Source organism: Hyperolius riggenbachi, chromosome 12 (genome assembly GCF_040937935.1).
Source record: "Hyperolius riggenbachi isolate aHypRig1 chromosome 12, aHypRig1.pri, whole genome shotgun sequence".
Lineage (NCBI taxonomy): Eukaryota > Metazoa > Chordata > Amphibia > Anura > Hyperoliidae > Hyperolius > Hyperolius riggenbachi.
The window spans coordinates 116,726,061-117,302,776 of NC_090657.1; the positions used below are offsets into that span (position 1 = coordinate 116,726,061).

Here is a 576,716-nt window from a genome sequence, read left to right on the forward strand (position 1 = left end):
GTTTAGCTTCTAAGGGTACAATGGTTAATTTGCATATATTCAGCAGTGGTGCCTGGGAGACATCTCGAGCTCACTCCAACCTGAATTATCGCAAATTCTTTCTGTTTTAGGAAAGCAAACTTTTGTTTTTCTTAACATCTTAGTAAGGGGGTTTTTAGGACCATTGTAGTCCCTTACACACCCCAATGAGTTCTGGGTCACCATGAGCTTGCTGGTTAGTCTGTGCCTCTCGGATTTACAAGCCCTACTCCATAGAGCCAAATTAATCCATGCCATGCACTGATGAGGATCAAACAATCCGAAACAGTCTGTATGCATGTTGGATTATTATGGCTCTGTACATATTAACAAGCTGACACATCATTGCATTCCAGCGGTTCTGGAGGTGTGTTTAGCTTCTAAGGGTACAATGGTTAATTTGCATATATTCAGCAGTGGTGCCTGGGAGACATCTCGAACTCACTCCAACCTGAATTATCGCAAATTCTTTCTGTTTTAGGAAAGCAAACTTTTGTTTTTCTTAACATCTTAGTAAGGGGGCTTTTAGGACCATTGTAGTCCCTTACACACCTCAATGAGTTCTGGGTCACCATGAGCTTGCTGGTTAGTCTGTGCCTCTCGGATTTACAAGCCCTACTCCATAGAGCCAAATTAATCCATGCCATGCACTGATGAGGATCAAACAATCCAAAACAGTCTGTATGCATGTTGGATTATTATGGCTCTGTACATATTAACAAGCTGACACATCATTGCATTCCAGCGGTTCTGGACAGTGGTGCTCAGCAGAGCTCGAATATTCGAGCTCTTTTCCAGCTATTCGAGCTCGGTATTCGAGCTCCGAATAGCTGTAGCTATTCGAATGGGCTATTCGCGTACACTCGAATAGCCCATTCACTATTCGAGCTATTCGAGCAAACGGCGCTATTCGAGCTCGGTACCGAGCTCGAATAGCGTCATAGCCCAGATTGATGTCCTTAGAGCCAATCAGAGGGCTCCCAGGCCCTCTGACGGCAGCCAATCACAGAGGGGGACCCTGGCCAGCCCCTACCCTATAAATAGCGGCCGCCATGTTATGTTTCTCCGTCCTTGCCTGAGACTTGCATAGAGAGAGAGTTGCTCCTTTGTGCTTTGGCTTAGCAAGAGCTTTATTGTGGTCATTTACCTAGCGTTTTTGCTCACATACACCTCCTATACACACCTATATTGTTGTTAGTTAGTTAGACATTGTATTTTAGTTAGTAGCTTTTGTGTTACATAGAGACAGGCCAGCTGCTGCAGGCTTACAGCTTTAGGCCTCAGGGCCTTGCCTGTGTGGGCAGCTGTCCTCCTGTCCTCTGTTTATTTCTCTCTATTCTATACCAGTATTTCTGCTGTCCTTTACTACTGATTGTATTAGTATTGTAGTTATATACTGTAACTGTACTAGGACACTCACTGTCACTGTTCATAGGCTACTAGCTGCTCCTGCGTGTGTGCACTCACTGTCTGTGTACACACTACACACACTCTATTTCCTTCTGATAACTGATTGATTATTGTAATTGATTATTGTAATTAGTTAGTTGTACTTACTGTTACTACTTACTGTACTAGGAGTCTAGGACACTCAGTCACTGTTCATAGGCTACTAGCTCCTGCGTGTGTGCACTCACTGTCTGTGTACACATTACACACACTCTATTTCCTTCTGATAACTGATTGCTTATTGTAATTAGTTAGTTGTACTTACTGTTACTACTTACTGTACTAGGAGTCTAGGACACTCAGTCACTGTTCATAGGCTACTAGCTCCTGCGTGTGTGCACTCACTGTCTGTGTACACATTACACACACTCTATTTCCTTCTGATAACTGATTGCTTATTGTAATTAGTTAGTTGTACTTACTGTTACTACTTACTGTACTAGGAGTCTAGGACACTCAGTCACTGTTCATAGGCTACTAGCTCCTGCGTGTGTGCACTCACTGTCTGTGTACACACACTACACACACTCTATTTCCTTCTGATAACTGATTGCTTATTGTAATTAGTTAGTTGTACTTACTGTTACTACTTACTCTTACTGTACTAGGAGTCTAGGACACTCAGTCACTGTTCATAGGCTACTAGCTCCTGCGTGTGTGCACTCACTGTCTGTGTACACACACTACACACACTCTATTTCCTTCTGATAACTGATTGCTTATTGTAATTAGTTAGTTGTACTTACTGACTGTTACTACTTACTTACTTACTGTACTAGGGACACTCACTCAGTCACTGTTCATAGGCTAGCTCCTGCGCGTGTTTGCGCGTGCGTGCACTCACTGTCTGTAGTGTACACACACTAAATTTACTTGTGATTACTACTGATTATTGTAACTGCTAGTTGTACTTCCTGACTGTTACTACTTACTTACTGTACTAGGGACACTCACTCAGTCACCTCACCCACCAACCCACTCCATTAAAGTACCCCACTTTTCACCCGCCCTTTTAAAAAACTTTTGTCTATACGCCCAAAACATCGAAGATGTCTGGAAGTGGCAGCCAGCGCGGTTTGGGCAAGGGGAAGGGCAGCAAGGGAATCAGGAGGAGAGGGAGCAGCATTGTGGCAAGCCGCGGGCGCGGGCGCGCCACCATGCACAGTTCCGCAGCAGCAGCGTCAGTGGCTAACATTCCTCCCATAGCCACTGGCCGTGGACGCCTTGGGCGCCGCCCAGCAGGAGCATCTGCAACTCACGCTGCATAGACACAGCAGCAGCAGCGTGTAGCACCTGCTCCGATTTTCCTCCAGCCGGGTCGGAAACGTCCCATTGAGGAAAAGCATGCAGACACTGTGGTGCAACTGATGACGGAGGATGAGCAGCCCGCCATCAGCTCTGCATCCGAGGCCTCCACCCTCACCACCACCCCTGTTCGCAGCAGCCGCCCAGCAGGGCCTGGGGAGGAGGCTAGTTCACCGTCAGTTGGCGACCTGTCATTCAGCAGTCTTTTGACCCCAGGCATCATGAGTCAATTGTCTGCTGTTGTTGGCGATTTTGAGGAGGAGATGCTGATGGGCACTTTGGGGGATGAGGGATTGGACAGCAAGACTGTGGCGACAGTCAAGCAGCCCATCCATGCATCAGGAGAGGAGTTTGGGGGGTCCTCATCCCAGCAGGACATGTTTCAGGAGGGGGAGGATGATGATGACCCGGTGACAGACAGAGACTGGGTGCCACCACCTCCAGGGGATGTCGTCCTCAGCAGCTCTGAGGAGGAGGAGGAGGATGCTCTTGTGGGCCTTGCAAGGAGGCGCATCATTGCAAGCATTGGCAGCAGCAGTAGGCAGGTCCCACAGCCTGCTGGTGTCTCAGGCTCAGCAGCAGCAGCAGCAGCAGCATCTGCCAGTACCACCACCAGCCGCACCCAAGCCCCCCAAGCCCCCCCCCCCCCCCCCAACCACCACAGGGAGACAGGCAGCAGCGCTTCCATGCCGTAGGGGGATGTTTCTGTCACCAATCTGGCGCTTTTTCACCATGCCCACAGTGTACAGCAAGTACGCCACTTGCAACCACTGTCAGCGGAAGTTGAGCAGAGGTGCAGACCCCTTAAAGTTCTGCACCAGCTCGCTCATCAACCACCTTGCTGTGAAACATTTCCACCAGCATCAGGAGTTCCAGAGGCTGAAGGCATCTGGTGCTGGCAGTGGCACCACACCCATCACTGCACAGCCTTCAGCAGCAGCAGCAACAGCAGCCACCCGCCCTCCTGCTCCTCCAGCAGCACCAGCAGGAGTGCGGAAACGCACTGCTCCTCCCCCCTCTGCAACTCCTGCCGCCGACACTGAGGCCTGTTCTGGCAGCCAGTCCTCAGTGGCCTCCTCCGCTGTGTCTGCTGATTCCCGTGCCAGCAAAAGGCCACGCCAGAGCCTTTTGAGCGAGTCCTTCCAGGGGGTGGTTAGGGCTCTGCCTCCCAGCAGCCGTCGCGTGCGGCAGCTGAACGGCTTGCTGGCACGGGCCATGTTCTCCCAACTCCTGCCGTACACGCTCGTGCAGGAGGGGAGCGACATTCGTGCGCTGCTTGCTTGCGCAGCCCCAGACTGGCAGCTCCCCAGCAGACACTTTTTCTCCCGCAAGGCCATTCCTGCACTGCACCGCTTTGTGATGGCCAATGTGGAGCGAGGGCTGGAGCACGCGGTTGGTGAAAGGGTCCACGTCACCATGGACTCCTGGAGCAGCCGCTTCGGGACAGGCCGCTACCTGTCCTTCACTGTCCACTGGGTCAGCTTGGTGGAAGGGGGTGAGGATGGGAAAGCAGCAGCGGGCACAGCAGCAGCAGCAACACAGTGGGTGGTGCCACCCCGCAGGGTCAGGGGAACTGCAGCAGGTTCCTCCGATCCTCTGCCATCCTCCGGCACACCTGGCCAAACCCCCCGCCTCAGCAGCAGCGTGAAGGCCCGCCACTGCCAAGCGCTGCTGCACTTGGTCAGCCTTGGGAAGACCAAGCTGACGGCAACCTATGTGTTGGCCAAACTCCAGGAGCAGGAGAGGATTTGGCTGACCCCCAGAGGCCTCAGAGTCGGAGAGGTGGTGGCCGACAATGGGGCCAATCTGGTTGCCGCAATAGACAGGGGAAACCTGACCCACATCCCCTGTCTTGCCCACGTGCTGAACCTGGTGGTGCAGAAGTTCTTGCGCACCTACCAGGGGATGGGCGAACTGCTGGAAACGGCAAGGAACGTTGTGCGTCACTTCCGGCGCTCGGCTGCAGCCTGTGCGAGCCTGGAAGACGTGCAAAAGGAGCTGGATCTGCCACGCCATCGGCTGATCCTTGACGTTCCGACTCGCTGGAACTCCACCCTGGCGATGTTGGAGCGTCTGGTTGAACAGAAGCGCGCTGTCAAACAGTACCTTGCCCTGGCCACTGTTTCCGCCGCTCAGAGAAGGGACAAGACCAGCAACATCCCGTCCATCGTCCCCGATGATGACTGGAGGCACATGCAGCAGGTGTGCTTAGTGCTGGCTCCCTTTCTGCAGGCCACTAACATGGTGAGCAGGGACCATGCTATGGTCTGCGAGTGGGTGCCCCTGGTTTGTCTGCTGAACAGGGCCCTCGATGCTTTGCTGAAACAGGGAGCGGCAGCCTTGGACCAGCAGGAGCGGCAAGCAGCTGCACAGTCCACCTCTGAGGGGGAGGAGGAGGAGGACTTGGTGGAGGTCCCTGACCTTGCTGCTGATGAGGGGGATCAGCACAGTGCAGCTGAGTTGGTGCGGGGGTGGAGAGAGGATGAGGCTGACGAGGCAGAGGAGGAGGATGAGGACAGCAGCACTGCCGTCGATGTGCCAGCAGACGTGGCCCGCCTCTTCCTAATGGCAGCGCACATGCTGACGTGCCTGCGCAGAGACCCCAGGGTGATCCAGATGAAGCAGAGGGAGGACATCTGGATCAGCATGATGTTGGACCCACGCCTCAAGGGGAAGTTGAGCCAGTTCCTGCCGCCTGCAGGAGGAGACCCAGCGCAACAAATAAGGAGCTTGCAGCAGGCCCTTGTTGAGCGCTTGGAGGAAGCCTTCCCCCAGCCTTCAACCCCCACTGTCCAGCAGCCAGCACAGAGGCAGCAGCAGGTGCCTGCATCCAGCAGCAAGCGCCCCACAGACCTGCTGTCTCTCAGCCACGAGCTCTACAGGACTGTAGAGGCTCCGGCAGCAGTGACTAGAGAGGAGGTGCATGCAGCAGCATCCTCCACCGGTCACAGCCAGCGCCTGACCCGCATGGTGGCTGACTACATGGGGTCCTACAGCGGGCTTGACAGCGATGCCCCTGTTGATCCCATGGAGTATTGGGTCAAGCGCCTGGAGATCTGGAGCGAGCTGGCACAGTACGCCCTGGAAGTGCTGTCCTGCCCCCCTTCCAGCGTGCTGTCCGAGCGCTGCTTCAGTGCAGCTGGTGGTGTGGTCACCGAGAAACGCTCACGTCTGTCTCATAAGTCTGTGGACAGACTGACGTTTCTCAAGATGAACCAGGCGTGGGTGGAAGGCGAGTTCCTGGCCCCTGTTGTCGGCGAGAGGGGGACATGAACTGGCTAAGAACCATCGTTAATGTGCCTTACCACCCTTTACCACCTCCTGGCTCCTGCTCACTAAGCCAGCCTGGTTCACTTTGACTATTACGTCGCCTGCAGCCACACATTTTACACCTACAGTGGGCTGCTGTGTACTGCCCTTCTGCTGTCTGTCTGTGTTTCCCACTGCCAGGGTACACAGATTTACCTTCTGCTGCCACTCTGCCACCAGCTATTACGTCAAACAATAGCTATATATCTGTGTAATTTGTTTTACAAACAAAACCAAAAAACCATAAAAAAAAAAAAAAGGTTTAATTTTTCTGAGGTGCCCGGGTTGAAAACTGTGTTGTCCCAGTTGTGTATTGGACACGATGTGGGCTGCACGACCGCTGTCTGGGACCTCCTGCCTGCTGTGTTTATTTACAGCCCTGGTATCACCGCTAGGTACCAGGGCTATTATGTCACGCTGCCTGCCTGCTGCCACACTCACACTACTCCTCCATTTCTCCTGCTGATGCTGCTGTCTGTCTGTGTTTCCCAACGCCAGGGTACACAGATTTACCTTCTGCTGCCACTCTGCCACCAGCTATTACGTCAAAAAATAGCTATATCTGTGTAATTGGTTGTAAAACCAAAACTACAAAACCATAAAAAAAAAAAAAAGGTTTAATTTTTCTGAGGTGCCCGGGTTGAAAACTGTGTTGTCCCAGTTGTGTATTGGACACAATGTGGGCTGCACGACCGCTGTCTGGGACCTCCTGCCTGCTGTGTTTATTTACAGCCCTGGTATCACCGCTAGGTACCAGGGCTATTATGTCACGCTGCCTGCCTGCTGCCACACTCACACTACTCCTCCATTCCTCCTGCTGATGCTGCTGTCTGTCTGTGTTTCCCAACGCCAGGGTACACAGATTTACCTTCTGCTGCCACTCTGCCACCAGCTATTACGTCAAAAAATAGCTATATCTGTGTAATTGGTTGTAAAACCAAAACTACAAAACCATAAAAAAAAAAAAAAAAAGGTTTAATTTTTCTGAGGTGCCCGGGTTGAAAACTGTGTTGTCCCAGTTGTGTATTGGACACAATGTGGGCTACACGACCGCTGTCTGGGACCTCCTGCCTGCTGTGTTTATTTACAGCCCTGGTATCACCGCTAGGTACCAGGGCTATTATGTCACGCTGCCTGCCTGCTGCCACACTCACACTACTCCTCCATTCCTCCTGCTGATGCTGCTGTCTGTCTGTGTTTCCCAACGCCAGGGTACACAGATTTACCTTCTGCTGCCACTCTGCCACCAGCTATTACGTCAAAAAATAGCTATATCTGTGTAATTGGTTGTAAAACCAAAACTACAAAACCATAAAAAAAAAAAAAGGTTTAATTTTTATGAGGTGCCCGGGTTGAAAACTGTGTTGTCCCAGTTGTGTATTGGACACAATGTGGGCTACACGACCGCTGTCTGGGACCTCCTGCCTGCTGTGTTTATTTACAGCCCTGGTATCACCGCTAGGTACCAGGGCTATTATGTCACGCTGCCTGCCTGCTGCCACACTCACACTACTCCTCCATTCCTCCTGCTGATGCTGCTGTCTGTCTGTGTTTCCCAACGCCAGGGTACACAGATTTACCTTCTGCTGCCACTCTGCCACCAGCTATTACGTCAAACAATAGCTGCTCACATTACTCCTCCATTCCTCCTGCTGCTGCTGCTGCTGCTGTCTGTCTGTCTGTGTTTCCCAACGCCAGGGTACACAGATTTACCTTCTGCTGCCACTCTGCCACCAGCTATTACGTCAAAAAATAGCTATATCTGTCTGTGTAATTTGTTGTAAAAACAAAACTACAAAACCATAAAAAAAAAAAAAAAGGTTTAATTTTTCTGAGGTGCCCGGGTTGAAAACTGTGTTGTCCCAGTTGTGTATTGGACACAATGTGGGCTGCACGACCGCTGTCTGGGACCTCCTGCCTGCTGTGTTTATTTACAGCCCTGGTATCACCGCTAGGTACCAGGGCTATTATGTCACGCTGCCTGCCTCATTGACTGCCTGCTGCCACACACTCATCCTCCTCCTCCTGCTGCTGAATTTACCTCCTGCTGTCTGTGTGTTTCCACTGCCAGGGAGCACATACAATGGCGCTTCCAACATGCGTGCGCCACCAGCTATTTGTTACGCTCAAAAATAGCTGCATTTCTTTAAAAAAAAATATTTGAAAAGAGAAATAAGTGAAGAAGAAGACGATATAGAAGAAGATGAAGAAGATGAAGAAGAAGAAGATGAAGAAGAAGAAGAAGAAGATGAAGAAGAAGATGAAGATGATGATGATGAAGAAGAAGAAGAAGATGATGAAGAAGATGAAGATGAAGAAGATGAAGAAGAAGAAGATGATGAAGAAGAAGATGAAGAAGAAGAAGATGAAGAAGAAGAAGATGAAGAAGAAGAAGAAGATGAAGATGATGAAGAAGAAGAAGATGAAGAAGAAGATGAAGATGATGAAGAAGAAGAAGAAGAAGATGAAGAAGAAGATGAAGAAGAAGAAGATGAAGAAGAAGAAGATGAAGAAGAAGAAGAAGATGAAGATGATGAAGAAGAAGAAGATGAAGAAGAAGATGAAGATGATGAAGAAGAAGAAGAAGAAGATGAAGAAGAAGATGAAGATGATGAAGAAGAAGAAGAAGAAGATGAAGAAGAAGAAGAAGAAGATGAAGAAGAAGAAGAAGAAGAAGAAGAAGAAGAAGAAGATGAAGATGATGAAGAAGAAGAAGATGAAGAAGAAGATGAAGATGATGAAGAAGAAGAAGATGAAGAAGATGAAGAAGAAGAAGATGATGATGAAGAAGAAGAAGAAGAAGAAGAAGAAGAAGAAGAAGAAGATGAAGAAGAAGATGAAGAAGATGATGATGAAGAAGAAGATGAAGAAGATGAAGAAGATGAAGAAGAAGATGAAGAAGATGAAGAAGAAGAAGGAAGAAGATGAAGAAGAAGAAGAAGAAGAAGAAGACAATATAAAAGAAGAAGAAGATATAGAAGAAGATATAGAAGAAGAAGATATAGAAGAAGAAGATATAGAAGAAGAAGAAGATATAGAAGATAAAGAAGAAGAAGAAGAAGTATATACAGTACTGAACACATTTCTGGACACAACTTCTCTTTTCAACTTTTTTTTTTTAAAGGAACATCCCCACATAATCACTTGCTGTTGTTACTTGGAAAAAAAGAGGTTTCTTGCATCATTCACCCTCAAAACAAGTGTTGGAAGCTATTTAAGGCCATTTCGAATAGTCAGCTCGAATAATGAGCTCGAATACCGACTCGAATAGTGAGCTCGAATTCCGAGGTCGAATCGAATAGTAAAAATTATTCGACTCGAATATTCGACTGATCTCGAATAATTTACTATTCGAATTCGACCTAACTCGAATTTTGAAAAGGGGTATTTGAGCACCACTAGTTCTGGAGGTGTGTTTAGCTTCTAAGGGTACAATGGTTAATTTGCATATATTCAGCAGTGGTGCCTGGGAGACATCTCGAGCTCACTCCAACCTGAATTATCGCAAATTCTTTCTGTTTTAGGAAAGCAAACTTTTGTTTTTCTTAACATCTTAGTAAGGGGGCTTTTAGGACCATTGTAGTCCCTTACACACCCCAATGAGTTCTGGGTCACCATGAGCTTGCTGGTTAGTCTGTGCCTCTCGGATTTACAAGCCCTACTCCATAGAGCCAAATTAATCCATGCCATGCACTGATGAGGATCAAACAATCCGAAACAGTCTGTATGCATGTTGGATTATTATGGCTCTGTACATATTAACAAGCTGACACATCATTGCATTCCAGCGGTTCTGGAGGTGTGTTTAGCTTCTAAGGGTACAATGGTTAATTTGCATATATTCAGCAGTGGTGCCTGGGAGACATCTCGAGCTCACTCCAACCTGAATTATCGCAAATTCTTTCTGTTTTAGGAAAGCAAACTTTTGTTTTTCTATACCATTACTGTAATTCCAACTGTTGTGTTGTGCGTCTTGTCTTCCTATACTATGCCTATGCCATGTGTACCACAAATAATTCCGAGTATAGCCCTGCTGTATTTGGCGAAAATAAAAACTGATTCTGATTCTGATTCTATTGTTAATGGGCACCTTGAAGGATACTTCCGTCAAAAATGTTATATAAAAACACATACCTACGGCTGTAAGTCCTGTCCAGCAAGTATGGATTGCATCCTCCTTTGCCCCCCAAAACGCTCCATATTTGCTCTATCAGGTCCAGACCGGATTTCGGGGCCTGTCAACCAGCAGTATTCAACCTTATGCCTCCATCGTTTGAATCTGGGATTGGCCGCACACAGGCACAGTTCATATAGTTCGTATATGAGAGGGGACGTTGAGGAAAAAAACTTTGTCTGCATGCAGCCAATCCCAGATTCAAACTGCACAGGCATGAGGTTGAATACTTCCGATTCACAGGCCCCTAGAGCAAATTGTGCTTTTTTTTACAGCTGCTCAGTATCCCTTTAAAGGTGGTCATTAATGATACAATCCAGCAGACAATCGATTGTTTCTGGTGGTATAATCGATTTTAAACGATTGGTTATGCCCATTAACAGGCACAAAACCTAGGAACCAATTTGGTCAGATTGATGGCATCAATCCGAAAAACGGATCGATCCCAACAATCTGATCAAATTGATCAGCAGGTTTTTTGCTGTTAGTGGGCACGACCGATTGTTTCTTATTGATTATACTGCTGATTGCCTGTCTGCTGGATTATATTATTAATGGACACCTTTACACACACATACTATAACACACACCGACTCACAGACACACAGACAGACACACACACACACACACACACACACACACACACACACACACACACACACACACACACACAAAGACACACACACTCACTCACTCACAGACAGACAGACAGACAGACACACACACACACACACACACACACTCTATTTACGCAGGCACTTTACACATGCGGTGCCCACAAAACTACACAGAAATGCACAGTACATGTGCACACTAAAGCTACATACACACATGAGGTAAAAGTTGGTTGAAAGCAAGTCGGACGACGATCGTTTGGCAATGACGAGCATTCGTGGCCAACCGATGTGTATACACACTTAAACAATCACAAAAAGAAGAAAATAATTAAGAAGGTCGGAAGTGACGTAAAGGAACTCAATTATTTAAGCGACTGATGGCTGTACACATGAGTGCGATGTGTAACGATCAATCAAACGTTTGTTAAATGTAATCAGGAAATAACGTCAATGGGTGTTTTTTTGGAAGTGACGTATGTAGAACGATTGGTAGAAAAGAGGAAGTTGCGTTTAAACTATGGTGTAACTGCCTTCTTAAAACAGAAGGAAATTTGCAATAATTCAGTTATAAATGAACATTTGTGGTTAACCACAATGCACACCTACTTAATATGCAAATTATCCCTTTTTGCCCTTGGTAAGCCAAGCAAGCATCCAGAACCGCTGGTTTATAGCAAGCCTATAGCTTTAAGTTTTACACAGCCATATCAAACCCACATGTAGACAGCCTGTTTTGGACTTTTGGTCCTCATCAGTACATGGTAGGGATTGATAAGGCTGTATGAAATAGGGCTTGGTCGAGTACAACAGAGTAACCAAGCAGCTCAGGGTGACCCAAACTACTAGGAATGTATAGGGGGATAAAAGGAGCCAAAAAGCCCTCCTACTAAAAAAGCAAAGCTTGGTGTAACTGCCTTCTTAAAACAGAAGGAAATTTGCAATAATTCAGTTATAAATGAACATTTGTGGTTACCCACAATGCACACCTACTAAATATGCAAATTATCCCTTTTTGCCCTTGGTAAGCCAAGCAAGCATCCAGAACCGCTGGTTTATAGCAAGCCTATAGCTTTAAGTTTTACACAGCCATATCAAACCCACATGTAGACAGCCTGTTTCGGACTTTTGGTCCTCATCAGTACATGGTAGGGATTGATAAGGCTGTATGAAATAGGGCTTGGTCGAGTACAACAGAGTAACCAAGCAGCTCAGGGTGACCCAAACTACTAGGAATGTATAGGGGGATAAAAGGAACCAAAAAGCCCTCCTACTAAAAAAGCAAAGCTTGGTGTAACTGCCTTCTTAAAACAGAAGGAAATTTGCAATAATTCAGTTATAAATGAACATTTGTGGTTACCCACAATGCACACCTACTAAATATGCAAATTATCCCTTTTTGCCCTTGGTAAGCCAAGCAAGCATCCAGAACCGCTGGTTTATAGCAAGCCTATAGCTTTAAGTTTTACACAGCCATATCAAACCCACATGTAGACAGCCTGTTTCGGACTTTTGGTCCTCATCAGTACATGGTAGGGATTGATAAGGCTGTATGACATAGGGCTTGGTCGAGTACAACAGAGTAACCAAGCAGCTCAGGGTGACCCAAACTACTAAGAATGTATAGGGGGATAAAAGGAACCAAAAAGCCCTCCTACTAAAAAGCAAAGCTTGGTGTAACTGCCTTCTTAAAACAGAAGGAAATTTGCAATAATTCAGTTATAAATGAACATTTGTGGTTAGCCACAATGCACACCAACTAAATATGCAAATTATCCCTTTTTGCCCTTGGTAAGCCAAGCAAGCATCCAGAACCGCTGGTTTATAGCAAGCCTATAGCTTTAAGTTTTACACAGCCATATCAAACCCACATGTAGACAGCCTGTTTCGGACTTTTGGTCCTCATCAGTACATGGTAGGGATTGATAAGGCTGTATGAAATAGGGCTTGGTCGAGTACAACAGAGTAACCAAGCAGCTCAGGGTGACCCAAACTACTAGGAATGTATAGGGGGATAAAAGGAACCAAAAAGCCCTCCTACTAAAAAAGCAAAGCTTGGTGTAACTGCCTTCTTAAAACAGAAGGAAATTTGCAACAATTCAGTTATAAATGAACATTTGTGGTTACCCACAATGCACACCTACTAAATATGCAAATTATCCCTTTTTGCCCTTGGTAAGCCAAGCAAGCATCCAGAACCGCTGGTTTATAGCAAGCCTATAGCTTTAAGTTTTACACAGCCATATCAAACCCACATGTAGACAGCCTGTTTTGGACTTTTGGTCCTCATCAGTACATGGTAGGGATTGATAAGGCTGTATGAAATAGGGCTTGGTCGAGTACAACAGAGTAACCAAGCAGCTCAGGGTGACCCAAACTACTAGGAATGTATAGGGGGATAAAAGGAACCAAAAAGCCCTCCTACTAAAAAAGCAAAGCTTGGTGTAACTGCCTTCTTAAAACAGAAGGAAATTTGCAATAATTCAGTTATAAATGAACATTTGTGGTTACCCACAATGCACACCTACTAAATATGCAAATTATCCCTTTTTGCCCTTGGTAAACCAAGCAAGCATCCAGAACCGCTGGTTTATAGCAAGCCTATAGCTTTAAGTTTTACACAGCCATATCAAACCCACATGTTACTGCGTTTAAACTATGTCTGCCGGTAGTTTGTTCGAAAAATGTTCGTTTTAACACGCATGCACTATACAGCGAAGCTACTGCGCTAGTTCAATTTACAAATGACCGATATCGGTCGCTTCATTATCACTATACACCTTCGTGCCTTGATGATCATTGGTCAAAAGAATCCAACATGATTGATCAAGAGCGACTCCAGACATTGGTTGTTTTACGCCGTCGCCTGCAGTCTGTCGTCCTCATTTGTTGGACGATCATTGGTCGAAACCTCGTTAATCGGTCGTTTTCATAGTGAAATGACCGATTTTTATCTTATGTGTGAACGTAGCTTAAGTAAACATACTAAAAAACAAACTACACACACACACACACACACATTGTGCACACACACAAACACACATTCGCAGACACAGTCACAGTAATAACTTATTTTTATCCTTCAATCCTCTAGCCCACTTCCTCTTTTACTTGGTTGGTTGCAGGCAGCCAGAGGACCAAGCTCCAGGGCGGGAGTTTGGATGACAGCAGCCATCCAGGACAAATCCTACAGGTGGTAGGATCAGGGGAGGAGCAGGGAGGAACTTTCACCCAATGCTCTTCTCCCTCACAACAGCCATAGTGCTGATGCTCACTACTGGGGCAGGGCTTACCGACTGGGGGCTGGGCTTAATAGCAGCCGCGGGGCTGGGAAACAGTTCAGATGGGCTGGCAGCCATGATAACAAGTGATGCCCCACCGGCCCTGGCTATGTGAGGAGGAGGATGCCCAGGGGGAAATCTCCACCCATCCCCCCGGGCCAGTCCGCACCTGCTGAGAAATAGAGTTGGGCCGAACCTCCGATTTTAGGTTCGCGAACTTCCGCGAAAGGTTCGGTTCGCAAAAAAGTTCGCGAACCGCAATAGACTTCAATGGGGAGGCGAACTTTGAAAGTTTAAAAAAATTCTATCAACTGGAAAAATGATAGAAAACATGTTTCAAAAGCTCTAATACCTGGAGCCACACCTAATTGAGTGAAATACACATCACTGCTGGAGGACCCGCCCACCCTCCCTCCTCCAAGCAAGGTCCTTTATACCATTTGCCTGCCTACACTAATTAGTTATGGGACAGCTGCTACACACTCTGCTAGGGAGATTTTAATTGGCCTCCACCCTCCACCCTCCTCCCTCCACCCTCCTCCCTCCACCCTCCTCCCTCCACCCTCCACCCTCCACCCTCCTCCCTCCACCCTCCTCCCTCCTCCCTCCACCCTCCACCCTCCTCCCTCCACCCTCCACCCTCCACCCTCCTCCCTCCACCCTCCTCCCTCCTCCCTCCACCCTCCACCCTCCTCCCTCCTCCCTCCACCCTCCACCCTCCTCCCTCCACCCTCCTCCCTTCTACCCTTCTACCTATTTCCTCCTCCCTCCTACCGGAGGGAGGAGGGTCTCTTCTGCCAGGGAATTATACTATTTTAAAAACCAGTATACATCATACCATAGCTGGGAATACATACATGAGTATACATCATACCATAGCTGGGGATACATACATGAGTATACATCATACCATAGCTGGGAATCGTACCCAGATCTCACTGTGTGGTGGGCACGTCACCCTAAGCACTGTACCACTACAGAAGTAAGTGAAGCTAGCCTAAAATTTAGCATTTATGCTCAATGCAATAGAACCATTAGGTTGCTTAAAGGAGAACTGTAGTGAAAGGTATATGGAGGCTACCATATTGATTTCCTTTTAAGCAATACCAGTTACCTGGCTATCCTGCAGATCCTCTGCCTCCAATACTTTTAGCCCTAGACCCTGAACAAGCATGCAGCAGATCTGGTGTTTGACATTTTTGTAAGATCTGACAAGATTAGCTGCATGCTTGTTTCTGGTGTGATTCACACTACAGTGGCTGGATAGTGTACTGGTTAAGGGCTCTGCCTTTGACATGGGAGACCAGGGTTTGAATCCTGGCTAGGTCAAGTACCTATTCAGTAAGGAGTTCAAGGCAAGACTCCCTAACACTGCAGGGTGGCCTCTTGAGCGCGTCCCTGTGGCTTGCAGCTCTTGAGCGCTTTGAGTCTGACAGGAGAAAAGCACTATACAAATGTTTGGATTATTATTATTACTGCAGCCAAATAGATCAGCAGGGCTGCCAGGCAACTGGTATAGCTTAAAAGGAAATCAATATGGCAGCCTCCATATACCTCTCACTACAGTTCTCCTTTAAGCAACCTAATGGTTCTATTGCATTGAGCATAAATGTTAAATTTTAGGCTAGCTTTACTTACTTCTGTAGTGGTACAGTGCTTAGGGTGATGTGCCCACCACACAGTGAGATCTGGGTTCGATTCCCAGCTATGGTATGATCTGGTGTTTGACATTTTTGTAAGATCTGACAAGATTAGCTGCATGCTTGTTTCTGGTGTGATTCACACTACTGCAGCCAAATAGATCAGCAGGGCTGCCAGGCAACTGGTATAGCTTAAAAGGAAATCAATATGGCAGCCTCCATATACCTCTCACTACAGTTCTCCTTTAAGCAACCTAATGGTTCTATTGCATTGAGCATAAATGTTAAATTTTAGGCTAGCTTCACTTACTTCTGTAGTGGAGTGGTACAGTGCTTAGGGTGACATGCCCACCACACAGTGAGATCTGGGTTCGATTCCCAGCTATGGTATGATGTATACTTATGTATGTATCCCCAGCTATGTTATGATGTATACTCATGTATGTATTCCCAGCTATGGTATGATGTATACTGGTTTTTAAAATAGTATAATTCCCTGGCAGAAGAGACCCTCCTCCCTCCGATAGGAGGGAGGAGGGAATAGGTAGAAGGGTAGAAGGGTAGAAGGGTGGAGGGTGGAGGGTGGAGGGTGGAGGGTGGAGGGTGGAGGGTGGAGGGTGGAGGGAGGAGGGTGGAGGGTGGAGGGTGGAGGGTGGAGGGAGGAGGGTGGAGGGAGGAGGGTGGAGGGTGGAGGGTGGAGGGAGGAGGGAGGAGGGTGGAGGGAGGAGGGTGGAGGGAGGAGGGTGGAGGGTGGAGGGTGGAGGGTGGAGGGAGGAGGGTGGAGGGAGGAGGGTGGAGGGTGGAGGGTGGAGGGGAGGAGGGAGGAGGAGGGAGGAGGAGGGAGGCCAATTAAAATCTCCCTAGCAGAGTGTGTAGCAGCTGTCCCATAACTAATTAGTGTAGCCAGACAACTGAGTCAAATGGTATAAAGGACCTAGCTTGAAGGAAGGGTGGGCGGGTTCTCTAGCACTGAAAGCAGTGTGTTTGACAATAACATGTCTGCTGACAGTGAAATGGAGGCTAAAAATTTTGCTCAATACAGCATTATGGGGCGAATCGAACTTCCGCAAAACCCCCAAAGTTCGCCTGGAACCGTTCGCCCGGCGAACCGTTCGGCCCATCTCTACTCAGAAATGCAGCAACACTTCAAACACAATTTACTGATAATAACAGAGGCCCTGGAGCACTTTTGTGCTTGTAGTGATGGGCACTGGCAGGGACGGATCTAGGGGGGGCAGGCGCAGTTTGTTGAATTCTTAAAAAGGCGGCAAAATTTGGATGGATAATTGCAATTTAGGCGCCAAAACCTGACCTTTAGGCGCCGTTTTGGTGCCAAAACCTGACCTTTAGGCGCCAAAATCTGACCTTTAGGCGCCAAAACCTGACCTTGCCCCAGGCGCAACTTTCTCTGGATCCGTCCCTGGGCACTGGGCACAATGGTGAATGCCTGTGGGCTGTGGAGTGTAGCACACACAAAAAAAAAAACAGCAGAAGGATGAAGTAGCCCTCAGAAGGGCTGTTTGGGGTGATTAAACAGCAATCAGCCAGTGAGGATCAAAATAAAATAGCCTAGCTAACTTTTTCCATATCTCTAGCAAGCTCTGTCCCTTCCTCTCTCTATTCCAGCCGAAGACAGACTGGAACATGGCTGACGCTGCTGTGTTTTTATAGGGGGCAGGTCCATGAGGGAGTGCAAGCTGATTGGCTGCCATGTACCTGCTGACTGTGATGTAAGGGGTCAAAGATTATCCCAATGATGATGTATGGGGCAGGTCGAATAGTGGCAAGTGCGGCAAGCACGAATACCTGAGCTTCGCCGAATAGTGCTCACCGCCGAACTATTCGGGCCATCTGCCGCACACTCCGCCATCCTGATCGGCCACCGGGATCCCGGGAGAAGAGTGAGGTAAAGGGGATGTCGGCGGCCAGGGAAGAGAATGGGAACGGCAGCTACAGCTAGCCTGAGCTGAGCTTCTAGCTCCTCTGACTCAGCCCGAGCTCAACTTGGGATTACCAACGGGCGGTTAAAGAGCCCATCTGACAACTGTCTGCACACAATACTAACCCATTGTGCTATATTAACCACTTCAGCCCGCAGCAACCTTCAGGACGAAAGCAATTTTCCTGTCAGCACTCCTCCCATTTATTCACCAATAACTTTATCACTACTCATCATACCTAAATGATCTATATCTTGTTTTTTTCGCCACAAATTAGGCTTTTTGGAAGTGATACTGGTTTTCAGTAATTACTTTATCTTCTATGCATTTTATAGGGGAAAATGGAATTTAAAAAAAAAAAAAATACACCATTTCTCCAATTATATCCCCTATAGTTTTAAAATAATCAATGATACTATAGATAAAACTCACACATTTTAATTGCCCATTTGTCCCAGCTATCACAAATTTTAAATTATGTTCCTAGTACAATGTATGGCGACAATATATTATTTGGAAATAAAGGTGCATTTTTCCTATATTGTGATTTTTGTCTTCTTGTTGTACCCTAGCAATAATTGCAAGCCTTTATTTGTAGAAAATAACAGTAATTAATACACTCTCGTGGCATACATATTTAGAAAGCTGTGTCCCTCAGGTAACTATTTGTATTTTTTTAATTCTGTCACTTTTGGAGTTTTTTTTTTACAAGTGTTTTACAAAGTATATGAAAATAACGATTTTACTGCTTTTGATTCAGTTTGCTACAAAAAAAGAAAATCACATGACAAAGGCCTCAGCCTAATACATCCTAAATTCTATTCTATTCTATTGCCTATCACGGTTAAAATGATACACCATAAACATAATCTGATAGCTTTTTGGGCACACAGCAGACACAGCAGTTAAGTCTTTTTCAATTTCATTTTTTGCACCAAAAATAATAGTGTCATGTTTTGTAAGCAAAGGTTCTGGAGCATCTGAACAATCAAGAAATACCATAAATGTCACCATTCTGAAAACCAGAGACCCGGGGCTACTCAGATATTGCAATTTTGTAACATTTGGACTTTTGCGGTTTTGCTGAATTCTAAAGATAGCTTTGAACATTTTATTTTTTTTAACAGTTTTTTTTTCACTGCGTCACAAAAGAAAATCTACATGACATAGGCCTCAGATTTCAAACACCCCAAATTCTATTTTCTTACTCGTCTCAGTAAATATGGTACACCATGTACATAAGCAGGTAGCTTTTTGGGCACACAGCAGACTGTTAATCACAAGTAGCACCAATGGCTTTTTCAAGGCCATTTTTTTTGCACCAAAAGTAATAGTGTCATGTTTTCTTAGCAAAGCTAATGGAGCATCTGAAAAATCAAGAAAGAAACACCATAGTTACATAGTTACATAATTATTTTGGTTGAAAAAAGACATACGTCCCTCGAGTTCAACCAGTATAAAGTACAACACCAGCCTGCTCCCTCACATATCCCTGTTGATCCAGAGGAAGGCGAAAAAACCCTTACAAGGCATGGTCCAATTAGCCCCAAAAGGGAAAAATTCCTTCACGACTCCAGATGGCAATCAGATAAAATCCCTGGATCAACATCATTAGGAATTACCTAGTAATTGTAGCCATGGATGTCTTTCAACTGAAGGAAAGCATCTAAGCCCCCTTTAAATGCAGGTACAGAGTTTGCCATAACGACTTCCTGTGGCAATGCATTCCACATCTTAATCACTCTTACTGTAAAGAACCCTTTCCTAAATAAATGGCTAAAACTTTTTTCCTCCATGCGCAGATCATGTCCTCTAGTCCTTTGAGAAGGCCTAGGGACAAAAAGCTCATCCGCCAAGCTATTATATTGCCCTCTGATTTATTTATACAGGGTCTTCTCAAAAAATTAGCATATTGTGATAAAGTTCATTATTTTCTGTAATGTACTCATAAACATTAGACTTTCATATATTTTAGATTCAAATACACACAACTGAAGTAGTTCAAGCCTTTTATTGTTTTAATATTGATGATTTTGGTATACAGCTCATGAAAACCCAAATTTCCTATATCACAAAATTAGCATATTTGATCCAACCAATAAAAGAAAAGGGTTTTTAAAACAAAAAAAAGTCAACCTTCAAATAATTATGTTCAGTTATGCACTCAATACTTGGTCGGGAATCCTTTTGCAGAAATGACTGCTTCAATGCGGCGTGGCATGGAGGCAATCAGCCTGTGGCACCTGCTCAGGTGTTATGGAGGCCCAGGATGCTTCGATAGCGGCCTTAAGCTCATCCAGAGTTTTGGGTCTTGCGTCTCTCAACTTTCTCTTCACAATATCCCACAGATTCTCTATGGGGTTCAGGTCAAGAGAGTTGGCAGGTCAATTGAGTACAGTAATACCATGGTCAGTAAACCATTTACCAGTGGTTTTGGCACTGTGAGCAGGTGCCAGGTCGTGCTGAAAAATGAAATCTTCATCTCCATAAAGCTTTTCAGCAGATGGAAGCATGAAGTGCTCCAAAATCTTCTGATAGCTAGCTGCATTGACCCTGCCCTTGATAAAACACAGTGGATCAACACCAGCAGCTGACATGGCACCCCAGACCATCACTGACTGTGGGTACTTGACACTGGACTTCAGGCATTTTGGCATTTCCCTCTCCCCAGTCTTTCTCCAGACTCTGGCACCTTGATTTCTGAATTACATGTAAAAGTTGCTTTCATCTGAAAAAAGTACTTTGGACCACTGAGCAACAGTCCAGTGCTGCTTCTCTGTAGCCCAGGTCACTCACTTCTGCCGCTGTTTCTGGTTCAAAAGTGGGTTCATGCTTCCATCTGCTGAAAAGCTTTATGGAGATGAAGATTTCATTTTTCAGCACGACCTGGCACCTGCTCACAGTGCCAAAACCACTGGTAAATGGTTTACTGACCATGGTATTACTGTGCTCAATTGGCCTGCCAACTCTCCTGACCTGAACCCCATAGAGAATATGTGGGATATTGTGAAGAGAAAGTTGAGAGATGCAAGACCCAACACTCTAGATGAGCTTAAGGCCGCTATCGAAGCATCCTGGGCTTCCATAACACCTGAGCAGTGCCACAGGCTGATTGCCTCCATGCCACGCCGCATTGAAGCAGTCATTTCTGCAAAAGGATTCCCGACCAAGTATTGAGTGCATAACTGAACATAATTATTTGAAGGTTGACTTTTTTTTGTTTTAAAAACCGTTTTCTTTTATTGGTTGGATCAAATATGCTAATTTTTTGATATAGGAAATTTGGGTTTTCATGAGCTGTATGCCAAAATCATCAATATTAAAACAATAAAAGGCTTGAACTACTTCAGTTGTGTGTATTTGAATCTAAAATATATGGAAGCCTAATGTTTATCAGTACATTACAGAAAATAATGAACTTTATCACAATATGCTAATTTTGTGAGAAGACCCTGTACATGTTAATTAGATCCCCTCTAAGGTGTCTTTTCTCTAGACTAAATAAACCCAGTTTATCAAACCTTTCCTGGTAAGTGAGACCTTCCATCCCACGTATCAATTTTGTTGCTCGTCTCTGCACCTGCTCTAAAACTGCAATATCTTTTTTGTAATGTGGTGCCCAGAACTGAATTCCATATTCCAGATGTGGCCTTACTAGAGAGTTAAACCAGGGCAGTATTATGCTAGCATCTCGAGTTTTTATTTCCCTTTTAATGCATCCCAAAATTTTGTTAGCTTTAGCTGCAGCGGCTTGGCATTGAGTACGATTATTTAACTTGTTGTCGATGAGTACTCCTAAGTCCTTCTCCAAGTTTAATGTCCCCAACTGTATCCCATTTATTTTGTATGGTGCTAGATCATTGGTACGACCAAAATGCATGACTTTACATTTTTCAACATTGAATTTCATCTGCCATGTATGTGCCCATATAGCCATCCTATCCAGATCCTGTTGCAATATGACACTATCTTCCTGAGAGTTGATGATTCTGCACAATTTTGTATCATCTGCAAAAATAGCAACATTGCTCACTACTGCATCTACTAGGTCATTAATAAATAAATTGAAGAGCACTGGACCCAGAACAGACCCCTGTGGTACCCCACTGCTAACAGTCTCCCATTTTGAGTACGATCCATTGACCACAACTCTTTGTTTTCTGTCCATTAGCCAGTTCCCTATCCATGCACACAGACTCTTCCCCAGTCCTTGCATCCTCAACTTTTGCACCAGACTTTTGTGGGGAACAGTGTCGAAGGCCTTTGCAAAGTCCAAGTATATCACATCTACAGCATTCCCAATATCCATATTAGCATACACTACCTCATAAAAGCTGAGCATGTTAGTCAAACAGGACCTGTCTTTAGTAAACCCATGTTGATGCTGAGAAATAAGATTATTTTCTACTATAAAGTCATGTATAGTATCTCTTAGTAACCCCTTAAATAGTTTGCATACAACTGATGTTAAGCTTACAGGCCTATAATTTCCTGGATCTGATTTTTTGCCCTTCTTAAATAATGGGAAAACGTGGGCTGTACGCCAATCCACTGGGACTCTGCCAGTTGAAAGAGAGTCACAAAAGATAAGATAAAGGGGTTTATCTATAACTGAACTTAATTCCCTTAGGACCCGAGGATGCATGCCATCCGGGCCAGGTGCCTTGTCTATTTTTAATTTATTTAGTCTTGCCTTCACTTCTTCCTGCGTTAAGTATTTAATATTACAGTTAGAAGATTGAGACTCTTCTGCCTCTGTAATTTGCAACCGTGCTGTTTCCTTTGTGAAGACAGAAGCAAAGAAAGCATTTAATAACTCTGCCTTACCTTGGTCATCCACCGTTGAGTTCCCACCCTCATCCTTTAGGAGTCCTATACAGTCAACCTTTCTTTTTTTTATAGTTGATGTACTTGTAAAACTTTTTTGGGTTAGATTTGATATCCCTAGCGATTTGCTTTTCAGCTTTGATCTTTGCCAGCCTAATTTCTTTTTTACCATTTTTATTGCACTCCTTATAATTGCTTAGTGCAGCCTCGGTCCCCTCCTGTTTTAGGACCTTATAGGCATTCTTTTTCCTCTTCATTTTATCTTTAACCTTTCTATTCATTCATAGAGGCCTTTTTTTTATTCCTAGATATTTTGTTTCCATATGGGATATACATACTACAATATTGATTGAGTATAAGTTTAAAAGCTTGCCATTTTCCTTCAGTGTCCTCCCCTTGTAGTACATTATCCCAGTTCACCAAACTTAGTGCCTGCCTAATTTGATTGAACTTTGCTTTTCTAAAATTCATAGTTTTAGTGGTCCCGCTGCCCCGTGGCCTATCAGTCACCAGATCAAACGTTATCATGTTGTGATCACTATTTCCCAGATGTTCTTGAACCTGCACATTTGATACATTATCTGGTCTATTAGAAATGATTAGATCCAGTAACGCATTCCCTCTAGTTGGTTCAGTTACCATTTGAGTCAAGTAATTGTCCTGTAGTGCTGCCAGAAATCTTCTGCTTTTACCAGAATGGGTAGCCTCAATACTCCAGTCAATGTCTGGAAAGTTGAAGTCACCCATAATTATGACCTCATTTTTACTTGCAGCTTTTTCAATCTGCTGTAGTAATCACAGTTCTGCAGCTTCATTAATATGAGGTGGCCTGTAGCATACCCCAATAAGCAATTGGCAACTTTTATTTCCACCATGAATATTTACCCAAACGGACTCCACATCTTCGCAATCTTCCTCCATCTCATCGTTGAGGACAGCTGTAAAAGAATTCTAAGAAAACAAAGAGACAAACCCCTCCACCTTTTTTCCCTGTTCTATACTTCCTAAACACATTGTATCCTTTTAAATTAGCTATCCAGTCATGGCTTTCATCCATCCATGTCTCGGTTATCCCACGATTAATAGCAGAAACAAAATTTATAAATTGGTTCAAAGCTGTGCAGAACGGGTTGAATAAGGACAACCATTTTTTATATTGGTATGAGACTGATGATATTTAAACTTTCTCAGCCATTCTAGCTGAACTTGTGAACTAAGAATTTACGATACCTCTGGGTCAATCCTAATCCCAGGTCTGTGAGCATGGCGTAAACAAGGATCCTTATCTTAGCTAATAACCTCTAACCCCATTCAGATGGTCTGTTTGAATTAAGGCATCTTAATGACATGTATTTATGCTTGAAAAAAATATCTGTTTTCCCTTTTCATGTTGCATGTATATAAGCTGTCTGTACCACCAGCCTGCAAACTAACAGGATATAAGCCAGACGAAGGCTGCAAGGCCGAAAGCTTGCTTATTTTTATTCATTTTTAGTTAGCCAATAAATGGTATCATCCTGATTTAAAAACTTCTTGCTTTTACTGATGGCTAACATGGTACAATACCCTACTGTTATTCCCACAATGTCATAGCCTTTGTCATTCAGAATGAACTCTAGTTCGTCTATTTTATTTGCAAGGCTCCGAGCATTGGTTACCATGCACTTTATATTTTTACCACCACATTTACTAATTTTGTTTACATGAAATGGGCTACTTGAAGTTTTACCAACCTCCTTAATCTTTACACTGTCCCCACCCCCTTCTCCACCCCACATAATGTTAGGCTCCCACTGTCTTTTTACCTTATCTTGTCTACGTATTGAGACTTTATCCTCCCGCCTCCCCAAAGATCCTAGTTTAAAATATTCTCCAACCGTTTAGCCATCTTCTCCCCCAATGCAGCTGCACCCTCCCCATTAAGGTGCAGCCCATCCCTGCTGTAGAACCGACTGCAGTCTTCCCAGTTCTCCAGGAACCCAAACCCCTCCTTCCTACACCAACTTCTCAGCCACTTATTTAACTCCCTAAGCTCCCTCAGTCTCTCAGATGTAGCATGTGGCACTGGCAGTATTTCAGAGAACGCCACCTTGGAGGTCCTTGCTTCAAGTTTATCTCCAAGTAACTGAAAATCATTTTTGAGGACCTTCCATCTCCCACTAACTTTGTCATTGGTGCCAATGTGTACCATGACAGTCGGGTCTTCCCCAGCCCCACCCAGTAATCTGTCAATTCTTTCCGATACATGCCGAACCCGAGCACCCAGGAGGCAACAGACTGTATGGCATTCACGGTTTCTTCGACAGATTACCCTATCTGTGCGCCTAATGATTGAATCCCCTACCACTAGTACCTGTCTAGCCTTAGCTGCACTCCTATTCCCTTTCTCGTTGCAGCAGTCTGCCCCTTGGTTGCTAAGGAGCACATCCTGCTACAGCATTGCTACTCCAGAATCATCCTCCCCAATATTACGCAAACAAGCATACTTATTAATGAGGGACAACTCGGGACTAGCTTCCCTGCCACTTTTTCCCCTACCCCTTCTAACTGTGACCAAACTAGCGGCTACCTCTGCTTCTTGGTCCGACTGTACTCCACCCACCTCATCTTCAACGGTTCCATCCAGTGTCTGGATTGTGAGATCCAAGCTCTTCTCCGTGTTGTGTATGCATCTCAGTGTTGCGAGATGCTTATTTAGCTCTGCGACTTCCGCCTCTAACTGAGCAACATGCACACACCCAGGGCAACAGTAAACACTCTCAATCCGCGGATCAAGGCATGCATACATGTCACAGGATGTACACTGTACAGCATAGTCAAACATGATGACTATTGTGTGGGGAAAAATTATTTAAAGTAAACTGTGGTCGTAAAAGATGAAACGGGAGAGTGAGTGTAGCTGGGGAGGAGAAAAGGGAGAGTAAGTGAAGTTGGGGAGTGAGTGAAGTTGGGGTGGAGGAGGGGAGGAGAGGGAGGGGTGGAGGGGGAGGGGTGGAGGGGGAGTGAGTGAAGCTGGGGTGGAGTCCTCAAAACTTAAAGACTACACCACAACGTGCCTATCACATTCTAACCAATGCAAAAAAACGCAATATTGGTTGAAGGGGTTTTTTTGTTCTTTTTTAGTCCTTACCTGCTTCCTCTCACCTCTCTCTTTGTGCCTGTGTTGTAACGCCTGTTTTTAATGCCTATGCCACTTGTGTCGAAGCAACTTAGTGAGCAAGCCACAGACTGAGCAAGCTCAGTACTGAGTTCTGAAGCTGACCAAATACCTCCTGTTACAGCTAATCCCTCCCACACCATAAATGGCACCATTCTGAAAACTAGAGACCCAGTGCTACTCAGATATTAGTATTTTGTTACATTTGGACTCATGCGATTTTGCTGAAATTTGACCATAACTTTGAAAATGGATTTTGTATTATTTTGAATTGAGTTTGTCCTTACCTATGTTTTATGTGACATGAGTCAAAGCTTTAAAACATACCTGTAACGATTGCGGAATCGTCTCCGTGGTCAGCGCACCAGACGTGCGCTGACGCGGCGGATTTCCTCCACAAGCGTATAATTGAGGACACCCAGGCTAGGTGCTATGCACCTGTAGAGGGAAATTCCTGTCGGCAGGTGGAGCTGTGGAGTGCAGAGGAACAGCTCCTCTGCCCTACCACACACGCCAGACAGGAATTGTACGAAGGGAAGAAACGCAATCGCAAGAGAAGCGATTGAAAGTGAGCACAGAGACAGATTGTGTGTGTGTGCATAAAATTAGTCGCCAACCCGCGACTGTGCACACACCACAGCAGATAAGAAGCAGGAAAGCGATCGCGAGAGGTGCGATCGCCAGACGTGACACAAGGTACAGCAAGGCGGAGCACGAGAGTAGCAAAGGCACAGCAAATAATACAATAAGGAAATACGGAAAATAACAAATGCTAGCTAACCGCGAACACCGCACTCATTCGCAACAGTGCACGCGGTTATGCGCGGTCTCCACGTGATAAGCACAATAGAGACAAGCACGCCTAACTAACCATTAACAGACAAACACGAAACAGAGAACGCGAGCGCTTGCTTAACGGTTACCTCACCGAGCCTACAGCAAGCGTTTCGAATCAGACAAGACAGACACACGAAAACAGGGACAAGCGAGAGATAGGATCCACAGCACTAGCGAAAAGTGGCTAGCGCGATCCAGTTACAGAGTAGCAGAACAGAAGGATCCCCAGCGCTAGCGAAAAGTGGCTAGCGCGATCCCAGAAGACAGAACAGAAGGATCCCCAGCGCTAGCGCGATCCCAGAAGACAGAACAGAAGGATCCCCAGCGCCAGCGAAAAGTAGCTAGCGCGATCCCAGGAGACAGAACAGAAGGATCCCCAGCGCTAGCGAAAAGTAGCTAGCGCGATCCCAGGAGACAGAACAGAAGGATCCAAACACACGGCAGACAGAACAGATGAGGTAGGCAGAAACAACCGCTGTTCCAACCTACACTCCAGACTCAATCAGAAGGATCCACAGCCGCTAACGCTAGGGCTTGTGCGATCCAAACACAAGACAGACGGAACAGGCAAAACAGATAATACAACCTGACTGGACTAGAAGGGGAGCCTAAAGCAACCCCCAGGAATTAACTATACTAGATAGCAATGGCTGACACTCCAGCAGTGTCCATCAGGAACAGACCATGGAAGGGAAATGTCCAGCAAAGCATTCTGGGAGCAGAATGCTTTTATAGTGCTAGTCATCAAAAGAAGGCAGGTAACGGATTTGCATGACTAATGTATGCAAATTCCTCAGCAACACAAGCTGCAGAACTGACAGAAAGTCTCTCTTAAAGAGACCTGCAGAATGCAGACGTGAACAGTGGTCAAAACGCTGCCTGTCTGCACAGGCAGCTGAGCAGATTCTCACAATACCACAATGTATTGTACAACTTGTCATGGTTAAAATTATATAACATATACCTCACTTAGTAACAAACTGTTAGTGCAGCAATCCATTATATCCAAGGTGCACTATTTTTTATTTTTTTTTTGCACTAATTGTTACAGCGCCATTGCATAGCATTTACATAGCCCCAGAAGAGATCATCATAAAAAGGCCACACATGTCACCATTATGGAAAGCTAACAACCAGGGCTATTCCAAAGTGTTTTTTTTTTTTATGAACTGCCTGCTCGTGTTGTGTTGCTGAAAGTTTCCCATGTGTCATTATAATTTAAAAATGACAAGTTTTTTTGTAAGTTGGATTGAGTTTGTATCTACCTATTTTTTATGTGACATGTGACACAAGCTTAAAAACATAAGAAAATGTATTGCCACATTTTTCATGGTTAAAACAAAGCCAAATATGACTACTTTGAATATATTACTTCTCTTAAAGAAAATCTGTAGTGTCCGATTTGTACAATAAAAACATACCAATCTTGTCACTGTGATCTCCTGGATCCCTCTCTGCTGTTTCCGCCACTCCACGCCGCAATACTGGCTTTTTAAAATAGATAACCTTGCGCTCCTCACTTTGCTCCCTACTTAACTCTATCTGGTACCAATCCGGTTCGCTTACTGCATAAAAAGTGTGTGTGACACTCAGCAAATAAAAAAGTATATAAAAGCAGAGCGATCAACAGATATCAAAAACTCCAGCACTAATAATTAACGTTCAAATGTCCTTCCTAGACCAGCCTAGTGCTGCAAAAAAAGTCCATCCACATTTCATAAGTGTGCTTTCTTCATTATAGGGCTCTTCCAAACAAACTCTTCAGATCCTCTAATGTTAAAACCACTATACGCTCACCAGATCCGTCGGCTAATCTTCTCAGATCAGCAGTCAGCGTTTTTTGGCCTTGCCAGCAAGATTCCTCCGATCACTCCACCAGACTCCCCAAGCATCCAGCCATATATTTCAGATAGACAGGGAAAATGCAATGTGATAACGTTTTGATGTACTATGTATTATCACCAGTGCACCCCTTAACTCAACAGTGCCACCCAAGTGCCTCCACCAACATAGGTACACGGGGGGCTCACCAGATGCTCTGGCCGACCCGCAACAGACCAGCAGTACAGCGTGTTACATTCAACTAGCTCCGAAATGCGGAAGTAGCCGCAAAGGAGTATGGGAGTTGGAGGCCAAAGGGGATAGCCTATAGCATGAGCTGCTCAGGTTGGAATAGCAGCGGTGGCAGCGAATGAACACAGCTAAAACAGCTCGTCATGTGACAAAGGTGGAAAGTACATAGAGCGTCCCTCAGCTCTGAATGGCCAAGCCCCTGATGAGTCATTGGACGAAACTAGTAGGGCGGAGCCTGAGGAGCTGAAGAGACGCTGAAGGATCCTGTGCTGTGATTTTATATGCGCATGTTTTTACTGGAAATTTGTAAGTGCACTACTTTTTATTGCAGAAGGAAATGGCAGCGCTTCCAAACAGACGCTGCACCTGAATTGACTACCTGCACAGGTATGCAGAGCTCATATAACGGGCAGGTTACACACCTTGCATTCAAAACAGGTACAGTAAAGGGGGGCGTTAGCTTCAGCATAAGTTGTGCACAAATTATCCCTAATAGACTCTCCAACGGCGGTGACGTGCCCCATAGGAGAGAAACTAACCACTAATCTAGCAGTGAAACATATAAAAAAGTGAAGCATGTTCAAACAATGAAAATTGTCCAAAAAAAAAAAAAGGTTAAAACCTCAAACTAATGTAACAGTGAAACATATTCAACAGTGAAACATATCCAACAGTGAACCCTAGCTAGTCTAAAATTAAAATCATAATCCTTACCTGGTGCAGCTAGCCATAAATGGTATACACATTTGTTCAGAAGACAGCAAGCAATGGGCAGCGCTCACAGGCTGCAAGTGAAGTGAAAACTCCAGAGATATGCCCAGCCCCTTGGGGCTAAATACACACCTTGAATACAAATCAGATGCAAATTATGTGCTAACACTAATCTAAATTCTAAAATTTGAATGCAAGCTGACACCCCTGGAGGCAGCTAGCCTGAAGTATACTTAAGTTTTGTACAGCAGAAGGAAATGGCAGCGCTTCCAAACAGACGCTGCACCTGAATTGACTACCTGCACAGGTATGCAGAGCTCATATAACGGGCAGGTTACACACCTTGCATTCAAAACAGGTACAGTAAAGGGGGGCGTTAGCTTCAGCATAAGTTGTGCACAAATTATCCCTAATAGACTCTCCAACGGCGGTGACGTGCCCCATAGGAGAGAAACTAACCACTAATCTAGCAGTGAAACATATAAAAAAGTGAAGCATGTTCAAACAATGAAAATTGTCCAAAAAAAAAAAGGTTAAAACCTCAAACTAATGTAACAGTGAAACATATTCAACAGTGAAACATATCCAACAGTGAACCCTAGCTAGTCTAAAATTAAAATCATAATCCTTACCTGGTGCAGCTAGCCATAAATTGTTATTGTAATCGCCCCCCTTTACTGTACCTGTTTTGAATGCAAGGTGTGTAACCTGCCCGTTATATGAGCTCTGCATACCTGTGCAGGTAGTCAATTCAGGTGCAGCGTCTGTTTGGAAGCGCTGCCATTTCCTTCTGCTGTACAAAACTTAAGTATACTTCAGGCTAGCTGCCTCCAGGGGTGTCAGCTTGCATTCAAATTTTAGAATTTAGATTAGTGTTAGCACATAATTTGCATCTGATTTGTATTCAAGGTGTGTATTTAGCCCCAAGGGGCTGGGCATATCTCTGGAGTTTTCACTTCACTTGCAGCCTGTGAGCGCTGCCCATTGCTTGCTGTCTTCTGAACAAATGTGTATACCATTTATGGCTAGCTGCACCAGGTAAGGATTATGATTTTAATTTTAGACTAGCTAGGGTTCACTGTTGGATATGTTTCACTGTTGAATATGTTTCACTGTTACATTAGTTTGAGGTTTTAACCTTTTTTTTTTTTTTTGGACAATTTTCATTGTTTGAACATGCTTCACTTTTTTATATGTTTCACTGCTAGATTAGTGGTTAGTTTCTCTCCTATGGGGCACGTCACCGCCGTTGGAGAGTCTATTAGGGATAATTTGTGCACAACTTATGCTGAAGCTAACGCCCCCCTTTACTGTACCTGTTTTGAATGCAAGGTGTGTAACCTGCCCGTTATATGAGCTCTGCATACCTGTGCAGGTAGTCAATTCAGGTGCAGCGTCTGTTTGGAAGCGCTGCCATTTCCTTCTGCTGTACAAAACTTAAGTATACTTCAGGCTAGCTGCCTCCAGGGGTGTCAGCTTGCATTCAAATTTTAGAATTTAGATTAGTGTTAGCACATAATTTGCATCTGATTTGTATTCAAGGTGTGTATTTAGCCCCAAGGGGCTGGGCATATCTCTGGAGTTTTCACTTCACTTGCAGCCTGTGAGCGCTGCCCATTGCTTGCTGTCACTACTTTTTATTATTGATTAAAACCAAACAGAATTATGATATGGTCGTTCTTGTTTGAGTCCTAGGGCACTTTTGATAAAGAATACTGGACTTAAAACAACATTAACACGCTGTACTGCTGGTCTGTTGCGGGTCGGCCAGAGCATCTGGTGAGCCCCCTGTGTACCTATGTTGGTGGAGGCACTTGGGTGGCACTGTTGAGTTAAGGGGTGCACTGGTGATAATACATAGTACATCAAAACGTTATCACACTATTGCATTTTCCCTGTCTATCTGAAATATATGGCTGGATGCTTGGGGAGTCTGGTGGAGTGATCGGAGGAATCTTGCTGGCAAGGCCAAAAAACGCTGACTGCTGATCTGAGAAGATTAGCCGACGGATCTGGTGAGCGTATAGTGGTTTTAACATTAGAGGATCTGAAGAGTTTGTTTGGAAGAGCCCTATAATGAAGAAAGCACACTTATGAAATACTGGCTTTTAATCGCCATTTTTAGGCAGTGTTTACAAACAAAAGACATAGCCGCTAACCAGGAAGTGATGTTTGTGTGTGTATATATATATATATATATATATATATATATATATATATATATATATGTGGGAGCCTAACATTGTGTATATATATATATATATATATATATATATATATATATATACACTAATATGTGTGTACGTATATATATATATATATATATATATATATATATATATATATATATATACTGTATGTATGTGTGTGTATGCCCGGGTGTATGCCCGGGTATATATTTGGCTAGTGTTGGCTCTGCCCACTTTTCCTAACCCTAACACACAATTACTTAATGACCAAGTATGTGAGCTTTGCGGTCTTTGGCATCAATACTTTGCAATGAAATAAAATTAATCTGATTGGATGTGGCTCCACCCCTTTTCTGAATTTGAACCCCAATCACCCAATGGCTAACTGTACCAGGTACAGGTGATTAACAGTGCAAGAATGGCAGCAATTAAATATTCCCCTGAAAAATCAATAGGTGGATTTTGATTGGCTTTTATAGGCTCCACCCACCTTTCTGAATATTAATCCCAGTCACCCAGTAACCAACTGTGCAAAGTTTGAGAACCCTACCATTAACAGTGTAAGAATGGCTGCTGTTTACATTTTCCCAGTAAAATGTGTATTTGTCTCCACCCACTTATGACCCGCCATTGCCCGTTTATGTATTTGACTGGTGTTGACTGTGCCTACTTTTCTAACCCTAACACACAATTAATCAATTACCACGTTTGTGATCTTTGCGGTGTTTGGCATGAATAATTTGCATTGAAATGAAACAAATATAATTGGCTGTTTGTGGCTCCACCCCCTTTCTGAAATTGAACCCTAGTCACCCAATGATCAACTGTACCAGGTTTGAGGCTTGTGCCATTAACAGTGCAAGAATGGCAGCAATGTAAATATTCCCCTTGAAAATCAATAGGTTAATTTTGATTGGCTTTTATAGACTTCACCCACCTTTCTGAATATTAATCTCAGTCACCCAACGATCAACTGTGCAAAGTTTGAGAACTCTACCATTAACAGTGTAAGAATGGCTGCAGTTTACATTTTCCTGGTAACATTTGTATTTGTCTCCGCCCACTTATGACCCGGCGTTGCCCGCTTATGTATTTGGCTAGTGTTGGCTGTGCCTACTTTTCTAACCCTAACACACAATTAATCAATTACCAAGTTTGTGATCTTTGCGGTGTTTGGCATCAATAATTTGCATTGAAATGAAACAAATCTAATTGGCTGTTTGTGGCTCCACCCCCTTTCTGAAATAGAACCCTAGTCACCCAATGATCAACTGTACCAGGTTTGAGGCTTGTGCCATTAACAGTGCAAGAATGTCAGCAATGTAAATATTCCCCTTGAAAATCAATAGGTTAATTTTGATTGGCTTTTATGGACTCCACGCACTTTTCTGAATATTAATATTAATACCAGTCACCCAGTGACCAACTGTGCAAAGTTTGAGAACTCTACCATTAACAGTGTAAGAATGGCTGCAGTTTACATTTTGTAATTTGTATTTGTCTCCGCCCCCTTTTTGGTTATGGGAATAAAAAGTATAATATACTTTATTCCAGGTAATTTACTATGTGTGTGCCAAATTTCATTCAAATCCGTTCAGCCATTTTTGCGTGATCGAGTAACAAACATCCAAACTTTCCCATTTATTATATTAGTAGGATATATATATATATATATATATATATATATATATATATATATATATATATATATATATATATATATATATTTATACAGTGGCTTGCAAAAGTATTTGGCCCCCTTGAAGTTTTCCACATTGTGTCGCATTACTGCGACAAACATGAATCAATTTTATTGGAATTCCACGTGAAAGACCAATACAAAGTGGTGTACAGGTGAGAAGTGGAACAAAAATCATATATGATTCCAAACATTTTTTACAAATCAATAACTGCAAAGTGGGGTGTGCGTAATTATTCAGCCCCCTTTGGCTTGAGTGCAGTCAGTTGCCCGTAGGCATTGCCTGATAAGTGCTAATGACTAAATAGAGTGCACCTGTGTGTAATCTAATGTCAGTACAAATACAGCTGCTCTGTGACGGCCTCAGAGGTTGCCTAAGAGAATATTGGGAGCAACAACACCATGAAGTCCAAAGAACACACCAGACAGGTCAGCGATAAAGTTATTGAGAAATTTAAAGCAGACTTAGGCTACAAAAAGATTTCCAAAGCCTTGAACATCCCACGGAGCACTGTTCAAGTGATCATTCAGAAATGGAAGGAGTATGGCACAACTGTAAACCTACCAAGACAAGGCCATCCACCTAAACTCACAGGTCGACTGTAACGATTGTGGAACGTTCCCCGTGATCAGCGCACAGCGAGTGCGCTGACACGACGGAAATCCTCCACAAGCGTATAATTTGCTGGAACCCAGCAAAAGGTGCTACGCACCCGTAGAGGGAAAATTCCTGTCAGCAGATGGCGCTGGGGAGTGCAGAGGAACCAATCCTCTGTACCTCCACAAATGCCAGACAGGAATTGTACGAAACGCAGAACGCAATCGCAAGAGAGGCGATTGCGAATGAGAATGAGCAAAGGGACAGGTTGTATGTGTGTGCGCCAATCCAGTCGCCACCCCGCGACCGCACACACACAACAGCAGATATGAAATAGAAACGCGATCGCGAGAGGTGCGATCGCCAGACGAGACACAAAGCAGATCAGGACAGAATACGAGGTTAGCAAAGGCACAGCAAATAATACAATGAGGAGATACGGAAAATAACAAACGCTAGCTAACCGCGAACACCGCACTCATTCGCAACAGTGCACGCGGTTATGCGCGGTCTCCACGTGATAAGCACAATAGAGACAAGCACGCCTAACTAACCATTAACAGACAAACATGAAACAGAGGACGCGTGCGCTTGCTTAACGGTTACCATACTGAGCCTCCAGCAAGCGTAGCAGACAGACACACGAAAACAGGGACAAGCGAGAGATAGGATCCACAGCACTAGCGAAAAGTGGCTAGCGCGATCCAAGTATAGAGTAGCAGAACAGAAGGATCCTCAGCGCTAGCGAAAAGTGGCTAGCGCGATCCCAGAAGACAGAACAGAAGGATCCCCAGCGCTAGCGAAAAGTAGCTAGTGCGATCCCAGGAGACAGAACAGAAGGATCCCCAGCACTAGCGAAAAGTGGCTAGTGCGATCCCAGAAGACAGAACAGAAGGATCCCCAGCGCTAGCGAAAAGTAGCTAGCGCGATCCCAGGAGACAGAACAGAAGGATCCCCAGCGCTAGCGAAAAGTAGCTAGCGCGATCCCAGGAGACAGAACAGAAGAGATAGCTGGTAGCAACCGCTGCACCAGCTATACTCCAAGAACAGAGATCAGAACCATTTCCTGTCGACCACCGTTGGGACTGGACAATGGCAACAGGCAAGACAAGACAGAACAGGCAATACAGATAATACAATCCTAACTGCACTAGGGAAATCTGCCTAGCGCAGATTCAGGAATTGCTCTAAGCTGATGTTCAAACAGAGAGCAAGGCTGACACCCCACCAGGAGTGTTACATAGGACGAAATCCTTATGAACAGCCAAGCATTGTGGGAAAGACATAGTACTTATAGTACACGCCTCCAATGAATGTGGCCAGGCAATTTGCATGACAACGTATGCAAATTCCTCTGCAAGCACAAGCTGCAAAACTGACAGAAGCTCTTCTTTCCAGAGTCCTGCAGCATGCAAAGCTACACAATGGTCAAAAGGCTGGCTGCCTGCACAGGCAGCTGAGCAAATCATCACAGTACCCCCCCCCTCCAGGGTCGAATTCCAGACGACCCTCAAAACTGCTATTAGCAACAGACTCAAACTGAAGACTCATGAAGGTCGGGGCAGCCCGACAAGGTCCAATTCCAGAGTCAGTCCACCCGAAACCGACCTCATCGGAAACAGAAGCCACCGAAACATGCCCATCAGTACTACCAGTCTCAGTATAACACCCATCAGGACTGTGAACGCCAGAGAAGAAGCCATCGACACCCTCCAGACAATACCCACCACCTTCCAAGGAGCGTCAGAAAATACCAAACCTGCCACAATACCTGTTCGAAGTGTCCCTTACAACACAAAAGCCACCGTTGATCTTATCCAGGGGACCAAGCAAAATTTCTCCCGGAATCTCCCAGAACCTTTTGAAGCTCCACAGAGATCCCAAGAGGGCAGAACAATCACCAGGCTCACATGGAGAATTACCAAGAACCCCCATGGAACCAATGACAATTCCGGATTCAGAATTACGAGGACACCCATCAAGATCAAGACTTTCAGGGACCACTTCTGGGCATGCAAGCAGGCAGGCTAAATCAGAACATGTCTCCACCGAGGAAGCATCTGAGTATGCTGGTAACCGAGGCACACTTGGGCTTTCTGGGTCACAGAGCACACTGGGGTACACCAGCACAGGAGAAACCTCAGGACATGTCGGGGAACTGCCAACCTCAGAGTCCAGCACGAGGAAACCAAAACCAGTACCGGGCAGAGAATCATCACGAGCATTGGTCTCAAGCACTGGACTTTCAAAAGAAGACTCGGATTCAAATTCGGAAATTTCTGTGACTGCAATATCATCATTGACTACACATGACTGAAGCTCCACCAGAGCTGAAAAGGTAGCCAGCAAGGCAGCAATGCCTACGGAAGAGGGCAACACCTCAGAAGGACTTGGGGGACAGGAGACATCTCCTACAAGTTCTGCACCCTTTGGGAGTGTCAGGAACCGGCCCGCGGCACGCCTGCGTATACGGTTCCCGACTGCGGGTTTGAACAGATTGAGAGGGGAAGCAGCCTTAGTCAAGCTAAAACACGGCTGGGACCCCTCAGAACACCTCTCACTGCCACCACTAGCGGTTCGCTAGACACTTCCACTCTGCTGTCGAGTCCGCAGCGCGCACTCCGCGTTTTCGTATTTGGGTCAGCTTTGCGCTTAGGCCAAATACGGGAACGCCACGCACCCACACACACACACAGTTGCAATCTTACACTGTCGTGAAGCAAAGACCCACTAACAGTCGTTCCGAACGATACTGTTAGCCACTCTGCTGTCGCTACTCGCACTGGCGTTGTTCGTACGTTGGGTCAGCTGCGCGCTTAGGCCAACGTATGACAAACGCCCCCACACACAATGCAATTACAATTTCATACGGTAGTGTTGCTCAAGCGTACAATTAGGCATGAACTTATACACGGTTACACTTCAGTCTCTTCTAGGCTATGAGTGTTAGTTTAGTACGGCAGAAGTCAAACTTATTAAATAATAATTTAATATTCTAGAAAAACATAGAACAATGCAGAACTTAATATATACAAAAAGATTACAAAAAACAAAGTAAAAATAGTTACAAGATAAAAGTTACAAAGATAACACACACGGATGTTTGCGTAAAAATAAACGGGGGAAAAAAGAACGTTACCAGCTTAGGTTAGAACGTTGTTTGACGGGAGGACGCCGTTTCGACCAGGAGTCGCGATCCTCCCTAGCTATTCGCTACCTCCGAGAGAAGACACCGGTGGCTGCCCTGGGCCACCTTAAATAGTCCGAAGTGTCCCCTGGGGCATTTAATGTCCAGCCCCCAGGAACTAATGCAGTTTCCCCGTTTGTGACATCACCGAACGCTTGTCATAATCCTTCTTGTGATATGCACTTCAAAGGGGTTCCTGCTTTAGCTTCTTGAAGTTTGCAGAATTCAATAGGTGAGATTGTATCCTATCAGACATCAAAAAAGCTTCCTCCACATTATTTCCTTGGGTAAAGTGTATATTAGCACATACATGAAAAGATTGCCTGTAGACAGAGGCAGACAATCACACCTGGGACAGTAGATCAAAAGTGACTGCTAGTGGCTTAATGAGCTGCTTCCTTGCCTATTGAAGGTGACTGGTCGTATTCACTGAAGACCTCTTTAGATGCAAATGTAGGTCTAGTGACCCACCCACACAAATACATGAACAGTCCATGAATCTAGCCTGCATCTCTACACCTTTGACATACCACAGCAGATATAAAAACGGGAAAATGAAAATATATTACTGTATTATCCTTAACAGCATCAGCACCCCAATATATCTTCACAGGGAGGAACTCGGGGACCTCCAGAACATCAAACAAGACCTCAGGAACATCATTTTTCAAGTTTTCTAGGAAGGATTCTGAACTATCCATGTTACAGGGCAAAACTGGAACTTTATTTTGTGGACAGGGCAGATGTCCCAGGAATGGTTCCACCATAACCTGAGACTGGATCTCATCATCATGAGGGGAATGTACAGGTATATTTACTGGAACACACACTGACTCCCTAACTTCATTCTCACTGTACCCAGAATTCTGTGTGGCAGTCAAACTAGCTTGTAACTCCAAAACTGCAGAAAAACAGGTAAAAATAGCAGCAATACCTAGACGAGCCTCTAAGGGCAGGGCAGGAGATATTGTACAAGGCAATATTGACTCATCCAGAGTACAAGGTGGAGAGTCAGAACTTCCCTCAGAGCAAGAAAGGGGCTCACAAACGTCAGTGTAAAAGGAAAACATGTTTTTATTCATGGTACAGGGCAGGTTCAGAGAAAGTGTCTCTGAATAAGGCAAAGAGGGTTCAGCATCAGATTCGCAAAACCGAAGCGCTGTCTCACTCTTAGATTCGGCTAACAATGTCGAATCCGAGGAATCAGAACGCAAAACCTGCAAATCAAAATTCACTTTAGGTTGTGAAACTGACGCTTCTATAGCGCAAACCTCCGCGATCTGCGGAGCAGACTGCAAGACATCTAGGACCGAAACGCTGGAGCAACTGTCCCCAGGCAACGGGCCCTTACAGGTGTGAACAGGGTGAAACAGAGACTCATTTGCAGAAGAAATGGCGACATCAACAGGATAAACTTTATTAGGCATAATAATTTTACTTTTGACGCTGCATAGTCGAGAAATTTTCCCCATAGCAGGGTCACAGACAGAAGATCTCAAAGATCTGTTTCTAAATGACAAAGGATCCCACACATCCTTGAGGAAACCGGCAGACTCATGCCGATCACAATCTGCAGGAACATCCGAGAAACAGGCATCAGATCGCACAGATTCAAACTGCACACTGTCAGGAGCGAATCCTTCAGGATTCACACAGGAATCAACCACAGCGGCACACTCATTCATTTCAGATTGCACAAAGTCAAGACTCTCATGCTTTACCCCAGAAAGGCAGGAACAATCATCCGACAACGATGTCTCTTTATTGGAATCAATTGGTTGGTGTGTGTGCTACTCATCCAAAATCGTTTGCCATACATAGATCACCAGATCCACATCATCCTTGTCACATTCATCGGAATCAATCAGAAGGTACATCGAATCGAGACAAGCATTCAAGACATTTTCGCTTTTTGCGATGTAAAAATCGCAAAAGGCTTTCCAATCAAAATCGAATTCTTCCAGCAAGGCCCCAATATCCCAGGAAGCAAATGGGGGTTCAAACAGGCCAGTATCCAAATAATCTCCATAGGGGTGGAGTTCAGGAACAAGAACAGATTTTTTAACTGCTTTAATGTAGTGTGCGATCCTACCTATAGCAGGATCCACATAAGCTTTGGATTGGGGCAAAAAAGCCGGAGACGGAACAACATCATTACAAACATCAATAGGGAGTGTTTTATTCCGATGCTTGCGTTTTTTAGTTTTTCTCTTTTTCGCCACTTTGCATGTCTGCTGTTTAAAACCTGAAGTGGCAACAGACACATTGAACTGATTGTCATACTGAAAGGTTTTGCATGGAAGGGAAAAATCAGCTGACTTATCAGCAGCTACACACTCAATCAAAGCAGGTGGTAAGCCAGGCAGTTTAAACCAGTGAAAGAATATCTCTGCAAGCAACTGATACAGATTACCATTCCAAGAATTGATTTTTAACAGATTATATGCCCAGGTGAACAAATCGTCTTTTAAGAGCACATAGGCAAACAGAAGAGCCGACGTGGACGGATCAGAAATCTGAAAGGTGGGATTCAGACAAAACCTCACACATTCAGAAAGAAATTCCGCCTTGGTCTCTGAATTAAGCCTTTTAAAGCTCTTAAAGACACAGGACCCAAACTCGACAAAATCGTACAAATCGGAATTTCCGTCTACACTGGGGTTTTGGGTTGGGCTGTTCATACTGTAACGATTGTGGAACTTTCCCCGTGATCAGCGCACAACGCGTGCGCTGACACGGCGGAAATCCTCCACAAGCGTATAATTTGCTGGAACCCAGCAAAAGGTGCTACGCACCCGTAGAGGGAAAATTCCTGTCAGCAGATGGCGCTGGGGAGTGCAGAGGAACCAATCCTCTGTACCTCCACAAATGCCAGACAGGAATTGTACGAAACGCAGAACGCAATCGCAAGAGAGGCGATTGCGAATGAGAATGAGCAAAGAGACAGGTTGTATGTGTGTGCACCAATCCAGTCGCCACCCCGCGACCGCACACACACAACAGCAGATATGAAATAGGAACGCGATCGCGAGAGGTGCGATCGCCAGACGAGACACAAAGCAGATCAGGACAGAATACGAGGTTAGCAAAGGCACAGCAAATAATACAATGAGGAGATACGGAAAATAACAAACGCTAGCTAACCGCGAACACCGCACTCATTCGCAACAGTGCACGCGGTTATGCGCGGTCTCCACGTGATAAGCACAATAGCGACAAGCACGCCTAACTAACCATTAACAGACAAACATGAAACAGAGGACGCGAGCGCTTGCTTAACGGTTACCTCACTGAGCCTCCAGCAAGCGTAGCAGACAGACACACGAAAACAGGGACAAGCGAGAGATAGGATCCACAGCACTAGCGAAAAGTGGCTAGCGCGATCCAAGCAGAACAGAAGGATCCCCAGCACTAGCGAAAAGTGGCTAGCGTGATCCCAGAAGACAGAACAGAAGGATCCCCAGCGCTAGCGAAAAGTGGCTAGCGTGATCCCAGAAGACAGAACAGAAGGATCCCCAGCGCTAGCGAAAAGTAGCTAGCGCGATCCCAGGAGACAGAACAGAAGGATCCCCAGCGCTAGCGAAAAGTAGCTAGCACGATCCCAGGAGACAGAACAGAAGAGATAGCTGGTAGCAACCGCTGCACCAGCTATACTCCAAGAACAGAGATCAGAACCATTTCCTGTCGACCACCGTTGGGACTGGACAATGGCAACAGGCAAGACAAGACAGAACAGGCAATACAGATAATACAATCCTAACTGCACTAGGGAAATCTGCCTAGCGCAGATTCAGGAATTGCTCTAAGCTGATGTTCAAACAGAGAGCAAGGCTGACACCCCACCAGGAGTGTTACATAGGACGAAATCCTTATGAACAGCCAAGCATTGTGGGAAACACATAGTACTTATAGTACACGCCTCCAATGAATTTGGCCAGGCAATTTGGATGACAACGTATGCAAATTCCTCTGCAAGCACAAGCTGCAAAACTGACAGAAGCTCTTCTTTCCAGAGTCCTGCAGCATGCAAACCTACACAATGGTCAAAAGGCTGGCTGCCTGCACAGGCAGCTGAGCAAATCATCACACCGACCAAGGAGAGCGCTGATCAGAAATGCAGTCAAGAGGCCCATGGTGACTCTGGACAAGCTGCAGAGATCTACAGCGCAGGTGGGGGAATCTATCTATAGGACAACTATTAGTCGTGCACTGCACAAAGTTGGCCTTTATGGAAGAGTGGCAAGAAGAAAGCCCTTGTTAACAGAAAAGCATAAGAAGTCCTGTTTGCAGTTTGCCACAAGCCATGTGGGGGACACAACAAACATGTGGTAGAAAGTGCAAAACGCTATGTGTGGCAGAAAACTAACACTGCACATCACTCTGAACACACCATCCCCACTGTCAAATATGGTGGTGGCAGCATCATGCTCTTGGGGTGCTTCTCTTCAGCAGGGACAGGGAGCTGGTCAGAGTTGATGGGAAGATGGATGGAGCCAAATACGGGGCAATCTTGGAAGAAAACCTCTTGGAGTCTGCAAAACACTTGAGACCGGGGCGGAGGTTCACCTTCCAGCAGGACAAGGACCCTAAACATAAAGCCAGGGCAACTAGGGAATGGTTTAAAACAAAACATATCCATGTGTTAGAATGGCCCAGTCAAAGTCCAGATCTAAATCCAAACGAGAATCTGTGGCAAGACCTGAAAACTGCTGTTCACAAATGCTGTCTATCTAATCTGACTGAGCTGGAGCTGTTCAGCAAAGAAGAATGGGCAAGGATTTCAGTCTCTAGATGTGCAAAGCTGGTAGAGACATACCCTAAAAGACTGGCAGCTATAATTGCTGCAAAAGGTGGTTCTACCAAGTATTGACTCAGGGGGCTGAATAATTATGCACACCCCACTTTGCAGTTATTTATGTTTAAAAAATGTTTGGAATCATGTATGATTTTCACTCCACTTCTCACATGTACTCTACTTTGTATCAGTCTGTCACGTGAAATTCCAATAAAATTGATTCATGTATGTGGCAGTAATGTGACAAAATGTGGAGAACTTCCAGGGGGCCAAATACTTTTGCAAGCCACTGTATATATATATATATATATATATATATATATATATATATATACTGTATACACACACACACACATATATACGAGGGCACCGGGAGAGGAGAGGGAACGCTCATTAGGACCCGAGCCTTTATATACTCCAACATACAGTGTGACGCATTTTGCGGGTATTTTCCCGCTTCTTCAGGCAATATAAAACAGGAGTACACACAGTGCAGTCTTAAGGTCAAGACTGCACTGTGTGTACTTCTGTTCATTATTGCCTGAAGTAGCGGGAATATACCCGCGAAACGCGTTGCACTGTATGTTGGAGTATATAAATAAATTTGTTTGTACTAAAACCGACAGTATCATGTCTGCTTCGGGGAGATGAGTCCACCACCGCCTCCCGAGGAATTATAACGTTTTTAGATATATTTTATTCAGTTGGCGCCTCTGTTATCCTTACAACAGTGAAAAAATGAAGCACTTTTTTTATTACATTATTTTCACTGGAGTTCCAGGGTTAGTGTCTTGTTGGCCTGTTTTACTGTAAATGACATATGCATTATGCATTGCCACCTGGAACAAATACAACGCCACCTTTATATACCGGGGCCTCCATTTTCTCTTCAGGAAATAACGAGCTAGCATTTGATCGACCAAGTCTACTGCTCCCATCCCATCCTTTTGTTGTAAGGAGCAAGTGTGTAACATCCACGGAAGCAGCGGCTGCGGGCATGCAGGGTGTCTCCACAGCCGCCTCGCTTCCTTGCTCTGGGACTTCGCTCGTTCCTCTGGCGTCTAGTACGCCGAGGATGGGGTTGTCCATTGCTCATAGGGTTGTTGTATCGCACGGGCGCGCGTGGAGACAGGACCTTTATGCGGGGAGGAGGAGCGTCAGCTGACCGACTGGTCGGCTGACGTCAGAGAAGACTCACGGCGCTCAGGATTGGCTAATTGGTGGTGGGTGCGGCCGTGGGGTCTCCTCTGCTTCAAAAGCCTTCAGTCTTCACTCGCAACCTGTCTGCTGTTGCAAATACTTATGTGTTAGCGCTCAGACCTTAGATAGTATCCGGTGTGCTTTGATCTGGGAGGAAACCAGGGATTTCACACAAGACTAGGATTATTGTATTATTGTATATTTGATATTCTGTGTATGACTCTGTCTATCCTCTGACCCTGCTCTTGCTAATCGATTCTGTACTTCTGCCCATCTGACTCTGTTGCTGAACTCTGCCTGATATCTCACTACTCTCTTGCCTGTAGATTTTGTACTGTACCTGCCCGCCTGTTGCTGATCCTAGCCTGTCTGACCATTCTACTCACCAGTGAGCCCTGTCACTGGTGAGGTGCTCTTTAATAGTACCCACCAGCTCCTCTGGTGAGGTTTAGCAAAACTATTCAGTTACTGTGTACCAATAGTGCCCACCAGCTCCTCTGGTGAGGTCTAGCAAAACTATTCAGTTACTGTTGCACCAAGCACTATACACCTTGCTAGCTATACTTGCATTATTGGTGATTCTGTAGATCACCACATAATCAGGTATAGTGTCTGTATTATCGGTGATTCTGCAGATCACACATAATCAGACGTCTGTGTTGCTACAACAATCGTTACAGAACAGCAGACCAAAATATTATGGAGACACTTTGCAATCGGGTTGAACTTTTGACCACGACCGTTAACGATCTCATCAAGACGGTTAACATACAGCAGACTCAGATTGACGAGCTGGCTGAGACAGTTAACCGTCTTATGGGTCCTAATGCACAAGTGTCCTCCCCTCCAGTCATTGAGCCCAGGATGCCCCCTCCCGAAAGATTCTCGGGGCATCGCTCTGATTTTCGAAATTTCAAGCACCGGTGCTTATCATATTTTGAGTTACGGCCAGTATCTTCAGGCACAGAGAGTAAAAGGGTTACATCCATCTTTCCATCAACTCTGACCATCTTCCCTGCCCCTGCTGAAGAGAAGCACCCCCAGAGCATGATGCTGCCACCACCATATTTTTTCAGATGGGGATGGTGTGTTCAGTGATGTGCAGTATTAGTTTGCTGCCACACATAGCGTTTTGCATTTTGGCCAAAAAGTTCCATTTTGGTCTCATCTGACCAGAGCACCTTCTTCCACATGTTTGCTGTGTCCCCCACATGGCTTGTGGCAAACTGCAAACGTGATTTCTTATGCTTTTCTGTTAACAATGGCTTTCTTCTTGCCACTCTTCAATAAAGGCCAAATTTGTGCAGTGCACGACTAATAGTTGTCCTATGGACAGATTCCCCCACCTGAGCTGTAGATCTCTGCAGCTCGTCCAGAGTCTGATCAGCGCTCTCCTTGTTTGGCCTGTGAGCTGAGGTGGACGGCCTTGTCTTGGTAGGTTTACAGTTGTGCCATACTCCTTCCATTTCTGCATGATCGCTTAACCACTTGAGGACCACAGTCTTTTCGCCCCTTAAGGACCAGAGCCCTTTTCTCCATTCAGACCACTGCAGCTTTCACGGTTTATTGCTCAGTCATACAACCTACCACCTAAATGAATTTTACCTCCTTTTCTTGTCACTAATACAGCTTTCTTTTGGTGCTATTTGATTGCTGCTGCGAGTTTTAGTTTTTATTATATTCATCAAAAAATACATGAATTTTGTTAAAAAATTACTTTTTTTAACTTTCCGTGCTGACATTTTTCAAATAAACTAAAATGTTCTATACATTTGAGCGCGAAAGTTATTCTGCTACATGTCTTTGATAAAAAAAAACATTCTGTGTATATTTATTGGATTGGGTAAAAGTTATAGCGTTTACAAACTATGGTGCCAAAAGTGAATTTTCCCATTTTGAAGCATCTCTGACTTTTCTGACCACCTGTCATGTTTCATGAAGTGCTAAAATTCCAGGATAGTATAAATAACTCTAAATGACCCCATTTTGGAAAGAAGACATCCTAAAGTATTCACTGAGAGGCATGGTGAGTTCATAGAAGATTTTTTTTTTGTCACAAGTTAGCGGAAAATGACACTTTGTGACAAAAAATAAAAATAAAAAAAAGTTTCCATTTCTTCTAACTTGCGACAAAAAAAAATGAAATCTGCCACGGACTCACTATGCTCCTCTCTGAATATCTTGAAGTGTCTACTTTCCAAAATGGGGTCATTTGTGGGGGGTGTGTTCACTGTCCTGGCATTTTGGGGGGTGCCTAATTGTAAGCACCCCTGTAAAGCCTGTAAGGTGCTCATTGGACTTTGGGCCCCTTAGCGCAGTTAGGCAGCAAAAAAGTGCCACACATGTGGTATTGCCGTACTCAGGAGAAGTAGTATAATGTGTTTTGGGGTGTATTTTTACACATGCCCATGCTGGGTGGGAGAAATATCTCTGTAAATGACAATTTTTTGATTTTTTTACACACAATTGTCCATTTACAGAGATATTTCTCCCACTCAGCATGGGTATGTGTAAAAATACGCCCCAAAACACATTATACTACTTCTCCTGAATAAGGCAATACCACATGTGTGGCACTTTTTTGCACCCTAACTGTGCTAAGGGGCCTAAAGTCCAATGAGTACCTTTAGGATTTCACAGGTCATTTTGCGACATTTGGTTTCAAGACTACTCCTCACGGTTTAGGAGTATGGTGAGTTCATAGAAGATTTTTTTTTTGTCACAAGTTAGCAGAAATTGATTTTAATTGTTTTTTTTTTTTTCACAAAGTGTCATTTTCCGCTAACATGTGACAAAAAATAAAATCTTTTATGAACTCACCATACTCCTAACTGAATACCTTTGGGTGTCTTCTTTCTAAAATGGGGTCATTTGTGGGGTTCCTATACTGCCCTGGCATTTTGGGGGCCCTAAACCGTAAGGAGTAGTCTTGAACCCAAATGGCGCAAAATGACCTGTGAAATCCTAAAGGTACTCATTGGACTTTGGGCCCCTTAGCGCACTTAGGGTGCAAAAAAGTGCCACACATGTGGTACCACCGTACTCAGGAGAAGTAAAAATGAAGTCAGCCTGCTGCTAGTGGCTCCCCCCCCCCACATCCTCTCCCTGTGATCCGGTACCCGCGAATACTCTTCGTCCCCACTTCCCTGACCTGGCCCCAGTCCTCACCTCCTTGTTCAATCTCTCCCTTTCCACAGGCATCTTCCCCAAAGCATTCAAACAGGCCACTGTACTTCCCCTGCTGAAAAAACCCTCACTCGACCCATCCCTACCCTCAAACTACCGCCCAATCTCCCTCCTTTCCTATGCTTCTAAACTCCTCGAACGCCTAGTCCACCAACGCATTACCCAATACATCAACACCAGTACCCTACTTGACCCTCTACAGTCTGGATTCCGACCTGCGCACTCAACTGAAACAGCCCTCGCCAAGGTGGTCAATGACCTTACCCTTGCCAGGGCCAAAGGCTGTTATTCCATCCTGCTCCTCCTTGACCTCTCTGCAGCATTTTACACTGTTGACCACTCCCTCCTCCTCCAATCACTACAGTCCATGGGCATCCATGGTCTTGCCTTGGCCTGGATCTCCTCCTACCTATCCAATCGCTCCTTCACCACTTCCTTCAATGGCTCCTCCTCAACCCCTGCTCCCCTCTCAGTTGGGGTCCCCCAGGGCTCTGTTCTGGACCCCCTTCTTTTCTCCATATACACTTCCTTAATTGGCAAGCTTATCTCCTCCCTGGGCTTCAATTACCACCTTTATGCAGATGGCACTCAGATTTACCTCCATACTGTGATGATTTGCTCAGCTGCCTGTGCAGGCAGGCAGCTTTTTGAACATTGTGTAGGTTTGCATGCTGCAGGACTCTGGAAAGAAGAGCTTCTGTCAGTTTTGCAGCTTGTGCTTGCAGAGGAATTTGCATACGTTGTCATGCAAATTGCCTGGCCACATTCATTGGAGGCGTGTACTATAAGTACTATGCAGGGCCGGCCTTTGACCTGAGCGACCAGAGCGATCGCTCAGGGCGCCGGCTTCCAGGGGGCGCTCCTGCCGTCCACCACCCGCCTGGACGAGTAGGGCACAAACTGTTTGCAAGGAGCAGGCTGTTGTCTGGGGCAGCGGCAGGCACTAGGACCTGGAGGCACACTTCTCCAACCTCCTGCTCGGACGGATGCGTCCTTATCAGCCGTCCTCCCCGCCCCCTCAAGCACGCAGGAAGGATAGATAGTCCGAGGTGGCGAGGTAATCCCCTTGTGGGCTGCTGCAGACTTCTGTGTTGCCTTCTTCTGGCGTAGTGGTGATTACAGTGATGAATGGTAGCAAATGTCGTGTGTGTGTGTGTGTGTGTGTGTGTGTGTGTGTGTGTGTGTGTGTGTGTGTGTGTGTGTGTGTGTGTGTGTGTACTGCGTGTGTGTGGACTGTGTGTGTGTGTGTAGACTGTGTGAGTGCGTAGTGTGTGGCTGCGTATATAGACTGCGTGCGTGCGTAGTGTGTGGCTGCGTATATAGACTGCGTGCGTGCGTAGTGTGTGGCTGCGTATATAGACTGCGTGTGTGCGTAGTGTGTGGCTGCGTATATAGACTGCGTGCGTGCGTAGTGTGTGGCTGCGTATATAGACTGCGTGCGTGCGTAGTGTGTGGCTGCGTATATAGACTGCGTGCGTGCGTAGTGTGTGGCTGCGTATATAGACTGCGTGCGTAGTGTGTGGCTGCGTATATAGACTGCGTGCGTAGTTTGTGACTGCGTATATAGACTGCGTGCGTGTGTATAGTGTAAGTGTGTGTGTGAGTGTATGTGCATACGTGCATGGATGATCTGCTGTCTGATTTCTATTTTGTGGCTGGGGGTGCCTGCATTATGCTTGGCTTACACGGCTCGTTTTTGCCGCTCGATCGTTTCGCCGCTTGATTCTGCAGTCGATTCTCTTATCTTCCGCTCGGTTTTCTTATCTTTTCTATTCACTGCTATCGCAAATCGAGTGGCGAAACGATCGAGCGGGAGATCGGACATGTCGGAAATTGTCTATCGAGCCATCTAAATGGCTCAAAAACAAACCATGTATTCCCAGCATTAGGCGTCGGGGGATTTCTGTGTGAGAGATAGTTTAATCCATTACTGGGTGCCCAAATTTCTTTGTTCCATTTGATAATTGCGATGCGGGCCAGGGGGAAACAGTCATGGGCTCATATAAATAGCAGCTATATGGGTGGAAATAAGTTCCTACTGTTTGCAACTTTATTTTGCATTGTGGGTGGCCAGATTTCAACCTGTAGCCTCTATTTATATGGGCACCTATGGTGGTGCCTAAAAAAAGTTGCGCGCGTGCAAAGAGGCTGAAGGGGGGGGGGGGGCACCAAAATCAGGTTTCGCTCAGGGCGCTGTGAAACCTAAGGCCGGCCCTGGTACTATGTCTTTCTTACAATGCTTCGCTGGTCATAAGGAGTCTTCCCCCTGTTTTGGGGTGTATTTTTACACATGCCCATGCTGGGTGGGAGAAATATCTCTGTAAATGACAATTTTTTGATTTTTTTACACACAATTGTCCATTTACAGAGATATTTCTCCCACTCAGCATGGGTATGTGTAAAAATACGCCCCAAAACACATTATACTACTTCTCCTGAATAAGGCAATACCACATGTGTGGCACTTTTTTGCACCCTAACTGCGCTAAGGGGCCTAAAGTCCAATGAGTACCTTTAGGATTTCACAGGTCATTTTGCGACATTTGGTTTCAAGACTACTCCTCACGGTTTAGGAGTATGGTGAGTTCATAGAAGATTTTTTTTTGTCACAAGTTAGCAGAAATTGATTTTAATTGTTTTTTTTTTTTTCACAAAGTGTCATTTTCCGCTAACATGTGACAAAAAATAAAATCTTTTATGAATTCACCATACTCCTAACTGAATACCTTTGGGTGTCTTCTTTCTAAAATGGGGTCATTTGTGGGGTTCCTATACTGCCCTGGCATTTTGGGGGCCCTAAACCGTAAGGAGTAGTCTTGAAACCAAATGGCGCAAAATGACCTGTGAAATCCTAAAGGTACTCATTGGACTTTGGGCCCCTTAGCACACTTAGGGTGCAAAAAAGTGCCACACATGTGGTACCACCGTACTCAGGAGAAGTAAAAATGAAGTCAGCCTGCTGCTAGTGGCTTCCCCCCCCCCCCACATCCTCTCCCTGTGATCCGGTACCCGCGAATACTCTTCGTCCCCACTTCCCTGACCTGGCCCCAGTCCTCACCTCCTTGTTCAATCTCTCCCTTTCCACAGGCATCTTCCCCAAAGCATTCAAACAGGCCACTGTACTTCCCCTGCTGAAAAAACCCTCACTCGACCCATCCCTACCCTCAAACTACCGCCCAATCTCCCTCCTTCCCTATGCTTCTAAACTCCTCGAACGCCTAGTCCACCAACGCATTACTCAATACATCAACACCAATACCCTACTTGACCCTCTACAGTCTGGATTCCGACCTGCGCACTCAACTGAAACAGCCCTCGCCAAGGTGGTCAACGACCTTACCCTTGCCAGGGCCAAAGGCTGTTATTCCATCCTGCTCCTCCTTGACCTCTCTGCAGCATTTTACAATGTTGACCACTCCCTCCTCCTCCAATCACTACAGTCCATGGGCATCCATGGTCTTGCCTTGGCCTGGATCTCCTCCTACCTATCCAATCGCTCCTTCATCACTTCCTTCAATGGCTCCTCCTCAACCCCTGCTCCCCTCTCAGTTGGGGTCCCCCAGGGCTCTGTTCTGGACCCCCTTCTTTTCTCCATATACACTTCCTTAATTGGCAAGCTTATCTCCTCCCTGGGCTTCAATTACCACCTTTATGCAGATGGCACTCAGATTTACCTCCATACTGTGATGATTTGCTCAGCTGCCTGTGCAGGCAGGCAGCTTTTTGAACATTGTGTAGGTTTGCATGCTGCAGGACTCTGGAAAGAAGAGCTTCTGTCAGTTTTGCAGCTTGTGCTTGCAGAGGAATTTGCATACGTTGTCATGCAAATTGCCTGGCCACATTCATTGGAGGCGTGTACTATAAGTACTATGTCTTTCCCACAATGCTTCGCTGGTCATAAGGAGTCTTCCTGTGAAACACTCTGGAGAGTGTCAGCCATGCTCTTTGTTTGAAGATCAGCTTAGAGTAATTCCTGGAAACTGTGCTAGGCAGATTCCCTAGTGCAGTTAGGATTGTTTATCTGTTTGTTTGTTCTGTTGCTGTTGTCCTGTCCCAGCGGTGGTCGACAGGAAATGATTCTGATCTCTGTTCTTGGAGTATAGCTGGTGCAGCGGTTGCTACCAGCTATCTCTTCTGTTCTGTCTCCTGGGATCGCGCTAGCCACTTTTCGCTAGCGCTGTGGATCCTTCTGTTCTGTCTCCTGGGATCGCGCTAGCCACTTTTCGCTAGCGCTGTGGATCCTTCTGTTCTGTCTCCTGGGATCGCGCTAGCCACTTTCGCTAGCGCTGTGGATCCTTCTGTTCTGTCTCCTGGGATCGCGCTAGCCACTTTTCGCTAGTGCTGTGGATACTTCTGTTCTGCTACTCTGTACCTAGATCGCACTCGCTTCGCGCTAATGCTGTGGATCCTTCTGTTCTGTCTTCCTGGATCGCGCTAGCCACTTTCGCTAGTGCTGTGGATCCTATCTCTCGCTTGTCCCTGTTTTCGTGTGTCTGTCTTGTCTGCTACGGACGCTTGCTGGAGGCTCAGTGAGGTAACCGTTAAGCAAGCGTTCGCGTCCTCTGTTTCATGTTTGTCTGTCGATGGTTAGTTAGGCGTGCTTGTCTCTATTGTGCTTATCACGTGGAGACCGCGCATAACCGCGTGCACTGTTGCGAATGAGTGCGGTGTTCGCGGTTAGCTAGCGTTTGTTATTTTCCGTATCTCCTTATTGTAAGATTTGCTGTGCCTTTGCTACTCTCGTGCTCCGCCTTGCTGTAGCCATGTGTCACGTCTGGCGATCGCACCTCTCGCGATCGCGTTCCTACTTCATATCTGCTGTGGTGTGTGCACAGTCGCGGGTTGGCGACTAGTTTTATGCACACACACACAATCTGTCTCTGTGCTCACTCTCAATCGCTTCTCTTGCTATTACGGTTCTTCCCTTCGTACAATTCCTGTCTGGCGTGTGTGGTAGGGCAGAGGAGCTGTTCCTCTGCACTCCACAGCTCCACCTGCCGACAGGAATTTCCCTCTGCAGGTGCATTGCACCTACTGCTGGGATCCTGCAAATTTATACGCTTGTGGAGGAAATCCGCTGTGTCAGCGCACGTCTGGTGCGCTGACCACGGAGACGATTCCACAATCGTTACAGTATGACCAGCCAAACCAAAATTCCCAGGGCAGAGGGAACCTTTGATTTGCTTCAGATGTCATTGCCTGAGACAAAAGCTTATGTGGATCCTGCTATAGGTAGGATCGCACACTATATTAAAGCAGTTAAAAAATCTGTTCTTGTTCCTGAACTCCACCCATATGGAGATTATCTGGATACTGGCCTGTTTGAACCCCCATTTGCTTCCTGGGATGTTGGGGCCCTGCTGGAAGAATTCGATTTTGATTGGAAAGCCTTTTGCGATTTTTACATCTCAAAAAGCGAAGATGTCTTGAATGATTGTCTTGATTCTATGTACCTTTTGATTGATTCCGGTGAATGTGACGAGGGTGATGTGGATCTGGTGAATTATGTGTGGCAGACGATTTTGGATGAGATGCACACACACCAACCAATTGATTCCAATAAAGAGACATCGTTGTCGGATGATTGTTCCTGCCTTTCTGGGGTAAAGCATGAGAGTCTTGACTTTGTGCAATCTGAAATGAATGAGTGTGCCGCTGTGGTTGATTCCTGTGCGAATCCTGAGGGATTCTCTCCTGACAGTGTGCAGTTTGAATCTGTGCGGTCTGATGCCTGTTTCTCGGATGTTCCTGCAGATTGTGATCAGCATTATTGTGCCAGTTTTCTCAAGGATGTGTGGGACCCCTTATCATTTAGAGACGGATCTTTTTCCATCTGTGATTCTGCCATGGGGAAAATTCCTAAATTTTGCAGCATGAAAAGTAAAATTAATGTGTCTAATAAAACTTTTCCTGATGTTGTCGCTATTTCTACTGCAGATGCATCTTTGTCTCACCCTGTTCACACCTGTAAGGGCCCATTGCCTGGTGACAGTTGCTCCAGTGTCTCTGTCCTGAACACCTTACAGTCTGCCCCGCAGATCGCGGAGGTTTGCGCTTTGGAAGCGTCAGTTTCGCAACCTAAAGCGATTTTTGATTCGCAGGTTTTGCGTTCTGGCTCCTCGGATTTGACATTGTTAGCCGAATCTAAGAGTGAGACAGCGCTTCGGTTTTGCGAATCTGACTCTGAAACATCTTTGCTGGGTCCAGAGAAAGTTTCTCTGAGCCTGCCCTGTACCATGAATAACAATATGATGTCCAATTTGGAAATCCCTTTCTTGCCTTGAAGAGAGCTCTGACTCTCCACCTTGTACTCTGGATGAGTCAATATTGCCTTGTACAATATCTCCTGCACTGCCCCTAGAGGCTCGTCTAGGTATTGCTGCTATTTTCACCTGTTTTTCTGCAGTTTTGGAGTTGCAAGCTAGTTTGACTGTTACGCAGAATTCTGGGTGCAGTGAGATTGAAGTTAGGGAGTCAGTGTGTGTTCCAGTAAATATACCTGTACATTCCCCTCATGATGATGAAATTCAGTCTTCAGTTTATGGTGGAACCTTCCCTGGGACATCTGCCCTGCACACAAAATAAAGTTCAAGTTTTGCCCTGTAACATGGATAGTTCAGAATCCTTCTTAGAAAACTTGAAAAAGGATGTTCCTGAGGTCTTGTTTGATGTTCTGGAGGTCTCCGAGTTTCTCCCAAAGGGAACAGAACTTGTAGGAGATGTCTCCTGCCCCCCAAGTCCTTCTGAGGTGATGCTCACTCCAATAGGCATTGATGTTGTGCTGACTACCTTTGCAGCGCTGGTGGAGCCTCACGCATGTATAGTCAATGATAATATTGCAGTCACAGAAATTTCTGAATTTGAGTCTAAGCCTTCGTTTGAAAGTCCAGTGCTTGTGACCACTACTCGTGATGATTCTATGCCCGGTCCTGGTTTTGGTTTTCTCGTCTCGGACTCTGAGGTTGGCAGTTCCCCAACATGTCCTGAGGTTTCTCCTGTGCTGGTGTACCCCAATGTGCCCCAATGTACACATACCCCCGATCTCTCATCCACCACCATAAACAAGGTCTCTTCGTGTCTCTCAGCAATTTCCTCCTGGATGTCAGCTAGGCTAAGCTTAACCTAGACAAAACTGAGCTCCTGATCTTTGCACCCCATGCTGCTGCACCCCTCCCAGATTTCCACCTCACAATCGACAACACAACCATTCTCCCTACCTCCCAGGCCCGCTGTCTGGGTGTCACCTTGGACTCTGACCTCTCCTTCATCCCACACATCCAAAACATCACCAGAGCCTGCAATTTCCACCTCCGTAATATTTCCAAGATCCGCCTCTTCTTAACCCCGGACACGACCAAACTGCTCATCCATGCCCTCATCATTAGAGTGGGGCCAAACCTCCGATTTTTGGTTCGCGAACCGGGTTCGCGAACTTCCGCGGAAGGTTCGGTTCGCGTAAAAGTTCGCGAACCGCAATAGACTTCAATGGGGATGCGCCACTATAGAGAGAGAGGTGCACAGGACCACTGTTAAACACAACTCCAGAGTGCTCAAAACCAAAAAATTCCAGTTCCACGTAGCCAGTTAATGTATAGACAAGAGTGGCTGGGCACATCCGGTAAAAAAGCCTTTATTGTAAATACTTAAAAGGTTAGCATCAGCAGCACAACAATGCCAGGAGAGAGAAGGATAAGCACGCAAGACTGGTCTACAGCTGTTTCGCACTATGCAAATTAGTGCTTCCTCAGGACAACAAAGCCCCCAAACATCACCCCTTATATACTGTACCTCTTGAAACGGCTGCTGAAGAAATGGAGGACGCCCCGTGCAGCGCACCCACGAACTCAACTAATTCACTTCCTGGACGCCAACTGCGTTCCATTCACAGGAAGTCGCGGACCGGAAGTGGTCATCAAACCTCCCTGGGCCAATGAGAAGCGAATGTAGCTGTTTGTATTTTAATAATGCTCTGTTCATATGTATTAATTCTTGATTTTAATATCTGACTTTTTCTTTCTTTTCTTTTTCCCTTTTCCCTCTTCGTCCTACAGGCTGTCTGTTGAGAGGAGGAGCCCGTGTGTTAGCAGTACCCGCAAGTGGCATCAAACGTCTGGGCCAGGTATTTTTGTAATTTGCCCCGGCCCTGGTGGACAGTATATACTGTCCTGTGGGTGAGCTGGCCCTTTATGTTCATTGGGGGGTGGAATGTACGCAGTTTCATCCAGCTTCATAGTTGTGGACAGCTATTGCTGTCATCCTATTGGCCTGTGTGGTTGCTAGGCACGCCGCCTCTCCATGTAACTGCCTTCAATGGGGATGCGAACTTTGAAAAAAAAAAAATTATGCTGGCCACAAAAGTGATGGAAAAGATGTTTCAAGGGGTCTAACACCTGGACCCCCAGGTGGAGGAGTGGGATACATGCCAAAAGTCCCCGGGAAAAATCTGGATTTGACGCAAAGCAGCGTTTTAAGGGCAGAAATCACATTGAATGCTAAATGACAGGCCTAAAGTGCTTTAAAACATCTTGCATGTGTATACATCAATCAGGTAGTGTAATTAAGGTACTGCTTCACACTGACACACCAAACTCACCGTGTAACGCACCGCAAACAGCTGTTTGTGTAGTGACGGCCGTGCTGGACTGGTGCGCACCATGGCGAGAGTGCAGTGGCGGGTTCACTGAACAGGAATACAGTGGCGGGTTCACTGAACAGAACAGGTATGCAGTGGCGGGTTCACTGAACAGTACAGGTATGCAGTGGCAGGTTCACTGAACAGAACATTTATGCAGTGGTGGGTTTACTGAACAGAACAGGTATGCAGTGGTGGGTTCACTGAACACAACAGGTATGCAGTGGCGGGTTAACTGAACAGGTATACAGTGGCGAGTTCACTGAACAGAACAGGTATACAGTGGCAGGTTCACTGAACAGTACAGGTATGCAGTGGCGGGTTCACTGAACAGAACAGGTATACAGTGGCGGGTTCACTGAACAGAACAGGTATACAGTGGCAGGTTCACTGAACAGAACAGGTATGCAGTGGCGGGTTCACTGAACAGAACAGGTATACAGTGGCAGGTTCACTGAACAGAACAGGTATACAGTGGCGGGTTCACTGAACACAACAGGTATGCAGTGGCGGGTTAACTGAACAGGTATACAGTGGCGGGTTCACTGAACAGAACAGGTATACAGTGGCAGGTTCACTGAACAGGTATACAGTGGCGGGTTCACTGAACAGAACAGGTATGCAGTGGCAGGTTCACTGAACAGGTATACAGTGGCGGGTTCACTGAACAGAACAGGTATACAGTGGCAGGTTCACTGAACAGAACAGGTATGCAGTGGCGGGTTCACTGAACAGAACAGGTATACAGTGGCAGGTTCACTGAACAGGTATACAGTGGCGGGCTCACTGATGCAGTGGTGGGTTCACTGAACAGGTATGCAGTGGTGGGTTCACAGAACAGGTATGCAGTGGTGGGTTCACAGAACAGGTATGCAGTGGCAGGTTCACTGAACAGGTATGCAGTGGTGGGTTCACTGAACAGGTATGCAGTGGTGGGTTCACAGTACAGGTATGCAGTGGTGGGTTCACAGAACAGGTATGCAGTGGTGGGTTCACTGAACAGGTATTCAGTGCTGGGTTCACTGAACAGGTATGCAGTGGTGGGTTCACAGTACAGGTATGCAGTGGTGGGTTCACAGAACAGGTATGCAGTGGTGGGTTCACTGAACAGGTATGCAGTGGTGGGTTCACAGTACAGGTATGCAGTGGTGGGTTCACAGAACAGGTATGCAGCCAGGAACAAGCTAAGCCTAACTAATCTTTCCCTATGAGAGACAGTCTGCAGCAGCTCGCCCTACTCTCACTAACGCAGGCACACGAGTGAGCGTAATGGCCACCGCTGCCTGCCTTGTATTAGGGGGGGAGTGGCTCCAAGGGCTAGTGTAGCCTAATTGGCTACACTGGGCCTGCTGACTGTGATGTAGAGGGTCAAAGTTGACCCTCATGGTGCATTATGGGGCGAACCGAACTTCCGCAAAAGTTCGCCTGCGGGACGCGAACCACTGAAGTTCGCATGGAACCGTTCGCAGGCGAACCGTTCGGCCCAACTCTAATTACAGCTTCTTGATTACATTCCTGGTGAATGGTAATCAGGTTATATTCTGTCTATACTACGTTACATCTATACTAAATAGCCCGGAGGCCTATCTACTATATACAGCATATAGTTATATAAGATGACAAGACATAAATAAGAGTAAAAGGTTGGAACCAGGCACACGAGTGAGCGTAATGGCCGCCGCTGCCTGCCTTTTATTAGGGGGGGAGTGGCTCCAGGGGCTAGTGTAGCCTAATTGGCTACACTGGGCCTGCTGACTGTGATGTAGAGGGTCAAAGTTGACCCTCATGGTGCATTATGGGGTGAACCGAACTTCCGCAAAACTTCGCCTGCGGGACGCGAACGCGAACCACTAAAGTTCGCATGGAACCGTTCGCAGGCGAACCGTTCGGCCCAACTCTACTCATCATCTCCTGCCTTGATTACTGTAACTCCCTCCTTTCTGGCCTCCCCCTGAAACGCACTGCCCCCCTTCAATCAGTGATGCGGCTGCAAGACTCATCCATTCTTCACACCGCTCTGCATCCACATCTCCCCTTTGTGAATCCCTGCACTGGCTGCCTATCCGTTTCAGGATAAGTTTCAAGATTCTATGCCTGGCATATAAATCTGTGCACAAAACCTGCCCTACCTACATCTCGGAGCTTGTTCACAAGTATACACCAGGTCGCCCCCTCCGTTCCTCCAACGACCTTCGCCTCACCACCCCACGCATTTCACACTCCCATGCCCGCCTGCAGGATTTCTCAAGAGCTGCCCCCACCCTCTGGAATGCCCTTCCACCACCCATCAGACTTGCTCCCTCTTTCAACACATTCAAGCAAGCCCTCAAAACCCACCTCTTTATGATGGCCTACCCACCTCCTACCACACAGTAACTCTCTAAGGGATATTTAACAGCCCCACCTAGTGTTTCCACCCCTCCCTTTAGATTGTAAGCCTCTGGCAGGGTCCTCCACTCCCTAGTGTAATCTATAGGATCATGTGCTCCTGTCCTATGACAGCCTGTACTTGTATTACTGGGCCTACCTAACCAGCCCATATTGCATGATCATGTATTTTGTACAATTTGCATGTATAACTTTGTTCTATGTGTATAACCCTATGTATGTCATCCTTGTATCATTGTATATATTTTTTGTCCAGCGCTGCGTAATATGTTGGCGCTTTATAAATACAATAAATAATAATAATAATAATAATAATAAAGTAGTATAATGTATTTATTTTTTACACACAATAGTCCATTTACAGAGAGATTTCTCCCACCCAGCATGGGTATGTATAAAAATACACCCCAAAACACTTTATACTACTTCTCCTGAGTACGGCAATACCACATGTGTGACACTTTTTTTGCAGCCTAGGTGCGCCAAGGGGCCCAACGTCCTATTCACAGGTCATTTTGAGGCATTTGTTTTCTAGACTACTCCTCACAGTTTAGGGCCCCTAAAATGCCAGGGCAGTATAGGAACCCCACAAGTGACCCCATTTTAGAAAGAAGACACCCCAAGGTATTCTGTTAGGTGTATGGTGAGTTCATAGAAGATTTTATTTTTTGTCACAAGTTAGTGAAAAATTACACTTTGGGAAAAAAACAATAAAAATCAATTTTCGCTAACTTTTGACAAAAAATTAAATCTTCTATGAACTCGTCATACACCTAACAGAATACCTTGGGGTGTCTTTTTTCTAAAATAGGGTCACTTGTAGGGTTCCTATACTGCCCTGGCATTTTTACAGGCCCAAAACCTTGAGTAGTCTGGAAACCAAATGTCTCAAAATGACTGTTCAGGGGTATAATCATCTGCAAATTTTGATGAAAGGTGGTCTATGAGGGGGCCAATTTTGTGGAACCGGTCATAAGCAGGGTGGCCTCTTAGATGACAGGTTGTATTGGGCCTGATCTGATGGATAGGAGTGCTAGGGGGGTGACAGGAGGTGATTGATGGGTGTCTCAGGGGGTGGTTAGAGGGGAAAATAGATGCAATCAATGCACTGGGGAGGTGATCGGAAGGGGGTCTGAGGGGGATCTGAGGGTTTGGCCGAGTGATCAAGAGACGACACGGGGCAAATTAGGGCCTGATCTGATGGGTAGGTGTGCTAGGGGGTGACAGGTGGTGACAGGAGGGGATTGATGGGTGTCTCAAGAGTGATTAGAGGGGGGAAATATATGCAAGCAATGCACTGGCGAGGTGATCAGGGCTGGGGTCTGAGGGCGTTCTGAGGGTGTGGGCAGGTGATTGGGTGCCCTAGGGGTAGATAGGGGTCTAATCTGATGGGTAGCAGTGACAGGGGCTGATTGATGGGTGATTGATGGGTGATCAGTGGGTGATTAGATGGCAGAACAGATGTAAACAATGCACTTTGGAGGTGATCTGAGGGTAGGTCTGGGGCAATCTGATGGTGTGGGAGGGTGATCAGATGCCCGTAAGAGGCAGTTTAGGGTCTGATCTGATAAGTGGCAGTGACAGGTGGTGATTGACGGGTGATTGACAGGTGATTACAGGGGAGAATAGATGTATACAGTACCCAGGGAGGGGTCTGAGGTTGTTCTGAGAGTGTGGGTGGGGGATTGGGTGCCCTAGGGGCAGATAGGGGTCTAATCTGATGGGTAGCAGTGACAGGTGGTGACAGGGGGTGATTGATGGGTAATTAGTGGGTGTTTAGAGGAGAGAATAGATGTAAACAATGCACTTGGAAGGTGATCTGACGTCGGATCTGGGGACGATCTTATGGTGTGGGTGGGTGATCAGATTGCCCACATGGGGCAGGTTAGGGGCTGATTGGTGGGTGGCAGTGACAGGGGGTGATTGACAGGTGATTGACAGGTGATCAGTGGGTTATTACAGGGAAGAACAGATGTAAATAATGCACTGGCGATTTGATAAGGGGGGGTCTGAGGGCAATCTGAGCGTGTGGGTGGGTGATTGGGTGCCTGCAAGGGGCAGATTAGGGTCTAATCTGATGGGTAACAGTGACAGGTGGTGATAGGGTGTGATTGATGGGTGATTGATGGGTAATTCGTGGGTGTTTAGAGGAGAGAATAGATGTAAACAATGCACTTGGGAGGTGATCTGACGTCGGATCTGCGGGCGATCTTATGGTGTGGGTGGGTGATCAGATTGCCTGCAAGGGGCAGGTTAAGGGCTGATTGATGGGTGGCAGTGACAGGGGGTGATTAACAGGTGATTGACAGGTGATCAGTGGGTTATTACAGGGAAGAACAGATGTAAATAATGCACTGGCGATTTGATAAGGGAGGGGGGGGGGGTCTGAGGGCAATCTGAGCATGTGGGTGGGTGATTGGGTGCCCGCAAGGGGCAGATTAGGGTCTAATCTGATGGGTAACAGTGACAGGTGGTGATAGGGTGTGATTGATGGGTGATTGATGGGTAATTCGTGGGTGTTTAGAGGAGAGAATAGATGTAAACAATGCACTTGGGAGGTGATCTGACGTTGGATCTGCGGGCGATCTTATGGTGTGGGTGGGTGATCAGATTGCCCGCAAGGGGCAGGTTAGGGGCTGATTGATGGGTGGCAGTGACAGGGGGTGATTGATGGGTGATTGACAGGTGATCAGTGGGTTATTACAGGGGGGATAGAGGCATACAGTACACAGGGGGGAAGGGGGTCTGGGGAGAATCTGAGGGGTGGGGGGGGCGTGATCAGGAGGGAGCAGGGGGCAGTTTAGGGTTAAAAAAAATAGAGTTGACAGATAGTGACAGGGAGTGATTGATGGGTGATTAGGGGGGTGATTGAGTGTAAACAGTGGTCTGGGAGGTGGGCAGGGGGGGGGGTCTGAGGGGTGCTGTGGGCGATCAGGGGGCAGGTGGGGGGAGATCAGTGTGCTTGGGTGCAGACTAGGGTGGCTGCAGCCTGCCCTGGTGGTCCCTCGGACACTGGGACCACCAGGGCAGGAGACAGCCTGTATAATAGGCTTTCTATACATTACAAAGCCTATTATACATATTCTCAGCGGCAATCCGGGTGCTAGTAACCCGCCGGCGCTTCTGAATGGCAGGCGGGTTACAGCACGAGGGGGCGGAGCCTGTCGCTGGCGGCTGATAGCGTCACGAATGACGCGATCGCCGCATAACCACGCCCGCTCCCGCCACCGCCGATGGGCGTATTGCGGCCGTTTGGGCTCAGCCCTTGCCGCCGCCCATCGGCTTAAGGCGGTCGGCAAGTGGTTAAACAGTGCTCCGTGGGATGTTCCTGACCCAGGATTCCTTTGCAAGTGGCGAGATGGCAGCCCTTCGTACTCTGAGCTGTCAGATTCTGATCCAGAGTCTGACAGAGGGAGCCAGTCGCTCCCTGATTCCTCACTGCTGCTCTGAGGGAGAATGATGGCTGCCTCCTCAGCAGAATACGGCCTCCCTGCCAGGGGCGTTGCTAGGATCCTGGGAGATCCGGGGCACCCCTGGGCACCAAGGGAGATTAAGCATGCGGTAAAAAAGTGGGCGTGACTCAGGGGCATAGCAATAGGGGGTGCAGAGGTAGCGACCGCATCGGGGCCCCGAAGGGCCCTCCCTCAACTACACTATTAGCTCTCTATTGGTCCTGTGCTCATAATAATCACTTCTTTAGATACTTTGAACAGTGGTAATCATTAACAAGCTGTTCCCCATCCCCTTCTTGCACCTCTGACACTGTAGTTGCCATTGGCAGGTTTTGGTGCACTGTATATCAATTGTTATGTATAGAGTGCTTGGGGGGCCCCATGTAAAACTTGCATCGGGGCCCACAGCTCCTTAACTACGCCACTGGCGTGACTATTCAATGGGAAAGAGGGCGTGTTCAATGGTGGGGTCATATGTACATGAACGTAGCAGTGGTTTAACTTAAATATTATAAACAGGCAGCATTTCACCCAAGTAGGCAGAGTTTCCTCACCTGGTTTATGTCTTGTCCTTGGTTGGCTGGCCTTGGTGCTGTGCTGGCGCCTGGCGGTGATGCTGTACTGTCTGCCCGGGCCTAGCTATTGGTGATGCTGTGCATACTGGGCTGCCTGACCTGGCTGGCGGTGATGCTGTGCTGGCCTGGCTGGTGGTGATGCTGGGCTGCCTGGCTGGCAGTGATGCTGGGCATGCTGGGCTGCCTAGCCTGTAGTGATGCTGTGCTGGCCTGGCTGGTGAGGATTCTGTGCTGGCCTGGCTAGTGGTGATTTCTGAGGCCTGACTGGTGGTAATGCTGTGCTGGCCTGGCTGGCGGTGATGCTGAGGCCTGGCTGGTGGTTATGCTGAGGGCTAGTTGGTGGTTATGCTGAGGCCTGGCTGGTGGTTATGCTGAGGCCTGGCTGGTTGGGTATGCTGAGGCCTGACTGGTGGTTATGCTGAGTCCTGGCTGGTGGTTATGCTGAGGCCTAGCTGATGGTTATGCTGAGGACTGGCTGGTGGTTATGCTGTGCTGGCATGGCTGGTGGTAATGCTGAGGCCTGGCTGGTGGTGATGCTGTGCTAGCCTGCCTAGTGGTTATGCTGTGGTGATGCTTGCCTGGTTGGCGGTGATGTTGGGCTCAGGGCTGGCTGGCTTGCTGCAGGACACCTGCAGTGTGCCCACCGGCAGCAGGGCTAGATTTGTACATTTTACTGCCCAAGGCCCACTATCACCAGCTGCCCCATGACAACAGCAGGGTTAGGATAGAGTTATCAGACATAGAGATGGGTCGAACCTCCAATTTTAGGTTCACAAACCTTGAACACGAACTTCCGTAAACGTTTTCGAACCGGCGAACTTCGCGAACGGCAATAGACTTCAATGGGCAGGCGAAACTTGCCACAACTACAAACACTGATTCTGGCCACAAAAGTGATGGAAAAGATGTTTCAAGGGGTCTAACACCTAGAGGGGGGCATGGCGGAGTGGGATACACGCCAAAAGTGCCAGGGAAAATTGCGGATTTGACGCACAGCAGAGTTTTAAGGGCAGAAATCACATTGCATTGCTAAATTGGAGGCATAAAGTGCTTTAAAAGATCTTGCTTGTGTATATATCAATCAGGTAGTGAAATTAGTGTACTGCTTCACAATGACAGACAAAACCCACTGTGTAACGCACCGCAAACAGCTGTTTGCGTAGTGATGGGCGTGCTGGACTGGTGCGCACGATGACGAGAGTGCAGGCAATGGCAGTTTTCAAGCCCATATGGTCGGGCTGAGGTAGCTCAATGACAGAACAACAATGACTGTCCAGCTGATCGAATTTGGTCTGTCCACAATGAAGCAACGACCTTATTATCTTGGGTCAGGTGTGCCCCCAACACACTTATATAGCCCTTCATTGTGATACGCAAGCCCCATCACCGCGGCAAGGTAACAATCACGAAGGGAATTGACACATGTACATGTCTTTTGTTTTGTTCATGCAGTCGCAGTGCAGCCAGAAAAATTAGGCAGGCATGTACACGCACTAGAAAAATTATTATAGTGGCCGCTGCTATTCAGGAATCCGCCTGGAGTCCTGGACCCTGTTGGTGGTGGTAAAGAAGGCAGTCAAGCGGCCTGCAGACAGAGATGCTGTGTGGGGACCGACTTAGTCTTGGGGCAGGCAGTCACACGGCGTGCAGGCAGAGATGCTGTGTGTGGGAATTGACTTAGTCTTCGGGCAGGCCTGACCGTGCTATGCAGAACAGGCATCTGTGGTCAGATAAAGACAAAAACAAACACTTATATCGCGCTTTTCTACTGGCAGACTCAAAGCACCAGAGCTGCAGCCACTAGGACACGCTCCATAGGCAGTGGCAGTGTTAGGGAGACTTGCCTAAGGTCTCCTGCTGAATAGGTGCTGGCTTACTGAACAGGCAGAGCCGAGATTCGAACCCTGGTCTCCCGTGTCAGAGGCAGAGTCCTTAACCAGTACACTATCCAGCCACCCTTGACCCAACTCTGTGTGCCAGAGATGACACCACTTGCCTTTCAACATCACGGTACAGTTTGGGTATCACCATTTTTTAGAAATAATTGCGGCCTGGTATCTTACACTGTGGTGTGTGGCTTTGCTTTTGTGTGCTGCTTTTCCTCAGGTGGTCATCCCATTGCAGTTTGAGCTTTTTCATCATATGCCTTTGTAAGGCAGTTGTCCACGGCTCAATTTTTGGTGGCAGAGAGTGCAGATGGCATCGCTATCATCTGAGGCAGACACACAAACAAATTTCCACACTAGGATGATAGCACTTTGGTGACGGCTGCCGACTGAGTGTTAAGTGGGGTGCCAGAATCAGAGCAGGAAGAGGAACATATGTCACGCTTCCGTGCGGAAGCTGAGGAAGATGAGGTGTTCTGTGTTAAATAGTCAACTACGTTCTGACAGTATTGGGGGTTGATGGCATGTGCCTTCTTCTGAACACTGTACTTTGGTTGAGGGCCACACAAAATCAAAACAGCACAACTTTGAACAGACCTGCCGGGTGGCCTGCCTCTGCCTGTTGTTTTGTCCATAATGGGGGGATGAAGTGAAAGGTATGCACTGACTTGACTAATATAATGTGCAGTCACACAGATGCAGTGAAAGGTATACACTGACTGCTGGTATAATACAATGTGCAGTCACACAGATGCAGTGAAAGGTACTGACTGCTGGTATAATACAATGTGCAGTCACACAGATGCAGTCAAAGGTATACACTGACTGCTGTATAATGATGAGGACAAGTACACTTGTGTCACAAATGTAGAATTGTCTCTGAGGTCAGCGCACAATATATGCGCTGACACTGCGAAAACCCTCCACAAGCGCTTGGAAAGGGAACCCAGCTTTGGTGCAAGTGCACCTGTAGAGTGGAATTCCAACCGGCAGATGGAGCTGTGGAGTGCAGAGGAATAAACCCTCTGCACTGCCACAGATGCTAGTGGGAAATTGTACGAAATGAAGCAATACAGAGCAAGATAGCCTCTAGGGAGAGAGTGAGCACAGAGACAGAATGTATGTATGTCCACCAATCTAGTTGCCACCCAGCGACGGTTGACATACAACAGTGAAGACCAAAGTGGGAAAGCAATCTCAAGAATGGCGATTGCTAATAGCGACACAAGACTGAGCAAAGACAGAGCATAGGAAGAATAAAGACAGAACCAATAACAAACTGTAATCCAACACGAAGGAGCAGACAGGACTAGCTACACGCGGTCACCACACGTTAAGCGCAATAGCGACAAAGCGCGTGCAAGGCACGGTCACCGCACGTTAAGCGCAACAGCGACAAAGAGTACCAACCCTGACTAACAAATGAAACACGAAAAACGATAACAAACAGAGAACGCGAACGCTTGCTAATCGGTTGCCTCACCCAGACAACAGCAAGCGTTCGTTCCTGACAAGACAGACAGAAGGAATAACCAGTAGCAACCGCAGCTCTGGCTTACACTCCAAGACAGAGTACAGAAGGAACTACCGCCTCTACCGCTAGGGCGGATGCGATCCAAACAGACAGACAGATGAAACAACCAGTAGCAACCGCTGCTCAGGCTTACACTCCAAGATAGAATACAGAGAGATCCACCGCCTCTAACGCTAGGGCGAATGCAAACCAAACAGACAGAGCGATTCCCTGTCAGCCACCGCTGGCGACAGAACAATCACAACAGATAAGACAGAACTAGGCAATACAGATAACAAACAACCTGACTGCGCTGGAAGGAATGCTAGTGCACTCCCAAGGATAACTACTCTAAGACAATATTTAGCAAACAGTTAGCCGAGGGGCTGAAACTCAAGGTAAGTCCAGCAGAACCAAACCTTAATGACCAGCAGGGAATTCTGGGAGGAAATGGCATTTATACTGCAAGCCTTCAAAAGAGGCAGAGCTATCAATAACCAGATGAGTGAATGCAAATCCCTCACTAGTGACTACTGGTAGAACAATGTGCAGTCACACAGGTGCAGTAAAAGGTATGCAGTGACTGCTGGTAGAGCAATGTGCAGTCACACAGGTGCAGTGAAAGGTATGCAGTGACTGCTGGTATAACAATGTGCAGTCACACAGGTGCAGTGAAAATGGATGCACTGACTGCTGGTATATAAAACAGCGTGCGGCCACAAAGATGCAGTGAAAGGTAAGCAGTGACTGGCATTATAATACAATGTGCAGCAGTCACACAGGTGCATTGAAAAGGTATGCAGTGACTGGTTTATAAAACAGCGTGCTGTCACACAGATGCAGTGAAAGGTATGCAGCGACTGGTATTTTAATACATTGTGCAGCAGTCACACAGGTGCAGTGAAAAGATAGGCACTGAATGTGCTAGGCCTGGCACAGTATAGCAATTATCAAGGGCCAGCTGCGGCAGACAGGGCTGTATATGCAGTGTCAGTGGGCCACACAAAAAAAACAACCCAACACATCACAAGAACATTAGCTCTCAAAAGAGCTGTTTTGGGGTACTTTTCAGCAATAAATATTAGCAAGGAGCAAGCTAACAGACCTAACTATCGCTTTCCCTATCTCTCCAATGTCTCTCCCTTCTCTCACTAATACAGCAGCACACAGAGTGAGAAAATGGCCGATGCTGCTGCCTTATATAAGGGGGGCTCCAGGAGGGAGTGCAGCCTGATTGGCTGCCATTTGTCTGCTGACTATGATGTAGAGGGTCAAAGTTTAGCCCAATAATGTGGTATAGGGGGCGGGTTGAACATGCATAAAGTTCGCGTTTTGACGCGAACCAGCGTTGTTCGTCGAACAAGTTCGCATGCGAACCGTTCGGGCCATCTCTAATCAAACATGAGAAAGGAGGGAGGTTGGGGATACTATTAGGTCAGGGTTAGGCATTTACACAAAAGGAGTTAAAGATAGGTAAAAAAAAAAAACAATGCGGTGAGAAATGATTAAAGGCTAGGCTCTTGGGCAATTTAGGGTAAAGCTAGGAATTTAATAGTAGAATTATGGGAAAGAGGATGAAATTAAGTATCAAGTTAGGGTTACTGATCATGATGATTACATTGATTGAAGACTGTAAGCGACATGACTATGTACACAAGTGCTGTTGAAGATATCAGAGCTATATAAATTCATAATAATTATAATATGGTAGGACATAAGACTATGGCTATGGTAGGATTAGAGTGTGAGCTCCTCTGAGGGCAGTCAGTGACATGACTATGTATAAGTGCTGCAGAAGATGTCAGTGCTATATAAATACATAATATGGTACAGGGGCGGCGCCAGGGGGGTGCTTGGGGGTGCTCGAGCACCCCCTAGAATTGTCCAAGCACCCCCAAAGCACCCCCTGGAGTGAACTGACTTCAGGCGTCTAAAAGACGCCAAGTCAGTTCACAGCGGCAGCATGGAGCAGCAGGCAGGGCTACGGTAAGATGGCCGCCCGGAGCCCTGTTCTGCAGACTTCGGGCGGCCATTTTCCCGTAGCCCTGCTCTCTGCATGCAGGCAGGAAGTCTCGTCGGGAAGGAAGAGGATCGTGGGCGCGCGGGCGCTGCGCGCCACAAGGAGGTCGGGACTCGGGACAGGAGGTCGGGAAAGAAGGTCTTCTGGCTGTAGGTGAGTAAATGGGTTTTTCTTTTCTTTTTCAGGTGATGCGGATTGTGCATATTGGGGTCATATCTGCTACGGATTGTGCATATTGGGGTCATATCTGCTACGGATTGTGCATATTGGGGTCATATCTGCTACGGATTGTGCATATTGGGGTCATATCTGCTACGGATTGTGCATATTGGGGCCATTTCTGCTACCGATTGTGCATATTGGGGTCATTTCTGCTACCGATTGTGCATATTGGGGTCATTTCTGCTACCGATTGTGCATATTGGGGTCATTTCTGCTACCGATTGTGCATATTGGGGTCATATCTGCTACGGATTGTGCATATTGGAGTCATATCTGCTACCGATTGTGCATATTGGGGTCATATCTGCTACCGATTGTGCATATTGGGGTCATATCTGCTACCGATTGTGCATATTGGGGTCATATCTGCTACCGATTGTGCATATTGGGGTCATATCTGCTACCGATTGTGCATATTGGGGTCATATCTGCTACCGATTGTGCATATTGGGGTCATATCTGCTACCGATTGTGCATATTGGGGTCATATCTGCTACCGATTGTGCATATTGGGGTCATATCTACTACCGATTGTGCATATTGGGGTCATATCTGCTACCGATTGTGCATATTGGGGTCATATCTGCTACCGATTGTGCATATTGGGGTCATATCTGCTACCGATTGTGCATATTGGGGTCATATCTGCTACCGATTGTGCATATTGGGGTCATATCTGCTACCGATTGTGCATATTGGGGTCATATCTGCTACTGATTGTGCATATTGGGGCCATATCTGATAACGATTGTGCATATTGGGGCCATATCTGATAACGATTGTGCATATTGGGGCCATATCTGCTACCGATTGTGCATATTGGGGCCATATCTGCTACCGATTGTGCATATTGGGGCCATATCTGCTACCGATTGTGCATATTGGGGCCATATCTGCTACCGATTGTGCATATTGGGGCCATATCTGCTACCGATTGTGCATATTGGGGCCATATCTGCTACCGATTGTGCATATTGGGGCCATATCTGCTACCGATTGTGCATATTGGGGCCATATCTGCTACCGATTGTGCATATTGGGGCCATATCTGCTACCGATTGTGCATATTGGGGCCATATCTGCTACCGATTGTGCATATTGGGGCCATATCTGCTACCGATTGTGCATATTGGGGCCATATCTGCTACCGATTGTGCATATTGGGGCCATATCTGCTACCGATTGTGCATATTGGAGCCATATCTGATAACGATTGTGCATATTGGGGTCATTGGACGTTTTTTGTTAAAATATGCTCACATTACGTGTATTTTCTTGAGAAAACCTGCACAATTATGTGAATTTTCTGGGAAAAGGGTCACCAAAACTTGGGCCCTCTGTCTTTGCGTTGCACTTTTAAAGGGAACCCGAGGTGAGAATAATATTGAGGCTGCCATATTTATCTCCCTTTAAGCAATACCAGTTGCCTGGCTGCCGTGCTGGTCCTCTGCCTCTTATTCTTTCAACCATAGACCCTGAACAAGCATGCAGCAGGTCAGGGGTTTCTGACAATATTGTCAGAACTGACAAGATTAGCTGCATGGCTTGTTTCTGGTGTAATTCAGTTCACTACTACAGCCAAATAGATCAGCAGGGCTGCCAGGCAACTAGTATTGTTTAAAAGGAAATAAATATGGCAGCCACCATATCACTCTCACCCTGGGTTCACTTTAAATTACAGTTAGCCCCGCCCTCATCCGGTCATGACCACGCCCATTTTTTCGCCGCGCCGCGCTTCGCGCGCCGCAGGTTGTAGCCACACCCATTTTTTGCCGCGGCGCGCTTCGCGCGCCGCAGGTCGTCAGCTCCCCCGGAAATTGGTCCAGCACCTGCATAGCACCCCCTAAAAAAAATTTCTGGAGCCGCCACTGATATGGTAGGACATAAGACTGACTAAAAAGGAAAAAAAAGAAGAGAAGCAGAAAGGAGAGAGATGGCAGCATGGGTGTAACAACAGCCCCACCAATGCTGGAGGGCCCATGTTCTTCATGGTTATTATTATTTAGTATTTATATAGCGCCAACATGTTCCACAGCGCTGTACAATGTATATAGTCTTGTCACTTAACTGTGCCTCAGAGGAGCTCACAATCTAATCCCTACCATAGTCTTATGTCTATGTACAGTGCTGCCCATATTTATTCATACCCCAGGCAAATTTTGACTTAAAGTTACTTTTATTCAACCAGCAAGTAATTTTTTGATGGGAAGTTACATAGGTGTCTCCCCAAAAATAATAAGACAATGTACAAGAGGGCAGCACTGTATGTATCGTGCAGTATGTGTATTGTCTAGGGCCAATTTTAGGTTGAAGCCAATTCACTTATCTGTATGTTTTCGGGATGTGAAAGGAAACCGGAGTGCCCAGAGGAAACCCACACAGATGTGGGGAGAACGTACAAACTCTGTGCAGAATCCCTGGCTGGGATTCGAAGATGAGAGCGCTAGCCACTACGCCACCATGCTGCCTCACAGAGCAGCAGCGGAGCACTATACAATACCTGCTCTTGGCTGAAGGACAGGGTCTGTTAACTCCTCTTCAGTTCGCCACAGCATGCAGCCAATCAGCATGTGGCACGCCAAAACATGTATTACAAAACATGTATTAATTACTTTACCCCCGCGCGTACGGATTTCTCCGCCCCTTTTTCCATCCTTTCACCCCCAGGGACGGAGAAATCCGTACTCTGCGCACTCCCACCGCTGTCCGCGCTCCCGCTTGTAAACACGCCGCCCGCCGCTAGTAAACACGCCGCCGCCCGCTCGCCCAGAGATCAACGAACGGGAAAATCCATTCCCGTTCGTTGATCTCAGCCCCGCAATGATCTGCTGCCGCTCGGCTGAGCAGCGCGATCATTGTGAAAAACAACAAAGTCCCAGCCTCTTTCTACTTCCTGCAAGCGTCCGGAAGGACGCTTGCAGGTCGCCTGAAACTAATTTGTAATGTTGCCATCTTGTGGCCAAATAGTAAAACTACACCCTAACCATTTTTTACACACAAATAAACTTGTTTTACACAAAAAAATAACTCCTTACCTCCCACACTCCCCAATTTTTTTTTTTTGTAATTAAAAAAAAAAAAAAAAATTTACAATTTAAAAAAAATACATAAATAGTTACCTTAGGGACTGAACTTTTTAAATATTTATGTCAAGAGGGTATAACACTGTTACTTTATAAACTATGGGCTTGTAATTAGGGATGGACGCAAAACTGAAAAAAAATGCACCTTTATTTCCAACTAAAATATTGGCGGCAAATATTGTGATAGGGACATAATTTAAACGGTTTTATAACCGGGATAAATAGGCATACACATTTAATGGGTTTTAATTACAGTAGCATGCATTATTTAAAAACTATAAAGGCCGAAAACTGAAAATAATAAATTTTTTCCCACATTTTTTCCTATTTTCCCATTAAAACACATTTAGAATAAAATTATTCTTGGCATAATGTCCCACCTAAAGAAAGCCTAATTGGTGGCGAAAAAAACAAGATATAGTTCATTTCATTGCGATAAGTAATGATAAAATTATAGACGAATGAATGGAAGGAGCGCTGAAAGGTGAAAATTGCTCTGGTGGTCAGGGGGTAAAACCACTCAGTTGGGAAGTGGTTAAGCGCCGCATAATGATTGGCTGCACAGTGTAGCGATGAGTAACACTAAACAGGAGATAAGAGGACCCGTCCTGCAGCCTTTTTTTGGGGGGGAGGGGGTTAGGACTGGAAGCTACTGCCACGTGGGTGGCAGCGGGCACGGGCAGCTTGTTTTTTTTTTTGGGGGGGGGGGGGGGGATATAGATATGCCCCTAGTGGGTGAAGGGGGGATGGAGGGAATGATAGGAGAGAGTGCAAGATGGAGGGGGAAGGGGGGTATAGTAACACAGAGGGGGGGGGGGGGGGGAGGGGAGAGGAAAAGCAGCAAGCTTTATAACCAGCCTTCACATCTGTGGAATCTTCTTCTGCCACACAGGATGCAGAACTACAACAGTCAGTCTGCCTGCCATCTTCCCATCCAAGTCTCTCTCTGTCCCCCACTCCAGGACAGCTCATTCATAGGGGAGGGGGCAGGGGCTGCACTTCACATTCTCTCCCCTGACAGCACAGTGTACAATATCACGTAGGGGAGAGAGAACAGGACAGCCCCAGGCAACAGCATCAAAGGAGAGCTCCAGCACATGGGAGCTACACATCCTCCTCACATGGCAGTCAGAAAGAGTAGAACAGTTGGGCAGCAGCATCCAGAAGATCTCCAGCTTATACGGAGTTACACAGCCTCACATGGCAGGAGAAGCATTCCTACCTCACTGGCTGCCCGGCCCCACGTGATCCCTGCTCCTGCATCTCCGCAGCCATAGCGACAGTGGGACGCTGCACACACCCCCGAACAGCGCACAGCCAGGGGGCACACCGGACCATCCATATCCGGGGCACTCCTGACAAGATACCAGGCCAGCGCCCGGATCTAAGCCCCTAGCGACGCGCATGCTCCCTGCCATATTTCACAAAGGGGATAGATAAAAGATAAGAAGAAAGATAGAAAGAGAGAGGTTTTTTGTTGTTGTTGTTTGTTTTTTTTTTAGGGAAGAATGAAAAGAATAGAAGACTATAGATAGAAAAAAAAGAGATAAGGGAAGGTAGAGATGGTAGAGAGGGGGAAAAGTACCGTGAGGTACCGAAAGGTAGTGGAAGGGAGGATCAGGAAAGTTAAATGGTTAGAGAGAGGGAGGATCAGGGTGAATGGGCTGGTATGGGATTAAAAATATAGGTATGGGGGCAAGCTTTATTAAAAAGTATGTAAAAACCTACCACTTTCCTCTGTCAGTCTTTCTCCAAGCTCCTGTCAGCACAAATCAGAGATCTGAGAGGAGCTGTGAGAGAGAACAGTGTGTGTTTACAAACATTACTAAGAATGCACATTGTTACTGGTTGTAACTATATGCATTCTTAATCAAAGGGCTCTGATTGGTTAGAGGGATGTTCCATCCCATAACCAATCTTCCCTCCATGTAGCCCGTCTTGTGCTCATTCCCGCGCGCATGCGTATACGCGTCAGCCTGCAACAGCCGCAAATCAGCTGAACGAGCATATTCGTCCAGTTTGTCTTAAAGCACCGCATTCTTGACAAATATTCTCGTCCAGTTAGGCTTAACTGGTTAACAAATACAAAGAGCAGGTAGTTGCTCAACTATAGTAAGTACAGGGCTTGCTATAGCTGAGAAACTCCCTGTTCTGGAAGTTTAAAATTGGCCCTGGTTATTGGTGCTCAGCAGTCTAATACTTGACTTTAACCACTTTCTCCACTGCTACACAGGGGTGTTTCTAGGGTCCTTGGAGATCGGGGGCACCTGTGGGCACCAGGCGGGGAGGTATATGCGTCGCGTGCAGCGCGCCGCGGCAAAAATGGGCGTGCCCATGAGGTGAGTGGGCGTGGCCATGGGTGGGGCCAAATGTACATGAACTCAGCAGCGGTGTAAGCTACAGATAACGGGCCTGCCCATCGGAATATTGGATGGAGCCCCCTGTCCTTTATTTGGATAATTTACAATCAGTATAGGCATAGATCAAAGATGTATACGCACATACAATTTTGATTGGTCAATCACTGACCCCCAATTTTACCACCCCCGTGCAGTAAGTGGGCCAACAGACAATGAATTTTATGAACAGAGCTAAAATTGGCTAATCAAAACTGTATGTGTGTACCAGGCTTTACAGCTAATACTGTACATACTGAAAGTAGCAGGGATCAGCATACAATATAGCTGGTTTACAATCAGTAAAGGCACAGAGTAACACCTTACACTGTACACACTGGAGGTAAATCAGCACACAATGCAGGCACTAGAGAACAGTGTATACTGTACATACTGTAGGCAGCAGAATTCAGCACACTGCAGCTAGCGTGCCAAAAATATGAGGATCACGTTGTGCGGCGTGCTTATCGCGCCGCACCGGAAAATGGGTGGGCCATGGACCAGAATATAGTTGTGGTAACGGGTGGAGACAAATTTACATGAACCTAGCAATGGTGGAACATTAGATTATGACAGTGGTGGCAAACCTTTTGGAGGCCGAGTGCCCAAACTGCAACCCAAAAGTCACTTATCTATCGCAAAGTGGCAACAGCAATTTAAACTAAATACTGTACAAACGTTTTAACTCATACATGAACATTATGGAAAATCCAAGTTGAAAATAAACTGTGAAGATAAACGATTTCATCCATCCTACTCCTGAAAAATGTATTCAATTTTTTAGAACCTCCCAGTTTTATTTTCTGTTTTAAAAAGCTAAAACAGTAGGTTTAATGCTATTGTCTCATATGATAAGGATTCAGCTTCTCCCATAGTCTCGCAGTTAGCAATCATGTGACCCCCAACAAGACAAATTCAGCAATCATGAGGCCCCCAACAAATCATGAGGCCCCCAACAAGACAAATTCAGCAATCATGAGGCCCCCAACAAATCATAAGGCTCCCAACAAGACAAATTCAGCAGTCATGAGGCACATAAATAGACAGCATTTCACATAAATAGGCAGAATGCCCCCTTAATATGGTAGCCCCCCAAGTTAGGTAGTGAGTGACAGGGACCCCCAAGTTAGCTAGTGAGTGACAGGCGCCTCCAGTTAGGTAGTGAGTGACAGGGACGCCGATAGTGAGTGACAGGGAGCCCCTTTAGGTAGTGAGTGAGTGCCAGGGAGCCCCTTTAGGTAGTGAGTGAGTGCCAGGGAGCCCCTTCAGGCAGTGAGTGAGTGCCAGGGAGCCCCTTTAGGCAGTGAGTGAGTGCCAGGGAGCCCCTTCAGGCAGTGAGTGAGTGCCATGGAGCCCCTTCAGGCAGTGAGTGAGTGCCAGGGAGCCCCTTCAGGCAGTGAGTGAGTGCCAGGGAGCCCATTCAGGCAGTGAGTGAGTGCCAGGGAGCCCCTTCAGGCAGTGAGTGAGTGACAGGGGGCCCTTTAAGCAGTGAGTGAGTGACAGGGAGCCCCTTTAGTCAGTGAGTGAGTGCCAGGGAGCCCCTTTAGGCAGTGAGTAAGTGCCAGGGAGCCCCTTTAGGCAGTGAGTGAGTGCCAGGGAGCCCCTTTAGGCAGTGAGTGAGTGCCAGGGAGCCCCTTTAGGCAGTGAGTGAGTGCCAGGGAGCCCCTTTAGGCAGTGAGTGAGTGCCAGGGAGCCCCTTTAGGCAGTGAGTGAGTGCCAAGGAGCCTCTTTAGGCAGTGAGTGAGTGCCAGGGAGCCCCTTTAGGCAGGGAGTGAGTGCTAGGGAGCCCCTTTAGGGAGTGAGTGACAGGGAGCCCCTTTAGGGAGTGAGTGACAGGGAGCCCCTTTAGGGAGTGAGTGACAGGGAGCCCCTTTAGGCAGTGAGTGAGTGACAGGGAGCCCCTTTAGGGAGTGAGTGAGTGACAGGGAGCCCCTTTAGGGAGTGACTGACAGGGAGCCCCTTTAGACAGTGAGTGAGTGACAGGGAGCCCCTTTAGGCAGTGAGTGAGTGCCAGGGAGCCCCTTCAGGCAGTGAGCGAGTGACAGGGAGGCCCTTTAGGCAGTGAGTGAGTGACAGGGAGGCCCTTCAGGCAGTGAGGGAGTGCCAGGGAGCCCCTTCAGGCAGTGAGTGAGTGACAGGGAGCCCTTTAGGCAGTGAGTGAGTGACAGGGAGCCCCTTTAGGCAGTGAGTAAGTGACAGGGAGCCCCTTTAGGCAGTGAGTGAGTGCCAGGGAGTCCCTTTAGGCAGTGAGTGAGTGCCAGGGAGCCCCTTTAGGTAGTGAGTGAGTGACAGGGAGCCCCTTTAGGCAGTGAGTGAGTGCCAGGGAGCTCATTTAGGCAGTGAGTGAGTGCCAGGGAGCCCCTTTAGGCAGTGAGTGAGTGCCAGGGAGCCCGTTTAGGCAGTGAGTGAGTGCCAGGGAGCCCCTTTAGGGAGTGAGTGACAGGGAGCCCCTTTAGGGAGTGAGTGACAGGGAGCCCCTTTAGGCAGTGAGTGAGTGACAGGGAGCCCCTTTAGGGAGTGAGTGAGTGAGTGAGTGAGTGATAGGGAGCCCCTTTAGGTAGTGAGTGAGTGACAGGGAGCCCCTTTAGGCAGTGAGTGAGTGACAGGGAGCCCCTTTAGGCAGTGAGTAAGTGACAGGGAGCCCCTTTAGGCAGTGAGTGCCAGGGAGTCCCTTTCGGCAGTGAGTGAGTGCCAGGGAGCCCCTTTAGGTAGTGAGTGAGTGACAGGGAGCCCCTTTAGGCAGTGAGGGAGTGCCAGGGAGCCCATTTAGGCAGTGAGTGAGTGCCAGGGAGCCCCTTTAGGCAGTGAGTGAGTGCCAGGGAGCCCCTTTAGGCAGTGAGTGAGTGCCAGGGAGCCCCTTTAGGGAGTGAGTGACAGGGAGCCCCTTTAGGGAGTGAGTGACAGGGAGCCCCTTTAGGCAGTGAGTGAGTGACAGGGAGCCCCTTTAGGCAGTGAGTGAGTGCCAGGGAGCCCCTTTAGGCAGTGAGTGAGTGCCAGGGAGCCCCTTTAGGGAGTGAGTGACAGGGAGCCCCTTTAGGGAGTGAGTGACAGGGAGCCCCTTTAGGCAGTGAGTGAGTGACAGGGAGCCCCTTTAGGGAGTGAGTGAGTGAGTGAGTGAGTGATAGGGAGCCCCTTTAGGTAGTGAGTGAGTGACAGGGAGCCCCTTTAGGCAGTGAGTGAGTGACAGGGAGCCCCTTTAGGCAGTGAGTAAGTGACAGGGAGCCCCTTTAGGCAGTGAGTGAGTGCCAGGGAGTCCCTTTCGGCAGTGAGTGAGTGCCAGGGAGCCCCTTTAGGTAGTGAGTGAGTGACAGGGAGCCCCTTTAGGCAGTGAGGGAGTGCCAGGGAGCCCATTTAGGCAGTGAGTGAGTGCCAGGGAGCCCCTTTAGGCAGTGAGTGAGTGCCAGGGAGCCCCTTTAGGCAGTGAGTGAGTGCCAGGGAGCCCCTTTAGGGAGTGAGTGACAGGGAGCCCCTTTAGGGAGTGAGTGACAGGGAGCCCCTTTAGGCAGTGAGTGAGTGCCAGGGAGCCCCTTTAGGTAGTGAGTGAGTGACAGGGAGCCCCTTTAGGCAGTGAGTGAGTGCCAGGGAGCTCATTTAGGCAGTGAGTGAGTGCCAGGGAGCCCCTTTAGGCAGTGAGTGAGTGCCAGGGAGCCCCTTTAGGCAGTGAGTGAGTGCCAGGGAGCCCCTTTAGGGAGTGAGTGACAGGGAGCCCCTTTAGGGAGTGAGTGACAGGGAGCCCCTTTAGGCAGTGAGTGAGTGACAGGGAGCCCCTTTAGGGAGTGAGTGAGTGAGTGAGTGAGTGAGTGAGTGATAGGGAGCCCCTTTAGGTAGTGAGTGAGTGACAGGGAGCCCCTTTAGGCAGTGAGTGAGTGACAGGGAGCCCCTTTAGGCAGTGAGTAAGTGACAGGGAGCCCCTTTAGGCAGTGAGTGCCAGGGAGTCCCTTTCGGCAGTGAGTGAGTGCCAGGGAGCCCCTTTAGGTAGTGAGTGAGTGACAGGGAGCCCCTTTAGGCAGTGAGGGAGTGCCAGGGAGCCCATTTAGGCAGTGAGTGAGTGCCAGGGAGCCCCTTTAGGCAGTGAGTGAGTGCCAGGGAGCCCCTTTAGGCAGTGAGTGAGTGCCAGGGAGCCCCTTTAGGGAGTGAGTGACAGGGAGCCCCTTTAGGGAGTGAGTGACAGGGAGCCCCTTTAGGCAGTGAGTGAGTGACAGGGAGCCCCTTTAGGCAGTGAGTGAGTGCCAGGGAGCCCCTTTAGGCAGTGAGTGAGTGCCAGGGAGCCCCTTTAGGGAGTGAGTGACAGGGAGCCCCTTTAGGGAGTGAGTGACAGGGAGCCCCTTTAGGCAGTGAGTGAGTGACAGGGAGCCCCTTTAGGGAGTGAGTGAGTGAGTGAGTGAGTGATAGGGAGCCCCTTTAGGTAGTGAGTGAGTGACAGGGAGCCCCTTTAGGCAGTGAGTGAGTGACAGGGAGCCCCTTTAGGCAGTGAGTAAGTGACAGGGAGCCCCTTTAGGCAGTGAGTGAGTGCCAGGGAGTCCCTTTCGGCAGTGAGTGAGTGCCAGGGAGCCCCTTTAGGTAGTGAGTGAGTGACAGGGAGCCCCTTTAGGCAGTGAGGGAGTGCCAGGGAGCCCATTTAGGCAGTGAGTGAGTGCCAGGGAGCCCCTTTAGGCAGTGAGTGAGTGCCAGGGAGCCCCTTTAGGCAGTGAGTGAGTGCCAGGGAGCCCCTTTAGGGAGTGAGTGACAGGGAGCCCCTTTAGGGAGTGAGTGACAGGGAGCCCCTTTAGGCAGTGAGTGAGTGACAGGGAGCCCCTTTAGGCAGTGAGTGAGTGAGTGAGTGAGTGAGTGATAGGGAGCCCCTTTAGGTAGTGAGTGAGTGACAGGGAGCCCCTTTAGGCAGTGAGTAAGTGACAGGGAGCCCCTTTAGGCAGTGAGTGAGTGACAGGAAGCCCCTTTAGGCAGTGAGTGAGTGCCAGGAAGCCCCTTTAGGCAGTGAGTGAGTGCCAGGGAGCCCCTTTAGGGAGTGAGTGAGTGCCAGGGAGCCCCTTTAGGCAGTGAGTGAGTGCCAGGGAGCACCTTTAGGGAGTGAGTGCCAGGGAGCCCCTTTAGGCAGTGAGTGAGTGCCAGGGAGCCCCTTTAGGCAGTGAGTGAGTGCTAGGGAGCCCCTTTAGGGAGTGAGTGAGTGACAGGGAGCCCCTTTAGGGAGTGATTGAGTGACAGGGAGCCCCTTTAGGGAGTGAGTGAGTGACAGGGAGGCCCTTTAGGGAGTGAGTGAGTGAGTGAGTGAGTGAGTGAGTGAGTGAGTGAGTGACAGGGAGGCCCTTTAGGGAGTGAGTGCCAGGGAGACCCTTTAGGAAGTGAGTGAGTGACAGGGAGCCCCTTTAGGAAGTGAGTGAGTGACAGGGAGGCCCTTTTGGTAGTAAGTGAGTGACAGTGAGGCCCTTTAGGCAGTGAGTGAGTGCCAGGGAGCCCCTTTAGGCAGTGAGTCAGTGCCAGGGAGCCCCTTTAGGGAGTGAGTGAGTGCCAGGGAGCCCCTTTAGGAAGTGAGTGAGTGACAGGGAGGCCCTTTAGGTAGTGAGTGAGTGCCAGGGAGCCCCTTTAGGGAGTTAGTGAGTGACAGGGAGGCCCCCCTCTAGCCGCCGCCGCCGCCGCCGCCGCACCCCCCCATAACCTCGCAGCAGACCTCATGATCAGCGGCGACCCGACCAGTACCAGCGGGCGCCGGACGCACCCGCTCGATATGCGGAAGTGATGTCAGTTCCGCACAGTGGTGCTCAGCAGAGCTCGAATATTCGAGTAGCTCGAATATTCGAGCTCTTTTCCAGCTATTCGAGCTCGGTATTCGAGCTCCGAATAGCTGTAGCTATTCGAATGGGCTATTCGCGTACACTCGAATAGCCCATTCACTATTCGAGCTATTCGAGCAAACGGCGCTATTCGAGCTCGGTACCGAGCTCGAATAGCGTCATAGCCCAGATTGATGTCCTTAGAGCCAATCAGAGGGCTCCCAGGCCCTCTGACGGCAGCCAATCACAGAGGGGGACCCTGGCCAGCCCCTACCCTATAAATAGCGGCCGCCATGTTATGTTTCTCCGTCCTTGCCTGAGACTTGCATAGAGAGAGAGTTGCTCCTTTGTGCTTTGGCTTAGCAAGAGCTTTATTGTGGTCATTTACCTAGCGTTTTTGCTCACATACACCTCCTATACACACCTATATTGTTGTTAGTTAGTTAGACATTGTATTTTAGTTAGTAGCTTTTGTGTTACATAGAGACAGGCCAGCTGCTGCAGGCTTACAGCTTTAGGCCTCAGGGCCTTGCCTGTGTGGGCAGCTGTCCTCCTGTCCTCTGTTTATTTCTCTCTATTCTATACCAGTATTTCTGCTGTCCTTTACTACTGATTGTATTAGTATTGTAGTTATATACTGTAACTGTACTAGGACACTCACTGTCACTGTTCATAGGCTACTAGCTGCTCCTGCGTGTGTGCACTCACGGTCTGTGTACACACTACACACACTCTATTTCCTTCTGATAACTGATTGATTATTGTAATTGATTATTGTAATTAGTTAGTTGTACTTACTGTTACTACTTACTGTACTAGGAGTCTAGGACACTCAGTCACTGTTCATAGGCTACTAGCTCCTGCGTGTGTGCACTCACTGTCTGTGTACACACTACACACACTCTATTTCCTTCTGATAACTGATTGCTTATTGTAATTAGTTAGTTGTACTTACTGTTACTACTTACTGTACTAGGAGTCTAGGACACTCAGTCACTGTTCATAGGCTACTAGCTCCTGCGTGTGTGCACTCACTGTCTGTGTACACACACTACACACACTCTATTTCCTTCTGATAACTGATTGCTTATTGTAATTAGTTAGTTGTACTTACTGTTACTACTTACTCTTACTGTACTAGGAGTCTAGGACACTCAGTCACTGTTCATAGGCTACTAGCTCCTGCGTGTGTGCACTCACTGTCTGTGTACACACACTACACACACTCTATTTCCTTCTGATAACTGATTGCTTATTGTAATTAGTTAGTTGTACTTACTGACTGTTACTACTTACTTACTTACTGTACTAGGGACACTCACTCAGTCACTGTTCATAGGCTAGCTCCTGCGCGTGTTTGCGCGTGCGTGCACTCACTGTCTGTAGTGTACACACACTAAATTTACTTGTGATTACTACTGATTATTGTAACTGCTAGTTGTACTTCCTGACTGTTACTACTTACTTACTGTACTAGGGACACTCACTCAGTCACCTCACCCACCAACCCACTCCATTAAAGTACCCCACTTTTCACCCGCCCTTTTAAAAAACTTTTGTCTATACGCCCAAAACATCGAAGATGTCTGGAAGTGGCAGCCAGCGCGGTTTGGGCAAGGGGAAGGGCAGCAAGGGAATCAGGAGGAGAGGGAGCAGCATTGTGGCAAGCCGCGGGCGCGGGCGCGCCACCATGCACAGTTCCGCAGCAGCAGCAGCAGCGTCAGTGGCTAACATTCCTCCCATAGCCACTGGCCGTGGACGCCTTGGGCGCCGCCCAGCAGGAGCATCTGCAACTCACGCTGCAGAGACACAGCAGCAGCAGCGTGTAGCACCTGCTCCGATTTTCCTCCAGCCGGGTCGGAAACGTCCCATTGAGGAAAAGCATGCAGACACTGTGGTGCAACTGATGACGGAGGATGAGCAGCCCGCCATCAGCTCTGCATCCGAGGCCTCCACCCTCACCACCACCCCTGTTCGCAGCAGCCGCCCAGCAGGGCCTGGGGAGGAGGCCAGTTCACCGTCAGTTGGCGACCTGTCATTCAGCAGTCTTTTGACCCCAGGCATCATGAGTCAATTGTCTGCTGTTGTTGGCGATTTTGAGGAGGAGATGCTGATGGGCACTTTGGGGGATGAGGGATTGGACAGCAAGACTGTGGCGACAGTCAAGCAGCCCATCCATGCATCAGGAGAGGAGTTTGGGGGGTCCTCATCCCAGCAGGACATGTTTCAGGAGGGGGAGGATGATGATGACCCGGTGACAGACAGAGACTGGGTGCCACCACCTCCAGGGGATGTCGTCCTCAGCAGCTCTGAGGAGGAGGAGGAGGATGCTCTTGTGGGCCTTGCAAGGAGGCGCATCATTGCAAGCATTGGCAGCAGCAATAGGCAGGTCCCACAGCCTGCTGGTGTCTCAGGCTCAGCAGCAGCAGCAGCAGCATCTGCCAGTACCACCACCAGCCGCACCCAAGCCCCCCAAGCCCCCCCCCAACCACCACAGGGAGACAGGCAGCAGCGCTTCCATGCCGTAGGGGGATGTTTCTGTCACTAATCTGGCGCTTTTTCACCATGCCCACAGTGTACAGCAAGTACGCCACTTGCAACCACTGTCAGCGGAAGTTGAGCAGAGGTGCAGACCCCTTAAAGTTCTGCACCAGCTCGCTCATCAACCACCTTGCTGCGAAACATTTCCACCAGCATCAGGAGTTCCAGAGGCTGAAGGCATCTGGTGCTGGCAGTGGCACCACACCCATCACTGCACAGCCTTCAGCAGCAGCAGCAACAGCAGCCACCCGCCCTCCTGCTCCTCCAGCAGCACCAGCAGGAGTGCGGAAACGCACTGCTCCTCCCCCCTCTGCAACTCCTGCCGCCGACACTGAGGCCTGTTCTGGCAGCCAGTCCTCAGTGGCCTCCTCCGCTGTGTCTGCTGATTCCCGTGCCAGCAAAAGGCCACGCCAGAGCCTTTTGAGCGAGTCCTTCCAGGGGGTGGTTAGGGCTCTGCCTCCCAGCAGCCGTCGCGTGCGGCAGCTGAACGGCTTGCTGGCACGGGCCATGTGCTCCCAACTCCTGCCGTACACGCTCGTGCAGGAGGGGAGCGACATTCGTGCGCTGCTTGCTTGCGCAGCCCCAGACTGGCAGCTCCCCAGCAGACACTTTTTCTCCCGCAAGGCCATTCCTGCACTGCACCGCTTTGTGATGGCCAATGTGGAGCGAGGGCTGGAGCACGCGGTTGGTGAAAGGGTCCACGTCACCATGGACTCCTGGAGCAGCCGCTTCGGGACAGGCCGCTACCTGTCCTTCACTGTCCACTGGGTCAGCTTTGTGGAAGGGGGTGAGGATGGGAGAGCAGCAGCGGGCACAGCAGCAGCAGCAACACAGTGGGTGGTGCCACCCCGCAGGGTCAGGGGAACTGCAGCAGGTTCCTCCGATCCTCTGCCATCCTCCGGCACACCTGGCCAAACCCCCCGCCTCAGCAGCAGCGTGAAGGCCCGCCACTGCCAAGCGCTGCTGCACTTGGTCAGCCTTGGGAAGACCAAGCTGACGGCAACCCATGTGTTGGCCAAACTCCAGGAGCAGGAGAGGATTTGGCTGACCCCCAGAGGCCTCAGAGTCGGAGAGGTGGTGGCCGACAATGGGGCCAATCTGGTTGCCGCAATAGACAGGGGAAACCTGACCCACATCCCCTGTCTTGCCCACGTGCTGAACCTGGTGGTGCAGAAGTTCTTGCGCACCTACCAGGGGATGGGCGAACTGCTGGAAACGGCAAGGAACGTTGTGCGTCACTTCCGGCGCTCGGCTGCAGCCTGTGCGAGCCTGGAAGACGTGCAAAAGGAGCTGGATCTGCCACGCCATCAGCTGATCCTTGACGTTCCGACTCGCTGGAACTCCACCCTGGCGATGTTGGAGCGTCTGGTTGAACAGAAGCGCGCTGTCAAACAGTACCTTGCCCTGGCCACTGTTTCCGCCGCTCAGAGAAGGGACAAGACCAGCAACATCCCGTCCATCGTCCCCGATGATGACTGGAGACACATGCAGCAGGTGTGCTTAGTGCTGGCTCCCTTTCTGCAGGCCACTAACATGGTGAGCAGGGACCATGCTATGGTCTGCGAGTGGGTGCCCCTGGTTTGTCTGCTGAACAGGGCCCTCGATGCTTTGCTGGAACAGGGAGCGGCAGCCTTGGACCAGCAGGAGCGGCAAGCAGCTGCACAGTCCACCTCTGAGGGGGAGGAGGAGGAGGACTTGGTGGAGGTCCCTGACCTTGCTGCTGATGAGGGGGATCAGCACAGTGCAGCTGAGTTGGTGCGGGGGTGGAGAGAGGATGAGGCTGACGAGGCAGAGGAGGAGGATGAGGACAGCAGCACTGCCGTCGATGTGCCAGCAGACGTGGCCCGCCTCTTCCCAATGGCAGCGCACATGCTGACGTGCCTGCGCAGAGACCCCAGGGTGATCCAGATGAAGCAGAGGGAGGACATCTGGATCAGCATGATGTTGGACCCACGCCTCAAGGGGAAGTTGAGCCAGTTCCTGCCGCCTGCAGGAGGAGACCCAGCGCAACAAATAAGGAGCTTGCAGCAGGCCCTTGTTGAGCGCTTGGAGGAAGCCTTCCCCCAGCCTTCCACCCCCACTGTCCAGCAGCCAGCACAGAGGCAGCAGCAGGTGACTGCATCCAGCAGCAAGCGCCCCACAGACCTGCTGTCTCTCAGCCACGAGCTCTACAGGACTGTAGAGGCTCCGGCAGCAGTGACTAGAGAGGTGGTGCATGCAGCAGCATCCTCCACCGGTCACAGCCAGCGCCTGACCCGCATGGTGGCTGACTACATGGGGTCCTACAGCGGGCTTGACAGCGATGCCCCTGTTGATCCCATGGAGTATTGGGTCAAGCGCCTGGAGATCTGGAGCGAGCTGGCGCAGTACGCCCTGGAAGTGCTGTCCTGCCCCCCTTCCAGCGTGCTGTCCGAGCGCTGCTTCAGTGCAGCTGGTGGTGTGGTCACCGAGAAACGCTCACGTCTGTCTCACAAGTCTGTGGACAGACTGACGTTTCTCAAGATGAACCAGGCGTGGGTGGAAGGCGAGTTCCTGGCCCCTGTTGTCGGCGAGAGGGGGACATGAACTGGCTAAGAACCATCGTTAATGTGCCTTACCACCCTTTACCACCTCCTGGCTCCTGCTCACTAAGCCAGCCTGGTTCACTTTGACTATTACGTCGCCTGCAGCCACACATTTTACACCTACAGTGGGCTGCTGTGTACTGCCCTTCTGCTGTCTGTCTGTGTTTCCCACTGCCAGGGTACACAGATTTACCTTCTGCTGCCACTCTGCCACCAGCTATTACGTCAAACAATAGATATATATCTGTGTAATTTGTTTTACAAACAAAACCAAAAAACCATAAAAAAAAAAAAAAAGGTTTAATTTTTCTGAGGTGCCCGGGTTGAAAACTGTGTTGTCCCAGTTGTGTATTGGACACGATGTGGGCTGCACGACCGCTGTCTGGGACCTCCTGCCTGCTGTGTTTATTTACAGCCCTGGTATCACCGCTAGGTACCAGGGCTATTATGTCACGCTGCCTGCCTGCTGCCACACTCACACTACTCCTCCATTCCTCCTGCTGATGCTGCTGTCTGTCTGTGTTTCCCAACGCCAGGGTACACAGATTTACCTTCTGCTGCCACTCTGCCACCAGCTATTACGTCAAAAAATAGCTATATCTGTGTAATTGGTTGTAAAACCAAAACTACAAAACCATAAAAAAAAAAAAAAGGTTTAATTTTTCTGAGGTGCCCGGGTTGAAAACTGTGTTGTCCCAGTTGTGTATTGGACACAATGTGGGCTACACGACCGCTGTCTGGGACCTCCTGCCTGCTGTGTTTATTTACAGCCCTGGTATCACCGCTAGGTACCAGGGCTATTATGTCACGCTGCCTGCCTGCTGCCACACTCACACTACTCCTCCATTCCTCCTGCTGATGCTGCTGTCTGTCTGTGTTTCCCAACGCCAGGGTACACAGATTTACCTTCTGCTGCCACTCTGCCACCAGCTATTACGTCAAAAAATAGCTATATCTGTGTAATTGGTTGTAAAACCAAAACTACAAAACCATAAAAAAAAAAAAAAAAAAGTTTAATTTTTCTGAGGTGCCCGGGTTGAAAACTGTGTTGTCCCAGTTGTGTATTGGACACAATGTGGGCTACACGACCGCTGTCTGGGACCTCCTGCCTGCTGTGTTTATTTACAGCCCTGGTATCACCGCTAGGTACCAGGGCTATTATGTCACGCTGCCTGCCTGCTGCCACACTCACACTACTCCTCCATTCCTCCTGCTGATGCTGCTGTCTGTCTGTGTTTCCCAACGCCAGGGTACACAGATTTACCTTCTGCTGCCACTCTGCCACCAGCTATTACGTCAAAAAATAGCTATATCTGTGTAATTGGTTGTAAAACCAAAACTACAAAACCATAAAAAAAAAAAAAAAAAGGTTTAATTTTTATGAGGTGCCCGGGTTGAAAACTGTGTTGTCCCAGTTGTGTATTGGACACAATGTGGGCTACACGACCGCTGTCTGGGACCTCCTGCCTGCTGTGTTTATTTACAGCCCTGGTATCACCGCTAGGTACCAGGGCTATTATGTCACGCTGCCTGCCTGCTGCCACACTCACACTACTCCTCCATTCCTCCTGCTGATGCTGCTGTCTGTCTGTGTTTCCCAACGCCAGGGTACACAGATTTACCTTCTGCTGCCACTCTGCCACCAGCTATTACGTCAAACAATAGCTGCTCACATTACTCCTCCATTCCTCCTGCTGCTGCTGCTGCTGCTGTCTGTCTGTCTGTGTTTCCCAACGCCAGGGTACACAGATTTACCTTCTGCTGCCACTCTGCCACCAGCTATTACGTCAAAAAATAGCTATATCTGTCTGTGTAATTTGTTGTAAAAACAAAACTACAAAACCATAAAAAAAAAAAAAAGGTTTAATTTTTCTGAGGTGCCCGGGTTGAAAACTGTGTTGTCCCAGTTGTGTATTGGACACAATGTGGGCTGCACGACCGCTGTCTGGGACCTCCTGCCTGCTGTGTTTATTTACAGCCCTGGTATCACCGCTAGGTACCAGGGCTATTATGTCACGCTGCCTGCCTCATTGACTGCCTGCTGCCACACACTCATCCTCCTCCTCCTGCTGCTGAATTTACCTCCTGCTGTCTGTGTGTTTCCACTGCCAGGGAGCACATACAATGGCGCTTCCAACATGCGTGCGCCACCAGCTATTTGTTACGCTCAAAAATAGCTGCATTTCTTTAAAAAAAAAAATTTGAAAAGAGAAATAAGTGAAGAAGAAGACGATATAGAAGAAGATGAAGAAGATGAAGAAGAAGAAGATGAAGAAGAAGAAGAAGAAGATGAAGAAGAAGATGAAGATGATGAAGAAGAAGAAGATGAAGAAGATGAAGAAGATGAAGATGAAGAAGATGAAGAAGATGAAGAAGAAGAAGATGATGAAGAAGAAGAAGAAGATGAAGAAGAAGATGAAGAAGATGAAGAAGAAGAAGAAGATGAAGAAGATGAAGATGAAGAAGATGAAGAAGATAAAGAAGAAGAAGATGAAGATGATGAAGAAGAAGAAGATGAAGAAGAAGATGAAGATGATGAAGAAGAAGAAGATGAAGAAGATGAAGAAGATGAAGATGAAGAAGATGATGAAGAAGAAGATGATGAAGAAGAAGAAGAAGATGAAGAAGAAGATGAAGAAGATGAAGAAGATGAAGAAGAAGAAGAAGATGAAGAAGATGAAGAAGATGAAGAAGAAGAAGAAGAAGAAGATGATGAAGAAGATGAAGAAGATGAAGAAGAAGATGAAGAAAAAGAAGATGAAGAAGAAGAAGATGATGATGAAGAAGATGAAGAAGAAGAAGACAATATAAAAGAAGAAGAAGATATAGAAGAAGATATAGAAGAAGAAGATATAGAAGAAGAAGATATAGAAGAAGAAGAAGAAGAAGATATAGAAGATAAAGAAGAAGAAGAAGAAGTATATACAGTACTGAACAAATTTCTGGACACAACTTCTCTTTTCAACTTTTTTTTTTTAAAGGAACATCCCCACATAATCACTTGCTGTTGTTACTTGGAAAAAAAGAGGTTTCTTGCATCATTCACCCTCAAAACAAGTGTTGGAAGCTATTTAAGGCCATTTCGAATAGTCAGCTCGAATAATGAGCTCGAATACCGACTCGAATAGTGAGCTCGAATTCCGAGGTCGAATCGAATAGTAAAAATTATTCGACTCGAATATTCGACTGATCTCGAATAATTTACTATTCGAATTCGACCTAACTCGAATTTTGAAAAGGGGTATTTGAGCACCACTAGTTCCGCATATCAGTGCGGGCGCTGGGTCCTAGTGCCCGCACGATTGGTTGCTGGCTCGCCGCCTGATCCTGAGGTCTGAGTGACGCGGCGGGGGCGGCGGCTGGAGGGAGCCGCTGACAGAGGGGGCGGCCGGGCGGAGATCCGTGGCACCCCAGGACAGATTGGGGGCACGTGCCCCCCCCAAAATAGGGCTAGTGACGCCCCTGCTGCTGCAGTATATCTACGTCATCTGTGGCACCCTCCAAGCCACCATGACGTAGATATATGTTGGCTCAACAAAGTCCTTTGAATGTATAGGTGCCCAGATCTCAGCTGGTAAAGGCTTCAAAATTTTAGTGGTTTATCGTCCACCCGGAGATGTAGACCCATTCCTACAGGAATTTTCAGAACTTCTGGCCATGCTGACTCTTATGCTGAGTCTTATCCGAGATGGATCATCCTTGGTGACTTCAATGTCTGGGCTGATGACACTCAATCACAAGATGCAAATGAACTAATACATTTCATGGGTGGACTAGGCTTCACACAAGTTGTAAAATTTGGCCCTAGTTATTGGTGCTCAGTGGTCTAATACTTGACTTTAACCACTTTCTCCACTGCTACAGTATATCTACGTCATCTGTGGCACCCTCCAAGCCACCATGACGTAAATATACTAAGTTTGCAGCCCTGCTGTGCACGATCGGGTGCGCTTCAGAGTGCACCCCCCAGAACTTTCAGGTGCATTACTAATTGGTAAAAGGGAACATGTTCCCTTGTAGCCAATTAGTCCACCCCCTTCCCATGAACGATCGCTGCAGTAGTCAACTGCAGCGATCCTTCATCTGTCCCCCTCCGTGCAGAAATCATTAAAAAAAAAAACCTCCAGCAAGCAACCTCTCTCACCTTACCTTGTTCCTGCGACTATCCTGAAGCCCAAACCTCCATTCCTCGCTCTGCAATCAGCCACGTATTGCCGACTACCCCAGGGGCCCCAACTGTCCCGATTTCGTCGGGATGGTCACGGGTTGGGAGAGGGGTCCCGCTGTCCCGGGATACCCCCCCCTTGTGTCCCGGCAGGCAGCGGAGGTGAAGAAAGGATCGAGGCGCCAGCCGGCGGTGTGTTGTGTGGGATGCGGGTCTGGTATAAGATTGTCCGTCCGTCCCTCCCTCCCTTCCTCCGCATGTGGCCCCCAGTGTCCCCCTGTATGCAGAGATAACAGCGCAGCGGAGTGGGCAATCTTACCATTCATTCTCGCATCCCGGGCATCTGGTCTTCTCCGCTTCCTGTGACGTCACAGGAAGTAGATTGAAGCAAGATAGATGCCCGGGATGCGAGAATGAATGGTAAGACTGCCCGCTCCGCTGCGCTGTTATCTCTGCATACAGGGGGACACTGGGGGCCACATGCGGAGGAAGGGAGGGAGGGACGGACAATCTTATACCAGACCCGCATCCCACACAACACACCGCCGGCTGGCGCCTCGATCCTCTTTTTCCCCTCCACACCTATGGGCACCCTCACCCTTCTCTCCAACATTTTTTTAACAAATGACTATTTATTCATTTATGCATATATATATATATATATATATATATATATATATATATATATATATATAATTATTGACTAGGGGTGTGTCAGGGGGTGTGGTTGGGGGTGTGGCTTATGTGTCCCGGTTTCTCATCTCAAAAAGTTGGGAGGTATGCTACCCGGGTCCCAGCTTGATGACGTCATATCAAGCCAGGACCCGGGTAACCGGCATTATGTGGCTGACTGCAGAGCGGGTATCGGAGGCTTTTAGGATAGTCGCAGGAACGAGGTAAGGCGAGTGAGGCCGCTTGCTGGAGGATTTTTTTAATGATTTGTGCAAGGAGGGGGCTGCCTGATGGTGGGGGGGGGGGCATCTGGCTATCAATAATGGGGGGCAGGGGGTAGGATATGTAAGAGGGGGGGTACATATTTACTGGGGGCATCTGATTAACTAAGGGGAGGGGGGATTTAATAATTTGGCACATCTGGGAACCTGGGGGGGTCATAACCAAATACTAGGGGCACATTTGGCTATAATAGGGGGGGGCAGCGCTAATATGGGGGTACATCTGGCTATAATAGGGTAATCCTGATCCTGGTGACACATCTGGCTACGAAGAGGGGCACTATTCCTAGGGGTGCATCTGTCAATCTATTCTGGAGATGGCAAACACAGGGGCAGGGGCGTAGCAATAGGGGTTGCAGAGGTAGCGACCGCATCGGGGCCCTTGGGTCAGAGGGGCCCCGAGGAGCCCTCCCTCAAGCACAATATTAGCTCTCTATTGGCCCTGTGCTAGTAATAATCACTCATACATATGCTTTGTATAGTAGTAATCATTAACAAACTGTTTTCCATCCCCTACTTGCACCTCTGACACCGTGAAAATCCTTGGCAGGTTTTGGTGCGCCGTATCAATTGTTATGTATAGAGTGCTTGGGGGGGCCCATGTAAAACTTGCATCGGGGCCCATAGCTTCTTAGCTACGCCACTGCACAGGGGACACATCTGGCTATGCTGGGGGGGGGGGGGGGGGCAAATATTGGGGACACATCTGGCTAAAAGAGGGGGAGGGGTAGGGTGATACTGGGGACACATCTGGATATCTATACTGGGGCGACTTTAACTAGTGGCACAGTATTTATGTCAACAGCACTTTTTATTTTTAAACAGAAATTGGTCAAAATAATGCATTTTTTTATTTTTTCCCACTTTTTCCCATTAAAATGCATAGAGAGGAACATATTACTTGGTACTAAATATCCCCCAATGAAAGCTTAGTTTGTCTTGAAAAAAACGATACATAGATCATTTAAGTGGCACGAGTACAGATTTTACAGAAGTTATTGCTGATTAAAAAGGGACACCGCTAAAGCGTCAAAACTGCTCTGGTCCATTAGGGGAAAACAAGGTCTGGATGCAAAGTGGTTAATGATGTATGCACCTCCCTGCCCCCAATCATCTGTGCTCAGTGGCCCTAAAACTGACCACCAATCTCAGTCCTAAGTGAGGGAAGACGAAACCGCAGAGGAGGTGTGATGATTTGCTCAGCTGCCTGTGCAGGCAGGCAGCTTTTTGACCATTGTTTTGATTTGCATGCTGCAGGACTCTGGAAAGAAGAGCTTCTGTCAGTTTTGAAGCTTGTGCTTGCAGAAGAATTTGCATACGTTTTCATGCAAATTGCCTGGCCACATTCATTGGAGGCGTGTACTATAAGTACTATGTCTTTCCCACAATGCTTCGCTGTTCATAAGGATTCCGTCCTATGTAACACTCCTGGTGGGGTGTCAGCCTTGCTCTCTGTTTGAACATCAGCTTAGAGTAATTCCTGAATCTGCGCTAGGCAGATTTCCCTAGTGCAGTTAGGATTGTATTATCTGTATTGCCTGTTCTGTCTTGTCTTGCCTGTTGCCATTGTCCTGTCCCTATGGTGGTTGACAGGAAATGGTTCTGATCTCTGTTCTTGGAGTATAGCTGGTGCAGTGGTTGCTACCAGCTATCTCTTCTGTTCTGTCTCCTGGGATCGCACTAGCTACTTTTTGCTAGCGCTGGGGATCCTTCTGTTCTGTCTCCTGGGATCGCGCTAGCTACTTTTCGCTAGTGCTGGGGATCCTTCTGTTCTGCTACTCTGTACCTGGATCGCGCTAGCCACTTTTCGCTAGTGCTGTGGATCCTATCTCTCGCTTGTCCCTGTTTTCGTGTGTCTGTCTTATCTGCTACGACCGCTTGCTGGAGGCTCGGTGAGGTAACCGTTAAGCAAGCGTTCGCGTCCTCTGTTTCATGTTTGTCTGTCGATGGTTAGTTAGGCGTGCTTGTCTCTATTGTGCTTATCACGTGGAGACCGCGCATAACCGCGTGCACTGTTGCGAATGAGTGCGGTGTTCGCGGTTAGCTAGCGTTTGTTGTTTTCCGCATCTTCTCATTGTATTATTTACTGTGCCTTTGCTACCCTCGTATTCTGTCCTGATCTGCCTTGTGTCACGTCTGGCGATCGCACCTCTCGCGATCGCGTTTCTATTTCATATCTGCTGTTGTGTGTGCGCGGTCGCGGGGTGGCGACTGGATTGACGCACACACATACAACCTGTCCCTTTGCTCATTCTCATTCGCAATCGCCTCTCTTGCGATTGCGTTCTGCACTTCGTACAATTCCTGTCTGGCATTTGTGGAGGTACAGAGGATTGGTTCCTCTGCACTCCCCAGCGCCATCTGCCGACAGGAATTTCCCTCTACAGGTGCGTAGCACCTTTTGCTGGGTGCCTGCAATTACACGCTTGTGGAGGATTTCCGCCGTGTCAGCGCACGCTTTGTGCGCTGATCACGGAGAAAGTTCCACAATCGTTACAGTATGAACAGCCCAACCCAAAACCCCAGTGTAGACGGAATTTCCGATTTGTACGATTTTGTCGAATATGGCTCTTGTACCTTTAAGAGATTTAAAAAACTTGAACCTGAATCAGCAGACGAATTTTTGTCTGAGTGTACAAAACTGTTAGCGAACCCTGAATTCCAATGCACCCCAGTGTCTACCTGGGCCCCCCAAATGGTTTACATTCTGTTGGGGGGCGAAATGTCAATGTGGGCTTATGATGTGTTAGATCATACCACCCTGAGTCAAAGACCCCTGGAATTCTTGGCCTTTTTAATTCACAATTGGCTGAGATTACCTCAATTGCCATACCCCCTTAACGAGTTGTTGTCAGCAGCTCAATCAGCTGTTCCATCTACTCTTTCATCCATAAAGCAGCCATCCAAAGCCTCTAAGTCTAAACGTAAAAGATCTAGGAAGGCTTCCCAGCGGAAAGATCCGTTGCCCCTAGCAACCACAAATAAAGAGGTTATTTCTGTCAAGTCTGAAATGGGCAAAACCATGCAGTATGATAATGATGTTTATAATGCATCTGCTGATCAGTTTCCAGGTTTTTTGCCCCAATCCAAAGCTTATGTTAATCCTGCCATAGGTAGGATCGCACACTACATTAAAGCAGTTAAAAAATCTGTTCTTGTTCCTGAACTCCACCCCTATGGAGATTATTTGGATACTGGCCTGTTTGAACCCCCATTTGCTTCCTGGGATATTGGGGCCTTGCTGGAAGAATTCGATTTTGATTGGAAAGCCTTTTGCGATTTTTACATCGCAAAAAGCGAAGATGTCGTGAATGCTTGTCTCGATTCTATGTACCTTCTGATTGATTCCGATGAATGTGACAAGGATGATGTGGATCTAGTGATCTATGTATGGCAAACGATTTCGGATGAGTTGCACACACACCAACCAATTGATTCCAATAAAGAGACATCGTTGTCGGATGGTTGTTCCTGCCTTTCTGGGGTAAAGCATGAGAGTCTTGACTTTGTGCAATCTGAAATGAATGAGTATGCCGCTGTGGTTGGTTCCTGTGCGAATCCTGATGGATTCTCTCCTGACAGTGTGCAGTTTGAATCTGTGCGATCTGATGCCTGTTTCTCGGATGTTCCTGCAGATTGTGATCGGCATGAGTCTGCTGGTTTCCTCAAGGATGTGTGGGATCCTTTGTCAGTTAGAAACAGATCTTTGAGATCTTCCGTCTGTGACCCTGCTATGGGGAAAATTTCTCGACTATGCAGCGTCAAAAGTAAAATTTTTATGCCTAATAAAGTTTATCCTGTTGATGTCGCCATTTCTTCTGCAAATGAGTCTCTGTCTCACCCTGTTCACACCTGTAAGGGCCCGTTGCCTGGGGACAGTTGCTCCAGCGTTTCGGTCCTAGATGCCTTGCTGTCTGCTCCGCAGATCGCGGAGGTTTGCGCTATAGAAGCGTCAGTTTCACAACCTAAAGTGAATTTTGATTCGCAGGTTTTGCGTTCTGATTCCTCGGATTCGACATTGTTAGCCGAATCTAAGAATGAGACAGCGCTTCGGTTTTGCGAATCTGATGCTGAACCTTCTTTGCCTTGTTCAGAGACGCTTTCTCTGAATCTGCCCTGTACCATGAATAAAAACATGATCTCCACTTGCACTGACATTTGTGAGTCCCTTTCTTGTTTTGAGAAAAATGCTGATTCTGCACCCTGTACTCTGGATGAGTTAATATTGCCTTGTACAATGTCTCCTGCAGTGCCCCTAGAGGCTCGTCTAGGTATTGCTGCTATACTCACCTGTTTTTCTGCAGTTTTGGAGTTGCAAGCTAGTTTGACTGCTACGCAGAATTCGGGGTGCAGTGAGATTAAAGTTGGTGAGTCAGTGTGTGTTCTAGTAGATATTCCTGTACATTCCGCTCATGATGATGAGATCCAGTCTCAGTTTATAGTGGAACCTTCCCTGGGACATTTGCCCTGTCCACAAAATAAAGTTCTAGTTTTGCCCTGTAACATGGATAGTTCAGAATCCTTCTCAGAAAACTTGAAAAATTATGTTCCTGAAGTTTTGTCTGATGTTCTGGAGGTCTCCGAGTTCCTCCCAAAGGGAGCAGAACTTGTAGGAGATGTCTCCTGCCCCCCAAGTCCTTCTGAGGTGTTGCCCACTTCAGTAGGCATTGCTGTTGTGCTGACTACCTTTGCAGCTCTGGTGGAGCTTCACTCATATGTAGTCAATGATGATATTGCAGTCACAGAAATTTCTGAATTTGAGTCTGAGTCTACTTTTGAAAGTCCAGTGCTTGAGACCATTGCTCGTGATGATTCTCTGCCCGGTCCTGGTTTTGGTTTCCTCGTGTCGGACTCTGAGGTTGGCAGTTCCCCGACATGTCCTGAGGTTTCTCCTGTGCTGGTGTACCCCAGTGTGCTCTGTGACCCAGAAAGCCCAAGTGTGCCTCGGTTACCAGCGTACTCAGATGCTTCCTCGGTGGAGACATGCTCTGATATGGCCTGCCTGCTTGCATGCCCAGAAGTGGTCCCTGAAAGTCTTGATCTTGATGGGGGTCCTCGTAATTCTGAATCCGGAATTGTCATTGGTTCCATGGGGGTTCTTGGTAATTCTCCATGTGAGCCTGGTGATTGTTCTGCCCTCTTGGGATCTCTGTGGAGCTTCAAAAGGTTCTGGGAGATTCCGGGAGAAATTTTGCTTGGTACCTTGGATAAGATCAACGGTGGCTTTTGTGTTGTAAGGGACACTTCGAACAGGTATTGTGGCAGGTTTGGTATTTTCGGACGCTCCTTGGAAGGTGGTGGGTATTGTCTGGAGGGTGTCGATGGCTTCTTCTCTGGCGTTCACAGTCCTGATGGGTGTTATACTGAGACTGGTAGTACTGATGGGCATGTTTTGGTGGCTTCTGTTTCCGATGAGGTCGGTTTCGGGTGGACTGACTCTGGAATTGGACCTTGCCGGGCTGTCCTGACCTTCATGAGTCTTCAGTTTGAGTCTGTTGCTAATAGCAGTTTTGAGGGTCGTCTGGAATTCGACCCTGGAGGGGGGGGGGGGGGGGGGGGGTACTGTGATGATTTGCTCAGCTGCCTGTGCAGGCAGGCAGCTTTTTGACCATTGTTTTGATTTGCAGGACTCTGGAAAGAAGAGCTTCTGTCAGTTTTGCAGCTTGTGCTTGCAGAGGAATTTGCATACGTTGTCATGCAAATTGCCTGGCCACATTCATTGGAGGCGTGTACTATAAGTACTATGTCTTTCCCACAATGCTTCGCTGTTCATAAGGATTCCGTCCTATGTGGGGTGTCAGCCTTGCTCTCTGTTTGAACATCAGCTTAGAGTAATTCCTGAATCTGCGCTAGGCAGATTTCCCTAGTGCAGTTAGGATTGTATTATCTGTATTGCCTGTTCTGTCTTGTCTTGCCTGTTGCCATTGTCCTGTCCCTATGGTGGTTGACAGGAAATGGTTCTGATCTCTGTTCTTGGAGTATAGCTGGTGCAGCGGTTGCTACCAGCTATCTCTTCTGTTCTGTCTCCTGGGATCGCACTAGCTACTTTTTGCTAGCGCTGGGGATCCTTCTGTTCTGTCTCCTGGGATCGCGCTAGCTACTTTTCGCTAGCGCTGGGGATCCTTCTGTTCTGTCTCCTGGGATCGCGCTAGCTACTTTTCGCTAGCGCTGGGGATCCTTCTGTTCTGCTACTCTGTACCTGGATCGCGCTAGCCACTTTTCGCTATTGCTGTGGATCTTATCTCTCGCTTGTCCCTGTTTTCGTGTGTCTGTCTTATCTGCTACGACCGCTTGCTGGAGGCTCGGTGAGGTAACCGTTAAGCAAGCGTTCGCGTCCTCTGTTTCATGTTTGTCTGTCGATGGTTAGTTAGGCGTGCTTGTCTCTATTGTGCTTATCACGTGGAGACCGCGCATAACCGCGTGCACTGTTGCGAATGAGTGCGGTGTTCGCGGTTAGCTAGCGTTTGTTGTTTTCCGCATCTTCTCATTGTATTATTTACTGTGCCTTTTGCTACCCCCGTATTCTGTCTGTGCGCTGATCATGGAGAAAGTTCCACAATTGTTACAGGAGGGGATGTAGCAATTTGTGGCAAAACAACCCTGCAGCTCAGAACCCTGAATGTTGGCTCAACAAAGTCCTTTGAATGTATAGGTGCCCAGATCTCAGCTGGTAAAGGCTTCGAAATTTTAGTGGTTTATCGTCCCCCCGGAGATGCAGACCCATTCCTACAGGAATTTTCAGAACTTCTGGCCATGCTGACTCTGTCTTATCCGAGATAGATCATCCTTGGTGACTTCAACGTCTGGGCTGATGACACTCAATCACAAGATGCAAATGAACTAATAAATTTCATGGGTGGACTAGGCTTCACACAAGTTGTAAAATCTGCTACCCACAGAGGAGGGCATGCCCTAGACTTACTGTTCCACCTAGGAATGGACATTAGTAACATAACAGTAACCCCAGTGGTATGGTCAGACCATCACATAATACAGTTTACTATTGAACATCACCCTATCAAGCAGCACCCTAAGGAAACAATCAAAATCTGTCCCCTGAATAAATTAACACCGGAGAGGATAACTGCCAACCTGGATTTTACAAATCTGCTCCATAGTCAAATGGACCCCAACACTCTAGTAACCCAGTACAACAACATGATATATGAAACACTTGACAGTATTGAACCATGGTGCACCAAATCAGCAACCAAAAAGCAGAAAGCTAATTGGTTTGACAAAACCATCATGGATCTAAAAATGAAAGGGCGGAGACTGTGGCGTAAATCAGGGTCTGAGGAGCACAAATCTAGCCTAGTTCAACACCTCAGACAATACCAACAAGCAATAACCAAGAAAAAATCAGACTTCATCTTGCACAAAATATCTACAGCCAACAACAGAGCTGCTCAACTCTTCCACACAGTGGAATCACTCTGCAATCCTTCCTGCCTAAAAGCCCCAACCACATTCTCCAGGGAAAAGTGTGAAGAATTCTCTGTCTTCTTCACAAACAAGGTGTCTGCCATCCGTGCCACTGTGCCAGCATTATACCAACAACATCAATTGACCACTGGACTTTTCATATGCCTACTATGATACCGCCATAGCAAGTCTTAACACTGTGAGTGAAGAAGATTTTGGAATTCTCATTCAAAATTTCCACCCCACTACCTGCGACCTGGATCCTGGCCCAACTGGATCCTTAATGCAGTGCCCAGAGCTGATCAGGCCAGCACTTCACAAAATAACTCAGTGCTACGTGCAAAGTGGACTTTTCCCAGAAGAACTAAAGAAAGCAATCATAAAACCCCTCTTGAAGAAACCATCACTAGATCCTGATTCTGTGACCAACTACAGACCTGTGGCAAACTTACCATTCCTATCAAAAGTTATCGAGAAAGCAGTCGCCAACCAGCTAGAAGCCAGGCTAACAGATTTTTACATTTTTGATACTTTTCAGTCTGGATTCAAGAAAAGGCACAGCACTGAAACGGCATTAGTCCGAGTAATGAACGATCTACTTACTGCAAGGGGCAAGGGTGATTGCTCAATTCTGATTCTTCTTGACTTATCTGCAGCATTTGATACTGTGGATCATGAAATACTAATCCAAGGGGTACTGTTCTTAGCTGGTTTCAGACCTTCCTATCTGGCAGGACACAGCAAGTATGTCTGGGCACACACTACTCTAATCTAGTGCCACTTGCCTATGGAGTTCCACAGGGGTCTGTGCTATCACCATTACTCTTTGCCGTCTACATGCTCCCACTGGGCAAAATAATCCAGAACTATGGCCTACGATACCATTGTTATGTAGATGACACACAACTGTATCTGTCCTTCAAGCCTGGCACCCAAGACCCATCAGCATCCATAAATGCGTGTCTAGTGGATTTACAAAATTGGATGAACATCAGCTGGTTGAGGCTGAACTCTGACAAAACAGAGGTGTTGGTGGTAGGTGGTCCACACTTGATGGATAAAGTTAAAAACGCTCACCACCTCAAACTAGCAATTGGGGGAGATACTGTACAGTATAAAGACTGCAAAACCTTAGGGTGATCCTGGATGGAAATCTAAAACTCAGACAGCAGGTATCAGCTGTCGTCAAGTCTTCCTTCTTCCATCTAAGAAATATAGCGAGAATCAAACACCTTATCCCAGCTGAAGACCTACCTGCCCTGGTTCATGCATTTGTATCCTCCCGCCTAGACTACTGCAATGCCCTGTTCATCGGATCTATAGATAAGATTCTGCGCCCCTTACAACTAGTACAGAATGCTGCAGCCAGACTCCTAGCCAATGCTCCCCGCAGCTCACACATCACCCCAGTACTGAAAACTCTTCACTGGTTGCCAGTAAAATGGAGAATCCGTTTTAAGATCAGCCTGCTGACATTCAAGGCTATAAACCACATGGGACCCAAATACATAGCGGATCTATTGGAACTTTATGCCCCTCCACGCACCCTTTGCTCTGCCAACAAGATGAATCTGGTTATTCCCAGGATACACTTAACATTTGGTGCTCGGGCCTTTTCCCATGCAGCCCCTACTCTATGGAACTCACTTTCACAATCAGTACGAGAGGCTCCTTCTCTGGACAGCTTAAAAAAAAAGGCTAAAAACTCAATTCTTTTCCCGAACCTTCGAGACTGCATAATGCAGAGTCACAGCGCTTTGAGTCCCCAGGGAGAAAAGCGCTATAAAAATATTATTGTTATTGTTACAAGTACTTCCCTGGCCTACTGCTCCTAAGTCTTTCCTACTGCTCCTAAATCTTTCTCACTGAGAAAAGCAAAAAAATAAATAAAAAAAAAATTAAAATATTAGAAACATGATTTGCCTCTTTTTTTCTCTTCTGCCTCATCCGTCTTTTCCTTCCTCTGTCCCTTCACTCTTATGCCTCCTTCCTTGCTGCCTTGAGTCTCTGCATCTCTTTGTGGCTTGCCTTGTCACCTTATATTGCTGCCTCATCACCTCTTCTGCTTGCTGTATCTCCTTCTTCATTGTCCTATGCCAATGCATGCCAAACTTGGCCAATAGGGTGTCGGGTGACGTGCTGCGGTCTATTTGAATCTTCCAGTTACATCACTATAGAAGCAAGACATTTTGAATCAGGATAATACCATTTATTGGATAACTTCCAAGTTAGCCAATAAAAGGTATCATCCTGATTCAAAACTTCTTGCTTTTACTAACGGCTAACAGGGTACAACACTCAAGTGGCATACCTAGGGAATTTGACACCCGGTGCTGAGTATTTTAGAGACCCCCCCCCCCCCCCAAAAAAAAACCACCAATTTTTTAATTGGAGTGTTGACAGGTTGGGGCACTGAGCACGTCGCTGCAAATGTTGGGGGATTTTTGGGGAAAAGGAGTCGCCAGAATGTGGACAGAGCTAACCGTTATGAAACTCTGTACACTATACAGTGGTGCCGAATATATCCGTGCCATATAAATACACAATAATAATAAGGTAGGACATTTGACTATTACTATGGTACAATTAGATTGTGAGCTCCTCTGAGGTTAATCAGAAAAGGGGGACATACGAAAGAGGGTGATGCATTGAAGGAAGGGGGATAAAGAGGTAGAGGTACAAGATATAGAGTCTGGTGGGAGAGGAGAAATGGCAGTAACACCTCTCACCAGGACTGCAGATATCACCAGTGCTGTTTGGCAGGGACATGCTGTTAAAAGAAGCCACTAAAATCTGAAAAGAGGAAAGTGTCATGGGGGAAGACAACAGGGTTAAAGGGGGAGCAGGGAAAAAAAGATAAGATTACCCGCAATCAAGCTAATCTAAATTGCCTGGAGCTTGCTTCTCTGCTCACTACAGAAGTCAGCTGTCAGCACCTGTATCACTGGCTTCTGCAACAGAAGACTGCCCGCATTATTCTGATCAGGAAAAATAATCAATAGTCCAGGGCACTCTGGTATTACAGCAGCCAGTGCAGGTAGCTACTAATGACAAGCAACTTCTGAAGCACTAAACACATCCTGCCATCTTTCCCTGCTCTCATTAGTGATGTAGCGAATACAAATTTTCTGCAAAAGTTTGCGAATGAACAAACCAGATGAACTGCCATAGACTGCAATGGGCAGGTGAATTTTAAAACCTATATGTACTGTATCTGGTCACAAAAGTGATGGAAAAGTTGTTTAAAGGGGTCTAACACTTGGACAGTGGCATGTCAGAGGAGGATCCATGACAAAATTCCCACCAAAAATGATGTAGTTTACGCAGTCGTATTTTAAGCTCTAAAGGGTAGAAATCCCAGTACACAGTACATTCCTAAATTTGTGGAATTAAGTGATTTAAAACATCCGGTGTACGTACATGGCGATAAGGCAGTGTAAGGGGTTCACACTGACAGACGAAATGTCATCTTTAATGCACCGCAAACAACCACAAAGAGCTTTAGTGATAATGTCAGGTGAGCAAATCATTGTTTTTACTAGTTGACACCTCCAAGACGTAAATGTTAGTCCTCTCAGTGGCAATCTTTGTGTAGTGGTGTGTATTGGCTATTGTGCTTGTGCGCAAGTTCACGTGAGTGCAGGCTATCGCGGTTTTCCAGCCCCTATGGTCAGGCTGAGGTAGTTCAGTGACAGTTAAGTGACCAAAATAAACCTGATTGTGCACTGAGGCCTTATACAGGGGGCAGAAGTGGATACTAGATGCCAGTAGTGGTTCTGGACACTCAGGTGTTTTTTTTTTTAAAACTAAATGTCACTTCACGCAGGTCAGGTGACAGATAGGTTTATGCTATGTGCAACAATCAACTCAAAATATAGGCCCTGCCACTGAGGCCTTATGCAGGGCAGTAGTGGATACTAGATGCCAGTAATGGTGGTGAAGGATTATTGGGTTATGGTCGTACAACTACTAGGACCAGCAAACCTGTCTCCAATAGCTAACATGTGCACTGGACACACAGAACTGCAATATAACAATAGCAAGAAAAAGAAAAGAAAAACAGCCTTTAGAAGGGTGATTGTGTTATGATCGGTGCACTACTAGGACCAGCAGATCTGCCTCCAACAGATAACATGTGCAGTGCACTGGACACACAGAACTGCAATAAGACAATAGCAAGAAAAAGAAAAACAGCCCTTTCGGTGAACTACTGTAGCACTGACTGCACCTGTCTGCAACAGCTAAAGTGCACTGTGTGGACACACTGAACAGCAATCTCACAATAACAAAGCACAGCCCTTAGAAGGGCTCTTGGGTTTATGTAGATGCAGTGGCGGCTCCAGACATTTTTTTTGGGCGGTGCTAAGCAGGTGCTGTACAATTATGCAGGGGTGCTAGGTTTTTGGGTGTGTGGCCAAAAAGAGGGTGTGGTCAACAAAATAGGGCATGGCCACCAAAAGAGGGGCGTGGTGAAGTGCTGGAGTATATTCCAGTGCTATATAAATACATAATATGAGAAACACATTTTTAGAATATAAATACATATTATGCCTGTGTGGAATGTGGATTGTCTCTGGCCTGAACTCAGCCTGGGGCTGGCAGGCTGTGCTGCAGCCTGAAACAGACAGTGCCATCAACAGACTCACAAAATGAAAATCGCCACCCTTCACGTTCATCTCCCCCCCCCCCCCCCGATCACAGACTCACACTCGTGACTCAAATCAGTGCTGGCTCCTGGCTGGCTGCTGGCAGTCTATGTGCGTCACTGTGTCTCTCTGCCTTTGGCCAGGTCGGGTCCAGGTCGGGGAGGTGTTGTGTTAGGCTCTGGCCTGGCCGCTGGCGCCATTTTGACTGCACAGTCAAATCTGTCTGTGCAATCAAAATGGCGCCAGCGCGGCCAGGCCAGAGCCTCACACACACACACCCGGGCCCGGCCTGCGCCTGGCCCATCCCGACAGTGACAGTCCGCACACAGCAGGCCAGTCCCCATCATCACTCTCAGAGAGAGGCAGGCCAGGCAGGAGGCAGGGGCCCAGTCCCCAGCCCAGACCCCGGGATCCATCCAACCCTGCCCGATGCCCGTGCTGAACTGGCTGGCAGTGGCCTGACGAGTGACTCACTCACACAACTTGGGTGGTGTCCAGGCAGCAGCTCCAGCCTCGCTCTCGTCTCGTCGCTCCGTCCTCGCCCACCGCCAGCCAGTCAGTCGCGCTCGCTCTCTTCCCTCCACAGTCCACACGGCACGCTACGCCACAGGGCGGGGCTGTTTTATACTGCCTGGGCCAGCTCAGGCGAGTGACGCAACGTCTGACGTTGGTCGCCCCGTCCGCCCGCCCGCCCGCCCGCCCGTACACAGTAAGGGGGACAGACAGACATGAGCTGAACGCAGCGCAGGCTCAGGCAGGCTGGGCTTAACCACTTGCCGACCGCCCCCAGCCGATGGGCGGCGGCAAAGACTGGGCCCAAACGACCGCAATACGCCCATCGGCGGGGGCGGCTTCGGGAGTGGCTATGCGGCGATCGCGTCATTCGTGACGCGATCAGCCGCCGGGGACTGGCTCCGCCCACCGCTCGTAGTAACCCGCCGGCCGTTCGGAAGCGCCGGCGGGTTACTAGCACCCGGATCGCCGCATTTACATTGTATAATAGGCTTTGTAATGTATACAAAGCCTATTATACTGGCTGCCTCCTGCCCTGGTGGTCCCAGTGTCCGAGGGACCACCAGGGCAGGCTGCAGCCATCCTAGTCTGCACCCAAGCACACTGATTTCCCCCCCCCTGCCCCCTGATCGCCCACAGCACCCCTCAGACCCCCCCTGCCCACCCCCCAGACCACTGTTTGCACCCAGTCACCCCCCTAATCATCCATCAATCACTCCCTGTCACTATCTGTCAACGCTATTTTTTTTTTATCCCCCCCCTGCCCACTGCCCCCTCCTGATCACCCCCCACCCCTCAGATTCTCCCCAGACCCCCCCCAGACACCCCCGTGTACTGTATGCATCTATCCCCCCTGATCACCTGTCAATCACCTGTCAATCACCCGTCAATCACCCGTCAATCACCCGTCAATCACCAGTCAATCACCCCCTATCACCACCTGTCACTGTTACCCATCAGATTAGACCCTAATCTACCCCTTGCAGGCACCCAATCACCCGCCCACACGCTCAGATTGCCCTCAGACCCCCCTTTATCAATTCGCCAGTGCAATATTTACATCTGTTATTCCCTGTAATAACCCACTGATCACCTGTCAATCACCTATCAATCACCCCCTGTCACTGCCACCCATCAATCACCCCCTGTCACTGCCACCCATCAATCAGCCCCTAACCTGCCCCTTGCGGGCAATCTGATCACCCACCCACACCAATAGATCGCCCGCAGATCCGACATCAGATCACCTCCCAAATCCATTGTTTACATCTATTCTCTCCTCTAAACACCCACTAATTACCCATCAATCACCTATCAATCACCCCCTATCACCACCTGTCACTGTTACCCATCAGATTAGACCCTAATCTACCCCTTGCAGGCACCCAATCACCCGCCCACACGCTCAGATTGCCCTCAGACCCCCCTTTATCAATTCGCCAGTGCAATATTTACATCTGTTATTCCCTGTAATAACCCACTGATCCCCTGTCAATCACCTATCAATCACCCCCTGTCACTGCCACCCATCAATCACCCCCTGTCACTGCCACCCATCAATCAGCCCCTAATCTGCCCCTTGCGGGCAATCTGATCACCCACCCACACCAATAGATCGCCCGCAGATCCGACATCAGATCACCTCCCAAGTGCAGTGTTTACATCTCTTCTCTCCTCTAAACACCCACTAATTACCCATCAATCACCCCCTATCACCACCTGTCACTGTTACCCATCAGATTAGACCCTAATCTGCCCCTTGCGGGCACCCAATCACCCGCCCACACACTCAGATTGCCCTCAGACCCCCCCTTATCAATTCGCCAGTGCAATATTTACATCTGTTATTCCCTGTAATAACCCACTGATCACCTGTCAATCACCTATCAATCACCCCCTGTCACTGTCACCCATCAATCACGCCCTGTCACTGCCACCCATCAATCAGCCCCTAACTTGCCCCTTGCGGGCAATCTGATCACCCACCCACACCAATAGATCGCCCGCAGATCCGACATCAGATCACCTCCCAAGTGCAGTGTTTACATCTCTTCTCTCCTCTAAACACCCACTAATTACCCATCAATCACCCCCTATCACCACCTGTCACGGTTACCCATCAGATTAGACCATAATCTGCCCCTTGCGGGCACCCAATCACCCGCCCACACCTCAGAACGTCCTCAGACCCCAGCCCTGATCACCTCGCTAGTGCATTGCTTGCATCTATTTCCCCCCTCTAATCACACCTTGAGACACCCATCAATCACCTCCTGTCACCCCCTAGCACACCTACCCATCAGATCAGGCCCTAATTTGCCCCGTGTGGGCTCCTGATCACTCGGCCAAACCCTCAGGTCCCCCTCAGACCCCCTTCCGATCACCTTCCCAGTGCATTGATTGCATCTATTTTCCCCTCTAACCGCCCCCTGAGACACCCATAAATCACCTCCTGTCACCCCCTTAGCACTCCTATCCATCAGATCAGGCCCAAAACATCCTGTCATCTAAGAGGCCACCCTGCTTATGACCGGTTCCACAAAATTTGCCCCCTCATAGACCACCTGTCATCAAAATTTGCAGATGCTTATACCCCTGATCAGTCATTTTGAGAAATTTGGTTTCCAGACTACTCACAGTTTTGGGCCCGTAAAATGCCAGGGCAGTATAGGAACCCCACAAGTGACCCCATTTTAGAAAGAAGACACCCCAAGGTATTCTGTTAGGTGTATGATGAGTTCATAGAAGATTTTATTTTTTGTCAAAAGTTAGCGGAAATTAGATTTTTATTGTTTTTTTCACAAAGTATCATTTTTCACTAACTTGTGACAAAAAATAAAATCTTCTATGAACTCACCATACCCCTAACGGAATACCTTGGGGTGTCTTCTTTCTAAAATGGGGTCACTTGTGGGGTTCCTATACTGCCCTGGCATTTTAGGGGCCCTAAACCGTGAGGAGTAGTCTAGAAAACAAATGCCTCAAAATGACCTGTGAATAGGACGTTGGGCCCCTTAGCGCACCTAGGCTGCAAAAAAGTGTCACACATGTGGTATCGCCATACTCAGGAGAAGTAGTATAATGTGTTTTGTGGTGTATTTTTACACATACCCATGCTGGGTGGGAGAAATCTCTCTGTAAATGGACAATTGTGTATAAAAAAAATCAAAAATGTGTCATTTACAGAGATATTTCTCCCACCCAGCATGGTTATATGTAAAAATACACCACAAACACATTATACTACTTCTTCTGAGTACGGCGATACCACATGTGTGACACTTTTTTGCACCCTAACTGTGCTAAGGGGCCCAAAGTCCAATGAGTACCTTTAGGATTTCACAGGTCATTTTGAGACATTTGGGTTCAAGACTACTCCTCACGGTTTAGGGCCCCTAAAATGCCAGGGCAGTATAGGAACCCCACAAGTGACCCCATTTTAGAAAGAAGACACCCCAAGGTATTCTGTTAGGTGTATGATGAGTTCATAGAAGATTTTATTTTTTGTCACAAGTTAGCGGAAATTGATATGTATTGGTTTTTTTTTCACAAAGTGTCATTTTCCGCTAACTTGTGACAAAAAAAAAATCTTCTATGAACTCACCATACTCCTAACAGAATACCTTGGGGTGTCTTCTTTCTAAAATGGGGTCACTTGTGGGGTTCCTATACTGCCCTTGCATTTTAGGGGCCCTAAACCGTGAGCAGTAGTCTAGAATCCAAATGCCTCAAAATGACCTGTGAATAGGACGTTAGGCCCCTTAGCGCACCTAGGTTGCAAAAAAGTGTCACACACGTACTCAGAAGAAGTAGTATAATGTGTTTTGGGGTGTATTTTTACACATACCCATGCTGGGTGGGAGAAATATCTCTGTAAAAGGACAATTGTGTGTAAAAAAAATCAAACAATTGTCATTCACAGAGATATTTCTCCCACCCAGCATGGGTATGTGTAAAAATACACCCCAAAACACATTATACTACTTCTCCTGAGTACGGCGGTACCACATGTGTGGCACTTTTTTGCACCCTAAGTGCGCTAAGAGGCCCAAAGTCCAATGAGTACCTTTAGGATTTCACAGGTCATTTTGCGACATTTGGTTTCAAGACTACTCCTCACGGTTTAGGGTCCCTAAAATGCCAGGGCAGTATAGGAACCCCACAAATGACCCCATTTTAGAAAGAAGACACCCCAAGGTATTCCGTTAGGAGTATGGTGAGTTCATAGAAGATTTTATTTTTTGTCACAAGTTAGCGGAAAATGACACTTTGTGAAAAAAAAAAATTAAAATCAATTTCCGCTAACTTGTGACAAAAAAAAAAAAATCTTCTATGAACTCACCATCCTCCTAACGGAATACCTTGGGGAGTCTTCTTTCTAAAATGGGGTAATTTGTGGGGTTCCTATACTGTCCTGGCATTTTAGGGGCCCTAAACCGTGAGGAGTAGTCTTGAAACCAAATGTCGCAAAATGACCTGTGAAATCCTAAAGGTACTCATTGAACTTTGGGCCCCTTAGCGCAGTTAGGGTGCAAAAAAGTGCCACACATGTGGTATCGCCGTACTCAGGAGAAGTAGTATAATGTGTTTTGGGGTGTATTTTTCCACATACCCATGCTGAGTGGGAGAAATATCTCTATAAATAGACAATTGTGTGTAAAAAAAATAAAACAATTGTCATTTACGGAGATATTTCTCCCCACCCAGCATGGGTATGTGTAAAAATACACCCCAAAACACATTATACTACTTCTCCTGAGTACGGCAATACCACATGTGTGGCACTTTTTTGCAGCCTAACTGCGCTAAGGGGCCAAAAGTCCAATGAGCATCTTTAGGCTTTACAGGGGTGCTTACAATTAGGCACCCCCCAAAATGCCAGGACAGTGAACACACCCCACAAATGACCCCATTTTGGAAAGTAGACACTTCAAGGTATTCAGAGAGGAGCATAGTGAGTCCGTGGCAGATTTCATTTTTTTTTGTCGCAAGGTAGAAGAAATGGAAACTTTTTTTCTTTCTTTTTTTTGTCAGAAAGTGTCATTTTCCGCTAACTTGTGACAAAAAATAAAATCTTCTATGAACTCACCATGCCTCTCACTGAATACTTTGGGATGTCTTCTTTCCAAAATGGGGTCATTTGGGGGGTATTTGTACTATCCTGGAATTTTAGCCCCTCATGAAACCTGACAGGTGCGCAGAAAAGTCAGAGATGCTTGAAAATGGGAAAATTCACTTTTGGCACCATAGTTTGTAAACGCTATAACTTTTACCCAATCCAATAAATATACACTGAATGGTTTTTTTTTTATCAAAGACATGTAGCAGAATAACTTTCGCGCTCAAATGTATAGGAAATTTTACTTTATTTGAAAAATGTCAGCACAGCAAGTTAAAAAAGTCATTTTTTTGCCAAAATTCATGTATTTTTTGATGAATATAATAAAAACTAAAACTCGCAGCAGCAATCAAATAGCAGCAAAAGAAAGCTGTATTAGTGACAAGAAAAGGAGGTAAAATTCCTTTAGGTGGTAGGTTGTATGACCGAGCAATAAACCGTGAAAGCTGCAGTGGTCTGAATGGAGAAAAAGGCTCTGGTCCTTAAGGGGCGAAAAGACTGTGGTCCTCAAGTGGTTAAAGAAACAGAGCCAAAAAAAAAAATACAAAATCAGCACCTGTTTTTTAGGGGGTGGTAATATGGTGCTTGGACAAATTTAGGGGGTGCTTCAGCACCCCCAAGCACCCCCCTGGCGCCGCCCCGGTGTAGATGGTGAATTGGTAATGTAGCAGCAAGAAACTGCATTGGGGACACAGAACAGAGGCCTAACTACCGCTTTTCCTAGCAGCAGCACAGCTCTGTCCCTACACTCTTTCACAGAAGCTACATAGTGAAAAATGGCTGCCGTGCTGGCATTTTTATAGGAGGGAGTGTGGTCCAGGAGGGAGGCATAGCTGATTGGCTCCCATGTGCCTACTGACTCTGGGGTGAGAGGTCAAATTTTGGCTCCATTATGATGTATAGGGGTGGGTCGAGCACGCCATGTGTTCGCCTGCCGACACAAACAAACATTAGTTGTTCACCGGGAACTGTCTGCCGGTGAACAGTTCGGGCCATCTCTACCGAGGATTTCTTGGAAGCTTGGGGAAAAAATACTGATTTAACAACTGACACGTAAACAGGAGTGACTGAGGAAATGGCTGCTGCAGTTTAACTTAGCATTTAGTGGTGTTCAAAACGGCAAGAAAACAAGGGAGGACAGAGTCTCAGAATGAACAGGACAGCCTTTTGCTGTTGAAGTGTGAGCAGTAGGAGGTAACTCGTGGAAGAACTCCAGGTACTTTAAAAGTGTTTTATTTTAAATCATAAACAGAAAAAAAAAACCTCTGTCATTAAGGCCTCTTTCACATTAGATAACATGTGCATGAACGCGATTTTGTGCACGCGTTATAACCTGCGGCGGGACGTCAGGAAGTTGCGGTGCAACGCTGGTCAGCGGGGGTAATTCTCATTCACTCAACAGGAAAACGCAGTGTCTGGACGATTAAATGCTCCCAGATGCATTGCAACACAACACTCTTTGGCTAATGTGAAAGTTAACATGAAAGTCAAATAGACTTTCATGTTACCTTTCTAAATGCATCCTAGGAGTGATCCGTCAAAACGCATGGATCAGCTCCTAGTGTGAAAGAACCCTAATTGCCTGCAAAGGATTAGAAAAACTTTAGAGCTTGGAGTTGGACTTCAGTACAATATGTTTAGATGTATTTAATTATTTCACAGGGAACTAACCATGTTCCCCTCAGAGCATCTGACCCCATTTCATCATCTCCCCCTCCAAATAAGGCAGTTTTTTTGTTTGTTAAAAAGGAACCAATTCCTTGTAAAATGCAGACATTTACCATGAAACTGGAAAGCTTGTATTGATGATGCAACAGATTTCCAGTAATTACTGATTTTATTGTTATTAGTTAATTCTCTGTAACATGATGCTGATAAAGCCATTATAGTTTTTTAAGACACATTTTATGTGTCTTTTTTGAGTCACTAGTCTGCCATGCAGTTATTTCAAGTAAACACACTTATATGCTAATGTGATTAGCTAAGTACAAAACATAAACTACTAGTTTTATTAATGTAAGTGCCTTCACCAGATGAATGTGATGAACATTCTGGAAAAATGTGGAAACTACTAAAAACTACTCTCATGTTTCTTCAAGGGGAGGAGGATACTAGACAGAACAATCAGCAGCTGCTCCTAAAAATAGTATGGAACTTGAGTGACATGAGGTTGTGCTTAGGGGTCTATGATCACACACTCTCCTCAGCCTCTGAAGATAAACACTCTTTTAGGAGGACAGTACTTGGATTCACAGGAATATGAGGTATGTTGGGAAGAAAACAAAGCAGGATACTCAAAAAGGTATAACGTTGATTTAATATACAGTAGTTACCTTTCTTTGCAATACTGTGAGAGACTTTAGAAATGCAGCAATTAATCAAATTGCTGTAGAAAGCTGCTTCAGAGTCCCTCTGGTTTTGTAAACTGAACTCAAAACTCTTAACTGCTTGCAAGGGGATATATTTCCACATTTGCTCCAGTGAGTAGAATACACAAACGTTTCACATAAATATCCTTGGTTTCCAGAAGCCGTCCTAGGTTTTAGAGCTCTGTTGGTGTTTTTTTTTTTCCAGTTTAAACATCATTGAACACTGAGCAACTTCATAATAAAATCTCAAATTCTGTGATGTTAGCTTCTAAATAATAGTTCTTAGTATTTTCTGACAAAAGTAAAATAAGGACTGTTGTAGGCACTTACAGTATAAATCCTGTAAGTTTACAATAAAAAGATTGTAGTATATAATCCTTCACTACTTTAACAATCTTTTATGACCTTCGCAGCACAGTGCCCTTGGGATTTGTTTTAAATAATTTGGACTTATACTGTCATTCACCAAATACTGAAAGTCAAACGCGTGCATGAAATAGAGGCGCTATGAAAAAAGGCCGCAGGAATCAGGATGCAGCCGAATTTCTTATTTTACAATAATAAGTACAAAAATATCGGTTTACAACTACATTATGTTTTAAATTATCACTTTGTGTAAAAATCGCTTTTAACAATTCTTATTATTTCATAGACACAGAGTTTATGTCTGACATTTACCAGAAACCATCAATAACATGTTACCGTAACAATACATATAAAGTATAAATTAAACGGTAAAAAACAGTTGTAATCTTAATCATATATTTCCGTTTCTGAAAAAGTTTAGTGGCTAATTTTTATGTCAAATATAACACCTTTCCATAAATCAAACAGTATTTTTTTTAAAGACAGAATGTATTGGATTTTATCATTTATAACAACAACAGTTAATCAAACGGTATCTTAGTGTTACAGATTTATGTGATTGAAAAAAATAGAGTAAAAGTTTGATTTATTACAACTAAACCTAGCTCTACCCTCACACAGAACCCTCCCTCTACCTATCCCTAACCCTTAGACTCCCCTGGTGGTTCCTAAACCTAAGACCCCCGTGGTGGTGCATAACCCTAACCACCCCCCTGGTGGTGCCTAACCCTAAACACCCCCCTGGTGGTGCCTAACTCTAATACCCCCCTGGTGGTGCCTAACTCTAATACCCCCTGGTGGTGCCTAACCCTAAGTCCCCCCTGGTGGTGCCTAACCCTAAATCTCCCCTGTTGGTGCATAACCCTAAATCTCCCCTGGTGGTGCCTCACCCTAAGACCCCCTGGTGGTGCCTAAACCTAAGACCCCCCTGGTGGTGCCTAAACCCCAGACCCCCCTGGTGGTGCCCAACCCTAACCATCCCCCTGTTGGTGCCTAACCCTAACCACTCCCCTGTTGGTGCCTACCCCTAAGACCTCCCTGGTGGTGCCTAACTCTAAGATCCCCTGGTGGTGCCTAAAGCTAAGACCCTCCTGGTGGTGCCTAAACCTAAGACCCCCCTGGTGGTGCCCAACCCTAACCATCCCCCTGTTGGTGCTTAACCCTAACCACTCTAAGACCCCCCTAACTCTAAGACCCCCCTGGTGGTGCCTAACCCTAAGACCCTCTGGTGGGGCCTAAGGCTAGGTTCCCACTTGTCCCCTGCAGAACAGATCAGTTTAAAACGGATCCTTTTTTTTTTCATTAGTTTTTATTGAGCATTTTCAAAAATTACAACAAATGCCAGGTGAAGCATCATACAAGCTTAATTCAACCCTTGGTGAATAGGGTTGTCTTGGTACATAAGTCAAAGCGTCTATGGACACTTGCAAAGTAAGTACCTGTAGATATAGGAGGCTTATAGTAGAGTATATCAATTATAACACAAACATAAGTCAAACATAAGTCAAAACATAAGTCAAAACAAGATGTGTAACCGGTGTCCAGATCAAAAAGATTAAACCAATTGTCAAAGGCAGTAACTTTGGTTTGTTTAAGCTTCTCTATGGTCCTTTCAAGAGAACCTACTAGAAAGAGAAGCTGTTAGGATAGGACTCATCGAGCAGTGGGAGATGGGGTTAGAACAGGGGAAAGTTTACAGGGGGGTAGACTATTCTGGTATACTCAAACTATTCTGGTATGCGTGAAGTCTCATATATAGTCTGTTTGCGATTCTTAATTGTTTTCATGTTAAGTGGAGTTATTGGGCAAACTCAAGCGGGATATTATCTGTTGCCAGTTTATTTTGTGAGGAGGAGGGTTCTTCATGGCCTGGCGTGTAGGGGTAAGTCTTTCCTCCATTTATAGATTATAGCGTGTAGTGTAAATTAGTTGAGTTATGGAAGGGGGTTCCTTATTTTTCCAATTAGCTAGAATTAATTGGCGAGCTGCACATATGATATGAATTACATTCTTTCTATGTGAGGGGGAATCAAATGACTATCAATTAGGAAGAGGGCCATTTGGGGGAGAGTACGAAATGCGTGTCTAGTATGTTGGAGATCAATAGATTGCCTGTATTCCAGAATTCTTTAATAATTGGACAATCCCACAGGATATGTGTTAGAGATCCTGTTGAATTACATTCTCTCCAGCATAGGTGAGAGTTAAGACTTGAGAACTGGGCCAGGGTTTTGGGGGGGAGATACCATTTTTGGAAGATTTTTCTTGTTGTTTCGGCATGGGTAATACATCTAGAGTTCTTTTCTAATATAGAATCTGCATATATGAATTGTTGTAGGGACCAATTCGCTTGTAGGGTGATTTTTTAGACAAGGAGAGATATTGATACCATAGTGAAATCCCACCTCGGGGATTAAGATTATTTTTTAGATGCGTGTGGATGTGATGAGGGAGTTTCTGGATTTTGCCTAGAGCATGGGCCAACCAATGTTTTATTTGGTGGTACTGGAATATTTGATCCTTCAGGTTAGGAAATTTAGAGATTAGATCTTGAAAGGAGATGAGAGAGTCTCCATTCAATAAATCGTTGAAGTATTTTATACCTGAGGCAGACCATTTAATACAGTGCTGTCCAATTTCACGGGCATGGAGGGCCATTTTTTTTCAGACCACATGGTGGAGGGCCGAAAGTTCTTAAGGTTCTTGCTAGAGCAGCACCCCCCCCCCACACACACACACACACTTTCCACAAAATGCAATTCAATTGGCAGCAGATTCCCACAAAATGCATTTAGACTGGCAGCAGCGTTTACCCTCAAAAAACAACACTGGGCATCATTCCTCCTCAACAAATAGCATTAGGCAGCATTCCCCCTCAACAAATATCATCAGGCAGTGTTCCCCTCAATAAATACCACTAGGCAGTGTCCCCCCTCAATAAATACCATCAGGCAGCGTTCCCCTCAATAAATACCATCAGGCAGTGTTCCCCTCAATAAATACCATCAGGCAGTGTTCCCCTCAATAAATATCATCAGGCAGTGCTCCCCCTCAATAAATACCATCAAGCAGTGTTCCACCTCAATAAATACCATCAGGCAGTGTTCCCCCTTAATAAATACCATCAGGCAGTGTTCCCCTCAAATACCATTAGGCAGTGTTCCCCCTCAATAAATACCATCAGGCAGTGTTCCCCCTCAATAAATACCATCAGGCAGTGTTCCCCCTCAATAAATACCATCAGGCAGTGTTCCCCCTCGAAAAAAATACCATCAGGCAGTGTTCTCCCTCAATAAATACCACCAGGCAGTGTTCCCCCTCAATAAATACCATTAGGCAGTGTTCCCCCTCAATGGGCCTGATTCACAAAGCGGTGATAACTCAGTTATCACGCCTAAAAGACTTTAGGCATGATAACCTTTGCACCGCTGAGTTAGCACCGCTTTGTGCTGATTATCGCGCGCAAAGTCCCGCATGCAAAGTTTTGCGCACGCAAACGCGCACTCGCGCGCGCAAAGTCCCATAGGGCTTAATGGACGTAGCGCGCGTGCGCGCCTGCGCGATTGCGCGCGCAACACTTTGCGCGTGGAAAATTCGCGCGAGTTTCTTCTTATCATGCCTAAACTGAGTTTAGGCGTGATAAAGGGCTTTTCACTGGCGTGCAAACACTTTGCACCGCTTTGTGAATCAGGCCCAATAAATACCATTAGACAGTGTTCCCCCTTAATAAATACCATCAGGCAGTGTTCCCCCTCAATAAATACCATCAGGCAGTGTTCCCCCTTAATAAATACCATTAGGCAGTGTTCCCCCTCACATGGTGCTCACAAGCCTGAGAACACTGCAGAGGTTGTGATTGGTTGGCCTACTGATGGCTGGAGCTGGGCTAGTGACATAGAGACAATACAGTCCTACTCCTGTGACCTGTGTGGAGTGGCCCTTTACACACAGCCAGCAGGCAGAGACCTGCTGTGCTTGGCTGGCCTGCTGATAGCTTGGCTGGCACTGAGCCAGCGACACATTACAGGCAGAGGCCTCGCTTCCCCCGGAAAACAGCCGCCCTCCCCATGTCTGAGCACAGATCCTCATGTTGGAGATGAGGCTCCTCTGTCCCCACACAATCCCCAGCACCCTCTTTCACTCCAACCCGGCTGCCCTCCGTATACATTTACCGCTACGCGTGCCAGCATGCAGTCGAGGGCTACACAGAATCCACCCGTGGATTGGCTGACAGGTGCGAACAGGATTCCTCCCATTAGGCCATGCCTGTGATGGCAAGGGCGTACTGATTGGCTGAGCGTGGCTTAACTGACAGCTGGAGAACAGTGAAGAGCCGGGCATGCGGTGAAAGCAGGGCAGGCGTTCTCATCAGCATTTTTTTTCTACCTGAGCACTCTGCCCGGCTGATTCATTGATCCTGGGGAGAACACTGGGATGGCGGGCCACAGCAGGAAGCTTGGCGGGCCGGATGCGGCCCGCAGGCCGCCAGTTGGACACAGCTGATTTAATATAATTAATATCAGGTACTAAGAGGGAGAATGTTGCTAGTGGTATTTGGGGTAGAACAGTGGCAGACCCTGGTCGTATAGATGAGATGAATTTGTTCCACGCTTTTGATGTGGCCATAATGGTTGGGTGTTGTGGAGACTTAGGAGATGTACCTAGTAAATGAGATAATAGGTAGTTCTTGGTATTTGCATAGGGTAGGTTTAAGGCCTCTAATTGGACCCATGTTTTGTCTGAGTTTTCTGAACACCAATGCCTCGTCATATCTAGAATACTTGACTGATGATATAGGGTAAGGTTGGGGAGACCATAGCCTCCTTGTTTAAAGGGGGTATGTAAGTTGGCAGATGATAGTCTATGTCTATTGCTATTCCACTGGAAGGCAGAGATATTTTTATTCATTTGCTGAAAGAAGTGCTGAGGGAGATCTATTGTGACTGTGCGAAATAGGTATACAATCTTGGGCAGGACCGTTATTTAGTATGCTCCGATTTTCCCCAAGAGAGAGAACTCAAATTTTCCCAGGCAGGAAAGGTCTGTTTGTATTTTAGTGATTAGTGGGAGAAAGTTAGTTTTGTACAGATCCTTATGGTGAGGAGGGATTCGTATTCCTAGATAAGGTATAGATTCTTTCACCCACGGAAATGGAAACTTGGCTGAGATCAATTTCTTTAGATGTGGGGGGTATTAATTTCCATCAGAAGGGACTTATTCTCATTTGCTTTGTAATATGATACTTTAGAGAAGGTAGTTAGTGCTTGGTGAACATGATGTAATGAGTTAAGTGGGTCAGATAAGGTCAATAGGACATCATCTGCAAATAAATTGATGGGGAATGATTTGCCTTGGACCATTATGCCTTTTATATTGGGTGTCAGATCGTATTGATTCAGCCAATGTTTCCATTATCAGTACAAAAATTAGTGGTGAGAGAGGGCATCCCTGCCTGGTTCCATTTGAGATCTCAAATTTATCAGAAATGAACCCTGATACATTTACCACAGCAGAAGGATTTTTGTACAGGGCCATTATAGCTTTGTGAAAAGCACATTGAATACCAAATTTTAGCAGAATTTCATTAAGAAAACCCCAATGGACTCTGTTGAAGGCCTTCTCTGCATCCAAAGCTAGGAGCAGAGAAGGCCCCCAAGCAGAGTTAGGCCCAGTTCACATTAGCGGTGGCCGTCCGGAATCGCCGTGCCGGAGCCGCACCGCTTGCAGAACGGACGGAACGGACGCACGGCATAGCAATGAAAGCCTATGCGTCCGTTCACATGCGTCCGTTCTGCCGGACCGGAGCCGGACCGGATCCGGGCCGGATCCGGACTCCGGCCTCCGTTCCAACATGCGCTATTTTTTGATCCGGCTCCTCCGGCAGCCGTATCCGGTGGCGGAGCCGGACTGCACCATCCGGCCAATACAAACCAATGGGAACCAGAGAGCGCACAACACACTGGCTGAGAAATCCGGATGTTCTACCCCACTTCCTATGCGGATTGTTGCGGCGATATTGGATGGGGACACATGGGCAAGCATTTTGGAGTGGAGCAGCACAGCTGGATCCGGATCCGGAGATGTTGGCAGCATGTCGCAGGTGGAGGTGAGTGCTAAACAGCCGAGGGCCTGATTCCACAGGTCCCCATTCTGCTGACTTCCCAGACCCCAACATTTTTTTTGTTTTTTACGTTACTTTTGCCAAACGGATCCGGATCGCATCCTGATGAACACCTGATGCAACCTGACCGGATCCGGATCGGATCCGGATCAGAACCGTACGGTTCCGATCCGGATCCGGTCCGGATCCGGTCAGGTCATCCGGTCCGTTTGGCAGACAACCGCAAGTGTGAACCGGGCCTTAGCATGGTGGAGAAAATTAAATACTTTCCGGGTCCCGTCAGCTGCCTTTCTTCCTTTTATGAAGCCAACTTGGTCGACTGAGACTAATGATGGCAATAAATCAAATAATCTATTAGCTAGTAGTTTTGTGTTCAATTTAAAGTCACAGTTCAGGAGAGAGATGGGTCTATAGTTGGAGGGAGCCGTTGTGTCTTTACCCTCTTTAGGGAGGACTGTGATTGTGGCTCGTGAAAATTTTGGCGGAATTTCTCTGTCTTGTATGAATTTATTATAGAGTGAGGCCATTTTTGGTGCCAATATATTATTGAAGCATTTGAAATATTCGTTAGAGAACCCATCTGGGCCAGGTGCTTTGTTTGGTTTAGATTTGGATATAGCCGAGATTACCTCAGAGATTTCAATGGGTTTTTTCAAAAGTGAGAGTTGTTCCCGCTTTAGGAAAGGTAATTGAATATGATGCAGATATTCTTTTATACCTGTTGCTCTTGGTTGAGGGGTGTCTTTATCTAGTTTTAACTTAAATAAGGAGATGTAGTAGTCCCTAAAAGCATTTGCGATATCTCACGGGTTGGTGAGTCTAACTTTAGTAAAGGGATGTACTAAATTTTGGATTTTTGTTTTAGCCTGTCTGTGTTTTATTAGTTTAGCAAGTAGTGGGCTGGCTCTATTGTTTTGCTGGTAGTAAGATCATTTGAGACGTATGAGTTGGAATTCATATTCCGCTACTAGTAGAAGTCTCAATTCTTGTCTAAGATTGAAGAGTTCTGCTAATGTATGTTGGGATTGGTTAGATTTGTGGATGGTTTCTAGAGATTTGATCTTTGATAGGATCTCGTTAATTTTGGCTCTTTTCTGTTTTTTTCCCCTGGCACCCAATTGGATTAATAAACCCCTCATGACAGCCTTATGTATCGCCCACACAGTGGTCTCTCCAACTGACCCATCCTCATTGGTTTCAAAGAAAGCGTTTAGGTTATCGGTTAGAAAATAAACATTGGCATCCTTATTAAGCAAGGAATTATTTAGTCTCAACATTTGAAAGGGGTTAGGATGTGTGGAGCTATTTATGGTGATGAAGATGGGGGCATGATCGCACCATGTAATAGAGCCTATGTCCGATTTGATGATGGATTGAAGCAATTTCCTATCTGTTAAGAACCAGTCAATCCTGGAGTAGGTATTGTGGACCATTGAGAAAAAGGTATAGTCCCTCTCTTCACTATTTTGCGCTCTCATATATCATACAAGTCCTCTTTGTAGAGAATTTGTTGTAATTTAGAGGTCGTAGCTGTCTTCTTGTTGATGGAGTCCAGTTTAGGATTCAGACAGTAATTAAAGTCCCCACCGATTATTACATTAGGTGTTTGTAGTGCCTTGATCTTTTTTAGTAGGCGGACAATAAATGTTTTCTGATTGGAGTTTGGCGCATATAGATTAACTAGGGTTAATTTTGTGTTATTTACTGTGCATACCACTATTAGGAATCGTCTCTGCTCATCTTCAATTGTTCTGTGTATGGTTACCGTGTTGGCAGAGTGGAAGGCAATCAGGATTCCTCTCTTTTTTTTTTGAAAAGGAAAAATTGTGGGAAAGGCAGGGTGGGAGCATTTAGGTAAGTGATCTTTCTTGAAGTGAGTCTCTTTAGTAAATAAAATGTCCGCTTTATGTGACAGAGCTTCCTTCCATAACATTTTCCTTTTGAAGGGGGAGTTAAGCCCTTTAGCGTTAATAGAAACAATTTTTAACACCATTTCAGGGGATGGTGGAAGAGATGCATGTGCAGACTAAAGAGCCAAATTGTATTAAGAGCTGAGAGTATGCCAGTTAGGGGATGAGGGGTAAGGGGGACGAGCCTTATCTGGGTAGTAGCTGAGATTAAATGTAAGTAAACGGTTATAATCCAACTCGACAACAGGAATGAAACCATCAAGTAGAGACTATCAGGCCTTGTGCCGGGGGTAGGAGAACATGGTCTGGGGTTAATGAGCCAGATCATGTTAAGGTAGATTAGCCGATCTCGTCGTATTTCCCAGATCAGGTAGCAGGTTGCCAAGTGATGGCCATTTTGGTATTGGTCGCAGGTTGCCGTTTATTTTGAATATAAGCCTTTGGGTGTATGCCCCAGGTTTTCAGGAGACCTATACCATCTTCTAAGGAGGACACTGTAGAAATCTTTCCTGCTCTGGTAATTATTAATTTCGTGGGGAACCCCCTCCTGTATATTATGTTGTTGTCTCTGAGACAGGCAGTTAGAGGCGACAGCGATTTTCGATAAGGCTCAGGAAGGCTTCCGTGTTTTTTCAGATACAGCATCAGATTTTCTTTAGTAGGAAAACACAGGAATTTAACGATCACATCGCGGGGAGTTGTATCTGGTAGATGAGATGGTTTTAGCAGTCTATGTGCCCTTTCAATAATGAATTCCGCCCCGGATATTGTGGGGAGTGTTTCTTTAACCAGCTGGGTGATTAAATCTTTCAAGGAGTTTTGGGAGACATTTTCAGCAATCCCTCTAAATTTTAGGTTTGATCTTCGATTTCGATCTTCCAAATCGGCAGATTTGGTCTTGAGATAATCTATGTCTGATTGTTGTGCTTCAATCACATCCACTGCTTTATTCTAGGGTGAGTTTAGATAGTTGTTCCTCATTACATAGTTACATAGTTATTATGGTTGAAAAAAGACATATGTCCATCAAGTTCAACCAGTATAAAGTACAACTCCAGCCTGCTCCCTCACATATCCCTGTTGATCCAGAGGAAGGCGAAAGAACCCTTACAAGGCATGAAAAATCCCTTCCCGACTCCAGATGGCAATCAGATAAAAATCCCTAGATCAACATCATTAGGCATTACCTAGTAATTGTAGCCATGGATGTCTTTCAATGCAAGGAAAGCATCTAAACCCCCTTTAAATGCAGGTATACAGTTTGCCATAAAGGTAGCCATACACTGGTCGATTTGCCATCAGATTCGACCAACAGACAGATCCCTATCTGATCGAATCTGATCAGAGAGGGATCGTATGGCTACCTTTACTGCAAACAGATTGTGAACCGATTTCAGCCTGAAACCGATCACAATCTGTTGTGGTGGTGATGCCGCCGCTCCCCCCGCCCGCATACATTACCTGCTCCGCTGGTGCGACTGCCCCCAGTCACCGTTCTTCTTCTCCGTCTCCGCTCTGGTCTGCTCTGGTCTCCGGCATGCTTCCCTTCTTCCTGTCTGGGGGAAGTTTAAACAGTAGAGCGCCCTCTACTGTGTAAACTTCCTGCCGGGACAGGAAGAAGGGAAGCATGCCGGAGACCAGACCAGAGCGGAGACGGAGAAGAGCGGAGACCCGGGAGTCGCGTCGGCGGAGCAGGTAATGTATGCGGCTCTATTGCGTCGGTCGTCGGGCACTCGAACGCCGCTAGCGATGCGCTCTTTACCCGTGGGCGATCGACAGTTATTTTCCGCGCGGCGCGATCGACGGGATCGGACGGAATGGATCGAAATTCGGCATGTAGCGTGAACGATTGGCAGCAGATTCGATCCCAGTGATCGAATCTGCTGTCGAAACGGGCGCAAATCGGGCCAGTGTATGGCCACCTTAACCTCTTCATTTTATCCCTAAAGGTGGCCATGCACTGGCCCGAAGAGCGCATCGCTAGCGGCGTTCGAGTGCCCGACGACCGACGCAATAGAGCCGCATACATTACCTGCTCCGCCGGCGCGACTCCCGGGTCTCCGCTCTTCTCCGTCTCTGCTCTGGTCTGCTCTGGTCTCCGGCATGCTTCCCTTCTTCCTGTCCCGGCAGGAAGTTTAAACAGTAGAGGGCGCTCTACTGTTTAAACTTCCCCCAGACAGGAAGAAGGGAAGCATGCCGGAGACCAGAGCAGACCAGAGCGGAGACGGAGAAGAAGAGCGGTGACCGGGGGCAGTCGCACCAGCGGAGCAGGTAATGCATGCGGGCGGGGGGAGCGGCGACAGCACCACCACAACAGATTGTGATCGGTTTCAGGCTGAAATCGGTTCACAATCTGTTTGCAGTAAAGGTAGCCATACGATCCCTCTCTGATCAGATTCGATCAGATAGGGATCTGTCTGTTGGTCGAATCTGATGGCAAATCGACCAGTGTATGGCTACCTTAACCTTTCTTTTCATCCATAGAGGCCTTTTTTTATTCCTAGACATTTTGTTTCCAGTGGAGACTCTGTCACCTAAAGCACTAACAGCCTGTTGTAAATTATTAGTGATTGTCAGCAGATCTTTGGATAAGGAGGCTTTGAAGGAAAGCATGAACTCTTTCCTGTAGGATTGAGTGATGTTTTGTTCAGCTGCAGAGAAAGCTTCTATGCCGGGGAAGGAGGGGAAGGGATCAGCAGCTTCACTGACTGTGTGATCGTCTGGGCCAGAGATTCTAAGTTTAGATTTAACAGGGCTGCGGATTGAAGGAGAAACAGTACCTGGTGTGGAGCTGCCTGAATTAGCAGGTGAGTCTGTGTGGTCTCCTGTGCCTGAGAAACCGTTTCCCGCTGTCTCAGTCGTGCCGGCGCCATCTTTGTTATTGCAGGCCTTTGCTTTCATAGAGACAAACATGTCCGGCAGTTTCTGGAGCTTGGGGCCGTTTTTTCTCCTTTTTTTATTGGCCTCCGTCTCCATGGCTTCTTCCCTGAGGGATTGGGGGTTGGTTACAAGGTCCATCACTGCTGTGGTAGTAGCTTTGTCCGGGGAATCAGAGGAGCTGTGGGATTATGCGTCTGCCATGTAACACGGCTAGCCAGGCCCCCCCCCCCCCCCCCCATTTTTGTAAACATTTTTTTTTCTCTCCGTTTTGAGAGAAATTGGTATATTTGCTGGGACATTTCCAGTCTGTGGAAGCGTTCCCAGCCCTTGCCGTGGGTGGGGGGCCACCATGCTGAAGGGGAGAGCAGGCAGGAAGGGGGCAGCGGTGGCAGTGGTGGGTAGGGGCGTAGGTTCCCCCCTCCCTTACCTGGATCCCCCCTTCCCTGCTTTCCCTCCAGCTAGTTTCAATCAGCGGTGGCTGGATGGTGTAATAGTTAAGGGCTCTGCCTCTGACACAGGAGACCAGGGTTCGAATCTCAGCTCTGCCTGTTCAGTAAGCCAGCACCTATTCAGTAGGAGACCTTTGGCAAGTCTCCCTAACACTGCTACTGCCTATAGAGCGCGCTCTAGTGGCTGCTGCTCTGGCGCTTTGAGTCCGCCAGGAGAAAAGCGCGATATAAATGTTATTTGTCTTGTCTTGTCATTTAAAAATCGTCTAAAATCAATATAGTGTAGCAGACGGCGAGCGGGGAACTTACTTCCTTGCGCTCGCCGCATCACTTCCTGTAATGCCGTCCTAAGAACATCAGAGGACGGCATTACAGGAAGTGACGCGGCGAGCAGTGGGACGCAAGCAAGTAAGTTCCCCACTCGCCGCCTGCTACATTATATTGATTTTAAACAATTTTTAAATGATTGAAACCAGCTGGAGGGGTAGTGGGGACGGGGGACGCAGGTGAGGGAGGGGGGCTTTTCCCCTCCCCACCGACCGCTTCCACCCCGTCCTGCCTTCTATCACCCTCCAGCATGGCGACCCCCATTCTTCCCCAGACTGTGACACAGAAATGGATCAGTTTCTATGTCAAAATTTGCCTGTGTAGAGTGAAATCCATTTTGCCATTGCCTGCCATTAACCCTCCGTGTATCAGGGTCCAGATCCGTTGCGAGAAAATGCAGCAGATCCGGACCTTCCGTTCAGGTTTTGAAAACTGCAAACGCAGACGGATCTGTTTTTTTCTTGGGTGAAGACGGATGCTATTTTTAACATTAGTATCCGGGGCTCCTTTTATAATCAGGGCTGAAAAAAACGGAGCCACGGAACGATTCCGGACCTAGTGTGGACTAGGCCTAACTCTAAGACCCCCCTGGTAGTACTTAACCCTAACACCCAGAAATTTGTAATCTCAGCTAGAATGTAAAAATTTTATTTAAGGTAATTAACGTAATTATAATTCTAAAAAGGACCCCTGATACTAAAAATCTCACAAAGAATGTAAAACTGGAAGAAAAAAAGAAAAGAAAAGTAAAATTACATGTCAAAACAATAATTAATGTAATTATGATTCTAAGAATGAATATTAAATTTATTTAACCTCTTGAGGACTGCAGGGCTAAACCCCCCTAGTGACCAGGCCATTTTTAGTATAATAGCCCACTGCAGCTTTAAGGCTAAGCTGCAGGGCCGCACAACACATCACACAAGTGATTCCCCCCCTCTTTTCTCCCCACCAACAGAGCTCTCTGTTGGTGGGGTCTGATCGCTCCCCCCATGTTTATTTTTTTTTAAAATAAATATTATTGTTAGCTTTTTTTTTTTAAAAAAGCTGTTTCTTTAAAAATGTTCCCTCCCTCCCCACAGCCAGCCAATTATGGCGATCGGCTGTCATAGGCTTCTGCCTATGAGAGCCGATCGCTCTCTTGTCCCCCAGGGGGACAGCCGTGTCACACGGCTGTCCCCAGTACAGCACTGCTGCCGATCACATCACATCACACGTATGTACATAGAAATAGACGGCGATAACGCTGTCTATTAGTCGGGCGGAGCTCTGCCCCCAAAGCAGGAGATGCGTGCGATCTCCTGCAAAACAGAACCCCAGGACTTTACGCCAATTGGCGTTAGGCGGTACTGGGGCTGCCGCCGTGGCCACGCCCATCGGCGTGACGCTGTCGGCAAAAGGTTAAAGAAGTACATTATAAAAATATTGAAAAGTTAAAATGATAATTAAAAAAAAAAGGATTATTGTGAAAACAAATTTTATAATGATAATTTCTGTTTTAGCATTGTAAGACGATAAATTATAATAGGCGCAAAACAGTTTAATGGGCGCCCAATTCGCCCAGGTTTGCGCCCAATAGCCGATATTTTACATTGGAGTCAATGGCGACGCTCAATTTGTCCACTTATCAAATGCGCCCGATTTTCCTGTTTCCAAGTCAAACATCTACCAACTTCTTATGTGTAACCACAAACTCAAATAATACTTTAATGGTACATAAACAGAATATCATTGTAGCAGTGCTACAGCTAGACTCCTTTCTCAGATTATGAGAATCAGTTCTGAATTATACTACATGGAAATTTGAATATATACAGTCCTATGAAAAGGTTTGGGCAGTGGCATAGCTTAGGAGCTGTGGGTAGTGTTGGGCGAACATCTAGATGTTCGGGTTCGGGCCGAACAGGCCGAACATGGCCGCGATGTTCGGGTGTTCGACCCGAACTCCGAACATAATGGAAGTCAATGGGGACCCGAACTTTTGTGCTTTGTAAAGCCTCCTTACATGCTACATACCCCAAATTTACAGGGTATGTGCACCTTGGGAGTGGGTACAAGAGGGAAAAAAAATTTAGCAAAAAGAGCTTATAGTTTTTGAGAAAATCGATTTTAAAGTTTCAAAGGGAAAACTGTCTTTTAAATGCGGGAAGTGTCTGTTTTCTTTGCACAGGTAACATGCTTTTTGTCGGCATGCAGTCATAAATGTAATACATATAAGAGGTTCCAGGAAAAGGGACCGGTAACGCTAACCCAGCAGCAGCACACGTGATGGAACAAGAGGAGGGTGGCGCAGGAGGAGAAGGCCACGCTTTGAGACACAACAACCCAGGCCTTGCATGAGGACAAGAAGCGTGCGGATAGCAATTTGCATTTTGTCGCCATACAGTCATAAATGTAATACAGATGAGAGGTTCAATAAACAGGGACCGGAAACGCTAACCCATCACAGATGTTCATTGTTCATGTTACTTGGTTGGGGTCCGGGAGTGTTGCGTAGTCGTTTCCAATCCAGGATTGATTCATTTTAATTTGAGTCAGACGGTCTGCATTTTCTGTGGAGAGGCGGATACGCCGCCGATCTGTGACGATGCCTCCGGCAGCACTGAAACAGCGTTCCGACATAACGCTGGCTGCCGGGCAAGCCAGCACCTCTATTGCGTACATTGCCAGTTTGTGCCAGGTGTCTAGCTTCGATACCCAATAGTTGAAGGGTGCAGATGGATTGTTCAACACAGCTACGCCATCTGACATGTAGTCCTTGACCATCTTCTCCAGGCGATCGGTGTTGGAGGTGGATCTGCACGCTTGCTGTTCTGTGTGCTGCTGCATGGGTGTCAGAAAATTTTCCCACTCCAAGGACACTGCCGATACCATTCCCTTTTGGGCACTAGCTGCGGCTTGTGTTGTTTGCTGCCCTCCTGGTCGTCCTGGGTTTGCGGAAGTCAGTCTGTCGGCGTACAACTGGCTAGAGGAGGGGGAGGATGTCAATCTCCTCTCTAAAGTCTCCACAAGGGCCTGCTGGTATTCTTCCATTTTGACCTGTCTGGCTCTTTCTTCAAGCAGTTTTGGAACATTGCGTTTGTACCGTGGATCCAGAAGGGTATAAACCCAGTAATTGGTGTTGTCCAGAATGCGCACAATGCGTGGGTCGCGTTCAATGCAGTCCTAGGCCGAAGAGGTCATAACCTAGGGTCACAAAACCTGTTTATTGGGCAATTTCAATGGTGGCGAGTCTGACGTACATAAATCGCAGCAATGGCCGTTAGCAACGTCTGAATCTCACGAAATGTCTCATGCAGGTAGAAGACATATTGTTAGACTTGGGCTCCAAAGATGGGTTCCCTACATCTCTGCAAACCAGAGTTACAGGGCTCCAAATTTGGTAAAATCCCCCATAGGCTTTCATTGGGCCTCCTATTTACAGTTCCAAAATCTCACATCTTTTCAAAGGGCAATTACTCAGCAGTGGCAAATTTTCTAGCATTGTAGGGACCCTTAGGGGGAACATGACTGGTGAGTTTCGGGCCCCTAGGCCAAAGAGGTCATAGCCTAGGGTCACAAAAACCTGTTTATTGGGGCTATTTCAATGGTAGTGATGGTGACGTACATAAATCGCAGCAATGGCCGTTAGCAAAGTCTGAATCTCACGAAATGTCTCATGCAGGTAGAAGACATATTGTTAGACTTGGATTCCAAAGATGGGGTCCCTACATCTCTGCAAACCAGAGTTACAGGGGTCCAAAATTGGTAAAATCCCCCATAGGATTTCATTGGCTCCCTATTTCACTTTCCAAAATCTCACATCTTTTCAAAGGGCAATGGCTCAGCAGTACCAAATTTTCTAGCATTGTAGGGACCCTTAGGGGGAACATGACTGGTGAGTTTCGGGCCCCTAGGCCGAAGAGGTCATAGCCTAGGGTCACAAAAACCTGTTTATTGGGGCTATTTCAATGGTAGTGATGGTGACGTACATAAATCGCAGCAATGGCCGTTAGCAAAGTCTGAATCTCACGAAATGTCTCATGCAGGTAGAAGACATATTGTTAGACTTGGATTCCAAAGATGGGGTCCCTAGCATTGTAGGGACCCTTAGGGGGAACATGACTGGTGAGTTTCGGGCCCCTAGGCCGAAGAGGTCATAGCCTAGGGTCACAAAAACCTGTTTATTTGGGCTATTTCAATGGTAGTGATGGTGGCGTACATAAATCTCAGCCATGGCCGTTAGCAACGTCTGAATCTCACGAAATGTCTCATGCAGGTAGAAGACATATTGTTAGACTTGGGCTCCAAAGATGGGTTCCCTACATCTCTGCAAACCAGAGTTACAGGGGTCCAAAATTGGTAAAATCCCCCATAGGCTTTCATTGGGCCTCCTATTTACCGTTCCAAAATCTCACACCATTTCAAAGGGCAATGGCTCAGCAGTGGCAAAACTCACCAGTCACCCCTAAGGGTCCCTACAATGCTAGAAAATTTGGTACTGCTGAGCCATTGCCCTTTGAAAAGATGTGAGATTTTGGAAAGTGGAATAGGGAGCCAATGAAATCCTATGGGGGATTTTACCAATTTTGGACCCCTGTAACTCTGGTTTGCAGAGATGTAGGGACCCCATCTTTGGAATCCAAGTCTAACAATATGTCTTCTACCTGCATGAGACATTTCGTGAGATTCAGACTTTGCTAACGGCCATTGCTGCGATTTATGTACGTCACCATCAATACCATTGAAATAGCCCCAATAAACAGGTTTTTGTGACCCTAGGCTATGACCTCTTCGGCCTAGGGGCCCGAAACTCACCAGTCATGTTCCCCCTAAGGGTCCCTACAATGCTAGAAAATTTGGTACTGCTGAGCCATTGCCCTTTGAAAAGATGTGAGATTTTGGAAAGTGAAATAGGGAGCCAATGAAATCCTATGGGGGATTTTACCAATTTTGGACCCCTGTAACTCTGGTTTGCAGAGATGTAGGGACCCCATCTTTGGAATCCAAGTCTAACAATATGTCTTCTACCTGCATGAGACATTTCGTGAGATTCAGACTTTGCTAACGGCCATTGCTGCGATTTATGTACGTCACCATCACTACCATTGAAATAGCCCCAATAAACAGGTTTTTGTGACCCTAGGCTATGACCTCTTCGGCCTAGGGGCCCGAAACTCACCAGTCATGTTCCCCCTAAGGGTCCCTACAATGCTAGAAAATTTGGTACTGCTGAGCCATTGCCCTTTGAAAAGATGTGAGATTTTGGAAAGTGAAATAGGGAGCCAATTAAATCCTATGGGGGATTTTACCAATTTTGGACCCCTGTAACTCTGGTTTGCAGAGATGTAGGGACCCCATCTTTGGAATCCAAGTCTAACAATATGTCTTCTACCTGCATAAGACATTTCGTGAGATTCAGACTTTGCTAACGGCCATTGCTGCGATTTATGTACGTCACCATCACTACCATTGAAATAGCCCCAATAAACAGGTTTTTGTGACCCTAGGCTATGACCTCTTCGGCCTAGGGGCCCGAAACTCACCAGTCATGTTCCCCCTAAGGGTCCCTACAATGCTAGAAAATTTGCCACTGCTGAGTAATTGCCCTTTGAAAAGATGTGAGATTTTGGAACTGTAAATAGGAGGCCCAATGAAAGCCTATGGGGGATTTTACCAAATTTGGAGCCCTGTAACTCTGGTTTGCAGAGATGTAGGGAACCCATCTTTGGAGCCCAAGTCTAACAATATGTCTTCTACCTGCATGAGACATTTCGTGAGATTCAGACGTTGCTAACGGCCATTGCTGCGATTTATGTACGTCAGACTCGCCACCATTGAAATTGCCCAATAAACAGGTTTTGTGACCCTAGGTTATGACCTCTTCGGCCTAGGACTGCATTGAACGCGACCCACGCATTGTGCGCATTCTGGACAACACCAATTACTGGGTTTATACCCTTCTGGATCCACGGTACAAACACAATGTTCCAAAACTGCTTGAAGAAAGAGCCAGACAGGTCAAAATGGAAGAATACCAGCAGGCCCTTGTGGAGACTTTAGAGAGGAGATTGACATCCTCCCCCTCCTCTAGCCAGTTGTACGCCGACAGACTGACTTCCGCAAACCCAGGACGACCAGGAGGGCAGCAAACAACACAAGCCGCAGCTAGTGCCCAAAAGGGAATGGTATCGGCAGTGTCCTTGGAGTGGGAAAATTTTCTGACACCCATGCAGCAGCACACAGAACAGCAAGCGTGCAGATCCACCTCCAACACCGATCGCCTGGAGAAGATGGTCAAGGACTACATGTCAGATGGCGTAGCTGTGTTGAACAATCCATCTGCACCCTTCAACTATTGGGTATCGAAGCTAGACACCTGGCACAAACTGGCAATGTACGCAATAGAGGTGCTGGCTTGCCCGGCAGCCAGCGTTATGTCGGAACGCTGTTTCAGTGCTGCCGGAGGCATCGTCACAGATCGGCGGCGTATCCGCCTCTCCACAGAAAATGCAGACCGTCTGACTCAAATTAAAATGAATCAATCCTGGATTGGAAACGACTACGCAACACTCCCGGACCCCAACCAAGTAACATGAACAATGAACATCTGTGATGGGTTAGCGTTTCCGGTCCCTGTTTATTGAACCTCTCATCTGTATTACATTTATGACTGCATGGCGACAAAATGCAAATTGCTATCCGCACGCTTCTTGTCCTCATGCAAGGCCTGGGTTGTTGTGTCTCAAAGCGTGGCCTTCTCCTCCTGCGCCACCCTCCTCTTGTTCCATCACGTGTGCTGCTGCTGGGTTAGCGTTACCGGTCCCTTTTCCTGGAACCTCTTATATGTATTACATTTATGACTGCATGCCGACAAAAAGCATGTTACCTGTGCAAAGAAAACAGACATTTCCCGCATTTAAAAGACAGTTTTCCCTTTGAAACTTTAAAATCGATTTTCTCAAAAACTATAAGCTCTTTTTGCTAAATTTTTTTTCCTCTTGTACCCACTCCCAAGGTGCACATACCCTGTAAATTTGGGGTATGTAGCATGTAAGGAGGCTTTACAAAGCACGAAAGTTCGGGTCCCCATTGACTTCCATTATGTTCGGAGTTCGGCCATGTTCGGCCCGAACCCGAACATCTAGATGTTCGCCCAACACTACACGTGACCCGTTCGGCCAATCACAGCGCTAGCCGAACGTTCGGGTAACGTTCGGCCATGCGCTCTTAGTTCGGCCATATGGCCGAACAGTTTGGCCGAACACCATCAGGTGTTCGGCCGAACCCGAACATCACCCGAACAGGGTGATGTTCTGCAGAACCCGAACAGTGGCGAACACTGTTCGCCCAACACTAGCTGTGGGCCCCGAAGCAAGTTTTACAATGGGGCCCCCTCAAGCACTCTATACATAACAATTGATACGGCACACCAAAACCTGCCAATGGCAACTACAGTGTCAGAGGTGCAAGAAGGGGATGGAGAGCAGTTTGTTAATGATTACTACTATTCAAAGTATCTATAGAAATGATTATTACCAGCACAGGACCAATAGAGAGCTAATACTGCAGTTAAGGGAGGGCCCTGCTGGGCCCCTCAGGGCCAAGGGCCCAGATGTGGTCGCAACCTCTGCAACCCCTTTTGCTATGCCCCTGGGTTTGGGAACCGATTCATAATAATTTACTCTACTGGCAACAAAAAAGAAGTCTGCCTACTTAAAACAAAATCTAGGATAAAGATAAGATATAGAGCGCACTCAGAGAACCAGTGGTAGAAAAGGCAGGGATTCCTGGAGTAATCTCACCTTAGAAAGTTTCTGGCAAGCCTGTACGGGTTTGTCCAGCGGCTGCACATGTGTCCCTCCGGCCGGGGACCAGGCTTGGCAGTGTCCAGATTCTCCTCCGTAGGAGGGCAGGGCTGGAATCCATGGTTGTATCTTTGCAGGTCTCTGCCTGGACTGTATGCAAGTTCCGCACTATGTGGCCGCACCACAGGCTATTGCAGGTTGCACTAGTGCAAAGTGTGATGCAGTAATGAGGATGTCCAAAACTGCCTGTTGCACTGTGTGACTGTATAAACAGCTCGCAGGCAATTGGGAGTATTGATTAACACTTATCAATGTAGTAGTGCATGTAAGAAAGGCTATGGCGGCTCTCATGAGGTATAACAAGGTTTATTTGCTACGCGCATTTCAGGAGGCCTCCTGAAACGCGCATAGCAAATAAACCTTGTTATACCACACAGCACGTACATAGAGAAAAGCTTTCTATTCTCGGCACAGTTGTTCTAATGACTGCATCTCTGCTCAGCCACTGATAAGGAATCATACAAAGTTTTGTAGGGTTACAGACCACCCAGCAAGCTCATGATGGACCAGAGTATTTTGTAGACAATGATTTGTAGACAGTCCTTAATTAGTGCACAGCAGGCAGGGTCTTGTGTACAGAGGCACACCTAGCCTCACACCCTGCTGTAGTGATTAGAGTGAACAACTCTGTTCGCCTGCTGCTCTGTCAAACTTTTCCTGCGTGCGAACACAGGGAAGACATCTCTGATCAGGGCAGAACGCTTCTTGCTGCTGCCACCCTCAACCTGATCATGTACTTGACGTGATCCACCAACACCACCATCACTCCCATTTCTTTTAGGAGTGGTATGAAATTGCTGCTGCTCTCGCTCCATTGTTTTGGGGCCAAAAAGTTTATTGGGGAAGGGGTATGAGTGACGGAACCAAAGTAAAATAAATCCACCTAACTTGAACTAAAAAACAGATAAAAAAAATAAGGGGGTGAAATAAAGAAAATAAATCAAAAATAAAATAAAGAAAACAAAAAACAAAAACAAAAAAATGAACTTAGAAAACAAAAACAAATAACCTTGCACTACACTCAACTAATCAATCACCTACCTCTCTCACTCTGTCAAGCACTAAGCCTGCGGCCTGGCTGGCTCTCTCTAACCCTCTCCATACAGCAACTACTACTAGTACACTACACTACAATCAATCACTCAAACTAACAATCTACTGTCACTCTCTCACAAATACACCTAGCTACTATGACTAAAAGCTCACACTCAGTCTAATTCTCTCTCACAGTCTTTAAAAATACTTTTGTTTTATATGCAGTCTTTAAAAAGACTATTGTTTTATGTTGAAACAACTAATGTGGGTCTGTCTCTCCTCTCTCCAAAACACCAGACTGAAACCCACAAGCTTCGTGACTGTCACACCTCTCTTACAGTGGCTTGCAAAAGTATTCGTCCCCCTTGAAGTTTTCCACATTTGTTACTGCGACAAACATGAATCAATTTTATTGGAATTCTACGTGAAAGACCAATACAAAGTTGTGTACATGTGAGAAGTGGAACGAAAATCATACATGATTCCAAACATTTTTTACAAATAAATAACTGCAAAGTCTGAGTGTAGTCTTGGTCTGAGTGTAGTCAGTTGCCCATAGACATTGCCTGATGAGTGCTAATGACTAAATAGAGTGCACCTGTGTGTAATCTAATGTCAGTACAAATACAGCTGCTCTGTGACGGCCTCGGAGGTTGTCTAAGAGAATATTGGGAGCAACAACACCTTGAAGTCCAAAGAACACACCAGACAGGTCAGGGATAAAGTTATTGAGAAATTTAAAGCAGGCTTAGGCTACAAAAAGATTTCCAAAGCCTTGAACATCCCACGGAGCACTGTTCAAGTGATCATTCAGAAATGGAAGGAGATTGCCACAACTGTAAACCTACCAAGACAAGGCCGTCCACCTAAACTCACAGGCCGAACAAGGAGAGCGCTGATCAGAAATGCATTCAAGAGGCCCATGGTGATTCTGGATGAGCTGCAGAGATCTACAGCTCAGGTGGGGGAATCTGTCCATAGGACAACTATTAGTGATGCACTGCACAAAGTTGGCCTTCATGGAAGAGTGGCAAGAAGAAAGCCATTGTTAACATAAAAAGCATAAGCAGTCCCGTTTGCAGTTTGCCACAAGCCATGTGGGGGACCCAGCAAACGTGGAAGAAGGTGCTCTGGTCAGATGAGACCAAAATGGAACTTTATGGCCAAAATGCAAATCGCTATGTGTGGCGGAAAACTAACACTGCACATCACTCTGAACACACCGTCCCCACTGTCAAATATGGTGGTGGCAGCATCATGCTCTGGGGGGTGCTTCTCTTCAGCAGGGACAGGGAAGCTGGTCAGAGTTGATTGGAAGATGGATGGAGCCAAATACAGGGCAATCTTGGAAGAAAACCTCTTGGAGCCTGTGACGGACATTACGGAAAGTTGTGCGTAAAATCGCCATCGACTTTCGCATGGTCGTGCACAGTTCCTGTCAGTCTTGGGTAAATGCACAATAGATGTCAATTTCCCTCTCTCTTACTGAGTAACCTTCCCCCCACATCCTGTGTCAGGAAAAAATGTCACACGTGGCTAGCTTCCCTGGGGAGAAGCCATTTGGCTACAGCTCATCTTTCCCCAAAAGGAAAACCAGCTCAAACTGGTTGAACTTCAAATTTCCCTCCAAGCTCATAGCTTCACACAATGGGAACATTTACTGTATTAATAATTCAAAATAGGTTTGGCACAGCAAGACCAAAATTACATTTTCTGATACCTAGGAAACAGTTCTATCGTTCACCTAAAGTGCACGTTTCTAGCTATCAGGGATCCATATAGAAACCACTTTATCCGGCCTGCGTAGAGCAAATTCGACAGACTAGGCGTGTATAGACTCATTTAATACAGAGTCGCATGCTGCTTATGAATATGGTCGCGCATTTGCGATGCACCCATCTGGGGCGGAATTACACAAATTATTAATAATTGGTACATTCCTTGCTCCAAGTCTGGGGGTGGCAACCTGACTTTCAGGAGGTAACCCTGCCTCAAACACACCTACTTTCCAGGTAGTGACCGCCCCAAAACTCTGGTCAGTAAAAAGCGTTTGCAAGGAACTCCACCCGGTTCTCCAAATTCCATCGACTAAGGAACGTCTATGCCGGCGCTAAGGAGAGCCAGCGCCTGCAGTATACAAAGGACTTTTAAACTGAATGCCTACTTTTAAACTGGACTATTTTCTTCATGATTCAAATGGACTGCTCAGCTAACTAAGTAAGAACTTTCTGATTTTATTCCTTTTATTTTTAAGCTCTGTGTTTTATATGTTAATAGGTGTATATAACTGTATGTAATGCATTTGTGTTATTAAACGTTTAAAAATCGTTTAGCGGTTATGACCTGTTGCTGAACATACACAATTGTACCTATTCTCCTGAACTCGCTACCCTGTGTTTAATAGAAGTATACACCTCTACAACCCGTATGCGAGAACCCGGCCCAGATATAACGATCTGACCCAGATTCTTGCATACTGCTAAGGGTTAATATAGCGTTCTCGAAGTCCTAGTAAAATTACAGTAGCGGGCTGTGTAACTCGCTTGGTGGCAGATCTTTGAATTATATGTGTGTGGAGTGATTCGGTTAGTATCAGAACGCTCCCTTCGCGAGTCAGTTCATCAAATTGCGAACGCGGGTTACCCTTCGTGATGAACAAATGACCGTGTAAGAGGATTTCTGACGCTGATCGATTTACCCCATCCGCAGACCGGCCTAGCGGTCTGTGACATTGTTTGGCAGCTTTTTGGGATTTGTGTATGTTCAGAACATCAACGGCAACGTTATTTGATTAACCTGCCAGAACAGATCAAAAATCTGTGGTCGATAACCGGTGCATTACTATTTATATAGACTAAACGTGTAGCACAGAGTTCCCCCCCAATCTCTTTTCCTATCCTATCTTTTATTTGGCAAAAATGGCTGCAGCAAGATACAAGAAAATGTCAGTGACAGACCTAGCAAACTTGTGTGAGGAAAAAGGCATTATGACGTATAAAAAAAAGAAATCGCAATTGATCGAGGACTTGTTGCGACTGAATACCCAGCCGGAGCAGATGCTGGGAGAGCACACTCCTGGTTCAGACGGTGCTGTAACTGGGGCAGAGGAAAGTGAGCGGTTTGAGCAAAGCAACCCACTTCCAGCCCCAGAGGAAAACGGTACCGCGTCTGAACCGGTCGCGTCTGAACCGGTCGCTGTAACTGCTGAGGAGCATGGTGGCCGGCAGGAGCCCGCCCATGCCAACCTGTTCTGTGTTCCTGATGCTGGAATGCAACCTGGATTACAAAGGCTGTTGGAGACAAATCCTGAGCTGTACATGCAGATTGTCAGAGAAAATGCTGACCGTGCAGAACGCCAGGCTGAACGGGAATCCTCAGAACGCCGGGAGCAGGCAGAAAGGGAAGCGGCAGAGCGCCGGTGGCTTGCTGAGAGAGAAGCGGAAAGAGAGGAGAGAGCAGCCGCACGCAGACATGACCTTGAAATGGCCAACCTGCGAACGCAAGGCCAAAATCCCTCGCAAGTGCCCCGGAACCCCGGCCCACAGCAGGCCCGTTTGGGACTCCAAAATTTAAGTTCCCAGAAATGGAGAAGGGAACCGACCCGGACACTTATTTACACTCATTTGAAAAGACTTGCCGTCAGCATCATCTGCCCCAGGAGCAGTGGGCGAGATATCTGACACCCAACTTGCGGGACAAAGCGCTTGAGGCGTTTGTGGACTTACCCGCTGAGAAAGACAATGACTATGAGGCGATAAAAGCTGCAATTATCGCCAAATACCAGTTGACCCCAGAGGTCTATCGCAAAAAGTTTCGCTCCCTGCAGAAAGGCCACACCGACTCTTACACCGACCTGGAGAGTCGCCTGCTGACTGTGTTCAGGCAGTGGTCACGGGGCCTCAAAAAAGACTCTCACCAAGGTCTGGAGGACCTCATCGTGCAGGAGCAGTTGCTGAACTGCTGCACTCCAGATGTCCGGCAGTTTGTCTTGGAGCGGAAGCCTGAATCCGCCAAAGCTGCCGCAGAACTTGCAGACACTTTTGTGGCCACCCGTGTGCCGGACAGCCGCAAACCTCCAGCCCAGAGCTGGAGGGGGGGGGGACCTATGCAACCCAGCTCTCCTCCCCCTGCTAACCGTGGGAATCGGGTCCCACAGCCACAGAGGCCGGATGCTGCACCTGCTACTCATCCGCCTGATGCCACATATGTTCCGAAGTGTTACCACTGTGGACAGCGAGGAAACCTCAAGTCTGCCTGCCCCGAGGTGAGGACGCCGTCTCCAGAGCCTAGCGCAGAAGTGGCTAGCGCATCCTCTACTGCACACACCTACCTCGTCATGGGAGCAGCAAATCCTCGACTTTCCGGAAATCATCAAGTCGTGGAAGTTAACGACCAGATCGCTGTTGGTTTCCGTGACACAGGCGCAGAGCTTACCTTGGTTCGCTCTCATCTTGTAGCCAGGGAGAATTTCCTGCCTAATGAGCGTGTCACACTTTTGGGAGTTGGTGGCGCACACGCACGCATCGCCAAAGCTCGTGTTGTTCTCGATTGGGGAAGGGGCCGCCAGTCAAAAGTTGTGGGGGTGACAGATGACATCCCAGTGCCTGTGCTGTTGGGCACCGATCTTGGCACCCTACGATCCTTTTATGAACCTGTGATCAACACCCCGGATTGCCAGTCTGGACCCACTCAGGTACTGTACAAGCTTGGGGTGGGACAGAGGGAGGCAGCAAGGGTAATGGTACCTAGCCCTCCTAGGGAAGGAGGCCAGGAAGCGGTACCTGCTTCTAATGGACAGCTGTCTAATCACGGTTTGTCTGATTCTAAACCTGTCACTGTTGTTCCAGATACCTGTGTACATGATGTGAAAAATGAACGTAACTGTGATGTTAATGTTGTACCAGATGTTGCTAATAGATTTCATGCCGAATCTCCTATTACTAAAAATGATTTATGTTTAAGTGTGATTGCCTCTAACCTAAGAGGTAACAGTCTTGTGTTGCCTGGGTCATATCCGTGCTTGGCAGTGGAAGCAGGCCAGGTGTCAGAGCAGGCAGCAGGGGGCCTAGACCTCCCCTCCTGCTATGACAGCCAGAGTGCTCCACCATTGCCTGCTGTTAACAAACAGCTGGTGGAGACAGGCCATGCCTTCCCTGTCTCACCCTTGCATGTTTTCCCCTTGCAGAAGCAACCCAGTGCAAAACTGCCCAGAGGTCCACCCTCTATCCTTCCTGGAGAAGGGGCAAGCCTCGCCACCCCGGTAAAGGCTGATTCGTTTTTTAAAATGTGCTCTAATGTCCACCTAGGTTGTGCTGACCAAAATGTTGTGCCAAGGTGTAGTCAGTTAGAGCAGGGGTATGCCACGCTGCTTCCAGATTCGCAGGCTGACACCCGAGAGTCAGGAAGTGACCCGGATGTCAGCCAACTACTCTCTCCCTTACAGGAAGCGCTACGCAAACCCAGCCAGGCCTTTAGATGTAAGCCTGTGGGTGTGCATCGCACCGTCCGCAAAGCGGACACTGGGACACACCGGACCATGAGGCCTTATGCTTCTGGTGAGTTGTCTAAAGGGCAGTCAGATAAGAAGTCGAGAACCCGTTCAGTAGCTAAGCGGCGCGTAGAGCGGGTCATGCAGACCCACTCTGTGCGTCCGACTGGTAGGGGGGAGATGTGACGGACATTACGGAAAGTTGTGCGCAAAATCGCCATCGACTTTCGCATGGTCGTGCACAGTTCCTGTCAGTCTTGGGTAAATGCACAATAGATGTCAATTTCCCTCTCTCTTACTGAGTACAGTAACCTTCCCCCCACATCCTGTGTCAGGAAAAAATGTCACACGTGGCTAGCTTCCCTGGGGAGAAGCCATTTGGCTACAGCTCATCTTTCCCCAAAAGGAAAACCAGCTCAAACTGGTTGAACTTCAAATTTCCCTTCAAGCTCATAGCTTCACACAATGGGAACATTTACTGTATTAATAATTCAAAATAGGTTTGGCACAGCAAGACCAAAATTACATTTTCTGATACCTAGGAAACAGTTCTATCGTTCACCTAAAGTGCACGTTTCTAGCTATCAGGGATCCATATAGAAACCACTTTATCCGGCCTGCGTAGAGCAAATTCGACAGACTAGGCGTGTATAGACTCATTTAATACAGAGTCGCATGCTGCTTATGAATATGGTCGCGCATTTGCGATGCACCCATCTGGGGCGGAATTACACAAATTATTAATAATTGGTACATTCCTTGCTCCAAGTCTGGGGGTGGCAACCTGACTTTCAGGAGGTAACCCTGCCTCAAACACACCTACTTTCCAGGTAGTGACCGCCCCAAAACTCTGGTCAGTAAAAAGCGTTTGCAAGGAACTCCACCCGGTTCTCCAAATTCCATCGACTAAGGAACGTCTATGCCGGCGCTAAGGAGAGCCAGCGCCTGCAGTATACAAAGGACTTTTAAACTGAATGCCTACTTTTAAACTGGACTATTTTCTTCATGATTCAAATGGACTGCTCAGCTAACTAAGTAAGAACTTTCTGATTTTATTCCTTTTATTTTTAAGCTCTGTGTTTTATATGTTAATAGGTGTATATAACTGTATGTAATGCATTTGTGTTATTAAACGTTTAAAAATCGTTTAGCGGTTATGACCTGTTGCTGAACATACACAATCGTACCTATTCTCCTGAACTCGCTACCCTGTGTTTAATAGAAGTATACACCTCTACAACCCGTATGCGAGAACCCGGCCCAGATATAACGATCTGACCCAGATTCTTGCATACTGCTAAGGGTTAATATAGCGTTCTCGAAGTCCTAGTAAAATTACAGTAGCGGGCTGTGTAACTCGCTTGGTGGCAGATCTTTGAATTATATGTGTGTGGAGTGATTCGGTTAGTATCAGAACGCTCCCTTCGCGAGTCAGTTCATCAAATTGCGAACGCGGGTTACCCTTCGTGATGAACAAATGACCGTGTAAGAGGATTTCTGACGCTGATCGATTTACCCCATCCGCAGACCGGCCTAGCGGTCTGTGACAGAGCCTGCAACAGACTTGAGACTGGGGCGGAGGTTCACCTTCCAGCAGGATAATGACCCTAAACATAAAGCCAGCAGCCAGGGCAACAATGGAATGGTTTAAAACAAAACATATCCATGTGTTAGAATGGCCCAGTCAAAGTCCAGATCTAAATCCAATCGAGAATCTGTGTCAAGATCTGAAAACTGCTGTTCATAAACGCTGTCCATCTAATCTGATTGAGCTGGAGCTGTTTTGCAAAGAAGAATGGGCAAGGATTTCAGTCTCTAGATGTGCAAAGTTGGTAGAGAGACATACTCTAAAAGATTGGCAGCTGTAATTGCAGCAAAAGGTGGTTCTACAAAGTATTGACTCAGAGGGCGGAATAATTACGCACACACCACTTTGCAGTTATTTATTTGTAAAAAATGTTTGGACTCATGTTTGATTTTCCTTCCACTTCTCACGTGTACACCACTTTGTATTGGTCTTTCACGTGGAATTCCAATAAAATTGATTCATGTTTGTGGCAGTAATATGACAAAATGTGGAAAACTTCAAGGGGGCCGAATACTTTTGCAAGCCACTGTATATACAAAATGGGTGGGATAGCTGATAATAGGTAGCTAGGAGCTGGTTGCTAAGGTAGGATTAGTTGGTTTTTGTTAAGACTCTAATTGGTGCAGAAATTCCGTTTTTAATGCAGAAATCAGCATGTTTTAAGCTTCTGTGATGGGTCTATCCCTTCCAATCCTTCTGATTTGCTTAAAAATTCTACCTAACAGTAAATGCAGCTTTTACACACTTCTGATTAAATTCCGACAGAATTCTGCATAGAAATTCCGCTATTTTCCGATTAACGCTATAGATGTTCCGTTCCGGTGAATTGCCAATTTCCGACCGGAATCGCGGAAATCTCCATTCTACGGAATCCGACGAGCAACTCTAGTAGTGATGTATGCTGCCTGGTCTGCAGAGCTAGTTCTGCACCTGCTCCATCAAAGAAGCTGCAGCTGGGAGCACAAACTTTTATTGTATTCAAGCAACAAGTTTCAGAAGGCTCAATCAGGCTACCTAAAGAGGTTTGAGCCCTCTGAAATGCGTTGCTTGGATACAATAAAAAATTATTTTTGATTCATTCAGCAGCCGCCGTTTTTTCCTACTAGTTGCACACACTTGCACTGGCAAATTGCTAAACCACTCTCGCCGGCTGTGTCCTGCTTGTGCAGGGCCCACAGACTAGCGCAGAGCCTCCTCTGACCATTGCATCACCAAGGAGCATCTCAGCTCCCGCTCCAGCTGCCTGCTATCTGATTCTCTCAACTCGGCAGAGAGGCGTGCAGCCAACAGCAGCTTCAGCCGTTATACACTCTTCCCACCCACGATTGCCTGATAGTGCAGCTGCCTATAGCAGCATCGCAGCACTCGAGCTAAGTGGAAAATATACCAGAGCAGTGGCCTGCCAGTACAGCTCTGCAGGAGGCTACCATCTGCACGCCTTGTTGACGAGGACTTCTACCAAGACTTGGTCTCTGGTCCGAGTGGGACAAAGCCTTTCTGCTGGCCACCATGTATGGGACAGTCACCCACAGTTCCAGGTGAGCAGCAGCGTTGCTAGGGTCCTTGGAGATCGGGGGCACCTGTGGGCACTAGGTTTTTGCGCTGCAAAAATGGGCGTGACCATGTGGTGAGTGGGCGTGGCCATGGGTGGGGCCAAATATACATGAACTTAGCAGCGGTGTAAGCTACAGATAACGGGCCTACCCATCGAAATATTGGATGGAGCCCCCTGTCCTTTATTTAGATAATTTACAATCAGTATAGGCATAGATCAAAGATGTATACGCACATACAATTTTACCAATTTTACCACCCCCATGCAGTAAGTGGGCCAACAGACAATGAATTTGATGAACAGAGCTAAAATTGGCTAATCAAAATTGTATGTGTGTACCAGGCTTTACAGCTAATACTGTACATACTGAAAGTAGCAGGGATCAGCATACAATACAGCTGTTTTACAATCAGTAATGGCACAGAGTAACATCTTATACTGTACACACTGGAGGTAGATCAGCACACAGTGCAGGCACTAGAAAACAGCTTATACTGTACATACTGTAGGCAGCAGAATTAAGCACACTGCAGCTAGCGCGCCAAAAAATATGAGGGTTACGTTGTGTGGCGCGCTTGGGTGGGCCATGGACCAGAATGTGGGTGTGGTGACAGGTGGAGACAAATTAACATGAACTTAGCAATGGTGGGACATTAGATTAGGACAGTGGTGGCAAACCTTTTGGAGACCGAGTGCCCAAACTGCAACCTAAAAGTCACTTATCTATCGCAAAGTGGCAACAGCAATTTAAACTAAATACTGTACAAACGTTTTAACTCATACATGAACATTATGGAAAATCCAAGTTGAAAATAAACTGTGAAGATAAACAATTTCATCCATCCTACTCCTGAAAAATGTACTTCATTTTTTTAGAACCTCCCAGTTTTATTTTCTGTTTTAAAAAGCTAAAAAAGTAGGTTTAATGCTATTGTCTCATATGATGATGATTCAGCTTTTCCCATAGTCTCGCAGTTAGCATTCATGTGCCCCCCAACAAGACAAATTCAGCAATTATGAGGCCCCCCATCAAGACAAATTCAGCATTCGTGAGGCAATCATGAGGCCCCCAACAAGATAAATTCAGCAATCATGAGGCCCCCAACATGACAAATTCAGGAATCGTGAAGCCCCCAACAAGACAAATTCAGCAATCATGAGGCCCCCAACAAATCATGAGGCCCCCAACAAGACAAATTCAGCAATCTTGAGGCCCCGAACAAATCATGAGGCCCCCAACAGGATGAATTCAGCAATCTTGAGGCTCCCAACAAATAATAAGACCCCCAACAAGACAAATTCAGCAGTCATGAGGCACATAAATACACAGCATTTTACATAAATAGGCAGAATACCCCCTAATATGGTAGACACCTCTCACCTGGCTTCTGAATTCTCCTCTACTGGCTGCTGTGCCTGGCAATACTGTTTTTGGCTGGATTGGGGATGATGTGTGGGCTTAAAGGCCTGGCAGTGATGCTGTGGCCTGGCTGGCGGTGATGCTGTGACCTGGCTGGTGGTAATGCTGGGCTGTTGAAGTAAATGCTGGCCTGACTGGTGGTGATGCTGTGGCCTTTTTGACAGTGATTCTGGGCTGGTTGGCTGGTGGTGATGCTGGGCTGGCTGGCCTGGATAGTTTAGGTAGTGACAGGTGCCCCCTAGTTAAGGAAACGCCAGGAGTCCCCCAGTTTAGGTAGTGACAGAAGCCCCCCAGTTTAGGTAGTGACAGGCGCTCCCCAGGTTAGGTAGTGAGTGACAGGGACCCCCAGGTTAGGTAGTGAGTGACAGGTGCCCCCCAGGTTAGGTAGTGAGTGACAGGCACACCCCAGGTTAGGTAGTGAGTGACAGGCGCCCCCCAGGTTAGGTAGTGAGTGACAGGCGCCCCCCAATTTGGTAGTGAGTGACAGGCGCCCCCCAGGTTAGGTAGTGAGTGACAGGCGCCCCCCAGGTTAGGTAGTGAGTGACAGGCGCCCCCCAGGTTAGGTAGTGAGTGACATGGACAATAAATAGATTGGGGGCACCCGCGGACATGTTGGGGGCACAGACCCCCCTAAAATAGGGCTATGTGAGTGACAGGGACCCCCAGGTTAGGTAGTGAGTGACAGGCGCCCCCCAGGTTAGGTAGTGAGTGACAGGCGCCCTCCAGGTTAGGTAGTGAGTGACAGGGGCCCCCCAGGTTAGGTAGTGAGTTAGGACACCTATGTTTACCTGGGTACTTCTGCGCAGTATAGGTGATTAAGCATAAGAATGCATTCTTCTGTGAACTAAAACCCTGGCTTTTAATTTAGCTGTAGGGATGACAGTTGTGCCTGGATGAGTGAATCTGTGAATGCAATTGTTTGAACATTTGCATGTGAGTGTGCGAAGGGTTAATAGATTTTTGCTGTTTTCTAGCCACACCCCCTTCAGCACCTCCCTTTCCCTAATAATTTATTTAATGTCCTAACTAGAGGCGATGTGCCTGGATATATGTATGTTTATTCTTATCATTGACCCCTGTGGCTAGGGTCCAATTTGGTGCACTCCCCCCTTCCCCTGTATGTTTGTCAGCATGCAGACAGCTTATGCTGGTGTATGCGCATTGTGCACATGGACACATAACATTAGCTCCCTTGTGCGATTGGTAAGATGCACTGTCTTTCCCAGGAGAGGAAGTTAGGATGTGTGCTCCTAATCCATTGATAGGTTTGATGCAATGAATGTGTTTGCATGTCTGCACTATGCATGTTACAGGGCCAGAGTTAGGACACCTATGTTTACCTGGGTACTTCTGCGCAGTATAGGTGATTAAGCATAAGAATGCATTCTTCTGTGAACTAAAACCCTGGCTTTTAATTTAGCTGTAGGGATAACAGTTGTGCCTGGATGAGTGAATCTGTGAATGCAATTGTTTGAACATTTGCATGTGAGTGTACGAAGGGTTAATAGATTTTTTCAGGTTAGGTAGTGAGTGACAGGCGCCCCCCAGGTTATGTAGTGAGTGACATGGACCCCCAGGTTAGGTAGTGAGTGACAGGGACCCCCAGGTTAGGTAGTGAGTGACAGGCACCCTTCAGGTTAGGTAGTGAGTGACAGGCGCCCCCCAGGTTAGGAAGTGAGTGGCAGGGACCCCCAGGTTAGGTAGTGAGTGACAGATGCCCCCCAGGTTAGGTAGTGAGTGACAGGGACCCCAGGTTAGGTAGTGAGTGACAGGGTCCCCCAGGTTAGGTAGTGAGTGGCAGGCACCCCCAGGTTAGGTAGTGAGTGACAGGGACCCGCAGGTTAGGTAGTGAGTGACAGGCGCCCCCCAGGTTAGGTAGTGAGTGACAGGGACCCCCAGGTTAGGTAGTGAGTGACAGGGTCCCCCAGGTTAGGTAGTGAGTGACAGGCGCCCCCCAGGTTAAGTAGTGAGTGACAGGGCCCCCCAGGTTAGGTAGTAAGTGACAGGGACCCCCAGGTTAGGTAGTGAGTGACAGGTGCCCCCCAGGTTAGGTAGTGAGTGACAGGGACCCACAGGTGAGTTAGTGAGTGACAAGCGCCCCCCAGGTTAGGTAGTGAGTGACAGGGACCCCTCACTCACCTCCCAGCAGCAGCAGCAGCTTCAGACCTCGATCAGCGGGCGACCCGACCAGTTAGAGCAGGCGCACAGACGCACCACATCACTTCCACTTATCAGTGCGGTGTGCTAGGTCCTAGCGCCCGCACAGTGGTCGCCGGCTGATCGAGGTCTGATGCAGGCAGCGGTGGCAAGCGGGGGGGGGGAGCAGTGGCAGCTGGGGGAGACAGCGGGGCACCCCAATAAATAGATTGGGGGCACCCGCAGACATGTTGGGGGCACAGACCCCCCTAAAATAGGGCTAGTGACGCCCCTGCAGGTGAGAATATTCCTCGGCCAGCTGGCCATTTGTATTGAATGACAACCTGAGTGCGCTCTTCTCTCACCCCTTGTTTTTTCACCCATCCCCTGCATCCCACTGTCTACTGCACAATCTAATCCTATCATAGTCATAGTCATGTCACTGACTGTCCTCAGAGGAGCTCACAATCTAATCCCTACCATAGTTATAGTCTAATATTTTCAATATAGGATTGTTTTGGGGGAAAGCTGTTGACTTAGTATGTTTTTTTTGGATGTAGGAGAATATGAACTGTCTGAATGAAATCCAGGGGAAGATAGAAACTCCATGCAGATTTTGCCCTGGCCAATGTTCAAACTTAAGACTCAGCACTATAATTCAATAGTGCTATCCAGTATGCCTCTATTCTGCTTATATCTATCTGCTCATCCATGTCACCAATTCTGACCCTCTACTACCCTTCCTCCCTCCATTCTTATTCTCTTATCTTGTCTCACTTACAATGCAAATACACTGCGTTTAACTCCAGAATGGGTTAGGAATGCTAACTATGGTACCATCTCACTATGTCAACCCTTCAATGTCTAGAGATGGCCCGAACAGTTCACCGGTGCACAGTTTCACAGAGAACAAGGGCTATTCGCTGTTGGTGTTTAACCCAGTTCCTTAACCACTTAAGCCTATCTGGACGAATATGTTCGTCCAGATAGACTGTGCTGCTGCAGCTGAATGAGGTGCGTGCTCCCGCCACCTGCCATTAGCCCCCTGATCAATGAATGGGAATATTCTTCCCATTCATCGATCTAAGTCCCCCCCCCGAGAAAAAACGACGGCCTCTTATCAGAGGCCACGGTCTTTCTGCTTAAAAAAAGTTCCCCGTCCTCATTCTAGTTCCTGGATGTGTGATCGTTCGCTTCCAGGACTTTTTGTCTGTGGCCATCTTGTGGCCAAATAGTAAAACTACACCCACATACATTTTTTTAATAAATAAATACATTATTTTACATTTAAAATGAGCTGTTTACCTCCCACACACAAAAATTACTCAAATAAATTTTTTAATAAAAAAAAATTACAATAAAAAAAAAAAACAACAAAAACATAAATAGTTACCTAAGGGTCTGACCTTTTTAAATATGCATGTCAAGGGAGTATCCTCTATAATAAAACCCTAACTGTCGCTGCGTCCAGCAGCTGTCCGTGTCCCATTTTTTTTTGTTTCTGTGCATGTGTGCAGTAATGGACAGCTGGACGGGACCAGGGAGTGAGGCGGGAGAACAAGGTGGACGGGTGCGGGCGGGCGGGCAAGGTGGGCGGGTGCGGGCGCGTGCGTGCCTGCCCGGTGCACGGCAGTTGTGTGCGAGGCGGGCGCGCGACGGGCTTGGGTCCACTAGTGTTAATATAATTTTCTAAATTATAGGCTTGTAAATAGTGATGGACGCAAATTGAAAAAATGCACCTTTATTTCCAAATAAAATATCGGTGCAATAAATTGTGATAGGGACATAATTTAAATGGTGTAATAACTGGGACAAATGGGCAAATAAAATACATGGGTTTTAATTACGGTAGCATATATTAATTTCAAACTATGATGACCATAGTTCTCCTTCTCCTAAAAATGACTTTTTAAGATATTCCACAGTTTTATTTGGGAACAGTAAATTCGGGCGCCTGAGGCAAGTGGACAAATCGGGCGCCGCCATTCACTCCCATAATAAATATCGTTTAATGGGCGCCCGACAGGAAAAAAGGGCGCCGGAGAAAAATAACGTTTTATAAGCGGCGCCCGGAGACTTTTACTGTTTTATAACTGCTTCTCATGATTACACATTATTTTATGATTTATAATTTTTTAACCATTATTTTTAAACGAAAAACAGTACAATCTTTTTTAAAACATTATTTTTAAACGAAAAACAGCACAATATTTTTTTCACACGTTATTAATGCTTATCACAGGGGGGTCTTAGGTTTAGGCACCACCAGGGGGGTCTTAGGTTTAGGCATCAACAGGGGGGTCTTAGGTTTAGGCACCACCAGGGGAGTGTTAGGTTTAGGCACCACCAGGGGAGTCTTAGGTTTAGGCACCATCAGGGGAGTCTTAGGTTTAGGCACCACCAGGGGGGTCTTAGGTTTAGGCACCAACACGAGGGTCTAGGGGTTAGGGGTAGGTACAGGGAGGGTTACTTACTATTTTTTTTTAAACGTTATTATACGTTTCACTTTTTAAACGGAAGATTAACGTTTTCACAATTGCCAATTTCATGCACATTATTTAATGATTTATAACTTTATAAAACATTATTTTTAAACGAAATATAGTACATTATATTTTTAAACGTTATCCATGTTTATCGTTTAAAACCCGGCGCCCTTTTTTTCCCAGCGCCCCTTTTTAACGTATGCGTTTTATTTTATGTTTAAATCTACTTGTTAAGTTTTAACTGTTTTATTGTTTTTACTCAATGACACATTCATTGAAGTATGCCAGAGCTAAAATCTATGAACTATTGACCTTTTTTATCTCTTTCTTGCTCTCAGAAGCCATTTTCTGCTAGTAAAGTGTGTTATAGTTGGAATTTCTTATCAGTGAGCAGGGGCGTAGCTAGAGGTCATGGTGCCCAATAGCAAAATTTTGATCCCCCCCTCCTCAGTGTAGGTAGAGACATTATAATCAAATACTTATGACAAGTATGGGTGCATGGAAAGGGAGAGGTCATTAAGGGTGCTGGTAGAGGTCAGGGAGGGTTCTGGGAATGGGAGAGGTCAGTGTGGGTGCTAGTGGAGGGAGAGGTCAGTGAGGGTGCTAGGGTAGGGTGAGGTCAGTGAGGGTGCTGGTGGAGAGAGAGGTCATTTAGGGTGCTGGTAGAGGTCAGTGAGGGCCGTGGGGAACAGAGAGGTCCTGGAGGGCACTGTGAAAGGGAGAGGTCAGTGTGGGTGCTAGTGGAGGGAGAGGTCAGTGAAGGTACTAGGGTAGGGAGAGGTCAGTGAGGGTACTAGGGTAGGGAGAGGTCATTGAGGGTGCTGGGGAGGAAGAGGTCCTTGAGGGTTCTAGGGAAGGGAGAGGTTAGGGAGGGCGCTGGGAAAGGTCATTGTGGGTACTAGTGGAGAGAGAGAGGTCAGTGTGGGAACAGGTGGAGAGAGGTCATTTAGGTTGCTGGTAGAGGTCAGTGAGGGTCCTGGGGAAGGGAGAGGTCTGGGAGGGTGCTGGGAAAGGGAGAGGTCAGTGTGGGTGCAGTTGGAGGGAGAGGTCAGTGTGTGTGCTAGTGGAGGGATAGGTCAGTGAGGGTGCTAGGGTAGGGAGAGTTCAGTAAGGGTACTAGCGAGGGGAGGGAGAGGTTGGTGAGTTTGCTGGGGGAGGGAGACAGTGAGGGTACTGGGGGATAGAGAGGTCAGTGTGGGTGCAGGGGGAGGGAAAGGTCAGTGAGGGTGCAGGGTAGGGAGAAGTCAGTGAGGGTGCTGGGGAGGGAGAGGTCCTTGAGGGTGCTGGGGAAGGGAGAGGTCAGGGAGGGCGCTGGAAAAGGGAGAGGTCAGTGTGGGTGCTAGTGGAGAGAGTTCAGTGTAAGTGCTGGTGGAGAGAGAGGTCAGTGTGGGAGCAGGTGGAGAGAGAGAGGTTATTTAGGGTGCTGGTAGAGGTCCGTGAGGGTCCTGGGGAAGGGAGAGGTCAGGGAGGGCACTGGGAAAGGGAGAGGTCAGTGTGGGTGCAGTTGGAGGGAGAGGTCAGTGTGGGTGCTAGTGGAGGGAGAGGTCAGTGAGGGTGCTATGGTAGGGAGAGGTCAGTAAGGGTACTAGCTAGGAGAGGGAGAGGTTGGTGAGTTTGCTGGGAGACGGAGACAGTGAGGGTAGTGGGGGATAGAGAAGTCAGTGAGGATGCTGGGGGAGTGAGCTTCCTCTCCACTCCAAATTGCCCTGGACACAGAACTTACCGATGGCAATGGGCGGATCTTTCTGTTGGTAGGGGGCAGGGCTTCTCAGTGGTAGTGGGTGGGGCTTGCAAAGCTGTGGAGGAGCTTCCTTCTTGGAGTGTGTTGCCTGGCACGCAAGGGAAAGAGACAACAAAAGTTGTGACAGAGGTGGCACCGGCATAATGACAACATTATTTCCTACCTGGTTATCATGCAGCTGGTTGTCCTCTCTCTGTCCTTCTATCTCTGTCCCTTTTGGTGCTCTGGCTCTGTGTGCAAGTGAAACAGATGGGGCGGAGCCTAACACAGTCCTGCTCTGTTCCTGACCCAGCCGGAACTATAAAGTTATTATCGGAATAGAGCTCTTCCTGTCATTGCGCTGTGAGGTGCCAGGTGAAAAAATAGTTCCCATTCATCTGCTCACCTCCAGCTTCAATGAGTCTCAGTGGGGAGGGGGTGAGAGGGGGATAAGGGGGGTTGGGGTGGCGACCAGGGGACCAGTGGGATGTTGAAATAAAGAGAAAAAAAACACACACAAAAAAGCACAGGCAGCCAGGAGCAGTGGGCCCCCTGGTGGCTAAGGTCCCCATAGCAGCGGCTATGGCTGCTATAGTGGTTCCTACGCCACCGTCAGTGAGGGCCACACTGTAGTCACTTCCTGTCTGAGTCAGGACTGAGTCAGCCACTTACATACCTGAGATTTAACTCTTTCAGGCAGAGAAAGAAAAAAAGGAACACAGCATAGTTATTTGTGTGCTAGGCACTGTACATACCCATGTCTATCTCATCATGTCACATGTCACCTCAGGTATCCTTTAACAGACCAATGGGGAGCCTTGTAGGAAATATAAAGATGCTTTTCTCTTAGCTATACTTAGTATAGCTGAGAGTGCTGCGCGTTGAGCATCTGTGTGTAATGTCGGGTGCATGGGGATCTTCAGTCAATGTAACAAGAAGGTCGCAAGATAGATGACATTGGCATGGGACCATTTCCAAGGATATTATTATTATTATTATTACTTATTGTATTTATAAATCGCCAACATATTACGCAGCGCTGGGCATTAATTTAGGTTACAGACAATATTTAGGGGTCCCATACAGCAATATGACAATACAGGAATACAAGAAAACCAGATCACACAGCACAGTATGAGTACAAGGTAATGCTTAGTCAGTCTTCGGATGGAAGCATGGAGATTAGGCAAGTTAGGTTCACTCAAATACATAGCATGGGTTTACAGTAATGGAGGTGCATGATCAGGTAGAACACAAAAGGACGAGGACCCTGCCCAAAGGCTTACAATCTGGAGGGATAGGTAGGGACATGAGAGGTAGGGGACCAGAGTTCAGCTATGAGGTTTAGAGCAATTGTGAGGGGTGGTAGGCTAGAGTGAAAAGGTGAGTTTTGAGGGCCTTCTTGAAGGTGTTGAAGGAGGGGGCTGCCCTAATGGGTGGAGGTAGGGAGTTCCATAGTGTTGGAGCGGCTCTTGAGAAGTCCTGGAGGCGTGCATGGGACTGGGTGATGCGGGGGACGGTCAGGCGAAGTTCATTGGAGGAGTGGAGTGAGCGGCTTGGTGTGTATCTCTGAGCAAGATCAGAAATGTAGGTTGGACAGGTTTTGCGGACGGATTTGTAGCTCAGACACAATATCTTGAATCTGATTCTGGACTGGATAGGAAGTCAGTGGAGGGATTCACGGAGGGGAGCCGCCCTGGTGGAGCGATGGGAGGAGTGGATAATTCTGTCCCCATAAAGGAAGTGGAATTAACCACATTAGGTCACAAAAGGCCTGCTCAGTCGCTTAGGCTGTATACTGTATGTATATATATATATATATATATATATATATACACATATATATATATATATATATATATATATATATATATATATATATATATATATATATATATATATATATATATATATATGGTTTACCATGGAGGGCTGCAAGGTTATTCCCTCAGGGACAATACTACACTGCAGCTCTCTTGTGGTAAAGTTGGAGAATGCATTGAACTAACACCAGAGTATAAATTATTCCAATTGCCTCTAGCAATATAAATTTGGTGTACTACATAAAACTAATGGGATCAAAAAGATATGCCTTATATGGAAATGTTCAATACTTTCACATGTAATGGCACTGCCACACTCCTCCATTATTAACTGCATAGACCATCTGAACTTTCTCTAAAAACATTACTATCTTACTATACTGGTAAACATTGAATTTTTTTCTTGTCTTTCTCTCCATTACTTTATTTTTAAGGCTACCAAATACCATGGATTTCAGCTCACTACACTTTTTTAATACAGGTAGTCCCCGACTTACGAACGCTCAATTTACAAACGACCAGCCGATACGAATGGCATGGATTCTGTGTTTCCATGGGAACAAGTCACATTTTTTTTTTCAAATCGATTTTAAAAAATTCAAAGGTCCACCCTACCTTCTATCGGACCAACTTTTATATATCTTCCATCTTTGGACATAGACTGCAGTGTTCACACTTTAAAGAGACTCTGAGGTCTCCAGAAAACAAGGTTTTTACTTTAAAAACCTCACTAACATTAATGCCCCTCTTAAAATGCAGAAGAACCGCTGCTGAAAACCCCCTCAATCACCCCAAACTCATGGGGGTACAGGGAAGGTAAAATCCATGACTTTCTTGGTCATGAATTTTGCTGCCGTCTCTATGCGCGTCAATCACCGCGTATCTCCGCCTCTCCCCCGCCCCTCTCAGTGAAGGAAGACTGAGAGGGGCGGGGGAGAGGCGGCGATCCGGGCTGATTGACTTGCATAGAGGCTGCACTGCGCTGCCTCTATGCGGAAGGAGCCCACGATGTACCCCCGTAAGTTTGGGGTGATTGAGGGGGTTTTCACCCGTTTTAAGAGGGGCATTATTGTTAATGAGGTTTTTAAAGTAAAAACCTAATTTTCTGGAGACTTCAGAGTCTCTTTAAAGTTTCCTTTCGGTTGAGCTCTCTCAACCAATTAATATTCCTTGTTTTTTAAAATTCACTCGACGTATCTTGCTATCTACAGTGGGTGCTCTTTTGAAGGTTACTGACGGTTTTTGCAAACATTATCTCGAAGTAGAGGGTCTTTTCTGATGATATTCCAATTCCAATACTTTTCTTAGTTTCTTGGGCCATTGGGGTGAAATCAGAAACAAATGTCATGTCTTTTCTCTTTTCACTATCACTTCCTACTTTCGTTTTACTTTTTCTTTCTAACAGAACTTTTCTGTCTGCCTGTTTAGCTCACCTTAAAGTGGATCCGAGATGAACTTTTACTCATTGCATAATTGTGTTCCTTTCCTACTGTTTATAGGGAATTCCTCAAGCCAAATATTTTTTTGTTTTTGTTTTAATACTCTTATTCCTATAAACTAAACAAGTCTCGCCCACAGGTTTTCAGAGAGCCAAGTCATTTTCAAACAGTAGCAAGGGCTCACAGGAGCTCAGTCTGGGCAGGAGGAGGGGGAGGTATTACATGCCAGAGATTTCAGAGGCAGAGGGTAGGAGGGAGGATTAGGTTTTTTTCACAGGCTGAGTGCTCAAGATGCAGATTAGCTTGCCTGTTTGTAATATTTACAAACAACATGGCTGCTGTCATTGTATCACAGGAAGAAATAATCATATTCTATTGAAGCTGTTTGCAGCTAGATTTGCTGTGCAAACGATCTAAACTTTAGATAAGATATATAGACAAGTTACTTGTTATAGTTAATTTTTCATCTCGGATCCGCTTTAAAGCTTCATTTATGTTTTCTCATTCATATTCTCGCTTCACAAGCTTTGTTTTTAATTCCTCCACTGGTTTCTTGAAATCAGCCATTTTTGAGTTGTTTCGTCTTAATTTTAAGAATTGACTATACAGTAAGGATTGGAAAGTGTGTTCTGGATGATAACTTCTCTTATGCAATAAGGTATTCCCAGTAATTGTTTTTTTGTGTCCCCTTGATATCAAATAATCCTTCTGTATCTCCAGTTCCATGTCCAGATAGGCCACTTTTCTTTCACTATATTTGTATGTGAATTGCATGTTGTCCTTTCCATCATTCAAGTAGTTAAAGAATTCCTCAAAGGCAGCATGACTCCCGGACCAATACACCAGCACATCATTGACAAATCTGGACTATCTCCTGAGGCAACACCCCTGGGGGACGCCGGGCCCATACACATACTTCTCTTCCCACCACGCCAATAAGATATTGGCGTATGTGCATGAGACCGACGTCCCCATGGAGGTGCCTGACAGCTGCCAATACTACCTACCATCATACATGAATGCATTGTGTGTTAGCAGAAACTCCAAGCATTCACATATGTAATCAATAAATTCCTCACTTTTGGTGCCTCTCATAAGGAAGGTACATACTGCTTGTACAACCAAAGTGTGCGGGATCCGATTGTATAGATTAACAACATCTATTGTGACCAGGGCATCTCCTTCCACCCATGCAACCCCTTCTATGCTATTAAGCACGTCCAGGGTGTCCTGTAGGTGGGATGGCACCTGCTTGAGCAGTGGCCTCAGGAGATGATCCAAATATTTAGATAACATCTCAGTTACGGTCGGATCCTATCCCCAAAACTATCGGGCCTCCCGGTGAATTGGTCCAGGACTTATGCATCTTCGGGAGATGATACCACACCGGTTTTCTTGATGAGTCTGGTAGTAGATCTACTGCTACTTTTTGGGAGATCAATCCCCTCTCTGCTCCTTTCCTCAACAGGGATCTTAAATATCCCTGAAACTTCAAAGTGGGGTCACTCTTCAATTCTCTGTAAGTACTGATGTCCTGCAATTGTCTCAATGCCTCTCTGTCCTACTGTTTCTGATTTCTGATCTCACCTTGAACCATTTCAGGGCATTTTTTTCCTCTTTAGTTATGTTTGACTCAATCTCTTTATACTTCAAAGCTTTCAGATCTTCTTCCACACTCATTTGGAAAATATCTATTGCTGAACCCTGCTGTGTCGGGAACAGTTTCACTGATTTAAATGGTTTAAATGTCGATGGTTTATGCTCATTCCTTTCCTCTTCTGCTAATGGTGTCATTTCTGTACGAGTGGTTTATTTCAATAATTCTTTCAAGATCCTTACATTTTCCAGATCCTTCAAATTCCATTCCATATCTGGTGTAAATCCCAATGGTCCAACAGTATTTTTCTTTTCTTTATCTATTTCACCTCCCATCTTATTCTGATTGAACTCCTTTTTTCAAGAAAAATTGTTTTATATTCAACCTTCTTATCCCCCTAAAGAGGTCCACTTTAAATTTGGAAAAGTTACATTTCTTTGTTAATGAAAAATTAAGACCATTTTTAAGGATACTCGCCCAACCTTTTGGTAGCTCTATTCCTGTTAGATTCACAATCTCTATTTCCTGTGGAACTTCCATTTCTTGGCTCTCTGTTCCTGATGGTACTTGGCGTCTTTCCAATACACTTGTTTGTTTATTCTTTCTTTCTTTTTTGGTCTTGCCCCTTCCTTTTCTTGGGTTTTCTGCCTCTTGGTCTCCCTGGTCTATTCGGTCTTCCATTTCCCTTTCTCCAGTTAAACACTCTTCCTTCTTTAAAATCTTCTGTATCTCTCACACATTTTTGTAAATTTCTCTGCTTAATTTCTTCTTGTACTGGAACTAATTTCTTTTCTATTTTCTTTATAACAGTGTTGTAATGTTCTTGTTCCACCAAACTCAGGCAGAGGAGAATAGGGGCGGATATTACATCACGACTGGCTTCAAATTACAGTAGGCAATCAAAGCACTGGCTTCAAAATAGCCACAGTAAATATGGAAACTGTCTAGAATAGGATTCTCTACTTTTCCTTTATAAAATTCACAGGAATCATAACGTGGACAGTGCAATACATATGTATTAGTTTTTTTTTTCCTGAGATAGTATGGCTGACAGCTCCTCTTTAATTTATTTTTCAAAAAGCCGCCCAAGCCTGGCCTCCAGTACCTTTGCTTCCACAGCTTTATTGGTCACTGTCGAGGCTGTCAGGTTCTCGAACAGATTGTCTGTGTCTGTTCCTTAGCATTAAGTAGCAAGAGGTACCCTCAGTATTAAGTAGTTAGTGGTGCCCCCAACTGAAAGGAGATCTCATCAGTGGAATACCGGGGCAGGGTGAGTAACCTCTCATTTACGCTCTGCTCAGGACTCTGCATAGGAAGGAGGCACTAGATGAGGGGAGTGAGTCACCTTTCCATCATCAGGCGCCTGCAGTCATGTGCCTACAGTGCCTTATAGTAAATTTGTCCCTGTCTCCCAGTGACTACTGTAATATGCTGCCCTGTGGCCCACTGTGGCCCTCGAGATTGTACTGAACTTGGCTGCTCAACCTATTGACCTCTTTTCTCCCTGCTCATCTGCTGCTACACAAGGTTTTCATTGGCTGCCAATTAACCAGAGGATACATTTGAAACGTTTTACTCTAACCTACAAAGCTCTCCACAATCTTTATTTTCCATACATCTCCTCAGTAGTCTCCATCTACCGTCCCAAACACAGCCTCAGCTCTACACCTGTCCATATTTCTATTTCCCTAGAATCAACAACTCTCTTTCACACACACAGGATTTCTCATGAGCCTCTCCCCTCCTAGTCTTTGCAGCAGTCATGTTTACCATTGATGTGCATTTATTTCAAGTGAATGAAGTTTTGTATCTTTATTTTAGGCTAATTACAGTAGGCAATCAAAGCACTGATTAGCAGTCTAAAAAAAATCACACCACCCCTCTATAAATATGTGGATCTTAAAGGCGTGCTCTAATTTTTAAAATTGGAGAAAAAGTTTCATATGTAAGGTAAAATCAAAGATGTGAATTGCTCAATTTTCAATGCAAAGTATGGCCATACACATAAACTAATATAGTCATTATGAATTTGATGAATGCACTTGTTTTACAGGCAGCAAGCAAAAGTCTTATGGTATGATAGAGCAAAGTATGTCTTTCTAGAATTCTGTGTTGAAAACAGTCGGGATGTCAAAGTGGAAATAGAAGCGAAGAAAGTTATTTTCAGGTGAGCACACGTATTTAGTAATAGTAATTGTAACTATGTGAATAAGGTCTGGTTCACACTGTATTTTAAAGCCAAACGGATCCGGTAAAGTGGATCTGGTTTCCGCTTCACCGGATTCGTATGGCTTGGTCCACACTGGCAAATGGATCTGTGAAAACGGATCTGATCACTGGTCAATCGGATCCGTTTTCACTCCGTTGCCAATCTGGTCTGCTAAGCAGGCGGGGGAGGGAGGGTTTCTTATCCAGGCTTCTATCTCTTCCACTTGCATCACGTGACTACCAGGAGATGCAAGGGGAAGAGACGGAAGCCTGAGTAAACCCTCCCTCTTTCCCTCCCATCCTCACACTCGCCTGCTCTCCTGAGTCTAGCGTTCCCAGTCCCCATATCCCCCCAGACCCCCACCCCAGCCGGAGCATTCCCACCCCCAGTGGAGCATCCTCACAACCCCCCCAGAACCCTACCCTCAGTGGATTTTGGCCCTAAAATGGTCCGATTCTTCACTAGTGTGAAGAAACATTCTGTTCTCTCATTGCTCCCAATGCAGGGCTTTAGATTCCTTTTCTGATCCGCTGCACTCAGCGGTCCGGAAAATTTGGTACTGCAGCAAAGATGCGTTCCGTTCAGAGGAACATACGCAACGGATCTGTATGAATGGACACATGTGAACGGTTCCATATGTTAACATTGGATCCGTTTGCATCCATTTTGTTTGCGCAGTACCTGTTCCGCTTACAGTCTGCTTTTTAACACAGATGTGAACCAGGCTTAACCACTTCACCACTGAGGGGTTTTACCCCCTGACCACCAGAGCAATTTTCACCTTTCAGCGCTCCGTCCATTCATTCGTCTATAACTTTATTATTACTTATCGCAATGAAATGAACTATATCTTGTTTTTTCCGCCACCAATTAGGCTTTCTTTAGGTGGGACATTATGCCAAGAATTATTTTATTCTAAATGTGTTTTAATGTGGAAAATAGGAAAAAATTTGGGAAAAAATTATTATTTTCAGTTTTCGGCCATTATACCGGTAGTTTTTAAATAATGCATGCTACTGTAATTAAAACCCATGAAATTTATTTGCCCATTATTCCCGATTATAAAACCGTTTAAATGATGTCCCTATCACAATGTTTGGCCCCAATATTTTATTTGGAAATAAAGGTGCATTTTTTTCAGTTTTGCGTCCATCCCTAATTACAAGCCCGTAGTTTATAAAGTAACAGTGTTATACCCTCTTGACATAAATATTTAAAAAGTTCAGTCCCTAAGGTAACTATTTATGTTTTTTTTTTTATTGTATATATATATATTTTTTTTTTAAATTACAAAAAAAAAAAAATTGGGGAGTGTGGTAGGTAATGAGTTAATTTATTATGTAAAACAATTTATTTGTATGTGTAAAATGCATTAGGGTGTAGTTTACTATTTGGACACAAGATGGCCACAGTGAGTATGTTTACATGCGACCTGTAAGCGACCGGAAGGACGCTTACAGGAAGCAGTAGGAGGCTGGGAGACTCACAATGATCGCGCTGTTTCTGAAAGAAGCAGCAGATCATTGCGGGGGCTTAGATCAACGAACGGGAATGGATTTTCCCGTTCATTGATCTCCGGGCAAGCGGGCGGCGGCGTGCACGAGCGGCAGGTGCGCGCGCACGAGCGGCGGTAGCGCGGACAGCGGCGGGAGCGTGGAAGGTACGGATTTCTCCGTCCCTGGTTTTTTAGGAGGGAAAAAAGGGACGGAGAAATTCGTACCGCCGGGGGTAAAGTGGTTAAATATGAATAATTGCAATAACCTGTATTGTATGCTATCAAAAGAGACTGTTTAGTAAACAAACTTGACACAAAAAAAATGTATATCATTTGTATTGCACAATACTATTTTACCCTAAAAAAAGTTTTGCAGAAACAAATGAAAGAGATGCTGCTTGCTAGAAGTGCTTCTGCTTTTGTAAAGGCTGTTGTGTGCACACCACTTATTGCTCCAGGGGTGTACATGTTTGAATATGCAAGTAGTAAGAAGCGAATGAGCGGTGAAAAAGTTTTAAAGTCAGTTTGTAAAATAAAAAGGTAATCTTATTCAAATGCGGAGGAGTTTCTACTAACTTTAACATGTGAATCTTAAGGTCTATTTTAACCTCCTTAGCGGTATGCCCGACACTGTGTCGGGCATACCGCTGGCTGTCCCCAGGAGTCCCCCAGTATAAATGTAAGCGATCAGATAAGTGTAATAACTTCAGCTAGCACTAGGCTAGCTAGCAGTGGTGGCCGGCATCCTCAGATTACTTCTGATCCCCCCCGATCGCCGCTAAATACACAACCCCCCTTGGATCCAGCGATCAGCGCAGCCTCCCTGCACATTCTCCGGTCCTCTCTATGGGGAGGATCGGGTCTGCGCATGACGTCGTGTGCGATCCTCCCCATAAAGAAGAGCGGAGCTGTCCGGGGAGGTTGCGCCGTTCACGGGATCCAGGCGGGGTAATGTATTTAGCGGCGATCGGGGGGGATCAGAAGTAATCTGAGGATGCCGGCCACCACTGCTAGCTAGCCTAGTGCTAGCTGAAGTTATTACACTTATCCGATCGCTTACAATTATTTCATCAACCAAAAGTGTTTATTGAAGGATTGGTACAGAATAGGGTACAAGTATACAAAAAAGAAGTAGGATATAATCATTATATGCAGACAACCAAAGAGAAATATACAGAGTATACAAGACTACATGCTGAACTCGGAAGATCGCTTACAATTATAATGGGGGACTGTCGGCTGCAAACCCTCCGGCGTGCGTAACGCCCAGGAGGTTAAAAGGGAATTACAGCTTTGCATGACACATATTAAAAACTTGTTTTCAAGTCTCTCTTTACTGCCCATACAGTTTTTATTTTTACACAGTGCTAGGGCTCAGACACACGACTACAGTAGAAGCGCTTCTCTGAGCGCTTTTTGGCCATCAGAGATTTCTGAAAGCTTTTTTAAAAAATGCGCTCATTGACTTACATTATAATTGTGGTTAAATCGTGCAGGATTTTACCATGATTGCAGTATTTCTGCAATTTTAATGTAAGTCAATGGGAGCGCTTTTTAATTAAAGAGCTCTCAGAAAGCTTTGATGGTCAAAAAGTGCTCAGAAAAGCACTTATAGTGTGTCTGAGCCCTTACAGAGTGCCCAGATAGCTCATGGAGACCCAGAACCACTAGGATATTATAAGGAGCTCAAAGGGACAAAAAACCCTCCTACTAAAAAAATAAATAAAAAATAAAAAAATAGTTACGATAAATGATGTATCTGTTCCTTAGTTTTCTATTCTACTTGTAACAAATAGTGGCCTTTATTTGCTGAAGTAAAGCTATTTATTGTTAGTTAGAGATGGCCTGAACCTCCGATTTTCGGTTCACGAACCGCGAATTCGAACTGCCGCAAAAGTTTGCGAACATGCGAACTTCCACGAACCGCAATAGACTTCAATGGGGAGGCGAACTTTGAAAACTAGAAACATTTATACAGGCCACAAAAGTGATGGAAAAGATGTTTCAAGGGGTCTAACACCTGGAGAGGGGCATGGCGGAGTGGGATACACGCCAAAACTCCCCGGGAAAAATCAGGATTTGACGCACAGCAACGTTTTAAGGGCAGAAATCACATTTCATTACTAAATTGGAGGCCTAAAGTGCTTTAAAACATCTTTCATGTGTATACATCAATCAGGGAGTGTAATTAGTGTACTGCTTCACACTGACACACCAAACTCACTGTGTAACGCACCGCAAACAGCTGTTTGTGTAGTGATGGCCGTGCTGGACTGGTGCGCACCATGGCAAGAGTGCAGGCGATAGCGGGTTTCAAGCCCATATGGTCGGGCTGAGGTAGCTGAATGACAGAACAACAGTGACTGAGTGTCCAGCTGATCGAATTTGGTCTGTCCACAATTAAGCAACGACCTTATTATCTATCTTCTTGGGTCAGGTGTGCCCCCCAACCGCAACACTCATATAGCCGGCAGTCATTGCTTCATTGTGATACGCAAGCCCCTTCATCACGGCAAGGTAACGATCATGAAGGGGAATTGACACATGTACAAAATAACTATGTAACTATGTAACTATGTAACTATGTAACATGCCTTTTGTTTTGTTGTTGCAGCTGCAGTGCAGCCAGAAAAATTAGGCAGGCATGTACACGCACCAGAAAAAATATTATAGCAGCCGCTGCTAGCAGCGGCCTTAAAAATTCAGGAATCCGCCTGTAGTCCTGGTGGATCCCCACATGACTTTTCCTCCTCCTCCTCCTCCTCCCCCCCCTCTGTGCTGCCGCAGGTGTTTAGGAAACATCTGGTTCTGATGAGAATTGATCCCACAACACTTCCTCCTGTAACTGTTCCTGTTCACGCTCATCCACAGCTTGATCCACCACTCTATGCACGGCACGCTCCAGGAAGAAGGCATACGGGATCAAGTCGCTGATGGCGCTTTCACCATGTTTGTCACCTCCTCAAACGGCCGCATGCACCTGCAGGCATTTTGCATGAGTGTCCAGTACTTCGGCCAGAACATCCCCATCTCCTCAGACTGTGTCCTTTGACTGTAGTTGTAGAGATACTGTTTGACGGCTTTCTCCTGTTGTAGCAGGTGGTTGTACATCAGGAGGGTCGAATTCCAGCGAGCCATGGCTGTGTAAGACTGCCTGAAATGCCCACACAACTTCCTGGCCTGCTTTAGGACATCCTGTAAACCTGGGTACTTACACACAAATCTCTGGATTACGAGATTGAGCACATGTGCAATGCAGGATACATGTGTCAAATTTCCCAAATTCAAAGCCGAAATGAGATTGCTGCCATTGTCACACACCACGTTGCCGATCCCCAGTTGGTGCATGGTCAGCCACTGATCCACCTGTTTGTTCAGAGCAGCCAGGAGAGCTTCTCCAGTGTGACTCTCCACTTTGAGACAAGACATGTCTAAGATGGCGTGACACCGTCGTACCTGGCATGCAGCATAGGCCCTGGGGAGCTGGGGCTGTGTAGCTGGAGAGGAGATCGCAGCACCAGTAGAGTTGCACTGCCACTCAGCCAAGGAGGAGGAGGATGACAGCAAAGAGGATGTAGCAGGAGGAGTAGGAGGAGAAGGAGAGGAGGTGGCAGCAGGCCTGTCTGCAAGCAGTGGAGGTGTCATAACTAGGTCCGCTGCACAGCCACATACTCCCTGCTTGCCATCGGTCACCAGGTTGGGGGCTGTGTAGCTGGAGAGGAGATCGCAGCAGCAGTAGAGTAGCACTGCCACTCAGCCGAGGAGGAGGATGACAGCGAAGAGGATGTAGCAGAAGGAGTAGGAGGAGAAGGCGAGGAGGTGGCAGGAGGCCTGCCTGCAAGCAGTGGAGGTGTCAGAACTAGGTCCGCTGCACAGCCACGTACTCCCTGCTTGCAATCGGTCACCAGGTTGACCCAATGGGCTGTGTAAGTAATGTACCTGCCCTGACCATGCTTGGCAGACCAGGCATTTGTGGTCAGATGGACCCTTGACCCAACGCTGTGTGCCAGAGATGACACCACTTGCCTTTCTACTTCCCAGTACAGTTTGGGTATCACTTTTTTTGAAAAATAATTGCAGCCTGGTATCTTCCACTGCGGTGTCACAATGGCCACAAATTTTTGGAAGGCCTCAGAGTCCACCAGCTGGTATGGTAACAGCTGGCGGGATAACAGTTCCGCCAAGCCAGCTGTCAGACACCGGGCAAGGGGGTGACTGGCAGACATTGGCTTCTTCCGCTCAAAGATTTCCCTCACGGACACCTGGCTGCTGCTGTGGGCAGAGGCACAGGAGCCGCTCAAGGTGAGAGGCAGAGTGGAGGAGGTTGGCTGTGATTGTGAAGGTGCAACGGAAAAAGCGGCTGAAGATGATGCACCTGAAGGAGGAAGAGGAGAAGGAGGGTGGCTTTGCTTTTGTGTGCTGCTTTTGCTCAGGTGGTCTTCCCATTGCAGTTTGTGCCTTTTCTGCATGTGCCTTCGTAAGGCAGTTCTTCTTACGTGGGTGTTGGCTTTTCCACGGCTCAATTTTTGTGGCAGAGAGTACAGATGGCATTGCTCTGATCTTTGGCATATACACTAAAAAATGTCCACGCCGCTGAGCCACCCTGGGGTGATGGCACTATGGTGGTGTCAGCAGCTGACGTTGAAGGGCATGTTGGCTGGCTGTCCATAGGTGGCGATACATGGTGCTGGACACTGCCACCAGCTGTTTCTGACTAGTGTTGATCGAACAGTGCTCGACACTATTCGTTATTCCCCGAATAATGGGCCGTTCAGGTGTTCGTGACGATGCTCGGCCACGCTGCTCAAACTCCTCCCCCTACTGTGATTGGCCGAGCGTGCACCGAACTTGGCCGAGCGTGTACCGAACTTGCGGCTTGCGCTGTGATTGGCCGAGCGGGTCACGTGGTTTGGGACTATAAATACCCGAACGCGCATTATTGACGCCATTTGCTTTGGGGTTTAGCTTTGGGTAGGTAGGAGGGAGCGTCAGCGTAACGCACTTTTAGCCAGGCCAGCCACAGGTCCCTGGCCCCCAGCCTCACCGCTGACAGTAGCACCCACTGGGCCTCTACCTCACACAGCACTGCTGCAGCCACAGAGGACAGAGCATCTGCCTCACCGCTGACAGCAGCACCCAGCCACCCACAGAGCCCCTGCCTCACCACTGCCAGCTAGGCCAGCCACAGGGCCCTATCCTCACCGCTAACAGCACCCACAGGGCCTCTGACTCACCACTGCCAGCAGGCACTGCCAGCAGCAGTGTTGCACCAAAAGACAGTACTTTCAATGGCAGGTGGGATCAGTTGTCTCCAAAAAAAAAACACACTTTCTTGCAATTAATTTTGTCTTAGTGTTGCACAAAAAGACAGTACTGTCAGTGGCAGCTGGGATCAGTTGTCTCCAAAAAAAACACACTTAATTGCAATTAATTTTGTCTTATTGTTGAACCAAAAACAGTAATTTCAGTGCCAGGAGGATTCACTTGTGTCTCTAAAATAAACACACTTTCTTGCAAATAATTTTGTCTTAGTGTTGCACCAAAAGACTGTACTGTCAGTGGCAGCTGGGATCAGTTGTCTACAAAAAAAAACACACTTTATTGCAAGTAATTTTGTCTTAGTGTTGAACGAAAAACAGTAATTTCAGTGCCAGGTGAGATCACTTGTGTCTCTAAAATAAACACACTTTATTGCAATTAATTTTGTCTTAGTGTTGCACCAAAAGACAGTACTGTCAGTGGCAGCTGGGATCAGTTGTCTCCAAAAAACACACTTTATTGCAAGTAATTTTGTCTTAATGTTGAACCCAAAAAATAATTTCAGTGCCAGGTGGGATCACTTGTGTCTCTAATATAAACACACTTTCTTGCAAATAATTTTGTCTTAGTGTTGCACCAAAAGACAGTATTGTCAGTGGCAGCTGGGATCAGTTGTCTCCAAAAAAACCACACTTTATTGCAATTAATTTTGTCTTAGTGTTGAACCAAAAACAGTAATTTCAGTGCCAGGTGGGATCAATTGTGTCTCTAAAATAAACACACTTTCTTGCAAATAATTTTGTCTTAGTGTTGAACCAAAAACAGTAATTTCAGTGCCAGGTGGGATCACTTGTGTCTCTAAAATAAACACACTTTCTTGCAAATAATTTTGTCTTAGTGTTGCACCAAAAGACAGTACTGTCAGTGGTAGCTGGGATCAGTTGTCTCCCAAAAAAAACACACTTTATTGCAATTAATTTTGTCTTAGTATTGATCCAAAAACAGTACTTTCATTGCCAGCTGGGATCAGTTGTGTCTCAAAAAAACACAGTTTATTGCATTTTACTCCTGCTTAGGGGGAAAAATTGTGCCCACAAATAATAAAAAAAAAAGTTTATTTCATCTTTGTGACAAGTAACGAGTAACAAGTCGACTACTATGCAGAAACCCAGTGAGAGGGAGGGGCAGGAGAAGAGGGCTGCCATCAGAAATTTTGGGGCCCCTCACACATCATCAAGCCTGGGCCCCACTCCCTGGGCCCACCCTCTGGTTGCTGTGCCTACCCACTAGCCACCCCACCCCACGTGTCCAAAGTGCGCTGCGGCAAAAAATGAGCATGGCTCCGACACTGAAGAAAGCGGCATGCACAGCGTGATGCGGCAAAAAACGGGCGTGACCATGGCATGTTGTGGGTGGAGCCAAATACTAGCAAAATACAGGTAGTCCATGGTTATCAAATGAGATGGAGACTTGTAGGTCCGTTCTTATCCTTTATCCGTTCTCTTTTGTCCCCCTCTTTTCTTCCTGTGCCTCTTTTGTCCCCCTGTCTCACCTCAGTTTGTGCCTCTTGTGTCCCTCTGTGTGACCTCATGTTCCCGTCTCATCTCTTTTCTCCCTGTGCCTCTTTTGTCTGCCTCTGTTCCCCCTGTGCCTCTTTTATCCCCCTGTGTTACCTTTTGACCCCTTCTGTCTCAGCTCGTCCCCCTGCCCTAGCCAGGTGTAGGTTCCCCCAGTATAAGTAGCCAGCTATAGGGGGTGCCCCAGTATAGGTAGCCTGGTATAGTTGCCCCCAGTATAGGTAGCCTGGTATGGGTGGTGCACCAGTATAGGTTAGCCAGGTACCGGTTCCCCTCCAGTATACGTAGCAAGCTACAGGCGCCCCAGTATAAGTAGCCAAGTATAGGTGGTGCTCCAGCATAGGTAGCCAGGCATATGTTGTGCCCCAGTATAGGTAGCTAGGTATAGGTGGTTCCAGCCCCAGTATAGGTAGCCAGGTATAGATGGTGGCCCAGCATAGGTAGCCTGTAGCCAGATAAAGCTGGTGCCCCAGTATAGAAAGTCTGCTACAGCGGGCACACTCATCTCCACATGTTCAAGCGCTGATGTCACTCTTATCTCAGTGCAGGAACGTGCTGTGCTGGTTAGTGAGCCACAAGCCCGCAGCCAGAACATGTGGCCCTTCCAGTGCTTTGGGGGGCCCAGGGCCCCCAGAAGCCCTGGGCCCCTCACTGCAGTGCCAGTTGTCCCCCCCCTGATGGCTGCCCTGATACCGCCCATCTTGTCCAGGCAAAAAAAACAACCCTCAATAATCCAGAAGAACAGGACCAGTTAGTAAATTGGTTGACCTCTCAAGCGTCCAGCAGCGGGTTAAGCACTAGCCCATCCTTGTCAGGCACGAGGTCCTCTGCCAGCTACAAGGACAAGGAGCCAGTGGGTGCAAAGGTGACACAACCAGCAGCTACACCATGCACACAACGGCCAAATAACGAGTCCGAAGAATTGTTCCACGACACAATGGGCTATTCGCAGGAGCTATTCTCATTCCCCGTCCCACCCCCACAAACTGCCATCTGTGAAAGGACAATGGAACAGCCACAAATCTTGTGCCCGGATTCACAAGCAGTGGATGCTGAAAATGCACCAATTACTGAAAGGCAAAGCGAGGACGAAGACACCCAAATCTCAGCGCAATGTGCGCATGAATTTGAATCGCAGGAGGTCTGCCTAGAAGATGAGGAAGAGGTGGGATTGAGGTGCGTAGAGGTTGTTCTGGGGAGCTCTACTCCACTGCACACATATGAGGCGATGGAAGAGGAGGTTTTGGACGATGAGGCCACAGACCCGGATTGGGAACCAGACCGTCACCGTCGGGATAGCAGTACAGATGAGTCAGCTGAAGAACCCACTGCTGCAAGAGTTCGCGTTGTGCCACAAAGTAGTCAGGGAATATCGGCCACAACAAGCGCACAAGTGATACGCAAAAGAGGCACGCACCAAACTCCCAAGCAAAGCAGTAGGTCCTCCAAAAGTCTGGTCTTTCTTTGAAGACAGCAGGGAGGATGTAACCATGGTGATTTGCAAGGTGTGCAGGAACACACTGAGCAGGGGAAAAAATGTCAACAACCTCACCACCATCAGCATGCGCCGGCACATGAAAGCCAAACATAGCACTCTGTGGTCAAACGCGCAAGGCCAGGGTACTGGCTTACTTCCAACCCCCAGCAACACTGTCTCCGTTGTGGACACCAGACCCTCCTCAGCAGCCCAGCCATTACGTGGTGGCCAAACATCTGTAGTACCCGATGTCAGTTTCAGCAATAGTGCTCTTGACTGTTCCCAGTCATTGACGACAACAACAAGCAACAACTGCCCTTCATTGTGCGAGCCTACTGTTCAGTTGTCTGTCCCGGAGATGTTGGAGTGCAGGAGAAAATTGCCAGCAAATGGCCCCCCGGGCATGGCACTAACAGCCAGCATTGCCAAGTTTCTGGCCTGCGAAATGCTGCCATATAGAGTGGTGGAGACAGACAGCTTCAAGTGCATGATGTCGTTGGCCATACCACGTTACGTGGTTCCCAGCCGCCACTACTTTGCGCGCTCTGCCGTGCCAGCATTACATGATCACGTGGTTGGCAAAATCACCCGAAGCCTGAAAAATGCCATTGCCTGCAAGGTTCACCTCACCACTGACACGTGGACGAGTGCGTTTGGCCAGGGTCGGTACATCTCCCTTACGGCGCACTGGGTGAACCTTGTGGAGCCTGGCAGCGACTCCTCACCCGCTATGGCAAAGGTGTTGCCAATGCCGCAAATAGCCGGACCTGCGTCCCTACGAGTCGATGACAGCACCTACCTCTCTGGCTCCTTCTCCCCCAATGCCTCTCCAAGCTCTACCTCATCCGGCATCGCTAACCCAGCAACAGGAGCGTGGAAGCTGATCTGCCTTGGAGATAAGCAGCACACAGGTGCAGAAATTTGGAAGGGAATCAAGGAAGAGACCCAGTTGTGGCTGGCACCGCTGGACCTGGAACCAGGCATGGTTGTGTGTAATAATGGGAGCAATCTCTTTTGCAATCTCTTTTGCGCATTAAAGTTGGCAAAACTGAGACACATCCCTTGCCTGGCCCACATTCTGAACCTAGTTGTTCAGCGGTTACTGAGGACATACCCAGGCATGGCGGATCTTCTGCTGAAGGTGCGACGAGTGGCAAAACATTTCCGAAAGTCCAGTACCGCTTCAGGCGCACTCACCAAGTTGCAGCAGCGATTCAGTCTACCCAACCATCGCTTGGTGTCTGATGTCCCCACGCGGTGGAATTCTACGCTGCACATGCTACCACGCCTTTGCGAGCAGAAGAGTGCAGTAGTCCAGTACGTGATGGAGCAGTACCGAGGCTTATCCAGTCAGCTGCCAGTCTTCTGTGGATCTTCTTCTGTGGATCTGAATGGGCCACCATATTGGACCTCTGTGAAGTCCTCCAAAATTTTGAGCAATCCAGATTGCTTGTGAGCGGTGATAACTCTTTAGTCGGCATTACAATACCACTGCTGTGTTTACTGAAGAAATCAATGTTGCAGATCAAGGAAGACGCAATCAGTATGGAAGAGGAGGAGGTCCCTTGTATGATGAAGAAGAGGACGAGGAACAGCTGGACTTGGAGCAGGACTTGGATGCCTCCACTGCCGAGGGACATGGCCGTGCACGTTTGACTTCCACAATTTAGCGGGAATGGACAGGAGAAGAAGAGGACGAGGAAGAAGGTGGGCGTGATGCTGGTGATGGTGCATCACAACTATCAAGCACAGAACATGATGAGCAACCTGTTGGGACTCTGGCACACATGGCTCAGTTCATGCTAAGCTGCATTGAACGTGACCCGCGCATTGTCCGAATTCTGGCCGACGTGGATTACTGGGTTTATACCCTTCTGGATCCATGGTACAAAGAACATTTTCCAACACAGATTGAAGAAAGTGTCAGACAGGTCAAAATGGAAGAATACCAGAAGGCCCTTGTGGAGAAATTAGTGAGGAGATTTGCATCTTCCTCTAGCCACGCCAACAGACTGACTTCCGCAAACCCACAGCTAGGAGGGGAGTAAAGAACACAAGCTGCAGCTAGTGCCCACAAGCGAATGGTATCGGCAGTATCCAAGGTGTGGCAAAGTTTTCTGACACCCAGGCAGCAGCCCACAGAACAGCAATCACGCAGTTCCACCTCCAACACTGATCGCCTGCAGAGGATGGTCAAGGACAACATGTCAGATGGCGTAGCCATGTTCAACAATCCATCAGTCCCCTTTAACTATTGGGTCTCTAAGCTAGACACCTGGCACGAACTGGCAATGTACGCAATAGAGGTTCTGGCTTGCCCTGCAGCCAGCGTTATATCCGAACGTTGTTTCAGTGCGGCCGGAGGCATCGTTACAGATAGGCATATCTGCCTCTCCACAGCAAATGCAGACCGTCTGACACAAATTAAAATAATTAAATCGTGGATTGGAAACGACTGCGCAACACCCCCCGACCAAGCACCATGAACATCTGTGCTGAGTTAGCGTGCCATTTTCAGGAATATCTCATTTCTATTACATTTATCACTGCATGGCGACAAAATGCATTGCTTTACGCATGCATTTTGCCCTCATGCCAGGCCTGGGTTGTGTCTCACAGCGTGGCCTTCTCCTCCTGTACCTCCCCTTCCATCCTGTGTGCTAGGTTAGCGTTTGCCATTTTCAGGAATATCTCATTTCTATTAGATTTATAACTGCATGGCGACGAAATGCATTGCTTTACGCATGCATTTTGTCCTCAGGCCAGGCCTGGGTTGAGTCTTAAAGCGTGGCCTTCTCCTCCTGTACCTCCTCTTCCATCCTGTGTGCTGGGTTAACGTTGCCTGTCCCATTGGTACTACGACGTTTTTTCAGGATCTCATTTCCCCCCCACAACAACACTATTTCCAAGCCATTTTGAGGAAGTTTCCCTATTGACTTCCATTATGTTCTGGATTCGGTACGAATATGCCGAATATCTGGACCATGTTCAGCCGAACCGAACCCGAATATCTGGATGTTCGATCAACACTATTTCTGATGATGAGCTCCCCCTGCTTATTTCAGCAACTCATCTCCTCCTACTCCTCTCTGACTCCCTCTCTGAACTGTCCCCCGTTCATCTCCTCTATTGGGCACCCACATGGCATCCATATCATCATAATCATCATAATCATCCTCCCCAGCTTCACTTGTATCAAACACCTCCAAAACTGCACCAGCAGCAGGTACTTTATCATCCTCCTTCTCACACGATACGTCCATAAGCAAGTTACACCACCTCATATGTCTGAGTTAGGCAACACGCCTAACTCAGACATATGAGGTGGTGTAACTTGCTTAGCGCCTTCATCTTGTTGTAACAATAATGTGAATCAGTGATTTCCCCACCAAATAACTCCTGCAAAGTGTCAAATGTAGTGGATGTGGTACTTGGAGTAGCTCTGATGGCTGTGGAAGATGAGGTGTTCTGTGTTAAATAGTCAACCACGTCCTGACAATCTTGGAAGTTGATGGGACGTGCCTTCTTCTGAGCACTGTACTTTGGTCTAGTGCCGCACTAAATCACGTCAGCACGACCTCGAACAGACCTGCCGGGTGGTCTGGCTTTGGTCTGCCTCTGCCTGTTGTTTTGTCCATATCGGGGGGGGGGGGGGGGGGTTTGGAGAACATGTGCAGCTGTCACACACACAGGTACCGTGAACAGGTGCAATGACTGGCGGTATTAACAATGCGTGCACTCACGTAGGTAGGTAGGTAGGTAGGTGCACTGAATAGTGAACAGGTGCAGTGATTGGGATTACAAATGTGCAGCTGTCACACACACAGGTACCGTGAACAGGTGCAATGACTGGCGGTATTAACAATGCGTGCGCTCAAGTAGGTAGGTAGGTAGGTAGGTAGGTATGTGCACTGGACAGTGAACAGGTGCAGTGATTGGGATTACAAATGTGCAGCTGTCACCCACACACACACAGGTACCATGAACAGGTGCAATGACTGGTGGTATTAACAATGCGTGCACTCACGTAGGTAGGTAGGTGCACTGAACAGTGAACAGGTGCAGTGATTGGGATTACAAATGTGCAGCTGTCACACACACACACACAGGTACCGTGAACAGGTGCAATGACTGGTGGCATTAACAATGCGTGCACTCACGTAGGTAGGTAGGTAGGTGCACTGAACAGTGAACAGGTGCAGTGATTGGGATTACAAATGTGCAGCTGCCTGTCACACACACAGGTAGTCACTGAATGTGCTGGGCCTGGCAGTGGCACAGTAGGAATTACCACTAAGGGGCCAAAGGCCAAAGTCAGCTGCGACTGACTGACAGGGCTGTATATAATGCAAGTGGGCCACAAAAAAATAGATCACAAGAACAAGATTAGCTCTCAAAAGAGCTGTTGAGGGGTGCTTTTTAGCAGTAAGAATCAGCAAAGAACCAAGCTAACAAGCCTACAAGAGCCTAACTAAGCTTTCTCTATTACTCTCTCTGCGGCAGCTCTCCCTTCTCTAATTACTGCAGGCACACGAGTGAGGTCAATGCCTGACGCTGCCTGCCTTTTATAAGGGGGGGGGGGGGGCTCCAGGAGGGAATGTAGCCTGATTGGCTACAATATGCCTGCTAACTGTGATGTAGAGGGTCAAAGTTGACCCTAATGATGTAGTATAGGGGTGGACCAAACTTCTGAAAAAGTTTGCGGTTGTCTGCGATCGCAAACCCCGGAAGTTCGCCGGTTCCCGTTCGCCGGCAAATCTTTCGGGCCTTCTCTATTGTTAGTAGAGATGTCACGAACCTGAAAATTTCGATTTGCGAATGCGAACTCGAACCTGCCGCAAACATTCGTGAACTGGCGACCTCGTGAACCACCATAGACTTCAATGGGCAGGTTTCAAGGGGCCTAACACCTGGACGGTGGCATGCTGAAGGGGGATCCATGCCAAAAGTCCCACCAAAAATTACGTAGTTGACGCAGAGTCATGTTTTTAGCTCTAAAGGCCAGAAATCACATTACATTCCTACATTTGTGGAATAAAGTGCTCCTTTAAAACGTCTGGCATGTGTACATGTTGATCAGGTAGTGTAATGGTTAGGCCCGCTTCACACTGACAGACCAAATGCCGCAAAGAGCTTTAGTTGCGCCCAGTAACACTGCAAAAAAAAAATCCCCAGCTCCGCAGAGCATGTCCTAGCACCCAGGTTATACAGATACTCATTGATGGCTTGTTGTTGTTTAAACATCATGAGCGTGGATTTGCTGTCGCAAATTAAGCACCTCACTGGCAAGTTGTTTTGTAACACCTCTATAATGCTTTAACTGTAAAGAAATCCTCCAGACACCAATCAAGTTCTTTTTAAGAAATATTTGTATTAAATGATATGGATAAAAAAAATAGTTTAGTGACAAAACATTCATAAACTTCTTATCTTCAGCCTGTTAGGATCAGGGCTAGTTCAGGAACCATATAAGTAATTCAGTTTATTAGCATTTACTTGCCAGAATTTTCCATACACAGCACTCTGCTATTTGTCACTTCTTCACTGCTGTCTTTTTAAAGTGGATCTGAATTCTTGCATAGGACAGAAGGGAAAGTAGAGAAATGTCTGGTGGTTACCTAGCAACATCCAGGATGAGACAAATATGTTGAATTGATAATTGTGAATGATCACTTAATGTATAAGAAGCACCGCTGTATTCTCTGTATTTTGTCTGCCAGCTGTTGTCACACAATCTCTTCAGACACTGCACTGCAGTCTTCACTCCTTTTCTGTAATCCTAAATAAAAAGTCTATAGTGATCAGCGCAATAAAAAGTTCTCAATCCTTTTCAATGTGACTTGTAATCTTCTCAATCCACCACCACACCGCTTGTGAGATCACTCACCAGCTCCTTAGATCATACTAAATGATCATATGCGTACAGTCAATCAATCAGCCCGTCTGGTCATATGTGGGCTCTTTACTGCCGCCTCCTCAAATCCTCAAAGGTAAAAAGCATAAACAAGCTCCACATAGCGTAATCCAGTTCACTTTAAAAATGTTTATTCCATTAAAAAACACAAGCTGTTACACTCACGTGTCAACAATGTATGTCTATGACAGGCATACAAGTAAGCGCAGGGTTTGTTAAGATAGCGGGCAGCGTCCGGCTGATTCCTCCACGCAATACCGCCGTCCAGCTGACATCCGCGCACCTCCGCAATCCCTCACGCGTCCTGTAGCTCCTCCCCAACCGGTTTCGTCCACGTGACTTTCTCAAGGGGTCAAATGTCACGGGCTACGGCGCTTCCCTTTAAAGCTATAGCGCGTCGCGCCCACCAGCTTACTGCACCTGCGCCTGCCCGTTTCCACAATACTGTTATACATCACAATAAAAATACACCATAAAACATTACATAATATGTATTATCCTGGATTCTTCGCATATTTCAAGTACTTCACAGATTGAGAACCTCCATTCATCCCACATTCATACCACTCACTCATTTAAAGAGAACTCTAACTAATCGGTAGCTATAAAACAATTCATGTTATATTCCATATTCAGTCCTTCCGGAAACATAGTTCTTAACCTCAATATCCATTTGGTCTCCCGCTTAAGCAACTCCCTTTCTCTATCTACTCCCCTCCAATGATTATTTATATTCTCCAATACACAATAATTAAGGCCAGAGCAATCTTTCCCATGGGCTTCCAGAAAATGTAAAGGTACCTTATGATCTTTATGCCCTTTTTGAATTTTATGGACATGCTCATATAATCTTCTTTTAAAAGACCTAGTAGTTTGACCCACATACTGAAGCCCACAAGGGCACTCCAGCATGTAGATCACATACTCAGTGTTACAACTGTAAGAATCACTCATTTTAAAAGTTTCCCCTGTGCAATTGGATCTAAAATTATCCTGGAACAATTTTGGACTTCTAGTATTTCTACATCCAAAACAGTCCAGACACTTAGTGAAACCTTTCCGTCCCACTGCATTTTTTATTGGTTCATTAATCACACTTTTAATGAGCCTGTCCCTAACATTAGGAGCTTTCCTAAAAATCATTTCTGGCCTATCAGGCAACTTATTCTCCAGAATCTTATCCATTTTCAAAATTCCCCAATGTTTTTGCAAAATTTGCTTAATCTCCTGATGCTGTACATTATACTGAGTAATCATTGGACAGAAAAACTCTTTTGCCTCTTTTTTGCTTCTTTTTCCATCTTCCTTCACTAACAACTGTTTCCTGTCCATTTCTAGAACTTCATCTCTCTGTTTTATCAGAAAGTCCCCATCATAACCTTTTTCCTTAAACCTATCTGTTAAAATCATACTTTGCTCCAAAAAATCTTCTTCACGCGTAGCATTCCTCCTAATCCTACAATATTGATTCTTAGGGATATTTTTTATCCAGGGATCATAATGGCAACTGGAAACCGGAATGAAACTATTCCGATCTGTTTTTTTAAAAAAGGTACGTGTATTCAACAGTGTTCCCTCTTTATACACTGTGACATCCAGAAAATCAACCTCACTTAAACTATATTGACAGGTGAATTTTAAATTGAGGGAATTGTCATTAATATTCGCTATAAAATTATTCAGGGACCTCTCATCACCCTCCCATAGAAAGAATGCGTCATCGATGAATCTTTTCCAACATTTTAGTTTGGGCCATCTGTTCCCCAAGATTACTGTCTTCTCCCATTCTGACATAAAAATGTTTGCCAGGCTGGGTGCAAACTTTGCCCCCATCGCTACTCCTTTAAGCTGTAGATAAAAATTACTCTCGAACCAGAAAAAATTGTGTTCCAAAGCAAAACAAATGCATCTCTGTAGGAAGACCACCTGCTCCGGTTCTAACATACCATCCTCCTCCAATGCTAAATTAATGGCCTGCATTCCTTCTCTATGGCCTATCACCGTGTACAGTGAAGCGACATCTACTGTCACTAAAAAAGTTTGATCAGTTATTCTCAAGGTCTCCAAAATACTCAAAAAATGCCCCGTATCTTTTAAGAAACAGGGTGTTCTCCTCACTAAGGGCTGCAAATAAAAATCAATATACTCACCTAATCTCGCTGATAATGAGCCTACCCCACTCACGATGGGTCTCCCAGGTGGCTTCTGCATGTTTTTATGTACCTTAGGTAAATAGTATATGGTTGCAATTCTCGGGGTTTTCGGTATTAAATACTCCTTCTCTTTTTCTGTCAAAACACCTTCCCTTACTCCATCTTCCACTAGGGATTTAAGTGCTCCCTTGAATCTCACTGTAGGATCCCCCTTTAACCTCTTGTATGTATCCTCATCCTCTAATAATCTATACATTTCCTTCAAATATTCAGGTTTGTCTAATAGAACAATTCCCCCCCCCTTATCTGCTGGCTTCAATACCACAGCCTGGCAAACATTTTTATGTCAGAATGGGAGAAGACAGTAATCTTGGGGAACAGATGGCCCAAACTAAAATGTTGGAAAAGATTCATCGATGACGCATTCTTTCTATGGGAGGGTGATGAGAGGTCCCTGAATAATTTTATAGCGAATATTAATGACAATTCCCTCAATTTAAAATTCACCTGTCAATATAGTTTAAGTGAGGTTGATTTTCTGGATGTCACAGTGTATAAAGAGGGAACACTGTTGAATACACGTACCTTTTTTAAAAAAACAGATCGGAATAGTTTCATTCCGGTTTCCAGTTGCCATTATGATCCCTGGATAAAAAATATCCCTAAGAATCAATATTGTAGGATTAGGAGGAATGCTACGCGTGAAGAAGATTTTTTGGAGCAAAGTATGATTTTAACAGATAGGTTTAAGGAAAAAGGTTATGATGGGGACTTTCTGATAAAACAGAGAGATGAAGTTCTAGAAATGGACAGGAAACAGTTGTTAGTGAAGGAAGATGGAAAAAGAAGCAAAAAAGAGGCAAAAGAGTTTTTCTGTCCAATGATTACTCAGTATAATGTACAGCATCAGGAGATTAAGCAAATTTTGCAAAAACATTGGGGAATTTTGAAAATGGATAAGATTCTGGAGAATAAGTTGCCTGATAGGCCAGAAATGATTTTTAGGAAAGCTCCTAATGTTAGGGACAGGCTCATTAAAAGTGTGATTAATGAACCAATAAAAAATGCAGTGGGACGGAAAGGTTTCACTAAGTGTCTGGACTGTTTTGGATGTAGAAATACTAGAAGTCCAAAATTGTTCCAGGATCATTTTAGATCCAATTGCACAGGGGAAACTTTTAAAATGAGTGATTCTTACAGTTGTAACACTGAGTATGTGATCTACATGCTGGAGTGCCCTTGTGGGCTTCAGTATGTGGGTCAAACTACTAGGTCTTTTAAAAGAAGATTATATGAGCATGTCCATAAAATTCAAAAAGGGCATAAAGATCATAAGGTACCTTTACATTTTCTGGAAGCCCATGGGAAAGATTGCTCTGGCCTTAATTATTGTGTATTGGAGAATATAAATAATCATTGGAGGGGAGTAGATAGAGAAAGGGAGTTGCTTAAGCGGGAGACCAAATGGATATTGAGGTTAAGAACTATGTTTCCGGAAGGACTGAATATGGAATATAACATGAATTGTTTTATAGCTACCGATTAGTTAGAGTTCTCTTTAAATGAGTGAGTGGTATGAATGTGGGATGAATGGAGGTTCTCAATCTGTGAAGTACTTGAAATATGCGAAGAATCCAGGATAATACATATTATGTAATGTTTTATGGTGTATTTTTATTGTGATGTATAACAGTATTGTGGAAACGGGCAGGCGCAGGTGCAGTAAGCTGGTGGGCGCGACGCGCTATAGCTTTAAAGGGAAGCGCCGTAGCCCGTGACATTTGACCCCTTGAGAAAGTCACGTGGACGAAACCGGTTGGGGAGGAGCTACAGGACGCGTGAGGGATTGCGGAGGTGCGCGGATGTCAGCTGGACGGCGGTATTGCGTGGAGGAATCAGCCGGACGCTGCCCGCTATCTTAACAAACCCTGCGCTTACTTGTATGCCTGTCATAGACATACATTGTTGACACGTGAGTGTAACAGCTTGTGTTTTTTAATGGAATAAACATTTTTAAAGTGAACTGGATTACGCTATGTGGAGCTTGTTTATGCTTTTTACCTTTGAGGATTTGAGGAGGCGGCAGTAAAGAGCCCACATATGACCAGACGGGCTGATTGATTGACTGTACGCATATGATCATTTAGTATGATCTAAGGAGCTGGTGAGTGATCTCACAAGCGGTGTGGTGGTGGATTGAGAAGATTACAAGTCACATTGAAAAGGATTGAGAACTTTTTATTGCGCTGATCACTATAGACTTTTTATTTGAGATTTATTAATTGACATTGAGGCATCAATTGAAATCGGCAGCATTATCACGATTGTGTGGTGTGTGTGGAGCTGCGCACGGATATCTTTGTTTTTTGTTTTTTGTTTTTTCTTTTCTGTAATCCTGTCACTTGTTGCTCTGTGTCACTCTTGTATGCATTTCTGTCCTGTTGTCTCTGTGTCACTGTAATGTCTCTGCTGTTTTCTGTTCTCTCTCTCTGTTACAGGTACATTTTAATATCCTTGTCTTTCTTTCTTATTGCTTACTGTTTCTCTTCTGGCTTATCTCTCCAGTATTGCTGCTCTTTACTGGCCTGTAGCTGTGAGTGGTCTCTCTCCTCTCATGTAATGTCTGCAGCTCTTTTTCTCTTCCTTAGTTCAGTTTCCGGTAAGTGCTTACTTGTCTGTGCCTCTGCCTTGCTCAGACCGTCTCACCAATGGCTGGTCTCTTCTTGTGTCTCTCCTCAATTTCCTCGCAAATCAAGCGTATTACTTGCTGCAGTACAGTATAGTATCGTGACACACTTTATTTCTTGCTGCCTCATCACCTCAGTCTCCATGGCTACTTGACTCCTCCCCCTCACTAGCCTTCAACTGTAAAACTCAACTGTTACTTCCTCCCTGCACATGCCCAGCTTCTCTCTCTTCTTTCCTGCTCATGGGCTCCACCTGACAGCACCTGCAGGTTCCCTTTACAGCAGCACTTTCACAAAAAGTAAATGCATCTGTAACCCTTGGTGTGTGTGTCTGTTGCAATGACACACACACAGGGTTACATTCACCCCCTTTTTTTCAAATTGTAGTCCCTACAATTTTTCTTTTAACCAAGTCACAGTGTCTACATATAATCCGAACTGTTCAGGAAGTGGGGAATGTTGAGTATTTTTCCATTTTGACTCGTGGTCTAGTTCTGTTTGTGTAGAGCACCTTTGCTCTCCCTTCTCTGACTTCTCAAACTCTTTGCCTTGAGCTACCTTGACGTTTGTAAGCTGAATGGTTTCCGATGAACACTGTGTCCGTTTAGAACGCTTGAGCCGTTGAGGTTGTAGCATCGGTTGCCAATACAATTCCACTTCCTTTCTTCGAGAAATATCTGTTCTATGTTGTAATACTTCATCTCCTACTAAGAAGTCGTTAATCATTACTTGCTGACTAGGTCCTGGTATTTCTCTATTTATCCGACTACTTTCACAGTCTTCAGCCTTCTGATGGCCTAAATCTTCTGGTGCTCTACCCTGAGCATGAATAATAGGTTCATCTGGATTCTTACTTTTGTTTCCTTCATTAGTTCCAGCTTCCTGAAAACTTTCAGTATCACTTGTTGTTCTTCCTGGTTGAGGAACAGATGAATCTGGATCACACCTCTGTCTAAATTCTTCATATAAAGTAGGTTGTACAGGGTATTTTGCTCCTCCTTGTTTCTGGCTGTACAAGAAGCTCTTCAAGTGATAATCACCATAGTGTCCCTGAGGCTTATATGGTCTCCAACGTCTTGCATCCTTGCTACCTTGAACTGGAGTTCCACCAGGGCCAGTTAAATTAGCGGCTTCTGTACCTTTCCGTCCTTCCACAACGTCAAATTCAACCAAATCTCCATCTCTTAGACTGCAAAGATAATGCCTGGGGTTGTTCTTCTTCATGGCAGACCAGTGCACAAACACATCTTCTTTGGTGTCATTCCGATTTAAAAATCCGTATCCATTTCGCACATGAAACCATTTGACAATGCCTAGAACTTTGGTTGCGATGACCTTATTTTTTCTCTTTAGCTTATCTTCCTTCCATTTCTCTGAAGCCTTCATCTTTTGTCCTGCCATGCGGACCACCACTGCAGAATTCCTTGATTTTCTCTGAAAACCTCTTCCACAGTCTCTTGCAGTGTGATCACTATGGTGACAGATCCAACATCCTGATTCCTCCGTGTTTCTATATCTCCACCTTGAATGTTCTGTTCTGAGTTCAGTTTTCTCCATGTTTTGTTTCATTTTGGCTAACTCTTCACTTAGTTCTTTGAGTGTTGTTTTTATTTCTCTCAATTTCCCCTGAGTATTATTGGTTATGAATTCAACTGCTGAATTTGTATGAGTAATCATAGTGGTGTTTTGTTGCAGTGTTCCCAGCTGATTGGTTTCTTCCTCCTGACTGAGCTTGATAGCTAAGCTTTGAAGTGTCCGGAAATTCAAACTTGGAGAATATTCTACTTTCTGTTTTAAGGATCTTTTAATAAAGTTGCTCCTTAATCCCCATATAAACTGATCTCTCAGCCACACAGCAGAATCTGTGGTAGTTTGTCCTCTTTCCTTTTCCTCTTTTATCTGTAGTCCACTCATTATTTCTTGTAAGGCATTGGCGAACTGAGGAATATTTTCGTTATCCTTCTGAATTCTGTCAACAAATCTCTTTCTCCATAAATGCAGCTCTGTAGGATCTCCATATATGTCTTCCAATACCTCGATAATTTGTTTCAGCGATACTGGTGTGGGCAATTTAGCATTAATTACTGTTCGTTGAGCATCTCCCTCCAAAGTTATAACTGCTATTTCCATATGCAGCTCTATGGGCACTTTATAAGCCTGCACAGCACTCTCTATTCTTTCACTCCACTCTCTCAGGGCCATATTATAACCATTGAACCTTGGTAGGTATGCAGCTAACATCCCAATAGCAGTCATGGTCAACACTGATGTGTAGCTTGCTGACCATTCTCCTGCAGCCTGAGTAGCTGAAGCATCATTTCTGGTGGGTAGTGTAGGCTGAGACTCCATCTTCCAGTTTTAAGGCACTTAGGTAATATCCTGCCGACTGTACGCCAAATGTAACACCTCTATAATGCTTTAACTGTAAAGAAATCCTCCAGACACCAATCAAGTTCTTTTTAAGAAATATTTGTATTAAATGATATGGATAAAAAAAATAGTTTAGTGACAAAACATTCATAAACTTCTTATCTTCAGCCTGTTAGGATCAGGGCTAGTTCAGGAACCATATAAGTAATTCAGTTTATTAGCATTTACTTGCCAGAATTTTCCATACACAGCACTCTGCTATTTGTCACTTCTTCACTGCTGTCTTTTTAAAGTGGATCTGAATTCTTGCATAGGACAGAAGGGAAAGTAGAGAAATGTCTGGTGGTTACCTAGCAACATCCAGGATGAGACAAATATGTTGAATTGATAATTGTGAATGATCACTTAATGTATAAGAAGCACCGCTGTATTCTCTGTATTTTGTCTGCCAGCTGTTGTCACACAATCTCTTCAGACACTGCACTGCAGTCTTCACTCCTTTTCTGTAATCCTGTCACTTGTTGCTCTGTGTCACTCTTGTATGCATTTCTGTCCTGTTGTCTCTGTGTCACTGTAATGTCTCTGCTGTTTTCTGTTCTCTCTCTCTGTTACAGGTACATTTTAATATCCTTGTCTTTCTTTCTTATTGCTTACTGTTTCTCTTCTGGCTTATCTCTCCAGTATTGCTGCTCTTTACTGGCCTGTAGCTGTGAGTGGTCTCTCTCCTCTCATGTAATGTCTGCAGCTCTTTTTCTCTTCCTTAGTTCAGTTTCCGGTAAGTGCTTACTTGTCTGTGCCTCTGCCTTGCTCAGACCGTCTCACCAATGGCTGGTCTCTTCTTGTGTCTCTCCTCAATTTCCTCGCAAATCAAGCGTATTACTTGCTGCAGTACAGTATAGTATCGTGACACACTTTATTTCTTGCTGCCTCATCACCTCAGTCTCCATGGCTACTTGACTCCTCCCCCTCACTAGCCTTCAACTGTAAAACTCAACTGTTACTTCCTCCCTGCACATGCCCAGCTTCTCTCTCTTCTTTCCTGCTCATGGGCTCCACCTGACAGCACCTGCAGGTTCCCTTTACAGCAGCACTTTCACAAAAAGTAAATGCATCTGTAACCCTTGGTGTGTGTGTCTGTTGCAATGACACACACACAGGGTTACAGTTTCACCACTGAATCTCAGCAAGGCTCACCATGGCCATGTATAAACGTCTGCAGCAGGGGCCAGAACGGTGTTGTCATGGCATATGCATTTTACATGCAAATGTTTGTTGCAGCCATGGTGGTGATGGTTTGTGCAGGTTTATTTTTATTTTGCAGCCACTGTAGCAGAGGCCAGAACGATGTCATGGCATACACATTTTACATACATAAAATTATTGTTTGTGCTTTTTGAAAATGTTTGTTGCAGCCCTGGGGACAGTGACAAGAGATGCAGTTACTTCACTCTGCACATGATGGTGCAGGTTTACATGCAAAAAGTTATTTTATGCAGATGTTGACCCAGATGCCACGTGGGTCTGATATTTTATGGAGATTCCCCTCCTATATCTATGGAGATGATGAATTCCACATCCTGATGCAAAATTGGTGGGGAGAATACAGCTATGATAATACAGCTCATACTGGTGACCCCTTCCTGTTTTGGGACACTGCTAAAGCGGTGCTCAGGGGGAAAATATTAGCCCACATTTCCCACAAGAAAAAGCAGGTTAATATGGCCTATGCAGAGGCAGTGTCTCGGGTACGCGAGGCGTACCAGTTCTATCTGGTGTCCCCAACCTCCCTTACTAAGGCAAATTGGCTTCAAAAGCAGACAGAAATGAATAAATGGTGCACGTTTAGAGAAATGCAAACCTTATCAAACAAACGGCATTTTTTCTTTAAATATGGTAACAAATCAGGAAAACTGATTGCTGCAATCGCTAGAGGCTCCGTAGATTATGACCATATCCTACAAATCCGAGATAAAAACGGATCCATGGTACATCACCCGAAAGAAATCGTAAACACGTTTCGAGACTACTATGAATCATTATACGCAAAACCTCAGGATTGCAGCAGTCAACAATCCACCAAATGGCTAGATGAAGCTAAGTTAAATACGATTAGTCCTCAAGATCTAGAGACATTAAATGCAACTATAACCCCGAATGAGGTCATTACCACCATAAAATCAATATCCAACCATAAAACGCCCGGCCCTGACGGACTCCCCGCAGAATTTTTTAAAATCTTAAAAGTGGAGGCAGCTCCTGTCCTTGCCCGCCTATATAATAAAATCCTGCAAGGAGGAGGCTTTTTGAAAACTGCCAACGAAGCCTATATCAAACTTATCCTCAAAAAGGGCAAATACCCACTGCTTCCGGAATCGTACAGACCAATATCTCTAATTAATCAAGATATAAAAATTTTAACTAAACTAATAGCCACCAGATTATCTAATATAGTCCCCAAAATAATACATCCCAATCAAGTGGGCTTTATAAAGGGGCGATCTGCAGTCGCAAACATCAGAAAGGTCCTTACAGTATTGGAACACGCCAAGGCCTACCCACAAACATATAAAAATGCCGCGCTGCTCACCTTAGACGCCGAAAAGGCATTTGACGCGGTGCACTGGAAGTGGATGACCCTGACGTTGACCAAAATGGGATTTTCTGGGGCTTTTTTAAACTTGATAAACCAAATGTATTCTGAGCCCAAAGCAAGAATCCATTTGCCGGGCTTTATATCCAACCCCCTTAACATATATAGAGGAACCCGCCAGGGGTGCCCCCTCTCTCCCCTACTATTTGACATCGCATTAGAACCCCTAGCCAGACTACTCAGTAAAGTTAATACAGGTATAACTATCAGCGGTAAGTGGGTTACACAGGCGCTTTTTGCGGACGACATCATTCTCTTTTTAAATGAACCTTCCCAGCAAGTCCCGATCCTGCCAGACCTAATCCGACAGGTGGGATCCGTGTCGGGATATAAAATAAATGTAACCAAAAGTGAACTAATGCCACTTACGAGAATGGGATCATCAATACATAATAGCAACCTGGAAGTCCAGATCACAAAGGGCCCCATCCACTACTTAGGCATAAAAATAGCACCAGACCCCCACTCACTTTATCAATTAAACCTCTCCCCGCTAATCACAAAAATTATACGTCAGATCAAAGGGTGGTCTAACTTACCTCTCAACCTGGTGGGCCGCGCTGCCCTCCTAAAAATGGTAAGCTTCGGTAGATTGCTTTACCCTATGCAAGTCCTCCCCTTACTACTCAAACACCACGATATACAACAACTCAATAAAACTTTCTCCCAGTTCCTATGGAAAGGGAAGAAAGCTAGAATACGCCTGAGTAAACTCTGCCTTCCTAAAGATGTTGGAGGATTGGGGATACCAGATATCAGACGCTATAATATCGCCTGCCTCACCAGACACGTCCGTGATTGGATTTCGGCCACCTCTATGTTTTCTAACTACTCTCTAGAAAATGCCATAGCGGAACCATGGACTCTGGTGGGCCTCTTGCATGCCTCGTGGCCACAACTGCCCCCCCGTATTAGATATAGTATCATATTTCGCGATACAATACTCACCTGGAGGGAACTACGCAAAATGCACCACCTACCATGGAAAATTTCTAAATATACAGTATCACTCTATGGGGCTCCCCGGGGTTTACAGCAGGTATGCAGCATGGGATGTTCCTCAAATGGGAGGAGAAAGGCTTAATGAGGTTGGGACAAATGCTAAATCTGGAAACTCATACCTGGAGGTCCTTTTCAGAAATTAAAAACACGTATCAGATCCCCCACACAAACTTCTTGATGTATGCTCAGATCCGATCCTATGTCTCATCTCAAATTAACGAGATCTCCAGCATAGCTAAGATTTCTCCTTTTGATATCTTTATCAAGCCAAAGAGTGGGGAAGTCTCGCTTTCAGCCACACAGCGAACAATTCTACTGCTGCAAACCAAGAACCACATCAAGCAAAACCTGCAATTCTGGAATAGACATTTTCCCGGATCTCAAACAGAAGAGAACATTATCGAGGGCAACAATAAACTCAGGAGTCTCATAACTAATGAAACTTGGAGAGAATCCTACCTACTCTTTATCCATCGTGCCAAATATGCCTTCGACATCAAATATAAAATCCCCCCAGCTGGCTATCTACCGCATTGCCCGAAATGCAACCTTCCTCAAGCAAACCTGATACACTGCATCTGGATGTGCCCCAAAATACAGAAAATTTGGTCCTCAGTTGTAAAGTTCATCAATCTCATGTGCCACAAGAAACTAACATTAGACCCAATGCTCTGCCTCTTCAACTACTCTGCAACAGCTCCTGATACCATAGATAGATCTAAAATCCCATCGGACCTAGTACATGTCTGCATGGCAGCTGCACGGAAATCTATACTTAATCGCTGGATCTACCCTTCTGCACCTACCATCTGGGACCTTAAAGCGGAACTTGCTGAACTTTTTGCCATGGCCAAGATAGATACTCTGATACATAAGGAAAAATGCTCTAAGAAGTTCTTCAAAAGATGGAAACCCTACATCTCATACATCTTTACTAGGCCGGAAATCATCGCCCTGATGGAACCCTTTAAATACACAACATGGTACGCCACTGAGGATCTTCTAGGCACCTTGGGCAGGCTGGCGCTGCCTACTAGACCTGAGCAGGCCACAGCACACTGAGGTTCTCTGCAAACCCATGCCGGGGACATGGGACATAACCACTGGGGGAGAAGGATGAGCTTATATAAGTTAGTAGAGGGGGGTTGTTTGAAGTTAGGTGGGGAGGGGGGAGGGGTTAAATAAGGGGAAGGAAGTGCTATCTTTAGTCATGATGTTATCTTAAATATACAACCGCAGCCTGAACATTACCGGACACTAGAATAGGTATTTAGGTCTGTGATGGTACCCTTATCTGATATGTTGTTCAGCCTTGAAGCCTAATAAGGCAGCCTCATACTGTCACCCATTCGTCCTGCTCTTGTACTGTTGTAAAATATAAAAATGCTTCAATAAAATATATTGGGAAAAAAAAAAGTTATTTTATTTTGGAAAAAAAATGTTTTTTTTTTGTAGTTGCTGTAGTAGAGGCCAGAACAATGTCATGGCATATACATTTTACATACAAAAAAATTATTGTTTTTGAAAAAAAATGTTTGTTGCAGCCCTGGTGACACTGACAAGAGATGTGGTGACTTGGCTCTCCACATGGTACAGGTTTACACATACAAAAAATGTATTTTATATAGAAAAAAATTGTTTGTTGCAGCCATTGTTGCAGCTATTTCCCAGCAGATCAGCTCCTATGTCCCAATCTTCACTTTATGTGGCGCATCCCTGCTTGAATGGGAGGTGACAAAATAACACCTACCGACTTCGGTTACACCCAGGGTGCAAAGTATAGAAGCTGGTCGTAGAGTTGATTAGATTGCCTGTCAAAACCAAACAAAGCAAGAGCAATCCGTGACAGTCCAGGTCATACACAGGCATTCGATATAATAAGGTACAAAGGGCTAGGCAATATACAAGTCACAAGGCAATCCAAGGTCGGTCCAGGCAGCAATCAGATTAATCCAGTAACAAGCAATAGGTAGGCCCAGTTAGCACTCAGGGAAATCCAGTACAAGCAATAGGTCGGTCCAGGCAGCAATCAGGATAATCCAGTAACAAGCAAGAGGTCAGAGTCCAGTAGGCAATCTACAGAAGAGTAAGAGCACCCAGCAATCAGCAGCAGCTAACGCTATGATGGGCAAAATTTGAATGTCACAGCCAGCATTAAATACCACATCCAACCAATCAGTGGCCAGCCACTCATACAATGACAAATCACACAGCAAGCCCTGCTTGAGTGTAAGCTGACTAATGATCTGCTAGTTGACTTTAAGTTATTTAGCCTGCCTAAGTGTCAGCTGACTAAGCATGTCAGCTGACACTAAACTCTAAGGGAATAGGACGGACGCCTGCCGGAATGTGCCCGCCCTTTGCTAGGAGACGTGTGCGCGGCCTGGTTGCTAGGGACGCGCACATGTGAAGAGCGTGCTGAGGCGGAAGTGGAGAGAGCTGCCTGGGTCTCTTCGGCAATCGATGCCTCACGGGATACCAGAGGTAAGTTGCTGACAGTCATGGCATATACATTTTACATACACAAAATTGTTTTTTTTTTTTTATATTTAGTTGCAGCCCTGGTGACACTGACAAGAGATGCGGTGACTTCACGCTGCACATGATAGTGCAGGTTTACATACAAAAAGTTATTTTATTTTAGAACAAAAAATTGTTTTTTTGGGCACCACTGTAGCAGAGGCCAGAACGATGTCATGGCATATACATTTTATATACTAAAAACTATAGTTTTTTGAAAAATGGCATATACAGTACATTGCTGTTACCATACTAAGGGCTTGATTCACTAAACCGTGTTAACTGATATCATGGACACACTAGTGTTTTTGCCGATGTTTTCTATGCGTAATTCGCGACTACGTGCAAAAATTCATGATTGCGTGTGAAAACACGTGCAAAGACGCGCGTGAAAACGCTAGTATGGCCGTGATATGAGTTATCATGGTTTAGTGAATTGAGCCCAATGTACGTTATGTAAATATTGTGTATATATTTCTATTTTTTGGCATCTTTTGATCGATTACTTTTCAATCTTTAATACACATCTCTTTCTGCATTCAAATATTGCAAGGTGTGTGTGTCTTGTTGTACATTTTTAGTCTTATTTTATGACACAGCAGCCATTAAGCATTTTTGTGCTTTTAATTGTATTGAGTTGCATAATTTATATCAGGGGTGTGCATCCTCACTTGTCTTTTCCACAGGTCAAGCTTGCGCACCCAGTGATCTAGGGGTTCATCACTTCTCAGTATCGATATCCGCAGTTAAAGCCAGGTAATCCACTACCTGTCGGTCAAGGCGTTCTCTGAGGGTGGATCTCAAAGGGCTTTGGCGATGTGTTGGACTAAAAAAAACTCTGCATGTCTGATGTCACCAGAACATTGGTACAGCATCCTGTCCTTTCCGGTGTGGCTGTAAGAGGAGGACGATTACTGGCACCTCTTCCCCTGTTAGATTCCCATCGTGCTATAACATCACCCTTAAACGCAGTATAGTACAGCATAGTTTGCAGCCTGTTGTGCAACTGCTGCATCCTTTCTGACTTCTGGTAATTTGGTAACATTTCCATAGTTACATAGTTATTTTTGAAAAAAGACATACGTCCATCGAGTTCAACCAGTATAAAGTACACCACCAGCCTGCTCCCTCACATATCCCTGTTGATCCAGAGGAAGGCGAAAAAACCCTTAAAAGGCATGATCCAATTAGCCCCAAAAGGGAAAAATTCCTTCCTGACTCCAGATGGCAATCAGATAAAATCCCTGGATCAACATCATTAGGCATTACCTAGTAATTGTAGCCATGGATGTCTTTCAACGCAAGGAAAGCATCTAAGCCCCCTTTAAATGCAGGTATAGAGTTTGCCATAACGACTTCCTGTGGCAATGCATTCCACATCTTTTTTTTTTTTTTTGAAAAAAGTTTTATTGAGTTTTTAGTATACAACCAGAGGTAAATATAAAAAGATACATGTATTATAACAAGGCCTGGTACAAAAGAATTATACAGAGTAAAATTCAAGAGGGCACTTCTGGTAAAAGTAAGGCTTGGGTCCTAGTTAGCTGCATGTCCCAATCTTGACTGTATGGTGGGAGCGGATCCCATCTGAAAAGAAGAAGGAGATGAAGCTTCTAGGAGCTTAGCAGACCTGGGATCTACTACATCCTGGGTAATTGAGGGCCTATAGGCCTTCTCTGATAGTTGGGAAAGCATATTGTAAAGCTTAAGCTATAGATTTACTTTGCCTTATATATTCATCATCATTCCTCCCTTGGATATCTGCCCATAAGGGGCCTAACCACCTCCCCCCTCCCACTCCCTCCCCCTCTCTTTGCTCTCCCTCAGGTCCCAGGGCATAAAAATTAAGGTGCTACATTGACTTTAGTTGAAATCAGGTCTGAGTAAGACTAGTGGTGATTTCGAGGGTCCCAAGTGTCCCCAGTAGTTGGTTGTAGGCGTACCATTCTGAGTACATGAAAGGTTCCATGAAATTATTGATGTCATTCGAAGGGACGACATGCAATATGTATGGTTTCCACATCTTGAAGAATCGTTTCGTGCCTTTCGATATATTTAAGATGGCGTCCAATCTCTCCAGTTTCATTAGGTAAGTGAGTTCGTCGTGTACGTCTTGTAATGGAGGGGGGAGTTGGATAGATCCATCGGTTGAATATGGATTTTCTTGCTGCCATTATGATTAAATGTGCAATGTCCGGTACTGAGGTTCTAGAACATCCTTGTTGAGACACATTAACATAGTTGAATAATAGGAGAGTTGGTTGTTGTGGTATTGATTTTTTGAAGATAATTTTTAAGAGTGAATCAACCTCCTTCCAGAAGAGTTGGATCGTGGGGCAAGTCCATATGCAGTGGAATAGTCCAGCATTTTTTTCCGAACACTTGGGGCACTGGTTTTTATAATGGGCAGGGGGTTTGGCATGCTTGATATCAAAAGCATACTTGGCTCTAAACATAAATAATAGATGTGATTCTCTCCATTTTTCACTGGTCATGATGTTTCTGATCGTGTTGTTGCCCTCTACTATTTTGGATGCAATTTGCTCATCTTTCATGTTGGACACCCAGCTTTTAAAATTCTGTTCTATTCTGGCCTCTATCTTTATTTGCGCTAGCGCTTTTTGAAGTTCTGAGAGAGATAGTTTAGTGCCTCCTGGTTTAAGAAATGAGTCGAAAGATGTCAGTTTGGCTATATGGGACACGTTATTTAGATGTGATTTGGCGTAGGATCTAACTTGTGTATACATAAAGTGGTGGTGATTAGGGAGTTGATGCTCGTGCTGTAGCTCTCTGAAAGTGTACCACCTGTGTTCTGTGAGGTTTAGAAAAGTTCCCAGCTTCACTAGGCCTTTATCTTCCCAGGTACTATAGGTTTCATGCATCATGCCTGGTGTAAAACCGGGGTGTCCCCATAACTGCATATATTTCGAGAGTGACCAGGGGAAACCAAAGAGCTTGCGGATTTCTTTCCATGCAGTGATTGTGTCCCTAAGTAGTTGACTATGCTTGATTCTGGTTGGTAAGATTGACCAAGGGGAATGGAGAAGACCTCTAAGGTGCCAAGGTTCTGCCATGGCACTTTCTAGTTTATAGTTTGAAAAGGAGCTAGTCTCCGACACCCAATCTCGGACGTGTCTGGTTAGGCAAGCCAAGTTGTATCTCCTAATGTCTGGAAGGTTTAACCCACCTGAATCCTTGGGGAGCTGTAGTCTGTTAAGTTTTATTCTTACTTTTTTGCCCGCCCACAGGAAGGATGAAAATGCTTTATTTAATTTGCTCAGATCCTTGTGTTTGAAGAGTAGCGGGAGGACCTGCATTGGATAAAGTAGTTTGCCAAAGCTTATCATCTTGATCAATGCAGCTCTTCCCGCCAGTCCCAGAGGGATGTTGGCCCAGCCTTCTAATTGAGTTATCACTTTGTTGATTACTGGAGTTATATTATCTGAATATATTTGAAAGGGATTTTTATTTATTTTAAGGCCTAAGTATGTGATATAGCTATGAGCTATCTTCACTCCCAATGTGTGTGCCTGGGTAACATCTGCTTTATGAGAAAGAAAAAGAAGCTCGCTCTTGTGAGCGTTAATCTTAAATCCAGACTCCCTGCCCACTTTTTCTATTACACTTAGTACAGTAGAGACTTGCTGGTGGGGATCGTCCAAAAATAGGAGTATATCATCTGCAAATAATGCAGAGGATACTGTTTGGTTGTTTATTTTTATGCCCCTGATATTTTTATCTAGTAGTCTAGCTAGCGGTTCTAGGGCAATGTTGAAGAGCAGCGGCGATAAAGGACAACCTTGTCTTGTGCCACGGCACAAGGGGAATGGTTTGGAGAGAAAGCCCGGGGTGGCGATTCTGGCTCTTAGGTGCGCATAAAGGAGATGGTAAAATTTCATAAAAGAGTCACTAAAGCCCATTTTAATTAGGACTTGTTCAAGCCAGTTCCACTGTACTGCGTCAAAGGCCTTTTCGGCGTCTAACGTAAGTATGGCCGCGTTTTTGTTTGTGATGGGATACGCTTTAACTTGTTCTAGGACTGCCAAGAGGCGTCTGACATTTGTCACCGCTGCTCTTCCCCTCACAAACCCCACCTGGTTGGGGTGAATTAGAGATGGGATTACCTGTGACAATCTATCTGCCATTAGTTTAGTGAGGATCTTCAGATCTTGATTAATAAGCGAGATTGGGCGATAGGAATCTGGCAAAAGAGGATCTTTTCTTTTTTTCCCAATTAGTTTAATATGTGCTTCGTTTGCGGAATCAGGGAAGTTTTTACCTGCTAGTATTTGATTATATATCTTAGTAAGTGTTGGGGCTATGTCTAGTTTAAGAATTTTGAAGAACTCTGCTGTTAGGCCGTCTGGCCCTGGGGCTTTGCCATTATGTAGGTTTGTTATTGTTGCCCGCACCTCCTCTACTGTTACTGGAGCATTCAGAAGATCTGCTTGCTCTTCCGTGAGCTTCGGAAGATTTATGGTGGAAAGAATGGAGGTTGTGGAGGCGGGGTTAGGTGCTAGTGGGTTTTTATAAAATTTGCTGTAATAATCAGCAAATAATTTATTTATATCTTTGGGGTGGTGTACGATCACTCCGTTTTCATCTTTAAGTCTGTATATGTGTGAAGGGTTTAGATCCCCACCAGCAAGTCTCGCTAGAAGTCTACCCGACTTGTCTCCGTGTTTATACATAAATAAATCTCTATATGATTTTGCATGTAGTTCCCTCGTTTTTGCCCACATGTCCATAGATTTTTTTGCTTCCAACCAATTTTTTCTGTTTGTGCTTGAAGGGAATGAATTGTATAATGTGTATGCTGTTCTAACGCTGTTCAATGCCTGTTTATACTGTACTTCTGTTTTTCTTTTTTTCCCTTTAACATAGGATATTATTTTTCCCCGGAGGACCGCCTTTGCAGTTTCCCATATCAGTGTGGGGTTGGAAGCATGGGCTCTATTATCATAAATGTATTCTCCCCACCAGTTTGATAGGAGTTGGTGGAATCCTTCATCTCCATAGAGGAATTGTGGGAAGCGCCAGATAATGTCTGAGCCTTGTGGTATTATTTCAGTTAAAGTTATAGACACGGGGGCATGGTCCGATATGACTAAGTCATGTATCTCAGCTTCCTGGAGTCTAGTAGTCATGGGGGCCGGGAGAAACAGATAATCTATGCGTGAATGTGAGTGGTGGACATGGGAATAAAAGGAGAATTCCCTGTCATAGGGGTGAAGGTACCGCCATGTATCAGTGAGGGTCAGGGTCTCAATCATTTCTGATAGGGGGGTGCCTGTATGCGGAGTCTGCAAAGGCCGTGCTCCCTGTGTGGATCTATCTTCAGCAGGTGATATGACCTCATTCCAGTCCCCCCCTACTATCATACTTCCTCCTGTTAAATTAGCAATTTTCCATTGTATTGTTTTAAGGAAAGAGCGAGTTTCTGTATTTGGACCATAAACGTTAAAAATACTTAGATTTTCCCCAGGTAGTTGTATGGTTATATATACCCATCGACCTTCATCATCATGCGCAATATCAAGCATCTCAGCCCCTATAGATTTGTTGACTAATATTATTACTCCTGCTTTTTTCCCCTTCGCTGGGGACCCCACACAATGAGCCACCCATTTTTTTTTCATGTATTTGATTTCATTTTGGCCTAAATGTGTTTCTTGGAGCAGGGCTACGTCAGTATGTAGCTTTTTGAGATGTCTGAGGACTTGGCCCCTTTTAATCGGTGACCTGAGTCCTTTGACATTCCAGGATACCACCTTTATTGGCATGATGATTTAGGTTGAGATGCGTTATAAGGTAATCTCCTAAATACAGTCGACATAATGATAGCCCGGTGAGCAAGTGTCTGACCCCTGAGAGAGAGCAAAGAGAGACCCCAGAAACTATTCCCGCATAACCTATGAAAACATAACCAAATGCATAACAATTCAAAACTTAAACAGAAGCTTTGTGAAGAACATGAACAGCATCTGTCCCAAACATGTCTAGGGACATACTCACTGCCCCGGGAATAGGGACCTTCCCTCGGTGGTGACTTCACTTCTTCCCGGTAGGAAATTTTCTTCTCTCCCCCCTCCGTAGCTTCGTCTTTGATTTATTTTGTGCCACATAGCATCGCATGTTTAGGTAACTCATGCCTAAATGGCAGATCGGACAAATTATGCATGTAGGTGAAAATAAAGTTCCGGAGCAGTTCTAAGTGGTAACTGGGCTTCATCTTTAAGGTGGGTCAGTTGATCTTGATCCCGACATCTTGAAGTGTTTCTTCGCTTCCGAGGGTTCCTTAAAAAGAAGCACCTCGTTGTCCTCTGTTGTCACACGAAGGATGGCCGGGTACAGTAGGGCGAACCTGACGTTTCTGTGATATAACTCTGTGCATACCACACTGAACAGCTTACGCTTTTTTGTGACTTCGACCGAATAGTCATTAAAGATCCTGACTTCCACATCTTGTAGTCGTAGCGGTTCTTTACGTGCTTTAAAAGCGTTAATGACTTTAAGTTTATCATTGTAGTCCAGGTATCTTGCCATAACAACCCTCGGTAAGGACATGTTGGTTTTGGGCGGGCCAACCCTGTGTGCGCGCTCAACTCTGAACGGGCCTTGGAGGCCTAGTAGGTCTGGAATAATGGACTCACAGATTTCCTGTAGATGCTCCTGCTTATGCGATTCCGGGAGGCCCACCATCCGAAGGTTGTTACGCCTAGTGCGGTTCTCAATGTCGTCTATTTTTTCCTTTAGTTCCTTATTTTCTTGAAGGATCGTGGTCAATTTGTCACTGGTTTGCCTGGTATCCGTCTCGCAGGCTTTGATGCGTGTTTCTGTCTCGTCCAGGCGAACAGCGTGTGATTGCAGTGTTTGTGTAATGGCGGATAGTGAGCTGGTGACCGCTGTTTCCACGATCCCTTTCAGGTCAGGTGCGATCTGCGTAGCTACCTCTTTAGCAATCTTGCGGTAGTCTGCTGCTGTTAGGTGTACCCGAAGTCTCTCCTCGTACTCATCGGGATCCGTCTCCCACCCTCTAGCTTCAGGATCTTGCTGCGAGGCCCTTGTCAGCCTTTTATCTGGTGGCGCCATTTTGTTCTTAGGTCCTTCGGGACGAAGGCTCTTCCGCGCCGAGCCGGTAACGAATTTGTCCATTAATTGGTGGTGATGCGTTCTGTGTGCTGTGGGCCACCCTCCCGGGTAATCGGTGGGTGTGTGATTGCGGCGGTTAGCCGCGGTTTATAGGAAGCTGTACGGAGCTCTTCTGCTTCTCAGCCTTCCATGCCGCGCGCCGGAACCGGAAGTCCTGCATTCCACATCTTAATCACTCTTACTGTAAAGAACCCTTTCCTAAATAAATGGCTAAAACGTTTTTCCTCCATGCGCAGATCATGTCCTCTAGTCCTTAGAGAAGGCCTAGGGACAAAAAGCTCATCCGTCAAGCTATTATATTGCCCTCTGATGTATTTATACATGTTAATTAGATCCCCTCTAAGGCGTCTTTTCTCTAGACTAAATAAACCCAGTTTATCTAACCTTTCTTGATAAGTGAGACCTTCCATCCCACGTATCAATTTTGTTGCTCGTCTCTGCACCTGCTCTAAAACTGCAATATCTTTTTTGTAATGTGGTGCCCAGAACTGAATTCCATATTCCAGATGTGGCCTTACTAGAGAGTTAAACAGGGGCAATATTATGCTAGCATCTCGAGTTTTTATTTCCCTTTTAATGCATCCCAAAATTTTGTTAGCTTTAGCATCTCTTAGTAACCCCTCAAATAGTTTGCATACAACTGATGTTAAGCTTACAGGTCTATAATTTCCTGGATCTGATTTTTTGCCCTTCTTAAATAATGGGAAAACGTGGGCTGTACGCCAATCCACTGGGACTCTGCCAGTTGCAAGAGAGTCACAAAAGATAAGATAAAGGGGTTTATCTATAACTGAACTTAATTCCCTTAGGACCCGAGGATGCATGCCATCCGGGCCAGGTGCCTTGTCTATTTTTAATTTATGCGGAACGGACGGAACGGACGCACGGCATAGCAATGAAAGTCTATGCGTCCGTTCACATGCGTCCGTTTCGTCCGGACCGGACCCGGACCGGATCCGGACTCCGGCGTAAGACCCAACATGCGCTATTTTTTGGTCCGGCTCCTCCGGCAGACGTATCCGGAGCGGAGCCGGACTGCACCATCCGGCCAATACAAACCAATGAGAACCGGAGAGCGCACAACACACTGGCTATAAAATCCGGATGTTCTACCCCACTTCCTATGCGTATTGTAGCGGCGATTTTGGATGGGGACACATGGGCAAGCATTTTGGAGTGGAGCAGCAGTGACTTTAAACGTGCTGGAGATGTTGGCAGTATGTCGGAGGTGGAGGTGAGTGCTAAACAGCGGAGGGCCTGATTCCACAGGTCCACCTTCTGCTGACCTCCCAGACCCCAACATTTTTATTTTATTTCTACTATCTTTTGCCAAACGGATCCGGATCGCATCCTGATGAACACCTGATGCAACCTGACCGGATCCGGATCGGTCCGGATCCGGTCAGGTCATCCGGTCCGTTTGGCAGAGAACCGCAAGTGTGAACGGGGCCTTACTGTTAGAAGATTGAGACTCTTCCGCCTCTGTAGTTTGCAAAAGTGCTGTTTCTTTTGTGAAGACAGAAGCAAAGAAAGCATTTTATAACTCTGCCTTACCTTGGGCATCCACCATTGAGTTCCCACCCTCATCCTTTAGGAGTCCTATACAGTCAACCTTTCTTTTTTTAGAGTTGATGTACTTGTAAAACTGTTTTGGGTTAGATTTGATATCCCTAGCGATTTGATTTTCAGCTTCAATCTTTGCCTGCCTAATTTCTTTTTTACAATTTTTATTGCACTCCTTATAATTGCTTAGTGCAGCCTCGGTCCCCTCCTGTTTTAAGACCTTATAGGCATTCTTTTTCCTCTTCATTTTATCTTTAACCTTTCTATTCATCCATAGAGGCCTTTTTTTATTCCTAGATATTTTGTTTCCATATGGGATATACATACTACAATATTGATTGAGTATAAGTTTAAAAGCTTGCCATTTCCCTTCAGTGTCTTCCCCTTGTAGTACATTATCCCAGTTCACCAAACTTAGTGCATGCCTAATTTGATTGAACTTTGCTTTTCTAAAATTCATAGTTTTAGTGGTCCCTCTGCCCCGTGGCCTATCAGTCACCAGATCAAACGTTATCATGTTGTGATCACTATTTCCCAAATGTTCTTGAACCTGCACATTTGATACATTATCTGGTCTATTAGAAATGATCAGATCCAGTAACGCATTCCCCCTAGTTGGTTCAGTTACCATTTGAGTCAAGTAATTGTCCTGTAGTGCTGCCAGAAATCTGCTGCTTTTACCAGAATGGGTAGCCTCAATACTCCAGTCAATGGGCTCGATTCACAAAGCGGTGCTAACCCAGTTAGAGACTTTAGGCATGATAACCATTGCACCACTCTGGTGAAAAGCCAGTTTAGGTGTGATAAGTTTAGGCATGATAAGTTTAGGTGTGATAAGTTTAGGCATGCTAAGTTTAGATAAGTTTAGATCGCTTGCAAAGTCCCGCACGCAAAGCAGCGCCATTAAACTTTATACGAAGTGCACCAGTCTTTGCTAGCGCAAAACTTTTGATCAGCTGTGCACTGCGGTGCTAACGCAGTTGGCGCTTAAACTTATCATGCCTAAACTTATCACACCTAAACTTATCATGCCTAAACTTATCACACCTAAACTTATCACACCTAAACTTATCATGCCTAAACTGAGTTTAGGCATGATAAAGGGCTTTTCACCAGGGTGCTAACTGTTAGCACCGCTTTGTGAATCGAGCCCAATGTCTGGAAAGTTGAAGTCGCCCATAATTATGACCTCATTTTTACTTGCAGCTTTTTCAATCTGCTGTAGTAATCGCAGTTCTGCAGCTTCATTAATAAGATCACTTTGTGGTTATACCAGGGGCGCCTCTAGCCATTTTGTCACTCCAGACGAGAAAGCCTGTGGTGCCCTCCCTCCATGTGGCGGCCACTACGCCCCCCCCCATGTGAAAATAATCGGAATGCAGCAGTGTTTCACCAAAAAATAATTGTAATGTGCCAGCGTTTCACCAGAAAATAATCGTAATGCAGCAGCGTTTCACCAGAAAATTATCATATTGCAGCAGTGTTTGACCAGAAAATAATCATAATGCGGCAGCATTTCACCAGAAATTACACTTACTGTGGCAACGTTTCACCAAAAAATACACATAGGCAGGGCTCTACTTTCATGAGGCACAAAGGGGGACAGAAGGAAGCACAAAGGAGGACAGAAAGAGGCACAGGGGTACAGAATAAGGCACACAGGGTGACATAGGGAGACACAGGGGGACAGAAGGAGGCATGAGGGTCAGTAGAAGTCACAAAGGATGACAGAAGGAGGCACAAAGGAACAGAAGGAGACACACAGGGGGACAGAAGGAGGCACAATGGGCGACAAAGGGCGACAAAGGGAGGCCCATTGGGCCTGATTCACAAAGCGGTGCTAACAGTTAGCACCCTGGTGAAAAGCCCTTTATCATGCCTAAACTCAGTTTAGGCATGATAAGTTTAGGTGTGATAAGTTTAAGCGCCAACTGCGTTAGCACCGCAGTGCACAGCTGATTAAAAGTTTTACGCTAGCAAAGACTGGTGCACTTCGTATAAAGTTTAATGGCGCTGCTTTGCGTGCGGGACTTTGCAAGCGATCTAAACTTATCTAAACTTAGCATGCCTAAACTTATCACACCTAAACTTATCATGCCTAAACTTATCACACCTAAACTGGCTTTTCACCAGAGTGGTGCAATGGTTATCATGCCTAAAGTCTCTAACTGGGTTAGCACCGCTTTGTGAATCGAGCCCAAACTTATCACACCTAAACTTATCACACCTAAACTTATCATGCCTAAACTGAGTTTAGGCATGATAAAGGGCTTTTCACCAGGGTGCTAACTGTTAGCACCGCTTTGTGAATCAGGCTCCTTGGGCTCGATTCACAAAGCGGTGCTAACCCAGTTAGAGACTTGATAAGTTTAGGTGTGATAAGTTTAGGCATGATAAGTTTAGATAAGTTTAGATCGCTTGCAAAGTCCCGCACGCAAAGCAGCACCATTAAACTTTATTCAAAGTGCACCAGACTTTGCTAGCGCAAAACTTTTGATCACTGCGGTGCTAACCCAGTTGGCGCTTAAACTTATCACGCCTAAACTTATCACACCTAAACTTATCATGCCTAAACTTATCACACCTAAACTTATCACACCTAAACTTATCATGCCTAAACTGAGTTTAGGCATGATAAAGGGCTTTTCACCAGCGTGCTAACTGTTAGCACCGCTTTGTGAATCAGGCCCAATGAGACACAAAGGAGGACAGAAGGAGGCACAGAAGGAGAGAAGGCGGTACATAGAGGGGAAGCGAGCGGTACAGGGGGACAGAAGAAGTCATGAGGGACAGAAGGAGGCCCAGGCGGACTGAAGGAGGTGCACAGGGGAAAAGAAGGAGGCAAAAAGTGGGGCAGAAGCAGGCAAAAAGGGGGGCATAAGGAGGCACAATGGGGGACAGATTGAGGCACAAAGGGGGACAAAAGGAGGCAGATGAGGAAAGAAGGGGGCACAGGGGGTATGAAGGAGGCACACAGAGGACAGAAGGAGACACAAAGGGGGCAGAAGGAGGCGCGATGGGGATATAGAAAAGCACAAAGGGGGCAAAAGGAGGCACAGGAAATACAGTACGTAGGAGGCACAAAGGGGAACAGAAGGATGCACAAAAGGAGACAGAAGGAGGCACAGAAGTGTGACAGAAGAAGGCAGAGGGGGATGTAAGGAGGCACAGGGAGACAGAAGGAGGCAGAGGGGGACAGACAGAGCCACAGGGGCACAGAAAGAGGCACAGGGGGACAGAGGATGGCGCTGGGGACAGAGGTGGCACATGGGGACTGAAGAGACACATGGAGACAGAATGAGGCACAAAGGGAGACAGAAGGAGGCACATGAGGACAGAAGGAGGCACAGTGGGACTGAAGGAGGAACAGGGGGCAGAGGTAGCACAGGGGGGGGCAAAGAAAGGCACAAGGGGACATATGGAGGCAGAGGGGGACTGAAGAAGACACATGGAGACAGAAGGAGGCACAAAGGGAGACAGAGGGACAAACAGGGGGTCAGACATGGCACAAGGGACAGAAGGAGGCACAAAAGGGACAGAAGGAGGCACAAAGGGGGGAAAATGTACAAGGCACAGAGGGACACAGTGGCAGCTGCCTGCAACTTACTGTATGCTAAGCAGAAGCAAGTAATAGAACACCTGTGGGGGTGGGGCTTAGTCAGGGGTGGGACTTCATATAGGGGGCGTGGCTTAATCCAGCAACATGGCGCCCCAGGACCAATGGCACTCCAGGCAATGGCCTATACTGCCTATGCCTAGAGGCTCCCCTGGCTTATACTGAGGGTCTAGTAGCATTGCCACCCAGTACAGGTTCTTCTCCTTGAGCCTCATTATATGGGGTCCCTCAACAGGCAGGACAGCATAAAAGACCCCCTTTGCACAAGGTTGGATGCCGAGGTAGACATCTCCCGTTCCTCATCCTTACTGATGTAATTGAAGGTCTCCTCCTCACCCAGCCATGTACAACACCAAGGGTCCCCGAAAGTTGACCACAAGCCCCCTGGGACGCCTGGTGCGGTTTTTTCTTCAACCTCCACAGAGCCACCTTACCCCACTGACTCCCCTTCCTCAGACTCCTCTCTCTGAATTGCCGCAGATACAGCAAGTGACAACGACAAAGCTGCTTCTGGTGGTGATGGTGACCACAACTCTTCCTCTTCCTGGTCACTCTCATCTACAGCCTGATCCAGCACTCTTTTGCAGGGCATGCTCCAGGAAGAAAGAGTATGGGATGAGGTCGCTGATGGTGCCTTCGGTGAGACTGACAAGGTTTGTCACTCAAAAGGACGCATGAGCATGCAGGCATTGCGCATGAGCGTCCAGCAATGCGGCAAAAAAAAATCTCCAGCTCCGCAGAGCCTGTCCTGCCACCCAGCTCGTACAGATACTCATTGATGGCTTTTTTTTGTTAGAACAGGCGTTCAAACATGAGGAGCAATGAATTCCAGAGTTGGTGTAAGGGACTTACCTGTCAGCGGTTCCAGCACTGGCTCGGGTGGCTCGGATGACGGAGCGCGGCCATGACCTTCCTCTTTCTATTCGTCTAGCAGCATCCCCAGCACCCCTGCATCGGTGACTGGGAGTGTGTGCCTCCCTTGCAACCCTGGGCAGGCGGGCACTGCTCAGTGCCGCTCTTATGCCCCTCGTCATCGGCAATGATGGTGACAGCTGACACTGAAGCTTGGTGCTGTGGGTTGGGCCGGGTTTGGGTGGGCTTGTGATATTTAAACCCCTGTCTCTCAGTCAGTCCTTTCCCGTGATAGCATTCAGTACGCTGGTGCAGGGTACTCTGTCTGTCTGTGATATATTGTATTTGAGATTGTGATTAGTCTAGTTAGTTTATTGAGCTATATATATGCAGACACTGCCGATAAATATATACTCCAGTTAGTCCAGTATTCTGATTTATTGTGTATGATCTTTGCTTGTCTTTAGACCTTGATTTCGCTTTACCCTTCTGTACTTCAGCCATCTGAACACTTGTGTATGACCCGAGCCTATTAACGACCAAGCCTTTTGCCTCAGCCTATTGTACCGCAGCCATCTGATATTCCATGTATGACCTCAGCCTGTTAACAGACTAAGCCTTTGTCTCAACCCATTGTACCTTAGCCATCTGTCTACCCGTGTATGATACCTAGCCTGTTTATCGACCAAGCCTTTGTCTCGACCCATTGTACCGCTGCCATCTGACTACTCGTGTATGACCCTAGCTTTGTTGGACTACGAAATAAACTGACTACTGTGCACACGCATACTACCAAGCGTTATATTATCACGGGCCACATATTACTATGGAGGAATTACAACAGCAGGTCATGTTGCTCACTGGGCCTGTTAACCAACTCACTGAACAAATGGCTGCTCAACAAGCTCAGTTGACCCATTTGGCTAATATACAGCCCCGTGTTGAGCAATCAGCGGCACCTAACGCTCAGTCTGTACCTCCTGTTTCTCCAGTACAAATTCCACTAGAGCCAAAAATGCCGCTACCAGAGAAGTTTTCTGGTTCTAGATCAGATTTTGATAAGTTTAGAAACCACTGTCTGACTTATTTTGAGGTTCGGCCTAGGTCTACTGGTATTGAGAGTCAAAAGGTATCTTTGATCAAGTCTCTTCTGCAGAGGGACTCACAGACCTGGGCTTATGGCTTACCTCCTGGCCATGAAGCTCTCAGCTCTGTGGAAAACTTTTTTAAGGCTATGGCTATCATTTGTTCTGAACCTGATGTTTCTGCTACTGCAGTACGCAAGTTAAGGGTACTACGCCAGGGTTGCCGTACTGCAGAGGAATACGCTGCAGAATTCAGGCATTGGTCAGTCTCAACCCAGTGGGGGGAAGCCGCATTACGGGATCAATTTCTGTTCGGGTTATCTGATTCTGTCAATGACGTATTAGTCAGACACCCAGATCCACAGACTCTGGAGGATGCCATTTCTTTGGCCATTCGAGTAGACAGGCGGGGTAGGCATCGACGTTAAGGTGAGGCTTTGTTGCCTGTTCTAGGGGCATCGGGCTCAGGTAGCAAGGTGTCTCTATCTGAAGAAGAGCCCATGCAGATAGGGCTGTCTAGACTCTCATCCACAGAAATGAATGTTTGTACTGTGGGGTTAAAGGACATATTGCTGTTAACTGTCCTGCAAAGAGGAACCTGGAAAACTCCAGCGCCTAGGTGAAGTTGGGGAACTTCACTTGGGCGATCAGGTTTTTCCCCTAAAAATGAAAAAGGTACTCTTACCTGCTACCATATACTGGCAGGATAAATCTTATCACTATCAAGCATTTATTGATGCGGGGGCAGCTGGAAATTTCCTGGACTCCAATTGCCCCTCCCAAATTGGAATTCTGGATTTAGATTTGCACGATAAAGTTTATGTTACAGCCATTGATGATTCACCTATTCAGGCAAATCAACCTATCACTATCTCTCCTAAAATCTGTTTTCAAGTTGGGGCATTGCATTGTGAAAGTTTACAATTCTATTTGTTAAAAATGCCATCTAGTCCACTGGTTTTGGGTCTGCTGTGGTTGCAACTACACAACCCACACATTAACTGGTCTTCTTGTCAACTTACTAATTGGTCTTCCTATTGTTTTGATAACTGTCTTAAGTCACACCCATTGTATAATGTCAACATTAAAATCAAGGGACTGCCTTCCAGTTACATAGAATTTGCAGATGTTTTCTCTCCTCAGGCTGCTGATAAGCTCCCACACCACAGACCTTTTGATTGTCCCATTAATCTGTTACCCAGTACCATGCCACCTCGGGGACATTTGTATAATCTTTCTGCCCCAGAAAAACAGGCCATGAAGGACTATATAAAAGAAAATCTAGTTAAGGGCTTCATCCGTCCTTCATCCTCCCCTGCTGGGGCAGAATTATTTTTTGTTGAAAAAAAAGATGGCGATTTGCGACCTTCTATGGACTATTGAACCTTGAACAAGATCACTGTGAAGAATAGATACCCTTTACCTCTCATTGATGATCTTTTTACTCAGATTGTTGGGGACAAGGTGTTTTCCAAACTAGATCTACGGGGGGCTTACAATCTCATACGTATCCAACAGGGGGACGAGTGGCAGACTGCATTTAACACTCAAGAGCGGCATGAATACCTAGTTATGCCCTTTGGTCTTTGCAATGCCCCAGCAGTCTTCCAAGACTTCGTAAACAACATTTTTAGAGAATTTTGGGGTAAATTTGTCGTTGTTTATCTTGACAATATTTTGGTCTATTTCTCCTCCATTTCTGAACACCGTGAACATGTAAGGTTAGTGTTGCAGAAACTTCGTGAAAACCAATTATATGCTAAAATGGAAAAATGCATTTTTGAAAACGACCAGGTTGCCTTTTTGGGATATGTTGTCTCCGATAGGGGATTGGCTATGGATTCAGGGAAACTCAAGGCAGTTTTAGACTGGCCTCAACCCCATGATTTGAAGGCCTTACAATGTTTCCTTGGGTTTGCTAACTTTTAAAGAAGGTTTATTAAGGGGTTTTCTACTAAAGTTGCCCCTCTTACTGACCTCACCAAGTGGGACACTAATCCTTCAGTTTGGCCTACTCAGGCACTGGAGGCTTTTCAGGAACTGAAGAGGGCCTTCTGCACTGCTCCAGTTCTCACGCATCCTGACGTGTCACGTCCGTTCATTGTTGAAGTGGATGCTTCTGAGATTGGAGTAGGGGCAGTGTTGTCCCAGTATTCAGGCACACCAGAAAGGCTACAACCTTGTGCTTTTTTCTCTAGAAATTTTTCTCCTGCAGAACATAACTGTAAGGATCCCTCTTGTAGCGTGTTCTGATTGTTGCAGTGGAGCTGCAAACAGACAGTTCTGGCTTATCTGCTTGCATTCGGTTGGGCATTCACAATAAGTCTCATTGTCATTTGCAATCGCTCTGCAGTTCTGGGCAGCTCAGGATGCTGTCATCATTCCACCAATTGCTTGTTGCAGCTGAGCTGCGGCCAGATAGCCCTGGATTTCCTGCATGCATGTTGTTACATAATACTGCATGTATTTCTTATGGGAGTCCTTTGCATTCACAGCCAGCTAGCAAATGGTAATCAAGCCAGCTCAGGATTGAGTGATTACCATTCAGCTGTGTGGAAATTTGCATGCTTGCATTCACTGGCTGATGCTAGCATAAAAGTCTGCCTCCCATTTCCTACCCCGCCCGTCATAGCATTCAGCTCTCTGAGTTGTCGTTGGGTCTATGCTGTGAAAGTTGTTATTGTAAATGTATAATACCTTGCTTTGTATTGTCATGTCTGCTGGATGTTTGCTGACCTGCGGGGGTCAGCGAAGTCCTTCTGATCCTGATAGTTAGATTCTGCCAGCACCATGTTGGTGACTGGTAGTATTCCTTCTAGTCTTGTTCTTGAGGATGAACTATAGCAGCGGTTGCCATTTAGTTCGCTCCTACCTGTTAGTCTTGTCTATCTCAGTGTGAATGTCGCCATCGCTGAAACAGCGACTAGATTGGCTGAGCATTCTGTCTGTCTGTCTGTTGTCTGTCTTGTTAATTATCATTACTTGTGCTTTAGCTAGTGAGTTATTTGAGAGCTACATTTCATATATTGCGCATCAGTATGATATATATGTACTCTAGTCAGTCAGTCTTGTACTTTGTAGTTATATATCTTGTAATTTATTCATAATATTACTAGAATATAGTAACATCTATTCTAATATTGTATTGTGTACCCACCTTGCCCGCTTCTCGACTACGAATCTGCCTAAACCTTCCAATACAACTGACATCTGAATTAACGTGTATGATCCAAGCCTGTTACTGTCTACGTCTGTTGTGTATTGTATCACATAGCATCTAGCCTGATAGGCGGCCCAGAGCTGCAGTTGCTCTGAGCAATCTTGCTCCCTTGTTCATTACTCCTGTGTCCATTTGTGGAGCCTCTTCCATCATCCAGCTCTTAGCCTTGTTGCGCTGGGTGGTCAGAAAGTATGACCCCCCAGCATTACGATAACTATGACATCAGTAACAGAGAGTTATTGGCCCTTAAATGGGCATTTGAGGAGTGGAGCCATTGGCTGGAGGGAGCCTCTCATCCTATCACGGTCTATACCGACCACAAAAATTTGGAATACATTGAGGGAGCCAAAAGATTAAACCCTCGTCAAGCACGTTGGGCTTTATTCTTTTCCCAATTCAATTTCATTATAACCTACAAACCAGGTTACAAAAACATTAAAGCAGATGCGTTATCACGCAGTTTTGAGACAAATTCTACTGAATCAGAGGTCCCTATTCCAATCCTTCCATCCCAATGCATCATTGCCTCCATGACTAGTACAGCCATGTCCAATGATTTGTCTGAACTTTTGAAGCCTTTTCAAAAGGATATTCCTTCAGGAAAACCACCAGGGAACATGTTTGTCCCACATAAATTCAGACTCCAAGTTCTCTAGCAGTTTCATAACTCCAAAACTGTGGGTCACCCAGGTATAAAAAAGACGTTGGATCTATTAACCAGACATGTGTGGTGGCCTTCTTTGAAAGTGGATACTGCAGCTTATGTAAAGTCTGTGCTCGCAGTAAATGCTCCAGAGTTCCTCCTAGTGGTTACCTGTTACCCCTGTCTGTACCTGAAAAGCCCTGGACTAATATCTGTATGGAAATTATAGTAAACTTGCCTTCCTCTCATGGGTATACAACTATCTGGGTTGTAGTTGACCGATTTAGCAAAATCAGAAGAAAAGAACACCAAGAGCCCAATATAGTGTAGTATGTACTGGTAATGGAAGATTGATTTATAGAGTAATTAAAAATGTAATACTCACAAACCAGGGTTACTATTAGGCAACCACTGTCAAGGCAGGTGGAGAGATTGTCCTGACCCCACTCAGGATTAATAAGTCGCTCTCTGTAGTAGAAGAAGAAGGAAGTGGGTACAACCCTCCACCTAGGGTGGACTCAATGTAGCAATAAGATAACAGAGGCACCAAAAGGATAAAGGGACTAAATGAGCTTAAAAACCAATTTGGAATTAGAGGAGGCAGTGGTGGACTTACCTCCTCCAAGCAGAACACACGATTGTAGATTTTCAGTCAAAAAACGTTTATTGGGTACTCCATAATAAAGTGCAACGTGTTTCGCAGCACTTGAAACAAAAAGAAAAAGAAAAACCGAGAGCCCAATATAGTGCAGTAAGTCTAACAATTGTTGGCGAAATAATTAACAGATGTGGATATACTCACAAACACGGGTTACCACATAGGCAACCACTTGAAATGCAGGTGGGGAGCATTAGAACCTGACCCCACTCAGGTTTAAGAAGTCGCTCTCTGTAGATAGAAAGAAGGGGACAGTCCCCTCCACCCAAGGTGGACTATATACTGTGCAAATTTGGACAGAGGCGCCAGGCAGGTTAAAATGATCTAAAAACAACTAAAAAGGAGGAGTACAGGTGGACTTACCTCCTGAAATGATGGACAATCGAGATTGTTCAAATCGCAAATAACAATTTATTTTGGCACTCCGCAACGCGTTTCGCAGGTATAACCCGCTTCATCAGGCAAGGAGTGCAAGCTAAAAATCAAGCATACAAACTATAAACAATATACAATAAACAAAACACGACCCTAAGAGCTTGCCATCATAATACAAAAAGCAAAAATGACATATTATGTCTGTCACAGAAGGGGCGATCTGCTGTGACAGGAGACGTGTAAACACCAAGGGCTTGATTTACCAAAGGACGATAAGCCCCTTTGCATGTCTAATTGTTTGTTTGCTCCTCCAAACAACCACGAGAGCTATCGCAGACGCACGGACAAAATGCACCGCCCCGGACGCGCAAAGCCCATAGACCCGTATTGGGCCCCGCACATCCAAGAAGACGCACCCCGCGCAAACGCAGCGCTCGCAAATGTATGCGTGTGCAAAAAACGCATAGCGCGAAAAAAATCGCGCCAAGCGTTAGCAAATCAGGCCCCATGTGTAATGAGGAATGCGACCAAAGTAGTACAAGAATCTATCATGAAACAGCACATAAATAACTTTTCATTCAATTGTCAGCATAAGTTATTATATATATCAGCGTAAGTTATTATATAGTGACAATACCCGTGTGTCCATAGTGGTGTAATAACTATCTACATAGTCGCAAAAGTATCATCTATAAAAGTGAAGTATAGCTCTTTGAATAAATAGGGAATTCCATCTTACCTCAAAAAGGTCCAATAGTGGCAATGCGCCTCTGTAACTCGCGCTGCTGCTGTCTGCTGTTTATAAAGGTGTCTATGTGCCTAAATTAAAGGTAGGATGTCAGGTGAGTACAACGTGACATCACATCCCCCACACGGGGCTTATACGGGAAGTGATGCGGGGAAGCATGGGCGAGGTGGCGTCGGCCATGTTGATTGTGGGCAATTTTGCCAGTAGCTGTAAATATGTATAAAATGTGGTGTTTTTGCCACACTATGCATCTCAACAATATTTCCATGCCTATGCGACCATATAGTGGCACTGATAGCGTTACTGGCTGTCATTAGATTGTGATATCTATTTGTTGTTCCTATATTCGTATAGTCTATGTAGTATATATATGAATGCTGCCATCTAGTGGTCAGAATATGGAATAGCAGGTAAAAGTAGTTCTACTCCTATACAAATGCATAAAACTGAATTAAATCTAATAACAGAGATAAAACAACAGTGCTAATATGGTTAAGAAGAAGTAACATCAACAAAATATATTAAAAAAAAATCATAAAAATATGCTTATCTAATATAATAATTATAAGAATTGTATAAAAAATAAAAGAGAGGACTATCATAATAAAACATTGTATGCTATTAGCAAGCGACTGTTTGGAGTAATAATAAATAATGAATCATTAAAATGCTTTTTCTAAAACCTCATTCAGACCATTGGGTATCAGGCACTTTAGAATTTGTATCCAATAAATTTCCTTTTGGTGCAGTATCTCGAAAGCATTTGTGTGGGATGGGGAAACTGATTCGATGAAAGTGATTTTAAATAAGAGAGGATTATTGTTGTGATGGATACCAAAATGTCGAGAAACGCTGTGTAAATTGTAATTATTTATGATGTTTCTCTTGTGCTGGCCAATCCTGCTGCGAGCCTCCTGGGTCGTACGACCAACGTATTGAGGCCCACATGGGCATGATATAAGATAAATAATAAAACGAGAGTCGCAATTGATATGTTGCGTAATAGGATATTCAATGTTTGTAGTGTGGGACTGAAAGGTCTTAGTGTTCACCACGAACTGGCAGGCTGTCTGGGATGTAGTGGTGGGGGTGTGAATTGCTTTGTATTTGGCGTCTTTGATTAATTTGTTTGGGTATTTTCGTTCGGAAATTTTTTTTGTCAATATTGTCGACTGTGTATGGTAGTCATTTATGTCAGTACAGTTCCGGTAAATCCTTTTATATTGGCTGTACGGGGTGTTGGTAGTCCAAGGTCGATGATGGTGACTGTTGAAATGAATGTAATTGTTGGCATCGACTTTTTTGAAATGGGTTTTGGTTTTTATATTGAGGAATTCGATGAACAATACCAGGTACAGATATTCTATGGTGGTAGGATGATATTGGAAAGTGAAAAGTAGACCAGCCGGATTGTTGTTGAGGTATTGCACAAATAGAGGAATATTGTTGGGGTCGCCTTGCCATATGAAAATCAGATCATCAATACATCTACGATAAAACTTAATGTTCTCTGTAAAGGGATGCTGGGAATGGAATTTTAAATGCTCTAGGTAACCCATGGTGAGGTTCTCAAAGGATGGAGCAAACGAACTCCCCATGGCTGTACCTGTACGTTGGTGGTAATATTTATCCTGAAAACTGAACGTGTTATGTTTAAGTATGAATTCTGCACAGTGAATAATGAAGTTAATCTGTGGATGAGGCATGAGCGGATTGTTGTTTAAGAAGAAAGATAAAGCTGTAAGTCCAAAGTTGTGTGGTATATTGGTGTAAAGCGAGGTGACATTGCAGGTTAACCAGTAATAATCAGATTTCCAATGGATATTTTTAATCAGATGAATGAGGTGTTGGGAGTCCTTTAAAAAAGATGGGAGGCACTGGACATGTGGTTGTAAGTGTTTATCTACAAATACAGATAAATTGCTGGTGGTGGAGTCTATGCCCGATATGATTGGTCTACCCGGTGGTCTGATGAGTGACTTGTGTATTTTAGGTAAATAATAAAAGAAGGGGGTTTTTGGGTGTTGATTAATGATGAATGCCCTTTCGTTTTTTGTGAGAATCCCCTTAAGATAATGCTCATAGATAAAGGTTTTTAATTTTGAGTTACCGGTATACTCTTCAGTGGGATCATGATCAAGTACGGTGTAATGTAGGGGGTCATCAAGTAGACGCGAAGCTTCTTCGAGGTAGTCTACTTTGTTCAGAAGGACCACCCCCCCTTCCTTGTCCGCTGGTCTGATGATTATATCATGAGTACGTCTGAGGGTATGGAGTGCAGACTGTTCTTTTTGTTCTTTGTTAGTAAGGTTGGATTGAGCCGGGAATGAATTGAGGTACATTTTCTGTAGATCCTCAAGCACTAGAGAATGAAATGTCTGGATAAAATTACCTTTTGATGCAGTCGGGTAGAACCTTGAGCGGCCCTTAAGTTGTGTAGTAATATACTTCTCCATAGTTACTTCAGTGGGGTTAACAGAACAGATGGGTATATTTTTGTTGCTAGTAATGATAAAATTAGGGACCGGATCGTTGAGTGATTTCTGGTATTTTTTAAGGGCAAAGTGTCTCATCAGTGTCAATTTACGTATGTATGTATTAAGGTCGGTATAAAGTTCGGATAATTTGGATGAATTAGTGGGACAAAAAGATAAACCTTTGTTTAAAAGTCGGGTTTCATATGAATTTAATGCATAATCTGATAAATTAAAGATACTTTTCATTTGAGGATTGGTAGTGGTGCATTTTGTCCGTGCGTCTGCGATAGCTCTCGTGGTTGTTTGGAGGAGCAAACAAACAATTAGACATGCAAAGGGGCTTATCGTCCTTTGGTAAATCAGGCCCTTGGTGTTTACACGTCTCCTGTCACAGCAGATCGCTCCTTCTGTGACAGACATTATATGTCATTTTTGCTTTTTGTATTATGATGGCAGCAAGCTCTTAGGGTCGTGTTTTGTTTATTGTATATTGTTTATAGTTTGTATGCTTGATTTTTAGCTTGCACTCCTTGCCTGATGAAGCGGGTTATACCTGCGAAACACGTTGCGGAGTGCCAAAATAAATTGTTATTTGTGATTTGAACAATCTCAATTGTCCATCATTTCAGGAGGTAAGTCCACCTGTACTCCTCCTTTTTAGTTGTTTTTAGATCATTTTAACCTGCCTGGCGCCTCTGTCCAAATTTGCACAACGTGTTTCGCAGGTTAAACCTGTTTCCTTAGGCAATACAGATAGGAGTAAAAAAGCATCTGCTAGTAACATCAAAGCTGAGCGCCTCTGATTTAGCAAAATGGCTCACTTTGTACCATTAACTAAACTTCCGTCTGCTAAAGAATTAACAGAACTTTTCATCAATCACATCTTTCGTCTGCATGGCATTCCTAAGAATATTGTGTCTGATAGAGGGGTACAGTTTGTGGCTCAGTTTTGGAGGTGCTTTTGTCAACGGTTAGGTATTTTTTTGTCCTTTTCTTCAGGATTTCATCCTGAATCTAATGGCCAGACTGAAAGAACCAACCAGACTCTTGAGCAATTTTTACGCTGTTATGTATCTGAAAATCAAGAATCTTGGGCTGACTACATTTCATTTGCTGAGTTTACCTTTAATAATCTGGTTGGTTCTTCCACTGGGATGTCACCATTCCAGATTGTGACAGGCCTACATCCTAAGTGTCTGTCCTTATCCACCCGATCATCCAATCTTCCGGCATTGGAGGATCGGTTGGGTTTGATGTCTGAATCATGGGATTAAGCTCAAGAGAAACTTGGAGAAAGCTGTTATAAGTCAGAAGAAATTTGCTGATCTGCACCGTTCTAAAGGAACCTGAGTTTGTACCTGGAGATCTGTTGTGGGTCTCCACCAGAAATATTCCATTGTGCCAGATATCCTCCAAATTAGGTCCTCGTTTCATTGGTCCATACCCTATTTTGGAAAAGATTAATCGTGTCACCTATAGAGTCTCCTTGCCTCACTCTGTTAGAGTAGTGAACATCTTTCACGTTTCTTTAGTAAAATCTGCCAAGGATACCATGCCCTCCACTTCCCCACCACCGCCCATTATGTTTGAAGGTAAGAATTCTTGATTAAATTATGAAAATTAGGAATTCTTTACAGTATCTCATTGTTTGGAAGGGTTATGGACCAGAGGAGAGATCATGGGTACCTGCTCAGCAGATTCATGCTCCAGAATCGATTTATGGCCAGGTAAACCAGGCGCTGAGTGTTCAGTGACCACTCCTCGGGGGAGGGGGGGGGCATTGTAAGGGACTCACCTGTCAGCGGTTCCAGCACTGGCTCGGGCGGCTCGGATGACGGAGCGTGGCCGCAAGCTTCCTCTTCCTATTTGTCTGGCGGCATCCCCAGCACCCCTGCGGGGGTGACTGGGAGTGCATGTCTCCCTTGCATCCCTGTGCGGGCGCGCGTAGCTCAGTGCCGCTCTTTTGCCCCTCGTTGTCGGCATTGATGGTGTCAGCTGAGAGTTGGTCAGCTGACACTGAAGCTTGGTGCTGATTGGTTGCTGTGGGTTGGGCAGGCTTTGGGTGGGCTTGGGATATTTAAACCCCTGTCTCTCAGTCAGTCCTTGCCCGTGATAGCATTCAGTATGCTGGTGCAGGGCTAGGGCACTCTGTCTTTGTGATGTATTGTATTTGAGATTGTGATTAGTCTAGTTAGTTTATTGAGCTATAGATATATGCAGACACTGCTGATATATAAATTGTATATACCCCAGTTAGTGCAGTATTCTGATTTATTGTGTATAATCTTTGCTTGTCTTTAGACCTTGATTTCGCTTTACCCTTCTGTACTTCAATCATCTGACCACTTGTGTATGACCCCAGCCTGTTAACAACTAAGCCTTTTGCCTCAGCCTATTGTACCGCTGCCATCTGATATTCCGTGTATGACCTCAGCCTGTTAAATGACCAAGCCTTTGTCTCAATCCATTGCATCTTAGCCATCTGTCTACCCATGTATGATACCTAGCCTGTTTATTGACCAAGCCTTTGTCTCGACCCATTGTACCGCTGCCATCTGACTACTCATGTATGACCCTAGCTTTGTTGGACTACGAAATAAACTGACTACTGTGCACACGCATACTACCAAGCATGATAGTCGGGCTGTCGCAAATGAAGAGCCTCACTGGCAGGTTCTTTTGAAGCTGAATCTCTGCAAAGGGCAGCGTGGCTGTGTAGGAATGCCTGAAATGGCCACACACCTTCCTGGACTGCTTGAGGATGTCCTGAAAGCCTGGGTACTTACACACAAAGCGTTGTACAATAAGATTCAAAACATGTGCCATGCAGGGCACATGTGTTAACTTGCCCAAATTCAATGCCGCCAACAGATTTCTTCCATTGTCACAAACCACCTTGCTGATCTCCAGTTGGTGCAGGGTCAGCCACTGATCCATCTGTGAGTTCATAGCGGCCAGGAGTGCTTGTCCGGTGGGATTAGTACAAAGAAAACTACTGGGATTTCTGACAAGTACACAATTTTGTATCAAACAGTGTCACTGAACATGGCTTCAATATAAAATATAACTTTTATTCAATCATTACTAAAACGATATATTAAATTTACCTCAACGTTGGTGCAGATGTCCAGTATATCTATATTTTTGCATGCAAAACTATGATGGAAGCTAAAATTTCTCCATAGACCAGTATTGCATTGTTTGGATGCGGGCGTACATTTCAGTCCAGGGGGGGCGGTGTGCGCCACAGCGATTAACCATTCAATTGTACAGTATTGGGTCAGGGATGCGCAGCCTTTTACCTATATTTTGTTTCCACAGTTCTGTAACTACCAGGCTAGCAGCACCCATTGTGCTATCCTGTTTTGCATGGTAAGTATTTAGTTTTGCATATGTTTTGCATCTGTCTGATTGCTGAGTGTGTATTTGAGCTATTTAAGCGGTGCATATGAGGTGATGAGTCATTCAGATGCGGCCCGTGTTGGTGAGCGCTTGCTTTGTTTTCTGCTGTCTGTATTGAATGTAAGTTACACATTTTAGCGTTAGCTGCTGCCAGGGCAAAGACATTTGCTTTTAACTTAGGTCAGTTTAGTGTTAGGACATCTGCCTTGGAGATTTACCTCAACGTTGGTGCAGATGTCCAGTATATCTATATTTTTGCATGCAAAACTATGATGGAAGCTAAAATTTCTCCATAGACCAGTATTGCATTGTTTGGATGCGGGCGTACATTTCAGTCCAGGGGGGGCGGTGTGCGCCACAGCGATTAACCATTCAATTGTACAGTATTGGGTCAGGGATGCGCAGCCTTTTACCTATATTTTGTTTCCACAGTTCTGTAACTACCAGGCTAGCAGCACCCATTGTGCTATCCTGTTTTGCATGGTAAGTATTTAGTTTTGCATATGTTTTGCATCTGTCTGATTGCTGAGTGTGTATTTGAGCTATTTAAGCGGTGCATATGAGGTGATGAGTCATTCAGATGCGGCCCGTGTTGGTGAGCGCTTGCTTTGTTTTCTGCTGTCTGTATTGAATGTAAGTTACACATTTTAGCGTTAGCTGCTGCCAGGGCAAAGACATTTGCTTTTAACTTAGGTCAGTTTAGTGTTAGGACATCTGCCTTGGAGATTTACCTCAACGTTGGTGCAGATGTCCAGTATATCTATATTTTTGCATGCAAAACTATGATGGAAGCTAAAATTTCTCCATAGACCAGTATTGCATTGTTTGGATGCGGGCGTACATTTCAGTCCAGGGGGGGCGGTGTGCGCCACAGCGATTAACCATTCAATTGTACAGTATTGGGTCAGGGATGCGCAGCCTTTTACCTATATTTTGTTTCCACAGTTCTGTAACTACCAGGCTAGCAGCACCCATTGTGCTATCCTGTTTTGCATGGTAAGTATTTAGTTTTGCATATGTTTTGCATCTGTCTGATTGCTGAGTGTGTATTTGAGCTATTTAAGCGGTGCATATGAGGTGATGAGTCATTCAGATGCGGCCCGTGTTGGTGAGCGCTTGCTTTGTTTTCTGCTGTCTGTATTGAATGTAAGTTACACATTTTAGCGTTAGCTGCTGCCAGGGCAAAGACATTTGCTTTTAACTTAGGTCAGTTTAGTGTTAGGACATCTGCCTTGGAGATTTACCTCAACGTTGGTGCAGATGTCCAGTATATCTATATTTTTGCATGCAAAACTATGATGGAAGCTAAAATTTCTCCATAGACCAGTATTGCATTGTTTGGATGCGGGCGTACATTTCAGTCCAGGGGGGGCGGTGTGCGCCACAGCGATTAACCATTCAATTGTACAGTATTGGGTCAGGGATGCGCAGCCTTTTACCTATATTTTGTTTCCACAGTTCTGTAACTACCAGGCTAGCAGCACCCATTGTGCTATCCTGTTTTGCATGGTAAGTATTTAGTTTTGCATATGTTTTGCATCTGTCTGATTGCTGAGTGTGTATTTGAGCTATTTAAGCGGTGCATATGAGGTGATGAGTCATTCAGATGCGGCCCGTGTTGGTGAGCGCTTGCTTTGTTTTCTGCTGATATATTAAAAACAGCACACTGTGATATAAATATGTGCATTAATCACCATGATCATTATACCAAACCCTGTCTGAGGCCTACAGACAACTAATCCCCCAAAAATTGTATGTGCAAGAGAGTATACCCATAGATTGACAAAAAATATTAGGGCCCAGTCTCTTAATGATCCATCATATTTAAAGTATTCCAAAGTGTTGTTCAAACAATCCAGAGTGTTCACTCAACACTCAGTACATAGCCATCCTGTGTTAGCGAAGCTTCCAAGGCTTGCAACTCATACATATAAAGGAGTGATCTCACCATTTTTTCATCGAAGCCATGTTCAGTGACACTTTTTGATACAAAATTGTGTACTTGTCAGAAATCCCAGTAGTTTTCTTTGTACTAATTATGGTAGTGGGTCTACAAGGAAGGTGGGTGTGGCCTTATCCCCTTGTCCAGTGTGACTCTCAGCTTTCAGGCACATCATCCCCAGGACGGCGTGACACCATCGTACCTGGGATGTGAAATAGGCCCTGGGAAGCTGGGGGTGTGCAGTTGTAGAGGAGAGCACAGCATCAGCATCAGTAGAGGAGGACTGACTTGACGATGATAGCAAAGATGATGGAGGAGGAGGAGAAGAGGAGGAGGTGGCAGCAGGTCTGCCTACCATTCGTGGCGATGTCACCAACTCCACTGCAGAGCCACGCATCCCATGCTTGCCTGTGCTCAGCAGGTTTACCCAATGTGCTGTATAGGTGATATACCTTGTCTGACCGTGCTTTGCAGACCAGGTATCAGTGGTCAGATGGACAGTTGCCCCAACACTGTGTGCCAGAGATGCGGTGACTTTGCTTTCCACATCACGGTACAGGTTGGGGATTACCTTTTCGGAAAAATAATTTCTGCCGGGTACCTTCCACTGCGGTGTCCCAATCGCAACAAATATTTTAAAGGCCTCTGAGTCCACCAGCTTGTATGGTAACAGCTGGTGGGCTAACAGTTCCGCTAAGCCAGCTGACAGACACCAGGTAAGGGGGTGACTCTGAGACATTGTCTTCTTCCACTCAAAACTTTCCTTCACAGACACCTGACTGTGGATAGATGAGCAGGAACTGTTCAAGGTGAGAGGCAGAGTGGAGGGTGGCTGCGAAGGGACAAGGACAGCAGAGGTTGACTTGGCTGAAGAAGCTAGACCAGGAGGAGGGTGGCTTTGACTTTGGGTGCTGGTATCCTTATGTGTTGCTCCCATTGCCGCAGGTGTTTGGAGCTCAGGTGCCTTTGCAAAACAGTTGTACCTAGGTGGGTGTTGGACTTCCCACGGCTCAGAATTTTGTGGCACAGGTTGCAAATGGCTTTGCTATTGTCAGAGGCAGACACACAAAAATTTGCCACGCTGGTGAGCTTTGGGATAATGGCATTCTATTGGTGGTGGTAGTAACAGCAGAAGTTGGTGGGTGTGTTGGCTGGCTGTCCCCAGGTGCCCATACATGCTGTGTGGCAGTTCCACTAGCTCCTTGCAATTAGCTCGCCCTACTTACAACTCGTCTCCTCCTCTCTGTCTCCCCATCTGAACTCTCCCCTTCTTCCTCTCTTCTTGTGGGCAACCATGTTACATCCATGGACACATCGTCATCATCAGCTACTTCAATTGTTTCTGACAATTCACATCAGGCACCAGCACCTTATGTCCATGTACATCATCATCATCATCACCGCACCTTATGTCCATGTGCGTAATGACGCCTGACTGAGACATATCAGGTGTAACATTCCTATTTCCTTCATTTTCTGACAATAATGCTTGCGTATCACTAATTTCCTCAACCTGATGTGTGAATAACTTCTCTGACGCATCAAGTGAAGTGGTTGTGGTGCTAGTGGTGAGGTGAGTGGTAAGGCGTGGGGTGCCCGAATCAGACCAAGAGGAGGATGGTGCGTCAAGGTTCCAAGAGAAAGCGGTAGAAGATGGGGTTTGCTGTGTTAGCCAGTCGTCTACTTCCTCAGCATTTTGGGAGTTCAGGGTACGTGGCCCCTGAAAATTGGGCATCATTCTAGGACCACAGGAAATCACACCAGCATGACCCCTATGACCCCTGCATTGTGGTCTGCTTCTGCCTGTGATTTATTTTTCACAATATTGAAAAATACAAAGAAAAGATCTTGCCAGTGAGGAGGAACTGGGTCACTTCACACAGGTCTGTGATATAAAAAAAATCAAAATACAACAGGAATAGCACTTATTATGGTGGGGTGTATTGTGCACCTTGCTACTGTACCTGGAGTCACTAGGAGTGTGCACATGTCTGTGTCGTGCAGCTCAATATACACTGCACTAGACAGTGAATGGATGCAGAGATCTACAAGAATAGCACTTATAATGGTGGGGTGTATTGTGCAATGTGCTACTGCACCAGGAGTCACTAGGAGTGTGCACACGTCTGTGTCTTGCAGCTCAATATACACTGCACTGGACAGTGACTGGACACAGAGATCTGTGATATAACAAAATCAAAATACAACAAGAATGGCACTTATAATGGTGTGGTGTTTTGTGCATCGTGCTAGGCGTGTGAAAACATCTGTGACGTACTGCTTAATATACACTGCACTGGACAGTGACTGGACGCAGGGATCTGTAATATAACAAAATAAAAATAAAACAATGACTAGATAGCATATTTAGAGGGATGCAATATGTTTAGGAAGGATAGAGTAGGGAGAAAAGGTGGAGGGGTTTGTCTCTTTGTTAAGAACTCTTTTTCAGCTGCCATTAACGATGAGATGGATGAAGATTGTGAAGATGTGGAGTCCGTTTGGGTAAATATTCATGGTGGAAATAACTGTTGCCATTTGCTTATTGGGGTGTGCTACAAGCCACCACAAATTAATCTGCAGAACTGCATCTCGAATTTTTATTTCCCTTTTAATGCATCCCAAAACTTTATTAGGTTTAGCTGCAGCGGCTTGGCATTGAATATGATTATTATCACGCTGATACTAGTGTTGGTCGAACAGTGTTCGCCACTGTTCGGGTTCTGCAGAACATCACCCTGTTCGGGTGATGTTCGAGTTCGGCCGAACACCTGATGGTTCGTTCGGCCACATGGCCGAGCTAAGAGCGCGTGGCCGAACGTTCCCCGAACGTTCGGCTAGCGCTGTGATTGGCCGAACGGGTCACGTGGTTCGGACCCGAACGCGCTCTGATTGGCCGAACTGTCACGTGGTTCGGGTAAATAAATACCCGAACCACGTCATATTTCCGCCATTTGTCTGTGGGTTTAGCTTTGGGTAGGCAGGCAGGGTAGTTCGCGCTCCAGCCACGCTAGCCAGTGTCCCCCCAGTCATTGTGTCGCTGCTGGGAATAGTAGTACACCGCTCGCTCAGCATTCTGTTTACTGCCACTCTATGTACCTCGCTCAGCCACACTATATAGCATTCTGTTTACTGTTCTGTGTCTGCTGGGAATAGTAGTACACCGCTCGCTCAGCCACACTATATAGCATTCTGTTTACTGCCACTCTGTGTACCTCGCTCAGCCACACTATATAGCATTCTGTTTACTGTTCTGTGTCTGCTGGGAATAGTAGTACACCGCTCGCTCAGCCACACTATATAGCATTCTGTTTACTGTTCTGTGTCTGCTGGGAATAGTAGTACACCGCTCGCTCAGCCACACTATATAGCATTCTGTTTACTGCCACTCTGTGTACCTCGCTCAGCCACACTATATAGCATTCTGTTTACTGTTCTGTGTCTGCTGGGAATAGTAGTACACCGCTCGCTCAGCCACACTATATAGCATTCTGTTTACTGCCACTCTGTGTACCTCGCTCAGCCACACTATATAGCATTCTGTTTACTGTTCTGTGTCTGCTGGGAATAGTAGTACACCGCTCGCTCAGCCACACTATATAGCATTCTGTTTACTGCCACTCTGTGTCTGCTGGGAATAGTAGTACACCGCTCACCCGCCACTGTATAGCATTGTGCTCTGTGTCGCTGCTGGGAATAGTGGTACACCGCTCACCCGCCACTGTATAGCATTGTGCTCTGTGTCGCTGCTGGGAATAGTGGTACACCGCTCACCCGCCACTGTATAGCATTGTGCTCTGTGTCGCTGCTGGGAATAGTGGTACACCGCTCAGCCACACTATATAGCATTCTGTTTACTGTTCTGTGTCTGCTGGGAATAGTAGTACACCGCTCGCTCAGCCACACTATATAGCATTCTGTTTACTGCCACTCTGTGTACCTCGCTCAGCCACACTATATAGCATTCTGTTTACTGCCACTCTGTGTCTTCTGGGAATAGTAGTACACCGCTCACCCGCCACTGTATAGCATTGTGCTCTGTGTCGCTGCTGGGAATAGTGGTACACCGCTCACCCGCCACTGTATAGCATTGTGCTCTGTGTCGCTGCTGGGAATAGTGGTACACCGCTCACCCTCCATTGTATAGCATTGTGCTCTGTGTCGCTGCTGGGAATAGTGGTACACCGCTCACCTGCCACTGTATAGCATTGTGCTGTGTGTCGCTGCTGGGAATAGTGGTACACCGCTCAGCCACACTATATAGCATTCTGTTTACTGTTCTGTGTCTGCTGGGAATAGTAGTACACCGCTCGCTCCGCCACACTATATAGCATTCTGTTTACTGCCACTCTGTGTACCTCGCTCAGCCACACTATATAGCATTCTGTTTACTGTTCTGTGTCTGCTGGGAATAGTAGTACACCGCTCGCTCAGCCACACTATATAGCATTCTGTTTACTGTTCTGTGTCTGCTGGGAATAGTAGTACACCGCTCGCTCAGCCACACTATATAGCATTCTGTTTACTGCCACTCTGTGTACCTCGCTCAGCCACACTATATAGCATTCTGTTTACTGTTCTGTGTCTGCTGGGAATAGTAGTACACCGCTCGCTCAGCCACACTATATAGCATTCTGTTTACTGCCACTCTGTGTCTGCTGGGAATAGTAGTACACCGCTCACCCGCCACTGTATAGCATTGTGCTCTGTGTCGCTGCTGGGAATAGTGGTACACCGCTCACCCGCCACTGTATAGCATTGTGCTCTGTGTCGCTGCTGGGAATAGTGGTACACCGCTCACCCGCCACTGTATAGCATTGTGCTCTGTGTCGCTGCTGGGAATAGTGGTACACCGCTCACCTGCCACTGTATAGCATTGTGCTGTGTGTCGCTGCTGGGAATAGTGGTACACCGCTCACCCGCCACTGTACAGCATTGTGCTCTGTGTCGCTGCTGGGAATAGTGGTACACCGCTCACCCGCCACTGTATAGCATTGTGCTCTGTGTCGCTGCTGGGAATAGTGGTACTGTATAGCATTTCTGTACTGCCACTGTACTGCTGCCAGTCAGCGTGTACTGTAAGGATAAGTGAAATGAGGAAGAAATCCGGTGAAAGAGGGAGGGGCAAGGGAAGAGGTGTTTCCCCTGACGGTTCATGTACAGGCCACAGGGGAGCACCCAAGAAAACCCACTCAATACCGCCCATGTTGTCCAGGACAACAACCCTCACAAATCCAAAAGAACAGGACCAGATAATTACTTGGATGACCTCTCAAGCGTCCAGCAGTGGGTTAAGCAGCACCAGCACATCACGCACGAGGTCCGAGTCCTCAGCCAGTTACAAGGAGCCAGTGGGCACAAAGCTGACACAACCGGCAGCGACACCACGCACACAACTGCCAGATAACCAGTCCGATGAATTACCTCAGGACACAATGGGGTATTCGCAGGAGCTATTCCCAGCCCAACAAACTTCCACCTTTCAAAGGTCAATGGAGGAACAGCCAGAAATGTTGTGCCCGGATTCACAACCATTAACTGTGGGAAATGCACCGCGCACTGAAATACAAGGCGAGTCCGAGGAGGACTCGGAAACCCAAATCCCAGAGCAAGTTGGGCAGGAGGGATTGCAATTGCAGGAGGTCGGCCGACAAGATCTGGAAGACGACGTTGGAGTGAGCTGCGCAGAGGTTGTTCTGGGGAGCTCTACTCCACGGCGGCGGCCCCCCACAATGACTTATGACGAGTTTGAGGAGATGGAAGAGGAGGGTATGGACAATGTGGACAGAGACCCAGATTTTGTTTGTGAACGAGAACATCGCCGTCGTAGCAGCAGCACAGATGAGTCTGTTGAAGAACCCACTGCTGCACGAGTTCGCCTTGTGCCACAAGGTAGGCGGCGCGCAATTTCAGGCACCACAAGCGTGGAAGTTCAAGTGAGAGGCAAAAGAGGAGCAAACAGAAATCGCCAGCAAGGCAGGTGCTCCAAAGTCTGGGCTTTCTTTGAAGACTGCACTGAGGATGTTACCATGGCGATTTGCAAGGTGTGCAAGACCCGCCTGAGCAGGGGGAAAAGTATTAACAACCTCTCCACCACCAGCATGAGCCGCCACATGCTATCCAAACATCCCACTCTGTGGGCAAACTCGGCAGGACAGGGTACCAGCAACACTGCCTCCCTTGGGTTCACCAGACTCACCACCAGACCCGCCTCAGCAGCAGCGGTAGCCCAGGCATTGCGTGGTTCACAACATTCACAAACATCAGACGACGCTGACACTGTCACTTTCCGGAGTAGTGCTCTTGAGGTCTCCCAGTCTTCATCAAACACAACAACCAACAGCCCTTCCGTGTGCAGCGCTACGGTTCAGTTGTCTGTGTCGGAGATGTTTGAGCGCAAGAGGAAATTGCCAGCAAATGACCCCCGGGCCGTGGCAGTAACAGCCAGCATAGCCAAGCTTCTGGCCTGCGAAATGCTGCCATATCGAGTGGTGGAGACAAACAGCTTCAAGGGCATGATGTCAGTGGCCATCCCACGTTACGTGGTTCCCAGCCGCGACCACTTTGCGCGCTCTGCAGTGCCTGAGTTGCATGAGCACGTGGTCAGCAAAATAACCCGAAGCTTGAAGAATGCCGTTGCCTGCAAGGTTCACCTCACCACTGACACCTGGACGAGTGCGTTCAGCCAGGGTCGATACATCTCCCTTACCGCGCACTGGGTGAACCTTGTGGAGCCTGGCAGCGATTCCTCACCTGCTACGGCGCGGGTGTTGCCCACGCCGCAAACAGCTGCACCGCCGTCCCTCCCACTGGATAACAACAGCAGCACCTACCTCTCTGACTCCTTCTCCTCCAACGCATCTCAAAGCTGTACCTCATCCGGAAACGCTAACCCAGCAGCAGTAGGATCGTGGAAGCAGTGCAGCACAGCTGTTGGCATGCGTCAGCAAGCGTTGCTGAAGCTGATCTGCCTTGGGGATAAGCAGCACACAGGGGAGGAAATTTGGAAGGGAATAAAGGAACAGACGGATTTGTGGCTGGCACCGCTGGACCTGAAACCGGGCATGGTTGTGTGTGATAATGGGAGTAATCTCATTCGCGCTTTAAGGTTGACTAAGCTGACACACATCCCTTGCCTGGCACACGTGATGAACCTAGTAGTTCAGCGGTTCCTGAGGACATACCCAGGCGTGGCCGATCTTCTGTTGAAGGTGCGTCGAGTGGCCAAACATTGTAGAAATTCCAGTACTGCTTCGGGGGCACTCGCCAAGATGCAGGAGCGCTTCAATCTCCCCCACCATCGCTTGCTGTGTGATGTCCCTACGCGCTGGAATTCTACGCTGCACATGCTAGCCCGCTTTTGTGAGCAGAAGAGTGCAGTGGTCCAGTACATGACGGCGCAGTACCGAGGCGCATCCGGACAGCTGCCAAGCTTCTGTGGATCCGATTGGGCCAACATGTTGGACCTCTGCCAAGTCCTCCAAAATTTTGAGCAATCCACGTTGCTTGTGAGCAGTGACAACTCTTCAGTCAGCATTACCATACCACTGCTGTGTTTACTGAAGAGGTCAATGTTGAAAATCAAGGAAACAGCTGTCATGATGCAACTGGGGGAATCTGAAGGAGAAAACGATCAGCGTGATGGTACCAACATCAGGCCATCCGCCTCAGGGAACGCTGGCCCCAGCAGCTATGACGAAGAAGAGGAGGAGGAACAGCTGGAGTTGGAGCAGGAATTTCATGCCACCACTGACGAGGGCCAGAGCGGTGCACGTTGGACTTCCACAATTCAGCGCGAATGGTCAGCAGAAGCAGACCAGGAGGAAGGTGACGACTATGATGCATCACAACAACTATCACAACGCTCACAAGAGGAGGATGAGGATTCTGGTAGGACTCTGGCACACATGGCTCAATTCATGCTAGACTGCATTGAACGTGACCCATGCATTGTGTGCATTTTGGACAACACCAATTACTGGGTTTATACCCTTCTGGATCCACGGTACAAACACAATGTTCCAAAACTGCTTGAAGAAAGAGTCAGACAGGTCAAAATGGAAGAATACCAGCAGGCCCTTGTGGAGACTTTAGAGAGGAGATTGACATCCTCCCCCTCCTCTAGCCAGTTGTACGCCGACAGACTGACTTCCGCAAACCCAGGACGACCAGGAGGGCAGCAAACAACGCAAGCCGCAACTAGTGCCCAAAAGGGAATGGTATCGGCAGTGTCCTTGGAGTGGGAAAATTTTCTGACACCCATGCAGCAGCAGCCCACTGAACAGCAAGCGTGCAGATCCACCTCCAACACCGATCGCCTGGAGAAGATGGTCAAGGACTACATGTCAGATGACGTAGCTGTGTCGAACAATCCATCTGCACCCTTCAACTATTGGGTATCGAAGCTAGACACCTGGCACGAACTGGCAATGTACGCAATAGAGGTGCTGGCTTGCCCGGCAGCCAGCGTTATGTCGGAACGCTGTTTCAGTGCTGCCGGAGGCATCGTCACAGATCGGCGTATCCGCCTCTCCACAGAAAATGCAGACCGTCTGACTCAAATTAAAATGAATCAATCCTGGATTGGAAATGACTACGCAACACTCCAGGACCCCAACCAAGTAACATGACCAATGAACATCTGGGATGGTGTAGCGTTTCCGGTCCCTGTTTATTGAACCTCTCATCTGTATTACATTTATGACTACATGGCGGCAAAAAGCATTGCTGCTATATCCGCACGCTTTTTGTCCTCATGCAAGGCCTGGGTTGTTGTGTCTCACAAAGCGTGGCCTTCTCCTCCTGCGCCTCCTCCTGTTCCATCACGTCTGCTGCTGCTGGGTTAGCGTTGCCGCGTGGTCCCTGTTTATTGAACCACTTATCTTTATTACATTTATGACTGCATGGCGGTACAAAGCATGCTATCCGCACGCTTCTTGTCCTCATGCAAGGCCTGGGTTGTTGTGTCTCACAAAGCGTGGCCTTCTCCTCCTGCGCCTCCTCCTGTTCCATCACGTCTGCTGCTGCTGGGTTAGCGTTGCCGCGTGATCCCTGTTTATTGAACCACTTATCTTTATTACATTTATGACTGCATGGCGGTACAAAGCATGCTATCCGCACGCTTCTTGTACTCATGCAAGGCCTGGGTTGTTGTGTCTCACAAAGTGTGGCCTTCTCCTCCTGCGCCTCCTCCTGTTCCATCACGTCTGCTGCTGCTGGGTTAGCGGTGCCGCGTGGTCCCTGTTTATTGAACCACTTATCTTTATTACATTTATGACTGCATGGCGGTACAAAGCATGCTACCCGCACGCTTCTTGTCCTCATGCAAGGCCTGGGTTGTTGTGTCTCACAAAGCGTGGCCTTCTCCTCCTGCGCCTCCTCCTGTTCCATCACGTCTGCTGCTGCTGGGTTAGCGTTGCCGCGTGGTCCCTGTTTATTGAACCACTTATCTTTATTACATTTATGACTGCATGGCGGTACAAAGCATGCTATCCGCACGCTTCTTGTCCTCATGCAAGGCCTGGGTTGTTGTGTCTCACAAAGCGTGGCCTTCTCCTCCTGCGCCTCCTCCTGTTCCATCACGTCTGCTGCTGCTGGGTTAGCATTGCCGCGTGGTCCCTGTTTATTGAACCACTTATCTTTATTACATTTATGACTGCATGGCGGTACAAAACATGCTATCCGCACGCTTCTTGTCCTCATGCAAGGCCTGGGTTGTTGTGTCTCACAAAGCGTGGCCTTCTCCTCCTGCGCCTCCTCCTGTTCCATCACGTCTGCTGCTGCTGGGTTAGCGTTGCCGCGTGGTCCCTGTTTATTGAACCACTTATCTTTATTACATTTATGACTGCATGGCGGTACAAAGCATGCTATCCGCACGCTTCTTGTCCTCATGCAAGGCCTGGGTTGTTGTGTCTCACAAAGCGTGGCCTTCTCCTCCTGCGCCTCCTCCTGTTCCATCACGTCTGCTGCTGCTGGGTTAGCGTTGCCGCGTGGTCCCTGTTTATTGAACCACTTATCTTTATTACATTTATGACTGCATGGCGGTACAAAGCATGCTATCCGCACGCTTCTTGTCCTCATGCAAGGCCTGGGTTGTTGTGTCTCACAAAGCGTGGCCTTCTCCTCCTGCGCCTCCTCCTGTTCCATCACGTCTGCTGCTGCTGGGTTAGCGTTGCCGCGTGGTCCCTGTTTATTGAACCACTTATCTTTATTACATTTATGACTGCATGGCGGTACAAAGCATGCTATCCGCACGCTTCTTGTCCTCATGCAAGGCCTGGGTTGTTGTGTCTCACAAAGCGTGGCCTTCTCCTCCTGCGCCTCCTCCTGTTCCATCACGTCTGCTGCTGCTGGTGCTGGGTTAGCGTTACCGGTCCCTTTTCGTGGAACCTCTTCTCTGTATTACATTTATGACTGCATGGCGAAAAAAAGCATGTTACCTGTGCAAAGAAACATGACATTTTCCACATTTAAAAGACAGTTTTTCCTTTGAAACTTTACAATCAATTTTCTCAAAAACTATAAGCTCTTTTTCAAATATTTTTTTTCCTCTTGTACCCACTCCCAAGGTGCACATACCCTGCTAATTTGGGGTATGTAGCATGTAAGGAAGCTTTACAAAGCATGAAAGTTCGGGTCCCCATTGACTTCCATTATGTTCGGAGTTCGGCGCGAACACCCGAACATCGCGGCGATGTTCGGCGAACGTTCGCGAACCCGAACATCTAGGTGTTCGCCCAACACTAGCTGATACGTGATGAGGTAACGTACAAAGGTTTACACAAATAGAAGTACGTAAAGCGTAGTCCGGATCAGGCCGTAGTCGTGCACAAAGTCAGAGGTATCAAGGTACAGAGTAGCAAGGCAATATCGTAGTCAAATAACAAGCAGGGTCATACACATAAGTCCGATGTCAGTCGTATTGTAGGGATCAGACAATAACGAAGTCAGGGACAGGCCGAGTCGAACACGTGTATCAGATGGCAGAGGTACAGAAGGACAAGACAAGAGTGAGGTCAAGAGGCAGGCAAGAGGTCGGTACACAGATAAATATACAATAGATGTTACTTCAATAATTTTACGAGAATATTACGAATAAATTACAAAGATATATAACTACAAAATAATAGCACTGACTGAGTGGAGTACATATATATTATGCCAAGCACAATATATACATGTATCTCCCAGAATCTCACTAGCTAGGCCAAGAACCAGTGAACTGATTAGTATCAAGGCCAGTGAGTGACTGAGTGCTCTGGCCTTAAATACACATTGATAGTTTCCAGAAACCACTCCCAAAATTGAGCGCACTTCCCACATGGTGATGTCACCTAGTGACATCACCGCTACCATCACCTAAAAACCACCTCCTTAGCTTGTCAGAACTCGCGTGTGTCCGAATGGCCCTACTGCGCATGTGCGCGCCAGAACTCACTGCCGCAGGGAAGCCGGAGACACCGCCGGAGGATGCCAGCGCAGAAATCCCGCTGCTCGCCCGACCACGCCGGATACGCCGTGGGACCTGCCACTGGAAGGTAAGGATGTTACCTCCGAACACTCACTTCCTGGTTTATCATGGATTTTCAGATGAAAATCATGAATTAATTGATCAGCATGGATTTGACAGGCTGGAACCCAGCACCTCTCCTCAGAACCATAACCCTTCCAGTCTACCAAATACTGCAAAGAACCACAAACTATTCTAGAGTCTAGAATTTTCTCAATTTCATATTCGGGTTTACCATCCACCTCAACAGGTGGAGGAGGAGCCGAAGGTGAAATAGTGTTGGCAGCTGGTTTCATAAGAGATACATGGAAATAATTAACTCTCCTAAAAGACTGGGGTAGTGTCACCCTATACACCACATCATTAATTTTCTCCTGAATGGGATAGGGATCAATAAACCTAGGACCCAACTTCACAGAAGGTTGGCGTAGGGGAATATTGTGCGTAGACACCCACACCATATCTCCCGGGGAAAATTCAAACTCAGGTGAAGAAACGGAATTCTGCAAATTTTGCTGAACCTAAGGCCAAATCTGCTGAATGTGGGTGCTCCACTCCTCCAAAGCTGGAAAAGGGGAGGTAGAGGGTGGGAAGAAAGTAAATTTGGGATTCTGACCCGTCACTATCCAAAATGGTGAAAATTTGGTAGATGAGTTAGGTAGGTTATTAAATGCAAACTCAGCAAATGGCAAATACTCTAACCATGATTCTTGACAGTCTGAAACAAAACAGCGGAGGTACTGTTCCAGTGATTGCTTAGTTCTCTCTGTCTGACCATTGGTTTCAGGGTGAAACCCAGAAGAATAGGACAGCTTGATACCCAAAAGACTGCTGAAAGCACGCCAGAAAAGTGAAATAAATTGGACCCCCCTGTCTGAATTCCATGTAAGCGGAACACATGTGTAATGAAAAGTTTGGCTAATTCCTGAGCCGAGGGTAGTCCAGAGAGAGGTGCAAAATGTGCCATCTTACTGAAACGGTCGACAATGACCAAATTACCTTTTTACTACCAGAGGAGGATAAGTCCACCACGAAATCCATCGAGAGATGAGACAGAGGTCTCAATGGAATGGGTAATGGCATAAGATGACCCGGGGGGCAGCCCGGGACACCTTACTTCTGGCACAAGTAGCACAATCCGCCATAAAAGCTTTGCAATCTTTGTTGATAGAAGGCGACCACACATTACGAGACAGAAGATTTAGAGTTTTAGCCTCTCCAGGATGCCCTGCCAACTTAGAGTCATGAAATACTTGAAATATCTGGAGATATAAATAAATGCAAGGGTACAAAATCAACTCCAGGAGGTTTCTCAGGAGGGCTATCTTGTTGGAAAGGTTGTAGCGTATCATACAAACCTGGAAATTCTTGAGTGTGAATGGCGATCAAAACACAATGTGTGGGCACAATCTTTTAAGAAGGAACGTCCTGGGACGTTTAAGGTTCAAAGGTTCTAGATAAAGCATCAGCTTTCACATTCTTGGACCCAGGTTTATATGTGATTACAAAATTAAAGAGAGAAAAGAGTAGTGCCCATCGTGCCTGCCTGGGATTAAGCCTTTTAGCCCCCTTAATGTACTCCAGATTTTTGTAATGTACTCCAGACTGTGATTGGATGAATTGCTCCCTCTAGCCAGTGCCTCCACTCCTTGAAAGCCATTTTAACCGCCAGCAGTTCTCGGTTACCAATATCGTAATTGCGTTCTGCTGGGGAAAATTTCTTAGAGAAGAAGGCACGGGGATGGAACCGTTCCGGCTGGCCGGAAAACTGAGAAAGAACGGCTCCCACACCCAACTCAGAAGCATCAACCTCAACAATAAAAGGTAAGTTCACATCAGGGTGAGTGAGGATGGGAGCAGAGCCAAAAGCTGTTTTCAGGTCAGAAAAAGCTTTGTGTGCATGCGGCGACCAATTGACAGGATCTGCATCCTTTTTTGTCAAGTCAGTTAGAGGGGCAACCAGTTCTTAAAGTGAATGGGAACCCGTATTAAAAAAAAAAAAGTCAGCTACTCACCTAAGGAGAGGGAGGCTCTGGGTCCCATAGAGCATTCCCTCTCCTCTCCCGGTCTCCTTTGTTGTCCTGGCTCCCCTGTAGCGGTATTCGACCGTTTCGGTCAAATACCGCTGTCTCCCAGCCAAAGGGAGGCTTTGGAAATGCCCGAGTGCTCCCGAAGACGGGCTGCTCTACACTGCGCACGCGCAATCACCCTCTATGATGCACTCGCGCATACGCAGTGTGGAGCCGCCTGTCTTCGGGAGGACTCGGCTCCCGAAGACTTCTGAAGTCCCCTCAGCGGGGGATGGGAACGGAGGAGCCAGCGCAGCACCGGGAGAGGGAAGGCTCATTAGGACCGAGCCTTCCCTCTCCTTAGGTGAGTATCTGACTTTTTTTTATTTGAATAAGGGTTCCCATTAGCTTTAATAAACCTTCGGTAGTAATTGGCAAAGCCAATAAACCTTGAATGGCCTTGAGGCCTTTGGGTGGTGGCCAGTCCAGGACTGCTGACATTTTTTTTCGTCCATAGACAAGCCAGTGTCAGAAATAACATAACCCAGGATGGGAACTTGTGTAACCTCAAATAGGCATTTCTCAAACTTAGCAAATAAAGAATTTTCCCTCAACTTCTGTAGAACAATTCTTACATGACCCCGATGTTCAGACAAATAATTAGAATATACTAGAATATCGTCCAAGTAGACAACAACAAATCTCCACAAAACATCTCTGAACATATCATTTACAAGATCTTGGAAAACAGCGGGTGCATTACACAGTCCAAAGGGCATTACCATATACTCATAGTGACCGTCCTGAGTATTAAAGGCTGTCTTCCACTCGTCCCCTTGACGTATTCTGATCAAATTATAAGCACCTCGCAAATCCAGTTTGGAGAAGATTCTAGCCCCTGATACCTGAGCGAACAGGTCATCAATTAAAGGTAAAGGGTATCTATTGTTTACCGTAATCTTGTTTAACCCCCTGTAATCAATACATGGACGTAATCCACCATCTTTTTTTTCCACTAAGAAAAAGCTGGTGCCGGCTGGGGATTGGACTGGTGGACTGGTGGTGGACTGTCTAATAAACCCTTTTTCCAGATTCTCCTTAATGTATTCTTTCATTGCTACCTTTTCGGGCCCTGTGAGATTATAAAGATGACCTCGCGGAGGCATGGTCCCAGGTAATAGGTCAATGGGGCAATCGTAAGGTCTATGCGGAGGTAATTTGTCAGCTGATTGGGGAGAAAATACATCAGAAAAATCTAGATATGTGTCAGGATCTCTCCTGTAGCATGTTCTGTCGCTTGCAGTGGAGCTGCAACGGGGCAGTTCTGACTTGTCTGCTTGCATTCGGTTGCGCATTCGCAGTAAGTCTTGTTGTCATTTGCAATCACTCTGCAGTTCAGAGCAGTTCAGGGTGCTGTCAGGATTCCTCCTATGGTTTGCTGCAGTTGAACTGCAGCCAGATAGCCCTGGATTTCCTGCATGCATGTTGTTGCATAGTACTGCATGCATTTGTTATGATAGTCTTTCAGCTAGCAAATGGTAATCAAGCCAGCTCAGGATTGAATGATTACCATTCAGCTGTGTGGAAATTTGCATACCTGCATCCATTGACTGATGCCGGCATAAAAGTCTGCCTCCCATTTCAGATTCGGCCTGAAATAGCGTTCAGCTCTCTGAGTTGTCGTTGGGTCTATGCTGTAAAAGTTTTTATTGTAAAAATGTATAATGCCTTGCTCCGTATTTTCATGTCTGCTGGACGTTTGCTAAGCTGCGAGTGTCAATGAAGTCCTTCTGATCCTGATAGTTGTATTCTGCCAGCACCACGTTGGTGACTGGTAGTATTCCTTCTAGCATTGTTCTTGCCTTGTTCTTGAGGACGAACTATAGCAGCGGTTGCCATTAGTTACACTCCTACCTTTAGTCTTGTCTATCTTAGTGTGAATGTTGCCGTCGCTAAAACAGCAACTAGATTGGCTGAGCATTCCGTCTGTCTGTCTGTCTTGTTAATTGTCATTACTTGTGCTTTGGCAAGTGAGTTATTTGAGAGCTACATTTCATATATTGCGCATTAGCACGATATATATGTACTCTAGTCAGTCAGTATTGTATTATTTGTAATATTGTATATTGTGTTGTGTACCGACCTTTGCCTGCCTCTCGACTACAAATCTGCCTAATCCTTCTAATATGACTGACATCTGAATTAACATGTATGACCCAAGCCTGTTACCGACTATGTCTGTTGTGTATTGTATCACTTAGCTTCTAGCCTGATAGGCGGCCCAGAGCCGCAGCTGCTCTGGCCAATCTTGCTCCCTTGTTCATTACTCCTGTGTCCATATGTGGAGCCTCTTCTATTAAGCCTTGTTGCGCTGGGTGGTCAAAGTATGCCCCCCCAGCATTACAATAGGGTTGCGGTAGAGCAATCTGTTTAACCTCAAGACTAAGAAGAGGAACACCCCTTAAACAATTATCCTGACAACGATGTGACCAGTTGGTAAGTTGTCCTGTACACCAGTCTATTTGAGGGTTGTGACACTGTAACCAAGGTAGTCCTAATACAATATTACTGGATGGCATTTTGAGCATATACAATTGAATCTTTTCATAATGTAAAGCTCCAACTTGTAAAGAAACTTCAGGTGTAATGGAAATGGGTGTTTCGGTCTGCAATGGAGTATCATCAATAGCTGTAACGTAAAGCTTGCTCTGCAGTGGTATGGCAGGAATACCCAGATTGGTAGCAAAGGTGGTATTGATAAAGTTACCTGCCGCACCAGAATCAATAAAGGCCTCTGATTGGAATGACTTATCGCCCCAATGTATAGTAACTGGTAACTAAATTTTCTTTATTTTAAGGGGAAAAATTGTCTCGTCTAAGTGAAGTTCCCCAACTTCACCTAGGCGCTGGAGTTTTCCGAAGCCTTCTTTGCAAAGCAAGTTTGAGCAAAATGACCCTTCTCCCCACAATACATGCACCGTCCTTCCTGCTTCCTCCTAAGCTTCTCCGCAGGTGACAATCGGGAGAAACCTAGTTGCATGGGTTCATCACCAGTATTAGAGCGACCTGACCTAAGGTTCCCTGAGACAGAATAGACTTCACCCTGACGTCGGTGTCTAATCCGTCATTCAACCTTGATGGCCAGAGAAATTGCATCCTCTAGATTCCTAGGCTCAGGATGGCTTACTAATACATCATTACAGAATCGGCTAGGCCAAAAAGGAATTGATCTAAGAGTGCTGCCCCACCCCATTTAACTGATACAGACCACTTCCTAAACTCAGCCGCATACTCCTCAACCGTATGTCTACCCTGACGTAAGTCCTGTAATTTGTGAGCACTTGTGGCTGAAATGTCGGGATCAGGATATATTGATGCCATGGCATCAAAGAAATTTTCAATCGAGGTGAGAGCTACATGATCTGGACCTAATCCATAGGCCTTAATTAGCGTAATCTTCTGGGACTCTGTTCCCAAAGATCTAGACCTGACCTCAAAGTAAGACATACACCTGTTACGGAAATTACTGAAATCAGAACGTGCACCCATACATTTTTCAGGTAACAGCATTTTTTTAGACTCAATAATAGATGGAGTGGAAGCGGTGGAGGAATTTGCTGGTTATTGACATTAGCAGACAAGTTTATTTGAGCGAGTGTAGACAACTGGGTCAACTGTGTTTGCTGATTGGCAACTTGTTCAGTGAGATAGTTAACAGCACCTGTGAGTGTCAGAATTTTTTCTTGCAACTCCTCCATAATTTTTTTAATGGGTCTTGATAATATTACGCTGATACGTGATGAGGTAACGTACAAAGGTATACACAAATAGAAGTACGTAAAGACAAGACAAGACAAATAACACTTATATTGCGCTTTTCTCCTTGCGGACTCAAAGCGCCAGAGCAGAGCAGCAGCCACTAGGGCGCGCTCTATTGGGAGTAGCAGTGTAAGGGAGACTTGCCAAAGGTCTCCTACTGAATTAGTGCTGGCTTACTGAACAGGCAGAGCCGAGATTCGAACCCTGGTCTCCTGTGTCAGAGGCAGAGCCCTTAACCATTACACCATCAGCCAACTGCGTAAAGCCTAGTCAGAATCAGGCTGTAGTCGTGCACAAAGTCAGAGGTACCGAGGTACAGAGTAGCAAGGCAATATCGTAGTCAAATAACAAGCAGGGTCATACACATAAGTCAGATGTCATTGGTATTGTAAGGATCAGACAATAACGAAGTCAGGGACAGGCCGAGTCGAACATGTGTATCAGATCGCAGAGGTACAGAAGGACAAGACAAGAGCGAGGTCAAGAGGCAGGCAAGAGGTCGGTACACAGATAAATATACAATAGATGTTACTTCAATAATTTTACCAGAATGTTACGAATAAATTACAAAGATATATAACTACAAAATAATAGCACTGACTGACTGGAGTACATACATATTATGCCAAGCACAATATATAAATGTATCTCCCAGAATCTCACTAGCTAGGCCAAGAACCAGCAAACTGATTAGTATCAAGGCCAGTGAGTGACTGAGTGCTCTGGCCTTAAATACACATTGATAGTTTCCAAGAACCACTCCCAAAATTGAGCGCACTTCCCACATGGCACCGCTGACATCACCTAAATCCGCCTCCTTAGCCTATAAGGCTTGTCAGAACTCGCGCGCGTCCGATTGGCCCTATTGCGCATGCGCGCACCATAACTCACTGCTGCAGGGAAGCCAGGGACACCGCCAGAGGATGCCAGCGCAGAATTCCCGCTGCTCGCCCGGACCATGCCAGAGGCGCCGCGGGACCTGCCGCTGGAAGGTAAGGATGTTACAATTATTTAACTTGTTGTCCATGAGTACTCTTAAGTCCTTCTCCAAGTTTGATATCCCCTTCTGTATTCCGCTTAGTTTGTATGGTGCTAGATCATTGGTAGTTCTGCAGCTCTTTTGCCATCTAGCTTGGTCATCTCCTCTCACTTACACGTCCAGGACTTCTGGCAAGCATCCTCTCTCCTTTGGAACTCTCCCCCACACCTGTCCATCATGCTCCGAGAATAGAAACCTTGTACCAAATGTACTCTCAAAACACGTTTTCAGACAAGCCTATATTTTGCTGTAGGTCTCAGTTGAGGCTCACTGCTTCATCCACTAACTCCTATGCCTCCTTCCCTATTGTTTACACCCCATGACCCTCTAGATTGTAAGCTCAAAAAGGCAGGGTCCTCCTCCTACTGTTTCTTATTTTGCTGTAATTTGTCATACGCCATAATGTCTACCAATTTTAGTGATATCTCAAACCACACATCAGCTACAATATGTACAGTATGTATTTGTACTTGTATTGCTGGATGTCATGATCGTACAGTGTATTGAACTTCTCATGTATCTATGCACTATGTACAGCGCTACGGAAGATGTTGGCACTATATAAATAAAAAAGAAAAATATTTTAACTTTAAGATCACAAACAGTATTGCAACATTGTTTCTGTTTTCAGTGATCAAGGCCACCACATTAATGTGTGCATCATTCCAGGAGGGCATCTCATTTATAACATAACATTTCATGAAGATGGAATGTGGATTGAATAGGAACCTGCAATCCTCTAAAGATGGTGTTCTCTTTTTCTTTGATAAATATTTACAACAAGAAGAACTAGAGAATGACAAATCTATTTTTCCATGAGATCCTGTGATTGTCTTACTTTATTTCTTATGCAAGATATTTCATTGCTGCCAAGTAGCACACTTATGCAGGGTTACATAGTTACATATAGTTACATAGTTAGTTTTGGTTAAAAAAGACATCCATCTATCATGTTCACCCAGAAAAACAAAATGGTTGAGGGCTCTGCCTCTGAGATAGGAGACCAGGGTTTGAATCTTAACTCTTCCTGGTCAGTAAGCCAGCAGCACCTGTTCAGTAATTAGACCTTGGGCAAGACTACCTAACGCTACTACTGCCTAAAGGGTGCGCCCTAGTGGCTGCAGCACTGGCATTTTGAGTCCTCCAGGAGAAAGGCACAATATAAGGGTGCTGTCAGAGATGGTGTAGTCACCCCTGCTGTGGGAAGCGGCATCGCCACTTCTGCGTCTGATGTCACCTTGCCCGCAGCTGCATCGTGGCGAGTTCCTTTCGCTCCCTCCGGCAGGCCGGGCCTCTCTGCATTACACCGGCATAGATTAGCACAACAGGCGGCGTGATCTTTATGCATTAAGGAGGCGAGTCAGTTGACATGCAGGTCAGCTGACCACGTCCACTGCTTCCGCAACGCTGATTGGTTGGCTCGCCTTGGGCGGGTCATTTGGATCATCCGTTTGTATTTAAGTGCAGAGCTTTCAGTAGCTCATTGTCTGTTGTTGCTGAAACTTTGCAGTGAAAGCTCTCAGACCTTAGTCAGATCCCTGTGTTTTTGAACCAGCAGGACCCCAGGGATTCGCACTTAGCTTAGGATAATCATTACTATTACTGTATTATTATCAGGGCTGGATTACCGACCAGGCAACAAAAGCAGTTGCTTGGGACCCCATTCAGAGTCAAAGGGGCCCCATCAGCACATAAACCAGCCCTTGCCATCCTGTCAGCGGTGGCTGGATGGTATAATGGTTAAAGGGACTCTGAGCAGTGCAGTAACTATGGAAAGATGCATATCATTTTAAATCTCTCTTTCTCCTCTTTCCAATGATATATAAACGGCTGCCCTATGTCTTTTAGTTTTCTAAATTTTTGCGATCAAAATCGCGGCCACAGGACAACTTTTCTCCAAAGTTGGCAGCTCGATTCAGCACAATGCAATGAAATATAAGGAACCCAGGGGTATATAATTACAAACATCATGCTGGTAGGTGTGAGGATGTAATGAATTAGTTGTGGGTATGCATATCCACAGGCACTGCTTGGAGTCCCTTTAAGGGCTCTGCCTCTGACACAGGAGACCAGGGTTCGAATCTCGGCTCTGCCTGTTCAGTAAGCCAGCACCTATTCAGTAGGAGACCGTAGGCAAGTCTCTCTAACACTGCTACTGCCTATAGGGCGCGTCCTAGTGGCTGCAGCTCTGGCGCTTTGAGTCCACTAGGAGAAAAGCGCGATATAAATGTTATTTGTCTTGTCTTGTCAAATGATGCCGTGCGCTGCTGATTGTCTTCAGAGCCAGGCTCTCCTCCTAGGTCCCCCTCCTGCTACTGTGCGCTCTGCCGCTGCCCACTCCACCCTCCCTTCCAAAAGAGAACCACAGCTGCAGCAAGAATGATAGCAGCAGATGGCAAACGCTCACTCACCTATCCATAATCCAAGCGATAGAGATCCTGTCATCTGAAACCCATCTGTCTCTTCTACAGTGCAGCCGCTCGCTCTGAACTTCCTGATTCTCAGATCAGACAGGAAGTAGGAAGTAGTAATAGTAGTAGCAGTAACAGAGCGGCAGCACTCTAGAGGAGACAGATGGGCTCCGGATGACGGGACCTCTATTGCTTGGATCGCAATAGGTGAATGTGATTCATCTGGTGCTGTCATTCTCCCCTGCTGCGGCTACCTTCTCTGCTGGACTATAGTATTCACTGGGATGGAGGCTGCATGGTGGCTGTCTAGTTTGGGAGGAAATTGGTTGTTCGGTGGTGGGAGTGGTTATGTAATTCTGTCTGAGGAACGGCTTCCGGTTTGGCAGTGTCCAGAGCTTCCTGTTATTGCCAGGCTGGAGATGCAGGGGGAAAGTGCTGCTGCTGTGATATCTGGCGCCCTCTTCACAGGGGTGTCCCAGCCTCTGAGTGCAAATGTCCCAGCCATTCATCTCTCACTCTGCATTTTGCCGCTGCTATTCCCTGCATTGTGCACCCACAGAGGAAAGCGTGCTGTTGCCCATAGCAACCAGTAGCTCGACTAGATGTGCAAAGCTGGTAGAGACATACCCTAAAAGACTGGCAGCTGTAATTGCAGCAAAAGGTGGTTCTACAAAGTATTGTATAATAATTACGCACACCCCACATTGCAGTTTTTTATTTGTAAAAAATGTTTGGAATGATGTATGAGTTTCGTTCCACTTCTCACGTGTACACCACTTTGTATTGGTCTTTCACATGGAATTCCAATAAAATTGATGCATGTTTGTGGCAGTAATATGACAAAATGTGGAAAACTTCAAGGGGGTCGAATACTTTTGCAACCCACTGTATATAATTAAAATCAACGTTGTTTTTTTTTTTTTTTTTGCATACATTCACATTTAAATGTTTGCATTTTCTGTATGTTAAGTCAGTACATTTTTTCCCCTTATAATTGCATTTCCATTTTCTGCGCTTTCTGTGTGTTAAAAAAAAAAATCAGACCTCTCTCTATTTTTGTTACCCGCATACCAAAAGCTAATTCTATTGTGGTTTGCAGTAATAAAAAGAAAAAAAATTGCACCCAAAACTGCATTTAGAAAACCCAAATAAAAATGCAATTGCAAAAGGAAAAACGATCACACAGGATATTAGCTCAAGCTGTAAATAGTACTGGGAAAGTGTATAGTATCATGTATTGACCACAAGATGTGTGAGGAGGACAAGAGAGATAGCAGAGAAGTTCTACTTGTAATGACTTCAGAATTTCAAGCCGATTGCAGATCACATGACAGCATTAATTTTAGTGTATTTCAGCTATGGAATACAGAACGAGAAAAAATCATTTCTGGCACTGGAGAGGTGAGTGTGATGAATAGCGGAAAAGCCGCCGCATGTTCTGACAGTAGGGCGGCTGATTCCGCGTCTGATGCGGCGGTTTGTCCGCGTCAGCATGCGTCTGGGTTGTCTGGAACTGGTGGTGCACATGGGAGGAATGGCGTGGGGGCCGCCGCGTGTTCTGACGGTAGGGCGGCAGATTCCGCGTCCAGTGCGGCGGTTTCCCCGCAGCAACATGTGTCTGGGCTGTCTGGACCTAGTAGTGCACACAGATGGAGAGCTACGCGCGCGCGCTGCAAGACAAACTCTTTATACCAATAGGAGGAAGATCAGCAGATCAGGGCAGTCAGCTGATCCCTGATCAGTCAGTGATTGGTTGATGGGAGCTGGGCGGCGCTGTGGAGCGCTTTACTATATATATCTCCTGCTGTTCAGTTGCTGGTTGTCTGGCGTTGCGAATGCCTATTTGTTAGCACTCAGACCTTAGTCAGATCCTTCAGTGTGGTGGAACCAGGAGGACCTGGGAATCCACACTTAGCCAGTTACTGTATATCATCTGTGTTATTCTCTAGCATAGTTCCAGGGTGTTGAGATCACGGCCCTTACACCCCAGACTAGGAATACTGTATATCATCTGTGTTATTCTCTAGCATAGTTCCAGGGTGTTAAGATCACGACCCTCACACCCCAGACTAGGAATACTGTATATCATCTGTGTTATTCTCTAGCATAGTTCCAGGGTGTTGAGATCACGACCCTCACACCCCAGACTAGGAATACTGTATATCATCTGTGTTATTCTCTAGTATAGTTCCAGGGTGTTGAGATCACGGCCCTCACACCCCAGACTAGGAATACTGTATATAATTTGTGTTATTTTCTAGCAAAGTTCCAGGGTGTTGAGATCACGGACCTCACACCTCAGACTAGGCCTTGTTCTGATATCTGTTATGACCTGTAGCTTTCCTGACTATTCTTCTGATCTCTGATTTGGTACTTTGCATATCTGATACTCTGTTGCCGACCCGGCCTGTGTGACCTTCTGGCTGTCACCCCCCGCAGGGTGTCCAGCCTTTCCGCAGGGGTCCCCTGCTCTACAGAGGGGACACTGCTCCTTATCAGTCAGGGACTCCCTCTCCAGGTGTCCTTGACTGCAGTAGGGTCTTCTCTACTTATTGGACCACCTGCTACCCCGGTGGTCCAAAGGTTACTGTTGCACCAAAACACACACTCAGGTGTCTAGAGGGTAGACATATTTGATTATTGGCGATTCTGCAGATCCCCAATAATCAGGTATATCTGTATTCTTGGGGATACTGCAGATTGCCAAGAATCAGATTCTCTCTCTGGTTGCTGACACATATCGTTACAGTGAGTTATCCAAAACAAGATAACTCGGGGAGGGCAGGGAAAGGATTAAAGATGTTAGAAACATTGCATGGCTATCAAAAGTGTACAATTAAGGCCAGGGCTGGGCCGAGGCAGAGGCGAGAGAGGCTCCAGCATCAGGGCGCGGTGTAGGAGGGGGCACACAACTCACACAGCTATCATTCCTCTATTGTGTTTAAAGCAGAGAGAAATAAGAAAAGTGGCTACATAGCAGTGACTGCAAGCCAGATAACTAGAGATTAAGGTGTTGGGGGCCCTGGGGCGCCTCTTAGTCTAATAGACATCAGTGTGTGATGACTGGTGTGAGGGTGATGGAGAGGCGCACTTTGGTGTCTCAGCCTTGGGTGCTGCAGGACCTTGTCCCGGCTCTGATTAAGGCCTCTTCTCCATGGGAGGCTGAACTGCTCACTTGTCAAGCAGTTCAGCCCCCGTCTGCTGGGCACAAGTTCCATTCGGCTGTAATTAAATATGCTCTGCAAATTGCATGTATGTAAGAATTTCCATGTCTATTGATATCCGTAAGGTAGGGAAAGTTGTCAGTGCTCAAGTGTGTCTAAGACTGGAGACCCATCAAAATTTTGCTATGCTGCTTTATGATTTCTAATACATGGCAGTACTGTGCTGACCTGGTGCTCAGTGCCTGATCTAATTGAAAATGTTGCATAATATACACAGCACAAAACAAGGATTGACAGTAAAAAGTAGTTTACATTGAAACTGTACAGAAAAGCAACACCGGTGCTCAGTGCCTGGTCTAATATGGTGCAGTCAGGGCCGGCCTTAGGTTTCACAGTGCCCTGAGCGAAACCGGATTTTGTTGCCCCCCCCCATAAGTAGCATAGTTGTCCCCATATTGGTAGCATAGTTGCCCCCAGTGTAGGTAGTATAGTTGCCCCATATAGGTAGCATAGCTGCCCTCAGTGTAGCTAGTACAGTTTCCCCCATTGTAGTAGCATGGTTGCCCCCAAGTGTAGGTAGTATGCCGCCAGTGTAGGTAGTTTGCCACCAGTGTAGGTAGTTTGCCCCCAGTGTAGGTAGTTTGCCCCCAGTGTAGGTAGTATGCCCCCAGTGTAAGTAGTTTGCCCCCAGTGTAGGTAGTTTGCCCCCAGTGTAGGTAGTTTGCCCCCAGTGTAGGTAGTTTGCTCCCAGTGTAGGTAGTTTGCCACCAGTGTAGGTAGTTTGCCCCCAGTGTAGGTAGTTTGCCCCCAGTGTAGGTAGTTTGCCCCCAGTATGCCCCCAGTGTAGGTAGTATGCCCCCAGTGTAGGTAGTATGCCCCAAGTGTAGGTAGTTTGCCCCCAGTGTAGGTAGTATGCCCCCAGTGTAGGTAGTATGCCCCCAGTGTAGGTAGTTTGCCACCAGTGTTGGTAGTTTGCCCCCAGTATGCCCCGGTGTAGGTAGTTTGCCCCCAGTGTAGGTAGTATGCCCCCAGTGTAGGTAGTTTTCCCCCAGTGTAGGTAGTTTGCCACCAGTGTAGGTAGTTTGCTCCCAGTGTAGGTAGTTTGCTCCCAGTGTAGGTAGTTTGCTCCCAGTGTAGGTAGTTTGCCCCAGGCAACCCCCCCCTTTATGTGGCAGCGGGCCGGGCAGAGACTGACTCACCTGACATCCAGCTCCAGCGCCGACGTCACTCTTCTCTCCCCGCCTCCGCTCCATCTGTAGTTAGGGCAGGCTACAAGAAAATGGCTGCCGTTTGTCTGCATTTGTGGACATCAGCAGCCATTTTCTTGTAGTCCTGCTCTAAATATAGACGGAGAGGACACAGGGAGGCAGCGGGGCGGCGAGGGGCGGCAAGGGGCAACAGGGCGCCCTGGGTGCAGTTGCAAATGTAATAAAAAAAAACCCACCACAACACAAAAAAATGATTGAAAGAAAAGCAGTTTGACTTTATAATGCGGGCAAGCAGCAATGCGCCTCAATGCCTGGTTTAATATGCTGCAATTAAAAATGTGGTAAAATAACCCCCATGGTACAAAGCAATGAATGGTAAGAGTCATATTATAAGACATATGTACAAAGCAAGACCATGCGTGAACTGAGTTGTACTATTTTAAAAATACAATGCTATGTAATATGCCACACACAGCAAAACAAATACATTATTTTTCAACACAACAAAAGACATTTTTTCAGCATAGAACTCATCTAGCTAGACAACAAGGCTGTAAATGTCCGGAGGCTGTAATGACTGGTAAAAGAAGATCCTGGGTGAGGCCATGCACCAGTAGGACGCCTGATATGGTTTCTGAAGTTTATGTGAAGATACGTGTCGTTCCTGAATCAAAAACATGACATATCCAGAAGAAAGAAAAATATTTTTTTTTAATTGTTTCATGATGTGAATTAACTTTCTGTTGAATTGCTGGATTGTATTGCACTTGGTAAAGTTAGTTACATACCACAAGCAAGTATCTAATGAGCTTTTTGTAAAAAATAGTACTAATAGTAATTATTTGTTCTTTTGGTATACAGCTGTGTGAATGAAGATGATATTCAAATGTACAATGAAATTGAGCTATACGACACTGTACAACCTAAGGTACGTAAACAATGCTAATTTCTTTATGAGTTACATAGTTTGATAAAAAAAAAGACATTCTTCCATCAAGTTCAACAAGAAAAAAATAAAAAATAAAAGTTGTACGTCACTGTCCTGCACCCACATGCATTTCGTTCGATCCAGAGAAAGGTGAAAAAAAACCTGCCAATTAGCCTTAAAAGTGAAAAAAATCCTTTCCAACTTTAAATGGCAGTCAGCTAAAAATCCATGGATAAACACGGTCCAGTCCAGTCCTTCCTGGTAATTGAGGCATTCCATAATTTGTACCTGTTCTAGAACGTCAATATCCTTCCTATAGTGTGGAGGCCAAAACTGTTTCCCATACTTCAGATGTGACCTCACAACTGATTTATACAGAAGGAGTAGTATACTAGCATCTCATGATTTTATTTCCCTTTTTATGCCTACCAGAATATTATTTGCTCACGCTGCTGCTGCTTGGCATTAGTATATGGTTGCTTAACTTGTTATCGACCAGTATTCCCAAGTCCTTCTCCAAGTCTGATGTTTTCAGCTGTATGCTGTACCGATCGGTGTCAGCAAGAACAGATTTTCGGATTATTGGTGATCTGCAGTATCACCAATAATACAGATGTTATACTTGATTATGTGGTGATCTGCAGAATCACCAATAATGCAAGTATAGCAAGACACAGGACACCCAGATGTAAGATAGTGTTTGGTGCAACAGTAATATAGATAGAGATACCCACTATCCCAGAGTAGCTGGTAGAGGGAGGTGTCTCTATAGAACTCTGGAAACAGTACTCCAGCAGGCTGGAGACACGGATGAGTTAGTGATCGGTTCACCCGAGGAGCGGATGAGGCACAGTAGGACAATGTATACTGATCACTCGTGGAGCGGGTGATTCAGACTGTACTGCAGCAGATGATCACCTGAGGGGCAGGAGATCAAGGACAGTAATGTAGTGGCTAGTCACCTGAGGAGCAGGTGATTAAGACTGTACTGCAGCTATCAACCTGAGGAGCAGGTAGTTCAGACTGTACAGCAGCTATCAACCTGAGGAGCAGGTGATTCAGACTGTACTGCAGCTATCAACCTGAGGAGCAGGTGATTCAGACTATACTGCAGCTATCAACCTGAGGAGCAGGTGATTAAGACTGTACTGCAGCTATCAACCTGAGGAGCAGGTGATTACTAAACTGAGAATCCCTCACCAGAACTAAGCTCACTGGTGAGGGCAGAAGAGTCAGACAAGCAGGATCGGCAACACACGGACAGATACGGTACAAAGACAGAAGACTGAATCAGAGTGAGGTATAAGCTGAGTCGGCAACTAGATCAGATAGGCATAGGCACAGAATCAGAAGACAGAAGAGTAGTCAAGGCTAGCAGAGGGTCATAACAAATAATACAATTCAATTAGTACTTTAAGCTATCAACAGAATCTGGCTAAGTGTGGATCCCCAGCTCCTGCTGGTTCTAGCACACTTTCAGATCTGACTAAAGGTCTGAGTGCTAACACGTAGCATATGCAACAGCAGACAAAGAGCAACTGACAGGCAGGTCCTATATATACTCAGCGCTCCACAGCGCCACCCCAGTCACTCAGCCAATCCGGAGCACTACTGGAGTCAGCTGACCGGCTGATCAGCTGACTCCCCTTCTACCTGCATAAAGGTCCTGTCGCCTGGCGTGCGCGCGCGCGTAGCCCTCAGTCTATGCGAGACTGAAGGACCAGGCAAACCTCCAACATGTAACCGCGCGGTGGAGGCCGCCGGCTGAGACCGCAGATACGGCCACCATGCCGCTCACCGCCGCGGCGGCCTCTCCGCTATCCAATACAGTCCCCCCCCTTCCTGAGGAGTGGACCCCGGACACTTCTTACACGGCTTTTCAGGGTGTAACTCATGAAACTCCCTTTTTAACTCCTCAGCATGCATGCGGCAATCCGGCACCCAAGTTCTCTCTTCCAGACCATATCCCTTCCAATGGACCAGGTACTGTACAGAATTCTGCACCAACCGAGAATCTAAAATCTTCTCAATCTCATACTCGGGTTGGCCGTCAACTATCACAGGGGGGGGGGGGGGGGGCGGGTGAGGAATCCACATGCACGGCAGGCCAGAGCCGGGACAAGGTCCTCCAGCACCCAAGGCTGAGACACCAAAGTGCGCCCCTCCATCCCTCCCCAGCCATCACACACTGATTGCTATTAGACTAAGAGGGCCACAGGGCCCACAACCTCCCCAACACCTTAATATCTAGTTATCTGGCTTGCAGTTACAGCCATGTATCCCCTTTTCTTATTTCTTTCTGCTTCATACACAATTAGGAATAACAGCTGAATGAATTTTGCGCCCCCTCCTACACTGCGCCCTGAGGCTGGAGCCTCTCCAGCCTATGCCTCGTTCCGGCCCTGCGGCAGGCTTCAGCAAAGAAACATGAAATGATCTCACACCTCTCATGCTAGCTGGGAGATCAATCACATATGTCACATCATTAATCTTTCTGGACACGGGATATGGGCCCACAAATCTGGGACCCAACTTGGGTGATGGTTGCTTTAGGGCCAGATGCCTAGTAGATATACCCACACCATGTCTCCTGGGGAAAACTTCCACTCTACAGACTGCCTCTTATCTGCCTGTTTTTTCTGAGTCTGGAAGGCTTTCCCCAGATTCCTTTTAACTAGCACCCAAATCTCCTTCAATGCCCTTTGCCAATCCTCTAGGGCCGGAAAAGGAGAAGATGCCACTGGTATTGGAGAAAACTTGGGAGATCTCCCCGAAACCACCTGGAATGGAGAAAAACCTGAAGAGGAACTCTTTAGGTTATTATGTGCAAATTCTGCAAACAGCAGGAACTTTACCCAATCTGACTGTGCATCTGCCACATAACACCTAAGAAATTGCTCCAGGGACTGGTTAACCCTTTCGATCTGTCCGTTGGTCTGTGGGTGGTAGCCTGATGAAAATGACAGGTCCATATCGAGCAGCTGGAAAAAGGCTCTCCAGAATTTAGATTCAAACTGGACTCTCCTATCTGACACCACATTCTCCGAAATGCCATGCAGCCGGAAAATGTGCTGAATGAAGAGATCAGTTCCTGGGCTGAGGCGAGTCCTTTCAATAGGACGAAATGAGCCATTTTACTGAACCTATCAACTACCACCCAGATGACCGTCTTGCCCTCAGACCTGGGGAGTTCTCCTACAAAGTCCATAGACAAATGAGTTCATGGTTCACTTGGCACTGGCAACGGTTGTAGCGTACCTACTGGTGCTTGACGAGAGGGCTTATTTCTGGCACACACAGAGCACTCTCTCACAAACTCTTTGCAATCGAGTGCCAAAGAAGGCCACCATACACATCTGGCCAGTAGATCCTGAGTTCGAGCAGCCCCGGGATGCCCTGCATTCTTATGAGCGTGAAACAACTCCTACGAGTTGTAAGCGAAAAGGAAGTGGCACAAACAGTACCCCCTTGGGCTTCCCTTCTGGGATATCCTGCTGGTAAGGCCCTAGAGTAAGCGCCTAATCCTACCAGGTTTCCGTGGCTGCCACCACCAGTCTTTGAGGTAAAATGGTCTCAGGGGTTGATGGCTGAACTGTCTCAGCCTCAAAGCACCTAGATAATGCATCTGCTTTGACATTCTTACTGCCTGGAGTATACATTATAATAAATCTGAACCTTGAAAAGAACAGGGACCAGCGAGCCTGTCGGGGGCTAAGCCATTTGGCCCCCTCGATTTACTCCAAATTTTTATGATCAGTATAGACTGTAATCGTATGTTCTGCCCCTTCAAGCCAATGACGCCATTCCTCAAAGGCTAACTTAATGGCCAAGAGCTCCCGGTTGCCGATATCGTAGTTCTTCTCAGCTGGAGAGAACCTACGAGAAAAGAAGGCACAGGGATGTAGTTTGCCTTGAAGGCCAGAGCGCTGAGACAGCACAGCCCCAACCCCAATCTCTGATGCATCCACCTCAACAATGGAGGGGAAGGTGACATCCACGTGTCTCAAAATGGGAGCAGAACAAAATAACCTTTTTAATGTAGCAAAGGCAGATTGTGCCTCTGCTGACCAATGGTAAGTGTCAGCCCCTTTCTTGGTAAGGCTGGTGAGGGGTGACACTACAGAAGAAAATCCTTTGATGAACTTCCTGTAGTAATTGGCAAAGCCCAGAAACCTTTGGAGTGCCTTCAATCCTAGGTTGAGGCCATTCCAATACAGCAGAGACTTTTTCAGGGTCCATGGAGAGACCTGAAGTGGAAATAATATATCCCAAAAAAGGGACCTTAGTGACTTCGAACAGGCACTTCTCTAATTTCGCATACAAGGAGTTCTGTCTCAATTGACTTAACACAAACTTCACGTGTTTCCGATGTTCTGTCAGATTGGGTGAGAAAATCAGTATATCGTCCAGATACACTAACACAAATTTCCCCAGAACTTCTCTAAAAACCTCGTTGATCAACTCTTGGAAGACGGCAGGAGCATTATACAACCCGAAGGGCATGACCAGATACTCGTAGTGCCCGTCGGACGTGTTGAATGCTGTCTTCCATTCATCACCATCCCTAATGCGTACAAGGTTGTATGCCCCTCGTAAGTCCAACTTAGAGAAAATACTGGCATTGGTAACTTGGGCAAACAAATCGTCAATCAACGGTAGTGGATAACGATTCTTTACTATGATCTTATTCAACCCCCCATAGTCAATACAAGGTCGAAGCCCACCGTCCTTTTTCTGTACAAAAAAGAACCCAGCCCCTGCAGGTGACCGGGAAGGACGGCTAAAGCCCTTGGCCAAGTTTTCCTTAATGTATTCCTGCATCGCCAGCTTCTCTGGCCCGACAGATTATAAAGATGACCTCTAGGAGGCATACAACCTGATCTTAGCTCTATAGGACAGTCAAAACTCCAGTGTGGTGGGAGTTTATCTGCTGATTTGGGACAAAACACGTCAGAAAATTCTGCGTACTGCACTGGCACCCCTTTCACCTGAACCTTGGTGGCACAAACAGCAACTTTCTCTAAACAATGATGATGACAATGGGCTGACCAGCTCTGTAGCTGACCTGAAGCCCAGTCGATCTGAGGGGAGTGTAGTTGCAACCAGGGCATACCGAGGATTATGGTGGAAGTTGCCATTTGCAGGACAAATAACTGTAGTTTCTCCTTATGTAGAACCCCTATTTCGCACAATAACAAGGGAGTCTGGAAAAGAGGCTGTCTACATTGTAATGGAGAGTCATCTACTGTCGTGATCAGAATCTGATGGTCTAACGAGAGTAAGGGAACCCCCAATTTTTTGAAAAAGTCATAATCTATAAAATTGGCTGCAGAAGCTGAGTCTACAAATGCTTCTGTGGGCGTGGCCCGACCCTCCCAGGTAATGGAGCAAGGAAGGAGTGTGAGAAAACGCGGAAAAGCCGCCGCGAGTACTCAGAGTAAGGCGGCTAATTCCGCGTCCAACATGGCATCCACTAGCCTGACGGAGCGCGTAGAAACCGCCGCATGCCCAGTGAACAAAGTGGCGGATTCCGCGTCCGACGCGGCGGTTTGCACGCATGGGCCTACCACTAGCAGTATGGCTGAACGCGGGGAAACCGCCGCATGCTCTGACAGCGGTGCGGCTGGCCCCGCGTTCAAACCAGCAGATACATTACAACACATGTCTGGTGTGGCTGGGACTGATAGTCCACACAGGTTCAGAAGGACGCGCGCGCGCGTTGAGAGGCAGAGCCTTTGTGACAGTCAGAAGGGTGTCAGCTGATCCAGCTGATCAGCTGACAATTCTATCAGGTTTCATTGGTCCAGCACTTAGGGGAGGCGCCGGAGAGCGCTTGTGTATATATACTGGGTGCTGGTCATTTCTCTGCTGTCTGGCGTTACGATCACTACGTGGTAGCACTCAGACCTTGTCAGTATCTGTGATATTTTCTGTGTTATTACTTCAGGCTAGTTCCAGGGTGTTGATGATCAAGAAACTCACACCCAAGACTAGGGAACTGTATTACCATTCAGTTATATTTCAGACTAGTTCCTAGGTGTTGATGATCAAGGACCTCACACCTCAGTCTAGGGAAAACTATATGTGCTAGCTCTCAGACCCTAGCTAGATCCGACAGTGTGCCAGAACCGGCTGGAGCTGGGAATCCACACTGAGTCAGATTCTTGATAGTTTAAAGTACTAATTGCATTGTTTATCTGTTATGACCTTCTGCTTTCCTGACTACTCTTCTGATCTCTGATTAGGTACTTCGCTATATCTGATACTCTGTTGCCATACTCTGTTTGTCTTAGGATTCCGCATCTGTCTCCTGTCTTTGTCCCTGATCTGTCTGTCTGTTGCCGACCTGGCTTGTCCGACCTCGAGAGCAATCTCCTCAGGCAAGAGATAGCTCACAGACCTGTGGGTAACACCCCTCCTGGTGTCACTCACACTTGTCCTTCCTACTCCTAGCCTGACCCCTCCCTCGGGAGAGTCTCAGGCTTACGGAAGGAACGTGTTACTGTGCAGTACTCCTTACTGCTGTGCGCCTGCTCCACAGGTGCAGTCCTCAAAGTATTTCTGTTGCACTAAACTCTCTTATTACCCAGGTGTCCAGAGGTTAGAGATATATCTGATTATCGGTGATACTGCAGATCATCAATAATCGGGTATATATCTGTATTCTCGGTGATACTGCAGATCACCGGTAATCAGACCCTCTCTGTGTTACACCGATCGCTACAAGGAGCAAGTAACTATTATTTAGAGGTACCAACGGCTCGCCTAGGGCATTACCTCTGACTACACCTAGGCGGCAGCGTTTCCCGACTTTTTAGGGCAATTCTGGACAATGTGACCCTCCTCAGCACAATATAGACAGAGTCTCTCTGACCGTCTGTGATTCTTTTCCACTTGCGTTAACCTAGAATGACCGATTTGCATCGGTTCGTCTTGTGGTAACGGAGGTGGAAAAGAGGCGTAGGAAATAGATCTTACAGCGTTTTTCCCACGGGTTAGTTTTTGATAGCGAATGCAGCGATCAATCCGCACTGCCAATAAAATTGCCTCGTCCAAGGATTTAGGCTCAGGATGCCCTAGCATCAGATCAGAAACTGCATCGGACAATCCTGACAGGAAACAATCTAATAAGGCATACGTTCCCCATCTAGCTGATACAGCCCACCTCCTAAACTCTGCGGCATAACTCTCCACCGGATTACGACCCTGCCTGAGAGTCTTTAGCTTCCTCTCAGCTGTGATAGCCACATCCGGATCGTCGGAAATAACGGCCATGGCCTTAAAAAACTCCTGCACTGAAGATAAAGCCTCATGCTCTGCATGCAGACAATATGCCCATGTTTGTGAATCTCCTGACAAAAGGGTCTTTATAAACATTAGCTTCTGGTTCTCAGACAGATTAGGCCTCAACTCAAAATAGTATAGCACACGATTTCTAAAATTATGAAAGTCAGATCTATGTCCAGAAAACTTTTCGGGTACGGACATGCGAAGGTCCGTGACTGGAGGGGATTGCACTGCATCAATAGTCGTTTGAAGTACCTGAACTGTCCCAGACAGTTGGGTGATCTGAGTCTGTTGGGTAATGATCACCTTGGTAAGATTGTTTACCGCGGTGGTCAGGACTTCAACCTGACTACGCAGTGCGTCCATAATATTTGGTCTGCTGTTCTGTAACGATCAGTGTCAGCAAGAACAGATTTTCTGATTATTGGTGATCTGCAGTATCACCAATAATACAGATGTTATACCTGATTATGTGGTGATCTGCAGAATCACCAATAATGCAAGTATAGCAAGACACAGGACACCCAGGTGTAAGATAGTGTTTAGTGCAACAGTAATATAGCTAGAGATACCCACTATCCCAGAGGAGCTGGTAGAGGGAGGTATCTCTATACTCTGGAAACAGTACTCCAGCAGGCTGGAGACACGGATGAGTTAATGATCGGTTCACCCGAGGAGCGGATGAGGCACAGTAGGACAATGTATACTGATCACTCGTGGAGCGGGTGATTCAGACTGTATTGCAGCAGATGATCACCTGAGGGGCAGGAGATCAAGAACAGTAATGTAGTGGCTAGTCACCTGAGGAGCAGGTGATTAAGACTGTACTGCAGCAATCAACCTGAGGAGCAGGTGATTCAGACTGTACTGCAGCTATCAACCTGAAGAGCAGGTGATTCAGACTATACTGCAGCTATCAACCTGAGGAGCAGGTGATTAAGACTGTACTACAGCTATCAACCTGAGGAGCAGGTGATTACTAAACTCAGAATCCCTCACCAGAACTAAGCTCACTGGTGAGGGCAGAAGAGTCAGACAAGCAGGATCGGCAACACACGGACAGATACGGTACTAAGACAGAAGACTGAATCAGAGTGAGGTATAAGCTGAGTCGGCAACTAGATCAGATAGGCATAGGCACAGAATCAGAAGAGTAGTTAAGGCTAGCAGAGGGTCATAACAAATAATACAATTCAATTAGTACTTTAAGCTATCAACAGAATCTGGCTAAGTGTGGATCCCCAGCTCTTGCTGGTTCTAGCACACTTTCGGATCTGACTAAAGGTCTGAGTGCTAACACGTAGCATATGCAACAGCAGACAAAGAGCAACTGACAGGCAGGTCCTATATATGCTCAGCGCGCTCCACAGCGCTGCCCCAGTCACTCAGCCAATCCGGAGCACTACTGGAGTCAGCTGACCGGCTGATCAGCAGACTCCCCTTCTACCTGCATAAAGGTCCTGTCGCCTGGCGCGCGCGCGCGTAGCCCTCAGTCTATGCGCGACTGAGGGACCAGGCAAACCTCCAACATATAACTGCGCAGCAGAGGCCGCCGGCTGAGACACGGATACAGCCACCATGCCGCTCACCGCCGCAGTGGCCTCTCCGCTATCCATTACATATGCCCTTTATTTTATGTGATGCTCTACTGTTGGCATGTTCAAGGTGCATGACCTTACATTTATAAACATTAAATTCCATCTGCCATATGCCTTCCCAGATGGCTGTTATCACGCTAGATGCTATGTGATACAATACACAATGGATGAGTCAGACATAGTCGATAACAGGCTAGAGTCATACACGTAAGATCAGATGGCTGCGGTACAATCGACTAGGCAGAATCGGAGTCGGTAACAGGCTAAGGTCATACACGTTAGATCAGATGGCTGCAGTACAAAGGAGGTGAGAGAATGGTCAGTAAGCTAAAGTAGTATCTAAGTCAGTCTGGCAGTCGCATTGAAATACAATAATTGAGTAATGAAAGTTGCATTGAAAATACAATAAGTTTATCACAGAGTGACAAAGTGCCCAACAAAACCAGTGTACTGATTGCTTTCACGGGCAATGAGAGACTGCAGCAAAGGAGTTTAAGTACAGACAGAAAGGAACATAGACCAACCCCCAGGAGAAAACAACCAATCAGAGCAGCATAACAGAAACCAGCTGACCAAAGGCAATCTCCCAGCAAGGTGTCAGCTGACAAGCATGTCAGCTGACTCTAATTACACAGGGCCCGTCTGAGAGTATAAGAGCCTCTCAGAGACGCGCACATTCGCCTGGGAGGACTGGAGGAGTGCTCAGCCACGACCGCAGGGGAGCCAGGGATGCCGCTGCAGGAAGAAGACTGCAAAACTCAGTTTCCAGAGCTGGCTGCGACCTTGCTAAAGCCACTGACAGGTAAAATCGTTACAGCCATGTTGTCAATGTTTTGTTGTAATATGTCACTATCCTGCTTAGACTTGATAATTCTGCATAATATGGTATCATCTGTGAAGATTACTCTTTATTTCATCTACTACATCATTAATAAACACATTGAAAAGGATTGGACCTAGTACTGACCCTTGTGGGTCCCCACATCTAATAGTTTCCCATTTGGAGTATGATCTGTTTACCAATACTCTTTGCTTTCTGTCCCTTACCTAGTTCTCTATCCATGCACCTTTTCTTGTAGTCCTGTATCCTCAGCTTCTGCACCATGCTATTGTAGGGAACAGTGTCAAATGCCTTTAGAAAGTTTATGTATTTACATCTATTAATTTCCCAAGACCTGAATTTGTATTCTGGAAAATGTAATGGTTAAGGGCTCTGCCTCTGACATGGGAGACCAGGGTTCGAATCTCAGCTCTGCCTGTTCAGTAGAGATGGGCCGAACGGTTCCAGGTGAACTTTGGTGGTTCGCGCTTGCCTGGACCAGGCGAACTTTTGCGGAAGTTCGATTCGCCCCATAATGCACTATGAGGGTCAACTTTGACCCTCTGCATCACAGTCAGCAGGCACATTGTAGCCATTCAGGCTACACTAAGCCCTAGAGCCCCACCCCCCCTTATATAAGGCAGGCTCGCCAGCCATTACACTCACTCGTGTGCCTGCTAGAGACAGATTAGGGACAGCTGCTACAGACTTGTTCTCCTAGGGACAGATTAGTTAGGTTCTTGGCTGCTTAGCTTGCTCCTGGCTGATTATTATTGCTTTTACAGCACCCCTCAACAGCTCTTTTTGGAGCTCATCCTGTACTTTTTTTTTCTGTGTGTCAAACTGACACTTTTGTTGCATGCACAGCCTTGCTAATTCATAGTGTGTGTGCCACTGCCAGCAGCCCAGCACATTCTGTGTACCTGTGTGTGTGACAGGGAGCTGCACATTGTACTACCTAGTACTGCATATACCCAGTACCTGTTGTGTTTACTTAACCCACCTCATCACTGCATATACCTAGCTTTGTGTTGAGTGAACCCAGCTCACTGCATCAAACTACTTGTTGTGTTTAGTGAACCCACCTCACTGCATATACCTAGCTGTTGTGTTGAGTGAACCCAGCTCAATGCATATAACTACCTTTACTGTTGCGTGAACCCAGCTCACTGCATCTAACTACCTGTTGTGTTGAGTGAACCCAGCTCACTGCATATAACTACCTGTTGTGTTGAGTGAACCCAGCTCACTGCATCTAACTACCTGTTGTGTTGAGTGAACCCACCTCACTGCATCTAACTACCTGTTGTGTTGAGTGAACCCAGCTCACTGCATATAACTACCTTTACTGTTGAGTGAACCCACCTCACTACATATATCTACCTTTACTGTTGAGTGAACCCACCTCACTGCATCTAACTACCTGTTGTGTTGAGTGAACCCACCTCACTGCATCTAACTACCTGTTGTGTTGAGTGAACCCAGCTCACTGCATCTAACTGTCTGTTGTGTTGAGTGAACCCAGCTCACTGCATCTAACTACCTGTTGTGTTGAGTGAACCCGCCTCACTGCATATAACTACCTTTACTGTTGAGTGAACCCACCTCACTGCATCTAACTACCTGTTGTATTCAGTGAACCCAGCTCACTGCATCTAACTACCTTTACTGTTCAGTGAACCCACCTCACTGCATCTAACTACCTTTACTGTTCAGTGAACCCACCTCACTGCATCTAACTACCTGTTGTGTTCAGTGAACCCACCTCACTGCATATAACTACCTTTACTGTTGAGTGAACCCACCTCACTGCATCTAACTATTTGAGTGTCTCGGGTGGGGGTGGGACACAAAAGATAATAAGGTCATTGCTTCATTGTGGTCAGACCAAATTTGATCAGCTGGACAGTCACTGTTGTTCTATCATTGAGCTACCACAGCCCGGCGACCATATGGGCTTGAAAACCGCCACGGCCTACACTCTCGCCACGGTGCACACCAGTCCAGCACGGCCGTCACTATGCAAACAGCTTTTTACGGTGCGTTACACAGTGAGTTTGGTGTGACAGTGTGAAGCAGAACTCTAATTACACTCCCTGATTGATGTATACACATGCAAAATGTTTGAAAGCACTTTAGGCCTGCAATTTAGCATTCAATGTGATTTCTGCCCTTAAAACGCTGCTTTGCGTCACATCCAGATTTTTCCCCGGGACTTTGGCCATGTATCCCACTCCGCCGTGCCCCCTCCAGGTGTTAGACCCCTTGAAACAACTTTTCCATCACTTTTGTGGCCAGCATAATTTTTTCTATTTTTCAAAGTTCGCATCCCCATTGAAGTCTATTGTGGTTCGCGAACTTTTCTGCGAACCGAAACTACCGCGAAGGTTCGCGAACCTAAAATCGGAGGTTTGGCCCATCTCTACTGTTCAGCAAGCCAGCACATATTCAGCAGGAGACCTTAGGCAAGTCTCCCTAACACTGCTACTGCCTATAGAGCGCGTCATAGTGGCTGCAGCTCTGGCGCTTTGAGTCCGCCAGTAGAAAAGCGCTATATAAGTGTTTGTCTTTGTCTTTTTTTTTTACTCCATAAAATCTGAGCATGTTGGTGAGACAAGACCTTTCTTTAGTAAACCCATGCTGTTTCACTGAATAGAGATTATTCTGTGCTATATAATTTTGTAGTGTTGACTTCCAGTTTGCATGGGATTACTACTTCAGCAATACTAAATAAAACATTTTTTACCAGGATTCCAGAGAGAAGCGTTCTGATCGGTCAATAACTTGCTTCTTGAGGAAGATAAAGGAAAAGGTGGCTTGGACAAGGTTAACCAAGAGCACTAACAAGGTACCTATTTTGTGTCTCTGATAGTTTTGAACATATTATTATTTAATATAAGAAAAGATGGGAGCAGGAAAAAATGGCGCACAGCCCCGCCTGACCATTATGGCGCCACCATTCGATTCAATGTAAAACACAATTTAACGTTTTGAGGCATAGCTGTAATCCTGCTGAACAGAGAAAACTATGGTGCAGGGAGATAACATGCTAATTGTAATGTTGGCAATAGCACAGTGGTAAGGAAACAAGCTTAAAGGATACATCAACTGACATGTGACATGATGAGATAGACATGGGTATGTACAGTGCCTAGCACACAAATATCTATGCTGTGTTCCTTTTCTTCTTTCTCTGCCTGAAAGAGTTGAATATCAGGTATGTAAGTGGCTGACTCAGTCCTGACTCAGGCAGGAAGTGACTACAGTGTGACCCTCACTGATAATAAATTCCAACTATAAAACACTTTCCTAGCAGAAAATGGCTTCTGAGAGCAAGAAAGAGATAAAAAGGGGAATTTCTTATCAGTGAGGGTCACACTGTAGTCACTTCCTGTCTGAGTCAGGACTGAGTCAGCCACTTTCATACCTGATATTTAACCCTTTCAGTCAGAGAAAGAAAAAAAAAGGAACACAGCATAGTTATTTGTGTGCTAGGCACTGTACATACACATGTCTATCTCATTACGTCACATTTCAGTTCGGGTATCCTTTAAGAATTTCTATTGCTGGTTCGAATCTCCTCAATGTTATTTTTATTTTATTTTTTTCTGCTTTAATTGATAAAGATGTGCTGCTATCTATGAAGTAATAAAAGATAAGTTTAAAAATGCTTTTCTTACAAAGTTTTTTGTATTCAAAATTTTTTATTTTTCAAAAAAATTATCACATGCATACAATACCATCTATGAAAGGATGAAATTTATACAAAAAATATTATTATTCCCAATTGGAAAAATCTTATGATATCTAAAATAGAGTAAAACAAACTCTTGGGAGCACCCTCCAGGCTCAAAAGATAAAGTGTGTGCCAAGATCCTAGCCCCTATACCACAAGGAGCAAAAATGCAACAGTTCCTGGAAGGATCGGCACCACACAAAAGGTTGTATTCATAAGCTCTTTAGATCTTTATTGCATTAAAAAAATGACAAGGCAGCGACAGCCCACTGTTTCGGCCTGGTGTGGCCTTTCTCAAGTTGCCAATCTGGTCAAATGCATCATTTGACCAGATTGGCAACTTGAGAAAGGCCCCACCAGGCCGAAACAGCAGGCTGTCGCTGCCTTGTCATTTTTTTAATGCAATAAAGATCTAAAGAGCGTATGAATACAACCTTTTGTGTGGTGCCGATCCTTCCAGGAACTGTTGCATCTAAAATAGAGTCACTTTTCACATATTAAACATAACTCGAATTTCTAATACAAAAACGTCCCTTTTCCTGGAGATTGGTTACATACCTAAGATAAAAGTAAGGGTAATGGGTTACCGCTATCTCCATAGTAGGTATTGTAGATCAAAAATGGAGGGGACTAATTTGTCCCTCCGCCTAATTGAAAGAAAAAGAGAGAACTAAAATAAAAGAGAGAGAAGAGGAGCAGAGAGAAGAAGCGAAAAGACAAAAGGAGGAAGAAGAAAGAGAAGAAAAGAAAGGTAATGGCTGCCAGCCCAACTTATCTCAGCACTTATCCATATAGACAACATAGCTGACTATAATACAATAGAATCCCACACTTTATCAAAAATATGCATTTTATCTTGCAGTACAGCTGTTAAATGCTCTATTTTATATATATACTTTACTTTGTTTAGAACTTCCATGGTTGAAGGCTTATTCGGATCTTTCCAATGCTTAGAAATAGTACATCTAGCTGCTGTTAGGAAGTGGTTAATAAGTTTCTGCCTGGGACCTTTCAGATAAGGCAATGGCTTGGCTAAAACGCAGATCCAAGGGTCCATAGGAATGGTTATATCAGTGAATAACTTCCAGCCAGAATTGTTGAATTGTTGGACAAAGCCAGAATATATGATGTTTTGTGCCCTCATTTCCACAGTTCCTCCAACATGTTGATGGAATTGCTGGGATCCATTTATGGAGTCTTGATGGAGTGTTGTACCAGAGGAACAGAATTTTGTAGATATTTTCTTTTGTAATGACGCATATAGACGTTTTTGTTGCGTTAAGCCAGAGTTTTGACCATGACTTTAAGTCCATAGCTGTACCTAAAACGTCCTCCCAATAATGCATATATTTGTGTTGATAGTTTGGGGTGATACGTTCGGGTGAATTAAACCATGTATAAAGAGATGAAATTAAACCTGTTTGTAGAGGGCCAGATTCCCAAATAATCTCAAATTCTGTTTTCCTGGGGAACTCCAAGGAGGAGGATATAGATAAGATAAAGTGTCTGATTTGCAAATATTGCAAATAGTGTGAATTTTCGAGAGATATTCTCTCTTTGAGAGTTTCAAATGTGTATAATTTCACAGTAAAGGGGTCCAATAAGTCTGAGACAAACCTAATGTTCCTCTGGGCCCAAATTGATGAAGAAGCATAATTAAGGCCTGGGGTAAAAGTAGGGTTGCCAAATATGGGGACTAGGCTCGACCCCGGGGAGAGCAGCACATAACGCCTGCCCAATATCGACCAAAGCTTTAGATTGGATCTAATAGAGGAGTAAACAGAACTAATCTCCCGTCGGATCGAGCCCGGCCCCCACAAATAGGCACTAGGATGGATAGGCTGTAATAGAGAGAATTCAATCTGGGTCCAGCGAGCATGAGGGGACCTCTCATACCATGCTACCATCTGCCTGTCTTGACTTGCTATGTAATAGTTATATAGATTAGGTACTGACAGGCCACCAAACTGTCTCTGTAGTGTGAGAACTGATTTGGATATCCTAGGGGATTTTTTATGCCAAATAAATCACATTAATGCTTTCTGCAGAGGAAGGACATATGAACGAGGCATCCAGACAGGAATGGAGGAGAAAACATATACTAATATAGGTAGAGAGTTCATTTTGAAAGCTGCCATCCGGCCTATCCATGATATGTTATAATCCTCCCATTTGGCTAAATCTTTCATAATTCTAGATATCAATGGGGTTACATTATGATATAAAAGTTTAGCTGAGTTCTTGCATATGAATATTCCTAAATATTTCAATGTTTCCTTTTGCCACCTGTATGGAAACCTCGACTGCAGTCCCTCCAATGCTTGAGTTGTTATACAGAATGAGAGAGCTTCTGACTTTTTCCCATTAATTTTATAGTTAGAAAACCTGCCAAACTCCGAGAGCTCCACATGCAGATTTGGTAGAGAGACATGAGGGTTGGTAATGGACAAAAGCACGTCATCAGCAAAAAGAGATAGCTTATACTCCGACCTCCCCACCTGCACCTCTTGTATGTCAGGGCTGCCCCTTATTCTGGCTGCTAAAGGTTCTATAGAAAGAGCAAACAATAATGGGGACAAGGGGCAACCCTGACGTGTACCATTAGAAATTGCAAAAAATTTATGGGGGTCAGTAAATGGGATCTTCAACGCTACTTTAGGATTGGAGTACAATTTCTGGAGTACAGTTATAAATATTCCCCCGAAGCCCATTATCTTCAGTGTTTGAAACAAAAACGACCAACTTAGCCTATCAAAGGCTTTTTCCGCGTCTAAACTTAATAGAATAGAAGGTATCTTATAATGATTAATATGATCCACTAAATCTATAGTACGGCGGATGTTATCGCCCGCATAACGTCCTGTCATAAACCCTACTTGGTCCTTATTTATTAATGAAGGAAGAATCGGAGTCAATCTATTAGCCAAAACCTTGGTAAAGATCTTCAGATCCGTATTTAATAAGGAGATTGGCCTGTAGTTTTTGACATCCAATGGGTCCCTGTCAGGCTTTGGAATGACCACCATATGAGATTTAAGCATAGATTCAGGTATAGGGTCGAAACCCATGAAACTATTAAATAAGGTAACCAATTTAGGGGTTAGAAAGTCTCTGAATTTTTTATAATAGGCCATAGTAAACCCATCAGGGCCCGGGGCTTTATGTGGTTTGGCTTGTTTTAGCACTTCATTCACTTCTTCTGCTTGTATCTGAGCGTTTAAGATATTTAAGTGATCTGAAGAAAGGGTAGGGAGATTACAGGAGCGTAGGTAATTTCCTATATCTGACATAGTAGGAGGGGGATTATCACTCAGATTGTATACTTCCGAAAAATATTCCCTAAATATGGTAGATATCTTGGTCAGATCATGTTGTAATACCCCTTTTTTATCTTTTAATGATAATACTGCATTGTGTGTTTTTATATCCCTTAATTTTTTGGCCAATATGGTGTGAGCTCTATTTCCCTTCTCATAAAAGAGTTGCTTAGTAAAAAATAATGCTTTTTCCACATTAGCATATTGTAGATCGGACAATTTTTTACGTAATAAATTTAATTGAACTAAGGTATTCTTTGTGGGGGAGATCTTATGGGATTCTTCAAGTGAGGCTATTTGTTGAAGGAGGTCGTTTATTTGTTTTAGGGATTCCCTTTTCCTATGAGTAGCGATTGAAATGAATTTTCCCCTGATTGTAGCCTTATGGGCCTCCCATATAGTTGAATAGCGTGACACTGAGCCCGTATTGAGATCAAAATAATTTTGGATGCTTTCCATTATATCTTGAGTGATTTCCTCATTTATTAATAGACTATTGTTCAGTTTCCAAACTGAGGGCAATTTGGGGTTATTAGCAAGATTCAGAACCATTTCTAGAGGAGCATGATCCGACCAAGATATTAGGCCTATTTCAGATGAAGTTACTGAGTTCAATAGGACTGGGGAAACAAAAAAGTAATCGATTCTTGTGTATGTAGAAGACGTGTGGGAATAAAAAGTGAAATCATACTCGTCTGCATGTAAAGCTCTCCAAGCGTCACAGTATCCAAAGCTTTTTAAAAGTGCTCTGAATTCCCTAGATATTCGGCATATAGAAGAAAATTTTTTGGGAGTAAGCTCGGATCTTTTATTACAAAGTTTTGTGTTGTAAATATCCGAGCTGCATAACGTATTCAAGCTTAAAAAGGAAGTGGGAACACTGAATAAAGATGAGAGACAAGGAATTACTGGCTGCAAACTGACGAAAAAAAGAGGTAGTGATCAGTAGAGATGTCCCGAACAGTTCCCGGCAAACTTCGGTGGTTCGCGATCGCCTGCCAAAGGCGAACTTTCCCGGAAGTTCGATTCGCACCATAATGCTCTGTTGAGCAGAACCCTCTACATCACAGTCAGCAGGCACATTGTTGCCAATCAGACTGCACTCACTCTTGGAGCCCCCCCCCCCCCTTATAAAAGGCAAGGTCCTTGTGCCGTTTTTCTTACTCGTCTGCCTACATTAATTAGTTAAGGGTCACTCTGCTAGGGAGAGTTTAATTAGCCTCTTGTAGGCTTATCCCTCCACCCTCCACCCTCTTTCCTCCTCCCTCCACCCTCCTCCCTCCACCCTCCTCCCTCCTCCCTCCACCCTCTTCCCTCCACCCTCCTTCCTCCACCCTTTGAAAATCGGAGGTTCGCGACATCAGGCTTCTAATGCCTTGTCTCATCTGTGCTCCCACTTCCCTTTTAACCTTGCATACTTATGCAGCTGAGATACAGCACAAATCTTTTACTTCATAAAAAATGTATTTTTAATCTAACCTTTTATTACTTTATTGAAAGCAGCGCATCTTTATCAATTAACCATTTCAGCCCGTGAGGATTTTTCACCTTATGCATCAGAGCAACTTTCACCTCCCATTCATTCACTAATAACTTTATCACTACTTATCACAATTTATTGATCTATATCTTGTTTTTTCCTAACCTATACTGCATGCACCTACCTACCTAACCTATACTGCAGTCACTTACCTAACTAACCTATACTGCAGGCACCTACCTATCTAACCTATACTGCAGTCACTTACATACATAGCCTATACTGCAGGCACCTACCTATCTAACCTATACTGCTGTCACCTACCTAACCTATACTGCAGTAACTTACCTACCTAACCTATACCGCAGCACCTACCTATCTAACCTATACTGTAGTCACTTACCTACCTAACCTATACTTCAGGCACCTACCTATCTAACCTATACTGCAGTCACGTACCTACCTAACCTATACTGCAGCACCTACCTATCTAACCTATACTGCAGGCATCTACCTATCTAACCTATACTGCAGTCACTTACCTACCTAACCTATACTGCAGCACCTACCTATCTAACCTATACTGTAGTCACTTACCTACCTAATCTATACTTCAGGCACCTACCTATCTAACCTATACTGCAGTCACTTATCTACCTAACATATACTGCAGCACCTACCTATCTAACCTATACTGCAGGCACCTAGTTATCTAACCCATAGTGGTGGCACCTACGTAGCTAACCTATACTGTGGGCACCTATACCGGGGGGGGGGGGGGATTTTTACACCCTCGCCCCCTGGGTGAAATTTATCCTAGAAACTGTCCTGTCCGAGTTACACAGCAGACAATCAGAAAAGTAAGGTTCCCCAACTGCTTCCCAACTGCTTACTGGGCTATATACCCTAAAGGGCGATCTGCCTATGTACCGGTGGTCCCCGCTTTATGAACGCCCGCTTTACGAACGCCCGCCGATACGAACGCCTCGATTATAGCTCCGCCCCGTCACGCCCCGTCATAATGATGTCACCAGCAAGTGCCGGATCGCGGTGACTCGAACATTTAAAAGTAAACTAAAGTGATTTTAAGATGCCCTGTGTGTGTGGGGAGGTGAGTAGATACATACCGCACACCTCCCATGTCCTGGCATCACCCTTGGTCTTTGCAAAACACCTCCGTTACGCTGTGCCCTCTGACCTGGATAATGTACTGCACTGCTCATGCGCAGTATACAGCATGCCAGGTCCCCTCATGGCTGCGGCGCTGTCTTTGCCCACACACGGATGGAGTTTTTGCAGAGACTGACGCCGGGTCACGGGAGGTGTGCGGTATGTATCTCTTCACCTCCCCACACACACATGGCGCCTTATACAGTACAGTACTGTACTATAAGACAAGCTCACTCACATGCTGCGACTTGTTCACTAATGAGCCCATCACTTACTGATGTCTGGATGTATATGGATCAAATTTGGATCAGAATTGAAATCTACATGCTGTAAATGGAGCGTGCATTGTGCTTCGACTTAAGAACGGATTCAGGTTAAGAACGAGCCTATAGTCCCTATCTCGTTCGTTAACTGAGGACTACCTGTACACTAAAAGGGGGGGATCTGACTATATACACTAAAAGGGGGGGAGGGAGCTGACTGTATACACTAAAGGAGAGATCTGACTATATGCACTAAAGGGGGAATCTACCTATACATACTAAAGGGGGGGATCTTCCTATGTACGCTAAAGGGGGGAGGGATCTGCCTATACTATATACACTAAAAGGGGGGGGGGTCTGCCTATATACATTGAAAGTGTGTGTGTGGGGGATCTGATCACATGCACCAAAAGAGGGGGGGGGGGGGATTAATTGTGATCCTCCTGTGCTCAGTTACTTGATTCCTGAACCTAGCTGCAGTATGAAGCGTAAGCGGATCCTATGGTTCATGTACCATTTTATTTTGAAATTCTATCATTTTTATTCAAATTCTAATCCAGAGTTTTGTCAACTGTTACAATGGCTTTAGAGCATGTTTCCATAAACATGTAAGACTGTTTTTTGATGTTACTCGTTATTCTTGTTAAAACAAAAGTGAGTGACCCATAGGCAATTTACTTTTTCTCCTGAGTTTTCTCCTAGGTGATATTTTCACAACTTGTCATAAAATGCGTTTTAAACCACCAGCAAGCAATAAATAACAATAATTTTGTTAGCACTTTTTCACCAACTTTTAGATTACCGTTTTTACCGTACTGTATTTTAAAGCGAAGATGAAAATTATCTCATAGGAGATATCTCAGGAGAAAAGGTGAATTGCATATGGACCTGTGTGTGCGCGCATGCAAAAAAGATGAATGGGGGGAGGGGCACCAAAATCTGATTTCGCTCAGGGCAATGTGAAACTTAAGGCCGGCCCTGGACATGACTGTGTACTGCAGACGGAATTGGATTTGCAGTGTGCAGGGCAGTGGCGTACCTAGGGCATTTGACACCCGGTGCTGGGTATTAAAAAGACACCCCCCCCCCATTAAAAAAAAAAAAAAACAGCAAATGTGGCATGCTAAACGTGACACGGCGGGTAATGCCAGGTGTAGGCTCGCTCCCCCCCCTAAAGTTGTCCTTAGTATAGTATAGTGGCACCAGTATAGCTAACAAAAAATGGGTGCGGTTATAACATGCGGCGCGCATTGCGCGCCGCGGCGAAAAATGGGCGTGGCCATGACCGGATGAGGGCAGAGCTAACTAATTTAAAGTGAACCCGGGATAAGAGTGATATGGAGGCTGCCATATTCATTTTCTTTTAAACAATAGGCAGCCCTGCTGATCTATTTGGCTGCAGTAGTGAACTGAATTACACCAGAAACAAGCATGCAGCTAATCTTGTCAGTTCTGACAATATTGTCAGAAGCCCCTGACCTGCTGCTTGCTTATTCAGGGTCTATGGTTTAAAGAATTAGATGCAGAGGACCAGCACAGCAGCCAGGCAGCTGGTATTGCTTAAAAGGAGATAAATATTGCAGCCCAATATTATTCTCACCTCGGGTTCCCCTTAAAAGTGCAACACAAAGACAGTGGGCCTTTCCCCAGAAAATTCACATAATTGTTCAGGTTTTCTCAAGAAAATACACGTAATGTGAACAGATTTGACCAGAAAATAGTTCAATCATGTCGGCAGATTTGCCCAAAAAACACGTTCAATCATGTCGGCAGATTTGCCCAAAAAACACGTTCAATCATGTCGGCAGATTTGCCCAGAAAATACATGCAATCATGTCGGCAGATTTGCCCAGAAAATACATGCAATCATGTCGGCAGATTTGCCCAGAAAATACATGCAATCATGTCGGCAGATTTGCCCAGAAAATACATGCAATCATGTCGGCAGATTTGCCCAGAAAATACATGCAATCATGTCGGCAGATTTGCCCAGAAAATACATGCAATCATGTCGGCAGATTTGCCCAGAAAATACATGCAATCATGTCGGCAGATTTGCCCAGAAAATATATGCAATCATGTCGGCAGATTTGCCCAAAAAACACGTTCAATCATGTCGGCAGATTTGCCCAAAAAACACGTTCAATCATGTCGGCAGATTTGCCCAGAAAATACATGTAATCATGTCGGCAGATTTGCCCAGAAAATACATGCAATCATGTCGGCAGATTTGCCCAGAAAATACATGCAATCATGTCGGCAGATTTGCCCAGAAAATACATGCAATCATGTCGGCAGATTTGCCCAGAAAATACATGCAATCATGTCGGCAGATTTGCCCAGAAAATACATGCAATCATGTCGGCAGATTTGCCCAGAAAATACATGCAATCATGTCGGCAGATTTGCCCAGAAAATATATGCAATCATGTGGCAACCTGGCCAGAAAACACTTCAATCATGTAGCAGACCTGGCCAGAACAGTCGATACACCTGCTAATATAAATTAAATAAAAATTTACTCACCTGAAGCAGCAGCAGACCTCCTGTCCCGGCCTCCGTCCGGCGCGCAGCTCTCACGATCCTCTGCAGCCAGCAACTGAAACTCCCGCGGTGAGAGCAGGGCTACGGGAAAATGGCGCCCGAAGCCCTGCATTGCAGACTCAGTCTCCAGAGCAGGGCTTCGGACGCCATTTTACTGTAGCCCTGCTCTGCCGCTGTTGGAGCTGCGGGCTGCTGCTGTCAGTGAACTGACACAGCGTCTATTAGACGCCGAAAATCAGTTCACGCTGGGGGTGCTTGGACAATATTAGGGGGTGCTTCAGCACCCAAACCACCCCCCTGGCACCGCCACTGCCCCAGTATAGCTAGTATAGTTGCCCCAGTATAGCATAGTGGCCCCAGTATAGTTTAGTGTAGCATAGTGGCCCCAGTGTAGCATAGTGGTCCCAGTGTAGCATAGGTGCCCCCAGTGTAGCATAGTGGCCCCCAGTGTAGCATAGTGGCCCCCAGTGTAGCATAGTGGCCGCCAGTGTAGCATAGTGGCCGCCAGTGTAGCATAGTGGCCCCCAGTGTAGCATAGTGGCCCCCAGTGTAGCATGGTGGCCCCCAGTGTAGCATGGTGGCCCCCAGTGTAGCATAGTGGCCCCCAGTGTAGCATAGTGGCCGCCAGTGTAGCATAGGTGCCCCCAGTGTAGCATAGTGGCCCCCAGTGTAGCATAGTGGCCCCCAGTGTAGCATAGTGGCCCCCAGTGTAGCATAGGTGCCCCCAGTGTAGCATAGTGGCCCCCGGTATGAGGGAAGCTTGGAAGGTGGGGTGGCGGGGTCCCCTCCTTCCGGCGCTTCCCCCTCCTAATTAGCAGCAGCCAGCAGCTTAGCGAAGCGGGCGGGGAGGACTTACTCACCTGCTCCAGGCGATGGCGCATAACGTCATCCTCACGTGACGCTGGTCTCTCTGTCGCTCACTGTGCTTCCGCAAATCAGGAAGCACAGTGGGCGGTGGAGAAGGTGGAGACCAGCGTCAGGTGACGATGACGCTATTTGCCATCGCCTGGAACGCAGGAAGTAGGTGAGTAAGTCTTCTCCGCCCGCTCCTGCCCGCTCATCAAGCTGCTGCTAATTAGGAGGGTGAAGCGCCAGAAGGAGGGGACCCAGGTGAGGGAGGTGGGGGGTCCGGCCCCCCTCCCCGCCGCTTTCCCCGCCACCCCTCCTTTCCGGGTTGCTTTCCCCCTCCTGTCCGGCCGGCACAGGCCTCTGTGGGGGCCTTGATGACACCCCCTGGGGCGCCCGACACCCGGTGCGGGGCGCCCCATGCCGCCCTATGGTAGGAACGCCACTGGTGCAGGGAGCATAAGTGGGTGTATGCAATGAACTGCATTAAAGAGAGTCTGAAGCCAAATAAAAGACCTCTTTTTAATGCCTAGTTATGTTAATAATTAAGCTGATTCGCCGCACTCCCGTGGCAGAATGAGGTATTTATCCACCCGAAATCCCTAGGGCAAAATTCAGGCATCACTTCCTAGAAGAGGAAGAGCTGTGCGCAGTAGCTCTGCCTCTGCTCCAGTCAATCTCCGCCTCTCCCCTCTGTCTTCTTTCACTGAGAGGGGCAGGGAGAGGCAGAGATCAGCAGAGATTGACTGGACTGGAGACAGAGCTACAGCGCAAAGCTCTGCCTCCCCCGGGCAGCAAAATCCATGACCTGGAAAGTCGTGGAATTTTGCCCCGATATTTTTGGGGGATAAATACCTTGTTCTGCCGTGGAGATGCGGCGAATCAGCTTTGATCTTAATGCTTAACATAACTGGGCAATAGAAAGATGTAATTTATTTGGCTTCAGACTCTCTTTAAGTAGAAAGAAGACAAGGAGAACACAGAGAAATCCACCCTGTGTGTGTTTATAGAGAACAGCCTGTCTAATTCTCCCTTCTCAGCAAATAATGAGCTAGTGTAATTTGAGCTATCAGCTGTGTTCCAACTCTAATGGTGTGTACACACTTGAAAGATTAATGAAAGATCTTAGACCAATTTTACCACCTTCCATGTAGTATGAGAGCATACTCTACACAGATAAAAATCTTTGCAAGATGCTGCACACAAAGATGCTTTTCGCATTCAAAAGATCAGTATCTGCAAAAGATCTGTTCCTGCAAAAGATCCATTCCTGCAAAATGCATTCATAGTCTATGATATGTGCAGATCCTCATACACAGACTTTCATCTGCATATCTGACAATCATCTGCAGATCTGAAGATCCATCCTGGTGGATCTGATCTGCAGATGAATGTCTGTTAAACAAGCTGTGTATGAGGATCTGCAGATATCATAGACTATGAATGCATTTTGCAGGAACGAATCTTTTTCAGGAACAGATCTTTTGCAGATGCTGATCTTTTGAATGTGTGCAGCATCTTGCAAAGATTTTTATCTGATGGGTAGTTCAGCTCAATAGAATAGACTGTGTAGAGTATGGCTCTCATACTACATGAAAGGGGGTAAAATTGGTCTGTTAGCTTTCATTAATCTTTCAAGTGTGTATGTAGCACAAGTTAATATGTAAACACAGGAGGTTAACCCTTTCTGTACTCCCAGGATACCAGGAAGTAAGCACTCTGCAGAATCTCAGTAGGAGTTCTATAAGCTGTAAAAACAAAATGTTTTTCTTTACAGTTTATTATTCTGTTGCTTATCTCTTAGAGCAGAGAGGAAGATCTGAGTTCAGGTCCGCTATAAGGCAGGGATCTGTGCAGTTCTACTGCGTTTTGTTGAACTGGGAAATCACATGCAAAAACACAAGTAATTATTTTCTATTGGGCCACTGCATTTATTGGGGCCACTGGGTGTAAAAAGAGCTACAACCTGCACTACTTTTCTGACAACGCAAGTGATTCCACATTGGAATCACTGGCTACTGTAAAAAAAAGTATGCATTAAAAAATTTGTTTTTTTTTTTACCTTGTAACTGGAGTTCCATTTTAGCTAAAGTGTATATATATATATATATATATATATATAAATATATATATATATATATTGTGACAAAGTCGATACCCAGGAGGTAATCGATTTGTCCCAGGTTGTGTTGGATGGGAGGTACATTCCACCTGGGATCAGACGCTACATCCAGTAGCAGCTCCGGAATAAAAAGGTTTTGGCTGTCTGTCACATGGACAGAGGTTAAAAAACCTTACTTGGGTCCGGAGCTGACCAGATGCAGAGTGGGCGGGCGCATCTGGTCGCCAGATCCTGGGTGGATCGATTGCTCTGTGTATGTGGGCTTCTGCTGGAGAAGGCTCACACAGGGTTAACAGAGCAGCTTTGAAAGGCTGGAGTAGGAGGAGAGAGAGTGGGTGTGACCAGCAAGGTCTGGAAGTCTGCTGAGAAAGACTTCACGTTTGATTCCAGGAAGCTGGTTTTTGCTCTGGAGAGAAAGTGCAGGCTGCACATGGAGTTTGGTGTGTTCCTGATATTGAAAGCTGAATGTAAGCTGCTGGCCTGTACTGGCCTTTTTGTTTTCATTTGAACTGTACTTTACAAACTGCCAAAAGACTGCTGTTTAAGAAGCCTGCTGTCCAATAAACTATTGTTTGTTTTGGAAAATACACCTGTCTGTGCTGCTATCTCCCGCTGAGTACTCACCATTTGCAGCTGATCCCTCACAATTGGTGGAGGATGCGGGCAACTTAGCATGCCTACAGCGACAGTGTGTTTGGCGCAAGAGTTAAAAATTTGAACAGCAGCATGGATGAAATGGTGAAGCAGCTGGTGTTGGCGAATGCGGCCTTGCAACAGGCTAATGCTGAGCAGCGGAAAACGAACACAGCCCTGCAACAACATACAGAGGCAGTACAGCAGCAAGCGGTTGCCCTGTGTGAGAGTCTGGCTGCAGCTGCGGAGGCCGATCGTCATACTGCTGAGGCTGACAGGAAAGCAGTGAGTGAGTTGGTGCAACAACTGGTGGCTCGGAACCAAGAGGGACAGCTGCTGGTACCTGGCAGTGGAGGCACGATCCGCGCAAGCCACTTCTTGCAGAAGCTGACTCCTCATGATGACGTCGAGGCGTTCCTCCATACCTTTGAGAGGACAGCGGAGAGGGAAGCCTGGCCTAAAACGCAATGGGCAGGATTGGTAGCGCCATTCCTGACTGGGGATGCTCAAAAGGCCTACTTCGACCTTGCCCTAGAGGATGCTAAAGACTACGACAAGCTGAAGGAGGAGATCCTGCGTAGACTTGGTGTCACCCCGGCGGTGCGAGCCCAGCGAGTTCACCAGTGGTCCTATTCAGCCGGATGCTCTCCAAGGTCCCAGATGCACGATCTAATCCACTTGGTAAAGAAGTGGTTGGAACCTGAGAAGTTAACAGCTCCGGAGGTCGTCGAAAGAGTTACCATTGACCGTTTCTTGCGCTCCCTACCGCCGGCTTTGCGAAGGTGGGTGAGTCATGCAGATCCACAGTCAGCTGATGAACTCATTGCGCTGCTGGAACGTTATCTGGCTGCAGAGGACTCTTTGGCTTGGGCCACAGGACAGCGCTCAGCTACCCGGAGACTGGCAGCACCCCAGGGAACTGGTAAGACAAAAGCTGACTTTGTGGGGGGTGTGGTCAGTGAGCCAAGCTCTGCAGGCCGAGGTCGACCAGGCACAATGGTAAGAAGTCGATCCCCGGTACAATGTTGGCAATGTAAAGAGTGGGGACATATTGCTGCTAACTGTCCTCAGGCAGTTGAACCCATGGAGTGCGATTACACTCGTCGCAGGTCCTTGTTTGCGCGACCTGTGTATATCGCAAGCTGTGACTCTCATTTGGCGGTGGTAAAAATTGCTGGAAAAACTGTCCAGGCTCTCTTAGACTCTGGTAGCTTGGTGACCCTGGTGCATTCCAGTTTAGTGGACCCGGCCTGGCTGGGGAATCGTCGGGTCACAGTACAATGTGTTCATGGGGACTCTAAACAATACCCCACCGCCCTTCTCACCATTGAAACAAACTGTGGACCGGCCACTCAGGAAATAGTGGTGAGCCCGAACTTGGCACATAGTGTCATCCTGGGGAGGGACTTTCCACTGTTCTGGAACTTGTGGGAAGGGGATAACTGTGGAGGCTCAAGAGAGCTGGAATCTAAAAATAATACAGAAATTGATGGTAATGAAATGTTTTCTCCCTTGGAGGTGTTTGCTGGGGACTCTGAGTTATCCCCAGAGACCTCTGAGGGCTCGGTCCTACCAGAGCTGGAGGTTTCTCGGGATAACTTTGGGACGGCCCAGCTAAGGGATCCTACGCTGGCAAAAGCGTGGGAAAATGTCAAGGTGTTGAACGGTGAACCCCAAGTGGTCGGGGCTGAGAAAGCATTTCCTCATTTGGCGGTACAATCAGACTTGCTGTACCAGGTTTGTAAAATTCAGGGTGAGGTTGTGGAACAACTCGTAGTGCCTAAGTCGTATCGCACAATGGTCCTAGACCTAGCGCACAAACATGCCCTGGGGGGACATTTGGGTACCGAAAAAACTAGGGACCGAGTCCTACAGCGATTCTTTTGGCCTGGGGTACATGGAGATGTAAAAGCTTACTGTGAATCCTGTCCCGAATGCCAAAGATGTGCTCCAGCTCCCCATTTTCGAAGTCCGCTCGTCCCCTTGCCCATTATCGAAGTTCCCTTCGAAAGGATAGCCATGGACCTAGTTGGGCCATTGGTTCGATCCGCACGCGGTCACCAATACATTCTGGTGGTAGTGGACTATGCCACTCGTTACCCAGAAGCGGTTCCCCTGAGAAATACGTCGTCTAAAGTGATTGCACGTGAGTTGTTCCACATGTTCACCAGAGTAGGTTTGCCAAAGGAAATTTTGACAGACCAGGGTACCCCATTTATGTCAAAATTGATGAAAGAAGTGTGTAAACTGATGAAGATCGATCAGATTCGTACTTCAGTGTACCACCCTCAAACGGACGGGCTTGTGGAAAGATTCAACAAAACCTTAAAAAATATGTTAAAGAAAGTAGTGGACAAGGACGGCAAAGATTGGGATTGCCTTTTGCCCTACTTAATGTTTGCAATTCGGGAGGTCCCTCAGTCTTCCACAGGTTTTTCGCCGTTTGAGTTGTTGTATGGGCGATGCCCACGGGGAATCTTGGATATAGCCAAAGAAACCTGGGAGCAAGAGGCCACCCCCTACAGAAGTATTGTTGAACATGTGTCTGGCATGCAAGATAGGATTGCAGCAGTGATGCCTTTAGTCAGAGAGCATTTGCAACATGCCCAGGAGGCGCAGTCTCGTGTTTATAATAAGTCAGCAAAGGTGCGAGCGTTCAGTCCTGGGGATCGGGTCCTGGTGTTGGTTCCCACGGTTGAAAGCAAGTTTTTGGCTAAGTGGCAAGGACCATATGAGATTATTGAGAAGGTAGGGGAGGTGAATTACCGAGTTTACCAACCTGGCCGGAGGAAGCCGGAACAGATTTACCATGTGAATTTACTGAAGCCCTGGAAAGAGAGGGTGGCTCTTGCAGCTTCCCAGGTTACTCAAGAATCCACCAAGGGTGGAATAGAGCTGGTACAGGTGGCTGAGGCGCTGTCTGTTTCACAGAAACGGGAGGTCCGAGAGTTCCTCTTACGGAATCGAGAGGTGTTCTCGGAACTTCCGGGTTGTACCCAAGTCATCAGGCATGATATTGTGACTGAGCCCCATGTACAGGTCCGCCTTAAACCTTATCGAATACCTGAAGCTCGCAGACAGGCCATAGCAGGGGAAGTAGAAAGAATGCTGGAACTGGGGGTTATTGAGGAGTCCAACAGCGAATGGAATAGCCCCATAGTTCTAGTTCCGAAGCCTGACGGATCCATTCGTTTCTGTAATGACTTCAGAAAATTGAATGAGGTGTCAAAATTTGATGCCTACCCTATGCCAAGGGTAGATGAGTTAGTCGAAAGGCTGGGCCCCGCAAGATATGTCACCACCTTAGATCTGACCCGGGGATATTGGCAGGTGCCCTTATCTGAATCAGCCAAGGAGAAGACAGCCTTCTCGACTCCCCAAGGGCTGTTTCAGTATGTCAGGATGCCGTTTGGGTTGCAAGGGGCCCCAGCCACCTTTCAAAGGATGATGGACAAGATCCTCAGGCCGCATCAGCGGTATGCTGCGGCTTATTTGGACGACGTTGTCGTCTTCAGTACAGATTGGGAAAGCCACCTTCCAAAAGTCCAGGCGGTCCTGGATGCCATTAGAAAGGCGGGGCTGACAGCGAACCCCAAGAAGTGTGCAGTAGGGTTGGAGGAGGCTCGTTACCTGGGGTACACAATTGGGAGAGGTCTGATTAAGCCCCAAGTGCAGAAAGTGGAGGCCATAAGGGACTGGCCTAGGCCTACCACGAAAAAGCAGGTCAGGACCTTCTTAGGCTTGGTGGGCTATTATAGGAGGTTCATTCCAAATTTTGCCACTTTGGCCACTCCCATTACAAACCTCACAAAAGGGAAAAGTTCCTCCATGGGTGCATGGGGACAGGAGGCTGAAGAAGCCTTTCAAGGTCTTAAGGAGACATTGTGCAGGGGTCCAGTCTTGATCACGCCTGATTTTAAAAAAGAGTTTCTGGTACAGACAGATGCTTCAGCTGTGGGGTTAGGAGCAGTCCTATCCCAAATCGTCAATGGAGAGGAGCACCCAGTTGTGTATCTGAGTCGAAGGCTGACCGCAGCCGAAGAAAGATATAGTATCGTGGAGCGGGAGTGTCTGGCCATCAAGTGGGCACTCGAGGCTCTGCGGTACTATCTCTTGGGCCGTCGCTTTCGCCTCATTACCGACCATGCTCCTCTCACATGGATGTCTCAAAACAAGGAGAAAAATGCAAGGGTAACGCGCTGGTTTCTGGCATTACAGCCCTTTAATTTTTCTGTGGAGCACAGAGCTGGAAGACTGCATGGCAATGCAGATGCTCTATCAAGGGCATTCTGTCTTGCCGCAGACTGTGTCCGATCCCACGGGATCGAACAGAGGGGGGGAGTATGTGACAAAGTCGATACCCAGGAGGTAATCGATTTGTCCCAGGTTGTGTTGGATGGGAGGTACATTCCACCTGGGATCAGACGCTACATCCAGTAGCAGCTCCGGAATAAAAAGGTTTTGGCTGTCTGTCACATGGACAGAGGTTAAAAAACCTTACTTGGGTCCGGAGCTGACCAGATGCAGAGTGGGCGGGCGCATCTGGTCGCCAGATCCTGGGTGGATCGATTGCTCTGTGTATGTGGGCTTCTGCTGGAGAAGGCTCACACAGGGTTAACAGAGCAGCTTTGAAAGGCTGGAGTAGGAGGAGAGAGAGTGGGTGTGACCAGCAAGGTCTGGAAGTCTGCTGAGAAAGACTTCACGTTTGATTCCAGGAAGCTGGTTTTTGCTCTGGAGAGAAAGTGCAGGCTGCACATGGAGTTTGGTGTGTTCCTGATATTGAAAGCTGAATGTAAGCTGCTGGCCTGTACTGGCCTTTTTGTTTTCATTTGAACTGTACTTTACAAACTGCCAAAAGACTGCTGTTTAAGAAGCCTGCTGTCCAATAAACTATTGTTTGTTTTGGAAAATACACCTGTCTGTGCTGCTATCTCCCGCTGAGTACTCACCATTTGCAGCTGATCCCTCACAATATATATATATATATATATATATATATATATCTACTTCACAAACCTTAATATAGTGTATGTTATTATTGCTTTTTTATTACAACTATACACACAACTGTGTACTTTGTGCTAACATTTTCCCCACTTGCTTGTAGCCTGCCTGGTTGCAGACAGATTTTGATAACTGGAGAGATTGGGATTCAGAAGAGGAAGGAGAGATGGCATTGGCAGAACATTACTTGGATGTAAGTGATAATAAACCTGCCGCATAACTATGCAAGGTGTCTGGTCTGATTTAAGCTTGGTACACACATCCAATTCTGTTTGGCCAATTTTACCAACTCTGTGTAGTATGAGGGCTTACCTACACAATCTGTTCATACCATTCAAGATCTGCTAGCTCTCATATTACACTGAAGGGGTCAAATTGGGCAATCGTTGATCAAACAAAATTGGTTGCGCACATGTACCCTAAAGCCTGGTACATCCCATCAATTTAAATTGGCTAATGATTGGCCAATTCTAACAAGCACTAATCAATCACAAAGTACTCAGAAAAGCGCTTATAGTGTAATTCCCAAATAAGCAAATCATCTCTTTAAGCCCTTGAAAGCAAGGCTGCACAACTAGAACTGCTAGTGTATTGTAAGCCTGTAGCTAATACATTTTACAGTGCCACGCCAATCCAACAGACAGTCTGTTTCAGACTTATTGGTACTCATCAGTGCATGGTATGGTTTGCTATGGCTCTATGAGATAGGGCTTGGACCAGTACTGAGGAGTACTCAGACAGCTCATGGTGACCCAGAACCACCTGAAAGGTATAAAAGGTTTAAGGAGACCAAAACTCCCTCCATTGAAAAGCAATGCTAAATGTAATTTTGCCTTTTTAAAACAATGGAAAATGGTATACTTACCTGATGGGTAATGCTCTGTGGCAGCACTAATGGGTAGTGCCCCCCCCCCCCCCACTAACTCACCGGACCGTAATTATACATTTGAGCTCCTCCAAGCATCCTGTGCCTTCTATATCTATACCCACCAAATGATTTTGCTACAATACTAATCGCAGGTTGTTGCGAGCGCACCCACATGTCTTTTATTTGAGGATTTACACGTCGTTATGGTGCGTGCATGCGTACTTGCGGTCCCGTTGGCACGCATGCGCATACGCGTAGATATATATTCTGGCACCAGTTTTGTATTCACTATTTTAGGAGCTGGATAGCAGCGATCCAGCGCTGTCACTTCTGGTCAGCTTGGTGCCATTAGCCGCTGGAGCCTTGTTACCTGATATTGCTTACTTGTTTTCGATCCTGCTTGTTTACTGACTTTGCCTCATTGCCGCCTGCCTCTACCCTTGCTTGTTTATTGACTACGCTTGACTGCCACCTACCTCGACCATAGCCTGTTTACTGACTATGTCTGATTGCCATTTGCCTCGACCTGCCTGACTTCGCCTGCAGCTACCCTCTCTCCGCTTTGTGGACTCAGTTGTTCTCTCTGCCTCCAATGGGGCAATCCTGGGGACCGCGACCTGGTGGCTAGGCAGCTAAAGTAGTCTGTTGCCCATTAGGGGTAACGGCACAACATCCCTTGCAGGGTGCTCTGGTGAAGACCCATAGCCACTTAGACTCCTCACCTCAGGAGAGCCCACGCCAACCACTGGTGTCAGGGTCAACGATTGCCTGCCTCCACGTAACAGGTTTGTGGTGTGTACCCTGTGCTGCCATGGATGCATCGGGAAAGGAACAAAGAAACTATTTTCCGTCTTCCCTATGCCTCCGTGGCAGCACTAATATGAACTGTTAAAAGAAAAAAGGAAGGGAGAAACATTGCAGGTGAAACAAAGAATTTGTTTTATACAGCAGACATTCCAAAACAAGAAACGCTCTACCAAAATCTACCATAGTAGATCATGAAGTGTTCACCAAATAATGTGCAACAAAAGTATTGATGGTGCTCCAGTTGCCTGCTTGGCAGATCTTTTCTGCCGACACCCTGGCATAAGCTGCCCATGAATTTGCACATCGTCATGAAAAAAAGTGAGATCAGGCTCACGACAAGTCGACAACTCAGAGCTTGCAGCTCTGAAACACTCCTGGTGAATGATATCGCCACTAGGAACACTGTTATTAGTGTGAGATTCATCAAGGAACAGCCTGGAAATGGCTCAAATAACTGTTTCAAGAGGTGTTCAAACACTAATGGCAATTCCCATTTAGGGAACAAAACCTTCCTCGGAGGCATTATATTTAATACTGCTTTAGTGAATTGTCTCACCAAGGGGTGCATCGCCCAATGATAATCTGTCAGAGCCGAAATTGCTGAGCTATAGACTTTAATAATGTTATGTGCTTTTTTTCTATTCTCAACTGAAGGAAGGTTAACACTTGATGAGGCTGAGGATTAGTTGGGTCAGACCCCTCTTTATTGGCAAAGTTAATGAATTGTAACATAAATGGGAGAAAACGAGGAAACCAGGAGCAGCTCACTTGTAGCATAAAACTTCAAAACTTTACTTCAAAAAAATCCTTGTAAAAACATGGCAGTAAAAAACATCAGCATGATACTTATCACATCTTCCAGGCACAATAGCAGCAAGGTGTTCCTAAGGCAATGGGAGGTGCAGGAGGATCACGGTTCTGTTGCTGATCCTCCTGCACATCCCATTGCCTTAGGAACACCTTGCTGCTATTGTGCCTGGAAGATGTGATAAGTATCATGCTGATGTTTTTTACTGCCATGTTTTTACAAGGATTTTTTTTAAGTAAAGTTTTGAAGTTTTATGCTACAAGTGAGCGCGTCCAGTGAAAAATGGAGCCGGCTAAATAATGGCGCCCCCTTCTGCCCGATATATGTTTAAAACGATATTTATCGTTTTAAAGGTTAAAATAGTGCAGACCTTTTGAACGAAATTTATCGTTTTAAAATATTTTTTTTAATCCTGCCTGAACGATATTTATCGTTTTAACCCCTGCTTTGCTGCCGTTTGGAAAATATCTGCCCGCCGGCTTTAATGTTTAATAGCAAAGCCCCCTTAAAAGCTAAAAACATCACGGTGAACGGTGAACAAGCACTTGCTGCGCGAAACGGACGTCCGCAGGGGGATATAGACCTGGCGCCCACCTCCCCGCATTGCATCTGACCTTGCCGACTGTAAGTGCATCTGTTTTCATCTGACTCAATAAATTACCCTAAACGCAGTGCTGGCTTTACCTCATCTTTCCCTCCTAAACAAGTTTGTCTGCTGCCACACAGCCTTTGCACGCCTTTAAAGGAGATCACACCGCCTCAGTCATATGCTTAAGAAGGTCGAGTCCAGTCCCCTGCTGCAATCTTGAGAGTGCTGGAGCTCCATCTCCTCTACCTCCTACCAGTATATCGGTGTGCACTCATTTTTTTTTACTGTGGACCAAAGTTAATGAATTGGTTCCAAACATCGCCTTCCTGACCTGTAACAAGTATAAGATTAGATTAAATGAGCTTAAAAACCAACTTAAATGGCAAAATTGAAGGAGGAAGTGGTGGTCTTACCTCCCTCAAGCAGACACGACAACGACTGCGATTCAGAGTCAAACACATTTATTAGGAACTCCAAAAAGAAATGCAATGCGTTTCGCAGGTTCAATCCCGCTTCATCAGGCAATATAGGGAGGAGTATCAAACAATCTGCACAAGGATTCAAGTTAAGCGCCTCTGTCTGTACAGATTGTTTGATACTCCTCCCTATATTGCCTGATGAAGCGGGGTTGAACCTGCGAAACGCATTGCATTTCTTTTTGGAGTTCCTAATAAATGTGTTTGACAATTTTGCCATTTAAGTTGGTTTTTAAGCTCATTTAGTCTAATCTTATACTTTTGGCACCTCTGTTCATTGTATTCAATTTTGAGTCCATCCTTGGTGGAGGGTTGCTACCCTTTCTTCCTGTCTACAGAGAGTGACTTCTTAATCCTGAGTGGGGTCAGGACAATCTCCCCACCTGCCTTTACAGTGGTTGCCTGCTGGTGACCCTGACTTGGGAGTATCTAGTAGAGGTGGGCCGAACGGTTCGCTGGCGAACGGTTCCAGGCGAACTTCGGGTGGTTCGCCTTCGCAGGGGAGTGGGGAGGAGGAGGAAGAAGAGGAGTCGTGTGGGTAAGGAGAGGAGTCAGACTCTGATGATTATGAGGAAGGTGTTTCTGTGGAGGAGGAAGAAGCAGCAGCGGCAGGAGAACAACTGCAGCAGCCGTCACAGGGGGCTTCTGCTGCTCCACGTTCCTGTTGTATTGTCCGTGGCTGGGGGGAGGAAGGGGAGTTGCGTGACGTCACTGTGGAAGAGCAAAAGGAGATGGAGAGTACGTCTGGATCCGACTTTGTGGAGATGGCCTCTTTCAACCTGATGAGGGACCCCGGTATCAAAAAAACTCAAGGGGAATGACCTGTACTGGGTGGCCACGCTACTAGACCCTCGGTACAGGCACAAAGTGGCAGACCTGTTACCAACTCCACACAAGGCGGAAAGGATGCAGCACTTGCAGAACAAGCTGTCAATGATGCTTTACAATGCATTTAAGGGTGATGTGACAGTACAACCCAATAAAGGTACCACTGGCAGTATTCCTCCTCCTCCTCACCAGTCCACGCAGGCAAGGACAGGCCGCTCCAGCAATCTCGGGGTGATGTCGGACATGCGGACATTATTTAGTCCAACACCTCGTAGTAGCCCTTCGGGGTCCACCCTCCACCAATGCCTGGACCGGCAGGTAGCCGACTACCTGGCCTTAAGTGTGGATGTGCACACTGCGACTGCGAGCAGTGAGGATGAACCCTTGCTCTACTGGTTGCGCATGCTTGACCTGTGGCCAGAGCTGTCCCAATTTGCCATACAACTTCTCTCTTGTCCTGCCCAAGCGTCCTGTCAGAAAGGACCTTCAGTGCAGCTGGAGGCATTGTCACTGAGAAGAGAAGTCGCCTAAGTCATGACAGTGTTCAGTACCTGACCTTTATCAAAATGAACGAGGCATGGATCCCTGAGGGCTATTGCTTGACCGAAGACTAAGTCAGTCCCCACACACAGCATCTCTGCCTGCAGGCCGTTTGACTGCCTTCTCCGCCACCACCACCAGGGTCCAGGACTCTAGGCGGATTCCAGAATTTTTAAAGAGAACCTGTACTGAGTAAAATTATTTAAAATAAACACATGAGGTAACTTCAAATGAACATTACATAGTTACCTTGTCATCCGTTCCTCTCAGAAGCTCACCATTTTCTTCTTACAGTGATCACTTCCAGTTCTGACAACATTTTGTCAGAACTGAAATATATCAGTTGCTGTCAGCTATTTATCAGTTGCTGTCAGTTACAGCTGAGAGGAGAACTGATGTGTTCATGTTTCCTTATGGCTCAAGTGGGCGATGTTACAGTTTAACTGTGTGCTGACCAGGAAGCTGTTATGGGGTAATGGCTATTTTCAAAATGGAGGACGGAGAATTTCATTGATCACAGTGGACAAACAGGACACGGGAGAGGAAAAATAGATTGAAGAGTAGACTACACATGAGGTAAGTATGACTTGTGTATGTTTATTTTGATTTTTAATTTTCAGTTCAGGTTTTCTTTAAGGCCGCTGCTAGCAGCGGCCGCTATACTAATTTTTCTTGGGCATGCACATGCCTGCCTAATTTTTATGGCTGAACTTCAGGCGGCTGCAACAAAAAACAAAAGGCATGTACATGTGCCCATCCCCCTTCGTGATCATTACTTTGCCGCGGTGAAGGGGCTTGCGTATCACAATGAAGCAATGACCGCCGGCTATATGAGTGTCTCGGGTGGGGGTGGCACACCAAAAATAATAATGTCGTTGTTTCATTGTGGTCAGACCAAATTTGATCAGCTGGACAGTCACTGTTCTGTCTTTCAGCTACATCAGCCGGGCGAGCATATGGGCTGAAAAGCCACCATCACCCGCACTCTCGTCATGGTGCGCACCAGTCCAGCACGGCCGTCACTACACAAACGGCTGTTTGCAGTCACTGTATACCTTTCACTGCATCTGTGACTGCACATTATACATGGCAGTCAGTGCATAACTTATACTTGAATGGATACAGTTTCAAACAATGTAAAAATACAACCATCTAAAGTTTCAAACAATTTAAAAATACAACCATCTACATTTTCAAACAATTTAAAAAAATGCCAACAAAAATTGCCCTCCGTAAAACATTCTTGGCAAATGCTTTCGACTTGATTTGTCTTCCGCTGGCTCAAGGGTCCATCTGACCACAGATGCCTGGTCTGCAAAGCATGGTCAGGGCAGCTACAGCATGGGTCTCAGCAGGCTCCCACTTCGGACCGGAATACAACCTTCATTCCCAGCGGTGACAATGGCAGACTTGCCCTCCATAACGGATTCTCGCCGGAGACCAACCTGGTGAATCGCAGTGAAGGCACCATCAGACTTGCCCTCCATAACGGATTCCCATTAAAGGATTTAAAGTTGATTCATTACAATTAGGGCCTCAAAAGGTCCTCCTGAGTCATGTATTGTTATTTTTGGTCACTACCTCGGGGCGGGCATGCATGCCTGCCTGCCTGCTGCCCTCCTTGCCTGGATGTGTGGTGGTAGTCGTTGATCAGGCTCCAACTTCGGAACACAATACAACCATCTACACTTTCAAACAATTTAAAAATACAACCATCTAAAGTTTCAAACAATTTAAAAATACAACCATCTACATTTTCAAACAATTTAAAAAAATGCCAACAAAAATTGCCCTCCGTAAAACATTCTTGGAAAATGCTTTCGACTTGGTTTGTCTTCCGCTGGCTCAAGGGTCAATCTGACCACAGATGCCTGGTCTGCAAAGCACGGTCAGGGCAGCTACAGCATGGGTCTCAGCAGGCTCCCACTTTGGACCGGAATACAACCTTCATTCCCAGCGGTGACAATGGCAGACTTGCCCTCCATAACGGATTCCCGTTAAAGGATTTAAAGTTGATTCATTACAATTAGGGCCTCAAAGTCCTGTATAGCATGCCTGCCTGCTGCCCTCCTTGGATGTGCAGTGGTAGCCGTTGCTCAGGCTCCACACCGGATTCCATCCCTCATTCCCCGGCCATTACCCGGGGTCACAAATGGCAGACTTGCCCGCCTCCATATGATTCTCGTGAAAGGAATGTGGTGTCATCTTTGCCCGCCATAACTGGTTCTCGTTAAATGATTTAAAGTGCAATCATTTCAAATACACAGCAGGGCCTCGAAAGTCCTCCTCCTGTATTGTTATTTTGGTTAACTACCTCGGGGCGGGCGTGCATGCCTGCCTGCTGCCCTCCTTGGATGTGTAGCGTTGCTCAGGCTCCACACCGGATTCCATCCCTCATTCCCCGGCCTTTACCCGGAGTCACAATGTCAGACTTGCCCGCCTCCATAGTATTCTCATTGTAGCGGTACTGAACAAGTACACAGCAAGTAGAAAATGTAATTTTTAAAAAAACGTAAGCTTTTTAACAGTGTCATGGAAAGAAACGTAAGCTTTTTAACAGTGTCATGGAAAGTTGAGAAGGAAGTCATACATTACCTGACATCACTGAGTGAGGAAGAGCAATCTCGCCATGTTGCGCAGTAGTCCAGCACGGCCGTCACAACACACAACAAACAGCTATTTGCGGTGCGTTACACAGTGAGTTTGGTGTGTCAGTGTGAAGCAGTACTCTAATTACACTCCCTGATTGATGTTTACACATGCAAGATGTTTTAAAGCACGTTAGGCCTGCAATTTAGCATTCAATGTGATTTCTGCCCTTAAAACGCTGCTTTGCGTCACATCCAGATTTTTCCCTGGGACTTTTGGCATGTATCCCACTCCGCCATGCCCCCTTCCAGGTGTTAGACCCCTTGAAACATCTTTTCCATCACTTTTGTGCCCAGCATAATTTTTTCTATTTTTCAAAGTTCGCCTCCCCATTGAAGTCTATTGCGGTTTGCGAACTTTTCCGCGAACCGAACCTTCCGTGGAAGTTCGCGAACCCGGTTCGCGAACCTAAAATCAGAGGTTCGGCCCATCTCTAGTATCTAGCAATACAAACTTATTGCCACCTTGTCCAGTACGAATTACACTATTGGGGCTCTTGTTGTTCCCTGTTTTTACCCAAGTATTGCATGGAGGTCGCGCTATGCTCATGCACCCTGGGGATTCTGACTTGCAGTCCATTAGCCCCAGTGGCGCAGCAAGACCTCTATGCATCTGTTTCCCACGTAAAACAGCTGATCTGATCAGCTGACCATACTACAGTCCTATTTAGCTGCCCACTGCGTACACAGACAAGGACAGGCTATGTCTATGCATAGGAAAGCGAGTGGCTGAGGACAAATAGACTGCAGTTAAACATCCTTGAGCATGGGGAATGGCAAGGGCGGCTGTCCACCCTCCCCTTGCACTGGTCCACACTAGTCACTGGCCTTGGGGGCCTGCCCAGAAATCCAGCCTTGCTAAGGTATGGAGGGAATCCATTTTGATTTTTTTCAAGTCTTATAAGGGCTCATTCACACTAGGGGCTTGATTCACTAAACCGTGATAACTCACGGCCGCGCTAGCGTTTTTGTGCGTGTTTTTGAGTTTTCACGTGCAATCGCAACTTTTCGCGTGCAATCGTGAATATTTGTGCGTGAAAATTCGTAATTGCGGGTGAAAATTTGCGATTGTGTACGAAAACGCAAAAGTGCGCGCGGAAACGCTAGCGCGGCAGTGATATGAGTTATCACGGTTTAGTGAATCAAGCCCTAGAAGTGCTTTTCTGAGCGTTTTGAGATTGATTCGCGTTTTTTAAAATCGCTCTCATTCACTTTCATTAAAATCGCAGTAAAAATCACAGAAAATTGTCACGATTTCGCGACCGTGTACGCAGAAATTGCTGCGATTTTTCCAAGATTTTTACCACGATTTTAATGAAAGTGAATAGGAGCGATTTTAAAAAACGCAAATCAATCGCAAAACGCTCAGAAAAGCGCTTCTAGTGTGAATGAGTTGAATATCTTTAAATCTAATACTGGTCTTAGGTCTCTAGTTTTCTTCTTCACGAAGAACGGCTGTGAGTAGAAGCCTTGATTTCTCTGTAATATTGGAACGTGAATCACTGCTTGTGCAGACCTTACCTATGCATGACCACTAGGTCTGATAAATATATAAATGGATTTCTTTTTTGAACGGGGGTATAGAAATCTTTGTCTAAAGGAATTTTTTTCCTGGAAGTCTTTTGAAAGTCCAAAAGTGACCTGATGAAATGGTTCAGACTACCCAATGGTTTCTTATAGCATCCTCCCAAACATGATCAAATTCCCTTAATCTTTATCCTCCTTGACTACTTTGGACTGTCAAACCGTCAAAAAGTTGACTTTTGCTCCATAAGCTGGTGTAGGGCTGACTGGGTACTCTGCCTGTTTATTCTGTAGTTCTTGCCTGGTTTGTATGTTCTGGCATTTTGGTATCGGGTGTTCTGAGGACACTTTTGGCCTGCAGTGAGCGGTTGACGTTTATCCTGAGGGATTTTCCATCATAGGAAATTTTGCACCACAACTGGCAGGAAGTCACATTCACCTACCAGGACTTCAACCAAACTCTTGGCAGTCACTGAATAGAGCATTGCTCTGGCAGAACATCTAATGATGTCTATTGCAGCTTCGTCTATAAAGTCATCAGGCACCTTGGACTCCTCCAGTACTGTGAGTAACACCTCTTTATCTACTTCTGACTTGATGGCTTATTCCACATTTTTGGCCCCGATCTTAACAGCTTTCCGTAAATATGTTAGCGCAATCGCCAGTTTCCATGCACCACCACAAACGGAGTAGATTTTCTTTAAATCAATATCAAGCTTTCCTATCTAGTGTATCATTAAAGGACACCGAGTTCTTTTGCCAACCTGACAACGAGGGATCTACTACCGGTGGGGTATCTAACGAAGTTGAATCTTTCTTTGGAAGGGGATAAAGTTTTGTTGAACAATTATTGAGTGGTGGTTGGTGCCCCCAGTATAGGTGCCCTCAGTATAGCTAGGTATAGGTGCCCCTAGTATAGCCAGGCATGGGTGCCCACAGTATATCTAGGTATAGGTGTCCTCAGTATAGCTAGGCATGGTTCCCCCAGTATAGCCAGGCATGGGTGCCCCCAGTATAGCCAGGCATGGGTGCCCCCAGTATAGCTATGTATAGGTGCCCCCAGTATAGCTATGTATAGATGCCTGCCCCCAGTATAGGTGCCCTCAGTATAGCTAGGTATAGGTGCTCCCAGTATAGCCAGGCATGGGTGCCCACAGTATATCTAGGTATAGGTGTCTTCAGTATAGCTAGGCATGGGTGCCCCCAGTGTAGCCAGGCATGGTTGCCCCCAGTATAGCCAGGCATGGGTGCCCCTAGCATAGCTAGGTATAGGTACCCCCAGTATAGCTAGGCATGGGTGCCCCCCAGTATAGCCATGCATGGGTGCCCTCAGTATAGCCTGGCATAGGTGCCCCCAGTATAGCTAAGTATAGGTGCCTGCCCCCAGTATAGGTGCCCTCAGTATAGCTAGGTATAGGTGCCCCCAGTATAGCCAGGCATGGGTACCCACAGTATATCTAGATATATATTGGTAGGTGAACAGAGGCGCCAGAAGGATAAAAGTACATAAAATTTTTAAAAAATTGCTGGGAGGAAGTGGTGGACTCGCCTCCGTTAAAGCAGACACCAAGGACTGTAAATGTATAGATATACACATTTATTGAAAATACCCCAAAGATGCAACGCGTTTCGCGGGCACAGCCCACTTCTTCAGGCAATAAGCAGGGGATAAACAACAGCAATTCAGTTATAGCAAGCAGAGCACCTCTGCTAACAGAGGTATAGCCATGCATGCCAGTATAGCCATGCATGGGTGCTCTCAGTATAGCCTGGCATAGGTGCCCCCAGTATAGCTAGGTATAGGTGCCTGCCCCCAGTATAGGTGCCCTCAGTATAGCTAGGTATAGGTGCCCCCAGTATAGCCAGGCATGGGTGCCCACAGGATATCTAGATATAGGTATGCTCAGTATAGCTAGGCATGGGTGCCCCAGTATAGCTAGGCATGGGTGCCCCCAGTATAGCCAGGCATGGGTGCCCCCAGTATAGCCAGGCATGGGTGCCCCCAGTATAGCCAGGCATGGGTGCCCCCAGTATTGCCAGGCATGGGTGCCCCCAGTATAGCTAGGCATGGATGCCCCCCAGTATAGCCAGGCATGAGTGCCCTAAGTATAGCTAGATACTACACACATCTAGGTGGCAGACCATAACCATAGGAGATGCTAACGCCTACCTTGGATGGGCCCCCACTAGACACCAGACCCCCAAAGTCAGCAGAACCGGTTCTTCACACATAGACTTTTTTTTAAGTCTCAGGGTTCCTTCACTCCAGGGGAGGCTGCCTGTGTGAACCTGCCAGCATCGAAACCATGAGGTGAGGACAAGAAAAAAAGACATGGGGCTCGATTCACAAAGCGGTGCTAACTCAATTAGAGACTAGGGGCCTGATTCACAAAGCGGTGCTAACAGTTAGCACGCTGGTGAAAAGCCCTTTATCATGCCTAAACTCAGTTTAGGCATGATAAGTTTAGGTGTGATAAGTTTAGGTGTGATAAGTTTAGGCATGATAAGTTTAGGTGTGATAAGTTTAGGCATGATAAGTTTAAGCGCTAACTGCGTTAGCACTGCAGTGCACAGCTGATCAAAAGTTTTACGCTAGCAAAGTCTGGTGCATTTCGTATAAAGTTTAATGGCGCTGCTTTGCGTGCGGGACTTTGCAAGCGATCTAAACTTATCTAAACTTATCATGCCTAAACTTATCACACCTACACTTATCATGCCTAAATTTATCACACCTAAACTGGCTTTTCACCAGCGTGGTGCAATGGTTATCATGCCTAAAGTCTCTAACTGGGTTAGCACCGCTTTGTGAATCGAGCCCTAGGTGGATTTCCTCCACAAACGTATATTTGAGGACACCCAGGCTAGGTGCTATGCACCCGCAGAGGGCAATTCCCTCTGGCATATGGCGCTGTGGAGTGCAGGCGAACACAGTCGCTGCACAGCCACAGATGCCAGACGGGAATTGTACAGATCCAGGACAAGGTACGATCAGGCAGGGCTGGATAGCCCACAAGAAACAGAGCAAAGGTACAGAACCAATGTGTGTCACCCAGCGACGGTGAACACACAACGGCGGAAACGAAGTGGGAATGCAATCGCAAGAATGGCGATTGCCGACAGAGACACAAGACTGAGCAAAACAGCAAAAAGGGTAGCAAAGACACAGCAAATAATACAATGAGGAGATACGGAAAATAACAAACGCTAGCTAACCGCGAACACCACACTCATTCGCAACAGTGCACGCGGTTATGTGCGGTCTCCACGTGATAAGCCCAATAGAGACAAGCACGCCTACCTAACCATCGACAGACAAACATGAAACAGAGGACGCGAACGCTTGCTTAACGGTTACCTCACCGAGCCTCCAGCAAGCGGTCGTAGCAGACAAGACAGACACACGAAAACAGGGACAAGCGAGAGATAGGATCCACAGCACTAGCGAGAAGCGAGTGCGATCCAGGTACAGAGTAGCAGAACAGAAGGATCCCCAGCGCTAGCGAAAAGTGGCTAGCGCGATCCCAGAAGACAGAACAGAAGGATCCCCAGCGCTAGCGAAAAGTGGCTAGCGCGATCCCAGGAGACAGAACAGAAGGATCCCCAGCGCTAGCGAAAAGTGGCTAGCGCGATCCCAGGAGACAGAACAGAAGGATCCCCAGCGCTAGCGAAAAGTGGCTAGCGCGATCCCAGGAGACAGAACAGAAGAGTTAGCTGGTAGCAACCGCTGCACCAGCTATTCTCCAAGAACAGAGATCAGAACCATTTCCTGTCGACCACCGTTGGGACAGGACAATGGCAACAGAACAAACAAACAGATAATACAACCTGACTGGGCTAGAAGGGGAGCCTAAAGCAACCCCCAGGAATTAACTATACTAGATAGCAATGGCTGACACTCCAGCAGTGTCCATCAGGAACAGACCATGGAAGGGAAATGACCAGCAAAGCCTTCTGGGAAACATAAAGCTCTTATAGTGCCAGTCATCAAAGAAGGCAGGTAGGGGATTTGCATAACGAATGTATGCAAATTCCCCAGCAAGAGAACAGACCAGAACTTGCAATGACAAGACAGGTCTCTGTTCCAGAGTCCTGCAGCATGCAAACCTAAACAATGGTCAAAAGGCTGCCTGCCTGCGCAGGCAGCTGAGCGGATTCTCACAGTACCCCCCCCCCCCCCCCTCTAGGGATAGATTCCAGACATCCCTCAAAACTGGTATCATCACAAAACTCTAACTGAAGACTCATGAAGGTCGGGGCAGCCCGACAAGGCCCAATTCTAGAGTCAGTCCATCTGAAACCGACCTCATCGGAAGCAGAAGCCACCAAAACATGCCCATCAGCACTACAAGTCTCAGCGTAACACCCATCAGGACTGTGGACACCAGAGAAGAAGCCATCGACACCCTCCAGACAATACCCACCACCTTCCAAGGAGCGTCCAAGAATACCAAACCTGCCGCAATACCTGTTCGAAGTGTCCCTTACAACACCAAAGCCATTGCTGATCGTATTCAGGGCACCAAGCAAAACCTTTCCCAGAATCTCCCAGAACGCCTTGAAGCTCCGCAGAGATCCCAAGAAGCCAGAACGCTCACCAGGCTCACATGGAGAACCACCAAGAACCCCTATGGAACCTATGATCATTCCAGACTCAAAATTAGCAGGACACCCATCAAGATCAGGACTTTCAGGGACCACTTCTGGGCATGCAAGCAGGCAGGCTATATCGGAACATGTCTCCACTGAGGAAGCATCTGAGTACGCTGGTAACCGAGGCACACTTGGGCTTTCTGGGTCACAGAGCACATCGGGGTACACTAGTACAGGAGAAACCTCAGGACACGTCGGGGAACTGCCAACCTCAGAGTCCGACACGACAAGACCAAAACCAGTACCGGGCAGAAAATCATCACGAGTAAAGGTCACAGGTACTGGTCTTTCAAAAGAAGACTCGGACTCAAATTCAGAATTTTCTGTAACTGTAATATCATCATTGACTACACATGAATGAAGCTCCACAAGAGCTGCAAAAGTAGTCAGCAAGGCAGCAATGCCTACTGAAGTGGGCAACACCTCAGAAGGACCTGGGGGGCAGGAGACATCTCCTACAAGTTCTGCACCCTTTGGGAGGAACTCTGAGATCTCCAGGACATCAAACAAGACCTCAGGAACACCATTTCCCAAGTTTTCTAAGAAGGATTCTGAACTATCCATGTTACAGGGCAAAACTTGAACTTTATTTTGTGTGCAGGGCAGATGTCCCAGGGAAGGTTCCACCATAAACTGAGACTGAATTTTATCATCAGGACAGGTATACACAGGAATATCTAGTAAAACTAGCTCTGACTTTCTGAGTTTTGCCTCACTACAGGCAGATTCCTCCATAGCAGTCAAACCAGACTGCAATTCCAAAATAGCAGAGAAACAGGTAACAATGGTTGCAATACCTAGACGAGCCTCTAGGGTCACTGCAGGAGATTTTAAACAAGGTAATATTGACGCATCCAGAATACTGGGTGGAGAGTCAATACTTTCTTCAGAATCAGACTCGCAAATGTCAATGCAAGTGGACATCATGCCTTCATTCATGGTACAGGGCAGGTTCAGAGAAAGCTTCTCTGGACAAGGCAAAGAAGCTTCAGCATCAGATTCGCAAAACCGAAGCGCTGTCTCACTCTTAGATTCGGCTAACAATGTCGAATCCGAGGAGTCAGAACGCAAAATTTGCGGATCCAAGATCGCTTTAGGTTGCGAAACTGACGCTTCCATATCGCAAACCTCCGCGATCTGCGGAGCAGACTGCAAGGCATCTAGGACAGAAACACTGGAGCAACTGTCATCAGGCAACAGGCCTGCACAGGTGCGAACAGAATAAGACAGATTCATTTGCAAAAGAAGTGGCGACAACAACAGGAGAAACTTTATTAGACACATCAATAATTTTCTTAAAGTTGCATAACTTAGGAATTTTCCCCATGGCAGGCTCACAAACGGACGATCTTAGAGAACCTGAGGGAAAAAATCTGTCTTCCTTAGACACAGGACCACAAAGACCTTTTGCAGCCATACGTGCGGTGGCGACATCAGACCGCACTGGTTCAACTTCCACACAAGCAACTGCTCTGAACGACTTGCACTCAGACTTCAAACACTCAGTTGATTTGGGAAAGGGAATGCATTCAAAACTCACTTTCTTTAAATCCAGAGGATTGGAACAATCGTCCGCTGACAATGTGTTTTTAGCAGATTGAAGCGCATGTAGTTCATCCAAAATCAATCTCCACTTGTCAAACAGCGGAGTCACAAAGTCAGAGATACATTCACCAGTCTTGATTAAAGTGCACGCAGACTCAATGCACGCATACAAAACTGCTTCGTTTTTAGAAAGGTAATGATTGCAAAACGATCTCCAATCACATTCCAATTCATAGACCAGGAGCTCGATCTCCCATTTCTCAAACGGGGGCTCCCATGCACACTTAACAAAGGATGAACAATCATAGTGAGCACAATCTGCAGATGGAACTGGAGCAGGAACAGAACGGGAATCTTTTACCTCTTTATTGGGATCAATTGATTGGTGTGTGTGTAATTCATCCAAAATGATCTGCCACACATACATCACCAGATCCACAACACACTCATCACATTCATCAGAATCAATCAAAAGGCACACAGAGTAAAGACAATCGTTCAGGACATACGCGCTTTTTGCAATATAAAAATCGCAAAAGGCCTTCCAATCCAAATCAAATTCCTCCACCAAGGCCCCAATTTCCCATGAGGCAAATGGCGGTTCAAATAGCCCGGTATCTAGATAATCCCCATATGGGTGGGGATCAGGGACGAGCACTGATTTTTTTAACTGCTTTTATATAGTGTGCGATCCTACCTATAATAGGATCCACATACGCTTTTGTCTCAGGCAATGACATCTGAATCAAATCAAAGGTTCCCTCTGCCCTGGGAATTTTGGTTTGGCTGGTCATTCTGTAACGATTGTGGAATCGTATTTGCGGTCAGCGCACCAGACGTGCGCTGACGCGGTGGATTTCCTCCACAAACGTATATTTGAGGACACCCAGGCTAGGTCCGGCAGATGGCACTGTGGAGTGCAGGCGAACACAGTCGCTGCACAGCCACAGATGCCAGACGGGAATTGTACAGATCCAGGACAAGGTACGATCAGGCAGGGCTGGATAGCCCACAAGAAACAGAGCAAAGGTACAGAACCAATGTGTGTCCACCAAACTAGTCGCCACCCAGCGACGGTGAACACACAACGGCGGAAACGAAGTGGGAATGCAATCGCAAGAATGGCGATTGCCGACAGAGACACAAGACTGAGCAAAACAGGGCACAAGGGTAGCAAAGGCACAGCAAATAATACAATGAGGAGATACAGAAAATAACAAACGCTAGCTAACCGCGAGCACCACACTCATTCGCAACAGTGCACGCGGTTATGCGCGGTCTCCACGTGATAAGCACAATAGAGACAAGCACGCCTACCTAACCATCGACAGACAAACATGAAACAGAGGACGCGAACGCTTGCTTAACGGTTACCTCACCGAGCCTCCAGCAAGCGGTCGTAGCAGTCAAGACAGACACACGAAAACAGGGACAAGCGAGAGATAGGATCCACAGCACTAGCGAGAAGCGAGTGCGATCCAGGTACAGAGTAGCAGAACAGAAGGATCCCCAGCGCTAGCGAAAAGTGGCTAGCGCGATCCCAGAAGACAGAACAGAAGGATCCCCAGCGCTAGCGAAAAGTGGCTAGCGCGATCCCAGGAGACAGAACAGAAGGATCCCCAGCGCTAGCGAAAAGTGACTAGCGCGATTCCAGGAGACAGAACAGAAGGATCCCCAGCGCTAGCGAAAAGTGGCTAGCGCGATCCCAGGAGACAGAACAGAAGAGTTAGCTGGTAGCAACCGCTGCACCAGCTATACTCCAAGAACAGAGATCAGAACCATTTCCTGTCGACCACCGTTGGGGCAGGACAATGGCAACAGAACAAACAAACAGATAATACAACCTGACTGGGCTAGAAGGGGAGCCTAAAGCAACCCCCAGGAGTTAACTATACTAGATAGCAACGGCTGACACTCCAGCAGTGTCCATCAGGAACAGACCATGGAAGGTAAATGACCAGCAAAGCCTTCTGGGAAACATAAAGCTCTTATAGTGCCAGTCATCAAAGAAGGCAGGTAGGGGATTTGCATAATGAATGTATGCAAATTCCCCAGCAAGAGAACAGACCAGAACTTGCAATGGAAAGACAGGTCTCTGTTCCAGAGTCCTGCAGCATGCAAACCTAAACAATGGTCAAAAGGCTGCCTGCCTGCGCAGGCAGCTGAGCGGATTCTCACAGAGGCATAAGGAAAGAAGATTTTTGCCAAGTGCAACAAGGGCATAAACATATGATTTGCATATTCATGAGTGATGCATAATTGGAAACCACAAGAGATAAAAAAGTAACTATAACAAATAACTTGTCTACAGTATATATCGTATCTAACGTTTAGATAGTTTACACAGCAAATCTAGCTGCAAACAGCTTTAAAAGTTTGATTATTTATTGCTGTGACACAATGAGGGCAGCCATATTCTGTTTGTCACATTGTCACAGGCTAAGGGCTGGAGATGCTATCAGCTTGCCTGTGTGTAAATTCAGTACCCTCTCCTCCTCCCTCCTCCCCTCCTCCACTCTGCCTCTGAAATCAATGGTTAGTAACCTCCTCCTCCTCCTGCCCAGACTGAGCTCCCATAAGCCCCTGCTACCTGGGACTGAGTGCCAAGGCTCTCTGAAAAGCCGTGGGCGAGGCTTGTTTAGTTTATAGGGAATTAGTGTATTAAAACAAAACAAAAAAGGTATTTGGCTTGAGGAATGCAGTATAAACTATATGAAAGGAACACAATTGTGCAATGAGTAAAAGTTTATCTCAGATCCACTTTAAGCCTTTTATACCTTCCAGGTGGTTCTGAGTCACCATGAGCTGTCCTCATTGAACATCTCTATACAGCTATTAGCTATTAGCTATAAGCCCAACAAAGCTTTATTACTTGAAGCTCACAGCCTGTAGGGAATCTGAAATATGTCATATTTTTTTCAAATATTTGTTTTAAAATTAATATTTTACCAAATCTATTTAGGTGACTTACTCATGTTTTCACATAAAATAAGACACATACCCATGCTGGGTGGGAGAAATAGCTCTGTAAATGACAATCTTTTGATTTTTCTACACACAATTGTCCATTTACAGAGTTATTTCTCCCACCCAGCATGGGTAAGTGTAAAAATACACCCCAAAACACATTGTACTACTTCTCCCGAGTATGGCGATACCACATGTGTGGCACTTTTTTGCACCCTAACTGCGCTAAAGGGCCCAAAGTCCAATGAGTACCTTTAGGATTTCACAGGTCATTTTGAGAAATTTTGTTTCAAGACTACTCCTCGCGGTTTAGGGCCCCTAAAATGCCAGGACAGTATAGGAACCCCACAAATGACTCCATTTTAGAAAGAAGACACCCCAAGGTATTCCGTTAGTCGTATGGCGAGTTCATAGAAGATTTTATTTTTTGTCACAAGTTAGCGGAAATTGATTTTAATTGTGTTTTTTCACAAAGTGTCATTTTCCGCTAACTTGTGACAAAAAATAAAATCTTCTATGAACTCACCATACTCCTAACGGAATACCTTGGGGTGTCTTCTTTCTAAAATGGGGTCATTTGTGGGGTTCCTTTACTGCCCTGGCATTTTAGGGGCCCTAAACCATGAGGAGTAGTCTTGAAACCAAATGTCGCAAAATGACCTGTGAAATCCTAAAGGTACTCATTGGACTTTGGGCCCCTTAGCGCAGTTAGGGTGCAAAAAAGTGCCACACATGTGGTATCGCCGTACTCAGGAGAAGTAGTATAATGTGTTTTGGGGTGTATTTTTACATATACCCATGCTGAGTGGGAGAAATCTCTCTGTAAATGGACAATTGTGTGTAAAAAAAATTAAAAAATTGTCATTTACAGAGCTATTTCTCCCACCCAGCATCGGTATGTGTAAAAATACACCCCAAAACACATTATACTACTTCTACTGAGTACGGCAATACCACATGTGTGGCACTTTTTTGCAGCCTAACTGCGCTAAGGGGTCCAAAGTCCAATGAGCACCTTTAGGCTTTACAGGGGTGCTTACAATTTAGCACCCCCCAAAATGTCAGGACAGTAAACACACCCCACAAATGACCCCATTTTGGAAAGTAGACACTTCAAGGTATTCAGAGAGGGGCATGGTGAGTCCGTGGCAGATTTCATTTTTTTTGTCGCAAGTTAGAAGAAATGGAAACTTTTTTTTTTGTCACAAAGTGTCATTTTCCGCTTACTTGTGACAAAAAATAATATCTTCTATGAACTCACTATGCCTCTCAGTGAATACTTTGGAATGTCTTCTTTCCAAAATGGGGTCATTTGGGGGGTATTTATACTATCCTGGAATTCTAGCCCCTCATGAAACATGACATGGGGTCTGAAGAGTCAGAGATGCTTGAAAATGGGAAAATTCACTTTTTGCACCATAGTTTGCAAACGCTATAACTTTTACCCAAACCAATAAATATACGCTGAATGGGTTTTTTTTAATCAAAAACATGTTTGTCCACATTTTTCGCGCTGCATGTATACAGAAATTTTACTTTATTTGAAAAATGTCAGCACAGAAAGTTAAAAAAATCATTTTTTTGCCAAAATTCATGTCTTTTTTGATGAATATAATAAAAAGTAAAAATCGCAGGAGCAATCAAATAGCACCAAAAGAAAGCTTTATTAGTGACAAGAAAAGGAGCCAAAATTCATTTAGGTGGTAGGTTGTATGAGCGAGCAATAAACCGTGAAAGCTGCAGTGGTCTGAATGGAAAAAAAGTGGCCGGTCCTTAAGGGGTGTAAAGCCCTAGGTCCTCAAGTGGTTAAGCTGGGTACACACGGTACAATTTTCCTTCAGACCGATGGAATGATCAGATAATTTCCAACCGGCCTGATCAGATTCCGATCAATAACGCGGTCGATTTTGGGTAGTTATCAATGGAAAATGGATGGCATTATAAATCAGGAACAATTTGGACGCCTACACACGATGCAATTTCTTATCAGATTAGAGGTTAATCTGTTGAAAAATTGTACCATATGTACTAGGCTTTATATATGTGATTGTTACTGGGCTGTGAGATGGTCAGCATTATCATCTAGTAGTGAGAAAGTACTGTTATCACTATACTGCTGGTGCCAGTGTGTGTACACATTCACATTGCATGTGATATGTGATATGCGCTGGAGGTGTGGTGTATGGGAATGCACTCAATCAGGATAATGCACTAAGATTAGCATAATGCTTTCTGTTGTTTATTATTTCTCTGTTAGCATGAGGTTGACACACAAGGGGCCTGATTCACAAAGCGGTGCTAACAGTTAGCACGCTGGTGAAAAGCCCTTTATCACGCCTAAACTCAGTTTAGGCATGATAAGTTTAGACATGATAAGTTTAGGTGTGATAAGTTTAGGCGTGATAAGTTTAAGCACCAACTGGGTTAGCACCGCAGTGCACAGCTGATCAAAAGTTTTGCGCTAGCAAAGTCTGGTGCACTTCGCATAGACTTTGCGTGCAGGACTTTGCGCGCGATCTAAACTTATCTAAACTTATGCCTAAACTTATCACGCGTAAACTTATCACGCCTAAACTGGCTTTTCACCAGCGTGGTGCAATGGTTATCATGCCTAAAGACTCTAACTGGATTAGCACCACTTTGTGAATCAAGCCCAAGAAGTTATTTACAGGAGAAGCAACTGTGGAGCTGTTGATGTGGTGAACTGTATGTTTTGTCCAAAGGTTAGGCCCCAATGGATGTGAAGCGACGTGCAAGATCTGTTCCTTTGGAGACAATAGGAATATCCAGCAACTTCTTTCTCAAAAAGGATCAGCGCCATCTAAGATCAAGTATTTATTCAATCTTCTTAAAAAATGCAAAATAAAATTACATAGAAAAAGTGCCAGGTCAAGACGATGCACAGCGTTTCGAATCCTTTGATTCTTTGTCAAGTCATACAGATACAATGCAGGAGTATAGAATTGTGTCTGTATGACTTGGCAAAGAATCAAAGGTTTATAAATGCAGTATATTGTCTTGACCCAGCACTTTTTCTATGTAATTTGATTCTGCATTTTTTTATGAAGAAGATTGAATAAATACTTGATCTTAGAGGGTGCTGATTCTTTTTGAGAATGATGTGGTGAACTGTACGCATCCTAAGGAAAGTGAACTTTTATATTTAATTTTATTTTGTGGAAAAATGTATTTACTGTAGAGCACCAGTACACTATTTTGCATTCTCGTAATATACTGTGTACAGTATAGGTAAAGGCAGAATGAAAGTAATGCTGCGACAATTTTTTTTAAATCATCAGTTAATCAACAGTGCCAAGGAAAAAGGGCCAGCCCCAAGCATGGATGATCTGGATGATTTAGATGTAAGTATAGTACCCAGAGCCAAATTTCCCACACAAGCATGTTTCCTTCATGCTCTAAAATTCCATGTATTGTCTACCTTTTTTTCAAAAAATGTAATCACTCCCAATTACTCAGCTTACAAGTGATAGTCCTAGGGATAATAGTAATTAGGAACACAACAATACTGGGCTCACCAAACTGCAAAGGTCCAAAATACGCATGTATCATAAAAGTCAAAGGTACAATATATATGCCATTCAAGATTTTTGCTGTTAGGAGGACTTTATGTTTATACACAAAATGCTCTAGGTACATCATGGCCACCTCATGGGTCTTACAGCTTCATGATAAGTAGCCATTGTGAAATCATTTTTCAGGACATAAGTGTTTGATTTTATATATATATAAAAATGTATATATGCCTGTTGTTCATATTCCCCTAGTATATAAAGCAATGAATTAACCAATGATTATTATCATTAGTTAATTAATCTCATTATCTCATTAAAAATTACATATGACGTCTTATAAAGTGCATGAAACAGGCATATGTAGTGGGGATTAGAGGAGGGGGTAACCGTCACTACCAGCCCTGTTTTTAGGGGCGAGAAAGGCGTGTGTCGGCTCGGGGCACAGTGAGGGAGGAGGGCGGCGCACCCGGTGCAGTGATGGAGGGGGGAACAGCGGCACACTGGGACTCCCTCCTTCTCCTCGCCCCCCTCCATGCTTCCCTCTCCATTGCATAGAAAGTGTTATGGCAGCAGGAGCGGTATAGTAAAGATTTACCTTCTGGGCTCCATGCAAGGTTCCTTGCCGCCGAGATGTTCTGTATCCAGCGCCGTTTACTCTTACTACTTCCTGATTAGCAGGAAATAGTGAGAGTACAGAACATCCCAGTGGCAGTGAACCTCGCTTGGAGCCTGAAAGGTGAGTATATACTGGGGGCACCTATACCTTGCTAACCAATACTGGGGTGGGCACCTATACCTGGGTCACCTATGCGGGGGGCATCTTTACCTGGCTACCTATACTGGGGTGCCTATACCTGGCTAACCTATACTGGGGCACCTATACCTGACTAACCTATACTGGGGGCAGCCTCGGACAGGCCCACCGAACCACCGATGGTCCCATCGGTGGGCCCCGGCCGTCCCGCCTCCTGGGGGCCCCAGTGCTAAAAAGGAGGGGGGCTAAGCGCAGGAAGGGGGGACATTGTGCACAGATCGGCGGGGAGGGGCCGAAGCCTCCCCCCCCCTCACCTAGGGGCCCCCCTTCCGCGCTCCCCCCCTCCAGAATTGCAGCCAGCGGCAGCACCGGGGAAGAATCACTTAACGGCATGACGGAGATCCGTAGCTCTGCGTGCCGCTGGCTGGTCTGTCTCTGTCTCCTGAACTGACTGTCCAATCACGCTCTCGCAGGAAGTACTGCGAGAGCGTGATTGGACAGTCAGTTCAGGAAACAGAGACCAGACCAGCCAGCAGCACGCAGAGCTACGGATCTCCGTCATGCTGGTAAGTGATTCTTCCCCGGTGCTGCCGCTGGCTGCAATTCTGGAGGGGGGCCCCTAGGTGAGGGAGGGGGGGCCCCTAGGTGCCACCAACCTGCCCACATTACGATTTTCTGGTCACTGCTGCCCACATTACGATTTTCAGGTGTCTGCTGCCCACATTACGATTTTCAGGTGCCTGCTGCCCACATTGCGATTTTCAGGTGTCTGCTGCCCACATTACGATTTTCAGGTGTCTGCTGCCCACATTATGATTTTCAGGTGTCTGCTGCCCACATTGCGATTTTCTGGTGCCTGCTGCTCACATTGCGATTTTCTGGTGCCTGCTGCCCACATTGCGATTTTCTGGTGCCTGCTGCCCACATTGTGATTTTCTGGTCACTGCTGCCCACATTGCGATTTTCAGGTGTCTGCTGCCCACATTGCGATTTTCTGGTAACTGCTGCCCACATTGCGATTTTCAGGTGTCTGCTGCCCACATTGTGATTTTCTGGTAACTGCTGCCCACGTTACGATTTTCAGGTGTCTGCTGCCCACATTACGATTTTCAGGTGTCTGCTGCCCACATTACGATTTTCAGGTGTCTGCTGCCCACATTACGATTTTCTGGTGACTGCTGCCCACATTACAATTTTCAGGTGTCTGCTGCCCACATTAGGATTTTCAGGTGTCTGCTGCCCACATTACGATTTTCAGGTGTCTGCTGCCCACATTACGATTTTCTGGTGACTGCTGCCCATATTGTGATTTTCAGGTGTCTGCTGCCCACATTACGATTTTCTGGTCACTGCTGCCCACATTGCGATTTTCAGGTGTCTGCTGCCCACATTATGATTTTCTGGTCACTGCTGCCCACTTTTGGGGGGGGGGGGGGGTATCTGCCACCAACCTGATTGCATTTTGGGGGGTCCTGCCGCCAATCTGATTGCATTTTGTGGGGGTATCTGCCGCCAACCTGATTGCATTTTGTGGGGGTATCTGGCGCCAACCTGATTGCATGTTGTGGGGGTATCTGCCGCCAACCTGATTGCATTTTGACGGAAAATCTGCTGCGATTTGACTACTTGATGAATTGTCATGAGGCATGTAACTACTTGAATATTTTATCTAAAATGTATCTGGCCGGACCTAATCTCTGTGAATAACACCGCTACTTATGTTGTGTTTGGGTTTTTTTTAAGTCTGCCCATGACTCATCGTGACCACGTCGATGTTCCAGTGCGTGGTGACACCCATTTACTTTCGCTGCGGCGCGCTGAGCGCGCCGCATGTGGACATATCCCTATTGGAGGCTGTCCTCAGAAGGGCTCACGATCTTTTCCCTACCATAAACTCATGCAAAATTTATAGAGTACATGTGTATGTGAGCCCAAAATGGGGGGGGGGGGGGGGGGAGGAGGAGGAGGGGATCGGGGGGGGGGGCAGGCTGAAACTTCCTTGGTGGGCCCTTAGTGTCCCAGTCCGACCCTGACTGGGGGCACCTATACCTGGCTACCTATACAGGGGACACCTATACCTGGCTAACCTATACTGGGGAACCTATAGCTTGCTAACCTATACTGGGACACCTATATCTGGCAGCACCTATAGCTGTCTAACCTATACTGGAGCACCTATATCTGGCTAACCTATACTGGGGGAAACTATACCTGGCTAACTATACTGGGGGCACTTATACCTGGCTACCTATACTATGGGGCTAAATACCACAATACCACATTGCACATTACATTCTCGAGCCCATGGGGGGGGGGGGACGACGACAATATTGACATTTTTGCCCTGGGAGAAATTTAGCCTAGAATCTGCCCTGTTCACTACTATGCATTTAGCCCAATACTGGTGGACTCCAGAATTGCAGTACAGGCAGGGATATAGAGGGTGGTTGGAACCACATTGAGGATCAGAGGCATATCTGGAAGGGTGCACATGAGGGATCTGCCATAGGTGCCTCCTCGTCACTCACCTGGGAAGGCGCAACCCCAGTAAGCAAATTAATCACCCCTTCTGTCACCTTCCTAATTCCCATGGCTTACCGCCAGCACCATTGCTGCTACTCTGGCCAGCGCCTGGCCCCCACAGCAGGAAAGAGACTGTGTATGTCCTTGCCTGCTCGGCGCCTGACGTGTTCCATTCATCTCCAGCTGCCAGTGCAGACAACGTTGGCGGCACTCGCATTCCCTGATCCCCCTCCTGAATGGCCGCATGCGCATGATGCTTGCCACTAGGGCTGATGGGTGTGAAGAGGAGACTAGAGGAGGAGAGTGCAGGCAGCATGTCCCTGCCCTAGCAACCAGCACCCTGACCCAGCCTGCAACCAGCACTCTGCCTTAGCCTGCAACCAGCACCCTGCCACTACCTGCAACCAGCATCCTGCACCCTGCCCCAGCACCCTGACCAAGCCTGCACCCAGCACCCTGCCTGCACCCAGCACCCTGCTCCAGCCTGCACCCTGCAACCAGCACCCTGCCACCACATGCAACCAGCACCCTGCCTTAGCAACCTGCCCTAGTCTTGCAACCAACCAGCACCCTGCCACTACTGCTGCAACCAGCACACTGCCCCAGCCTGTAACCAGCTCCCTGCACCAGCCTGCACCCTGCCTCTGCCTGCACACAGCACCCTGCCTCTGCCTGCACCCAGCACCCAGCCCTAGACTGCAACCAGAATCCTGCACCCTTCCCCAGCACCCTGACCACGCCTGCACCTAGCACCCTGCCCCTGCGTGCAACCCAGCACCCTGCCTGCACCCAGCACCCTGCCCCATCCTGCACCCAGCACCCTGTCCCAGCCTGCAACCAGCACCCTGCCACTACCTGCAACCAGCCATCTGCCTTAGCAACCTGTCCTTGTCTTGCAACCAACCAGCACCCTGCCACTACCTGCAACCAGCACACTGCCCCAGCCTGTAACCAGCTCCCTGCACCAGCCTGCACCCTGCCTCTGCCTGCACACAGCACCCTGCCACTACCTGCAACCAGCATCCTGCACCCTGCCACAGCACCCTGCCCAAGCCTGCACCTAGAACCCGGCCTCAGCTTGCAACCAGCACCCTGCTATTTTTAAACGGGGTGGGGGTCACAATTACAGTGTTTGCCATAGGCGCTTTATTACCCGATACGCCTCTGCTCCCAGTCCCAGAGAGAGTGTTCACAGGGGTCCCAAAGCAGAGGTGTAGATACACCTCCTTCTCCTACTCGTCCCTATGCTGTAAAGCCTTGTGATACACATCCGAAGATTTGGAAGATTCCACTCAGGGCTCTCTGCCACTACTCTGTGGGCTGTATATCACTTGTAATGGAGCTGTGATAGCGGCTAATTTTTTTGTCCAGAAGCAGAGTCGGGATAAGGTCCTCCAGCACCCAAGGCAGAGACACCAAAGAGCACCCCCCATGCCTCCCACAATGATTGCTATTAGAGTAAGAGGCGCCCCAGGGCCCCCAACACCTTAATCTGTAGTTATCTGGCTTGCAGTCACTGCCATGTATCTCCTTTTCTTATTTCTCTTTGCTTCAAATACAATAGGGTAATTATAGCTGAGCGAGTTGTGCGCCCCTCCTACACTGCGCCCTGAGGCTGGAGCCTCTCTCGCCCCTGCCTTAGCCCGGCCCTGTCCAGAAGACTCCTCTCAGGGTTCTCTGCCTCTACTCTGAGGCCTATATCACTTGTAATGGAGCTGTGAAACCAGCTAGTACAAACAGTGGCCTCAATTCACAGAGCTTTATCAAACACTTTATCAAACGTTTGATAATTTTCCTCATGGGTAAAATCTAATTTTGAATTCACTAAGGTGTTATAGATTTATCGAATGTTTTATCGATGAAATGATCAATAAATCTATAACACCTTAGTGAATTCAAAATTAAATTTTACCCATGAGGAAAATTATCAAACGTTTGATAAAGTGTTTGGTAAAGCTCTGTGAATTGAGGCCAGTGTGTTGTGCTGTATGTCACATTGTTATAGTGCTCCAGGTCAAACCATCATCCCAATCAAGCCAGCACATTTAGTCAGTGCACATGAACAGAGCAATATAGTAACTGAAGGAGTCAATTTACGTCCTTAGAGATCAATACCTCAATACAAATGGCTGTTGGTTTAGTCAATAGTCAGCTGCTACCCAGTCTATCCAGGCTAATGCTACATCGGATGATACTCCATCCTTTAGCTGCTGACTAAACTGACAGACATTTGTATTTAGGTATTAACCTCTAAGGACCACGCTGATTTATTTACTCCTTCAGTGCTAAATATGCTGGCCTGATTGGAATGATGGTTTTACCTGGTGCATCTTAACTATGTGATGTACAGCACTACACTGTTTTTACTTGCCATTTGTCACAACTTTGAATTGTAACACTCTGCCTCTGAAGAAGCTCCTGTTTGTAAAGCCGTGAAATGTGCGTTAGGCCGTATCCATCAACATCACATGAATCATGAACTTTTATCATTGATTGTCATATCTACCTGTAATTGGAGATTGTAATTAACCACTTCACTACTGAGGGTTTTTTCCCTTTCTGTACCAGAGCAATTTTCACCTGTCAGCGCTCCTTCCATTCATTCGCCTATAACTTTATTACTACTTATCACAATGAAACAATTTATATCTTGTTTTTTTTTGCCACCATTTAGGCTTTTTTTGGGTTGTACATTTTGCCAAGAATTATTTTATTCTAAATGCATTTTAACAGGAAAATACAAAAATTGAAAAATCCTTATTTCTCAGTTTTCGTCCATTATAGGTTTAAAATAATACATGCTACCGTAATTAACAACCACACATTTTATTTGCCCATTTATCCTGGTTATTGCAACATTTAAAATATTTCCCTAGTACAATGTATGGTGCCAATATTTTATTTGCAAATAAAGGTGCATTTTTTTCAGTTTTGCGTCCATCACTAATTACAAGCCCATATTTTCAAAATTAACAGTAATATACCCTCTTGACATACATATTAAAAAAGTTCAGTCCCTAAGGTAACTATTTATCTCTTTTTTTAAATTGTCATTTTTTGTTATGCAAACATTTTATTTGAAAAAAGCAAAAGTAGTTGCTGGAACTCACTGGCCTTAATGTATAGGTGATACCTCACGCAGTGAGGGGGCGAGGATCTGACAAATATGCAGGTCAATACAAAAATGAGGGATCAGAACTTTCTTCAAAACACCATAAGCTTTATTCCAAATGTATACAAAACAACCTCACACTGTAAAACTCATTTGTCTCCATTAAAAACAGACATCACCCTCTAAGATGGGATTCATAGCACAGCTGGGCTCACACAAATCATGCAAACACTCATGCCATGCACACCAGGGATCCCAGAGCCACAACCACACACTGAAGATGACTAACTACCTATTCAATTTCAAGGCCTCAATGGCAAAGTCCCTCTATGGGTATTGGCCACATGAAGATTTGCATAGATTTGTATGTGAGATATGATATCACAACAAGCAAACTATGTTCAACAGTTCCAATGCAGGCTCCTGTTATTTCTTCCATGAATGTCTAAATCCATAAACAGTTGCAGAGAAGGTTATCTGCTTCACAGATGTATGGGTCCTGCAGCACTTTTGCGGTTTGCAGAAGCGTTTCTGCCTCAATGTAAAGTATAGGAAAAGCTCAAACCGCTCTGGAAAACGCTAGATCAGAGCGGTTTTCCAGGCGTTTTTGTTACAGAAGCTGTTCAGTAACACCTCTCTAAACATGCCTAGAATCGCTCTGAAATCTGCTCCAAAAACCTCTAGCGTTTTGAGCATCTGCTAGCGGTTTTGGTGTGCACTGGGCTTATGACTATGTGGTGAGAGACCGTGGGAGACCTTGGAACACAGCGCTGCACCAGTATACAGCTGCAGGATCTATAATTACATGTGCCAGTCGACTAAGTGGTGAGAGGCAGCTACATGTGACATATATATATATATATATATATATATATATATATATATATATATATATATATGCATATATGCATACACATACACACACACACTTATACATATATATATATATATATATATATATATATATATACATACATCTGTGAAGCAGATAACCTTCTCTGCAACTGTTTATGGATTTAGACATTCATGGAACTAATAACAGGAGCCTGCATTGGAACTGTTGAACATAGTTTGTTGCTGTGATATCAAATCTCACATACAAATCTATGCAATTAGCTTCATGTGGCCAATACCCACAGAGGGACTTTGCCATTGAGACCTTGAAATTGAATCGGTAGTTAGTCATCTTCAGTGTATGGTTGTGGTTCTGGGATCCCTGGTGTGCATGGCATGAGTGTTTGCATGATTTGTGTGAGCCCAGCTGTGCTATGAATCCCATCTTAGAGGGTGATGTCTGTTTTTAATGGAGACAAATGAGTTTTACAGTGTGAGGTTGTTTTGTATACATTTGGAATAAAGCTTATGGTGTTTTGAAGAAAGTTCTGATCCCTCATTTTTGTATTGACCTGTGCTGTGCTATGAATCCCATCTTAGAGGGTGATGTCTGTTTTTAATGGAGACAAATAGGTTTTACAGTGTGAGGTCGTTTTCTATACATTTTGAATAAAACTTATGGTGTTTCGAAGCAAGTTCTAAAACATTTTATTTGAGTAATTATGGGAGAGTGTGTGAGGTAAGGGTTTAATTTTAAATGCAAGTGTAGGTCTTTTATTAAGAAAAATGTATGTAGGTGTAATTTTTCTATGTGGCCACAAGATGTCCTACGCATTACTACCTGTTCCATACTATCAGTACGCAAACAGGAAGTAATGTGTGGACTTGTTACTCCCTTAATTACAATGACCGCAGGCATCTCATTGATGTTGGTGATCATCGACACGGGGACTTAGATCAATGAATGGGAACAGCATTCCCATTCATTGATCTCCCCTTCTACGGGCGGGGGCAAGAAAGTTTGTGGGAGCATGCGGTGGCTATCGCCCCAATAGACGATTATCTACGTCCCTGGGCAGGAACTGTAGTCCTGCAGGACTTAGATAATCCGTATAAAACCAAATAAATGGTTACAAGCTATGTTTTATGACTACATGATATTATGAGCCTTGAAACCCTCATTATATTATTTCATAATTCACACCAAAGCAATACGAGCAGACATATCTAGGAGACAAATCGTCTACCTAGTCATTTTGTTAAGTATATAGACTGGGGGGATAGGTCTCCAACCTAAATGAACATACTACTAAAAGAAAAAAGAACTGAGACCCCCACTGTTCTATAATAATTGGCTCAAGGCGATAGCCTAAATATAGATCAAGACACCTGAGTAAGTGACAAATCTTTATTCAAAACCAGCTCAAAAAATAAAAACAATTAAAAACAGGCAGCCAGACCTGGTATACAAGCCCCTAAATAACATGGGTACATAAACAAGTCAAGTGTATAATAAATGGATAGTTCTCCTGGTTATCTCTGTGATCAAGTATATAGCGATGTCCCAAAATATAAATAATCAGTAAAGTGCAGGAGACATCTGCTTCACAGACCAGTAACCCAGGAGAAATATATGACAATATATACAGATAAAAAATCTCCTATAAAGTTCCTTGCTCAATAAAAGGTGCATATGCTTATCAACCTGTGTTCAGCTGAAATAGTGAGATATCATGAAAAATGTCCCACAATATCTGTAGTGCAAATATACAAAGGATAAACCATATAAATGTAAACAATCAGATCATGTGCAATAAAAAAAGTTATTCCCCAGAAGGGAAGATCAGTAAAGTGGATAGTGCAAAATTGGATGAAACAAAAACAAACAGCAAGTGAAGGAAGATAGCAGCTATCAATTGGACAAAAAGGTAACCGACAGTGTAAAAGATGAGCAGAGAAACAGACAAGAGACTCACCAGATATAACAATGATAGGACCAGGAATGGCTGCACAGCGCTACCCACGCTGCCCCACTAGTTCCGCCGAAGCTGCCAAGGGACAATTTGAAAAGGAAGCTGGCGCAGTTTAAATACTTCCCTGGACGCGGCCGCGTCATCAGCTGACCCCACGCGCCGTCATTACGTCAGCGCATGCGGCCAGCCATGCGTCCAATGAGACGCATAGAAGCTAGGTGATACGCATAAAAAGCCATATGAACGCCATCTAGTGGACAGATAGTATAATGCATGATGATTTCAATGCAGAAAAGTAAAACACATAAGAGATGAAAATAGGCCGCCACCCAGTGGAAGAAATTATGATTACATACAATTAAAAGATGAAAAAAGATTTAACACAAACCCAAAGAGTCTCAAAAGTATATACAGGCATCTGAAGCATAAATAAATATTGAGGATACATATCATCATTCATAATTCATTATTATTATATCATGGGAATAGTTTTCCAAAAAATGTATATGCATATATATAAAATCCTCAAATAACACTCCATAGAAACAGCTGAAACACAAGAACAATTTCGGAAACAATCAATTAATATATGAAAGAATCCTCGCACAAGGGCAGAGTTGCTCTATCCCAGATGGCCACATGATCCAAATCCTATGTTAAAATCTCCAAGGCATACTCAAAATACATCCTGGAATCTAGATGAAAAATCAAAATAAAACATATAAGTAAACATCATAACAGATGAAAACAGAGACTCAAATTCCCCACACAAAGTTCAACCTCTACAAAAAGAGGAAAGTAACTCTCAAGAGAAGACAACAAGACCAGTCCTCTTACCTAGGACCGTGGAGTCACAGATAGAGATCTCCATCCACTCACAAAATGAAGATCATAGATCACATGTTTCAGTAATTGAATAAGGCCCACCTCCAAAAATCTAGCCGAATACACCAATACGTGGACATTCAAGACAAAGACAAGTCTGACCTCCTCACCTTAAGGTCATAGAAGATATAAAACTTTAAGAGATCTAATAGTGAACAGTCCAGATGTAAGAGCCCCATACAGGTAGTGGATACAAATTATTGTGGAAGGTAACAGCCTAGATTAAAGTCCTCATTTAAGCCCATTGGAGCCCGCGTACCTAACTTATGTATCCATCGTAATTCCCACTGTAGCATTTTGGTAATATGATTTCCTCCTCTATTATTTGGTTGCAGTCTTTGTAAGCCGTAAACCTTCCATCTTTCTATTTTGCTCAAAGAGCATGTCAACGAATGTGCTGCCACAGTAGTCAGAACTTTGTCATCTTGATAGTCTCTTAAAGCCAATTTCAAATTAGAACGGTGTTGTTGGATTCTGAATTTAAGAGGGTTCTTGGTCTGACCAACATATCTCTTCGAACACCCACATTCTAAAAGGTATACTACCCATGGTGTCTGACAGTTGATGAAATCATAAAGCATGATATGAGAATTGTCTACATAATTAACAATATTCTTCGTAGCTGGCATCAATGAGCAGATGGAACAATTTCCACATGGATAACTCCCTTTAATACTCAGAGGTCTTTGTGGATATGTATAGTGACTATGACAAAGCTTATCTCTTAGAGTAGGAGCTCTCCTGGCTGTTATAGACGGTTTTGGAGTAATGTAATTACTCACTATAGGATCACTTAGTAGAACCTTCCAATGGGTCTTCAGTACATCATAGATTCTATTCCAACCCTCATTATAGGTCGTAATCAGTCGGACTATATTATTAGCTTGTATATTCTTTTTTCTAGTCTGAAGCAATTGCCCTCTTGGAGTAAATCTGGCTCTTCGCCACGCTTTTCGAATATATTTATTGGGGTAGCCCCTGTTCCTGAATCTTTCTGCCAACTTTTCTGCTTCACGTTCAAATTCTTCGTCATTAGTACAGTTCCTCCTAATTCTCAAAAATTGTCCAGTGGGAATTCCACGTTTTGTAGCCATAGTATGAAAGGAGGAATAGTGCAAAAGACTATTTACTGCTGTAGTTTTCCGATACAATGTGGTATTCAGTTGTCCCTCAGGCCCTTTCAAGATCTTGATGTCAAGGAAGGATACTTCATCCTGAGAGACATCAAAGGTGAGAAAGATGTTGAAATCATTGTCATTAAGAGTTGTCATAAACTCTTCCAATAACTCTCTGCTATCTTGCCATAAAATGAAGACGTCATCGATGAAACGATGCCACCCCGCAATGGCGGGATGGAAACGTTCCAGCGACGACATCCACATATGTTCTCTTTCCCACCACCCCAGGAAGAGGTTGGCCACAGAGGGCGCACATTTTGCCCCCATGGCCACACCCCTTACCTGGAGGTAGTAAGCACCATTAAAAAGAAAATAATTGTGTGTCAGCACAAATTCCAATAATTCCAATAACCACAAATTTCTATGTCGGTTCTCATTGGATTCCATATTTAAAAAGTACCTGACTGCCTGTAGACCATGTTGATGTGGGATGTTGGAGTACAAACTCTCAACATCACACGTTACCAAAAGATCCCTATTGTATATCACTGAGTTTGTTGATAATATCAGCTGAGTCACGTATGTAAGATTCAAGAGACAACACATGAGGCTGTAGAAAAAAATCTATATAGGAGCAACATTTTTCATTTAAGCCCCCCATACCCGCAATTATGGGTCTCCCTGGAGGACTCTGCTGATTTTTATGTATTTTGGGTAGAATGTAATAGGTTGGTGTTACTGGTTTCTCGACCCACAGATAATCAAATTCTTTTTTAGTTATAATCTTCTCTTCAAATCCCAATTGGAGCAGGACTTTAAGTTCTTTCTGGAATGCCTCAGTTGGTTTACCAGAGAGCTTTCTATAAAATGTAGTGTCTTTCAATTGTCTATATGCCTCTTTTTCATAAAGATCTCTAGGCCAAACAACAATATTGCCCCCTTTGTCTGCCTCTCTAATAATGATGTCTGATCTGTTGCTTAATTCTTTAAGTGCTCTCCTTTCTTCCATAGTTAGATTATCCCTCATTCTACCATCACAAGAGATTTGCTGTAAATCCCTGGACGCCAAATCAAAAAATACCTGAACTTGGGGGCAAGAGTTGAACGCAGGCAAAAACTTAGAGGCAGGCCTGAAATGGGTATGTTTACTTACCCCTACTGTTTCTGTTTGTTCATCCAATAGAGACATTAAATCCAAAAATATACTTTTATCCTGTTCATCCAGAATCATTTCTTCCAATGAAGGCATCTGAGGCTCCTGATTATGATATAATCTCTTGAGAACTAATTTCCTACAGAAAAAATAAAGATCTTTCAGCATGTCAAATGGATCATATTTATTCAATGGTGAATAGGTCAGGACCTTTTTAAGGAGCGTACATTCAATATCTGTTAGTGGAATGGCTGACAAATTAATTACATTCAATGTTTCCACATCAATCTTTAAATCACCTGTTTCTCCATCTCCTTTGTGTTTCTTTCCCACCTGGCGGGGATCCAACCTTGTTTCATCTAATCTTCCCAGGTGATGAAGTGCACTGCCCTCAACATCCGATTCTGTCCATTCGCTAGAATCTGAGATATCTTCCCTAGGGGCTGGCTCTCCACGTCTCTCCTGAGGTACTGATGGAGTAGGTGTTGGTCGTTTAGGCTTACGTGATTTATTTGGTTTCCTGGGGAAATTTTTGCCCCGCATGTTGTTCCTATGTTTCCAAAAGTATGCCTTAGAGTTTGCATAATCATGCCTATCTCTCTGAAACTTCTTCTTTTTATTTTCAATCACATCAAGCTCTAGTTTTTTGATATCATTCTTAAGTTGCTCCAGAAATGGCTCAACTAAAGTCTTTTGATCATATTTAGTGAGTTGTTTTAAAAGATCCATATTCTTGTTCTTCAAACTTAGAAGCAATTCTTTATCTAGATTAATTAACATCTGTACAATTATGCTGGCACATTTATTAAGGCCACACTCCCAAATTTTCTTATTCCTGTCTTCTAATTGCCATGAAGGGAAAATTTGGACCCTCAGGCCCCTGGGATAAAAGCCCTCCCCATCATAGTGCTGTAAACTCTTAATGTTCCACCAAACCTTGACATAATGAATATGGTTATCTTTATTTGTTCCACATAAAGCCCTAAAATCTTCTGGTAAAGAGCTTTCTATGGCCAGCTGTTCACTCTGGAATACTTCATTAAGTTTTTCACTGCAATCGCGCTCAAAAGCATCGATAAAGCTGTATGCCATAATCAACCAGATAAAAAAGCTGCTCTGAAAAGAGACGAAAGACAGCCTCAAGTTAGACATAATTCACACCAAAGCAATACGAGCAGACATATCTAGGAGACAAATCGTCTACATAGTCACTTTGTTAAGTATATAGACTGGGGGGATAGGTCTCCGACCTAAATGAACATACTACTAAAAGAAAAAAGAACTGAGACCCCCACTGTTCTATAATAATTGGCTCAAGGCGATAGCCTAAATATAGATCAAGACACCTGAGTAAGTGACAAATCTTTATTCAAAACCAGCTCAAAAAATAAAAACAATTAAAAACAGGCAGCCAGACCTGGTATACAAGCCCCTAAATAACATGGGTACATAAACAAGTCAAGTGTATAATAAATGGATAGTTCTCCTGGTTCTCTCTGTGATCAAGTATATAGCGATGTCCCAAAATATAAATAATCAGTAAAGTGCTAGAGACATCTGCTTCACAGACCAGTAACCCAGGAGAAATATATGACAATATATACAGATAAAAAATCTCCTATAAAGTTCCTTGCTCAATAAAAGGTGCAAATGCTTATCAACCTGTGTTCAGCTGAAATAGTGAGATATCATGAAAAATGTCCCACAATATCTGTAGTGCAAATATACAAAGGATAAACCATATAAATGTAAACAATCAGATCATGTGCAATAAAAAAAGTTATTCCCCAGAAGGGAAGATCAGTAAAGTGGATAGTGCAAAATTGGATGAAACAAAAACAAACAGCAAGTGAAGGAAGATAGCAGCTATCAATTGGACAAAAAGGTAACCGACAGTGTAAAAGATGAGCAGAGAAACAGACACGAGACTCACCAGATATAACAATGATAGGACCAGGAATGGCTGCACAGCGCTACCCACGCTGCCCCACTAGTTCCGCCGAAGCTGCCAAGGGACAATTTGAAAAGGAAGCTGGCGCAGTTTAAATACTTCCCTGGACGCGGCCGCGTCATCAGCTGACCCCACGCGCCGTCATTACGTCAGCGCATGCGGCCAGCCGCTGACGTAATGACGGCGCGTGGGGTCAGCTGATGATTATTATACACTTGACTTGTTTATGTACCCATGTTATTTAGGGGCTTGTATACCAGGTCTGGCTGCCTGTTTTTAATTGTTTTTATTTTTTGAGCTGGTTTTGAATAAAGATTTGTCACTTACTCAGGTGTCTTGATCTATATTTAGGCTATCGCCTTGAGCCAATTATTATAAAACAGTGGGGGTCTCAGTTCTTTTTTCTTTTAGTAGTATGTTCATTTAGGTCGGAGACCTATCCCCCCAGTCTATATACTTAACAAAGTGACTATGTAGACGATTTGTCTCCTAGATATGTCTGCTCGTATTGCTTTGGTGTGAATTATGTCTAACTTGAGGCTGTCTTTCGTCTCTTTTCAGAGCAGCTTTTTTATCTGGTTGATTATGGCATACAGCTTTATCGATGCTTTTGAGCGCGATTGGAGTGAAAAACGTAATGAAGTATTCCAGAGTGAACAGCTGGCCATAGAAAGCTCTTTACCAGAAGATTTTAGGGCTTTATGTGGAACAATCAAAGATAACCATATCCATTATGTCAAGGTTTGGTGGAACATCAAGAGTTTACAGCACTATGATGGGGAGGGCTTTTATCCCAGGGGCCTGAGGGTCCAAATTTTCCCTTCATGGCAATTAGAAGACAGGAATAAGAAAATTTGGGAGTGTGGCCTTAATAAATGTGCCAGCATAATTGTACAGATGTTAATTAATCTAGATAAAGAATTGCTTCTAAGTTTGAAGAACAAGAATATGGATCTTTTAAAACAACTCACTAAATATGATCAAAAGACTTTAGTTGAGCCATTTCTGGAGCAACTTAAGAATGATATCAAAAAACTAGAGCTTGATGTGATTGAAAATAAAAAGAAGAAGTTTCAGAGAGATAGGCATGATTATGCAAACTCTAAGGCATACTTTTGGAAACATAAGAACAACATGCGGGGCAAAAATTTCCCCAGGAAACCAAATAAATCACGTAAGCCTAAACGACCAACACCTACTCCATCAGTACCTCAGGAGAGACGTGGAGAGCCAGCCCCTAGGGAAGATATCTCAGATTCTAGCGAATGGACAGAATCGGATGTTGAGGGCAGTGCACTTCATCACCTGGGAAGATTAGATGAAACAAGGTTGGATCCCCGCCAGGTGGGAAAGAAACACAAAGGAGATGGAGAAACAGGTGATTTAAAGATTGATGTGGAAACATTGAATGTAATTAATTTGTCAGCCATTCCACTAACAGATATTGAATGTATGCTCCTTAAAAAGGTCCTGACCTATTCACCATTGAATAAATATGATCCATTTGACATGCTGAAAGATCTTTATTTTTTCTGTAGGAAATTAGTTTTCAAGAGATTATATCATAATCAGGAGCCTCAGATGCCTTCATTGGAAGAAATGATTCTGGATGAACAGGATAAAAGTATATTTTTGGATTTAATGTCTCTATTGGATGAACAAACAGAAACAGTAGGGGTAAGTAAACATACCCATTTCAGGCCTGCCTCTAAGTTTTTGCCTGCGTTCAACTCTTGCCCCCAAGTTCAGGTATTTTTTGATTTGGCGTCCAGGGATTTACAGCAAATCTCTTGTGATGGTAGAATGAGGGATAATCTAACTATGGAAGAAAGGAGAGCACTTAAAGAATTAAGCAACAGATCAGACATCATTATTAGAGAGGCAGACAAAGGGGGCAATATTGTTGTTTGGCCTAGAGATCTTTATGAAAAAGAGGCATATAGACAATTGAAAGACACTACATTTTATAGAAAGCTCTCTGGTAAACCAACTGAGGCATTCCAGAAAGAACTTAAAGTCCTGCTCCAATTGGGATTTGAAGAGAAGATTATAACTAAAAAAGAATTTGATTATCTGTGGGTCGAGAAACCAGTAACACCAACCTATTACATTCTACCCAAAATACATAAAAATCAGCAGAGTCCTCCAGGGAGACCCATAATTGCGGGTATGGGGGGCTTAAATGAAAAATGTTGCTCCTATATAGATTTTTTTCTACAGCCTCATGTGTTGTCTCTTGAATCTTACATACGTGACTCAGCTGATATTATCAACAAACTCAGTGATATACAATAGGGATCTTTTGGTAACGTGTGATGTTGAGAGTTTGTACTCCAACATCCCACATCAACATGGTCTACAGGCAGTCAGGTACTTTTTAAATATGGAATCCAATGAGAACCGACATAGAAATTTGTGGTTATTGGAATTATTGGAATTTGTGCTGACACACAATTATTTTCTTTTTAATGGTGCTTACTACCTCCAGGTAAGGGGTGTGGCCATGGGGGCAAAATGTGCGCCCTCTGTGGCCAACCTCTTCCTGGGGTGGTGGGAAAGAGAACATATGTGGATGTCGTCGCTGGAACGTTTCCATCCCGCCATTGCGGGGTGGCATCGTTTCATCGATGACGTCTTCATTTTATGGCAAGATAGCAGAGAGTTATTGGAAGAGTTTATGACAACTCTTAATGACAATGATTTCAACATCTTTCTCACCTTTGATGTCTCTCAGGATGAAGTATCCTTCCTTGACATCAAGATCTTGAAAGGGCCTGAGGGACAACTGAATACCACATTGTATCGGAAAACTACAGCAGTAAATAGTCTTTTGCACTATTCCTCCTTTCATACTATGGCTACAAAACGTGGAATTCCCACTGGACAATTTTTGAGAATTAGGAGGAACTGTACTAATGACGAAGAATTTGAACGTGAAGCAGAAAAGTTAGCAGAAAGATTCAGGAACAGGGGCTACCCCAATAAATATATTCGAAAAGCGTGGCGAAGAGCCAGATTTACTCCAAGAGGGCAATTGCTTCAGACTAGAAAAAAGAATATACAAGCTAATAATATAGTCCGACTGATTACGACCTATAATGAGGGTTGGAATAGAATCTATGATGTACTGAAGACCCATTGGAAGGTTCTACTAAGTGATCCTATAGTGAGTAATTACATTACTCCAAAACCGTCTATAACAGCCAGGAGAGCTCCTACTCTAAGAGATAAGCTTTGTCATAGTCACTATACATATCCACAAAGACCTCTGAGTATTAAAGGGAGTTATCCATGTGGAAATTGTTCCATCTGCTCATTGATGCCAGCTACGAAGAATATTGTTAATTATGTAGACAATTCTCATATCATGCTTTATGATTTCATCAACTGTCAGACACCATGGGTAGTATACCTTTTAGAATGTGGGTGTTCGAAGAGATATGTTGGTCAGACCAAGAACCCTCTTAAATTCAGAATCCAACAACACCGTTCTAATTTGAAATTGGCTTTAAGAGACTATCAAGATGACAAAGTTCTGACTACTGTGGCAGCACATTCGTTGACATGCTCTTTGAGCAAAATATAAAGATGGAAAGTTTACGGCTTACAAAGACTGCAACCAAATAATAGAGGAGGAAATCATATTACCAAAATGCTACAGTGGGAATTACGATGGATACATAAGTTAGGTACGCGGGCTCCAATGGGCTTAAATGAGGACTTTAATCTAGGCTGTTACCTTCCACAATAATTTGTATCCACTACCTGTGTGGGGCTCTTACATCTGGACTGTTCACTATTAGATCTCTTAAAGTTTTATATCTTCTATGACCTTAAGGTGAGGAGGTCAGACTTGTCTTTGTCTTGAATGTCCACGTATTGGTGTATTCGGCTAGATTTTTGGAGGTGGGCCTTATTCAATTACTGACACATGTGATTTATGATCTTCATTTTGTGAGTGGATGGAGATCTCTATCTGTGACTCCACGGTCCTAGGTAAGAGGACTGGTCTTGTTGTCTTCTCTTGAGAGTTACTTTCCTCTTTTTGTAGAGGTTGAACTTTGTGTGGGGAATTTGAGTCCCTGTTTTCATCTGTTATGATGTTTACTTATATGTTTTATTTTTATTTTTCATCTAGATTCCAGGATGTATTTTGAGTATGCCTTGGAGATTTTAACATAGGATTTGGATCATGTTGGCCATCTGGGATAGAGCAACTCTGCCCTTGTGTGAGGATTCTTTCATATATTAATTGATTGTTTCCGAAATTGTTCTTGTGTTTCAGCTGTTTCTATGGAGTGTTATTTGAGGATTTTATATATATGCATATACATTTTTTGGAAAACTATTCCCATGATATAATAATAATGAATTATGAATGATGATATGTATCCTCAATATTTATTTATGCTTCAGATGCCTGTATATACTTTTGAGACTCTTTGGGTTTGTGTTAAATCTTTTTTCATCTTTTAATTGTATGTAATCATAATTTCTTCCACTGGGTGGCGGCCTATTTTCATCTCTTATGTGTTTTACTTTTCTGCATTGAAATCGTCATGCATTATACTATCTGTCCACTAGATGGCGTTCATATGGCTTTTTATGCGTATCACCTAGCTTCTATGCGTCTCATTGGACGCATGGCTGGCCGCATGCGCTGACGTAATGACGGCGCGTGGGGTCAGCTGATGACGCGGCCGCGTCCAGGGAAGTATTTAAACTGCGCCAGCTTCCTTTTCAAATTGTCCCTTGGCAGCTTCGGCGGAACTAGTGGGGCAGCGTGGGTAGCGCTGTGCAGCCATTCCTGGTCCTATCATTGTTATATCTGGTGAGTCTCTTGTCTGTTTCTCTGCTCATCTTTTACACTGTCGGTTACCTTTTTGTCCAATTGATAGCTGCTATCTTCCTTCACTTGCTGTTTGTTTTTGTTTCATCCAATTTTGCACTATCCACTTTACTGATCTTCCCTTCTGGGGAATAACTTTTTTTATTGCACATGATCTGATTGTTTACATTTATATGGTTTATCCTTTGTATATTTGCACTACAGATATTGTGGGACATTTTTCATGATATCTCACTATTTCAGCTGAACACAGGTTGATAAGCATTTGCACCTTTTATTGAGCAAGGAACTTTATAGGAGATTTTTTATCTGTATATATTGTCATATATTTCTCCTGGGTTACTGGTCTGTGAAGCAGATGTCTCCTGCACTTTACTGATTATTTATATTTTGGGACATCGCTATATACTTGATCACAGAGATAACCAGGAGAACTATCCATTTATTATACACTTGACTTGTTTATGTACCCATGTTTTTTAGGGGCTTGTATACCAGGTCTGGCTGCCTGTTTTTAATTGTTTTTATTTTTTGAGCTGGTTTTGAATAAAGATTTGTCACTTACTCAGGTGTCTTGATCTATATTTAGGCTATCGCCTTGAGCCAATTATTATAGAACAGTGGGGGTCTCAGTTCTTTTTTCTTTTAGTATTATATTATTTCATGTTATCCTATTTTTGCTGTATATCCAGAGGGGTGCAAACTGTACGATTGTTCATATATGATACATCTATCCCTCCTGAGTTTAAATGGCATACAGGGTAGTTCTTACACTATACTGTATTTTAAGCTATGCAGTCTGTTGAGCCTTTTGTGATGATCATTCTTCAACATTTAAGCATCTATTTTATTTTAATATAATTTGTCTAAAGGTTTAATATAATTTGTCTAAACAAACCACACTAAGCATTGCTTTTTAGTCAGAGGGCTTTTTGGTCTCTTTTAGTCCCCTATACTTTTCTTGTGGTTTTGGGTTACCCCGACCTGCTTTGTTACTGTGTTGTACTGCTCCAAACCCTATCCCATAGAGCCATAACAATCCCTGCCATGCACTGAGGAGGATCAAAAGTCTGAAACAGGCTGTCTGCATGTGAGGTTGGTATGGTTCTGCAAACACCAGCAGTTCTGGATGCTAGCCTAGCTTTAGGGCCCTTTTTTTCACACTTAATCAGTTGCTCTCAGTTAAAACGGAAAGGAAACTGATTTTCAAAGTAATGCCCATGTTTTCCTATGGCACCTTTCACACTTAACACATTTTAACTGAAATCTTCTTCCCAGTGCACTGCTATGGAAAAAATGCGTACCAACGCATACTAAAGCACACTAACGCATGCCAACTGATTAAGTGTAAAAGGGGCCTTAGGGGAATAAAGAGATAATTTGCATATTCAGTAGCTGTGCACAGATGTTCACTTAAAGCTGAATTATTGAAAATTCCCTCTGTTCCTTCTAAGAAGGCAAACCACACTAAGCATTACTTTTTAGTAGGAGGGCTTTTCATTTTTTTTCTTTTTTTAGTCCCCTGTATTTTCTTTGTGGTTTGGGGTCACCCTGAACTGCATGGTTACTGTGTTGTCTAAACATGTATCATCTACTAAGCTTTTGGATTGATACTGATTGTTTATTCTTATTTTATCAGGATGACATTTGACATGTGTGCATAGGTAAGTTTAATATTCTAATATTATGTTTGCAATCTAATAGGTGCGGTGGCTTGCTGTAAATGATCATACTCCCAGCTGGAATTACCAGAAACAAGGCAAATGGCCAATTTATCTCACCAGCAATTAATAAAACTCAAGTTTTATTCAATCTCAGGCCTACTATCTTTTGTGGGGTTTTTTTTGTTGCTAGCTAGACAGTCTAATGTATTCTATGTGAATTTTATTTTTAGTGCCTTTAAGGGACCCTGAGCAGAACCTAAAAATGGAATACTGCACTTACCTGGGGCTTCCACCAAACCCCCCATAGCCTGCGACTTCCAGCGTGTCCTCTGGTTCCCCTCCATCCTCCTGCTGGTGGCTCTGTTAGGTGCCCAACTTCGGTGGGAGTCGTGCGCAACTGCGCATGTGTGGCCCGTCCTACATGAAAAGCCTTTGTTTTGGTTATTAGGCAGTCCCCATAATTGTAACTGCCTAATATATGTTCAATTCTAAAGTATTGACTTCATAGTTATCCTACCTTTGTTATAACTATTAAAGTAACAGATTCAATTTGTTTTTTTTTTCAGGACACTTAACTAATGTGAAAAGAATGAAGAAGATGCTGTTCATTTTCCATGGTGTTTGTTTGTTTTAATTTTTGTATCCCTTTATGTATGCAATACAGTTTTACATTTATCTGTGTCTCCATTTACACTTTACATCTCTCTATGTAGACAGTTATTCTTGTATGTACTTGTTAGGTATGTGGTCAGTAATTTGTTCCTCTATGCATTGCTCAATGATGTGCAGCACTTTGTAAACAAAAAATGATATTAATGAAAAAGAAATCCTCATCTAGATAGCTTCAGGGCAGTTTGTAGGCTAAATTGCACCCAATGCGAGGGTGTAAAAATCGCCCCCCCCCCTGTAGAGCCAGGTATAGGTGCCTGCAGTATAGGTTAGCCAGGTCTATTTGCCCCCAGTATAGTTTGCCAGCTATAGGTGTCCCCTGGTATAGGTAGCCAGACATAGTTGCCCCCAGTATAGGTTAGATAAGTAGGTGCCCCCAGTATAGGTTAGCTAGGTAGGTGCCTCCAGTATAGGGTAGCCCGTATAGTTGCCACCAGTATAGGTGAGATAGGTAGGTGCCTCCAGTATAGGGTAGCCTGTATAGTTGCCACCAGTATAGGTGAGATAGGTAAGCGCCTCCAATATAGGTAGTCACTATAGTCGCCCCTAGTATAGGTTAGATAGGTAGGTGCCCTGAGTATAGGTTAGATAGGTAGGTCCCAGAGTATAGGCTAGATAGGTAGGTGCCTCCAGTATAGGTTAGATAGGTTGGTGCCCTGAGTATAGGTTAGATAGGTAGGTTCCTCCAGTATAGGTTAAATAGGTAGGTTCCCCCAGTATAGGTTAAATAGGTAGGTGCCCCGAGTATAGGTTAGATGGATGCCCCGAGTATAGGTTAGATAGGTAGGTTCCCCAGTATAGGTTAATTAGGTAGGTGCCTCCAGTATAGGTTAGATAGGTAGTTTCGCCAGTATACGTTAGATAGGTAGGTGCCTCCAGTATAGGTCAGATAGGTAGGTGCCTAAAGTATAGGTTAGCTAGGTAGGTGCCCTGAGTATAGGTTAGATAGGTAGGTGCTCCGAGTATAGGTTAGATAGGTAGGTGCCCCAGGTATAGGTTAGATAGGTAGGTGCCCCACATATAAGTTAGATAGGTAGGTGGCCCCAGTATAGGTTAGATAGGTAAGCAAATAAAAAAAAATACACGACACTGTCATATACTGGGCATGGTTACGTGCGAGTGCAGACTGGATACTTTGCGGAGTGCTGATCCGGAGCTGTGCACGGGGGAGAGCGCGGTTAAAACTCTATACTGTCCAGATAAGCCCGATACTTGTGAGTGTTTTATTTAATTTTAACACTTTTATTAAAATGTTATTACAGTAGGAGGAGTGTTATTTTCATTTGAGGCATTGGAGGGAGTGATTGTATAGCCGAGAGGGGGGCTTAACCCTTTCGCAGCGAGACTGACTCTAATAATAAGGGTCAGAGGATTCGGTGAGTTTATTTCTCTAATGGCTAAGTGAAGTGCATATGATTGGTCTGCGGTGGATACTATTCTGATCTGTCTGATTGCGTCTGGACTTTTAGCAGATGGTTTATTGTCATTTTGAACTACAATTTGGCAGCACTGTTGGCTTTTTAGATTGGATAGGTAGGTGCCCCGAATATAGGTTAGATAGGTAGAAGCCTACAGTATAGGTTAGATTGGTGGGTGCCCCATGTATAGGTTAGATAGGTAGGTTCCCCAAGTATAGGTTAGATAGGTGCCCTGAGTATAGGTTAGATAGGTAGATGCCCCGAGTATAGGCACAGCGGCGGGGGGAGCGGGCATAGTGTATTTACAACTCACCTTCCGCCGCCGATCCCCCCGCAGCCTCTATCACCTTCCTGTCTCAACTTCTGTCTCATTGGTAACAGCGCCCCCTGTGATGACATGCGGTCACGTCATCACAGGGAGGCGCAGTTACCAGCGCAGTGGATGCCTGGGAGAGGAAGCAGATAGAGACTGCGGGGGATCGGCAGCGGAAGGTGAGTTGTAAATACCCTATGCCCACTCCCCCTGCTGCTATGAGAGAGAGAGAGAGAGAGAGAGAGAGAGAGAGAGAGAGAGAGAGAGAGAGAGAGAGAGAGAGATATACACACAGATATAGATATACACATAGATATAGATATAGATATACACACACACACACATTATAGAGATAGATATAGATATAGATATAGATATACACACACACACATTATAGAGATAGATATAGATATAGAGATAGATATACACACACACACATTATAGAGATAGATATAGATATAGAGATAGATATACACACACACACATTATAGAGATAGATATAGATATAGAGATAGATATATACACACACACACACATTATAGAGATAGATATAGATATAGAGATAGATATACACACACACACACATTATAGAGATAGATATAGATATAGAGATAGATATACACACACACACATTATAGAGATAGATATAGATATAGAGATAGATATACACACACACACATTATAGAGATAGATATAGATATAGAGATAGATATATACACACACACACACATTATAGAGATAGATATAGATATAGAGATAGATATACACACACACACATTATAGAGATAGATATAGATATAGAGATAGATATACACACACACACATTATAGAGATAGATATAGATATAGAGATAGATATACACACACACACACACATTATAGAGATAGATATAGAGATAGATATACACACACACACACACACATTATAGATATAGATATAGAGATAGATATACACACACACACACACATTATAGAGATAGATATAGATATAGAGATAGATATACACACACACACATTATAGAGATAGATATAGAGATAGATATACACACACACACACACACACACACATTATAGAGATAGAGATAGAGATAGATATACACACACACACACACATTATAGAGCTAGAGATAGAGATAGATATACACACACACAGATTATAGAGATAGAGATAGAGATAGATATACACACACACACATTATAGAGATAGATATAGATATAGAGATAGATATACACACACACACATTATAGAGATAGATATAGATATAGAGATAGATATACACACACACACACACATTATAGAGATAGATATAGAGATAGATATACACACACACACACACACATTATAGATATAGATATAGAGATAGATATACACACACACACACACATTATAGAGATAGATATAGATATAGAGATAGATATACACACACACACATTATAGAGATAGATATAGAGATAGATATACACACACACACACATTATAGAGATAGAGATAGAGATAGATATACACACACACACATTATAGAGCTAGAGATAGAGATAGATATACACACACACAGATTATAGAGATAGAGATAGAGATAGATATACACACACACACATTATAGAGATAGAGATAGAGATAGAGAACAAAGCCTTAAATAAAGCAAAAATAACAACTAACATAATCAAACATGAACAAAACAAGAACATAGAACACCATCTGGAAGCCCTAAAAAGGGACATCTTAGTCCTGGAATCAACACCTTTTCAAAATGGGCGGCTAAAGATCTTCTAAGCAGCCCCAAAGGTGAAGGGGGGAAAAAGGCAGGCAGTCAACGGTCTTGGCATGGTGCCTGTATATAGACATATATATATACACACACACACACATACACACACACATACACACACACACACACACAAAAATAAGGTGCCAATGATTTTGTCCAGGCTATTTTTGACTTTTGCGTGGAATGTCTCATGTTTTTTCTTTTCTCAGATTTTTTTATGTTCTGTAAGTACCAACAAACGAAATAAGTATGACATTACCAACATGTTTGTAATTGCAATAATTTCCTGGAAGAAATGGTGCATTTTCTGACATAAATGCAAGGGTGCCAGTATTTTTGCCCATGACTATTAAGGGTTCCTGAATCTCATGTGGCAACAGTGAGTGAATACATTGGAATGTAGCTGCCCTGCAAATCTGGTTAAGGGTTATGGATTTTACTTACTGCAATTTCACAATAGGAGAGTTTGTGTCTTTGACTTTGTACACTTTAGAAATTGTTTCTCTGTTCCAATGGGCAATGAAATATTTGATTACTTTCTGCCTTTGTTTTTGCCATGATATAGAATAAATAGGATTATTACTGTAAACATTTGCATATACGCCAGCCTGCGTATAAGCTGAGGTACCCACTTTTCCCACAGAAACCAGGAAAAAGTGATTGACTCCCTTATAAGCCCCCTCCCCAGTAAAGCCCTCTCCACAGTAACCAGATGGGCCCTCAGGAAAATTCAGCCCTGTCCCCATAGCCAGATGTGCTCCAAAGATGACACAGCTGTGTCTCAAGATGCCACTAGATGGCATCATAGATATAAGACATATAGCGATTGCCACACAGGAAGCATCCCCGATCACCACAGCACCTTTGTTTATATCAATTGTATTTTTCAATAAAACTTTAAACTAAAGGGAAAAAATCCCATTCATGGAAGACCTGTGATTAAAGAAATTAGCCCAGTCCCAATCCCATTGCCACATTATCCACAAGGCACCCAAGGCAATTTCTTTGGGCCAGGGCTGGATTACCTCAGAGAGACCTGTGGGGTGGGGGGGGGGGATGGGGGAGGGCAGAGTGGCAAGTGAAATGGAGAAGTGTCTCACCTTGGCAGACTCCAGGGGTTGCGGGGAACATTCTGCCACCTTATACTGGGGGGACAGTGACACCTGGATACCTATACTGGGGGGGGGGGGGGGGACTTTTGACTACCTATGCTGGGGGACATCTGGCTACCTATACTTGGGGAGACATTTGGCTACTAATAACTTGCAGAGGGACATTTGGCCACATTTGACTACTAAGACTTGTTACAAAGAAATCTGCTGCTGTTATGGAAATTATCACTGTGTATTGTAACTAAGGGCTCTGTCACTGGAAAATTCTGTCACTGGATAATATGTCACTAAAAGGTCCATCATTGCAGAACTCTTTCACTGGGGGAGTCTTTTAGAGTCTTTCACAATGGGGATTTTCAAAAAGAGGTCTACGGGGTCTCTAACAAGAAAAAATGTAACTACGGAGTCTGTTACAAGCAGATCTATCACTACGAGGATTCTATCTGAGGCATATCATAGTGTTGGGCGAACAGTGTTCGCCACTGTTCGGGTTCTGCAGAACATCACCCTGTTCGGGTGATGTTCGAGTTCGGCCGAACACCTGATGGTGTTCGGCCAAACTGTTCGGCCATATGGCCGAACTAAGAGCGCATGGCCGAACGTTACCCGAACGTTCGGCTAGCGCTGTGATTGGCCGAACGGGTCACGTGTAGTGTTGGGCGAACATCTAGATGTTCGGGTTCGGGCCGAACATGGCCGCGATGTTCGGGTGTTCGAGCCGAACTCCGAACATAATGGAAGTCAATGGGGACCCGAACTTTCGTGCTTTGTAAAGCCTCCTTATATGCTACATACCCCAAATTTGCAGGGTATATGCACCTTGGGAGTGGGTACAAGAGGAAAAAAAAATTAGCAAAAAGAGCTTATAGTTTTTGAGAAAATCGATTTTAAAGTTTCAAAGGGAAAACTGTCTTTTAAATGCGGGAAATGTCTGTTTTCTTTGCACAGGTAACATGCTTTTTGTCGGCATGCAGTCATAAATGTAATACAGATGAGAGGTTCCAGGAAAAGGGACCGGTAACGCTAACCCAGCAGCAGCACACGTGATGGAACAGGAGGAGGGCGGCGCAGGAGGAGAAGGCCACGCTTTGAGACACAACAACCCAGGCCTTGCATGAGGACAAGAAGCGTGCGGATAGCAATTTGCGTTTTGTCGCCATGCAGTCATAAATTTAATACAGATGAGAGGTTCAATAAACAGGGACCGGAAATGCTAACCCATCACAGATGTTCATTGTTCATGTTACTTGGTTGGGGTCCGGGAGTGTTGCGTAGTCGTTTCCAATCCAGGATTGATTCATTTTAATTTGAGTCAGACGGTCTGCATTTTCTGTGGAGAGGCAGATACGCCGATCTGTGACGATGCCTCCGGCAGCACTAAAACAGCGTTCCGACATAACGCTGGCTGCCGGGCAAGCCAGCACCTCTATTGCGTACATTGCCAGTTTATGCCAGGTGTCTAGCTTCGATACCCAATAGTTGAAGGGTGCAGATGGATTGTTCAACACAGCTATGCCATCTGACATGTAGTCCTTGACCATCTTCTCCAGGCGATCGGTGTTGGAGGTGGATCTGCACGCTTGCTGTTCTGTGTGCTGCTGCATGGGTGTCAGAAAATTTTCCCACTCCAAGGACACTGCCGATACCATTCCCTTTTGGGCACTAGCTGCGGCTTGTGTTGTTTGCTGCCCTCCTGGTCGTCCTGGGTTTGCGGAAGTCAGTCTGTCGGCGAACAACTGGCTAGAGGAGGGGGAGGATGTCAATCTCCTCTTTAAATTCTCCACAAGGGCCTGCTGGTATTCTTCCATTTTGACCTGTTGGACTCTTTCTTCAAGCAGTTTTGGAACATTGTGTTTGTACCGTGGATCCAGAAGGGTATAAACCCAGTAATTGGTGTTGTCCAGAATGCGCACAATGCGTGGGTCGCGTTCAATGCAGTCCTAGGCCGAAGAGGTCATAGCCTAGGGTCACAAAAACCTGTTTATTTGGGCTATTTCAATGGTAGTGATGGTGACGTACATAAATCTCAGCTATGGCCGTTAGCAACGTCTGAATTTCACGAAATGTCTCATGCAGGTAGAAGACATATTGTTAGACTTGGATTCCGAAGATGGGGTCCCTACATCTCTGCAAACTAGAGTTACAGGGGTCCAAAATTGGTAAAATCCCCCATAGACTTTCATTGCCTCCCTATTTCACTTTCCAAAATCTCACATCTTTTCAAAGGGCAATGGCTCAGCAGTACCAAATTTTCTAGCATTGTAGGGACCCTTAGGGGGAACATGACTGGTGAGTTTCGGGCCCCTAGGCCAAAGAGGTCATAGCCTAGGGTCCCAAAAACCTGTTTATTTGGGCTATTTCAATGGTAGTGATGGTGACGTACATAAATCTCAACTATGGCCGTTAGCAACGTCTGAATTTCACGAAATGTCTCATGCAGGTAGAAGACATATTGTTAGACTTGGATTCCAAAGATGGGGTCCCTACATCTCTGCAAACTAGAGTTACAGGGGTCCAAAATTGGTAAAATCCCCCATAGACTTTCATTGCCTCCCTATTTCACTTTCCAAAATCTCACATCTTTTCAAAGGGCAATGGCTCAGCAGTACCAAATTTTCTAGCATTGTAGGGACCCTTAGGGGGAACATGACTGGTGAGTTTCGGGCCCCTAGGCCGAAGAGGTCATAGCCTAGGGTCACAAAAACCTGTTTATTTGGGCTATTTCAATGGTAGTGATGGTGACGTACATAAATCTCAGCTATGGCCGTTAGCAACGTCTGAATTTCACGAAATGTCTCATGCAGGTAGAAGACATATTGTTAGACTTGGATTCCAAAGATGGGGTCCCTACATCTCTGCAAACTAGAGTTACAGGGGTCCAAAATTGGTAAAATCCCCCATAGACTTTCATTGCCTCCCTATTTCACTTTCCAAAATCTCACATCTTTTCAAAGGGCAATGGCTCAGCAGTACCAAATTTTCTAGCATTGTAGGGACCCTTAGGGGGAACATGACTGGTGAGTTTCGGGCCCCTAGGCCAAAGAGGTCATAGCCTAGGGTCACAAAAACCTGTTTATTTGGGCTATTTCAATGGTAGTGATGGTGACGTACATAAATCTCAGCTATGGCCGTTAGCAACGTCTGAATTTCACGAAATGTCTCATGCAGGTAGAAGACATATTGTTAGACTTGGATTCCAAAGATGGGGTCCCTACATCTCTGCAAACTAGAGTTACAGGGGTCCAAAATTGGTAAAATCCCCCATAGACTTTCATTGCCTCCCTATTTCACTTTCCAAAATCTCACATCTTTTCAAAGGGCAATGGCTCAGCAGTACCAAAATTTCTAGCATTGTAGGGACCCTTAGGGGGAACATGACTGGTGAGTTTCGGGCCCCTAGGCCAAAGAGGTCATAGCCTAGGGTCACAAAAACCTGTTTATTTGGGCTATTTCAATGGTAGTGATGGTGACGTACATAAATCTCAGCTATGGCCGTTAGCAACGTCTGAATTTCACGAAATGTCTCATGCAGGTAGAAGACATATTGTTAGACTTGGATTCCAAAGATGGGGTCCCTACATCTCTGCAAACCAGAGTTACAGGGGTCCAAAATTGGTAAAATCCCCCATAGGCTTTCATTGGGCCTACTATTTACCGTTCCAAAATCTCACACCATTTCAAAGGGCAATGGCTCAGCAGTGGCAAAGCTCACCAGTCATGATCCCCCTAAGGGTCCCTACAATGCTAGAAAATTTGGTACTGCTGAGCCATTGCCCTTTGAAAAGATGTGAGATTTTGGAAAGTGAAATAGGGAGGCAATGAAAGTCTATGGGGGATTTTACCAATTTTGGACCCCTGTAACTCTGGTTTGCAGAGATGTAGGGACCCCATCTTTGGAATCCAAGTCTAACAATATGTCTTCTACCTGCATGAGACATTTCGTGAAATTCAGACGTTGCTAACGGCCATAGCTGAGATTTATGTACATCACCATCACTACCATTGAAATAGCCCAAATAAACAGGTTTTTGTGACCCTAGGCTATGACCTCTTTGGCCTAGGGGCCCGAAACTCACCAGTCATGTTCCCCCTAAGGGTCCCTACAATGCTAGAAAATTTGGTACTGCTGAGCCATTGCCCTTTGAAAAGATGTGAGATTTTGGAAAGTGAAATAGGGAGGCAATGAAAGTCTATGGGGGATTTTTGGACCCCTGTAACTCTAGTTTGCAGAGATGTAGGGACCCCATCTTTGGAATCCAAGTCTAACAATATGTCTTCTACCTGCATGAGACATTTCGTGAAATTCAGACGTTGCTAACGGCCATAGCTGAGATTTATGTACGTCACCATCACTACCATTGAAATAGCCCAAATAAACAGGTTTTTGTGACCCTAGGCTATGACCTCTTTGGCCTAGGGGCCTGAAACTCACCAGTCATGTTCCCTCTAAGGGTCCCTACAATGCTAGAAAATTTGGTACTGCTGAGCCATTGCCCTTTGAAAAGATGTGAGATTTTGGAAAGTGAAATAGGGAGGCAATGAAAGTCTATGGGGGATTTTACCAATTTTGGACCCCTGTAACTCTGGTTTGCAGAGATGTAGGGACCCCATCTTTGGAATCCAAGTCTAACAATATGTCTTCTACCTGCATGAGACATTTCGTGAAATCCAGACGTTGCTAACGGCCATGGCTGAGATTTATGTACGTCACCATCACTACCATTGAAATAGCCCAAATAAACAGGTTTTTGTAACCCTAGGCTATGACCTCTTCGGCCTAGGACTGCATTGAACGCGACCCACGCATTGTGCGCATTCTGGACAACACCAATTACTGGGTTTATACCCTTCTGGATCCACGGTACAAACACAATGTTCCAAAACTGCTTGAAGAAAGAGTCCGACAGGTCAAAATGGAAGAATACCAGCAGGCCCTTGTGGAGACTTTAAAGAGGAGATTGACATCCTCCCCCTCCTCTAGCCAGTTGTTCGCCGACAGACTGACTTCCGCAAACCCAGGACGACCAGGAGGGCAGCAAACAACACAAGCCGCAGCTAGTGCCCAAAAGGGAATGGTATCGGCAGTGTCCTTGGAGTGGGAAAATTTTCTGACACCCATGCAGCAGCACACAGAACAGCAAGCGTGCAGATCCACCTCCAACACCGATCGCCTGGAGAAGATGGTCAAGGACTACATGTCAGATGGCATAGCTGTGTTGAACAATCCATCTGCACCCTTCAACTATTGGGTATCGAAGCTAGACACCTGGCACAAACTGGCAATGTACGCAATAGAGGTGCTGGCTTGCCCGGCAGCCAGCGTTATGTCGGAACGCTGTTTTAGTGCTGCCGGAGGCATCGTCACAGATCGGCGTATCCGCCTCTCCACAGAAAATGCAGACCGTCTGACTCAAATTAAAATGAATCAATCCTGGATTGGAAACGACTACGCAACACTCCCGGACCCCAACCAAGTAACATGAACAATGAACATCTGTGATGGGTTAGCGTTTCCGGTCCCTGTTTATTGAACCTCTCATCTGTATTAAATTTATGACTGCATGGCGACAAAACGCAAATTGATATCCGCACGCTTCTTGTCCTCATGCAAGGCCTGGGTTGTTGTGTCTCAAAGCGTGGCCTTCTCCTCCTGCGCCACCCTCCTCCTGTTCCATCACGTGTGCTGCTGCTGGGTTAGCGTTACCGGTCCCTTTTCCTGGAACCTCTTATATGTATTACATTTATGACTGCATGCCGACAAAAAGCATGTTACCTGTGCAAAGAAAACAGACATTTCCCGCATTTAAAAGACAGTTTTCCCTTTGAAACTTTAAAATCGATTTTCTCAAAAACTATAAGCTCTTTTTGCTAAATTTTTTTCCCTCTTGTACCCACTCCCAAGGTGCACATACCCTGCAAATTTGGGGTATGTAGCATGTAAGGAAGCTTTACAAAGCACGAAAGTTCGGGTCCCCATTGACTTCCATTATGTTCGGAGTTCGGGTCGAACACCCGAACATCGCCGCGATGTTCGGCGAACGTTCGCGAACCCGAACATCTAGGTGTTCGCCCAACACTAGGCATATGTCACAGCTGAATTTGTCACCAAGGGGCCTTTAGCTCCGTACACACCAGATGAAACCAGACTCCACTTGCCACTGAGGGCTCTGCAAAATGGGTCTCTCACCGGTTAATCTGTCACTATGAAGATTTTAATTTATTGGACAGTGACAGGGGAAATTCTAACAATGGGGATTGTCACAAAAGGTTGTGTCATGGGAATGTATCAATTTGCAGATTTTCACTAAGGGGTCTGTGACAGGAGCATGTGCTCTGTCACTATGGGCATTGTCACTGAGGGTCCTTTTCCACCGACTGCACTCCGATTCAATTATTGAAGTAGTCATGTTTTTCCTATTGCAAGAGCACTGGGAATACCATGTTAATCTTGTTGCCCCTTTTCCACCACTGTGATTCGATTTATTTGCGAAAAAGTTGCATGCTGCAATTTTCATGAGTTTAGCCTCCAATAGTCTTTTCGAAAATCGCAGCAAAAAACGTTTGGAATAACGATTGCAATTTTAGGTGTAAAAGGGCCATAAAGGATCTCTCGCAAAGAATGCTTAGCTTTTTACCAAGGAACACTATTTCTGCCAGTTGGGTCAAAGAAGAACCTAACAATGAGCAGAAATCAGTATTAAAAAGAGTATTTAATTCCGTAGTCCTCCTGTTTGTGTGACTGAATGTAAAAACTATACAGAAATAAAAGCTTGATAGAGATTGTAATCCTTCCCCAAACCCCAGTTTATGAACTTAAAAGAAAAAAAAATACAATCTAGAGTCCACAGCGCTAGTTAAAAAGTATTCAACTTTATTCAGTTTTAAACAGTACAAACCAGATTTTAAGCTAAAAATAGCACCTTCCCCCCTTAAAACTATTTGCCACCATACTCACATACTCACTCACACTCACTGCAGTAAGATGTTTTAAGGCAAAAAAATATTCAAAGTGGGATCCCTGTAAAAAAATCAGTTGCATTCAACTGTAAAAATCACTTAAAAATGATCCACTGCACACTCTTAATATGAGATTATATTCGTCCTCCTTTGATAGAATAGTCACTAAATTAGCAGTAAGTTACTGATGATGCATTCCAGAGAGCATATATTGTATCAATCAGCAATACACTGCATACTCATCGAATGCTGGAATTTGCTAAGAAGGAAAAATTTGCATAAGCCAGTGGGTAAATCCAGCCATACATTACCCTCCCGGCGTCTGGATGAAAAAGAACCGTCACCACTGCCTCAATCCACCGTCTTCACTGGCCAGGCTTTAGCGGGGAGAGGTGGTACTTTCCATGGTGCAAGGGGCGCAGGGCAGTCACGCTGAAAGCCTGCTTCTGCGAACGGTGATCCAGGAAGTGCTGCGCTCCATGCTGGTCAGAGCACTCCTTCCAGTGAAGTCACTGCTGTGTGTTGGATGCTTACGTTTCAAGGGGTACGCCCCTCTTCATCAGAGCTGCCAATCACCACCTTCTGCCAGCTTATAAGCATTCATCCAAGGTCTAAGCACTCCCATTTTACCATAGCAACCTTATACAGCTCTGGAGAGGGTTCTAGATGGGATAGTAGCTCTGACATTAAAAACTGTGGAGAAATTAATATTGAGGTACAAAAGGGAAGATCAATGCTGGCTGCAGGAACAGCCTCTGGGTCCCAGGCCGTGGTGGATGTGAATAATACTGATGGTCCAGCTGACCTGGAGACTCATACTGGCAGCATCGGCTTTGGAGTTTCCCAGATGGATCCAGAGATTCAATTACAACTGGCGTTTGCTGTGCTCGAGCCCCAGGCCATGACGAATTTATATGAATGTGGTGATCCGCCTGGCTCTGAGACTCCTGCGCAAATCACTTTAGATGGATCATTCCATTCAATGAGGTCTGATAGTGATGTTGCTCTGAATAGAGCAACAGGAGCTACAGGTTGGAACTGTACAAGCATAACTGGCAATAATTTGAGGTTCAATTTAGAAGAAACATCAGGGCTTAATCTGAAGAAGAAGCATTTGGAAGATGCCATTTCAAAGATTAAAGCAACAGTGCACAATATATACTCTGTACTGTCCATAGAAAGTCCCAAATCACCCAAACTTGATAAATCAGCAAAGGAAGTTCGAACTCTGAGGTCATTAACCATTTGCCGACCGCCCACAGTCGATGGGCGGCGGCAAAATTGATGCCGGAAGGACCGCAATACGCCCATGGGCATTGCGTCCTTTCGGCATGCCGGGGGAGCGATCGCGTCACTGGTGACGTGCGCTTCCCCCGGCAGCTGGCTCCACCAACCCGCGACGACAAACTGCCAGCCGTTCGAAAGCGCCGGCGGGTTGTTAACCCCACGATCGCCGCTACAAAGTGTATGATACACATTGTAATGTATATAAAGTGTATTATACAGGCTGCCTCCTGCCCTGGTGGTCCCAGTGTCCGAGGGACCACCAGGGCAGGCTGCAGCCACCCTAGTTTGCACCAAACACACTGATCCTGCCCCCCCTCCTTCCCTCTGATCGCCCACAGCACCCCTCAGACCCCCCTGCCCAACCCCCAGTCCACTGTTTGCACCCAATTACTCCCCTAATCACCAATCAATCACTCCCTGTCACTATCTGTCAACGCTATTTTTTTATTTTAGGTCCTAACTGCCTCTTGGGGGCTCCTGATCACCCCCACCCCTCAGATTCTCCCCAGACCCCCCCCCCCCACCTGTGTACTGTATGCATCTATCCCCCCTGTAATAACGCACTGATCACCTGTCAATCACCTGTCAATCACCCCCTGTCACTGACACCCATCAATCAGCCCCTAACCTGCCCCTTGCGGGTAATCTGATCACCCACCCACACCATCAGATCGCCCGCAAACCCGCCATCAGATCACCTCCCAAGTGCATTGTTTACATCTGTTCTCTCCTCTAAACACCCACTAATTACCCATCAATCACCCATCAATCACCCCCTATCACCACCTGTCACTTTTACCCATCAGATTAGACCCTAATCTGCCCCTTGCGGGCACCCAATCAACCGCCCACATGCTCAGATTGCCCTCAGACTCCCCCTTATCAATTCGCCAGTGCATTATTTACATCTGTTCTTCCCTGTAATAACCCACTGATCACCTGTCAATGACCTGTCAATCACCCATCAATAACCTCCTGTCACCCCCTGTCACTGCCACCCATCAGTCAGCCCCTAACCTTCCCCTTGCGGGCAATCTGATCACCCACCCACACCATCAGATCGCCCGCAAACCCGCCGTCAGATCACCTCCCAAGTGCATTGTTTACATCTGTTCTCTCCTCTAAACACCCACTAAATACCCATCAATCACCCATCAATCACCCCCTATCACCACATGTCACTGTTACCCATCAGATTGGACCCTAATCTGCCCCTTGTGGGCACCCAATCAACCGCCCACACGCTCAGATTGCCCTCAGACTCCCCCTTATCAATTCGCCAGTGCATTATTTACATCTGTTCTTCCCTGTAATAACCCACTGATCACCTATCAATCACCCATCAATCACTCCCTGTCACTGCCACCCATCAATCAGCCCCTAACCTGCCCCTTGCATGCAATCTGATCACCCACCCACACCATCAGATCGCCCGCAAACCTGCCGTCAGATCACCTCCCAAGTGCATTGTTTACATCTGTTCTCTCCTCTAAACACCCACTAATTACCCATCAATCACCCCCTATCACCACCTGTCACTGTTACCCATCAGATTAGACCCTAATCTGCCCCTTGCGGGCACCCAATCAACCGCCCACACGCTCAGATTGCCCTCAGACCCCCCTTATCAATTCGCCAGTGCATTACTGTATTTACATCTGTTCTTCCCTGTAATAACCCACTGATCACCTGTCAATCACCTGTCAATCACCCATCAATCACCCCCTGTCACCCTCTGTCACTGCCACCCATCAATCAGCCCCTAACCTGCCCCTTGCGGGCAATCTGATCACCCACCCACACCATCAGATCACCTGCAAACCCGCCGTCAGATCACCTCCCAAGTGCATTGCTTACATCTGTTCTCTCCTCTAAACACCCACTAATTACCCATCAATCACCCATCAATCACCCCGTCACCACCTGTCACTGCTACCCATCAGATCAGACCCCTATCTGCCCTTAGGGCACCCAATCACCCGCCCACACTCTCAGAACACCCTTAAACCCCAGCCCTGATCACCTTGCGAGTGCATTGCTTGCATCTATTCCCCCCTCTAATCACACCTTAAGACACCCATCAATCACCTCTTGTCACCACCTGTCACCCCCTAGCACACCTACTCATCAGATCAGGCCCTAATTTGCCCCGTGTGGGCTCCTGATCACTCGGCCAAACCCTCAGATCCCCCTCAGACCCCCTTCCGATCATCTCCCCAGTGCATTGATTGCATCTATTTTCCCCTCTAATCACCCCCTGAGACACCCATCAATCATCTCCTGTCACCCCCCTAGCACTCCTATCCATCAGATCAGGCCCAATACAACCTGTCATCTAAGAGGCCACCCTGCTTATGACCGGTTCCACAAAATTCGCCCCCTCATAGACCACCTGTCATCAAAATTTGCAGATGCTTATACCCCTGATCAGTCATTTTGAGGCATTTGGTTTCCAGACTACTCCTCACGGTTTTGGGCCCCTAAAATGCCTCAAAATGACCTGTGAAATCCTAAAGGTACTCATAGGATGTTGGGCCCCTTAGCGCAGTTAGGGTGCAAAAAAGTGCCACACATGTGGTATCGCCATACTCAGGAGAAGTAGTATAATGTGTTTTGTGGTGTATTGTTACACATACCCATGCTGGGTGGGAGAAATATCTCTGTAAATAGACAATTGTGTGTAAAAAAATCAAAAAATTGTCATTTACAGAGATATTTCTCCCACCCAGCATGGGTATATGTAAAAATACACCACAAAACACATTATACTACTTCTCCTGAGTACAGCGGTACATGTGTGGCACTTTTTTGCAGCCTAAGTCCAATGGGCACCTTTAGGCTTTACAGGGGTGCTTACAATTTAGCACCCCCCAAAATGCCAGGACAGTAAACACACCCCACAAATGACCCCATTTTGGAAAGTAGACACTTCAAGGTATTCAGAGAGGGGCTTGGTGAGTCTGTGGCAGATTTCATTTTTTTTTGTCACAAGTTAGCAGAAATGGAAACTTTGTTTTTTTTGTTTATCTCAAAGTGTCATTTTCCGCTAACTTGTGACAAAAAATAAAATCTTCTTTGAACTCACCATGCATCTCAGTGAATACTTTGGGATGTCTTCTTTCCAAAATGGGGTCATTTGGGGGGGTTTTATACTATCCTGGAATTTTAGCCCCTCATGAAACATGACAGGTGGTCAGAAAAGTCAGAGATGCTTCAAAATGGGAAAATTCACTTTTTGCACCATAGTTTGTAAACGCTATAACTTTTACCCAAACCAATAAATATACACTGAATGGTTTTTTTAATCAAAGACATGTAGCACAATAAATTTGGACAAAAATGTATACAGAAATTTTACTTTATTTGACAAATTTTATCACAGAAAGTTAAAAAAATATTTTTTTTGACAAAATTCATGTCTTTTTTGATGAATATAATAAAAAGTAAAATGTGCAGCAGCAATCAAATAGCACCAAAAGAAAGCTGTATTAGTGACAAGAAAAGGAGGGAAAATTCATTTAGATAGTAGGTTGTATGACCGAGCAATAAACCGTGAAAGCTGCAGTGGTCTGAATGGAAAATAAGGCTCTGGTCCTTAAGGGGTAGAAAGACTGTGGTCCTCAAGTGGTTAAGTTATTGTAACAATCTGCTAGTGAAAATGAGAGCACTAGCAGACGGACAGGTATCAGAGGTTTCCAATAAGGGAATCGCCTGCAGACAGTAGAAGGCAATATTGTCTCGGTTAAATAATAGATTGGTCAACAAATCGGGTCGGTAACAGATCTGACAGATAAGGTACAGAATCGTTAGGCAAAATCAGAGTGAGTATTCAGGCAAAGGTCGGCCACAGATCAGATAGGCAAAGGTACAGAATCGTTAGGCAAAAGAGTAGTAAGAGCAAGGCAGAGGTCAAATAATACAATCACAATAATATATATTTATTCCTGAGCTAGTGTGAAATCCCCGGGTTCCTGCCGATTCAAAGCACACACGGATCTGACTAAGGTCTGAAGCCTTCACAGTGAAGTGTTAGCTACAACAGACAATGAGAGACTGGCAGAGTGAGACTAAATAGCCCGAGGTGGGAGTGCAACCACGCCTCCATCCTGCCCAGCAATCAGCATATGGAGGTGGAGCCCTGCGTGTCAGCTGACCGGCTGTCAGCTGACATGCTTCCTAAAGGCATAAGAGGTGTGACGCAAACAGCATGTGCGTCCAACCTCTTTCTCTCCCTGCGAGTGAGGCCCAGCTGACGAGCCGCTGATGTCATCTCTGGCAACGCGGCCAGGCGACCCGGAAGTCGCAGACGCGCTGCTGGTCGCCGCAGCGGAGGTAAGCTCCGCAGGCCTGACAGTTCTAAACCTCAATTCTTAGATTATAGAGCAGCTTTAGGCACACACAAGATAGATGGTCAAGGTAGACAAAAAGATAAAAGAAAGGAGAAATAAAAATAAAAGAGAAAGGCAATCCATCCCAAGTCCACAGACAATTATTGGGAAAGGATTTTAAGTGATAAAGGTTCTTTAAGTCTAAATATGTCCAAATATGTTGATGGTTTCTTACAAAAAGAAGTGGTCAATACTCCAGCTTATCTGAAAGATACTGGTAATTTTCTGAGTTAACTGTCTAATATTGACTGGCAAATGGGTGACATATTATGCACCATTAATGTTAGCTCATTATATACAGTAATTGAGCATGAAATGGGATTAAAAGCTGCTGAATATTTTCTCTTACAGGACAAAACTTTGAAAGCAGAACAAATGGCATTTATGTTAGAGAGTATGGAATATATATTAAATTATAATTATTTTTATTTTGATCACAGTTTTTATTTACAGTGCACTGGAACGGCGATGGGCACGAGGTTCATGCTGGCCTTTGCGGATTTATACATGGCCCATTGGGAGGAGCATATCCTTGTACAGTGGTCCATGTGCTGCAGCACGAACCTTCTGTTTTGGCGTAGATTCATAGACGACACCTTCTTCATATGGAGAGGGAGGAGTTCGTCCTTGGATAAATTCCGTGGGGATATTAACTGTAATAATTACAATCTTACCTTTACAGCTGAGTACAGTGAGACCAAGGTTAATTTCTTGGATCTCACAGTCTTTATGGAATCTAATAAATTACATACTAGAACATATTTTAACCACTTCACCACTGAAGGGTTTTACCCCCTGAGCACCAGAGCAATTTTCACCTTTCAGCGCTCCTTCCATTCATTCGTCTATAACTTTATCATTACTTATCGCAATGAAATGAACTATATCTTGTTTTTTCTGCCACCAATTAGGCTTTCTTTAGGTAGGACATTATGCCAAGAATTATTTTATTGTAAATGTGTTTTAATTGGAAAATAGGAAAAATGTGGGAAAAAATTAATTATTTTTCAGTTTTCGGCCATTATAGTTTTTAAATAATGCATGCTACTGTAATTAAAACCCATGAAATGTATTTGCCCTTTTGTCCCGGTTATAAAACCGTTTAAATTATGTCCCTATCACAATGTTTGACGCCAATATTTTATTTGGAAATAAAGGTGCATTTTTTTCAGTTTTGCGTCCATCCCTAATTTTAACAGTGTTATACCCTCTTGACATAAATATTTAAAAAGTTCAGTCCCTAAGGTAACTATTTATGTATTTTTTTAATTGTAAATTTTTTAATTTTTTTTTTAATTACAAAAAAAAAAAAATGGGGAGTGTGGGAGGTAATGAGTTAATTTTTTGTGTATAACTAATTTATTTCTATGTAAAAAATGCTTAGTGTGTAGTTTTACTATTTGGCCACAAGATGGCAACAGCAATTTTTTGTTTATTGCGACCTGCGAGCGTCCTTCCGGACGCTCGCAGGAAGTAGTAGGAGGCTGTGAGTGTTTGTTTTTTTTCCACAATGATCGCGCTGCCCATCGGAGAGCAGCGGATCATTGCGGGGCTTAGATCAACGAACGGGAATGGATTTTCCCGTTCACTGATCTCCGGGCGAGGGGGAGGCGGCGTGTTTACTAGCGGCGGGTGGCGTGTTTACGAGCAGGAGCGCGGGCAGCGGCGGGAGCGCGGAAAGTACGGATTTCTCCGTCCCTGGGGGTTAAAGGATGGAAAAAGGGATGGAGAAATTCGTACGGGCGGGGGTAAAGTGGTTAAACCAGTGGACTGTAATAGTTTTATAAACATTGACAGTTGTCATTTATCCAATTGGCTTTCAAATATCCCCAGGGGACAGTTTCTTCGTCTGAAACGCAACAGTTCCAGGCCCAAGGATCTAAATATGGAAATTGAAGTATTAAATGACCATTTTCTGGAAAAATGGTATAATGGTGAATCCTTGGAAAAAGCTTTGAAAGAAACAGGTGATGTCAGTAGAGAGAGAGATTATTGGCAGTTAAAGCGGAATATAACCCTGCATTTCAACTTTGCTCTAAAACATTATTTACAGCATATTATATGCAAAAAGCATTTTTTTTTTTTACTAGACCAGCATTGGAAGGGTTAAACACAGAGGTTTTAAGTTCCGTGCAGACATTCAGATAGTTACATTCTATTTAGTTAGTGTGTAACTGTTTATCAATAGATACATCTCTTTGGCTGTCCTCCAAGCTCCTTCTCAGTGAGAGAGATGAGTCACAATAAACACATATTTGTAAACAAAAAGTATCTAACTCAAGTTCGGATTCGTCTGCAGAAATCTCTAGGGACTTTAAAGCCCTGTGTAACCCTTCCAATGCTGGTCTAGTAAAAAAAAAAATGCTGGTTGCATATAATATACTGTAAATAATGTTTTAGAGCAAAGTTGAAATGCAGGGTTATATTCCGCTTTAAGAACTTGGAAGAATCTCAGAACAATTAAGTCACTGCTTTGTTGCTAGACTATTGTGAACAGGCAGGGAAGATTAAAGGGATTGTGAAGAAATATTGGGATATCTTGAGGTAAGATGAGATGTTAAACCCTAAAACTGAGGAACATCCCAGAATTATATTCAGAAAAACATCCAATGTGGGACAGATTATAGCACCAGCGATGTGGTGATTGTGGAATGTGTGAGGCCACCAGACAGAGGTGTGAGAGTGATGCATGAAGAGATGTCATTTTCTAATGGCAATACATTTTCCATAATGGGCAATTTTTCCTGTTCAAGTAAAGGAGTCATTTACATGATAAGTTGCCCCTGTGGCAAGCAATATATAGGAAGAACTAAAAGAGCAATGAAGAAAAGATTAGGAGAACATCTCTATAATATCAACAGAGGTTTTGAAAAGCATTCTCTATCTGCACACTACAAAGAGTTCCACCAATGCTCATTACAAGACTCCTCCTTGTGTGCACTACAAAGAGTGGAAAAAGATTGGAGAGGGGAGACCATATTAGGAAACTGAAACTATCAACAACAGAATCTTTATGGATATACCAAATGGACACAATGGTCCCTATGGGGCTAAACTGTGACTTTGAGCTATATACATTTTTGAATTGAAATGATGATTGTTGCCATGGGACAATGCATTCAGATAGGGAATTATGAATCTGAAAAACTGGTGAAACACAAACAAAAATGCACCCAACCACCGGGAGCCCAATCTGTTGTGATATCGTCTTATTGGGTTTAGGGTGAGATAATTCTGGTGAAAATATACTCACAAGTCTGGGTTGCTCCAAAGAGGCAACCACTCATTAGCGCAGATGGGGAAATACCGTCCCCACTCGGCCTTTTCTTGCTAGGTATCGGTCGCAACTCCAAATGAAAAAATATTCGGCCCGCTCTACAGGCGGGAACGAAAAACCCTACTAGGTAGGGTACAGTATATAAATTGATAAGAAAGGAGGCGCCCAATTCGTAAATTTGTATAGGTTATATCAGAGCTTGTATCGAATGACACGTGCTCTTAATAATTGAAACCTTTGACTCGTAATAAAATAGAATATCTTTTCATTTATTATATGCAAACAGCACTGTGACAACGCGTTTCTCGGCGTGAAGCCGCTTCCTCAGGTCAAATGAGTGCCGGCTCCAAAGCGAGCTGTGTATAGGAGCGCCTATGTACATATTATTACAATTATTAAGAGCACGTGTCATTCGATACAAGCTCTGATATAACCTATACAAATTTACGAATTGGGCGCCTCCTTTCTTATCAATGAATCTGAAAAAGTACATTATGTAGTGCCATAACTAAAGATAAATTAGCAAAAACTAATATCTTGAATAGGATATTTTATTCATTTTGTATGCTTTATTATATTTGTTTTCTATCATTATTTTGTTAACCTTTTCATTATAATAAGATTAACTGTGAAGATAATTATGGAATACTGTACAAAAAAGAAAATGGTTACGTCCGGCACTCAGGGATGAGGGGGTGATAAGGTCAGCTGCACCTTAGATAGTGTACCCCGTCCTGTTCCACTTCACTCTGCTTGATACACTGGCATGCGTAGAAGAAGCGTGCATCCGGGCAGGAAAAACACAATGTCAATGCAGAACAAACAGAAAAGCCCGTGCACCGCTTCTCAACTCGCATAGACTTTTATTTCCATCAGCAGGCATTTACACACATATTTTCCGACTTGACAGCAAACACAATGTAAGTGGTTAGATCTGACCTGTTCCAGATTCCGTTGCAGGACGGATGCGGGGGTGTGACCAGGGGATGTGGGGACAGCGTCGTATAGAATTGAAAGATGTCACACAAATAAGCTGAAACTGTTTTAAATGCAAGATTTTGTATCACAGGGCTGCATAGAAGGTAGTATACATGCAGGCAGAGCTGCATAAGCTTGCTATGACAAAAGGGGAGTGCTTAGACCTTGGATGAACGCTTATAAGCTGGCAGAAGGCGGTGATTGGCAGCTCTGATGAAGAGGGGCATACCCCTTGAAACGTAAGCATCCAACACACAGCAGTGACGTCACTGGAAGGAGTGCCCTGGTCAGCGTGGAGCGCACCACTTCCTGGGTCACAGATCGTGGAACCAGGCTTTCAGTGTGACTGCCTCACATCCCTTGCACCATGGAAAGTATCGCCTCTCCATGCTAAAGCCTGACCAGTGAAGACGATAGAATGAGGCAGCGGGTGATGGTTCTATTTCATCCAGACGCCGGGAGGGTAATGTATGACTGGATTTACAGGCTGGCTTATGCAAATTTTTCCTTCTAAGCAAATTCCAGCATTCGATGAGTATGCAATGCATTGCTGATTGATACAATATATGCTCTCTGGAACGAATCATCAGTAACTTACTGCTAAGTGACTATTCTATCAAAGGAGGACTAATATATCTCTTATTAAGAGTGTGCAATGGATCATTTTTAAGTGATTTTTACAGTGGAATGCAACAGATTTTTTTACTGGGATCCCACTTTGAAAGATGTTTTGCCTCAAAATTTCTCACTGCAGTGAGTGTGAGTGATTTTGTGAGTGTGGTGGCAAATAGTTTTAACCTCCCTGGCGGTATGAATTGTGCGGCTGCGCGGCCGCGGGAGGGTTTTTCTCACTTTTTTTTTTTAGCATGTAGCTAGCCTAGCGCTAGCTACATGCTTCCCCCCTCCCTGCGGCCTCCCCTTGTACCGTTAGATTGCCGCCGGCGCCGCTTGCCCTTAAGGAAATCCTGGAGTGACGTCATTGACGTCGCTGACGTCGTGACATCACAGAGAATTCCGATCCACCCCATAGCGCAGCCTGGCGCCGATTGGCCAGGCTGCGCAAGGGGTATGCGGGGGGCCTGTATCGCGGCGGGTAGCGGCGCATCGGCGGCGAGCGGCGGCAATCGCAACAAACACGCAGCTAGCAAAGTGCTAGCTGCGTGTTTGAAAAAAAATTATGCAAATCGGCCCAGCAGGGCCTGAGGAATCCTCCACGGTGGCTTACCCCGTGTCCAGCACGGGGTTACCGCTAAGGAGGTTAAGAGAGGTAGGTGCCATTTTTAGCTTAAAATCAGTGGTTTGTACTGTTTTTAAAACTGAATAAAGTTGAATACTTTTTAACTAGCCTGTGGACTCTAGATTGTAATTTTGATTGTGGTTTTGAGGGTCACCTGTTCACTTAGCTGCTGACTTATTGGCGTGGGTTATTATAATCTTTCATAAGTTTTGAAAAGAAAAAAATAGATGCTGTTCCATTTAAATTTTTACAAACCTTCCAGAGCCCAAAGGAACTTAACTTTTCTATCTTATAATATGGCTTATGTAAGCATATTAGTCCAGCTGTAAACTGAGAATGAGAATTTTATCATAGTTACATAATTTTATGTGCCTTTGATTATTACTAGGTCTAATAGAAACTCAAGCATTAAAGTACTTTTATTGGTTTTGCAGCCCCCAAAAAATAAAGATTGCAACACATTTTAAAATTATACTTTATTACAAAAATTTCAACTACAGTTTGGAGAAAGTGTTGGAAAACTGACTATGCAGTAATATAATTATTTCATTTTCAAGAAATATTTTTTATTTACATGCACACATAATTTACAAAGGTAAATGCACATTCGCTAATGTAGTTACATTCAGTCGCACAAACATTTTGCTCCATTCACACTTGAGTACTGGACTAAATACCAAACCAGTCATTGGCCAGCAAGAAATTGCTGGTAGCTTCACAGCATATAGTGCATATCCACTAGATGCATGCACCTATTAAAGAGTGACATGCATGAGGTTTGATTTACTAAGTTTCTTCTGAACAGTTAGAAACCTCATGGATCCATCATACCTGGACTGGTTTGTCACCTGAATAAGACTGTGTGTGTACATTTTTACTTTTCAGTAGCAGAAGAAATCGATGTGAACATAACCACAGCTGGGCACTGTCTCTGAGCACTACAACTGTAACACCCAGAAATACGCTAATTCTTCATTCTACATTAAGGGTGTGTAGGAGGAGGGGTCACAAACACTACAGTTGTGACCAGGCCCAAGACAGTGTTCTTCCATATATCCCCATCCCTGTTGTCTCCAAAGTGGTAGCCAGACCCCACTGTGTTTGCTCCCTCTCTTTCACAGAGTATCCTGACGCTGACAACAGCACCAGTTTCCAGTGTCTGGCAAGTTCAGGCTGGGTCCCACCTTGTTCCTCTGATGGTTTTCTGCATGGACCAAACCTACACTTCTGCTGTCAGAGCAGGTAGTGGGTGCATGATGTATTAACTACAGCAAAAACAAGGTGTACTGAAACAGCAAGCTACTTCAAATTATTGTCTTTCTGGGTCTACAGAGAGTGGCTAACAAACTCGAATTCAGCTGGACAGGAAACAACTAAGTGCAAGTACCTAGGCTATGGGCAACAGCTCAGGGGACTGTTTACTTATTCTATTAAAGAGGTATTTTTATTATATAACACATGCTATATAATGCATGGAAAGGTTGAGTCTATTCATGAGTAGAGTGAAATTAAAGGAGATGTCTGCTTTGACATATACTTGATTATACGGTGCTGCAAATATATATTACAGAAAGCTTGAGACCACATGTAGGCAACTCCTTCAAGGTAAATTAACTGACCTAAATATTAATTCAAAGCTTGAAATGGCAGCCTCCATCTTCAGGTTACAGTTTCAGGTTAGGCCCAGTTGTGTATTACCTGGCCATTTCCTGGGCCTGAATGAGGCAAAAATGAAAGCACCCAAAAGTCCCCCTGGGTTAATGGGACTGCTTTCAAAATATATATAGGCAAGATTTGAAGCATGGTGGTGGGGTCGTTTTTCTAAACTAAAAGAATAGGAGGGAGATTCTAGATCTGTAGCTACTACACCACTGATACACTGAACAGTGAGTACAGACTGTTACCTGTAGACCTTAGAATCTAAAGCTCAGGGTAGTCTAAACTCCCCACAAGCATATGAGGCCTAGTTCAGAAGAAAGCATTTTGGTAGTTTTACAGGGTAATTTTATAAAGGAAGAAAAAAGAAACTGAAGTGAAGTGGTTTGTTTCTGCTTAAAGCAAATTAGTTTACTCACTACAAGACCCCAAAAAACAGGTTGCAACTGCTATGAGTAGCATATTTGTTTTTCAGTTCCTTCACTTTTATGCAATAACCCCTTGCACAGTTACAAATAGTTTTCTTTTCAGTGATTTTACAAGAAAAGCCCAAAATACATACAAAGATTTAGCCAAAAAATCTCCAGACTAAATTTAGGGATGCTTTAGATAGTTTGGTAAGACACAGTAAGGTTAAATATTTTCATTTGTGGTGCTTTTTGAACTCCAAACTACTTTCTTCTCCCTACTCATGAGTCTCTGTATTTCTGCAACGTATGTGCCCATCACAAAGTTTGCATTATTCCACATTTCTTTACTTTGCTTTATTTTTTAAAGACATCCATTGGCTAGGACATGCTGAAAACTTCTAAGAGGCTAGCAGCTCCATGCATACGGTAGAATATGCCGAAAGGAAGACAGATATTAGTAATTATGGTCCAAACTGAAGGTCCATAGAAATTCAGCTCTAGATTGTTCTTTAACTGAGGACGAGCACCAAATGCAGGCATGAGCCAAAGCTGTGAATAAGCAAATACATTGATTAATTTTAAAGGGTAATAGAATTCTGTAAAGTTACATAACAAAAATGAAACATAAAGATACAGTACTGGGATTATAAGTAGCAGACAAAACAAAAAAATATTTTTCAATGACACCAAAGGGCAAGGTGTGCCCTGAAGACTGTGCAAATGGCAGAGATAATTTTGCTGAGACCTTTAAATATTAACAAAAATGTATGTATTTTTTCATAAAACGCTTTGCATTGCTCCATGTTAGTTCACTGACCTTCAGTTCAGACTGCTTTCAGCAAGACACCCTCCAGCCTGAAGCATGGTCATGGGGTAGTTGTTCTACCCATCCACCAATGCTGAGCATCTTACCACAGTTAGTAGTTATTGCAAATTCTATTCCTGCATTTTAAGAGTTCTTGGATGCTTTCTTTGCATCGAAGGACATCCTTGGCTATACCGTATATACTTGAATATAAGTCGACCCAAATATATGACTCTCTTAAGCTGGAACTTTCGATGATTAAAGAATACGTCGATCCAGGAAAGTGTGCCTTTTTGGTTTTTATTTATTCTGACTATAGAATGCATACAGTGAAATCATGAACTTTTAAATATCAAATAACATAAATTCAAAACATTCAAAATGAAATTGCTGGCTGTCAAAATTTAACTGAGCACCTGAGAACAACAGTGTTTTCTATGGTATCTTATAAATGCTATTTCTCTTGGTAATACACTGTCCAATTATGGTAAATTGTACTAAAAGCCATGAATATTCACTGCTATTCTCAAACAGCATTCTCACTGACTCATCAATAAGTTCTGAATGATCGTCATATACAGTACATCCAAAGAGTCAGTATCGCTGACTTCATCCCCTTTATCTTCATTATCCAATTCTTCAAATATTGCGTCATCTTATGTTTTATAGAGAGTAGGTCACCTCTATACCACCCTCCCCTCCCCTGCTGACACCTCTCTGCCATCCTCCCCTCCTGTCACCTCTATACCACCCTCCCCTGTTGACCCCTCTTTGCCACCCTACCCACCTGTTACCTCTCTGCCACCCCTTCCCTGCTGTCACCTTTCTGCCACCCTCCGCTCCCCTGCTAACCCCTCTCTGCCACACTCCTCTCCTATCACTTCTATAGCACCCTCCCCTCCTGTAACTTCTATAGCACCCTACGCTCCCCTGATGTCCCCTATCTGCCACCCTCTACTCCTCTTCTGTTACCTCTGTGCTGATGGGTGTATCCAGCTAATTGGGCATGCTAACTGTATTACTTGTGTGGGCATGCTGCCTGTGTTATGTGGGTGGGCATGCTGTGTAAAGGTGGCCATACATCAGGCAAATGGTGGCCAATCAACCATCCAATTTGATTATTATAATCGGAATCGGATGAAAATTGGGGCTGCCTGATTGACTATGCAACCAATTTCAGGCTGAAATTGTTGCATTAAGTGGTCGGACATGCTACAAGATGTAGGGCCGACTTACTCGATCAGGTGCGCAGCTGTAATGGTGAGCAATATTGTGACAAGCAATGAACTCAACAAAACTGTCCTTCCTAATGTGTAAAGTGCTCCGCAGTGCACTATACATTAGCTATCCGTGGTCATTGCTTATCCTCTGCTGTCTCCAGGCACAGTCCTTCGTCCATACATGTGCCCCATGTGGTTGCCGGAGTAACTGGGGGAGTGTGTGATGTCACACCTGCGCCTGCACATACGCTGGCAACCACGTGAGGCATGTGTATGGATGAAGGACTGCGCCTGGAGACAGCAAAGAATAAGCGGACAATTAATGTATAGGGCACTGGGGGGCACATAACACATTAGGGGGATGGCGTCGTGTTGGTGCCGCGGCAGATGCGTTGACACAAGGCTGATTCCGGATTGATTTTAGCATGGAATTGATCGGGAATTGGTCTGCGGTGTATAGGCAGCTGACAGATCTCTCTCTAATCAGATTTGGTTAGAGAGAGATTTGCCTCTTGGTCGATTCTTCTCATCATCACTAGATGTATGGTTACCATAATTGTTTTATTTGGGTGAGCAGGCTAATGTAACTGTCATTTGGGTGTACATGCTGTGCTACTTTACTAGGCTGACAATCTAATGCTACCATAGTCATAGTCAAATATCTTATCATACAGTGGGATGCGAAAGTTTGGGCAACGTTGTTAATCATCATGATTTTCCTGTATAAATCGTTGGTTGTTACAGTAAAAAAAAGTCAGTTAAATATATCATATAGGAGACTCACACAGTGATATTTGAGAAGTGAAATTAAGTTTACTGAATTTACAGAAAGTGTGCAATAATTGTTTAAACAAAATTAGGCAGGTGCATACATTTGGGCACCACAAAAAAGAAATGAAATCAATATTTAGTATATCCTCCTTTTGCAGAAATCACAGCCTCTAAATGCTTCCTATAGGTTCCAGTGAGAGCCTGGATTCCGTTTGAAGGTATTTTGGACCATTCCTCTTTACAAAACATCTCTAGTTCATTCAGGTTTGATGGCTTCCGAGCATGGACAGCTCTCTTTAACTCACACCACAGATTTTCAATTATATTCAGGTTTGGGGACTGAGATGGCCATTCCAGAACGTTGTACTTGTTCCTCTGCATGAATGTCTTAGTGGATTTTAAGCAGTGTTTAGGGTTGTCTTGTTGAAAGATCCAGCCCCGGCGCAACTTCAACTTTGTCACTGATTCCTGGACATTGGGCTCTGACCAAAATCTGCTGAGTGGAATCCATGCGTCCCTCAACTTTGACAAAATTCCCAGTACCTGCACAGGCCACACAGGATCACAGCGTGAGGGAACCACCACCATATTTTACTGTAGGTAGCAGGTGTTTTTCTTGGAATATTGTGTTGTTTTTCCTGCATGCATAATGCCCCTTGTTATGCCCAAATAACTCAATTTTAGTTTCATCAGTCTACAGCACCTTATTCCAAAATGAAGCTGGCTTGTCCAAATGTGCTTTAGCATACCTCAAGTGGCTTTGTTTGTGCTGTGGGCGGAGAAAAGGCTTCCTCTGTATCACTCTCACAAACAGCATCTCCTTGTGTAAAGTGCGCCGAATGGTTGAACGATGCACAGTGACTCCATCTGCAGCAAGATGATATTGTAGGTCTTTTGTACTGGTCTGTGGGTTGACTCTGACTGTTCTCACCATTCGTTGCTTCTGTCTATCCAAGATTTTTCTTGGTCTGCCACTTCGAGCCTTAAGTTGAACTGAGCCTGTGGTCTTCCATTTCCTCAATATGTTCCTAACTGTGGAAACAGACAGCTGAAATCTCTGAGACAGCTTTCGATATCCTACCCCTAAACCATGATGGTGAACAAGATTTGTCTTCAGGTCATTTGAGACCCCCATGTTGCTACTCTTCAGAGAAAAATAAAGAGGAGGGAAACTTACAATTGACCCCCTTAAATACTATTTCTCATATTTGGATTCCCCTGTGTATGTAGGCCAGGGGTCACTGAGCTTACCAAGCCAATTTGTGTTCCAATAATTCGTTCTAAAGGTTTAGGAATCAATAAAATTAATTTATGCACCTGCCTAATTTTGTTTAAACAATTATTGCACACTTTCTGTAAATCCAATAAACTTCATTTCACTTTTCAAATATCACTGTGTGTGTCTCCTATATGATATATTTAGCTGACATTTTTTTATCATAACAACCAACAATTTATACAGGAAAATCATAACGATTAACAACGTTGCCCAAAATTTCGCATCCCACTGTATTATTGGTATGTATTTATATAGCACTGTCATCTTCTGCAGCACTTTACAGAGTACACAGTCATGTCACTGACTGTCCTCAGAGGAGCTCACACTCTAATCCTACCTTAGTCATAGTCTCCCATATTATTATTATGTATTTATATAGCAGTGATATCTTTCTCTTCAGCGCTTTACATAGTACTCCAAAAGAGAAGTACATGGTACATAGACATTTCCCTCAGAGAATCGCACAATGAAATCCCTACTGTAGTCATACAGGACAGTGGTAGCTGTCACACTCACTCATTTACATTTTTGGGGGGGGGGGGTGCTATCTGAATTTTCAGCACCGGGTGTCAAAGCCACTGGGTTAGGCATCAGTTGGGGGGCCGGTTAGGGTTAGGCATCTGTTAGAGGGGTTGGCTAGGGTTAAGCACTGGTTGGGGTGTTGGTCATGGTTAGGCATTGATAGAGGGAGGGATTAATTGAGAATGGGGTCAGGATATGCGACAGTAAAATATCAGTAAAAATTACCAATATTTACTATCGTAATTACAAAGGGCTTGATTCCCTAAATTCAATGCAGCATAACAGCACAAGTTAACTGCTGTTATGCATGCTAGTGAATCAGAGGCCCTTAATTTAGTGTTCCTGCACACTACGAGCGCTAATGGCAGCGTATCATGCGTAATCGGGGAGTGGGTACTCAGCTCACGCTATGCTGCTAAATTGCAGCATAGCCAACTCTAACAACATAACGTGGCTCCACTCCTCCCGCCCTGAGTACCAGCGGGGCCAGTCACATTAAAGGACTTGATCCCCGCACTCTGATTGGCCCAATAGGCTGTCTCTCAAGTGATGTCACGTGACTGACAGCCTATTGGGCAGCCAGTGGGCCCTCCTTCCTTCTGTATCCAGTGAGCCCCTCCTCCCACAGTATAGGTAGCCAGTGAGCCTCCCCACCCTCCCCTCTGTATAGGTAGCCAGAGAGCCCCTCTCCCCTCTGTATATGTAGCCAGTGAGCCCCTCCCTTCCTTTGTATAGGTAGCCTGGGAGCCCCCACTTCTCCCCGACTACAATATCGGTCGCCAGGGAGCCTCCCCCCCCCTTTGTATATGTATATATAGCCATATATAACACCTGCCCCCGCTGGCAGCAAACATAAAAAATCTGCGCAGCCTGGGACACTGTGCTGTGCATCGTGCACATGCCTGCTGCTGCTGCCGCCTGTGTCCTGGGCTGCTGACTCTATTGTGGGTGCCGGCCGGGTGCGTTGCGGAGAACGCGAGTTATAAAATTTGAGCCTGGCCAAAGCTGGGGACGGGGAGGAAGGAAGAGATACATACCGCTACCCCCGGTTACAGCGTCAGCTCTCCATGGATACTACCCGGCGTCCTGACTCCTGAGCCGTCCTCTCGTCCACTCAGCGCTGCCGGCTCCACCTCCCGGATGCACATTACACAGGCATGGACGCTAGTGCGTGGATGTCCATGCCTGCGAGGAAAGAGGAGAGGACGTCGTCACGTGACGTCAGCGTCATCACTGGAGTGGCGGCATCAGTGTGCGGACTCAGAGAGCCTGTCTGGAGCCTGACTGACTGGTATATCTTAATAGTAAGTCAGTCAGGCAATTCATATGTATGTATGATAATGTTATAATAACGTGGATGTGCGTTGGGGGGGGGGGGGGGGCGGGAGGCGGGATAGCCGGGGGGGGGGGACTTTGGTGGTGATGGGGGTTTAGTTGGTTGTGGGATCCATGTTAGCAAGTGTCATCTAGGGGGGCCCCTATTTTTTTTTCTGCCCCAGGGCCCCCTATCACCTAGAACCGGCCCTGATAAATAGCCAGTATGCATCCCACCCACAACCCTCTTTGTATAGGTTGCCAGGGAGCCCCTGTTCCCCTCCCACAGTATAGGTAACCAGTGGGCCTCCCAACCCCCACCCCTCTCTGTATAAGTAGCCAGGGAGCCCCCTACCCACAGTATAAGTAGTAGGGATGGGACGAATCCACAATTTCTTCGAATCCGAATCCGGATCCGAATCTAAAAAGGTTCTCGAATATCTCGAACCTTTCGAATCCCGAATCTAACGAATCCTGCACATAAAAATTGTGTGATCCGTGTTATAGTTGCCCGCAGTATAGGTACCCAGGCATAGGTAGCGAGGTAAAGGTGCCTTCAGTATAGCTAGCTAGGTATGGGTGCCTTCAATATTGGTAGCTTTCAGTATAGGTAGCAAGGTATAGGGGCCTTCAGTATAGGTAGCAGGGTTTATGGGCCTTCAGTATAGGTAGCAGGGTATATGGGCCTTCAGTATAGGTGTCAGGGAATATGGGCCTTCAGTATAGGTAGCAGGGTATATGGGCCTTCAGTATAGGTAGCAGGGTATATGGGCCTTCAGTATAGGTAGCAGGGTATATGGGCCTTCAGTATAGGTAGCAGGGTATATGGGCCTTCAGTATAGGTAGCAGGGTATATGGGCCTTCAGTATAGGTAGCAGCGTATATGTGCCTTCAGTATAGGTAGGTAGCCGGGTATAGAGGCCTTCAGTATCGGTAGCAAAGTACATGTGCCTTCAGTATCGGTAGCAAGGTATAGGGGCCTTCAGTATAGGTAGCACAGTACATGTGCTTTCAGTATTGGTAGGTAACTAGGTATAGGGGCCTTCAGTATAGGTAGCAGGGTATATGTGCCTTCAGTATAGGTAGCAGGGTATATGTGCCTTCAGTATAGGTAGGTAGCTAGGTATAGGGGCCTTCAGTATAGGTAGTAAGGTACATGTGCCTTCAGTGTAGGTAGGTAGGTAGGTAGGCAAAGGGACCTTCAGTATAGGTAGCAGGGTATAGGGCCTTAAGTATAGGTAGGTATGTAGGTAGGTAGGTATAGGGGCCTTTAGGTAGGTAGGTAGGTAAAGGGACCTTCAGTATAGGTAGCAGGGTATAAGGCCTGTTTCTGGTGACTGTCTGGGAGTGTACGCCCTGCCTGAAAGAAAAATATTTTCTGCCACTGCCACATTTTTTGAATAGTATATATAACACCTGCCCCCGCTGGCAGCAAACATAAAAAATCTGCGCAGCCTGGGACACTGTGCTGTGCATCGTGCACATGCCTGCTGCTGCTGCCGCCTGTGTCCTGGGCTGCTGACTCTATTGTGGGTGCCGGCCGGGTGCGTTGCGGAGAACGCGAGTTATAAAATTTGAGCCTGGCCAAAGCTGGGGACGGGGAGGAAGGAAGAGATACATACCGCTACCCCCGGTTACAGCGTCAGCTCTCCATGGATACTACCCGGCGTCCTGACTCCTGAGCCGTCCTCTCGTCCACTCAGCGCTGCCGGCTCCACCTCCCGGATGCACATTACACAGGCATGGACGCTAGTGCGTGGATGTCCATGCCTGCGAGGAAAGAGGAGAGGACGTCGTCACGTGACGTCAGCGTCATCACTGGAGTGGCGGCATCAGTGTGCGGACTCAGAGAGCCTGTCTGGAGCCTGACTGACTGGTATATCTTAATAGTAAGTCAGTCAGGCAATTCATATGTATGTATGATAATGTTATAATAACGTGGATGTGCGTTGGGGGGGGGGGGGGCGGGAGGCGGGATAGCCGGGGGGGGGGACTTTGGTGGTGATGGGGGTTTAGTTGGTTGTGGGATCCATGTTAGCAAGTGTCATCTAGGGGGGCCCCTATTTTTTTTTCTGCCCCAGGGCCCCCTATCACCTAGAACCGGCCCTGATAAATAGCCAGTATGCATCCCACCCACAACCCTCTTTGTATAGGTTGCCAGGGAGCCCCTGTTCCCCTCCCACAGTATAGGTAACCAGTGGGCCTCCCAACCCACACCCCTCTCTGTATAAGTAGCCAGGGAGCCCCCTACCCACAGTATAAGTAGTAGGGATGGGACGAATCCACAATTTCTTCGAATCCGAATCCGGATCCGAATCTAAAAAGGTTCTCGAATATCTCGAACCTTTCGAATCCCGAATCTAACGAATCCTGCACATAAAAATTGTGTGATCCGTGTTATAGTTGCCCGCAGTATAGGTACCCAGGCATAGGTAGCGAGGTAAAGGTGCCTTCAGTATAGCTAGCTAGGTATGGGTGCCTTCAATATTGGTAGCTTTCAGTATAGGTAGCAAGGTATAGGGGCCTTCAGTATAGGTAGCAGGGTTTATGGGCCTTCAGTATAGGTAGCAGGGTATATGGGCCTTCAGTATAGGTGTCAGGGAATATGGGCCTTCAGTATAGGTAGCAGGGTATATGGGCCTTCAGTATAGGTAGCAGGGTATATGGGCCTTCAGTATAGGTAGCAGGGTATATGGGCCTTCAGTATAAGTAGCAGGGTATATGGGCCTTCAGTATAGGTAGCAGGGTATATGGGCCTTCAGTATAGGTAGCAGCGTATATGTGCCTTCAGTATAGGTAGGTAGCCGGGTATAGAGGCCTTCAGTATCGGTAGCAAAGTACATGTGCCTTCAGTATCGGTAGCAAGGTATAGGGGCCTTCAGTATAGGTAGCACAGTACATGTGCTTTCAGTATTGGTAGGTAACTAGGTATAGGGGCCTTCAGTATAGGTAGCAGGGTATATGTGCCTTCAGTATAGGTAGCAGGGTATATGTGCCTTCAGTATAGGTAGGTAGCTAGGTATAGGGGCCTTCAGTATAGGTAGTAAGGTACATGTGCCTTCAGTGTAGGTAGGTAGGTAGGCAAAGGGACCTTCAGTATAGGTAGCAGGGTATAGGGCCTTAAGTATAGGTAGGTATGTAGGTAGGTAGGTATAGGGGCCTTTAGGTAGGTAGGTAGGTAAAGGGACCTTCAGTATAGGTAGCAGGGTATAAGGCCTTAAGTATAGGTAGGTATGTAGGTAGGCAGGTATAGGTGCCTTTAGGTAGGTAGGTATGTATAAGGGGCCTGTAGGTAGGTAGGTAGGTAGGTATTGAGGCCTGTAGGTAGGTATAGTGGCCTGTAGGTAGGTAGGTAGGTATAGGGGCCTTTAGGTAGGTAGGTAGGTATAGGGGCCTTTAGGTAGGTAGGTAGGTATAGCGGCCTGTAGGTAGGTAGGTATAGCAGCCTGTAGGTAGGTAGGTAGGTAAGGATAGTGGCCGGTAGGTAGGTATAGTGGCCTGTAGGTAGGTAGGTATAGTGTCCGGTAGGTAGGTATAGGTGCCTTTAGGTAGGTAGGTATGTATAGGGGGCCTGTAGGTAGGTGGGTAGGTAGGTAGGTATTGAGGCCTGTAGGTAGGTATAGTGGCCTGTAGGTAGGTAGGTATAGGGGCCTTTAGGTAGGTAGGTAGGTAGGTAGGTATAGGGGCCTTTAGGTAGGTAGGTATAGGGGCCTTTAGGTAGGTATAGGGGCCTTTAGGTAGGCAGGTAGGTGCATATAGGGGGCCTTTAGGTAGGTATAGGGGGCCTTTAGGTAGGTATAGGGGCCTGTAGGTAAGTAGGTATAGCGGCCTGTAGGTAGGTAGGTAGGTAGGTATAGCGGCCTGTAGGTAGGTAGGTAGGGATAGTGTTAGGTCGGTAGGTAGGTAGATAGAACCCCCCTCCCCCGCCAACCCCCCCACGGCCCCCTCCGTCCCCCCGTGCCTCCTCCGCTCACCCCTGCATAATAATCTACTCACCTTTCCCGTGGAGCGCAGAGCGGCAGACCTCTTCGTTACTTCCCTGTTCCCTCTAGTGGCCGGACTGGCTCTTACTGATGACGTCATTGTAAGAGCCGGTCACTAGGGGGAACCAGGAAGTCGGCGAGAAGTCTGCCGCTCTGCGCTCCGCTATGGATAGGTGAGTAGATGGTAACTATGCGGGCGGGGGGGCGAGCGGAGGAGGCGCGGGAGGGGTCGGAGGAGGACGAGTGCGAGCGGCGGGTGCGCGGCGATGGGATTCGGCGGATTCGTATAGTGGAAAATGGGGTCGGGATTCGAATCCACGAATCTCGAATATTTCCTAATATTCGAGGGATTCGTGGATTCGCCGGATTCGTCGTCCCACCCCTAATAAGTAGCCATTGACCCCTTCCCCTCCTCTGTATTGGTAGCAAGGTTATGAGAAGTTACAGGAAGAAAGCCATACTACAGGAGAAACAAGGGGATAACTGTTCACAATAATGACACACAGCAATCAAGCTGGTGCTACAGAAGACTGCACTAAACTACATTATATGTACAAGATGATTAAAGGCCTAATGTGAAGAATGAAGCCTAGATTGATGAAGACTTTTAAATACATGAAGGAGAAAAGAAGTTATTTACACCAAGAGACTGGAAGAGAAATCCATGCCTTAGGTAATCGACTGACGAAGTTCAAGAAGAATAGTTTCATACTGAGGACAACAGTTTACTAAAGTGATGAACAACAGATAACAAGAGAAAATGTTTTTGTAAATGGACAAGGATTTACTTATTGATGTCAAGCTATGGAAAAATGGACTATGCCCACACTGTGGAAAATGGACTTTGCTTCTACTACTCCGTGGATGGTCTTATGGACATTTTATGTTAGCATGTTTATTTTCTCTGTTTATTCATTCCACTGTATGTTTATATGGGGGTTGATAGAAGTATTTGCCATTTATTTGTAATTATATAATTTGTGTGTACAATAATGTACTATATTGCCTTCTCTATATGCAACTTCCATTGCTTCATACACGCATTGAACATTGTCCCTCTTCTCCTTCCATACTTACACCTCTATGCGCTCCAGCGATTGCTTCCTGCATCCAGCTCACTCGCTCGTATTTTTCCTATGGGTGACGTCAGCGGTAACACGTGATGCGCGTCTGGCGCTCACGTGGCCGCTTTCCCCATACACTATATAACCTGGCGTCTTCCGCCTGTTACATACCGGATCCCCCTCTCTTGATAAAGCGGCGTGACTGCCGCGATACCGGTTGAGTCGTCTGCAGGGGGCGTCCCTCCTTGCTGGTCACCTCTCATTCATCCTCCTGGGTCACGTAAGCGCTCTCCTCACTGCACATGCCTTTGCAGTTCCAGCATCATACTCAGCACCTTCTGCATTCTATACATTGTCTTTCTTGCTATGCACTATGCACTTTGCCTATTATTGTGTTGAATCATCCATGTTTTGCTTGATATAATCCTTGCCTATTGACTGTTATTGCACATTGCACTTTTATGTTTTGTGAGCCTATTGAACCCGGGTTCTATCAGTGTGGTTGCTCAAATATTGAGCACCACATATGATTATATATATATATATATATATATATATATATATATATATCTTTTTGATTGATTATTATATTATTGAGATTACTTAAAGAGGATGACTAACCAGCAGGTTTTTGGTTTTTAATTGGTTTTATGACTATATAGTGTTGTGATATTTAATAAACTTGAACTTATCTTTATACAATTGCTTGTGGTGCTGTATATGGTCATTACCCCTCCTTTATAAATTGAGTAGTTTTTTGTGACCTAGCACACATTGCATACACGGCTGTGCAGAAACATTCCTGTTGAAGCTATGGAAAAAGCCATGACACACATGAAGCCACAAATTAAGACATGTATGATATGCTATTGATGGATTCTGATACACAGCTTAAACATGAACGTTTTTTTTATCTCAGAAGAAAAAAATGAACAGCATTTCAAAGAGAAGACATATCTCAACATTTACAGAAAATGGATACTACTATTTTGATTTTTAAAAGACATACTAAGATGAACTTAAGAAAAGACATAAGCAAGAAGAGAAGGAACCTGCTGTTATAAGTTTGAACACTAGAACAAACTAGTAAGAATGCACCCAGCACCATATAGCATCAATAATATTTTTCTTTTTGAACCACAAGTGGGAAGGTAGTAGTTAGTTTAGTTTTTTATGCTGAAAATTCACCAGAATGTTGCATATTACTTTTTTTGTGTTTTCCCCTTCTCTCCTCTTCCTTTTTATTTTTTCTCATAGGTGCTGAGAACAATACCAATTATCCTCAAAAATACCGCCACAATGGGGTTTGCTGTACCGGATACATTTAATGACTACAAAAGCTGAACTTTGCAATTTACAAGGAGGACTTCAAAATAAATTGAACTTGATGCATCAACAATATGCCCAGCGCCTGAACAAGAGTGACTGCTGGATTTGCTCATACAGCCTTTATCCTTAAAGATGATGCCCAACCTAGCCATTCCAGTACTATCTGAAGAGTTGGGAACCAGAGTGTCCGGAGGAAACCCACACAGACACCGAGAGCACATACAAACTCCTTTCAGACCCAGCCCTGCAAGGCGAGAGCACTAACCCCTACACCACTGTGCTGTTCACATGAAGTTAAAGAAAATTTTCTTCAGAAACATTCAAATATGCAATACATGGACAATTAACCACTTGCCGACCGCACGCTTATACCGTGCATCGGCAAAGTGGCAGCTGCAGGACCAGCGACGCAGTACTGCGTCGCCAGCTGCAGGCTGATTAATCAGGAAGCAGCCGCTCGCGTGAGCGGCTGCTTCCTGTCAATTCACGGCGGGGGGCTCCGTGAATAGCCTGCGGGCCGCCGATGGCGGCTCGCAGGCTAAATGTAAACACAAGCGGAAATAAACCGCTTTGTTTACATTGTACGGCGCAGCAGCGCCATAAGGCAGATCGGCGTAGACTTTTCTCCCCTTTAGCCCACCCCAACACCGCTCTGCTTACTGTAATCCAGCCTCACTATTCCTGGCTCAGATAATTCAGTCCTATGTATCCACCCTGCAGACGTGTATCCAGACTCTGGAACGTCCGCATAGTGCATGCTCTATCTCAAGCAGCGCATATATTAACGGTGTAGTTACCTTCATAGCGAGTTTGTTTTAAGGGGACCTCCACCATTATATTACCTGTGCCTCTGCCCTATAGAGCAAAGTGTTATAAACTGTGATTCCTATTAAACGGGCATGCTACCTACTCCTTTTAAACCCACAGCATCTGCTGTTATACCCAGCAACCGGATTCATGTGCACTTGAGAAGCAAAGTGGAAGAGGAGACTGTTCATAAGCGTTGTTGCTGGTCTTGATCGGTCAGTCAAAGCATCTGGTAAGAGGCTGATTTATTGGAGCCTGAGTGCGGAAGAGAGAGCGGTGCTGGGTCACAGCCTTAAAGGGCTTTTATGTTAGGCACTTAAGGGTGTGCACTCAGGAATAACATATTACACTATTGAAGTATTTTCTTTTACATGTGCGGTTGATATGCGACTGATACGCGATTGGAAACGCGGAGGATAACATCGCTGGCTGGGCCACATGCGAAAGAGCCAACTGTTATGATTGACACTGCTTTTTGGTGAGCATAATCGTTTATAGATGAGGATTCCTTATGCTGTTGTGACATGAATCTGCAAATCTGGGATTAGGACCTGTGAACTAGGACCCACATTTTTCCCCAATTCTGAGAACTGTGTTGCTGTTATAACGGACTGAATTATCTTACACTATTATCTTATACCACTTTAGCAGATAACAGTGTTTGTGAACACTGGGGAGGTGTTGTTATACACATATTTATCATTGCTGGAGTTTTTGGATGATGCCTGTTGAGCGCTGATATCACTTAATATTATAGTTTTTGTAAAGGGCATACACCCCTCATCGATAGTAGCGCACCAGGAATAAGGATTGTTTTAGATATTTGTGCAAGAGAGAGGAGCGCACTGAATTCCCTATCATATCATATGAAACATATGATACCTGTTAAAGAAGTTTCCAGAAAAGAAAATTTTGAATGACTACTGATTCCAATACTAATGAATGATTGGTGCGGAGAACTACTTCAATCAGAGAGAAGATCTACACATGACATATCCAGGATCAAGCGTGTAATTACATTAAGTATTGCCGTGAGAAGAGACTGTACTTAACAAGAAAACAACCTCATATCAAACTTAATCTACAAGATAATCTATCACATTTGACTTTTTGTGAAAGTAAACATGCCAAGATTTACATACAAGAATGCTGACAGTCTACAACATAAGTTTCAAGAGACTTTTAAATCAACAGTAAAGATCCTGATCAATTCAACAGAATTACTTCATAATACTGGAAACATGAAGTGGAGAAGAAACTTCAACAATGAGATGTTAATATATATGCTTTATTGAGAATATAATTGAAAACAGCTACTGCAAATAATTAGCTTGCAATTTGAATTGCTAAAGCACTTTTTAATGCTTACATTTTTAATATGATATCTATATTTAAATAGAAAGATGACATTATTTTATGGGATTTTGTTGGCAAACTACATATACTTTGTTCTGCTACATACCATTTGTGAAAAAAACCTTGTGGTATAAGAAAGGTGTAATTAACTGTATTAATACATAATACTAACCAACTAACTAATTAACCTGTTGTAAGCTAACAATAATATTTTGAATGCATTGTGCTCAAAAGAACCTAGGGGCCACATGAATGATATAATTCCTGTTTATACATTTTGAACTTTAAGTTTTACTACATGACTTGACAACTATTGCCTAGAATTTTCCTACATATCTACACAAGCTACCACAGTGATATAAACTACAGATTCAAGGGTGAATCCATACATATGGCATATACAAAGACTATAGCCATATCTAGACCAGCAAAATATGTTTATTAGAGAAGATATTAATCTTACTATTGAGTCTATTGTCAGGCAGGCAACACAGCTGACAACGCTACTTAATGAGCAAGGTTTTGCATGAATGAAAGATTCCATTACTTTTAATTTTGATTATAGATTTTTTTTCCCCGGAGAAATATAACAACTTCGGAGATCGCTAATCATCTGCCATCATTTTCCTGCAAGGGGGGATGTCAGAATTCTAGCTGTTTTATTTATGCAGGAAAAACTGTCATATGTGCATGGGTTAAGTTTTAATGTTCTATGCAAAATTTCAATGTGAACTGTAAAGTTATAGTGCTTCTTTAATATATTGCTATGTTACATCTTGGCATATTCCAGGCTGTAAAGTTTAGAAGATTATTTTAACTTGCAAGTTGGAAGATTGTTGACGTACTGGTTACAAGAAACCAAAACATTCTTTGTTAATGTCAAGATTAGACTGCGCAGTATGTGTAAGACAGAATGCTGGTTTAAAATTAACATTACTGCAATAATTATTACACACAGATATTATTAATCTAAATATTAATAATCAATACAGTCCTTCTAAAGAAAGAAATAGTTATTGTTAAACCCTAAATAAAAGAATGTATTACTCTGAATTACTGTATTTTTCGCACCATAAGACGCGCAGGACCATAAGACGCACCTAGGTTTAGAGGGCAAAAAAACGGAGAAAAAAAAAATATACTAAACCTGGTGTGTCCATGGTGCAGGAGAGTCTTGTGAAGCATTCCCCCCAAGCTACCCAAGCTTTACTGTCCAGCTAATGTAACCCCTGCTGCCCTCCAGCTACAATAACCCCCACTGCCTCCCAGCTATAATGACCCCTGCTCCCTGGGTTAGAAAAAAAATACACACCCCTGCAGCACCACCTCCCCAGGCTCCTGCATACCACACAACTGCAAGGAAAAGTCTGTGATGGTCCCTCTCACCTTCCTGTATCCCCTAGCAACTTTAGAAATAATCAAAAAAAACTGCTCCCTGATATATCCCCCACCCCTTCCTGTCTCTCTCAGCACCTGCTGACAAAAAACATTTTCAGAGGCATCCCACCCCCCCCACTAAGCCTTCTGAAAATGTTTCCCACATGACCGCTTCCTGCCCCCCGCCTCCTGCCCCCCCGCCTCCTGTTTCCCGGCAAGTGTAGAAATATAAACAAACCTTTTCCCACATGGTTCACTACCTCCCCCCGCCTATATCCCGGCAAGTGTACAATTAAAAGCAAACATTTTCCCACGTGGTCGCTACCTCTCCCCAAGTCCCACCCCGCGCTGCTAAGCCTCCTTTTTCCCGGCAAGTGTAGCATAAGCAAAGGGTTATTAAGCAGTGGCTCCTTCTCCTCTAAGGTACCTCTGTCTCTACGGACAATTGCAGAGTGAAGCGCTACAGCGGAAGCCATACCTGTTCCAGCCGGCGCGATCCACCTCCTATGGTCCTTCTCATGCCGAAAGCCTAGGGCGATCCTCCTCTTGTGGTCCTTCTCATCCCGACAGCCTCGCTGGCGCCCTCTCACTGCGTGACCTGACGCTGTAGCGCTTCACTCTGCAATTGTCCGTAGGGACAGAGGTACCTTCGAGGAGAAGGAGCCGCTGCTTAATAACCCTTTGCTTATGCTACACTTGCCGGGAAAAAGGAGGCTTAGCAGCGCGGTATGGGACTTGGGGGAAGGTAGCGGCCACGTGGGAAAATGTTTGTTTTTAATTGTACACTTGCCGGGATATAGGCGGGGCGGCGGGGGGGGGGGGGGGGGCAGTGGAGGTAGCGACCACGTGGGAAAATTGTTTTTAATTGTACACTTGCCAGGACATAGGCGGTGGGAGGGGAAGGTAGCGGCTATGTGGGAAAAGGTTTGTTTATATTTCTACACTTGCCGGCAAACAGGAGGCTTGGCCAGGGGCTGCTGATGTGTGTGCAGGTCGGGCGGGACACTCCTGGCACTAGCAAAAATGTACTATTCGGACCATAAGACGCATGCACTTTTTCCCCCCACTTTTGGGGGAGAAAAAGTGCGTCTTATGGTCCGAAAAACACGGTACATGTAAACTGGATTTTGCCAGTGATAGACAGTGAAACTTTAATAGGGTTATTTTAACTTGTAAGCTAGACAATTTTGTTTACATGTTCCTTGGCTTGAAGGCCATTACAGCCAGCAAGAATATAATGCCATGTTTTGACTATGATTGTCCTTTGGAAAGTCAATAATAAGTTCCAAGGTTTTTGTATTGTCCCGTATTTAGGACAAATGATGCCATCTGGCGGTTTCATAGTTTTATAAAATCAACATTATTAATAGATTGTTATTTGTTATGAAATGCTGACCTCTGCCGGTGGACATTATATTTATTTTATAAGAAATACAAATATATAGAAAATGATTTTATATTATTAAGATTTAATGTGCAATTATATCTTATATGATTAATTGTTTTAAGAAGAATTATATAATAAGCTTTATATTTAAATAAGTATATTAGAAGCCCTGTATATTTCAATAAGCCTTAAATTGCTGAAGACTCTTACAGGTCTGTGTATAGGGTCAACCTGACCTGGGAAAGTACAGACACATTCCAAAAACTAATTAGCAGAGAACACATTATAAGAAATGCGTCATGAATGACATTGTTTAGTCTCAATGTCTGGAGCAGCCAGCAGATAAGATGGCTGTTGACGTCCATTTTTAATTAACTGTGTCAGAAATGACCTGATTAGAATGTGTAAACATTGCAAACCTACGTAAATTCCCACAAGATAAGGAAATTAAGAATTTATAAACAATAATATTGTGATTTAGGTATTCAAAACATAGATAGCGTTTGACGCACGGAAGCTTTAGCCAATCAGAACCGGGGATCCAGGGAAGTTCCAGATTAGGCAGCCATATTGCCTCCAACCCCTATAAAAGTAGAAGCTGAAAGCTCATAGTTTGCAGAAGCCCAACAATCTCCTGAGAAGACACATGAGGCAGAAGCTACCTTCCCACAAGTGGTTCTAGATGTTGAAGAGATGGCAGAGAAGGGGTAATATGCTTAATATTCTGGTGATTTACTTTATTAATTTTTCAGCATTAAGTTTTGTTAAGATGTTAGCAAGAAGTTTTTTAGAAGCTATTTTTTATGCTATTTCTTTAAGAAGATTACTACAAGTTTTACACAGCTACTAGATGCACAGCTATTGATACAGATGAGGCTATTTTTGATCTCATTCTACATAACACAACCGTTATATTACTTTTTGAATGTACTTAGAAGATTGATGATCGCTTGGCTCTAAAGCCTTGATGAGATGGAATACTGTTAGAAGGAAACACTACTTGGAACTGTTCATATTTTGTATATATGCTGTATGATAAGCAAATACATTTTTTATATAAAATCATATACTGTGTGCTCTGATTCATTTCAAGGTATACCGTCAATCTATAATTACTGTTATAGAGGGTTCAGACCCCACTATGCTGGATGTATATGATAGCAACGCTTTAAAGGCTGGTCCTTTACTGAGTTAGCAATCATGAAAAAGGCAAGAACCGCCCAGGTTTTTGACACCCCCTCTCACAGTATAGGTAGCAAGTGAGCCTCCCCACCTCTGTATAGATAGCCAATGAACCCTCACCCCTTTCCTCCCACAGTATAGGAAGCTAGAAAGGTTCCTCTCTACCTCCCCCCCCCCCCCACTCACCTTTTCTTTCATGATCCATCCACATCCCGAATATCTTCTTCCTCTTTCATTTCCTTCCGTTACATTGGTAACAACATTTACCCAAGATGTGATGTGTGGAAGGGATAATTTCAGCTGGATAAAACATAAATAAATAGGCTTGCCTCTAAAACAAGGGGGGTAGCCCAAATAAACTAATAACATTTTTTATAGAAACCAGACACTTGAATCTTGAATCATTCAAGTGTCTGGTTTCTATTAAACATTTTATTAGTTAATTTAGGCTACCCCCTTTTAGAGGTAAGCCTATTTATTTATTTTTAATCCAGCTCAAATCTCTTCCACACATTACATCTTGGGGCGCCTCCTCTTCCCTAGATACATTTGGCAAAATGCCTTGCCAGCTATTTCTCTCAAAATGCTTGATTGCCGCAGACACCATGGCTAGATGTACTTCAGTCTTAGCTGGAAGATAATAGAATGGGAGTTTAATGGGGATGATAAATCAAATTAGTGAATAGAAAATCCCTCGCCATTGACTGATTTAAAATACGTACCTTTTATCACAACATATTAACAAAAGGAAAAAAAAAACATACAGCATTTAAATATAAAAATGGCCAATGTTAAACATGGGTCTTAATATAGACACATATTAAATACATCAATAATCATATATCAGCAAACATGTATGTACAGGCACGTGCAAAGAGGGGGGGACAAGGGACTGGGTGTCCAGGCACCCCCCTTTTAAATTTGCAATAAAAGAGCCCCTTTGGCTGTGCAAAGTAAGCTCTGTCCCATCATGATAAGCTTTGCCCACTCCCATGGGAAGCGCCACCCCACCTGGGACACTTTGGAATGAAGAGGCTCCAGACAGGAATCCTGTTGTGGCCATTCCGTCAGCTGTGTGAGAGCAAGTAAGATGATGTCTCCCTAACATCTGCACCCACTGTGACCTCTCCCTACCCTCCCCCAGCACCCACAGTGACCACTTCCTCCACTTGGCACCAGGGCCGGTTCTAGACTCTTTACTTCCTGAGGCAAACTTGTGATGATGCACCCCCCCACCTCGATTTGGAATGATTACACAGCACCTGCTTCATTTAATGTTCTCATATGACATGCTGCAGCTCAACACAATAGCACACTGGCTGGCTGGGAGTCTGTGACAAACAAACTGCTCCCCCTCAGCCACTCCATTCTTCCTCAGGAAGGTACACACTGCACAAAAATGCTGCCCCTGAAATCTCTGCGCCTGATGCAAATGTTTCACCTTGCTTCATGAGCGAATTGGCCCTGCCTGGCACCCACAGTGACCTCTCCCTCCTCAGCACTAGCAGTGATCCTGCCTACCACAGCAGCCACACTTACCTCTCCCTCCCCAGCAGCCACAGTGACCGCCCCAGCACCTACATTGACCTATCCCTCCCCCAGCACCCACGGTGACTTTTCTCTCCCCCAGTGGCACCCATCCTGTCCCTAGCAGCACCCACAGGGACCTCCCATCCCAAAAGCAGCACCTAAAGTGACCTCTCCCATCACCAGCACTAGTGTTGGGCGAACACCTAGATGTTCGGGTTCGCGAACGTTCGCCGAACATCGCCGCGATGTTCGGGTGTTCGCGCCGAACTCCGAACATAATGGAAGTCAATGGGGACCAGAACTTTCGTGCTTTGTAAAGCTTCCTTACATGCTACATACCCCAAATTTGCAGGGTATGTGCACCCTGGGAGTGGGTACAAGAGGAAAAAAAATATTTGAAAAAGAGCTTATAGTTTTTGAGAAAATTGATTGTAAAGTTTCAAAGGAAAAACTGTCTTTTAAATGTGGAAAATGTCATGTTTCTTTGCACAGGTAACATGCTTTTTGTCGCCATGCAGTCATAAATGTAATACAGAGAAGAGGTTCCAGGAAAAGGGACCGGAAACGCTAACCCAGCAGCAGCAGCAGCACACGTGAGGGAACAGGAGGAGCCGCAGGAGGAGAAGGCCACACTTTTTGAGACACAACATCCCAGGCCTTGCATGAGGACAAATAGCGTGCGGATATAGCAATGCTTTTTGCCGCCATGCAGTCATAAATGTAATAAAGATGAGAGGTTCAATAAACAGGGACCGGAAACGCTAACCCATCACAGATGGTCATTGTTCATGTTACTTGGTTGGGGTCCAGGAGTGTTGCGTAGTCATTTCCAATCCAGGATTGATTCATTTTAATTTGAGTCAGACGGTCTGCATTTTCTGTGGAGAGGCGGATACGCCGATCTGTGACGATGCCTCCGGCAGCACTGAAACAGCGTTCCGACATAACGCTGGCTGCCGGGCAAGCCAGCATCTCTATTGCGTACATTGCCAGTTCGTGCCAGGTGTCTAGCTTCGATACCCAATAGTTGAAGGGTGCAGATGGATTGTTCAACACAGCTACGCCATCTGACATGTAGTCCTTGACCATCTTCTCCAGGCGATCGGTGTTGGAGGTGGATCTGCACGCTTGCTGTTCTGTGGGCTGCTGCTGCATGGGTGTCATAAAATTTTCCCACTCCAAGGACACTGCCGATACCATTCCCTTTTGGGCACTAGCTGCGGCTTGTGTTGTTTGCTGCCCTCCTGGTCGTCCTGGGTTTGCGGAAGTCAGTCTGTCGGCGTACAACTGGCTAGAGGAGGGGGAGGATGTCAATCTCCTCTCTAAAGTCTCCACAAGGGCCTGCTGGTAGTTTTCCATTTTGACCTGTCTGACTCTTTCTTCAAGCAGTTTTGGAACATTGTGTTTGTACCGTGGATCCAGAAGGGTATAAACCCAGTAATTGGTGTTGTACAGAATGCGCACAATGCGTGGGTCGCGTTCAATGCAGTCTAGCATGAATTGAGCCATGTGTGCCAGAGTCCTGCCAGAATCCTCATCATCCTCTTGTGAGCGTTGTGATAGTTGTTGTGATGCATCATAGTCGTCACCTTCTTCCTGGTCTGCTTCTGCTGACCATTCGCGCTGAATTGTGGAAGTCCAACGTGCACCGCTCTGGCCCTCGTCAGTGGTGGCAGGAAATTCCTGCTCCAACTCCAGCTGTTCCTCCTCCTCTTCTTCGTCATAGCTGCTGGGGCCAGCATTTCCTGAGGCGGATGGCCTGATGTTGGTACCATCACGCTGATCGTTTTCTCCCTCAGATTCCCCCAGTTGCATCATGACAGCTGTTTCCTTGATTTTCAACATCGACCTCTTCAGTAAACACAGCAGTGGTATGGTAATGCTGACTGAAGAGTTGTCACTGCTCACAAGCAACGTGGATTGCTCAAAATTTTGGAGGACTTGGCAGTCCAACATGTTGGCCCAATCGGATCCACAGAAGCTTGGCAGCTGTCCGGATGCGCCTCGGTACTGCGCCGTCATGTACTGGACCACTGCACTCTTCTGCTCGCAAAAGCGGGCTAGCATGTGCAGCGTAGAATTCCAGCGTGTAGGGACATCACACAGCAAGCGATGGTGGGGGAGATTGAAGCGCTCCTGCATCTTGGCGAGTGCCCCCGAAGCAGTACTGGAATTTCTGCAATGTTTGGCCATCCGTCGCACCTTCAACAGAATATCGGCCACGCCTGGGTATGTCCTCAGGAACCGCTGAACTACTAGGTTCATCACGTGCGCCAGGCAAGGGATGTGTGTCAGCTTAGCCAACCTTAAAGCGCGAATGAGATTACTCCCATTATCACACACAACCATGCCCGGTTTCAGGTCCAGCGGTGCCAGCCACAAATCCGTCTGTTCCTTTATTCCCCTCCAAATTTCCTCCCCTGTGTGCTGCTTATCCCCAAGGCAGATCAGCTTCAGCAACGCTTGCTGACGCATGCCAACAGCTGTGCTGCACTGCTTCCACGATCCTACTGCTGTTGGGTTAGCGTTTCCGGATGAGGTACAGCTTTGAGATGCGTTGGAGGAGAAGGAGTCAGAGAGGTAGGTGCTGCTGTTGTTATCCAGTGGGAGGGACGGCGGTGCAGCTGTTTGCGGCGTGGGCAACACCCGCGCCGTAGCAGGTGAGGAATCGCTGCCAGGCTCCACAAGGTTCACCCAGTGCGCGGTAAGGGAGATGTATCGACCCTGGCCGAATGCACTCGTCCAGGTGTCAGTGGTGAGGTGAACCTTGCAGGCAACGGCATTCTTCAAGCTTCGGGTTATTTTGCTGACCACGTGCTCATGCAACTCAGGCACTGCAGAGCGCGCAAAGTGGTAGCGGCTGGGAACCACGTAACGTGGGATGGCCACTGACATCATGCCCTTGAAGCTGTTTGTCTCCACCACTCGATATGGCAGCATTTCGCAGGCCAGAAGCTTGGCTATGCTGGCTGTTACTGCCACGGCCCGGGGGTCATTTGCTGGCAATTTCCTCTTGCGCTCAAACATCTCCGACACAGACAACTGAACCGTAGCGCTGCACACGGAAGGGCTGTTGGTTGTTGTGTTTGATGAACACTGGGAGACCTCAAGAGCACTACTCCGGAAAGTGACAGTGTCAGCGTCGTCTGATGTTTGTGAATGTTGTGAACCACGCAATGGCTGGGCTACTGCTGCTGCTGAGGCGGGTCTGGTGGTGAGTCTGGTGAACCCAAGGGAGGCAGTGTTGCTGGTACCCTGTCCTGCCGCGTTTGCCCACAGAGTGGGATGTTTGGATAGCATGTGGCGGCTCATGCTGGTGGTGGAGAGGTTGTTAATACTTTTCCCCCTGCTCAGGCGGGTCTTGCACACCTTGCAAATCGCCATGGTAACATCCTCAGTGCAGTCTTCAAAGAAAGCCCAGACTTTGGAGCACCTGCCTTGCTGGCGATTTCTGTTTGCTCCTCTTTTGCCTCTCACTTGAACTTCCACGCTTGTGGTGCCTGAAATTGCGTGCCGCCTACCTTGTAGCACAAGGCGAACTCGTGCAGCAGTGGGTTCTTCAACAGACTCATCTGTGCTGCTGCTACGACGGCGATGTTCTCGTTCACAAACAAAATCTGGGTCTCTGTCCACATTGTCCATACCCTCCTCTTCCATCTCCTGAAACTCGTCATATGTCATTGTGGGGGGCCGCCGCCGTGGAGTAGAGCTCCCCAGAACAACCTCTGCGCAGCTCACTCCAACGTCGTCTTCCAGATCTTGTCGTCCGACCTCCTGCAATTGCAACCCCTCCTGCCCAACTTGCTCTGGGATTTGGGTTTCCGAGTCCTCCTCGGACTCGCCTTGTATTTCAGTGCGCGGTGCATTTCCCACAGTTAATGGTTGTGAATCCGGGCACAACATTTCTGGCTGTTCCTCCATTGACCTTTGAAAGGTGGAAGTTTGTTGGGCTGGGAATAGCTCCTGCGAATACCCCATTGTGTCCTGAGGTAATTCATCGGACTGGTTATCTGGCAGTTGTGTGCGTGGTGTCGCTGCCGGTTGTGTCAGCTTTGTGCCCACTGGCTCCTTGTAACTGGCTGAGGACTCGGACCTCGTGCGTGATGTGCTGGTGCTGCTTAACCCACTGCTGGACGCTTGAGAGGTCATCCAAGTAATTATCTGGTCCTGTTCTTTTGGATTTGTGAGGGTTGTTGTCCTGGACAACATGGGCGGTATTGAGTGGGTTTTCTTGGGTGCTCCCCTGTGGCCTGTACGTGAACCGTCAGGGGAAACACCTCTTCCCTTGCCCCTCCCTCTTTCACCGGATTTCTTCCTCATTTCACTTATCCTTAAAGTACACGCTGACTGGCAGCAGTACAGTGGCAGTACAGAAATGCTATACAGTGGCGGGTGAGCGGTGTACCACTATTCCCAGCAGCGACACAGAGCACAATGCTATACAGTGGCGGGTGAGCGGTGTACCACTATTCCCAGCAGCGACACAGAGCACAATGCTATACAGTGGCGGGTGAGCGGTGTACTACTATTCCCAGCAGACACAGAGTGGCAGTAAACAGAATGCTATATAGTGTGGCTGAGCGAGGTACACAGATTGGCAGTAAACAGAATGCTATATAGTGTGGCTGAGCGAGCGGTGTACTACTATTCCCAGCAGACACAGAACAGTAAACAGAATGCTATATAGTGTGGCTGAGCGGTGTACCACTATTCCCAGCAGCGACACAGAGCACAATGCTATACAGTGGCGGGTGAGCGGTGTACCACTATTCCCAGCAGCGACACAGAGCACAATGCTATACAGTGGCGGGTGAGCGGTGTACCACTATTCCCAGCAGCGACACAGAGCACAATGCTATACAGTGGCGGGTGAGCGGTGTACTACTATTCCCAGCAGACACAGAGTGGCAGTAAACAGAATGCTATATAGTGTGGCTGAGCGAGGTACACAGAGTGGCAGTAAACAGAATGCTATATAGTGTGGCTGAGCGAGGTACACAGAGTGGCAGTAAAAAGAATGCTATATAGTGTGGCTGAGCGAGCGGTGTACTACTATTCCCAGCAGACACAGAACAGTAAACAGAATGCTATATAGTGTGGCTGAGCGAGGTACACAGAGTGGCAGTAAACAGAATGCTATATAGTGTGGCTGAGCGAGCGGTGTACTACTATTCCCAGCAGACACAGAACAGTAAACAGAATGCTATATAGTGTGGCTGAGCGAGGTACACAGAGTGGCAGTAAACAGAATGCTATATAGTGTGGCTGAGCGAGCGGTGTACTACTATTCCCAGCAGACACAGAACAGTAAACAGAATGCTATATAGTGTGGCTGAGCGAGGTACACAGAGTGGCAGTAAACAGAATGCTATATAGTGTGGCTGAGCGAGCGGTGTACTACTATTCCCAGCAGACACAGAACAGTAAACAGAATGCTATATAGTGTGGCTGAGCGAGGTACACAGAGTGGCAGTAAACAGAATGCTGAGCGAGCGGTATACTACTATTCCCAGCAGCGACACAATGACTGGGGGGACCCTGGCTAGCGTGGCTGGAGCGCGAACTACCCTGCCTGCCTACCCAAAGCTAAACCCACAGACAAATGGCGGAAATATGACGTGGTTCGGGTATTTATTTACCCGAACCACGTGACAGTTCGGCCAATCAGAGCGCGTTCGGGTCCGAACTACGTGACCCGTTCGGCCAATCACAGCGCTAGCCGAACGTTCGGGGAACGTTCGGCCATGCGCCCTTAGTTCGGCCATGTGGCCGAACGGTTTGGCCGAACACCATCAGGTGTTCGGCCGAACTCGAACATCACCCGAACAGGGTGATGTTCTGCAGAACCCGAACAGTGGCGAACACTGTTCGCCCAACACTAACCAGCACCCACAGTGACCTCTCCCAACACCAGGCATCAATAGCGACTTGTCCCTCGCCTAGCAACCACACTGACTTCTACATCCCCCTGCCCTCACGATGACCTCTCCCTCCCCCACCACCCACTGTAACCTCTCCCTCTTCAGCATCCGCAGTAACTGTCCCTTCCTCCAGCACCCACACTGACGTCCACTTCCCCCCAGCACCCACACTGACCTCCACCCTCCCAAGAACCCACAGTGACCTCTCCTTTGTCCTGCACCCACACTGACCTCTCCCTCCCTCCGCACCCACAGTGACCTCTCCCTCCCCAGCACCCACAGTGATCTACTCTTCCCGCATCACTTATACTGACCTATACCTCCCCCAGAACCAACAGTGACCTCTTCCTTCCCTAGTAGAGATGATCCAAACCGTTTGCCTGGCGAACAATGTGTGCTCGCATTTGCGTCTATTCGCAAACATATGGCGTGTTTTATTCGCCCCCTATACATTATAATTGAGCCAAAAATGTACCCCTCACCCCAGAGTCCACAGACACATGGCAGCCAATCAGCTATCCCTCCCACCTGGACCGCCCCGCTACCTATCAGAAAGCCAGCCATTTTACACTGACTGAGGCTGCTGTGAAGGACACTAGGGACAGAGTTGTACTGCTAATAGGGAAAGTGTTAGTTAGGCCTGTGTTCTGTGTCCCCAGTGGAATTTCTTGCTACCACGGTACCAATTCACCATCTACATAGCCCCAAGAGCCCTTCTAAAGGCTGTGTTTTGATCTTGTGATATTGCTGTTCAGTGTGTCCACACAGTGCACTTTAGCTGTTGCAGACAGGTGCAGTCAGTGCTTAGTGCTACAGTAGTTTACCCTTCTAAGGGCTGTTTTTCTTTTTCTTGCCATTCTTAAATTGCAGTTCCGTGTGCCCAGTGCAGTGGAGACAGGTATGCTGGTCCTAGCAGTGTACCGACCAATCGACCATAACCCCAATAATCCTTCAGCACCGCTACTGGGATCTAGTATCCACTACTGCCCCCTGTATAAGGCCTCAGTGCAGAATCAGTGTTTTTTTTGGTCTCTTAACTGTCATTGAACTACCTCAGCCTGACCATAGGGGCTGGAAAACTGCATTCGCTTGCACTCCTGCGAACGTGCGCACAAGCACAGGCACAGCAGCCACTACACACCACTACACAAAGATTGCCGCCAAGAGGACTAAAGGTGGCCATACACTGGTCAATTTGCCATCAGATCGACCAACAGATAGATCCCTCTCTGATCAAATCTGATCAGAGAGGGATCGTATGGCTGCCTTTACTGCAAACAGATTGTGAATCAATTTCAGCATGAAATCGATTCACCATCTGTGAAGCTGCCGCTGCTGCCGACCCCCCCTGCATACATTACCTGATCCGGCCGGCACGAGTCCCCCGGTCTCCGCTGTCTTCTTCTCCGCTCTGGGCTCCAGGGCTCCAGCTTCACTTTACTTCCTGTCCGGGGAAGTTTGAACAGTAAAGGGCGCTCTACTGTTTAAACTTCCTGTCAGGACAGGAAGAAGTGAAGCCTGCCGGAGCCCAGCGGAGAAGGAGCAGCAGGAACAGACGGGATACGCGCCGGCCAGATCAGGTAATGTATTGCCGCTAGCATTGGTCGTCGGACATTCGAATGCCGATATCGGCGCACTCCCGACCTGCCGGCGATAGAGCGAAATCTTCCGTGCTGACAGATCGACGGGAACGATCAATTTCAGAAATCGATAGTTCGGTGTTTGCGCAACGATTTCATTTATGTTCTGGAGGTGTCAACTAGCAAAAACAATTATTTGCTCACCTGATATTATCACTAAAGCTCTTTGTGGTTGTTTGCAGTGTGTTAAACGCAGCACTTTGTCTGTCAGTGTGAACCGAGTCTAACCCTTTCACTACCTTGAAAACTGCGCAAAAGGTGGATCAGCGCATCACCAGGCCGCCTCCGAATGGCCTCGAATCAGAGGTGCGCTGAGCCCCCCCAGAAACTGCAACCGCACCTTGAACCCAAACGGAAGCTCTGCATATACACCAAAAGCAAAGCTGTTAAGTGGGAGCAGCTGACCAAAAATGAATTACTGGTAAATTAGAACATGGCAAGGAAATGAACAGCGCTACTTAAAAACAGACAAGTGCCTACCTGCAAAAGAGTGCAAGCCCCACTTGTGGGATAAAATACACACCTAGCATACACATGACCTGTCTACCACTGGAGGATGTTGGTTTCCGTAACAGCTTGCATGCAACCTATTAAGTACTCGTCCCTCCCACTGCGAAGAAGTCAATCCTCCATGGCAAGGAAATGAACAGCGCTACTTAAAAACAGTGTGCTAGGTGTGTATTTTATCCCACAAGTGGGGCTTGCACTCTTTTGCAGGTAGGCACTTGTCTGTTTTTAAGTAGCGCTGTTCATTTCCTTGCCATGTTCTAATTTCATTCATTTTTGGTCAGCTGCTCCCACTTAACAGCTTTGCTTTTGGTGTATATGCAGAGCTTCCGTTTGGGTTCAAGGTGCGTTTGCAGTTTCTGGGGGGGCTCAGCGCACCTCTGATTCGAGGCCATTCGGAGGCGGCCTGGTGATGCGCTAATCCACCTTTTGCGCAGTTTTCAATTTTCGAATTTACTTGATCAGCCGCACCCAGGCTATGCATATACATAGGTTAGGATTTACTTAGTGTTAGGTCCCCTCTCATGGAGGATTGACTTCTTCGCAGTGGGAGGGACGAGTACTTAATAGGTTGCATGCAAGCTGTTACGGAAACCAACATCCTCCAGTGGTAGACAAGTCATGTGTATGCTAGGTGTGTATTTTATCTCACAAGTGGGGCTTGCACTCTTTTGCAGGTAGGCACTTGTCTGTTTTTAAGTAGCGCTGTTCATTTCCTTGCCATGTTCTTACACTACCTTATTGCCATGTAAGCACACCGGACGTTTTAAAGCACTATATTCCACAAATTTAGGAATGTTCAGTGATTTCTGCCCTTTAGAGATTAAAACACGAATCTGCATCAACTACTGCATTTTTGGTGCAACTTTTGCCACTCCCACTCCGGCATGCCATGGTCCAGGTGTTAGGCCCCTTAAAAACATTTTCCATCACGTTTGTGGCCAGAAACAGTACCTGTAGGTTTTAAAATTTGCCTGCCCATTGAAGTCTATGGCAGTTTGCCCGGTTCGCCCATTCGCAAACTTTTTATTTAATTTAATGTTCACTACATCACTATACCCCAGCAGCACTTCTACCATCCACAGCAGCACCCACAGTGATTTCCCACCACCTTGAACCCACAAACACACACTCACATCCAGCCTCCATATGGCACTTAGTACTCGCATCAAACAGCCACATGACACTCAATACCTGCCCCCTTCCCCCTGTAGTTTGCACCCAATACTCACACTCACATGTCACAGTACCTGCACCCAGCCCTGACATGGCACCCAGTACTCACACCTCCCTCCACATGGCACCCACTATCTGCACCCACATAACCAGTACGCCTAATACTGCTTTCTGTGGAGTGGGCATTAAAGAGAGTCTGAAGCGAGAATAGATCTCGCTTCAGACCTCATAGCTAGCAGGGGCATGTGTGCCCCTGCTAAAACGCCGCTATCCCGCGGCTTAACAGGGGTCCCTGTCCCCCCAAATCCCCTCCGTAATGCGGGGGAGCGTTTCCGCATTGGGGCAGGGCTAACCGCCGCAGCCCTGCCCCACGCGCGTCTGTCAGACGCGTATCTCCACCTCTCCCCCGCCCCTCTCAGTCTTCCTTCACTGAGAGGGGCGGGGGAGAGGCGGCGATGCGCGTCTGATAGACGCACTGGGAGGCAGGGCTGCAGCCGTTAGCCCTGCCTCCTGGAAGAGAAATTTAGCGACCAAGTCTGCGACCAACTTTTGCGGGGGGTGGGTTGGGGGTGAAGGGACCCCCGTAAAGCCGCGGGATAGCGGCGTTTTAGCAGGGGCACACATGCCCCTGCTATATACGAGAGCTGAAGCGAGATTTAGTCTCGCTTCAGTGTCTCTTTAAATGCACAATTTAGCACGACTGATTGATTAGATTCCTTTTTCCAAATGTAAGCACCACCCCCTTGAAGATCCTCTGCATGGCCCTGTTTATGTACAGACCACCCAAGGAAAGATACAAATAACTTTTTCTTTAGTAAGGAGAACCAACATCCCCTATAGGCCACTAGAAAAGTTTATAAAAAAAATGTGTGCTCATATATAATCAACTGAACTATTTTTTCAGGGCTGAACACTTGGCTCAACGCGTTTCATGGGGATAAAACACTTCCTCAGATTGCGTTTGGCCCCTACCAGGGCTATATCCAATATCTGAAATGAACAGAAATTGCATAACCATAGGAATCCTACATGATGCTTGCTGTTGTATATAATGGGCACTTTACTTTAGATTAAGGCACCCTTTTATCTAAAAGGGCTATGCAAATATACAGTATATGTAAATCTCATGCCTACTACCTTTATGCAGGATGCTATCTATCTATCTATCTATCTATCTATCTATCTATCTATCAATACATACCCTTTAACCATAGGTATCATTCCAAATATGTCTTTGGATGAGTGAGTGTCTCTCTTTTTGCGGGCTGAACTAGGTTTCTCAGAATCAGGGCCGGCCTGCCCATGAGGCGGGGTGAAACGTTTGCCTCAGGCGGCGCTTCTGAGGGGGCGGCACCCGCCCGTCCGTGGGTGTGGAGTGCCGCCCGAGCTGGAGGTAATAGCGGGCAGGAAGGGGGTATTGGGGCTAGCGGCGGGGAGGGGGGTCGGACCCCCCCCTCCCTCGCCTGGGTCCCCCGTCCTCCGCTCCCCTCCAGCTTGTTATGCGCGCTGGCTGCGGCTGTAAGAGGCAACGGGCGGGGATCACTCACCTCTTCCTCGTTCCAACGTGCGCTCCACTGACGTCACTTCCTGCGGCGTAGCAGGAAGTGACGTCAGTGGAGCGCAGGCTGAACGAGGAAGAGGTGAGTGATCCCCGCCCGTTGCCTCTTACAGCTGCAGCCAGCCAGCCAGCGCGCATAACAAGCTGGAGGGGAGCGGAGGACGGGGCCCCCCTCCCCGCCGCTAGCCCCAATACCCCCTTCCTGCCCGCTATCCCCTCCAGCTCGGGCGGCCCCCCCACACCCACGGGGGGGGGGGGGGGGGGGCGCAGCGGCGATTTCTTTAAAGTTTGCCTCAGGCGGCAAATGGTCTAGGGCCGGGCCTGCTCAGAATGATGGGAGAATTGACATAAATGCATCCCTCTCATTACTTTTAAATATATCTGGTATAGGCCAGTGGAATACTAAGCTGGTAAGCTACTACACTATCAATATATATTTGACCATTGAAAAGAAAAGAGTACAATTCTGCTAATACGATACTTTTATATTATATAAGAGGCTGCAGTAGCATCATATGTACACCATCACGTATGTGAAGAGGGTAGAAGGCAGTGATGAGCAAAAATGCCAATATTCTTTTCGCATTCATTTTTGCGAAAATAATGTTTCATTAGTTTTTCGGGCGAAAATTCCATCGAAAATTCATCTTAATATTTATTGCGCGTTTAGTGAATTTTTGCTGTAAAAAATATTTTTGGGCACTTTAGCAGTAAAAATTGTCACAGTAAAATATTGTTCTGCATATTCACACTTTTCACAATTTTTTTGTGTTAAAAATATACATTTTTTGACATTTTCGGGGTAAAATATTTAAGGTCTCCAAAGGAATACGGCACAGCTTTTACAAATTGCTTTATTTAATCTTCAAGAGTCAAAACATACAAACTGCATAGTGGCTACGGTCCACCGTTTCAAACCCCACGGTCCTTGTTTACGTCACACAGCCAACAAGACAAACGCAAGCATGCAGCTTATATAGTCACCACATTACAAATGCAACCAATCGGAATCAACATGCCATTAACCGGACCTGATGGGGAACTGCAGGAGCTGGCTACACAGAGCCACTCCCCCCACCTCATTGTTCACCTAGAAGTGATGTCACACTATCATTGTAAACATAAAAAATTGCTTGCTCCACTCAGATCAACAATTATTGCTCCACTCAGATCAGATATATATCTGATCAGAGTGGAGCAATAATTACCTAGAAGACCCTGGGGCGAAGGCACAGGGACCCTAAATCCATTGATATGTCCAAAAAGTTGTCATGTATAGGAAGATCTGCGCTGTTCAAAAACAGCGTTATAGCACAAAGCAGCGTTGCCCACCATCACCATGGCAATGGAAGTCACGTGACTGACACATGGACAGAATGACGTGTACAGCAAAACAGCGTCTCCCTGACGCACCATCGCCGTGATGACTCGTAAAAAAATATGCACACATAACAACACACGGAAAGGAAAACACACATAAAAATGGACGCATACCATTGGACTTAAAGAGTGCACTGGCCCTCACCCTAAAAGCAACCCCCTACCCCATAGTACTATAAATATACTCGGAAACTGTATGCTTGCATTTGCCTTGTTGGCTCTGTGGCGTGAACAAGGACCGTGCAGATTTGAAACAGTGGACCGTAGCCACTATGCAGCTTGTATTTAGAGATGGCTTGAACCTCAGATTTTGGGTCCGCGGACCGCGGACTTCGGCAAAAGTCTGCAGACCGCCGAACTTGGAAAACCGTAATAGACTTCAATGGGCAGATACTGTAAACTTACAAAACTACAAACAGTGTTTCTGGCCACAAAAGTGATGGAAAAGATGTTTCAAGGTGTCTAACACCTGGAGGGAGCATGGCAGAGTGGGATACGTGCCAAAAGTCCCTGGGATTTGACGCACAGCAGAGATTTAATCCCTAAAGGGCAGAAATCACATTGCATTCCTAAATTGGAGGCATAAAGTGCTTGAAAATATTTTGCGTGTGTAGACATGGATCAGGAGGTAGTGTAAGTAGTGTACTGTTTCACACTGACAAACCAAACTCACGGTTTAAGGCACTGCCGCAAACAGCCGCAAAGGGTTGTCATTAGTGGACACTCCCAGGACATAAGAAGTCAGTCCTCTGGGCTTTTTTTCATGATATGTTACTTTGATAACTGTGGTAATTCCAGAGCTCAGCTAATACCTGCCGACGAGAGCTGACCTGCACGGTGCCTCTAGATAACCTTGGGCCAATCACACGTCCCCGTGACAGCGACGTAGCGAAAAGTGTGGGGGGACTGAGGAGCATGCAGCAATGAAGACTGGGGGTGGGGGGCTGCGGCGCGCGGTGAGAAATGGGCATGGCCATGACATTGTATGGGCGGAGCTAACGTAATGATGTAACAGCGAGGCATAAGAAAGCAGTGTTTACGCCATGATGTGGTCAAACGAGACTTCGCATCATGGGTGTGCACAAACTGTGTGATGCTAATAGTATACCGTAACCACAAAGTAGCAAACATAGCGAAACAATACGGGCAAACATGTCATTACAAAATAAACGCAATGCGGGCAAACATGTCAGTACAAAATAAACACAATGTGGGCAAACATGTCAGTACAAAATAAACGCAATGTGAGAAACATTTCACCAGAAAATAAACGCAATGGGAGCAATGCGGGCAAACATGTCAGTACAAAATAAACGCAATGCGGGCAAACATGTCAGTACAAAATAAATGCAATGTGAGAAACATTTCACCAGAAAATAAACGCAATGTGAGCAATGCGGGCAAACATGTCAGTACAAAATAAACGCAATGTGGCCAAACATGTCAGTACAAAATAAACGCAATGCGGCCAAACATGTCAGTACTAAATAAAAGCAATGCGGCCAAACATGTCAGTACAAAATACACGCACTGCGGGCAAACATGTCAGTACAAAATACACGCACTGCGGGCAAACATGTCAGTACAAAATACACGCAATGTGAGAAACATTGCACCAGAAAATAAACGCAATGGGAGCACATTTCACCTGGAAAAGAAAGCATTTACTCACCTGGTAAAAGTCTCCGGCCTCTGGCGCGCTGCTCCCGGGACCATCTTCATCTTGCTCCTGTCTCCCGCGCTGACAGGGCTACGGCAAGATGGCTCCCGAAGCCCTGTACTGGAGACAAATAGTCTCCAGTACAGGGCTTCGGCAGCCATCTTGCCGTAGCCCTGCTCACCTGCCGGTGTCGGAACAGACACCGGAAGACTAAGGAGGCTGGAGCGGGGCTGCAGGCAATGAACTGGCACAGCGTCTATAGACGCCGCTGCCAGTTCATGCAGAAACAGTGGCCAGAGTCCCGAGGCCGGGACGTCCCGCTGCTAAAAGCGGGACGTTTCCCAAGACCTCATGCAGCCTGGGACAGCGGACCCCGAATCCGGGACGCGTCCCGGGCAATCCGGGACGTCTGGTCAATCTACCCATGACTCACTTTCTTTTGGCAGAGGTTGCAGATGGCATTGCTGGTATCAGAGGCACACAAACATAAAAAATGCCACACTGGTGATCTTTGGAATGTCGGCATTCGGGTGGTGGCAACAGCAGGCCTTAAAGGGTGTGTTGGCTGGATGACCCCAAGGGTATCACTAATTACATTATGTGTGAATAAGTCCTCTGACACATCAAGTGGAGCAGCTGTGTTGCTAGGGGTACTGTTAAGTTTTTGTGGGAAACCAGAAGCAGAGCAGGAGGAGGACGGTGCATCAATGAGGTTCTGTGCGGAAGCTGTAGAAGATGTGGTGCGCTGTTTAAGACAGTCAACAACGTCCTCAGAATTTTGCTGGTTGAGGGTACGCGCCTTCTGAACACTGTACTTTAGTCGAGGGCCGCAAGAAATCACGCCAGCATGATCTCAAAAATACCTGCAGGGTGACCTGCCTCTGTCTGTTATTTTTCCCATATTGGCTGTATGCAGTACTACTACCAATATTCAATAGTGGTAGACAGTGTGTGACAAAGAGGCACACAATCAGTATCAAATACACGCAGCTGTGTGTGTGTGTGTGTGTGTGTGTGTGTGTGTGTGTGTGTGTGTGTGTGTGTGTGTGTGTGTGTGTATCACTGGGCTGTGTACTTTATTAACACACACAGAGAGATATCCTATATAGTACTTTCAATCACAAATACAGTTGCAAGCTAAGCACTGCTTATGATGAGAGACAGTGTGCTGGCTTGTAATAAGTAGAAGATGATAGTAGAACTGCAAGGCCCCGCAATAACTGTGGTCTGCCCTGTATGCACACACACAGTCTGCCCTGTATGTATCACACACACACACACACACACACACACGCACACGCACACGCACACGCACACGCACACGCACACGCACACGCACACACAAGAATAGAATATAAGCCCTCAAAGGGGTTTTTGTTTTGGGGTGGTTTCAGCATTGAAGAACAACCTAGCTAACTGTCCCTGTCTCTCTGTGGGCTGTATGCAGTGTCACCCACAAATGGAGCTATGGTATAGTATGTTCAATCACAGATACAGTGGAAAGGTATGCACTGGTATAATAGAGTGTGCTTTCACACAGGTACAGAGGAAAGGTATGCACTGGTATAATAGAGTGTGCTGTCACACAGGTACAGAGAAAAGGTATGCACTGGTATAATAGAGTGTGCTGCCAGTGGTGGGACTACAAATCCCAGCTAGCCTGGCTGACAACTGTCTGTGAGCTCTATGTATATGCAGTAATGTCACCCACAAAGACAGCTATGCTTTAGTAAGTTAAATCACAAATGCAGTGAAAAGATATGGTATGGTAATACAGCGTGGAAATACAAATCCCAGCTAGCCTGGCTGGCAACTGTCTGTGCGCTCTATGTATATGCATTGTCACCCACAAAGACAGCTATGCTTTAGTAAGCTAAATGACAAATGCAGTGAAAAGATATGCAATGGTAATACAGAGTGTGGGCCTGGCACACTACAGTAAGGCCCAGCTGTGACAAGGCTGTATCTATGCCTGTCTGTGTCACACACAAAAAAAAAAGATCAGAAGAATATTAGCTTCCAGAGCATTTTGTGGGGTGCTTTCAGCAACAAGATTGAGCAAGGAGCAAGCTAACAACAGCCTAACTAACACTTTCCCTATCTCCAAATGTCTCTACCTTCCTCTCTCACTATAGCAAGTTCAGCAGAGTGAGAACATGGCCAACGCTACAGCGTTTTTATAGGGGGGGGCGGAGGTCCAGGAGGGAGTGCAGCCTCATTGGTTGCCATGTGTCTGCTGACTGTGATGTAGAGAGTCAAAGTTTAGCCCAATGATGAGGTATAGGAGGCAGGTCGAACACGCCATGTGTCCGCTACCGCCGCGGGTACTGGAAGCTGATATTCGCACTACCTGTTGGGCGAACCATTCGGGCCATCTCTACTTGTATGTTTTAACCCTTCAAGATTAAATAAAGCAATTTCTAAAGAGCTGTGCCGGATTCCTTTGGAGAAGTTGGATTGCTAACCCAGGGGGTACACGGGTGAATTCGCTGCACGCTTTTGTACCCTGCATCACTTAAATGCTGTCCTACACACTTTTTAGTGATGGGGTAAAATATAGATTTTTTAAAAAAAAATTTGTGGTAAAAATATAGTTTTTTTGTGTTTGTTGCAAAAACTCAAAAATACAAGCCTGTTTTTCGTGAAAAATTATGAGTGATGATTTTTGGCTTGGTTCACATAGTTACAGTTATTTTGGTTGAAAAAAGACATACATACATCGAGTTCAACCAGACAAATGCAGTGAAAAGATATGCAATGGTAATACATCACAGTCAGCAGGCACATTGTAGCCAATCAGGCTACACTCCCTCCTGGAGCCACTCCTGGAGCCATTCACATGGTAGAGGTTATAGCACACTATTTTGTCCACATATTGAGTTGGTGTTTTGTTTTCTTTCACTTATCATGTGTGAGAGTTAACGTTTCTCGTTATATATATGTATGTGGGAACTCTGTTATTACATTCAGGGGTTGATTTGGTTAAAGGCCAACTCTATATTGCTTTTCACCAGGGGCACTTCTAGCCCCAAAGGTCAGTGGCATGTGCCCCGGATCTATTCTGGGGTGCCCCGGATGTCCCCAGGCAGAGTCAGCTGTGGTGCCTTAATGGTGGGCATGCTGGAAGCTGTGGTGTATTAATCAGGGGTATGCTGGGTGCTGTGGTGCTTTTATGTGGGCATACTGGGTCCTGTGGTGCCATGCTGGGTGCTGTGATGCCTTTATGGGGGCATGCAGAGGGCTGTGGTTCTTCTATGGGGTCATGATGGAAGTTGTGGTGCCACAATTGGAGCATGGGAGCATGGGAGTGAGTCCACTAGAAGGTCGGGGAATGCTATGGGAGAACTGCCAAATAACCTGGCAGCAGGCTAGCCCGCCCAGCAGAAAGCCAGACCAGCCAGCACAGAAGCCAGGTAAGTCTGCCTAGTTATGTTTAAGTGACACTGCCTATTTATGTGAAATGCTGCATTTTTGTATTTTATTTATTAATGGAGAGGGGGCTTCATCAGACATTTTGCTGGGCAAGTCTAGTTAGACCGCTGTAAAGTTCATGTAAATTTGGCTCCACCCAAGACCACACCCACATTCTGGTGCATAGCCACACCCATTTTTTGTCTGGAGTGCCCAAAAGTGCCCCAGGTCTCTTGGGATCCTAACAACACCCCTGCTTTTCACATCAGTATTAGAGATGGCCCAAAACGGTTCGCCGGCAAACTTCCGGGGTTCGCGATCGCAGAGAATCGCAAACTTTTCCGGAAGTTCAGTTCGCCCCCATAGTGCATCATGAGGGTCAACGTTGACCCTCTACATCACAGTCAGCAGGCACATTGTAGCCAATCAGGCTACACTCCCTCCTGGAGCCACTCACCCCTTATAAAAGGCAGGCAGCGTTAGGCTTTTCGCTCACTTGTGTGCCTGCATTAATTAGAGAAGGGAGAGCTGCTGTGCAGAGACCTATAGGGAAAGCTTAGTTGGGCTCTTGTAGGCTTGTTAGCTTGCTCCTTGCTGATTCTTATTGCTAAAAAAGCACCCCTCAACAGCTCTTTTGAGAGCCAATCTTGTTCTTGTGATCTATTTTTTTTATTTGTGTGTTGCCCACTTGCATTATATACAGCCCTGTCAGTCAGTCGTAGCTGGCCTTTGGCCCCTTGGTGGTATAATTACTGCTGTGCCAGGTGCACATTATAATACCCATCACTGCATATACCTACTACCTGTTGTTCACGACAGTGCACCCACCTACCTACGTGAGCGCAGGCAGTGTCACTGTACCTGTCTGATACCTGTGTGTGTGTGACAGGTGCACATTGTAATTCACATCACTACATACAGAGCAGGGACAAGGTTCTCCAGCACCCAAGGCTGAGACACCAAAGTGCGCCCCTCCACCCCTCCCACCCCAGCTGTCACTCACTGATTGCTGTTAGACTAAGAGGGCCACAGGGCCCACAACCTCCCCAACACCTTAATATCTAGTTACCTGGCTTGCAGTCACTGCTATGTATCCCCTTTTCTTATTTCTTTCTGCTTCATACACAATTCGGAATGACAGCTGAATGAATTGTGCGCCCCCTCCTACACTGCGCCCTGAGGCTGGAGCCTCTCCAGCCTATGCCTCGGCCTGGCCCTGACTACATATACCTACCTGTTGTTCACTTCAGTGCACCCACCTACCTACATGAGTGCACGCAGTGTCACTGTTCCTTTCCAGTACCTGCATATTGTAATACCCATCACCGCACCTGTTGTTCACAGTGCACCCACCTACCTACATGAGTGCACGCAGTGTCACTGTGCCTGTCTGGTACCTGTCTGTGTGTGACAGGTGCACATTGTAATAACCATCACTTCATATACCTACCTGTTGTGTTCAGTGCACCCACCTACCTACGCGAGTGCATGCAGTGTTATATACCACTCCGTGCATACCTGTTAACTGCACCAGTGTGACTGCACATTGTATTAGTCAAGTCAGTGCATACCTTTCACTTCATGCCCCCCGATATTGACAAAATGGACAAAACAGGTAGAGGCGGAGGTAGAGGCAGACCCAGAGGAATGCCACCCGGCAGGTCTGTGAGAGGTCGTGCTGATGTGATTTTGTGCAGCCCTGGACCAAAGTACTGTGCTCAGAAGAAAGCACATCCCATCAACTCCCAAGATTGTCAGGACGTGGTTGTCTATTTAATACAGAACACCTCATCTTCCGCAGCCACCAGTGCTACTCCAAGTACCACATCCACTACATTTGACAATTCGCGGGAGTTCTTTGGTGGGGAAATCACTGATGCACAGCCATTATTGTTACAACAAGATGAAGGCGCTAAGCAAGTTACACCACCTCATACTGTATGTCTGAGTTAGGTGACACTATGGACGTAATGCGTGAGGAGGAGGATGATGAAGTACCTGCTGTTGGTGCAGTTTTGGAGGTGTCTGAGGCAAGCAAAGCTGGGCAGGATGATTATGATGATGACGATGATGATACGGATGCCTTGTATGTTCCCAATAGAGGAGATGAACAGGGGGACAGTTCAGAGGGGGAGTCAGAGAGGAGTAGGAGGAGACGAGTTCTTGAAAGAAGCAGGGGGAGCTCGTTTTCAGAAACAGCTGGTGGCAGTGTCTGGCACCATATATCGCCACCTATGGACAGCCAGCCAACATGCCCTTCAAGGTCAGCTGCTGATGCCACCATAGTGCCATCACTCCAGGGAAGCTCAGCGGTTTGGAATTTTTTTTGTATGTCTGCCGTAGATCAGAGCAATGCCATCTGTTCTCTCTGCCTCCAAAAATTGAGCCGTGGAAAGGCCAACCCCCACGTAGGAACAACTGCCTTACGAAGGCACATGGAGAAAAGGCACAAACTGCAATGGGAAGAGCACCGTTTTGTAGATGTCTGAGGCAAGCGAAGCTGGGGAGGATGATTATGATGATACAGATGTCGCGTGGGATCCTAAGAGACAAGATGACCAAGAGGACAGTTCAGAGGGGGAGTCAGAGAGGAGTAGGAGGAGACGAGTTGCTGAAAGAAGCAGGGGGAGCTCGTTTTCAGAAAAAGCTGGTGGCAGTGTCTGGCGCCATATATCGCCACCTATGGACAGCCAGTCAACATGCCCTTCAATGTCAGCTGCTGATGCCACCATAATGCCATCACCCCAGGGGGGCTCAGCGGTTTGGAATTTTTTTGTGTGTGTCTGCCTTAGATCAGAGCAATGCCATCTGTTCTCTCTGCCACCAAAAATTGAGCAGTGGAAAGGCCAACAGCCGCGTAGGGACAACTGCCTTACAAAGGCACATAGAGAAAAGACACAAACTGCAATGGGAAGAGCTCTAGAAGAAAAGCAGCACACAAAAGAAAAGCCACCCTCCTTCTCCTCTTCCTCCTTCAGGTGCATCATCTTCAGCCGCTTTCTCCCTTGCACCTTCACAGCCACCCTCCTCCACTCCACCTCTGACCTTGAGCGGTTCCTGCTCCTCTGCCCACAGCAGCCAGGTGTCTGTGAAGGAAATCTTTGAGCGGAAGAAGCCAATTTATGCCAATCACCCCCTTGCCCGGTCTCTGACAGCTGGCGTGGTGGAACTGTTAGCCCGCCAGCTGTTACCATACCAGCTGGTGGACTCTGAGGCCTTCCGTAAATTTGTGGCCATTGGGACACCGCAGTGGAAGATACCAGGCCACAATTATTTCTCTAAAAAGGCGATACCCAAACTGTACCGTGAAGTTGAGAGGCAAGTGGTGTCATCTCTGGCACACAGCGTTGGGTCAAGGGTCCACCTGACCACGGATGCCTGGTCTGCCAAGCACGGTCAGGGCAGGTACATTACTTACACAGCCCATTGGGTCAACCTGGTGACCGATGGCAAGCAGGGAGTACGTGGCTGTGCAGAGGGTGGCCACGCTACTAGACCCTTGGTATAGGCACAAAGTGGCGAACATGTTACCAACTCACCTGGAGGCAGAAAGGATGCAGCACTTGCAGAACAAGTTGGCAACTATGCTTTACAATGCGTTTAAGGGTGATGTCACAGCACAACGCAATAAAGGTACCAATGCCAGTAATTCTTCTCCCATGTCCATGCAGGCAAGGACAGGATGCTCCAGCGATCTCATGGTGATGTCGGACATGTGGACATTCTTTAGTCAAACGCCTCGCCTTAGCCCTTCCGGATCCACCTTCCACCAACGCCTGGACAGGCAGGTAGCCAACTACCTGGCCTTAAGTGTGGATGTAGACCCTGTAAGCAGCGATGAACCCTTGGACTACTGGGTGCACAGGCTTGACCTGTGGCCAGAGCTGTCCCAATTTGCTATCCATCTTCTGTCTTGCCCTGCCTCAAGCGTCCTGTCAGAAAGGACCTTCAGCGCAGCTGGAGGCATTGTCACTGAGAAGAGAAATCGCCTAATTCACAAAAGTGTTCAGTACCTCACCTTTATCAAAATGAATGAGGCATGGATCCCGGAGGGCTACTGCCCACCCCAAGACTAAGTCAGTCCCCACACACAGCATCTCTGCCTGCACGCCATGTGACTGCTGTTATAATTTAAGTAGGCCTTAGTTATTTAGACTGAGTTTTAGGTAAAAGGCTTCTTCGCAGAGTATACCTTTAAGAAGAGGTTCTCGCAGAATCGAGGATGCAGGCAGTTACCAGGAATATGTCCTGAACATGTCCCTCAAGGGAGGCCACAGGCCTAAACTGCCCTAGACGGTTAGGAGACCTAAAGGTAAACATAGGCCATATTTACCAAACATGGCATTCTTTGTATGTAGGGGAAAATGCACTCGGAATATTAATTAAGTAGGTGTGTGTTATGACATCACAAGGGGTCTGAGCCAATTGTAGGTTTGGAGGGATGGCTCAGATGATGTCACATTTAACTCTTTTCTGGTCAGTATTAAAGTCACTGACGGGCTTACAGACGGCTATCATTGCTTCCTGTAAACCGCTGGCTTGAACCTTCTACTTTTATTCATGTCTTGTCAATTTACCTAACTGTATGCTGTACATGATACATAGGCCTCCGGCCTATGTAGTCTAGATATAACGTAGTATAGACATAAGAGGAACGTGGCTGCCAGGACTGGAGCCAAGAGCTGTAACGCAACGGACTTACTAACGAACTGTATCTGTATATCTGTGGACTGAATAAACTCCTAAACTCTGAAGTTGGCCTGAGGAGTTCTATCTCCAATGCTGTTGCTGTGATGAGAGTCGTGTTTGCAGCTCTTATTAATGAGTTGCTGGTGCCGGAATAAAGGTGTGTTGTGTTGTTGCCAATAGCAACCAACGTATAGTTGGTATAGTTTCTTACAGTTGGTGCCATGAAACCCAAGTGCTGCCTCACGGAAAACGGCAGATAGGGGCCACTGGCCTGAAGTTTCAGTCTATCAAGGACTATCGAGACTTTCACAGCAAAACAAGCGGAGAAGACAAAGGCGGACAGGCTTAGCGAGTAAGCTGAGTGTGTGGGAGGCTGTGGGAGCCAGCACACTCAGACTTCAGTTCGAGTATGATCAGCAGCGAGTCTCTTGGACTTTGAAGTTCGACTGCGATGTACATGCAGTTACATGCCTAAAAAGGATCCGAGCTACGGAGCGCTCCCAGGCACGGCGGGGCAATTGCCGCGGGGGAGTCAGATCGACTGAGCGCAGGAAGACTCAGAAGCTCCAGGTGCATCCAGAGGGTCTTGGAAAAGTTGCCACAGCTGATCGGAACTGGCAGTCGAAGTGTTGAATGTCCGCTGACCAGGCAAGTATGGTTTAGGTTGTTATATTGCATAATCTTTATTGTATTTGGAGTTGTGCTAGGAGATGATAATGCATTCTGTGTTATGTGCAGCTGCTATGTTAGGTTGGAGGCTGCATACTTCTTCCCCCTCCCGTGAGTGTTGGGAGGGGGGGGTTACAGCTCCGGTGTAGAGCGTACATAGTGCTGTGTTCAGAGTTTCTGTGCTTTAATGTGCAGGTGAGGATTTCTTATGATTTAATGTTCCTGTGTTTCATGTTATGGCTTAAGTAGTGAGTATGAGGTTATATATTGGTAGGTGAACAGAGGCGCCAGAAGGATAAAAGTACATACATTTTTTTTTTTTTAAATTGCTGGGAGGAAGTGGTGGACTCGCCTCCGTTAAAGCCAGGGGCGGCGCCAGGGGGGTGCTTGGGGGTGCTCGAGCACCCCCTAGAATTGTCCAAGCACCCCCAAAGCACCCCCTGGAGTGAACTGACTTCAGGCGTCTAAAAGACGCCAAGTCAGTTCACAGCGGCAGCATGGAGCAGCAGGCAGGGCTACGGTAAGATGGCCGCCCGGAGCCCTGTTCTGCAGACTTCGGGCGGCCATTTTCCCGTAGCCCTGCTCTCTGCATGCAGGCAGGAAGTCTCGTCGGGAAGGAAGAGGATCGTGGGCGCGCGGGCGCTGCGCGCCACAAGGAGGTCGGGACTCGGGACAGGAGGTCGGGAAAGAAGGTCTTCTGGCTGTAGGTGAGTAAATGGGTTTTTCTTTTCTTTTTCAGGTGATGCGGATTGTGCATATTGGGGTCATATCTGCTACGGATTGTGCATATTGGGGTCATATCTGCTACGGATTGTGCATATTGGGGTCATATCTGCTACGGATTGTGCATATTGGGGTCATATCTGCTACGGATTGTGCATATTGGGGCCATTTCTGCTACCGATTGTGCATATTGGGGTCATTTCTGCTACCGATTGTGCATATTGGGGTCATTTCTGCTACCGATTGTGCATATTGGGGTCATTTCTGCTACCGATTGTGCATATTGGGGTCATATCTGCTACGGATTGTGCATATTGGAGTCATATCTGCTACCGATTGTGCATATTGGGGTCATATCTGCTACCGATTGTGCATATTGGGGTCATATCTGCTACCGATTGTGCATATTGGGGTCATATCTGCTACCGATTGTGCATATTGGGGTCATATCTGCTACCGATTGTGCATATTGGGGTCATATCTGCTACCGATTGTGCATATTGGGGTCATATCTGCTACCGATTGTGCATATTGGGGTCATATCTGCTACCGATTGTGCATATTGGGGTCATATCTACTACCGATTGTGCATATTGGGGTCATATCTGCTACCGATTGTGCATATTGGGGTCATATCTGCTACCGATTGTGCATATTGGGGTCATATCTGCTACCGATTGTGCATATTGGGGTCATATCTGCTACCGATTGTGCATATTGGGGTCATATCTGCTACCGATTGTGCATATTGGGGTCATATCTGCTACCGATTGTGCATATTGGGGCCATATCTGATAACGATTGTGCATATTGGGGCCATATCTGATAACGATTGTGCATATTGGGGCCATATCTGATAACGGGCCATATCTGCTACCGATTGTGCATATTGGGGCCATATCTGCTACCGATTGTGCATATTGGGGCCATATCTGCTACCGATTGTGCATATTGGGGCCATATCTGCTACCGATTGTGCATATTGGGGCCATATCTGCTACCGATTGTGCATATTGGGGCCATATCTGCTACCGATTGTGCATATTGGGGCCATATCTGCTACCGATTGTGCATATTGGGGCCATATCTGCTACCGATTGTGCATATTGGGGCCATATCTGCTACCGATTGTGCATATTGGGGCCATATCTGCTACCGATTGTGCATATTGGGGCCATATCTGCTACCGATTGTGCATATTGGAGCCATATCTGATAACGATTGTGCATATTGGGGTCATTGGACGTTTTTTGTTAAAATATGCTCACATTACGTGTATTTTCTTGAGAAAACCTGCACAATTATGTGAATTTTCTGGGAAAAGGGTCACCAAAACTTGGGCCCTCTGTCTTTGCGTTGCACTTTTAAAGGGAACCCGAGGTGAGAATAATATTGAGGCTGCCATATTTATCTCCCTTTAAGCAATACCAGTTGCCTGGCTGCCGTGCTGGTCCTCTGCCTCTTATTCTTTCAACCATAGACCCTGAACAAGCATGCAGCAGGTCAGGGGTTTCTGACAATATTGTCAGAACTGACAAGATTAGCTGCATGGCTTGTTTCTGGTGTAATTCAGTTCACTACTACAGCCAAATAGATCAGCAGGGCTGCCAGGCAACTAGTATTGTTTAAAAGGAAATAAATATGGCAGCCACCATATCACTCTCACCCTGGGTTCACTTTAAATTACAGTTAGCCCCGCCCTCATCCGGTCATGACCACGCCCATTTTTTCGCCGCGCCGTGCTTCGCGCGCCGCAGGTTGTAGCCACACCCATTTTTTGCCGCGGCGCGCTTCGCGCGCCGCAGGTCGTCAGCTCCCCCGGAAATTGGTCCAGCACCTGCATAGCACCCCCTAAAAAAAATTTCTGGAGCCGCCACTGGTTAAAGCAGACACCAAGGACTGTAAATATATAGATATACACATTTATTGAAAATACCCCAAAGATGCAACGCGTTTCGCGGGCACAGCCCACTTCTTCAGGCAATAAGCAGGGGATAAACAACTGTAAACAAAAGACAGAGGCATAGCTATAAATGTTGCCATAAAAAGATACAAATGGATTATTATTTAGTGTAATAAGAATAGTATTTCAAACATAGAGTTTAGTGATGCAGCAATAAGGAAAAAGACAGACTGGCACTAGTTGCGGGTAGGGAGGTCAAGGGTTAACCTGGATGATGTACTTCATCTTGCAGCGTGCTCCCGAGAACAAACAATAATGTATGGGATGAAGAGAGAAAACGAGGCACTGAAGCAATGAAAAGTGTACCTTTAATCCTAGGTTGCAGACACAGCGGGGTGTACAGTGGGGGTGAGGGGGAGGCCTGACAGCTGTCTCACTTAGAAAAGCTTCTTCAGAGGCGCGTGGTAAAGAACGTGTGTAGTGTTTAGTGATATGTTATAGTAGGGGGGTGATTACAGGAATGGGTCGGTGTAAACTACATAATGTGTATAGGGGAATGGACTAGATAACAGTGGTAAAAGGTAGTTAGTAAATCAGATTAAGTTGGTATCAAATTGACCGCTTTAGTTATATTTCAGTAGAAGGTAGGGAATGGAATAAGTTGTAGCTGGCAAGAGAGGAAAAAAAGGCATGTGTAGTGGTTAAAAATAAAGATAAAGACTTACCAGCAATTCAGTTATAGCAAGCAGAGCACCTCTGTACTGTTGTGAGGTCGCTTGCTGCTTTAAATGTGTTAATGCTGGCAGCTCTGGCCTATCCAGAAGCTGCTCCAGTGTGGGTGGGTGGAGTCAGTGGCCATGGTGACCGAGAGTCCTCCAATCAGCTGCTGCCAGCTGTAAGGAGTAGATTGGTGTGCATGTGGTCTTACATAACATGCATGCTTTCTCTGCATGCACAGGGCGGTGTTGTCAGTGGGTGGAGTCAGTGGCCATGGTGACAGAGAATCCTCCAATCAGCTGCTGCCAGCTTTAAGGAGTAGATTGGTGTGCATGCGGTCTTACATAACATGCATGCTTTCTCTGCATGCACAGGGCGGTGTTGTCAGTGGGTGGAGTCAGTGGCCATGGGGACAGAGAGTCCTCCAATCAGCTGCTGCCAGCTGTAAGGAGTAGATTGGTGTGCATGTGGTCTTACATAACATGCATGCTTTCTCTGCATGCACAGGGCAGTGTTTAGAAAGGAACCATGGAGCACAGTGGTGTGTTTGCTGCCATCTAGTGGTTCAAAAGAACAAGTACAGTGAAAAAGACTTCAAATGTCATTATACATGCTGAAAGATAATGAAGATAAAAGCATGAACAATGCCTGACTTTTTACAATTGGTAAATAAAATAAAATAGTGTATACTTCTGGAATTCATAAAAAATTAATAAAATAATAATAATAATAAAATAAATATAAAAAAATATAATAAAGATTATTAAAAAATTATAAAAATGTATAATAAAAAATAATGTGAATATGACATGAAGATATAAGCATAAAATCGAAGAACACATAAAAAAACATAAAAACAATTGTAATATATCCAAAATATGAGGAGGCCATTGGCAAAAATTGTCCAGGCCTGGTAATATATAGTGTATTTTTTTTTGGGATAAAAGAGAGCGACCCAGGGATAGGGTTCTTAGTGTCTGTATCCAGAACATTTCGTGTTTTTTGAGGAGATCAAATGCATTTGGTTTTCTTGTATCCACTGAGTCAATCAGTGTAATATTGAATAGCAGTGGATTGCTGTTGTGATGGGTGCTGAAGTGACGTGACACACTGTGAAGGGGAAATTGTTTAATGATATTTCTTTTATGTTGTCCAAATATGTCATCTATCTCATCTCCTGTCCGTGCCGGCTCCAGTATGTGGGGAGAACTACCCAATTAGTACGCAGCAGAATCGGACAACATAAAAGAAATATCATTAAACAATTTCCCCTTCTGCCTTTGACTATTCTCCTGCTTGTTGATTCTGTACCTCTGCCCATCTGATTCCTGTTGCCGACTCTGCCTGAACTTGACACTGAATCTGCCTTCTGTCTTTGTACTTTATCTGTCCATACATTGCCTACTCTGCTTGTCTGACCTTCCTGTCCTCACCGGTGGGCCTAGCCACTGGTGAGGGATCTCTAGTAGCTTTCACCTTCTCCTCAGGTGAAGCTCAGCTGCAGCACTGTCTGTAACACCTGCTCCTCAGGTGTCCGCTAGCTGTAGTATAGTCTTAATCGCCTGCTCCTCAGGTGATCATCCTTTGCAGCACAGTCAGTGGTTCACCACATAATCAGGTATAGCATCTGTATTATTGGTGATACTGCAGATCACCAATAATCAGAAAATCTGTTTTGCTGACACCAATCGTTACAGAACAGCAGACCAAACATTATGGACGCACAACACAGCCAAGTTGAAGTCCTGACAGCCTCGGTGAATAATCTAGCCGGGGTTATTAATACCCAACAGACTCAGATCACACAACTGTCTGGGACAGTACGGGTACTTCAAATGGCTGTTGATACAGTGCGATCCCCTCCAGTCACGGACCTTCGCATGTCGGTACCCGAGAAGTTTTCGGGGCATAGATCTGACTTTCAGAACTTTAGGAATCGTGTGCTATCTTATTTTGAGTTGAGGCCTAACTTGTCAGGAACAGAGCACCAGAGGGTAACATTTATAAAGACCCTCTTGTCCTGACATTCACAAACATGGGCATATAGTCTTCATTCAGAGCATGAGGCGTTATCCTCAGTTCAGGAATTTTTTAAGGCCATGGCCATTATATATGATGATCCGGATATTGCAACCACTGCTGAAAGGAAACTAAAGACCCTCAGGCAGGGTCGTAATCCGGTGGAGGTTTATGCTGCGGAGTTTAGGAAGTGGGCTGTGTCAGCTAGATGGGGAACATATGCATTGCTAGACTGTTTTCTGTCAGGATTGTCCGATGCAGTTGCTAATTTGATGTTAGGACATCCTGAGCCCAAATCCATAGACGATGCAATTTCTTTGGCAGTACGGGTAGATCGCCGCCTACGCTATCAGAAACAAACCCGTGGCAGAAATGCTGTAAGATCTGCCTCCTACGCCTCCTCTCCACCCTCGTCACTTCCGCACGAGCCGATGCAAATCGGACAGTCTAGGTTGACGCAAGTGGAAAAGAATCACAGAAGGTCAGAAAGACTGTCTATACTGTGCTGAGGAGGGTCACATTGTCCAGAATTGCCCTAAGAAGTCGGGAAACGCTGCCGCCTAGGTGTAGTCAGAGGTAATACCCTAGGCGAGCAGTCTTTACCTCTAAATAATAATCGTTTGCTCCTTCCTTGTTCCATCACCTGGGAAGGTCAGACCACACCCACAGAAGCCTTTGTGGACTCCGGCTCTGCAGCCAATTTTATAGACTATGACTTTGTAAAAAAATTGGGGATTCTCTTACTCCCTTTAGACCGGCAGATTTTGGTCACAGCGGTAGATGACTCTCCGTTACAGTGTAGACAGCCTCTTTCCCAGACCCCCTTATTATTGTGTAATATAGGGGTGTTACATAAAGAGAAATTACAGTTCTTTGTCCTGCAAATGGCAACCTTTACTATTATTCTTGGTATGCCCTGGTTGCAACTCCACTCTCCTCAGATTGACTGGGCTTTAGGTCAGCTACAGAGCTGGTCAACCCATTGTCATCATCATTGTTTGGAGAGGGTTGCTTTTTGTGCCACCAAGATACAGGTCAAAGGGGTGTCAGTACAGTACGCAGAATTCGCTGACGTGTTCTGTCCAAAGTCTGCAGATAAACTCCCGCCCCACCGGAGTTTCGATTGTCCCATAGAATTAAGATCTGGTTGTATGCCCCCTAGAGGTCATCTTTATAATCTGTCAGGGCCTGAGAAACTAGCGATGCAGGAATACATTAAAGTAAACTTGGCCAAGGGATTCATCCGTCCTTCCCAGGTCACCAGCTGGGGCTGGGTTCTTTTTTTGTACAGAAAAAGGATGGTGGGCTTAGACCTTGTATTGACTATCGAGGTTTAAATAAGATCACTGTAAAAAATCATTATCCGTTGCCTCTGATTGACGATTTGTTTGCTCAGGTGACCAATGCCAGTATCTTCTCCAAATTAGACCTGCGAGGGGCATACAACCTGGTACGCATTAGGGACGGTGACGAATGGAAGACGGCGTTCAACACGCCCGACGGGCATTACGAGTATCTGGTTATGCCCTTCGGGTTGTGTAATGCCCCTGCCGTCTTCCAGGAGTTAATCAATAAAGTTTTCAGGGAGGTGCTGGGAAAATTTGTGCTAGTGTATGTAGACGACATACTGATTTTCTCTCCTAATTTAACAGAACATCGTAAACACGTCAAGTTTGTTTTAAGAAAATTAAGACAGAATTCGCTGTACGCAAAGCTAGAGAAGTGCCTCTTCGAGGTCACTAAAGTTCCTTTTTTGGGATATATTATCTCCACTTCTGGTCTCTCCATGGATCCAGAAAAAGTCTCTGCTGTTTTGGAGTGGCTCCAACCTGTAGGATTGAAGGCACTCCAAAGATTTATTGGCTTGCCAATTACTACAGAAAATTCATCAAGGGGTTCTCCTCTGTAGTGTCACCCCTCACCAATCTTACCAGAAAGGGGGCTGACACTTACCACTGGTCGGCAGAGGCACAGTCCGCCTTTGCCACATTAAAAAAATGGTTCTGTTCTGCTCCCATTCTGAGACATGTGGATGTCATCTTCCCCTTCATTGTTGAGGTCGATGCATGAGAAATTGGGGTTGGGGCTTTACTGTCTCAGCGCTCCGGTCTGCAAGGCAAATTACACCCATGCGCCTTCTTTTCTCGTAGGTTCTCTCCTGCCGAGAGGAACTTCGATATTGGCAATCGAGAGCTCTTGGCCATTAAGTTAGCCTTTTAAGAATGGCGCCATTGGCTGGAAGGGGCAGAACATACCATCACAGTCTATACAGATTATAAAAACTTGGAGTACATAGAAGGGGCCAAAAGACTTAGTCCCCGACAGGCCCGCTGGTCCCTATTCTTTTCAAGGTTCAGATTTATCATAACATATACACCAGGTAGCAGACACGCTAGGTGTTTAGAGCCAGAGACAGTTCTGCTTTCAACCCCTGAGAAAAAGTGGTGCTGGCAGCTACTGAAACCTGGGAGGACTGGACGGCTACTCTGGGGCCTTACCAACAGGACATTCCAGAAGGAAAGCCTGAGGGGGTTATGTTCGTACCACTTCCTTTTCGCCTACAACTCTTACAATTATTCCATTCCCATAAGAATGCTGGGCATCCCGGAGCTGCCCGAACTCAGGATCTATTGGCCAGATGTGTATGGTGGCCTTTGCTGGCACTTGATTGTAAAGAGTTTGTGAGAGAATGTTCAGTTTGCGCTAGAAGTAAGCCCTCTCGACAGGCACCAGTGGGTACATTACAACCCTTACCAGTGCCAAATGAACCCTGGACTCATTTGTCTATGGACTTTGTAGGAGAACTCCCCAGGTCTGAGGGCAAGACGGTCATTTGGGTGGTAGTTGATAGGTTCAGTAAGATGGCTCATTTCGTCCCTCTGAAAGGACTCCCCTCGGCCCAGGAGTTAGCTGATCTCTTCATTCAGCACTTTTTCCAGTTGCATGGCATTCCGGAGAATGTGGTGTCAGATAGGGGAGTCCAGTTTGTGTCGAAATTCTGGAGAGCCTTTTGCCATCAGTTAGGTATGGACCTTTCGTTTTCCTCAGGCTACCACCCACAGACCAATGGTCAGACCGAAAGAGTTAACCAGTCCCTTGAACAATTCCTCAGGTGTTATGTGGCAGATGCACAGTCAGATTGGGTAAAGTTCCTGCCATTCGCGGAATTTGCGCATAATAACCTGAAGAGTGCCTCTTCAGGATTTTACCCTTTTCAGGTGGTATCGGGAAAATCTCCCAAGTTTTCTCCATTGCCTGTGGCATCTATTCCCTGCCCGGCCCTGGAGGATTGGCAAAGGGCATTAAAGGAGATTTGGGTGTTAGTTAAGAGGAATTTGGGAAAGGCTTTCCAGACTCAGAAGAAACAGGCGGATAAGAGACGGTCTGTAGAGTGGAAGTTTTCCCCAGGGGACATGGTGTGGGTATCTACTCAGCATTTGACGTTGAAACAACCGTCACCTAAGTTAGGACCCAGATTTGTAGGCCCATACCCTGTGTCCAGAAAGATTAATGATGTCACATATGCGATTGATCTCCCAGCCAGCATGAGAGGTGTGAGATCATTCCATGTTTCTCTGTTAAAGCCTGCGGTGCACGTGGATTCCTCTCCCACCCCCTGTGATGGTTGACGACCAACCTGAGTATGAGATCGAGAAGATATTGGATTCTCGATTGGTGCAGAATTCTGTACAATATCTGGTCAACTGGAAGGGGTATGGTCTGAAGGAGAGAACTTGGGTGCCGGATTGTCGCATGCATGCTGAGGATTTAAAGAAAGAGTTTCAGGAGTTACACCCTGAGAAGCCGGGTAGGAAGTGTCCGGGGTCCACTCTTCAGGGGGGGGGGGGGGGGGGGGGTACTGTAATAGATAGCGGAAATACAGCCACAGAGGCAAGCGGCATGGCGGCTATCTCCGTGTATCAGCCGGCGGCCTCTGCCGCGCAGTTACATGCTGCTGCTCTGCCTGGTCCTTCTATTGCACATAGATTGAGGGCTACGCGCGCGCACGCGTGCCAGGCGACAGGACCTGTATGCGAATAGAAGGGGAGTCAGCTGATCTGCCAAGTCACCTGACTCCAACGGTACTTTGGATTGGCTGAGTGATGGGGGCGGCACTGCGGGGCATCTCTGTATATATAGTACTAGTCTGTCGATTGCCCCGTGTCTGCTGTTGCGAATGCTAACGTGTTAGTGCTCAGACCCCAGTCAGATCCCAAAGTGTGCTAGAACAAGCTGGAGCTGGGGATCCACCCTTAGCCAGATTCTGTTGATAGCTTAAAGTACTAATTGCATTGTATTATCTGTTATGACCTTCTGCTTCCTTTGACTATTCTCCTGCTTGTTGATTCTGTACCTCTGCCCATCTGATTCCTGTTGCCGACTCTGCCTGAACGTGACACTGAATCTGCCTTCTGTCTTTGAACTTTATCTGTCCGTACGTTGCCTACTCTGCTTGTCTGACCTTCCGGTCCTCACTGGTGGGCCTAGCCACTGGTGAGGGATCTCTAGTAGCTTTCACCTACTCCTCAGGTGAAGCTCAGCTGCAGCACTGTCTGTAACACCTGCTCCTCAGGTGTCCGCTAGCTGCAGTATAGTCTTAATCACCTGCTCCTCAGGTGAAGCTCAGCTGCAGCACTGTCTGTAACATCTGCTCCTCAGGTGTCCGCTAGCTGCAGTATAGTCTTAATCGCCTGCTCCTCAGGTGATCATCCTTTGCAACACAGTCAGTGGTTCCTGCTCCTCAGGTGTCCACTGGCTGCAGTATAGTCTTAATCATCTGCTCCTCAGGTGATCATTGGCTGCAGTACTGTCTGAGTCACCCGCTCCTCGGGAGATCTCCTCTTACTCATTACTGTTGCACCAAACACTATCTCACATTGGTTGTCCTGTGTCTGGCTATACTAGCATTATTGGTGATTATGCAGATCACCACATAATCAGGTATAGCATCTGTATTATTGGTGATACTGCAGATCATCAATAATCAAAAAATCTGTTTTGCTGACACCAATCGTTACACTCACCTATTTAGTGCTGTGCCGCTGTCCCCCGCTCTGCGTTCAGTCACGCTGTCCCCTGCTCCATGTCCCGCTGTCCCCTGCTCCATGTCCTGCTGGCCCCTGTTCTCCGTTCGAGGACCTTCATCTGTGAGGACCCAGAGCTGCCTATATGCTGCCGGCTGCAGCTCATTTCACCGCCACCTTCCTTCTCCAACTTCTCCCCATGGTGTGCCTGCTGCCGCTTTCCCCGTAGTCCTCCTCACACCTCTCCTCTCCTGCAGGGACCCGGGGCTGTCCTGTATGCTGCCGGCTGCAGCTGATTCCGCCTCCGCCCTCACAGCTCTCCACACCACATTGTGGTGGACCTGAACTCTTGCACAGGGTAAAAGGAAAACAGAGAAAAGCACCCTGTATGTATTTAGAGAGTTTAGCCTGTCTAATTCCCCCTCCTCTGTCACTAATCATAAATCCCCCAGCAAAGCACCCGCAGCCATGCACAGTCCCCCAGCAAAGCACCCTCCGCCATGCACAGCCCCCCAGCAAAGCACCCGCAGCCATGCACAGCCCCCCAGCAAAGCACCCGCAGCCATGCACAGCCCCCCAGCAAAGCACCCGCAGCCATGCACAGCCCCCCAGCAAAGCACCCACAGCCATGGAAAAGTGCCCAGCAAAGCAAAGCACCCAGAAAAGCCCCCCAACCATTCAAAACACTCCCCAGCCATGCATCCCCGCTCATCTGTGACTAATCACCACTGTAATTTGATCTCTCCCCTGTGTCACCTGACTGCCACTGCAGAGCAGCTAATTTAAAAGCACAGTATGTTAACAATATGTCTGCTCCAAAGAAAGCAGGATGTAGACACACTGCAAATTTATTGCAGGATTTGTATCAGCTGTAATGCTTTCTCTTTAAAAAAGATTATTATGCTGTATCTTTCAGAGCAGAGAGGAAGTTCCGAGTGACATTCATGGTGCTGGACAGGACCCGGCATGTTCTGGGATTTGTGCGTTTTGGACTTTGGCCGACTGGCTATGGCCGTTTCTAGAACTGGCCGGCCAATGTCAGAAATTCCCAGCATTTTGGACTTTGGCTGACGTCAAATCAGCCAGTTGTAGAAACGGCCGGCCCATTCTAGAATTGGCCAATTTCTGGTTTTGGCCATAACATATACATGTTTGTCTGTACACAGGGGGGGGGGGGGGGTGATTAGCTTGCTGCATATTTGTGTGATTCTGTTCCGTTAGAAAGTTTTGTGAACAGCTGTAGGATTTCCCCTCTCCACCTCCACGTATTCTACAGAATGAGGGGGGAGTGACTTTTTTTTTTTATAGTTGCGCAGTGAAGGTTTTGTGTTAAAAGTAGACAGCGCGCTCTAGTAGTTTCGGTCTGTGCAGGTCTGAGTTATGTCTGAGGTACGCTGATGGCTGTTTTTTTAGTTTGCTGTATTCATGGAGAGATTTGCCCGGAGCAGGAATGCAGCCGCACACCACTAGGTCATTCTAATGTATGAAGCAGTTAGAATTACAGCTGTGAACTTGTGTGGGAAAACTGCTGTGGTATTTTTTTTTCTTGTGTGTGTTTTTTTCTCGCAAGCATCCGAGGGTGTATGTTGCGGGATGCTAGTTTTCTGGAATGTATAAAGATGCTAAAATGTCTAGTGTGCATTTACAAATGTCGTTTTCTGATGGTTTTTTCTTCCTAAAGTATATAGGATTGAGAGGTTACTATGGGAGATTGCATAGCAGCCATCTTGGCTGGCATTCCAGGACTCAAAATGGAGGCAGTGCAGGGAAATGCCACCCCCACAGTGGGAGGGGGGGGTGCTGGGAGAGCCCACGTCATGGCATGCCCCCGTCATGAATAAGGGGGGGGGGGACAGGAGATGCCAGAGATCCAGGTATCAGAGCTGTGCACACGGCACCGTGCACGGCAGCTGATCGGGAGAGATACATAGATGGGATAGTAGAGACAGAGACACTCTACTGAGTATCTCAGATTCCAGATTATTTTCCCAAAGTCTTGGCACCGGGCGATGGAATGCCAGAATACGTGAACCAAGCAGTAGCATGGTCACTGATAGGAGTGTTTTCCAACAAGGTGCATGGAGACACATAGAAGTCAGATATTTCCCAGGGAGTGATCTGCAAGGACAGATCAGGGGGGAATCTGGAAAGGATTGTGGCTCCATATCTGGAGAGGCTACATCTAGAGTTGGGCCGAACCTCCGATTTTAGGTTCGCGAACCGGGTTCGCGAACTTCCGCGGAAGGTTCGGTCCGCGTTAAAGTTCGCGAACCGCAATAGACTTCAATGGGGATGCGAACTTTGAAAAAAAAAAATTATGCTGGCCACAAAAGTGATGGAAAAGATGTTTCAAGGGGTCTAACACCTGGAGGGGGGCATGGCGGAGTGGGATACACGCCAAAAGTCCCCGGGAAAAATCTGGATTTGACGCAAAGCAGCATTTTAAGGGCAGAAATCACATTGAATGCTAAATGACAGGCCTAAAGTGCTTTAAAACATCTTGCATGTGTATACATCAATCAGGTAGTGTAATTAAGGTACTGCTTCACACTGACACACCAAACTCACTGTGTAACGCACCGCAAACAGCTGTTTGTGTAGTGACGGCAGTGGTGGGTTCACTGAACAGGAATACAGTGGTGGGTTCACAGAACAGGTATGCAGTGGCAGGTTCACTGAACAGGTATACAGTGGCGGGTTCACTGAACACAACAGGTATGCAGTGGCAGGTTCACTGAACAGAACAGGTATACAGTGGCGGGTTCACTGAACAGAACAGGTATACAGTGGCGGGTTCACAGAACAGGTATGCAGTGGTGGGTTCACAGAACAGGTATGCAGTGGCAGGTTCACTGAACAGGTATGCAGTGGCAGGTTCACAGAACAGGTATGCAGTGGTGGGTTCAAAGAACAGGTATGCAGTGGTGGGTTCACAGAACAGGTATGCAGTGGTGGGTTCACAGAACAGGTATGCAGTGGCAGGTTCACTGAACAGAACAGGTATGCAGCCAGGAACAAGCTAAGCCTAACTAATCTTTCCCTATGAGAGACAGTCTGCAGCAGCTCGCCCTACTCTCACTAACGCAGGCACACGAGTGAGCGTAATGGCCGCCGCTGCATGCCTTTTATAAGGGGGGGAGTGGCTCCAGGGGCTAGTGTAGCCTAATTGGCTACACTGGGCCTGCTGACTGTGATGTAGAGGGTCAAAGTTGACCCTCATGGTGCATTATGGGGCGAACCGAACTTCCGCAAAAGTTCGCCTGTGGGACGCGAACGCGAACCACCGAAGTTCGCATGGAATCGTTCGCAGGCGAACCGTTCGGCCCAACTCTAGCTACATCACCACAAAGACAGACAGGTCTTGAGTTTGTACTGTCTGAGTGCCCACAGCCTGGAGATAGAGACAGGGCGGCACAGACTGGAAGCCCCGGGAGGAGAGACTGTGCAGACAATGCGACCTGGAGGTCTTGGAGGATGAGGCCCACTTCCTGCTACACTGCAGCAAATACGCACCTGTGAGGACCGCCCACTTCCAGAGACTCTCCGCCCACATCCAGGATTTTACCTCCACAGATGAGGAGAGGAAACTCTACATCCTATTGGGGGAAGAGGAAACAATCGTGCAAATAGCTGCCCGATATGTCACAGCCTGCCACCAACTGAGAGGAACATGATACCACATGGACTGTATTCCCCCCAATACCCCCCTATGGACTGTATATCCCAGTCCCCCATGCTGTCCCTTACATCTTCCACACACCTATGGACTATATACCCCTATCCTTCCCTTATTCCCACAATCCCCCCCCCCCATGTTAATGTTTTGTTTTGTTTTGCTTTGGCAATGCTAAATGTATTTGGTCCTGCCAATAAAGCTTTTTTGGATTTGAATTTGGATTTCGATTACTTATGGGATTATTCCTTTAAGTGAGGCACCTTAACGAGGGGTGCAGCATGAGTTCCCAATAGAGTAAAAGGGGTACCGGAGTTGGGAAAAAAAAGGGAGTTGACCAATCCAGGTATCCGTCGCCGCGGCTGCAGAGCGGTAATGTTTTTTTCCGGTTTTTGTCGTGGACAGGGCCAGAGCTTGACAAAGAGGTCAATGCTGGACTGGGGCAGTTTGTGCGTTTTTCTCGTCCACTGATTGGTCAAATATATTTTTTCCAGCTCCTACTAAGTGCAGCACAAAGAACAGAACTGACAGCAGTTCATGGGGCAATTATAAAGAAGAAGGAATTGCCATTTACAGAGTGACAGTGTATCAGTACAGTGTTTGCCATATGACTACCTACCAAGAGGGCATTCAGGGATTCGCATACAGGCATATGAAGCTGGAATGCTTAGCCCTGCGCCCTGGGTAGTTAAAGTGCAAAGCACACCTTCCTACGGGGAGGCAGCCATTTCTTGTAGTCTGGAGGTAGTAGCATAGGCAAACATTGGTCAGATGGTACAACAAACAGGACTTCTAGCAGAGCTGGTAGTGCTCCATGGAGATCTAGGTAAGTAAATGCGAAAATGAGTATGAGCATTGCAAGCTCACCTGCAAAGCAGCAGCAGGTGTGTGCGTAATACGGCCGAGTATGTACAGAAGGGGGGATGTGGGGGGGAAGAGTTTGCAATGAGGTGAGAGCTTCCAAAGGTGAAGTCCGCGGTAGCATATTTTAAACAGGATAGTACTTTGGTAGGGGAGAGAAGTTTAGCTCCAGTCTACCAAAAAGAGTAAACAGCGTTCATGAGAACTATAAAGCAACAAGATCAGTTACGGTACATATTGATTAGAGTACAAGCCGCAGGGTGAAACTCAAATCATTAATAAGAATTGATTTTTTGGTATTTTGATTTCAGGAGGTTGGCAATATGGAAGCAAGAAAGCTGAGGTGCTGGCAGCCGAGACAGAGATGTCAGTTGAATAAGTGAAAGGTTCCAGATGCCAATCCAAGTTTGGAGAACAGCGAGATTTCTGAGAACGTAAAGAGACTAAACAAACTGACTGAGCAAAGCATGATGCAAATTGCTAATGTGTTTCTTTCCCAAGGAGGTGCTTTTATAATGAAGAGTACCGTGCTGATGGTGATCCTAGGCTGCCATTCCGTCCTAGGAGATCGAAGAGAGGACATTCTCATGAACAACAAGGGGTTAATGAGAACACCAGGCCCAAGCATGTTAATGTTTGGTGAAAAAGAGGCTGATCCTCTTCCACTTCCCTCTGATTGGCACGTGGGGACCAAGCAGGGAAGGAGGAATAGATCACTAGTGCCAGATGCAAACAAATTTCATGGCACAATGTTGGTGAAAGGTATGACGGGTCAGGTGTGCTGGATAAGTGATGTGAACAGCAGCGCAACTATGCTCTGGAATGTCACACTCCCGGAACCAATGCACCGATCCAAAGTTTTGTTAAAAGGTACATGCAAAAGGTGGAGTGTGTTGTTCAAGATTACCTTGTCTTGGTTATCCAGAGTGAGATGGTTCTAGATTGGAGAGGAACAAGCAGTAAGCGTCACTTCTCCTACAGGAGAGACGCAGGGGACAACATCACACTCTGGAGCTACCAACAGAGAGTGTCTCTGAGACAACTATACACACGTAAAGGCTGGAAAGCCGAGGGGTTTTGGTTCTCGAAACAAGAAGTAAAAATCGAGATCCAGCCACAGTTTCAGATGACCAAGAGGGTGGGGAGAGCAATCCCGAGCAAGGGAGTGTCCACACAGGTAACATCCTCACTACATAGGTCACAACACAAGACAATACCACACAGTTCATATTCAAGCACTTATCCTCATGCTAGATGGGTAAGTGAGGAGGTACTCTTAATTGAAAGATTGCAGAGAGTACATTCTTCCCGACCTAAGGTACGCATTTTGCCTCAGGACATAAGGGGGGCAAAGGTCCAATCAGGACAGTTGGGGACATCTTTTGTCATTGAGATGCTAATCAATTTCCCAGAAGAAAGAGTACCTACCGTATTCTTCTGAGGAGGGCCACAAGGGATAGCATGGGACGTGAGTTTCATGGATCAGGGGACTTTTTGGAGTAGAGAGGTAGAATCCTGGGATACATCAGGTAGCACCCCGGGGACTCTCTATGACGGAAGAGTGATGGGACTAAAACGGGGGAGTTTAAAAATAGCGCCCTTAGTCCGGGAGGATGAAGGACCATGGACATACGGTTTTTGCATCCCACAGTCCCTAGAGTTTAAAGGTCCAAATAGATCTTGCATAATGAGAAGGGGTTCCCACGACTCCTAAAGCTCAGGTAGTCACCCTGCCAATGACTACCCAGGAACCCCACCTACCATCATGTGATACACATCAGGTTGTAAAAAGTGGCCCTTTTCAGTTAAATCAACTGAGGGCGACTCCAGTTATCATGGAGGCCCAGTTTCAATTAATCACTTGGCAGATTAACTTAGAAGAGTGGGTAATATCTAATATCTACCCTAACTGCAGCACTGTCGCTGCCACCCTGGTACATGCTTTTATGTCATGGGCACATTCCACAGGGAATAGTGTAGCCAGAAGAAGGTCCCGGGATTTAGCAGATACACTCTTGGGAGGCATGGGCGCTGGAATGGGGGTAGCAAACAGTGTAGACATAGAAGGTATGACAGAGGTCATTCAACAATTAGGCACATTGGGACAACAGAATGTGGGTGAACATGAAGGGAGACCACAGGCCTAAACTGCCCCAGACGGTTAGGAGACCTAAAGGTAAACATAGGCCATATTTACCAAACATGGCAATCTTTGTATGTAGGGGAAAATGCACGCAGAATATTAATTAAGTAGGTGTGTGTTATGACATCACAAGGGGTCTGAGCCAATTGTAGGTTTGGAGGGATGGCTCAGATGATGTCACATTTAACTCTTTTCTGGTCAGTATTAAAGTCACTGACGGGCTTACAGACGGCTCTCTTTGCTTCATGTAAACCGCTGGCTTGAACCTTCTACTTTTATTTATGTCTTGTCAATTTACCTAACTGTATGATGTACATAATAGATAGGCCTCCGGCCTATGTAATCTAGATATAAAGTAATATAGACATAAGAGGAACCTGGCTGCCAGGTCTGGAGCCAAGAGCTGTAACGCAACAAACTTACTACAGAAGAATCTGCTTTGCTAAGATGTAACAAACTGTATCTGTGGACTGAATAAACTCCTAAACTCTGAAGTTGGTCTGAAGATTTCTATCTCCAATGCTGTTGCTGTGATGAGAGTCGTGTTTGCAGCTCTTACTAATGGGTTGCTGGTGCCGTAATAAAGGTGTGTTGTGTTGTTGTCAATAGCAACCAACGTATAGTGGGTAGCGTTTCTTACAACCGCCCGCCCCAAGACTAAGTCACTCCCCACAGAGCACCTCTGCCCACAGGCCGCTTGATTGCCTTCTCCACCACCACCAACAGGGTCCAGGACTCCAGGTGGATTCCTGAATTTTTAAGGCCGCTGGTGCGTGTACATGCCTGCCTAATTTTTCTGGCTGCACTGCAGCTGCAACAACAAAACAAAAGGCATGTACATGTGCCAATTCCCCTTCGTGGTCATTACCTTGCTGCGGTGAAGGGGCTTGCGTATCACAATGAAGCAATGACCGACGGCTATATGAGTGTCTCGGGAGGGGGGGGGGGGGCACACCCAAGATAATAAGGTCATTGCTTCATTGTGGACAGACCAAATTTGATCAGCTGGACAGTCACTGTTGTTCTATCATTGAGTATCATTGAGCTACCACAGCCCAGCGACCATATGGGCTTGAAAACCGCCATGGCCTGCACTCTGGCCATGGTGCGCACCAGTCCAGCACCGCCGTCACTACACAAACAGCTGTTTGCAGTGCGTTATACAGTGAGTTTGGTGTGTCAGTGTGAAGCAGTACTATAATTACACACCCTGATTGATGTATACACATGCAAGATGTTTTAAAGCAATTTAGGCCTGCAATTTAGCATTCAATGTGATTTCTGCCCTTAAAACGCTGCTTTGCATCAAATCCAGATTTTCCCCCGGGACTTTTGGCATCTATCCCACTCCGCCATGCCCCCCTCCAGGTGTTAGACCCCTTGAAACAGCTTTGCCATCACTTTTCTGGCCAGCATAAGTGTTTCTACTTTTCAAAGTCCACCTCCCCATTGAAGTCTATTGCGGTTCGCGAAAGTTTGTGTGAACCAAACTTTTGCGGAAGTTCGCGAACCGAAAATCAGAGGTTTGGGCCATCTCTAATCACTATTCTAGATTTTTTTTCTTTCCATGTTTGTCCTCCTTTTCTTTTTCCTCTTCTCTCCTCCCTCTTTTGCCCATCCTTTTCTTCCTCCACGCCTATCTTCCCTTCTCATGTCTTCTTTTTCCCTCCCTTTTCTCACTCATTCCTTCTCCTTTTCCCATCAACCTCTTTCCCTTTTCCCTCCCATTTCCCCCTCCCTCTCTGCTCTTTTTCTACCTCCTATCACTCTTGATTCTCCGGAAGCATTGGCTTTCGATAGGACCTGTAGGATACTTATTGTTATGCAATTTCTGTCTTTTTCAGATTTTGGATATGGCCCTGGACTGAATACCTCCTGAGGAAGTGGAGTGTTATCTCCACAAAACGCGTTAAACCAAGTGCTCGGCCCTAAAAAAAATTCAATATATATGAGCATTCTTTCTTTTTTCTAGTGGCCTATAGGGAACATTACAAGTTATTTTGTATCTATCCCTTGGTGGTCTTACATAAATGTTTGATGATTTGAATATTGATGTATTTAATATGTGTCTATATTAAGACCCATGCACTTGAAACAAAAAGAAAAACCGAGAGCCCAATATAGTGCAGTAAGTCTAACAATTGTTGGCGAAATAATTAACAGATGTGGATATACTCACAAACACGGGTTACCACATAGGCAACCACTTGAAATGCAGGTGGGGAGTATTAGAACCTGACCCCACTCAGGTTTAAGAAGTCGCTCTCTGTAGATAGAAAGAAGGGGACAGTTCCCTCCACAGAGGCGCATTGCCACTATTGGACCTTTTTGAGCTTGCACTCCTTGCCTGATGAAGCAGGTTATACCTGCGAAACGCGTTGCGGAGTGCCAAAATAAATTGTTATTTGCGATTTGAACAATCTCGATTGTCCATCATTTCAGGAGGTAAGTCCACCTGTACTCCTCCTTTTTAGTTGTTTTTAGATCATTTTAACCTGCCTGGCGCCTCTGTCCAAATTTGCACATATTAAGACCCATGTTTAACATGGGCCTTTTTATAATTTATATGTTGTATTTTTTTCCCCTTTTTAATATGCTGTGAATAAAGGTACAGATTTTAAATCAGCGAATAGCATGTGTTTTTTTACTCTCTAATTTGACTTATCATCCCCATTAAACTCCCATAGACCTAACTACATTCAAATATTCATTAATCAGGAGGAGGGGATTATTACTAATATTCTACATGTACATATATCTCAATGGTGCAACTGCAATTCAGGTCTGATTGAAAATAAGAGATAATAGAAACTGTTCTTACTATAACTGTGTCAGCAATGATGAGCAAAGTGTAGCCCAATCCATTTGACTAGAGATACAGTGTTTGGGAAATACTTTAGCAACTAATAACTCTGAAAAGAACAATAGGACAGCACACATTTTTTCCAAGAGGTTTTAAATATGTTATGCTGGGAATACACTGTTTGTTTTTTAGCTGATTAGATAGTTCGATAAATAATTTCCGACATGTCCGATCTCCCTTTCGATTCTTTTGCCGCTCAATTTCTGATAGAATTGAATGGAAAAAGATAAGAAAAACGAGCGAAAGATAAGAGAATCGATTGCAGAATCGAGCGGCAAAAACGATCGAGAGCAGAAACGCACGGCAGAAACGAACCTTGTATTCCCAGCATTAGGTTCATTTACAGGCTAATCCAATTAACCTGCATGTAGTTCACATTTGAAGTAATTACTATAGATCCTGAACTTTAGACAAAACCTCAAAAAGTAGAATATCACTATCACATAATGGCATGTGCTTATCAGTTTAAATTTAAATATTTCAACTTTCAAAGTTTTAATGGGCTTCAATACTTACTATAACATTACACAGAAGTAGGAAAAGGGATATCTCTTGAACAAGTCTTCTTTTCAAGTTCCATGGGCGATCTGCTGTATTTTGCATTGGATTATGATTATCTCTGTTGTTGCATACAGGTAATGAAGACTCCAGAGGAACTGCAGGTAGTGCAGGGGTTGCAGTCTCGTTTGAATAGATAAGCTCCTTTGGTGGCTCCACAATCTCATCTCTGAATGGCTGTCGATGAAGCCCTTCAATAATAAAGGTATTTTGCAGTGTAAGCTGTACAATCATAAGTAATGAGTAAACCAAATTCAAGGCATTCAGCAACTGTCCTGGAGATGTGGCCACCATTGCAACTATGGAGTAATAGGAGATACAGTATTGACCCAATGCTGCCCCAAGGAGTAAGGCAACATCTAAAGTACGTGTTGGATTTTTGTGAGCATCCATGTCTCTCTTATCAAACCTGTAAATGATGGAGCCAGTGAGTGAGCCCAAGGACATAAGGCTTAGAACAACAATATTAAATGAATAGAACATAATGTGAGCCTTGTAGCCTCTGTCTCTTAGGTTGACTTTCACCTTGTATGTAACAAGAGCCACAATTCCACCAAGAAGGACCACACCTCCCATGATAAGGCCCAGGAAAAAATTATGAAAGCAGAAACAAGGATTAATACGGCGGTGGAACGGCACATTGTCATCTATTTCTCTGCCAACATTCTTCCACATTACGTATGTCATAGCTGAAGCAAACAGGCTGTATTCTATGTTGAATGGGTAAAGATAATAATATCCAGTCTGAAAGATGTGGCACAAATGGTTACTGCAGCGGCAAGTGGGGCCATGTGCTCCACCAGAATCTACAAAAAAAAATTACAATCACAGGTCAGTTAAACAAGAGATATATTTATACCATTTTTTCTAGTATATTGATTTCTTACCTCTGTGGTCATGATACCCTGAGGTGATGGAAAGCTCCTTCAGGTCATCTTCCATGTCTCGAGTCTGGTGAACAGACTCATCTGTTACTGCATCCATCCAGATACTGAGGTTTGTAATGAGTACCAGCATAAGGCCATATCTGAAGAAAATAATATTTTCTATACATCAGTTTACTGTCATCAGCATCATTATTAAAATCATAATTTTCAACCTACGCAATCAATCACTTCAAAAGCAGAAAGTGACAAGTGATGTCATTTTACTTTCACATCTAAAGTTACTGTGCCCAGTTCTGCCCTTAGGTCCCGAGCGGATCTAAATGTCTGAAGGGCCACCAGCATGGGAGGGTGGCAGGCTCGGCTGAAGAGATTGGCATCGGTGCCATGGAAATGGGTGCTGACACTGTTGAGTGATGCTGCTGCCGCAGATTTGTTGTACCTACCTACTGTACCTCTGTATGCTTGCCACTGCAAATGTAACATTTTTTATATTTTAAGGATCAATCCTGGTTAGTATTTAAAACTTCCCTGTTTCCCAATATCTAGACTATTAGAGTAAATGGCCACAAGGACTTTTAAAGGGACATATGTGAATGTTAAACAATTAATTTTAATTTCAAATAATTTGTCTCAAACCAAATAGATAATTCATTTTTACATCAAATATAAAATTGTATTTAAGTATAACAAACAGCTATGATAAATGTGCCATTTGTGGCTGATATAAAGCATAATTTACAGTAAAGGTTTTTCCCTTGCTTCATGGACATAAAATATAAAGATTATGATGTTTCCAAAGAAGAGATATGTATGTAGATCATTCCGGGCAAAAAATACTCATTGTGTTTCGGGGAAACAATCTTTCACTTCTTTTCACTTCCACAGGAGAAATTCTAAGCCTTCATTTTGTGAGTCAAGCAATTCTGCTAGAAGCATATTTCTTGTTTAATTTTTTTTTTATATAGCGCCGACATATTACGCAGCACTGTACAGTGTATATATATATCTTGTCACTAACTGTCCCTCAAAGGAGCTCACAATCTAATCCCTACCATTGCCATATATCTATATTATGTATTGTAAGTACTGTAGTCTAGGGCCAATTTTAGGGGGAGCCAATTAACTTATCCGTATGTTTCTGGAATGTGGGAGGAAACCGGAGTGCCCGGAGGAAACCCACGCAGACACAGCGAGAACATACAAACTCTTTGCAGAAAGTGCCCTGGCTGGGATTCGAACCAGGGACCCAGTGCTGCAAGGCGAGAGAGCTAACCACTACGCCACCGTGCTGCCCCGAGTAATTAATTAATTTACATGTGGGGTATTGAAGAACATCCCACATTTTCTTGAATGTGGAATGGATTTTGAAGATACTTACAAAGATAACTATTCACAGGGTCGGATTTGTACTTTCTAGCACTCTAGGCCTACTGTCTCCAACTGTCCCCCCTCATTCTGTCCAACTCTAGTGATCACTGGTTTAAATGGGCTCCAGGGTCGTTGCTAGGCTCTTGGGAGATCAGGGGCACTAAGAGAGAAAAAATGTGCAGCGCATGTAGCGCGACGTGGCAAAAAGTGGGCGTGGCTATGTAGTGGGAAGTGGGCATGGTCATGTGTGGCCCCACCAACAGCATCCTGTAATGTACAATACAAGATATATATCAGCGCAACCATAAAAAAACATATCAATATTTAAATTGAAAAGCAGCCAAAGTCCAACACTTCAGTGTAGCGTCTTCATCAGATATGTATATAACCCTTCAGCGCTAATCAAAAGTCCACCACCATAAGCACCATAAAACTAGATGCGCTTACCAGATTGTCACAGACCTTATTTACAGGGTCTGCAACATAGCATCATAAGGTCAGTGGCCAGTGTCTTCCCAGCTGGCCTCCTCTCCCAATACAGGTATCCGCAATAGTTTACAGGCTCTCATGTGCAGGGATTCCACAGTACATGCATAAAAGATAATGATAAACTCATCTAAGTGTATCAATCTCGTATTTAATAAAAATTCCGTAAAAAACAAGCAATAAAGCAATAAAAGATGAATCACATCTGGGTCTTTGTAACGGGGACCCAAAGCAGATTACAGCATATAAATAACACAGGACGCCGTCCAGCCAAACGTCCGCCTCGCCCGACCGGTTTCACTGCTATAGTTTCCTCAGGGGCTAAAGACTAAATGGCTGGATCGGTATATATATATATATATATATATATATATATATATATATATATATATATATATACACACATATTCACCTTTTGCAAGGAGGTGTTCCCCAGTAAAGCCACGCCGCACGGCCAAAGGGAGCTTCCTGAATCATGGCACTGCATTTAACGCAGCGTCACCTCCGCTTCCGCCGAAGGTGGCCAATAAGGAGAAAATACGCTTGTAAATAAAAATGACATCAGATGGAGGCGCGCATCCCTTCAAAGCATCTAAAATTAATGATACTCATACTTCCGCAAATTAATAAATGGGTAAAGAGAACTATTTAAAAAAAAAATAACTTACAATAACTCGAAATATAGTAAAAAATTAAATTTAATATATTCAGAATTAGATAAAAATTCTAGCAGAATTACCTGCTCACGGACATGAAAATGGACGGCGTCCTGTTTACATTGCATCAATTAAAAATAATCCTACACTGCCATCTACTGAATCAATTCTATTAGTACAAGCTGAGTAAAAATTCCAATTCTTTACCATTAGAAATAACTCAATTCAGGTCCAATTCTATATGGGGTCATACAATTTAACTCATATATCCACTTGGTCTCAAGTTTAGATATTTCCCTTATTTTATTAGAACCCCTCCAATTATTTAAATATTTTTGAATACCACAAAAAATTAGACCTGATGGATCCCTATTATGTTTCAATCTGAAATGGTCTGAGACTGAATGACCCTCAAACCCATTTTTAATATTATTCACATGTTCCCCCAAGCGTTCTTTCAATTTTCTCTTAGTCCTACCAACATACTTGAGGCCACATGGGCATATTAGTAAATACACTACATATTTAGACTCACATGTGTTGAATTCTTTAATATCATAGGTGTCAGAAAAAAATGTTTGCATTTTGGGAGTCTGGATACAGATAGTGCAAGCTGTGCACTTTCTGCATTTAAAAAACCCTTTCTCTCCAAAGAAGCTTAATCCTCTATAGTGTGGTTCATCTATGGCACTTCCTGTTATCATATCTTTAATACTGGGTGCCCTTCTATATATCACCTCTGGCCGTTTAGGTATCAATGGACGAAAATCGGATCTACTGTAAGTATCGGCCAGTGCTTATTCAAATTTTTCTTTAATTTATTATGTTGCACATTATAATTGGTCACAAAAGGACAAAACAAAGTTTTCTTAACATCCTCTCTCTTTTCTTCCAAAAGTAAGGTTCTATCCATAGTCAAAATGTTTCTTTCCACTTTCTCCAGATCAATTCTTTTGTATCTTTTTTTAATAAAATGATCTCTTTAGATACTTGCTTCTTCTTTAAAATCATCCTGATCGCTACAATTTCTATACAGCTTCATATACTGTCCCTTAGGGACTGCCCTCATCCAATTTTGATGGGGGCAACTGCCTACTGGAATAAAACCATTACGGTTTGTAGGTTTGAAAAAGGTCTTAGTACTCAATACCTCATTATTCATCTTAATTAGTAAATCTAGAAAATGAATTGATTCCTTACTGTACTCACAGCTCAATTTAATATTTAGTTCATTATTATTCAGATTTTCAACAAATTCTAATAATGACACCTCCTCCTCATTCCACATGAAGAGCACATCTTCTATGTACCGCCCCCAAAGAAGAAGTCCCGAGGGGGCAGTCCCATAGACCACGTGCTCCTCCCACCTGGTCATGAATAGATTGGCCAAACTGCGATATGCGCAACAGAGACAAGCGCGTTAACGGTACGGCCACCGCACGTTAAGTGCAACAGTGGCAAAACGTACCAACCCTAACTAACAAATGAACACAGAAAATGACGACAGACAAATAACGCAAACGCTTGCCAATCGGTTGCCTCACACCAGACAACAGCAAGCGTTCCTGCTAGACAAAACAGACTGAAGGAGTAACCAGTAGCAACCGCAGCTAAGGTTATACTCCAAGAGTCAGACAAGGGAGATCCACCGCCTCTACCGCTAGGGCGAATGCGATCTAGGAGCGAGAGCAAACGATTCACTGTCAGCCACCGCAGGTGACAGTACAATCGCAAGGATAAGACAATACAGACAGGAATAGACAGTACAAATAAAACAGAACCGGACCGTACTATAAGAAGTGCAGAACACACTCCCCAATAATTAACTACACTAGAATATTCGCACAAAATACAAAAAAGGCTGAGGCTCCAAGGTAAGTTTCCCTAATCAGAAAACTATGTCGAGCGATGAATTCTGGGAGGAAGTGACATTTATACTAGAAACCTTCAAAGGAAGCAGACAAGCAATTTGCATGACAAGTGAATGCAACTCAGTCAGCCTTGCAAACTCACAAAAAGGACTCTTTTCCCTGGACTGAACCATGCAAGCTGCATAGGAAACAAGGCAGTCCAGGGAATCAAGTCCAGCAGAGCGGATTCTAACAGCAACATAATAAATTAAAGAAAATTTTGAATAAGCACTGGCCGATACTTACAGATTTCGTCCATTGATACCTAAATGGCCAGAGGTGATATATAGAAGGGCACCCAGTGTTAAAGATATGATAACAGGAATAATTCATCACATGTGAGCCTAAATATGTAGTGTAGTACACTTTAGTAGGGAAAATCACTTGGCACACAGCTGATTAAACGGGGGGTAAAGCTAGCTCCAACAAAACTGCGAAAAGCTTTACCCATACATTAGCACCTATTAGTTGGCTCACAGTCCAAGCAGGGAGAAGGGCAGCAAGCTTTTTGACAGTGCAGGGCACAAACTTTAACATATAGCACACAGAAAGGACGCTGTGCACCTTCCTCTTGCATGTTTTTATTCCATCTTTCAGCCAACAGCCAGCATATATGACATGGAAAAAGAGAATTGTCAAACCTGGATCGATGTGGGTGCCGGGGTGAGCGGGGAAGAGGTGACCTGGGGATATGTGGACGGCTCTACAGCCGTTTCACGCCGACTGGCGCTTGTGCACGTGTGTGTGTCCAAAACGGGGCAGCGCTGCACGGCTTCCTACATACAGTCTTCAAGCCGCGCCCTCAGCGCTGTCCCATTGGTGTGAGTTACATGGGAGTGAGCAAGAAAAAGAAAAAGAACAGAGGCGCCAGCAGAATAAAAATAGTAACCAATTAAAACCAATTAAAATGTTGGTGACGGGGGTGGACCTGTCTCCCCAACGAAAACACACAACCGCTGTATGATATAACAAATTTAATCAAATTTAGTGAGTACTCCAACAAAAAATTGCAACGCGTTTCTCGGGTCTCAAGCCCGCTTCCTCAGGCAAAATGCAACAGGAGCAACAGCGCAGTAGTGTAAGCTAGTGTAGCGTCTCTGCCTCTAGTGTAAGCTAGTGTAGGCAGAGACGCTACACTAGCTTACACTACTGCGCTGTTGCTCCTGTTGCATTTTGCCTGAGGAAGCGGGCTTGAGACCCGAGAAACGCGTTGCAATTTTTTGTTGGAGTACTCACTAAATTTGATTAAATTTGTTATATCATACAGCGGTTGTGTGTTTTCGTTGGGGAGACAGGTCCACCCCCGTCACCAACATTTTAATTGGTTACTATTTTTATTCTGCTGGCGCCTCTGTTCTTATTCTTGTACATTGGAATCCACCTGGTGGATGGGTGTTTTACCCTTTCTTTTCTACGGAGAGCGACTTCTTTTAGCCTGAGTGGGGACAGGTCTAATCTCCCCACACGCATTGAGAGTGGTTGCCTGAAGCTGGCAACCCATACTTGTGAGTATTATCTCGTCTTTTACTAAATACGCTACTTGTCTACCAGTAATACACTATTGGGGGCTCTCGATTGTCTTTTTGCTTTTTCTACATGGGAGTGAGGGTCAGGGGTGAAGGGGCTGTGCTATGCAGTAAAAATGGGAGTGAAACGTACAAACGTAAATAAATACGTGAAGTGAACATATTACATTAGTGGAGATTATTTCGTGCCAATCATTCATAATCCATGCAAAACATATTAAACAAATTATTGTGCTCAAGTTATAAAGTGCAACAGTGCATATTTAAAGGCATACATAGACACCAGCATTGTGACTTGGCTACCTGGAATCCTAAAACACCATATGTTTAAAACTAAACCCTTTATTAATATAAACTTAAAAAAGGGGGGAATCACCCCTTTAGACCCACCCTAAAGGGGCCCCACTAAAAAAGATCAGGGGGTAAAATTGCATACAAAGAGACCTAAGGGATCCATCAGGTCTAATTTTTTGTGGTATTCAAAAATATTTAAATAATTGGAGGGGTTCTAATAAAATAAGGGAAATAACTTGAGACCAAGTGGATATATGAGTTAAATTGTATGACCCCATATGGTTTAAATATAGAATTGGACCTGAATTGATTTATTTCTAATGTATAAGAATTGGAATTTTTACTCAGCTTGTAGTAATAGAATTGATACAGTAGATGGCAGTGTAGGATTATTTTTAATTGATGCAATGTAAACAGGACGCCGTCCATTTTCATGTCCGTGAGCAGGTAATTCTGCTAGAATTTTTATCTAATTCTGAATATATTAAATTTAATTTTTGACTATCTTTCGAGTTATTGTCAGTTTTTTAAAAAAAAAATAATTCTCTTTACCCATTTATTAATTTGCGGAAGTATGAGTATCATTAATTTTAGATGCTTTGAAGGGATGCGCACCCGCCTCCATCTGACGTCATTTTTATTTACAAGCGTATTTTCTCCTTATTGGCCACCTTCGGCAGAGTGGAAGCGGATGTGACGCTGCGTGGAACGCAGCGCCATGATTCAGGAAGCTCCCTTTGGCCGTGCGGCGTGGCTTTCCTGGGGAACACCTCCTTGCAAAAGGTGAATATTTGTATATATATGCCGATCCAGCCATTTAGTCTTTAGACCCTGAGGAAACTATAGCAGTGAAACCGGTCGGGCGAGGCGGACGTTTGGCTGGATGGCGTCCGGTGTTATTTATATGCTGTAATCTGCTTTGGGTCCTTGTTACAAAGACCCAGATGTGAGTGATCTTTTATTGCTTTATTGCTTGTATTTTACGAGATTGATACACTTAGATGAGTTTATCATTATCTTTTATGCATGTACTGTGGAATCCCTGCACATGAGAGCCTGTAAACTATTGCGGATACCTGTATTGGGAGAGGAGGCCAGCTGGGAAGACACCGGCCACTGACCTTATGATGCTATGTTGCAGACCCTGTAATTAAGGTCTGTGACAATCTGGTAAGCGCATCTAGTTTTATGGTGCTTATGGTGGTGGACTTTTGATTAGCGCTGAAGGTTTATATACACATCTTGTAATGTAGCCTACGGCTGGGATCAAACATACAATTTGTACAGTTTTGTTCCAGTCCTGACAGTTTTCTCTCAGCCAAGAAAAAAACTGATAGAAAAATAACACAAAACAGATAAATACTGACAGGACAGGACTGAAACGGAACACATTATATATATTGTGAACTCAATATGCTAATCCAGCCAACAGGTACTAATCCTCAGCACATGCTAATCCAGCCAACAGGTACTAAATCCCAGCACATCAGACTCGCAGAGCAGCAGAAACCCTCCTCTCAGTGTCATAAATGCCTCACTGATCACAGGTGGACATACAGCCGTGCAGGCCGTGCCAGCGCACGAGGGCCCCTGAAGTTCTGCTGTTTCAGGGGCCCATTAAGTATTGCTTGTTTGTTTGTTTGTTTTACTGTTTTTTTTTTACTTTTTATTTTCCTTGGAGGCCCCGACTCCTATCCTCCCTCCCTCACCTTGGGGCCCCCCCTCATGCGGCGGGAGAGCGGCAGGTATTGGAAGGCTCTGGCGGGTTCCCTGCAGGCGCTAGAGGTTCAGCCGCCTGTTCCACGCTGTCTCCTCTCCTCTGTATGCTGCTCGCACTAAACCGGGAAGTAACGAGCGGCATACAGAGGAGAGGAGACAGCGTGGACCAGGCGGCTGAACCTCTAGCGCCTGCTGGAACCCACCGGAGCCTTCCTATATCTGCTGCTCTTCCGCCGCTCATACCGGGAGGGGGCCCCCCGAGGTGAGGGAGGGAGGAAAGGAGTCGCGCCCCCCGCCAGGCTAGCTAACTACCTATTAGCCCACCCTCCCACCAGGCTACTTACCTGTTAGCCCACCAGCTAGCTACCCACCAACCCCACACTCCCACCAGGCTACCTACCCACCCCACCCTCCCACCAGGCTACCTACCCACCAGGCTACTTACCCACCCTCCCACCAGGCTACCTACCCACCCTGAAACCAGGCTACCTACCCACCCACCCACCAGGCTACCTACCTACCCCTCCCACCAGGCTACCTACCTATTAGCCCACCCTCCCTCCCACCAGGCTACCTAACTATTAGCCCACCTTCCCTCTCACCAGGCTACCTACTAGCCCACCCTCCCTCCCACCAGGCTACCTACCTATTAGCCAACCAGGCTACCTATCTATTAGCCCACCCACCCTCCCTCCCACCAGGCTACCTACCTATTAGCCCACCCATCCTCCCTCTCACCAAGCTACCTACCTATTAGCCAACCCTCCCTCCCACCAGGCTACCTACCTATTAGCCCACCCATCCAACCTCCCTCCCACCAGGCTACCTACCTATTAGCCCACCCTCCCTCCCACCAGGCTACCTACCTATTAGCCCACCCTCCCTCCCTCCCTGGCATTTGCCAACCACCCACTCTCCCTGGCATTTGTTTAGCCCATACCAACCAACTCTCCCTGGCAATTGTTTAGCCCACCCAACTTAAGTGTACAGGCGCAGACAGACCGGAGGCCATTGATCCAGACCGATTAAGCAAGCACCATGGTCAGACAGTATCGGTAAGCACTGACATCCTCTGCAGCACTTTACAGAGTACATAGTCATGTCACTCACTGTCTTCAGATGAGTTCACAATCAAATCCTACCATAGTCATAGTCTAATGTCCTACCATATTATTGTGTATTTATATAGCACTGACATCTTCTGCAGCACTTTAGAGAGTACATAGTCATGTCACTGACTGTCCTCAGAAGAGGTCACGATCTAATCCTACCATAGTCATTGTCTAATGTACTACCATAATATTATTATTATTAGGATATCATTTTTTATTAGGAGAGGGGGCTTCATTCAAAGTTTCCTGTTGATGTCCACTGTCAGTGAATTCCTAACTGCTGCTAAGTTCATGAACATTTTGCCCTGCTAATGACCCCTCATTTTCCAGTGCACGGACAAGCCAATTTTTTGCCGGTCAGCTACCCCTGCAGTGGATCTAGCACTTGCATAGCACCTGCAAAAAAAAAAAACATTTTGGAAGCCACCCGTTTACAATCCACTGTCTTCTCACTGCACCTCCTGCCTTCTAGCTTACTCACTCTCTGTACTAGGTTCCAGCCAGGTAGTCTAGATTGCACACTGCCACTGCAGACTGCACCATCTTTGGTTAGTCAGTCCTAGATTGATTTGAATTTGCTCCAGTCAGCTCCACACTGAAGTCAGAAACATCAGATTTGTATGCTTGCTCAGGGTCTATGGCTAAATGTATTAGAGGCAGAGAATCAGCAGGACAGCCGCGTACATAAAAAAATGGCGTCGGTAAAAAGGTCGTGGGGTGTAAACGATAAGCAGTAATACCGTTTATAAAAATATTGTGTTGTATTTAGTTTACAAATAATGTTTTACAAATTTATAAATCATTAAATAATGTGTATGAAATCGGCAATTGGGAAAACGTTAATCTTCCCTGTTTCTAAAGTGAAACTTATAATTACGTTTGTTAAAAAAACAATAATATATGTTTGATCGTTATAATTGTATATTATTGTGAATAACCTTCATTTATCGTTTCTTCTTATAATAAAATCTGAAAATATTGTTTATAACGATGATATAAATATAACTACGTACGTAATAAGTGTTGTAAAACATTAGTAAGTATTACTAAAATTTTACTAAAACTATACCTAACCCTACTCTCACACAGAACCCTCCCTGTACCTATCCCTAACCCCTAGACCCCCTAGTGGTGCCTAACCCTAAGACCCCCCTGGTGGTGCCTGCCTAACCCTAAGACCCCCTGGTGGTGCCTAACCCTAACCAACCCCTGGTGGTGCCTAACCCTAACCACCCCCTGGTGGTGCCTAACCCTAACCACCCCCCTGGTGGTGCCTAACCCTAACCACCCCCCTGGTGGTGCCTAACCCTAACCACCCCCCTGGTGGTGCCTAACCCTAAGGGCCCTTTTCCACTAGCAATCGCTAGCGTTCACGCTGAACGCTAGCGATTGCTGAATCGCAATTACCGGCGATTCCCCGACGTTCGCCGCCGCGATTTTGCTATGCTATACACTGCATAGCAAAATCGCGGCAATTATCGCTCCGCCGCGCGTTCGCGTTCCCGACAAAAGCGAATCGCGGTAGTGGAAATGACCTACCGCGATTCCTATGTTAAAAAGCAAACCGTAGCGATTGTAAAATCGCTAGCGGTTTGTGGTTTTGCGATTCAGCCAGCGCAAACGCGCTGGTGGAAAAGGGCCCTAACCACCCCCCTGCTGGTGTATATTGTACTGTAACTATACCTAACCCTACTCTCACACAGAACCCTCCTTTGAGAAGCTTACACAGAGTGTGCCTGGCTGACCTCCCTCCTTCCTGAGCTAGTTTTGCCAAAGCTACATCATATGAACACTAGGTCGTAAGGTCAGTAGGGGAGGTCAGGTGACTCATATACTATACACAAACATTCCCATCCATCCATTGCCATAACCAGCAGCATCAGCACACAGGCACAGTCTGACACAGGCTGTGTCTAGTGTGTGCACCTTGAGGAAGGCAAAGTTGGGCTGCTGGGTCCGGAGACAGGTATGCAAACTTGCCTCTTATAGCTTCCACATGTATCTCCACAGCACCCATCAGTTTTCTTTGCTGTAATCCCAGTCCTCCCTGCCCAATACGCTAGAAACTCACGTTCAGCATCTCTCAATACCCTGCTTCTGCTGACAAATCATACTGCGCGGTAAGGAGATACACAGTCGCTCTAGCCTGGCCGGGCTCACATGGGGCCGGGCAGCCAGTGATAGTCGAGTTAGGCTCAATTCTCTCTCTTACTGGCTGCCCAGCCCCATGTGATCCCCAACCAGGCTACGAGCGTCTGTATCTCTACAGCCATGCTCTGTTGCCATGGAAACGTTCCCAGGTAACTTTGACCAGATCAGGGGCACTAGCCCCGGTTGTAAGCCCCTAGCAATGCCACTGATGGGCTCCCCTCTGTTTTGCTGCTCTGCCCCTGTTAAACAAAGAAGCAGTGAATGCTCTGTCCACTCCATGTAATATTGCACTCCTGCCTGAGTGCATAGCAGCCGCTAGTGTTCTGGGCTTGCATACTTCAGAAATGACACTTGTGTATAAGCAGCACTTGTCAAGTACGCGTACCCATAACACTCGGCTGCTGTGCACATCCAGGCAGGAGCACCAAATTACAAGGAGCGCGAGTGGCCAGAGCATGCACTGCTTCTTTGTCCTCTGTGCGACTAGCTGCAGTCAGAGCCACAAACTGGTGACAAGGCAGTGCATTGGAGAGAAGCCCACCCAAAACAGAGAATAGGTAAGTAGAAGGATCTCAAACTACACACGCTGGCATAGATGTAGTGTAATGCTAGGTACACATGATGCAATTCTCTGACAGATTTACTGTCGGATCGATTATTTCCAACATGTCTGATCTGATCAATTTTTCAATCGATTTTCTGTTCACTTCTTTGGAATATGATTCAGAAAATCCATCGGAAAGCAGATTGGACATGTTGGAAATAGTCGATCTGACAGCAAATCTGTCAGAAAATTGTATCGTGTGTACTTAGCATAAGCTCAGGTGTACTTTACACAGTGACAATTCAGCACTTAGGGCAAGTTAAGACAGATCTTAAAATCAGTCAGCAGGAAGTTTTGAAACAGAATGATACCATTTATTGGCTAACTGAAAAGAAAAAAAGTAAGCTTTTGGCTAATGAGCCTCTTTAGACTTTGTTCCTGTATACAAGATGTTAGAGCACATAGCTATATATACCGTCAGCAGGAGATGCATAGATTCTTTTGCAAATATAAATAAATGTAATACTGTTGTCATTCTGTTTCAAAACATCCGTCGTTCACTGATGGCTAACACAGTACAATGCTTTGCTGTTACTAAAAAAAAAGACAGGAAAGAGTTCAACTGTAGCACAGAGAATGTTGCTGTGATTCCCTAGGGAAAAAAAAAAACCATAAATGTAACAGGTCTCAGGTCTTTAACAGCTCTGACCAGTGATAAACTAACATCAGTCGAGGAGAGGAGAACTGATAATTCCTGTCCCCTGAATGCGTGCATGAAGAAACTAATCCGAACTCAAGAGTTCTGCTACTTGAGCCCATATATTTTTCTTCTCCCAGCAGCTTGTATATCTTCACTCATCATACAGAGGACAGGATCATCAGGTGACAGCAGATGCTGACTGTCATCACACACATTCTGCACAAGTGAGAGAGATGCAGGGATCTCTGAAATTCAGGCAGACCAGAGCAAAGTAGGAGAGGTGATTTATTTTGACATGTGACCTCTTATCTCTCAAAGTCCTGCGCCCTGCTGATTTTTTATTGCCCTAAACCATGACCTTTGTGGCCTTCCCAGTAATCCGTCTCTAACTATTCATATAAAAATATTAAGCTATCTGTGCATGTTTTGCTGCCAATTCTCTGAAATATGAAGATTACCTTACCTGGAAATATTTGTGTATATCTGTACACAGTGTTTACTGGACACCCAGAGAAAATAAGTCTGTAAAACAAAAGAAAATATCTCCTGAACAGGTACTCTTAATATCGGTTTTGTTTGAACCAGATGGCACCTAGCATTAGAACAGCTAAGTGCGGTTGATTTAAAAGCCTACCTGAAGGATAATGAAGGCACTTTGCACCATTGGGTGAATAAGTTTAATTGGTGATTCACAATCAATGTAGCTTATGTAATAGCCAATTTTAAACACATCCAACACTAGGCTGCAGATTCCAAAAAACACCAGACCACCTGAGAAAAAAGGGTAAAAACTGATTCAAACAACAACAAAATGATATTGTGTTAGACAGGTTTTTACAAACATAAGAAATGTCACATGAATATTGAAGAAATCAACCAAAGAACATTTACCTCCGATTTTCGAACCTCAAACGCGAACCTCGGCAAAAAGTTCGGTTTGCACGAACTTCCGCGAACCGCAATAGACTTCAATGGGGAGGTGAACTTCGAAAATTAGAAACATTTACACTGGCCACAAAAGTGATGGAAAAGATGTTTCAAGGGGTCTAACATCTGAGTTTTTGCATGGGGGAGTGAGATACACGCCAAAAGTCCAGGGAAAAATCTGGATTTGACGCACAGCAGCGTTTTAATGGCAGGAATTTCATTGCATGCTAAATTGGAGGCCTAAAGTGCTTTAAAACATCTTGCATGTGTATACATCAATCAGGGAGTGTAATTAGTGTACTGCTTCACATTGACACACCAAACTCACTGTGTAACGCACCGCAAACAGCTGTTTGTGTAGTGACGTGCTGGACTACTGTGCACCATGGCGAGATTGCTCTTCCTCACTTAGTGATGTCAGGTAATGTCTGACTGCCTTATCAACTTTCGATGGTTATTTCTTTACCATTGTTAAAACTTACATCTATTTTTTAAATACTTGTTCTGCTTGCTGTTCAGTACCTTTAACGAGAATCTGTTATGGAGGGCAAGTCTGCCATTCATTCAACGGTGTGACTGATAAACAAGTTTCCATATTACTTTCTCAGTACCATGGTGACCACAGTAATGGCCGGGGAATCAGGGTTCGATTCCAGTCCGGAGTGGGAGCCTGAGAAACGGCTACCACCACCACACATCCAAGAAAGGCAGCAGGCACGCTGTGGGCAAAGGAGCAGGAATGGCTACCACCACAAATCCAAGAGAGGCAGCAGGCATGGCCTGCAAGTCCCGACTCATGCAGGTATTGACGAAAAATAACAACACAGTAGGACTTTCGAGGCCCTGCTGTATATGAGACAAATCAACTTTAAATCCTTTAATGAGAATCTGTTATGGAGGGCAAGTCTGCCATTCATTCAACTGTGTGACTGATAAACAAGTTTCCATATTACTTTCTCAGTACCATGGTGACCACGGGTAATGGCCGGGGAATCAGGGTTCGATTCTGGTCCGGAGTGGGAGCCTGAGAAACGGCTACCACCACCACACATCCAAGGAAGGCAGCAGGCACGCTGTGGTCAAAGGAGCAGGAACGGCTACCACCACAAATCCAAGGGAGGCAGCAGGCATGGCATGCAAGTCCCGACTCAGGGAGGTATTGATGAAAAATAACAATACAGTAGGACTTTCGAGGCCCTGCTGTATAGGAGACAAATACATTTTAAATCCTTTAATGAGAATCTGTTATGGAGGGCAAGTCTGCCATCCATTCAAGTGAAAGGTATGCACTGACTGCCAGGTATAATACAATGTGCAGTCACAAATGCAGTGAAAGGTATGCAGGGACTGCAAACAGCTGTTTGTGTAGTGACTGCCGTGCTGGACTAGAGATGTCGCGAACCTCCGATTAGAGATGTCGCGAACCGCAATAGACTTCAATGGGGAGGCGAACTTTGAAAAATAAAAAAAATTATGCTGGCCACAAAAGTGATGGAAAACATGTTTCAAGGGGTCTAACACCTGGAGGGGAGCATGGCGGAGCGGAATACATGCCCAAAGTCCCGGGGAAAATCTGGATTTGACGCAAAGCAGCGTTTTAAGGGCAGAAATAACATTGAATGCTAAATTGCAGGCCTAAAGTGCTTTAAAACATCTTGCATGTGTATACATCAATCAAGGAGTGTAATTAGAGTACTGCTTCACACTGACACACCAAACTCACTGTGTAACGCACCGCAAACAGCTGTTTGTGTAGTGACGACCGTGCTGGACTGGTGCGCACCGTGGCGAGAGTGTAGGCTGTGGCGGTTTTCAAGCCCATATGGTCGCCAGGCTGTGGTAGCTCAATGATAGAACAACAGTGACTGTCCAGCTGATCAAATTTGGTCTGACCACAATGAAGCAACAACCTTATTATCTTTTGTGTGCCACCCCCACCCGAGACACTCAAATAGCCGGCGGTCATTGCTTCATTGTGATACGCAAGCCCCTTCACCGCGACAAGGTAATGATTACAAAGGGGGATGGGCACATGTACATGCCTTTTGTTTTTTTGTTGCAGCCGCCCGCAGTGCAGCCAGAAAATTAGGCAGGCATGTACAAACACCAGAAAAATTAGTGTAGCGGCCGCTGCTAGCAGCGGCCTTAAAAATTCAGGAATCCGCCTAGAGTCCTGGACCCTGTAGGTGGTGGCGGAGAAGACAAGTGGCCTGCAGACAGAGATGCTGTGTGTGGGGACTGACTTAGTCTTCGGTCATGCAGTAGCCCCCCGGGATCCATGCCTCATTCATTTTGATAAAGGTCAGGTACTGGACACTGTCATGATTTAGGCAACTTCTCTTCTCAGTGACAATGCCTCCAGCTGCACTGAAGGTCCTTTATGACAGGACGCTTGCGGCAGGGCAAGAGAGAAGTTGTATGGCAAATTGGGACAGCTCTGGCCACAGGTCAAGCCTGCGCAACCAATAGTCCAAGGGTTCATCGTCGCTTTTCGCAGTGTCTACATCCACACTCAAGGCCAGGTAGTCAGCTACCTGCCGGTCCAGGCGTTGGTGGAGGGTGGATCCGGAAGGACTATGGCGAGGAGTTGGACTAAAGAATTTCCGCATGTCCGACATCACCCTGAGATCGCTGGAGCATCCTGTCCTTGCCTGCGTGGACTTGGGAGGAGGAGGAATACTGCCAGTGGTACCTTGATAGCGTTGTGCTGCCACATCACCCTTAAACGCATTGTAAAGCATCATTGACAGCTTGTTCTGCAAGTGCTGCATCCTTTCCGCCTTGTGTTGAGTTGGTAACAGGTCCGCCACTTTGTGCCTGTACCGAGGGTCTAGTAGCGTGGCCACCCAGTACAGGTCATTCCCCTTGAGTTTTTTGATACGGGGGTCCCTCAACAGGCTGGACAACATGAAAGAGGCCATCTGCACAAAGCTGGATGCAGACGTACTCTACATCTCCTCTTGCTCTTCCTCAGTGATGGCACGCAACTCCTCTTCCTCCCCCCAGCCACGAACAATACCACGGGAACGTGGAGCAGCAGAAGCCCCCTGCGACGGCTGCCGCGGTTGTTCTTCTTCCGCCGCATCTTCCTCCTCCATAGAAACACCTTCCTCATCATCATCATCAGAGTTTGACTCCTCTCCTTCCCCACACGACTCCTCTTCTGCCTCCTCCTCCCCCTTCTGTGCTGCCGCAGGTGTTGAGGAGACATCTGGTTCGGATGAAAATCGCTCCCACGACTCCTCCTGCCGTAACTGTTCTCGTTTACGCTCCTCCACAGCTGTATCCACCACTCTACGCACGGCACGCTCCAGGAAGTCGCTGATGGTGCCCTCAGCGCGACTCACCAGTTTGGTCACCACCTCAAAGGGCTCCATGATCCTGCATGCATTTTGCATCAGTGTCCAATTGTTGGGCCACAACATCCCCATCTTCGAAGATTGTGTCCTTGTACTGTAATCATACAGGTACTGGGTGACGGCTTTTTCCTGGTCTAGCAGGCGAGAGAACATGAGCAGGGTGGAATTCCAGTGAGTCAGCCTATCGCAAATGAGGCGTCTCACCGGCAAATTGTTTCTACGCTGAATGTCTGCAAAGCGTGCCATGGCTGTGTAAGATCACCTGAAATGCCTACACAACTTCCTGGCCTGCTTCAGGACGTCCTCTAAGCCTGGGTACTTGGACACAAATTTTTGCACGACCAGATTCAGCACATGTGCCATGCAGGGTACATGTGTCAGCTTTCCAAAATTCAATGCGGAAATGAGATTGCTGCCATTGTCACACACCACGTTGCCGATCTCCAGCTGGTGCAGGGTCAGTCATTGCTCCACCTGTTTGTTAAGAGCAGCCAGGAGAGCTGCTCCAGTGTGACTCTCCGCTTTGAGGCAAGACATGTCTAAGACTGCGTGACACCATCGTACCTGGCATGCAGCATAGGCCCTGGGGTGCAGGTGCTGTGTAGCTGGAGAGTAGATCGCGGCACCAGCCAAGGAGGAGAAGGAGGATGACGACAGCGAAGAGGATGTAGCAGGCGGAGAGGAGGTGGCAGGAGGCCTGCCTGCAAGCCGTGGAGGTGTCACAAGTTGGTCCGCTGCGCAGCCACGTACTCCCTGCTTGCTGCCATTGGTCACCAGGTTGACCCAATGGGCTGTGTACGTAATGTAGCGGCCCTGCCCGTGCTTGGCAGACCAGGCATCCGTGGTCAGGTGGACCCTTGACCCAACGCTCTTCGCAACAGATGACACCACTTGCCTCTGAACTGCACGGTACAGTTTGGGTATGGCCTTTTGTGAAAAATAATTGCGGCCTGGTATCTTCCACTGTGGTGTACCAATGGCCACAAACTTATGGAAAGCCTCTGACTCCATCAGCTTGTATGGTAATAGCTGGCGAGCTAATAGTTCCGCCACGCCAGCTGTCAGACGCCGGGCGAGAGGGTGACTGCCAGACATTTGCTTCTTACGCTCAAATACTTCCTTTACGGACAGCTGGCTATTGCTGTGGGCAGAGGAGAAGGAAACGCTCAAGGGCAGAGTCGGTGTGGAGGAGGGTGGCTGTGAAGGTGCAAGGGAGAAAGCGGCTGAAGAAGATGATGCACCTGAAGGAGGAAGAGGAGAAGGAGGCTGGCTTGTCTTTTGGGCACTGCTTTTCCTCAGGTGTTCTTGCCATAGCTGTTTGTGCCTTTTTTCCAGGTGCCTTTGTACGGCACTTGTCCCTACGTGAGAGTTGGCCTTTCCACAGCTCAATTTTTGCTGGCATAGAGAACAGATGGCTTTGCTCCGATCTGAGACACACATGTTAAAAAAATTTCAAACAGCTGAGCCCCCCTTGGGTGATGGCGCTACGGTGGCATCAGCAGCTGACGTTGAAGGGCATGTTGGCTGGCTGGCCATAGCTGGCGATACATGGCGCCGGACACTGCCCCCAGCTGTTTCTGAGGACAAGCTCCCTCTGCTTCTATCATGGAGTTGTCTCCTCCTACTCCTCTCTGACTCCCCCTCTGAACTGTCCCCTGGTCATCTCCTCTACTGGGAACATACGTGGCATCCGTATAATCGTCATCATAATTCTCTTGCCCAGCTTCACTTTCCTCAGACAACTCCACAACTGCACCAACTTCAGGTGGTTCATCAGCCCCCTCCTCACATGTTGCGTCCATACTATCGCCACGTAACTCAGACGTATGAGGTGGTATACCTGCGCCTTCTTCTTGTTGTTGCAGTAGTGGCTGTGAATCAGTGATTTCACCACCACCACCACCAAATAACTCCTGCGAAGTGTCAAATGCAGCGGATGTGGTGCTTGTACTAGCTCTGGTGGCACTGGCTGCGGGAGATGAGGTGTTTTGTGTTAAATACTCAACCACGTCCTCACAATTTTGGGAAGTGATGGCACGTGCCTTCTTCTGAGCACTGTATTTTGGGCCAGGCCCGCACGAAATCACAGCAACACCACCTCACACAGACTTGCCGGTGCCAGGTGGCCTTCCTCTGGGTCTGCCTCTACCTCTTCCTCTAACTGGTTTGTCCATTTTGTCCATCTCGGGGGGATGCTAGGTATATGCAGTGAGGTGAGTTCACTCAACAGAAAAGGTAGTTATATGCAGTGAGGTGGGTTCACTCAGCACAACAGGTAGTTATATGCAGTGAGCTGGGTTCACTCAACACAACAGGTAGTTATATGCAGTGAGCTGGGTTCACTCAACAGTAAAGGTAGTTATATGCAGTGAGCTGGGTTCACTCAACACAACAGGTAGTTATATGCAGAGAGCTGGGTTCACTCAACACAACAGGTAGTTATATGCAGTGAGCTGGGTTCACTCAACACAACAGGTAGTTATATGCAGTGAGCTGGGTTCACTGAACAATAAAGGTAGTTATATGCAGTGAGGTGGGTTCACTGAACAATAAAGGTAGTTATATGCAGTGAGGTGGGTTCACTGAACAATAAAGGTAGTTATATGCAGTGAGGTGGGTTCACTGAACAGTAAAGGTAGTTATATGCAGTAAGCTGAGTTCACTCAACACAACAGGTAGTTATATGCAGTGAGGTGGGTTCACTCAACACAACAGGTAGTTAGATGCAGCGAGCTGGGTTCACTCAACACAGCAGGTAGTTAGATGCAGTGAGGTGGGTTCACTGAACAATAAAGGTAGTTATATGCAGTGAGGTGGGTTCACTGAACAGTAAAGGTAGTTATATGCAGTGAGCTGGGTTCACTCAACACAACAGGTAGTTATATGCAGTGAGCTGGGTTCACTCAACACAACAGGTAGTTATATGCAGTGAGCTGGGTTCACTCAACAGTAAAGGTAGTTATATGCAGTGAGCTGGGTTCACTCAACAATAAAGGTAGTTAGATGCAGTGAGGTGGGTTCACTGAACAATAAAGGTAGTTATATGCAGTGAGGTGGGTTCACTGAACAATAAAGGTAGTTATATGCAGTGAGCTGGGTTCACTCAACACAACAGGTAGTTATATGCAGTGAGCTGGGTTCACTCAACACAACAGGTAGTTATATGCAGTGAGCTGGGTTCACTCAACACAACAGGTAGTTATATGCAGTGAGCTGGGTTCACTCAACACAACAGGTAGTTATATGCAGTGAGCTGGGTTCACTCAACACAACAGGTAGTTATATGCAGTGTGGTGGGTTCACTCAACACAACAGGTAGTTATATGCAGTGAGCTGGGTTCACTCAACAGTAAAGGTGGTTATATGCAGTGAGGTGGGTTCACTGAACAGTAAAGGTAGTTATATGCAGTGAGCTGGGTTCACTCAACACAACAGGTAGTTATATGCAGTGAGGTGGGTTCACTCAACACAACAGGTAGTTATATGCAGTGAGCTGGGTTCACTCAACAGTAAAGGTGGTTATATGCAGTGAGGTGGGTTCACTGAACAGTAAAGGTAGTTATATGCAGTGAGCTGGGTTCACTCAACACAACAGGTAGTTATATGCAGTGAGCTGGGTTCACTCAACAGTAAAGGTAGTTATATGCAGTGAGCTGGGTTCACTCAACACAACAGGTAGTTATATGCAGTGAGCTGGGTTCACTCAACACAACAGGTAGTTATATGCAGTGAGCTGGGTTCACTCAACACAACAGGTAGTTATATGCAGTGAGGTGGGTTCACTGAACAATAAAGGTAGTTATATGCAGTGAGGTGGGTTCACTGAACAATAAAGGTAGTTATATGCAGTAAGGTGGGTTCACTGAACAATAAAGGTAGTTATATGCAGTGAGGTGGGTTCACTGAACAGTAAAGGTAGTTATATGCAGTACGCTGAGTTCACTCAACACAACAGGTAGTTATATGCAGTGAGGTGGGTTCACTCAACACAACAGGTAGTTAGATGCAGTGAGCTGGGTTCACTCAACACAGCAGGTAGTTAGATGCAGTGAGGTGGGTTCACTGAACAATAAAGGTAGTTATATGCAGTGAGGTGGGTTCACTGAACAGTAAAGGTAGTTATATGCAGTGAGCTGGGTTCACTCAACACAACAGGTAGTTATATGCAGTGAGCTGGGTTCACTCAACAATAAAGGTAGTTAGATGCAGTGAGGTGGGTTCACTGAACAATAAAGGTAGTTATATGCAGTGAGGTGGGTTCACTGAACAATAAAGGTAGTTATATGCAGTGAGCTGGGTTCACTCAACACAACAGGTAGTTATATGCAGTGAGCTCGGTTCACTCAACACAACAGGTAGTTATATGCAGTGAGCTGGGTTCACTCAACACAACAGGTAGTTATATGCAGTGTGGTGGGTTCACTCAACACAACAGGTAGTTATATGCAGTGAGCTGGGTTCACTCAACAGTAAAGGTGGTTATATGCAGTGAGGTGGGTTCACTGAACAGTAAAGGTGGTTATATGCAGTGAGCTGGGTTCACTCAACACAACAGGTAGTTATATGCAGTGTGGTGGGTTCACTCAACACAACAGGTAGTTATATGCAGTGAGCTGGGTTCACTCAACAGTAAAGGTGGTTATATGCAGTGAGGTGGGTTCACTGAACAGTAAAGGTAGTTATATGCAGTGAGCTGGGTTCACTCAACACAACAGGTAGTTATATGCAGTGAGGTGGGTTCACTCAACAATAAAGGTAGTTAGATGCAGTGAGGTGGGTTCACTGAACAATAAAGGTAGTTATATGCAGTGAGGTGGGTTCACTGAACAATAAAGGTAGTTATATGCAGTGAGCTGGGTTCACTCAACACAACAGGTAGTTATATGCAGTGAGCTCGGTTCACTCAACACAACAGGTAGTTATATGCAGTGAGCTGGGTTCACTCAACACAACAGGTAGTTATATGCAGTGTGGTGGGTTCACTCAACACAACAGGTAGTTATATGCAGTGAGCTGGGTTCACTCAACAGTAAAGGTGGTTATATGCAGTGAGGTGGGTTCACTGAACAGTAAAGGTAGTTATATGCAGTGAGCTGGGTTCACTCAACACAACAGGTAGTTATATGCAGTGAGGTGGGTTCACTCAACACAACAGGTAGTTATATGCAGGGAGCTGGGTTCACTCAACACAACAGGTAGTTATATGCAGTGAGCTGGGTTCACTCAACAGTAAAGGTGGTTATATGCAGTGAGGTGGGTTCACTGAACAGTAAAGGTAGTTATATGCAGTGAGCTGGGTTCACTCAACACAACAGGTAGTTATATGCAGTGAGGTGGGTTCACTCAACACAACAGGTAGTTATATGCAGTGAGCTGGGTTCACTCAAAACAACAAGTAGTTATATGCAGTGAGCTGGGTTCACTCAACACAACAGGTAGTTATATGCAGGGAGCTGGGTTCACTCAACACAACAAGTAGTTATATGCAGTGAGCTGGGTTCACTCAACACAACAGGTAGTTATATGCAGGGAGCTGGGTTCACTCAACACAAGAGGTAGTTATATGCAGTGAGCTGGGTTCACTCAACAATAAAGGTAGTTAGATGCAGTGAGGTGGGTTCACTGAACAATAAAGGTAGTTATATGCAGTGAGCTGGGTTCACTCAACACAACAGGTAGTTATATGCAGTGAGGTGGGTTCACTGAACAATAAAGGTAGTTATATGCAGTGAGGTGGGTTCACTGAACAATAAAGGTAGTTATATGCAGTGAGGTGGGTTCACTGAACAGTAAAGGTAGTTATATGCAGTGAGCTGGGTTCACTCAACACAAGAGGTAGTTATATGCAGGGAGCTGGGTTCACTCAACACAACAGGTAGTTATATGCAGTGAGCTGGGTTCACTCAACAGTAAAGGTGGTTATATGCAGTGAGGTGGGTTCACTGAACAGTAAAGGTAGTTATATGCAGTGAGCTGGGTTCACTCAACAGTAAAGGTAGTTATATGCAGTGAGCTGGGTTCACTCAACACAACAGGTAGTTATATGCAGTGAAGTGGGTTCACTGAACAATAAAGGTAGTTATATGCAGTGAGGTGGGTTCACTGAACAATAAAGGTAGTTATATGCAGTGAGCTGGGTTCACTCAACACAACAGGTAGTTATATGCAGTGAGCTAGGTTCACTCAAAACAACAAGTAGTTATATGCAGGGAGCTGGGTTCACTCAACACAACAGGTAGTTATATGCAGGGAGCTGGGTTCACTCAACACAACAGGTAGTTATATGCAGTGAGCTGGGTTCACTCAACAATAAAGGTAGTTAGATACAGTGAGGTGGGTTCACTGAACAATAAAGGTAGTTATATGCAGTAAGGTGGGTTCACTGAACAATAAAGGTAGTTATATGCAGTGAGCTGGGTTCACTCAACACAACAGGCAGTTATATGCAGTGAGCTGGGTTCACTCAACACAACAGGTAATTATATGCAGTGTGGTGGGTTCATTTAACACAACAGGTAGTTATATGCAATGAGCTGGGTTCACTCAACAGTAAAGGTGGTTATATGCAGTGAGGTGGGTTCACTGAACAGTAAAGGTAGTTATATGCAGTGAGCTGGGTTCACTTAACACAACAGGTAGTTATATGCTGTGAGGTGGGTTCACTCAACACAACAGGTAGTTATATGCAGGGAGCTGGGTTCACTCAACACAACAGGTATGAACGTTGGTGTACACACCGCTCTACCCACCAATCGCTGTACTGTGCAGGATCAGGTCAGCAAGGCCCACAGTATATGTCAAGGAGGAGGTCCGCACCAGTTCAGGATTCTAGATGTATGTCTTTATTCAGGACGTATCCAATGTAAAATAGACACATGCATCAAATTGCTGACATGTTTCGAGCTCTCTCAGCTCTTAATCATAGCTGGTTTAAAAAATGGCAACACCCCCTATAAATAGGAGGGAGTCATGAATCCGCCTTCCAAAATCCCTCCCCCAAATGGAGGTGGGAAGAAAGGCAATCTTTCACAGTGATAAACAGATACTAGATCCCTACCATCTGCCACAATACAAAATGCTGTGTACAAGAAGATAAAATATTGTTCACATATGAAATTGCAAAATACAAAATATAAAAGATTAAAATATGACTGGAAAAGCGTGATAAGTCAACTGTATATGATCATACACGGGTATCACTAGCCGGCAATAGGGTTTAAGGGAAAGAAAGGGGGGGAGGGAGAAGAGAAGGGAAGAAGGGGGGAGGAAGAGAAAAAAAGGGGGGGGAGGGGAAAAGGGGGGAAGGAAGGGGGGAGAAGAGGGAAAAAGAGTCACTGAGTGATAAAGGCCAGGTCCCACCTGGCATTAAGACCATGGGGCGACCTCGTCCCCAAACGGTATATCCACATGGCTTCTCTTTTGAGAAGGATCTTATATAGGTCACCACCTCTTCTTGATAACATAACCTTCTCTAACCCCTGAAACCGGAAACCCATCATGTCACCCCCGTGCACTTCCCTAAAATGCTTAGCCACGTTTGAAATATGAGTGGAAGACCACCCTGCCCCTAGATAATGTTCGGCTATTCTCTGTCTCATAGGCCTGGTGGAACACCCAACATATTGGAGGGAACAAAGAGTGCAGTCAATAAGATAAATAACATAGCGTGTGCCACAATTAATGAACTGCTTGAGGCTATAAGTATGGCCATTAGAGACAGAGACAGCCGTCCTGGTTTTATTATGAAGGTGGCAGTATCTACATGTGGCTATCCCACACTTGTAGGAGCCCTTAACTGTCAGCCAAGTGTCCGTCGAGGCACTAGACGTGAATAAACTAGGGGAAAGGATTTGTCCCAAAGTGGGGGCCCGCCGACTAGAAAACCTGACTCCATTTCTCAGAACAGGCGAGAGACCTTCATCCCCCTCCAAAATAGGAAGATACTTGGAGATGATATCAGTCACCCGCCTGTACTCAGCTGAGTAGGTAGTCACAAACGTAGGTTTATATGTGTCGCGGACTAAATGACCGTCACTCTGTAACAAATCAGTCTGGGTTCTCTGCATGGCTTTAGATCTCCCTCTGCCAATAGACCATGACGGGTAGCCTCGTGCCCTCAGGCGTTTCTCAACGACATCAAGCTCACTCTTCAGATTTTCATCCTTCGAGCAATTACGCCTTGCTCTGGTGAATTCACCAACAGGAATGCCACGAATAGTGTGAGCTGGATGACAGCTGTTTGCCCTGAGGGTTGTGTTGCCACCACACGGTTTTCTATAGGTGGAGGTGTTGATCTGTCCAGATACACCATCCCCACTCAAAGTGACATCCAAATAGTTAATCGACATGATGTCAACCGTATGCGTGAACTGCAAGTTCAATGTATTTTGGTTGAAGTATTCAACTAAGGAGGCTGCACTGGAAATATCACCCCTCAGGATAATTAAAAGGTCGTCGATGTACCTCCCGTACCACACAACACTCTCCAGCAGACGGCAGTCTCCCCCAAAGACATGGCGTTCTTCCCACCACCCCATGTAAAGGGGTTAGAGAAGGTTATGTTATCAAGAAGAGGTGGTGACCTATATAAGATCCTTCTCAAAAGAGAAGCCATGTGGATATACCGTTTGGGGACGAGGTCGCCCCATGGTCTTAATGCCAGGTGGGACCTGGCCTTTATCACTCAGTGACTCTTTTTCCCTCTTCTCCCCCCTTCCTTCCCCCCTTTTCCCCTCCCCCCCCTTTTTTTCTCTTCCTCCCCCCTTCTTCCCTTCTCTTCTCCCTCCCCCCCTTTCTTTCCCTTAAACCCTATTGCCGGCTAGTGATACCCGTGTATGATCATATACAGTTGACTTATCACGCTTTTCCAGTCATATTTTAATCTTTTATATTTTGTATTTTGCAATTTCATATGTGAACAATATTTTATCTTCTTGTACACAGCATTTTGTATTGTGGCAGATGGTAGGGATCTAGTATCTGTTTATCACTGTGAAAGATTGCCTTTCTTCCCACCTCCATTTGGGGGAGGGATTTTGGAAGGCGGATTCATGACTCCCTCCTATTTATAGGGGGTGTTGCCATTTTTTAAACCAGCTATGATTAAGAGCTGAGAGAGCTCGAAACATGTCAGCAATTTGATGCATGTGTCTATTTTACATTGGATACGTCCTGAATAAAGACATACATCTAGAATCCTGAACTGGTGCGGACCTCCTCCTTGAAACACAACAGGTAGTTATATGCAGTGAGCTGGGTTCACTCAACAATAAAGGTAGTTAGATGCAGTGAGGTGGGTTCACTGAACAATAAAGGTAGTTATATGCAGTGAGCTGGGTTCACTCAACACAACAGGTAGTTATATGCAGTGAGGTGGGTTCACTGAACAATAAAGGTAGTTATATGCAGTGAGGTGGGTTCACTGAACAATAAAGGTAGTTATATGCAGTGAGGTGGGTTCACTGAACAGTAAAGGTAGTTATATGCAGTGAGCTGGGTTCACTCAACACAAGAGGTAGTTATATGCAGTGAGCTGGGTTCACTCAACACAACAGGTAGTTATATGCAGTGAGCTGGGTTCACTCAACACAACAGGTAGTGATATGCAGTGAGCTTGGTTCACTCAACAGTAAAGGTAGTTAGATGCAGTGAGGTGGGTTCACTGAACAATAAAGGTAGTTATATGCAGTGAGCTGGGTTCACTCAACACAACAGGTAGTTATATGCAGTGAGCTGGGTTCACTCAACACAACAGGTAGTTATATGCAGTGAGCTGGGTTCACTCAACACAACAGGTAGTTACATGCGGTGAGGTGGGTTCACTGAACAATAAAGGTAGTTATATGCAGTGAGGTGGGTTCACTGAACAATAAAGGTAGTTATATGCAGTGAGGTGGGTTCACTGAACAATAAAGGTAGTTATATGCAGTGAGGTGGGTTCACTGAACAGTAAAGGTAGTTATATGCAGTAAGCTGAGTTCACTCAACACAACAGGTAGTTATATGCAGTGAGGTGGGTTCACTCAACACAACAGGTAGTTAGATGCAGCGAGCTGGGTTCACTCAACACAGCAGGTAGTTAGATGCAGTGAGGTGGGTTCACTGAACAGTAAAGGTAGTTATATGCAGTGAACTGGGTTCACTCAACACAACAGGTAGTTATATGCAGTGAGCTGGGTTCACTCAACACAACAGGTAGTTATATGCAGTGTGGTGGGTTCACTCAACACAACAGGTAGTTATATGCAGTGAGCTGGGTTCACTCAACAGTAAAGGTGGTTATATGCAGTGAGGTGGGTTCACTGAACAGTAAAGGTAGTTATATGCAGTGAGCTGGGTTCACTCAACACAACAGGTAGTTATATGCAGTGAGGTGGGTTCACTCAACACAACAGGTAGTTATATGCAGGGAGCTGGGTTCACTCAACACAACAGGTAGTTATATGCAGTGAGCTGGGTTCACTCAACAGTAAAGGTGGTTATATGCAGTGAGGTGGGTTCACTGAACAGTAAAGGTAGTTATATGCAGTGAGCTGGGTTCACTCAACACAACAGGTAGTTATATGCAGTGAGCTGGGTTCACTCAACACAACAGATAGTTATATGCAGTGAGCTGGGTTCACTCAACACAACAGGTAGTTATATGCAGTGAGCTGGGTTCACTCAAAACAACAAGTAGTTATATGCAGTGAGCTGGGTTCACTCAACACAACAGGTAGTTATATGCAGGGAGCTGGGTTCACTCAACACAACAAGTAGTTATATGCAGTGAGCTGGGTTCACTCAACACAACAGGTAGTTATATGCAGGGAGCTGGGTTCACTCAACACAAGAGGTAGTTATATGCAGTGAGCTGGGTTCACTCAACAATAAAGGTAGTTAGATGCAGTGAGGTGGGTTCACTGAACAATAAAGGTAGTTATATGCAGTGAGCTGGGTTCACTCAACACAACAGGTAGTTATATGCAGTGAGGTGGGTTCACTGAACAATAAAGGTAGTTATATGCAGTGAGGTGGGTTCACTGAACAATAAAGGTAGTTATATGCAGTGAGGTGGGTTCACTGAACAGTAAAGGTAGTTATATGCAGTGAGCTGGGTTCACTCAACACAAGAGGTAGTTATATGCAGGGAGCTGGGTTCACTCAACACAACAGGTAGTTATATGCAGTGAGCTGGGTTCACTCAACAGTAAAGGTGGTTATATGCAGTGAGGTGGGTTCACTGAACAGTAAAGGTAGTTATATGCAGTGAGCTGGGTTCACTCAACAGTAAAGGTAGTTATATGCAGTGAGCTGGGTTCACTCAACACAACAGGTAGTTATATGCAGTGAGGTGGGTTCACTGAACAATAAAGGTAGTTATATGCAGTGAGCTGGGTTCACTCAACACAACAGGTAGTTATATGCAGTGAGCTAGGTTCACTCAAAACAACAAGTAGTTATATGCAGTGAGCTGGGTTCACTCAACACAACAGGTAGTTATATGCAGGGAGCTGGGTTCACTCAACACAACAGGTAGTTATATGCAGTGAGCTGGGTTCACTCAACAATAAAGGTAGTTAGATACAGTGAGGTGGGTTCACTGAACAATAAAGGTAGTTATATGCAGTAAGGTGGGTTCACTGAACAATAAAGGTAGTTATATGCAGTGAGCTGGGTTCACTCAACACAACAGGCAGTTATATGCAGTGAGCTGGGTTCACTCAACACAACAGGTAATTATATGCAGTGTGGTGGGTTCACTCAACACAACAGGTAGTTATATGCAGTGAGCTGGGTTCACTCAACAGTAAAGGTGGTTATATGCAGTGAGGTGGGTTCACTGAACAGTAAAGGTAGTTATATGCAGTGAGCTGGGTTCACTTAACACAACAGGTAGTTATATGCAGTGAGGTGGGTTCACTCAACACAACAGGTAGTTATATGCAGTGAGCTGGGTTCACTCAACACAACAGGTAGTTATATGCAGTGAGCTGGGTTCACTCAACAATAAAGGTAGTTAGATGCAGTGAGGTGGGTTCACTGAACAATAAAGGTAGTTATATGCAGTGAGCTGGGTTCACTCAACACAACAGGTAGTTATATGCAGTGAGGTGGGTTCACTGAACAATAAAGGTAGTTATATGCAGTGAGGTGGGTTCACTGAACAATAAAGGTAGTTATATGCAGTGAGGTGGGTTCACTGAACAGTAAAGGTAGTTATATGCAGTGAGCTGGGTTCACTCAACACAAGAGGTAGTTATATGCAGTGAGCTGGGTTCACTCAACACAACAGGTAGTTATATGCAGTGAGCTGGGTTCACTCAACACAACAGGTAGTGATATGCAGTGAGCTTGGTTCACTCAACAGTAAAGGTAGTTAGATGCAGTGAGGTGGGTTCACTGAACAATAAAGGTAGTTATATGCAGTGAGCTGGGTTCACTCAACACAACAGGTAGTTATATGCAGTGAGCTGGGTTCACTCAACACAACAGGTAGTTATATGCAGTGAGCTGGGTTCACTCAACACAACAGGTAGTTACATGCGGTGAGGTGGGTTCACTGAACAATAAAGGTAGTTATATGCAGTGAGGTGGGTTCACTGAACAATAAAGGTAGTTATATGCAGTGAGGTGGGTTCACTGAACAATAAAGGTAGTTATATGCAGTGAGGTGGGTTCACTGAACAGTAAAGGTAGTTATATGCAGTAAGCTGAGTTCACTCAACACAACAGGTAGTTATATGCAGTGAGGTGGGTTCACTCAACACAACAGGTAGTTAGATGCAGCGAGCTGGGTTCACTCAACACAGCAGGTAGTTAGATGCAGTGAGGTGGGTTCACTGAACAGTAAAGGTAGTTATATGCAGTGAACTGGGTTCACTCAACACAACAGGTAGTTATATGCAGTGAGCTGGGTTCACTCAACAATAAAGGTAGTTAGATGCAGTGAGGTGGGTTCACTGAACAATAAAGGTAGTTATATGCAGTGAGGTGGGTTCACTCAACACAACAGGTAGTTATATGCAGTGAGCTGGGTTCACTCAACACAACAGGTAGTTATATGCAGTGAGCTGGGTTCACTCAACACAACAGGTAGTTATATGCAGTGTGGTGGGTTCACTCAACACAACAGGTAGTTATATGCAGTGAGCTGGGTTCACTCAACAGTAAAGGTGGTTATATGCAGTGAGGTGGGTTCACTCAACACAACAGGTAGTTATATGCAGTGAGGTGGGTTCACTCAACACAACAGGTAGTTATATGAGGGGCAGGCTGGGTTCACTCAACACAACAGGTAGTTATATGCAGTGAGCTGGGTTCACTCAACAGTAAAGGTGGTTATATGCAGTGAGGTGGGTTCACTGAACAGTAAAGGTAGTTATATGCAGTGAGCTGGGTTCACTCAACACAACAGGTAGTTATATGCAGTGAGCTGGGTTCACTCAACACAACAGGTAGTTATATGCAGTGAGCTGGGTTCACTCAAAACAACAGGTAGTTATATGCAGGAAGCTGAGTTCACTCAACACAACAGGTAGTTATATGCAGGGAGTTGGGTTCACTCAACACAACAGGTAGTTATATGCAGTGAGCTGGGTTCACTCAACAATAAAGGTAGTTAGATGCAGTGAGGTGGGTTCACTGAAAAATAAAGGTAGTTATATGCAGTGAGCTGGGTTCACTCAACACAACAGGTAGTTATATGCAGTGAGCTGGGTTCACTCAACACAACAGGTAGTTATATGCAGTAAGCTGGGTTCACTCAACACAACAGGTAGTTATATGCAGTGTGGTGGGTTCACTCAACACAACAGGTAGTTATATGCAGTGAGCTGGGTTCACTCAACAGTAAAGGTGGTTATATGCAGTGAGGTGGGTTCACTGAACAATAAAGGTAGTTATATGCAATGAGGTGGGTTCACTGAACAATAAAGGTAGTTATATGCAGTGAGGTGGGTTCACTGAACAGTAAAGGTAGTTATATGCAGTAAGCTGAGTTCACTCAACACAACAGGTAGTTATATGCAGTGAGGTGGGTTCACTGAACACAACAGGTAGTTAGATGCAGCGAGCTGGGTTCACTCAACACAGCAGGTAGTTATATGCAGTGAGGTGGGTTCACTCAACACAACAGGTAGTTATATGCAGTGAGGTGGGTTCACTCAACAGTCAACACAACAGGTAGTTATATGCAGTGAGCTGGGTTCACTCAACAGTAAAGGTGGTTATATGCAGTGAGGTGGGTTCACTGAACAATAAAGGTAGTTATATGCAGTGAGGTGGGTTCACTGAACAATAAAGGTAGTTATATGCAGTGAGGTGGGTTCACTGAACAGTAAAGGTAGTTATATGCAGTGAGCTGGGTTCACTCAACACAACAGGTAGTTATATGCAGTGAGCTGGGTTCACTCAACAATAAAGGTAGTTAGATGCAGTGAGGTGGGTTCACTGAACAATAAAGGTAGTTATATGCAGTGAGGTGGGTTCACTGAACAATAAAGGTAGTTATATGCAGTGAGCTGGGTTCACTCAACACAACAGGTAGTTATATGCAGTGAGCTGGGTTCACTCAACACAACAGGTAGTTATATGCAGTGAGCTGGGTTCACTCAACACAACAGGTAGTTATATGCAGTGTGGTGGGTTCACTCAACACAACAGGTAGTTATATGCAGTGAGCTGGGTTCACTCAACAGTAAAGGTGGTTATATGCAGTGAGGTGGGTTCACTGAACAGTAAAGGTAGTTATATGCAGTGAGCTGGGTTCACTCAACACAACAGGTAGTTATATGCAGTGAGGTGGGTTCACTCAACACAACAGGTAGTTATATGCAGGGAGCTGGGTTCCCTCAACACAACAGGCAGTTATATGCAGTGAGCTGGGTTCACTCAACAGTAAAGGTGGTTATATGCAGTGAGGTTGGTTCACTGACCAGTAAAGGTAGTTATATGCAGTGAGCTGGGTTCACTCAACACAATAGGTAGTTATATGCAGTGAGCTGGGTTCACTCAACACAACAGGTAGTTATATGCAGTGAGCTGGGTTCACTCAAAACAACAAGTAGTTATATGCAGTGAGCTGGGTTCACTCAACACAACAGGTAGTTATATGCAGTGAGGTGGGTTCACTCAACACAACAGGTAGTTATATGCAGTGAGCTGGGTTCACTCAACAATAAAGGTAGTTAGATGCAGTGAGGTGGGTTCACTGAACAATAAAGGTAGTTATATGCAGTGAGCTGGGTTCACTCAACACAACAGGTAGTTATATGCAGTGAGGTGGGTTCACTGAACAATAAAGGTAGTTATATGCAGTGAGGTGGGTTCACTGAACAATAAAGGTAGTTATATGCAGTGAGGTGGGTTCACTGAACAGTAAAGGTAGTTATATGCAGTGAGCTGGGTTCACTCAACACAAGAGGTAGTTATATGCAGGGAGCTGGGTTCACTCAACACAACAGGTAGTTATATGCAGTGAGCTGGGTTCACTCAACAGTAAAGGTGGTTATATGCAGTGAGGTGGGTTCACTGAACAGTAAATGTAGTTATATGCAGTGAGCTGGGTTCACTCAAAACAACAAGTAGTTATATGCAGTGAGCTGGGTTCACTCAACACAACAGGTAGTTATATGCAGGGAGCTGGGTTCACTCAACACAACAGGTAGTTATATGCAGTGAGCTGGGTTCACTCAACACAACAGGTAGTTATATGCAGTGAGCTGGGTTCACTCAACACAACAGGTAGTTATATGCAGTGAGCTGGGTTCACTCAACAGTAAAGGTAGTTATATGCAGTGAGCTGGGTTCACTCAACACAACAGGTAGTTATATGCAGTGAGCTGGGTTCACTTAACACAACAGGTAGTTATATGCAGTGAGCGGGGTTCACTCAACACAACAGGTAGTTACATGCAGTGAGGTGGGTTCACTGAACAATAAAGGTAGTTATATGCAGTGAGGTGGGTTCACTGAACAATAAAGGTAGTTATATGCAGTGAGCTGGGTTCACTCAACACAACAGGTAGTTATATGCAGTGAGCTGGGTTCACTCAACAGTAAAGGTAGTTACATGCAGTGAGTTGGGTTCACTGAACAATAAAGGTAGTTATATGCAGTGAGGTGGGTTCACTGAACAATAAAGGTAGTTATATGCAGTGAGGTGGGTTCACTGAACAATAAATGTAGTTATATGCAGTGAGGTGGGTTCACTGAACAGTAAAGGTAGTTATATGCAGTAAGCTGAGTTCACTCAACACAACAGGTAGTTATATGCAGTGAGCTGGGTTCACTCAACAGTAAAGGTAGTTACATGCAGTGAGTTGGGTTCACTGAACAATAAAGGTAGTTATATGCAGTGAGGTGGGTTCACTGAACAATAAAGGTAGTTAGATGCAGTGAGGTGGGTTCACTGAACAATAAAGGTAGTTATATGCAGTGAGGTGGGTTCACTGAACAGTAAAGGTAGTTATATGCAGTAAGCTGAGTTCACTCAACACAACAGGTAGTTATATGCAGTGAGGTGGGTTCACTCAACACAACAGGTAGTTAGATGCAGCGAGCTGGGTTCACTCAACACAGCAGGTAGTTAGATGCAGTGAGGTGGGTTCACTGAACAGTAAAGGTAGTTATATTCAGTGAACTGGGTTCACTCAACACAACAGGTAGTTATATGCAGTGAGCTGGGTTCACTCAACAATAAAGGTAGTTAGATGCAGTGAGGTGGGTTCACTGAACAATAAAGGTAGTTATATGCAGTGAGGTGGGTTCACTGAACAATAAAGGTAGTTATATGCAGTGAGCTGGGTTCACTCAACACAACAGGTAGTTATATGCAGTGAGCTGGGTTCACTCAACACAACAGGTAGTTATATGCAGTGAGCTGGGTTCACTCAACACAACAGGTAGTTATATGCGGTGAGCTGGGTTCACTCAACAGTAAAGGTAGTTATATGCAGTGAGCTGGGTTCACTCAACACAACAGGTAGTTATATGCAGTGAGCTGGGTTTACTCAACACAACAGGTAGTTATATGCAGTGAGGTGGGTTCACTCAACACAACAGGTAGTTATATGCAGGGAGCTGGGTTCACTCAACACAACTTGTAGTTATATGCAGTGAGCTGGGTTCACTCAACAGTAAAGGTGGTTATATGCAGTGAGGTGGGTTCACTGAACAGTAAAGGTAGTTATATGCAGTGAGCTGGGTTCACTCAACACAACAGGTAGTTATATGCAGTGAGCTGGGTTCACTCAACACAACAGGTAGTTATATGCAGTGAGCTGGGTTCACTCAAAACAACAAGTAGTTATATGCAGTGAGCTGGTTTCACTCAACACAACAGGTAATTATATGCAGGGAGCTGGGTTCACTCAACACAACAGGTAGTTATATGCAGTGAGCTGGGTTCACTCAACACAACAGGTAGTTAGATGCAGTGAGGTGGGTTCACTGAACAATAAAAGGTAGTTATATGCAGTGAGGTGGGTTCACTGAACAATAAAGGTAGTTATATGCAGTGAGGTGGGTTCACTGAACAGTAAAGGTAGTTATATGGAGTGAGCTGGGTTCACTCAACACAAGAGGTAGTTATATGCAGGGAGCTGGGTTCACTCAACACAACAGGTAGTTATATGCAGTGAGCTGGGTTCACTCAACAGTAAAGGTGGTTATATGCAGTGAGGTGGGTTCACTGAACAGTACAGGTAGTTATATGCAGTGAGCTGGGTTCACTCAAAACAACAAGTAGTTATATGCAGTGAGCTGGGTTCACTCAACACAACAGGTAGTTATATGCAGTGAGCTGGGTTCACTCAACACAACAGGTAGTTATATGCAGTGAGGTGGGTTCACTCAACAGTAAAGGTAGTTATATGCAGTGAGGTGCGTTCACTTAACAGTAAAGGTAGTTATATGCAGTGAGGTGGGTTCACTGAACAATAAAGGTAGTTATATGCAGTGAGGTGGGTTCACTCAACAGTAAAGGTAGTTATATGCAGTGAGCTGGGTTCACTGAACAATAAAGGTAGTTATATGCAGTGAGGTGGGTTCACTCAACACAACAGGTAGTTATATGCAGTGAGCTGGGTTTACTCAACACAACAGGTAGTTAGATGCAGTGAGCTGGATTCACTCAACACAACAGGTAGTTAGATGCAGTGAGCTGGGTTCACTCAAAGGAACAGGTAGTTAGATGCAGTGAGCTGGGTTCACTCAACACAACAGGTAGTTATATGCAGTGAGCTGGGTTCACTCAACACAACAGGTAGTTATATGCAGGGAGCTGAGTTAATTCAACACAACAGGTAGTTATATGCAGTGAGCTGGGTTCACTCAACACAACAGGTAGTTATATGCAGTGAGCTGAGTTTACTCAACACAACAGGTAGTTAGATGCAGTGAGCTGGGTTCACTCAACACAAAGCTAGGTATATGCCGTGATGAGGTGGGTTAAGTAAACAGAACAGGTACTGGGTATATGCAGTACTGGGTAGTACAATGTGCAGCTCCCTGTCACACACACAGGTAGTCACTGAATGTGCTGGGTTGCTGGCAGTGGCACACACAGTATGAATTAGCAAGCCTGTGTCTGCAACAAAAGTTTCAGTTTGACACAAACACACACACACACACACACACACACACAAAAAAAAGAACAGGATTAGCTCTGAAAAGAGCTGTTGAGGGGTGCTATAAAAGCAATAATAATCAGCCAGGAGCAAGCTAAGCAGCCAAGAACCTAACTAATCTGTCTCTAGGAGAACAATCTGCAGCAGCTCGCCCTAGTCTGTCTAATAGCAGGCAGACGAGTGACTAATGGCTGGCGAGCCTGCCTTATATAAGGGGGGGGGGGCTCCAGGGCTTAGTGTAGCCTGAATGGCTACAATGTGCCTGCTGACTGTGATGCAGAGGGTCAAAGATGACCCTTATAGAGCATTATGGGGCGAATCGAACTTCCGCAAAAGTTCGCCTGGTGTAGGCGAACGCGACCCACCAAAGTTCACCTGGAACCGTTCGCCGGCAAATCGTTCGCTACACCACTATGCTGGACTGGTGCGCACCATGACGAGAGTGCAGGTGATGGCGGCTTTCCAGCCCATATGGTCACCAGGCTGAGGTAACTCAATGACAGAACAGTGACTGTCCAGCTGATCGAATTTGGTCTGTCCACAATGAAGCAACGACCTTATTATCTTGGGTGTGAACCCTGCCTCTCCCGAGACACTCATATAGCCGTTGGTCATTACTTCATTGTGATACGCAAGCCCCTTCACCGCGGCAAGGTAACGATCACAAAGGGGAATTGACACATGTACATGCCTTTTGTTTTGTTGTTGCAGCTGCAGTGCAGCCAGAAAAATTAGGCAGGTATGTACACCCACCAGCGGCCTTAAAAATTTAGAAATCCACCTGGAGTCCTGTGGACCCTGTTGGTGGTGGCGGAGAAGGCAGTCAAGCGGCCTGCAGGCAGAGATGCTGTGTGGGGACCGACTTAGTCATCAGGGCAGGCAGAGATGCTGTCTGTGGGGACTGACTTAGTAGCCCTCCGGGATCCATGCCTCATTCATTTTGATAAAGGTCAGGTACTGAACACTGTCGTGATTTAGGCGACAGTGTCTCTTCTCAGTGACAATGCCTCCAGCTGCGCTGAAGGCATTGAGGCAGGGCAAGACAGAAGTTGGATGGCAAATTGGGACCGCTCTGGCCACAGGTCAAGCCTGCGCACTCAGTAGTCCAAGGGTTCATCGCTGCTCACAGTGTATCCATCCACACTTAAGGCCAGGTCAAGGCGTTGGTGGAGGGTGGATCCGGAAGGGCTAAGGTGAGATGTTGGACTAAAGAATGTCCGCATGTCCAACATCACCATGAGATCGCTAGAGTGTCCTGTCCTTGCCTGCATGGACATGGGAGTGGCACCTTTATTCCGTTGTGCTGTGACATCACCCTTAAACGCACTGTAAAGCATAGTTGACAGCTTGTTCTGCAAGTGCTGCATCCTTTCTGCCTTCAGGTGATTTGGAAACATCTCTGCCACCCTGTGCCTATACCGTGGGTCTAGTAGTGTGGCCACCCAGTACAGCTCATTCCCCTTGAGTTTTTTTTATACGGGGGGTCCCTCAACAGGCTGGACAGCATGAAAGACGCCATCTGCACAAAATTGGATGCAGACCTACTATCCATCTCCTCTTGCTCTTCCTCAGTGATGTCAGCTAAGTTCTCCTCCTCCTCCCAGCCAAAAACAATACCACGGGAAAATTGAGCAGCACAAGCCCCCTGCGACACCTGCTGCGGTTGTTCTTCCGCCTCCTCCAAAAAAACCTTTCCTCATCATCTGACTTCTCTTCCCCACACGACTCTTTCTCCTCCTCCTCCCCCCTCTGTGCTGCCGCAGGTGTTGAGGGATCATATGCTTCTGCTGAGAATTGATCCCACAACTCTTTATCCTGTTCCTGTTTATGCTCCTCCACAGCTTGATCCACCACTCTACGCACGGCACGCTCCAGGAAGAAAGCACATGGGATCAAGTCACTGATGGCGTCTTCACTGCGACTCACCAGGCTTTTCACCTCCTCAAACGGCCGCATGAGCCTGCAGGCATTTCACATGAGTGTCCAGTACTTTGGCCAGAACATCCCCATCTCCCCAGAGCGTGTCCTTTGAATGTAGTTGTAGGCTTTCTCCTGTTGAAGCAGGTGGTTGAACATCAGGAGCGTGTAATTCCATAGTAACTGTATAGCCTTCCTCATTATAGACATCATTGTTTATTGTTCTTGTTTCTGTCAACAGTTGCCCCTATTTTTGCCTGATGAAGCGGGCTTGACCTGCGAAACGCGTTGGATTACTTTCTGGGGTATTGTATAATAAATGTGTTTATTTATATAAAAAAGGACGTCTTGTCTGCTTTTGGGAGGCAAGCCCACCACTTCCTCCAAGCACTTTTAAAGATTTTATCCTGCTGGCGCCTCTGTTCAACGTAAAAATCCAGTTGGTGCGGGGTCAGCCACTGATCCACCTGTTTGTTAAGAGCAGCCAGGAGAGCTGCTCCAGTGTGACTCTCCTCTTTGAGGCAAAAAATGTCTAAGATGGCGTGATACCGTCGTACCTGGCATGCAGCATAGGCTCTGGGGAGCTGGGGCTGTGTAGCTGGAGAGGAGATCCTAGCACCAGTAGAGTTGAACTGCCACTCAGCGAATTAGGAGGAGTAGGACGACAGTGAAGAGGATTTAGCAGGAGAGGAGGTGGCAGCAGGCCTGCCTGCAAGCCGTGGAGGTGTCACAACTAGGTCCGCTGCACAGCCCCATACTCCCTGCTTGCCAGTGGTCACCAGGTTGACCCAATGGGCTGTGTAAGTAATGTACCTGCCCTGACCGTGCTTGGCAGACCAGGCATCCGTGGTCAGATGGACCCTTGACCCAACACTGTGTGCCAGAGATGACACCACTTGTCTTTCAACTTCATGGTGCAGGTTGGGTATCGCCTTTTTTGAGAAATAATTGTGCCCTGGTATCTTCCACTGCGGTGTCCCAATGGCCACAAATTTTCAGAAGGCCTCAGAGTCCACCAGCTGGTATGGTAACAGCTGGCGTGCTAACAGTTCCGCCAAGCCAGCTGTCAGGTGCCGAGCAAGTGGGTGACTGGCAGACATTGGCTTCTTCCGCTCAAAGATTTCCTTCACGGACACCTGGCTGCTGCTGTGGGTTGAGGAGCAGGAACCGCACAAGGTGAGAGGCGGAGTGGAGGAGGGTGGCTGTGATTGTGAAGGTGCAAGGGAGAAAGCGGCTGAAGATAATGCACCTGAAGGAGGAAGAGGATAAGGAGGGTGGCTTTTCTTTTGTGTGCTGCTTTTCCTCTGGTGCTCTTCCCATTGCAGTTTGTGCCTTTTCTCCATGTACCTTTGTAAGGCAGTTGTACCTACACGGCTGATGGCCTTTCCACTGCTCAATTTTTGGCGGCAGAGAGAACAGATGGCATTGCTCTGATCTAAGGCAGACACACAAAATTTTTTCCAAACCGCTGAGACCCCCTGGAGTGATGGCACTATGGTGGCATCAGCAGCTGACGTTGAAGGGCATGTTGGCTGGCTGTCCATAGGTGGCGATATATGGCACCGGACACTGCCACCAGCTGTTTCTGAAGACGAGCTCCCCCTGCTTCTATCAGCAACTCGTCTCCTCCTACTCCTCTCTGACTCCCCCTCTGAACTGTCCCCTTGGTCATCTTGTCTCTTAGGATCCCATGTGGCATCTTAATCATCATAATCATCCTCCCCAGCTTCGCTGGACCACTGCACCAACAGCAGGTACTTCATCATCCTCCTCCTCACACGTTACGTCCATAGTGTCGCCTAACTCAGACATATGAGGTGGAGTAACTTGCTTAGCGCCTTCATCTTGTTGTAACAATAATGTCTGTGAATCAGTGAATTCCCCACCAAATAACTCCTGCGAAGTGTCAAATGCAGTGGATGTGGTGCTTGTAGTAGTGCTGGGGGCTGTGGAAGATGAGGTGTTCTGTGTTAAATAGCCAACCACGTCCTGACAATCTTGGGAGTTGATAGGACGTGCCTTCTTCAGAGCACTATACTTTGGGCCAGGGCCGCATGAAATCACGTCAGCACGACCTCAAACAGACCTGCCGGGTGGCCTGCCTCTGGGTCTGCCTCTGCCTGCTGTTTTGTCTATATCGGGGAAGGGGGAGGGGTGAAGTGAAAGATATGCACTGACTTGACTAATACAATGTGCAGTCACACAGGTGCAGTGGAAGGTATGCAGTGACTGGTATTACAATACAATGTGCAGCTGTCGCACAAGTGCAGTTAGCAGGTATGCACGGACTGGTATATTACACAGTGTGTGGTCACACAGGTACTGTGAACAATTATGCAATGACTAGTATTACAAATTTGCAGCTGTCACACACATGGGTACTGTGAACAGGTGCAGTGACTGGTATATAACACTGCTTGTGGTCACGTAGGTAGGTAGGTAGGTAGGTGCACTGAACAGGTAGGTATGCAGTGATTGGTATTACAAAAGTGCAGCTGTCACACACACAGGCACCGCCAACAGGTGCAGGGACACTGCGTGCGCTCACGTAGGTAGGTAGGTAGGTGCACTGAACATTTGGGTATGCAGTGATTGGTATTACAAATGTGCAGCTGTCGCACACACAGGTAGTCACTGAATGTGCTGGGCCTGGCAGTGGCACAGTAGGAATTACCAAGGGGCCAAGGTCCCACCAGCAGCTGCGACTGACTGACAGGGCTGTATATGCAACAGAAGTGTCTTTGGAACACACACACACACACACACACGAAAAAATAGATCACAAGAACAACATTAGCTCTCAAAAGAGCTGTTGAGGATGAGGAGTGTTTTTTAGCAATAAGATCAGCAAGAAGGAGCAACCTAACAAGCCTAACACAAGAGCCTAACTAAGCTTTCCCTATGCCAGCAGCCAGGTTCTCTCCCTTCTCTAATTACTGCAGCCACACGACTGAGTGAAATGGCTGACGCTGCCTGGGTTTTATAAGGGGGGGGGGGGGGGGGCTCCAGGAGGGAGTGTAGCCTGATTGGCTACCCTGTGTCTGCTGACTGTGATGAAAAGGGTCAAAGTTGACCCTAATGATGTAGTATAGGGGGCGGGTCGAACTCGCATATAGTTCGCGGTTCACCGCAAACGCGAACCACCGAAGTTCTCTAGTAGGGATTGAGACAATTAATTTTGGTCAGCTCTATCAACCAGCATTGACAATTGCAGTGGATTTTCCTGTGGGTCAAGGCAAAAGAAAATCACTTTGGGTTGTTCATGCCACTAGTTCACAAGGCCAGACGCTCGATAAAACTACGAAAGGGGTCTTTTGACCTTATACAAGCTTATCATGTGCTGTACCTGCTGATTCACTAGGGGTGAAAAAATACTCCCACTTCTGGATGGCCTCAAGTTATTTAGCAAACCAATTAATTTGGCTGTTTAAAAATGACAGGTCTTTTGTTAAAGCTCCATTCCATACACACATTTTTTCAGTCTTGTGTAGGCTCTTTGCAGAACTGTCTTTGTCTGTTTATAACTGCATGAAAATCTGATGTCAAATAAATCAATTTTAAAGTCAGGACTCCAAACAATGAGCACGTCCTCTACCAGTGGTAGAGGGTGCATAACTACCAGGGCCAGTCCTAGACTTTTTGTTGCCTGAGGCAAACTTTTGAGGATGCGACTCCCCCACCCATTTCCGATTTGGAATGATCGCACACACCCGACCATTTACTCTGCTTCATTTAATGTTCTCAGTAGGCAAGGGAGCATATGCAACAACTTGATACATAACATGCTGCAGCTCAACACAATAATACACTGGCTGGCTGGGAGTCTGTGACAAACAAACTTTTCACCCTTAGGCAGTTGGCCGTCCTCCATTCCTCCTCAGTCAGGGCAGCAGTGCCACCTCCTCCCTTCTGCTGTGCAAGTCAAATGAAATACTGATGCTCTCCTGCTTCTCCCCTCCTCACTCACTGTTAGATTCCTCACACAGCACAACAAGCTGCTTTTCCACAATGATGACCTCTTCACCTTGCTCACTCTCCTCTAGCTTCTCCTCCTACTCTGACTGCATGCTGTAAGTGTAAACAAACAGTACAAACATGCCTACCCTGAAATCTCAGTGCCTGATGCAAGTGTTTCACCTTGCTTCATGAGAGAACCAGTTCTGATGACTACATTTCTGGAAATCCGCTTGACTCTAGCAATGGTCTTGTCATAGTCAACCATTTAATTCAGTACAGAAAGCCAGAAAAGTGAGAGTGCGGGGCACCAAGGTTAACACTAAAGCCAATGTTTTTTTTAACACCAGGAAATACCTTTCAAATAAGTGGTGGTGGTGGTGGTGTGCGTGTAAGTGTGCGAGTGTGTGTGTGTGTGTGTGTGTGTGTGGGGGGGGGGGGGGGGGGCATCAACTAAAAACAGGGAGATGGGAGATTTATGGTTGTGGCCTAATGAGGGAGAGGCCTAATCGTTACCCTAACTAAGGTAACTAGGCAACATGGGTCTTTCAGCAAGCCCCTTACCTATTCAACAAATTCATATTCACATACTTCAGTGGCAAACCACATTATGCACCAAAAAAGTGTCAAAAAAGAAAAGATTGACTATAAACTGTTAATAGTTAATTTATAATTGGTTTTTGAGGCTGTCTGTATATGATATTAGAGATATTAGACAAATCTACCACAGAATCAATTTCACAGAATGCGCCCCCTCATCCTTTATGCTGATATCCTAATTGTTTTTTCCACTTGATATAATAATTTGAAAAATGTAACCAATTTACCATACATGTATGATTGATTCTTCCGAACATACAAAAATGCCCCTTTAACTAATGCAGCCTGATTGGCTGAAGCCTCTTTCCCTCCTGTTTTGCCCTCTCACACCTCTGTTCCTCTCTGATTGGCCAATATTTCTCATGCTGAGATAATACACTTTCTATAGGGTAGGGCGGGCAAATCAGGCAGAGGACAACTACGGGAGGAAAATACATCAGAATTGGTTTCAAAATAGTCACACTTAAAATGTGAAAGGCTAAGAAGGATTTTCTTTTTTTTTACCATAGAAAAATGACTAAAATCACAGTGCAACACATATGTTATGTAAGTAGAGCAAGTATTTATCTACTTATAAATGTGTTTTATTTTTTCTGAGATAGTATGGCTGACAGCTCCTCTTTAACATTCACATCTTACTGTTAGAGGTTGATTCACAAAACTTTTGAATTATTGCTTCTCCATTTGTCACCTTTTTAAAAAAAACAAAAACTAAGGATGGGACAAATTCACAATTTCGTCAAATCCGAATCTAAAAAGGTTCTCGAATATCTCGAACCTTTCGAATCACAAATCCTGTACATAAGAATTGTGCGATCGGTGGTATAACTGCCCGCAGTATAGGTATAGGTGCCCGCAGTATAGCTAGCAAGGTATAGGGGCCTTCACTGTAGGTTGCAAGGTATAGGGGCCTTCAGTATAGGTTGCAGAGTATAGTGGCCTTCAGTATAGGTAGCAGGGAGTAGTGGCCTTCATTATAGGCAGCAGGGTATAGTTTCCTTCATTATAGGCAGCAGGGTATAGGGGCCTTCAGTATAGGCAGCAGGGTATAGGGGCCTTCAGTATAGGCAGCAGAGTATAGGAACCTTCAGTATAGGTAGCAGGGTATAGGGGCCTTCAGTATAGGTAGCAGGGTATAGGGGGCTTCAGTATAGGTTGCAGGCTATAGGGGGCTTCAGACAGTATAGGTAGCAGGCTATAGGGGGCTTCAGTATAGGTAGCAGGCTATAGGGGGCTTCAGTATCGGTAGCAGGCTATGGGGTGCTTCAATATAGGTAGCAGGCTATGGGGGTGCTTCAGTATAGGTAGCTGGGTAAGGGGGCTTCAGTATAGGAAGCAGGCTATGGGGGTGCTTCAGTATAGGTAGCAGGCTATGGGGTACTCCAGTATAGGTAGCAGGCTATGGGGTGCTTCAGTATAGGTAGCAGGCTATGGGGTGCTTCAGTATAGGTAGCAGGCTATGGGGGTGCTTCAGTATAGGTAGCAGGCTATGGGGTGCTTCAGTATAGGTAGCAGGCTATGGGGTGCTTCAGTATAGGTAGCAGGCTATGGGGGTACTTCAGTATAGGTAGCAGGCTATGGGGTGCTTCAGTATAGGTAGCAGGCTATGGGGTGCTTCAGTATAGGTAGCAGGCTATGGGGTGCTTCAGTATAGGTAGCAGGCTATGGGGTGCTTCAGTATAGGTAGCAGGCTATGGGGGTGCTTCAGTATAGGTAGCTGGGTAAGGGGGCTTCAGTATAGGAAGCAGGCTATGGGGGTGCTTCAGTATAGGTAGCAGGCTATGGGGTACTCCAGTATAGGTAGCAGGCTATGGGGTGCTTCAGTATAGGTAGCAGGCTATGGGGTGCTTCAGTATAGGTAGCAGGCTATGGGGGTGCTTCAGTATAGGTAGCAGGCTATGGGGTGCTTCAGTATAGGTAGCAGGCTATGGGGTGCTTCAGTATAGGTAGCAGGCTATGGGGGTACTTCAGTATAGGTAGCAGGCTATGGGGTGCTTCAGTATAGGTAGCAGGCTATGGGGTGCTTCAGTATAGGTAGCAGGCTATGGGGTGCTTCAGTATAGGTAGCAGGCTATGGGGTGCTTCAGTATAAGTAGCAGGCTATGGGGTGCTTCAGTATAGGTAGCAGGCTATCTGGGTGTTTCAGTATAGGTAGCAGGCTATGGGGTGCTTCAGTATAGGTAGCAGGCTATGGGGTGTTTCAGTATAGATAGCAGGCTATGGGGGTGCTTCAGTATAGGTAGCAGGCTATGGGGGTGCTTCAGTATAGGTAGCAGGCTATGGGGGTGCTTCAGTATAGGTAGCAGGCTATGGGGGTGCTTTAGTATAGGTAGCAGGCTATGGGGGTGCTTCAGTATAGGTAGCAGGCTATGGGGTGCTTCAGTATAGGTTGCAGGCTATGGGGGTGCTTCGGTATAGGTAGCAGGCTATGAGGGTGCTTCAGTATAGGTAGCAGGCTATGGGGGTGCTTCAGTATAGTTAACAGGCTTTGGAGGGCTGCAGTATAGGTAGCTGGGTAAGGGGGCTTAAGTATAGATAGCACATATCCTCCTCCCACCCCCCGCAGCCTCCTCCGCTCGCCCCCCTGCATAAAAAATGAGAAGCAGCCTCTCACCTCCAGCGTGGAGTGCAGTGCAGGAGACTTCTCCTTCACTTAATTGTTCCCCTAGTGGCCACCGGACCGGCTCTTACTAATGACGCGTAGTAAGAGCCAGTCACTAGGGGGAATGAGGAAGACTGCAGAAGGTCTGCCACTCCGGGCTCCACGCTGGAGGTGAGAGGCTGCTTCTCCTTATTTATGCAGGGGGCGAGCGGAGGAGGCTGCGGGGAGTGTGGAGGACAATTGCGAGCAGGTGAAGCGGCGGATGCGCGGCGATACAGCGTCGGAATTCGGCGGATTCGACGAGCGGTAAATGACGTCGGGATTTGAATCTACGAATCCGGAATATTTCCTAATATTCAAGGGATTCGTGGATTCGCCGGATTCATCGTCCCATCCCTAACAAAAACCAAACTAACTTAGATATTACCTCTTGTGTTATTCTTTGCACTTTTTTGGTTTTAAAGTCTACAAAAAGGTTTTATGTACATAATGTGACAAACAGACAAGACAAGGTTATTCATAACAAAAAAAAACTTTTCTGAATCAATTTGTTTGGAGTACTCCAATGCAGGGTGGATATGCTCTGTTACTTCTACAAACAAATACATAGCTGTCAGCCTTCTATCGTGGAGGAGCAGTGACCTAATTATTTCAATGTCTTGAGAAATCCTGATTTGTATACAGCAGAGTAGGAAGAGTGTTTCAGTTATACTAGGCAAACAGAAGTGATTTGCATATTACAATGTTGTTCTGCTTTTTTTTTTTGTAGCAAGTAGACAGTTGAAATGCTATACTGTTGCCCTGATGATGAAGACTAAAGACATAAAATAAACTGCTTTCTTTTGTGACTCCTCACTGATGGGAGTTTTTTTCCTTTTAAAGAGAGTCCGAGGTAGGCACATAAAATAAAAAAAAAGATGCTACCTGATCCGGAAGGCTGTGCGGATCAGGTAACCGCCATCCCTGCCGCTCCGTTGGCCTGCTAGGGCTCACCTTCACTTTCGTGACCTCTGGGGTCACGACGCTGGAAAGTGAGAGAGATTCTCTCTCACCTTGCAGGGAGAGGCAGTGTGCATGGCCAGGGAGAGACAGCTGCCCAATGGCAGTTGGGGAAAACCTGCAAGAACGCTCCCAGTGGGCATTTTGCGCAGGGAATGCCTCTACTCCCATTACCCCCCGGAATAGCGACAATTATTGTCACTAATTTTGGGGGGCTATTGCGTGGCGGTAGGGGGGGGCCCGAGAGTGGTTTGGGTGGCACAGAGGCATGTCATGAGGCAGGTAACATGCCTCTGTGTCCCATCTGCCCCTCTGCCACACCGCCTCAGGTTCTCTTTAACTTCCTTGCCGGTTATCCCGAGCTCAGGTAACCTGCGCAGGAGGATTTCTCAGGCCCCGCTGGGCCTATTTGCATATTTTTTTATTGCACGCAGCAAGCACTTTGCTAGCTGCGTGCATATTATGATAGCCGCCGATTCGCCGCTACCCACCGCGCCGCCCCCCCCTCTCCAGACCCCTTGTGCAGCCTGGCCAATCAGTGCCAGGCAGCGCTGAGGGGTGGATCGCAATTCCCTCTGACGTCCCTACGTCCATGACGTCGGCGACGTCATCCCGCCCCGTTGCCATGGCGGGATTCTGAACGGGATTTTCTGCTTTCAGAGAGCGCCGGCGGCGATCGGGTTAGGTAGGGGGATGCCGTTTGTCAGCAGCTATCATGTAGCGAGCCCTGGGCTCGCTACATGATTTAAAAAAAAAAAAGTGCTGCGGCGCCCCCTTGCCGACACAATTGGAATGGCAAGGGGGTTACGGCTTAGGTAAGCATACTTTTGATGAAAAAATCGGGGAGAGGGAACAGAGAGCCAAATATGGTGTAGTATAGTATTGTCAGAAAAACAATAAATTGTTTGAGCAAAAGAAATACTCACCAAGTATGTGGTAAAAAAGGCAACAACTGAGCAGACAGATGGGGATCATTACCATAACCTTGAATATTCAGGCATACACCCCTCCACCAAGGGTGGACAACAGTAGATATTAACGTAAAGTAAACAGAGGTGGCAAAACAAAGTAAAATGCATTAATAAGGTTTAAAACGGAGGCAGTGGTGGACTTTCCTCCAGGTAGGTACCAGGTACTCGTTGTCTATTTTCAAAATTGGTTGTTTATTCAATAAGAAAAAGTAACATCAACACTACCACTTCCTCATGCAAAAATTGTGGAGCATCTGCAACCGTGGAATGTCATGATCATGAAAGAGGTGCCCAATCATGACATTCAATTGTTGCAGATGCTTCACCAAATTTGCCTGAGGAAGCGGGTAAACCCGTGTAGCGAGACAGACTTGATTGTTAGTGAATGTTACGGAGCCTCTTAGTGGTTACCGTCTCCAGTGACACCCTGCCTCCCAAAATCATGCACCAATCTCAATTTATTGATTCCCCACAGACCAACGTGGACTAATGGGGGTAAGCAATTAGAAAGTATAGCACTAATCAAACACTTGTTAACTCAGCAAGATCATAACAGTAAAGTAATATGCTTTACACATTCAAAGTGCATAGAATGTGTATGTCCAATGTAGCAACCTCCAGTGTCACTTTAAAGAAGTGTATACTAGACTGGCACAGAATGCACCGTAGCAAAGGGATAAACTTCAGAAACTGCAATCAATACACGGTAGTAACCTCTTGCTCTCCTCCAGTGTCACTTTAAAGAAGTGCACTCTACACTGGCGAAAGACGCACAGCCATAGCAAATTGACAAACTTAAGAAGATGCAATCTGCAGCATAATACTATTAACCTTCCTGGCGGTAAGCCCGAGCTAAACTCGGGCTATGTCGTGCAGGAGGATATCTCTGCCCCTGGTGGGGCGATTTGCCCCATTTAAAGTGCTGTGCGCGCAGCTAGCACTTTGCTAGCCGCGCGCACAGCTTGATCACCGCCACTCTGCGGCGATCGCCCGCACGCAGTGGCGGAAGAGGGCCCCCCCACCAGAGCCCTGCGCTGCCCGGATCAATGAGTTCCAGGCAGCGCTATGGGCTGGATCGGAGGCGTCTGACGTCAGGACGTCTGCTGTTGTCCATGATATCATTCCGATCATCGCCATGGCGACAGGAGAAGCCAAACAGGGGAACGCGTTATATACACGTTCCCCTGTTTGCTATTGATGCCGGCGACGATCGCACTAGAGGGACACATGCGCCTTCTAGTGGTGTTTCATGTAGCTACCACTCTGGTAGCTTTACATGAAACAAAAACAAAAAAAAAAAAATGGATTTCTGCCTGTGCGCATGTGGCAGAAAAAATTAACCGCCAGGAGGGTTAAACTCCCGACTGGCCAGTGGGCTATAATGCAGTTCTGCACTTGGGGTACCCCTTTAAGGAACGTTAGGTGCACAGTTGGGCGCCTTGTGAAGAAACTGCAGCAGCAACTACACTCCTGATGTACTCAGCAACAACAGCATAGATGCCAGTGAGGTGAGAGGGGACAGGTTAACCAGGCTACAGTTCTGAATGGCAGGCTATGGCAAAACAGTCCTCACATACACTGTCCACAGTTTGTTGAAAGAGGAGTAGTATAACACCCAAACCTCTCAGTCAGGTTAATGCCCCTCTATCACTAGTGTTGTCCGGATCATGAACGATTCGGATCTTTGATCCGAATCTATTTTGTGAGTCGAATCATCCGAATCATCAAAATGAGTGATTCGGATCGCAAAAGGGGCGGGGCCAGGAGCGACACGCCCCCTCTCAGCGGGCAGGGGGGTCCTGGAAGCAGAGAGCTGAGATGGATCGCTCTGTTGGATGGGAGCCAGCCTTGCAGGGAGACAGGTAGATGAGGGGACATGGGTGCCACTGCCAGATATGTGTAGAGCACACGTACTGGCTGTAATGTGCTGCTCATTATAGGCTGTCTGTTCCGTAGTTGTGCACAGTGATCACATTGGAAACTTTTGGCTCAGCTCAGCACAGCTCAGTAACTTTGCAGTGCAATATGATCCTCCTAAACAGCTGCACTTTACTTTGGGGAATGCTTTCTTTCACTGTGCCACGTTTGCATGCAAAGTACACAGATGCACATATAGGTGAAATGTATGTAAAGCATATGATTGCAGCATGTGGGTATTGTGTGCAAACATTTCTGCTCTCTGCTCGTCCCTCCTCCCTTCTCTTTCCACTCCCTGCCCTCTGTCCATCTTCTCCCCTTCTCTGCGTGTCCACCCCCCTCCCCTTCTCCTGTCCTGCTAGTCATTTCACCCCCGAAATGCTTCCATAGTCAAATGATCCGAGATTCGGATCAAAGATCCGGATCTTTTCAATGATCCGATTCGAATCATCCGGATCATTGAAAAGATCCGAACTTCCCATCTCTATCTATCACTGCAAAGATAGTTCCTACCATGAGGTGCAGGGCCAGTCCCTGATAGTGGTCACTCAGCAGGTGTAGAACTTGAAGGCCAGAAGTTTTTGAGGAGAGAGACTGAGATTCACAATCTTTGTAATCCAGCTAAAATGGTTCCTTCTGAAGTCCACATGGCTTGTACAATCCAAACTCCACCAACCTCACAGGTTCACACAGTTCTGGTCCGGCAGCTGTATCCTTTCACCAAGATTCAGCAGCAGTATTCAGTTCAGTGTGCAGAAATCTGTGTCACAGCCAGGGTCCCTTTTTCACACTCAGCAATCAAATGGGGGCCAGTCTGATAGATCTAGGCCTGAAATCCAGTCTCAGTAACTCCAGACCTCTCTCACAGGCTCCAGAAACACCAGCCACCCAGCTCTCAGAAGCCTCTGCTCACTCCAGCCTCTCTTCCAGAATTCTCTGCAGTCTTAAAGGTACTATGCCCTCCAAAGACAGTAGTATACAACATAACAATAACAGCACATTATATGTACTGTAGAGATGGCCTGAACGGTTTGCCGGCGAACAGTTCCAGGCGAACTTCGGGGGTTCACGATCGCGGAGAACCACAAACTTTTCCGGAAGTTCGATTCGCCCCCATAGTACATTATTAGGGTCACCTTTGACCCTCTACATCACAGACAGCAGGCACATTGTAGCCAATCAGGCTACACTCCCTCCTGGAGGCCCTCCCCCCCTTATAAAATGCAGGCAGCGTCAGGCATTGGACTCACTCGTGTGCCTGCAGTAATTAGAGAAGGGAGAGCTGCTGCTGCAGAGAGAGCTATAGGGAAAGCTTAGTTAGGCTCTTGTAGGCTTGTTAGCTTGCTCCTTGCTGATACTTATTGCTAAAAAAGCACCCCTCAACAGCTCTTTTGAGAGATAACCTTGTTCTTGTGATCTTTTTTTTTTGTGTGTGTGTGGCCCACTTGCATTAAGGGGCCAAAGGCCAGCTGCGACTGACTGACAAGGATGTATACATCCTTGTCAGTCAGTCGCAGCTGGCCTTTGGCCTCTTAATTCCTACTGTGCCACTGCCAGGCCCAGCACATTCAGTGACTACCTGTGTGTGTGACAGGCAGCTGCACATTTGTAATCCCAATCACTTCACATGTTCACTGTTTAATCCCCCTACCTACCTACGTGAGCGCACGCATTGTTAATTCCTGTTCACGGTACGTGTGTATGTGACAGGTGTACATTTGTAATACCCAGCAGCACTGCATATACCTACCTGCCTGTTGTTAAGTGCACCCACCCACGTCAGCGCACAAAGTGTGATATTTAATACCACCAGTCACTGTACCTGTTCACGGTACGTGTGTGTGACAGGTACACATTTGTAACACCCATCACTGCATATACCTACCTGTTGTTCAGTGCACCCACCTACCCACGTGAGCACACGCAGTGTGATATACCACTCCGTGCATACCTGTTAAAGCGGAATATAACCCTGCATTTCAACTTTGCTTTAAAACATTATTTACAGCATATTATATGCAAAAAGCATTTTTTTTTTTACTAGACCAGCATTGGAAGGGTTAAACACAGAGGTTTTAAGTTCCGTGCAGACGTTCAGATAGTTACATTCTATTTAGTTAGATGTATCTATTGATAAACAGTTACACACTCTTTGGCTGTCCTCCAAGCTCCTTCTCAGTGAGAGAGATGAGTCACAATAAACACTTAAAAGATACATATTTGTAAACAAAAAGTATCTAACTGAAGTTCGGATGCGTCTGCAGAAATCTCTAGGGACTTTAAAGCCCTGTGTAACCCTTCCAATGCTGGTCTAGTAAAAAAAAAAATGCTGGTTGCATATAATATACTGTAAATAATGTTTTAGAGCAAAGTTGAAATGCAGGGTTATATTCCGCTTTAACTGCACCTGTGTGACTGTACATTGTATTAGTCAAGTCAGTGCATACCTTTCACTTAATTCCCCACGATATGGACAAAACAGGTAGAGGCAGAGGCAACCTAGAGGAAGGCCACCCAGCAGGTCTGTTCGAGGTCATGCTGATGTGATTTCGTGCGACCCTGGACCAAAGTACAGTGCTCAGAAGAAGGCACATCCCATCAACTCCCAAGATTGTCAGGACGTTATGACTATTTAACACAGAACACCTCATCTTCCGCAGCCACCAGCGCTTCTACTAGCACCACATCCGTTCCATTTGACACTTCGCAGGAGTTATTTGGTGGGGAATTAACGGATTCACAGCAACTACTATTACAACAAGATGAAGGCGCTAGGCAAGTTACACCACCTCATATGTCTGAGTTAGGCGACACTATGGACATAACGTGTGAGGAGGAGGATGATGAAGTACCTGCTGTTGTGCAGTTTATGAGGTGTCTGAGGCAAGCGAAGCTGGGCAGTATGATTATGATGATGACGATGATACGGATGTCATGTGGGATCCTAAGAGAAAAGATGACCAAGGGGACAGTTCAGAGGGGGAGTCAGAGAGGAGTAGGAGGAGACGAGTTCCTGAAAGAAGCAGGGGAAGCTCGTCGTCAGAAACAGCTGGTGGCAGTGTCCGGCGCCATGTATCACCACCTATGTACAGCCAGCCAACATGCCCTTCAACGTCAGCTGCTGATGCCACCATAGTGCCATCACCCCAGGGGGGCTCAGCGGTTTGGAAATTTTTTAGTGTGACTGCCTTAGATCGGAGAAATGCCATCTGTTCTCTCTGCCTCCAAGAATTGGCCAACATCCACTTAAGGACAACTGCCTTACGAAGGCACATGCAGAAAAGGCACAAACTGCAATGGGAAGAGCACCTGAGCAAAAGCAGCACACAAAAGAAAAGCCACCCTCCTTCTCCTCTTCCTCCTTCAGGTGCAGCATCGTCAGCCGCTTTATCCCTTGCACCTTCACAGCCACCCTCCTCCACTCTGTCTCCCACCTTAAGCGGTTCCTGCTCCTCTGCCCACAGCAGCGAAGTGTCCATGAAGGAAATCTTTGAGCGGAAGAAGCCAATTTCTGCCAGTCACCCCCTTGCCCGGCGTCTGACAGCTGGCTTGGCGGAACTGTTAGCTCACCAGCTGTTACCATACCAGCTGGTGGACTCTGAGGCCTTCCGTAAATTTGTGCCCATTGGGACACCGCAGTGGAAGATGCCAGGCCGCAATTATTTCTCTAAAAAGGCAATACCCAAACTGTACCATGAAGTTGAGAGGCAAGTGGTGTCATCTCTGGCACACAGCGTTGGGTCAAGGGTCCATCTGACCACGGATGCCTGGTCTGCCAAGCACGGTCAGGGCAGGTACATTACTTACACAGCCCATTGGGTCAACCTGGTGACTGCTGACAAGCAGGGAGTACGTGGCTGTGCAGCAGACCTACTTGTGACACCTCCACGGCTTGCAGGCAGGCCTGCTGCCACCTCCTCTCCTCCTGCTACAGCCTCTTCGCTGTCGTCATCCTCCTTGGCTGAGTGGCCGTTCACCTCTACTGGTGCTGCGATCTCCTCTCCAGCTACACAGCCCCAGCTCCCCAGGGCCTATGCTGCATGCCAGGTACGATGGTGTTATGCCATCTTAGACATATCTAGCCTCAAAGCAGAGAGTCACACTGGAGCAGCTCTCCTGGCTGCTCTGAACAAACAGGTGGATCAATGGCTGAACCCGCACCAACTGGAGATCGGCAACGTGGTGTGTGACGACGGCAGCAATCTCATTTCAGCTTTGAATTTGGGAAAGTTGACACATGTACCCTGCATGGCACATGTGCTCAATCTCGTAATTCAGAGATTTGTGTCTAAGTACCCAGGCTTACAGGACGTCCTAAAGCAGTCCAGGAAGGTATGTGGGCATTTCAGGCGGTCTTACACGGCCATGGCACACTTTGCCAATATTCAGCGGAGAAACAACTTGCCGGTGAGACGCTTGATTTGTGATAGCTGGAATTCGACCCTCCTGATGTTCGACTGCCTGCTACAACAGAAGAAAGCTGTCAAACAGTATCTCTACAACTACAGTCAAAGGACACGGTCTGGGGAGATGGGGATGTTCTGGCCTAAGTACTGGACACTGATGCGAAATGCCTGCAGGCTCATGCGGCCGTTTGAGGAGGTAACAAACCTGGTGAGTAGCAGCAAAGGTGCCATCTGCGACTTGATCCTATATGCCTTCTTCCTGGAGTGTGCCGTGCGTAGAGTGGTGGATCAAGCTGTGGAGGAGTGTGAACAGGAACGGGACTGGGAGGAAGGGTTGTGGGATCAATTCTCAGCAGAAGCAGATGATTCCTCAACACCTGCGGCAGCACAGAGGGGGGAGGAGAAGGAGGAGGAGAAAGAGTCGTTTGGGGAAGAGGAGTCAGATAATAAGGAAGGTGTTGTTTTGGAGGAGGAGGATGAGGCGGAAGAACAACTGCAGCAGGTGTCGCAGGGGGCTTGTGCTGCTCAACTTTCTTGTGGTATTGTTTGTGGCTGGGGGAGGAGGAGAACTTAGCTGACATCACTGAGGAAGAGCAAGAGGAGATGGATAGTACATCTGCATCCAACTTTGTGCAGATGGCTTCTTTCATGCTGTCCAGCCTGTTGTGGGACCCCCGTATAAAAAAGCGGAATGAGCTGTACTGGGTGGCCACGCTACTAGACCCTCGGTATAGACACAAAGTGGCGGAGATGTGTCTAAATCACCAGAAGGCAGAAAGGATGCAGCACTTGCAGAACAAGCTGGCAACTATGCTTTACAATGTGTTTAAGGGTGATGTCACAGCACAACGCAATAAAGATACCACTGCAAGTAATCCTTCTTCCATGTCCACGCAGGCAAGGACAGGACACTCCAGTGATCTCATGGTGATTTCGGACATGCGGACATTCTTTAGTCCAACGCCTCGCCTTAGCGCTTCCGGATCCACCCTCCACCAACGCCTCGACCGGCAGGTAGCCGACTACCTGGCCTTAAGTGTGGATGGAGATACTGTGAACAGCGATGAACCCTTGGACTACTGAGTGCGCAGGCTTGACCTGTGGCCAGAGCTGTCCCAATTTGCCATCCAACTTCTGTCTTGCCCTGCCTCAAACGTCCTGTCAGAAAGGACCTTCAGCGCAGCTGAAGGCATTGTCACTGAGAAGAGAAGTCGCCTAAGTCAAAAAAGTGTTCAGTACCTCACCTTTTTCAAAATGTATGAAGCACAGATCCCGAAGGTCTACTGCCAGCCCGAAGACTAAGTCAGTCCCCGCACACAGCATCTGTGCCTGCACACCATGTGACTGCCTGCCCCATGACTAAGTTGCTCTCCACACAGCATCTCTGCCTGCAGGCCGCTTGACTGCCTTTTTCGCCACCACCAACAGGGTCCAGGACTCCAGGTGGATTCCTGAATTTTTAAGGCCCCTGCTAGTAGCGGTCGCTAACAAAAACAATAACAATTCTTTCTGGTGCGTGTACATGCCTGCCTAATTTTTCTGGCTGCACTGTGGCTGCAACAACAAAACAAAAGGCGTGTACATGTTTCAATTCCCCTTCGTGATCGTTACCTTGCTGCAGTGAAGGGGCTTGCGTATCACAATGAAGCAATGACCGACGGCTATATGAGTGTCTCGGGGGGTGGCACACCAAAGATAATAAGGTCGTTGTTTCATTGTGGACAGACCAAATTCGATCAGCTGGACAGTCACTGTTGTTCTGTCATTGAGCTACCTCAGCCTGGTGACCATATGGGCTTGAAAACCGTTATCGCCTGCACTCTCGCCATGGTGCGCACCAGTCCAGCACGGCCGTCACAACACAAACAGCTGTTTTCGTTGCGTTACACAGTGAGTTTGGTGTGTCAGTGTGAAGCAGTACTCTAATTACACTCCCTGATTGATGTATACACATGCAAGATGTTTTAAAGCACTTTAGGCCTCCAATTTAGCATGCAATGTGATTTCTGCCCTTAAAACGCTGCTTTACGTCAAATCCAGATTTTTCCCTGGGACTTTTGGCGTCTATCCCACTCATCCATGCAAAAATTTAGATGTTAGACCCCTTGAAACATCTTTTCCATTACTTTTGTGGCCAGCATAAATGTTTCTAGTTTTCAAAGTTCGCCTCCCCATTGAAGTCTATTGCGGTTCGCAAAAGTTTGCATGTTTGCGAACGTTTGCGGAGGTTCGCGAACGCGGTTCGCGAACCAAAAATCGGAGGTTCGGACCATCTCTAATTATATGGTGTTACACCCGTGAAACACGTCACAGTGGAGTTAGTATTGATGTTACATTTTCTTATTGAATAAAGAACCAATTTTGAAAATAGGCATTGAGTGTCCGACTACCTGGAGGTAAGTCCACCACTGCCTCCCTTTAAAACGTTTTTTAACACATTTTACTGTATTTCAGTCCCTCTGTTTTTGTGATGAAACAAGGTATCTCTTAGTGAAAGCATATTGTTGGTTTGTATGCGTGCATGTATGTATGTAACATGAAAGCAAGTTTGGACTTGAAATGGTGGTAAGAGGTCACATTTGAGAACTGTAATGATTGTCCTGCTTATATGGTCAGCCTCCATGGTGCAAATCCATGATTGGTGTACTGCAGTATATTAAAAACGTTTTTTTTACAAAAAAAAAAAAAACAAAGACCTCACCACCACCCCCACCACCGCAAAACAAAAAAAAAACCCAAAACCTTTATAAACCTTAATAAAATATTGTAAAGTCCTAAGAAACTGCGCTGGCAATAAAGAACAAGCTGGAGTAATGTCCTGTGGAGCGCCTCTTAAATATAACAACAACAAAAGACACCAGTAAGTATAGCACTCAGTGCCACCTGGGAAAAACAAGGCCAAAGTCCTTTTGCACTGGGCGACTGCAGGAGGCTGGTAGAAGTGGTAAGTGAAACTGTTTTTTTTTCATTCAGTTTAGGTGCCCTTTGCATATTTCTTGTATTGATTGAAACTAAGGGCTGGGTCACATGGACGCTTGTATGACCTTTACTGCTGGCTGTGGCATTAAGTGCAGCCCATTTTAATGATTGTAGCATTGTTTATTACCAATCACCATCGTTCATGCAAACGCTAAGTTTTATATCTCTATTTTTCCTGTCGTCTGTCTGGCCATTAGGCAATCCTGGAAGCAACATGAAGTTCCCAGGATTGTTCTTCTGTGTCCCCCTGTGGGGGAGAAAAATGCAGCAGGCTGCCAAAAGCTGCTACATGCTTTACTGCAAGCATGGGCGTCTGCACATAGGGGCAAAATGGGGCGGATGTGGCCCTCAGCCGCCTCCCCCTCAGGCCGTCAGTCGTCTTCTCCTGGGCGTCCCGCTGCATCCCAGCAGCCAGCGTCAGACCTTAAAATCAGCCAGTGACCAGTGAGTGCAGGCGCTAGGACTTCGTGGACACTGTACTGATATGCGGAAGTAACATTACTTCTGCATATGCAGCACGGTGTCCACGAGGGTACCGTGCGCCTACTCTCACTGGTCGCTGGCAAATTCTGAGGTCTGACGCTGTCTACTGAGATGACTGTGAGTGAGATCCTTGTCACTAAACATGGGGGACACCTGTCACTACCTAAACTGGGGGGCACCTGTCACTACCTACACTGGGGGGCACCTTTCACTACCTAACCCTGGGGATTACCGTCACCACCTAAACTGGGCAGCACTTGTCACTAAACATGAGGGGTCCCAGTCATTGCCTAAAACTGGGGGCACCTGTCATCACCTAAGCAAGGGGGTCCGTGTCACTACACATGGGGGATCCCAGCCACTACCTAAACTGGGGTGCACCTGTGTCAGAGGTGCTCACAATCTAATCCCTATCATAGTCCTAGTCTAATGTCCCACCATTGCCAAGTTCACGTAAATTTGGCTCCATCCATGACCACACCCACATCCTGGTCCATGGCTGTGCTGCGCCTATACCCCCATTTTTCAGCATGCACCGCACAACTATTCCACCCCATTTTATGGCACTTGCGACCCCCCCTTCTTCTACGGTCGCACGCGTGTAGAAAAACATTTAGCTGACACACCATGGGGTGCCTGTGTTGACAGGCCCTAATTATTTTAATGTCATGAGCGATAAAATGTTGTGAAATGTAAGTTAAATACATACATAATTCGGACTTATTCACACATGTATGATGGCCATGGTATAAGTAAATGCATTAGTAGATCGAATTTGACTAGCCATACACAATATAATAATAATATAATACACAATACTGTATAATCTGATAGAAAATTCTTTATACAATCTGACCAACATCAACTGTATGTAAGATTTATACTACCTACTGTAAGTGACAGCAGCATAGGAGAAAAGTAATTTATAGTTAATTTTACTCTGGAAGACACATACTTCTTATTTGTATGTAAAACAGAGAAACCGAGAGCCCAGTATAGTGTAGTACGTATTGGAAACAGGAGAAAAAATGACAAGTAAGTATTATACTCACAAACATGGGTTACCGCTTAGGTAACCACTGTATAGGCAGGTGGGGAGATTTAGACCTGTCCCCACTCAGGAATAAGATGTCGCTCTCTGAAGAAGGAAAAAAGGGTGTATCACCCTTCCACCAGGGTGGAATATTTTTATCATAAGATGTACAGAGGCGCCAAAAGGATAAATGTATGCTAAAAGGTTAAAATATTCGGGTGGCGGTGGTGGACCGGTCACTCCCAAAAAGGACACGAAATTGTCACTTAGTTAAAAGACAATTTATTCCCATACTCCACGAACAGTTCGCAACGCGTTTCACGGGCACAGTCCCACTTCATCAGGCAATAAACATATGGAGTATCACACAGCTATAGGTCCAATGCACGCTTGGCACCTCTGTGCCTGTGAAACGCGTTGCGAATTGTTCGTGGAGTATGTGAATAAATTGTCTTTTACCTAAGTGACAATTTCGTGTCCTTTTTGGGAGTGACCGGTCCACCACCGCCACCCGAATATTTTAATCTTTTAGCATACTTTTATCCTTTTGGCACCTCTGTACATCTTATGATCTTATTTGTATGTGTTTACATGTAACTAACATTTTACAATTTTAGTGATAGTGGTCCTTTAATACAAACCTCTGGTAAGAATGGATAAAGATTGGACAACCAGATTGTAGAGAGTATGGCCAGCATTAAAATAACAGATATATTATTTTTAATGTATGTGTTTAGAATATTGGAGCCTAATTACCTCTCAACCATACAGGTCCTGCATGTGAATCTTTATAGAGAACTGCATTTTTTCGGCATGAAAAGTAGAATTGAAATATCATCCAGAAAGTGGAGAGGAGCATAAGGATAACTAAAAAAGCTAAGACTTCTGTGTCCTTCACAGTGACTTCTTCTAGGGAACCACTGCTAACTAGAACACAGGCTATAAGACCCACATTAATAGCCAACAGAGCAGACAGCAGACGGCCCCCTTTCTTCCAGACATCTGAGTTAATTGGCTGACTTCCAGGCTCATGGTTTAGAGCAGGCACGTCCACCTGGACCACTGAAGAGGCCAGTGTTGGAGCATCTGTGTTAGAAAGGGGTACTGGATCTTCATGAGCTACATGATTTACATGTATATCCTGACTAGCAATCTGTGGCACTTCTAATTCTTCTTGGGGTGTTTCTGTATTGCCCATCTTCTGCTACTGACCAAACCTGCAAAATACAGAAATTAATGTAGTTAGTGAATTGTTCAATGAGGTTCCATATCTTATTTTTTAAATTCTTAAAGGGACTCCAAGTAGTGCCCGAATTTAAAAAGAATACACTTTACCTGGGGCTTCTTCCAGCTCATCATAGGCGGCAAGGTCCCGCGGTGTCCTCCTGGCTCGTCTCCTTTAGCCTCAGCCGGCCCCCCTTATCGGCATCACCCGGCAACACCCGTGCCTGGTGTCATCACGTCGGCCGGCGTGACAGGTCTGCGCATGCGCGGATTTTCCACGCATGCACAGACCTGTCATGCCGGCCGCCGTGATGACGCGAGGCGGCCGTCGTGATGACGCATTGCGTCAATAACCAGGAAGACCTGGCCGACACCAGGTCCGGGTGTCGCCGGGTGACGCCGATAAGGGGGGGGGGGGGCGGCGGAGGCTGAAGGAAACGAGCCAGGAAGCCGTCGCGGAACCTCACCGCCTACGGTGAGCTGGAAGTGGCCCCAGGTAAGTGTATTCTTTTAAATTCGGGCACTCCTCGGAGTCCCTTTAACTGCTTTGTAAAACTATGAAAATTAATGTAGAAAGAACAGAGGCGCCAGCAGGATAAAATCAGGTAATAAAATGTTTAAAAGGCGCCAGGTGTTACCCGGACCTTTTACTGTTGTATGCTCCTATGTTATATTGCCTGAGGAAGCAGGTTTACACCTGTGAACGCGTTGCGACCCCCTTGGAGTATGCCAATAAAATTTATTTAGATTTGAACTGACAGTTTATAGTGTCTGCTTACAGGAGGTAAGTCCAACCGCTGCCTCCAAAGCACTTTTAAACATTTTATTACCTGATTTTATCCTGCTGGCGCCTCTGTTCTTTCTACATAATATTAATTATCCACCCTTGGTGGAGGGGGATACCCCTTTTTTCCTGTCTACAGAGAGCGACTTCTTATTCCTGAGTGGGGACAGGATAATCTCCTCACCTGCCTATACAGTGGTTGCCTGGAGGTAACCCTGCCTTGTGAGTATATATATTGTACTCTTTACATATATCAATTTTTGCAGTACTTACTACACTATATTGGGCTCTCGGTTTCCCTCTTCTGTATATGAAAATTAATGTCTCCTTAATTTAATCTTTGTAGTTCAATTTGTCTTACTGACATCACAATGCAGTATATACTAAATCTTTACTGCCATTGTTCCATTACAAACCAGGGAGAAGGGAAAGAGTTAACACGGTAGGAACAGTCATAGCAGTTTTAATTAACGAAGACCTTTAGACATTTAATTTAAATGCAAATATGTCCAATAAATCGCATGAAGAATTCAGAAAGGTCACAGATCGTAACTTTCAGCTGTACAGAGAATCAATATGTTACTGCAGATTTTTTTTTTAGTATAATGTCAATGGCATTTCTGTAACCTTTGACCCTTGATTGATAATTATATTGTTGCCAGGAACATGACAGAATATTTTCAGTTCCTTGAAATATTAGATATCCACAAAGACCTATTCACCTTTGTCTCATAAATAAAGCTTATTACCTGGTATAGGAAACCAAAAAGTCACAATTAAAGTGGCTGAAGCTTTTATTCACTTAATAAAATTATCAGTATGAAATACAAATGATGTGTAAAACAAATCTGCAATAAAGGTAGCAAATGGTAATTTGAAAAAATAAAAACACCCTTTATAACACTCTGCTCCACTGAAGCAAATAGTGTTCTCCACTTAAACGTTGCAAATGTTTTTTGGCAATTCAGAAAGTGATGATTAGCCGGATTTGCCCATTGCCAATATGACAATCAGAATGTATAACTTGTCACCACAGAAAAGCGGTGATCACAGGTAGCTGGTGATTTCTTATTAAAGTGGCAATCAATTAAGCTAATTGTCACATTTATTTAAATATAAAAAATACAGTTAGTTCAGTCGAAATAATGCAAATTTTCTAATGATTACCAGGTTACCATTTCTATAACTTGGCTTTCAAAATCAAACCTGTGTGAAATGTTTGCTTAATACATTAGATGCATGTACAGTATATATTTTATGGTGCATATTCACTAAATAATTCACTAAATAAATCCATGGATCAATCCATGGAACCTAGTAAAAAACTGCATCCAAGCCTTCTTTAAGGGCTGGTGCACACCAAAAACCGCTAGCAGATCCGCAAAATGCTAGCAGATTTTTAAACGCTTTTTTTATTTTTCTATGGCGTTTTGCTAGCGTTTTGCGGATTGCTGCTGCGGTTTTCAGTATAGTAGATTTCATATATTGTTACAGTAAAGCTGTTACTGAACAGCTTCTGTAACAAAAACGCCTGCAAAACCGCTCTGAACAGGCGTTTTTCAGAGCGGTTTGCGTTTTTCCTATACTTAACATTGAGGCAGAAACGCATCCGAAATCCAAAAAATGCCTCACCCAGGCATTTTTCGTTTCTGCAAAACGCCTCCCGCTCTGGTGTGCACCACCCCATTGAGATACATTGACCAAGCAGATCCGCAGCCGCAAGCGGATCTGAAAACGCCCAAAAAGCCGCTCGGTGTGCACCAGCCCTAAATGCAGATATAGAATTTGCCACAACTACTTCCTGTGGTAAAATATTCCACATTTTATCCATTCTTACTGTAAAGAACCCCTTTCGAAACAGATGGCATGAACCTTTTTCCTCCATATGCAGATCAAGCCCCATTGTCCTTTGTCCAGGCCTTGGGACAAAAAGTGTATCTGCCAAGCTTATGTATTGCCAACAATGTATTTATACATGTTAATCAGGTCACCCCTTAGCCACCCTTTTTTCCAAGCTTAATAAACGTAGTTTGCCGAACCTTTCTTGGTAAGTGAAACCTTCCACTGCTCTGATTAATTTACTGGGAGGGAAGAGATGCCCCCAAAAACACATAGGTCAGCAGTGATGATAAATAATATAAACTTGTTTACCTCAAAAAGAAGACAGCAACTTGCATGCAAGGAAAAAGTTTGTATTGGACACTACACAGATCAATCTGTGTAGTGTCCAATTAAAAAATCTTTTAGTCAACTCCTCCTTCTAAAGTGCGACCCTTAAAACCTGCAAAGAAGATCTTAGAGCCCAAGTGAGGACGGGTCTTCCTCACTCCTCACTTGCCTTTATTCTGTGGTTGCTAGTCTTATATAACCCCCAACTTGTGAGAATTATATTTACACATTCCTACTTCCTAGTGTAACATAAATACTACTCTATATGAGGCTTCTGGGTGAAGCAGGATGCTTACCTCTGCGTTCTGCCTGACCTGAACACCTCCATGGACGTAATGTTATTACCTATCTATAGTGGCGCACCGGTATTTACAGTGTAACTTGGGTGCCGGCGACAGCCAGACCTCAAATTACTTCTCCCTTTGAGTTGCTAGAACTCAGAAAGGGAGGAAAGGTATTTAACGCCACTTGTAATCACAGTTGCAAGACAAGACAAGACAAATAACATTTATATTGCGCTTTTCTCCTTGCGGACTCAGGGTAAGTCGTCATTTGCATGGGTGTAGGGCCCACGGTCGTAGGGGTCGCCGTCGCGACTGGGCCCGCCTCCTGAAGAGGCGAGGGGTGGGGGCTTGGGGGTATGCCTGGCGCTGGCAGTGGCCGTTTTGTACGAGATGGCGGCCGCCATGTTTTGGGCGGTGGTCGCCGCTCGTAACACTCAGCTGTCAGCCAGCACTTTGCTGAGGCTCTGTCCCATCCGCCCCCTGCCCAATCAGAAGCACCTGGCAGGGGGCGTGCCTGCGATTGAACTGCAAAGGCAGGGGACTGGAGAGAGCGTGAATAGCTCCATCCCCTGCACGTGGAGGAGATGCCTGCCCGGCGCCCGCTGAACTATTGCAAAGGCAGGGGACTGGAGAGAGCGTGGATAGCTCTGCCCCCTGCACGTGGTGGAGATGCCTGCCCGGCGCCCGCTGAACTATTGCAAAGGCAGGGGGCTGGAGAGAGCGTGGATAGCTCTGCCCCCTGCACATGGTGGAGATGCCTGCCCGGCGCCCGCTGACCCCCGCTGAACTATTTGCCTGCCCGGCGCCCGCTGACCTTGATGGCAACTCAGCCTGACGTGCAACACCAAGCTCAGGAGGACCAGGTTCCACCAGCCTAGTGCAGCCAGCTGCCTCCTCCACAGTCCAGTGTCCTCCCTCAGCCTGGCCCTGGCTCCCTGCCACACCACCCACTGCCACACCACCTAAGGTGCCAGCCTGGCCAGAACTAGCCACACATGCCAGCAGCAGCAAGTAAGTGTGTGTGTCAGCAGTAGCAGGTGTGTGTGTGTATATATATGTGTGTGTGTGTGTTTGTGTAGCAGCAGTGTGTGTGTGTGTGTGTGTGTGTGTGTGTGTGTGTGTGTGTGTGTGCGTGTGTGTGTGTCTGCAGTAGCAGGTGTGTGTGTGTCAGCAGTAGCAGGTGTGTGTGTGTGTATATGTGTGTGTCAGCAGCAGCAGCAGTGTGTGTGTGTCAGCAGCAGCAGCAGCGTGTGTGTGTCGTGTCAGCAGCAGCAGTGTGTGTCAGTGTGTGTGTGTGTGTATGTGTGTCAGTGTGTGTGTCAGCAGCAGCAGAGTGTGCATGTGTCAGCAGCAGCAGTGTGTGTGTGTGTCAGCAGTGTGTGTGTGTGTGTGTCAGCAGCAGCAGCAGCAGGTGGGTGTGTGTCAGCAGCAAAGTTTTTAAACGTAAGTGTGAATCGGGCCTTATGCTGGGAATACACGGGTTGATTTTGGGGCTCGATTCTGCACCCAATCGGTTTTGCCGCTCAATTCTGTGGGCAATTCTCTTATCTTCCGCTCGTTTTTCTTATCTTTTTCCATTGTCCCCAATGCAGAATCGAGCGGCAAAACGATCGGGCGGCAGATCGGACGTGTCGGAAATTATCTATCGAGCCATCTTATCAGCTCAGAATCGAGCCGCCTATTCCCAGCATTAGGTTCGGGCTGATCTCTGCTACTTTCAATGTGTACAGTATAAGCTATTATTCTGTTCCTGTACTGCTAGTAAACTAGCGGCAGTGTGTGCTGATCTCTGCTAATTTCAATGTGAACAGTATAAGCTGTTATTCTGTTCCTGTACTGCTAGCAAACTAGCGGCAGTGTGTGCTGATCTCTGCTACTTTCAATGTGTACAGTATAAGCTGTTACTCTGTGCCTTTACTGATAGTAAACTAGCTGCAGTGTGTGCTGATCTGCTACCACCAGAGTGTACAGTATAAGGTGTTGCTCTGTGCCTGTACTGATGGTAAACTAACTGCAGCGTGTGGTGATCTCTGCTGTCTCCAGAGTGTACAGTATAAGCTGTTACTCTGTGCCTTTACTGATAGTAAGCTAGCTGCAGTGTGTGCTGATCTGTTACCTCCAGTATCTACAGTATAAGGTGTTGCTCTGTGCCTGTACTGATAGTAAACTAGCTGCAGTGTGTGCTGATCTCTGCTGCCTCCAGTATGTACAGTATAAGCAGTTACTCTGTGCCTGTAATGATAGTAAACTAGCTGCAGTGTGTGCTGATCTGTTACCTTCAGTATGTACAGTTACAGGTTACACTGCTGTTAAGTTCATGTAACTTGGTCCCACCCATGGCCACGTCCACTCCCTGCATGGCCACACCCATTTTTGCCATGGTGCACTGCGCACGCCGCAGATCCTTCCCACCCAGTGCCCATTGTTGCCCCGGATCTTTTAGGATCCTAGCAATGCCCCTGTTTACTATAAACGGATTCTACTGTAATACTTTAATTCCTTCAGATTGGCATCTTGCCCTATTTCCTCTGGGTGCTGCGTATGTTTGCAAATTGAACGTGCCACCCATGCTGTTGCAAAGCTGAATTGATATAGCCATGCCATGCACAGCTAAAGGGATTCGGATATGTGTGTGCGTCGAGTGTTGTGGGGGGGGGGGGGATGTTGTTTCCGGGGGGGGGGGCACATCCAGATTCCGCATCGGGGCCCAGAGGTTTGTAGCTACGCCACTGGTCACTTGGTTCACGTTGCGCCCATCTGACCGTGCACCGAGTACATACATACGGCTCCTGGGGGCTCTGTGTTTTTCTGCTTTTCTGGAAAGGACCCTTGGACTTCTCCAGACTCCTCCCTACTTTGATTAATTTAGTTGCCTGTCTTTGTACCTGCTTTAGTATGTCAGTGTCTGTCTGTTAAACTGTATCCCATACTCCAGATGTGACTGTGATTTATACAGAGTGAGTAGTATGGTGGTGTGGTGGTTAGTGCTCTCACCTTGCAGCATTGAGTCCTCAGTTTAAATCCCAGCCAGGACACTATCTGCAAGGAGTTTGTATATTCTCCCAGTGTCTGTGTGGGGTTCTTCCAGGCACTCCAGTTTCCTCCCATATCCCAAAAACATACAGATAAGTTAATCGGCTTCCCTCTAAAATTGGCCCTAGACTACCATATATAAACTACATGAAACATATATAAACATTTGACTATGGTAGGGATTAGATTGTGAGCCCCTCTGAGAAAATAGTCGCACCTTTAACTATACTGTACAGACACCTTTTATTCCTCTTTTTGGGATGTAAGTTTGGCTGGCAGAGAGACATTTGTTTAATTTGCATGTTAAGTCTCCCCTGCTGTGTTGATTACCATAATTAGGCCTACCTGATAGAGGGGTGGTGGTGATAAACTCAGCAGGCCAGACTATTTATAAGCACACAGCCAGTCAGGCCCCTGACGTGTCAGGCCTCAGTGTCCAATCCGAAGTGTCGTTCAAAGTGTCATGTAGATGACAAAATTTACCAAAATGAGTCTCCAGACATTTCCAGGCACAACTCTAACAGCTTACACCTAAGGTAGAAATACTTAAAGGGGCACTATAGCGAGAAATTGTAAAATTTAAAATATGTGCAAACATAAAAAAAAAAATAGGACGTACGTTTTTTCCAGAGTAAAATGAGCCATAAATTACTTTTCTCCTATGTTGTTGTCACTTACAGTAGATAGTAGGAATCTGACAGAAGCGACAAGTTTTGGACTAGTCCAACTCCTCACGGGGGAATTCTCCGAGATTTATTTATTTTCAAAAGCTCTTAGTGAATGGCAGTTGCTCTGTCCAACTGCCAAAAAACTGTGTAGCAAGCAGGGAAGCTGGCCAGCATCATTGTTTAAATCCTTTTTGGGGAATATCTTTATAAAGAATAAAAAGCCTTGCTGAGAATCCCCTATGAAGAGATGGACTAGTCCAAAACCTGTCGCTTCTGTCAGATTTCTACTACCTACTGTAAATGACAGCAACATAGGAGAAAAGTAATTTATGGCTCATTTTACTCTGGAAAAAAACGTACTTCTTATTTGTCTCAGTTTGCACATACGGGGCCCTATGCAATTACCAAACTCGCCAGCGCTAAGTGCTGGCGAGTTCTTAAATTAGGCGTCAGCAAGGTCGCCTAATGCAATTGCATTTAACACCCCCCAGGGCGGAAAAGAACTCGCTTGGGCGATATAATCGCCCAGCAAGTTCCTTTTCCCCTATGCAATTGCATTTTGCAATCGCTTCCCGGCAAACATAGGTGCTAACTTTTCACCTGCTCTGAGCAGGCGAAAATACTTATTGCTGCTGTCAGCGGGCTGATTTTGGCATCTGGGAGCCTCCTTTACTAAGGAAACCCCAGATGCCAGTGATTTAAATAGGTAAAGGAGTCAGCTTTGACTCCTTACCTATTTAAAATGTAACAAAAAAACATACCTCCATCGTTCCCGTCTCGCCGCATGTCCCACGCCGCTCCTCCGCTCATCTCTGTGTGACTGTGAGTATTCTTGGAGCCGGCAAAGCATCTTTGAGTATCCCGCCGGGGCTCCCCATTCGTCCACTAGGTGGCCCAATGAGAATCATCCTGATTCTCATTGGTCCAATTAGAATCAGGATGATCTTCTGAAGGTACCGTGGTAGCGACGAGCGGCAGGAGACGACGGGCGGTGGGTACGAGCCTTGCAACGATGCGCGCGCATCTTCCCGGGAAGCGAGGCAGCAGTGTCGTGGTGCTGAAGGACAGCTCCATGGCACAAATGCCTCGCTCCACATCGCTGGCCACACAGGAGCATCGCTCGGCGAATACCTCGCTCAGGTGAAACTGGCAATTGAATTTGCCGGTAAATCCTGAGCGATGTGAGGAGATAAGAAGCTTGCATGTTTTCAGCTTCTTATCTCCTTGAATTGCATATGGCCCACTGTATTTTAAATTTTACAATTTTTTGCTATAGTGCCCCTTTAATAATTTTAAAAATCATCTTAACTCCCAGCATGTTTAACCTGCTCTTTTCCTTGTTCTACATTCTGGCCTACACCTGTAAGCAGCATAGCTACATGCACCCTCCCTATGTAGCACACACCCTACTAATTTCACCCTCCTTGCTCTCCTCACCTTTCCTAGCCTCTCATGAATAGAGATGGCCCGAACCTCCGATTTTTGGTTCGCGAACCGGGTTCATGAACTTTCGCAAACCCCAATAGACTTCAATCGGGAGGCAGACTTGGAAAACTAGAAAAATTTATGCTGGCCACAAAAGTGATGGAAAAGATGTTTCATGGGGTCTAACATCTGGAGGGGGGCATGGCAGAGTGGGCTAGACACCAAAAGTCCAGGGGAAAAATCTGGATTTGACGCAAAGCAGCGTTTTAAGTACAGAAATCACATTAAATGCTAAATTGCAGGCCTAAAGTGCTTTAAAATATCTTGCATGTGTACACATCAATCAGGGAGTGTAACTAGAGTACTGCTTCACACTGACACACCAAACTCACTGTGTAACACACCGCAAACAGCTGTTTGCGTAGTGACGGCCGTGCTGGACTGGTGGTGCGCACCATGGCGAGATTGCTCTTCCTCACTCAGTGATGTCAGGTAATGTCTGACTGCCTTATCAACTTTCGATGGTTCTTTCTCTACCATTGTTAAAGCTTACATCTATTTTTTTAAATACTTGTTCTGCTTGCTGTACAGTACCTGCAACAAGAATCTTTTATGGAGGGCAAGTCTGTCACTGCGCGTGACCACTCGTAATGGCTGGGGAATCCTGGTTCGATTCCGGTCCGGAGTGGGAGTCTAAAAAACGGCTACCACCACCACACATCCAAGGAAGGCAGCAGGCACGCTGTGGGCAAAGGAGCAGGAACGGCTACCACACACATCCAAGGAAGGCAGCAGGCATGGCATGCACATCCCGAGGAAGTGACCAAAAATAACAATACAGGAGGACTTTTGAGGCCTTGCTGTATATGACACTGATAGACTTTACTACCTTTAACTAGGGATGATCGAAAAGAGCAAATTCCGTTCCGCCGGAATTCGCGGATTCCGCCAGTGCTAAATTCCGTCGCTGTGACATTTCCGCCGGAATTTTGCGAAATTCCGTGGAATTCTGTATTCTGGCGGAAAAATTAAAGTAATCGCAAATTAAACCTTGTTTATGCTAAATGGTAGCCCATAGCACCTGTTGGCTGTTCCCCTAGTCCTTTTTCTCCTTCCTCCCCTCCTCCTGTCTTGTCTTGTCTTCCAGGGAATTGTAGGATATAAAAAACCAGCTCACATACATTGGCCAAGAATCGAACCCAGGCCTACCGCTTGGAAGGCAGCTATCCTCCCCATTATACCACCAACATTACACACTACAATGCTACATGCTGAAGCCAGCCTAGCATGTACCATTGTGATATACCCAAGAGAAAAATGAGCTTACTTAGGGAATTGTAGGATGTCAAAAGCCAGCTCACATATATTGGCCAGGAATCGAACCCAGGCCTACCACTTGGAAGGCAGCTATCCTCACCATTATACCACCAACACTACACACTGCAATGCTACATGCTGAAGCCAGCCTAGCATGTACCATTGTGATATACCCAAGAGAAAAATAAGCTTACTTAGGGAATTGTAGGATGTCAAAGCCAGTTCACATACATTGGCCAGGAATCGAAACCAGGTCTACTGCTTGGAAGGCAGCTATGCTCACCATTATACCACCAACACTACACACTACAATGCTACATGCTGAAACCAGCCTAGCATGTACCATTGAGATATACCCAAGAGAAAAATGAGCGCTCTCTCTCTCTCTCTCTCTCTCTCTCTCTCTCTCTCTCTCTCTCTCTCTCTCTCTATATATATATATATATATATATATATCTCTCTCAGAATTCCGCTGGATTGAAAAAGCAATTCCGTTCCGACCAAACGGAGCGGAATGACCAATTTCTGCCCAAAATTGCAGAAGATACATTCCCATGGAAATCGGTGACCATCCCTACTAGAGAGAGAGAGAGAGAGATGAATCTACATGGCTATCTGGGGTTCTCTTCGGACAACTGTTGAACACAAAAGGCAAGGCCATGCCTGGGTGGGCTTGACCCACCAACCTTTCGGTTAACAGCCGAACACGCTAACCAATTGTGCCACAGAGACTGTGTACCACAAAGACTGTGCACGCAGTTGTTGTTAAATGATTTTATGGGGATGTATGTGTGTCTTTTGGAGGAAGGAAGTAAGTCTGCTCCAAGAAGTTTCAGCATGTAGTGTTGGTGGTATAATGGTGAGGATAGCCTCCATCCAAGCAGTAGACCTGGGCTTGATTCCTGGCCAGTGTATGTGAGCTGGTTTTTGACATCCTACAATTCCCTAAGTAAGCTCATTTTTCTCTTGGGTATATCACAATGGTACATGCTAGGCTGGCTTCAGCATGTAGCATTGTAGTGTGTAGTGTTGGTGGTATAATGGTGAGGATAACTGCCTTCCAAGCGGTAGGCCTGGGTTTGATTCCTGGCCAATGTATGTGAGCTGGCTTTTGACATCCTACAATTCCCTCGGAGAGGAGAAGGGAGGAAAGTTTGGGTGGAACTTGTAAGTCTGTCGAGCAGAAATTCGTATTTTTAGGCCGAAATCCGTTTGGTGGCAAAAAAAATGGCATGCACGTCCCGAGGTAGTGACCAAAAATAACAATACAGGAGGACTTTCGAGGCCCTGCTGTATATGTGAGAAGAATCAACTTTAAATCCTTTAACAAGAATCTATGGAGGGCAAGTCTGCCATTGCGAGTAACCAAGGGTAATGGCCGGGGAATCCTGGTTCGATTCCGGTCCAGAGAGGGAGCCTAAGAAACGGCTACCACCACCACACATCCAAGGAAGGCAGCAGGCACGCTGTGCGCAAAGGAGCAGGAACGGCTACCACACATCCAAGGAAGGCAGCAGGCACGGCATGCACGTCCCAAGGTAGTGACCAAAAATAACAATAAAGGAGGACTTTCGAGGCCCTGCTGTATATGACACTGATAGACTTTACTACCTTTAACGAGAATCTGTTATGTAGGGCAAGTTTGCCATCCATTCAAGTGAAAGGTATGCACTGACTGCCAGGTATAATACAATGTGACAAGACAAGACAAATAACATTTATTTTGCGCTTTTCTCCTTGCGGACTCAAAGCGCCAGAGCAGAGCAGCAGCCACTAGGGCGCGCTCTATTGGCAGTAGCAGTGTAAGGGAGACTTGCCAAAGGTCTCCTACTGAATTAGTGCTGGCTTACTGAACAGGCAGAGCCAAGATTCGAACCCTGGTCTCCTATGTCAGAGGCAGAGCCCTTAACCATTACACCATCAGCCAACTGTGAAAGATGCAGTGAAAGGTATGCAGTGACTGCAAACAACTGTTAGTATAGTGACGGCCGTGCTGGACTGGTGCGCACCATGATGAGAGTGCAAGTGATGGCGGCTTTCAAGCCCATATGGTCGCCAGGCTGAGGTAGCTGAATGAAAGAACAGTCAGTCACTGTCCAGCTGATCAAATTTAGTCTGTCCACAATGAAGCAACAACCTTATTACCTTTGATGTGCCACCGCTCGAGACACTCATATAGCCGTCGGTCATTGCTTCATTGTGATACGCAAGCCCCTTCACCGCGGCAAGGTAATGATCACGAAGGGGAATTGGCACATGTACATGCCTTTTGTTTTGTTGTGGCAGCCACAGTGCAGCCAGAAAAATTAGGCAGGCATGTACACGCACCAGAAAAATTATTATAGTGGCCGCTGCTAGCAGCAGCCTTAAAAATTTAGGAATCCGCCTGGAGTCCTTGACCCTGTTGGTGGTGGTGGAGAAGGCAGTCAAGCGGCCTGCAGGCAGAGGTGCTGTGTGGAGAGCAACTTAGTCATGGGGCAGGCAGCCAGTCACACGGCGTGCAGGCAGAGATGCTGTGTGTGGGGACTGACTTAGTCTTTGTGCGGGCAGTAGCCCTCTGGGATCCATGCCTCATTCATTTTGATAAAGGTGAGGTACTGAGCACTTTTGTGACTTAGGCGACTTCTCTTCTCAGTGACAATGCCTCCAGCTGCGCTGAAGGTCCTTTCTGACAGGACGCTTGAGGCAGGGCAAGTCAGAAGTTGGATGGCAAAATGGGACAGCTTTGGTCACAGGTCAAGTCTGTGCACCCAGTAGTCCAAGGGTTCATCGCTGCTCACAGTGTCTACATCCACACTTAAGGCCAGGTAGTCGGCTACCTGATGGTCCAGGCGTTGGTGGAGGGTGGATCCGGGAGCGCTAAGGTGAGGCGCTGGACTGAAGAATGTCCGCATGTCCGACATCACCATGAGATCGCTGGAGCGTCCTGTCCTTGCCTGTGTTGACATGGGAGGAGGATTACTGGCAGTGGTACCTTTATTGCGTTGTGCTGTGACATCACCCTTAAACGCTTTGTAAAGCATAGCTGCCAGCTTGTTCTGCATGTGCTGCATCCTTTCTGCCTTCTGGTGAGTTGGTAACATGTCCGCCACTTTGTGCCTATACCAAGGGTCTAGTAGCGTGGCCACCCAGTACAGCTCATTCCCCTTGAGTTTTTTATACGGGGGTCTATCAACAGGCTGGACAGCATGAAAGATGCCATCTGCACAAAGTTGGATCCAGACGTACTATCCATCTCCTCAGTGACGTCAGGTAAGTCCTCCTTCTCCCCCCAGCCACGAACAATACCACGGGAACGTCGAGCAGCACAAGCCCCCTGCAACGCCTTCTGCGGTTGTTTTTCTGCTGCCACCTCCTCCTCCTCCTCCAAAGAAACGCCTTCCTCATCATCCAAGTCTGACTTCCCAGGGCATAGGCCCTGGGGAGCGGTGCTGTGTAGCTGGAGAGGAGATCGCAGCACCAGTAGAGTTGAAATGCCACTCAGCAAAGGAGGAGGACGAGGACGACAGCAAAGAGGATGTAGCAGGAGGAGAGGAGGTGGCAGGAGGCCTGCCTTCAAGCCGTGGAGGTGTCACCAGTTGGTCCGCTGCACAGCCATGTACTCCCTGCTTGCCAGCGGTCACCAGGTTGACCTAATGGACTGTGTAGATTATGTACCTGCCCTGACCGTGCTTGGCAGACCAGGCACCTGTGGTCAGGTGGACCCTTGACCCAACGCTGTGTGCCAAAGATGACACCATTTGCCTCTCCACTTCACGGTACAGTTTGGGTATCGCCTTTTCAGAGAAATAATTGCGGCCTGGCATCTTCCACTGTGGTGTCCCTATGGCCACAAATTTATGGAAGTCCACCAGCTAGTATGGTAACAGCTGGCGAGCTAACAGTTTCGCCACACCAGCTGTCAGATTACGGGCAAGGGGGTGACTGGCAGAAATTGGCTTCTTCCGCTCAAAGATTTCTTTCACGGACACCTGGCTGCTGTGCAGAGGAGGCAGAGGAGCAGGAACCACTTAAGGGCAGAGGCGGAGTTGAGGAGGGTGGCTGTGAAAGTGCAAGAGAGAAAGCAGCTGAAGATGCTGCACCTGAAGGAGGAAGAGGAGAAGGAGGGTGGCTTTTCTTTTGTGTGCTGCTTTTGCTCAGGTGCTCTTCCCATTGCAGTTTGTGCCTCTTCTCCATGTGCCTTCGTAAGGAACTTGTCACTACATGAGTGTTGGCCTTTCCACGGCTCAATTTTTGGAGGCAGAGACAACAGATGGCATTGCTCTGATCTGAGGCAGACACATTAAAAAATTTCCAAACCGCCGTTCCCCCCTGGGGTGACAGCACTATGGTGGCATCAGCAGCTGACGTTGAAGGGCATGTTGGCTGGCTGTCCATACGTGGCGATCCATGGCGTCGGACACTGCCACCAACTGTTTCTGATGACGAGCACCCCCTGCCAGTGGTGCTCAGCAGAGCTCGAATATTCGAGTAGCTCGAATATTCGAGCTCTTTCTCAGCTATTCGAGCTCGGTATTCGAGCTCCGAATAGCTAGAGCTATTCGAATGGGGTATTCGAGTACACTCGAATAGCCCATTCACTATTCGAGCTATTCGATCAAAACGGCGCTATTCGAGCTCGGTACCGAGCTCGAATAGCGTCATAGCCCAGATTGATGTCCTTAGAGCCAATCAGAGGGCTCCCAGGCCCTCTGACGGCAGCCAATCACAGAGGGGGACCCTGGCCAGCCCCTACCCTATAAATAGCGGCCGCCATGTTAGGTTTCTCCGTGCTTGCCTGAGACTTGTACAGAGAGAGAGTTGCTCCTTTGTGCTTTGGCTTAGCAAGAGCTCTATTGTGTTCATTTACCTAGCGTTTTTGCTCACATACACCTCCTATATACACCTATATTGTTGTTAGTTAGATAGACATTGTATTTTAGTTAGTAGCTTTTGTGTTACATAGACAGAGACACAGCTGCTGCAGGCTTACACAGCTTTAGGCCTCAGGGCCTGCCTGTGTGGGCAGCTGTTCTCTCCTGTCCTCTGTTAGTATATTTCTCTCATCTATACCAGTATTTCTGCTGCTGTCCTTTACTACTGATTGATTCTGTATTTAGTATTGTAGTTAGGCTAGGACACTCACTGTCACTGTTCATAGGCTAAGGCTAAGGCTACTAGCTCCTGCGTGTGTGCACTCACAGTCTTGTACACACACACTCTATTTCCTTCTGATTAGTGATTGATTATTGTAATTAGTTAGTTACTTACTGTTACTACTTGTTACTCTTACTGTACTAGGAGTCTAGGACACTCAGTCACTGTTCATCGGCTACTAGCTCCTGCGTGTGTGCACTCACTGTCTGAGTACACACTACACACACTCTATTTCCTTCTGATTACTGATTGATTATTGCAATTAGTTAGTTACTTACTGTTACTACTTGTTACTCTTACTGTACTAGGAGTCTAGGACACTCAGTCACTGTTCATCGGCTACTAGCTCCTGCGTGTGTGCACTCACTGTCTGAGTACACACTACACACACTCTATTTCCTTCTGATTACTGATTGATTATTGTAATTAGTTAGTTGTACTTACTGTTCTTACTTGTTACTCTTACTGTACTAGGAGTCTAGGACACTCAGTCACTGTTCATCGGCTACTAGCTCCTGCGTGTGTGCACTCACTGTCTGAGTACACACTACACACACTCTATTTCCTTCTGATTACTGATTGATTATTGTAATTAGTTAGTTGTACTTACTGTTCTTACTTGTTACTCTTACTGTACTAGGAGTCTAGGACACTCAGTCACTGTTCATCGGCTACTAGCTCCTGCGTGTGTGCACTCACTGTCTGAGTACACACTACACACACTCTATTTCCTTCTGATTACTGATTGATTATTGTAATTAGTTAGTTACTTACTGTTACTACTTGTTACGCTTACTGTACTAGGAGTCTAGGACACTCAGTCACTGTTCATCGGCTACTAGCTCCTGCGTGTGTGCACTCACTGTCTGAGTACACACTACACACACTCTATTTCCTTCTGATTACTGATTGATTATTGCAATTAGTTAGTTACTTACTGTTACTACTTGTTACTCTTACTGTACTAGGAGTCTAGGACACTCAGTCACTGTTCATCGGCTACTAGCTCCTGCGTGTGTGCACTCACTGTCTGAGTACACACTACACACACTCTATTTCCTTCTGATTACTGATTGATTATTGCAATTAGTTAGTTACTTACTGTTACTACTTGTTACTCTTACTGTACTAGGAGTCTAGGACACTCAGTCACTGTTCATAGGCTACTAGCTCCTGCGTGTGTGCACTCACTGTCTGTGTACACACACTACACACACTCTATTTCCTTCTGATAACTGATTGCTTATTGTAATTAGTTAGTTGTACTTCCTGACTGTTACTACTTACTTACTGTACTAGGGACACTCACTCAGTCACCTCACCCACCAACCCACTCCATTAAAGTACCCCACTTTTCACCCGCCCTTTTAAAAAACTTTTGTCTATGCGCCCAAAACATCGAAGATGTCTGGAAGTGGCAGCCAGCGCGGTTTGGGCAAGGGGAAGGGCAGCAAGGGAATCAGGAGGAGAGGGAGCAGCATTGTGGCAGGCCGCGGCCGCGCCACCATGCACAGTTCCGCAGCAGCAGCAGCAGCGTCAGTGGCTAACATTCCTCCCATAGCCACTGGCCGTGGACGCCTTGGGCGCCGCCCAGCAGGAGCATCTGCAACTCACGCTGCAGAGACACAGCAGCAGCAGCGTGTAGCACCTGCTCCGATTTTCCTCCAGCCGGGTCGGAAACGTCCCATTGAGGAAAAGGATGCAGACACTGTGGTGCAACTGATGACGGAGGATGAGCAGCCCGCCATCAGCTCTGCATCCGAGGCCTCCACCCTCACCACCACCACCACCACCCCTGTTCGCAGCAGCCGCCCAGCAGGGCCTGGGGAGGAGGCCAGTTCACCGTCAGTTGCCGACCTGTCACTCAGCAGTCTTTTGACCCCAGGCACCATCAGGGTATTGTCTGCTGTTGTTGGCGATTTTGAGGAGGAGATGCTGATGGGCACTTTGGGGGATGAGGGATTGGACAGCAAGACTGTGGCGACAGTCAAGCAGCCCATCCATGCATCAGGAGAGGAGTTTGGGGGGTCATCATCCCAGCAGGACATGTTTCAGGAGGGGGAGGATGATGGTGATGACACGGTGACAGACAGAGACTGGGTGCCACCACCTCCAGGGAATGTCGTCCTCAGCAGCTCTGAGGAGGAGGAGGAGGATGCTCTTGTGGGCCTTGCAAGGAGGCGCATCATTGCAAGCATTGGCAGCAGTAGGCAGGTCCCACAGCCTGCTGGTGTCTCAGGCTCAGCAGCTGCAGCAGCAGCATCTGCCAGTACCACCACCAGCCGCACCCAAGCCCCCCAAGCCCCCCCCCCAACCACCACAGGGAGACAGGCAGCAGCGCTTCCATGCCGTAGGGGGATGTTTCTGTCACCAATCTGGCGATATTTCACCATGCCCACTGTGTACAGCAAGTACGCCACTTGCAACCACTGTCAGCGGAAGTTGAGCAGAGGTGCAGACCCCTTAAAGTTCAGCACCAGCTCGCTCATCAACCACCTTGCTGCGAAACATTTCCACCAGCATGAGGAGTTCCAGAGGCTGAAGGAATCTGGTGCTGGCAGTGGCACCACACCCATCACTGCACAGCCTTCAGCAGCAGCAGCAGCAACAGCAGCCACCCGCCCTCCTGCTCCTCCAGCAGCACCAGCAGGAGTGCGGAAACGCACTGCTCCTCCCCCCTCTGCAACTCCTGCCACCGACACTGAGGCCTGTTCTGGCAGCCAGTCCTCAGTGGCCTCCTCCGCTGTGTCTGCTGATTCCCGTGCCAGCAAAAAGCGACGCCAGAGCCTTTTGAGCGAGTCCTTCCAGGGGGTGGTTAGGGCTCTGCCTCCCAGCAGCCGTCGCGTGCGGCAGCTGAACGGCTTGCTGGCACGGGCCATGTGCTCCCAACTCCTGCCGTACACGCTCGTGCAGGAGGGGAGCGACATTCGTGCGCTGCTTGCTTGCGCAGCCCCAGACTGGCAGCTCCCCAGCAGACACTTTTTCTCCCGCAAGGCCATTCCTGCACTGCACCGCTTTGTGATGGCCAATGTGGAGAGAGGGCTGGAGCACGCGGTTGGTGAAAGGGTCCACGTCACCATGGACTCCTGGAGCAGCCGCTTCGGGACAGGCCGCTACCTGTCCTTCACTGTCCACTGGGTCAGCTTGGTGGAAGGGGGTGAGGATGGGAGAGCTGCAGCGGGCACAGCAGCAGCAGCAACACAGTGGGTGGTGCCACCCCGCAGGGTCAGGGGAACTGCAGCAGGTTCTTCCGATCCTCTGCCATCCTCCGGCACACCTGGCCAAACCCCCTGCCTCAGCAGCAGCGTGAAGGCCCGCCACTGCCAAGCGCTGCTGCACTTGGTCAGCCTTGGGAAGACCAAGCTGACGGCAACCCATGTGTTGGCCAAACTCCAGGAGCAGGAGAGGATTTGGCTGACCCCCAGAGGCCTCAGAGTCGGAGAGGTGGTGGCCGACAATGGGGCCAATCTGGTTGCCGCAATAGACAGGGGAAACCTGACCCACATCCCCTGTCTTGCCCACGTGCTGAACCTGGTGGTGCAAAAGTTCTTGCGCACCTACCAGGGGATGGGCGAACTGCTGGAAACGGCAAGGAACGTTGTGCGTCACTTCCGGCGCTCGGCTGCAGCCTGTGCGAGCCTGGAAGACGTGCAAAAGGAGCTGGAGCTGCCACGCCATCGGCTGATCCTTGACGTTCCGACTCGCTGGAACTCCACCCTGGCGATGTTGGAGCGTCTGGTTGAACAGAAGCACGCTGTCAACCAGTACCTTGCCCTGGCCACTGTTTCCGCCGCTCAGAGAAGGGACAAGACCAGCAACATCCCGTCCATCGTCCCCGATGATGACTGGAGGCACATGCAGCAGGTGTGCTTAGTGCTGGCTCCCTTTCTGCAGGCCACTAACATGGTGAGCAGGGACCATGCTATGGTCTGCGAGTGGGTGCCCCTGGTTTGTCTGCTGAACAGGGCCCTCGATGCTTTGCTGGAACAGGGAGCGGCAGCCTTGGACCAGCAGGAGCGGCAAGCAGCTGCACAGTCCACCTCTGAGGGGGAGGAGGAGGAGGACTTGGTGGAGGTCCCTGACCTTGCTGCTGATGAGGGGGAGCAGCACAGTGCAGCTGAGTTGGTGCGGGGGTGGAGAGAGGATGAGGCTGACGAGGCAGAGGAGGAGGATGAGGACAGCAGCACTGCCGTCGATGTGCCAGCAGACGTGGCACGCCTCTTCCCAATGGCAGCGCACATGCTGACGTGCCTGCGCAGGGACCCCAGGGTGATCCAGATGAAGCAGAGGGAGGACATCTGGATCAGCATGATGTTGGACCCACGCCTCAAGGGGAAGTTGAGCCAGTTCCTGCCGCCTGCAGGAGGAGACCCAGCGCAACAAATAAGGAGCTTGCAGCAGGCCCTTGTTGAGCGCTTGGAGGAAGCCTTCCCCCAGCCTTCCACCCCCACTGTCCAGCAGCCAGCACAGAGGCAGCAGCAGGTGCCTGCATCCAGCAGCAGCAAGCGCCCCACAGACCTGCTGTCTCTCAGCCACGAGCTCTACAGGACTGTAGAGGCTCCGGCAGCAGTGACTAGAGAGGAGGTGCATGCAGCAGCATCCTCCTCCGGTCACAGCCAGCGCCTGACCCGCATGGTGGCTGACTACATGGGGTCCTACAGCGGGCTTGACAGCGATGCCCCTGTTGATCCCATGGAGTATTGGGTCAAGCGCCTGGAGATCTGGAGCGAGCTGGCGCAGTACGCCCTGGAAGTGCTGTCCTGCCCCCCTTCCAGCGTGCTGTCCGAGCGCTGCTTCAGTGCAGCTGGTGGCGTGGTCACCGAGAAACGCTCACGTCTGTCTCACAAGTCTGTGGACAGACTGACGTTTCTCAAGATGAACCAGGCGTGGGTGGAAGGCGAGTTCCTGGCCCCTGTTGTCGGTGAGAGGGGGACATGAACTGGCTAAGAACCATCGTTAATGTGCCTTACCACCCTTTACCACCTCCTGGCTCCTGCTCACTAAGCCAGCCTGGTTCACTTTGACTATTACGTCGCCTGCAGCCACACATTTTACACCTACAGTGGGCTGCTGTGTGCTGCTGCTGCTGTCTGTCTGTGTTTCCCACTGCCAGGGTACACAGATTTACCTTCTGCTGCCACTCTGCCACCAGCTATTACGTCAAACAATAGCTATATATCTGTGTAATTTCTTTTACAAACAAAACCAAAAAACCACTAAAAAAAAAAAAGGTTTAATTTTTCTGAGGTGCCCGGGTTGAAAACTGTGTTGTCCCAGTTGTGTATTGGACACAATGTGGGCTGCACGACCGCTGTCTGGGACCTCCTGTTGTGTTTATTTACAGCCCTGGTATCACCGCTAGGTACCAGGGCTATTATGTCACGCTGCCTACCTGCTGCCACACTCACACTACTCCTCCATTACTCCTGCTGCTGCTGTCTGTCTGTGTTTCCCACTGCTAGGGTACACAGAATTACCTTCTGCTGCCACACTGCCACCAGCTATTACGTGAAACAATAGCTGCTCACATTACTCCTCCATTCCTCCTGCTGCTGCTGCTGTCGGTCTGTGTTTCCCACTGCCAGGGTACACAGAATTACATTCTGCTGCCACTCTGACACCAGCTATTACGTCAAACAATAGCTATATATCTGTGTAATTTCTTTTACAAACAAAACCAAAAAACCATTAAAAAAAAAAAGGTTTAATTTTTCTGAGGTGCCCGGGTTGAAAACTGTATTGTCCCAGTTGTGTATTGGACACAATGTGGGCTGCACGACCGCTGTCTGGGACCTCCTGTTGTGTTTATTTACAGCCCTGGTATCACCGCTAGGTACCAGGGCTATTATGTCACGCTGCCTACCTGCTGCCACACTCACACTACTCCTCCATTACTCCTGCTGCTGCTGTCTGTCTGTGTTTCCCACTGCTAGGGTACACAGAATTACCTTCTGCTGCCATACTGCCACCAGCTATTACGTCAAACAATAGCTGCTCACATTACTCCTCCATTCCTCCTGCTGCTGCTGCTGTCGGTCTGTGTTTCCCACTGCCAGGGTACACAGAATTACATTCTGCTGCCACTCTGCCACCAGCTATTACGTCAAACAATAGCTATATATCTGTGTAATTTCTTTTACAAACAAAACCAAAAAACCATTAAAAAAAAAAAAGGTTTAATTTTTCTGAGGTGCCCGGGTTGAAAACTGTGTTGTCCCAGTTGTGTATTGGACACAATGTGGGCTGCACGACCGCTGTCTGGGACCTCCTGTTGTGTTTATTTACAGCCCTGGTATCACCGCTAGGTACCAGGGCTATTATGTCACGCTGCCTACCTGCTGCCACACTCACACTACTCCTCCATTACTCCTGCTGCTGCTGTCTGTCTGTGTTTCCCACTGCTAGGGTACACAGAATTACCTTCTGCTGCCACACTGCCACCAGCTATTACGTCAAACAATAGCTGCTCACATAATTACTCCTCCATTCCTCCTCCTGCTGCTGCTGCTGTCTGTCTGTGTTTCCCACCGCCAGGGTACACAGATTTACCTTCTGCTGCCACTCTGCCACCAGCTATTACGTCAAAAAATAGCTATATATCTGTGTAATTGGTTGTAAAACCAAAACTACAAAACCATTACAAAAAAAGGTTTAATTTTTCTGAGGTGCCCGGGTTGAAAACTGTGTTGTCCCAGTTGTGTATTGGACACAATGTGGGCTGCACGACCGCTGTCTGGGACCTCCTGTTGTGTTTATTTACAGCCCTGGTATCACCGCTAGGTACCAGGGCTATTATGTCACGCTGCCTACCTGCTGCCACACTCACACTACTCCTCCATTACTCCGGCTGCTGCTGTCTGTCTGTGTTTCCCACTGCCAGGGTACACAGAATTACCTTCTGCTGCCACACTGCCACCAGCTATTACGTCAAACAATAGCTGCTCACATAATTACTCCTCCATTCCTCCTCCTGCTGCTGCTGCTGTCTGTCTGTGTTTCCCACCGCCAGGGTACACAGATTTACCTTCTGCTGCCACTCTGCCACCAGCTATTACGTCAAAAAATAGCTATATATCTGTGTAATTGGTTGTAAAACCAAAACTACAAAACCATTACAAAAAAGGTTTAATTTTTCTGAGGTGCCCGGGTTGAAAACTGTGTTGTCCCAGTTGTGTATTGGACACAATGTGGGCTGCACGACCGCTGTCTGGGACCTCCTGTTGTGTTTATTTACAGCCCTGGTATCACCGCTAGGTACCAGGGCTATTATGTCACGCTGCCTGCCTCATTGACTGCATGCTGCCACACACTCATCCTCCTCCTCCTGCTGCTGAATTTACCTCCTGCTGTCTGTGTGTTTCCACTGCCAGGGAGCACATACAATGGCGCTTCCAACATGCGTGCGCCACCAGCTATTTGTTGTTACGCTCAAAAATAGCTGCATTTCTTTAAAAAAAAAAAATGAAAAGAGAAATAAGTGAAGAAGAAGAAGACGATATAGGAGAAGATGAAGAAGAAGAAGATGAAGAAGAAGAAGAAGAAGAAGAAGAAGAAGATGAAGATGAAGATGAAGATGAAGAAGAAGAAGAAGAAGAAGAAGATGAAGAAGATGAAGAAGATGAAGAAGAAGATGAAGAAGATGAAGAAGATGAAGAAGAAGATGAAGAAGATGAAGAAGATGAAGAAGATGAAGAAGATGAAGAAGATGAAGAAGATGAAGAAGATGAAGAAGATGAAGAAGATGAAGAAGAAGATGAAGAAGATGAAGATGAAGAAGATGAAGAAGAAGAAGATGAAGAAGAAGAAGATGAAGAAGAAGAAGAAGAAGAAGACAATATAGAAGAAGAAGAAGATATAGAAGAAGAAGAAGATATAGAAGATAAAGAAGAAGAAGAAGAAGAAGTATATACAGTACTGAACAAAATTCTGGACACAACTTCTCTTTTCACCTTTTTTTTTTAAAGGAACATCCCCACATAATCACTTGCTGTTGTTACTTGGAAAAAAATATGTTTCTTGCATCATTCACCCTCAAAACAAGTGTTGGGAAGCTATTTAAGGCCAATTCGAATAGTCAGCTCGAATAATGAGCTCGAATACCGACTCGAATAGTGAGCTCGAAGTCCGAGGTCGAATCGAATAGTAAAATTTATTCGACTCGAATATTCGACTGACCTCGAATAATTTACTATTCGAATTCGACCAAACTCAAATTTTAAAAAGGGGTATTTGAGCACCACTGCCCCCTGCTTCTTTCAGCAACTCGTCTCCTCCTACTCCTCTCTGACTCCCCCTCTGAACTGTCCCCCTGTTCATCTCCTCTATTGGGAACATACGTGGGATCCGTATCATCTTCATCATCATCATAATCATCCGGCCCAGCTACGCTTGCCTCAGACACCTCAAAAACTGCACCAACAGCAGGTACTTCATTATCTTCACACGTTACATCCATAGTGTCGCCGCCTAACTCAGACATATGAGGTGGTATAACTTGCTTAGTGCCTTCATCTGCTTGCAACAATAATGGCTGTGAATCAGTTAATTCCCCACTAATTAACTCTTGAAAAGTGTCAAATGCAACGGATGTGGTGCTTGTAGTAGCGCTGGTGGCTGCGAAAGATGAGGTGTTCTGTGTTAAATAGTCAACCACGTCCTGACAATCTTGGGAGTTGATGGGATGTGCCTTCTTCTGAGCACTATACTTTGGTTGAGTGCCGCACTAAATCACATCAACACGACCTCGCACAAATCTGCCGGGTGGCCTTCCTCTGGGTCTGCCTCTACCTCTGCCTGTTTTGTCTGTTGTGTCCATATGAATGAAATGAAAGGTATGCACTGACTTGACTAATACAATGTGCAGTCACACAGGTGCAGTTAACAGGTATGCACGGAGTGGTATATCACTCTGCGTACACTCACGTAGGTAGGTGGGTGTACTGGACACAACAGGTAGGTGTGTGCAGTGATGAGTATTACAATGTGCACCTGTCACACACAGACAGGTAGCAGACAGGCACAGTGACACTGCGTGCGCTCACATAGGTAGGTGGGTGCACTGTGAACAACAGGTAGGTTGGTATATCCAGTACTGGGTATTACAGTGTGCACTTGTCACACACAGACAGGTAGCAGACAGGCACAGTGACACTACGTGCGCTCACGTAGTTAGGTGGGTACACTGTGAACAACAGGTAGGTAGGTATATGCAGTACTAAGTATTACAATATGCACCTGTCACACACAGACAGGTAGCGGACAGGCACAGTGACACTGCGTGCGCTCACATAGGTAGGTGGGATCACTGTGAACAACAGGTAGGTAGGTATATGCAGTAATGGGTATTACAATGTGCACCTGTCACACACAGACAGGTAGCGGACAGGCACAGTGACACTGCGTACGCTCACGTAGGTAGGTGGGATCACTGTGAACAACAGGTAGGTAAGTATATGCAGTAATGGGTATTACAATGTGCACCTGTCACACACAGACAGGTAGCAGACAGGCACAGTGACACTGCATGCGCTCAACTCACGTAGGTAGGTGGGTGCACTGTGAACAACAGGTAGGTAGGTATATGCAGTACTGGGTATTACAATGTGCACCTTTCACACACACACAGACAAGTAGCGGACAGGCACAGTGACATTGCGTGCGCTCACGTAGGTAGGTGGGTGCACTGTGAACAACAGGTAGGTAGGTATATGCAGTACTGGGTATTACAATGTGCACCTGTTACACACAGACAGGTAGCGGACAGGCACAGTGACACTGCGTGCGCTCATGTAGGTAGGTGGGTGCACTGTGAACAACAGGTAGGTATGTATATGCAGTAATGGGTATTACAATGTGCACCTGTCACACACAGACAGGTAACGGACAGGCACAATGACACTGCATCCGTTCAGCTCACGTAGGTAGGTGGGTGCACTGTGAACAACAGGTAGGTAGGTATATGCAGTAATGAATGGGTATTACATTGTGCACCTGTCACACACACAGGTAGTCACTGAATGTGCTGTGCCTGGCAGTGGCACACACACAGTATGAATTATCATGGCTGTCTATGCAAAACAAGTGTCAGTGGGACACACAGAAAAAAAAAATAGTTCACAAGAACAAGATTAGCTCTCAAAAGAGCTGTTGTGGGGTGCTATTTTAGCAATAAGAATCAGCAAGGAGCAAGCTAACAAGCCTACAAGAGCCTGACTAATCTTTCCCTGTGAGAGAGTCTGCAGCAGCTGTCCCTTCTCTGTTTACTGCAGGCACACGAGTGAGTATAATGGCTGGCTGTGCCTGCCTTTTATAAGGGGGTGTGGGGCTCCAGGAGGGAGTGTAGCCCGATTGGCTACAATGTGCCTGCTGATGGTGATGTAGAGGGTCAAAGTTGCCCCTAATGGTGCATTGTGGGGGCGAACCGAACTTCCGGAAAAGTTTGTGGGTTCTCCGCGATCGCGAACCACCAGTAGTTCGCCGGCGAACCGTGCGGGCCATCTCTACTCATGAACTTCTTTTTCTCATGAAAACTCTGTCTCCCCCCTGCAGCTCCAATCATTCCCAGGCAACATTTAAATCTAACTCATCTGCTGACACTTTTCCTTCTCCTCCTACTTGCAGCTGGTGATATATCACCTAACCCTGGGCCACAGGCTCTCCACAGACAAGCCTCCTCTCCCCACCTGCCTCGCCTCCCCCACAGCTCTCCTTATACATTTGACCTTATATACATACCTCGCAACCCCAGTCATCCCCCTCCCATAGCAGGTGCCTTATGGAATGCCCGCTCTGTTTTTAATAAACTGGAACAGATTCATGACCATTTTATCTCACATGGCCTCACCTTTTTTAGAATAACTGAAACATGGTTTCGGGTCCTAAGGGCATTAAGTTCAATTATAGATAAACCCCTTTATCTTATCTTTTGTGACTCTCTTGCAACTGGCAGAGTCCCAGTGGATTGGCGTACAGCCCACGTTTTCCCATTATTTAAGAAGGGCAAAAAATCAGATCCAGGAAATGATAGACCTGTAAGCTTAACATCAGTTGTATGCAAACTATTTGAGGGGTTACTAAGAGATACTATACATGACTTCATAGTAGAAAATAATCTTATTTCTCAGCATCAACATGGGTTTACTAAAGACAGGTCCTGTTTGACTAACATGCTCAGCTTTTATGAGGTAGTGAATGCTAATATGGATATTGGGAATGCTGTAGATGTGATATACTTGGACTTTGCAAAGGCCTTCGACACTGTTCCCCACAAAAGTCTGGTGCAAAAGTTGAGGATGCAAGGACTGGGGAAGAGTCTGTGTTCATGGATAGGGAACTGGCTAATGGACAGAAAACAAAGAGTTGTGGTCAATGGATCGTATTCAAAATGGGAGACTGTTAGCAGTGGGGTCCCACAGGGGTCTGTTCTGGGTCCAGTGCTCTTCAATATATTTATTAATGACCTAGTAGATGCAGTAGTGAGCAATGTTGCTATTTTTGCAGATGATACAAAAGTGTGCAGAATCATCAACTCTCAGGAAGATAGTGTCATATTGCAACAGGATCTGGATAGGATGGCTATATGGGCACATACATGGCAGATGAAATTCAATGTTGACAAATGTAAAGTCATGCATTTTGGACGTACTAATGGTCTAGCACCATACAAAATAAATGGGATACAGTTGGGGACATCAAACTTGGAGAAGGACTTAGGAGTACTCATTGACAACAAGTTAAATAATCGTACTCAATGCCAAGCAGCTGCAGCTAAAGCTAACAAAATTTTGGGATGCATTAAAAGGGAAATAAAAACTCGAGATGCTAGCATAATATTGCCCCTGTTTAACTCTCTAGTAAGGCCACATATGGAATATGGAATTCAGTTCTGGGCACCACATTACAAAAATGATATTGCAGTTTTAGAGCAGGTGCAGAGACGAGCAACAAAATTGATACGTGGGATGTAAGGTCTCACTTATCAAGAAAGGTTAGATAAACTGGGTTTATTTAGTCTAGAGAAAAGACGCCTTAGAGGGGATCTAATTAACATGTATAAATACATCAGAGGGCAATATAATAGCTTGGCGGATGAGCTTTTTGTCCCTAGGCCTTCTCAAAGGACTAGAGGACATGATCTGCGCATGGAGGAAAAACGTTTTAGCCATTTATTTAGGAAAGGGTTCTTTACAGTAAAAGTGATTAAGATGTGGAATGCATTGCCACAGGAAGTAGTTATGGCAAACTCTATACCTGCATTTAAAGGGGGCTTAGATGCTTTCCTTGCGTTGAAAGACATCCATGGCTACAATTACTAGGTAATGCCTAATGATGTTGATCCAGGGATTTTATCTGATTGCCATCTGGAGTAGGGAAGGAATTTTTCCCTTTAGGGGCTAATTGGACCATGCCTTGTAAGGGTTTTTTCGCCTTCCTCTGGATCAACAGGGATATGTGAGGGATGGTGTTGTACTTTATACTGGTTGAACTCGATGGACGTATGTCTTTTTTCAACCAAAATAACTATGTAACTATGTAACTATGGTTACTCCCCTCAGACACTGTATCACCTGCTGCACTGTCATATGGAGGCCTACAGTTCAGCCACCCACCCAGACCTAGTAATAAACACGGTGGGGTGTAGGCATCATTCTTTCTCAAAATTGTTCATTCTGCCCCTTCTTTCTCCTCTCATCCTTCAAAGCCCACTCAGTCCAAGTCTACTCCCCCTTTCACCTTCAAATATCTGTAATCTATGCCCCCCCCCCCCCCCCCCACCCCCGGTCCAACCAGTCTTTTCCTTGACCACTTCTCAGCATGGCTTCCTCTCTTCCTGTCCACTAACATTCCCTTTAGTCATTATAGGGGACTCCAACATCCGCATCAACACTAAAGCATCCAGCACCTCCAAGTTCCTGTCACTTACCACCTCCCTTGACCTCACACTTTGGCCCACCGCTGCAACCCCTACTGATGGCCACACTCTCGACCTAATCTTTTCTAGTTGCTGTTCCCTATCCAAACTCATCAACTCTTCCCTCCCACTGTCTGATCATAACTTACTCAAATTCAACATCCTTCCATCCAGGCCCTACACCTCCCCACGACACACTTCTATACACAAGTTCCTTCAAACACTATCAACCTCTCTGCATCCTCTACTTACTCTATCGTCTTTTACCGACCCCGAACTAGCAGCTGATCATTATAACATCACCTTCATTTCAGCCATTGACTCTGTGGCTCTCTCCTTCACGATCTACCGACGTCGGGACCTTCGACAACCCTGGCTTAACAAGGAGATCAAACCACTGAAATGCCACTCCCGGATAGCTAAACAGCACTGGCATAAAAATGACATGCCTTAACATTTTCACAGTTACAAAGAGGCTTTGCACACACTCAGACAGGCCCTCACAGCAGCCAAACATTTGTACACCAAGAGCCCAATATAGTGTAGTATGTACTGTTTACTTAGCAGGAAGTAGAGTGTGTATAAGCGACTATGCAGAGGAGGAGACCAGCGGCAAGTGATCGGCGATTGGAACGCAGGGAGGTGAGTTGCTGACTGTATACAGAGCTTCCTGCAGTGCAGCGGAAGGGGGAGCACGGAGGGCGGCCCGGGAGAGGAAGGAAGGGAGAGGCTGACTCCTAATTCCATTATGGGGGCACCTACCTATAAATCTAACCGATATTGCGGGTACCTACCTATCTAACCTATACTGGGGGCAGCTACCTATCTAACCTGTATTGCGAGTACCTACCTATCTCTAACCTTTACTGAGGCAGCTGCTTATCTAACCTATACTGGGGTATCTACCTATCTAACCTGTACTGGGGGCTCCTACCCATCTAGCCTATACTGGGGGCACCTACCTATCCAACTTATACTGGGGGCACCCACCTATCTAACCTGTACTGGGGGCACCTACCTATCAAGCCTACACTGGGGGCACCTACCTATGTAACCTAAATTGCAGGCATCTACCTATGTAACCTATACTGGAGGCATCTACCTATCTAACCTATACTGGGGGTACCTACTTATCTAACCTGTTCTGGGGGCTCCTACCTATCTAGCTTATACTGGGTACACCTACCTATCCAACTTATACTGGGGGCACCTACCTATCTAACCTATACTGCGGGTACCTACCTAGCTAACTTATACTGGTGGCGTCTACCTAGCTAGCCTATACTGGTGGCAACTATACTGGCTACCTATATTGGAGACACCTACCTAACTAACCTATACTGGGGGCACCTACCTATCTAACCTATGCTGGGGGCAACTATTCTGGCTACCTATATTGGAGGCACCCACCTAGCTAACCTGTATTGGGACCTCCTACCTATCAAACCTATACCGGGGGCACCTGCCTATCTAACCTATACTGGGAGCAACTATACTGGCTACCTATACTGGAGGCACCTACCTGGCTAACCTATACTGGGGGCAATTATACTGGGGCACCTATGCCTGGCTACCTATACTGGGGGGGACCTATACCTGGCTCCACGGCAGGGGTGTTGAAATTTTTACACCCTCGCCCTGGGAGCATTATTACTAGAAACTGCCCTGCTTATCATAAAACCTTAAAGAGGCACCATAGTGACGTACGGTATAGCAGAATGTATTAAAGTGATCAGGATGCCCACTTATATGCTAATTATCCTGATTTCAGTATCAGAAATGCAAAGTATTAGGTTTTGGTTTTTTTTTGTCAATTAAGGTTACCTTTAAAGAGACTCTGTAACAAAATGTTGAGCCTTATTATTTTAAGTTCCTATGCCTGTTCTAATGTGCTCTGGCTTACTGCAGCCTTTCCTAATTACACAGTGGCTGTATTATCTCTGTTATATGATCTAATCTTCTCTTCTCTGTCGGGTCTGTCGGGCTCAGGCAGTCAGGCTGGAATGTGCTGTGCTGCTTGTGATTGGTTAGAAGCTATACACACCCTCTCCAGGCCCCCTGCATACTCTGTAGGACTCACACACTGAGCTACTATCAGCCTATCAATTGCTATGTCTTTTGTTTGTAAACACTGCATAAACCTGGCAATTACAAGCCATGATTGCTGCAGGGAGTGGCAGAAACAGCACAGATGGGCCCAGGAGAACATAATGAATAGAATGGTATGCTTTTTATTGTAAGAATTTTAGAGTACATATTCTCTTTAAGGCAGGAACAATTGAGGAGGAAGTTTGAGGAGGGAGAATATGCTGTAGTGCTGAAAGTCATAGATCCAAGTGAATTATAGCAACTTAATTTCAATGTATCCATAAATAGCATATTCATTTCATTGTATCCCTAAATAGAAGAATTAAGGCACCTCACAGCTGCCTACATTGTGAAACCAGTTTTGCAGCACTGTCAATACCAAAGCTATAAAAACAACAGCCTTCCCACACACTACTCCAATGCTCCACACACACCCTCTAAATATGTTGCAGCAATATTAATTAGCAGGAGCTGTAAATAGATTAAAAGCTTCCAAATTGTGTTAGTTACTGCTGTTCAGCACATGTAAGACCAATGGTGACAAAGCGGTGCTCTTTCCCCAGTTTCCTGCTCCCTCTCTGTGTACAAAATATTTTTCTTCTGCAAAAGTCACAAACACAAAATATTATAATTATTATTGATTTATATAGTGCCAGACTCATCCATGATGCTGTGCAACAGAATACCAGGTATAGCAATACAATATATATACAACAGTTAACAGTACACGACAATGATGGATTACAGTTTAAAGAAAACCTGTGACTTTGATTTCAATTAAAATCAGGATCCTGATGAGTCCCTCTCTGTCCCTCTGTTTCAGTGCTGACAGCTCACCAAAAAGTAAAACTATAACAAAAATCTATGTGTTGCGCACATGCACACTAGTGGCCTTCCCCTCGGGTTTCAGCGGAAATAGATGAGCCCATTCGAATCTGTCCTTTTACGCACACGACGCCTGCGCAGTAGAGCTGACCTGATTGCACTGCTCTATATCAGCTGAAGTCCGAAGGGAAGCTGATACTGCGCCTGAGCTAGCCTCCTGACAAGCGCCAGCTAATCAGGAGGATCTTTGGGGGTCCCAGCGCTGGATCACCTCTGTTGAGGAGGATGGGGGAAGCCTCTTTAGGATCTAGAGGTTTCACCCTCTCTAGATAGGGGTACTTTTTCCCTTCAGGTACTCTTTAAGCAGTGAACAAATCAATTACTGATTTTTACATAATGGTGGAAGATGTACACACCTTATATACCATTGTGAGACAAGAAGGGAAGAGAGCCTTGGCCAATTGGCCTTACAGTCTAGAGCAGAGGTTCCCAACCGGTGTGCCGCAACACATTCATGTGTCGCGGCAGCACCAGCTATGTGTCGCCGCTCTCTGCTCCCCCTGCACGTCTCCCCCGCAGATCGCCCTTCTCAGGGCTACAAGAAAATGGCCGCCGCCGTTCACATTTGCAGACATGCGGCGGCCATTTTCTTGTAGATGTGCACTAACTACAGGCAGAGGGCGGAGGCAGCGCATCGAGGACGGAGCCACGGTGCGAATGAGTGGCTCAGGGAGGAGAAGAAGGGGCGGAGTGGTGGCTATGGAGGGGTGAGTTAGGGCGGGGATCCCCAACCTGCCTGTGGTCCGCGGGACGCTCCCAGTTGGGCCGCAGGACTGTCCTCTTCCCTTCCTGGGGCGCTATCCTGGGGCACTATACTGGCTATCCTGGGGCACTATACTGGGGCACTATACTAGCTATCCTGGGGCACTATACTGGCTATACTGGGGCACTATACTAGCTATCCTGGGGCACTATACTGGCTATCCTGGGGCACTATACTAGCTATCCTGGGGCACTATACTAGCGATCCTGGGGCAATATACTGGCTATACTGGGGCACTATACTAGCTATCCTGGGGCACTATACTGGCTATCCTGGGGCACTATACTAGCTATCCTGGGGCACTATACTAGCTATCCTGGGGCACTATACTGGCTATCCTGGGGCACTATACTGGCTATCCTGGGGCACTATACTGGCTATACTGGGGCACTATTCTGGCTATACTGGGGCACTATTCTGGCTATACTGGGGCACTATTCTGGCTATACGTGGGCACTATACTTGGGAACTATACTAGCTATACTGGGGCACTGCAGCATCAGCAGATTGTTTCTGAGCCCCTCATTGTGCCTGCAGCATCAGCAGATTGTTACTGAGCCCCTCATTGTACCTGCAGCACCAGCAGATTGTTACTGAGCCCCTCATTGTACCTGCAGCACCAGCAGATTGTCACTGAGCCCCTCGTTGTGCCTGCAGCACCAGCAGATTGTCACTAAGCCCCTCATTGTGCCTGCAGCACCAGCAGATTGTCACTAAGCCCCTCATTGTGCCTGCAGCATCAGCATATTGTCACTGAGCCCCTCATTGTGCCTGCAGCACCAGCACATTGTTACTGAGCCCCTCATTGTACCTGCAGCATCAGCAGATTGTTACTGAGCCCCTCATTGTGCCTGCAGCATCAGCACATTGTTACTGAGCCCCTCATTGTGCCTGCAGCACCAGCAGATTGTTACTGAGCCCCTCAGTGTGCCTGCAGCATCAGCACATTGTTACTGAGCCCCTCATTGTGCCTGCAGCATCAGCATATTGTCACTGAGCCCCTTATTGTGCTTGCAGCATCAGCACATTGTTACTGAGCCCCTCATTGTACCTGCAGCATCAGCAGATTGTTACTGAGCCCCTCATTGTGCCTGCAGCATCAGCACATTGTTACTGAACCCCTCATTGTGCCTGCAGTATCAGCAGATTGTTACTGAGCCCCTCATTGTGCCTGCAGCATCCGCAGATTGTTACTGAGCCCCTCATTGTGCCTGCAGCATCAGCAGATTGTTACTGAGCCCCTCATTGTGCCTGCAGCATCAGCACATTGTTACTGAGCCCAGGGGCGCCTCTAGCCTTCTTGTCACTCCAGGCAAGAAATCCTGTGCCCCCCCCCCCCCCCCATAAAAAATAAAACAAAAATCATATACATTATAGAACACTTCACACATGATATAAGCCATCAGAGAGGGATAACTATAAAATGGGGCCCTAGGCAAGATAACACTTTGCCCTCCACTGATGGTCACCTGGCTTATTTAGTTAGATTTGGTGGGGGCTAGCAACCACCAGGCCCCTAAACTCTCTCTAGACCCTAGGCAGCTGCCTAAGTTTGCCTTGTGGATGATCAGCATTGTATGCCATACAGCACATGCTGCCAGTATGCACCTCAAATAAATACAGCATCCACACTACAAGTTCCAATGGCAGTCACATTGCAAGATTGGATTACCAAGCAAGACATTCTTACTTTCAAAATAATTTTTCACAAACATTATGAGATATGAAAATATGTTACCACCTGTTAGGGTAGGACTGGAGTGAGTATATAGTTACATAGTTACATAGTTATTTTGGTTGAAAAAAGACATACGTCCATCGAGTTCAACCAGTACAAAGTACAACACCAGCCTGCTCCCTCACATATCCCTGTTGATCCAGAGGAAGGCGAAAAAACCCTTACAAGGCATGGTCCAATTAGCCCCTAAAGGGAAAAATTCCTTCCCGACTCCAGATGGCAATCAGATAAAATCCCTGGATCAACATCATTAGGCATTACCTAGTAATTGTAGCCATGGATGTCTTTCAACGCAAGGAAAGCATCTAAGCCCCCTTTAAATGCAGGTATAGAGTTTGCCATAACGACTTCCTGTGGCAATGCATTCCACATCTTAATCACTCTTACTGTAAAGAACCCTTTCCTAAATAAATGGCTAAAACGTTTTTCCTCCATGCGCAGATCATGTCCTCTAGTCCTTTGAGAAGGCCTAGGGACAAAAAGCTCATCCGCCAAGGTATTATATTGCCCTCTGATGTATTTATACATGTTAATTAGATCCCCTCTAAGGCGTCTTTTCTCTAGACTAAATAAACCCAGTTTATCTAACCTTTCTTGATAAGTGAGACCTTCCATCCCACGCATCAATTTTGTTGCTCGTCTCTGCACCTGCTCTAAAACTGCAATATCTTTTTTGTAATGTGGTGCCCAGAACTGAATTCCATATTCCAGATGTGGCCTTACTAGAGAGTTAAACAGGGGCAATATTATGCTAGCATCTCGAGTTTTTATTTCCCTTTTAATGCATCCCAAAATTTTGTTAGCTTTAGCTGCAGCTGCTTGGCATTGAGTACGATTATTTAACTTGTTGTCAATGAGTACTCCTAAGTCCTTCTCCAAGTTTGATGTCCCCAACTGTATCCCATTTATTTTGTATGGTGCTAGACCATTCGTACGTCCAAAATGCATGACCTTACATTTGTCAACATTGAATTTCATCTGCCATGTATGTGCCCATATAGCCATCCTATCCAGATCCTGTTGCAATATGACACTATCTTCCTGAGAGTTAATGATTCTGCACAATTTTGTATCATCTGCAAAAATAGCAACATTGCTCACTACTGCATCTACTAGGTCATTAATAAATAAATTGAAGAGCACTGGACCCAGAACAGACGCCTGTGGGACCCCACTGCTAACAGTCTCCCATTTTGAGTATGATCCATTGACCACAACTCTTTGTTTTCTGTCCATTAGCCAGTTCCCTATCCATGAACACAGACTCTCCCCCAGTCCTTGCATTCTCAACTTTTGCACCAGACTTTTGTGGGGAACAGTGTCGAAGGCCTTTGCAAAGTCCAAGTATATCACATCTACAGCATTCCCAATATCCATATTAGCATTCACTACCTCATAAAAGCTGAGCATGTTAGTCAAACAGGACCTGTCTTTAGTAAACCCATGTTGATGCTGAGAAATAAGATTATTTTCTACTATGAAGTCATGTATAGTATCTCTTAGTAACCCCTCAAATAGTTTGCATACAACTGATGTTAAACTTACATATCATGACATTGAAGGGCTGATATGGTAAGGTGGTTTAAGGCCCAGTGCACACCGAGCGGTTTTAGCAGCGATCCGCCAACCGCATCTGTCTGTGAAAACGCTTGGCTAATGTATTTCCATGGGATGGTGCACACCAGCGGTTTGAGGTTTTTAGCAAACCGCAAACGTGCCTCCTGCTGCACATTTGCGGTTTGCAGAAGCGATTCTGCCTCAATGTAAAGTATAGGAAAAATGCAAACCGCTCTGAAAAACACTAGATCAGAGCGGTTTTCCAGGCGTATTTGTTACAGAAGCTGTTCAGTAACAGCTTTTACTGTAACAATATTTGTAATCTGCTTCACAAAAACACTCGGCATGTTTAGAAAATGTCTCTAAACATGTCTAGAATCGCTCTGAAATCTGCTTCAAAAACCGCTAGCGTTTTGAGGATCTGCTAGCGGTTTTGGTGTGCACTGGGCCTAACAGTTTGATTCATAATTCATTCTGGAGATAAGCACACAGTGTGTTTGTAGTGTAAGTGATACAAGAGAAGAGAAGTAGAATGGAGGGAGGGAGGGTAGTGGAGGGTCAGAATTGATGACATGGATGAGCAGATATCTATGAGTAGAATAGAGGCTCAGTGGGTACCACTACTGCATTTTAGTGCTGAGTCCTAGGCTTGAACATTGGCCAGGGCAAAATCTGCATGGAGTTTCTGTCTTCAGACACTTCAGACATTTCCTGCATCCTAAAAAACATACTAATAAGTCAACTGGTTTACCCCAAAACAATCCTATATTGAAAATATTAGACTATAACTGTGGTAGGGATTAGACTGTGAGCTCCTCTGAGGACAGTCAGTGACATGACTATGTACTCTGTAAAGTGCTTCAGGAGATGTCAGTGCTATATAAATAAATAATAATAATATGGTAGGACATTAGACTATGACTATGGTAGGGTTAGATTGTGAGCTCCTCTGAGGACAGTCAGTGACATCACTATGTACTCTCTACAGTGCTGCAGAAGATGTCAGTGCTGTATAAATACATAATAATAATATAGTAGGACATTAGACTATGACTATGGTAGGATTAGATTGTGAGCTCCTCTGGGGACAGTCCGTGACATGACTATGTTCTCTGTAAAGTGCTGCAGAAGATGTCAGTGCTATATAAATACATAATAATAATATGGTAGGACATTAGACTATGACTATAGTAGGATTAGATTGTGAGCTCCTCTGAGGACAGTCAGTGACATGACTATGTACTCTGTAAAGTACTGCAGAAGATGTCAGTGCTATATAAATACATGATAATAATATGGTCGGACATTACAGTTTGACTATGGTAGGGATGAAATTTTAAGCTCCAGTGAGCAGTCAGTGACATGACTATGTACTCTGTAACATGTTGAAGATGTCAGTGCTACATAAATACACAATAATAGTTCCAAATGCTACTGGCTCCCCTGAAGAGTGCTCAAACTAGTGTACATAATTGTGCACATTGTTCCCCAAGTAGCAGTTGTTTGGTCAGAGAGACAGTGGGAGAGGGAGCATGAGCAGAGGGTGAGGGCAAGCAAAGTTAAGCTCCACACTCACCACAGTGACTGCAACAACACAGGAAGATGGATCCAGCGAGGTGTCCCTCATGACAAGCGTCCAGCGATTCATCTTCCTGCCAGCGGGTATGCGAGATGTCACGTGACATTACAGGACGGGCGCGAACGAGAAGTCAAGCGACCTCAGTACTTTACTTGATCCTCAGTGACGGTCACTTTTCACCACACAATGCTAAGCGATGTCACGACATCGTGTAAATGACTACTTGTCGCTCAAAAAAAAAATTGATGGACATCAGGAAAATCGTTGGAAAAATCGTGAGGTGGTACATAGCATTAGAGAGAGGGCAAACAGACAGCATTAATGGAAATACATTATTATGCCATCTTCAATTATAAGTAGTGATGGATGTAATTACACACATTGCTTACATGTCCATTATCATTGTTTGAGCTTTAGATGCTGCCCTCCTATTCACTCTCTCACAATGAAAGACAAAACCTGCAACCCCCACTGTGTCCATTACACACTTCAAACACTGTCCTGTTGAATTCAGGGAGAAGTTGGGGCTGTGTAGGGGAGAGGATCAGATGATCCTACCTCTCCATAGCTAGTCATGGCGATCCTCCTGACATCTAGACATGCAGACATTCTAGCAGAGCACACAGCTGTCTGCAGAGTTTACTGTTTGTTTGTTTGTTTGTTTGTCTCACTCGCTCTGCAGACTCAGTAACATTTGGGGGTAGGGCGCTGTCACCTCTGTGGAGGGGCAGAGAACAGCTATAAACCAGACACCTTCTTCTTAGGGAGTATCTATAATTCTGAACTCTGAATGATTCTTTATCCGTGACTTAGCAGAAGGCTATTTGTGAAAAGAGCAGAGTAACCAAGCAGCTCAGGGTGACCCAAGCTACTAGGAATGTATAGGGGGATAAAAGGAACCAAATGCCCTCCTACTAAAAAAGCAACGCTTGGTGTAATTTGCCTTCTTAAAACAGAAGGAAATCTTTTTCTCTCCAGTCCCTTACAACGGTCTTTCAGGACAGGAATTTTTATTTCCCCTTGGACTGACAGTAATTTATTGCGCCTTCCCCATCAAAGCCGCTCCAAGCCGCTGCCTGGGTGGTCAGTAGGTAAAGGCGCCCCTGACTGAGCCCCTCATTGTGTCTGCAGCACCAGCAGATTGTCACTGAGCCCCTCATTGTGCCTGCAGCATCAGCAGATTGTTACTGAGCCCCTCATTGTGCCTGCAGTATCAGCAGATTGTTACTGAGCCCCTCATTGTGCCTGCAGCATCCGCAGATTGTTACTGAGCCCATCATTGTGCCTGCAGTATCAGCAGATTGTTACTGAGCCCCTCATTGTGCCTGCAGCATCCGCAGATTGTTACTGAGCCCCTCATTGTGCCTGCAGTATCAGCAGATTGTTACTGAGCCCCTCATTGTGCCTGCAGTATCAGCAGATTGTTACTGAGCCCCTCATTGTGCCTGCAGCATCATCAGATTGTTACTGAGCCCCTCTTTTCTATCATACAGGACGTGTCATGTATATCTGAATGTTTGGCATGATGTGACGTGTCCCGGATATCTGAATGTTTGTCGTGATGTGTCACGACCTGGAAAAGGTTGGGAACCACTGGTCTAGAGGGTTAAAAGATAGTACAATAGGTGAAGGGAAGTGTTATGTGAAATGGTAAAATGGTGGTCAGCATGTCCTAAGTGAGAGAGCATGCTTGCCTGAAGAGGTGGGATTTCAGGTTGGGCTTAAAAAGGGTACATGTGGGTGAGTGGAGATGGAGGGTGTTGGGGGTGTTGAGGGAGGATGTTCCAGAGGAGGGGACAGAATCGAAAGAAGTCCTGTAGGCAGGAGTAAGAAGAGGTGACCAGAGAGGTAGATAGGAAAATATTGTTGGTAGAGCGGAGATTGCATGTAGGATAGTATATGGAAATAAGTTTAGATAACTAGGAGCTAAGTTGTAAAGTGCTTAGCCACTGAAAGAGACAGCAAATGAGCAGCTGGTCCTGGGCTCCAAAAAAGAGATGAGAAAAAGAGAAAACACCAAGATCCCAATATAGTGTAGTATGTACTGGTAATGTATAATTGGAAGAGTAATAATATTAATTTAATAAACACAAACCAGGGTTACCAAGTAGGCAACCACTGTCAAAGCAGGTGGGGAGATTGTCCTGACCCCACTCAGGATTAAAAAGTCGCTCTCTGTAGTAGAAGAAAGAAGGGTACAACCCTCCACCAAGGGTGGACTTGATGTAGATAATAGGATAACAGAGGCGCCAACAGGATAGAAAAACACTAAAAGAACTTAAAAACCCATCTTGGTAATAGAGGAGGCAGTGGTGGACTCACCTCCTCCAAGCAGAACACACGACTGTGGATTTTCAGACAAAACTATTTTATTGGATACTCCAAATAAAGTGCAATGCGTTTCGCAGGATACAAACCCTCTTCATCAGGCAATAACAGATAGGAGTAAACAGCATCTGCCAGTATCATCAACACTGGCACCACTGCCTCCTCTATTACCAAGATGTGTTTTTAAGTTCTTTTAGAGTTTTTTTTATCCTGTTGCCACCTCTGTTATCCTGTTATCTCCAAAAAAGAGATGCTATGTCAGTGCAGTGGTTTGCAGTAGGTAGTGTCCCTTATACACTGGGCATTGTATATAATATATAGAAGACTCCTGTATATACAGGGGAGCGTCCTGTAGTGGTGTTATACAGTGTGTAGGCTGAGGATCAAAGTAGTGGTGGTGCCGCTCTCTGGAAGCCACTGGACAGTGGTGCAAGTATCTGTACAAACAAGGGGTGAGGGGTATTGAAGGAGAGAGAGGAGAGCACACTCAGAAGGTAGCAGTTGTCCCTGGCAAGCCTGCCGGGGAATGATCTCACCTTTAGGACTGACTGACTAGCCCATATGGGTTTGTCAGCAGTCTAGAGTTGTCCCTCTCTAAGGCGGGGACGCAAGCAGCGGTGGCGCTTTAAAACATTATCGGTCACATCAGCTGAGCTCCATAAATGGCCGCTCGCTGGGTCTTGCTGAATGTAGTGCCTGGAGGCAGTGTATTCAAGTTTGTTATCCGCACTCTGAACTTCCACTGTGTATGGGGATAGAACGTGCAGCTAAAGATTCCTGGAAGGTGCAGTGCATGTGGAAAGGATACACGGTGAAGTCCGGATTTGCTTGAAAAAACAATAAAATGTTTATTACACAACACGTCGCGTTTCTGGAGAGAAGCTTTCTCCTTTCTTCAGGCGAAAAACAGCCTGAAGTGACATCACAGAAAAACACTGAAGTGACATCACTATGGGAGCGGTTTCTGGGGAATTGGGGTTTGTATTTAAGGCCAGAGCTCGCAGTCACTCACTGGCCTCGATACTAATCAGTTCGCTGGTTCTAGGTCTAGCTAGCTACTGTAAGGCTTGGTGGTGTATTCTCCACAGTCAGCATGCAACGCATGAGCTGGCGTGGAGGAGGTACACACACTAGCACAAGGAAACAGGCTATCCCTAGTATAGTGGAGGGGAGGACTGACTCCAATAGGAGATTGTGGCGCACAGAGCCGGTGCAGATCTGACAGCCACAAACAATGCTTTCGTTATAACGTCTCAGCGCAAAGTAGCGCTGAGTGCATAAACCAGAACTGAGAAGATCAGGACAGGTAGACAGAATGAACGCTTGCTAGCTAGCGGCTACTTAGCGACAGCAAGCGTCCAAAACCAGACAGACTGGAATGAGGCAGCCAATGCGATGCGGCGATGGCGTGCCTCACAAAGACAGGACAGGATAGTCAGAAAATAGCAGGATTAAGATAGATGAACGTAACACAGATAAATATACAATAAGTATGTTTTCCTAGCGTATTACAATTACAGCTATCAATGAAAACTATTTGTAACGTCTGACTAACATATGTATATATCGGCAATGAACCGATATATGACATAAGCAGGAACGCTGACTAGGAATGGAGTAACACAGGGAACAGGACTCAGAAGGATTCGCTATCTCTTCGCAGAGATGAACGCAATCCACAAACGGTAACAGAACAGGATTCAGAAGGATTCGTTATCTCTTCGCAGAGATGAACGCAATCCACAAACAGGACCAGGAGCAGGGTAACTACCTCAGCACGGGTGGTCACGGTACGCGCAACCTACCAAAACGTGCTGGAAAGCTGACTAACTGCACACAGGATATAAACAGTTTGTGTACGTATACATCAGCGACACTGATGTATCAACGTAACACAAATACAAGGAAAATAATAAACGTGCTGGTATGCATATATATTGGCAATGAACCAATATATGATGCAAAGACCAGCAAAGTATCTTTAAACAAGAAACACGATCGGGGGCTAAAGCGACAGCAAGGCAGGCTTAAGCTGAAGCTATGAAAACCCAAAAAAACCCTGCAGGAAGCAGATCTTTATACTGAGGTCATCCAATGGGAGCAGACATGCAGATTCCCACACAGGTGAATGATAATCAGTCACAAGCTGACAGCAGGGAAAGACAGACAAAGCTATGCAGCTTGCATGGAAATAGATCAGAACTGCCTGAGCTGCAGCACTACTACTTCCAGCAACAGCTGCTGCAGCAGCGATCATCACAGCTACTCTGAGCTACATTGATATATTGTGTAGACGCACTATATGCACTCCAGTTAGTCAGTCTTTATTATTTTCGTATATATTCTAGTAATATTATTATTGTAACATCTCATTGTGTATTATCTGTGTACCGACTTTTGCCTGCCTCTTAACCTCGCTCCTGTCTAGTCCTTCTGTACCGCTGCCATCTGATATTTGTTACCGACTCGGCCTGGCCCTGACTTCGTTATTGCCTAATCCTTACAATATGACTGACATCTGATCTATGTGTATGACTTTGCTCGATTATTGACTACGAATTAGCCTAGCTACTCTGTACCTTGATTTCTCTGACTAGTGAACTACTTTAGCCTGATATTGACTACACTATTGTACTATTGTTTGTATATTACCTGTACGCTATCTTACCACGCACACAAGGCCCATAAAAAATATATTATGGAGGAATTGCAAGACCAGATTCTAACACTCGCAGGCACTGTCAACCATCTCGCTGAGTAAGTGGCCAATCAACAAACGCAGTTAACTCAGCTAACCAACACACTTGCTCAGATGAACATACCAGCGAATGTTAATAATCAGCAGGCTCCTCTACCTGCTTTTGTTCCAGCCGTTATGGAACCCAAAATGCCTCTACCTGAAAAATTTTCAGGAGATTGTTCTGATTTTAGTAATTTTCGTAACTGTTGTATGTCGTACTTTGAGGTTAGGTCAAGATCCTCTGGTACTGAGTCTCAGAAAATCTCTCTGATTAAAACATTATTACAGGGTGACTCTCAAACCTGGACCTATGTGTTAGTTCCTGGTCACGTAGTTCTTTCCTCTGTGGAAAGTTCCTTTGACTCTATGGCAACAATATACGCTGATCCAGACATTTCTGCCACAGCTACCCGTAAGTTAAGAGACTTACGTCCGGGTAAGCATACTGCTGAGGAGTATGCGGCCGAGTTCAGGAAATGGTCTGCATCAGTCAAGTGGGGTGAGGCAGCACTCCTAGACCAGTTCCTTTTTGGTTTAACAGATACTGTTAATGACATGTTGTGTTGGTAAGCCATCCTGAACCAAAAACCTTGGAAGATGCTATTTCTCTGGCCATTAGGGATGACAGACAGATTAGATACAGACGCCAGAATAAAATCTATTCCGTCTCCGGGAACCCTAGGTCAGCCAATTCATCTTCCAGTGAAGAGCCGATGCAACTGGGCTTCTCGCGAATTTCACCCGCAGAGAAGCTCAGAAGAAAGCAGGCAGGCCTCTGTATGTATTGTGGTGAAAAGGGTCACTTTGTCCAGAACTTTTCTGCAAAGGGAAAGGCTCTGGAAAACTCCAGCGCCTAGGTGAAGTTGGGGAACCTCACCTGGGCGGGCCAATTGTTCCCCTAAAAATAAAGAAAATTATTTTACCAGTCATCATACACTGGGGTAATGATTTGGTTCAAACCAAAGCCTTTATTGACTCAGGTGCCCCGGCAGAATGCAACTTTGATATTGGCAATCGGGAGCGGTTGGCTGTTAAAATGGCGTTCGAGTAGTGGAGGCACTGGTTGGAGGGGGCAAATTATCCAATCACAGTTTATACTGATTGTGACGGATGAGCCGTCAGACCAGAAAACGCAATCGCAATCGGTTTCCTTCCTCGATTGTCGTTGCGCTGCCAAATCAGAATCTTATGTCTGTGGATACCAGGCAGTCCAGCCTGGGGGGGTCTCTGCTGTCTTCATAGGAGTTAGTTAGCAGAGTTATTTTCATGAAACCTGGCCCTGTGACTTGCTAATTAAGCCAGAGGTGTAAAAATAAGAGTTTATTCAAGCTGATCTCACACTCAGATGTTAATTAACCAACCAGGAGTCTTTTCAGAGCCAAGGAAGCTAATCCCAGCAGGAGATCAGACTACCCAGAAAAAGTGTCTCCATGGTTCAAAAGGGATAGGATGCATGTGATTTATGATTTCTGCTTATTAAAGGAAAACTGAGTGTCACCCAGAGGTGGGAGTAGTGTATTCGGATTCGCTAAAATTTGACCAACGTCGTGGTATACAAATCATAATCATACCTCGTTCGGTTAAGGAGTTATGGACCCCTCGGGAACCATACACCCTAACACCCGCATCCAAGGTATCATATTAATCGGTGGGTTTTGGGGATCGATAATATGTAATTATTATTTGTGTGCCGGCCACATAGGTCAGCCTAGAGAAAATGCCAGGGTTATGGGTCTTGTGAAAGGCCATGCCCAGATGTGATTACCATAGTCCGGCCCGGGGGCCGACTCTGGAAGCCCGCCTCTGAACGCAGCTCCATTAAAAGTAAATGAACTGCCCGAGCAATTCATTCTTCCACTTTCCACCTTCATGAGAGCTGCCGCCACCTTGAGGAACAGTGGTGGCCATTTTGTCTGAACTTTGCTCCTGAACTGAAACAAAGGAACTTGATGAGTTTCCCAGAAAGGACTTATTTCCATGAACTTTAAGTATCCGTTTTCTCCATTTTTATTTTCTATACTGTGTTATCAATTTGTCTCCATAATTGTTGATTTTAAAGATTTTCTGTATATATTAATTATTTCTATTGCATTTTTAATAAACCGACGCGATCGTCATTTTATTGATTCAGCTACCCTGCTATTCAGCCGCACAAACTGAACCCTGACTTCTGAAGAGACGCTACTATTGTATTGTTGCTAGCTAGACAGAATAGAGTGTGTTTAACCATTTTTATTTGTAGATCTAGGCTCAGCCAGTCAGTGAGTTCCTCTGTCTCAAGAAACAGAGATGGTGGCAGTTATACCCTGAAATAGTGTGTAATTTGTAATTACCGTAACTCACAGTCTCCCCCCTAATCTGTCTGCTGCCCAGTTTCTGCACACCGATCGCGACCACAGCTTGCATGGTCTGTGTGGTGAAACCGATTGGAAGGCAATTTGAGTTCCGGCCACGAGGGGTCCTGTGACATTGGTGGCAGCGGTGGGATCTGTGTTGAGCTGAAAGTATCTCAGATAGTGCTATCAGATTAGCCCTGTTGAGAAACGAACTAAATTCGTTGGTAGTAGCTGAAATACAATATATTTTTTATATATACAGAGAGACTGTGTAGCCAGTACCCCTCCCCAAAAGTTTTATTTTATTTGGCATGGAAATGTCCGGGAACTACAAGAACATGTGCCTGGCAGACCTGCAAAATCTTTGCCAAGCGAGAGGCATTGACATCTGCCGCAAGAAACAACAGGACCTGATAACAGACTTGTACAGATGGGATAGCCAGCAACAGCGGGAGCTGGATGTGTCCGCTGAGGTGGACGCCAGCCCATCTGACTCACGTCGAGGGTGTCAGAATTCTAGCGGTTTAATTTATGCAGGAAAAGCTGTCATATGTGTATGGTTTAAGTTTTAATGTTCTATGTGTAATGGATTGCGGAGACACCGCCGCGTGGTCTGACAGCGAGGCAGCTGGTGCCGCGTTCAGACTGGCGGTTTCTCCGCAGCAGCATGCGCCTGGTTTGTCTGAGCCTAGTAGTGCACACAGATGGAGAGCTGCACGCTAACAGGCAAGCCCTTTATGCCAATAGGAGAGGGATCAGCTGATCTGGACGATCAGCTGATCCCAGCACAGCAGGTGATTGGCTGCATGAGACTGGGCGGTGCTGAGGAGCGCTCTGCTATATATACTTCTTCCCTGTCAGTTGCCGGTTGTCTGCCGTTGCAAATGCTTATGTGTTAGCACTCAGACCATAGTCAGATCCTTTAGTGTGGTTGAACCAGGTGGACCTGGGAATCCACACTTAGCCAGATTACTGTGTTATTACTGTGTTATACTTTAGACCAGTTCCAGGGTGTTGAGACCACGGACCTCACACCCAAGCTTAGGAATACTGTGTCATTATTGTGTTATACTTTAGACCAGTCCCAAGGTGTTGAGACCACGGACCTCACACCCCAGCTTAGGGATACTATGTCATTACTGTGTTATACTTTAGACTAGTTCCAGGGTGTTGAGACCACGGACCTCACACCCAAGATAAGGGATACTGTGTCATTACTGTGTTATTCCTTAGACCAGTTCCTGGGTGTTTAGACCACGGACCTCACATCCTAGACTAGGCCTCTGCTTGATATCTGTTATGACCTATTGCTCTCTTCTCCCTCCTTCTGCTTTCTGATTCGGTACCTACGCATATCTGATTACCTGTTGCCAACCCTGCCTGTCCCTTTTTACCGAATCAGCCTTCTGTCTCTATACCTTATCTGCTCGTGTGTTGCCGACCTGGCCTGGCCGACCTCTCTAACTGTCACTCACTCCTTGGGTGTTCAGTTCCTCTGTACTATCTGGGACACCCCCCCCCCCCCCGGTGGGGTGTCCAGTAGCTGCAGGGACTCTCTGTCCCTCAAAGGGATCTCTCTGCTATCCAGTCAGGAACTCTATCTCTTAGGAGTCCCTTGACTGAAGTAGAGTCTGATTCCCAGCTGTCAGGAAATCACCGGCTCATATACTGTTGCACCAAAACACTTACACTTTATCAGGTGTCCAGAGGTTAGTTATACTTGTATTATTGGTGATTCTGCAGATCATCAATAATCAGGTATATATCTGTATTCTTGGTGATACTGCAGATCACTAATAATCAGATTCTCTCTGTGTGCTGACACCGATCGTTACAGAACGGCAGACCTGAAAAACAAAATGGACGCACTTAACAGCCGTCTTGACACACTCACCACCTCGGTGGAAAATTTCATCAGAGTGCTGGACGGTCAGCAGGCCGAGATCTCTGCTTTATCTGTGTCCTTACAGGTCCTTCAGACGGCTGTAAATTCAGTGCGATCTCCTCCAGTTACAGACTTACGTATGTCTGTACCAGAAAGGTTTTCTGGTCATAGATCTGCCTTTCAGAATTTTAAGAATCGTATTATGTCGTATTTTGAACTAAGACCTAACTTGTCAGGAACAGAGGCACAGAGAATCACATTTATTAAGACCCTGCTGTCAGGAGATGCTCAAACTTGGGCCTATAACCTGCAGGCAGGGCACGAGGCGCTGACATCAGTAGAGGAGTTTTTTAAATCCATGGCTATAATTTATTACGATCCGGACATTGCCTCTACTGCTGAGCGGAAGCTAAAGACCTTACGTCAAGGCAGGGATCCAGTGGAAGTCTATGCAGCTGAATTCAGAAAGTGGTCTGTCTCAGCTAGGTGGGGGCCTTTCACACTGTTAGATTGTTTTTTATCAGGGTTGTCAGACGCAGTTTCAAAGTTGATGTTGGGACACCCTGAACCAAAAACTATTGATGAGGCAATCTCTTTAGCAGTACGGGTTGATCGCCGTTTACGGTATCAGAAGCAAACCCGTGGTAATAACGTGGTCAGATATGTCTCTTACGCCTCTCCTCCACCCGTCTCACCTCCGCCAGAACCAATGCAAATTGGTCAGTCCAAGTTGACACGGATGGAGAGGAATCACAGGAAAACAGAACAGCTCTGTTTATACTGTGCAGAGGAGGGCCATAGAGTGCAGAATTGCCCCAAGAAGTCGGGAAACGCTGCTGCCTAGGTGTAGTCAGAGGTAATACCCTAGGCGCGCAGACTTTACCTCTAGACAACAATCGTTTGCTCCTTCCTTGTTCTGTCACATGGAAGGGTCAGACTGTTACCACTGAAGCTTTCATTGACTCTGGTTCAGCAGCTAACTTTATAGATTACGAGTTTGCAAAAAAATTGGGAATCCCTATACTCCCATTGGACCAACCAATTTTGGTCACTGCTGTAGATGACTCTCCTCTGCAGAGTAGACATCCTCTGTCCCGTACTCCGAATCTGAAGTTCAGTGTGTTGGGGTACTACATGAGGAGAATCTGCAATTTCTGGTCTTGCGTATGGCAACCTCCACCATCATTCTTGGCATGCCCTGGTTACAACTTCACTCCCCTCAGATAGACTGGGTTTCAGGTCAGCTAACAAGCTGGTCGACCCTTTGTTATCATCATTGTTTAGCGAAAGTAACCGTGGGTAATACCAGCATTAAGGTTGAAGGGGTGCCAAAACAAAACGCAGAATTTGCTGAAGTCTTCTGTCCCAAGTCGGCAGATAAACTTCCCCTCCACCGTACCTTTGATTGTCCCATTGATTTGAGATCTGGTTGTATGCCACCCAGGGGTCACCTCTATAATCTGTCTGGGCCTGAGAAACTAGCTATGCAGGAATACATCAGAGAAAACTTGGCTAAAGGGTTCATCCACCCCTCCCTTTCACCAGCAGGGGCAGGATTCTTTTTTGTAAAGAAAAAAGATGGAGGCCTTCGTCCTTGCATTGATTATAGAGGCCTAAATAAGATCACAGTGAAAAATCGCTACCCTTTACCCTTAATTGACGACTTGTTCACTCAGGTGACCAACGCCAAGATTTTCTCAAAGCTAGATCTGAGAGGTGCATACAATCTGGTGCGTATCAGAGATGGTGACGAATGGAAGACAGCCTTTAACACACCCGACGGGCATTACGAGTACCTAGTGATGCCCTTCGGGCTGTGTAACGCTCCGGCTGTCTTACAGGAGTTAATTAACGAGGTATTCAGGGAGGTGTTGGGGAAGTTCGTCCTAGTCTATCTGGACGATATACTGATCTTTTCGTCCAATCTCTCTGAACACCGCAAACATGTTAAGTTTGTGTTAGAAAAGTTAAGACAGAATCTGCTTTACGCCAAACTGGAGAAATGCCTCTTCGAAGTAACCTTGGTTGCCTTCTTGGGGTACATTATCTCCACCTCTGGCCTCTCAATGGATCAATGGGAAGGTTTCCGCTGTCCTGGAGTGGCCTTAGCCTGTTGGACTGAAGGCGCTCCAGAGATTTCTGTGCTTTGCCAACTACTACAGAAGGTTCATAAAGGGGTACTCTACCATCATCTCGCCCCTCACCAGTCTCACCAAGAAAGGGGCTGATACTCATCACTGGTCAACAGAGGCTCATGCGGCTTTTTCCACACTAAAAATAACTGTTCTGTTCCGCACCTATACTGAGACATGTAGATGTCACCTTTCCCTTTATTGTGGAGGTTGATGCCTCAGAGGTGGGGGTGGGAGCTGTATTGTCTCAGAGGTCAAGCTTGCAGGGCAAATTCCACCCATGTGCCTACTTTTCCCGTAGATTTTCACCCACAGAGAAAAACATAGGCAACCGGGAGCTTTTAGCCATCAAGTTAGCCTTTGAGGAATGGCGACACTGGCTAGAAGGTGCAGAACACACTATCACAGTTTATACAAATCATAAGAATCTGGAGTACATAGAGGGTGCTAAGAGACTTAGTCCCTGCCAGGCCCGGTGGTCCCTCTTCTTTGCAAGATTCAGATTTGTAATTACGTATACCCCTGGTAGTAAAAACATCAAAGCCGATGCCTTATCCAGGTGTTTTGAACCTGAGACAGTACAGCCCTCAGCCCTTGAGACCATCCTACCTCAGAAGGTAGTTCTGGCAGCCACTGAGACCTGGAGGGATTGGACAGTCACTCTGAGTCCTTACCAACAGGATGTTCCAGAGGGGAAGCCTGATGGGGTCATGTTTGTACCACTGCCTTTCCGTTTACAACTCTTGCAACTGTTTCATTTTCACAAGAATGCTGGTCATCCCGGGGCCACCAGAACTTAAGAGTTACTGGCCAGATGTGCATGGTGGCCTACATTAGCAACAGATTGTAAGGAGTTTGTAAGAGAGTGTGCAGTGTGTGCAAGGAGTAAACCCTCTCGTCGGGCCCCTGTTGGCACCTTACAGCCTTTGCCAGTTCCGAGTGAACCATGGACCCATATCTCCATGGATTTTGTGGGTGAGCCCCCTCGGTCTGAGGGCAAGACGGTCATTTGGGTGGTAGTGGACAGATTCAGTAAGATGGCTCATTTTGTCCCTTTGAAAGGACTCCCCTCGGCCCAGGAATTGGCTGATCTCTTCATCCAGCACATTTTCCGGCTGCATGGCATTCCGGAGAATGTAGTGTCAGATCGGGGAGTCCAATTTGTTTCAAAGTTTTGGAAAGCCTTCTGCCATCAGTTAGACATGGATCTCGCATTTTCATCAGGCTACCACCCACAGACCAACGGCCAGACCGAGAGAGTTAACCAATCCCTGGAACAATTCCTCAGGTGTTATGTTGCGGATGCGCAATCCGATTGGGTAAAGTTTTTGCCATTTGCGGAAATTGCGCACAACAACCTGAAAAGCTCCTCTTCTGGGTTTTCCCCATTTCAGGTAGTAACAGGGAGATCACTTAAGTTTGCTCCTTTGCCGGTTGCATCTACACCATTCCCAGCCCTGGAAGATTGGCAAAGAGCTCTAAAGGAGATTTGGGGAATGGTTAAGAGGAATCTGGGGAAAGCTTTCCAAACCCAGAAAAGACAGGCAGATAAAAAACGGTCCGTAGAGTGGAAGTTCTCTCCAGGAGATTTGGTGTGGGTATCCACTCGACATTTGGCCTTGAAACAACTGTCACCCAAACTGGGCCCTAGATTTATAGGACCATTTCCAGTGTCCAAGAAAATCAATAATATCACTTACGCGATTGATCTCCCAGCCAGTATGAGAGGTGTGAGATCATTCCATGTGTCTCTTTTAAAGCCAGCAGTACACGTGAATTCCTCTCCCCCCCCCCCCCCTGTGTTGGTGGATGACCAACCAGAGTATGAGATTGAAAAGATCCTGGATTCTCGCTTAGTGCAGAACTACGTGCAGTATCTGGTCCACTGGAAAGGATATGGCATAGAGGAAAGATCTTGGGTGCCAGATTCCCGCATGCATGCGGAGGAGTTAAAAAAGGAGTTTCATGACTTACATCCTGGGAAGCCTGGTGGGAAGTGTCCAGAGTCCATTCCTCGGGGGGGGGGGGGGGTACTGTAATGGATTGCGGAGACACCACCATGTGGTCTGACAGCGAGGCGGCTGGTGCTGCGTTCAGACCGGCGGTTTCTCCGCAGCAGCATGCACCTGGTTTGTCTGAGCCTAGTAGTGCACACAGATGGAGAGCTACGCGTGTGCGCGCTAACAGGCAAGCCCTTTATGCCAATAGGAGAGGGATCAGCTGATCTGGACGATCAGCTGATCCCAGCACAGCAGGTGATTGGCTGAATGAGACTGGGCGGCGCTGAGGAGCACTCTGCTATGTATACTTCGCCCTGTCATTTGCCGGTTGTCTGCGTTGCAAATGCTTATGTGTTAGCACTCAGACCATAGTCAGATCTTTTAGTGTGGTTGAACCAGGTGGACCTGGGAATCCACACTTAGCCAGATTACTGTGTTATTACTGTGTTGTACTTTAGACCAGTTCCAGGGTGTTGAGACCACGGACCTCACACCCCAGCTTATGGATACTGTGTCATTACTGTGTTATACTTTAGACTAGTTCCAGGGTGTTAAGACCACGGACCTCACACCCAAGATTAGGGATACTGTGTCATTACTGTGTTATTCCTTAGACCAGTTCCTGGGTGTTGAGACCACGGACCTCACATCCTAGACTAGGCCTCTGCTTGATATCTGTTATGACCAATTGCTCTCTTGACCCTCCTTCTGCTTTCTGATTCGGTACCTACACATATCTGATTACCTGTTGCCAACCCTGCCTGTCCCTTTTTACCGAATCAGCCTTCTGTCTCTGTACCTTATCTGCTCGTGTGTTGCCGACATGGCCTGGCCGACCTCTCTAACTGTCACTCACTCCTTGGGTGTTTAGTTCCTCTGTACTATCTGGGACACCCCCCCGGTGGGGTGTCCAGTAGCTGCAGGGACTCCCTGTCCCTCAAAGGGATCTCTCTGCTATCCAGTCAGGAACTCTATCTCATAGGAGTCCCTTGACTGCAGTAGAATCTGATTCCCAGCTGTCAGGGAATCACCGGCTCATATACTGTTGCACCAAAACACTTACACTTTATCAGGTGTCCAGAGGTTAGTTATACTTGTATTATTGCTGATTCTGCAGATCATCAATAATCAGGTATATATCTGTATTCTTGGTGATACTGCAGATCACCAATAATCAGATTCTCTCTGTGTGCTGACACCGATCGTTACACTATGCAAAATTTCAATGTGAACTGTAAGGTTATAGTACTTTTTTAATATATTGCTATGTGATATCTCAACATATTCCAGGCTGTAAAGCTTAGAATATAGCGTGAATATAACAGAGGCGCCAAAAGGATAAGAACACGATTTAAAATATTTAAAATTGCTTAGGAGGCAGTGGTGGACTTACCTCCCTCAAGCAGACACAGGAAGCTGTGTAATTCAACAAAGGTAAATTTAATGGTATACTCCAGGGGTTAAATACTAGTATTTAACCCCTGGAGTATACCATTAAATTTACCTTTGTTGAATTACACAGCTTCCTGTGTCTGCTTGAGGGAGGTAAGTCCACCACTGCCTCCTAAGCAATTTTAAATATTTTAAATCGTGTTCTTATCCTTTTGGCGCCTCTGTTATATTCACGCTATATTCTAAGCTTTACAGCCTGGAATATGTTGAGATATCACATAGCAATATATTAAAAAAGTACTATAACCTTACAGTTCACATTGAAATTTTGCATAGTGTAACGATCGGTGTCAGCACACAGAGAGAATCTGATTATTGGTGATCTGCAGTATCACCAAGAATACAGATATATACCTGATTATTGATGATCTGCAGAATCAGCAATAATACAAGTATAACTAACCTCTGGACACCTGATAAAGTGTAAGTGTTAAATACTAGTATTTAACCCCTGGAGTATACCATTAAATTTACCTTTGTTGAATTACACAGCTTCCTGTGTCTGCTTGAGGGAGGTAAGTCCACCACTGCCTCCTAAGCAATTTTAAATATTTTAAATCGTGTTCTTATCCTTTTGGCGCCTCTGTTATATTCACGCTATATTGTATATCCACCCTTGGTGGAGGGGGATACCCCTTTTTCTTCACGTCTGCAGAGAGCGACTTCTTAATCCTGAGTGGGGACAGGTCAATCTCCTCACCTGCCTATACAGTGGTTGCCTGGAGGTAACCCTGGTTTGTGAGTATATATTTTACTCCTTCTCACATACTCAATTGCCTAGACTTACTACACTATATTGGGCTCTCGGTTTTTCCTCTCTGTAAAGCTTAGAAGATTATTTTAACTTGCAAGCTGGAAGGTTGTTGACGTGCTCTAGTCTTAGTTACCTGATAACACATGATGTTTTGGGAACAAGCTTTATACAATATTAACAATAGGAGGTGTTTTCCCAATTAGTTAAAGATGATTCAATGATGCCACCTGGCGGTTTCATAGTCATATATAATTAATATTATTTGTTATGAAATGCTGACCTCTGCCGGTGGACATTATTATATTTATTTCTTCATCAGAAAGACAAATATATAAAACATGATTTTATATTATTAAGATTTAATTTGCAATTATTTCTTATATGAGTAATTGTTTTAAGAAGAATTATAGAATTATATAATAAGCTTTATATTTAAATAAGTATATTAGAAGCCCTGTATGCTTCAATAAGTCTTAAATTGCTGAAGACTCTCGCAGGTCTGGTTACAGTGTCAACCTGACCAATCTTATGTCTGGGAAAGTACCAAGACATTCCAACATAATTAGCAGAGAACACTTTATCGGAAATGCGTCATGAATGACATTGTTTAGTCTCAATGTCTGGGGCAAACCAGCAGACAAGATGGCTGGTGACATCCATTTTTAATTAACTGCGTCAGAAATGACCCTATATCAAATGTCAAGCACTGCAAATGACGTTAATTCCCACAAGATCAGGTAATTAAGGAATTTATAAACAATAATATTATGATTAAGGTATTCAAAACAAAAAAGTGTTATGGGTATTTTAAATGTCAAAGATAGCGAGTTGACGCACTACGTTTTAGCCAATTAGAACCTGGGATTCAGGGCACTTCCAGATGAGGCAGCCATATTGCATCCTGCCCCTATAAAGGTAGGAGCTGTAAGCTCATAGTTTGCAGAAGCCCAACAATCTCCTGAGAAGACACATGAGGCAGAAGCTACCTTCCCACAAGTGGTTCTAGATGCTGAAGAGATGATAGAGAAGGGGTAATTCTGGTGATTTACTTTATTAATTTTTCAGCATTAAGTTTTGTTAAGCTGTTAGCAAGAAGTTTTTTAGAAGCTATTTTTTATGCTATTTCTTTAAGAAGATTACTACAAGTTTTACACAACTATTATATACACAGCTATTGATACAGATGAGACAACTTTTGATCTTATTCGACATAACACAACTGTTATATTATTTTTTTAATGTACTTAGAAGATATATGATCGCTTGGCTATAAAGGCCATGATGAGATGGAATACTGTTAGAAGGAAACACTACTTGGAACTGTTCATATTTTGAATATATGCTGTATGATAAGCAAATACAATGTTTTATATAAAATCATATACTGAGTGCTCTGATTCATTTCAAGGTATACCATCAATCTATAATTACTGTTATAGAGGGTTCAGACCCCACTATGCCGGATTTATATGATAGCAACCCTTTAAGGGCTGGTCCTTTACTGAGTTAGCAATCATGAAAAAGGTAAAAACTGCTCAGGTTTTTGACAGTTGGCGCCCAACAGTTAATAGTTATCTTGATTGTTATCTTGAAAAATACTTTCTATGGTGGAAGTATAGACCATAGTTTTCTATCGCGATAAGAGAATAAAAAAGGACTTATATACACATATATAGAGTTGGATATGCATATGAAGCATCCAAAAATCTAAAGCAAAGAAGGAAGATATTCTTATGCTTTAATGTCTCATAGAAGAGAATAGCTAATGAGCACACTCAGTTTATAGTCTAGGAAAAGACTTAGAAGAGAAAATAAATACTTTGGCCTATTGAACCTGAGAAAAGGAATAGCGTTACAAGTATTTTTCTGACAAATCGAAGCAGCATATTGAAGCAGAGTACATAAATATACGTTATGAAAATGGCTACCTTAGAAGTGCAGAAAAACTTTTTGAGACAAGCTCAGTGAAAAAAAAATGACAGCACTTTTTGTCAAACAGAGAACATATATATATGAAGAGATTTTGCTATCAAGATAATCAACATTGTTTTTTATACTAGACAATTGAACAGACTTTGTGAAAGCAAAAGCTCCTATAACTAACTTTTTTTTTTTTTTTTTTTTAAAGAAAAGGAAAAATCCTGTTTTAAAGATGTATAGCTCTTTTGAATGTAGAAGACTGCAGACACAAGACAAGTTACAACAGGCATAAATGAGATGTAAGAAGAAATTTTTATTTTTATTTTTGTATTATTTTTATGAGAACAAGAATCCTCGGTGTGTGGCTAGCACTACCGGATGCCGACACAGGAGAAGACAAGACAATCCTCCAACTGACAGCAACACAACATGCATTCAGAAATAGACTTAAAGAGATATGACACTTGATTTTTTTTTCTCTCAGACTACAAATGAAATATTTTGTTAATATATTTTTTTATATGACTGCTGATCTCAGTTTTTTGGTTGATGAAAAAAAAAAAACTTCTACAGTCTTTTTATTCAGAAGTTAACAAACTATTACGCCAAGAAGGAAATAGAAGAAAAATGCACCAGTGAAGATTGAAGTTTTTTTTATTTTTTTAAATTTTTTTATCATGAGAAGCTAAAGGAGTAATGAAGACTCAGATATAGCAGTTGCCATGTTTAGATGTATCAGATGAATATACAGAAGCGACCATTAAACAAGAGAATTTTTAATTTTTATAGTCCTAGCCTCAAGGGGGGAAATCTCTACTTATTTTTTGAGGCTAGATCCCATTAAAGGAGTACTATCGATTGAAACGACTTTTTTTTTAATACTCTATATTAGTGTACACATTACCACTAGTGCTAGGGGCACTTTATTTATTCACCCAGGTCTCTCTCACTATCCCTGCTTAAAAATTCATTTCTCACACAGCTCATAGTAGTTTGGGTCACCCTGAGCTGCTTGGTTACTCTGTCACACAGCTCACAAATATCTCTGTCTGACAAGAGATAGATAAGTTGATTTATTACAGAGACTGTGATAGTACAAAGTGCTGCAGTAAGCCAGAACACATTAGAATAGCTTTTGGAACTTGTAGGATGATAAAAAACAGGATGCAATTTTTGTTACGGAGTCTCTTGAAGTTAAGGAAAATATTCTTAAAGTGAACCTCCAGACTAAAAATCGACTCAGCAGCACTGAAAAGGCCTGGTGTTTCTTTAACAGTTTCACAGCATCAGAACTTTGTTTCTCTTATACAAGCCTCATTTTTTCCTGCACAGAAGAAAACTGCCCGGGCACTTTTCCCCTGATGCTGTGCAAAGCATGATGGGATTTCTAATGTTGTTTCTCTCCTTCTGCTGTTTTGGTGCAATTTTTTTTTTTACTATTTGAATTTGACATTTGAAGCCTAGCACATGCAGCTGGGAGGGGTTATCAGGACACAGGACAGTTGGAACTGTGTCTTATGCTCCCTGTCACCTCCTTTCAACCAAAAAGATGGCTGCCCCATGACAAAGATGGCAGCCCCCATGAATCACAAACATTTGCCTGTTCTTTTAAAACAGGGTGGGTAAAAATTATATTACCTGTCTATTCTAATTAACATAACTAATGTAACTTAATGACAGGATGTTTGTTTAGGCTGAAGTTCCTCTTTAAGAAACATTCAAATATGCAATACATGGACAATTAAAGGAGAAAATCCAATTCACCAGAATAAAGAACAGTCTAATATCCGTTTGAATTCCAAGAGAGATGAAAATATCCTAAATGATGAAAAGATATGTTCAGCAAGGGACTATCATAAATCTGCACATAACTCTGCACTGTGTATGAAACTGATAATGAAAACAATACAACGTTCCGTTTAATAATACAACTTGGAGATGACTGTTAACTATCCTTTTCAAGTTTCAAGAAAGCATCCTGGGACAAATCAAATTGCCCTACGACTGGTTCTAGCATACAAGTTATTGCCTGATAGTGTTAAAGAAGATGCACCATAACTAGAGGAACACCCGCTATAGGACTTAAGGGGCAAGAACAGCTCAAATATTCATTTAATACCTAATCCGTATATATATATAGTGGTGCTCAAATACCCCTTTTCAAAATTCGAGTTAGGTCGAATTCGAATAGTAAATTATTCGAGATCAGTCGAATATTCGAGTCGAATAATTTTTACTATTCGATTCGACCTCGGAATTCGAGCTCACTATTCGAGTCGGTATTCGAGCTCATTATTCGAGCTGACTATTCGAAATGGCCTTAAATAGCTTCCAACACTTGTTTTGAGGGTGAATGATGCAAGAAACCTCTTTTTTTCCAAGTAACAACAGCAAGTGATTATGTGGGGATGTTCCTTTAAAAAAAAAAAGTTGAAAAGAGAAGTTGTGTCCAGAAATTTGTTCAGTACTGTATATACTTCTTCTTCTTCTTCTTTATCTTCTATATCTTCTTCTTCTTCTTCTTCTATATCTTCTTCTTCTATATCTTCTTCTTCTATATCTTCTTCTATATCTTCTTCTTCTTTTATATTGTCTTCTTCTTCTTCTTCTTCATCTTCTTCATCATCATCTTCTTCTTCATCTTCTTTTTCTTCATCTTCTTCATCTTCATCTTCTTCTTCATCTTCTTCTTCATCTTCTTCTTCTTCATCTTCTTCATCTTCTTCTTCTTCTTCTTCTTCATCTTCTTCATCTTCATCTTCTTCATCTTCTTCTTAATCTTCTTCATCTTCTTCATCTTCATCTTCTTCTTCTTCATCTTCATCTTCTTCTTCTTCATCTTCTTCTTCTTCTTCTTCATCTTCTTCATCTTCTTCATCGTCTTCTTCTTCTTCATCTTCATCTTCTTCTTCATCTTCATCTTCTTCTTCTTCATCTTCTTCATCTTCTTCATCTTCTTCTTCTTCATCATCTTCATCTTCTTCTTCTTCATCTTCTTCTTCTTCATCTTCTTCATCTTCATCTTCTTCATCTTCATCTTCTTCATCTTCTTCATCTTCTTCTTCTTCATCTTCATCTTCTTCTCCTTCTTCTTCTTCTTCTTCTTCTTCATCTTCTTCTTCTTCATCTTCTTCATCTTCTTCTATATCGTCTTCTTCTTCACTTATTTCTCTTTTCAAATTTTTTTTTTAAAGAAATGCAGCTATTTTTGAGCGTAACAAATAGCTGGTGGCGCACGCATGTTGGAAGCGCCATTGTATGTGCTCCCTGGCAGTGGAAACACACAGACAGCAGGAGGTAAATTCAGCAGCAGGAGGAGGAGGATGAGTGTGTGGCAGCAGGCAGTCAATGAGGCAGGCAGCGTGACATAATAGCCCTGGTACCTAGCGGTGATACCAGGGCTGTAAATAAACACAGCAGGCAGGAGGTCCCAGACAGCGGTCGTGCAGCCCACATTGTGTCCAATACACAACTGGGACAACACAGTTTTCAACCCGGGCACCTCAGAAAAATTAAACCTTTTTTTTTTTTTTGTTTTTTTTTGTTTTGTTTTTACAACAAATTACACAGATATAGCTATTTTTTGACGTAATAGCTGGTGGCAGAGTGGCAGCAGAAGGTAAATCTGTGTACCCTGGCGTTGGGAAACACAGACAGACAGCAGCAGCAGCAGGAGGAATGGAGGAGTAATTATGTGTGCAGCTATTGTTTGACGTAATAGCTGGTGGCAGACTGGCAGCAGAAGGTAATTCTGTGTACCCTGGCAGTGGGAAAGACAGACAGACAGCAGCATCAGCAGGAGGAATGGAGGAGTAGTGTGAGTGTGGCAGCAGGTAGGCAGCGTGACATAATAGCCCTGGTACCTAGCGGTGATACCAGGCCGTAAATGAACACAACAGGAGGTCCCAGACAGCGGTCGTGCAGCCCACATCGTGTCCAATACACAACTGGGACAACACAGTTTTCAACCCGGGCACCTCAGAAAAATTAAACCTTTTTTTTTGTAATGGTTTTGTAGTTTTGGTTTTACAACCAATTACACAGATATAGCTATTTTTTGACGTAATAGCTGGTGGCAGAGTGGCAGCAGAAGGTTAATCTGTGTACCCTGGCGTTGGGAAACACAGACAGACAGCAACAGCAGCAGGAGGAATGGAGGAGTAATTATGTGTGCAGCTATTGTTTGACGTAATAGCTGGTGGCAGACTGGCAGCAGAAGGTAATTCTGTGTACCCTGGCAGTGGGAAACACAGACAGACAGCAGCAGCAGGAGGAATGGAGGAGTAGTGTGAGTGTGGCAGCAGGCAGGCAGCGTGACATAATAGCCCTGGTACCTAGTGGTGATACCAGGCCGTAAATGAACACAACAGGAGGTCCCAGACAGCGGTCGTGCAGCCCACATCGTGTCCAATACACAACTGGGACAACACAGTTTTCAACCCGGGCACCTCAGAAAAATTAAACCTTTTTTTTTTTTTTTTAATGGTTTTTTGGTTTTGTTTGTAAAACAAATTACACAGATATATAGCTATTGTTTGACGTAATAGCTGGTGGCAGAGTGGCAGCAGAAGGTAAATCTGTGTACCCTGGCAGTGGGAAACACAGACAGACAGCAGAAGGGCAGTACACAGCAGCCCACTGTAGGTGTAAAATGTGTGGCTGCAGGCGACGTAATAGTCAAAGTGAACCAGGCTGGCTTAGTGAGCAGGAGCCAGGAGGTGGTAAAGGGTGGTAAGGCACATTAACGATGGTTCTTAGCCAGTTCATGTCCCCCTCTCGCCGACAACAGGGGCCAGAAACTCGCCTTCCACCCACGCCTGGTTCATCTTGAGAAACGTCAGTCTGTCCACAGACTTGTGAGACAGACGTGAGCGTTTCTCGGTGACCACACCACCAGCTGCACTGAAGCAGCGCTCGGACAGCACGCTGGAAGGGGGGCAGGACAGCACTTCCAGGGCGTACTGCGCCAGCTCGCTCCAGATCTCCAGGCGCTTGACCCAATACTCCATGGGATCAACAGGGGCATCGCTGTCAAGCCCGCTGTAGGACCCCATGTAGTCAGCCACCATGCGGGTCAGGCGCTGGCTGTGACCGGTGGAGGATGCTGCTGCATGCACCTCCTCTCTAGTCACTGCTGCCGGAGCCTCTACAGTCCTGTAGAGCTCGTGGCTGAGAGACAGCAGGTCTGTGGGGCGCTTGCTGCTGGATGCAGGCACCTGCTGCTGCCTCTGTGCTGGCTGCTGGACAGTGGGGGTGGAAGGCTGGGGGAAGGCTTCCTCCAAGCGCTCAACAAGGGCCTGCTGCAAGCTCCTTATTTGTTGCGCTGGGTCTCCTCCTGCAGGCGGCAGGAACTGGCTCAACTTCCCCTTGAGGCGTGGGTCCAACATCATGCTGATCCAGATGTCCTCCCTCTGCTTCATCTGGATCACCCTGGGGTCTCTGCGCAGGCACGTCAGCATGTGGGCTGCCATTGGGCTGCCATTGGGAAGAGGCGGGCCACGTCTGCTGGCACATCGACGGCAGTGCTGCTGTCCTCATCCTCCTCCTCTGCCTCGTCAGCCTCATCCTCTCTCCACCCCCGCACCAACTCAGCTGCACTGTGCTGCTCCCCCTCATCAGCAGCAAGGTCAGGGACCTCCACCAAGTCCTCCTCCTCCTCCCCCTCAGAGGTGGACTGTGCAGCTGCTTGCCACTCCTGCTGACGCACAACGTTCCTTGCCGTTTCCAGCAGTTCGCCCATCCCCTGGTAGGTGCGCAAGAACTTCTGCACCACCAGGTTCAGCACGTGGGCAAGACAGGGGATGTGGGTCAGGTTTCCCCTGTCTATTGCGGCAACCAGATTGGCCCCATTGTCGGCCACCACCTCTCCGACTCTGAGGCCTCTGGGGGTCAGCCAAATCCTCTTCTGCTCCTGGAGTTTGGCCAACACATGGGTTGCCGTCAGCTTGGTCTTCCCAAGGCTGACCAAGTGCAGCAGCGCTTGGCAGTGGCGGGCCTTCACGCTGCTGCTGAGGCGGGGGGTTTGGCCAGGTGTGCCGGAGGATGGCAGAGGATCGGAGGAGGAGGAGAAACAAGAGCGCTTCTCTGGTGCATTAACGTTTAATGAAAAGACAATGCGCAATATAAAATTACACTTACAGTGTGTAAGATGAAATTTGGCGTGTAACAGAGCCTGCCGTCAGGTCCTCTCTCAGCTCACTCGCTTGGCCAGAGCGAGAAGCGCGATGTTGCAGTGTGGAGCGAGGGTCTGGTGGGCGGGGCTTCCTCACGCAGTGCCGTCTGACGTCACGACGCGTTTCGGCGTTTGACCACGCCTTCGTCAGGTCATACACTTTTTGCTTCTACTAGAGGATCGGAGGAACCTGCTGCAGTTCCCCTGACCCTGCGGGGTGGCACCACCCACTGTGTTGCTGCTGCTGCTGTGCCCGCTGCTGCTCTCCCATCCTCACCCCCTTCCACCAAGCTGACCCAGTGGACAGTGAAGGACAGGTAGCGGCCTGTCCCGAAGCGGCTGCTCCAGGAGTCCATGGTGACGTGGACCCTTTCACCAACCGCGTGCTCCAGCCCTCACTCCACATTGGCCATCACAAAGCGGTGCAGTGCAGGAATGGCCTTGCGGGCAAAGAAGTGTCTGCTGGGGAGCTGCCAGTCTGGGGCTGCGCAAGCAAGCAGCGCACGAATGTCGCTCCCCTCCTGCACGAGCGTGTACGGCAGGAGTTGGGAGCACATGGCCCGTGCCAGCAAGCCGTTCAGCTGCCGCACGCGACGGCTGCTGGGAGGCAGAGCCCTAACCACCCCCTGGAAGGACTCGCTCAAAAGGCTCTGGCGTGGCCTTTTGCTGGCACGGGAATCAGCAGACACAGCGGAGGAGGCCACTGAGGACTGGCTGCCAGAACAGGCCTCAGTGTCGGCGGCAGGAGTTGCAGAGGGGGGAGGAGCAGTGCGTTTCCGCACTCCTGCTGGTGCTGCTGGAGGAGCAGGAGGGCGGGTGGCTGCTGTTGCTGCTGCTGCTGAAGGCTGTGCAGTGATGGGTGTGGTGCCACTGCCAGCACCAGATGCCTTCAGCCTCTGGAACTCCTCATGCTGGTGGAAATGTTTCGCAGCAAGGTGGTTGATGAGCGAGCTGGTGCTGAACTTTAAGGGGTCTGCACCTCTGCTCAACTTCCGCTGACAGTGGTTGCAAGTGGCGTACTTGCTGTACACAGTGGGCATGGTGAAATATCGCCAGATTGGTGACAGAAACATCCCCCTACGGCATGGAAGCGCTGCTGCCTGTCTCCCTGTGGTGGTTGGGGGGGGGGCTTGGGTGCGGCTGGTGGTGGTACTGGCAGATGCTGCTGCTGCTGCTGCTGCTGAGCCTGAGACACCAGCAGGTTGTGGGACCTGCCTACTGCTGCCAATGCTTGCAATGATGCGCCTCCTTGCAAGGCCCACAAGCGCATCCTCCTCCTCCTCCTCAGAGCTGCTGAGGACGACATCCCCTGGAGGTGGTGGCACCCAGTCTCTGTCTGTCACCGGGTCATCATCATCCTCCCCCTCCTGAAACATGTCCTGCTGGGATGATGACCCCCCAAACTCCTCTCCTGATGCATGGATGGGCTGCTTGACTGTCGCCACAGTCTTGCTGTCCAATCCCTCATCCCCCAAAGTGCCCATCAGCATCTCCTCCTCAAGATCGCCAACAACAGCAGACAATTTACTCATGATGCCTGGGGTCAAAAGACTGCTGAATGACAGGTCGGCGAGTGACGGTGAACTGGCCTCCTCCCCAGGCCCTGCTGGGCGGCTGCTGCGAACAGGGGTGGTGGTGGTGGTGGTGGTGAGGGTGGAGGCCTCGGATGCAGAGCTGATGGCGGGCTGCTCATCCTCCGTCATCAGTTGCACCACAGTGTCTGCATCCTTTTCCTCAATGGGACGTTTCCGACCCGGCTGGAGGAAAATCGGAGCAGGTGCTACACGCTGCTGCTGCTGCTGTGTCTCTGCAGCGTGAGTTGCAGATGCTCCTGCTGGGCGGCGCCCAAGGCGTCCACGGCCAGTGGCTATGGGAGGAATGTTAGCCACTGACGCTGCTGCTGCGGAACTGTGCATGGTGGCGCGCCCGCGGCTTGCCACAATGCTGCTCCCTCTCCTCCTGATTCCCTTGCTGCCCTTCCCCTTGCCCAAACCGCGCTGGCTGCCACTTCCAGACATCTTCGATGTTTTGGGCGTAAAGACAAAAGTTTTTAAAAAGGGCGGGAGAAAAGTGGGGTACTTTAATGGAGTGGGTTGGTGGGTGAGGTGACTGAGTGAGTGTCCCGACTCGCTAGTACAGTAAGTAAGTAGTAATAGTTAGGAAGTACAACTAGCAGCAGTTACAATAATCACTATCAGTAGTAATCACAAGGAAATAGAGTGTGTGTACACTACAGACAGTGAGTGCACGCACGCGCAAACACGCGCAGGAGCTGGCCTATGAACAGAGAGTGAGTGAGTGTCCCTAGTACAGTAAGTAAGTAGTAACAGTCAGGAAGTACAACTAGCAGCAGTTACAATAATCACTATCAGTAGTAATCACAAGGAAATAGAGTGTGTGTACACTACAGACAGTGAGTGCACGCACGCGCAAACACGCGCAGGAGCTGGCCTATGAACAGTGACTGAGTGAGTGTCCCTACTACAGTAAGTAAGTAGTAACTGTCAGGAAGTAGAATTTACAATAATCAATCAGTAATCAGAAGGAAATAGAGTGTGTGTACAGTACACAGACAGTGAGTGCACACACACACGCAGGAGTCCGAGCTAGTAGCCTAGTATGAACAGTGACAGTGAGTGTCCTAGTACAGTTACAGTAGTATATAACAATCACTAAGTAGTAAAGGGACAGCAGAAATACTGTCTAATACTATCTAATACTAATACTGTCTAATACTAATGAGAAATAAACTAACAGAGGACAGGAGGACAGCTGCCCACACAGGCAGGCCCTGAGGCCTAAAGCTGTAAGCCTGCAGCAGCTGGCCTGTCTCTATGTAACACAAAAGCTACTAACTAAAATACAATGTCTATCTAACTAACAACAATATAGGTGTGTATAGGAGGTGTATGTGAGCAAAAACGCTAGGTAAATGACCACAATAAAGCTCTTGCTAAGCCAAAGCACAAAGGAGCAACTCTCTCTCTATGCAAGTCTCAGGCAAGGACGCAGAAACGGAACATGGCGGCCGCTATTTATAGGGTAGGGGCTGGCCAGGGTCCCCCTCTGTGATTGGCTGCCGTCAGAGGGCCTGGGAGCCCTCTGATTGGCTCTAAGGACATCAATCTGGGCTATGACGCTATTCGAGCTCGGTATTCGAGCTCGAATAGCGCCGTTTGCTCGAATAGCTCGAATAGTGAATGGGCTATTCGCGTTTACTCGAATAGCCCATTCGAATAGCCGCAGCTATTCGGAGCTCGAATAGCTGGAAAAGAGCTCGAATATTCGAGCTACTCGAATATTCGAGCTCTGCTGAGCACCACTGTATATATATATATATATATATATATATATATATATATATATATATATATATATATATATATATATATATATATATATATACACCGGAGTAGTACTGAAGAAACTAAGAGAGTGAAACACCTTCAAATGCCATGATATGCAAAGACTGTCCTACACACTAGACTTAAAGATGCAAGATGACTAGCCATAGTCAACTCAGAAAATGCGAGAGTTAAATGCGGGAATATTTGATAATATTTGATAATATTACAGATGAAATGTTCTAAACAACCAGAACTGTCAATAATGCGTTAAAGTGGCAGACTTAACTGCTATTAAAACACTGGCCTGATACTAGATTGCTATAAAGCGGTGCAAGGAGGGATCCTATCGCGCTATCATGAGAACTGCATGTCGTATACAAGATTATAGACACTTGATTGAAAGCTATATGATACCTGTTAAAGAAGTTTCCAGAAGAGAAAATTCTGAATGATTACTGATTCCAATACTAATGAATGATTGGTGCGGAGTACTACTTCAATCAGAGAGAAGATCTACTCAAGAGAGAGAATTACTGCAAAATACTGAAACATGAAGTGGAGAAGCAACTTCAACAATGAGATGTTAATACATATGTTTTATTTAGAATATATTTGAAAATAGCTACTGTAACTAGATAGCTTGCAATTTGAATTGCTAAAGAAGTTTTTAATGCTTACATTTTTAATATGATATCTATATTTAAATAGAAAGATGACATTATTTTATGGGAGTCTGCTGGCAAACTACACATACTTTGTTCCGCTACATACCATTTGTGAAAGAAACCTTGTGGTATAAGAAAGGTGTAATTAACTGTATTAATACATAATACTAACCAACTAACTAATTAACCTGTTGTAAGCTAACAACAAAATGTTGAATGTATTGTGCTCCAAAGAACCTAGGGGCCATATGAACGGTATAATTCCTGTTTATACATTTTGAACTTTAATTTATACCACATGTCTTAAAATGGGTGACAAATATTGCCTAGAATTTTCCTACATATCTACACGAGCTACCACAGTGATAGAAACTACAGATTCATGGGTGAATCCATACATATGTTATATACAAAGACTACAGCCATATCTAGACCAGCAAAATATGTTTATTGGAGAAGATATTAATCTTACTATTGAGTCTATTGTCAGGCTGGCAATATAGCTGACAATGCTACTTAAAGAGACTCTGTAACATGAAAAAGATCCCCTGGGGGGTACTCACCTCGGGTGGGGGAAGCCTCCGGATCCTAATTAGGCTTCCCACGCCGTCCTCTGGCCCACGGGGGTCTCGCTGCAGCCCTCTGAACAGCCGGCGACAGGCCCGACTGTAATTTCAATATTTACCTTTGCTGGCTCCAGCGGGCGCGCTGTGGCTGCTTTCCTCTCCGAACTACACGGAAATACCCAATCTCAGTAGGGGCCGCTCTACTGCGCAGGCGCCGGAAACTTGCGCCTGCGCAGTAGAGCAGACCCGACGGCGATCGGGTATTTCCGTGTAGTTCGGAGCCGACAGCTGTCAGAGCGCCTGCGCAGGAGCCAGGAAGGTAAATATTACGTCACGGCTGCACGGAGGGCTGCAGCGAGACCCCCGTGGGACAGAGGACGGCGTGGGAAGCCTCATCAGGAAAATCTGTCATATAAGTATGGTTTAAGTTTTAATGTTCTATGCAAAATTTCAATGTAAACTGCAAAGTTATAGTACTTTTTTAATATATTGCTATGTGATATCTCAGCATATTCCAGGCTGTAAAGCTTAGAAGATTATTTTAACTTGCAAGCTGGAAGGTTGTTGACGTGCTCTGGTCTTAGCTAGCTGATAACACATGATGTTTTGGGAACAAATAATTAATATAATGAATATTATTTGTTATGAAATGCTGACCTCTGCCGGTGGACATTATTATATTTATTTCTTCATCAGAAAGACAAATATATAAAACATGATTTTATATTATTAAGATTTAATTTGCAATTATTTCTTATATGAGTAATGGTTTTAAGAAGAATTATATAATAAGCTTTATATTTAAATAAGTATATTAGAAGCCTGTATGCTTCAATAAGTCTTAAATTGCTGAAGACTCTCACAGGTCTGGTTACAGTGTCAACCTGACCAATCTTTTGTCTGGGGAAGTACCAAGACATTCCAACATAATTAGCAGAGAACACTTTATCAGAAATGCATCATGAATGACATTGTTTAGTCTCAATGTCTGGGGCAAACCAGCAGACAAGATGGCTGGTGACATCCATTTTTAATTAACTGCGTCAGAAATGACCCTATATCAAATGTCAAGCACTCCAAATGACGTTAATTCCCACAAGATAAGGTAATTAAGGAATTTATAAACAATAATATTATGATTAAGGTATTCAAAACAAAAAAGTGTTATGGGTATTTTAAATGTCAAAGATAGTGAGTTGACACACTAAGTTTTAGCCAGTTAGAACCTGGGATTCAGGGAAATTCCAGATTAGGCAGCCATATTGCATCCTGCCCCTATAAAGGTAGGAGCTGTAAGCTCATAGTTTGCAGAAGCCCAACAATCTCCTGAGAAGACACATGAGGCAGAAGCTACCTTCCCACAAGTGGTTCTAGATGCTGAAGAGATGACAGAGAAGGGGTAATATGCTTAATATTCTGGTGATTTACTTGATTAATTTTTCAGCATTATGTTTTGTTAAGATGTTAGCAAGAAGTTTTTTAGAAGCTAAGATTACTACAAGTTTTACACAACTATTATATACACAGCTATTGACACAGATGAGACTACTTTTGATCTTATTCTACATAACACAACTGTTATATTAATTTTTAATGTACTTAGAAGATGGATGATCGCTTGGCTATAAAGGCCATGATGAGATGAAATACTGTTAGAAGGAAACACTACTTGGAACTGTTCATATTTTGTATATATGCTGTATGATAAGCAAATACAATTTTTTATATAAAATCATATACTGAGTGCTCTGATTCATTTCAAGGTATACCATCAATCTATAATTACTGTTATAGAGGGTTCAGACCCCACTATGCCGGATTTATATGATAGCATCCCTTTAAGGGCTGGTCCTTTACTGAGTTAGCAATCATGAAAAAGGCAAAATCCGCTCAGGTTTTTGACAAGGGGAACCAGAGACTGAAGATCCTGAGCGTACAGAGGTTGAGCAACCTGCGGCCAATGCGGCAACAGTTACACAGGAGACTGTCAGTGTGGACCCCGATCTCAGAGTTCCTCCGAGTACTCGCCCAGAACCGGCCAGTACTGGAATGTCCATTTGTGCTGACCCGGTAATGCAGCTGGCATTATGAAAGCTGATGGACACTGACCTGGAAAACTACCTGCAGTACATGGCGGAGCAAAAGCGTGAGGAGCGGGAGCGCCATGCTGCAGAAGCGCGTGAGGCGCGCCAAGCTACAGAACGGGAGATCCAATGACAGCATGAACTAAACATGGCAAAAGTTCAACAGGCCAGCCGGGGGTTCACCGCCCAGCCTCCCTGCTGAAGGAGCATCACCCGTAAGTGAAAATTTTAAATTTGCTAATATTGAAAAAGACACTGACATTGACTTGTTTTTGCGATCTTTTGAAAAAGCATGCCGTCAGTATCGTCTGTCCCAAGACCAGTGGGCCAGACATCTGACACCTTTGCTGCACTACAAAGCGCTTGATGCTTTCGCAGAGTTACATGCTGAAAAAGATAATGATAATGCAGCTATAAAAGACGCTATCATTACGAAATACCAACTGACGCCAGAAGCCTATCGCAAAAAGTTCAGGTCCTGGCAGAAAAAATCTTCTGACTCTTATCGAGATGTGGTCAGCAGCTTGCTCACCACACACCGCCAGTGGACTCTAGGCCTCACCAAAGGGTCTTATGATGTCCTGGAGGACTTGATAGTCCCAGAACAGTTTCTGTACATTTGCCCTGCTGATGTACGACAGTTTGTGCTGCCAACCTCGCTGAAACCTTTGCGACTACCCGGGTGCCTGACCCACGCAGGACTGCACCATCTAGCTGGAGAGGAGGTCAGCTCAATACTCTGGCAGACTCTCCTGCCCCTGTGAGCCGTCCACCAAAGAGGCCACCCAGCGCAGCTGCTGCGCCCAGGTCTGCAGCACCTGAGGGGGTCACCTGTCACTATTGCCGACAGCCCGGACACATGAAATTCGACTGTCCGGAGCGGAGGCAGACACCACCAGCACCTGGCTCACCTATCACCTGTACCTCACCCACGGCAAAGGCAACCAGCCAGCGAACCACAGCCTGGATCATCAGATTTTGTTCTGTTTGCCCGCGGAAAGGAAATCCACAACCGAACCGACCAGCAGCAGCCTGTTAGAGTGAACTACAAAGTTGTCACCGGATTCCGAGACACCGTAGCAGACATCACGTTAGTTCACTCACACCTTGTGCCAGAGGAGAGCATCCGCTCCAGCCGATCCCTTGCCCTTACTGGAGTAGAGGGCTCCCTTTTATACATAGCCCAAGCGAGAGTGAAGCTCAACTGGGGGTTCAAGAAAGGGTTGTTGGGGTTGTGAATGATCTCCCAGTCCCTGTGTTGCTGGGGACTGATTTGGGCAAACTTGTGTCCTATTACAAACCTGCCACAACTGCCTTTTCGCTCACGGAAGGAGACAGACTCTCCGCCCACCACCAGGTACTTTACACACTTGGGGGAGCGCTAGGGGAAGGTGGGTTGAATGTGCCCAGTTCAAGGGTACCGGGTTCAATAGTGCCTGCTTCAAAGGTACCTAAATTCGATGTAAAACTGTCTGTTGTGATGATGTAACTGTACCTGAGTTTGATGTACAAACTGTCTGTAACGAAAATGTGTCTGTACCTGTCACTGTGATTAATGCATGTGTCAATGATGTGAAAACTGTCAATTATGGCAATGCTAGTGTGACATGGGCCAGCTGGTTGAAACTGACAGCGCTGTACTCACAGCAGCACTACAAAGTGACCCAAGCCTGGAGGCGCTCAGGCAGCAAGCCTCTAAGCCCCTCGCAGACAGGGCCACTTTCAAGGTGTACTGGGAAGGTGGGAGACTGTACAGCTGGTAGATCACATGCAAATACCAAATGGCTTGTGGTCCCGAGTGCGTTCAGGGGACCTGTGCTGAAATCCGCACATGGTAATCCTCTGACAGGGCACTCAGGTGTCTGCAAGACACTTGCCTGTATTCAGAAACAGTTTTATTGGCCCAGGATGAACAGGGATGTAGCAAACTACTGCAAAGCATGTGCCATCTGTCAGGGGCTGGGAAGGTCCAGGGATTCCCGCGGGGTTCCCTTAGGTCCACAGCCATTTAGCAGGGAACCCCTGCATGGGCTGGCTGTTGACCTACCCAACCTACTGCCCGTTGTAAGCAGCCCTGGCAGATGCCACATCAGAACGCAGTGGCGCAACAGCCCTGTCCAGAAAGGTCCATTTCGGGTCAAACCTGAGGGTATCGGACAGCAACCTGTCCAGGTGAACCGAGCCGCAGGCTCCAATAGGTTATCCCGCCGTACCAGCAGCATGAGACCCGTCAGCCAGATCAGCGGCAATGCCACACATCTTGTAGATGCCTAGCTGAAGCCTTTTTTTCTTGGGGGGAGATGTGACGGACGAGCCATCAGACCAGAAAACGCAATCACAATCGGTTTCCTGCCTCGATTGTCATTGCGCTGCCAAATCAGAATCTTATGTCGGTGGATACCAGGCAGTCCAGCCTGGGGGGTCTCTGCTGTCTTCATAGGAGTTAGTTAGCAGAGTTATTTTCATGAAACCTGGCCCTGTGACTTGCTAATTAAGCCAGAGGTGTAAAACTCAGAGTTTGTTCAAGCTGATCTCACACTCAGATGTTAATTAACCAACCAGGAGTCTTTTCAGAGCCAAGGAAGTTAATCCCAGCAGGAGATCAGACTACCCAGACAAAGCGTCTCCATGGTTCAAAAGGGATAGGATGCATGTGATTTATGATTTCTGCTTATTAAAGGAAAAATGAGTGTCACCCAGAGGTGGGAGTAGTGGATTCGGATTTGCTAAAATTTGACCAACGTTGTGGTATACAAATCATAATCATACCTCGTTCGGTTAAGGAGTTATGGACCCCTCGGGAACCATACGCCCTAACACCCGCATCCAAGGTATCATATTAATTGGTAGGTTCTGGGGATCGATAATATGTAATTATTATTTGTGTGCCGGCCACGTAGGTTGGCCTAGAGAAAATGTCAGGGTTATGGGGCTTGTGAAAGGCCCTGCCCAGATTTGATTACCATAGTCCGGCCTTGGGCCGACTCTGGAAGCCCGCCTCTGAACACAGCTCCATTAAAAGTAAATGAGCTGCCCGGGCAATTCATTCCTCCACTTTCCACCTTCATGAGAGCTGCTGCCACTTTGAGGAACAGTGGCGGCCATCTTGTTTGAACTTTGCTCCTGAACTGAAACAAAGGAACTTGATGAGTTTCCCAGAAAGGACTAATTTCCACGAAATTTAAGTATTCGTTTTCTCCATTTTTATTTTATATACGGTGTTATCAATTTGTCTCCATAATTGTTGATTTTAAAGATTTTCTGTATATATTAATTATTTCTATTGCATTTTTAATAAACCGACGCTATCGTCATTTTATTGACTCAGCTACCCTGCTATTCAGCCGCACAAACTGAACCCTGACTTCTGAAGAGACGCTACTATTGTATTGTTGCTAGCTAGACAGAATAGAGTGTGTTTAACCATTTTTATTTGTAGATCTAGGCTCAGCCAGTCAGTGAGTTCCTCTGTCTCAGGAAACAGAGGTGGTGGCAGTTAAACCCTGAAATAGTGTGTAATTTGTAATTACCATAACTCACAGGCTCCCTCCTAATTGGTCTGCTGCCCAAATTTCAGCGGTTTCTGCGCACCGATCGCAACCATAGCTTGCATGGTCTGTGTGACCAAACCAATTGGAAGGCAATTTGCGTTCTGGCCACGAGGGGTCCTGTGACACTGATCATAAAAATGTACAGTATATTGAGGGAGCTAAAAGGCTTAATCCCAGACAGGCACGATGGGCACTGTTTTTCATCCGACTTAATTTTGTAATTACTTATAAACTTGGATCTAAGAATATAAAGGCAGACGCCTTATCCAGAACCTTTGAAGCCGAATCATCTCAGGACGTCCCTCCTAAAGAGATTATACCTGTACATTGCATTTTGGCCGCCACTCACACTCAGGAATTTCCAGATTTATTTGAGACATGACAACCTTTCCAACAGGATAGTACTCCGGAGAAAACCCCTGGAGTTCATTTCGTACCCTTATATTTACGTTTTACAGACACTTCAAGTATTTCATGATTCTAAACTAGCAGGACCCCTGGGGAGGTTAAAAAGCTGAATCCTGTGTCTCGACACGTATGATGGCCTTCTATTAATAAAGATTGTAAAGCTTTTGTAGCAGCTTGCCCTACTTGTGCCAGAAGTAAGGTGCCCCGGACTGCCCCCTGGGGTCATCTCATGCCTCTGCCCATTCCATCAAGACCTTGGTCTCATCTCTTGATGGATTTTGAGGTAGATTTACCTCCTTCTGGAGGCAAAAAAGTAATTTGGGTCATTGTAGATCGGTTCAGTAAGATGGCACATTTTGTGCCACTTCCCGGACTATTCTCAGCTCAGCTCAATTGGCAAGGGTGTTCATTATACATGTATTCCGATTACATGGAACCCCTGAAAATATTGTGTCAGACAGAGGGGTCCAGTTTATTTCCCGGTTCTGGCGTGCTTTTAGTGACCTGTTTGGTATCAAACTGTCCTTCTCTTACGGGTTTCACCCGAGACCAATGGGCAGACAGAGAGAACTAACCAGTCGTTAGAACAGTATCTACAATGTTTTGTCTCAGACTGTCAGGAAGCATGGTTAGAATACTTGCCTTTTGCTGAATTTTTGATAGTGACGAGTCAGAATCCCAAATGTACTTGTTTCCCATCTTCTACTTCCTCTTTTCCAGCTCTGGAGGATTGGAGCACTCACATTCAGCTAATTTGACCTCAGGTTCAGCAAAATCTGAAAAATGCGGTGTCCCGTCAGAAATTTTGTGCTGATGCCCATCGCTCACCTGAGTTTGAGTTTTCCCCAGGAGATATGGTGTGTGTAACGATAGGTGTCAGCAACCAGAGAGAGAATCTGATTCTTGGCGATCTGCAGTATCCCCAATGATACAGATATACCTGATTGAGGATCTGCAGAATCGCCAATAATCAAATATGTCTAACCTCTAGACACCTGAGTGTGTAAGTGTTTTGGTGCAACAGTAATCTTTGGACCACCGGGGTAGCAGGTGGTCCAATAAGTAGAGAAGACTCTACTGCAGTCAAGGACACCTGGAGAGGGAGTCCCTGACTGATAAGGAGCAGTGTCCCCTCTGTAGAGCAGGGGACCCCTGCGGGAAGGCTGGACACCCTAAGGGGGGGTGACAGCCAGAAGGTCAGACAGGCCGGGTCGGCAACAGTGTATCAGAATGCAAGGTACCAAATTAGAGATCAGAAGAATAGTCAGGAAAGCTACAGGTCATAACAGATATCAGAACAAGGCCTAGTCTGAGGTGTGATGTCCGTGATCTCAACACCCTGGAGCTATGCTAGAGATACACACAGATGATATACAGTATCCCTAGTCTGGGGTGTGAGGGCCGTGATCTCAACACCCTGGAACTATGCTAGAGAATAACACAGATGATATACAGTATTCCTAGTCTGGGGTGTGAGGGCCGTGATCTCAACACCCTGGAACTATGCTAGACAATAACACAGATGATATACAGTATTCCTAGTCTGGGGAGTGAGGGACGTGATCTCAACACCCTGGAACTATGCTAGAGAATAACACAGATGATATACAGTAACTGGCTAAGTGTGGATTCCCAGGTCCTCCTGGTTCCACCACACTGAAAGATCTGACTAAGGTCTGAGTGCTAACACATAGGCATTCGCAACGCCAGACAACCAGCAACTGAAGAGCAGGAGCTATATATAGTAAAGCGCCCCACAGCACCGCCCAGCTCCCATCAACCAATCACTGGCTGAGCAGGAATCAGCTGACCGCCCTGATCAGCTGATCTTCCTCCTATTGGTATAAAGAGCTTGTCTTGCAGCGCGCGCGCGTAGCTCTCCATCTGTGTGCACTACTAGGTCCAGACAACCTAGACGCATGTTGCTGCGGGGAAACCGCCGCACTGGACGCGGAATCCGCCACCTTACCGTCAGAACATGCGGTGGCCCCCACGCCCTTCTTCCCATGTGCACCATTAGTTCCAGATAACCCAGACGCATGCTGACGCGGACAAACCGCCGCATCAGACGCGGAATCAGCCGCCTTACTGTCATAACATGCGGCGGCTTTTCCGCTATTCATCACAGTACCCCCCCCCCCCCCCCCTGAGGAGTGGACTCCGGACACTTTCCACCAGGCTTTCCAGGATGTAAATCATGGAACTCTTTCTTCAAATCCTCTGCATGCCTGCGGCAATCTGGCACCCAAGAAGATCTCTCCTCTATGCCATATCCTTTCCAGTGGACCAGATACTGCACGGAATTCTGCACCAGGCGACAATCCAGAATCTTTTCCATCTCATACTCTGGTTGGTCATCCAACAACACAGGGGGGGGGGGGGGGGAGAGGAGTCCACCTGTACAGCTGGTTTCAACAGGGACCCATGGAACGATCTCACACCTTTCATGCCGGCTGGGAGATCAACAGCATATGTGACATCATTAATCTTCTTGGCCACTGGAAATGGTCCTATAAATTTAGGGCCTAGCTTGGGTGACAATTGTTTCAAGGCCAAATGACGAGTGGATACCCACACCAGATCTCCTGGCGAGAATCTCCACTCTACAGACCGATGTTTATCTGCCTGCTTCTTCTGGGTTTGGAAAGCTTTCCCTAGGTTCCTTTTAATCATTCCCCAAATCATTTTCAAGGCCCTCTGCCAGTCCTCCAGAGCTGGAAAAGGAGTTGATGCGACTGGCAAAGGAGCAAACTTAGATGATCTACCTGACACCACTTGAAAAGGGGAATACCCAGAGGATGAGCTTTTCAGATTGTTGTGCGCAAACTCTGCAAACGGCAAAAACTTTACCCAATCAGTTTGCGCATCAGCAACATAGCACCTGAGAAATTGTTCCAGAGATTGGTTAACTCTCTCGGTCTGGCCGTTGGTCTGAGGGTGGTAGCCTGAAGAGAATGCGAGTTCCATGTCTAATTGATGGCAAAAGGCCCTCCAAAATTTTTAAACAAATTGGACTCCCTGATCTGACACTACATTTTCCGGAATGCCATGCAGCCGGAAGATGTGCTGGATGAAGAGGTCAGCCAATTCCTGGGCCGAGGGGAGTCCTTTCAGAGGGAAAAAGTGCGCCATCTTACTGAAACGATTTACTACCACCCAAATGACCGACTTGCCTTCAGACCGAGGGAGTTCACCCACAAAATCCATGGAAATATGAGTCCAAGGTTCATTGGGGACTGGCAAGGACTGTAACATGCCCACGGGGGCCTGACGAGAGGGCTTACTCCTCGCACAGATCGTGCACTCCCTTACAAATTCCTTACAATCAGATGCTAAACTAGGCCACCAGGCACATCTAGCCAGTAGATCCTGAGTTCTGGTGGCTCTAGGATGACCGGCATTCTTGTGAGAGTGAAAAAACTGCAGAATTTGTAACCAAAAGGGCTGTGGCACAAACATGACCCCCTCTGGCTTCCCCTCTGGAACATCCTGTTGATAGGGACTCAAAGTGGTTGACCAATCTCTCCAAGTCTCAGTGGCTGCCAGGACTACCTTTGGAGGCAGGATAGTCTCAGGAGCAGCAGGCTGCACTGACTCGGGCTCAAAACACCTAGAGAGCGCATCGGCCTTGATATTCTTACTTCCGGGAGTATACGTGATTATAAATCTAAATATAGCGAAAAACAGGGACCACCGGGCCTGGCGAGGGCTAAGTCTCTTAGCCCCCTCGATATACTCCAAATTCTTGTGGTCTGTGTAAACCGTGATAACATGTTCTGCACCCTCCAGCCAGTGTCGCCATTCCTCAAAAGCTAATTTGATGGCTAGGAGCTCCCGGTTGCCGATGTCATAATTTTTCTCGGCAGGTGAAAATCTGCGAGAAAAGTAAGCGCATGGATGCAGCTTGCCCTGCAATCCTGACCTCTGTGACAATACCACTCCTACACCCACCTCTGAGGCATCAACCTCCACAATGAAGGGAAAGGCGACGTCAACATGCTTCAGTATTGGGGCAGAACAGAACAGCTTCTTTAAAGTCGAGAAGGCCGTATGAGCCTCAGGTGACCAATGATGAGTATCAGCCCCTTTCTTGGTGAGACTGGTGAGGGGAGAGATGATGGTAGAGTACCCCTTAATAAATCTTCTGTAGTAATTGGCAAACCCCAGGAACCTCTGGAGTGCCTTCAGCCCCACGGGCTGAGGCCAGTCCAGGACAGCAGAAACCTTCCCTGGGTCCATCGAGAGACCAGAAGTGGAGATGATGTAACCTAGAAAGGCTACCGACTCTACCTCAAAGAGGCATTTTTCTAGTTTGGCATGAGGCTGATTCGGTCGTAACCTCTCTAATACCCATCTGACATGCTTGCGATGTTCAGAGAGGTTGGACGAAAAGATTAGTATATCGTCCAAGTAAACCAGAACAAACTTCCCCAACACTTCTCTGAACACCTCATTAATCAACTCCTGGAAGACGGCTGGCACATTGCACAACACGAAGGGCATCACCAGGTATTCGTAATGCCCATCGGGTGTGTTAAAGGCCGTCTTCCATTCGTCACCATCTCTGATGCAAACCAGATTGTATGCACCCCTGAGATCTAGCTTAGAAAAAATCTTGGCGTTGGTCACCTGTGTGAATAAATCGTCAATCAATGGTAAAGGGTAGCGATTTTTCACAGTGATCTTATTCAGTCCTCTGTAATCAATACAGGAGCGGAGACCTCCGTCTTTTTTCTTCCCAAAAAAACCCCCCTGCCCCTGCTGGTGACCGAGAGTGACGTATGAACCCTTTCGCCAAGTTTTCCCTGATGTATTCCTGCATAACTAGTTTCTCCGGCTCAGATAGGTTATAAAGATGACCTCTGGGCGGCATACAACCAGATCTCAGATCGATAGGACAATCAAAGGCACGATGAGGGGGAAGTTTCTCTGCTGACTTTGGGCAAAAGACATCAGCAAATTCTGCGTATTGTCTTGGTACACCTTCAACCTGAACGTTGGTATTACCCAGGGTTACTTTCGCTAAACAATGAAGATCACAGTGGGACGACCAGCTCGTTAGCTGACCCGTAACCCAGTCTATCTGAGGTGAGTGGATTTGTAACCAGGGCATGCCAAGAATGACGGTAGAGGTTGCCATATGCAAGACCAGAAATTGCAGACTCTCCCCATGTAAGACCCCCACCTTGAGATGCACATTAGGAGTCCGGGACAAGGGGCGTTTACTCTGCAGAGGAGAGTCATCTACCGCAGTGACCAAGATTGGTTGATTCAAGGGAAGCATGGGTATGCCCAATCTCTTTGCAAACTCGTAATCGATAAAATTAGCTGCTGAACCAGAATCAATAAAGGCTTCCGTAGAAGCAGTCTGACCCTCCCATGTCACAAAGATGTGTAAGACCGCACACTAGCGATGTCGGGGAATAGGCGTGCAGCGGATCCACCCCTGTACCCACAGGGTATAGCGTACAATTCCTCCAAAACGATCCAGCACAGCTCTTTTAATCAGAAGATTATTTTATTGGATCATAAAAATACAAACATTAAAGCTGCATAGTGGCTACGGTCCACCGTTTCGGACCATCACAGTCCTTGTTCACGCCACACAGCCAAATGAACAACTGCAGACATGCTCTTTATATAGTCAAAGCTCCAACAGGGCAACCAATCAGAGGAACCTATGCAAATGACTGGACCTGATGGGGAACTACAGGGCTTGTCCACAAAGGGTACCGCCCTCCCACTCCATTGGTCAAACATTTTGAAATGTATGATGTCACAGCAGGAACATAAACACATACATAGAAACATTTCTAACTCTGATCTATAGCACCTGTTGAATATCTAAAAAGATCCTGGGAGGAATCCAGGGCATCCTGATGCAGAGGGCATGGGTTTGGATGTGTCATATACAGTGTAAAACTGTAAACGAACAAACACCGAGCGCTGCCCGCCGTCACCATGGCAACCACCGTCACATGACAACCAATGCGGAGGGACGTACGCAATGACGCCTCTACTGGCGTCCTATTGCCACCGCGATGCGGAAAAACAGACACATAGTACGCGTATAAAAATACGAAACAGACACAGACAAAAATACGCATGCCCAGTGCTATCAATAGATGACCTGGACTCAACCCATAAAATAACACCCCTAGTTCAATAATGCATAGTAAAAATGTGCAAAAGAACCTATGATACATAAGTGACAAATGAGAAGGGGACCCAAAGGACACCCCCCACCCCCAAACAACAGACCCAGAGCCATAGAACATCTACCACACAAAATTTAAGTCGTATTCCTTATTTAGTCCCCCACGACCAATAGTCCCCAATTCCCTAATCCAGCGCGCCTCTCTTTTTAACAATTCTCTACCCCTATCACCCCTAAACCCACGGGGCACCCCATCAATAACTTGGACTCTAAGCTGACTAACATCATGTCTAAATTGGACAAAATGCTCTGAGACTGCATGATCCAAGCTTCTACCTCTAATATTGGATTTGTGTTTGGAAACACGATCTTTGAGCTCCTGTGTGGTTTTTCCCACGTAACAGCTGCCACATGGACATTTAAGCATATAAACAACAAAGCGTGAACAACAAGAAAAGCGACCTCTAATCGCATATCTCTTACCAGAGGAAGGGTGAGAAAAAACATCACCTCTAATAATGCTATGGCACATGTGGCAGCTGAGACAAGGGAAGGTACCACACACGCGGGGCACCTGTATATTAGATCCACGGTTAGGGTCAGAGTGAACAAGCCTGGATCTTAAAGAGGGGGCCCTTCTGTAGGAAAATAAAGGAGGCTGCTGGAATTCAGGAACATGTGGGAGGGAATCTTTAAGGGTGCGCCAATGTTTCGTAACAATACGTTGTACCTCATCACTAATAGTATTAAAGGTAGAGACGAATGCTATTCGTCCCTCATCCCTAGCCCTATTTCTCAACTTGTTCTTTCTCTTTTGGTATCTCATTAATGTATCAGGGGGATAGCCTCTAGACTGAAATTTTCTGCCCATCTCAACTAGTCTTCTTTCCCTCAATTGGGTGTCACCCACAATTTTCGTTACCCGATCGTACTGGCTATTAGGAATGCTGACCACCTGATGACGTGGATGGAAGCTATCAAAATGAAGCACCGAATTCCTGTCCGTGCTCTTGACGAACAGGTCCGTGCTAAGCTTCCCATCCTTCTTAAAGACACACGTGTCCAAAAAGGACACCTTCTCCCGGTCCGCGTTGACCACCAAACGAATGTATCTGCACCTGCTATGTAGATTTTCAACGAACGCTGTAAGGGTCGAACGTGGCCCCGCCCACAAACAAAAAATTTCATCGATGTACCGCCACCATCCTTTGGCGTACATCGTGAACAGTGGGTCATGATAAACAAAAGCCTCCTCCCAGAGACCCATAAAAAGATTAGCGTAAGAAGGGGCCACGTTCGACCCCATGGCAGTACCGCGTCGCTGCAGAAAAAAATCGACCTTCAAAAGAAAAATAATTCTCCCGCAAAATCAGATTCAAAAGCGCTATCAAAAAAACACGCTGTTGGTGATCGTAGTCGGACCGGGTGAACAAATAGTGGTCTACAGCCTCTACACCGCCATCATGTGGGATGGCGGTGTAGAGGCTCTCGACATCAATGGTGACCAGCAACAGCTCTCCCTCTACCTGCTCAATGGAGGCAAGTTTGTTCAAAAAATCTCCTGTGTCCTTAATATAGGAATCTAGCTGTGTGACATATGGTTGCCTCACTTTATCTAAAAATTGTGCTGCAGGAGTGAACACAGAGTCCACGGCGGCCACAATGGGTCGTCCGGGGGGGCGGTGGAGGTCCTTATGTATTTCTGGCAATGTATAGAAAAGAGGAACTACAGGGTGTTCATTAATCAAAAACTGTTTTAAGTCCTCTTCCACAATGCCCTGGCCGACAGCATTATCCACAAGTCCCTTAAGTTTCTGTTGTACTCGATATGTGGGATCACAGGGCAGTTCTTCATATACATCACCATTAGCTAACTGTGCATATATCTCCTCCACATAATATGCCGTATTAAGGACCACCACCGCCCCTCCTTTGTCAGCTGGACGAATCGTAATGTCCTTCCGTTTCTTTTGAAGGTCGATTTTTTTCTGCAGCGACGCGGTACTGCCATGGGGTCGAACGTGGCCCCTTCTTACGCTAATCTTTTTATGGGTCTCTGGGAGGAGGCTTTTGTTTATCATGACCCACTGTTCACGATGTACGCCAAAGGATGGTGGCGGTACATCGATGAAATTTTTTGTTTGTGGGCGGGGCCATGTTCGACCCTTACAGCGTTCGTTGAAAATCTACATAGCAGGTGCAGATACATTCGTTTGGTGGTCAACGCGGACCGGGAGAAGGTGTCCTTTTTCGACACGTGTGTCTTTAAGAAGGATGGGAAGCTTAGCACGGACCTGTTCGTCAAGAGCACGGACAGGAATTCGGTGCTTCATTTTGATAGCTTCCATCCACGTCATCAGGTGGTCAGCATTCCTAATAGCCAGTACGATCGGGTAACGAAAATTGTGGGTGACACCCAATTGAGGGAAAGAAGACTAGTTGAGATGGGCAGAAAATTTCAGTCTAGAGGCTATCCCCCTGATACATTAATGAGATACCAAAAGAGAAAGAACAAGTTGAGAAATAGGGCTAGGGATGAGGGACGAATAGCATTCGTCTCTACCTTTAATACTATTTGTGATGAGGTACAACGTATTGTTACGAAACATTGGCGCACCCTTAAAGATTCCCTCCCACATGTTCCTGAATTCCAGCAGCCTCCTTTATTTTCCTACAGAAGGGCCCCCTCTTTAAGATCCAGGCTTGTTCACTCTGACCCTAACCGTGGATCTAATATACAGGTGCCCCGCGTGTGTGGTACCTTCCCTTGTCTCAGCTGCCACATGTGCCATAGCATTATTAGAGGTGATGTTTTTTTCTCACCCTTCCTCTGGTAAGAGATATGCGATTAGAGGTCGCTTTTCTTGTTGTTCACGCTTTGTTGTTTATATGCTTAAATGTCCATGTGGCAGCTGTTACGTGGGAAAAACCACACAGGAGCTCAAAGATCGTGTTTCCAAACACAAATCCAATATTAGAGGTAGAAGCTTGGATCATGCAGTCTCAGAGCATTTTGTCCAATTTAGACATGATGTTAGTCAGCTTAGAGTCCAAGTTATTGACGGGGTGCCCCGTGGGTTTAGGGGTGATAGGAGTAGAGAATTGTTAAAAAGAGAGGCGCGCTGGATTAGGGAATTGGGGACTATTGGTCGTGGGGGACTAAATAAGGAATACGACTTAAATTTTGTGTGGTAGATGTTCTATGGCTCTGGGTCTGTTGTTTGGGGGTGGGGGGTGTCCTTTGGGTCCCCTTCTCATTTGTCACTTATGTATCATAGGTTCTTTTGCACATTTTTACTATGCATTATTGAACTAGGGGTGTTATTTTATGGGTTGAGTCCAGGTCATCTATTGATAGCACTGGGCATGCGTATTTTTGTCTGAGTCTGTTTCGTATTTTTATACGCGTACTATGTGTCTGTTTTTCCGCATCGCGGTGGCAATAGGACGCCAGTAGAGGCGTCATTGCGTACGTCCTTCCGCATTGGTTGTCATGTGACGGTGGTTGCCATGGTGATGGCGGGCAGCGCTCGGTGTTTGTTCGTTTACAGTTTTACACTGTATATGACACATCCAAACCCATGCCCTCTGCATCAGGATGCCCTGGATTCCTCCCAGGATCTTTTTAGATATTCAACAGGTGCTATAGATCAGAGTTAGAAATGTTTCTATGTATGTGTTTATGTTCCTGCTGTGACATCATACATTTCAAAATGTTTGACCAATGGAGTGGGAGGGCGGTACCCTTTGTGGACAAGCCCTGTAGTTCCCCATCAGGTCCAGTCATTTGCATAGGTTCCTCTGATTGGTTGCCCTGTTGGAGCTTTGACTATATAAAGAGCATGTCTGCAGTTGTTCATTTGGCTGTGTGGCGTGAACAAGGACTGTGATGGTCCGAAACGGTGGACCGTAGCCACTATGCAGCTTTAATGTTTGTATTTTTATGATCCAATAAAATAATCTTCTGATTAAAAGAGCTGTGCTGGATCGTTTTGGAGGAAGTGACCCTCCCATGTGACCGAACAAGGGAGTAACAGACGATCATTATGTAGAGGTAAAGACTGCGCGCCCAGGGTATTACCTCTGACTACACCTAGGCGGCAGCTTTTCCCGACCTCTTGGGACAATTCCGCACTATATGACCCTCCTCTGCACAGTATAGACAAAGCTGCTCAGTTTTCCTACGATTCCTCTCTGAACGAGTTAATTTGGAGTGACCAATTTGCATTGGCTCAGGTGGCGGTGAGGCAGGTGGAGAAGTGGCATAAGAGACATATCTAACCCTGTCTTTACCACGGGTTTGCTTTTGGTATCGTAACCGACGATCCACACGTACTGCCAGAGAGATGGCTTCCTCAAGTGTTTTAGGTTCAGGGTATCCCAACATCAGTTCAGAAACTGCGTCTGATAACCCCGATAAAAAACAATCTAGTAGTGCAAAAGCCCCCCACCTAGCCGACACTGACCACTTCCTGAACTCAGCCGGATAGACCTCCACAGGATCCTTGCCTTGACGCAAGGTTTTTAGCTTCCGCTCAGAGGTAGACGCAATGTCTGGGTCATCATAAATTATGGCCATGGACTTGAAGAATTCTTCAACTGACCTAAGTGCTTCATGCCCTGTTGGTAAATTATACGCCCAGGTTTGAGCATCCCCTGAGAGTAAAGTCTTGATAAAGGTAATTCTCTGTGCCTCTGTCCCTGACAGATTAGGCCTCAATTCAAAATATGACATCACACGATTCTTAAAATTCTGAAAATCAGATCTATGGCCAGAAAACTTTTCAGGTACAGACAATCTCAAGCCTGTGACTGGAGGGGATCGCACTGAATTGACAGTCGTCTGTAGGACTTGTAGTGACCCAGAAAAGGCAGAGATCTGGGCCTGCTGACCGTTCATCACTCTGATGAGATTTTCCACCGAGGTGGTGAGTGTGTCCAGACGACTGCTAAGTGCGTCCATATTGTTTTGGTCTGGCGTTCTGTAAAGATAGGTGTCAGCAACCAGAGAGAGAATCTGATTCTTGGCGATCTGCAGTATCCCCAAGAATACAGATATACCTGATTATTGAGGATCTGCAGAATCGCCAATAATCAAATATGTCTAACCTCTAGACACCTGAGTGTGTAAGTGTTTTGGTGCAACAGTAATCTTTGGACCACCGGGGTAGCAGGTGGTCCAATAAGTAGAGAAGACTCTACTGCAGTCAAGGACACCTGGAGAGGGAGTCCCTGACTGATAAGGAGCAGTGTCCCCTCTGTAGAGCAGGGGACCCCTGCGGGAAGGCTGGACACCCTAAGGGGGGGTGACAGCCAGAAGGTCAGACAGGCCGGGTCGGCAACAGTGTATCAGAATGCAAGGTACCAAATCAGAGATCAGAAGAATAGTCAGGAAAGCTACAGGTCATAACAGATATCAGAACAAGGCCTAGTCTGAGGTTTGATGTCCGTGATCTCAACACCCTGGAGCTATGCTAGAGATACACACAGATGACATACAGTATCCCTAGTCTGGGGTGTGAGGGCCGTGATCTCAACACCCTGGAACTATGCTAGAGATACACACAGATGATATACAGTATCCCTAGTCTAGGGTGTGAGGGCCGTGATCTCAACACCCTGGAACTATGCTAGAGAATAACACAGATTATATACAGTATTCCTAGTCTGGGGTGTGAGGGCCGTGATCTCAACACCCTGGAACTATGCTAGAGAATAACACAGATGATATACAGTATTCCTAGTCTGGGGTGTGAGGGCCGTGATCTCAACACCCTGGAGCTATGCTAGAGAATAACACAGATGATATACAGTAACTGGCTAAGTGTGGATTCCCAGGTCCTCCTGGTTCCACCACACTGAAAGATCTGACTAAGGTCTGAGTGCTAACACATAGGCATTCGCAACGCCAGACAACCAGCAACTGAAGAGCAGGAGATATATATAGTAAAGCGCCCCACAGCGCCGCCCAGCTCCCATCAACCAATCACTGGCTGAGCAGGAATCAGCTGACCGCACTGATCAGCTGATATTCCTCCTATTGGTATAAAGAGCTTGTCTTGCAGGGCGTGCGAGCGTAGCTCTCCATCTGTGTGCACTACTAGGTCCAGACAACCCAGACGCATGTTGCTGCGGTGAAACCGCCGCACTGGACGCGGAATCCGCTGCCTTACCGTCAGAACATGCGGCGGCCCCCACGCCCTTCTTCCCATGTGCACCATTAGTTCCAGATAACCCAGATGCATGCTGACGCGGAAAAACCGCCACATCAGACGCGGAATCAGCCGCCTTACTGTCATAACATGCGGCAGCTTTTCCGCTATTCATCACAGTGTGGGTGTCTACTCGCAATATTCCTTTGCATCAGCCTTCTGCTAAGCTGGGCCCTAGGTTTATTGGTGCCCATCCCATTCCAGAGAAGATCAATTATGTGGTTTATAGGGTGAGACTTCCCCAGTCTATTAAGGGAGTCAAGTCTTTCCATGTCTCCCTTCTGTAACCAGCAGCTAACACTATTCTACCTTCCACTCCTCCTCCTTTAGTTGAGGTCGATGGAGAAACCGAATACTAAGTTGAGAAAATTCTAGATTCTAGAAAGGTTCGTAGCTCTTTGTAGTATTTGGTGGACTGGAAGGGATATGGTCCTGAGGAGAGATGTTAGGTTCCAGCCCGAGATTTATGAATCCGTGACTTTCATCTGAAATTTCCTGACAAACCAAGTAATGGATTTTGGAGACCACTCCTCGGGGGGGGGGGGGGGAGGAAGGGGGGGGAGGGAATGTGGTTTAATGTAACATTCTTGCCTTCCAGCGGCAGGTCCCGCGGCATCTCCAGCGTGGTCCGGGCGAGTGGCGGGACTTCGCTGCTGACATCCTCTGACGGCCTCCCCAACTTCCCTCTGGCGGTGAGTTCTGGCATGCGCAGTGCAACCAAACGTGCTCGCGCAACTACCGATAAGCTGGTTTCTGGGGAATTGGGGTTTGTATTTAAGGCCAGAGCTCGCAGTCACTCACTGGCCTTGATACTAATCAGTTCACTGGTTCTAGGTCTAGCTAGCTACTCTGAGCTACATTGATATACTGTGTAGACGCACAATATATATGTACTCCAGTTATTCAGTTTTTATTATTTTCGTATATATTCTAGGAATATTATTATAACCTGGGTTCGATTCCTGCCCAATGTATGTGAGCTGGCTTTTGACATCCTACAATTCCCTAAGTAAGCACATTTTTCTCTTGGGTATATCACAATGGTACATGCTAGGCTGGCATCAGCATGTAGCATTGTAGTGTATAGTGTTGGTGGTATAATGGTGTGGATTGCTGCCTTCCAAGCGGTAGGCCTGTGTACGATTCCTGGCCAATGTATGTGAGTTGGCTTTTGACATCCTACAAATCTCTAAGCAAGCTAATTTTTCTCTTGGATATATCACAATGGTACATGCTAGGCTGTCTTCAGCATGTAGCTTTGTAGTGTGCTGTGTTGGTGGTATAATGGTTAGGATAGCTGCCTTCCAAGTGGTAGGACTAGGTTAAATTCCTGGCCAATGTATGTGAGTTGGCTTTTGACATCCTACAAATCCCTAAGCAAGCTCATTTTTCTCTTGGATATATCACAATTGTACATGCTAGGCTGGCTTCAGCATGAAGCATTGTAGTGTGTTGTGTTGGTGGTATAATGGTTAAGATAGCTGCCTTCTAAACGGTAGGCCTGGGTTTGATTCCTGGCCAATGTATGTGAGTTGACTTTTGACATCCTACAAATCCCAAAGCAAGCTCATTTTTCTCTTGGATATATCACAATGGTACATGCTAGTCCGGCTTCAGCATGTAGTGTTGGTTGTGGTATAGTGGTGAGGAGAGCTACCTTCCAAGCACTAGACCTGGGTTTGATTCCTGGCCAATGTATGTGAGCTGGCTTTTGACATCCTACAATTCCCCGGAAGACAAGATCCTCCTCCTCCTCGGGAGGAAAAGGAAAAATGACTAGGGGAACAGCCAACAACTGCTATGGGCTACCATTTAGCATAAAGAAGGTGGTATTTTGCGATTACTTACATTTTTCAGCCGGAATGCAGAATTCCACGGAATTTCGTAAAATGCCGGCGGAACGGAATTTGCTCTTTCCGATCATCCCTAGTGACTGTCAAGCTGATCGAATTTGATCTGTCCACATTGAAGCAACGACCTTATCATCTTGGGTGTGCCCCCCCCCCCCCCCCCCCCCGAGACACTCATATAGCCGGCGGTCATTGCTTCATTGTGATACGCAAGCCCCTTCACCGCGGCAATGGTAACGATCACGAAGGGGAATTGACACATGTACATGCCTTTTGTTTTTTTTATTGCAGCTGCAGTGCAACCAGAAAAATTATGCAGGCATGTACACGCACCAGAAAAATTATTATAGCGGCCGCTGCTAGCAACGGCCTTAAAAATTCAGGAATCTGCCTTGAGTCCTGGACCCTGTTGGTGGTGGCGGAGAAGGCAGTCAAGCGGCCTGCAGGCAGAGATGCTGTGTGGGGAGCAACTTAGTCATGGGACAGGCAGTCACACGGCGTGCAGGCAGAGATGCTGTGTATGGGGACTGACATAGTCTACGGGCCGGCATTAGCCCTCTGGGATCCATGCCTCATTCATTTTGATAAAGATGAGGTACTGAACACTTTTGTGACCTAGGCGACTTCTCTTCTCAGTGACAATGCCTCCAGCTGTACTGAAGGTCCTTTCTGACAGGACGCTTGAGGCAGGGCAAGACAGACGTTGGATGGCAAATTCTGACAGCTCTGGCCACAGGTCAAGCCTGCGCACCCAGTAGTCCAGGGGTTCATCGCTGCTCACAGTGTCTCCATCCACACTTAAGGCCAGGTAGTCGACTACGTTTGAAGCGTTCGTGGAGGGTGGATCCGGGAAGGGCTAAGGCGAGGCGTTGGACGAAAGAATGGATGCACGTCCGACATCACCATGAGATCACTAGAGCGTCCTGTCCTTGCCTGCGTGGACATGGGAGAAGGATTACTAGCAGTGGTACCTTTATTCCGTTGTGCTGTGACATCACCCTTAAATGCACTGTAAAGCATAATTACCAGCTTGTTCTGCAAGTGCTGCATCCTTTCTGCCTTCTGGTGATTTGGAAACATCTCCGCCAGTTTGTGCCTATATCAAGGGTCTAGTAGCGTGGCCACCCAGTACAGCTCCTTCCCCTTAAGTTTTTTTATACGGGGGTCCCTCAACAGACTGGAGAATAAAAGCATGAAAGATGCCATCTGCACAAATTTGGATGCAGACGTACTATCCATCGCCTTTTGCTCTTCCTCAGTGATGTCAGGTAAGTTCTCCTCCTCCCCCCAGCCACAAAATACCATGGGAAAGTAGAGCAGCACAAGCCCCCTGCGACGCCTGCTATGGTTGTTCTTCCGCCTCCTCCTCCAAAAAACCCCCTTCCTCACCATCTGACTCCTCTTCCTCTCACCACCCTCTGTGCTGCCGCAGGTGTTGAGGAAACATCTGGTTCTGAGAATTGATCCCACAACTCTTCCTCCTGTTTCTGTAACTGTTCCTGTTCACGCTCCTCCACAGCTTGAACCATCACTCTACGCACGGCACACTCCAGGAAGAAAGCATATGGGATCAAGTCTCTGATGGCGCCTTCACTGCGACTCACCAGGTTTGTCACCTCAAACGTCCGCATGAGCCTGCAGGCATTTCGCATGAGTGTCCAGTACTTTGGCCAGAACATCCCCATCTCCCCAGAGTGTGTCCTTCTACTGTAGTTGTAGAGGTACTGGTTGACGGCTTTCTCCTGTTGTAGCAGGTGGTTAAACATATGGAGGGTTGAATTCCAGCGAGTCTGACTATCCCAAATCAAGCCTTTCACCGGCAAGTTCTTTCTCCGCTGAATATCTGCCAAGTGTGCCATGGCCGTGTAAGACCGCCTGAAATGCCCACACAACTTCCTGGACTGCTTCAGGATGTCCTGTAAGCCTGGGTACTTACACACAAATCTCTGAATTATTATCATATGCCATGCAGGGTACATGTGTCAACTTTCCCAAATTCAAAGCGGAAATGAGATTGCTGCCGTTGTCACACACCACGTTGCCGATCTCCAGTTGGTGCGGGGTCAGCTACTGATCCACCTGTTTGTTAAGAGCAGCCCCCCCCTCGAATCAGCAGTGATAGGTGCCCACTATTAGTGGGCACAGTGGAGCCTGAGGTAGGCACCGACTCACCTTTCATTACTGGGAACCTCTGTGCTTCTTGATCAGCACCCAAGCTTCTTTTCAGGCAAAGAAGAAGTGGTTGCCAATATGCAGTGGTTGTTAAGCATTAATGGGTACAAAACTGCAGTAAGTGCTAAGGTGCAGTGGGTGCTCAGATGCAGTGGGTAGTAAGATGTAAAGGTCCAGTTTGTGCTAAGTTACAGAGGGTGCAGAGATGCCAAAGTACAGTCTGTGTCAAGCTGCTGGTCCAGTTTGTATTGGGTGTTTATTTGCAGTGGGTGCTAAGTAGTATTGGGTGCTGAATAAATAGCAGATGGTAATAAACAATAGTGGGTGCCATGTGAGTGCGAATTGGTACAGGGAGCCATGTGAGTGCTGGACATGAGTGAGTAGGGAGTGCCATGTGTGAGTACTGAGTCTCATATGGGTTTGGACCAATGGTGGGTACTGGGTGCTATTTGGGTGCTGGCCATGGACTGGTACTAAGTGCTAGTGTTGGGCGAACACCTGGATGTTCGGGTTCGGGAAAGTTCGCCGAACATGGCCGCGATGTTCGGCATGTTCGGGCCGAACCCTGAACTCCCTGAACATCCCGCTTTTGGGGGCCCTATGGGGTCGCAGGCATAAGGGGGGAGCATGCCCCGGTCGCGGGGGGGGGGGGTCGGAAATTCCCCCCACCCCCTCCGCTAGCGCTCCCCCCTCTGCCCGCTTCCCCATACAAAAGTTTGACGAAAGTAAAATAGTACCGGTGGTGGTGGCTGGCTGCTGCAGTGGCTGGCTGGCACTATGAAGTGACTGAGGAGGAGGAGTCGGAGTAGGACGCGTTGAGGGAGGCCGGGCAGCGGGCGGTTCAGCGGTAGTACCCTTGTGGTACTTCCGCCCTTTCTCTGACCTCACGTCCTCTGCATACGAGGGTACGCGTCACGCGTACCCTCGTATGCGTCATCACGCAGAGGACGTGAGGTCAGAGAAAGGGCGGAAGTACCACAAGGGTACTACCGCTGAACCGCCCGCTGCCCGGCCTCCCTCAACGCGTCCTACTCCTCCTCCTCCTCCTCAGTCACTTCATAGTGCCAGCCAGCCACTGCAGCAGCCAGCCACCACCACCGGTACTATTTTACTTTCGTCAAACTTTTGTATGGGGAAGCGGGCAGAAGGGGGAGCGCTAGCGGAGGGGGTGGGGGGAATTTCCGACCCCCCCCCCCCCCCCGCGATCGGGGCATGCTCCCCCCTTATGCCTGCGACCCCATAGGGGGGCCGTATTCGGCCGAACAGGGCCCTGTTCGGCCGAACAGGGGTCCTGTTCGGCCGGGCATTCAGCAGTTCGGGCGAACCCGAACAGTTTGGCCGAACACCACCAGGTGTTCGGCCGAACTCGAACATCACCCGAACAGGGTGATGTTCTGCAGAACCCGAACAGTGGCGAACACTGTTCGCCCAACACTACTAAGTGCATATAATGGCTTGGTAACTTGGTGTTGTGTGAGTACTGTGCCATGTGGGTGTTGATTATGGGGAATATAGGGTGTAATGTGGGTCCTAGGTGCAAGTACTGAGTGCCAAGTGGGTACTGGGAGTAAGTACATGGTGCCATATGGGTGATAGGTGCTGGCTAGTGGGGTATTTATTGTCATGTGGGTGCTAAATGCAGATGCTAGGTGCCATGTGGGTTCTGCGTGCTGGAAAAGAATGTTATGTGGATTCCGGCTGTATGGGTGTGTTTTAAGCATCATGTAGGTGTTGATTGCAGGTACTCGGTCCCTTGTGGGTTCTGGGTCCAAGTACTGGATGTCATGTGAGGGCGTGGTGTTTATGCTGGGCACCAAGTGGAGGCTTAGTGCAACTGGAAATACTGCAGATGAAACATGTGGGTGTTGGATGCAGGTACTGGGTATCACATAGGTGCAAATACTTGGTACCATGACTGCACTGAGTGCTAGCTATGGGAGGGCATTGTGTGTCATGTGGGTTCTGAGTGCAGGTATTTCGGGTGCTAGTACTAGTTATGTGGGTGCAGATAGTGGTTGCCATGTGAAGGCTGGGTGCAAGTACTGTGCCATGTAGGTGTGAGTACTGGGTGCCAGCAATAGGTTGAAGGGGAGCAGGTAGTCATGTGTGTCATGTGGCTGTTTGATGCAAGTACTAAGTGCCATATGGAGGCCAGATGTGAGTATTGGGTGCAGGGTGCTTGGTGCAAGTACTGGGTGCTTGTTAATATTGGTGGGATTGTTGTGGGTGCAGGGGGTGGGAGATCACTGTGGGTACTGATATGAATGGCATATTTGCTGCTAGGGTAGGTAGAGGTCAGTGTAGTTACTGGGGAAGCTAGAGGTCAGTGTGGGTGCTGGGGGAAGGGTAGGTCACTGTGGGTGCTGTGGAAGGTAGAGGTCAGTATGGGTGCTGGAGGAAGGGGAGGTCACTGTGGGTGCTGGGAGATGTCAGTGTGATTACTGGAGAAGGGAGAAGTCATTGTGGATGCTGGGTGTTGGGAGAGGTTGGGAGAGGTCACTGTTGGCGCTAGCGATGGGAGAGGTCACTGTAGGTGCTGCTTTTGCGATGGGAGGTCCCTGTGGGTGCTGCAGGGGACAGGAGGGTAGTTGCTGGGGAAGGGAAAGATCACAGTGGGTGCTGGGGAAGCAATAGGTCAGTGCTGGGGCAAGCAGCATCACTGCTAGAGCTGGGGAGAGAGAGGTGATTGTGGGTGCTAGGTGGAGGGAGAGGTCACTGTGGGTGCTAGGTGGAGGGAGAGGTCACTGTGGGTGCTAAGGTGGAGGGAGAGATCACTGTGGGTGCTGGAAAAGGGAGAGCTCACTGTGGGTGCTCGGTTGAGGAAGAGGTCACTGTGGGTGCTAGGTAGTGGGAGAGGACACTGTGGGTGCTAGGTGGTGGTAGATGTTATAATTTAAGTAGGCCTCAGTTATTTGGCCTGAGTTTTATGTAAAAGGCTTGTCCGCAGAGTATGCCTTTAAAATAAATAGAGTTTCTTGTGATGCAGGCAGAGGCATCTCGGTGTCTGCGTGTAGCAGATGATGCACGCAGATACCGAGAACATGTTCCTGAAAGAAGGCCACAGGTCTCACTGACCTCAACATGTACACCACAAGAACAGTAAACATAGGCCATGTTTTCTAAATACCAAATTCCTGAAAGTAAGGCAAAAGCCTCATTAAATATTAATCGAGTAGGTGGGTATTAAGACACCATGAGGGGGCTCAGCCAATAGTCGGGTCTGGGGGATGGCGAAGATGAGGTCACATTTAACTCTTTCCTAGTCGGTATTAAAGAAGTGGACGAGCTGAAAGAGCTCTCTCTGATTCCTGCTCTGCTTCCTACTTCATGCTACCTAGATGCTGACTGGGACCTCTAAGTATTTTCATTCTTCATGTAATCTGATCTAATGTATGCTGTACATAGGTAGTCTAGAGTAACGTAGTCTAGAAAGAAGGTAACTGACTAACCCTCAGGAGGAAACTTTAGCCAAGAGCTGTAGCGCCAAGACCTTAAACATGAGGATCTGCTTTGCTAGGATATGATTAACTATATCTGTATATTTGTGTAGTGAATAAACTCCTTAAATACTGAAGAAGCCTGAGAAAAGTCTATCTCCTGCTTGCTGTGTTGAGAGTCAAGTTATCTCACAGTCTGTGAGACGCAACTGTAAGAAGTTGCTGGTGCCGGATCTAAAGGTGATTTATAACAGTAGAGGTCACTGTGGGTGCTGGGGAAGGTAGAGGTCATTGTGGGTGCTAGGTGGAGGGAGAGGTCACTGTGGGTGCTAAGTGGATGGAGATGTCATTGTGGGTGCTGGGGAAGGGAGAGGTCACTGTGGGTGCTAGGAGGAGGAAGAGGTCACTGTGGGGGCTAGGGAAGGGAGAGGTCACTGTGGGTGCTAGGTGGATGGAGAGGTCACTGTGGGTGCTGGGGAAGGGAGAGGTCACAGTGGGTGCTAGGTGGAGGAAGAGGTCACTCTGTGGGTGCTGGGGAGGGGGAGGTCAGTATGGGTCCTAGGTGGAGGGAGAAGTCACTGTTGGTGCTAGGTGGATGGAGAGGTCACTATGGGTACTAGGTGGATGGAGAAGTCACTGTGGGTGATGGGGAGGAAGAGGTCACTGTGGATGCTAGGTGGAGGGAGAGGTTACTGTGTGTGCTAGGTGAAGGGAGAGGTCACTGCGGGTGCTGGGGTGGAGGTCAGTATGGGTCCTAGGTGGAGGGAGAGGTCAGTGTGGCTGTTGGGGGAGGGAGAGGTCATAGTGGGTTCAGCTAGGGAGACACCATTTTAGTCAACCACGTCCTGACAATCTTGGGAGTTGATGGGACATGCCTTCTTCTGAGCACTATACTTTGATCCAGGGCCGCACGAAATCACATCAGCACGACCTCGAACAGACCTGCCGGGTGGCCTGCCTCTGGGTCTTCCTCTGCCTGTTCTTTTGTCCATATAGGGGAGGGGGGGGGGGGATGAAGTGAAAGGTATGTACTGACTTGACTAATACAATGTGCAGTCACACAGGTGCAGTGAAAAGTATGCAGTGACTGGTATTACAATACAATGTGCAGCTGTCACACAGGTGCAGTTAACAGGTGTGCACGGACTGGTATATTAAACAGCGTGCGGTCACACAGGTACTGTGAACAATTACAAATGTGCAGCTGTCACACACACAGGTACCGTGAACAGGTGCAGTGACCAGTGGTATATAACATTGCATGTGCTCACATAGGTAGGTGAACTGAACAGGAAAGCATGCAGTGATTGGTATTACAAATGTGCAGCTTTCACACACACAGGTACCATGAACAGGTGCAGTGACTGGACGCTTATGAAGGTAGGTGCACTGAACAGGTAGGTGTGCAGTGATTGGCGTTACAAATGTGCAGCTGTTACACACACAGGTAGTCACTGAATGTGCTGGGCCTGGCAGTGGCACAGTAGAAATTACCAAGGGGCCACACACAGGTACCGTGAACAGGTGCAGTGACTGGTGGTATATAACACTGCATGCGCTCACGTATGTAGGTGCACTGAACAGGTACGTATGCAGTGATCGGTATTACAAATGTGCAGCTGTCACACACACAGGTTCCGTGAACAGGTGCAATGACTGGTGGTATATAACACTGCGTGCGCTCACGTAGGCAGGTGCACTGAACAGGAAGGTATGCACTGATTGTGATTAGAAATGTGCAGCTGTCACACACATAGGTAGTCACTGAATGTGCTGGGCCTGGCAGTGGCACAGTAGAAATTACCAAGGGGCCAAGGGCAAGCTGCGACTGATTGACAGGACTGTATATGCAACACAAGTGTCTGTGGGACACACACACACACACACACACACACACACACACACACACACACACACACACACACACACACACACACAAAATAGATTACAAGAACAACATTAGCTCTTAAAAGAGCTGTTGATAGGTGCTTTTTAGCAATAAGTATCAGCAAGGAGCAAGCTAACAAGCCTCACAAGAGCCCAACTAAGCTTTCCCTATATCTACAGCAGGTTCCCTCCCTTCAAGGACTGAGTGTAGCCTGATTGGCTACCCTGTGTCTGCTGACTGTGATGTAGAGGGTCAAAGTTGACCCTAATGATGTAGCATAGGAGGCGGGTTGAACTCGCATATAGTTCGTGAACGCGAACCACCGAAGTTTACGTTAATCGTTTTGTGGTTGAACCGTTCGGGCCATCTCTATTGTGAACCCTGGGGGTGCGTGACACAGACTGACACAGCAGGAGGAGGAGGTAGATGCAGCTATTGTAGTGGCGTAATAGCTGGTGGCAGTGGCAGACTGGCAGCAGAAGATATAGTTCCGTGTGGACCCTGGCGGTGGGTGACACAGACTAACACAGCAGGAGGAGGAGGTATATGCAGCTATTGTAGTGGCGTAATAGCTGGTGGCAGACTGGCAGCAGAGGATTTGTTCTGTGTGGACCCTGGTGGTAGGAAACACAGACAGCAGGAGGAGGAGGTAGATGCACCCTGGCGGTGGGAGCACAGGCAGCAGGTGGCAGGAGGAGGAGTATACCGTGTGGCAGCATAGATAGTCCATGGCACCTAGTGTTGGTACGATGGCACAGCTAAACCAAACGGCCTCCCCACAACTCGGACAGCACAGTTTACATCCCAGACACCTCAAAAAAATTACACAGCAATTGTGTTTTGTGCATAATAGGAAGCAGCAGCAGTGGCCTGTGTGGCACCCTGGCAGTCGGAGCAGCACAGGCAGCAGGAGACAGGAGGAGGAGGAGGCGTGTAAAGTGTGACAGGCAGCACAGATAGTCCACCATGGCACCTAGTGTTGGTACCACGGCACAGTTAAACCATTGCAACCGTTAGGTTCCAGAAAGTGGTCGTAGTGCTGCAGTTGGGGCCTTGCCACAACTCGGACAGCACAGTTTACATCCCAGACACCTCAAAAAAATTACACAGCAATTGTGTTTTGTGCATAATAGGTAGCAGCAGCAGTGGCCTGTGTGGCACCCTGGCAGTGGGAGCAGCACAGGCAGCAGGAGACAGGGCAATGCAGCAGCAGCAGGTGTAACGTGTGCCAGGAGCATGCAGGAGATTGGTACCATGGCTGTAAAATAAATTGTGAACCAGGCCAGAAGGAGCCAGGAGGTTGTGGTGGTAAAGGGTGGTTAGGCAGGCATAGTGATTCCCAGCCACTTCATGTCCCCCTCTTGCCAACAACAGGGGCCAGGAATTCACCAACCACCCAAGCCTGGTTGATTTTGAGAAACGTCAGTCTGTCCACAGACTTGGTGGACAGACGAGAGCGCTTCTCGGTGACCACACCACCAGCCGCACTGAAGCACCTCTCTGACAGCACGCTGGAAGGCGGGCAGGACAGCACTTCCAGGGCGTACTGCGCCAGCTTGCTACAGATATCCAGGTGCTTGACCCAGTACTCCAAGGGGTCCACAGGGGTGTTGGAGTCAAGCCCACTGTAGGACTCCATGTAGTCTGCCACCATGCGGGTCAGGCGCTGGTTCTGGCTTTGAGAGGAGGATGCTGGGCAGGCACCTCTTCTGTAGGCAGCTGTACCGGCATGGTGTAGAGCACTTTTGTCAGAGACAGCAGGTTTGTTGGGCGCCTGCTGCTGCTGGACGCAGGCCAGGCACCTGCTGCTGTGCTGGCTGGACTCTGGCAGCAGGGGGAGTGGAAAGCTGGGGGAAGGCTTCCTCCAACGGCCGAACTAGGGACTGCGCCAACTCCCTCAATTGGCGCACAGGGTCTCCTCCTGCACACAGGAACTGAGCCAGCTTCCCCTTCAGCCGTGGGTCCAGCATCATGGTGATCCACATGTCCTCACAAGCATGCATCTGGATCACCCTTGGGTCCCTTCGCAGGCACCGCAGCATGTCCACTGGCATGGGGAAGAGGGACGCCATCTCTGCTGACACATCATTGGCACCCCCAGAGCCGACAGTGCTGTCCTCCTCCTACTCTGACCCCTGAGCCTCCTCCTGCTCTCTCCACCCCGCACCACTGCAGCTTCACTTGGCTGTGCCCCCTCATCTTCAAGGTCAGGGACCTCAAACTCCTCCAACTGCAAGTCCTCCTCCTGAGGTGGACTGTGGCTGTGCAGCTGGCTGCTGCTTCTGCTGGATCATGGCTGCATCTCCCTCTTCCAGCAGAGCATAGAGGGCCCTGTCCAGCATGCAAACCAGGGGCACCCACTCACCCACCAACGCATGGTCCCAGCTGACCATGTTGGTGGCCTCCAGGAAGGGAGCCAGCACCATGCACACCAGCTGCATGAGCCCCCAGTCAGCACTGGGGATAAGGGGCGGGAGGTTGGTGGTGTCGGTCCCGGACATGGTGGCAGCCACAGTGGCATTGACCAGGTACTGGCTGACAGTCTGACTCTGTTCAACCAGACGCTCCAACATGGCTAGGGTGGAGTTCCATCGTGTTGGAACATCGATGATCAGCAGGTGCTGTGGGAGGTTCAGCTCCAGCTGCAGGGCTTCCAGGGACGCTGTGGCACCACCCGAGCGGCAAAAATGACACACGATTCTCCTTGCCACTCCCAAAAGAGTGTCCATCCCCTGGTAGGTGCGCAGGAATTTCTGCACCTTCATGTTCAGGACGTGGGCCAGACAGGGGACGTGGGTGAGTTTTTTCCTGTCGACGGCGGCAACCAGGTTTGCCTCATTGTCGGACACCACCTCTCTGCCTCTGGGGGTCAGCCAACTCCTCTCCTGCTCTCGGAGTTTGGCCAGGATGTGGGCTGCTGTCAGCTTTGCCTTCCCCAGGCTGACCATCTCCAGCAGCGCTTGGCAGTGGCAGGCCTTCACGCTGCTGCTAAGGTGGGAGTGTTTGGTGGCGGTTGTGGCAGAGGATGGAACCGGATCAAAGAAACCTGCTGCACTTCCCCTGACCCTGCTGCGGGGTGGCACCACCCAGTGGATTGCTGCTGCTGTGCCCGATGCTGCTGTCCCCTCCTCACCCCCTTCCACCAAACTGACCAAATGCGCAGTGAAGGAGAGGTAGCGGCCTGTCTCGAACCAGCTGCTCCATGAGTCCATGAAAAAACAATTGCTTCAATAAGGTAGGTAGGATGCCCATTAGAACTAATAATCAAAAAAGAAAAACCCCTATAAATATCCCACATGCACCATGTCAACATTAAACAATATATATACACAAGAAAATAGTTGACTCTTGGGTGCATGTGAGGTACAAAATATTACTTTATTTTAACACTAATAATTATTAATAAAAAATCACTTAATCATCAATAAACATGTACAACATATAACATAGACACATTGATTAAAAATGGAGGCAAAAAAGGTGCTGTGCAAAAGGGAAAAAAAGTGGAAAAGGGGCTGCAGTCCCCAAATTCCACAAGGACTGAATAACCCAAAAATGGATTTAAATAGCTTCAAAGAGTCCTATACCAACAGAGGACTTGTTGTGACCTGATTCAATACAATGTCCGGACCTAATTGCAGGTGAACGTGAATACCAGATAATGCAGCTCGAACAGCCAAGCAGGCTATTAACTCTTTCTTGCAGTGGCGTAGCTAAGGAGCTGTGGGCCCCGATGCAAGTTTTACAATGGGGCCCCCCAAGCACTCTATACATAACAATTGATACGGCGCACCAAAATCTGCCAATGGCAACTACAGAGTCAGAGGTGCAAGAAGGGGATGGGAAACAGTTTGTTAATGATTACCACTATTCAATGTATCTATAGAAGTGATTATTATGAGCACAGGACCAATAGAGAGCTAATACTGTAGTTGAGGGAGGGCCCTTCGGGGCCCCTCTGGCCCAAGGGCCCCGATGCGGTCGCTACCTCTGCACCCCCTATTGCTACGCCCCTGCTTTCTTGAAATAAACACAATTGGTTCCAAATGCAGGCAGTTCATTGATGATTCCCACTCGCAGAATCACCAAAAGTAGCAAGCCAGAAGCCAATAAGAGTTAGTTCAATGCAGCACGCTAGAACCAGCAATAGAATAGCAATGTAGCAGGCAAAGCAAGTTGTTAGTGAGCCAGCATCTTGTATCACTCAAACATAGTTCATGACCACACAATGGATCTCAATATGTGAGTTTGCTAATGCCAGTACATGGTTTACCCGTCCTAGGATCTTGGAATGAAGTCAGGTCAAGTGGTCTGAAGCAGGGGCGGACTGGCCTGGGGGGATGGGAGGCGTTTGCCCCCCGGGCCGCCGCCTGCTCACACATGGAGGGCCGGTGGGGCAGCATTAGTCATCACAGCTGCCACTGCCCGCTGGTAGTATTTACAATACCAGCGGCTCTGCAACGTCCCTGCTGTTGCGATGGCTACAGAGTGCAGAGATCCGCCGGGCGGATCGCTCAAACTCACTCTTATCAAACGAACGATAGTCTGTACACACGCCCGATTTCGCGGGCGAACGACGGAACGGCGGGACGTTCAAACGACCCGTCGTTCGCGGAAATCCGACGTGTGTATGGGCCTTTACCCTGATCTATCAGTTTCTCTAACCTCCCCCCGCCCCTTCTGATGACTCTATCCTAACCCTGCTGTTGTCATGGGGTGGCTGGTGATAGTGGTACAAATCTGGCCCTACTGCCGGTAGGCACACAGGGATCCTTCACAGCATCCCAGCAAGCCAGCCCTGAGCCCAGCATCACTGCCAGCTTGGCCTGCATCATTGCAGCATAACCACCAGCCAGGCTGCAGCATAAATGCCAGCCAGGCCAGCACAGCATCACAGCCAGGCCAGGTAGCCCAGCAAGCACAGCATCACCACAAACCTAGCACAGCATAACTGCCAGCCGAGCACAGCGCCCAGGCCAGCTGAGGATAAGACAGAAGCCAGGTGAGAAAAGTCTACCTATTTTAAATACTGCATATTTATCATATTTAAGTTACACCATTGCTAGGTTCATGTACATTTGACCCCACCCATGACCACTCCCACTTTCTTGATGCATAACTACGCCCATTTTTTGGCACGCTACGCGCGCCACACGCTTCCTCTCCCTTGGTGCCCAGGCAGGGCCGGATTTGTGGGAAGGCCTCCGAGGCAGAGGCCTAGGGCGGAAGGGGCAGCTGGGGCGCCTGCTATGCAACCTAGCTATGTACCGTTACTGCCCGCTTGCTCCCCACTTTCACCCCCGCTTGTCTGTCTATGTGTGAGACGCAACTTCCCCTTACTCCGCTGCCGATATCAGACCTGCAGCAATCAGCGTGGCCCCCAGTGATGAGTCAGGCGAGTGGTGACCAATCACAGCACTGTATACTTCACACTTCCTTTATGTGAAGTATGCAGCGCCCTCATTGGTCACCACTCGCCTGACTCATCACTGGGGGCCACGCTGATTGCTGCAGGTCTGATAGAGGAAAGCCCGGGCAGCGAGCAAGGGGAAGTTTGGGTCTCAATTAAAGGCGGACAAGTGGAGGTGAAAGCAGGGAGTAAGCGGGCAGTGACAGCAGAGCTAATACAGGAAGATGCGGGAGAGAAGGAAGCGGACAGCCACCAGCGAGTGGGGCAGCAGACCAGGGAAGCTGCTATCATACAGGGTTCAGGTGAGTCACGGCTCAGCCCTCCAGATGGCAAATGTGCCGGTATATATTCAGCATTTTCAGTGTGCTTGTACACAATTAGGCAATACTGGTGCTGTCTCCGTGAGTTGCCGCCCCCTTTTCCCCGGCGCCAGATTCAGACAGTAGCTAGCTGCATGACAGACAGTCTATTATGTAGTGGGCTGTGCAGAAGCTCCAACCACCCTTTCACTCCCAGGCTAGCATCTCTGGTTGTCGGCAACAGCTGCAGTTTGCCTTTCCCTCTCTGAAGCACACTAACAGGGACAAGTGACATCCTGCAGACACCAGCGGTATGCCAGGTAAACGGCCCCCTCTTCCTCCCCCCTTGTCATTTTCTCACTGACCAGCTTTGATCTCTGCTGCTCTTATCTCTGCTCCTACCAGCTGCATCCCTACTTGTCTTGTAACCCTTCCACTGCTGATCTTAAGCTGAATACTCACCTAACTACATAGGAAGATGGCTCACAAAGACGTCCACGAGCATTCTCCAATCCATCTTCCTGCTGGCTGGTACATGCGACGATGGCACACGAACGCGAACAAGAGTTCAATAGATCTGTGTACTTTGCGCAGAAGTTGTTGAAGCTTAAAGATCTAATCCTCCGTGACAGACATTGTCGCAGCGCATCTCAAACGTTTATGTAATCGTGCAACTGCACCAATGTTGTGATACCGAAACAATCACTTGTCGCTCAAAAAAATTGCCAGTTGTCGAAAAAATAGTGTAGTGGATACGGGCCTTTAGCTTTTTACTCTATTACACAGGTCAGGGCATCCTAATCATCCTGTAGCCATGGCTACTTAAAGGGACTCAGAGCTCAGTAAAGGGCAAAAATGTATACATACCTGGGGCTTCCTCCAGGCCCCATACGCTCCAATCGATCCCACGCCGCTGTCCTCGACCTTCTGCAGCGCCGGCACTGGTTCCCCGCTCTGCTGTCAGTCGGCTCCAGTCTATGCAGGAGATGTGGGCTCTTCGCGTATCTCTCCAGCAGTTGCCGGAGAGATACGTAGAGGGCGAACTTCTCTTACGTGAGACTAGCTCAGACTCACGGAATGCAGGGACCCGGTACCGGCGCTGCAGAAGACTGAGGACAGCGGCGTGGGACCGATTGGAGCGTATGGAGCTGGAGGAAGCCCCAGGTATATATACATTTTTGCCTTTTACTGAGCTCTGCTACACTTCTTAATAACTACTTATTTATTTTATCTAGGGGCATAGTGGTTATTAAATTATGTAATCTGATGAAAAGGTGCATATAAATTATGTGCGTGTGTGAGGGGTGCTGTTGGTCGGGGGGGGGGGGGGGAGGGAGGGAGGGGGGGGGGGGCGGCTGGTGATGATCGGCCTAGGGCGGCAAAAAGCACAAATCCGGCCCTGTGCCCAGGATCTTCCAGGATCCTAGCAACGCCCCAGCAGTGAACCTGGGCACTCTGGCTGTCGCTCAGTTCAATGGGGGGCATAAAGCCACCACCCCTTTTCAAGCAAAATATTTGATTTTACTGTAAAATTTATTTAAAATATGATTTTGCAGCAATGATGGAGCATCAGCTTCCAGCAGATTTGATCACAGTGATCGAATCTGCTGTGGAAAATCAATTAGTGTATGAGCAGTGCACTATATACATTTGGGCTCGAGAAAGATATGGATTGGGGCTGGGACTACCGTGAAAGGGCCTCTAGGTTGTGTTTCCCCCCAGGCCAAAAGGTCCCAGTCCTCCCCTGGTCTGAAGTAATCACATAAGAAGCGTAGGAAGGGGTTTGAAGTCCATCCTTGCACAGCAGAAATCAAGCCTCCATACAAGGGAGAGGCCTATTAACTAGAGTGACCAGACGTCCCGAATTGCCCGGGACACGTCCCGGATTTGGGGTCCGCTGTCCCAGGCTGCATGAGGTCCCGGGAAACGTCCCGCTTTCAGCAGCGGGACGTCCCGGCCTCGGGACTCTGCCACTCTATCCTCATGAACTGGCAGCGGCGTCTATAGACGCCGTGCCAGTTCATTGCCCGCAGCCCCGCTCCAGCCTCTTTAGTCTTCCGGTGTTCCGACACCGGCAGGTGAGCAGGGCTACGGCAAGATGGCTGCCGAAGCCCTGTACTGGAGACTATTTGTGTCTCCAGTACAGGGCTTTGGGCGCCATCTTGCCGTAGCCCTGTCAGCGCGGGAGACGAGCAGGAGGAAGGTGGTCCCGGGAGCAGCGCGCCAGAGGCCGGAGACTTCTGCCAGGTGAGTAAATGCTTTCTTTTCCAGGTGAAATTTGCTCCCATTACGTTTCTTTTCTGGTGAAATGTTTGCCCGCATTGCGTTTCTTTTCCAGGTGAAAAGTGCCCCCATTATGTTTCTTTTCCAGGTGAAATGTGCTCCCATTACGTTTCTTTTCCAGGTGAAATGTGGTCCCATTACGTTTCTTTTCTGGTGAAATGTTTGCCCGCATTGCGTTTATTTTCTGGTGAAATGTTTGCCCGCATTGCATTTATTTTCTGGTGAAATGTTTGCCCGCATTGCATTAATTTTCTGGTGAAATGTTTGCCCGCATTGCGTTAATTTTCTGGTGAAATGTTTGCCCACATTGCGTTTATTTTGTACTGACATGTTGCCCGCATTGCGTTTCTTTTGTTCTGACATGTTGCCCGCATTGCGTTTATTTTGTACTGACATGTTTGCCCGCATTGCGTTTATTTTGTACTGACATGTTGCCCGCATTGCGTTTATTTTGTACTGACATGTTTGCCCGCATTGCGTTTATTTTTTACTGACATGTTGTCTGCATTGCATTTATTTTATACTGACATGTTGCCTGCATTGCGTTTATTTTGTGCTGACATGTTGCTCATTGCGTTTATTTTCTGGTGTCCGGGGTAACTGTTACTGCATTTATTATTTAATGGTCATAGATGGCTATGTTTGCTGCTTTGTGGTTACGGTATACTATTAGCAGCACACAGTTTCTGCACACCCATGATGCAAAGTCTCGTTTGTCCACATCATGGCGTAAACACTGCTTTCTTATGCCTCGCTGTTACATCATTACGTTAGCTCTGCCCATACAATGTCATGGCCACGCCCATTTTTTGCCACGCCGCGCGCTTCATCGGTGCGTGCTCCTCAGTCCTCCCCACTGTTCGCCCCCCCTGCGCCCCCCCCTCCCTGTCCCAGGTTGGACCCATAAAAATCTGGTCACTCTATATTAACTCAACATGTTTCACTGCTGTGAACGGAGCAGCCTCATCAGGAGCAAGCAACCCCCAAAAGAAAAGATAAAAAAAAACAAAAAAAACTTTTTTTTTTTTTTGGAGGCTTGATTTCTGCTGTGCAAGGATGGACTTCAAACCCCTTCCTACACTTCTTATGTGATTACTTCAGACCACTTGACCTGACTTCATTCCAAGATCCTAGGACGGGTAAACCATGTACTGGCATTATCAAACTCACACATTGAGATCCATTGTGTGTTCATGAACTATGTTTGAGTGATACAAGATGCTGGCTCACTAACAACTTGCTTTGCCTGCTACATTGCTATTCTATTGCTGGTTCTAGCGTGCTGCATTGAACTAACTCTTATTGGCTTCTGGCTTGCTACTTTTGGGGATTCTGCGAGTGGGAATCATCAATGAACTGCCTGCATTTGGAGCCTATTGTGTTTATTTCAAGAAAGAGTTAATAGCCTGCTTGGCTGTTAGAGCTGCATTATCTGGTATTCACGTTCACCTGCAATTAGGTCCGGACATTGTATTGAATCAGGTCACAACAAGTCCTCTGTTGGTATAGGACTCTTTGAAGCTATTTAAATCCATTTTTGGGTTATTCAGTCCTTGTGGAATTTGGGGACTGCAGCCCCTTTTCCACTTTTTTTCCCTTTTGCACAGCACCTTTTTTGCCTCCATTTTTAATCAATGTGTCTATGTTATATGTTGTACATGTTTATTGATGATTAAGTGATTTTTTATTAATAATTATTAGTGTTAAAATAAAGTAATATTTTGTACCTCACATGCACCCAAGAGTCAACTCTTTTCTTGTTTATATATATTGCTCCATGAGTCCATGGTCACATGGACCCGCTCACCCACCGCATGATCCAGCCCACATTCCACATTGGCCATCGCAAAGTAGTGCCGGCTGGGGATTAGCCAATCTGGTACTGCACACTGCAGGAGTGCACGCATGTCGCTCCCCTCCTACACAAAGGAGTACGGCAGAGCTGGGAGGACATGTCCCATGCAAGCAAGCCGTTCAGCTGGCGGATACGACGGCTGCCGGGAGGCTGAGCCCCGACGAGAAAGGACTCGCTCAGCAGGGTCTGGCGGCGTTTTTTGCTTGCACGGGAAGCGGAGGAGGGAGCAGAGGAGGGAGCAGAGGAGGCCACTGAGGACTGGCTGCCTGAACAGGCCTCAGTGTCGGCAAGACTGGCAGAGGGGGTTCTGGTGCTGCTCGGAGGCTGACGACTGCCAGCGCCAGCTTCCTTCAGCCTCTTGAACTCCTCATGCTCTTCCAAATGCCTTTTGGACAGATGGGTGATAAAACTAGAGGTGCCTAATTTGGAGGGGTCACCACCGCTGCTCAGTTTCAGATTGCAGACGTTGCATGTGGCAAACTTGCTATCCAGTGTGGGCAGAGTGAAGAACTGCCAGATTGGGGATAAGAACTTTCCCCTGCGGCCTGAATGGGATGCTGCTACTTTTCTCCCTGTGGTGGTTGGGGGTTGAGTGGTGCGGCTGGTGGTAATAGTGGCAGAAGATGAAGCAGCAGGCTGTGGGTCCTGAATTCCATGCCCACTGCACCTTTTGCCAATGTCTGCAATGCTGATTCTCCGTGCCAGACCCACCGACGGATCCTCCTCCCCCTCCTCAGAGCTGACATCCCCCTCCTGTGGATAGTAGTCACTGTCCTTTACCTAGTCATTAACATCATACTCCCCCTCCTCAAACAAGTGCTGGGATGATGACCCCCCAAACACCTCTTCTGCTGAAGCATCATGCAAGGTCCCCGTTCCCGTCCCCCAACAACCACCGTCAGCATCTGTGGCTCCTCCACATAGCCCATTGCGCCAAGAATCTCCTCCTCAAAGTCGCTGGTAACAGCCCTGATTGTGCTTGCGGAGCCTGGAGTGAAAAGCGCGTTCATTGAGGGTAGGCTGCCCGCTGGGGTCTACATGATGACCTCTTCTTCAGGCCCTGCTGGGCGGCTGCTGCTGCTCCTGCAAATAGGAGTGCTGGTGGGGTGGCGGTCTCTGTTGTAGAGCTGGTGGTGGCCTGCTCATCCACCATCAGCTCCATCATAGGCTCAGCATATTTCTCCTCCATAGGGCACAACAGTCCTGATTTGGGCGGGACTATTCTGGGCCCCACCCACTCATCCTGCCTACATATACTGGGGACATATACCCTGCCTACATATACTGGGGACATATACCATGCCTACATATACTGGGGACATATACCATGCCTACATATACTGGGGACATATACCCTGCCTACATATACTGGAGACATATACCCTGCCTACATATACTGGGGACATATACCCTCCCTACATATACTGGGGACATATACCCTGCCTACATATACTGGGGACATATACCCTGCCTACATATACTGGGGACATATACCCTGCCTACATATACTGGGGACATATACCCTGCCTACATATACTGGGGACATATACCCTGCCTACATATACTGGGGACATATACCCCTGGCTACATATACTGGGGACATATACCTCTGGCTACATATACTGGGCACATATACTCCTGCCTACATATACTGGGGACATATACCTCTGGCTACATATACTGGGCACATATATCCCTGGCTACGTATACTGGAGGACGCTGGCTGTTTGCCATTATGTGCATTTACTGGTGAAAAGCTGTCTCTTATTATGTGCATTTACTGGTGAAAAGCTGTCTCTCATTACGCGCATTTACTGGTGAAAAGCTGTCTCTCATTACGTGTATTTATTGGTGAAAAGCTGTCTCTCATTACGTGCATTTACTGGTGAAAAGCTGTCTCTCATTATGTGCATTTACTGGTGAAAGGCTGTCTCTTATGTGCATTTACTAGTGAAACGCTGTCTCTCATTATGTGCATTTACTTGCCATGCCCACCATGCCCACTGTCGTCGCCGCGGCGCGCAATTTTCTCGACATGTTGTACCCTACCCATTTGACTGCCCCCTTATATGTGCCAGTCTAGAACCGGCCCTGTACCCCTGCCTACATATACTGGGCACATATACCCCTGGCTACCTGTTCTGGGGAAATCTCTCCCCCTGGCTACCTGTTCTGGGGACACCTATACCCCTGGCCACCTATTCTGGGGACACCTATAGACCTGGGGCTACCTATTTTTGGGGAACCACTGCTGTCAGATTAAATGTATTTTGGGGAACTGCTGCCAGATTATATGTATGTTGGGGGAATCGCTGCTGCCAGATTACATCTATTTTTTGGGAACCACTGCCATATTATCTGTATTTTGGAAGAACCTCTGCCAGATTACGTGGATTTTTGGTGAAATGCTGTAAGATTACATGTATTTTGGGGAAAGGGGGGAAAACGCTATGGCAGAGCTCAAACTTCCCTGGCAGACTTTTTACAGCAATACTAAAATCATGTATATTTTGCCCCACCCATGACCACCCCCACATTCGCTTTTGTCAGTAAAAAAAATCTTTTGTCAGTAAATTTTTAGGCATTTGTCAGTAAAAAATATCATGAAAGGTTGGCAACACTGGATGTGGCATGGGCATGTGGCTTAAGTGTCTCTCTTTCTTATTTCAAAAAGTTGGGAGGTATGCTCCTCCGATTTGCGCCGACGAACCTGCTGGAAAATGGCAGCTACACACTGCTGCGCCTCTGATTCCCCCTAAGAGCTGTGCGCCCAGTGCGTTTACGGCCAGTGGCTAGCGGCAGAATGGACAGTGTCACGGCAGAACTGCAGATGGTGGCAACAATGCTGCTCCCTCTCCTGTTGCCCTTGCTCTTCATGATGCCCTTCCCCCGGCTGCCAGTGCCAGCAGACATAGTACAACTTTAGATGTGTCCAAATGAAGTGGGGTACATGTACTTTATTCAAATCAGTAGTAGATAGTAGCAGTACTAACGGAATGACAGCAGAGTAGCAGACACTGCACACTAACTGTCTGTCTATCTGTCACACTCTAACAGCACTGCAATTATATTCAGATAACTCAGTACAATTTTACTATATATATCTGGTAGTAGTAGACTAGTAGTAGTAGTAGTAGATATTAGTAGTAGAACTTCAACTAACGGAGTGACAGCAGAGTAGCAGACACTGACACACTAACTGTCTGTCTATCTGTGATCTATCTGGGATACAGTTGGGGACATCAAAATTGGAGAAGGACTTAGGAGTACTCATCGACAACAAGTTAAATAATCGTACTCAATGGCAAGCCGCTGCAGCTAACGCTAACAAAATTTTGGGATGCATTAAAAGGGAAATAAAAACTCGAGATGCTAGCAGTAGTAGTAGTAGTAGTAGATAGTAGTAGTAAAACTTCAACTAACGGAGTGACAGCAGAGTAGCAGACACTGAAACACTAACTGTCTGTCTATTTGTCACAATCTAACAGCACTGCAACTAAATTAAGCTAACTCAGTACAATTTTACTTTATATATCTGGTAGTAGTAGACTACTACTAGTAGTAGTAGTAGATATTAGTAGTAGAACTTCAACTAACGGAGTGACAGCAGAGTAGCAGACACTGACACACTAACTGTCTATCTGTCACACTATAACAGCACTGCAATTAAATTAAGCTAACTCAGTACAATTTTACTATATATATCTGGTAGTAGAAGACTACTAGTAGTAGTAGTAGTAGTAGATGATAGTATTAGTAGAACTTCAACTAACGGAGTGACAGCAGAGTAGCAGACACTGACACACTAACTGTCTGTCTATTTGTCACACTCTAACAGCACTGCAATTAAATTAAGCTAATTCAGTACAATTTTACTGTATATAACTGTAATACTCTTACCTTTCAGCGGCAGGTCCCGCAACGGCTCTGGCGTGGTCCGTACGAGCGGCGGGACTGCCGCGCTGACATCGTCCTGCGGCGTCCCCGGCTTTCCTTCGGTGGTGTCTTCCGGATCGCATTCGACCCAAAGGTCGCATCGCGCACGCGCGAACTCCGCCAAGGCTTAAAGGCTCAGGAGGAGGATTCAGTAGATGAAGTCATGAATTACCTCATCAGATGGGAGTGGCTACTCATCGGGGAATCTGGATTTAAGGTTGGGAGCAATCAATGCTTGCCGACCTTGATACTAATCAGTTCGCTGGTTCTTGGTCTAGCTAGCTAGCTAGCTATTTGAGTTACATTAATATATTGTGTAGACGCACAATATATATATGTACTCTAGTTAGTTAGTCATTCTGTCTTGATTTTTGATAGCTGTAATTATAATTATTCATAATATCCTCCTGATATTATTGAGATAACATCTACTGTTGATTAACCTGTGTACCGACCTCCTGCTTGTTTCCTTACCTCGCTCTAGTCCTGTCCTTCTGTGCCGCAGTCATCTGATTCCCGTTACCGATTCGGCTTTGTTCCTGACTACCGTTACTGTCTGATCCTAGCAATACGACTGACATCTGATTCATGTGTATGACCCTGCTCGAACTCGACTCTGATTTAGCTTAACGATTTTGTACCTCGACATTGTATAACTTGTGCACAAGTTCTGCCCGGACCAATACTACGCTTTATACGGTTACTGTGTATTTACTTGTATGTAACCTCGTCACGCACCAGCGTAATAATAACTGGTAGTAGTAGACTAGTAGTAGTAGTAGTAGTAGTAGTAGTAGATAGTAGTAAAAGAACTTCAAATACGGAGTGACAGCAGAGTAGCAGAAACTGACACACTAACTGACTGTCTATCTGTCACACACTGTAACAGCACAGCAATTGAATTAAGCTAACTCTGTACAATTGTACTATATATATCTGGTAGTAGTAGATTACTAGTAGTAGTAGTAGTAGTAGTAGTAGTAGTAGTAGTAGTAGTAGTAGTAGTAGTAGTAGTAGTAGTAGTAGTAGTAGTAGTAGTAGTAGTAGTAGTAGTAGATGATAGTATTAGTAGAACTTCAACTAATCGAGTGACAGCAGAGTAGCAGACACTGACACACTAACTGTCTGTCTATTTGTCATATTCTAACAGCACTGCAATTAAATTAAAGCAAACTTAGTACAGTTTTACTGTATATATCTGGTAGTAGTAGACTCGTAGTAGATAGTAGTAGTAGAACTTCAACTAACGGAGTGACAGCAGAGTAGCAGACACTGACACACTAACTGTCTATCTGTCACACTCTAACAGCACTGCAATTAAATTAAGCTAACTCAGTACAAATTTACTATATACAGGATAACTGTCTGTCTATTTGTCACACTCTAACAGCACTGCAATTAAGCTAACTCAGTACAATTTGACTGTATAGAACTGGTAGTAATAGGCTACTACTAGTAATAATAATAATAATAATAATGGCAGTATTTGTATAGCGCCTTTCTCCTGTCGGACTCAAAGCGCTTGCGAGGCAGCCACTAGAGCGCACTCAGTAGGCAATAGCAGTGTTAAGGAGACTTGCCCAAGAAACTCCTTACTGAAATAGGTGCTGGCTTACTGAACAGGCAGAGCCGAGATTCGAACCCAGGTCTCCTGTGTCAGAGGCAGAGCCCTTAACCATTACACTATCCAGCCACTACAGTAGTAGTAGTAGTAGTAGATATTAGTAGTAGAACTTCAACTAACGAAGTGACAGCAGAGTAGCAGACACTGACACACTAACTGTCTGTCTATCTGTCACACTATGGGGTTGATTCACAAAGCGGTGCCAACAGTTAGCACGCTGGTGAAAGGGCCTTTATCACACATAAACTCAGTTTAGGCGTGATAAGTTCAGGTGTGATAAGTTTAGGTGTGATAAGTTTAGGCGTGATAACTATAGCACCAACTGGGTTAGCACCGCAGTGCACAGCTGATCAAAAGTTTTGCGCTAGCAAAGTCTGGTGCACTTAGAGTTAAATGGCGCTGCTTTGCATGCGGGACTTTGAGCGCGATGTAAACTTATCTAAACGTATCACGCCTATACTGGCTTTTCACCAGCATGGTGCAATGGTTATCACGCCTAGGGCTTGATTTACTATGCGGTGCTAACCTACTTAGCACGTCTAAAGTCTTTAGACGTGCTAACCAGGATGCTAAGAAGGTTAGCACCGGTTTTCTCAATCTAATCACGCGCTAAGTACCACGCGCAAAGTTTTGCTCGCGCAAAGTCCTATGCGCGCGCTAAGTCCAATAAACTTTAGCGGGCACTTCGCGCGGAGCGCCCTGCGCTCTGTGCAGTGTGCGCGCAAGACTTTGCACGCGGTACTTTACGCACGATCACTACTTCTCACATTTAAACTGAGTTTAGATGTGCTAAGGGCCAGTGCTAAAGTTAGCACCATTTTGCAAATCGAGCCCCTAAAGTCTTTTAGGTGTGCTAACTGGGTTGTGTAACGATCGGTGTAACACAGAGAGGATCTGATTACCGGAGATCTGCAGTATCACCGAGAATACAGATATATACCCGATTATTGATGATCTGCAGTATCACCGATAATCAGATATATCTCTAACCTCTGGACACCAGGTAATATGAGTGTTCTCTCTAACCTCTGGACACCAGGTATATGAGGTAATACTTTGAGGAGAGCACCTGCATAGAGGGTGCAAGGCAGTAAAGGGTACTGCCCAGAGAACAGGCTCCTTCCAAAGGCCTGAGGCTCCCAAAGGGGCGGAGTCAGGCTGAGAGTGGGAAGGACCAGAGTGTGAGTAACACCAATGGAGGGATGTCACAAACAGACTGTGAACTATCTCTAGCTGGGGAGATAGTTCTCGAGGTCGGGCAGGCTAGGTCGTCAACACACAGACAGATAAAGTACAGAGACAGGAGACAGATGCAGAATCCTAAGACTAGCAGAGTTTGGCAACAGAGTATCAGATATAGCGAAGTACCTAATCAGAGATCAGAAGAGTAGTCAGGAAAGCAGAAGGTCATAACAAATAATCAACAATGCCTACACTTGGGTGTGAGCTCCTAGATCATCAACACCCCGGAACTGGTCTAGATAATAACACAGATGGTAACAGGATTCCTAGACTAAGGTGTGAGCTCCTTGGTCATCAACACCTTGGAAACTGGTCTAGATAATAACTCTGATAATAACACAGATAATAACACAGATAATAACAGGATTCCTAGACTAAGGTGTGAGCTCCTTGGTCATCAACACCTTGGAAACTGGTCTAGATAATAACTCCGATAATAACACAGATACTGACAGAGGGTCTGAGTGTCACACTCTAACAGCACTGCAATTAAGCTAACTCAGTACAATTTGACTGTATAGAACTGGTAGTAATAGGCTACTACTAGTAATAATAATAATAATAATAATGGCAGTATTTGTATAGCGCCTTTCTCCTGTCGGACTCAAAGCGCTTGCGAGGCAGCCACTAGAGCGCACTCAGTAGGCAATAGCAGTGTTAAGGAGACTTGCCCAAGAAACTCCTTACTGAAATAGGTGCTGGCTTACTGAACAGGCAGAGCCGAGATTCGAACCCAGGTCTCCTGTGTCAGAGGCAGAGCCCTTAACCATTACACTATCCAGCCACTACAGTAGTAGTAGTAGTAGTAGATATTAGTAGTAGAACTTCAACTAACGAAGTGACAGCAGAGTAGCAGACACTGACACACTAACTGTCTGTCTATCTGTCACACTATGGGGTTGATTCACAAAGCGGTGCCAACAGTTAGCACGCTGGTGAAAGGGCCTTTATCACACATAAACTCAGTTTAGGCGTGATAAGTTCAGGTGTGATAAGTTTAGGTGTGATAAGTTTAGGCGTGATAACTATAGCACCAACTGGGTTAGCACCGCAGTGCACAGCTGATCAAAAGTTTTGCGCTAGCAAAGTCTGGTGCACTTAGAGTTAAATGGCGCTGCTTTGCATGCGGGACTTTGAGCGCGATGTAAACTTATCTAAACGTATCACGCCTATACTGGCTTTTCACCAGCATGGTGCAATGGTTATCACGCCTAGGGCTTGATTTACTATGCGGTGCTAACCTACTTAGCACGTCTAAAGTCTTTAGACGTGCTAACCAGGATGCTAAGAAGGTTAGCACCGGTTTTCTCAATCTAATCACGCGCTAAGTACCACGCGCAAAGTTTTGCTCGCGCAAAGTCCTATGCGCGCGCTAAGTCCAATAAACTTTAGCGGGCACTTCGCGCGGAGCGCCCTGCGCTCTGTGCAGTGTGCGCGCAAGACTTTGCACGCGGTACTTTACGCACGATCACTACTTCTCACATTTAAACTGAGTTTAGATGTGCTAAGGGCCAGTGCTAAAGTTAGCACCATTTTGCAAATCGAGCCCCTAAAGTCTTTTAGGTGTGCTAACTGGGTTGTGTAACGATCGGTGTAACACAGAGAGGATCTGATTACCGGAGATCTGCAGTATCACCGAGAATACAGATATATACCCGATTATTGATGATCTGCAGTATCACCGATAATCAGATATATCTCTAACCTCTGGACACCAGGTAATATGAGTGTTCTCTCTAACCTCTGGACACCAGGTATATGAGGTAATACTTTGAGGAGAGCACCTGCATAGAGGGTGCAAGGCAGTAAAGGGTACTGCCCAGAGAACAGGCTCCTTCCAAAGGCCTGAGGCTCCCAAAGGGGCGGAGTCAGGCTGAGAGTGGGAAGGACCAGAGTGTGAGTAACACCAATGGAGGGATGTCACAAACAGACTGTGAACTATCTCTAGCTGGGGAGATAGTTCTCGAGGTCGGGCAGGCCAGGTCGTCAACACACAGACAGATAAAGTACAGAGACAGGAGACAGATGCAGAATCCTAAGACTAGCAGAGTTTGGCAACAGAGTATCAGATATAGCGAAGTACCTAATCAGAGATCAGAAGAGTAGTCAGGAAAGCAGAAGGTCATAACAAATAATCAACAATGCCTACACTTGGGTGTGAGCTCCTAGATCATCAACACCCCGGAACTGGTCTAGATAATAACACAGATGGTAACAGGATTCCTAGACTAAGGTGTGAGCTCCTTGGTCATCAACACCTTGGAAACTGGTCTAGATAATAACTCTGATAATAACACAGATAATAACACAGATAATAACAGGATTCCTAGACTAAGGTGTGAGCTCCTTGGTCATCAACACCTTGGAAACTGGTCTAGATAATAACTCCGATAATAACACAGATACTGACAGAGGGTCTGAGTGCTACCACGTAGTGATCGCAACGCCAGACACCAGAGAAATAACCAGCACCCAGTATATATACCCCAGCGCTCTCCAGCGCCACCCCTAAGTGCTGGACCAATGAAAACTGCTGGAATTGTCAGCTGACCGGCTTGGTCAGCTGACTCCCTTCTGACTGTCATAAAGGCTCTGCATCTCCGCGCGCGCGCGTCCTCCTGAACCTGTGTGGACTATCAGTCCCAGCCACACCAGACATGTGTTGTAATGTTTCTGCTGTGTTGGATGCGGAACCAGCTGCACCGCTGTCCAGGCATTCGGCGGTTCCTCCGCGTTCAGCAGTACTGTCAGAAATATGCCTATGCGTGCAAACATCCGCGTCTGACGCGGAATCCGCCGCCTTGTTCATAAGGCATGCGGCGGTTTCATCGCGCTCCGTCATGCCAGTGGATGCAGACCCACGCGCGCAACCTGCCGCGTTGGACGCGGAATCAGCCGCCTTGCTCTGAGTACCCGCGGCGGCTTTTTCGCGTTTTCTCACAGTTTGCGCATCCGCAACATAACACCTCAAAAACTGTTCCAATGACTGATTCACTCTCTCAGTCTGACCATTGGTCTGTGGGAGGTAGCCCGATGAAAATGACAGTTCCATGCCCATTTGATGACAAAATGCCCTCCAAAATCTAGAAACAAATTGGACTCCCCGATCCGACACTATGTTTTCCGGAATGCCATGTAGTCGGAAAATGTGGACGATAAAAAGATCGGCCAACTCCTGGGCCGAGGGGATTCCTTTCAAGGGCACAAAATGGGCAATTTTACTAAAACGGTCGACTACCACCCAAATGGCCGACATGCCTTCAGGCCTCGGAAGTTCACCCACAAAATCCATGGACAAATGGGTCCATGGCTCATTCGGGGTGGGCAAAGGCTGCAACGTTCCCACAGGTGCCAGACGGGAGGGTTTGCTTTTTGCACACACTGCACACTCTCTAACAGTGGTGCTCAGCAGAGCTCGAATATTCGAGTAGCTCGAATGTTCGAGCTCTTTTTCAGCTATTCGAGCTCGGTATTCGAGCTCCGAATAGCTGCAGCTATTCGAATGGGCTATTCGCGTACACTCGAATAGCCCATTCACTATTCAAGCTATTCGAGCAAACGGCGCTATTCGAGCTCGGTACCGAGCTCGAATAGCGTCATAGCCCAGATTGATGTCCTTAGAGCCAATCAGAGGGCTCCCAGGCCCTCTGACGGCAGCCAATCACAGAGGGGGACCCTGGCCAGCCCCTACCCTATAAATAGCGGCCGCCATGTTACGTTTCTCCGTCCTTGCCTGAGACTTGCATAGAGAGAGAGTTGCTCCTTTGTGCTTTGGCTTAGCAAGAGCTTTATTGTGGTCATTTACCTAGCGTTTTTGCTCACATACATCTCCTATACACACCTATATTGTTGTTAGTTAGTTAGACATTGTATTTTAGTTAGTAGCTTTTGTGTTACATAGAGACAGGCCAGCTGCTGCAGGCTTACAGCTTTAGGCCTCAGGGCCTGCCTGTGTGGGCAGCTGTCCTCCTGTCCTCTGTTTATTTCTCTCTAATTCTATACCAGTATTTCTGCTGTCCTTTACTACTGATTGTATTAGTATTGTAGTTATATACTGTAACTGTACTAGGACACTCACTGTCACTGTTCATAGGCTACTAGCTGCTCCTGCGTGTGTGCACTCACTGTCTGTGTACACACTACACACACTCTATTTCCAAGTTCTGATAACTGATTGATTATTGTAATTGAATATTGTAATTAGTTAGTTGTACTCACTGTTACTACTTACTGTACTAGGAGTCTCGGACACTCAGTCACTGTTCATAGGCTACTAGCTCCTGCGTGTGTGCACTCACTGTCTGTGTACACACTACACACACTCTATTTCCTTCTGATAACTGATTGATTATTGTAATTAGTTAGTTGTACTTACTGTTACTACTTACTGTACTAGGAGTCTAGGACACTCAGTCACTGTTCATAGGCTACTAGCTCCTGCGTGTGTGCACTCACTGTCTGTGTACACACTACACACACTCTATTTCCTTCTGATAACTGATTGATTATTGTAATTAGTTAGTTGTACTTACTGTTACTACTTACTGTACTAGGAGTCTAGGACACTCAGTCACTGTTCATAGGCTACTAGCTCCTGCGTGTGTGCACTCACTGTCTGTGTACACACTACACACACTCTATTTCCTTCTGATAACTGATTGATTATTGTAATTAGTTAGTTGTACTTACTGTTACTACTTACTGTACTAGGAGTCTAGGACACTCAGTCACTGTTCATAGGCTACTAGCTCCTGCGTGTGTGCACTCACTGTCTGTGTACACACTACACACACTCTATTTCCTTCTGATAACTGATTGATTATTGTAATTAGTTAGTTGTACTTACTGTTACTACTTACTGTACTAGGAGTCTAGGACACTCAGTCACTGTTCATAGGCTACTAGCTCCTGCGTGTGTGCACTCACTGTCTGTGTACACACTACACACACTCTATTTCCTTCTGATAACTGATTGATTATTGTAATTAGTTAGTTGTACTTACTGTTACTACTTACTGTACTAGGAGTCTAGGACACTCAGTCACTGTTCATAGGCTACTAGCTCCTGCGTGTGCGCACTCACTGTCTGTGTACACACTACACATACTCTATTTCCTTCTGATAACTGATTGATTATTGTAATTAGTTAGTTGTACTTACTGACTGTTACTACTTACTTACTTACTGTACTAGGGACACTCACTCAGTCACTGTTCATAGGCTAGCTCCTGCGCGTGTTTGCGCGTGCGTGCACTCACTGTCTGTAGTGTACACACACTAAATTTACTTGTGATTACTACTGATTATTGTAAGTTGTAACTGCTAGTTGTACTTCCTGACTGTTACTACTTACTTACTGTACTAGGGACACTCACTCAGTCACCTCACCCACCAACCCACTCCATTAAAGTACCCCACTTTTCACCCGCCCTTTTAAAAAACTTTTGTCTATACGCCCAAAACATCGAAGATGTCTGGAAGTGGCAGCCAGCGCGGTTTGGGCAAGGGGAAGGGCAGCAAGGGAATCAGGAGGAGAGGGAGCAGCATTGTGGCAAGCCGCGGGCGCGGGCGCGCCACCATGCACAGTTCCGCAGCAGCAGCAGCGTCAGTGGCTAACATTCCTCCCATAGCCACTGGCCGTGGACGCCTTGGGCGCCGCCCAGCAGGAGCATCTGCAACTCACGCTGCAGAGACACAGCAGCAGTAGCGTGTAGCACCTGCTCCGATTTTCCTCCAGCCGGGTCGGAAACGTCCCATTGAGGAAAAGCATGCAGACACTGTGGTGCAACTCATGACGGAGGATGAGCAGCCCGCCATCAGCTCTGCATCTGAGGCCTCCACCCTCACCACCACCACCACCACCCCTGTTCGCAGCAGCCGCCCAGCAGGGTCTGGGGAGGAGGCCAGTTCACCGTCACTCGCCGACCTGTCATTCAGCAGTCTTTTGACCCCAGGCATCATGAGTAAATTGTCTGCTGTTGTTGGCGATCTTGAGGAGGAGATGCTGATGGGCACTTTGGGGGATGAGGGATTGGACAGCAAGACTGTGGCGACAGTCAAGCAGCCCATCCATGCATCAGGAGAGGAGTTTGGGGGGTCCTCATCCCAGCAGGACATGTTTCAGGAGGGGGAGGATGTTGATGACCCGGTGACAGACAGAGACTGGGTGCCACCACCTCCAGGGGATGTCGTCCTCAGCAGCTCTGAGGAGGAGGAGGAGGATGCTCTTGTGGGCCTTGCAAGGAGGCGCATCATTGCAAGCATTGGCAGCAGCAGTAGGCAGGTCCCACAGCCTGCTGGTGTCTCAGGCTCAGCAGCAGCAGCAGCATCTGCCAGTACCACCACCAGCCGCACCCAAGCCCCCCAAGCCCCACCCCCAACCACCACAGGGAGACAGGCAGCAGCGCTTCCATGCCGTAGGGGGATGTTTCTGTCACCAATCTGGCGCTTTTTCACCATGCCCACAGTGTACAGCAAGTACGCCACTTGCAACCACTGTCAGCGGAAGTTGAGCAGAGGTGCAGACCCCTTAAAGTTCTGCACCAGCTCGCTCATCAACCACCTTGCTGCGAAACATTTCCACCAGCATCAGGAGTTCCAGAGGCTGAAGGCATCTGGTGCTGGCAGTGGCACCACACCCATCACTGCACAGCCTTCAGCAGCAGCAGCAACAGCAGCCACCCGCCCTCCTGCTCCTCCAGCAGCACCAGCAGGAGTGCGGAAACGCACTGCTCCTCCCCCCTGTGCAACTCCTGCCGCCGACACTGAGGCCTGTTCTGGCAGCCAGTCCTCAGTGGCCTCCTCCGCTGTGTCTGCTGATTCCCGTGCCAGCAAAAGGCCACGCCAGAGCCTTTTGAGCGAGTCCTTCCAGGGGGTGGTTAGGGCTCTGCCTCCCAGCAGCCGTCGCGTGCGGCAGCTGAACGGCTTGCTGGCACGGGCCATGTGCTCCCAACTCCTGCCGTACACGCTCGTGCAGGAGGGGAGCGACATTCGTGCGCTGCTTGCTTGCGCAGCCCCAGACTGGCAGCTCCACAGCAGACACTTTTTCTCCCGCAAGGCCATTCCTGCACTGTACCGCTTTGTGATGGCCAATGTGGAGCGAGGGCTGGAGCACGCGGTTGGTGAAAGGGTCCACGTCACCATGGACTCCTGGAGCAGCCGCTTCGGGACAGGCCGCTACCTGTCCTTCACTGTCCACTGGGTCAGCTTGGTGGAAGGGGGTGAGGATGGGAGAGCAGCAGCGGGCACAGCAGCAGCAGCAACACAGTGGGTGGTGCCACCCCGCAGGGTCAGGGGAACTGCAGCAGGTTCCTCCGATCCTCTGCCATCCTCCGGCACACCTGGCCAAACCCCCCGCCTCAGCAGCAGCGTGAAGGCCCGCCACTGCCAAGCGCTGCTGCACTTGGTCAGCCTTGGGAAGACCAAGCTGACGGCAACCCATGTGTTGGCCAAACTCCAGGAGCAGGAGAGGATTTGGCTGACCCCCAGAGGCCTCAGAGTCGGAGAGGTGGTGGGCGACAATGGGGCCAATCTGGTTGCCGCAATAGACAGGGGAAACCTGACCCACATCCCCTGTCTTGCCCACGTGCTGAACCTGGTGGTGCAGAAGTTCTTGCGCACCTACCAGGGGATGGGCGAACTGCTGGAAACGGCAAGGAACGTTGTGCGTCACTTCCGGCGCTCGGCTGCAGCCTGTGCGAGCCTGGAAGACGTGCAAAAGGAGCTGGATCTGCCACGCCATCGGCTGATCCTTGACGTTCCGACTCGCTGGAACTCCACCCTGGCGATGTTGGAGCGTCTGGTTGAACAGAAGCGCGCTGTCAAACAGTACCTTGCCCTGGCCACTGTTTCCGCCGCTCAGAGAAGGGACAAGACCAGCAACATCCCGTCCATCGTCCCCGATGATGACTGGAGGCACATGCAGCAGGTGTGCTTAGTGCTGGCTCCCTTTCTGCAGGCCACTAACATGGTGAGCAGGGACCATGCTATGGTCTGCGAGTGGGTGCCCCTGGTTTGTCTGCTGAACAGGGCCCTCGATGCTTTGCTGGAACAGGGAGCGGCAGCCTTGGACCAGCAGGAGCGGCAAGCAGCTGCACAGTCCACCTCTGAGGGGGAGGAGGAGGAGGACTTGGTGGAGGTCCCTGACCTTGCTGGTGATGAGGGGGAGCAGCACAGTGCAGCTGAGTTGGTGCGGGGGTGGAGAGAGGATGAGGCTGACGAGGCAGAGGAGGAGGATGAGGACAGCAGCACTGCCGTCGATGTGCCAGCAGACGTGGCCCGCCTCTTCCCAATGGCAGCGCACATGCTGACGTGCCTGCGCAGAGACCCCAGGGTGATCCAGATGAAGCAGAGGGAGGACATCTGGATCAGCATGATGTTGGACCCACGCCTCAAGGGGAAGTTGAGCCAGTTCCTGCCGCCTGCAGGAGGAGACCCAGCGCAACAAATAAGGAGCTTGCAGCAGGCCCTTGTTGAGCGCTTGGAGGAAGCCTTCCCCCAGCCTTCCACCCCCACTGTCCAGCAGCCAGCACAGAGGCAGCAGCAGGTGCCTGCATCCAGCAGCAAGCGCCCCACAGACCTGCTGTCTCTCAGCCACGAGCTCTACAGGACTGTAGAGGCTCCGGCAGCAGTGACTAGAGAGGAGGTGCATGCAGCAGCATCCTCCACCGGTCACAGCCAGCGCCTGACCTGCATGGTGGCTGACTACATGGGGTCCTACAGCGGGCTTGACAGCGATGCCCCTGTTGATCCCATGGAGTATTGGGTCAAGCGCCTGGAGATCTGGAGCGAGCTGGCGCAGTACGCCCTGGAAGTGCTGTCCTGCCCCCCTTCCAGCGTGCTGTCCGAGCGCTGCTTCAGTGCAGCTAGTGGTGTGGTCACCGAGAAACGCTCACGTCTGTCTCACAAGTCTGTGGACACACTGACGTTTCTCAAGATGAACCAGGCGTGGGTGGAAGGCGAGTTCCTGGCCCCTGTTGTCGGCGAGAGGGGGACATGAACTGGCTAAGAACCATCGTTAATGTGCCTTACCACCCTTTACCACCTCCTGGCTCCTGCTCACTAAGCCAGCCTGGTTCACTTTGACTATTACGTCGCCTGCAGCCACACATTTTACACCTACAGTGGGCTGCTGTGTACTGCCCTTCTGCTGTCTGTCTGTGTTTCCCACTGCCAGTGTACACAGATTTACCTTCTGCTGCCACTCTGCCACCAGCTATTACGTCAAACAATAGCTATATATCTGTGTAATTTGTTTTACAAACAAAACCAAAAAACCATTAAAAAAAAAAAAAGGTTTAATTTTTCTGAGGTGCCCGGGTTGAAAACTGTGTTGTCCCAGTTGTGTATTGGACACGATGTGGGCTGCACGACCGCTGTCTTGGACCTCCTGTTGTGTTCATTTACGGCCTGGTATCACCGCTAGGTACCAGGGCTATTATGTCACGCTGCCTGCCTGCTGCCACACTCACACTACTCCTCCATTCCTCCTGCTGCTGCTGTCGGTCTGTGTTTCCCACTGCCAGGGTACACAGAATTACATTCTGCTTCCACTCTGCCACCAGCTATTACGTCAAACAATAGCTATATATCTGTGTAATTTGTTTTACAAACAAAACCAAAAAACCATTAAAAAAAAAAAAGGTTTAATTTTTCTGAGGTGCCCGGGTTGAAAACTGTGTTGTCCCAGTTGTGTATTGGACACAATGTGGGCTGCACGACCGCTGTCTGGGACCTCCTGCCTGCTGTGTTTATTTACAGCCCTGGTATCACCGCTAGGTACCAGGGCTATTATGTCACGCTGCCTGCCTGCTGCCACACTTACACTACTCCTCCATTCCTCCTGCTGATGCTGCTGTCTGTCTGTGTTTCCCAACGCCAGGGTACACAGATTTACCTTCTGCTGCCACTCTGCCACCAGCTATTACGTCAAACAATAGCTGCTCACATTACTCCTCCATTCCTCCTGCTGCTGCTGCTGCTGTCTGTCTGTCTGTGTTTCCCAACGCCAGGGTACACAGATTTACCTTCTGCTGCCACTCTGCCACCAGCTATTACGTCAAAAAATAGCTATATCTGTGTAATTGGTTGTAAAAACAAAACTACAAAACCATAAAAAAAAAAAAAAGGTTTAATTTTTCTGAGGTGCCCGGGTTGAAAACTGTGTTGTCCCAGTTGTGTATTGGACACAATGGGCTTGATTCACAAAGCGGTGCTAACTGTTAGCACACCTGTGAAAACCCCCTTAGCACGTCTAAACAAGCTTTTCGCGCATAAAACTTTACGCGCGCAAAACTTTATGCGCGTAAAACTTTACGCGCGTACTGCACAGAGCGCAGGGCGCTCCGCGCGAAGTGCCCATTAAAGCCTATGGGACTTACCGCGCGTAAAACTTTGCGAGCGTAAAACTTTGCGCGCGCAAAGTTAGCGCGCGATCTGATTGAGAAATCCGGTGCTAACCTACTTAGCACCCTGGTTAGCACGTCTAAAGACTTTAGACGCGCTAAGTAGGTTAGCACCGCTTTGTGAATCAAGCCCAATGTGGGCTGCACGACCGCTGTCTGGGACCTCCTGCCTGCTGTGTTTATTTACATTGATTCAAAGAATAGCTTGCGCTCAGTCCATGTATCCAGGGGCCACCTTGCTCTCAAAGTATCTCTCCTGGGCACGGAACACCTCAAAATAAACAGACACAG

At 46.3% G+C, this 576,716-nt stretch overlaps 2 protein-coding genes and 1 long non-coding RNA gene across 6 annotated transcripts; 2 read left to right on the forward strand and 1 right to left on the reverse strand.

Moving 5' to 3' along the window:
* Window positions 1-108,218: 108,218 nt before the first annotated feature.
* On the forward strand, window positions 108,219-311,091 carry PTGES3L (prostaglandin E synthase 3 like). Of its 4 annotated transcripts, XR_011025320.1 has the most exons (9): window positions 108,219-108,314; window positions 152,660-152,773; window positions 235,673-235,739; window positions 248,194-248,292; window positions 266,663-266,752; window positions 288,109-288,171; window positions 306,784-306,874; window positions 309,134-309,158; window positions 309,725-311,091. XR_011025320.1 is itself a non-coding variant. In XM_068263589.1 (8 exons), the coding sequence occupies exons 1-7, from the start codon at window positions 108,310-108,312 to the stop codon at window positions 309,143-309,145; spliced, it is 450 nt and encodes a 149-aa protein (XP_068119690.1). In that variant the 5' UTR covers window positions 108,219-108,309; the 3' UTR covers window positions 309,146-309,158; window positions 309,725-311,091. The 4 variants fall into 4 exon arrangements, 2 of the variants coding, with proteins under 2 accessions (XP_068119690.1, XP_068119691.1); XM_068263589.1 differs by lacking the exon at window positions 306,784-306,874; XR_011025321.1 differs by lacking the exon at window positions 152,660-152,773 and having other exon boundaries at window positions 108,227-108,314.
* A 23,876-nt stretch (window positions 311,092-334,967) lies between these two features.
* Window positions 334,968-463,085, reverse strand: LOC137542311 (proton channel OTOP2-like). Its single transcript, XM_068264136.1, has 7 exons — window positions 462,999-463,085; window positions 456,514-456,974; window positions 411,637-411,773; window positions 411,466-411,524; window positions 398,537-398,676; window positions 397,608-398,455; window positions 334,968-335,177 (listed from the first exon to the last, which is right to left on the reverse strand). The coding sequence occupies exons 2-7, from the start codon at window positions 456,953-456,955 to the stop codon at window positions 335,007-335,009; spliced, it is 1,797 nt and encodes a 598-aa protein (XP_068120237.1). The 5' UTR covers window positions 456,956-456,974; window positions 462,999-463,085; the 3' UTR covers window positions 334,968-335,006.
* Window positions 341,716-344,282, forward strand: LOC137542313 (uncharacterized). Its single transcript, XR_011025395.1, has 3 exons — window positions 341,716-341,817; window positions 343,609-343,689; window positions 344,257-344,282. It is a non-coding gene; the product is annotated as an uncharacterized lncRNA (long non-coding RNA).
* Window positions 463,086-576,716: the final 113,631 nt, after the last annotated feature.

What these genes read in the sequence shown, in the direction of transcription:
- PTGES3L (XM_068263589.1), top strand. An exon ending in GCGAAGAAAGTTATTTTCAG is followed by an intron (nt 152,774 to 235,672) that starts GTGAGCACACGT and finishes TTTGGTATACAG; the next exon opens with CTGTGTGAATGAAGATGATA. An exon ending in ACGACACTGTACAACCTAAG is followed by an intron (nt 235,740 to 248,193) that starts GTACGTAAACAA and finishes ATTTTTTACCAG; the next exon opens with GATTCCAGAGAGAAGCGTTC.
- LOC137542311 (XM_068264136.1), bottom strand. Translation starts at nt 456,955, where the DNA reads ATGGGCAATACAGAAACACCCCAAGAAGAATTAGAAGTGCCACAGATT. An exon ending in AGGACCTGTATGGTTGAGAG is followed by an intron (nt 411,774 to 456,513) that starts GTAATTAGGCTC and finishes CTTTTTTCTCAG; the next exon opens with GTGGTCTGGTGTTTTTTGGA. An exon ending in GTGCCTTCATTATCCTTCAG is followed by an intron (nt 411,525 to 411,636) that starts GTAGGCTTTTAA and finishes TTTGTTTTACAG; the next exon opens with ACTTATTTTCTCTGGGTGTC.